This window comes from Canis aureus, chromosome 9 (genome assembly GCF_053574225.1).
Source record: "Canis aureus isolate CA01 chromosome 9, VMU_Caureus_v.1.0, whole genome shotgun sequence".
Taxonomy (NCBI): Eukaryota; Metazoa; Chordata; class Mammalia; order Carnivora; family Canidae; genus Canis; species Canis aureus.
This window is the reverse complement of record NC_135619.1, coordinates 22,492,744-22,985,005: the sequence shown is the minus strand read 5'-3', so window position 1 is coordinate 22,985,005 and position 492,262 is coordinate 22,492,744. Positions and strand designations below refer to the sequence as shown.

At 35.0% G+C, this 492,262-nt stretch overlaps 1 protein-coding gene across 5 annotated transcripts; it reads right to left on the bottom strand.

Moving 5' to 3' along the window:
• Positions 1-85,210: 85,210 nt before the first annotated feature.
• Positions 85,211-322,363, bottom strand: LRFN5 (leucine rich repeat and fibronectin type III domain containing 5). Of its 5 annotated transcripts, none has more exons than XM_077909147.1 (7): positions 322,242-322,363; positions 320,362-321,268; positions 215,237-215,406; positions 101,229-102,633; positions 97,809-98,521; positions 91,479-91,522; positions 85,211-85,637 (listed from the first exon to the last, which is right to left on the bottom strand). In XM_077909147.1, exons 4-7 carry the CDS (start codon positions 102,611-102,613, stop codon positions 85,620-85,622), a joined length of 2,160 nt encoding a protein of 719 aa, XP_077765273.1. In that variant the 5' UTR covers positions 102,614-102,633; positions 215,237-215,406; positions 320,362-321,268; positions 322,242-322,363; the 3' UTR covers positions 85,211-85,619. The 5 variants fall into 5 exon arrangements, 4 of the variants coding, with proteins under 4 accessions (XP_077765273.1, XP_077765274.1, XP_077765277.1 ...); XM_077909148.1 differs by lacking the exon at positions 322,242-322,363 and having other exon boundaries at positions 320,362-320,509; positions 320,986-321,860; XM_077909151.1 differs by lacking the exon at positions 322,242-322,363 and having other exon boundaries at positions 320,986-321,860.
• Positions 322,364-492,262: the final 169,899 nt, after the last annotated feature.

Genomic DNA, 492,262 nt, shown 5'->3' with positions numbered 1-492,262 from the left:
CCAGAAAACCTCCCCCATCATGCAAAAAGATAAACACATAACATAGAGCAGTATCACATATAGTAATTTATGCTCATACCACAATAGGTACTGTCAGGGAAAATACAAAATAAAAACATATTGAAATAGAACAAACTATGCATATACACGTACATATGCAAGCTCCAAACTCTTCCGAAAGACACAAACATTGAGAATTCATGAAATAGATCATATTAAACAAGTTATTTTCTAAAAAATATTAAGATGGATTGCCTAAATTCATTAATCAGTTAATGTTTAATACTATTCCACTCATAAAGAAGCAGCATTGAGGTTTTGAAAAAGCATATAGAACTGGAGATCTTTTGGGCCACCCGGAGTCCTGATGTAATATATTGGGAGAAATCTCATGAATCTCTTTTCCTTAATATTTCACCACACCGTAATATGGTGCCACTCATTCTAATTCAGTGTCACTACAGCTGTGATGTACTGAGAATGAATGCTACTACTTATTGTTGTTTCTTTAATTTGAATTCCAGTATAGTTAACATACAGTATTATATTAGTTTCAGGTATACAATATAGGGATTCAACACTTCTCTATTGAATGCTACTAATTGTAATCTCAGGCAAATCACTTAATTTATCTTAATCTCTGTTAAATGAGAATACTGTAATTCCCAGTTATACATAGTCTTGTTGAGGATAGAATGAAATATAAATGGTGAAAACCTGCTACAGAAAACCTACCACCAAGCAGGTAATGAAATAAAAAAAAAAATCATTGAGTTTAAACCTGCTGTACCTTCCTGCGATATTCAAAAGTAAAATAGGAAAAAAAATTAAAAAAAAACAAAACAAAACAAAACAAAAAAAAAAACAAAAGTAAAATAGGAAGGTAACATTTACAACAGACTAGTAATTGGCAAGTAATCAAGAAGCAGTAGTCTTTACTATAATGTTGATTTTATTTTTAAAAGACAAGATCACTGCCTTCAATTAATGAGAAACAGGAAATAATCATGCTTGAAAAGTAATGAAAATTAATAGGCAATAAATAGTATTTTAAAAGTACACAAACTATAGAAATTCAGAGAAAAAAACTTCAGTTTAAATTGGAATAATCAAATCAAGCTTTACAAGGTTATGCATAATATCCAGCATACTATCAACCTCAGAGCATTTTATGTATTCTGAATGTGGCTTCCATTACTAACCATAGATACCTAGACTAAAATCCTGAATTTTATTTTTATTTTTTGTAAGATTTATTTATTTATTTTTGAGAGGGAGAAAGGGGTCGGGGAAGGGGCCCAGGGAGAGAGAGTCTTCAGCAAACCCCACACCAAGCACAGAGCCCAAGTTCTCATGACCCTGAGATCACGACCGGAGCTGAAACGAAGAGTAGGGCACTACTTAACTGACTGTGCCACTCAGGTGCTCCTAAAATCCTGAATTTAAAAACAAAAAATATTCCATACAGATCATGTATATCTGATTCTATAAAACTGGCAGCTACTGAGTGGTTTCTGTGTGTCTACATGGGATGTGTCTCAAAAGTTTTTAATGAGTTTCTCATTTTATGTTGCTTCACAAGTAAAACCAAATAGAAACCAAAGCCGAATATGGGCAGATGGTGTGAGTGCTGAGAAGCTAAGCAGCAGAGAAAGCATTCCTTGAATTAATCAAGTTCTGTCAGAAGAAGTGAGAAATATTTCATTTACTTCCAACTATGAGTTCATCCTCTGCGGTACTGACTCTAAAGTCTAACTTTTTGGCTAATATTTATCTTCATTTTGACTTTTTTCTACCTTCAAATATATTATTAATTATTATTCTTTTCCAGATAAGATATAATTAAGGGGGTTTCATATCATATTTGGAAGTATTAGCTGTTATTAATACCTCTTCTTCCTAATATATATTACTCTTGATAGTCACCAAAATTCAATGAGAATAAATCTGTGCTCACTGAAAGGAATAAAGTTATACCTTTATACAAAATCTTAATCTATTGACTTTCAGCATAAGTATAAAAATGCATTATGTAAAAATGCTGGTGTAATAATTTGTGCATACATTTATTATGTTGGTGTATTACTAAATCTTAATTCAGGAACATAAAGTGACTCCTTTTTCTATGAATTTCGAGGTAAAATAACTCCGTTAATATAAAAGAAAAATTTTGATCTACGCTTTGAAATCAGATGTGCTAAATACACATTCCTCAGAATCGGAAAAGTTTCTGTGGAGTCAGGAAAGATAAGGAAGATGTGGTGGGGCTCTCCACATTTTACCTATTCTCTGTTTCTAGCCGTGCAGGGGAGATCTCTTGATTGCTAACCTATGCAGTCCCCATCTTTAGAGAAATCTTTCTGTGAAAAATTATACAAAAAGCAAACTCTACTTAATCCTGCTTTTATGCTAAGAACCATGGTTGAGCAAGTAGAGACTTGCTCTCAGTATCCTGTAGCTATCTGCTGGAGAGAAAGTTTGTCCTGGAGCATTCTTTGAAAAAAAAGGTGCATCTTGCTGATTAAACTTCAGTTATATCTTATACATCTATCCAGAGAAATATAATCTTAAAAGCTCCCATAAGAGAATTTATAAGTTCGGGTTCTGATATCGTAGCAAACTGGGTATGCTAGAATTTCCAGCTGACCTTGCATTGACTGTTACATGATCACTATGTGCTGTTCCTCCATGTTTTTATCCCACAGATAAGTACAACCATAAAAGGCGCCAATAATATTATTACAATTGAGAAAAATGCGTGTAAGGTGCTTAATGTAAGATACTTCACAGGGTAAAAACTCAGTATTAGTTATTATTTTAATGTTGTTATTAATATTATATGATTATTTTATAAGCTTAGTTCTATAGTTGTGCATTGTAAAAATTCCATTCAAAATATTTGTAGTAATATATAGACACTGACATAAGAAATATTACCATCCTTCTGTCTCAGACTTAAAAAGGTGAAGTTTAGTTATGATATAGCTTTCAATTATTACAGAAATTATTTACTAGAGTTCTATGAACAATTTTTTTTCTCTGTAAATTAGGGAGCTCGACTTCTCATGCTGTTTACCTTGGCTGTCATGAAGTACAACTCTGATCTTGTCATAAAAGATATAGAGGTAAACCTGAAATCTACAGGACTAGAAAGAAAGGAAAGGAAGATAAAAATGAAAAAAAAAGACTAATTTAAAAAATTGTTAGAAATGAAGGATAATTCTATGTTCTAAAAGAAGACTATTTACTAAAAGCTAAAATATGCCTGCAATATGGCAATTCCTAAAAAAGAACATTGAATACTTTACCAAATATGTACAGCTACATATATTCACCACTTAAAATTTTGATTAAATAATAATTACTTTTATAATAGTCAGTAACATTGAAAAGTAACTCATGGGTTACTTAGCCAGTAAGCCTGGGTGCCTTAGCCAGTTAAGCATCTGACTCTTGATTTTGGCTCAGGTCATGATCTCAGGTTCTTGAGATTGAGCCCCGTGTCAGGCTCCATACTAGGTGTAGACCCTACTTAAGATTCTTTCTTTTGTAGTGCCTAGGTGGTGCAGTTATTTAAGCCTCTGATTCTTGGCCCAGGTTGTTATCTCAGGGTTGTGAGATCAAGCCTGGTGTTGAGTCCCATGGCAGGCTCCATACTCGGTGGGGAGTCTGCTTGAAAGACTCTCCCTCCCACCATGCTCAGTCACTCATTGACTTTCTCTCTCAAATAAATAAATCTTAAAAAAAAATTATATTTTCCTCTCCCACTACCCTACACTAGCTCACTTATGCTCTAAAATTAAATTAAATTAAATTAAAAAATAACATGTATCATAGTATAAAATAGTGTACTTGTATAAATAAAAGATGAAGATGGCTTATATTATTTCACATTTTATTACTGTATGTTATAAAATAATACATATACTAGCACATACATATTAAAATAGTAGCAGTCTTTCCAATTTCATCAACATACCCATATGACAAGAAAAAATGAAACACTGAAATTAGAGCAACACATATACTTGAGTATGCAGTTGTTGTATATATTTGTTACTGTATGTCTATAATTTGTCTCTTGGGGAATTTCTTTCTTTATTAAATGAGCAAATACTAGTGATTATGAGTAGAGAATCTGGGGCAACTCCCTAATTGCTAATAGTGTAATTTTAGATAAATCATTTAAATGCTCTGATCTTCATTTGTAAAGTAAGGAAAAAATAATGACTTTCCCTTTAAGTGAGACAATGAGGTTCTTGGTAAACTGCTTAACACATGACAGGTTTTCCAAACTATGGTTATTGTCATCATCATCATCATCATCATCATTATCATCATCACCAGAAATTCTGTGAAGGCAGAGATGGCATTTCTTTAAGCCCCTATAATTCACTGAGCATTAGTGAGATTAAGATGAAGATATCTCTAGTTAGCTGCTTATTAAATATTACTGTTTTATTCTGCTTCAATTCCCATAGATTTTGTTCATTTTGACCTCCATATTTTAGGAATTTTTAGCATACAAATAACAGTTTTATTGGAAGCCTATCACCAAAGTAATTTAGTTCATTTGAGAGATTTCTCCTAATGCTTACAACATGTTAGTTACAGAAACATTAATTATACTTTGAGTTTTTAATTGGTGTATTGTTAGAGCAACCATAACAGGGTATCACAAAAGTGGCTTAATCAACAAAAATTTATTTTCTCACAGTTCTGGAGGCCATAAGTCTGAAATCAAGATGTCAGAAAGGTTGTTTTTTTCTGAGGCTTCTCTCCCTTGATTGTAGATGGCCATCCTCTACCTGTGTCCTCACATGATCTTCTGTCACCGTTTGTCTTAATTTCCTCTTTTTACAAGGTCCTCAGTCATGTCGGAAGAGGACCCACCTCGATGACCTTATTTATAACTTAATTATCTCTTTAAAGACCCCATCTCCAAATATAGTCATATCCTACAATACTGGGGATTAGAACTTTGATATGTAAATTTGGAAGAGATACTATTTAGCCCATAATAGTTACTTAATTCATGAAAAAACACAGTTTAATTCCTTATAGTTAAATTTAATTCTGTATATTATACTTTCTTTCTTTTCTTAAGACCGAGTCTTTGCTTTAATATTTAATAGCATCCAAATTATATTATTTTATCAATTGTAACCAAGTATTTTGTGATTAGTCATTCTTTTATGGAAATCTCTTTAATAGAAACAAACTTGACCTTTCACTTTTTTCTCCATTAGAAATATACTCAACTTAATCATAAACCAGTTTTTCTTCCTAAATAAAACCTATTGCAACTTTCAAAAAATATTCAGTTTTCAGAACATTTTATACATCCTTAGATATCTTTAAGTTTTAAAATGATTGGCAGAGGTTGGCATTTCATGTGTTCCTATATTATAATTTTCTATTCAATTAGATATGTGATTTATGGCCAGAATTATCTGTATCCCAGTCATAAATATAGATGCCTAATTTTTAATTTATGTCTATACATTGTATGAACAAGTTCAAATGTGTACTTAGGTATATCCTATTTTTTTGAAAAGTTAACAGAAACTGGAAATGCATTATAAGTATATTGGCTTTATATTACATTGGATAACTACAGTATTGGTTAAGTTCTATTTTTATTGTTATAAAGACACATAGAGTATATTAAGTAATGGGCAGAGCTGACCAAAAGGAGAGTACACACACAAACTGTGCAAGGTCTCCAATTCTCTAAGGACATATACCATAAATTCTCAATATTATATATTAGTGAGATTACAAATAACAATTTTTATTTGTGTTTGTTAAGTATTATTTGTAATGTGTGAACATTCACAATGCTGTGGAATTTTAACATTTTTTTAAATATGTCAAGCACCTCAAAATGTGGAAATCATCCAGAACTCTTATACCTTAGGGATATATATGTTGTAAGAGTACAAGAGAAGCAAGAAGTCCAGTAAAAGGTTCAGAACATGACCCTGGGTTCCAGTACTTGCAAGAATGGAATGCTAGCCAACTTCAGAAGGCATGAAAGTAATGCATTTAAAAGTTATTTCATGGGGCACTTGGGTGGCTCATTGGCTGAGCATCTGCCTTTGGTTCAGGTCATGATCCTGGGGTGCTAGGATAGAGTCACACATCAGGCTCCCCACAGGGATACTGCTTCTCCCTCTATGTCGCTGCCTTTTCCTTTGTGTCTCTCATGAATAAATAAATAAAATCTTTAAAAATAAATAAATAAATAAATAAATAAATAAATAAATAAATAATTATTTCACACACAAAAAAGCAAATCTTGATCCGGTAATTTTATTACTTCCCTTGAATATTTTAAGCCTTAAAATATTTAAAAATCTATGATGAAACAGTAATTTGTCATGTTTAAAACTGTCCTTTTTAGAAAAGAAAAAATCGGTAAAGAATTACAGAATTATAGAATTGACAAAATGTATAAACATTTTTTCATAAATCTCATTCCACGGATAAGGATATGCATTTATAAGGATACGCTGAAGTATATTCACTCAAATAGCATTGTAGTGCATGTGAACTATTAAATACCACCTCATTTCCAAACATGGTCAGATTTGATTTGACCTTCTGCTTATAGCCTACCCTCTCCCTCCTCACACTTTCTAGCCATCCTAACCTCCATTGTCAGGCTACATCCTATTCTCTGCTTAAGATTCAGTTTGACACTGCCTGGTATATCATATGAGGTAAACAATGAATTGATAAGATTAATGTCTAAACAAAGAAAAAAATAAACTTAACCATGCATAGTGGAATGCATGCTTCATAGTTTCATATAAAATTGAATAATCAGTGTATTTTCTATCATCAAAATTTAGCTTGATCTCATTAATTAATTAATTTCACAGTAAATGTTTATTACACCTACTATTTGCTGTATGCTATACACCTTGCTAGAAGTTAAGGAAATATTTTTGTTTATAACAAAAATAAAGGAGAACTAGAGCAAACAATAATTTAGTTCAAAATAAATTAGCAACTCCATATGAGGCACACTTTTTACTTGTTAATATTGTATTAAAAGCTTATTATTCAATCAACACCTCCTCAATTTTTCCTCATGTGGATTTAAGAAACCTAGACATCGAAAGACTTAGCATGATGGATTATACCAGCAAGAAAGTATGACTCTCTGTAATGGTCTATTTCTGGGCCATTAAAATTTCTGGGCCATTAAAAGTCTTCTATTATAAAATTGAACATTTGTAAGAGAAGGATGTGGTACAATTTAAAGGTTAAATAAGAACAGCTCCAGTAATGATAGTGATAATTCAACTATCAATATCAATATTTACCAAGTGCTTACTTAGGGCAAAAAAGGAGCTAATAAAAATATATGAATTATCTTACTTGATAATAACCTAGCTTCTCATTGTATATTTAGTTATTAATTAATTACTTAAATTTACACTTGTACACACACATATATATAGAAAAACCATGTTCATTTTGCTTCCTGTTTGCCATTTCACCATTTTCTTCCTCATATACATTTTTTTCATAAATAAAAAATTAAGCAGCTTAAATATTACATTTTCTAAATACAGTATCTCTGTCTCACAATTAGACATGAATAACTTAGGATGCATAGAGGAATCTGACATTCAATCAAATCCTATATCTCACTAAAAGCTTGAACTTTTAGATTTTGATGGTGGGTGACAACAGCTAAGGGAAAAAGGTCATCAAAAAATGTCTCTAAATTGGCATTTTCACTGCTAAAGGCATTACCTGCAAAGAATACAGTAACTATTCTTAAATAATGATTACAAAAATTTATCGGGGTATAAGTTATAGGAAAATATTATAATTTCTATAATTGCTATTATTTGCATTGCTTTAAAAAGAACAATCATTTAAGCACTAAGTGTTAAAACAGCAATTTCATTTAGGAGAGAAGGAAGGAAGGGCCAAGTGTTTATGAGAAGGTTGGCTATGATTTTTTTTTTCTGGAAAATTTTGAAATAACTTCAGACTTATTTTGCTCTTATTTTGCTCTATTTTAGCCAATGTAGAAATGGCCGTGAATGCATCTTCTTCATTCATTTGATTTGTTCATTCAACGAGTTTTTATTGGGCAGGAAATATTTGCCAGATCCCTGGCAAGATATACATACTTTGGTGAAGAAAATAGAACTATTCAAAGAGCCTATTGTCTAATAAGACTAGATAGAAATGCATCAAATGCCAAAATAAACATAAAATCATAAATATAAGTGTTCTGAATGAGAGATAATGGCACAACAGAAAATATAAAATAGGAGAATGTTATCTGGTCAGCATAGTTAGCAAGGCTTCCCTAAGGAAGTGGTTTTGAATTGTGATTTGTATATTGTGTTTTCTAGATAAAAAGAATGGTTCCAGGTTTTCTTTCAAGAAGAAATGGAATATTAAAAGGTTTATGATGACAGGACCCTGATTATTAAAAGGAACGTAAGAAAGGCCACTGTATCTTAAGCAGAATTTAAAAAGGAAGGATGACGAGATAAGCCAGAGAGAGGAGAGGAGGGGAGAGGAAAAGAGAGGAGAGGAGGGGAGGGGATGAGGGGGGAGGGGAGAGAAAGGGCCACATATTCAGGACTATGTAGGCTACATTAAAGATTTAGGTTATGAAAAACGAAGGGAAACAATGACAATACCTGATGAACATAATCAGATTTCTGATTTGATAAAAAATACTCTAAGGGAAGAAAGACTGATGAAAGCAGACCAGTTAGAAGATAGAAGGCTAGATAGCGGGGATACATTTCAAGAGAAATAAACAGAATCAAGATAAATTAGGAGGTAAAATTCACATGGTGATAGAGTTGGATATGCAATAAGAATGACTGAAATGTTGGAGTTGACTCCCAGGTTTTCTGACCACTGAAGTCAGGGTGGTTTTGTGGCATGCAAGAGGAACATTTTATAATGAAGGGAGGAAAGAGGAGAAATACTAAATTTGTGCACAACTCATAACAGAGCTTCAAAATATATAAAATCAAAATTTAACTAAAAGGAGAAATAGGGAAATCTACAATGATGTAAAAGAGAATTTAGCACTGTTTTGGTTTGATTTTTAATAGTTGAACAAGTAGGCAAAAGACCTTTAAGGATATACAATTTAGTGACAGAAGATAAGCCCTGAAGATAAGGACAGAATGTCTAGTGTAGTCATATTTGAACTGATTACTTACTGGTCCCTCTTCACCAAGGCAGTTAGTTCAGTGGCGTGTGAGCATGTGTGTCTGTGTGTAAGATGGACAGAGAGAGACTGGTGTAGGGCACAGAACGGTGAAAGTAGTTCAGAACAAAAGAGCTTCTCCGAATTGGCTTATTTCCTCCTAAGTACAAGGTTATAAGACAGAAGTCTTGATACCATTAGTGTAAATCTACTACTTAAGCTCAATATTAGTTTAGCTTTAGTCTCCTCCATTTATATAAATGGAAGAAACATCTAATACAAAGCACTTTACCATTTTCCCAAACTCAGTATTAAATAAGCACAAGAAAAAATTTAAGTCTCTACATTTCTAATTTCAATTGATATTTGTGACATTAGGTGAATTGACTGCTTAACTGGCCATATTCAAATGTTGATATGGAATCACTGCCCATTTTGATGATATGGAAAGTCACAGAGCCTCATCTTCTACTTCCTTAATGACTTGCATTAAAATATCCAAGGTAAGTTCAGAAAATGTGTGAATTATATGAATTTGGTAGGCATGATGATCATGCTCCAAGATCTGACAGGCTCAAGTGATGGGCCAAATTTAACAAGACGGATTTAATCAAAATAATTATAAGGTTACACAAGGGATATCTTATGTCCAAAAACCTAATTGCACAAAAATGATTGGAAAGAAATGTGGCTTACCAGCAAAAAGTATGGTAGAAAATTATAAAGCAGCTTCGGAGTTTCAATTGATATCCTCTCAATATTAATTGTCAATTGTATAAGATGAACATAAAAGCAAGTTTCAACTTCTTTTTAATCAATTAAAAATAAACTTCTACAACTTGTATACCTATTATAGTCAAAACATACCTAGATTGTTTTCTCTAGTTATACAATATGCCTTTTAAAAAATATTAAAGATAGAAGGGTGCCTGTGTGTCTCAGTTGGTTAAGCATCCAACTCTTGATTTCAGCTCAGTTCATGATCTCAGGGTCTTCTGATGGAGCCCTACATTGGGCTCTGTGCTCAGCGGGGCATCTGGTTGGATTGTCTCTCTCCCTCTGCCCCTCCCCCTGCTCTCTCTCTCAAATAAATAAATCTTAAAAAAAATATTAAAGATAGAAGGAAACACATCTAGAGGAGCATGATCAGTTAATAAAATTATGTCTTGAAAAATGTTATAAAATAGTTAAAAGTCTCTAGATCTTTATCTTAAAGGGATTTATATAAATAAGGTAATAATGTTGTACAATCTTAAGGTATTAGTGGGTGAAAGCTGAAAATAAACTGAATATAACTTCTTATAAAGTAAAAAAGGTCATAAGTAAATATTTGTAGGGTGTGTACTAGGTACCAGCTACCATGTTACTGAATCTCAGGATATTTGCTACTTTTCCTATTGGACACAGAAAATGAGTGCCCGATTGAGTTTTCAGCCTCAGATTTGACCATATCCAAAGACTTTGATAATCCCAATTAACCTTTATCTTATTATAGAAAGTTTTTCAAGCTCTCAGATGGGTCTACAGGTGAAATGAGCCATCTAAAAAGGCAATGTGTTTTCAAACATTGGAAACGTTCTATCACGGGATAAAACACCATTTGCTATTTAATGAATTCTACTAAAAATGCCTTACTCCTAATTTACCATCTTTACCAATACAGTGTTTCCTTTTGTAAGTGTGTTCAAAGCATTTCCATAAAGCCGTGGTCTTTTGAAGATTCTATGAATCTGTCATAACTAAACAAAGAATCCTATTCAACCAGAGTCAAGACCTACTCTAATGTTGATTCACTACTAGCTGAAAATAAAAGTTAAGAAAGCATAGATGATCTAAGCTCATAGATGTCAGAACTTTGATCAGAGAAACTATTGTACTCCATTGTTTATACATACATATAACATATGTAAATATACACACACATATATGTGTGTATTCCCTAGGATTCCTTAATGCTTGCTAATTATAGATGACAACAATTACACTGCTTGTAGATTATACAATATGTGCCAGAAACTATAATTCTACTCATAATAATATATTTAATCCTTACAACCATCCAGCAGGACACATTTTACAGATAAAGTGACCAAATCATAGAAATATTGAATTACTTGTTCAAGGCCACACAAATAGAGAAAACACAAGCACAACTCAAACTAGTAAGTCTTACTGCTAAGCACACACTCTTAACTACTAAAGATGCGGCCTCTCATAATTATCTGCCTCAGTAATCAAAATAACAAGTTACTTAAATACAAATGTCTTACTTTTGGAATTTCAGTTTACATTGGGTGAGCATGTATGTAAAAAATCTAATTACATAATATTAGAAATTTTTAATAATATAATTTATTTTTAGGGTGCTTAAGTGGCTCTGTCAGTTAAGCATCTGGCTTGATATCGGCTCAAGTCATGATCTCAGTGTTGTAAAATCAAGTCCCTCAATCAGGTTCTGTGTTCAATGCAGAGTCTGCGTCTCTCCCTTTCTCTCTCTCTGCCTCTCCCCTGCTCATGTTCTTGCTCTCTTTTTTTTAAAAAAAGATTTTATTTATTTATTCATGAGAGACACAGAGAGAAGCAGAGATATAGGCAGAGGGAGAAGCAGGCTCTGCACAGGGACCCTAATGTGGACCCGATCCCAGGGCTCCAGGATCATGCTCTGAGTCAAAGGCAGACACTCAACTGCTGAACTACCCAGGCATCCGGTCTCGCTCTCTCTAAAATAAATAAATCTTAATATATACGTTTGTGTGTATGTGTATGTGTGTGCATGTATATACCCCCAACATTTTAGAGGGTAAGTGCCAAGTATTTTGTTTATATTTTTAGCTTAAGTTTATCTCTGAATGCCTTTATTTATTTAGCCATGTAATATGAAGCCCTCGTGTGTATAATGAGTAAAATTTCTACTAACCTATATTACAGAAATCTAACAAGATCAGCTAGGCTTAAGTAAAATGCACAAGTCCTTACAATATGTTAGGCACTGCATTATATGCTAGAGAGTTTTTGCCAAGAATACTATAAGGTCTCTGCATACAAGAACCATACTATTTGGGTAGATAAAAGTTGAAAATATAATACCTATAGCAATGTTATATATACTGTAATTATATAAAAGTACAGGAATAGAACAGACTGTTTTTGGGAAAGGCATGCCAGGCACTGCACTGGGAAATGGTCCAGTGAAACCTCAGCAGTATGTCATCTGAGTAAGCCTTTGAAAAATGGATATGAATTTAGCAACCAACAGAGACTTCATGCACCCTAGGACAGAGGGACTGTGTTTACAAAACATGAAGGAATAAAACAGCTGAGTGAGCAATGGAAACTATATGTAGTTCAGTATGGGAGTAAAGAATAAGAGTCAGAGCCTGCAGAGATTTGAAGAGTGGACAACATGTGAAGAGGTACTAGTACTCTGCTCCATAGCCAGCAAGGATCCATGTAGTGTCCTAAATAGGAGAATAGTGTGTGGATTATTCTGGTGGCAGTGGGGAGTAGGAAATGGAGGTAGGGCCAGACACAACAGCTCTCAGTAGCAACAATTAGGATGCTATGCCCTATAGTCTGTATAGGGTTTTGAGGGCCTGAACTTAAACATGTAGGAAAGATGGAGAGAATAGGAGTTGAGGAAATTTAAGAAAGTGTAGAAGACCTTGCTTGAGTAATTAAAGGAATGGTGGGACTGAACAAAGAGGCCTCGGTTGAATATTTGGAGGGAAAGTGGTGCAACTAAATCAAATTCTAAATACAAGGCAAATAAAAGTTTTGGTGAAGGAAAAAAAAAAAAAGAAAATGTGCTCAGTACTGGAGTTTGAGGGGCCTTAGGTCATCCATGAGAAATTTGAACATATGAATCTTGGACTCAGAAGATAGATTAAACTAGTATTTTTGAACACATGGTTGGTAATTTAAAACTGTGCAAATCATTGCAATCACACAATGAAAGTTAATTAAAAAATGGAAAGCCCTCCAATAAGTATAAACTTATACACCAATGTATAAGATATTATTTTTAAACACTTGCATAGTGAGACTGATAACAGAAGAGGCACTAATCTTTGGTTATTTTGGCAAAGACAATGCTGCTATAATAATAATAATAAGATGCAAATTTTTATTTATGTTACAGACTGAAACAGATAACAAGACAGGTAATTTGTTTTGCTCAGAATCAGACCTAGTTGTTAAAACAAACCTATATGAACTTTACCAAGGGGACTGATTATGATGGTGAGATTCCAATAAAACCACAGTGTTTCTAATAGCTAGGAAGACACCACAGTTTGTCTTAGGGTTACTATGGAAGAAACTGGTACTAAATTACTATCAGATTTAGGTCAAAGCAATATCATGAGCTTTTTTTATGGCAGAAATTCAATGAATTTTTGTGGACAGCCAACAGAATCCTTTTTTTTTTTCACTATACAGATCGGTTATGAGAAGAGCAGACATTTTTCTATTAGAACTCATTTATCCTGAAGCTTTCCCCTATCAACTTAGTACTTCAGAAACATTTATTTTCAATCTACAGTGATTAATTAAAAAATGTCCAACTGCTATAGAATTGGTCTGAAGACTGTGCAAGCATCCAACACAGTAGGAGTCTAGCCATTAATATCTCATGGAATAAAGATGTTCATTTAAAAAAATAGCCTTTGAGCTGTTTAGAAAATCCTTACATAACCACACTTCCATCAGGTTCCCGTACATAGAGTAAACATGATCTTTACAGAAAATGCCTTTAGTCCTTTCCTACAGTGTGTTGACAAGAGCTCCCACTCCGCTACCTGAGTTAAACGACATCCCTTGTATAGCAGAAAGTTCTCTGCCAATCAACAAACAAAGAAATTGTTCTTTGTACTTTGTATTTGGTACTGTTTTATCTTTTTCAATAAATATAGAACAAACACACCATGAAAGCTTAGGTGAGAAATGTCTAAAATTTAGTTGAAAAAAGAAGTTTGTATGTAAATGCAGATGAGAAGCAGGTAAAATCAATTCCATGAAAGTTCAGTGGAAGAACTTCAGAAGACAACTGGAATAGCCAGAAAAGCTTTGTGGTAGAGAACAACATTGGGAAAGGCCTATATGTTAAAGGATAAGAAAACAAGAAAAAAAAAATCTCAGGTAATGAACTGATCAGAGGTTATTCAGGTTATCAGATTATGGTTGATTTTGAAAGCCAGCCTAAGGAATGTATAGTTGAAAAGCAAAATATCCACATTTCTCAGTTTAATTTTTTGAAGATTTTTTTTCTATTTACAAATAACTTTGATTCCCTCAAGAATAGAGTGCAATACCCACTGCGTGGCATACAAATTCCTCTGAAACCTAATTTGTGTGTATCTCTAAACCATCATCATATATACTCCAGAACAATCAATGAATAATCTATTCATAATTTCATTAAACAATATAATCTAAATATCTTCAAGAATTTACCCCAAATTTTCAGTGTATGGAATATTTTTCTTGGATTTTCCAATCTATGAAAATTCTATGTTCTATAAAGTTTCAGTTGTAATGTCACCTATATTGTAAAAATTTTCTTTCCCATAAATTATAATTACTTCCTTTGATCTGATATATACACATACATATTCACTTATCTGTGTTTGTATGTGTGTGTGTATATTATATATACAACTAATATAATACTTGTTAATTCAGTTCAGCATTTCAGTTGGGGATTTCTGTATTAATCTCCTCTCCTATACTGTAAACTAAAAACTCATAATATTTTAAAATTATTTTCTTCAGTCCATATGCTTAACACAATTTTTCCATGAGAAACACTTAAAAATATGTTAAGCACATACACACATATACATACACATTCAGAGCAGAATTTAATTCACAATCTGTGTTTTTCATAATAGTTGTTAAAACAAACCTATATGAACTTTACCAAGGGGACTGATTATGATGATGAGATTCCAATAAAACCACAGTGTTTCCGATAGCTAGGAAGACACCACAGTTTGTCTTCCCCTTCCATAGCAAAGAGTTAGTACTAGGGAAGTAGTTTCCAAGCCCTTTGACATTTAGGTCTGGTGTTGTTGCGGATTCTTGCCAACAGTATACAATTAGAACTGGTATGTGTTAATCCTTCATTTGATAAAGAGGAAGATGTTCCTTCTCTATGATTTTTTTTTGTCCTTCCACAGGCTGGAAACTGAGGTCAACAAAGCCTTATGGATAGCAAAGCTGGATTCAGAGAATCTACACATGGAAAAAGTTTAAGGCTCACTTTGGTACTGCAGGGAAGCTTTAGACTATAAATTATACTTCACTGTGCAATGCTGGCCTTTTATACTCTCAAATCAGTCAACCATTCAATCAGTGGCTAAGGGTATCAATTGATGATTTAACTTCCACGAGCACCTCTAACTCTCTCTGCATGTATGCAAAATGGTTCATGTAGCTCTGGGAAACTTCCTGGAAGAGAGTCACAAGTACAGCTGTTAGAAGCAAAAGAACACAGAAACTAGAGAAGAAATGCATTGAACTAGTTAAAGAGACCTGAGAGCATCTGAGCAGAGCACCAATAGCATCTGCTACACAAACTATGTAGCCAAAAATCATTTGGTCATAGTGGGTATGACTGGAGCCCTGGTAGTCTCTACCTAGGAGGAGATTCTAACTAGATATCAACAGCCTTCTTTTCTACTAGCCTCAGAAATCTCAGGGAAAAAAAAAACTATCAGAAATAATAATTGAAAATGATATAGTTTTTAAAATTCACAAGCATTCATATAGATACACATAGGAATAATTCATGTGAGTCTACACTAAAAGCAGCACAAGTGGAACTCATTATTCAGAGATTACCTCTAGCAAAGGAATCTGTCCTATCAGAGCCCTGGATAGAATAATGCTACCATTGAAGCCTCAGTTATTTCAGATTATTGAATTTCCATAAAAACTAAAATTTAACCTCAAAAATTCACAGGTATATCAAAATTTAAAGGGTAAGATGGTTCAAAATTAGTTTATAGAAAGGATGATTGGAAAGCATCCTCTTTATTGGCCCAAAAGTGGACAAAACTCTTGCCTTCACTAACAATGACTCCATCAAACACTGACTGTAACAGTATGAGTGATAGTGACTATAAGTGAATAACCACACAAATTATTAATTCTCCAACAACAAGAGAATTAATGACTAATGACTCTCCCCTCAATACTAGAAAATTGGACATAGTTGGGACTCCAGTAAGATTAGTGATGGCACCAAGCCAGCAGCAAAGACCACCTAAGAGGCTGACGGCGTAGCAATAAGCATCTAGAGGCTGATTTCAGGATCCATGTCAATTAGAATCCCAGTCACATATACATGGATATTCAGACACTTTTGGAATGATGACGAGACCTCTAAAAGTTTCATTGGCAAAACCCCCTCATCAACTTTAAGAGCCTTGAGGGTAGAAACAAAAAATTAATTCCCATGTGGTTATTTACTGACTGAAAATAATGGAGCAAGGCATCAGTATGACGAGGAAAAGATGAGTAAGAGCATCTTGACAGTGCTGATGATGGAATTAAATAATAGCAACAACAAAGTTGTTTCACAAAGGTGGCCAGAAGAGGAAAATACATAGGAAAAAAATATTATCCTGATGTTATGGAATTGCCTCACTTTGAACTAAAGAGACTGATCAGATCACAAGGGCACCATTAGAGTTTCTTTTGAGTCATTAAATATGAGGCTCTACATAAAGGATTAATGAGAACCAAGAACATTTATAAATCCCAAGAAAAATATATGAACCTCTGGGGCAAAATACAGCTATCTGGGCTAGTAATTAGAACAAGCTAGATGAAAATCTTTGTTTTCTAACTTTCAAAACATTGCTTTTTCACATATATGATACCATTCACATTTCACCATCCATTGTTTTCCTTGATTTTGGTCCTGAGGAAATGTTTACCTTGAAGGAAGTAAAACAAAATATAGACTGGTAAAATTCAGTGGGGGAAATTTATGCAAAAACTTTTAACCTCATAGGCTTGCCTTTTTTTTCATATTAAATTTCCAGATGGGAAGCTAGAATAATTTTTTTTTTGTTTTTTTAAAAATCATGCTACAGGGATCCCTGGGTGGCGCAGTGGTTTGGCGCCTGCCTTTGGCCCAGGGCGCGATCCTGGAGACCCGGGATCGAATCCCACATCGGGCTCTCGGTGCATGGAGCCTGCTTCTCCCTCTGCCTATGTCTCTGCCTCTCTCTCTCTGTGGCTATCATAAATAAATAAAAATTAAAAAAAATCATGCTACATAATAATAACTAAATAATATATAAATAACCGATTTATGTTTACTTAATATATTAATACAATATACATTTTCGGCAAAGAGACATCTAATTGCAATTTCTTAAACTGAATTGTTCAGCTTACAGTAATATATCAATAATAAGTATCATTTTTACTTTTACTATTAAAATGAAACAAGGATAGAATCATATATGAAAACAGTTATTCTACCATTAACATTCTTAGGACTTAACTCTCCATACTTTAAAAAATGTCTTAGAATGTTCTTCTCATTAAAATTTTTCCTTATATTAGTTATAATCACATATATGGGCTTAATAATTTTAGGTTTTATTTATATGTCTTTACTGTTGTATATCCTAGTAGTATTATGCATTCATGGATTCTCTGAGACCTTATTTTCCTATTCTATTCTAGAAGTCCTATAACATTATAGTCAGTGGTTGGAATTAACCTCTTCATGAGCAAAGCACTCATAAATTTAGAAAACTGTTTTTCAAAACTAATGGTCACTTGAATTTTTAAATTAAATGCAATGACTAAGTAGATTATCCTAATATACAATAATTTTTCTTACATAAATTTTGTTAAAATTATATATATGTGTATTATATATTATATATTGTTATATATAGTTATAGTTATATATGTTATATAGTTATAATTATATACATCTTATATGATAATATTTTATACTTCACTATCACTCTTTCTATAATAAGATATTACCATATAAATAGAAAAATTGAAGTGATGGAAATTCAGTTAACGTCAATATCCGTGATCTACAATCAGATAATAAACAATGGATTTCTGTTTTACATCTATGCTCATATGAGACATAGGCATAATTTGATTAGTATTTCTATTTTTAGGATTCCCTTTTAATATTATTGGAAATAAATCATAAAAATATATGGTCACAATCAATTTTGCCTATTAAGTCCAATCAAATTTCATCTACATCTGTACTTATTTATGCTCCTTCTTAGGCAAGGCCATTTGCTCCAGAGAATACAAGATTAGGTAATAAAGAGTTAGCTTGAAGAACTTGCAACTAACTGTTAAAATTCTACTTTAAAGCAACTCAGGAGAAAGTGAAGTAAATGAATTAAAGATCAAAAGAAAATGCTATTACACACCTGTGAGTGTACTGGAATAGCTCATTTCATTAAAATTGTTTCGTAAGACATATACTATGAAATTTTCAATGACCTTGAGTTACATATTGGCTCACCTACTCCAGGCATGATAAACTGAATTGAGCATGAGATTGGCTGTTTAGAGACTTCATTTCCTTTTTTGAACCTAAGATACCTTAGGCAAATCAGTTCACCTTTTTCTAATATGAATTTCCCCAATACTGTCCCTAATTTTATATATTCAAGAACTTGCTTAAGACACTTTCATATCATGAAGTAGAACATGCTGCCAGCTGTTTTAAATTTTGCATTGTTGCCTTTTGTCTTGAGAGCTCCCACTCTACCTTTTTTACATATTCTGGCATTTTTGTGATGTTTCACAAGTATCCAAATTTTTAGAGAATTTAGGTTTTATTACACATATTGAATCCTCTAAGAATTCAATCTAGAATTGGGCAGCCCAGGTGGCTCAGCAGTTTAGCACTGCCTTCAGCCCAGGGCATGATCCTGGAGACCTGGGATCAAGTCCCATGTCCGGCTCCCTGCATGGAGCCTGCTTTTCCCTCTGCCTATGTCTCTGCCTGTGTGTGTGTGTGTGTGTGTGTGTGTGTGTGTGTCTTTCATGAATAAATAAATAAAATCTTAAAAAAGAAAAAAAAAGAATTCAACCTGGAAGAATTTACAGTTCACTTCAAACAGAGTTAGTATACATCCTTTATCCTTATCTCCATAGCTCTGAGCATCCAGCCCAGACTGGAGATGTGTTTCTCAGATATGGTACTTTAATAAGGTGCAAAGGAAGGGAAAGAAAGAAAAGGTCATTATAAAAATTATTCAGTTCACAAATTCACAAATATTTGTCTTGAGAATGTAACATTTCTGCCATTTTATTAAGGTATAGTTGGAATGAGAATGAGGATGTGGAATAGATTTTAGTAAAGTGTGCATATACTGGAGCTCAAAAATCTTTGTGGATTCTGCACTGTTGAAATCATGTTTGGAGCAGGCTATTATCTAACTCTTATATCAAAGGATAGTACTTTGTGGCTAATTGAACCTATGAAGATTCTGCTAGTCAAATCTTCTTTGTGATAATTGATCTCAGTGTAAGACATGGCACACTTTCTCTAAAGGAGTGAAAATATGTATCATTCTGTAAAATAAAAGTGCTTTAGTCAAGTAGAATGTTATAGATATCCAAGTGGCTTGATTGACTTTTCATGTTTCCTGATCTTGCATTCTCCTTTCCCATGGAGTTTCTGTCCCAGAGCAGAAAACTGACTTGGGAATGTAGGATAAAAGCTGTCATGGGGATTCCAGATACATGTGATCATTTTTTTTTTTAAATTTTTATTTTTTGTATATTTTTCATTGGAGTTCTATTTGCCAGCATATATCATAACCCAGTGCTCATCCCATCAAGTGTGCCACTCAGTGCCTGTCATCCAGTCACCCCAACCCCCTGCCCACCTCCCTTTCCACTACCCCTTGTTCGTTTCCCAGAGTTAGGAGTCTCTCATGTTCTGTCACCGTCTCTGATATTTCCCACTCATTTTCTCTCCCTTCCCCTTTATTCCCTTTCACTATTTTTAAATTCCCCAAATGAACATTTATTCTTGCTGTTGACCAGAAAATGTTTTCATTCAATAGTTATCCTTTACAAAGGAAGAGGTTTATAAGTGTAGCCATAAAATATTATGAAATTAAATACATCCAGTTAATCTTTTACCAGAGTAATGGAAGATCCCCTTCCTATTCTTTTTTTTAAGATTTATGTATTTATTTGTTTGTTTATTTATTTATTTGAGAGAAAGAAAGAGAACTTGTGAGCTAGAGGTAGAAAGAGAGAGAATCTGAAGCAGTCCACTGAGCATAGAGCCCAATGTGGGGCTCAGCCCCACACTGCAAGATCATGACCTGAGCCTAAACCAAGAGTCAGTCGCTGAACTGACTGAGCCAACCAGGCATCCTATCCTCTCTCTTCCTATTTCTAAGAAGAATATTTTCTGTCTTAGAGTTTATAATTAGTCCAAGTGACTTGTCAATAGTGTATGTGAATATACATATACACATCTTCTCAATTGTTGTCTTGACCTTCTAATGTTGACAAATATCACCAGAGATCACAATAAAATAAAGGTTAGCAAACATTCACAGAGGTGGAAAAAACCCTCAAGCTGTCGCTTTTCATGCTATTAACCAAGAAAATTAGAATTAAAGCACCTACTCTTAACAATAGGGAACAAACTGAGAGTTGCTGGAGGGGAAGCAGATGGGTAGATGGGGTAACTAAGTGAAAAGCATTAAGGAGGGCACTTGATATAATGAGTAATGGGTTTTATTTGCAACTGATGAATCACTAAATTCTACCCTGAAACTAATAATACACTATATGTTACCTAATTTGAATTAAAAAAAAAAGAATTAAAGCATCTTTTTGGCATATCTTATTTTATAGCTTCCCAGAGGAAAGTTTTCCTTGGACAATTTTCATTTGTTTAACAAGTGATACTCTTAAAACATTTACCTTATGTTTCAAATATATTTTTCCAAATTAATTGTTTTTCCTTTATATAATTATATATATTTACTTTTGCAACAAATTTAACATTTTATGCACTTATTAAACTATATTTTTCAAAGCATATTATAAACATGCAAGTTAATAATGATGTTACATATTAATATCTGTCCTTTGGAAAAACAAAAATGTATTTCCAAATCAGTCCTTAATGTTATTGTCCTTATGAACCTCATCATTTCATGATGTTCCACTCAATTCTATTCCTTCATCCTTCATTAAAGCATTATAAACTCCAATGTGCAGTAATAAGCTAAGATAATGCCTACTTACTACACTATTGGCAATGAAACTGATTTTTCTTCACATTCCTAACCTTATATGTATTGAAATCTCTAATCCTTCATTTGATCAGATACAGACTAAAATATGAATATCAGAAGAATATTTTCATACTATAAATTAAACTACTGTTATAGGCTAAAAGAGGAGCCTAGGCAAAGATTAGATAAAAGAAAGCTCATAGTGGGGGCACCTGGGTGGCTCAGTTGGTTAATTTACTAAATCTTGATTTTGGCTCAGGTCATGATCTCGGGTTATGGGCTTGAACCCCACATGGGACTCTGCACCCAGCATAGAATCTGCTTTTCCCTCACTTTCTATTCCTCCTTCTTCTCAAATAAATAAATAAAATCTGAAAGAAAGAAAAAGAAAGAAAGAAAGAAAGAAAGAAAGAAAGAAAGAAAGAAAGAAGAAAGAAAGAAAGAAAGAAAGAAAGAAAGAAAGAAAGAAAGAAAGAAAGAAAGAAAGCTCATAGTGGTTTAGGACATGGGGGCATGAATTAATGACTAGAAGTTAGGGGATAGAGGTACATACCGATAGGTTAGGTTAGTGGATACTAAATAATTAAGAATTTTAAAATTCATCATAACTTATTTGAATTTAACTATACAGATAAAGATGACTTCATTTTTTTTCTTTTTGAGAACTAAAATCATCATATACCAGTTGTACAAAGGATGGACTACAGATGTAACAGAGATATAGTATAGCAAGATTCCTTAAGAAATCCTTATTTTTGCACAGTAGGCAAAATTTTGCCTGTAGTCTCTAAGGTTCTTCAGCTGGGCCTGAGGATTAAATTGACATAAAACAGATTAATAGGAGAGAAGCATACAAATTTATTTAATATATGTTTTCAGTGACACAGGAGTCTTCACAAGGAAATGAATTTCCAAAGAAGTGATAAAACCTATATGTTTTTTATATTGGGTTGAACAAGGGAGGCAACTGTGGAAAAGTTACTAAAATATATGAAAAGCAAAGCAAAAAAGAAGATAGTTCTTTTAACGAGATTTGTTTGTACAGAATTCTCTCATTCTCTATTCTTGTCTCTGGTGATAAGAATGTTCTTTCATCCTTGTATAGGGAGGACATCTTTCACATGGGAGTTTTATCTCCTGCTTTCAGGAAGAAAAGAGGAGGTCAGAACACTCTTCTTATACCTGCTGTTGTTGAAGTGCCTTTAGCTCAAAATAATCCAAAATAATCAAAGGGGCATATTTTGAGGAGGTATATTTTGCCATCCTTCACTTTAATAGGACACTTTAAAGAAGTTAAAATAAGAAAAACTGGGGGTCTGGGATGCTTGGGTGGCTCAGCGGTTGAGCATCTGCCTTTGGCTCAGGGCATGATCCTGGAGTCCCGGGATCGAGTCCCACATTGGGCTCCCTGCATGGAGCCTGCTTCTCCCTCTGCCTATATCTCTGCCTCTCTCTCGCTGTGTGTCTTTCGTGAATAAACAAATAAAATCTTTAAGAAAAAAGAAAAATAAAAACTTGGGGTCTGATTAGAATAGCAGCAGCAAGTAAAAGAAAAGAGATATGATACAGGTCATAACTGTAGATGTGGTTTTTGCTTAATATACGAGGGTTATTCAAATTAGATGTAATAAATCATTACAGTGGCTCTAATCTAAGTAAAGGAAGTTGGTTACTGTACTACTAAAGGTACAGAATGGAGAAGACAGAACAACTACCTGGAAAGATGTTTTCTGCCTGTAATTCTACCATTAGGGTAAGAGTAAGTAAATTACATGGATTTATACAATTTGAAAATATTCTCAACTAATCATTGTAAAAAATAATAGGCACTAGGAGTATTTACTGCATAATAAATTCAGTGAAATTGTATTTGTCTAGACTTCTAAGAATGTCAAAATCAATCCATAACACAATGTTATGTCCATTAATATCTAACAAAATGAAGGAACACGATAAACACCAGCAAAAATTTCAACAGCAGAAATCAAATAATAAAATTAATAAATGTCCACCTTTAAAATCTTCATAAGATGGCTGCAAAAGAAACAAAGAGAAGGCCCTGATGAAAATGTGTGAGACTCAGTGTGGCTCTAAACCCTACCTATCTACAACCTTCAGAAGTAGGATGTATAAGTCAATACTACCTCTGGAACTTGGAAAGAGACGCACTGAAGAGTATCCTATCCTTTCCACCCTCTAACTCAGACAAAAGGTTGGAATAGTGCTGAGGTGAGACTGGAGAATTGAAGAAAATGAAAAATGTATATTGTAATTTCTGGGTCAACCATTAAAAAGAAATATAATTGGTACACTAAAAAAGATAAAATTGGGGTGCCTATGTGGTTCAGTTGGTTGGGAGTCTGTCTTTGACTCATGTTATGGTCCTGGAGTCCTGGAATAGAACCCCACATCAGGCTCCCGCTCAGCTGCAAGTCTACTTCTCCCTCTGCCCTTTACCCTGATCGTGCTCTCTCTCACACAAATAAATAAAATCTTTTTTTAGAAAAGGAAAAATGAAACAATACAAAATGCTCAATTAAAACCAGAGAAGAGGGCAGCCTAGGTGGCTCAGCAGTTTAGCGCCGCCTTCAGCCCAGGGTGTGATCCTGGAGAACCGGGATCAAGTCCCACGTCGGGTTCCCTGCATGGAGCCTGCTTCACCCTCTGCCTATGTCTCTGCCTCTCTCTCTCTCTCTGTCTTTCATGAATAAATAAATAAAATCTTAAAAAAAAAAAAAAACAGAAGAGGGATGTCTGGGTGGCTCAGCGGTTGAGCGTCTGCCTCTGGCTCAGGGTGTGATCCTGGGGTCCCGGAATCGAGTGCCAGATCCAGCTCCCCTCAAGGATCCTGCTTCTCCCTCTGCCTATGTCTATACCCTCTGCCTCTCTCTCTGCGTCTCTCATGAATAAATAAATAAAATATTTTAAAAAGAGAAGAGGAAGATATAATAAAAACACATGAATTAAAAAAAAACTTTTACAAACAATGGCTATTAATGCAATGATATCAACAATCACCTAAACATGAGTATAATCATATTTAAATCATATAAATATGAGATTCTAAATACCAGTTAAAATGCAGAGACTGTTTGGGTGAATTAAAAAGAAAATCCAACTATATGTTGTCTAAAAGAAACCCAATGTATATATAAAGTGTCAGGTTGGCAATAAGGGGTAGTGAAAAATAAACCATGCTAACATAATCTAAAGAAAGCTGAAGTAACTACATTAATCTCAGGCAAAGCAATTTGAAAAATAAGGAACACTGTGACAGATAAAGAGAAGCACTACAAAATAATAGAGTCAATTCTTTAAAAAGAAATATAATCCTAACTATGTCCTAACATAACCTAACTAGAAAAATGTCAAAATGCATAATATAAAAACTGATAAAACACGAAGGAGAATTAAAAGAATTTACTATTAAAGTTGAAGAATTCAACATACCTCTTTCACTAGTCAGTAGGTTAAGTAGACAGAAATCAATAAAAATATAGATGACCTAAGTAACAGTGTCAATCACCTTGATCCAACTGATATTTATAGAATTCTATATCTAGCAATAGCACAGTACACATTCTTTTCAAGTACATGTGGAACATCCATTAAGATAATCAATATTCTTGGTCATAAAACACATCCTAACAAATTTGAAATAATAGACATCATATAAGTATATCCTCAGATGACAACAGAATTAAACTAAAAATCAATAATGGAATCATAGTTGGAGATATTTAAAACAACATGATATTTTTTTAAAAATTCTTAACGTGAGTCAGAGAGAAATTGTCGAGAAAATAAAATTATTTAAACTAAATACAAATGAAAATACAATTGATCAAAATTTGTGAGATGTAGTAAAAATACTGTTTACTTTTTATTACATATATAATTACATATATTACAAAATATATTACAAAAGAAGATATATTTAAAACCAATAACCTCAGTTTCCCCTCTTGAAAATTATACAAAGTATAGAGCAAGTTAACCCTAAAACAAACAGAAAAAAAGAAAAGACTATGAATTAGAGGAGAAATCAATTAAATTGTGGATAGGATGAATAATAACCACTAGAAATTCAGGTCCTAATTATTGGAACCTATAAAGGTTATTGTATATGGTAAATGGGAATGTGACACGTCACTAGTTGAAGGATTCTGAATGAGATAATTGCTCTGGATTATCTTGTCTGCCCTAAATACAATCATAAGTGTCCTACAAGAGAAAGTAAAGAGAGATTTGAGATATGAAACTGAAAGCAAGAAGTTGGAATGAAACAATGAAGGGGTAGTGAGCTAACACTGCAGGCTGCTTCCAGAAGCAACAAAAAGATAAGAAAACCTACTCTTCCCTAAGGTGTTCAGAATGAACCAGCTCTGCTGACACCTGACTTCAGCTCGGTGACACTGATTACAGACTTTTCGCCCCCCAAAATTGTAACAGAATACATGTGTTGTTATAGGCCATTAAATTTGTGGTAATTTGGGGCAGCCCCGGTGGCGCAGCGGTTTAGCGCCGCCTGCAGCCCAGGGCGTGATCCTGGAGACCCTGATCAAGTCCTCCGTCGGGCTCTCTGCATGGAGCCTGCTTCTCCCTCTGCCTGTGTCTCTGCCTCTCTCTCTCTCTCTCTCTCTCTCTCTCTCTCTGTGTCTCTATGAATAACTAAATTTAAAAAAAAAAATTGTGGTAATTTGTTACTGCAGCCACAGGAAACTAATACAAATTTAAAACAGGGAAATAATAGAAAAAAAAAAAAGAAACAAAAAGTGGCATTGACGGGGTTACCTGGCTGGCTCAGTTTATGGAGCATGTAACTTTTGATCCAGAGGTCATGAATCCAAGCCCCACGTTGGGTCTACAACTTACTTTTTTAAAAAGGTGGCCTTTATGAAAAGCTCAATAAAACTCATAAACATCTAGTCAGACTAACCAGTAAAAAAAAAAAAAAAAAAAAAAAGAGAGAGAGAGAGAGAGACAGAGAGAGAAGACTACATATATATATATTTTATATATATATAATATATATATGTAGGCACAGTTTCACTAATGAATTCTATCAACTATTTAAGAAATAAATGATACCAGATCTCTACGATCTTCCAAAATGTAATTTTCCCAAGAGAACACATTCCAATCATTTTATGAGACCAGTATTACCCCAGCAGCATAATTAGATGAAGAATACAAACTATGCCACTATCTCTCATGAGCATAAATCCCAAAAGTCACTAAATATTAGCAAATCAAAATCCAATAATAAAATATGTAATACAGGAGAATTCAAGGCTGGCTTAATCTTTAAGGGTCAATCAATGCACTTAACATATAAACCCAGTGAATTTGTGTGTGTGTGTGTGTGTGTGTGTGTGTGTGTGTATTTGGAGTCGTATCAGTGGATGCATAAAAAAGTATTTGACAAAATTCAATACACAATAATCAAAAAAATGTTCAAGTACTAGGAATGGAAGTGATCTTCTTGAATGTAAAAAGAAAATATTTTAAAACCCTCAGCTAAAATCATATTTAATGGAGAGTTGTACAATCTCCTCCAAGATTCAGATGACACAAAGACATCCTCTCTCACCCCTGCTATTTAAAAATCACCTTGGGGCAGTCCCGGTGGCGCAGTGGGTTAGTGCCGCCTGCAGTCCAGGGTATGATCCTGGGGACCCCGGATCGAGTCCCACGTCAGGCTGCCTGCATGGAGCCTGCTTCTCCCTTGCCTGTGTCTCTGCCTTTCTCTCTAAATAAATAAATAAATAAATAAATCTTAAAAAAATTGAAAATAAATAAAAGTCACCTTAGATTTTAGTGCAATAAGACAAGGCAGCACAATTTTTAAAAAAGGTATACAGGGCAGCCCAGGTTGCTCGGCAGCTTAGCGCAGCCTTCAGCCTAGGGCGTGATACTGGAGACCCAGGATCAAGTCCCACATCGGGCTCCCTGCATGGAGCCTGCTTCTCCCTCTGCCTGTCTCTGCCTCCTTTTTTCTCTCTGTGTCTCTAATGAATAGATAAATAAAATCTTAAAAAAGAAAAGGTATACAGATTGAAAAAGAAGAAATAAAACTATTTTTTTGCTATAACATGGTAGTCTATATAGAAAACTCAAAAGAATCTACAACAAGAAACTTCTGATACTAATAAGTAGAACATGGTTGCAAAATACAAGGTCAATATATAAAAGTTAATTTCCTATATAGCAGCAGAAAGCTGGAATTTGACATTTTTAAAAATACCATTTACAATAGCACAAAAATATTTAAATACTAAGATATAAATTTAACAAAATATGTATAGGATCTATGTGAGGAAAAGTATAAAATATTAATTTAATTAATCATAGATCGGGATGCCTGGGTGGTTCAGTGGTTGAGTGTCTGCCTTCGGCTCAGGGTGTGATCCCAGGGTCTGGGATCAAGCTCCACATCGGGCTCCTTGCAGGGAGCCTGCTTGTCTCTCTGCCTGTGTCTCTGCCTCTCTCTCTCTGTGTCTCTTATGATAAATAAATAAAATCTTAAAAAAATAAATCATAGAGGATCAAAATAAATAGATAAGCTATTTGAATTAGAAGATTCAATACATTCAGAATTTCAGTTATTCCGAACTTCATCTATGAGATCAATGAAAGGGGATCCCTGGGTGTCTCAGTGGTTTAGCGCCTGCCTTTGGCCCAGGACGCGATACTGGAGACCCGGGATTGAGTCCCATGTCGGGGTCCCGGTGCATGGAGCCTGCTTCTCCCTCTGCATATGTCTCTGCTTCTCTCTCTCTCTCTCTGTGATTATCATAAATAAATAAATAAATAAATAAATAAATAAATAAATAAATAAGAAATCAATGAAAGTCCATTCAAAACTTCAGTAAGATATTTTGTACACAAACTGGTTTAAAATTGTATATGGAAATGGGAGGACCCAGCATAGCCAATAGAGTACTAAAGAAGAACCAAGTTGGAATATTGACACTATCTAATTTCAAGACTTCCTATAAAGCTTACTGTAGCTTGTAAATTTGTAGTAATCAAAACATTAGTAATGTTGAAAATCAAATAAACCTATACCATAGCCAAACTGTAAAACAACACAGTCACAGAGAAGAGTCTTAAAGTAGATACAGGGGAGAAAAAAAAGACAGCTTTAAGGGAACTATATTGACAGTGGTAGCCATCTAAACAGGAGCAGTAGAAGCCAGAGCAATTTCTTCACTGTCATATGAGAATTTTATGTCAAGTAAATTATTTTACAAGAATAATTGCAAAATAAAACATTTCAGGTAAATAAAACAAAAACAGATTATTATCAAGAAACTAATGAAATTTCTTAAGAATATACTTCAAAATGAAGTTCTGAGAAGCAAAATGAACAAATAAGTGGGAAAAAAACTATGAACATGAAGTTAAATATAGGCAAACCACTACTGTATATATCACTAATATCAAATTTATCAAATAAAAAATAAGCAGATAAAGCTAAGAGGCTGAATAGCAATAATGTGATCAGAATCATTATGTATTCCAAGCAATTATAATAATATTAATTTTAAATATTTACTTATGCATGTTAAAAGTTAATGGAAAACTGTAGAATTAAATTGTATATCGTTCAAACCATTAAATGGAAAAAATGGATTTCAGTCAATATTAATAATAAATAAGTTACCAAAAAAAGCCAAAAAATGATAATCCCCCAATCATATGATAGAGATAATCAAAATATGTCGACAACCCAAGTAAAAATATACCAATCTTTTCAGTTGAAAGCATAGATTTTCATTAAAAAAATTTCTATCAAAATCACACTATTATCACTTCTATTCAATATATTGCCAGAAGTTCTAACCAGCACAATTTGACAATTTTACCTTTTTTAAAAATTTGATTTTTAAAAAAGGTAAAAATTAGAATTTTATTTATTCATAAGAGACATAGACTAGTGTTGGGGCAGTTAGGTGGCTCAGTAGTTGAGTATCTGCCTTTGGCTCAGGTGGTGATCCCAGGGTCCTGAGCTTGAGTCCCACATTGGGCTCCCCACGGGAACCCTGCTCCTCCCCCTGCCTATGCCTCTGCTTCTCTCTGTGTGTCTCTCTCATGAATAAAGGAAGAAAGACAGAAAGAAAGTGAAAGATATGACTAGTGTTATTATTTGTAAGATTAAAAATGAAATATATCCTGTTTATACCAGTGATCAACAATGTAATTTCTGAATTTAAAATAGTATTATATATTATCATTTAAAATAGCAATAAAGAAGATAAGTAGTTCCGTAGGAATAAATATGCAAAAGAAAGAAGAAAATTATAAAACTTTGAATTTGAAGATATTAAGAAAGTATATAAAACAATTATATTTTTATAAATATTGAACCATCTATATAGATGTCAACACTTCTCAATTTATATAAAGTCAGCATACTTCCAACCAACATCCCAACAAAATTTTCATTGACACATTCAACTAAAATTTACACGGACTTCCAAAAACCAAAGAATATTCAATACATTTATTCCCCCCCCCCAAAAAAAATGGTGGTAAGTAAATATTTGACCTAGCAGAAATGAAGATCTTACAAAAGAAAGATATCAAGATATTAAATGGTATGATACTAACATGGCGATGGGGTTATAAATAAATGGCATAGAATAGGAAGCTAAGAAGAATGACTATACATATGTAAAAGCTTTATATGACAGAGGAATCTTTGGAGAAAAGATGCATTATTTAATAAGTAGTAATGAGACAAATAAGTATTGATATTTTAAAAAGCTAAAAACCTATGAAATGCCAATTTTAAAATTTTATGTCAATACGTAAATTCATTAATTAGAAAAAAATTTAAAGAAAATATAGATTTTCTATTCAATTTTGGGAATAGAAGGATATCTTAACAAGATACACAAAACATTAGCACTGAAACGAAGATTGAACAAAGATTGAAGATTTTGACACAAATTAAGAACTCCTCTCAATTAAAAGATACCACAAAGAAAATGGAAATACAAGCCACTAGCTGGAAAAGAAATAGTTGTAACAATTATAATAAATAATAATTATATGTAAAGTCTGTACTTAGAATAAAAGCAATTTCCCAGGTATCATTTCCTGAGCACTGAATATCCTCTAGCATAGAACAGGAATACTATTTTACATTTTATCAAAGTAAACACTATGGGAATTGATTCTACCAAATCCAGCAGAGACAGAGCAAGATGCAAATATTCAGGGAGTCTAAAGCAATCTAATACCATGGGCCAGATATTAGTAGTGTGTTGACTGCAATTCTTAACCAATGCAAAAATCTGTATTCTGTTAGTGTACTGCATATGGGCTGCATAGTCTACTTTATGGATGGGATTGGAAAGCACTTCCTTCCTAGTAACACAGAGAGTTAGCTGTGTATATAATTTGATATCTTCAGATTGCATAGCAACACATTTCCAAGCACTTCCTGATGTGAAATTTAACTTGAAAGTTACATTTGTATGCTCCAGCTCATGAACTTGACACTATTCTGACTACCACCACAGGCAAGTTATTCTCCACATAGTATGGAATTTTGGAATTTAATTAGAGATGCTACATGATTTCAGCTACTTGTGAATTGCAGAAGTGGAGAGATATGATAATCCTCTGAAAAATGTTATTTTGACAGAAAAAAAGAATAGATATGTAGTGGATTTGCATTTTAGTGTTTGATGTTAGGGTGACTGCTTTAGAGAAAACTGCAAAATTGTCTGTCGTTTGTCATTTGCTCATAGAGCCTGTGTCTGGTGTGACATTCCTCCCAGAACTATACAATTGATCAGGAAGTTACAGGACCTGGAATTTTGCTGTTAATGGTAATTAAGACTAAAGGCAATGCCAATAGCTGTGTGGAATAGGAAACTGAAATTCTTTATAAATAAGAAAGACACTAATACAAATCACGGCATATATAATACTATATTATACAATATTTTGTATATCTGTAACTCCCATTCTACCACCAGCTCCATGAAAACAAGGACTATCAAACCTAACTTAGTGCATGTTACATGAAAGGCACTCAATAAATATTTGCTGAACGAATAACTGAATGGCTAGATAAAATGATCTTTTTCTCCTTGTTGAATATATTGTATGGAAACAAATCAAGGTTAACTGAGTTAAATACAGAGATTATTTTTGCAGTGTTCTGTGGTAGGTACTTTATGTTCTAGCAAATTTGCATTCTTAGAGAATCATCAAAACACACTGCCAACAATGCTGTGGGAGAGGTGGAAAAGGCAGTTAGGATTAGAGTTAATGTTAAAATGATGCAATTTCAAAATGTTCTAACCATAAATCACATTGTAAAATGTGTTCATATAAAGCAGAGCCTCATAAATTTGACAAAACTTCCCAAAAACAAGTGGTATAATGATATTAGGGACCAAAAAAGGGTATATATTGTAAAACTACTCAATAAAGGGTAACTTAGTGCAAACTTCTGCAAAAAATAGTAAGAAAAGACTCTATATCTTAAACTAAGCAACAATATCTTTTACACATGTACCTGTAAAATAATAGGTGCATAAGAATATATTCAGCATATTAAACAATTGTCTGCATTCATATGTTACACATTTAACCTGAAAGAACATTAAATATTTAGAAAATAATTGCTTTGATTTAACACTAAAATTTCACAAGATTTAACAGAATGTTCTAGGTTACTATTAAGTTATGTGTGAATAAATTTGTTTAGAATGATTTTGTAAGAAATAAACTCTACTAATCAGAGGCATTCAAAACAGTTCCATAAACCCTCTTGCACTGTTGGTGGGAATGTGAACTGGTGCAGCCACTCTGGAAAACTGTGTGGAGGTTCCTCAAAGAGTTAAAAATAGACCTGCCCTACGACCCAGCAATTGCGCTGCTGGGGATTTACCCCAAAGATGCAGATGCAATGAAATCCCGGGACACCTGCACCCCGATGTTTCTAGCACCAAAGTCCACAATAGCCAAACTGTGGAAGGAGCCTCGGTGTCCATCGAAAGATGAATGGATAAAGAAGATGTGGTCTATGTATACAATGGAATATTCCTCAGCCATTAGAAATGACAAATACCCACCATTTGCTTTAACGTGGATGGAACTGGAGGGTATTATGCTGAGGGAAGTAAGTCAATCGGAGAAGGACAAACATTATATGTTCTCATTCATTTGGGGAATATAAATAATAGTGAAAGGGAATAGAAGGGAAGGGAGAAGAAATTTGTGGGAAATATCATAAAGGAAGACAGAACATAAAGACTCCTAACTCTGGGAAACGAACTAGGGGTGGTGGAAGGGGAGAAGGGCGGGGGGTGGGGGTGAATGGGTGACGGGCACTTAGGGGGGCACTTGACGGGATGAGCACTGGGTGTTATTCTGTATGTTAGTAAAGTGAACACCAATAAAAAATAAATTTATTATAAAAAAAAAGTTCCAAAAAAAAATTCCACAAAACAAAAACAAAAACAGTTCCACAAATTTCCTAGTCATCCCCCAAACAGTATGATGCTCAGTGTGTATTTTTTCTGTTGTTGGTAGTAGTGATCATGATAACAAGCTTTTAAGATATCTAAAGAATAATCAACTCTGTCTTCTTTTAATCTTTCCTACCAATCTATTTTATCCCAAACAGTCTTAAAATAACATATGATGAATATCAGAACTTCAGCCTTTCCTAGAAAAACATAAAAGGAAAACTGATAAATTTATCTGAAACTTTAAAGATTCTAAACCTCTTTAACTGATATGTTAAAATAAGCACAGATATTCTAACAACATTTGCTCAAAGGTCATTGTGTCCACTGTGAATGGATTAAGGCACCTGGAGTATGAACATTTATTAGGTAATGCTCAATAAGTAGAGTAGATAAATAAACGTCCTACATTTGTAGGTAAGATTTATATTGGTGACTTCAGGAAAGACAGATTAATTGAATGAAATAGCTAATATTTGTAAAGTCTTTAGTATATGCCAGGCACTTTTATGTGATTTACATTAACCCTGCATCAACTGAGTGACATAAGTACCATGATTCACTCCATTTCACAGATGAGAGGACTGTGGTACAGAGAAATTAAGCAACTTGAGCTGACATTCAGACCAAGGCAATCCGATCTGAACCCAGGCCTTTAAGGACTAGTCATAATGTCTTGCAATGAATTATATGGATTTGAAATGAAACAATTTTGGGGGTGAGGGGGTGGGTGTCAGTTATTTGTGCTACACTGTGAAGGAAGTAAAGACAAATAGCACAAACCTTCTGCCCTGAAGCAGCTTTCAATCTCATGGATGTTCATAAATACTGAACACTTAGAAATGTATTCACAGATGTTTGTCACACCAAACATCTTTTTATATGATATGTGATATTTCATCTCTACATGTTTTCATCTCCCTTCTCTGAATTCCTTGGTATTCCTAGTGGCCTGGATTGCATATTTTAGCATCTAATCATCTACTTTTTTGTTGTCGTGTGCAGAGTCGCTCAATTGGACAACATTGAAAGCCTATATTGTTTAAGTTATTATAGTAACATTATTTTTGTCTTTTTTCAAACAGATGTCTTCAAACCAGGGTCCTATGTTATATAAAGACTTTACAAGAAGTCAGCATGCACAGTTTTAATGGAATTGATTTCTAAATTTTCATATTCTCATATGTCTTTCTTAAAATTTATCTGAGAACAAATCTAAATTCACATAGTCTGTTCCTGCTGTATACAGTTGCAGGCAACCCCTTTATTTTACACATAATTTTAATAAGGTAGATTAACCTAAGTTTTTTGTTTAAAGATTTTGTATTTATTTATTCATGAGAGACACAGAAAGAGAGGCAGAGACATAGACAGAGGGAGAAGCAGGCTCCCTACAGGGAGCCTGATGTGGGACTCGATCCCAGGACCCTGGGATCATGACCTGAGCCAAAGGCAGATGCTCAACCACTGAGCCACCCAGGTGCCCCAATTAACCTAAGTTTTAAAAGACTCTAAAATGCTAAACAAAAGGATACATTTAAATACTGATTATAGGTAATTTTCCTTTAATCATTATTCAAAGCTGTCTTAAACCTTAAAATCTTTCTTCTTTTTATATACAAACACAAATATAGGCATACAATACCATATAAATACACATGCACAGAGTTTAATATTAGAAATGGATATTCTTACCTATGTCTAAAGACTGCATTCAGAATAGTCAAAGTATAAGTTGCTGATGCTCCTTCTTTAAAATGTTAATATTTATTACTTTCTGCAGGAGTATTAAATTCTGTAAGTTTTATTAGACAAAATATGTTGTTTTTTTCAGATGCTTTATTCAATTATGTAGTTTGAACTGATTTTATAATTATATGAAATATTTATTACTACTTTAATGAATTTTCAAGCTTTTTTCACATCTAAAAATGAAACATGCTATCTATCTCTTAAAATTAAAAAATGTAGGGCCTCAGTCAATTAAGCATCCAACTCTTGATCTTAGTTCAGGCCTTGATCTGACTCATGGGTTCATGCTTCATGCTGGGTTCCATGCTGGGCAAGGAGCCTACTTAAAAAACAAAATTTTATATATCTATATGAATTTTATATATCTATATATCTATACTAAATACATTAATATTAAGAAATATATTTATTTCACCTTAGGGTTAAAAAAAGAAAGTAGGTACACAGTTCTCCCAGATTTTTTAATAAGTAGTACAAAATTTGAAGAGAAAAAATTGAGAGAGCCTAGAGAATGCTATTACTATTTAAGCTCTTAAAGAACACTGCTCCTATGAATCTACAGGAAAACTTTATAAGTGAATCTCTACTTTTAGGCTAAGTATATGTTAAAAGACATGAAATAGTAGAAGTTTAAAAAAGCATAGTCCAATACTCCAACATAAACATTCCACAATAATTATTTTGCTAGGAATTAAGTAAGATCTCTTGTATGGCAATGGTTTATACAAATCTTTCTCTATAGCACCGAAAGACTATTCTTTGCCACTACAATGACCTATAACATTTGTTAAAACTCTGTGTTGTTTATCCATAAACATTTGTTTACTCACAAATCTGTTGATTAGCAACAGACTAATCAAAGGGAAAACTGGAATACTCACCTCCAAATCCTGTGTCTCTCATCTTCCAGTAGCAGCCAGGGCATCCCTCACAGCAATGGGAGAAATATAAGATAGCAAGTAGAGATACTCAAGGCCTCTTGAGGCCTTGATTTAGAATTAATATAATGACACTTCTACCTCATTTCACTGGCCAAAGCCAGTCAAACGACTAAGCCCCATTCAGAACACTATAAGGTTACGTGGCAAAGGTCATGGTGCCATGGAACAGTAAAAATTCGCAATCAGATCCAGTTTTGCCATCAAGCTCAGAGGTATACTCTCTGGATCACATTATTTTTCCTTATTATTTTTACAGAACAGTGAAATCTGTTTGCCCAGGTGTTAGCTTGGAGACATTTTTAACAGCTTTGAGTTAAAGTGATCATATCCTGAATGTTCTTATCTAAGGGGAACACACACACACACACACAAATTATATAGAATCAGAATTTCCAAGCTATATATGTCAATACACAGGATAATTAAAATATGTACTATTACGTTTAGAAAAGAGGTAAAGGAAAAGATTTCACAGTGTCATAGGGCCTAGAGTCAACTTGATTATTCTTTCTGCTTTTTATGTTTGCTGTACTTAGTATTTTTCTATTGCATATATGGTGTTTTTCTCTCTACTTGTCTATTAATTTGAATATGTAATACAGCTATAATAGAAAAATGGGTCAATAATCAGAAGATGAAAATTAGTTAATTTTAATGCTTAACCTAAGTCTTCATTTCTCTGACCGAATTTCTTTTTTTTTTTTAAGATTTTATTTATTTATTCATGAAATACACAGAGAGAGAGAGAGAGAGAGAGAGAGAGAGAGGCAGAGACACAGGTAGAGGGAGAAGCAGGCTCCATGGAGGGAGCCCGACGTGGGACTTGATCCCAGGTCTCCAGGATCACGCCCTGGGCTGAAGGCGGTGCTAAACTTCTGAGCCACTGGGGCTGCCCTCTGACTGAATTTCTTAAAGTGAATGATATTTCATTTTATCTTCTCTGCCCTCAGATATATGAATTTGTATAGCCCAATAGTAAGGTAAGAGACAATAAATTTTCTGACTAAATGATGTTGTTAGAAGAAGATTATGTTTGTGAGGAAAATTCTGGGTGAGGAGAGAGTAATTTCACTGTTCGGCAAAAAGAACAGAAATATTAAATTATTACTTTTTAATCTATGGAGAGGAAGCTTTATAGGATATCATTTGAGAAATGTCAACAAAAGAAATGTTGTATTCACATAGGCTTCAATTACCAAATCTACTAAGTGGTCTAATTAGAGTCAGGTGGAAATGTGGCCTTTGTCTATGCAAATATTTAAGGCGATTTTTAAAAAATTTTATTTATTTATTCATGAGAGACACAGAGAGAGGCAGAGACATAGGCAGAGGGAGAAGCAGGCTCCCTGTGGGGAGTCTGATGTGGGACTCAATCCCAGGACCCTTGAATCATGACTTGAGCCAAAGGCAGATGCTCAACCACTGAGCCACCCAAGCATCCCAATATTTAAGACAATCTTTATATATATATATATATATATATATATATATATATATATATATATGGCAATTTTAAGAAAAATCAATGACATTAATCTTGAAGCTCTATATTTTACAGAAAAGGCTACTGAAAAATAATACAGTCCTGATGATGATAATAATGACAATGTATTTTTCCATCAGTAGAGCAATAGCTGGTGAAATCAACAAGCTCATGATTCTAAGTCATATTCCATTTCCCCCAGAAAAAACACTCTTTTCTACCCCCAATGTCCAGTTTTAAATTCCATTAATGTTACACCATCCTGTGAATACACATTTGACGCTGAAATGTGAAAAGCACTGGACTAGACATTGAGGATAAAAAAAATGGGAGGTAGAGAATAAGTAGTGACCTCCCTCTAAAGTTGTTTATAAAATATTAAGAAAAATAAGACATATGCAAATAACTAAGAGATAAATTTCTATTCTCTGTAAAAGAGAATAGTTGAAGAGGTCTAGAACTTCAGAAAAGGGGCAATAGAACCACACTAAAGCAAAGCCATTATTGGTTGCCATAGAAAATAAGGAACATAATTCAGTTAGATAAGCAACAAGTATTTTGAAGTTTCCTCTCTGGCCCAGAAATGTCCTAGCAACTGTGACAGAGAACAAAATAAAACAAAAAGACAAGCCCAGTGACTGCCTTCCGTGATTTGTCTCTATTCACCTAGAGAAAGACTAGATGAAGTACAGAATATAAGTGCATTTGGGACCAATGAAAAAGAGATCAGTGGAGCCTGGCAGGAAATGCTTCAGGAAGAAATGAAACCCAAAGTGAGGTGGGAAGACAATGTCTGTGAGGTGAACGCAAGGGCATGGGCAGAGATGGAGAGTCCATAACAAGCACCTGTTTTCAAGGAAGAGTGAGCAGATACACACATTTTTATAAACGTCTCTTTGGAGGAAATGGCAATGAATTAAATATTTATTATAATAAGAGAAAGGGCAGACAAAAAGAGAAAGTGGAATTTAAATAGTAAAATGTGATTCAAAATGCAGTCAGGAGAATTTGTAGTTTCATAAATGAGTCAAGATTTGTTTGGCAGCTAACTGCAGGATGGATTGGGAGAGACAGAGGGAGGAGAAACAGATGTCAGGAAAATTTCAAATTCTTTTGCCAATAAAAAACTACATTCCATTCATCGCTCTCCGCTGAGGAATGAAGGATTTATTTCCCCATCTGCTAGAAGTGCTGCCAGCAGACAACTTTAAGTTATCAGCCCCCTTTGGGGATTCCTTCAGCAAAGGGGAAGGACCCGGCCAAACATCACATCCCCTGCCCGGGGTGGTCTGCTTCCAGTCTTCTTGCCTTGGATGGGGAGATCTATGAAGGCTTTTGCCACCTTCAAAGTTAAGAATCTTAATTCTCCCTCAATCCAATCCTGCTTTCTTCTCCCTTCCTTTCCCTTTCCCAGGTCATCTCAAGAGTTCTCCCCAGTAGACCGCCATCTTGGAGTCTGTTTCACAGGGAATCCAAGTTGTGAACATTCTCTTTTGCTCCTCTTTACAGAACTGTAAAACTGTTCTTTGAGGCACACAATATTGCCAGAATGGATGTGATAACAGTGCCTTGGCAGCTATGTTCTCCTGTTGCCTGTCTCTGTTCTGCCTTAAGGAGCTACTGTTACACTGACATCTATACTAAGTATTTCCACAGGGCACAGAAGCACTGAAAAGACAATGGCAATAGCTACAGAAATGCTAAGAAAAATAGAGTTTCTTTTTCATTTCTAAGAGTAATGTCTTAAAATTTTCCCTCACTCCCTTTACCCTTGAGCCATCTTTCCTTGTCAAGAGGACATTATTTCAGAGAAATTTAAACAACATATTATCGATTCACTCCTCTCTTCAGTGCACCTCCCCACTATCACCATCACCTCACCTCCACTATGGGTAATATTGTGTACTCATTTTATGACCCAAATCCACCCTCATCATTCATGATAGATTAGGCCCATAAGAATTATGGGAAAAGAAGACAAGTTTATATGTTGGTAGGTTGGTTTTCTCTGTAAAAGGTCAAGAGGGCATACCACTTCTTTTGGAGACTTTTACTGGTAGCAAGCCTTAACAAGTAGAACTAAACAAATTAAAATGCCTTATTCACCTACCCATGCTCATTTTTTAAAAATGTATTTTATGTGTGCAGAAACCTACTTTAAAATGTTTAAAATACTGCAGTCTGCAAAATGTGACTATACTGATTTTTTAAATAATTTTGACCATTAGAAAATATTATGGATTTTAATTAAAATATTGGAGAGACCAAGGTGATATTTAAAATGAAAGATAGGGCAGCCCGGGTGGCTCAGCAGTTTAGCGCCGCCTTCAGTCTTGCCTTGGATGGAGAGATCTATGAAGGCTTTTGCCACCTTCAAAGTTAAGAATCTTAATTCTTCCTCAATCCAATCCTGCTTTCTTCTCCCTTCAGTCCAGGGTGTGATCCTGGAGACCCAGGATCAAGTCCCATGTCAGGCTTCCTGCATGAAGCCTGTTTCCTACCCTGCCTGTGTCTCTGCCTCTCTCTCTCTCTCTCTCTCCCTGTCTTTCATGAATAAATAAAAATGTTTTAAAAAATAAAATGAAAGATAAAGTGGGGTACCTAGGTGGCTCCTTTGGTGAGGCTTGGGGCTCCTGATTTCCACTCAGGTCTTTTTAAATATATATATATTTTTTAAAGATTTTATTTATTTATTCATGATAGTCACACAGAGAGAGAGACAGAGAGGCAGAGACACAGACAGAGGGAGAAGCAGGCTCCATGCAGGGAGCCCGACGTGGGATTTGATCTCGGGTCTCCAGGATCGCGCCCCGGGCCAAAGGCAGGCGCCAAACCGCTACGCCACCCAGGGATCCCTCCACTCAGGTCTTGATCTCAGGGTCCTGAGATGAGCTCCACCTGGGGCTCCTGCTCAGCTGGGAGTCTGCTTGGAATTCTCTTGCTCTGTCTGCCCCTCTCCTATTCTCTCAAATAAAATAAATCTTTAAAATAAAATGAAAGATAAAGCAGGTATACCTGGTTCAACTTGTTCTCCTCATATTCATGGTACAGAGCTTTTAAGGAGAAAAACAAAAAACAAAAAAACAAAAAAACAAAAAACATTACTCCTTTCCAAAATTGTTTACTCATTGACTCATAAGGGAAAAAAAAGCCATATTTTTTGATAGTGCAAATTCACAAGAAAGCTAAAAGGTCACAACTACTATCATTTAATTCATTTGAAGAAGAATGCTCCAATTAAAGTACAAATGGTTCAAATTTTTTTCAGACTGGAAAACCATTAGCTTCAGGTCAGGTCTTTGACGGGGTGCCTTTACTCGAGGATCTTTGGGCCTAGGCGCTGGAGGCCAAAGAGTTTCCGGTAGGGAGGTGAGGAGGTTTCCTAGGGAATTAGGGTGCCTGGGCATATGTCCCAGGGACTTTGTTTCTCCTGGATAATAAAGGCTCATTAGTGGCTTGCAGGTGCACATCCTTTTTCCTGGCCACTTGCTCTGCAGCTCAGCAATCAAGGCCTCTGCTCTCTACCTCTACCTCTAGTCTACCCAGGATCAGTGGACATCCACTACCTGGGTTTCCAGGCTTGCAAGCAGGAGGTAGTCCCAAATGTCCAGCCAGGAGATCAAAGCTCCCAGAACCTGAACCTGGACAGAGCAGGGCCCCTTCTCCCTGGCCAAAACTGACAGAAACATCCCCCAACCCTCTGCCAACACCCACCCCTGCTTCCAACCCTTGGGACCCCTGGGGATGCTGGGAAACCTTGACCACAAGGGGTAGCAATGGTTTAGGTCAAGCAAATTGGGGAGGGCATGCATGGGATGGGAGAGCCCAGGACTGAGGAGTCGAGTTGGGTCTCCACCTGGGATGGGGTCGGTGTCTCCTCAGGGCCTGCCACCTTGGGGCTCCGGAGGCCTAGGCCACTCTGGCTCTGGGTACAGTGGAAGGAAGGGCATGGCCTGGGTGCTGGGGGAGCACATGGGCCCCAGAGTCTCCTGAGGTGGGGAAATGCTATCTCATTTCAGTCCCTCTGTCCAGGCTTTTCCTGTTCTGTAGCTTCTTATGCAGGAGGGAAAGGAAGACCAGGATTTCTTTAGTCTTAAGCCTACCTAGACCCCAAATATCCACTCCCCTCACCTCTAGGTTATATTTTCTGGTTCTTTTTTTTTTCACTTTGGAAGGAACTGGGTCCTAACTAATGAGGAAAAGGAAAAACAAGGAAGGAAAAAAGATTTTCTTTCCTTAAGGAAAGAAAACAACATCATTTGCTGAGATTAGATTGTGCACCTGAGCAGCATGTCTGGACAGTCCATCAAATCGTTATAAGTCCCATAAAATTGAATTTCTCGCTTTTGTAGGGAAACTTCATTTTAACTCTAATCTCATTTGCATCTACAGTACATCTCCCCCCACTTATCCAGCGATGCTTCAGAGAGCCAGAGTAGGTATCTTTAACCACAGATGATACTGAATCCTATATATAATCTATTTTTTCTAATAGGTACCTACCTATGATAAAGGTTAATTTATAAACTATGCACAGTAAGAGATTAGTATAAAATAGAATACTTATAATGATATAGAAGTTATGGAAATGTTCATTCTCATGCTCTCTCCTTAAAATAACTTATTGTACTGTACTCACCTTTTTTTTTTTTTAAGGTTTATTTATTTATAAGAGACACAGAGAGGCAGAGAGACAACAGGCTTACTGCGGGGAGCCTGATGCAGGACTCGATCCTAGGACTCCAAGATTGTGACCTGAGCCAAAGGCAGATGCTCAACCACTGAGCCACTCAGGTGCCCTGTACTCACTTTTCTTGTGATGGTGTGAGGTGAAGTGAGGACAAAGTGGTAAGCATTGTGACTTAGCATTAGGCTACTAAAGATCTTATCAGGATGGGCGAGGATATTTTACCTCTGAACTGTGGTTGACCCTGGGTAACTGACACTGTAGAACCTGAAAACTTGGATAAAGGGAAATAATTGTATTATCTGTAGTCACTAGGGCTCTCTACCAGTACAAAAAAAGCAAATGAAGTAAATTTCACAAAAAAACTGCAGACAGAAAGAAAAAAGGAGAAGAGAGGAGAGGGGAGGGGAGGGGAGGAGAGGAGAGGGGAGGGGAGGGGAGGGAAGGAGAGGGGAGGGGAGGGGAAGGAGAGGGGAGGGGAGGAGAGGAGAGGAGAGGAGGAGAGGAGAGGAGAGGAGAGGAGAGGAGAGGAGAGGAGAGGAGAGGAGAGGAGAGGAGAGGAGAGGAGAGGAGAGGAGAGGAGAGGAAAAGAGAAGAAATTAGCCAGAGCCCCAACCTTTAGATTAATAGTGGAGAGTAAAATTAACCAAATGAGTACTCATTTCCAGGGAAGCACACAGCTGAAGTCAAAAAGGAAGCAAGGGTTATTCAACAGATTGCCCTGCTCAGACATTGATTTAATTTTTCTGAGTTTATGCCTGGAGACTCATAGAAGATATGCTTTTGCTATATAGATTTTAAGTAACATTATACGTTAATTTTGTTTGTAAATAAATCTAAATGTAAATGAGTCTCTCTTATTTATGCAGAAATTGAGCCAAATAATATGTACTTGTTAAGTAAAAAGTTGTATTTTTTTTTAAGATTTTATTTATTAATTCATGAGAGACAGAGAGAGAGAGGCAGAGACACAGGCAGAGGGAGAAGCAGGCTCCCTGCAGGGAGCGGGATGTGGGACTCTGTCTCAGGAGCCTGGAATCACAACCACTGACCCACCCAGGCCACTAACACAAAGTTGTATTATATTTATTGTCATCTCAAATGTTACAATACTGAGTTCCTCACACAATATTGAGCAAAACTGTCAGCTTTTAAAGCTAACATAAAGGCTAAAAAATAAATAAACAAAATAAGGATAAAGGCCAATCAGCAGACAGCACTTTAGCATTTTCTGGTAACCAATTAATGAAAACTGCTCTTTGGGAAAAGAAACAGTTAAGCTTTTACAATCTAATACTTGGGTTGATATTAGCGAAGGAAGTCTCACCTTTGAACGGGCATACGGACATTCTTTCAAAAAGGGCAGAATGCCCCCCTCTCCAGCCGGGGAGGGCAGCCACAGAGGCGGCAGGCCAGCAGCGCCCCTCAAGTTCCTGGACTTGAGCAGGTGGCCGCAGCGGGGCTGGGGCGGGAGGCTGCGGGGGGAGCTCGGGGGAAATCCGACCGCGGGTATGGGGGGAGCCGGCCTCCGGCGCGGGGCTCAGGCTGGGGCTCCGCAGAGGAAGCAGCCTGTGGGGCGGGAGGACGTGCTGGGGCTGCAGGGGATCACGGAGGACTTACCTCTGCTCCCCTAAGGGACGTGATGACATCCACAATCGATGTCATCAGGTTCAAGATTCAAGACATGGGCTCAGGCACCGTCCTCTTTGAAATCAAGAAGCCCAACTCACAGTGGTTGCCCATCAACCCACAGACCTGGACCCCAATGCTGGGTGCTTTGTCCACCACCAGTTTCAGGCCTACGGTCCTCTGCCTAAGGCAAAGGGGGAACCACGGTGGAGTTCACCGGTGAGACAAGCCTGTCAATAGCTTACACATGATTGAGAGGCACTGATTCCCAACCAGCTTCTCAAAAGCTTTGACTTCCACTTTGGCTTCTGTATCCCCAGCAGCAAGAACATCTGCCAGTACATCTATGACTCCAAGTCTTCTGCTTGGGGGGTTGGAAGGTGGTTCTAAAAGCCCTAGACCCTGAATGAAAGATGGGAGCGCAGGGGCCTGATGTCCCCAGATCAAGTATGTGAAGCCCATGGGGCCTGTGGCACATGAGGTGGGGTGGTAGGAGGGATGTCTGCCTCCATGTACAGTAAAGCCTGCCTGTGAGAAGAAGCCAGGACTTCCAGACAGCCTAGTGGGCCTCTTGGGCCCAAGTGTAAGAATAGTGTTCCCTTATATAGGTTCTGACTAGTTTAGGGCAGAGCCCCATCCCCTGTCTCCCCCCACCCCCTTCTCTGCCAGCAAGCTATTTAGAGTTGTAAATTCACAGATGAAGATCCATGGTGGAGTCTGGCTGCCAAGCTTCCCAAGGGAATTGGGTCCACAGCCCTACCCAGCCCTTAACATCAGGGTCAGAGCCAGTACCTGAGATATGGGAGGGGCCAACCCAGACAGCATCCTTTGGTAGGGACTAGACCAACTGTATGTAGTTTTCAATAAACTCTCCTTTTCTCTTAAAAATAATAAATAAATAAATAAATAAATAAATAAATAAATAAATAAATAAAATGTTAGAGAAACAGGTATCTGAACAGAAAATAATTTAAATATGGCAACTTAACATATTCTCTTGTTTACTAATATCTTCATTCCCTTAAGTAAACTGGCTCACACTTATATGGATTTAATTCTCAAAATAGCTTCTTCTATGCATATTCAGCACTTCTATCTATTAATAAAAATATCAAAATTGGCTACAAGTTGTAACTCTTAACCACATCCTGCTAAAGTTGTCAAACAGTATATTTAAATAACAAAAACTTTCTCATTAAGAAAGATAGTATATTTCCCATTTTCAGTGTAGAATAATTTTACAAAAAGGACAACACAAACTTAAAGGATTGATTACAGGAGGATTTGTTTAATAATCCCGGAATAGTTCAAGAAACATCAGAAAAGTTTATGAGAAGACAGGAGTTAAAAATGGCTTCTAATTTCAAATATAAAACCATAAGCATTTTTATTAAAAATTATCCATTTTTATATGTGCTTTCCTCTCCTCTTCCTAGAATGTTTACAATCTAAAAATAGGCATTCCTTTGTAAATGTGTTTCTACTAGATATTGGTTGTTCCTTTTTTTCTTTTGATATTGTTTCTTAGTAAAAGGTCAATACATATTCTTTGACAATGATAAGATTTTACTCAGTGTCTTGAAGTATTTGAGTTTTAATACCCATTTCTATGGGTACACACGGGATACAATACGGCTCTGCAAAGATAGGTGACTCTGGAAAGGTTCATGCTCAAGCTCCTGGATCCCTGGAGCAGCAAAGGCCTAATAGCAGAACGAGTAAGGCACAAGAAAGCCAGAAAGCCACCTGGGGAGCAATGTGGTTTGTTAGGTCTATGTAGTTACAGCCTGAGTAATTGCAGGGTGCTTGCTACAGGAGCAATTTAGTTTTCGAGGTCTCTGGAGCCTTGCAACAAGCAATAGATCAGACTAGCCAGCCACCAAGGAAAGCACTCATGTTACACAGCCCTACATATGGCAAGGAAGGCAAAACAACAAAGGATAGGAATCAATCTTTTTTACGACCTCCATTGGAAAACCAAAGTAACATCATATGGTACAAGACTAAGTGACCCACCTTGGGAGAATGCAATTGTACCAATTCTTTGAAGCTTGAAAGCAGCTCTGTGGATCTTTGGTTGAATGATACATGGCTCCTAAGTACACTGTTGGGAGAAAAGTGTCTTACCCGCGTGAAATGTTTTGCACCATTATTTTCTAGGTTGGGTTGTAGAAACAAGACTGTTCTAATTTATTCTCTCTTGTTTTCAGTTTAAAGGTAATATATGCTGCTTTCCTAATGTTTGATATTCAGTTGATAATATGTCAGTATTCTTTCCAAAAGATACTGTCTTCATTTGAGAAATTCCATTTTCATAAAGGGATTTAGTGTATCTAATACTAAGCATTGAGTGAGCTTAGCTGAGGAATCGTTCATCTAAAATTCATCTTCTTATAGAGAATGACTGTTTCAAATGCACAGTATTAAGCAGGCATGTATCCAGTCAAAGAATCAAACAAGTGAAAAATGAGTAAGATGAAAATGAATTTTATCTGAAATTGGTCCCAATTATTACATTTTGGATTTCATAACTACATTCTTTTTTAAAATAATAAATTCTCCTGTAATTGCATTAAAATCATTGCAACATGAAAACATGGGAGGGAAGCTGAAAGCCCAATAAAATCAGCAGAGAGATGATTTATCTCTCCTCCACTCAAAGCCATGATTGAGCCAAAAAGAATGTTAAAAAACTGTTCCATCCACTGAAACAGAGAGCTCTATATAGAATCCCAGGGAATTGAAGGGGCCAAGGCTCTTGGATAAGCAAAGTGCACTCCAACAACTTAACACAAAGCTTAGGACAGTAAATGGAGAATAGAAAGGGTAAGAATGATAGACATAATTTTCAGAGTAGTAGAAATATCTTCTGTACAAACATCTCTGGTATTTCAGGTCAATAAGTAACACAGTACTATTTTCTCAATTGTAACACATTATAATGACAAAGTGAATAACCATTAGGATAAAATCACAAAAGTATCTCATTTCTCTGCTGGGTGGGGTATTTCTACATTGTTGATAAGGAGGTAAGTTAAAGGAAGGGCTGATTTTATGGATGTTCTTCAATTATTTTACAAAAACTTGGGGCAGCTTGATCTTTAAGAATAATACAGTCATTGCTACTAGATTTTCTGGCCTTGGAGACAGCTCTACTTAAGGAAGCTAAATTAGTAGCTCTGCCTCTTGATTTACAACTCAGGTAAAATACTTCAGAGGGGATCCCAAACCCAGGATCATTCTTTTTTTTCTGAGCTTTACAACCAGACTTTATGTAATTCCATTTAAATTATTCAAAAATCAGCAATAAAATTCCAGTAAGGCAGCAAGCAGGTACTATATACTTCTCTTAAATACTAGAACATTAGACATCAGGTTAATCTATGTGGTTTCAGAATAATGGAGTAGTCTGTTCCTGGTAACAATCCAATCAAAGATAATCTTAGTGTGCATAAAACTAAGAAGGTTAATACATCCTCTCCATCCACAGTCATAAGAAATATGTAACTATATAATATATATCATACATGTCATACATAGTATATGTATCAGGTGCCTCCATTTTGACCTCAAACTTTCCAGTTGGTTGAAAGCTTGTCTCTTGGCTAAGGTAAAAGACCCTAAGGGGAAAGCATCCCATGATGGAAACTGAAACTACCCCCTCAAGCAATAAGGACCACCCTGAGCCAACAAGACTCCATCCATAAGTGGCGGCAAGATGATGATCTCCTTAACTTTCATTGCCTATCTGCGTTTACCCACTCACTTTTGCCCCCACATTTTCCTGTGTAAAACTGGACAGATTTTTAGCATTTTGGAGATAATCTTTGAGATGCTAGTTCCTGGACTTCCTGGTGTCAGTCTCACTGAAATAAATTCCTTTCTTGTTTGACCACCACTCATTTATCTGCCTTTGCATTTTGTCATCAGCAAGTGGCTGAACCTGGTCTGTTTGAGATGACCAGAGCCAGGAGCTCTTGTATTCTTGTGCCCTGCCTATAGTAAGTGGATTCCATAGAAATATTTCAGAATCATTTTGAGGCATTGGAATCAGAAAAACATGCATGAGCTTAACTGTATTGGAATTAGTTTCACAGCTAGCATTTTGGTATCCACCCAGAGTTGAACAGTAACAAAAATTAGATCAGAAATATCAATTACAATATCTCTGAAGTACTTTAAAGGCTAAACATTCAGTCCCAGGGGGAAACCAAACCCTTTAGGACACAGCTTCTTTGGATGGCAAAAGGAGAATGAGGAGCAGCAGGAGGGAGATAGGTAATGATATAACACTGATGCAATAATTATTAGCATTTATTTATTACTTATAATAATCCAGGTACTATGTTAACCACATCACATGTATTAACTCATTTTTAAAATTTTTTATAAGATTTTATTTATTTATTTGAGAGAATGTGAGCACGAGCCAGGGTAGGGGCACAACAAGAGGGAGAAGCAGACTCCCTGCCAAGCAGGGAACCTGATGCTTAGTTGCACTTAATCCCAGGACTCGATTCCCAGACCCTGGGATCATAACCTGAGCCAAAGGCAGACACTTAACTGACTGAGCCACCCCGGCGCCCCTGTATTAGCTTCTTTAATTCTCTGTCTGGACTGTAGGAACTACTATTGCATTTTCCAAATAAAAAAACTTGGGTAATGAGAATAAGTAACTTGCTCAATATGACACAGTCATGTAGTATCAGAATTGGAATCTGAACACTAGCATTCTGATAACAGTGCCTACATGAAAATGAATAATCTGACTCAGATGTGTCTAGATGAACATAGAATGAGGATTTCAAGGGAAGTAGAGATAGATCCCAAGATTTTGCATAACTGGCTGATAACCCAGTTATTAACAACAGTAAAGATAAACTAAAAGTTAACAGTAGATTCTTCTATAGTGATAGTTGTCAATTACTTCATGTTGCCACAAATAAGATGCCTATTTCTAAACTCTATAAACAGTTTATAGTTCACCCTTTGCTTAATCAAACCATGTTTTTCCCGCCATAACATTTAAAAATTTAAAAACCACATCGGGCAACAGATTAGATGATGTATGTGAATTTTTTTTGTTTAAGCCACATCTGTAATTTCTATTTTTATAATCAAAATTAGAAGTCAGAAAAGACACTTTTACACAATGATTTTGACCATGGCTTCTTAGTATAACCTGTATATACCTACCATTGTATTTGTTTACTATTCATTGCCACCATTCGCTCAACTTCTGAGCTTAAAAAAAAAAAAAAACTAAAGGTTTACCAGATGTGATGTCACATGATGCTTTCATTTATATTATCACAAAAGGCTTATTGTACCCACTTAAAATATACTCTGTAAAGTATACTTTTAAACCATATTCTGAAATTCCAGCATTATAAATTTCATTGTCACTAAATGGAAACTGCCCTGCTGAAACCCTACATGAAAGCTGCATAATGTACGCTGTAGTCTCCAGTGACTAATACGGCCTGTAACATATTGATTCACTCAGAAACAACTAATGCACTATTTTACCTAGTTTTATTATTATACTCCTTCAAAGTAAAAATATTTCTTCTGTTAAAATTAAAACTTATAGCTTAGGAAATAAAAATAAAAGCAGTTGCATTCCAACTAGTGTTTAAAGCCAATGTTGAATTTTTAAAAATAAATTATAATTTTATTTGTTAATTATACCTCAATAAATCTGGAGAAAATTATTTGAGACATATAAAGAAAAAAATGTAATAGCTATAGATTACCATCCAAGGTAATTTTTCAAGATATGGAGAACTCTGCTCTGGTTTATGGGATGTCTTATGTAGTATTCCTCAAATAGCTTCTAGATTAGAAGACATTATATTTTGTTTGACACAGAACAGTCCAGGCTATACCTGATATCCCACCATTTATAGTAATCCTTTACCTACTCAAAGGTGCCCTTGTGTGGACCAAAACTATGTGGTTACTTAAAAACAACTAAATATCCACTCACCTTCCTGTTCATCAAGTTAGCGAATATTGAATTTGATCTTATTGAACAAAGTGCTGCAGCAACAAGGTTGAGGGTACCATGTATTAGCCACAATTCCATGGACATAGAGTAAATATTGTATTACTGCAGAAGAGAATTCTGAAATATAAAGCTACTGACTTGAAATGTTTCTTTGCAGGAGTACAGATCTAAGAAGCATTCCTTAAGTAATTCTACCTTGCTGAATAATTGCTCAGATTTCTGCACTGTTTTTTTTTCTGTTTTTAATATTTGTAAAGTTGTATTCAATATAACACAAAATGACTTGCAATATGTGAACAATAATTCAAGAAATATATTTTACTGTGTTTTCTAGTCTATTCCACTTTTTAAAAAGTGATGTAATTAATTCTCTCTGAGGAATGTTAAATCAAATCTAAATACATATATGCAATTATCAAGAAACTCCTATTGCTGGTCTGGAACACCAACAAGCGTGTAAGTAAAATTTCTTAAATGAGAGAATTAAATGTGTTGGAGAGAGTTGGGTTGGGCATTTCATTAAATATAGTTCTAGAGAGAAAATTATTTTAATGTAAATACAATCTATATGAACCTTTAGGAGTTCTGTGAATATTAAGGGTGCTCAATCTATCTTGAGAAGAGATGCACAGAAGATACAAGAAGAGATGGAATTCAAACTGAGATGGATTCAAAATGCCAAACTTGAAAACACTGATTATTATATAATTTTAAATAATAAATCCAATAGTTGCCCATTGCATTGTTTTCAGAAATTCATTTACTTGTATTTGCATTAACCAAAAGATTCTTAGATGTACCCCCAAAAGAGGGAGTTTTCTAATGTTTTGGGGCTGGGACCATGGTGTTAAAAATGTATACTCTTATTCAATGAAAGATTTCAACCCTAAGGTAGCCCTGTTGTAGATCTGAAATGATTGGCTGAACTGACACATCATTCTGCTAATTGGATATGATTTGGATATCCACATAATGCAAAGAAGAAGGTAAAAGAGAAGGTAATATTTGCATAGTTCTTCCGTGGAGAGTCATAACTCCATAAGATTTGTTACCTCCTCCCATGTTTCTAGGAACTACTGCTAGTCTCAAAGGGAAAAAAAAAAAAGTGTCTTCTCTCTGGAACACAAAGTATCACAGACAAATCCAAATCACATCCAATTAAGAGAATGATGTGTCAGTTTTGACCAATTATTTCACTGTCTGTTTATTCCTCAGGTTAGCAAACCTGGTACCTGAATCTCTTTCCTTCCTAACTCTACTTCTATGCCTCTTTAGCTGTGTCTCTGTGCTCATTGGTTCATATATCATATTAAATTATTTTCTCATGTGTAGTAGAGCAATAATTACTTTTAAATAAAAGAAAACAAATGTTATGGATATAAACAGCTGCACAAAATTAATTTCTTAATCTTTAGGCTCTAAGTTATATTGTCTGAGAGTAATACCATCACATTTGGCTCCCAGAGTGGATCAATTTAATCAATTTACAATAACTATTTGAAGATATTTGGTGCATAGTAAGTGATTTTAGTAAGATAAGAAAAATGCCATAGAGTACCCAATCAGTGGTGTATGTCTGTAATCAGAGGGAAGATTGAGAGGGTTTGGGAAATAGGTAACACCTGGAAAGGAGAAGTTGCCTTAACTTTAATATTGTTAGGTCATATACAGATGTTTCCTGGGTCATATGCAAACACTTGTCTTCCTTAACAGGGTTTTGCAAACATTTGACTTGGAGGAAGAATAGAGATTATTGGAAATTAAAAGAAAACGCGTATTAAGTAAATTTGTGCGTCATGCTATATGGTGACTGAAATATACAATGCACTCTCATTTTAATCCAGTGAACTAATGAGGCAAATACTACTCACAATTGAAAATCTGATTTCTGGAAACTTTAATTGGCAGTCCTACACTCCTTTGCCAACCTCTCACTACTTAGAGGTCAGATCCCCCCCGCCCAACTCTTCAATTCAACGTTTTAAAAAATAAAGTGATTTCTGAGTTTTCAACACAAAAGGTTCAAATGAAAGACATTTTATGATCCTGATGAGAGTGACCTAAGACTGAGGGAAGCTGATTTTCCCTGCGAATCACAGAAGTTCTTTTGGTACATAATAGCCACATTTGACAGTCTCAACATTTATTAATGATCTTTCACTCACAACTAAGAAATCATATATTTTCTAGCCCTTGTTTCTGGGATGCTCTTTTAACTAAAAATAAATAAATAAATAATAAAAGTACTGTTTCCACCTTTATAGTTTTTATGCTAAAAATCCTCTAAATCTTGTGGTTGAGGCTATTGCTTATTGGGTTTGAAAGGGAGGGATACTTTACCCAGTCCCCAAATTACGAGTTTGCAACCTTTCCTCAGTAGGCTCAAGTGGAAGTCACCATGTGAGTATAAGCTAAAGAATCTGGAGGCTTCCATGAGTTATAATCAGGAAACAACAAGTTGCTCTGCACTGATACAGTAGGAATTTGATGAAACTTCAAGTTTTCTCACAGAGAATTTCAGAGAGGTAAGATTCTGGAGTTGATAACCATAAAAGCTAGAGAATAACATAAAAGAAAAGAATGTGTCTTTCTGTTATCATAGTTTTCTAAATAGGAAACAAATGATGATAAATAAAATGTAAGGCAATCAATAGCAGGTTTATCCTGAAATATATTTTTTGACTGCTATACTTGGTTCTCCTATTACCCAGCACCACTATCACTCAAGAATCTCCTGGAGTTTACCATTCCCAACATGGAATTCACATTCAGGTTCATGAATCACTCATACTTTACTCTTTGTGACCATTCTGGCCTGGGAATCTCACCACCAAGAAGACCTTACTTTTGCATCTACTTAATCATCGCTTCAGGCAAATACTCAGCATCAACCAGAATAAAGGAAAATAGAAAAAAGTACAGAAAAAAGATGTACAGACTTATTTTTAAAGCATTTAATTTCATCTACAACACCTCAAAAGAATTTCCCTTTGAAGAGTCATGATTGGGACACCTGGGTGGCTCAGTGGTTGGACACCTGCCTTCAGCTCAGGTTGTGATCCTGGGATGCGGGATGGAGTCCTAAATCGGGTTCCCTGCGAGGAGCCTGCTTCTCCCTCTGCCTGTCTCTGCCTCTCTCTCTCTCTCTCAGTCTATGTCTCTCATGAATAAATAAACAAATCTTAAAAAAAAGAAGAGTCATGATTTACATCCCAAAGTATAAATTACCTAAAGCTTTAAACACTGCTTATAATATATGTTCTATTCGTGGGTCTTATTATTATGTTATTATTCTGAGATCTATAGTTGAAGTAACAAAATTAGTATGCTTCCCTGTGCACCTTGTGGCTCAGTAAGTTAAGCATCCAATTCTTGATTTTGGTACAGGCACTATCTTATGGGTCATGTGATAGAGCCTGGCATCACCCAACACCTATGCTGGAATCCGGACAGAGCTGGAATCCAGAGTCTGTTTAAAGATTCTTTCCCTTTGCCCCTCCCCCAACTCTCTCTCTCTCTAGAATAAATAAACAAATCTTTTTAAAAAAATGCTTCTCTTTCTGATGATGAAAGATACTTGTGAAAAGATATAATCTGTATATGACATCTTCAACTTCACAGTTTGAATTATTAACATAATTGATTTTGTTATTATAATAAACAAGGAAGGTTGTTCAGCAAAATGAAAAAAAAACTTAAATGTTCTGCTTATATACTTGAGGATGTATAGATCTAGAGATTTCTTAGATATATGTGCATTCACATGTATGAATGCAAATAGAAAGTCTCATAGAAAGAAAATATTTGTTTGAAAGCCTAAAAGGCAATAATCATGGAATTTCTATCATTATCACAGAAAGGAGCTGTAGGTAAGTTATGATTACCATAAGAAGCAACATTTTTGCATTTCTTGACTATAATGGTATTCCAATCTCCATCTGCCACACTGTAGACAACCTCAGCCCCTGTTGCCTTCCACAGTAAATCATGCCTGATTGCTCAGCACCAAGCTTTATAATTTGAATCTCTGGTCCAAAATATTTACTAATGATCACTGTTCCAAACAGGACTAATCAATAGAGCCTAAAATTGCAGCACTGGTCTTTCTGTTTAAAAAAAAAAAAAAAAAATACTGCTTTTCTGCAGCTAATTATGTTCCACTGTAAGCAAATACAATATTTTCCTTTAAAAATTAATTTGTGGGGGATCCCTGGGTGGTGCAGCGGTTTGGCGCCTGCCTTTGGCCCAGGGCGTGATCCTGGAGACCCGGGATCGAATCCCACGTCGGGCTCCCGGTGCATGGAGCCTGCTTCTCCCTCTGCCTGTGTCTCTGCCTCTCTCTCTCTCTCTCTCTCTGATGACTATCATGAATAAATTTAAAAAAAAAAATTAATTTGTGCCCCTATTACGCAGTCACAATTAATTTATTTTTTAGAAAGACATGTTCCTGAAAGATACAAAGTGAACTGAAATACCACAGACAAGATGTTAATACTAAAAAGCTCAAATGTAAAATCTTGAATACCACAAAAAGACAGGAGACTAGATTCTTTTGTGTATTGTTTCCATTCAATTAAATAATTTTCATCCTTTTATGTTTTCTCACTTTTTTGCTATTTTCTTGTATAAATTTTATCATATTTTCTTTAATAAAAATATCAGCTTTTTTGTATATACAATAAAACACCATCTAAAAGACTCTAAGATATATCTAAATTGAGGATTCTGTTCTATTTTAAAAGTCTTTTTATTTTATATTCAGTTAACTAAAATATAGTGTATTATTAGTTTCAGAGGTAGAGTTTAGTGATTCATCAGTTGCATATAACATTCAATGCTCATTACATCACATACCTATCTTAGTGCCCATCACCCAGTTACCCTATCCCTCCACCCCTTCCCCTCCAGCAACCTTCAGTTTGTTCCCTAGAGTTAAGTCTCTTATGGTTTGTCTCCCTCTCTGCTTTAGTCTTGTTTTATTGATTCTGTCCTATTTTTAAGGGTCCATTCAATTAAAAGATACCTGCTATCACTAAAATGATTTAAAGCTTGTCAAATGCGTGTTGATCTTGAAAAGATCAAAGTAGTTATGTCCTTCCTCTTTGTTCCCTGACTTGACCAAGGCTGCCACTAAATGTGCCTGTTGATTAGGGACTTGTCATTATAGGGACAATATACTAATCAGCTGATTGTTAATGGACATCATTAGATAATTCACTGACACATTTAACAGGAAAGTTCTATTCTCATCATTTCCTCTGGAAATTTACTTAATTCACCTCTATTTTTATGTGCTTTACAGCCTGAATATTGCCATACAAATACTAATTTGCTCACTTATGCCAATTTTCTTTCAATAAGAAATTTCAAAGGCATGAAGAGAGCAGTTAATGCTGTAGGCAACATTTTTGAGAAGCATACCATACCAGAATACCACTTAAAGGTAAATAAATCCATTTCAAACCAAAATGTGGTCCCATCTTCCAAAAAAAAAAAAATGGAGTGAAGATATGAAACCATGAAAATTTCTTTTTCTCAGGGAATTTCTGGTTTTCAAATTATAACTTGCCATTTAATTCACAAGAAGAACTATACTAGAACAATTAAAAGAAAAAAAAATTAAAAGACATTTTATACAATCATACAATTTTTTTCTCTAACCATGTATTTCCATCACAATCCCCTATTTTGTTCTCAAACCATTTCTACATTAATATTATAGATAATTCACAGTGAGATGTAAAAGTACAAATGAGTTAATGTACAAACAGACATCGTTTATACACATGAGATGCTTATATTTGAGCTGTTTAAAAGTTAGAACTAGTGGAAGGTTTTTCTCTTTTCTTTTTTTTTTTTTCTTTTCCTTTCTTTTCTTTATTAGTGAGTGAAAGAGAGAGAGCATAAGGGCTGGGGGCAGATGGAGAGGGAGAGAATCTTAAGTAGACTCCCTGTTGAGCAGAGCCTCACAGGAAGCTGGATCAGATGACCTCAGCTGAAATCAAGAGTAGGCTGCTTAACTGACCAAGCCACCCAGGCACCCCAAGAAAGGTTTATTTTAATTAGAGATTATCTCTCCCAACTATTAACTTGGTTTGTCTAATTTTTGGTGAGTGTAACAAGAATCATGCTTGAAAACTAAGATATTACATCTATGAATATTTTATATAACTAAGATAAAGGGAATATGCATTCTATTTTACATCCTTCGGAATGTTTCTCTCAGTCTACTTTGGAGACCAAGTAGTGAACAGTTTGGATTTCGTACAAGCATTCCCCCCACTTCAAAAATACATGTTAGCTTTACACATTGTCTTAGTTAATCCATATAATAATCTTTGAAATTAGTCATTCTTATGCACAGTTTACTTAATAAAAATAGGGTTCAGAGTTTAAATTACCTGTCAAAAGACACAGAATCAAAATACCAAATACTAGTCTTAAAGTTTGAACCCAGTGCTCTCCACAGTCCAGTATCTGCTCATTTCTAGGCCAGGCAGCATTTCCAATGTGAATAGTTGGACTGCATGGTATATGAAGTGATTACCCATTATAATAGCAAAGAGCAACCCAGTGAGAGGAGATAATAGCACTACATAAGCACATTTCCACCATCTACTACCTTCACCACAAACTAGCTCAGCAGGGCCCAGGTACGAAGGTTAGTTTAATCAGCTTAGTGATGGTAGAGGGAAGTGCATTGCTTTCATCCTCAGTGTTAGAATTACCTGCAAGAACTAGTGTAGCACCACTTGCCACTCTTCCTGCAGGTCTGAGTTGACTAGAGCTGTCTTAAAAATATCAAAATTCAGAGACTATTTTAGATTTTGTTTTTCATATCTGTAAGTACATGTATCTGTAGCCAAAAGGACAAAGACTTTTTAGAATCGCCTAGAATAGAGGGTTTGGAAAGGATTTTATATGACAAACAATATAAGGAAGGCTTGTTTTTGCAGACTATCATAGTCACTCTTACAGCAACAAATAAACATCAAACAGCCTGGCCAGAAAAATTCTAATACTTATTTTTAGGTTTTACTGCTGATGTAAAAGTGTAAATATTAATATAAACCTATATTTGGAAGACAAACAATATTCTCCCTAACCTAACATTATATCATTATATTTTGTAACTTGTACATTTGATACAACCTTATTTCTGAGGTAATATTTTTCATTTTTATTTATTGATGACATGATATGATATATTTCTTTATGTAGAGTTGTTGAGTCTATGAATATATTTAGATGAGATATTTTAAATAATATGTTATTCACATATATAATTTGCTGTTTGCCCATTTTACTGGAAAAAATGTAATCAAAGTAGTCTTCAAATCTAATGGAGGAGACTTTTTTTTTTAATGACATAAGCAAAGAAACATATTCAAAGAGGAACAGTAAGATGATTTCAGGATAGTCATAAATATATAAACTTAATGAAGAAAAAAATAGACTCTAAGACTATAAAACTGATGAGATTTCATTACAAACAATGTGCCTGTAGTTAATACTACTCTTCTGTAGATAAGAAGATAAATTTTATATTATGTGGGGTTTTTTTTCACTTTAAAGAAACTGATGAGATTTTAATGTTTTCAATTTATTTTAATGATGGAAAGAATGTAAGAATTTAAGGTTAACCCAGTTAAGAAATAAATGTTAGCTGAAGATTATTGGCATGCTTAATAAACAAAATTGTGACATTATCATGGAAAAATTTACAAGTATAAATATATTTGATAAAGAATCAATAACAAATGCTGCCAGTTTTCATGGTTTACTTAAAAAAATATACACTCTAGAGGGGTGGGGCAAGATGGTGGAGGAGTAGGGACCCAAGTCACCTGTCCCTACCAACTTACCTAGATAACTTTCAAATTGTCCTGAAAACCTATGAATTCAGCCTGAGATTTAAAGAGAGAACAGCTGGAAAGCTACAGAGAGAAGAGCTTGCACTTCTAACAAGGTAGGAAGATGGGAGAAGAAAGAAAGAAAGAAAGAAAGAAAGAAAGAAAGAAAGAAAGAAAGAAAGAAAGAAAGAAAGAAAGAAAGAAAGAAAGAAAGAGAGAGAGAGAGAGAGAGAGAGAGAGAAAGGAAGGAAGGAAGGAAGGAAGGAAGGAAGGAAGGAAGGAAAGAAAGAAAGAAGAAAGAAAGAAAGAAAGAAAGAAAGAAAGAAAGAAAGAAAGAGAAAGAAAGAAAGAAAGAAAGAAAGAAAGAAAGAAAGAAAGAAAGAAAGAAAGAAAGAAAGAAAGAAAGAAAGAAAGAAAGAAAGAAAGAAAGAAAGAAAGAAAGGAAGGAAGGAAGGAAGGAAGGAAGGAAGGAAGGAAGGAAGGAAGGAAAGAAAGAAGGAAAAGAGAGAAAGAAGAAAAAAAGAAGAAAGAAAGAAAGAAAGAAAGAAAGAAAGAAAGAAAGAAAGAAAGAAAGAAAGAAAGAAAGAAAGAATCAAGTAGGGGAGGGGCCCCCGCAAGAAGATGGGCTAAGGCCAGTCAGTGAAAGCCTCCAGGACAGGAAAGCCTAGCTCTGAAGAAGCAGAAACTCTAAAAATCTGCACCAGATTCTTCCCAGATGGAAAGGCACTCAGCAGGGAACTCGGGCAGAACCGCAGGAGGGACAGGTTCCCAGGGTCACTAATAGAAGAGGTGTGCCCCGGGGAGATGGCACCGCACACCATGGCCAGGCACAGTAAAGGGCTGGAGCATGCCGGATGGGGCCCCGAGAGCAGCTCAGGCGGTGGCTCAGGCAGCGGCTCCCTGCAGAGGGGGCTGCCTGGCCCCGGGAGAGCGATTCCAGCAGCGCAGGCCCCAGATCCAAGGGCACCTGAGGACACAGCCCAGGATCCTGTGCTCCCCCTGAGACAGAAGGAGGCAAGGGAGGGCACAGGACGGCGAGGACTCTCCTGCCACTGGGTGCCCCTGAACTGTGCAGATCAGCACCTCCCACCCCAGAGCATCCAGGCCAGTGTGGACTGGGAGCTGCCGTAGTTACTGTGGGAGCTGACTACAGAGCTGTAGAGCTGGCCACCGCCAGTGGGGTTGTTCCTCCTGGTGTCACCCTGTGCCTGGGACAGAGCAGCTGCCAGGGAACAGGGGCCTCACTGGGTATACAGCTCCCGCTGAGCCGTGCACCTAGCGGGGGGTGGGGCAGCTCTCCCAAGTACACACCCTGAGAATCAGCAAAGCAGGCCCCTTCCCCAGAAGACCAGCTGAAAGGACAGGGGAAGAGCAAGTCCTTGACCAGCACTGGAAAGCTCCAGGGGAAGTCAAGGGATTTATAGTATATAGAAACAGAGGATACCCCTCCTTGTTTGTTTTGTTGTTGTTGTCCGTTTTTTTTCCTTTTTTTTTTCTTCCTTTTCTTTCCTTTATCCAGAACAATCGTTTTTAGCCACTCTGCACTGAGCAAAGTGACTAGAAAAAAGAACTTACCACAAAAAAATCAGAAACTACTCTCACAGAGTTACAGAATTTGGAATACAATTCGATGTCAGAAAGCCAATTCAGAAGCACAAGTATAAAGCTACGCGTGGCTCTGGAAAAAAAAAAGCATAAAGGATTCAAGAGACTTCATGACTGCAGAATTTAGATCTAATCAGGCCGAAGTTAAAAATCAATTACATGAGATGCAATCCAAACTGGAGGTCTAACGACGAGGGTTAATGAGGTAGAAGAAAGAGTGAGTGACATAGAAGACAAGTTGATGGCAAGGAAGGAAGCTGAGGAAAAAAGAGAAAAATAATTAAAAGCTCATGAGGATAGGTTAAAGGAAATAAATGACAGCCTCAGAAGGAAAAATCTACATTTCATTTGGGTTCTAGAGGGCGCAGAAATGGACAGAGGACCAGAAAGCATATTCGAACAAATCATAGCTGAGAACTTCCCTAACTTGGGGAGGGAAACAGGCATTCAGATCCAGGAGATAGAGAGAGCCCCCACCCCCCTAAAATCAATAAAAACCATTCAGCACCTTGACATTTAATAGTGAAACTTGCAAATTCCAAAGATAAAGAGAAAATCCTGAAAGCAGCAAGAGATCCCTAACTTATATGGGGAGAAATATTAGATTAACAGCAAACCTCTCCACAGAGATCTGGCAGGCCAGAAATGGCTGGCAGGATATATTCAGGGTCCTAAATGAGAAGAACCTGAAGCCAAGAATACTTTATCCAGCAAGGCTCTCATTCAGAAGAGGAGAGAGAAAGAGCTTCCAAGATAGGCAGATCCTGAAAGAATATGTGACCACCAAACCAGCTCTGCAAGAAATATTAAGGGGGACTCTGCAAAAGAAAGAGGAAGTCCAGAGAAATAACCCACAAAAACAGGGACTGAATAGGTATTATGATGACACTAAGTTCATATCTTTCAATAGTAACTCTGAACATGAATGGGCTTAATGATCCCATCAAAAGGTGCAGAGTTTCAGACTGGATAAAAAAGCAAGACCCATCTATTTGCTGTCTACAAGAGACTCATTTTATTTTATTTATTTTTTTTTAAGAGACTCATTTTAGATGTAAGGACACCTACAGCCTGAAAATAAAAGGTTGGAGAACAATTTACCATTCAGATGGTCCTCCAAAGAAAGCAGGGGTAGCTATCCTTATATCAGATAAATTAACGTTTATCCAAAAGACTGTAGTAAGAGATGAAGAGAGACACTAAATCATATTTAAAGGATCTATCCAACAAGAGGACCTAACGATCATGAATATTTATGCCTCTAATGTGGGAGCTGCCAAGTATATCAATCAATTAATAACCAAAGTTAAGACATACTTAGATAATAATACACCTATACTGGGAGATTTCAACATGGCACTTTCTGAAAATGACAGGTATTTTAAGCACAACATCTCCAAAGAAACAAGAGCTTTAAATGATACACTGGACCAGATGGACTTCACTGATACTTGGAGAAGTTAAAAATCCGAACGCAACTGAATACACACTCTTCTCAAGTGCACATGGAACTTTCTCCAGAACAGACCACATACTTGGTCACAAATCAGGTCTTAACTGATACCAAGAGATTGGGATTGTCTCTTGCATATTTTCAGACCACAATGCTTTGAAACTAGAACCAATCACGAGAAGAGATTTGGAAGAAATTCAAACACGTGGAGGTTAAAGACTATCCTGCTAAAAGATGAAAGGGTCAACCAGGAAATTAGAGAAGAATTAAAGAGATTCATGGAAACTAGTAGAATGAGGATACAACCATTCAAAATCTTTGGCATACAGCAAAAGCAACCCTGAGAGGGAAATACATCCCAATACAAGCATCCCTCAAAAAACTGGAAAAAACTCAAATACACAAACTAACCTTGCACCTAAAGGAACTGGAGAAAGAACAGCAAATAAAACCTACACCCAGCAGAAGAAGAGAGTTAATAAAGATTCGAGCAGAACTCAATGAAATAGATGCCAGAAGAACTGTAAACATATCAACAAAACCAAGAGTTTGTTCTTCAAAAGAATTAATAAGATAGATAAACTATCAGCCAGCCTCTTAAAAAGAAAAAAAAGATTCAAATTAATAAAATCACGTATGAAAAAGGAGAGATCACCACCAATACCGAGGAAATACAAACGATTTTAAAAACATATTATGAGCAGCTATACACCAATAAATTAGGCAATCTAGAAGAAATGGACACATTTCTGGAAAACCACAAACTACCATAACTGGAACTGGAAGAAATAGAAAACCTGAATAGGCCGATAACCAGGGAGGAAATGGAAGCAGTCATAAAAAACCTCCCAAGACACAAAAGTCCAAGGCCAGATGGCTTCCCTGGGAAATTCTATCAAACATTTAAGAAGAAACAATACCTATTCTACTAAAGGTGTTCAGAAAGATAGAAAGAGATGGAATACTTCCAAACTCGTTTTATGAGGCCAGCATCACCCTAATTCCAAAACCAGACAAAGACCTAACCAAAAAGGAGAATTATAGACCAATATCCCTGATGAACACAGATACAAAAATTCTCAACAAGATACTAGCCAATAGGATCCAACAGTACATTAAGAAGATTATTCATCATGATCATGTGAAATTTATCCCCAGGATGCAAGGCCGGTTCAATGCTCATAAAGCAATCAACGTAATAGATCATATCAACAAGAGAAAAAATGGAACCCTATGATCCTCTCAATAGATGCAGAGAAAGCATTTGACAAAATACAGCATTCATTCCTGATCAAAACTCTTCAGAGTGTAGGGATAGAGAGAACATTCCTGAGCATCTTAAAAGTCGTTTACGAAAAGCCCACAGCAAATATAATTCTCAATGGGGAAATACTAGGAGCCTTTCCCTAAGTTCAGGAGCACGACAGGGATGTCCACTCTCACCACTGCTATTCAATGTAGTACTGGAAGTCCTAGCCTCAGCAATCAGGCAACTAAGAGAAATAAAATTTATTCAAATTGGCAAAGAAGAAGCCAAACTCTCCCTCTTTGCAGATGGCATGATACTGTACATAGAAAACCCAAAAGACTCCACCCCAAGATTGCTAGAACTCATACAGCAGTTCAGCAATGTGGCAGGGTACAAAATCAATGCCCATAAATTAGTGGCATTTCTATACACTAACAATGAGACTAAAGAAACGGAAATTAAGGAATCAACCTTTACAATTGCACCCAACAGCAAAAGATACCTAGGAATAAACCTAACCAAAGAGGTAAAGGATGTATCCCCTAAAAACTACAGAACACTTCTGAAAGAAATTGAGGAAGACACAAAGAGATGGAAAAATATTCCATGCTCATGGCTTGGAATAATTAATATTGTGAAATGTTAGTGCTACCCAGGGCAATTTACACATCTAATGCAATCCTTATTAGAATACCACGGACTTTCTTCAGAGAGTTGGAACAAATCATCTTAAGACTTGTGTGTAATCAGAAAAGACCCCGAATAGCCAGGGGAATTTTAAAAAAGAAAACTGGAGCTGGGGGCATCACAATGCCAGATTTCAGGTTGTACTACAAAGCTGTGGTCATCAAGACAGTGTGATACTGGCACAAAAACAGACACATAGATCAATGGAACAGAATAGAGAACCCAGAAATGGAGCCTCAACTTTATGGTCAAGTAATATTTGACGAAGCAGGAAAGACTATCCAGTGGAAAAAGGACAGTCTCTTCAATAAATGGTGCTGGGAAAATTGGACAGCCACATGCAGAAGAATGAGACTAGACCATTCTCTTACACCATACACAAAGATAAACCCAAAATGGATGAAAGATCTAAATGTGAGACAAGAATCCATCAAAATCCTAAAGGAGAACACAGGCAACACCCTTTTTGAACTTGGCCACAGCAACTTCTTGCAAGATACATCCATGAAGGCAAGAGAAACCAAAGCAAAAATGAACTATTGGGACTTCATCAAGATAAGAAGCTTCTGCACAGCTAAAGAAACAGTCAACAAAACTAAAAGACAATCTAAGAATGGGAGAAGATATTTGCAAATGACCTATTAGATAAAGGGCTAGTTTCCAAGATCTATAAAGAACTTATTAAACTCAACACCCAAGAAACAATCCAATCATGAAATGGGCAAAAGACATGAACAGAGATCTCACAGAGGAAGACATAGACATGGCCAATACGGACATGAGAAAATGCTCCACATCACTTGCCATCAGGGAAATACAAATCAAAACTACCATGAGATACCACCTCACACAGTAAGGATGGTGAAAATTAACAAGGCAGGAAACCACAAACGTTGGAGAGAATGTGGAGAAAGGGGAACCCTCTTGCACTGTTGGTGGGAATGTCAACTGGTGCAGCCACTCTGGAAAACTGTGTGGAATTTCCTCAAAGAGTTAAAAATAGACCTGCCCTACGACCCAGCAATTGCACTACTGAGGATTTACCCCAAAGATACAGATGCAGTGAAACACCAGGACACCTACACCCCGATGTTTATAGCAGCAATGTCCACAATAGCCAAACTGTGGAAGGAGCCTCGGTGTCCATCGAAAGATGAATGGGAAAGAAGATGTGGTCTATGTATACAATGGAATATTACTCAGCCATTAGAAACGACTAATACCCACCATTTGCTACCCACCATTTGCTTCAACGTGGATGGAACTGGAGGGTATTATGCTGAGTGAAATAAGTCAATCAGAGAAGGACAAACATTTTATGGTCTCATTAATTTGGGGAATATAAAAAATAGTGAAAGGAATAAAGGGAAAAGGAGAGAAAATGAGTGGGAAATAATCAGTGAGGGTGACAGAACATGAGAGACCCCTAATTCTAGAAATGGAACAAGGCGTAGTAGAAGGGGAGGTGGGTTGGGGGTGGGGATGGGGTGAGTGGGTGACGGGCACTGAGGGGGACACTTGACAGGATGAGCACTGAGTGTTATGGTATATGTTGGTAAATTGCATTCCAATAAAAAAATACACACTTTAAGTTTTATTTTTCATGGCATTAAACAGAATATTTTGTTCGAAAAATGAGTGCATTACAATCTAAACAGAACAAGTAATGTCATAAATATTAATATGAAAATATAAAGAAAGATATTAACATAAATCACTGTTTACTTAACAACAACAGAATCCTTTCTTGGGATTTCCTTGCGACCCAATTACAGCATGGAACTTACCTTTTGAATGTATTTGATCACTTTCGCTTTGTTCAATTGTTCTTATAAGCAACAAACTTCCTGAGCATTATTATTAGTTGAAATACTGTGCCTATAGAATATGTTGAGTTTTCTAGATGGACATGTATGTTCATAAGTGTTTTTTTAATCGCTTTATTTTCCTTGACTTGGTGCTACTGACTGCCATGTCCAGCATATTGTTTAATACAAAAGGTAGGGCTGGGCAACTGTGTGTTTGCGTATGAGGTTTTATTTTAAGATGACATCTGTTTAGGTTTTTGTGATATTCATAGTTGAAATTGGCCTATAGTTTTCTTCCTGTACAGTTTTATTTTCCTTGTCTTTGTTATTAATATTATTCTTAACATAAAAGAAATGAATGAATTCCTTCTTGTCCTACCATTTGGAACTATTTGTATTGTATGGATTATCTGTTTCTGAGAAGTTTGGCAGAATTCTTGTAAAACATCATGTGTAGTTCATGTGTGTGAATACTTACTGGTCTGTTTTGTTTTTCTTTTGTTATCAAGTCAATTTAGTTAAATGCCTCTTTTTTGTAACAATTGTCTTTCCTTTAGGATTTTAACTTTCTTTTCTTTTTTTAAATGAGATATAAGTGACATATAACATATTATGTAACTAACACAACATGTAACTTAATATCTTACAATTGGCTTATAATATTACTTCATATTTTAAATTTCTAATATTCTATGTACTATTTGTAACTTCCTTTATCTTTCTTAATTAATCATCCCAGATGAGATTTTTCTAGTTAATTCCACTTATGAAGAAATGGTTTTGGCTTTCTTGTCACCTATATTTTCTTTAATTTTTACTTTAAGTTCAACAATCATATATATTAATTTGCCTCCATATCTATCAATTTATTATACTTTGCAGCTTTTTGAGTTGCTATACATTAGTATTTAATCTTTCTCCTTTTCTAATGTATGAATCTATATTTATAAGTTACCTTCTAAATGCCATTTTAGCTACATCCTAGAAGTACTGTGATGCTATGTTCATGTACTTATGTCTAATTTTTCATATGAATTTTTTCTTCATAAATTATTCTGGGATATGTTTTTAAATTCCTTAAGTAAGATATTAAGTCCTACCTCTTCGTTATTGATTTTTAATAATCCATTGAGAGAGATATCCTATGTAGTGTAAACTCATTTAGTCTGTGATGAGATTTCTTTTACGGTTCAATACAAGGCCAGTGTTTATGAATATTTCATGCATGATTAAAGTGTTTGCTTGATTTTTTAAACCAAAATTCTATACTGTACTTTAGATCAGATTTTTAAATTATATTATTAAAATATCTTGTATTTGGGCTCTTGGGTGGTTCAGGTGGTTAAGCACCCACCACTTGATGTTGGCTCAGGTCATGATCTCAGAGTTGTGAGATTGTGCCCCACACCAGGCTCTGTGCTCAGTGGGGAGTCTGCTCTGCTCTACTCTCCCCCTGCCTCTCCCCCTGCTTTCTATCTCTCTCTCAAAATTAATGTACATAATTCTTTTTTAAAAAGTACACAGAACACCTGGGTGGCTTAGTGGTTGATCATGCCCAGGGAGTGGCATGATCCCTGGGTCCCAGGATGGAGTCCCGCATCGAGCTCCCTTAGGAGAGCCTGCTTCTCCCTCTGCCTATGTCTCTGCCTCTCTCTCTGTGTCCCTCATGAATAAATAAAATCTTTAAAAAAAATTTTTTACATCATTGTTTAATTTTTGTCTATTTTATCTATTGTTGTAGACAGTTTCTATTATTTGTTTATTTATTTTTTAAGTAAGCTCCTTAGGCAGCATGGAGCCCAACACAAGGCTTGAACTCACAACCCTTAGATCAAGACCTGAGCTGAGATCAAGAGTCAGATGCTTAACTGACTGAGCCACCTAGGCACAATGTAGATAGTTTCTATCAAAATTTCCAAATCTGACTTTCAATTTCCATTTGTCAATGCTGAAAGGTTTGCTTTACGACATCAACATTTTATTTGTAGGGATATACAGTTTCAGTATAGTTTTTCTATGAAATCACAGAAATAATCTAAGTAATTTTCTTTGTCACCAATTTGCACACATATAAATATATACTGGTTTGTGTATACATGCACAAATTCACACACATAAATATAATTTTATGCATTGGTATTTTTGTTCTTTATTCTATCCTTTATTTCTGAATATATGAACAATATACACTGCTATATATTATGATTATGTAAGTAATGTGTATTACTGTATATATTTATTTGCCTGTTATTTTATTTATTATATTTGCTTTAATTTTTTTTATTATTTCCTCTCCTGCTTTGGCAATTTAACTTTGTGTTTATATTTGTAACAATATGTTTACATTTTCACAATTATTTTTTATTTTGGAAATTTCATAATTTAATTACTATCTCTTCTATTCTCTTTCTGAATAATGTAGAGTTTGAATGCTTTAATTTTAATCAACGCAATCCTATCTTATCTGTTACTATATTTATTTACTCCCAAATAGGAATTATTATCTTTAGTGTTTGCCACACTTTGTGTTTGCTCAGATTTACTCATAGATTTAGAAATTTATTCGGGCAATATCATTTCAAGCATTTCTCTTAATCATCTGGATTCAATCTCACTTTTCTATGGACATACAACTGTCAAAATTTTTTTCCTGAATAAAAGGTTTTTACTCTTATATTGAGTTTACAATGTTAACTCAATGAGATGTAGAAATATCGTTGGACATTTATTTTTACTGACTTTTTATTTTATTGCTATTTGATTCAACAAGTTTAGGCATTTTTCACTGAAAATTTATAAATTTTCTTACTCTATTATTTTCCCAGAATCAGGAATGATTATTTGTATCATTAATTTATGAATAAAATAATAAGTACCAGTTCACTTACTTTGAAGTTTAGCTGTTTGGTCACTATTCAAAAAATATTTCAGTAGAATAAGATCTATGAAGGTAATTTAAAACACTGGTTTTACTAAATTGATGTATTACCAAGAACTCTTATAATTTGCATTAAATAATAACATAGAATAGTCAGAGTCATTATAATATTAATGAACAAACTTTTTTACCTGTACTAAAGTAATTGTAGCTAGAATTTGTGCTCCTTCATCTGTCATAGATCCTGGAAATCCAGGATTACGGATGTCTCCAGAATTAAATGACGCTCTTGCTTGTTTTGACAGGAGTGATACACTTCTGGATGGCTCATTGTATTTGATGTCTAGATGATTCAATTAATTAACTTGACTCAGCATATTGACAGCTTCTTTTTTTCATCATACTAATTTGCCAATCATATCAATATCCTCATTATATTTTAGTGGTAAAATATAATATTACAAATATTATCTAACATCTTAAACTTGAGTACTAAAAAAAGAGAGAGATCTGTAATTGAGTACTTCCAATTACTTGGCACTGTTATAAGTATCCTATTGTTATTAATTTATTTATATTTCACAAGAAGCCTAAAGAAATTTTTCTAATAAATATATGTGATAAGTAAGAAAACAGAAGTAAAAAGAGCTTAAGTGTCTTGCTCAAGGCCACACAGATAACAAGTGATAAAATGTGCTTACAAACATGCTGGATTTCTGAGATATCTGAAAAGCTCTGTGATACTGCTACACCATTCAGTGTCATGCAACTGAAAGGGACACTTGCAGAAATTACCTTGCAATTCAGATTGAGCTATCAAATTACAGAGAATACAGAAAAAAGAACAAAAATAATATCCTCTTCACTTTTGAAGGTTACTCTTAAATTCAATAAGAAATGTACAGAAACACAGACCAAAAATTATAAATCTAACTCAAGGACAGAAGAGAAGACTTGAAAAAATCACATTATATTCTTGGTTTGGAAGGCTCACATGTATAAAAATGTTATTTCTCCCTTAATTTTTTTTGATTCATTAAGAAAAATTCAAGATACTTTTAGCAAATAAATGCATAAAATAGAGTTCTAGAAAAACTTGCATTTAAACAAGTTAAAGTTAAATAATTTGCCCCCAAATAGGAAAATGGGCATGACAGTCAAATTGATACAACAGAATTAAATGTGTAAAAGCACAGTGTGTGTGTGTGTGTCAGTGTGTATATACAGTATTTGGTTTCTGAAACCTAATGGGAAAAAAAAAGCACTAAAGAATGGAGGAAATACTAAACAAATGGTGCAAATGAGAAAAATTTAAAATTTGAAAAATTAAAAATACACTTCTCTAGCATATACCGTACAACAAATACATATTTCAGACAGAAGTGAAAGTTGAAAAGTAAATTTCTAAAAATACAGCAATTTAAAAGAAATATTGATGAATATTTATTATCAAGATAGTGAAGAACTAAACATAAAAACAAAGAACTACCTAGAAATTAATTAATATATATAACTACATATAAATTTAAATTCTAATATTTGCAAATTATCATATGAAAGTATAAGGCAAATGATAAGCTCAAGAAATACATCAATATACATGATAAGGAACTACTATGTTTAAAGCCCTTAAAATCAATGCAAAAAATATCATCCCAGGAAAATTGTGGGAATGTATATAGACTAATAAACATGTAAAAATAACCAAATTCATTATAACTTAAAGATTTGCCCAAATAATTACAATATTTTTTTCAAAGCTAGAATTCAAAGATTTTCTTTTCTTAAACCGTAATTCCTCATTTTAATGAGGGTTTAGTAAGAAACACGATTCCAGGCACTATTGGTGGATTAATAACTTAGTCCAACTCTTCTCAATGCCATTTTGTCATATGCATAAAGAATCTTCAAAGTAGCAATAACCTCTGACTGCTAGAAGTATTTGTAAGAATTTCTTACAGTTGTATTTATACTATACAAAAAAAGAAAGCACCTTAATACAAAAGATAAGGGTATAGTGTAATTAATTATGATCCATTTATTTTTAAAAGATAATTCTGCAGTATTTTATATCATTTTTTGAAGAGCATTCTAACAGAGAAAACAAAGAAATATCTGTGATTCACTGATCTATGAAGTAAAGTGAACAGGGTTTTACATTATATACAGTAAAAGGAAAATGTGCTTTGTTGATATATATTAGTAGTAGTACATATAATATACATATGTATTATAGATATAGGTTTATCAAGGTGATAAAAATTATTTATGCTTCTCACAGCACCAGGAAAGGAGGAGATAATACTGAAGAGTGGGCCTGGTTTGGAACTATAGGGGCTGACATGAACTTCTTTCCAGTGGTGGAAAGGGTACTTGGTGGTGCTTAGGCTACTACCCTGCAAGTTCTGAAGGGTGAAAGTGGCTCTCAGGTGCAATATGTTAGCAAGGGCCCCAGAGAGACAGGTAGGATAGGATGCTTCCTTCATCCAGAATATTAATACTGTCTTATTTGGATAATATAGTGTTCACCTTTGGATACCTTTTTTCCCCTGCTGTAGGTTACTTTTTATTTTCCAGAGTAATTCTGGTTTTCTCATGTAGAATAGTGTTAATATAAGAATAAAATTGCAGGAAGAAAGAATGCTGGTGCTCGGAAAACAGATTTGATACATTCTTCTGTTTGCACCTGGTTTTAATATAAGAATGTGAAATTATAACCAAGTATATGGGTTCACATTTATAAATACAATGATGAAGATTTTCATTGCATAGATTAACTAATTCCACCAAGAGTCTGATCAATTTACTTAAATAAAATCAGATTATCCCATTATATCCTGTAAGTTATAAAAAGCATCCCAGTAGTTGATTTGTTTTTCAAATTGTCCTTTAGGTAAACATCCAGTTAAGGTAAATTAGGTATTTAGGGAGAAAAATTATTTTAATGGTTAAAAAAACTACTGCAAACAAATGATATTATTCTAAAAAATGATATTATTCTCATATGATTTTGATGGTTTACATTAGAATATTGGAAAATATTTTTCTGAATATTATTTTATTTATTCATTCAACAAATTTTTGTTGACTTTCTACTTCACGCCATCCACACAATTATATGGATTCTTATTCACATTTAATATAGTAAATCATCTGCACTCTTTTGAAAATGTAGTGATCACAAGCCCTCCAGATGGGAGAAAATACATGCTTTTTTTAAAGAGAGTAAATTAATTAATTAAGCATTAAGATTTTCCTTTCCTCTTAGCTTTTAACTTAGCAACTTTGAACTTTCAAACACTTTCAGATACCTTTGCAATGTGATTTTCGGTTTGGATTTTTATTTGAAGTTTATTCAGTCTGAAAAATATTCTCTTAGAGGGTCCAGTAAGAGTACTGTACATGGGGGTCTACTTACCTCCATGTATTCTATATGTGGCTAATTAGTAGTTTAATACTTCTAAATTCACATAACAGTAGTTTACCTGAGCTGACTGCTTAATATTTGGAGACTAATGAATATGTTCAGCTCAGTTCAGCCTACCACTGAGATCTAATCTATATACAAGTTGCGTTAGAGCTAATTGAAAGCAATTTCTATAATGCCCTGGAAGTTTACCTTTTACTGAATTTGCCAGGGATTTTCATATCTCAAAGGCAAAATTCATTCTTGTTGGTACATGCACTATCTCCAATTCCTGAGTGGATTTAGTCTTCAGCAGTGGTGAGAAAAGATGGCTTGATCTCCATCAGATCCATCTCCATTCTTGGAGATAGACAAAACAGTCTCAATCTCAGGTAAAGTGTTATGAAAAACACAGCTTCAATCTGTGCAGTTCCAACTGCATACTTTAAATAGAGTGTGACCATACTTTAAAGAATTTTTTGAGCTGCCACCAAGTATTGGCAAGAACCTTACAGATGTGCCACCTAGTCACATTGGAGGGATTATCCAAAGATGATGAAAAGACATTTAAAATAAACTTGCTTTCTCACCATTCCTATCAAGACCTGTGAGTACCAATGAGAATAAGGCTCACCACACTGTATCAGAAAGTATATAAATATATTATTGTGCCACATGAAGCAAATAAAGTATTAAAAAATTATGGCTGTAAGACTTTAAATATTTGTCCTCTAAAAAATGTTAGCTTCCTCATGCTAAATAAAGTTTTACAGCCAAACTAGGAAAAATAATGCTGTGTCAACTTCTCATTATGAACCTAGGCTTCCATCTTCTATACAATGATACATTCTATTTTTGAAGACAAAGGTTTCAACTGTAATTTAGTACTGAATACATTTATAAGTGATGCTTAAATAATTTAAGCTAAGTGAATTAGACCACACTTTAAACTAAAATCAATTTATATTTGTTGGATGAAATAGCTACCTCTCTAATATACTTGCATCCTGGCTCTAAAACCCAAATACTAGACTATGGTTTTTAAAACTTTATAAATTATTTCTATGGAGCCATTAAAAGGTCATCAGCATGTGCTCTAGTGGTTGCATTCAAGAGCCATAAGTCTTGAGTTATATTCTCACTATGTAAGCGATTTTTTTTAATACTCTGGAAAAAATCAATCAAATAACCAGTAGTTAAATATAATTAATTTTGAATAGATCCTGATGATACTACACTGGGGCTTCTAAATTAGGGGAATTTGATGCAGCCTAACTTTAATCTTCCTTATTCTAGGGCACCAGGCTTTGGCAGGTTAAGAAAGGAAATGTGAGTAAGATTTAACAAAATTAAAAAAAAAAAGATTTAACAAAATTTGCAAGTAGAAAACATCTATTGTAATTGACTAAGCATGAGAAAAAACTCTAGAAGACACAAAGTTGCATGTAAAGTCCATGGCTATTTCAATTTTAGCATGTTCTCTGCTTATTGTCTCCACATCAAGGTATCCTGTAGTATTATTTTGTTCCACTTTGGAAATTAAACCTATTTCTTTGTGTTCTTTCATACCTGATTTAGTCTCTAAACAATTCAAAAAGTGATTATGCTAAATACTCATGCACTGTTGATGGGAGTGCAAACTGGTGCAGCCACCATGGAAAACAGTAGGGAGGTTCCTTGAAAAGTTGAAAATGGAACTAGCTTATGATCCAGCAATTATAGCACTGGGTACCCAAAGAATGAGAAAGTACACTAATTCAAAGGGATACTTGCACTCCTCTGTTTATAGCAGCATTATTTACAATTGTCAAGATATGGAAGCAGCCTAAGTCTCCAGGAATTGATGGATGAATAAAGATGTGGTATATATATATATACACACACCACACACACATACACACACACACACACACACACACACACACATATATATATATATATACTCAGTCATAAAAAGGAATGAAATCTTGCCATTTGCAACAACGTGGATGGAGCTAGAGAGTATAATGTTAAGCAAAACAAGTCAGAGAAAGACAAATATCATGATTTCACTCAGATGTGGAATTTAAGAAAAACAAACAAGCAAAGGGGAAAAAATGAGAGAGAGAGAGAGAGAAAGAGAGAGAGAGAGAAATCAAGAACAGACTCTTAATTATGAAGAATAAATTGATGGTTCCCAGAGGGGAAGGGATGTGGGGATAGATTGAATGGGTGATGAGGATTAAGATTAAGAGTGCGCTTGTTATTAGCACAGGGGGATGTATGGAAGTTCAAAGTCACTGTGTTGTACACCTGAAACTAATGTAGCACTGTATGTTGACTAACAGAAATTGAAGTAAAAACTTTAAAAAAAAATAAAAAGAAACAAAAAACTGACTGTCTTATGGAAACTTAAGTGTATGTGTCTCATTTATTGAATGTGTCTTGGGTCTAGGAGAACTTTCCTAAGTTTATTATCATGCTCTTTTTCTTATTCGCTAATTTCCCCATTAAGAACTTTTGACAGTTTTCTACTCCACACCTGCCCTTAGATTCCATATAAGATCAGCAAATTCAGGACACCTGGGTGGTTCCGCGGTTGAGCGTCTGCCTTCGGCTCGGCTGTGATCCCGGGGTCCGGGATTGAGTCCCACATCAGGCTTCTTGTGGGGAGCCTGCTTCTCTCTCTGACTGTGTCTCTGCCTCCCTCTGTGTGTCTCTCTTGAATGAATGAATGAATGAATGAATGAATGAATGAATGAATGAATGAAATCTTTAAAAAAAATCAGCAAATCCATCCTATAGACCCAATCTTCTATTATTTTAATTTACCCCCTCTTCCTGTCCATACCTACTTCCTTGGTCTCTATATTTATATATTGTGCTTAACTTCATAGATCCAATTCCCTACCTGTTATCCCCACCTAGGGCTTCTCTTCTAATCCTATAAATAAGAAATTCTACTTTCATTTGCTATTTCTACATGACTTTTGCATATCTTTGTAAATAGTATTTTTTCATATACTATATATAATTTATGTTATCTTTCTCTTATGCATACAGTTTGTTTATTCTTAAATTGAATTATTATTACCAATAGTAAAGTAATTTTAAAGACTGTAACAATTACAGAGTTATAGTCAACACCAAGAAAGAATCATGTAGCCAACTAAGAGAAGAAACAATCATGCGACTAGGTCATTGTAAAATATTTTGAGGTAAAAATGTAAGAATTAGTTGGATATGTAAATTATAACTCACAAATGAAGTAAATAGTAAAATTTAAAGATAATTTCATAGACTTTAGGGTAAAAACTTAATATGCTGAATATCACATTAAAATCTATACACTATAGAAAAGAGGCAGAAAATAAGTAAAAACAATGAAAAAACAAAAAATAATGATAGTAGAAATAAAATATTACTTAGAATTTAAATATCCAGAACTCTAGGGAAAGATAAAAATTTATCTTATTTACTTACCTGAAACAACTAGACATTGATTAATTATCCAGTATTTTATCTTGCTTCTAACTTTAAAGACTGTCTAGAGAGAACTCTCTTGTGTAGATTTCCCTGGATACTAATTAAATATATAAATACAATATACTGAGTGATTTAACATCTAGATGTTTCTTTTCAAACACAAGCATCTGGGACAGCTTTTATGGTTGTAAAAATAAAGAGCATTAAATGTTACATAATAAATAGAATTACTATTGATAATAGAGGCATCATATATCTTCACTGATTTGAAAGGAACTGAGAATAATTTGACCACTTTAATGAAGTAAATGTCATTATCGTCATTGAAATATCTTCTGAATTACTAATGTTGATTTGTTCTCTTCGTGTCAAAGACTCACATTTATCACCATTTTGACCACATTTTGAGAGCTGAGGAAATTTGAAATTCTGAGTGCAATAATGGTGACTAACTTGGTATTTTTTTCCTTTGGAAAATTTTAATGCTACCTACCTCCATATTCCTCTCTTGTGAGCCTATGCTCAAAATAATGCTGGAGGCGTTGCAATGAACATCTTTAGAGATAAAATAATTTATTTTTTTTGCATTTGGATTTTGTTTAGTCTATTAAAATACGACCTTTATATAATTAAAATTGCAACCAATTTTTCAATAATTTACCATGAAAGAGTAAACTGTGGTGTAAGTGATGGGTAGACAATACAAACTATTGATATACTCTTCCCCCTCCCATTTCCTAAAGCAGGAGTAAAATCTCAAAATAGATTTATTTCTGATATAATTCTGATTTCCACTAAGCTTGAGAAATGTTGTAGAGACCAGTGTCATTTAAAAAAATGTTGAAAATACTCTTGAAAATAGGATTTATTTACACTGTGTTATTCATTTTTAAATAAAAGAGAGTAGGCAAAGTAATGGGGCAATTGGACCATAGAACCAGAATTTAGAATGATCAAATTGTACTGTTTCAAATAACCTGCCCAAAGCAAGAATACAGTGTTGGTATTTAGTTATTATGGATTTCATTTATCATGTAAACAAGTAAAATAGTTTTTGGATCACAATATCAGAGATCTAAATGATAGATCTATTTGCATCCAAATAAGAATCATTGCAAATTTTTAATTTCCCATATTTAAAAATAAAAATAAACAAAATAAAATTATCATTCTAGTTCTTGACTGCTATTTATTCAAGCATTTGTCAGTGAGTTAATAGAAAAAAACAGCGGAGCACTGAAAGGACACCAGCATAAAAATATTGGCAAAAATTCCTATTCTTGAGGCATTTAACGTAAAAGGATTTTAGATTTATTTACCTTTTACAATGGCAATTTATTTATTTCCTAATTTAATAAGGTGAAACACAAATTAATACTAACAAAAGCAATAAGTAAAAAGCATGATGAAAAAAACCCACAAAACATTGAAATATATAGAAATTATATACAGACAATTTTATCTATTCACAACTGCGAAGGATGCATGGTTTAATTTACTTGACTCAAACCATTTAGTTCAGTCAGGGTAGCCACCATTGAGAAGGGAGCATTAAGCAGTTTTTGAAAGGAGGATCTAGGAAGTAATTTGAGCAAATTAATCATAGAAAGGATAACAGAAATATTGTGTGAAGACTGCAGTGACTTTGGGAGAGAAAATAAGTTTCTTTTCCTAGAGAAGAGCAAGAGAAGGATAATTTAGCACCCTAGAATGTGAGTTTAAATTTTATTTTATATTGTTTAGTTACATACATATCTTCAGTATCAAAACTAAATTTGTATTGCTACTATTATCAATCAAAATTTTACATGCTAAAATAGTTTCCAGTTACCAATTCCAATGCGGGTAGTTTCCCATACCAACAAGCAATTCTCTGGACACCCACTCTATATCACTACAACTTGACTCAATCTTAAACCAATCTACTTGAAGATAGCATCAGATTTCACGGGTTAAAGGTTCAGTCCTAGAAGACTGCCTCTCCCTGTGGACGTCAGGCACAATCCCTGAATGTCCCCTGTGTTTCTGACCTATAAATTGGAGGTTCCAAAAATTCCCTCAAACTCAAGATGCCAATCCCAAACCCAGGTTATAATCTGTACTTCTGGCCAAATTGCTATAGATCAAAGGTTTCCATTATCTCCTCCTTGGGTTTTATTAATTTGCTAGAGGAGCTCACAGAACTGAGGAAATCATTTTACTCATTAGACTACTGGTTTACAATGAAAGGATAGAACTCAACAACAGCCCGATAGAAGAGATGCGTAGGGCAAGATGGAGAAAGGACAAAGTTTCCATGCCTTTCTCAGCATATCACTCTCCCCCAAATCTTCATGTGTTCATCAACCTAGACATTCTCTGAATCCAATCCTTTTGGGTTTTTTATGAAGGCTTTATCACAGAGGCATGATTGATTAAATCATTGTTCATTGGCAATTGATTAACCTCCAGCCCCACTTCACTGCCCAAAGGTTGGGGAGCAAGGGGTGAGATGGGTAGGTGAGATCAAAAATTCCAACCCTCTATATCACATGGTTTGTTCTCCTAGCAATCAGCCACCTATGTCAGGTATTGAGGGGAAGTCACCTCATTAACATAACAAAAACACCTTGATAACTCTCATCATGTAGGAAATGCCAAAAATTTTAGGAGCTGTGTACCAGAAATAAGACAAAGGACAAATAGATTTTTCTTATTATAGATCACAATATCATGCATGTCTAGAAAGTGGAAAAAAACATTTTATATCACTCTTTTCCATCATTCTCAGTGTTAATCATACTATACTTTGAGATACCAAATTCAGGAACACATAGTCTTTGTAATCATGTATTCCCTTTGTTTTTCACAGTGTGTCTATTACGCTTATAGTGCATACAGTATGTCTTGTTTTACAACTTGCTGTTGCTGCATCTGTCAACTATAAAAATGAACCATCTTAGCCCAGGAACAAATTTTGCTATATTTATTAAATTGATTTGATATAAGCACATAGATGTTCAAAGGTCACTTATTCTCCATCTTGATCACTTAAATAAGCACAAATTCTAACAGAAATGTGTTAAATAAAAGTAAATATGCTTATTTAATAAATAAGTGCAGATTCTATTGGTAATTTTTGTATCTTGTTTCAATTATTCTTTGTTAGGTATTATCCTAATCTCATCACAGACTTTTCCTCAGCCTCATAACTGACTCCAAATTTGCCATTTCTGTAGATAGCTACTATTGGAATATATTTATACAGAAAATATAAAGTACTTGACTTTTGTATTCAAAACACTATTTTGAGCATCATAGAAGATTCAAAAATGAATAGGGCATAGTACTTGAACTCAAGAGAATTTCAAGTCTAAAGAGGAAGGTACACATTTCAAGGGGACATTAAGCTCAAGGCTTGGTGAAGGTGGTTTAAGTTGATGTGGCAAACAAAGTACTGAAGGTAGTTTCAAAATAGGATAATAAAATCTTGTGGTTCCATAAGTAGAGTTATGATTTGGGGACATGATTCAATCCTCTTTATTTTAGGGTCATGAATTCTTTAGTTTTTGTTCATCTGGGAAACTTTATCTCTGTTTCTATTCGGAATGATAGCCTTGCTGGATAGAGTATTCTTGGCTACAGATTTTTCCCATTCAGCACTTTGAATATATAATGCCACTGTCTCCTGACCTGCAAAGCTTCTTTGAGAATAGTTTTACTAATTTTAAGTAGCATCATTGTGATGAACTACTTTTTTATTTTTTTACTTCTCTTTCTCAGGTGGTCATTGGGTTGCTTCTACTGTGCTTCTATACCACTGTGGATCTAAATCTAATGATGTGATTTCTTATGTAAACATATGTGTGCTATGGTCTTACATTTTGTGTTTATCCTCATATCCAATTAATATGTTGCAATCTCAATACTCAAGATAATACTATTAGGAATTGGTGGGCCTTTGGGTAGTTCTTAGATCATGTGGATGGAGACCTCTTGAATTGGATTAGTGCCTTATAAAAGAGGCTCTGGAGATATCTCTAATCCCTTCCACCATGTGGGAGTGGAGTGACAAGGCACCAGCTATGAATCAGGAAGAAGGCCTTCACCTGAATGCAACTGTATTCAAGACTTTGAACAATAAATTTCTGTTATATATAAGCTACCCAGTTTGTGGTATTTTGTTAGAGCAGCTTAAACAGACTAACACAAGATGTCTTCACATTTACCTAACACCTAACTATGAACATTTGTATCATTTGTTTTTTATACCTAGTGGATAGTATTAGACCAAGGACAAACTAAATGTTTAGCAAACTCTTGTGCAATTGAACAAGTTTGCTAAAGGTGGTTGGAGATTTTGAAATCTTCCCTTTGAAATAAAAGTCTTTCTAAGGATTGGAGATTCCCTATTAACATTGTCTAAGTCACTCCCCTCAGAAATTTTTTCAAATAGTTTCCAATCACATTCAACTAAATTTTCATATCTAAATTGTTAAATATGGTAACATATGACTCAAAGGACCAATTTTATTTTCTTAATTCAAGTTGGAAATTTGGGCCCACTTTATTGTTTTCTTATTCTAGATATTTGCACATCTCATACTTCCTAGGGGTCATGCAATGATATCTTATGCCCTATCATAATAGGCATTTCTGATTTCCTTTTCCTTATAAAGACACAACAACAAAAAGAAAGCTTAAAACCACTCTTTCAAAAAGACTTCATGAACTTCAATTGATTGGCATTTATACTACAATCATATACTTAGCATACTTATTGTTGACCTTTATAGGTAGGTATTCACAAGTTATGCTACTAAAGATTGTAAATGATTTATGCACAGAGATAAACTATGCATTCTTTTGGAAAGCGTTATAGTGTTTTTGCCATCTCTTTTAATTTTTATGTCAGTATTCAAATAATAAGGGCAAATAAAATTGTTTAGGACCCACTTTACTAATGTATATATATAGAAAAAAAAACTTTGCTGGTGATTTGATGAGGTAGCATTTGAGAATGCTGCTTTTTGAGAGCAGTTTCCAAGAGGTTGGTAGATGTTATTGACAGAGACTAGCATATTGGTTAGTTGATAAGACTCAAGTCTTATCAACTTGAGTATTAAGCCTTAAAACTGAATTTCAATTAGGAGGACAGAGATGAAAGACTAGGGTTAGTATATGATATAAGAAAGAAACCAATGGTTATAAGCCAGTGAAATAAATGTGATAATGAACCTAGTGAACTCAAAATAAATTCATTCAGTTAATAATTAGGATAATCATATTTGTGACATTGAAAAAATTCTAAAACCAATCATATCATCAAGAGACTATTACAACTTTAACTTATATATACTAGCAAATTGTGGCCCAAAACATATGAAACAATACTGGATAGGACTGAAAAGATAGACAGTACTACAGTAACACTAGGAGACTTCAATAAGCCACTTTCAAAAATGGATAATAGTGACCTTACATAAAGAAAAAGAATTATAGGAGAATATGAAGCACAATTGTACATCAACAAATTAGATAGCTTAGATGAAATTGACAAGCTCCTAGAAACACATAAGTTACCTAGCCTGACTCAAGAGTAAAGAGAAAATCTCAACAGATCCATAAAAATAAAAAAAATTAAATCAATAATTCAAAATCTCCCAACAAAGACACTCCAGGACCAGATGGCTTCGCTAGCAAATTCTATCAAACACTGAAAGAATTCACACCAATTCTTCTCAAACTCTTCCAAAAAATAGAAGAGGAGGAAACACTTCCTAACTCATTCTGAAGGGCCAGCATTATCTGATACCAACATCAGATAAAGACTTCACAAAAAAGAATAAAAGTGCACAAAATATCCATTGTGTATAGAGATGCAAAAATCCTTAACAAAATACTAGCAAAACAAATACAATAGCATATTAAAAGGTTTATATACCTTGACCATGTGCAGTTTATCCTAGAGATGTTAGTTATTAAAAATAAGAAAATCAATATAATATATAACATTAACAGAATGAAGTTAATAAAACAAGGCACAAAATAATCTCAATGATACCAAAATCATTTGAAAAAAATTTAACACACTTTTATAATAAAAACACCAGAAACTAGGAATAGAAGGGTAACTCTACACAATAAATTCAGTTTTAAAAAATCCACCACCTACATCATACTCATCTTGAAAGACTGAAAGCTTTCCTTTAAGCTAAAAAATAAGACAAGGATGTCTATTTTCCCCACTGCCCTTCAATATTGTACTGTATTTCTAGCAAGAGCAATTAGACAAGAAAATAAAAAGCACCGAAAATAGGAAAGGAAGAAGTAAACTATCTCTATTCACATATGGTATGATTCTATATGTAGACATCCCTAAAAAGTCATAAGAAAGCTACTAGAGCTAATAAATAAATTCAAACAAGTTTCAGGGTACAAGATTAACACTCAGAAATGATTTGTTTTTTAATACTTGCAATGAAGAATCCACAAAGGAAATTAAGAAAGTAATTCCATTTGTAAGAGCATCAAAGGAATCAAGTACCTAGGAATACATTTATTTAAGGTGGTGAAAGATTTATGCATTGGACACTACAAAACATTGTTAAAGGAAATTAAAAAAGACACAAACAAAAGAAAAGACATTTCGTGGTCATGGATTGAAAGACTTAATATTGTTATGATCAGTACTACCCAATAGATCTATAGGTTCAATGCAATTCCTATCAAAATTCCAATTGCTGTTTTGCAAAAGTGGAAAAGCCAATCTCACAATTCATTTGGAATTAGAAGGAGCCCAGAGTAGCCAAACCATCTCAAAAAAGAACAAAAAGAACTCATACTTCTGGTTTCAAAACTTACAAAGAAAGCTACAGTGATCAAAACATTGTGGGTACTGACATAAAGATATACATATAGACCAATAGAATAGAAATAAACACATCTTTTGTCAATTGATTATTGACAAGGTTGTCAAATCCATTCAACAGGGAAAAAATAGTTTTTCTATAGATGGTGCGGGGACAAATGGATTTCTACATCTGTAGGAATAAAGTTGCAGTTTTACCTCAAAAAACATACAAAAATTTACTCAAAATGGATGAATACCCTAAATGTAAGAGGTAAAGCCATAAAGCTCTTAGGGAAATACATAGAGATAAATTTTGGTGACCTTGGATTGGGCAACGAATTCTTAGATAGGACACTAAAAGCACACACATAGAAAAATACATAATAGGACTTCATAAATATTAAATATTTTTGTTCATCAAAGGATATAAGATCAAGAAACTGGAAAGACCTACAGAATGGAAGACATTAATAGCAATATTGTATATCTGAGAAGGGTTTAATATCCAGAGATATTAAGAATGTCTTCAACTCAATATCAACAGGCAATCCAGTTTAAAAATGTGCAAAGAAGGGGGGCCTGGGTGGCTCAATCAGTTAATCATCTGACTCTTTATTTCAGTTCAGGTGACAAACCAGGGTACTGGAATCAAGTTCACAATGGGCTCCATACTCAGCAGGAAGTCCACTTAAGGATTCTTTCTCTTTCTCTCCCTCTGCCCCTCCCTCTACTCTCTCTCTAAGGGAAAAAAAAAAAAAAAAGGACAAAAAACTTGAGTTGATATTTCTCCAAAGAGGATATGCAAAAGGCTGATAAGCACATGAAAAGCTCTAGGGAAATGTAAATCAATATCAATGAGATAATCCACTCCTACTAAAATGACTCTTAAAAATTTGAGAATTATAAATATGGAGAAATTGGGACCCTTGCACACTTGTGCATTACTGGAATAAATGTAAACTGTCATGGCCACAATAGAAAATAGTCTGCAGTTCTTCAAAAGATTCAACATAAAATTACCCTATGACCCGCCTAGCAATTCCACTCCTAAGAATATAGTTTAAAGAATTGAAAACTGGGAACACCCGAGGGGCTTAGTGGTTGAGCAACTGCCTTTGGCTCAAGGCATGATTCCATGGTCCCAAGGATCAAGTCCCACATCAGGCTCCCTCCATGGAGCCTGCTTCTCCTTCTGCCTCTGTCTCTGCCTCTCTCTCTCTCTCTCTCTCTGTGTGTGTCTCTCATGAATAAGTAATAAAATCTTAAAAAAAAAGAAAAGAATTGAAGACTGAAACTCAAATATTTACTTAAATACAATGTTCATTGTCGCAGTAATCACAGTGCCCAAAAGGTGGAAACAACACAAGTGTCTATCAAAAAATGAATTGATAAACAAAATGTGCTACATAAATTCCTGGAATATTATTCAGCCATAAAAATTTCTGATATACGCTTCAACATTGATAAACCTTGGAAACATGACAGTAAATGGAATAAGTCAGACACAAAAGGACAAATATTGTATGATCCCACTGGTATGAAATATCTAGAAAAAGCAAATTCATAGAGAAAGTTGATTATAGTTTACCAGGGACTGAGAGAAAGGAAATGGGTATTATTGCTTAATAGCTACAGATCCTGTATATGGGTAATAAGAATGTTTTTTAAATAGTGGGGATGATTACACGTAATTAATGTCATTGAATTCTACACTTAAAATGGTTAAAACGTCAAATTTCATGTCATATATATTTTCCACAATTAAAAAATGCTTTTATAAAAAATCTAACATGGTTAGTTTCCTTATATATTATATTTGTATGTTAAATAAAACAATCATGTGCTAGGGCCTTTTACTTTGGTTGTACATACTACATTCTGCATCACTTGCATTTTTAAGTAATTAAAAATTATGTACATATGCCTTGATAGACACATGTACACACACACGCACACACACACTATTCATAAACAGATCTATGAGATGTCAGTATAAGTACATTTTGGAAATAAAAAAGGAATAAGTTTTAATGTATGGAAAGCAGAATAAAAGTAGAAATAATCTGAATATATTTTGGACAAAACCAAGAATTTGTTAGAAAATATTCTATAAATATGAAATGGGGAATTATACAATTGAGCAAAAAACAAAAACTTGTAATACTAATCTTAGAGCTATTAAATTATAAAGAGGAAAATTTAAATTATTTGAGTTTTCCTTTTCATGTGAAAGTTACTCCTTTCAAAACCAACAATAGTGCTTTATTACTAATCTTATGTTCTACAGATCATGGGTTTCAAAAATCATGACTGTAGATTTTCAAAATATAAACTACTGTTTTCAAGCCATTTTCATGTCTCACAAACTATCTGTGCTGCATTCAAACCTCTTTTGATTTTCTTGTGTGTTTGATGTAATTTATATCCTGTATAATTTACATCACAAGTTGAACTGTAAATATTCATACTTATTACAATACATATTTTTAGCAGCTGGGTTACTTCTGATATTACTCAAGATAGTAGAATACCGGAAAATGGAAGTGGTTTCCAGTTCATATTAATAACTTTATATTTGAGACATTTTACATCCATTAAATCACTGTACTGTGACAACATAAGCTCAGCTCAAGAAATCATTCTTATCTTCAAAATATTTCATTGCTTTTTTTGCAAAACTTATTTTATGATAAGCATTCCTATTTAGTTATAGGCACACACTTGTGTTCTTTCAATCTCATAGTATAAGAAATACAGATATTTATCTGTTCATAAACAACTGAGTAGTGCACACTTACAGAATCAGAGACTGCGCCTCAGTCTTCCTGATGAACAACATTTCAACAAGAGAAACTATGTACACTGTGAGTGCCTGATTAATGTTGTTTGAATGTGTGTATAAGGGGAAGTTTTAGATTTAGGGGATGCACAGTGAAGATTTGAATGATTAGGAGTGAAGATTTGAAATGATTAGGTGTAATCTTAATTCTAACACACTAGAATTACATGAAAAATTATGCTCCTTGTAACACAATAGTGTGAACATCCTAAAGAGGTGAAGATGTCAGGCCACATTATCATCAAGAAAAAATTCAAAACAGAAAAGAATCAGGCCCAAGGGAGTGGAAGAAATAAAACAGGAGAATGTTCTTAATGAAAAGTTAGCAGGTTTTCCCAAGACCTTAAAAAGTTACACTCTGCACTGAGATCCAGGAAAGTCGTTTGTGCTCCTGACACTTTATATTTGAGGAGAAAAGTTGTATACAACAAGAATAGATCTGCAGATGCACTGCTTAAGTTGTATCTTTGTCACCATAAACATTTATCCATGCATATATACATGTACACACACACACACACACACACACACACAGATTGCTCTAGGACATTAGAGTTGTCAGGAAACAGAGAATGAAGCCATTTGCTCATAGTCACAAATTAACTACATTTCAACTCAAAATTGTTTCTTCTGTTTCAAGCATGCATTGTGTGATTGTGTGTCTGGAAGTTGAGTGTGTGTGTGTGTGATACTCTTTAAATTGTTGTTTAGTTAGGCTCTGAGCAGATTCCAAGTGCCATCTAAAGGCTTAACATTCTATAAACTCTCTTTAGGATGGTTGGATATTTATAATAGTCTAAAAGACATAGAATGGCTAACATATAAGCTGAATTTCTTAAAAGACAGTTTCCTAGCTTTAAAAAAAATTAAACTACATACTGCTTTTAACGATCTAACAGAATTGTAAAGGAACAGAAATAAAATCTCTAATGTTTTACAGAATCTGAATTCAATTGCCAATGGCAATGCTGATACTATTTTTAACTTAAACTTATTGTTTACACCAAGTACAGAGGTAAGTTTACATACATTTTCAAATTTTATAATATTTCTCCTGTGAAAATATGGAAGAGTGGGTAACTGGCCAAATATGTTCAGATCTAGAACTCAGGCCTGCTTGTTACCAGGGCCAGCCTTAAATGTGAAGCTTGGATACTGTCTAACTATGGTTGTATTAACATTTATTAGCCACAAAAGATTTCTTACTCCTATTTATGCTGGTATTAAATCAGATGTCTGTTCTTCCTTATTTATCCTGGAATTGTGCAAAATTAGTAAAATGGGCACTTACAATAAAATAGAAGGCCTAAAATTATTAAAACCTCTTCATTCTGGCTCTCCAGAAAAGCAATGGATTTGGACTAATTACCATATATACCTACTTTGATGCTTTCTGAAGTTCTGAAGTGATGAGATCCCTCATCACTTTCTGTCTTACACTGAGCCACAAAATTGCTATAAAGCTTTTAAAATAGCTGCACTGCTCTCCCACAGATGTGGGTGCACTTCGGTAATGGCAGAAATAGTTCCAGCATTATAAAGCAAAGTTGATTCTTTAAGGTTTTGCATTACATAAATGTAAAATAGTATTATTAGTTCTTATAGTCATTATTTCACCATTCATACTTGAAGTAATTGATATTTCCACAAATCAGGCACTGTACAAATTCTGTCATAGTAAAACATTTATTTGTTAAAGTGATATAGATTATTCAAGATTCTACAGTCTTAAATCATGGATGGCAATGTAACATGGATTGATACAGAACTCGATGCCAATGTCGGCTTTTCTGTTTCCTTCTTTAAAAACAAACAAACAAACAAACAAACAAAAAAAAACCAAAAAACTTGTAGGCCAGACGAAAAAAAAAATTTTGGCTTTAAAAGGGGATGAACCATGGTCTGGTCTGAAAGAGCCAGTTCCACCAGCATCAGAGACTTCTGCTTCAGCTCCAGTGGACAATTTCTTCTAGGACACCAGTTCAACAATTAGCCTTTGTGAATTGAAACATTTTTTAAATTTTATCCAGTAAAAATATCAGTGGCAACTTTTTTCAGGAGAGAAAGTAGTGCTCTTCAGATTAACTCCAGCCTCTGAAATGGAAGGAAAAAAAAAAAGAAAGAAAGAAAGAAAGAAAGAAAGAAAGAAAGAAAGAAAGAAAGAAAGAGTAAAAGAAAAAAAGAAACAAAGAGAAAATACATAGGCAATAAGATCATTGTGCTAGTAATTTAGAGTCACTGAACTATAAGCACCCAGGCAGAGGTTTATTGCTATAAAATACAAAATACACACCTAAAAACTATCTAGACATGCACATAGGCTTTTAAAATATTGCTTAGTAATTTCAAATTGTGAACGTATGAAAGGATTTCATTTTAAAAAGGAATCTAAGTGCATTAAGCCTAAATAGTTATGTGCATCAAAGCCAAATTGTGGAATGGCATTTTCCCTTGCTTTGTTTTTCACATTTATATTCTCAAGTTAAGAAAAAAGTAATGATTTTATTCATTAATGCATGCCATTTAAATTTTAACAAATAATCATAGTGGTTTTTAAAACTTTGAACATATTAGACTAGATTTGCTCATCATATCTAAAATCTAAGTGATCTCTAACTTCTAAATATAGTCTGTTGGGAATTTGGTATCATAATGAAATTTTTAAAAATTAATTATACATTAAACATCAGAAAGACTATTATTCCTCTTCATAAATTAGCTCCTCACCCACAGAACAAATAAATGTGTAAACCGACAATAACTCACAAGAAAGGTATTCCATAGTTAATGTGATTTTGAATTAAATGATATAAAAACCATTTAAAATTTTTAAATATCAAACTGTAAAAATACTCTTCTTCTAATGTGGATTCTCAGCATCATAGACTTAAGATCTGTCTATAAATTCTATCTTGAATAGAGATGAAAAATAATTTTTGACAAATATATGATTTCATAAATTTGAAGAAATCATTTTTGTCTCTTCCCATTAAAAAGGAACTATATTTACGAGTTGGCTGGCACAGTAAGTAGACTGTGTGACACTTGATCTCAGATTCTGGGTTTGAGCCCCACATTGGGTGTAGAGGTTACCTAAAAATAAAATATTTTAAAAAGCTGAGGGGGAATATTTCATCTGAATAGTTGAAGTTATTTTTGGTACAAACAATAGTTTTTAAAAATTATTGAACAAAAGGTTTATACAATGTTTGAAAACTGTTAATAGATAATAGATGTGTAACCTATTTATAAAAAAATAATTACCTTGGAAATGACTGAACTACAGATCTCACTATCATTCTTTACCTGGAGTGTTCTAAGAAAAAGTCACAAAATCACCTTAAATGACAATGAGGTATATCTAAATTCCTATCTACTGGGTTCAAAGCATAGCTGATCTTGGTGAAATTGGATTATTATAATGGTTTATTTCTGTTTGCATTTCCAATAATATGTTCCTTTTGATAAAAAAAAAAAGATAGTGTATTACACCAAACTTCAAGTTTCAGGAAACAATAATATATTGAAAAGATTAAATACACATAGAAGAAAAATATAGTGGACAGTATAACTAGTTTGATTTTAGAAATAATAAAATTTTCCTGAATAAAAAGCTATTTTAATATCGTTAACGAGGGGCACCTAGGTGGCTCAGTCAGCTGAGCATCTGCCTTCAGCTCAGGTCGGGCTCCCTCCTCAGCAGGAATCTGTTCCCTTTGCCCCTCTCTCTCTGCTCATGCTTTTTCTAGCTCTCTCATAAATTAAAAAAAAAAAAAAATCAAGTTAATGATTGCATAAGCTTACATATTTTAAAGAGTTTTTGATTCATTTCCACATTACATAAAAAATCATTAACAAACTATGGGATTATGGCTTTTTTTTTTGTATGGCTTTTATAAAAGCTGCTAATTTCAAAGATTAGACAATTAGCAATCAGCTTTAGAAATTACGGTTTGAATTTGCCTGCCCTGAAGATACTATTATTGAAACGATGATGTAATATGAAGCTGAATAAAAACTTAGAATTAGGATACTGAAAATAACAAATTTACTTTACTTATCAAAGGACAAACTCTTACAATGATTCCATAAAGATCTAAATATGAACACAAAATTATAAGAGCATCACAAAGGAAAAAAAAGACTATAATAATTATGCTAAAATGTTTCAAGAACTAAAAATAATGAATTTGAGATAGGCTCAGGATGTTTTGATAATGGTCCTTACTTAAAAGTGAAAGGGTATCATGCAAAATACTGTGGGCAGACAGTCTTATTAACAGTACTACAAAGAAAAGAGGAAATTAAAACTACCCCAATATTAAAAGAAGAAAAAATGTCCCGATGTTGAATGGATTGTGGGAAAATGTTAGTGCCCTACTCTGAATGCAATTAAGAACTATGAATGTTTTTTATCTTGTATAATTAGGATATCTAAAAAAGAAGAAAATGATTCTGAAAGTCATTGCTGATACTAGGATGCTAGTTTTTTAATTTACTGTGATGGTCAAATAAATGTCAAAAATGAGCTTTAGTTATTATAAAAAGAGTTAAAAGTTTTCTACATATGTGCATATGTGCCTATTCTATCACTCTTAGTTTTAACAATTTCACTTGAAGGGAATATCATAGAAAAAAAAAACCACTAAAGCTCTAGAACCAAATATTTTATGGTCATTTTTACTAGGAAATAATGTAAGAAAGATAATATTAGAAAGACACATTTGCTTTACTGTTTAGCTCTTATTTCATGTGTTTTTCCTAACCCTGTGTTAAATGCTGTTTCTTTCTAATCAGCTTACTTTTATTCATTTATACCTTAATTGTTTCTCTAAAAGAAGTTCTCTTTTTATGGTTATTGCACCTGTAGCAGAGATTTTATGACGAAGTTTAAATTTGTTAAATACCTTAATTGATACTAAACAGATATAATCGGAAGTCAGTTTATTAGAGTCAGGAAGCTACTATCTTAAAGGCTAGTGCAAGCAACTGCAGAATAAGGGATATTTCTTGAGCATACTTACGCACACACAGTACACATATTTTGTTGGTCTGAATATAACAAATACTTTTTAAGAAACTTTACTTGAGGCATTTTTGGTATAAATGCAACTAGTCAGGGGCAGCTAGGTGGCTCTGTTGGTTAAGTGTCGAACTCTTAATTTTGGTTTAGATCATATTCTTAGGGTTGTGAGATTGAGGTCCTGTCAGGCTCTGTGCTCATCGTGGAGTCTGCTTAAGATTCTCTCCCTGTTCCTTTGCCCTTCTCTAATAAATAAAAAAATTCAACTAGTCAATTGTTCGTATTTTAACTTGTAAACATGGCATGTCAATTATTTTACCAGGTTTATTTTAAGTATAACAATCTCTTTGAACTTAAGATTTGCACTTATTTGTAAGTGCCCGTTTACATGTAATTACCACCAGTTTTATCAATGATTCCTCTTCTCTTTGCTCTGAATTCATCTGAGATTAGGATTTTATAATTTTATTATAAAAGGATCATATATGATATATTAAATATTTTAAGTTCACTCTATTCACATTTACGAAAGATCTTAAGGAAAAAATTGCCATATGGCATATTCTAGCTAATGGAAAATAAATAAATGTATTAATTCTTCATCCTTAGGAAAAAAATAATCTTAGTAGATACATCAGTATGAGGAACACCTACGCCACTGATCGAAGGAAACCCTCTGTCTTCTGTGTATCTTCCTATTAGAGTTTGATGTTATATTAAGGACTATGGCACAATTAATTTAATAATGTTGCCATGGAAACATTTTTTATATTAAAAACAAAAATGTGTCGTAAGGTGTTCTGTGTTTTCTGCTTACTTTTTAAAAATTGTTTTATTTATTTATTTATTTATTTATTTATTTATTTATTTATTTAAGAGAGAGAGAGAGAGAGAGCAGGGGAAGGGCCAGAGAGGAATGGAGAGGGACAGGCAAATTCCCTGTGAGGCGGGGCTCCATCCAAAGACCCTGAGATCATGACCAGAGCCAAAACCAGGAGTAGGATGCTTAACAGACTGAGCCACCCCAGTGCCACGATTTTTTCCTTACTTTTACTGTATGTATGCATAGGTAGCATTTTAATTTCAATTTAATGCAATGGGCAGTGTTCAAAATTTTGGAAAATATGTTTTGCCTTTGGGTAATAAGCAACATTTGTTACCATCCTGCAGGAAATATAAACTTAAGGGGCGCCTGGGTGGCTCAATCCGTGGAGCGTCTGCCTTCGGCTCAGGTCAGGATCCTGGGCTCCTGGGATCAAGCCCCACATAGGAACTGAGCAGGGAGCCTGCTTCTCCCTCTCCCTCTGCATCCCACTCCTCCTGCTTGTGCTCGCTCTCTGTCAAATAAATAAATATAATCTTTAAACAAGTAAACTTAGGATAAAAAATGTATATTCCTTCTTCCTCCTAAAATAGAGCCAGGAATTTGTGAGCACAAGAAATCTCTGCCAGCTCTTCCTCACTCCATTCTCTCACAGGCAAAGTACTAGGACAGTGGGAGCGGCCACAAGACTAGGGGGCTCCCTCTCTTGGAAGGGGCTTCACTGGTTGCATTGACAGCTGTGGAAATGACAGGCCTATGAAGGCAGAAATCATTTACCAAGCACCAATAGTAGCTACACCGAAGTCTCAGGATACTTTAATTAATAATTGAAAAATGCCTTAGATTGACTCTCCTGCTTCTAATTCTTGATAAAACATTTAGCACCGTTCTGAACTGTACTTCTTATAGATTAACCATTTACTTTCTAATGCCTTTCTAAGCTACTCACTTTCAGAAGAACTAGAGGCCCAGAGTTACACGATAAATGAACTTTTAGAAATTAGAGAGAGAGGGAGAGAGGAAAGAAGGCAGAAGGAGAGAGAAGGAAACAGAGAGAGAGAAGTTCAGAGTGAGAAAGGGAATCACTGGGTGGTGATGAAACAATGCAGCCTCATGCAGGTCAGTTCTGCACACAAAACAGAACACAAAGTATGTGCCAGACACTGGGCTATTGATTGTTTCTAGTGAGCCATCTGTTCATTTTTTTGCAGCGTGGGATTGAGATCCTGAAGTCAAAGATATGATGCATGAAAAACTCTAGGTTTAATTTGGGAGTGGAATTCATTAGGGGAAACCCTGAATGATTGTTCAAGTTATTATCTTTTAAATACAAAATGTTAAAAAAAAAGAGACCTTATTTTTACCACTAAAAAATAAATCAGTGGCCTTTTTTAGAACTTTTAAAAGCAGAATATTTTTCTGTGCCAAACCTTAAGCAAATGGCTGATGCTTCCAGCTGTTTGAACAGATTGCTAAAGTGCTATTCTGCTCTGGAAACACACTTTCTGATCCAATTAAAATGCAGGAATCAAATACTCATTTGAAACTTCCAGAAAGGAAAAAAAAAAAAAGAGTAATCAGTTGCTGACAAAAGGAATAACATGAATATTTCATGTGTAGTCTTTTGCTTCATTTTATAATGGCTTCATTCATTTTGGATAACACTGAAACACTTCTGTTCCTTTACTTCCAGGGAGGTATAATGTATCATTTCAGCTCCTATTAGGATGTGGAGGTCAAGGATAGGAGTGAATACATTATTAACAAGCTACTGTCTTCACGTTGGGAAATACTTGGAAAAATGCACATTATATTGTGCATGTGTATGAGTGACTCCAAAGTCACATTAGTATTCCCCTTATTCTTATAGTATGAGTCAGAAATGTTCAGTTAACCAGAAACATGTCTAAATTTAGTAACTGGAATGTCATTTAACTAAACTGAACTACAGTTTGTATCCCTGAGCACTGAATAAGCTTTAACAGAAAATTTTGGCAAGTTACAGAAGCTTGCAAAAAATCTAAAAATTTATTATAAAAAAAATAGCCACTTAAGTGCTGAATTATGAGACAGGTAACAAAAATCTCACCTGTGTTTCCTGGACAATCTGGTCAACATTAGTCAGCAAAGCATCTGGGAATAAAATTCTCAGTGTCACAAACAAATACACAAATTCCATTTTTAAAAGAAACAGACCCTAAAACACTTCTCAGTGAAATCTTGATAAGATTTCTCTTAACAAAGAATTATCTAGACTTTTTTTTTTTTTTAACTTACCTGTTCTTGGGCTAATTGCAATTGACTTTCGTAAATATTTTGTAGTTGTCTATGGCTACTTCCTGATATATGATATTATAACGGTATAAAATCTTAGTTGCTAAAAGAGTAATAATTATTATTGAATGCACTTTTCCTGAAAGAGTTCGAGAAGAGAATCAGGCTTCTACTCATTTCCCCCAATTGACTATCAATGTTAATATTTCAACTACAGAGTTGTATATGATTAACATGGAACCATGGACAAGAGAATCCAAAATAGGAAATAGCTTCACCATGTTCAACAGGCAGAGTATTCAATCATCATTTACAACGATCATTATTCAATAGCCCTCCAAATAACAGCATGTTTTATGAAGTACCCATTTATCCTCATTAAAACACTAATGTTCTATATGCAACCATTTTGCCTTTAAATGTCCTTATGTATGTTCCATTGGCTATAAATGTTTAAAACCATTATATAACCCTGCATAGCACACATTCTATTTCTTTCTGATACATCCTCTTAAGCAAATACTCCTAGTCCTTCAGAAGTGACACGATAAGAAAAAAAATAGAAAAAAGTTATTCTCTGGTTTGCAGGTAAGTGTGATGAGAAAAGTACAAAATACTTTTTTATAGAACCTCCTGCATAAATATTCATAAAAATTTGTAATGGCCTCTGGAGATCAGGTTTTACATGAAAGCAATAATAATACATGTTCATATTATACAGAAAAAATGTTTAGGAAATTACATTATGGTAGAGCCAACATAGTATATTTCATAAGCCCTTCATATTATTTCAATAATTTATTGGACATACTCTGAGTAGAATCTCAATATCTATCTAGTTCATGTTTCAACCAAGATCAAATGTATATCCACTTCCAAACACAAAATGAAAAGGACTTCATGACTTTCCCTGAATGTATTTGAAAAAAATAATTTTTAGTTTTTAAAATTCATGAACATAACAGTCATCTATTTGAAAAGGGTGTATGAAATTAGACAAGTTGTAGAGATCACTATCATTAGGAAGTTCAGAAAAATAAATTTCTACTGGAGAGTTAATATCCCACTGTAATCTTACAAATAAGAGGTATAGTTTGTACAGTTGTTCTGGGAGAAGTTCCCTAGTAACCAGCCCATTTAAATATGATTTTGTTACATTAATTACAATCTATGTTGCAGGATACCAAATTCTAATTTTAACTGATTAATTTGATAAGCATACATATTAGTATATCTATATATTACATATATGGGTACATAAGAATATACTGTGTATGTATTTTATCAATGGTAACTTTAGATCCTAAATTTCACCTTTGAGAAATAGCTGACAAAATCAGAAGACAGTGATACACTATTTGTTACATTGACTACTTGTAATATTTGATAAAATTGCAAATGCGTTGACATTATTTAACATGGTGATTTCATACTTAAATAGAGTCCTAGGTAAAAACTGCTACTTTCTGTGCCCCACACTTCAACAATATCACATTTTTTGGATGACTCTGATCACAGAAATACTTTTACCATTCTTTCTATATTAAGTGATCTTCTGTATTACTACAAGAATTATTGTTTTTGTTGTGGAAACCAAACAATCTCCTCCCCCAAACTTGACAAAACTAAGTGTATTTGTTTATAGCATGCATTTATCTAGCATGGGAGGAAAGGAACTGAACAATCTGGAAAGACAGAGCTCTGAAACTATTACAAAATTCCAATTATTCCTTCTGGTTATTTTTCTCTTTTCTCTATGAAACTTTAAAACAAGGTATTTCTTATCCATACATTTCACCCCCAAAACACTTTACTCACAAACATTATAAGGTAAATAATGACTATATAATGATGATAATGATGATGATGATGATGATAATTATCATCATAACTGAGGAGGATAAGAGAAATCTCCATTTCCCATCCAGCCCACCTCTGTACTGAAGTCTTTTCTCCAAACACCACCAACACTCAGACAGAAGCATCCACATTCAGTGTTAAGGAAGAAGACTGGATGCTTCCTGAAACACAAGCGTTGACTGAGCAAGGAAAAGAGAATAGACAGTCTTCATTCTATCTAGTATAAATGAACACTGCTTTCTTAGCATCATAAAATAGAAGTGGAATTTTGTCATACCAATAAGAAAATGCATTCAAATCTGCAGTCCTTGAAAAAAAATGCATTTACCTTTGCAATTCTATGTACAAGATACTCTATGTTTTCAGCATTTTTTAAACCATTGACATTTAAAGATTGTTGTTAAGTTCTTATTGTGAATAACAGGAAAATAGGAAAATTTCAGAACTAAGACACAATTGTGGATCTTGTGATAATTGCTCTAGTTTGTTACCTTTAAGAATGAAGTATTTAGTTATTTAGTTTCCATTCAATAATACAAGCAAATAAAAGAGTTAAAATTTAGTTTGGAAGTAAGTACTTTCTGAGTGCTTTAAAGTGAAGTAGAAAATACTTCTCAAGGAAAGATAAAAAGAGATCCCTGTAGATAAATGGAACACATTTAATTTTCTTTTAATTTCTCAAATTCTTATGGAAAAGTATGAATCACTCAGATAATAAACTTGTTATGTCTATAAATGGTTTATAATAGTTCTATAACCTATATTCTAAAACATTTTTTAGTAAAATATATCTATAGAACAGCTAAAATCAACAGTCTGAAAGCTTAAAATAGCTTATCCCAACCTAACTACATTTAATGGTTTTTAAAAAAATTTAGGAAATAAATTAGCCACAGTGAGGGCGTTATGTATTTAATTTAAATTATTTACTTAATGTGACTCTGCTTCATTCTATTTGTAGAGTAAAAATAAATAGTATTTATCAAACCAAACTTTGTTTCCTCTTAGGATTCTAAGGCAGCTTTGGATGCTTCATTATCCCTTTATGATATTCAGATACTACATACATTAAATAAAAACTATTATTACTTTAATAATAGTTGGAACATTTTCGAATCGGGGGACAATTATCCAAAAGCAACAAAAAGTAACACAGGAAGACATATAATTAAAAAAATGTTTGGAGCAAATATCTGTAAATATATTATTTGTTAGTTGTCCTATTTAATAATTGAAACCATAGTGTAGAATGACTAAAAATAAAGGAAAAAGTAATTTAAGACATGGAAGCAAAAAACAATATATATATATATATATATATAACCTATACATAATCAGCAACTGCAAACCATATACTTTGGATCACGTGTACATAGCTGGTTAAATGAGAAATGCAAGAAAAAACAGAAAGAAAAACAATAAGAGAATTTCTTCCTGATAGTAATAAAACAGCTGGATCACAAATCAACTTCATATAATCAAAATACTTATTACTGTACCTTCCTCCCTGGCCCCATTCATTTATTTATTTATCAATCCATTCATTCATTGATTTGAGTAATTGCTGTGTTTCAGATTTTATGTTTTAGGTTTTATGTTTTATACCGGGTATCTGTAATAACCCTCAGCTTCCCCACAGATTTACTTTTCAGTCACTTCACATTGAAACTGCCCTGAACAAAAAGTTTCTCATATAGTTGTAAACAAAAACAAAAACATTTGATCCTCTCTATAGGACAATCTTTTGTTGATCTCTCTAAATATAAACTTTTTAAAGACAGAAACATAAGCCTTATCACTTCTAAAAACAAGTGTTCATGCATTTGGTTAATATACCCTGAAAACAGCCTTATAAAACTAATACAAATGTAAATGGGTTTAATGACTTTAGTCAAACAGAATAAATTACAATTATTAGATATTATAGAGTTCTAAATGTTTATAAAAATAAAAGATATTCAATTAAAATTTCATTTGAAACAAGCAGAAAATTGATTTTTAAAAATACAGGCACGTGGAAAACATTAAATAAGCTGATCAGTGCAGCTTGGTGCAGATGTGCTAAATTTGTCCTTTATGCATGATTTCAGAGCCCCCTTGACCACAATCTTCATAAGGCCAGAGGTTTTTTCTCTGGGGATTCATCTATTTAAATCTCAAAAGCAGTTATACGTTTGGGACTTTTTAATACTATATAGGTAAAAACTAGGAAAGGGAAAAGCAACATGCTTTTGCCAATCAACACCTTTTGAAGAATTAAGTAATTGATGTTAACTAGAAATGTTTAATCGGGACTAGAGCATTATCACAGAAAATGTTGAAGATACACTTTACTCTGTGTAATGCGTTTGATTTAACAAAACATGACCCCACACGTGTAATTGCATTTATTCCTCAAGAGAACTATACATTTGACCTGTGAAAAGTAAACTTCAGAAAAGGAACCAGGGCAGAGAAGGCATTTATGAATCTAAGATAACATTAGCCCATTAGATCATTTGTTTCAAGATTGGCATGGAAAATAATCTTTAACTGCTTTAATTTTACCTGCTTCTGAATGTCATCATAAAAGTGTATATAAGATGTGTCTCTGTAAAGTTAAAATTAACTGAAATGTTTATATATGCCTCTAGTAGAAAAAAATTAAACTAATGACTACCATTCCTTATCTGTGTTTTAATGATATTTCAAGTGATCTTTAAGATAATAATAAACTTACTATGTGTTTAACTTACTCCCATGTGCTCACTTTGGCAGCATATATACTAAAACTTACTCCCATGGAGTATGTTATATATATAAAGTACATACCTTATTGTATTATGGCTAATTTTTGTGTGTGTACAAGACTCTCACTGGAAGCTTATTTTCAACATCCCTCCCCAAACACCAAAGAATGCCCTAATGTTAACCCCCATTTACCAGTCTTTAATAAAATACCATCAAGTTGCCATATAATATAAGATTTTCAATGAGTAGATAGGAACATTTATCTATATACCTTGATTTCAGTGGATATCCAAGAATGCCATATATCAAAGAGCAATATTATTGTCTGACTAAATTAAAAAAAAATAATAGATTATCACTAAGCTGAATGATTTCTAATTAAATTTCATCACAGGTTTTGGTTAAAATAAATGCATTCAGTCTAACAAAGAAACATTCCAACTGAGAATTATGGAAAGGAAAGAAGGGAAAAATGAAATCACTACCTGGTTAATGAGCGATGACTTTATATTGCTTATAAACGTAGTAAGAATCCCACTAGAAGTAATCTTTTCATTTTACTTAGTGATAAAAATAAACATCCCTTTGATAATGTCTTGTATTTCTGTCTCCCTTTTTAATTTCCATAAAGAAAAATATAACATTCATTCATTCTGCAAATGTATACTGAATGAATGAAAACACCCTCACATGCCCAGGGTAGCAGGTAGCAGCTTATAATAACTAGATTTTTTTTTTGATAAATGCAAAATCACTTGAATATTCTTTTGCTTCCCATCAAAGAAGCTAAGTCATGGATGAGAAATACCATAAATCCATTAAGGCACCTGAACCAAGAATGTTCTTTAGAAGGGTACTTATTTTAACACTGTCTGGATATACTTACTGAATATTTCATTTTAAATACCATAAGAACACAGAGTTGTCCTTTTTGATATCTGCCTGAAAACAAACACTACTGTCCTTGAAAGAAAATATGCAATATACTCACTGAAAAATACTCATCAGTTTAGGTGGTCCTTTTTAAGACTGGAGGAAATAGCATGATTTATGCAAGACATTTTTACCTGGTGACAACCTTTATTTTGCATTTTGCTATTGTAGAACCTGGAAGCCAGCCCTAGAATGGGAAGAGGCACTGCTGCTATGTCATGCTTTTATCCCCAGACCATTTTATATATGTCACCTTCATATATTAAACTATACCTAGAAGGTTTATACACCTTGGCTCTATGAGGCATGTATCAGAGAAACAAAACTGGAATTTCAAATTCCAATTTCTTATATGAGTTTTCAAAGTAATTTCTTCATTAAAAAGAAATAATAGGTTACACAGTGCTTTCCAATATCCACTCAGAATCGGAAAGAGTTGCTTTTCCACTATGCCCATCAGAACTGTTGGATTGAATTAACATCGCATTCATAGACATGCTTCTTTTAGACCGTCCACATATGTTCAGTGAGTTAATATAACAATAGTATTCCTTTAATTCTCCATTCAGGGAGTACCTGTGCCTCGCTCTGGATCTCTCAGCAGGCAAAGTGAGAAACTTACTTGGCTTTGAGTGTGCTCTTTTAGATGTGGGCCCCTCTGTGACAGAATCAGGAGGTCGACTAGCTAACTGCAATGCAGTGGAGTTGTTCCTGTTAGTGTTTTGGGACTCAATATTTGTGACCGCTTCATTCTGTGGTTCAGCACTTGGCTTTGTGCCAGGCTTTCTTTTCTGCTTTTGGGACACAGAAGCATTTGAAGTCCAGGTAGGAGGCAAAGCAGAGGTAGTGGTAGAGGAGTCCTGACTTGAACAAGTTTCTGAAGATTGTATCACATTGTCATTGGCAACTTTACAACACTGGGCATTCTCTTCATGTCCCACAGCTTGTTTGGACATGGACTGGGGCAGCGTCACACTGCAGCCTTGTATCTGAGCCCCATTAGTTTGAGAGTAGACATTGCTGACCTTGGTGACCTTGTGTTGCCCATTATTGTTACAAACCTTATACCGGATCATTAGAATGATGATGAAAACGAGCACAGATGCTACAATTATTCCACCAATAATAATGATCATGGTGCCTCCCAAAAACTGGGACTGCATGAAATGGCATCGCACATAATCCTGTTCCGTCGTAAACTGGATGCAACCCACGACTCTGGTGGCAGTGAGGGAAGTGATGCCATCATCATATATTGCCAAGACACACAAGTCATACATAGTTCCAGCAGCCAGGTTATTGACAAGAAAAGTTTTGCTCGTAGGAGGTATCATTCTGAGGGACAATGGAGTTTGTGTTAATATTAAAAATAAGACATATATATACACACAGAGCCATTATGACTTCAGTTCTGTTTCATTTCAGTACTCATTAAGATAAGCACATTTATAACAGATACAAAATACGGGAAAATGATCTAATCTTATATTTACCTATGTAAAATGGCTAAAAGTCATTGTTGGATTCTACATTGTATTAATGGTGCCTGCACCAGGCCTTGACAAGCTTACTAATTACATTGCCTGGCAAAGCAGACCTCCTGATAAAAGCCATGGCTAAAAAATCATTTATGACAAATTGCTTTTGAAAGGTGTGACTGTGACATTATCTGACTACTAAACAAATCCATTTAGCACTTACAACACCTCTGTGACTAAAAGCCAATTTGAAGGAAGGGAAAACACTGACAATCACATTAGAAACCAGAATGGAAAGGCATCAGAGTATTTGTTTTCCAAGTCAGTTTTAAGCTGCTATGGAATGGTACCAGTTAACCTATCTTTAATAACTCCACTAATTACTACGATTAAAGTACTTTATTTACAGATCTCAGCCTTCTCTAATGTCTTCAACATGTGGCTTTCAGTATGTTACTATCTAAAAATGAGGTTGATGAAAATGCATGAGGAATATTATCCTAAAAACATGAACAGGGCAAGGCTGTTGACCAGAGCATAAATCCATCATCCTACCCATTGTGGGCTGATGAAATTACCTTCAGAATAGTTGCTAAAGTTTGATAAAAGTTTATAGATAACTCTGAGTCCATTATATCACAAAACTCTTCCACGGATGCCTTTTTTTCCATTTTTTTTAAGTAGCAATCAAATATGACCTAAACTAAGATTTCATTTAGAAAAATAATTCTTGAAACTATATGCTTTCCCTGAAAGAATTTTTTAGGAAATTTTAAAATTTGGCAATGCTAATCCATTATACAACCTAGATGTGTTCTAAATAAACTAGGAAACAGGCTAGAATATGTATTTGTGATTAAAATCACTATCATTTAGTGCATGATAAACAGCAGGCATTACTAAGCACATTATATATACTATAATTTTATCCTTTTTTTTGGAACACTATAATTTTATTCTTACAGTTACTGTAGGCATTACTATTTTATTGATGACAAACACTGAAGTCAGGAAATTCAAGCAATTTTCTGAAGGTCACATAGAATTTACTTATCATGGCAAGATGAGAATCGTATAATTTGGAAAGTAAAAGCTGACCTATTTACACATATATATAAAATAAAATAAAATAAAATAAAATAAAATAAAATAATAAAATAAAATAAAATAAAATAAAATAAAATAAAATAATAAAATGTTAGCTACGTGAAGGTGAGGGGTAGAAGCACATATTCTTCTTTGACAAAAGGTTAAATAATGGATAGCCCAGGTAAAGAGCTGAGTATGAGAAGGACAAACTACTTTATGCTAATATGCATGCATCATAGTCTACATGATCATATGTTTAGTGATGAGAGGGATATTAGAAATAATTTACTTTAATCGCTTGCTTTTAAAGATGAGGAAATTAAAACCCAGTCAGGTAGAACTTTGCCCAGGATGGATCATATGGCTAGCTGGGCCAGTTTTGTCTTTTCCACCAGCCCATGCTCATTTTTAAACAGTTCTCTCATTTCCATACATGAGTGAAAATCAAATTATCTTCAAGAATTCACCTGGGTATATAAAATTGAGTTAATCTTATTTCAGAAAAGCTTCAAGACAAAAAATATATATGTATATTTCAAAACCATGAGTTTGCATCATTTCCTAAGAGTAATAATAGTCTATCATGAGTGAAATTATATGGAGAGGTAAAAATGTATATTTCCAATTAAAAATTGGACAAGATGTGACTATAAATCAATGAGGCTGAACTTTAGAAAAACATACCAGAAAATCTATAATCAGAATGAAATTCTCCATCAAAGTCCTTATGAGGAGATTATGTACTTAACTCCAGTGATACTTTCACTGCTCAAAATATTTATCAACTTTCTCTTTGGAACTGTCTTAAGAACCAGTATATATGAAACAATACACATGCATATAACTCAATCACTCAAAAAAATCAGTCTCATTATTTTATAGTTACATCCTATTTTTGACCAAAAATGGCAATACCCATCTTGATCACCCACCTTATTCATAAGACTTGGCTCCATATGGCTTTTGCTTGTTTCCAAAATTCAAATTCACCCTCAAAAGACGAAGATTTGCCACCACTGAGGATATTCAAAATAGTATGACGAAGATTCTAAAGATAATTCCAAAAGTGCTTTGAGCAATGCCAGCATCATTGGGATAATGGAATAGCCTCCCAACGTGACTTCCTTGAAGGAAAGAACACTCATGTGGATGTGTAAATTCTGGTATGTTTTTGAGTTTTTAAAATAAATCAATCTTATTCTCTGATAGTCACATCTCTTAGATGAAGGGGAAAAAGGTAAGTAAGCATAATATTAAATATAAATTTGAACTCTCTAAAAATAACACCATTCAAAATATTTCCCCACAGGTATTCACCTTTCACAAACCTTACATTGTACACTTTAACAAAAATGGAGTGCTGTAATTAGAACACAGAGTAGCACTGCCAATTAAAAAAAACAAGTCAGTAGTACATGAAGAAACCCTACATTAATATGCATGGTAAATATAAACATTTGGTTAATTTCTCTTACCTGTAAACAAGAGTGTCATCATAAGTACCATTGTACTGGATTTGGAACATACGTATCCCAGGAATATTCCTTTGAAAATTAAATTTAAGTAGTGCAGTAGATGATGTTGCTTCTGCTACTACAATTTTATCTTGGCTCATTTTAGTATCACCATTACTACTGCTTGCATTAGAACCTGACTTAGTAGAAGTTGAGATATCTGAAGAACCAGGATCAGGCTCATGGATATGGTTTGTACTGTTTAGTAAGTGAGGGAGCTTAATTATATGAAGATCCACTGTTTGTGTTGCTTCCCCAGCAGGATTGGAAGCAATGCAGGTAAAAGCACCTGTATCCTTTACAGTTGTTATAAGAATATCAAGTGTCCCGTTGTCATACACCAGAGATCTTGTTGCATTTGAAATCAGCTTTCCTTCCGGAGAAATCCAGTGAATTGCAGGTTCAGGGTCTCCCCTGGCTTTGCACCTCAGAGTTGCCCTTTGACCTTCCAGGACTCTCATTTCATGTGTATGACGAGTAATGAGAGGAGGCTCACATAAAAACTCTTCCTCAGGAATTGACCAAAAATAGCGGCCAGTTAAAAGTGCTGGAGAAGCGCAAGTCTCTAGGTCATCTTCTCTGGACAGACGCCTCAACCACAACAATTCACAATTGCAATGCAAAGGGTTTCCACCAAAACTTAATGCAAAAGTTGATGGGCTGATTATTCCTGAGGTTGCTAGTACCTGAGCTCGCTGAAAGAGAGGATCAGGTGGTAGCTTCTGCAATTTATTGGATGTTACATCTAGCCGAGTCATTTTGTGCAAGTGGGAGAATGTCCCCTTAGGAATGTTATCAATCATATTGTGATCCAAACTAAGGGTGTGCAAGCTAACCATCTTCTCAACAGCATCCCAGGGAATCGTTTCTAAATTATTGTAGGACAGATCCAGCTCCTCAAGGGCAAAGACATCATCAAATGCTGTAGAAGAAATTAAAGTCAGTTGATTGTTGTTCAGTATCAAATGATGGAGATTGGAAAGCCCACTGAACATATCATTTGTAATTTTAGTCAATCTGTTGCTATTCAAATGCAATGCCCTCAAATTTCGTAAGTCAGCAAAAGCATGAGGTGTAATAAAACTTATCGTATTCCTGGATAGCGTCAGGTCCACCAAGCTGGTCATATTTGCAAAATCTTTTCTTTTAATATTCGTAACAAAATTGTCTGCCAACCGCAGTTCCACAGTTCTTCTGTCAATGTTTGGTGGAACAAATAAAAGCCCTTTCTTGGCACAAAGGGTTGCGAGATTAGGAGACAAAATCTGACAGACACAACGCTTTGGACAGATCTGAGCTCTCACTGCTATGCCAATGAAAAACAGATAAAAAAGAAATTTTTCCATTGTAGATCAGATTTAAGAGCCTGTAAGAAAAGATACAAAATGTAGTGTTAGCATCCAGTCATTTCTCTAAAGTTCATATTCCTGCTGGAACAATCCTTTTTATTTTTTTATTTTATTTTTTTAATGATAAATTTATTTTTTATTGGTGTTCAATTTGCCAACATACAACTGCAATACAGAAATGATTTACTCATTTGTTTACTTAACAAACAAGTATAAAATATCCACTCTGTATTATAGGCTATAATTGACACTAGGATGAAAAATGTACCATTCATTGCCTCATGGGATTTTAAATCAAATGGAGAAAACAAAGAAGCCAATAGATTATTACAATTCTGTAAATTATGTGCTATTTTTGAAATATATCCAGGGTATTCCTTGATGTACAACAAAGTGACATTCAGCTCAGACTGGAGGGTAGGAGTTAAGAAACTTCCCCATAACCCTGAAAAACCATCTTATAAGTTTCAAAGATATATTTAAGGATTTGTAAGCATTTCAATTTACAGAATAGAAACAATAAAAGACAGCATTTGTTATTGTTAACTTTGTAACATATTTGAAAGTAATTAATCATTAATTAAACCTTACTAATCTTTACAAACCATCTTGAACATAGTATAACCTTCACAATCTAACTGCAAATAAAGGTTCTCAAAAATAAAAGGGCTAAAAATTTACCACAAATACTCTGAGCTCCTTAAATATTAGAATAGTTTATTCAATATAAAATTGGATTTTTGAAGATAATTTCTGAAAAGTAGTCATCAAAATTCTTGACAGTGAGTCCCAAAAGATGCTATAATTCCACTTTTTCTTTTAAAATCTTAATGTACGTAAATTTACCCAAATATAATTTTTAAAATATCTTGATACTCTCATTTCCCAGTTTGATCTGAAATATTTATTCTTGAAATTAATCATCAAAAATTAAAATACTGGGATCCCTGGGTGGCACAGCGGTTTGGCGCCTGCCTTTGGCCCAGGGCGCGATCCTGGAGACCCGGGATCGAATCCCACGTAGGGCTCCCAGTGCGTGGAGCCTGCTTCTCCCTCTGCCTATGTCTCTGCCTCTCTCTCTCTCTCTGTGACTATCATAAATAAATAAAAATTTAAAAAAAGAAAAATTAAAATACTAATACATATGCAATTAAAAGTTCTCATAAGTTACATGCAGTTTTAAATGCCAAGGAAAATAGCTAGAAAAAAATCAAATTTTTAACTGATGAAGATATAAAATATGGAATTATTCTGGAAATAATGTACCAACTTTTCTAAATAAAACATATTCATATAGGTTTGATTTATCTTATGCCTATTTTATGTCACATTCAATGTGGTTGTAATGTATAAGAACTGTCAAGCTCAATAAATGAAGTAGTCTTACTCTTCTCTTTATGATGGAATAACTGGCACTGAACTAGCCTGTCCGCAATAAGCAGCAATGTTAAGTACAAAAAAAAATATATATATATATATATATTTAGACATATATGTATTTAGACATATATATTTAGATATATATACATATATATAAGTACTATATATATGTATATATATTTAGATATATATATACATATATATAAGTACTATATATATATAAGTACTATATATATAAGTACTATATATATATATGTATATATATATATGAAAGAACTATATATATAGTTTTCACATACTGGAAAAAAAAAGAAACACAGAATGGTGATCCTTGAGAAAAGCAAATAAAAAAATTAATGAACCCTATCATTGCTCCTGGAGACCCTTTTCAAAGCATAGCACAGGAAGGAAGACAAGGAGACTTGTGGATGGGCAAGAGGATGGACTGGAGTGCAGAGAGTCTTCAGTGGCTTGAATTTATGAGACAGAACAGCAGAAAGAAGAGCGTTATCTGAAGAAAGAACTTCAGTAATCCTATAGGTAGAAACAGGGCAATACTGAAACACTGGGGAGGTAGGGGGAAGATGGAGGGATAAAATGAACAAAAACTCGGTGATCTGTGAAAGAATATTAAGAAGTCAAAAATATTAATAAGCATATAATTGGAACATCAGAAGAAGGCTTTAAAGTAGACATAAAGGCAAATATTTTTCACATTTCTAATAAAAAGCAATCAATAAATCCAAGTTCAAAACAAGGAAAATCATACCAGGACACATTATAATCAAATTGCAGATAACCAAAGAAAAAAGCAATGATCTTAAAAGCAGCACAGAAATAAGGCACATTACAAGAAAATAAACTGAACAAAATAAAAATAATGGCTGACTCTTCATTGATTTCTTTTTGGAAATTGCAAGCACTTCAAGAAAAGAGTCAGTCTGGGTGGGAACTTACATATTCACAAGAAATGAAGGTAAAATAAAAACATTTTGAGACAAACAAACTGAAAATTCCATTACCATAAGAACTGCACTATAAAAAAATATAAAGGAAATCTCTTCAGGTTGATGGAAAATCGTATCAGTTGGAAACTTGAATCTTTACAAAACGATGAAAAACAACAGAAATGGTATATCTGTGGGTAGATATTTTTATAAAACATTTCTGTTGTGTTTTAATCTGTTTATAAATAGTGCTTCTGGTATGGATATTAAAAGCTACAAAAGAATCAAACAAAAACCAACCCTACATCATTTGCACCCTAGCAATCAAATAAGCTAGATGAGCTGGACACTCACTACTTGCTTTTTTTTTTTTTAATAACAACATCAAAATGAGGATATAAACTTTCAGTAACTATATTCCAGAAAGTAATAGTCTTTGATGAAAGGGAAGAGCTCCATAGATGTCCTCTAACGTCCCCACCCAAACAGAAAAGTAAATAAGAGGACCTATCTGGCATAAATTGGGGTAGAGAGAAACCAGTCTATCTTTGAAAAGTTTAACAAACTTTTCAGTGCTTCATTTTTTAGAACAGTTTCAGGTTTACAACAAAAATGAGAGGGAAGTAAAGAGATTTCCTCTAAACCAAATGCTCCCACACATACACAGGCTTCTCCATTAACAACATTCCCACAAGAATGGAACATTTGCTACAATCAGTGCATCAACTTTGACACATCATAATCGCCCAAAGTTCATAGTCTACATCGGGTTCACTCTTGGTGTCGTACGTTCATTCTACAGGTTTGGACAAACGTACAATGACAAATGTCCACAATTGCAGTATATACAGAGCATTTTCACTGCCCTGAAAGGCCTCTGCACTCTGGCTATTCATCTTCCCCTGGCTCATCCCTGGCAGCCACTGACTTTCTTTTTTCTTTTTTTTACTGTCTCCATAATTCTGCCTTTTCTTGAATTCATATAGTTGGAATTATATAGTATGTAGCTTTTTCAGATTGACTTCTTTCACTTAATAATAAGCTTCAGTAATACATTCCTCCATATCTTTTCATGGCTTACTAGTTCACTTAATTTTAGCAGTGAATATTATACCATTTTCTGTATGTACTAAAGTTCATTTATCCATCCATCTACTAAAGGACACCTGGTTGCTTCCAAGTTTTGGTAATTCTGAATTAAGCTGCTCTTCAAAACTGTGTATAGCCTCTCGTGTGGATATATGTTTTTAACTCCTTTGGGTAAATACCAGAGAGTATGGTTGCTGCACTGTATGGTAAGAATATATTTGGTTTTGTAAGGAAGTGCCAAACTGTCTTCCAAAGTGGCTCCACCATAATTCCCAGCAGGGATGTGAGACTTTCTGTTGCACCATAGCCTTCCCAGCACGTGATGTCAGTGTTCCAGATTTTGGTCATTCTAATAGGTGTGTACTGGCATCTCTTTTAATTTGCATTTCCTGAATGACTTACAATGTAGGGTATCTTTCAATATTTGATTTGCCCTCTGTATATCTTCTTTGTTGAAGTGTCTATCAAGGTCTTTAGCCTGTTTTTAAATTATGTTTTTTTTTTTTTTTTATCATTGAGTTTTAAGACTTCTTTGTATATTTTGGATAACAGTCTTTTATCAGATGTGTCTTGTGCAAATACTTTTCCCTGTCTCTGGCTTGTCTTTGCATTCACTTGACATTGTCCTTTGTGGAGGTGAAGTTTTGAATATCAATGAAATCCAGCTTATCAATCATTTCTTTCATGGATCATATCTTAGATGTTGTATATTAAAAAAGCACCACCATACCTGAGATCATTTAGGGTTTCTCTTATGTTATCTTTTCAGAGTTTTACAGTCTTGCTTTCTATGCTGTGCAGTTAACTCTGTCATTTGTTATGGTATTATCATAATTCAGTTCACTACAGTCTCAACAGTTTTGAGACCAAGCTTGGGAATTTGCTATTCAAGAAGACATGGGATCTTAGTACTAGGATGGTTTTGGAGATCTGTTCTATAGATGGACTATGTGATTTCCAAATATTTGGAGACCTCAGCCAAGTTTACATCTCTGCTTCCAGCTTTTTTTTTTTTTTTTTTTTTTTTTTTTTTTTTTTTTTTTTTTTTTGGTGGCCAATGAGAGCTCTTTGATCTTTGATCTCATCCCTGCATTTCATTGTTTTTGGCTACAGTTGAACTGCCTTAGATTCTATGAAGGTAGAGGTTTCATCTAAGAAGTTTCTTGTATCCTACCAATTCAACCCTAGACACTCTGTGGTTTAAAATCAGACACACCTGTCTAGGAAGAAAAGGACTGAGCTCTCCATCCCCTCTCTAAGTCCTTTTATAGCTGAAACCCCTAAGCGACTTATTTTTCCTTGTGCTCTTCTACTTCTTACCCATCATTCTTCTAAAACTGAAAGTCTGGATTTCCTGGAAGATTCATTTCAATTTTCTTTTCCTCCCCAATTCTTCCCCATTCTTATCTGAAAATACAGAGTACCTAAGGAAATTATCTCAAAGACAAAATGTACAATGGTAGTAACCAGGGGGCTGGGAGGTTGGGGCATTGGGGAGATGTCGAATAAAGGTACATACATACTTACAACCAATAGATAAATGAGTCCTGGAAATCTAGTGCATGGTGTAGTAATTACAGAAAACAACATTGCATTATAGACATCAAAGTTGCTAAGAGACTAGATCTTCAATGTTCCCACCACACAAAAAGAAATACGTATGTGACATGATAAGGGTGTTAGCTAATGCTACAGCAGCAGTCTTATTGCAATATATAAATGTATCAAATCAACATGTTTTGAACATTGAATTTATACAATGTTATATCCCAGTTATATCTCCATTAAAAAGAAAAAGCTGCAGTCCTAATCTCCAGTACCATTGAATGTGAGTCTAATTGGAAATAGGGTCTTTGCAGATTATCAAGTTAAGGTGAGGTGATTAGTGCAAGCCCTAATCCAATATAATTGATTGTGTGCTTATAAACAAAGGAAATCTGGACGCAAAGGTAGACATGTGTAAAGGGAAGACAGCATGAAGCACAATAAGAATAATATCTATAAGCCAAGGAATGCCTAAGGCTACCAGAATCTAGAGGGTAGGAAGAGAATAGATTCTTTTTCACTGCTTTCAATAGGAACCAGGTATGCCAGACACCTTGATTTTGGACTTCTGGCTTTCAGAACTGTGGGACAATAAACTTCAGTGTAAACTGCCCTGTTTGTGGTACTTTGTTATGACCGCCTGATCAATTCAAGTTTCAAAAAGATTTTCTCTAACAGAAGAATTTCAGAAGTAAAACAATACATGTTGTACGCTTCCAAGTATATGTGCATTTAGAACAGGCAAAACTAGCCTACAAAGAAATCAAACCAGTGGTTGCCTAGTTGGAGGGTGGTTGATTGGAAAAGAACACAAGGAAATATTGGGGTGGTGGTGGGGAGGTCCCGGAAACAGCCTGTATCTTATTTGCAAGAGTGGGATACATACTGGTGTATACATCACAATTCACTGACTCTACACCTAATGTCGGTGCATTCTATGTCAAGTGTGCTTCAATATAGTTGATTAAGTTTAAAAAAAGGCAACCTGGGTCTCTATTTTGTTTCCAAATTCCAGTTCCAAAGGAAGAACTTATAAAGTGACACATTATTGGTAGCTGAGTAGAACTTAGTCATATTTTAGAAATGCGCATTTTCTTAATTCTGCCATATATCTTCAAAGATGTGATTCCATTCCAACTCAAATTATACATCCTGTTTCATAATCTGATTTACTTCACCAATATATACACTGCCTGATATGATTTCATTGCCCATATGGTGATTTAGAAAGTAAGATTAAGTTTGGAATAAAATGTGGATCACTTTCTTAATCCTATGTTTATTTTTTGCTTAGGTGAGACCTGTTTAATGAAAGACTCACGATTGTGATTAATGACCTATCCCATGTTATCTTAGGTCAGAGTAGAGATTTCAAAATTTGTAGAAGATGGAAGATAGGGATCATGTAAAGGAACATTTTTTACTTCCCACAAACTCACAAACTAATCATTGACATATTTATTTATTGAAGTAATATATTATCACTTGAAGAAAATGAGTGTGAATGGAGGAGAAGAGTAGTTGTTGTGTTTTGTTGGAATTCATGATTTAAAAATATGAAGATCATCAAACACACTACCCCATTCTCATCTAGTTAAGTTAAACTCTTTTAAAACATTTGTCTATTGCCTTCTGTAACCAGTTAAATGCAAACAACACAGATCTGTTTTTAATAATAATATTTGAGTGGGGATAAAACTCAGTAAATAGTCATACAGCTGTAGCTCTCTAGATAATATTTACACATCTCTACATTATACGTTCTTTCAAGCTAATTCTTTTCAGACACAAAGTGACACATTTATAAACAAAGAAGAGTCTATCACACAAAACTGGAAAATGATTTTCCAGTACTGCATCCCTCTTTCAGCCCATGGTTATTACACAACATATGCTCAAGAGAATCAGTATTTATTTGGCAACTAGAACAGGATATACAAGCAAATTTAGATTTTACAACCAACTGAGAGTATAATCTATTCTCTGCAGAAACCACTATGGTACCAATTTATATGTTGAGTTAAAGAAAAGCTATTGGACTCCTCAGAAGCCACCTCACCATCATTCGACAGAACTCTATCAATTCAATTAGTGTCCCTTTGCCCAGGCTAATACCTGGGAACAGATGCTGATGCCTATTGATGTTGATGAGTTGCTTTAGGAGGTGTCAAAATGGTTATAGTACTGTAAAGGATATTTTGTAATACAGTTTAGATAATGAAACACATTTGATAATCATTTCTAATATTTTAGGTTTTCTGTTTATTTTTTCCAAGTACTATAAATGGACATTATCCCTCTATTCTCTACTAAACCATATACAGAGAATATTACTATTGAACCTGCTAAATTCGAATGTCAAAACAAGGCAACTATAACCTTGAACAAGTATTCTTTGATCTTTGATTTTAAAAATCTCTAGCAAAATTCCCAAGTACACTGAAAATTAAATCTTTAAAAAATTCACTTGTGCATCAATTCACTCATTCTTTTACTAATTTCTTCAGCAATATTTATTTAGCATCTGCAGTACATGCAAGGTGCTTTCCTAGAACCTACCAAGTTTAGAAGGCTGAGATTGGATGAGGATAAGCACATTCACAATAATAATAGGAGGCAGACTGTGAAAAGCATTTTGATATTTAAATTTATACAAATAAAATGAGTCTTTGAGGAATGTGTAATTTTTGTTATCCCTGTGTGTATACATATATATATTTTTACTCAACATGGCATAAGTATACCTAAATCCATATTACTTACACTAAAATAGTACAGATAAGAGCTCAGTTACTAAAATAAGCAATTATTTTAAAAATTAATACTTACCATTGAGCATAGGTAACGTGAAGGAAGTATTGATCTCTTTATTTTATACATGAGGAAATGAGACTGAGAAACTGATAACACAAACAAGTTTAATAAATAGAATATTTGTCATGTTCTATCTACCTCATAGATGTATAGTGTTTTGGTACTTCTTTGTTTTTTAGAATTAAAGTGAAAGCTATACAAAGAGATATCATTTCTTTTAAAAAAAGTTGTTTTTTTTAAGATTTTATTTATTTATTCATAAGAGACACAGAGAGAGAGGCAGAGACACAGGCAGAGAGAGAAGCAGGCTCCACGTAGGGAGCCCAATGTGGGACTCGATCCTTGGACCCTGGGATCACGCCCTGGCCTGAAGGCAGGTGCTCAACTGCTGAGCCACCCAGGCATCACTAAAAAATGTTTTTTTTTTTTTAAGATTTTATTTATTTATTCATGAGAGACACAGAGAGAGAGAGGCAAAGACACAGGCAGAGAGAGAAGCAGGCTCCATGCAGGGAGCCCAACATGGGACTCGATTCGGGGTCTCCAGGATCATCCTCTGGGCAAAGGTGGCACTAAACCACTGAGCCACCCGGGCAGCCCCAAAAATGTTTTTAATATTAATTTTTTTAGCTTAGATCAGAAAACTAAGATTGACCTGTTATACAATGTACTTATCGTACCAAATCCTATTTAATCTTTATAGAACTCCATATAAAATGGTTCTTTTTTTCTCATTTTATATACTGAAATAAAATTTAAGAAATATTAAGGAATCCCCTCAAGGCCACCAGAAAGAAAAGAAAAAAATGTAAGTCTAAGATGGAGATCTATCTATTTCCAAACCCAAGCTTTTCCTAAGATAAGATGATGCCATATATATATATATATATGTAATTTGTGTTTTTTCTGATTATGTAGCACTCAGACATAAGGTGTTTATTCTAACAATAATGACTCCTTTAGTTCATCAAGTGTTTTCCTCATTTATGTTCCTGATCTCTGTTTGTAAAAAAACTACATTTAAAAAGTGCTAGTAGATTACTACAGTGAAGACATACACAGTAGAGATATAAAAGCACCTTGACAGAGACTTAATGACAACCCAAATGACACACTTAACTACCATCATTCATTTATTTTTGTTATGTCAAGACATGACTGAAGTTACCCAAAAACTTAAGGCCATAATAATAACTATTCTTTTAAGATTCCACTTCATAAAAGGGAGAGTGATTTCTGTGTATAAAGAGGTCTCAGTATTTTCCCACTGATATGGGCCCCCTTTTCTGGCCCACTTGGAAGTCTGCCTGCAGAAACTCTATAATGTCATTGAGGGTCCATGGATTCTTAGAATAAATACTACTAGTAACTCTGAAAGAGAATGTATTCTCTCCTGCAGAAAATAGCTTGGGGAGAGAAAGCAGCCTAAAACAGCCTAGTGCTAAGAGGCTGTGAAGATTCCCAACAGTGAGAACAGCAGTAGTTTGAAGCTGGGTCAACTGGCACAGGTGGCAAGTGGCTTGCTAAAATGAATTTCTGTTGATTGTAAGCACTCCTTGCGGATGTTCAGATACAAGTGGGAAATATGTGGGAAGTGGGAGGGGTGAAATGTGTATAAAAGTGTAAGATAATTTATATTTAGAACTTCAACTAATTAAGAGAGTAGTGCCTCTAAGGAATAGGTATAATTTATCTGGGGAATAGATGGTTATTTCTTTAGCATAATCATTTGACAATACATTTTGTATGGGAATAGTGAGTAGTCTGCAGCATGGATTTTAAAGGGGGCAATGAAACAAGGGTGAGCCAAATTCCAATTTGAAAAATTAAAATGAAAGGTCATTGTGTGGAAAAGGAGGCTGAAGGAAATACACCCTGGGAGAGAAGAGCCTGGGGCCTTTACATAGTCAGTCACAGGAAAGGAAACTCTGAGATACAGAGATATTTTCCAAGATACACTGTGGCTTTCCATCAACTTTAAAACTGAAGTGTGTCCCCATCGCCCCATAGCACGCCGGTGGGAAACATCAGGGTAGAAAGAGCTTGTGTTCCACTCTTGGGTTGGTATTGAATGATGAGGAAACTGAATCTCAGGCAAAGTCTGAAGACGTTATTATTCGTCTAACACTCCAACCTGGACTTCATACACCCGTTTCTCTTTATATCACATCTCTTTGCAGGCTAATCAGCTTGCAAGTTTCAACAGACATGGAGGAGAAGAAAGGTCCAGGATAGGGAACATCATCACAGATGTGAAATGCCATGAAACCACTATCCTGCCATTGCAAAGTAGCAGATGACCCTGTTTTCTTCTAATTTCCAAGAATACAGCAGCTCCTGCCTCAGAATTCACCTTGATATTATGACATTTTGAAAGGGTATAAGATGGGATATAACACAAATTTAAATGCCATTAATCAGTGTTTCGAATCTAGTAAATGATTTACCCCTTTTCTTTAGAATTCTGAAAGGTGAGTCTCTGAGCCTTTGAGATGTCATGCTATCCATTATGTTTCAGTTTTCTTTTTTTTTTAATTTTTATTCATTTATGATAGTCACACAGAGAGAGAGAGAGAGAGGCAGAGACATAGGCAGAGGGAGAAGCAGGCTCCATGCACCGGGAGCCCGACGTGGGATTCGATCCTGAGTCTCCAGGATCACGCCCTGGGCCAAAGGCAGGCGTCAAACTGCTGCGCCACCCAGGGATCCCTGTTTCAGTTTTCTTAATGGTGTTTAACATTTCACGTAAGGAGTCTCCAGTCTCAGTGGTTATATTGGCTCTATTGTGCTGTTGCCATAGCAATTAAAGAGGCACAGTTATGGAGCAATGCAGACAGGATCATCAGCACAGAGATGTTGTTTGACACAATTCAGGCATCTTCAGAAACCTGGATAATCTTTCAGGAAAAAAAAATGTGGTTTACACTTTCTCTTGATATTATTGTGGGCATTGAGGCAGCCAAGTTATCAACAATGGAAAATCTAACTGAAAATAGAAAGAATGGAGAGGAAAGAAGGACACACACACATACAGAGGAAGTGTAGTGAATTTACTGAGGATTTAAACACTAAATATGTGTGTGGGTGGAAAGTTCCGGCAGTACTCCTACAGAATGTTTTGACAAACTAAGACCATATGGAAGTTTTATATCACTGAAAGCAATGTGTGTGTGTGTGTGTGTGTGTGTGTGTGTGTGTTTCTTTTTCCACTCTCTCTTCCTGTTCCTCTCTTTTTCCCCCTCTTCCTTTCTCCCTTCCTCCTTCCCTCCCATCTCTCTCAAACACACCCACCCTACCAGTCTTATTAGATTCCCCTATTTTTTTGTCAGCATTGTTTTGCTTTTTATAACAGAATGATCATTTTAATTTGATATTATGCATATTTCACCAAGTAACATAATAGTATTATTACATGAAAAGCCCATGCCCGATTGTATAAAAAACTGTAAACTTAAGATAAACTGAATAAAGGATACAGACAGATAATTCTTAGAAGCTTGGACATTCTATTTCACTTTGATTTCTAATACTCTCAAAATTAACATGTCTGCAACTGAGTTCCTAATTTTCTCTCTCAAATCTGCTTTACTCCTACTATAGTAATTCTCTGTGATTATTTAAAACCTATTTCTTGTTTTTCAGATTTTATTTTTTAAGTAATCACAACCAACATGTGGCTTGAACTCATGACCTCAAAATCAAGAGTCACATGCTGTATCCACTGAGCTAGCCAGATGCCTCTGAAACCTGGTCCTTTTAAAAGTCCAGAACCAGAATTCTGGAATTATTCATTACTTCTCTCCCTTTGTCATATACCAAATCCAGTTCATTAATAATCCTCTACACTGTACGGGAAGAATATATACATGATGGGATCATGACTACAGCTATGACCTTTCATAATCTTCCCCTTAGACCATAGTAGTAGCCTCCTAACTAGTTAACACTTCAGCCATTATCCTTCTTCAATCTATTTTCCACAAACCAGTCAGAGTGATCTTGTTAAAACTTAAAGCAGATCAAAAACTTTTTAATGGCTTCTCGTCTTACTTATATTTTATTCACCACCGCATCCTTGACGCCTAGAGGAAGAAATGGCACAAAATAGATTTTAAGTAGGTATTTGTTAAATGAGTGAAGATGGATCCAACTACTTAGCAAATGTCCTAGAAAGTGTTAAAAGCTTTAGTAATTAAAATGTGAATAAAAACATTATTTTGGTAAAACAATTATAATTTTAAAATTACAATGTCAGTGCTAGTGAAAATACAATTGAAAGATATTCTTACACATTGCTCAAATTAGTAGACATTTAGAATTTTATGCCCTCTAAAATTTAAAAAAAAAAGGTACTAGAGGCTGGAGAAAAGCATAAAGTATAGAATGAGAGAATAAGAGGGAAAAAGAGAGAAAGAGAGGCAAACCATAAGAGATTCTTAACTTTAGAGACTTAGATGGAAGGAGTTGGGTGGGGATGGGCTAGATGGGTGATGAGTATTAAGGAGGGCACTTATGATGAGCACTGTTATACGCAAATAATGAATCACTAAATTCTACTCTTGAAACCAATATTACACTATATGTTAACTAACCAGAATTTGAATAAAAACAAACAAATAGAAAGAAAAAAGCCCAATATTTGCAGGTTCTTGACAAGGGAGATAGCTGATTGATTCAACTGCCTTGAGTTGTGTAAGAAGGAGAAATTAGGAGCATTATAAGATGTTTTTTGTATCCTGGGTAGTACATTTTCCTCTTATACTCCCTAAGAGAATCTTAAGTGAAAGTTGTATGATTTGTCAATGCCTCTGGTTTGGGGTTTGTGTGAAGCTTTTACAGCACTATGCTAACCCATGCCTACAGATAGGTGTAAAACAAAATGATCAACTCATGATAAATGCTTCCTCACTGGAAGCAGCAGCAAAGCAGATATTTAGGGAAAAATGAAACAAAACAAAACAGGATAACAATCATATATATATATATATATATAATTTATATGATGTTTTATGATATAAAATATCATATCATATATATGTATGTTCATATATATCCCAGGCTCTTTGTGTATCTGTATGTGTGCATATGTACATGAGTGTGTGTAAGTACTGGTTGCCTTTTCAATATCCATTCTTCCCTTCTTTAGTGACAGAAATCTAATTTTTACCTATTGTATCACTTCCCAGAATGAAGAGTTTATTTTCTAGCTTCTTTTGCAGGGAGATATAATCATGTGAGTCATTTTCTTACAATGAGGTGTAAGTGAAAATGGTGACAAGAACTTCAGAAGCAGCTGCTTAAAGGGAGGTGACATACCCTTCCTGTCCTTTTGTCCCTCTACCTTCTTCTCAACTATAATTTGGACATGACGTCTGGAACTCTAGCAGCCAACTTAGAAATTGAAGTGACCTTGAAGATGGGGATCAGGAGTCAGGATAATGGAGGCCTTCCTGACTATTGTGGAGTTGCTCTATCAGCCCTGGATTACCTTCCATCATGTTTAAACTACCATTCAGAAAAGTCTCTGCTACTCATGGCCAAACTAATCTCAACTGGTTCCAGTATGATGTTAAGAACAGTAAAGCACCAAACATGAATACAACGAAAATGACTAGGACAAAACATACCATGCATTGAACTATATGACTGTATTTCAAATATTTTTTTAAAGATTTTATTTATTTATTCATGAGAGACCACACAGAGAGAGAGAAAGAGGCAGAGACACACAGGCTAAAGGAGAAGCAGGCTCCATGCAGGGAGCCTGATGTGGGACTCGATCCCGGGACTCCAGGATCACACCCTGGGCCGAAGGCAGGCGCCAAACCACTGAGCCACCCAGGGATCCCTTATTTCAAACATTTTTAAAACATTATATGTAGTGAGCACATATTTCCTGTAAAATAAAAAGAAGTTTAAACTGGATTCCTTTATTTTATTTTATTTTTTTAAACTGGATTCCATTAATACTAATTTATATGTGTTAAGCAATGAGTCATAGGACTATAAAAATTGTGTACTAATTGAGAGATTTTTGATAGGTTTTGCCCTGGGCTATAACAAATCCTACAACATTGTTAAAAAAAAATTATGGTGATCTAAATGAGTAAACATGTTTAACATGCATTTATCATATATCAGTAGTCAATCCCTGGGACATTTTTTGATAGTAAATTAGTTCAAAAAGTTCATTAATTATTTCAAGCTAACCAAGGACAATTTTATAAAATTCAGACATTGAGTCAACTACAAATAATGTCTGTTATGTGAATGAAATGTAAAAATATTTGACTTAGATATTGATTAAATGTGTAGGTAAGTGCAAGTGTTGGCTTACTATCTCAACTTTGGCTTGGGTGGATCAGGTTACATTGAGCCTATAGCTAATATAGAGCCTATATAGGAAAGAAAAAGTTTGGAATATATATAGGGGGGAAAGGAGTTTGAATGTGATGAGAGATAAGGAGTTTGGTTTGAGATACTCCCTTTTTTGAAGCTGGATAAACTTTGAAATAAACATGATACTGGTATTAAAATCTATAAGCAAAAAATTAAAAAAAAATCTATAAGCATGCAATCCCTGAAGTATATGATGAATATAGCTGGTTTGCAGACAACTGAAATACATTATTTTAAATGTACTGATAGCATTCTATTGTCTACGTTTGGGGACATTTTTCATTGTTATTTATTCACTTACAAAATTATTATTTTTTTATTTATGAATATTTTTCAAATTTCATCCGTCAAAGCTCATGGCACAAATATTTATTAAATAAGATGAATCCAGGGACACATGGGTGGCTCAGCGGTTTAGCGGCTCCCTTCGGCCCAGGGTGTAATCCTGGAGTCCCGGAATCGAGTCCCACATGCGGCTCCCTGCATGGAGCCTGCTTCTCCCTCTGCCAGTGTCTCTGCCTCTCTCTCTGAGTCTCTCATGAATAAATAAATAGAATCTTTAAAAAAATTAAGATGAATCTAGCAGCTAGTATTTGCTTTTAGGATTTTGAAAACAGAGCTAGCTAGATATTAAGTAGTATTTTTATAATGCTGCTACTCCTCACTTTCCACAATTTTTAAGGACCACTGATCTATAGCTGAGAAAACTAAGGCTCACATATTTTTTCAGATATGACTAGAGCTTTCCAAACCTTAAAATCTAGGCACAATAGAGACATATAGATGGCCAACAGACACATGAAAAGATGCTCAATATCACTCAGCATCAGGGCAGTGCAAATCAAAACCACAATATCACCTCATACCTTTCAGATTGGCAAAAAATAAAACAGGCCAAAAAACAAGTGTTGGTGAGGGGGTGGTGAAAAAGGAACCCTTATATACTGTGGGTGGGAATGTATATTGGTGCAGCCACTGTGGAAAAAAAAATATGGAGGTTCTCAAAAAATTAAAAATCGAATTACCATATGATCTAGTAATTCCACCATTAAGTATTCATCCCAAGAAAATGAAAAAACTAACTCAAAAAGATATATACACCCCTATGTTTATCGCAGCATTATTTATGACAATTAAGAAATGGAAGCAATTCAAACTTCCTTTTATAGATGAACAGATAAAGAAGATGTGGTATATACAGAGTGGAATATTATTCAGCCATAAAAAGGACAAGATTGTGCCTTTGCGACAACATAGATGGACCTGGAGGTTATGATGCTAAGTGAAAGAAAACAGAGAAAGACAAATACCATATGATTTCACTTAAATGTGGAATCTGAAAAACAAAATGAATAATGAATACAAACAAAGAAACATAAAGCAGAATGAGACCTATAAATAATGAGAATAAACTGATGGTTGCCAGAGGGGAGGAGAGTGGGTGATGGATGAAGGGGAGTGGGAGATATAGGCTTCCAGTCATGAAATGAATAAGGCACAGAAATAAAAGGTACAATAGGAGATACCATAATGATATTATAATAGCATTGCATGGTGACAGATGGTAGCTACACTGTGGTGCACACAGCATAAGGTAAAAACTTATTGAATCACTATGTTGTTCACGAAACTAATGTAACATTCCATGTCAACTATACTCAAATTGAAGATTTTTTTAAAAACTAGGCATAATATGTTATATCTATTAAAACAAAATATATCCTGATAATTTAGTGTTTAAATGAATTATATCATACTTCATGTTTGAATGCAATACAGTCATGAAAAATCTTTGATAGTTAAAAATAATAGGAAAATACATAATGCAATGTATGGTAGGCAGAATTCTAAGATGTCCTTATTATTCCCATTTCATCATGGATACATTTTCTGCTTTAATCTTCCTCTTTAGTACAGCAAAAACTTGCAACTTGTTTTTTTTTTTTTTAACTAAGAGAATATGGTAAAAGTAAAGACATGTTGCATACATTATTAAGATGCTTAATTATTTGACTTTGAGTTAATAAAAATAATGATTATTTTGAGGGCAGAGACTTTCTCTCTTCATTGCGGCTTTGAAGAAGTAAATTGTAAGGATTGAACAGCAGGGAGGACGTGTATTTTACCAACAACTTGAGGAAGTTTGGAAGTGGTTCTTCCCTAGTTAAGCATCCAGGTGAAAACTCAACATAGCCAATAATTTTATTGTATCTTTATGAGACCTTGAATACAAGAACTAGTTAAGATATGCCCAGATTAATCCATGAAAACTCTGAGATCATAAATGTGTATTGTTCTAACCTGACATTTATTGTAACACCACGGCAATAGAAAATTATTACAAAATATTTAGATGAAAAGTGAGATGTAAAATTGGATGTGCACTTGATTACAATTTAAAAAAATAAACTAAAACTAAAATGCTTGATAGTATTCTTTTTCTTATAATGTGGGGGAAATAATATGGTTCCTTTCACTAACTCTAAAAAAGCTGAATGAAATATTAATGTAAAACATAAAAAAATCTCCATAAAATTAACAAGGCAGTAAAGTATACTAGATTGAATTTTAGGAAACATAAAATCACATAGAAATAAGCCTACTTCTCAGAAACAGTTCTGTCCTGAGAGCTTTTTCTGATCATAAAAACAGAGATATCCTCAAGGACCTGTGGTGTTGCACATGTGCTCAGAAGATATGCAAAGAAATGTTTTCAGTAGTATTATTTGTAATAGCCCCAAACAACTCATTTGTCCATCCATAGTAAAATGGAAATATAAACTGGAGTATATTTAAACAAAGGAATACTATAAAGCAATAAAAATGATTGATTCCAGCTACAGGGAGCATCATGTTATTTATAAACATAATGTTGACAAAAAAAGAAAGACATGAATAAACACAATGGACTCTTTATTGATATAAATTTGAAAAACTTAGGGATATATTCAAAAAGTGATGCAGCCATAAAGAAAAGCAAGTAAGTGAATAACATAAAAATCTGGATTATGCTTATTTGTGAGGCATGGAGGGGTTGGATATGGTCTCCACGTGACATAAAAGGCATCTGGAGGTACTGGCACATTCAATTTAACTGAGAAGGAAGCTCTTTGGACATTCATGTTACAATTACTCATCATACTGCACAAGTTTGTTTTATATGCTTTTCAGTATGAATGATATATTTCACAAAAAATGTTTCAAAATGCTTAGGATATTAAAATGTAGTTAAAGCGTCCTGTGATTAGTAATAGTCTTTATTGAAGTATCTTTTCTCTTTTAAGGCCAAGAAGATATCACTAAGGCAAAAGAAGTATCATAGGAGTGGGATGGGATATGCTCCAAAGATACATTCCATGCATGGCATTTTTCATTCATACTATGCTTCATTAGTTAGTGAGTCCCTGGAAAGCAGGAACTCATTTTCTGCGACCTTTGGAGAAGTCAGGGATGAAGAATTTTTTTAGGTTTTGTTACATGAATGAATGACGATTACTACTACTATCACTGCTAAAATTAGAACTATTAATACAGTAGTTACCATTGCTGCTTGCTTTCTTTATACGGGGAATGGTGCTAAGCTTGGGGAAGTATGAGGGTTTAAAATACTAGCCGATGATGCATTTGTTTTTTGTGTTGTTGTGTTTTGTCTTGCAATGGCCCAATCCCTTTGTACATTTCATTGTCAATTGTTTCCGCTGGTCACTTATTTAGAAACTTGTCCTTCACTAATTAAGGGGTAACAGAAAATAAAGAAAATACAAATAACTATAAAGAAAAGTTAAATCCTACCTTACAAGTTTTCAAAGGCCTATGTCTTGAAAAAAAACTTTTCGTAATGTACCCTAGCGTGTACTTAGTTTGGTGTTGCCTTTTTTCTTGTTTTAAAGTCATAGCGGAGGATTTTTTTTTTTAAGATTTATTTATTTTAGAGAGAGAACCAGAGCAGGACAAGGGGAAGAGAAAGAGGGAGACAGAATCCTCAAGCAGGTTCTCCACTAAGCATAGAACCCAATGTCAGTCTCAATACCAGGACTCTGGGATCATGACTGGAGTCAAAATCCAGAGTTAGCCACTTAACCGACTGAGCCACCCAAGCACCCCCATAGTGGAAGATTTTAAGAATATTCTGGCCTAGAGAAAGAGTATAAAGGCAAATGTGTATACAAGGTGAATATAAAGAGAAGATTATAGTTAAAACATTCACAGTGTCTCACACTTACTGTTTGGATTCCTGGAAGACATTATTTCCTCAAAAAAGTTGTCTTAGCAATCATGGCATGAGATGTATAAAAAGGCTATATATCAAAGACAAAAGAAATATCAAGTAATATATCCTAATAGCATAAGAGAGAACCATCAAAAAGGTTGGGGTAGGTGGGATGGACGGAAAGAAAAAGGGAGGAAAAGAGGCAGGTAAAGTGAGGAATGATAAGTATAAAGAGTCTGTATGAGAGGATTCATAAGTCAACTCATCATCAAACAAAATGGCAGAGATCAGATTGAGGATACAACATCTAAGCAAATGTTAGTATAGAGGCTTGTTATTATCTGAGATTTAGCTGAGATGATATATACAGTAAGCACCAATACCAGTGTAGACTCTTATTAAGACGTGATGCTCGTTCTGAAAAATTTAGTTGGCACTCTGAAGAAAAAAGTGGAAAGGAGTAAAAAATAATATGGAATTAGATTAAAAATAGGTTGAAATATAGAGATTTTAATTTATGTAAATGATAAATTAACTTTTCTCTTAAAGTCACAGTACCTGGAATAAAACATTTCATTGTGCACATATTCACAGGTTTGTTTATGTGTGTAATATATCAAATGCCATTCACAATGACACTATGCTGTAGGTATTGTTATAATCACTTTAAAACTAAGAAACGAAAGGTTTAAGTGAATTATCAAGAACCATAATGCTATGAAAAAGTATAGCTACAATTCTACCTACAATTGCAACAACATACACAGAAGCACTTGGCTCATATAATAAGAAGATCTAATATTGTTTATCTAATATTATGAACTAGGTAGTATTCTGGATTTATTAATTGTGATTGCTCTTTTGAGAGACAACATGGACAGTTGTCTATCTTCTATAATAATAATAATAAGAAACTCTGCATGGGGTTATCAGGATGGGTTGAAGATGAGGCAGCCACTCAATAAGAACAAAGGAATCTGACCAACATGCTCATGCAGTTTATTGGTATCTTTTGGAAATTCTTAGGCTACAGTCAGATATACTATGACTTGGGTAAAATGTCTTTCCCACCAGACAGCAAAGAGTAGAGCATTTAATAGTGGCAGTAATTGCAATTTTACAATGATAACCTGCACTTAGTCCTCATCCATATCTCCTCTGAGTTTGCAAAGACGAGGACCTCCTTCCAAGGTATTATCCTTCTGGTCTGCTAGCATATAAGAAAGCCTATTAATGCAATCTGTAATCATCAGACTTCCCATGAAGAGAGAAAGATAAAAGATTGAGAATGAATCCAGTTCCTTACACTATAAACAAAAATGAACTCATTGACCTAAATGTAAGCTCTAAAACTATCAAACTTTTATTTTTTTTTAAAGATTTTTATTTATGTATTCATGAGAGACACAGAGAGAGAGAGGCAGAGACATAGGCAGAGAGAGAAGCAGGCTCCACTTAGGGAGCCTGATGTGGGACTCGATCCCGGGACCCCAGGACCACGCCCTGGGCCGAAGGCAGGCACTAAACTGCTGAGCCATCCAAGGATCCCCAAAATTTTAGATAAAAACATGACAGTAAACTTTTGTGACCTTCAATTAGAAAGAACATTTGAGATGGGTAAATTATATGACATGTGAATCTCAATAAAACTGTTCCAAAATTATGGTAAAAACTTTGAAACTCAGTAAATGGAAAAGTAAAATTCTGTCAAAACAAAGAAAATAATTTTTAAATGTTGAGTGGTTTGTTGCTTGAAAAGCGGCAAAATAACTGATTTAGATTTCTTATAATAAATTAAGAATATATGCTGTAGGGATACCTGGGAGGCTCAGTGGTTGAGCATCTGCCTTTGGCTCAGAGTGTGATCCTGGGGTTCAGGGATCGAGTCTTGCATGGGGCTCCCTGCCAGAAGCCGGCTTCTCCCTCTGCCTGTGTCTCTGTCTCTCTCTCTCTGTGTCCCTCATGAATAAACAAAAATCTTACAGAAAATATATGTTGTACAATAAAATAAGATACAACAGAAAAGTTAATAGAGAAGAAAAAATCATAAATTTAAATATCAGCACATTCAATCATATAAATAATGCAAATATTAATCTAATCATAAAATATATATTTTAATTATATAAAATCATATAAATATTTAGTATATTTAAACCAAAATCTATCAGTATTTACCTGAAGTTTAAATGGGGTATATGCTTTGTTATGCATTAAATTGTGTTGCTTATAATTCATATATTGAAATCCTAATTCTGGGCAGCCCAGGTGGCTCAGCAGTTTACCGCCACCTTCAGCCCAGGGCCTGATCCTGGAGACCCAGGATCAACTCCCATGTCAGGCTCCCTGTGTGGAGCCTGCTTCTCCCTCTGTCTGTGTCTCTGCCTCTCTCTCTCTCTCTCTCTGTGTCTCTCATGAATAAATAAATAAAATCTTAAAAAAAAAAAGAAATCCAATCCCTGTATTTCAGAATATGATTTTATTTGGAAATAGGGTTATTGCAGATATATTTAAAATGAGGTCACAGGATGGAGTAGGATGGACTTCTAATTCAATATGACTGGTATGCATATAGAATGGGGAAATTTGGAAATAGACACATAGAGACACCACCAAGTGAAGATGAAGAAGATGAAAACGGAGGTCAGGGTGATGCTTTTACAAGCCATGGAACATCAAAGATTGCCAGCAAACCACTAGAAGGTCTCAGAAAGAAACAGCTCTGCCAACACCTTGATCTCAGACTTGTAATCTTCAGAATTGAGACCATAATTTCTCTTAAACTACCCAGTATGTGGTACATTTTGGTTGCAGAAGCCTTAGCAAACTAATGCAATTTCTAATTAAAAGAATAAGTTCATCTTGACTGAATTTAAAAGTTAAACTTTATGCTATTGACAGGAGATACACATACAATGTGAAAATATATAAATGCTGGTGCGCCTGGGTGGCTCAGTCGGTTAAGCATCGGACTCTTGATTTTGGCTCGGGTCATGATCTCAGAGTCATGGGATGGAGCCCTGTATTGGGCTCCACACTCAGCACAGAGTCAGTTTGTCCCTCTCCCTTGACTCCCTCCCCACCAAAAATTAAATAAATAATCATTAAAAAAAAAAAAAGTTAGTGCTGAAAAGATAAAAAAAAAAAATCCTTCCATTTGAAAAAGCTAAAAGAAGAAAGTATAGCTATAGTCCTACCAGAAAATGTAAATTTTTAGTTAAAAGACATTACTAGGGAAAAGATACGCTTCAATAGAAAGATATATAAATGATCAAATTACATGATTTTTTAACAAAACCACCTCAAAATGTATAAAGCAACATAAAGTCATAATCATTAGGTATAGGTTAATACTCTACCATCTTTTGTATGAATATACAGAGAAAATAGTGAGGATACATAGTTGAATACACAGTTAGCTAGTTGCTCTAATAAACATTTCACACACACACATACACGACACTGGGTGCATCAACTGAAAAATACACATTTCTTAAACACAAAATATTTTTAAAAATCAAAATTTTTTTGACTTAAGTATACAAAAATTTCAAAGGGTTAGAATTATTGGAATAATATTTTTAGGTCACAATGCAATTAAACAAGAAATTAATAAGAAAAACATATGTAACATATATGCATGTATAGAAATGAATCTACGCACTCTAAATACTCATGGACCAAAAGACAACTAAGAATGCAAATGAAAAATATTTTGAATTAAATGATAATGAGAATCTACATATTGAATCTTGGAGGACACATCTAAAAATCATAAAGAGGTAAATGCATAGCCTTAAAGACATACTTGGAAGAAAAGACATGACTGGTCATCATCACTCTTAGGATGTTATAGAAGAAACTGCAAATTAAGCCCAATGAAAGTAAAACAAAGAAAATAGTGAAGGCAAGGGCAGAAATTACTGAATTGAAAATACATATACAATTAAAAAGATCACTAAATCTATGACATTTAAAATACTATTAAAAGTGATTACTTACTACCAAGACTGACTAAGGCAATGAAGTTGGAAATGAGATTATTTTTTAATGATTTTATTTTTTACATATTTAAGAGACACAGAAAGCAAGTGGGGGTTGAAGCAGAAGATGAGGGACAACCAGACTCTGTGCTGAGTACACAGCCTGACAATCTCACAACCCTGAGCCAAAACGAAAAGTCAGACATTTAACTGACTGAACCATCCAGGTGCCCTAATAAAGTTATTTTTTAAAAATATATCAAGCATTTAGAATAACTAGGGCCATTTATTTGAAAATTTACATGACATGGACAAAGTTTTATAAAAATATAATTACCAAGTTTGGCATGAGAAAAATAATAAAATTTGAATATTCCTATATTTATTAATGAAGTAGAATTCATAATTAAAATCCTCCTAACAGGGGCGCCCGAGTGGCTCAGTGGTTGAGCGTCTGCCTTCAGCTCAGGTCTTGACCCCGGGGTCCCAGGATCGAGTCCCACATCGGGCTCCCCATAGGGAGCCTGCTTCTCCCTCTGCCTGTGTCTCTGCCTCTCTCTCTCTGTGTGTCTCTCATGAATAAATAAGTAAAATCTTTTTTAAAAAAAATAATCCTCCTAACAGAAACCTTTAGGCATGGATGGTGTCATTGATGAATACTTCCAAACAAGTAAAAAAAAAAAAAAAAAAAAAAAAGCAATTTTAAGCAGTCTTTCAGAGAATAAAAACAAATAAAACACTCTCGATTTATATCATGAAGTCATAGCATTATTTCTAAATACTGGTGAGGATATTATTAAAAGAAAATTATGAACCCATCTCACTAAGTAACATAGGCACAAATATTCTTAACACATTATTATTAAAATACAACTATATAGAATGAAAATGTGGAATGATGAGTTTGGATTGACTTCAGGATTTTTTTCAACATTTCAAAATCATTCTAATTCTTCAATGCAGAAAAAGAGAAGAATATGATGATTTCAATAGATAACATAAGATTTTTAATAAAATTCAACATCCAATTTGTTTTAAAAAAATCTTTCTAGACTAGGAATATATGGAAAGTACTTAACCTGAAAAATGGTATCCTAAAAATATTATTCTTCATGATGAAACATTGAATTACTTCTGTTTGAGAAAGTAACAAGAAGAAGGTGTGTCCATTATCACCACTTCTGTTTAAAAATGTAATGGACACTTGACGGGATGAGCACTGGGTATTATTCTGTATGTTGGTAAATTGAACACCAATAAAAAATTAATTTATTAAAAAAACAAAAAACAACAACAACAAAAAAAAAAACAAAATCCTAGAGGAGAACACAGGCAACCCCTTTTTGAACTCGGCCACAGTAACTTCTTGCAAGATACATCCACGAAGGCAAAAGAAACAAGAGCAAAAATGAACTATTGGGACTTCATCAAGATAAGAAGCTTTTGCACAGCAAAGGATACAGTCAACAAAACTCAAAGACAACCTACAGAATGGGAGAAGATATTTGCAAATGACATATCAGATAAAGGGCTAGTTTCCAAGATCTATAAAGAACTTATTAAACTCAACAGCAAAGAAACAAACAATCCAATCATGAAATGGGCAAAGACATGAACAGAAATCTCACAGAGGAAGACATAGACATGGCCAACAAGCACATAAGAAAATGCTCTGCATCACTTGCCATCAGGGAAATACAAATCAAAACCACAGTGAGATACCACCTCACACCAGTGAGAATGGGGAAAATTAACAAGGCAGGAAGCTACAAATGTTGGAGAGGATGCGGAGAAAAGGGAACCCTCTTACACTGTTGGTGGGAATGTGAACTGGTGCAGCCACTCTGGAAAACTGTGTGGAGGTTCCTCAAAGAGTTAAAAATAGACCTGCCCTACGACCCAGCAATTGCACTGTTGGGGATTTACCCCAAAGATACAGATGCAATGAAACACCGGGACACCTGCACCCCGATGTTTATAGCAGCAATGTCCACAATAGCCAAACTGTGGAAGGAGCCCCGGTGTCCATCGAAAGATGAATGGATAAAGAAGATGTGGTTTATGTATACAATGGAATATTACTCAGCCATTAGAAACGACAAATACCCACCATTTGCTTCAACGTGGATGGAACTGGAGGGTATTATGCTGAGGGAAGTAAGTCAATCGGAGAAGGACAAACAGTGTATGTTCTCATTCATTTGGGGAATATAAATAATAGTGAAAGGGAATATAAGTGAAGGGAGAAGAAATGTGTGGGAAATATCAGAAAGGGAGACAGAACATAAAGACTCCTAATTCTGGGAAATGAACTAGGGGTGGTAGAAGGGGAGGAGGGCGGAGGGTGGGGGTGAGTGGATGACGGGCACTGAGGGGGACACTTGATGGGATGAGCACTGGGTGTTATTCTGTATGTTGGTAAATTGAACACCAATAAAAAATTATTTTATTAAAAAAATAAAAAATAAATAATAAAATGTAATCAAAGGCAAAAAAAAAAGAAAAAAATGTAATGGATGTTCTAGACAGTGAGAGAAACAAGAATACAAATAAAAGCTGTAAGTAATGGAAAGAAAGAAATAAAACTATTATTATTTGAAAACTGATAATGTAGAAAGAAAAGCTAAACCTGTATATAAAAACATACTATTTGCAATAGGAGGGAAAAAGTCAAATACTTAAAATTGCATTTAGTGAGAATGATATAACACAAACACAAACAAAAATAAATAAAATATTGAAAAAATAAATTAATAAAAACACTAGAGGATTCAATATTCCAAAAAGTACCATTGATTAAATTACAACCACAATCACAAAATGTGTGGATATGTCCTATTACATAGCATAACTTATTGTAAAGCTGTGATAATTAAAGTAGTATGATATTGGACCCCATGAAAACGTCGAAGCACATATCTGTCTAGAAGATATTTGCTACACATATAATAATAAATAATTCATACCCAAATTATGTAAATAATCCCTATAAATCTCTATAAGAAAAATAAAAACCAATAAAAAGTAAAAGATTTTAAAAAAGCACTTTACTAAAAGTAGCTCATTAAAGGCCAATATACATATGAACAGATAGTATACCATATTAGCCATCAAGGAAACAGAATAAAATTGCAAGGATCATGACTACACATATACATATCTACCATCACCAACAAAAAAGTAATGCTAACTCTAAGCATGGTGAGAATACGGAGCAATAGGCACTCTTGGACCCTGTTGGCAAATTGCATAATCATGGCCTGGCACATTTTACTTAATGTGGAAGATACATATGTATACTATGTCCCAGCCTTTACACACATGGCACATATCTAACACCAAAAGAGACATGTACTAGAATGTTCTTATCAGTATTACAAACAATAGTGAAAAAAACAGAAGGAATTCCAATGTCCATAGATAATGAGTATTCATATATTTCAACATTATACAAATGGTACAATGAATTGGACCACTTTAACATGCAAAAATGTGGATAAATCTCACAAGCATAATAATGGACAAAAAAAGATTACACACAAAAAGTATAGATAATTCTTCCACATAGAATACAAAATCAGGCAAAAATAATTCATGGTGTAGAAGTCAAGATACAGGATACTTTTGAAGAGGAAGCATAGATTACTGACTGGACAGGACATGAGGGAGATTCTGGAGTGTTGGCAACAATCTTTTTCTTAAAAGGCAGTGTTTACAGAGATTTTCATTTTATAATAATTGAGCTGTATATTTACTTTTTTGCACTCCTCTGGTTGTACTTCAATAAACATTTAAAATAAAAGTATTTCACATGAGGGTGGTTGCGGCCCTTTATCTACCTGCCCAGCAAGAGTTTGTTAACCACTACTATAATTCAAGTTTTCTGTCAGACACTGGAAATACGGAGATGAATAAAACAAGTTAACTCTCCTCAGAAAGCCCCAGTAAAGATTAAAAAACATACAAATATTCATTAAAAATGCCGTATAGTATTTGTTTATTGGCTAGAATCTCACTGCTCAAAATATGTTTGAACATCAAATTATATGATAGCAACGGATTATAGTCAGTTGGATAAAATAGGAATCTAAGAATCAATGCTGCTAAGACTAATAGAAATGAATAAAGGTATGAACAAGTGGAGGAGAAGGAAATGGTATTTTTTACGGTAGTAGATCGCCACTTGATAAATGCAGAAAAAATAATAGAGCTAAAATCACCACTAAGCAAACATCATGGTAATAATTGATTCAGGCATAATCATTAACAGATGTTAAAATAGTCAATGAAAGTTTGATGAAAAATAGAAAAAATAATTTAAAAGAGACTAGAGACCTGAAATCTCAGTGCAGTGTGTATTGGGCCCTGGAATAGAATTTTTTTCTATAATGGACAATATTGGGATACTTGGTTTTAAAACACTCCTTAAAAGTGCATTATTTATCTTTAAATGTATTTCAATATGTATTAACAGAGATTTCACTTTGTAGTAGATGTATGTTGCTTTTGTTTGCCAAGCATTCCTTCCTTCATATCTATAAAGAACTGCTTTTATCTCCTGGAGAACCACCTCTGTCCACACCAAATGGTCCTGGGGAAATAACTAGTCACAGTACTCTGCCTGCCTGTACTAGACATAGGGGGCAAGCATGTGAGGCAAGAGAAGCAAATTTGGGTCACTGCCTTAATTATCTAAACTTGGGTGGAAAGGGAACGGAAACTCCCTTTCTACATTTAATTCTTAAATAGTGGTTCCTGCAACATGGTTAAATATAACATGGATCTATGAATGAGTAAAATGGTTGGGTAAAAAATGTTGTAAATTTTGGTGTATACTATAGAAAAATGTCCATAATAAAATGTTAATGAAAAATGATTAGTTTCAGAATAATCTCCTTTGTGGAATCCTTTAAATTAAAAGTGTTCTCTATGTGGGTATATTAATTTGTATTTGTATAGAAACATCTAAAATATAAAAGTACAATCATATGGTTTCATTCATGAGGGAATACAAAAAATAGTGAAAGGGATTATAGGGGAAAGGAGAGAAAATGAGTGGGAAAAATCAGAGAAGGTGACAAAACATGAGAGACTCCTAACTCTGGGAAACAAACAAGGGGTAGTGGAAGGGGTGGTGGGCGGGGGGTTGGGGTGACTGGGAGATGAGGGGGGCACTTGACGGGATGAGCACTGGGTGTTATACTATATGCTGGCAAATCAAACTCCAATAAAAATATACAAAAAAAAATAAATAAAAATATAAAAGTAGAAAACAAAACTGCTAAGATTGGGAAAGAAAAAAAATTATATCCTTTTCTAAAGCCCTTGTAGTGCTTGAAATATTATTACTTTGAAAATAAGGCAAACACAATTAAAGCAAGATTTCTGTTGGTGTTCATTACTGTATGAAGCATGCAAGAATTTTTTTTTTTAATGCTAGGTGTCTTATTATCCTTTTAAATTTCCTATTTTGTTTTGTTTTCTGGGTCATAGTAGAAATTCTAGGCTTCATTCTTTTTAGACAGCTGGCATTATGCTAAAGTGATGCTATCAGTAAGAACTATCTGGAGCCATAGTCGCGGAGTCAATTCTGGACTACTTGGACAAAAATCAGGCAGAAGAATGTATGATGGTTATATTATCCCCATGTGCAACTCATGTTACTTTCTGGGTCTGTAAACCACACCCATTGTAGAAAGTACAATAGAGTGACTGATGTGATAACTGTTTAGTTATAATGTAAAAGAGACCTAACATAAATAAGAGGAAAGAAGAAATCAAGATTCAGATGCTTAACTGACTGAGCCACCCAAGTGCCTTTTAATATGGTGAAATCAGTGAGGAAGTGTTAAAGTATACCAGCAAAAAAATGGCATAATATTTATTAAAATATTATTGGATAGGGCACCTGGATGGCTCAGGTCATGATCCCGGGGTCCTGGGATTGAGCCCCACTTTGGGCTCCTCGCTCAGTGGGGAGCCTGCTTCTCCCTCTCCCTCTGCCTGCCATTCTCTCTGTCTCTCTCAAACGAGTAAACAAAATCTTCAAAAAATATATTATTAGAGATAAACTCAGACAGAAATGTCAAAACTGCTACTTTTCTCCTAAATAATTTCTGCCAGGAGGGCCTTGAATTTCTATTCAATCTCCTACTCCAATCACATGCTAGAAATAGACAGCTCTCACTGATTTGTGAGAGATCCTTGTTAAATTTTCAGGAATTTTGTGAGCTAATTCGCCTTACCATGGTAGCTTGAACTTGGCCCCTGTAAGAATAATTACATTATAGAAATTCAGAAATGCTACAAATCAGGCTTTCTCCCCTGCTGGCCAACTATTTATTATACACTTGCCAAAACACTATTATTGAATAGCCCATCAGTTAAATAGTCTTTGTCTTAATTTATATCATCACTAGGACCACATGGACCATGATTCTAGGACAGATGTGTACAGGAAATTGAAGTGCAACAAAACACAGGAAAAACAATGTTAGGAGAGAGCGGCAGAAAGCATTGAGAGGAGTAAATGGTGTGAAATACATAGAAAGCCCAAATGAGACTGTGATTGAGATATATCCACTGAAGTTTACAGTTAACAGTTCATTAATTTTTGTGTACTGGTGGAGAGAAAAGTTTGCAGTGAACTGAGAACCTAGCAGTACAGGAAGGATAAAAGTGAGTTTCTTTGGGATACTGAAAAGTCTGGCTTTGAAGAGGATGGAGAAAGAACAAGGCTTAGAGAAGCATGTAGATCAAAAGGGTTTTTACTTTGTTGTTTTGTTTCATTTTGTTTTTAGCATAGTTCAAGCCCATACTAGGCTGAGGAAATGAGCCAAAAGAGACAGAACAAACCTATGACAGAAAGAGTACTTGTTAGAGCAAGGCTGCTGTGAGGCCAAGAGGTGATTAAGTGGAGAACAAAATCTGATCAAGAGACAGGAAATAAAGACTGAGCTATATGTAGAATCAGATAAAGTTTGTTAGGAAGCAGGAAGTTGAGAGAGAGTGTGTGTGATGGCTCCTGTCAAAGACAAAGAGGTGACACATTCTGCTGATCATGTCCAAAGGTGGCATGGGCTGGATGATGCTAGAGAGGAAAAGCTTTGGAATAGGCCTTGAGGTTGGTGAGCAAGGACACTGCCTAGAGACCAGCTAAAGTAATGAGAAGATAGTGTTCCTGTTCTTGTCTTTACCTTTAGTTGCTTCTCTAGTTTATGCTTTAGCTGGCTCAAACAGAAGATGTTTGAAATGGAAAACCCAAAATGTCATCCCCCGACATAAAAATATTTGCAAATACTATATATTTATTTACATGATAAAGTTAAACTTTCTTCAAGTATAGCTCTAACCTGTTTTGCTGCTTTCGTCCTCTATCCTGCTTCCCCAAGCCTCCACCACTCCTTACTCTAATCACCCTGGCCAGTTTGTTCTTGGACCACTCATTCAGGTTTTTTCATTTCATTTCCAATGGAAACACACCTTTTCCTTTCTTATCTAGTGTAGTTAATTCTCAGCCTTCAGGTTTCAGATTAAATATCCTCATCTCCACAAGATCTTTACTGATACTCCTGCTGAGCATAAATTGCTCTCTCTTTTATCTTCTAATAACATTTTTAAAAGACCTTTTGTCAAGAACTTACAAGACTGAATCGTGATTTGTTTCAGTATTTGTGTTTTCCTTCTCAATTGTGAGCTGAACAGGTATGTATAGGAGATGTGTTTTATGCTTCTTTTAATTTTATTTTTATTTCTAAGGATTTTATGTATGTATGTATGTATTCAATCACGAGGGACACACAGAAAAAGGCAGAGACACAGGCAGAGGGAGCAGCAATCTCCCTATGGGGAGCCTGATGTGGGACTCAATCCTCGGACTCTGTGATCATAACCTGAGCGGAAGGCAGACACTCAACCACTGAGCCACCCAGGCATCCCTCTTTTTTTTTTTTTTTTTTTTTAAATCATAGTACTGAGTATAGAATCTACAGTGGTGTTTTACCATATGGAATGTATGAAATAAACACATTTAATAAATTTAAAGATGAATGAATAAATGAAAAGATTTGTTGTAACCAATAGACAGTAGGAGAATCAGAATTATAAATAGCAATACCATTAACTATAATAACATGTTATCTGATGGTGGAAAAATGAATAGTAAATATACTGCAAAAGCAAAAATATACTGCAAAAAAAACTATAGAAAAATAGTTTCTGGGAGTTGTATAAATATTCCACCACTTATGTCCTCAGTGTTTTACTGCATAGCTAACAGAATTAATGACTTATTTTCTGTTCCAGGGAAATAGTGTAATTAAATTAAAATTGTGGGCTAAATTTATTGGGCCCTTTCAAAACATGACTCTGTCACTGAACACCTATAGGGCTTTGAGCATATCACTAAAACCTCTGGTATCTTGGATTTTATGAATAAAATGAGACTAATAATGATATTACTTAATTAACTGTGAAAATAAACAGATGACGTTACTTAGATATGGGCTTTTTCACAGGTGTTCATTAAATGTACACTATTATTATTAGCTAAAAAATTGAAAAGCATTCAAGTATACCTAGAAGATTCATCAATGGAGGTGGAAAATTCAGTGCCACACACACACACACACACACACACATGTGAATGTGTGTTCAAAATGTGTTCAATACATGGTTCAGAAACAAAAGTTTGAAATGCTGGCATGTAAGAGAAGCACACTTCCCAACATTCCTTGTCCTATTATTGCTCCCATTGGGACATTAGCTCCTTGAAGAATAGTGCAATGTATTATTTAAATTTCTATTTCCAGGGACACCTGGGTGGCTCAACGGTTGAGCATCTGCCTTCGAACCCAGAGCGTGATCCTGGAGTCCTGGGATCGAGTCCCACATCGAGTTCCCTGCATGGAGCCTGCTTCTCCCTCTGACTGTGTCTCTGCCTCTCTCTCTTTCTCTCTCATGCATAAATATATAAAATCTTTAAAAACATAATAAATTTTAAAAAATTAATTTTTATTTCCAGTACCAAGTACAATATCTAATGGGTAATATTTAATTAAGGACCACCTGTTAAATACATGAATTAATAGGTTAAAATCATATATTCAGTATATGAATTTTGGTCATGTGTTTATAGAATATGATTCTGTTTATTAACTGGGCCCCTAACTATAGTCATTAATTTCACAAAGACAGCCTTTTTGCTATGTTGTTAAAAGAACAAGATTACTGAGTGCATTATTGCATGCATGTCACATTCTTTTCCCGAAAAATACTGAGATATGAATCTTCATTGGTGATAAATAAAAATTTCACTTTGTGTTTTAATATAACAATCTCAAATACATTCATGGAGGGTAACTCCTCTTATGGTACAAAATTATACGAGATTAACTGTCTCCAAATGCCTGATTATCAGGATAGTGAAGCAGGAGACAAAAGGGTAACCTGTTGATTTTTGAAGTACTTCAAAAAGAAAATGATTACTGAGGATTTTTTAAGTTGTATGATGGGGTTTCCAAATATGAAGAAAAAAACTACAATGACACATAATTTCATAAAATAAATTTTTATTTGATTATATCCTAAGAGGTAGAATAGTTTTTTGGGGAAAACATCTGTTTTACTGAACTCTTTGGGTTATTTCAGGTAAATCAAAAATTTATTTTAGCCAGTAGGTCTGATTAAACATTTATAGAAATGTTCATTTGGCTTGCTTACAGTAATCATCAAGAGCTTTCTTATTCGACAAGGATCCCTTTGGAATTACATTTTTCAAAATGAAAATTTGCCTGGGATGCTAAGTGGTTAAAATATTTAGCTTTATTTTAACAGACAAAAATTCATTCCTATATCTAGGACATCCTTGACAACTGTAAAAAAGAGTATTGTCCTCAAGTGTTGCCCTAGGCTTAGAATAGAAAGGATAATATTAAGGAAAATTATACCAACCGTAAGTGTAGCTAGATAAGTTCAGTGGTATTAAAATATCATACATTCCAAATTACCAAACAGCAAAGCTCATTATCATACTTCCAAAAATATTGTCTCATCACTCTACGGTTTGAAAACCTCCCAAGTCTCCTGGTTTATTACAAAATAAATCTATACTCAGCATGATATTCAAGGCCCTTCACAATCTGTCCTTAACATTGTATATGAATTATACCCTACTGTAAAACTTTATTCATCCTACCTTTAAGCCAAATCAGCTTTACTATTTCTGGTCACGCCTTTGTTCACCCTCGTATTTCCATCTGGAATACCTTTTCTTCAAAATTTTACCCATCAAAATTCCATTCATTCTAAGAGTGTTAGCTGAAATGTGTTTTTCTCCATGAACCTTTCAAGATCATTGGGTTTAAATGCACCCTCTTTTGAGCTTTGACAGAATTTTATTTATCTTTTACTTGGAGCATTTAATTAATTCATGTCTCGAGTCAAGGATCTTTGGAGACAGAAATTCATGCCACAGATACTTGATGAGTCTATGTTACTTGTAAAATATTATTTTATTGAATGGAGATGTGAAGATTCTCAGAGCACTGAATGGAAAGTCTACATGATGATCAGGCTCCTCTCCATAAACCTATCCTCTTTTATTATTTCCATTAAAGAACAACAAAAAGAAGCAATCAAAATGGAATTCCTTCCCATATAAAAACTGTATGCCAATAATATGGTTTTATTGTACATTTATTCTTTGTTTCTTCCCTCCAATTATACTGATTTCTTCAAAGACCGACCTCTTCTCTTGAGTTCTGGATTTTCTTCCTTTTTACCTTCTCAAGAACATGATTTTAATAGCTATATCTTTTTCTCACATTAGCAATTTTTCTGTCTACTAGGTCATAGCACACACTGTGTTCTAGTGTCTCCTTATTAAAAAACGAACAAACAAGATCTCACTTCATCCTGGAAAGCTCAATTTACTCCTCTGTGTGTTAGCTGTCCCTTATGCAAAGTGAAGATGATAATGGTGCACACACCATTTGGTTGCCATGAGGATTAAATAGGTGTTCTAGAATAGTGCAAAATGTTTAGGATACTGACAGGCTCAGAGTAAGGACACAATAAATCATAGGTGGTATTGTTAGTCTTGTCCCTACTCCCATGCTGTCTGGCCTCCTCTCTAAATTATATCTAAACATTAATGTTCTGCCAGGATTCAGAAGTTTCTCTGAGCTTCTATTCTTTATCTATTTGTTACCTAAAGTAATTTCATCATTCTCGATGGTTTTAAATGATTTCTGTAACCTTATTCCTCCCTCCCAATATATCTCTAGTCTGACTTCCATTCTGAGTCTTTGACACTTATGTCTAATTGCTTCTTGACATCTACATTTAGATGTTGAAGAAGTATCTCACATTTATCACATCCAAATGGAAGATTTAATTCAATAATCCTACTCCTCACAACATCATTTTCCCATCTTAGGTGCTAAAAAAAAAAGTTATTTTAAGAGTTATTATATTATTACCTTTCCGATGTACCAATATCCAAGTCATTGGTAAATCCTAACAATATACAGCCAAATACATTCTAAAGCCATATGCTTATCTTTGTTGTCACTTTCCTAGATCAAGATGCCATTATTTTTTGCATAAAATGATGAAATTTTCTACTAACTAGTCTTTTTTGCTATCTAAATTGGTAATCCACTTTTGTATCTAGAATAGATCTGAGCACAATTAGCTCTAAAGTAGTATTTGTTATATGAACTAATGAATAAAAGCATGCCTTCCTCCCATACACATAAAAGGTAATTTAATTGAAACCTTTCAATTGATTCTAATTTAAAAAACTATTTACTTAAAATCCTCTCCATTCTCAAATTGGGAGAATAAATTCAAGGATGCTATGACACTGGTTTTAAAAATAAATCAGTTTCTTTATCCATGTTAACTCCAGATCATTTTTCTAAGATTAGTGCTTTTTTTGCATTAAGGTACTTGCTATGGAGACATATTAATATTCCTTAATTATTCCATAAGGGGTAGCCTGGTAAAAAGGGAATGCAATAATGATTTCAGTAAAAAAAATAAAAACAGAGGGGGAGGAGCAAGACGGCGGAAGAGTAGGGTCGCCAAATCACCTGTCTCCACCAAATTACCTAGAAAACCTTCAAATTATCCTGAAAATCTATCAATTCGGCCTGAGATTTAAAGAGAGACCAGCTGGAATGCTACAGTGAGAAGAGTTCGCGCTTCTATCAAGGTAGGAAGACGGGGAAAAAGAAGTAAAGGAACAAAGGCCTCCAAGGGGGAGGGGCCCCGCGAGGAGCCGGGCTGAGGCCGGGGCGAGGGTCCCCAGGACAGGAGAGCCCCGTCCCGGAGGAGCAGGAGCTGCACCGACCTTCCCGGGCGGAAAGGGGCTCGCGGGGAGGTGGAGAAGGACCCAGGGGGGCGGGGATGCCCTCGGGCTCCCGGGGACAGTAACAGACACCTGCGCCCGGGAGAGTGCGCCGAGCTCCCTAAGGGCTGCAGCGCGCACGGGGGGCCCCGGAGCAGCTCGGGGGGCTCGGGGGCGGCTCCGCGGAGGGGGCTGCGGGGCGGGAGCAGCTCGGGGGGCTCGGGCAGAGGAAGAGGCTCCGTGCGGAGGGGGCTGCGCGGTTCCAGGAGCAGCTCGGAGGGGCTCGGGGGCGGCTCCGCGGAGGGGGCTGCGGGGCGGGAGCGCGAATCCACCAGCGCAGGCTCCGGAGCACAGGGCGCCGGGACACAGCCCAGGATCCGGCCTCCCCCGGGACAGGCAGAGGCCGGGAGGGCCCAGGACAGCAAGGACGCTCCTGCCCCAGCTGAGCAGAGCAGCGGCCCCACCCCGGAGCCTCCAGGCCCTGCAGACGGAGTTCCTGCCGGAGCTGAATCCAGGTTTCCAGAGCGGCCCCGCCACTGGGGCTGTTCCTCCTGCGGCCTCACGGGGTAAACAACCCCCACTGAGCCCTGCACCAGGCAGGGGCACAGCAGCTCCCCCAACTGCTAACACCTGAAAATCAGCACAGCAGGCCCCTCCCCGAGAAGACCAGCTAGACTGACTGACAACTTCCAGAGGAAGCCAAGGGACTTAAAGTACACAGAATCAGAAGATACTCCCCCGTGGTTCTTTTTGTTTTGTTTTGTTTTGCTTTTTGATTTGTTTCCTTCCCCCACCCCCTTTTTTTCTCCTTTCTTTTTCTTTCTCTTTTTCTTCTTTTTTTTTTTTCGTTTTTTTTCTTCCCTTTTTTTTCTCTTTCTCTTTTCTTTCCTTCTTTCTCTCCTCTCTTTTTCTCTTTTTCCCAATACAACTTGCTTTTGGCCACTCTGCACTGAGCAAAATGACTAGAAGGAAAACCTCACCTCAAAAGAAAGAATCAGAAACAGTCCTCTCTCCCACAGAGTTACAAAATCTGGATTACAATTCAATGTCAGAAAGCCAATTCAGAAGCACTATTATACAGCTACTGGTGGCTCTAGAAAAAAGTATAAAGGACTCAAGAGACTTCATGACTGCAGAATTTAGAGCTAATCAGGCAGAAATTAAAAATCAATTGAATGAGATGCAATCCAAACTAGAAGTCCTAACGACGAGGGTTAACGAGGTGGAAGAACGAGTGAGTGACATAGAAGACAAGTTGATAGCAAAGAGGGAAACTGAGGAAAAAAGAGACAAACGATTAAAAGACCATGAAGATAGATTAAGGGAAATAAACGACAGCCTGAGAAAGAAAAACCTACGTTTAATTGGGGTTCCCGAGGGCGCCGAAAGGGACAGAGGGCCAGAATATGTATTTGAACAAATTCTAGCTGAAAACTTTCCGAATCTGGCAAGGGAAACAGGCATTCAGATCCAGGAAATAGAGAGATCCCCCCTAAAATCAATAAAAACCGTTCAACACCTCGACATTTAATAGTGAAGCTTGCAAATTCCAAAGATAAAGAGAAGATCCTTAAAGCAGCAAGAGACAAGAAATCCCTGACTTTTATGGGGAGGAGTATTAGGGTAACAGCAGACCTCTCCACAGAGACCTGGCAGGCCAGAAAGGGCTGGCAGGATATATTCAGGGTCCTAAATGAGAAGAACATGCAACCAAGAATACTTTATCCAGCAAGGCTCTCATTCAAAATGGAAGGAGAGATAAAGAGCTTCCAAGACAGGCAGCAACTAAAAGAATATGTGACCTCCAAACCAGCTCTGCAAGAAATTTTAAGGGGGACTCTTAAAATTCCCCTTTAAGAAGAAGTTCAGTGGAACATTGCACAAAAACAAGGACTGAATAGTTATCATGATGACACTAAATTCATATCTCTCAATAGTAACTCTGAATGTGAACGGGCTTAATGACCCCATCAAAAGGCGCAGGGTTTCAGACTGGATAAAAAAGCAGGACCCATCTATTTGCTGTCTACAAGAGACTCATTTTAGACAGAAGGACACCTACAGCCTGAAAATAAAAGGTTGGAGAACCATTTACCATTCGAATGGTCCTCAAAAGAAAGCAGGGGTAGCCATCCTTATATCAGATAAACTAAAATTTACCCCAAAGACTGTAGTGAGAGATGAAGAGGGACACTATATCATACTTAAAGGATCTATTCAACAAGAGGACTTAACAATCCTCAATATATATGCCCCGAATGTGGGAGCTGCCAAATATATCAATCAATTATTAACCAAAGTGAAGAAATACTTAGATAATAATACACTTATACTTGGTGACTTCAATCTAGCTCTTTCTATACTCGATAGGTCTTCTAAGCACAACATCTCCAAAGAAACGAGAGCGTTAAATGATACACTGGACCAGATGGATTTCACAGATATCTACAGAATTTTACATCCAAACTCAACTGAATACACATTCTTCTCAAGCGCACATGGAACTTTCTCCAGAATAGACCAAATATTGGGTCACAAATCGGGTCTGAACCGGTACCAAAAGATTGGGATCGTCCCCTGCATATTCTCCGACCATAATGCCTTGAAATTAGAACTAAATCACAACAAGAAGTTTGGAAGGACCTCAAACACGTGGAGGTTAAGGACCATCCTGCTAAAAGATAAAAGGGTCAACCAGGAAATTAAGGAAGAATTAAAAAGATTAAAAGAATTAAAAAGAATTAAAAAGATTCATGGAAACTAATGAGAATGAAGATACAACCGTTCAAAATCTTTGGGATGCAGCAAAAGCAGTCCTAAGGGGGAAATACATCGCAATACAAGCATCCATTCAAAAACTGGAAAGAACTCAAATACAAAAGCTAACCTTACACATAAAGGAGCTAGAGAAAAAACAGCAAATAGATCCTACACCCAAGAGAAGAAGGGAGTTAATAAAGATTCGAGCAGAACTCAATGAAATCGAGACCAGAAGAACTGTGGAACAGATCAACAGAACCAGGAGTTGGTTCTTTGAAAGAATTAATAAGATAGATAAACCATTAGCCAGCCTTATTAAAAAGAAGAGAGAGAAGACTCAAATTAATAAAATCATGAATGAGAAAGGAGAGATCACTACCAACACCAAGGAAATACAAACGAGTTTAAAAACATATTATGAACAGCTATACGCCAATAAATTAGGCAATCTAGAAGAAATGGACGCATTCCTGGAAAGCCACAAACTACCAAAACTGGAACAGGAAGAAATAGAAAACCTGAACAGGCCAATAACCAGGGAGGAAATTGAAGCAGTCATCAAAAACCTCCCAAGACACAAGAGTCCAGGGCCAGATGGCTTCCCAGGGGAATTTTATCAAACGTTTAAAGAAGAAACCATACCTATTCTCCTAAAGCTGTTTGGAAAGATAGAAAGAGATGGAGTACTTCCAAATTCGTTCTATGAGGCCAGCATCACCTTAATTCCAAAACCAGACAAAGACCCCACCAAAAAGGAGAATTACAGACCAATATCCCTGATGAACATGGATGCAAAAATTCGCAACAAGATACTGGCCAATAGGATCCAACAGTACATTAAGAAAATTATTCACCATGACCAAGTAGGATTTATCCCTGGGACACAAGGCTGGTTCAACACCCGTAAAACAATCAATGTGATTCATCATATCAGCAAGAGAAAAACCAAGAACCATATGATCCTCTCATTGGATGCAGAGAAAGCATTTGACAAAATACAGCATCCATTCCTGATCAAAACTCTTCAGAGTGTAGGGATAGAGAGAACATTCCTCGACATCTTAAAAGCCATCTATGAAAAGCCCACAGCAAATATCATTCTCAATGGGGAAGTACTGGGAGCCTTTCCCCTAAGATCAGGAACAAGACAGGGATGTCCACTCTCAGAACTGCTGTTCAACATAGTACTGGAAGTCCTAGCCTCAGCAATCAGACAACAAAAAGACATTAAAGGCATTCAAATTGGCAAAGAAGAAGTCAAACTCTCCCTCTTCGCCGATGACATGATACTCTACATAGAAAACCCAAAAGTCTCCACCCCAAGATTGCTAGAACTCATACAGCAATTCGGTAGCGTGGCAGGATACAAAATCAATGCCCAGAAGTCAGTGGCATTTCTATACACTAACAATGAGACTGAAGAAAGAGAAATTAAGGAGTCAATCCCATTTACAATTGCACCCAAAAGCATAAGATACCTAGGAATAAACCTAACCAAAGATGTAAAGGATCTATACCCTCAAAACTATAGAACACTTCTGAAAGAAATTGAGGAAGACACAAAGAGATGGAAAAATATTCCATGCTCATGGATTGGCAGAATTAATATTGTGAAAATGTCAATGTTACCCAGGGCAATATACACGTTTAATGCAATCCCTATCAAAATAACATGGACTTTCTTCAGAGAGTTAGAACAAATTATTTTAAGATTTGTGTGGAATCAGAAAAGACCCCGAATAGCCAGGGGAATTTTAAAAAAGAAAACCATATCTGGGGGCATCACAATGCCAGATTTCAGGTTGTACTACAAAGCTGTGGTCATGAAGACAGTGTGGTACTGGCACAAAAACAGACACATAGATCAGTGGAACAGAATAGAGAATCCAGAAGTGGACCCTGAACTTTATGGGCAACTAATATTCGATAAAGGAGGAAAGACTATCCATTGGAAGAAAGACAGTCTCTTCAATAAATGGTGCTGGGAAAATTGGACATCCACATGCAGAAGAATGAAACTCGACCACTCTCTTTCACCATACACAAAGATAAACTCAAAATGGATGAAAGATCTAAATGTGAGACAAGATTCCATCAAAATCCTAGAGAAGAACACAGGCAACACCCTTTTTGAACTCGGCCATAGTAACTTCTTGCAAGATACATCCACGAAGGCAAAAGAAACAAAAGCAAAAATGAACTATTGGGACTTCATCAAGATAAGAAGCTTTTGCACAGCAAAGGATACAGTCAACAAAACTCAAAGACAACCTACAGAATGGGAGAAGATATTTGCAAATGACATATCAGATAAAGGGCTAGTTTCCAAGATCTCTAAAGAACTTCTTAAACTCAACACCAAAGAAACAAACAATCCAATCATGAAATGGGCAAAAGACATGAAGAGAAATCTCACAGAGGAAGACATAGACATGGCCAACAAGCACATGAGAAAATGCTCTGCATCACTTGCCATCAGGGAAATACAAATCAAAACCACAATGAGATACCACCTCACACCAGTGAGAATGGGGAAAATTAACAAGGTAGGAAACAACAAATGTTGGAGAGGATGCGGAGAAAAGGGAACCCTCTTACACTGTTGGTGGGAATGTGAACTGGTGCAGCCACTCTGGAAAACTGTGTGGAGGTTCCTCAAAGAGTTAAAAATAGACCTGCCCTACGACCCAGCAATTGCACTGTTGGGGATTTACCCCAAAGATACAAATGCAATGAAACGCCGGGACACCTGCACCCCGATGTTTATAGCAGCAATGGCCATGATAGCCAAACTGTGGAAGGAGCCTCGGTGTCCAACGAAAGATGAATGGATAAAGAAGATGTGGTTTATGTATACAATGGAATATTACTCAGCTATTAGAAATGACAAATACCCACCATTTGCTTCAACGTGGATGGAACTGGAGGGTATTATGCTGAGTGAAGTAAGCCAGTCGGAGAAGGACAAACATTATATGTTCTCATTCATTTGGGGAATATAAATAATAGTGAAAGGGAATATAAGGGAAGGGGGAAGAAATGTGTGGGAAATATCAGAAAGGGAGACAGAACGTAAAGACTGCTAACTCTGGGAAACGAACTAGGGGTGGTTGAAGGGGAGGAGGGCGGGGGTGGGAGTGAATGGGTGACGGGCACTGGGGGTTATTCTGTATGTTAGTAAATTGAACACCAATAAAAAATAAATTAAAAAAAAAAAAAAAAAAAAAACCAATTCTCTTTTGAAGCATCTTGCTAGAAGATGACCAGAGTAAAAGAAAAGGCAGGAGTCATGGCATTTATCCCAATATGAGAAGTTACTGGTGACAGTAAAAATATGAGATAGTTTCATGATGTGATCATCCAGAACTGTCAAAGAAGCAATAATTTCTAAAAGAATGTTAGCATAGAGGTTTCTTGAAACCTGTGAGCTTAGAAGAGTAACATTTTGTCAAGGGGCTTGGAACTTAATAGGGAAAGTTAAAGCTAAAGCTTTGTCCTTTTTGAAAGGACAAAGTATTAACTATTCAACTGAGGTAAAAGTATAGCAAAAGAAAGAGAGGTAGGGGAAATGGGAGAAACAAATTCTACATCACTGTGTAGTATCTAAAAGCGTGGATGGATGCCTTTCAACGTTCACTGCACTTATTTTTAAGTTGTTTGGGTTAAGGTGAGGATACAAATTTAATTATGAACTACCTAGGAGCTAATGAAAAAAAAAACAATATATTAAAAATTTACATGAGATGCTGAAAATTCATATGTCATAGATTATTAATAATTTCGTATTAATGCTGGTGGCAGTGATGGATTAGAATGTTGTCTTCCTTTAAGTATGTATCTGTGATTCAGAATGTAAAAACATTGAAGAATATATTCATTTGATAATGTTATCATTGGAAAGCTTTTGGGAGTGAACTAACATAATTTAATCTTGCTCATAGAGAGGGGTACTTTCAAAGAGGATGTTTTAACAATAATAAGTAAGGGGAAGGTTGAAAATTGTGTTTTGATCATTATTATTCACAGCAAATGACAATTTAGGGAGTTTAGATATAGCCACAACCAGCACTAGAAAAGAGAATGTAATGTGAACAAAACAGAAAAGAAATGATGTCATGGTTTTCAGGTTCTCTTCCTTTCCCTGCATTAAGTTACAGCAGTGCTGACAAGAATTATTGCTGCCAGAGAATGGAGATCAAGTTAGGCATTGGGTTTTATGTTTGAACTGAATCATTAATAAAACATCCCAATTTCTAACTTTTCTCAAGTGCAACAGACCCATCAATTTTGGTTTATTAAGTATGTGGAAGGACTGAAACTGTCAAATGCTTGGACTTACATTTGCAATTCTAATAAACTGTCCATGTAATGTAAATTGATGTTTTTTAATCAGCTTTGCTATGGCATTTGGTACTTTAAGCCACCCAATCTGTTTAGGAAAATTAAACTAAAAATTACATGTACAGTATTTTTATTCAATAATCCTTGTTGTGAACAGCTTCAGAAAATGAAACAACTGCCATAAGATTCCATGTTAAACAGATGTACCTGTTTAATTTAAATTCACTTATGTAAAAAAGTACCTTTATACATATTTTTAATTTTTCACAAAATTATGTTTCCATATTGGGGAATCTTTGCATAAGTGTTTTATGCAAAAATTCAAACACCATATGTAACAAAATTTTAAAAATCAGCTTTTTACTCTTTGGCTCTTATATTTCAAGAGAGATTTGGCTTTAAAATCAGGATATTTATGATATATCTGTAATCATATTTAAAATCCTTTCCATATAAACTGGAGAATGGATTTTCCAGAATGTAGCTCATATGCTAGGATTCTAAACCTGCTTTGAAAAAAGTCTCTAATAAGAATTGTTCTCTAGTTTTGTTGTTTTACACAATTTATATAGCATGTGTAATCCAGTGCCATTTTCAGAGTTTAATCATAAGCAGTAGATGCACCCTGCAACTCTTTTGAATGCATTTCTTAGTTCTAATAGTTTATAGTGGTGTCTTTAAGGGTCTTCTATATATAGCATCATGTCATCTGCAAATACTGACAGTTTTAATTCTTCTTCTTTTTTTTTTTATTTATTTATGATAGCCACAGAGAGAGAGAGAGAGAGGCAGAGACATAGGCAGAGGAAGAAGCAGGCTTCATGCACCAGGAGCCCGACGTGGGACTCGATCCCGAGTCTCCAGGATCGCGTCCCGGGCCAAAGGCAGGCGCCAAACCGCTGCGCCACCCAGGGATCCCCTAATTCTTCTTTTCCTTTCTTTTTTTTTAAGATTTTATTAATTTATTATTCATGAGAGACATACGCAGAGAGGCAGAGACATAGGCAGAGGGAGAAGTGGGCTCCCAATGGGGAGCCCAATGTGGGACTCAATCCCAGGACCCTAGGATAACCACTTGAGCCAAAAGCAGACGCTCAACCACAGAGCCATCCAGGCATCCCTAATTATTCTTTTCCTATCTGTATGACTTTGATTTCTTTTTCTTGCCTAATTGCTCTGGCTATGATTTCCAATCGTCTATTGAATAAAAGTGGGGGAAATGAGAATCTTTGTCTTGTTCCTAATCTTAGAGGACAAGCTTTCAGCTTTTCACCATTGAGTATGATGTAAGCTGTAGTTTCCTCATATATGGCCATTATTATATTGGGATATATTCTCTCTATAACCACTTTGTTGAAGTTTTTTTTTTTATCATAAGTAGATGTCAAATTTTGTCAAATGTTTTTTCTGCATCTTTCAAGATAATTATATGATTTTTAACTTTCCTTTTGTTAATATGGTGCATCGTGTTGATTAATTTGTGAATGCTGAACTATCTTTGGATCCCTGGAGTATATCCTACTTGATCATGATCTATGACCTTTATAATGTTTGCTGAATTTAGCTTGCTAATATTTTGTTGAAGATTTTACATTTATGCTCATTGGGATATTGGTCTGTAATTTTCTTTTTTTGTGGTGTCTTTGTCTGGTTTTGGTATCCAGGTAATGCTATCCTCATAAAATGAGTTTGAAGGCTTCCCCTTCTTTTGGAAGGGTTTTAAATCTTTGAACATTTGGTAGACCTCACCAGTGAGACCATCTGGTCCTGGACTTTTGCTTACTGAAAAGTTTTTGATTACTGGATTCAATCTCCTTACCAGTGATTGATCTATACAGATTTCCTATTTCTTCATGATTCAGTCTTGGAGGATACTACATTTTTAGGACTTTATTCATTTTTCTAGTTAGTCCTACTTGTTGGTATATGATTGTTCATAGTAGTCTCTTTTTATCCTTTGTATTTCTGTGGTATCAGTTGTAATTTCTCCTCTTTCATTTCTGATTTTATTTATTTGAGTCCCTCTTTTTATTTCTGGGTGAATTTAGATAAAGGATCATCTCTTTTGTTTATTTTTTCAAAGTATCAACTTTTAGTTTCATTGGTCTTTTCTATTGTCTTTTTAGGCTCTATTCTATTTATTTCCACTCTGGTCTTTATTATTTCCTTCCTTCCAGTAATTTTGGGCTGCATTTGCTCCTTTTCTAGTTCCTTTAGTTGTGAAGATAAATTATTTATCTGAGATTCCATTTGTGTTTTGTAGTCCTGTGTCACTATAAATTTCCCTGAGAACAGTCTGCTGCATCACATAGATTTTGGAGTGTTGTATTTCTGTTCATTTGCATTTGTTGATTTCTTTGATTTCTTCTATGACCTGATAATTGTTCAGTAACATGTTGTTTAATCTCCATGGCTTTTTTTAGTTTTTTTTTTTTTCCAGGTTTCTTCTTGTAACTGATTTCTAGTTTCACACCATAGTGTTCAGAAAAGATGCTTAATATGATTTCCATCTTTTATAATTTGTTAAGACTTGTTTTGTGGCTTAACATGTCACCTATCCTGGAAAATATACCATGTGCACTTGAGAAGGATACATATTCTGCTGCTTTTGGATGAAATATTGTGCATATATCTCTTAAACCCATCTGGTCTAATATGTCAGTTAAAACTAATGTTTTCTTATTGATTTTCTGTCTAGATAATCTACCCCTTGATGTCAGTGGGGTACTGAAGTCCACTACCATTATTATGTTGCTATCAACTCCTCCCTTTAGCTTTGCTAATATTTTCCTTATGTATTCTGGTGCTTCTATATTAGGTACATATATATTTATAAAAGTTATATCTTCTTGCAAGATTGACTCTTTTCTCATTATATAGTGTCCCCCTTTGTCTTTTATTACAGTTTTTGTTTTAAAGTCTACTTTGTCTGATAGGTATATAGATATTCCATCTTTCTTTTTGTTTCCATCTGTATGAAATATCTTTTTCCATCCCCTCACTTTTAGTCCATGTGTGTTCTTAGTTTTGAAGTGAGTTTCCTGAATTTCTTATAGACGTGTCTTGTGTTTCCAATCCGATCAGCCACTCTCTGTCTTTTGATTGGAGAATATACTCCATATATCTTTAAAGTAATTAGTAATGATATGTATTTATTGCCATTTTGTTATTTCTGGCTGCTTTTATATTTCTTCTGTTTCTTTCTTATTCTCTTTCTCTTTCTTTGTGGCTTGAGGTCTTCCTCTAGTGTTACGATTAGATTTCTTTCTCCTGGTCTTTTACAGATTTACTATGTTTTTGCTTTGTGATTACCATTAGGTTCACATATATCATCCTAGGTATATGACCATCTATTTTGAGTTGATAGCAATTTAAAATATGAACATATCCCAAAACTACATTTTTACTCCCCGCTCAAGTTTTATATTATTGATATCACATTTTATATTTTTTTGTATCTCCTAAATAATTAATGTAGTTTTAGTTGATTTTTTTTATTTTTTTATTTTTTTTTTTAGTTTTAGTTGATTTTTACTACTTCTATCTTTTAACCTTCTTCGTAGTTTTGCAAAGTTTCTGCTGAGGAATCTGCTGATAGCCTTATGGGCTTTTCCCTTGTATGTAGCAAGTTTCCTCTTAGGGATTTTAAGGTTCTCTCTTTAACTTTTGACATTTTAATTATACTGTGTCTTGGTGTGGCTCTCATTTTACAGGGTTCATTTTACTTGAAAATCTCTTGGCTTCCTGGACCTGCATGTCTGTTTCTTTTCCTAGGTTAGGAAAATTTTTGGCTATTAGCTCTTCAAATAAATGTTCTGCCCCTTTCTCTCTTCTCATCTGGGACCCTTATAATGCAAATGTTATTCTACTTGATGTTGCTCCAGAGGTTCTTTTATTTTCAGTTTACCAATTGACTCTTCTACTTCATCTAGTCTGCTGTTCAACATTTCTAGTGCATGTTTCTGTTTAGTTATCGTAGTCTTCTGCTTGGTGACTTGCTTAATTCTTTCTGTCTTTGCTTTGTTGAAGTTCTCACTTGTTTATCCATTCATCTCCTGAGTTTGGTTGGGAATCTTCATGACCATTACTTTGAATTCTTTATCAGGTACATTATTCATCACTGTATCACTAAGGTCTTTTTCTGAGGTTTTTGTTTTGCTCTTTCACATGTAACCTGTTTCTCTTTTACTTCATTTTACCTGACTCTGTTTCTACGTATTAGGCAAAACAGCTACCTCTCTGTCCTGAAGTGCCCTTGGAAAAGTGCTGGCCCCTTCTTTTCACTCCTGCCCTCACTCTTAGTTGTCTCTTGAACCTTTGTGACAGTCTAAACTATCTGATTATTTTTGATATGCTCCTGTTATTGAGGGTATGCTAAGACCTGTCAGTGGCCCAATGGAAGAATTTCATTTAGTGCCTAGCTTCAGGTTGATTTGAAACAAAAATCTCAGACAGCAGTTTTTTAAAGTATGCAAGTACAGTCCTATCAGTTTGCAATTGTAATATCTGCTGGTCTCCAAACCAGGAGATGTGGAGGTTCCCTCTGGACAACCATTGCAATAACTGCAGCTCTAGATAAATGTATAAGCTCCTTTCTGGAAAGTCTTGCTGAGTTGTAGTGAAGCTTCAGGGCACAAGGATGGTGTTACCTTGCTTATATTTTTTGGGAGCACCTCCTTTGCTTCTAGATGTGTGGGAAACCTGAAGGCTGTTCCTTAGGCTGAATCCTCAGGCTAAGTAAATAGAGTTTTTTCACAGGAAGACAGGTTGTATTTCAGTCTGTCGTCTATGCAGTGCCCTGGAGGAGGTTGCCTGACAGGGACTGTCATTCTGATTTTTAATGTCCAGTGGTACTACTGAACACCAGCCCTCTTGGCTACAAGGACCAGATAATCAAGAGGTGTCACCTGAGTGGGTTGAACATACCTGCTAGCATAAGCAAGGCAACTGGAGAATGTTGTGGGTGGTACATGCTTGCCAGCTTCAGCAATGCAGCAGGAGTGATTTGTCTGTGCACAAGTAGGGTGTTCAGGCTGGGGATAGAGAATGCCCTGACTGCTCAGACTTGCAGGCTTTAGCTAGGCAGTAGGGTAATTCCATGACCATTCACACTCAGGCACCCCAGCCAGCGATCAGAGGAATGCTATAAACAACTATCCTTCAGAGCTGCCACCACTCCCCTCCCCAATCTGTTTCAGCAAGGTAGTGTGAAGGTGCCACACCTGAGTTCACCTGCCTGTTCTAGTAGGCTGTGTGGAGAGTGGAATAATGTTGTCCACTAGCACAAGCATCTCAACTGCCCCCCCTCCCTCCAGCCAATGTCCCCAGATCAGCAAATGAATCTCCATTGCATATAATCTAGGTACTTTTCAAACTAATATATATTTTTTCTTTATTTTTTCTGGATCTCAGGGTGAACAAGATCATATACATCACCTCCAAGAGAGATAGCTCAGTTTCTTACAGCACTTTGGAACCCCCAGACTTTAGCTCCATTGGTTTTCTGAGTCACATGTTCTGGGGACTCGTATTTCTGGTCCTGATCCCAAGGGCCAGAATGCTGAATGTGGGGCACCAACCCCTTGCTTCTCCGGAAGAAGTGCCTGTCTGGTGAGAACCCTCCCTTTTATGTGTTGGTGTGGTGGGGATAGAGTTATTTGTGACAGTTTCTACCTCTTCTATCTATGAAGATATGAACCTTTTATTCTTTGTGGTGAGGAAGAGTTAAATTAGTCTTCAGATCTTTTTCAGAGGGGAATGTTCCATATGTAGGTATAATTTGGTGTGTCCATATTCAGGATTTTGCTCTGCCACCATCTTGGACCCCCATATCCAATGAGCACATATTATTTATGGGTCATAAACAGTACATGAAAAATCAAGAACTGAAGACCAAAATATAACTAAGTCATTGTTTCTGCCCTCATCCTTGAGAAGCTCATTGTCTAATTTGGGAAAGTGGTGGAGGTATCAGTTACATAATAAATAACTTCAAATTCAGTATGAGAAAGTATTTTTTAATAAAGTCTTCTTTTAACAAAGTTGACTCCACCAATAAGAAAAAATCTCAAATCTCTTAATTAAGTAACTGATTATGGTATTCACTTCTCAGTGATAAATGAAAAAGTAATTTAGAATTTAAGAAGAGAGAGGATGGTCACAGAACTGTTTTATAAATTATTGGAGTATATATACTATGCCTCTTTGAGCCAACACACAAAGAAACAAAATAAATTCACATCAGCAAACACACACTAAACAACTGGGGAGAGTATATAATTCTATCTAGGAGAGAGGTCACAGAGATGGTGTTTATTTCAGGTGGTTCTAGAAAAATGAATAGGAGTTTATCACTTATCACTATAAAGAGTGTGGAAGAACATGAAGGAAAGACAGGGAAATGTGAAGGAGCAGGTGCACAAACCAATGTTCACAAGGAGAAACAGTGGTAGTTATAGTACAGCATCTGGAGAGGTTTAAGAAGGGCCTTCTTTACCACACTAAGCACATCTGACATTATCTTATAGCTAATAAGGACTTGTTAGAAATGTTTTAAGGAAAAAAAAATTGAATCAGTATTTTAGAAGGAATCTTTCATCATAAAACAGAAGATGGTATGTGAAAAGGTATAAAATGGAGACCAGGAGATGTGTTAAGATACACTGGCACTAGCTTTGGGAATTTAGGGATATTATTTCACCTTGGTTTTCTCATCTGTGAAAAGGGGTTAATAATTCTGCGGAAATAGCACATGTAAAAATTAAAATAGAGTAAAAGCACAATCAATATTTTTAATAAAGTGAGAAAGTGAGGCAATAGTAGTGGTGATATAGTGAAAAATTTCAGAGATATTAAAGTGTCATGTTCAATATCAAGATCAAAGAAAATAACTTTTTATGAGTGATGTTAAGAGCTTTCACAGGGTACTTTTTTAAGTTTCATGTTCAAGTGTATTTGGGAACAATGGGTTAACACAACTAAGGAAATTTCTTTACCACATAATACCTCAGAATCTTTCTATATTAATGCATATTATGACTCCCTATGAGGCTATAGCAGTCAGAGTTTCCCAAGTTTATTTAAATATTTTTTAAAGAAGTGCTAGGTTCACTTTTAACATAAAATCTGGTATGCTCACAGGTAGCTTATGAATCTCAGGGAGTTTGGAGGGCAAACAGTATAGGCTCTGAGGAAGACTCTAGCTCAAAGGAAGAATAAATATTCTTGAATTACTCTTGTCAGGATATGCTTTTAAAAATATTTTTGTGAAAGGTTTTAATTTGAAATTTAATATTGTAGTAGGCAGAATAATGACAGTCACAAGGATACCTAAGCCCTAGGTCCTAGAACTCAAGAGTGTGTTACTTTACATGTCAGAAAGCACTTTGCAGATAAAAGTTACAGACCTTAAAATGGATAGATTATTGTTAATTATCTGTGTGACTGCAATATAATCTGGGATCTTAAAAGCAGAAGAGAAAGACAGAGAGGAAGATCAGAGAAAGCTGTGACTACATGAGAAAAGGGTAGGAAAGATTTGAAGTAAGAGAGACTTGACCCACTGTTGCTGGCTTTGTAAGAAGGAAGAAAGAGACTATAAGCCATAGAATGTGAGGGGCCTCTGTAGTTAGGAATGGCCCTCACTGACAGCCAGCAAGGAAATGGGGACCATGGTCCTAAAATTTCAAGAAATTGAATTTTGCCAAAAATCCAAATAAACAAGGAAATGAGCTCTCTAGTCCTCCAGAAGGCAGCACAGCATAGCTGACACCTTGATTTTACCCTGTCAATCTTCTGGCCTACCAAAACGTCCATATAGAAAGTACAGAGAATTTAGTGTCCCACTTGATAAATTTCCAAGTAATAAACTTTTGTGTAATCAGAATCCAGATGAAGAAATGGACCACTCCCTCCAGTTATACCACTATCCTGACTTCTTACATAACAGTTTTGTCTGTTTTAAATTTTATGTATTTGGAATGATACAGTATTCTTTTGCATGTGACCTCTTTCAATATTCTTTGTGAGACTACCATGTTATTTCATTTCATTCTCATTGCTATACAGCATTACATTATATAAATATAATGCAATATACTTATGTATTCTATTGCTACACTGGGCATTTTTTTTCTAGATTTTGGTGATTTCAAGTATTGCTATTATGGATATTCTTATATTTATCTTTTTTGAATATATGTAAACTCTTATTGAGTTTATAATGAGGAATAAAATTTCTGGGTCATAAACTATATATGTGTATGTATACACTTATCCTTAGTAAATACTATAATTAGTCCTATCCTCTCCCCAAAGAATGAAAAGAAAAAAAGAAATTATAAACCTTACACATGAAGAATACTCTTGTTTGACTACAACATATAAAATACATAAAATATATATCTATGTATACAGTGGAGAAACAAAATATAATATATACATTGTATGTGCATATATTATACATACACACATAGTATAAATACGTGATAAATGCAGATGTAAGATAAACACATAAAAGGCTTTCTAACAAAGACTGTAGAAACTATTTTATAACATTTTTCTACTCTGTAGACTGCTAGTAATGGATGCTATTAATCAATCGCATAATTGGATCACAATACTTATTACTATGTATACAGAATTTCTCCAAGGACTTGCAAATAAATGAAATACTTCTTTATCTACTTTGATAGTAGATAAAATTTCTGCACATACATTTTCATTTTCTTAGAATAAATTCCTAGAAGTAGAATTTCTTGTGCTAAAAGTGTGAAAAGATGTATCTAGACTTGATGCTTATTTCCAACTTGGCCTCCAAAGTCTTTTAATTTCACATTTTAAATGTGAAAAATAAACCATACTCAGGCCCATTTCTTCTCAAGTGTAATTAATTTTATTTAAAGGAAGGTTGTTAATTTAAAGAACAAACTGAGGGTTGGCTGATGGTAGGAGGTGAGGGGAATGGGCTAAATAGGTGATGAGTATTAGGAGGCCACCTGCTGTGATGAGCACTGGGTGTTATAAATAAATGAGGAATCACTACATTCTACACCTAAAACCAATATTACCATATATATTAACCAACTAGAATTTAAATAAAACTGAAATAAAAAATAAAAACAAAAGAAGATTAATTTTATTTTTTGTGTAATGATTTACTATTTAAAAATAAAAGTAAAAATTTATATGTAGTGGAATCCTTGTGCTGGCTTGTATTAGTTTGCAATAGACAGCTGTGAAATTTTGTGAATAGATTGTTAATCTATTAGTAGCTTAAAATCAGTCATGCTAAACCTACATCGAAAATATCAGCCAGTGTTACAAATCAGAGGTTTACTTTTTTCAGAATAAGACTATCAGTGTAGCATGATTTTATATAACCACTGGCAGGGCAGTTTAAGCGATGAAAAATTTGGTATTGGTATTCCTAAATTGTATTAAAAATGTTGGTAATGATTTTAATTTAATCAGGAACTTAAAAGAATGCCCATTTTATCACAAAATCAAAACCACTATAAATTAGATCTGTGAATCTTATAATATGGTGACTATAGTTGACAACTCTAGATAGTATAATTGAAATTTGTTAAAAGAGTAAAACTTAAACATTTCTCATCAAAACAAAAAAGAAAATATGAGAGCTAACAATTAAATACCTAGAGAAGGGGGCTCCCTTCACAACGTATACATATATCAAATCATCACACTGTACGCTTTAAATATCTTACAATTTATTTGTCAGTTATACCTCAATAAAGCTAAAATAATAATGTATTGAAGCATTTAGAACCATTTTTAATAAATCATCATATTGAAGACAACACAAAAATCTCCTCTAAATGGTGAAGTGAGCAAAATGAAAACACTCTCTGAATTAATAAATCTGTATGAATTCCATTGTACCATCAGGAAAGAACAGAAAAATCCATTATGAATTATATATTGTGAAAATATTTATTAATTTGAGAGTTGAACTGTGACATTGTGATAGCTTGCATTTCTCTAATTATTAGCATAGCCAAAGCTTTTCATGACTTTGTCATCTATTTTCCCTCTGTTATATATGAGTTATCTGTTCATCTTCTTTGCTCTTTTATCTGTTGGCTCCCTCATGTTTTTTGTTATTTTGCATAAATTATTTGCTCAACAAAGATTATTAAGAATTCATCTTCCTTTAACCACTTGTTGCAAATATTTTTCCACATTTGATCTTCTAAGTTGCTAATTAATTTTTAATGAGATATAATTGATATGTTACATGGTATTAATTTTAGGTGTACAACATAATGACTTGATACATGCACATATTATAAACTGATTACTACAATAAGTTTAGTTAGAAGGGGCAGTAGGAGAGGGAGAGAGGGAATTTGAGCAGATTGCACTGAGCACAGAACCTGACATGGGGCCTGATCCAACGACCAGGAGATCATGACTTGAGCTGAAATCAAGAGTCAGACCCCTAACTGACTGAGCTACCCAGGCACCGCTAGATGTGAGATGTCCTTAAAATTTAATCTGCATGAAGGGTGCCTGGGTGGCTCAGTCAGTTGAGCCTCTGACTCTTGCTTTCAGCTGAGGTCATGATCTTATACTTGTGAGATCGAGCCCCTTGTCAAATCCCACTTTGGGTCCCACATGGGACCCTCCATTCAGTGGGGAATTGACTTCTCTCCTTCTACCTTTGCTTTTGTCCCTACACCTGCTCATAATCTCTCCCAAAAATAAATAAATAAATGTTTAAAAAATTAATAAAATAAAATTTAATCTGCGTAACATTCTCTCCATAAGTTTAAGTCTAGACCAGCAAAAAGAAAACCAAACTGAATAGAAACAAAACAAAAAATCAAGCTCTGATATGTAATAGTTACCAAATTCTGTGGTCTAAATACTCCCACCAGATCTGATTTCATATTCACTGCGACATGACCAAATGTAGAGTTGGAGAAAAAGGCATAATAGTGCACCTTAATATTGTACATGGTATTTCTGCCATGTACATATGAAAGACATAAATAAACTCAACAGCACAGATATTCCATTAAAATATAGTAGCTGGAGTGTGATGTTTGAGAATTTATTCACTTTATTTTCAATATAAGCGTAAATTAGTATAATTTAATTTATTAAATTAATATAATTAAAATAATATAACTTAATTTAATCTGTATTTAACAGCCAGCTCTCTGAAAAATAAATGTATGCATATAATTACATACATATTTTATAGGCAGCACTGTATTTAACAAGCAGCACTCATGAGCCAATATAAGGTTGTAGTAGCATATACATCTAACACATGATCAGAAACAATATTTAAATAGATCAGAGACTTACTTAAGTGGATATGTCAATAAAAAGATTTGTAGAAGAATGTTCAGAAAAGCTTATTCACAACAGCCCTAAAGTGGGATAAAACTATTAGGACCATGAAAAAAATATTCATCAAGAAACTGTGATATATTCATATAATAGAATAATACACAGCCACACAAATATCAATTATTAATATATGAAAAACATGAATGAATTTCATTGGGTATAAGAAATCAAACACAAAATAATGCAAAACACCCAATGTCATAGGTGGATATGCACGCATGCAACATTCCTCTCTGCACCCTACCACATAAATATACATACAGATGTACATAAACCAGTGAGATTTATGAACTTCTTAGAAGGGAAAAAATAAAGCAATGCATCCTCAGCGCCCTAACTTTAGAACTGGCTGTCTGCATCCAGTAAAGCTATTTTTCTCTCCTTTGTTATAAAATATACTTCCAGGAATTCTCTTTTCATATTCAGATTTTCTAAGTAGGACAATAAGAGAGAACACCCTTATGTGTTTTCTATATGGGCTTATACAAAATATCTAAATATCACAAAGGAGTTATTGATTTGATTTTAGTTCCTATATTTATTTAGTCATATATATATACATATATATGTGTGTGTATATATATATAATTTACTTGTATAGTAACTCACTGCCACTTGGAGGAAAAAAATTTCATTTTCATATTGCTACATATATATGCTATAATTGATTGGAGTTTCTGGAATATATACAGTCCTTTTGAATACTAACATTTTGGAAAAGAATTTGAATTCTAACTACTAAAATAAGTAATCCACATATTGATACTGTGTATTTGTATTACAAAAAATAACAATTTTCTTATCAACACTGAGTAGATTCTTATTTTGATTCAAAAAATAATTCTATCTCAGGCTTTGTATAATAAATGAATCACACATTATTAAAACATTAATATCAACAAGAGCTAATTATGTAAAATTAAATAACAATGTTGTTCACTTAGAATTATTTCAGTTGCCTTCCAACTCCTTGAAGGAGATGATGATGTGTTTGGCTCTTTCAGCTGGCCTATAAGATAATACAATGGCAGGGTTACAATTTTGCCTACTTAAGGGATGCAGGGAAAAAAAGGGTATTCATTATTGATGCATACAGAAGATGCTTATGCCTGAAAGTGCCATACCAGAGTTCTTTAAAGGCTATTTAAAATTGCACTTCAACACCAATAAAGATTTTACATTCTACATCTGTAATTTTGATATTTTCTGCATATTATTATACTGAAATATTTAATAGGTATGATTAAATAATAACAGAAGTTATTTCATGGCACTATTGCCTGTCTTTCTGGAATAGCTTGTTTGAAAATAACCACAAAAGAACTTTCACTAATAGTATTAATATTAATTTCCTTTACAAGAGAACAAAGACATTTAGAAATATTCTGCCGTTAACCTACATATATGTCGCTTAAATTCCTTAGTGTCATAAATACTCTTACATTGGTAAGAAAAAAGTCATATAAATATTTTGTAACTTCTTTAAAGCTATGCAATCAGCCTACCATATTGATCTATTTTTGTCTGTGTCTTTCAGGACATCGTGGATCATTTAATAGGTTACTGGATATTTCTCTCCAGCAAGAGTGATCTTTCATAATTAATGCATATTTCAGAGTTGCCTTTCAAAGTTAGTGCACATGTCCAAATTAGCTTTCCAAATATTCATGAAATTAAAATTACGGATTGGGATTATATGGATAAATGAAAGAGAGAAAGAATTAGGAAGAAACAGAATGCCTAGGATAATGTGACTATTTATAGCAAGAACAGCCTGCATATCTAGATTTGGTGATTCTTTGCTTATTCTCCTCTGTATTATCAAAGCTGGGAATACGTGCACACAGCACGCTTTAGCAATACCTGCTGTTTAGGAATTGAATTAGTTGAAGCCAGGGGAGTTCAATTGAAAGACTTCAGCAAAGGTATAGAAATAGGTTCACGATGCATTCAGATCAGGAAGAAAACAGCTGAACATCATTAATGTCCCTTCATGAAAATAGCTATGGTAACATTTATCATCTTTTTCCCATAAATTTAACAGCCATTGTTATTATAAAGTAAATCCTTTGGTTAATATTTAACCTTTATGCATATGCATAAAGACATTTATGCATATGTCTTGAGAAAATGGTTGAACCTTGCTTAAATGGAAAACATGGTATGGCACCACCAGAGAAAAAGTGAGAAGGCTGCCACCTGGGTTGCCAGGGCTAGTAATAAATATATGGATTAATGTAAAAAGAGAGAGAGACTAGATAGACAACACAGCCATTCTATTGAAATTACTGTTTTTGTATTATCTTAGAATTACACATTACACACACACACACACACACACAAATTTAAAAGATTTCACTTTTCATGAAAAAGCCCCCTTTAAAAAAAAATCTATTCTTAAAGGAACTGAGCTAGGACATCTTATCTACTCAAATCCTCATTCACTTTTCTTCCTACTCTGAAAATTATTTTATTTATATATAAAAGAAGGGGAGAAAGTTGTTTGTAATAGAAAAGTTTGAGAAAACAGAAATCACGAAAATATGACTTTCTGACTAATTTATGAAACTGTAACTCTTTCCTATATACTACAGAACAGACTATTTGGAACAGCCAAAGACATTTAGAGGAGACTGACATAATTCGACATGGAAACCCAAAGCTACAGAAAATAAATATAAAATTAACAATAAATTATGTTTTCTAATAGCCTGTCTGCCCTCGAGGGGGGGGGGGGGAGGAGGACAATATTTTGACAACTGCTTTCCTTTTACTCTCTTTAACAAAAAAGGGGTTTCTGGTCATATGTTTAGTGGTAATAAGCCAAACAAGAACAAAAAACTCATACATTCACAGTCACCAATATTTTCAACATTAGATTTTAGAAGTCATCATTTCTCTCATCAGTCTAACACAGCTAATTTTACTTTCTTTACAAACATATTAAATATTCATTCCTTTGTAAAGCACTCATTACTTAATGACTTTTAAAAAAAACAGTGCCATGTTATGCCTAGAAATAATCTGGCTTAATATTATTTCCTTATTTTTATGTCTTTACCTCCTCTACCCTACCCATCTTAGTTTCTTTTAAAACCCTAAGGAAGAGAACACAAAGACACAGGACATATCTGCCAGGAAAAGAATAAATGTTATTGGTTCTACTCTTCTTATTCTAGCTGACATTTTATTTTAAATTCTTTTGAATTTACTTCAATTCTTTATTTTAACTTTGTTCATACCTCTCAATGCATAAATTATGAACAAATTTGCAAGTTAAGTTATATAGTGCTGTATTATAACAGGGTCCTGGAGGAAGGAATAGAAAAAGGGCCTCTCTCCTTGTGTTTATAGCTCTCGTACAATATGGTGTCATTCCATCCCAGTTCTATTTTATTGAAACACATCTCTCTTGGGTAGGTGGTACCAGGTAATTACTTATATCATAATCTATACTTTACAAAATGAAATGCATAACATTAAAAAGTCACAATAGTTTATATATCATAGGAAGGGCCATCAAGGGAGAGAAAAGGAATGCCAGAGTCGTTTTCCTTTGATTTGGTCTTAGTAATAAATAACATAACATAGATTGACACAGTTCATATTACTGTTTTATGGAATTTTACAAAATGTATTCATACAAAGTGTGCTAATGATAAGCATACATCCACTTACTTCCCTTTTGCAACATTTTGGTGTGTTTTACAATGTAAGAAACCTTTTTACTGGATTAGTAAATAAGATGATGCATAATTTTTTTTTCAAATACTAGATGCAGTTCTCTGTACATCCATGCCTACACACACACACACACAACACCCTACATTTTCAACATTGAGTATATTTGTGAAAAATTGGTCTGCAAGACAGAATTAAATTAGAATTATACCAGCATTTATTTTTCATTGGTCTGCATTACAACCTTCAATGCTGAGCATTTTATAAACTCCCTGATAAATTATTTTAGCTATTTTAAAGCGGCAACTCTTTAAACACATTAATTCATCTGTATGGCTGAGAGGTTGCACATGCCGGAAATAAATCTTTAAAACATGCCTCTGGTATAATTATTGTAAAAAAAAAAAAAAAAAAAAAAGTCCTATTCTCTTTTTCTGGCTTCTCCCCTCCATTTTTTTCAGCAAATACCATTCACTGTTTCCCACCAGAGGTAAATGTATCTGTAAAGCGGGTTGTTACTTTGGGCAGATTCTATCTATAGCTTTCAGGTAATAAAATTCAGTGCTTCCAGTGCAATACTCTAATCTCATTTTGGATTTAGCACTCGCCCGTCTACCATCTCAGGAGGTCAAGGGGACTAAAATTCAGATGGAAATAGATTCTGTCTTTGCCTGTGTTCCACATTGTCCCCTTCTAAGCCATAGCATTTCACCCCTAGCCAGGCTAGTAGGCCAGAAAAAAAGTTCAGATTTATTTAACTGCAAGCTGTGGATGCTTCTCTAACATTAACTTTACTGCTGAGGCCACTGAGGCAACCAAAAAATTTTTTTCGCCCAAATGCTGGCCTTTTGGTGGAGTGTGTTTGAAAACCCTTCAAAGTCCTTTGAGGACTCCCCCCACTTCCCAGTTCCCTGATTTGGAAAGCCAACTGGAATTAACAGCTTTCATCTTGCAACTGCCCAGAGCTTCCTGCTGTGACTTCCTTTCTTCAGAATAATCCCCATGGGTGGGGAAGTGGCAAGATCAGTCAAGGTGAGGCAGCTTCCCAGTTAATTACTAATCTCAAAGGAAATTTGCCCACACTACCCCTGTCAAATAGGGAGCTACACATTGTTCCTCTGTCATTCCCCCTCTGTGCTTGGCTGCCTCTACCTTCCTCCTTCCCTAGGATGGCACAAGCTTAACAGGAAAAAAGCACCTTGCTATGCAGATAGCCAATAAGGAGGGAAAGGGCTGTTAAAAAGAAGGGGAAACTCGCCATCATATTGAAATATATAAATGTATCAAATCAGCATGCTGTATACTTTCAATTTACCCAATGTTACTTGTCAGTTCTATCTCAACTAAAAACCACTCACTCCAAAAAAAAAAAAAAAAAAAAAAAAAAAAGAAGGGGGGTGGTGGGAAGGATTATCCATTTTGGAGACATTCCAATCTCTATGAGTGAGTCAGCTTGAGGTGCTGTATTTGCCTCATATAACTGCTTCACAAAACAAGCATTACGAATCCCTCAAGGCCAAAGATTTTTGTCTGTTAGCAGTCTGAGAAAGATAGAATCGATCATCTTGGGATGAGTATAATCAGTTTCTCTTTTTCTTCAGCTTTGGGCTTCACTCCACAATTGAAAGACAACCAAAAGTTTCCTTTTAATATCTTATAAGAAATATTCACAAGCATGCATTATAACAAATATATGCATGCATATTCACAGACACATAAACACATGCAAATGTTGTTTATGTATATGAAATAGATATAAACAAATGCATAGAAACATGAATATGCATACATATGAGCTTCCTTTTACTTTAGGTATTCAAAATGTATTGCTTTCTTGATGGACATGTATAAATTTTACTTGCTGAGATCGGCAAAGGAAAAAGTGTTTCTTTGCCAATATCATATATTAGAAAATCCTGTCTGTCAATTCTACCCTCTTTGCAGTAATAATAAAAGCACAACAATTCACAACTGCAGCTAAAATTTGAGTTCACAGAAATGTATACTAGTCCCTTGTCCCCTACTCCAAGTAAACAGGTTTTATTCATAGGGGCCTTTTATATCTTTGGTGATTTTTTTTAAGATGGAAGGTTATATAATTCCTGAACTTACTTGAGATTTATATCTTTACAGAGTGGTCAGTCATATTATCATATTTGTAATACAATGAATTCAGAGGACAACTGAAAGCCAGTTTCAAAGCTTTTTATAGCCAAGATTAAAATTATTTTTTTACATGCTGTTTATAGATGAACCATTACTTTCATCCAGAATCATTATTTTAATATGAACTCCAAAGATTCCCATCCATGTTTCCAAGTCTTTTTCTCTCCACCTCATTTATTCACCCATTAGTTTTTAATACTCCCTTGACTACTTTTACCTCTATTTAAAGTCATGAGGTCTATTTGACTTCAAAGCACTTGACAGGTGTTCTATATCCAAACATGAGCATCTGCTTAAATTATTCAGACCAGAGGTTCATTTGAAATCCTGTTCACTGCCCAAGTATGTGTCCTAGGCAGAAGAGGAAGTATTCCGTATTTTAGCCTGTAGGTGTTGCAGAGCAAACTGGCGAAATGCAGCAACAGGTATTCATTTACAACCACCACTTCTCTCAACATGTATAACAATCCTGGCTTCAACCCATTCCTCCTTCTTGACAGGGCATTTGCAGACTGAAACTGCCACATAAGTTCCTTCTTAAATATTCATTTTGTCTCATTTTTTAAAGCACAGATATTCAAGACATTAACAATAAGTAATGATGAAATAATTGGCTTCCATGCCCCAAGTTTCTAAGATTTTCTCCTATTTAAGACTTCATTTCAAATTTCTTCTTTGAAGTACCTCAGAGACCTACATTCAGATATCATTCCCTTTATAGTATTTATCATGATTGTCAAGTAATTAGATGAAGATGGAGACTACGATTATTAAAGGTTAGAATGAAACAAAGGTATACAATGTGTTATGTGATTAACATGCACAAGATCTTGGCAGACTACAAGGGTAGACTGAGGTTAATAGAATTAAATATCCCAACTTTAGTTGAGCTTGAAAAGTAAACAGATATTTCATTCAATATGGTGACTTGAGCCCTTCTGTTTAACTTCTTCAGCTCTTAAATACCCGATGGAATGACAAACAGAATGCAAATCAATACATACATAATTTGATATTCAAACAAACCAACAAATATAATTAAAAGAAAATGAATTTAGGAAATAACAGAAAACTTTGCAAGTGATATTTAAGATTTTTGGTTACCAAACTGAAGCCTAAGTATACTGAAGCCCCATAAAAGCAAAATAGCTTTTAGGGATAAAGTGGAGCATCCCTCCATCGGAATCCCACTGACACTTTTAAGCTCACAGTGTGGATCTGGAAAGTACACACCACGCTGAGGCACAAATATAAATGCCCTCTTGAGCTCCCCCCTGCTTTCCCTGGACAGCAGAACACAACTGTGGCAAAGTAACATACAAACATAAACACACACAAAGTATCTCCTTGCATAATATCTAGGATCTAGTTTGTTGAATAAGAATCTACCTCAGCTTTGAGATTCCTAATAATCATAAATGCTGACACAACTTCACCTTGTTAAGGTTACTCAGTCAGGAATTCAAAAGAAAGAATCCAAACAACTGTAATCTCCAAAGAGATTTATGCCAAGGAAAGGGAGAAACTAGGAGATAGTGATCACATGAGAAAACTCTACAAAGTTAAGAAAGTAGCAGAAGTCAATGACAAATTAGATACTGCTGAAAAGCCAGTAGCAAAAGTGAATGATAAATTGGAATACTGCCCAAAAGCCAGTAATTGACTATACATGGCCAAGAAGTACATCAGATTTTCTTTACTCTTGACTGAAAATCACAAATATGGACAGCAGCAGCAGCTATAACATTAAAATACCACTCAAGGTGACCTTGAAGAACAGTGGTGGCGGAGGATACTTTCTCAGTGGGCAAGACTGAGCAGTGTACCTGGTTGCAAGTTTGCTTGGAAAGAGAGGTGGATAGAGGTATGAATTTTCTCTCACTCATGGGTAGTGTCTAATATTCTGGCTGGGCAATTAAGGATTTGGAAAAAAAAGATGATTGAAAAATTGGTAATAAGAGATTCTGTGGAAGTGGCTTATAGATAGACCTCTCTGGGTCCAGGGAACAAAGAAATTTGTGTCCTTTGTGAATACTCAGCACACAGCACCTCATAAGCTTATCTTAATAATCTGGTGGATAAGATAATTTTTTCTATGGATATCAGCCTCTTTTTCCAGCTTCTTCCATCCACGGGGGTAAAAGAAAGTTGTCACAGGGGCTATAACGCTAAAATGTCTGAGCCTATCAAAGCGAATTTCTACTTACCAAGGATTGTCTAACTAGAAAAACTACTAAATAATCAAAGTTTCAGCAGCAGAGATCAATAATGAGCCTTCTAATATGGCATGATCCCCTGAGATGGGACAGCCAACTGACTGCTAACAGGTTGATTATACTGGACCACTTCTAAAACAAAGTAGACAGCATGCTGCTCCCATGGACTAGATATTTATTCTGGACAGAGATTTGCCTTCCCTGCTTACAATGTTTCTGTTGAAACCAAACTTCACTTTATAGGAAATAATGTGGTAATGGGCTTATATTCTTGGGACTCACAGATATGACCATATCTACCATCACCCAAAAACAGCAGACTTGGTAGAAAAATGAGATGACATTCTGAAAACTTGGTTATAGTGCTCCAAGTGGTAACATTGCTAGGCAACTCTTTGAATAAGAGGGATATGGGGTATGCTTTGAATAAGTGACCTATATATTCTGCTGTTCCTCCAATATCTAAGATTAACAAGTTCAGGAGTCATGTTGTGCAAATGTAAATAGCTCTTTTCACTATTGCTGCTAATGATCCTCTAGTGAAAATTCTGCTGCTCATCACTGCAACTCTGCACTCTGCTAATTTAAGAATCTAAGTTCTAAAGGAAAGAATATTTCTCTCTAGGGTCACAACAATGGTTCCACTGAACTGGAAAATGAAAATGCCAGCCGGTCACTTTGGGCTCCTCATGCCAGTGAATTAACATGCATGGAAGAGGCTGATTATCCTGGTCTTTAAGGTAAAATTGGATTGGTACTGTACAAAAGCAAGTAAAATGGAGCATATCTGGATGGAGCAAACACTATGGAGGCCTTTTTTTTTTTTTTTTTCAGTGCTTTCACATCCTTTGATAAGTCAATGGAAAAATGCAACAATCCAATATGGGCAGAACTGTCAATATCACAGATAATTCAGGAATGAAAGTTAAAATTCTGAGTCCCTAACTAGATTAGAATCTATTACTAGCTGATTATCACTTGATGAGGGCAGCTGTGGACTTAAATTGTGTCCCCCTGAAATTCAAATGTTGAAGCCCTAATTCCTAGTGTAGTGGCATTCAGATACAGGAACTAGGGGAAGTCATTAGGATTAGATGAGGTCATGAGAGTGGAGCCTTCATAATGGATTGGTGGCTTTATAAGAGGAGGAAGACAGAGAGACTGCAATCTTTCTCCACATTTAAGAAAGTAGTGGTCTGCGAGCCAGTAAAAGGGCCTCACCAGGAGCCAAACTGGCCAGCACCTTGATCCTGAACTTTCCATCCTCCAGAATGGTGAGAATAAATGTCCGTCATTTAAGCTACCCTGTGTATGGTATTTATCATGGCAGCCTGAACTGATGAAGACAAAGACAAGGGAGAAATAAAATCTATAGGGTTAGAAGGAAGACACAAATATTCCCTTGGACCATACGACTAGGTGCAGGAACAACAAATTGTTGTAGTTGTATTACATAAAATGTATGGGGAAAATATATGTATATACATTGTATACATGTATATTTATATGTTGTATACTGTGTGTGCATATATAGTATATGGATGATATATGTGTATATGCATGTATTTAGGTTCATATATACATACACACCTGCAATCGTTTTCCTTTGGTTATTGTCCCATTCATGAAATGTGTTAATAACAGTTAGCTTATTTCTCAGTATTTAAGTTATAAGCTATCAAAGGGTGAGCATGACTCAGCTAGAAAAGGAATGCACACTTCTCAGAGTTGGATAAAGTGACTTGTATGGTCTTTGGGGGATGTTGGTATGTTCTTGGTTTATCTTGGGATAGTTGCATTTTTTTTTTTTTTAATCACTGAGTTACTCAGAAAGAGTAAGATTTAAAAAGTGAAATATAAATACCACGTTTTGAAAGGTGGTCCATGGTGGTGTTGAAATGTATAAATTTGTAAGCTGGAGCTACATTTCCCAGAATTCCTGTTACAGATAAATGGTAGAGGTTGTCTAAAGAGAAATTTGTGTGAGATGTGGAAAGAGGAAGAAGTAGCAGTTCTTTGTCTCTGAAGATCTATCACTGTGGTGAGATGAGGGGAAAGACAAGCAGAGGTGCTGGTGGGTTCCATCTTTGTTCTGCCTTTTGATGTCTAGCACTTCTTTCCAACTGCTGACACTGCTGACCAATGGGCCCACACCAGAAGGAACATAAAGAGCCTTTCTACCCCCTTCCTTAATGGTTTCTCTCTGGCAGATTGGCATGCCCCAACTTTCCTAGAGCTCAGATTCATCTATCTCCTGCCAGTGCTGCAGGGGTGCTAATTGGTGACTTCCCAAGTGCCACTTCTGGATTTTACCTCCCAGAATCTATTCAATATCCAATGTGCTTATAGTAGTTCTATTTCTCTGACCAAATACTGACTGCTACAGAAGGTTACATATATGAGGTACCATAAAGATAAAACTTTCAAAATATTCTGTATATCAAGTAACAGTACTGAAAAAAATATAAAGCTGATGAGAAACATGAAAAAATCTTTTTAAAATCTTAAGATTCTTTCAGATTGTTAGCTTTGCTTTTTCAAGAACATGTTTATTCAAACTAAATTAGAAATGAAAGTGAATGGATAACATACACATTGATCACAGAATAGGCCTGAAAGAAAAATTTTGTCAAATCAAAACAAAATAAAAACTGTGTAGGTCACATACCTCCACTGCAATTCACAGGAGATAGATATAAATGCCAAAAATACAAATCAAATACTTGGAAGTTAATAATAACTCACTGATCTAAAAGGAAGCAAAATCCCTTTTTATAAAATATTTACCAGAAAAATATAATAAAATCATTAATCAAAAGCTAATTTATATAATCAGAGACATTATTAGCAATAAATCCAAAGCTTAACAGTTTCGTAAATAATAATGAATAAAATAAAGGTGAAGTAAGCACTGAAATATATTTTTAAATTATTCACAGAAAATAATTTCTAAAGAATTACTTTATAAATGTTAGAGGAGAAACTTAAAAAATTATTACCAAAAACTGTGGAATCAGAAAATTCAAGAAATATTGTTTAGAAAAAAAAAAAGAAAGTAACACCTCTCAAGCCCTAGTATAATCAATAAAAAATACCTAACATTTTAAATGAGCTAAGGAATATAATCACTTATAAGGAATTAAAAAAATTAATGATATATTTGAAATTGCTAATGAAATTTATTTTTCCTTAGCTAGAGAGTAATTTTCAGTTTGAGTCAGAAAAATGTAGGAAAAAATCAACAGGCAAATGATCATTAACATTAACATGATCATTTTGTTAAAAATATACTTCTTATTCTTGGTATTTTTAAAATAATTTACATACTTCTAAAAGGCAAAATTTGTAATGCCATTTAAATTGTTCTATAGAACACACAATAAAATATCCTGCAAAAATACGTTTGTTATTTACCCTGGACAAGTGGACTACGTCAAGAAAAGAATCCCTGAGGAAGTAACTTCTAAATAACTAACAAAGTTAAGGAACCTATGTGAGTAATTCCCATGTGGCAAAAGAGAAATTAAAGGCTTGTGAGGCAGGCAGTGTTGGCGAAGGATTTGGAGTTTAACCTAAATGAAATGTCAATTAATTAAAAGGAGACTAAACAGAATAGAATCACAATTGCCTTTGAAAAAGATCACTCCAACTGCTATACAGAAAATGGACTGGAAGAGTTTAGAGTGGATGAGAAAAGATCAGTCAGGAAGGTACTGCAATCATCTATCAGAAAGATCAAAATGGCAACAGATGGAGAAAAACATTTGTACCAGAGAAATAGTTTTCAGGTAAGAATAACAAGATTTTATAGTATATTTGGTGTTACGGTGAGGAAGAAAGGTGTCAAGGTTGACCTTCTGATCTCTGATTTGTAAAAATGGATAGGAGAAGATGTGATAGATATCTCGGGTATAACTGAGAAATAATTCACTGAAATAGAGCACAATTGGAGAACCTCATTTGGTGGTTTGATGGTATAATAGGAATAAGGGCACCATTTAGCAGAGAGGGAAGGATAGTGAATGAATTCAATATAGGATATGAATTGGAGGGATCCCTGGGTGGCGCAGCGGTTTGGCGCCTGCCTTTGGCCCAGGGCGCGATCCTGGAGACCCGGGATCGAATCCCACGTTGGGCTCCAGCATGGAGCCTGCTTCTCCCTCTGCCTATGTCTCTGCCTCTCTCTCTCTCTCTCTGTGTGTGTGACTATCATAAATAAAAATAAAAAAATTAAAAGAATAAAAAATAGGATATGAATTGGAAATGCCTCTGAAATAGTCAAGTGAAAATATGAAGCAAGCATCTAGTAAAATGAAACTGAAACTCAGTAAATTCTAAGCCAGAGAAAATTATTTTTGAAATAACTGTCATATAGATAATTAAAATCCTGGAGGTAGAATAGACTAAAGGAAATTGCATAGATGAGTCTGAAAGCTAAGACCTGGGGCACCTGGATGGCTCAGTTGGTTAAGCATCTGTCTTCGGCTCAGGTCATGATCTCAGGGTCCTAAGATTAAGCTCCAAATTAGGCTCTCTGCTCAGCAGGAAGTCTGCTTCTCTCTCACCCTCTCTGCTCATGCTCTGTTTCAAATAAATAAATAAATACAATTTTTAAAAAGAAAAAGAAAAAAAGCTAAGACCTTTACCCAGAGGAATTTCAGTATTTAAAATCTTATCATATGAAAAGAAGGGAAAGGGACACAGGAGGGCAAGCAAGAGTCCCTGGCACCATAAACGCTGAGGTGGGGAAAGAGCTTTAAGAAGGAAGGGGTGCAAGACAATGCCAAATGTTGAAGGGCGGTTGAGAAATAAGAGAAGCAAAGTAGGTTCATTATAGAATTTCTCACAGAACTGCGGTTTCAGTAAAGTGATTAGAACACAAGCCAAATGTATTTTAGTGAGAATTGAAGAAATTAAGACAATTCTTTTAAGAATCTGAGCTATGAAAGAACAAGATAACGTGTAGGGAATAAAAAATGAAGAGGACTTTTTCTTTCAATTGTTTTTAAGTACAATATTTTGGCTACAGAAGTGTACATTTCAAAAGCATGCGTCTCTTTTAATTTAAAAATAAAAATTTTAAACTAAACCCTATGCCCAATGTAAGGCTGAACTCACAAACCTAGAGTTCAAGAATTGCATGCTCTACTGACTGAGCCAACCAGGAGCCCCTCATAAATGTATATCTTGATGAATATTTAGTCATCTAGTGAAACTAGACACATAGCCAGTACCTATATAAAGAAAGAAGACATTAATGGTATTTTAGATGCCTCCTTCTCAACTTCTCTTAAACTTTAAAAGCATAGATTAGTTTTGCTTGTTTTTCTACTTTACAGAAATGTACTGTACAAAAGTACAGTAAATACTAGGTACTTTTTGGTGAATGTTGTGAAGAAAGCATTCTTTTTTTAAAAAAATGAGAAATATTTAATAGCTTTTAAGTCACTGTATTGAAGCAATTCTTTTGAAAAAAAGTTTTATGCACGAGAGGCAGAAGGAAAAGAATCAATCAAATTGTAGGCAAAAGGGCTGGTCCCACAAAGGGGGAAGCACTTCTCCTCTACTTCAAAGGGGGAAGGAGAAAGATCTATGCACATGTAGGCAGATTTTTATTTCTAAAAGTGGGAAGTTGAGGGAGTTCTCTTCTGGTGTTTTCTATTTTTTTCTTTTTTCCTTTTTTTTTTCTGTGAAGGAGAGAATATCTGCTAGATTTGGGGCAAGTTCAGTGGTGGGTTTGTTCTTCCACAGTTTAGAGAGAATAGAGGAGGTCTGAAATAATTTTGCTAACGAACTGGAGAGAATGTTAATCAGATAAAGATAGACCAATTTGTCAACTGTTCATCATGAATTTTACATAAAGAAAACGATAGCATTTTTATGAAATACATTTTTAAAATAAATCAATGGGAAAATACAATCTCTTCATGGAAATAAATATTCATGATCTCAGTGGTTCTTTTGGTAATATTGAAATTTAATACAATTCTCCTTAAAAATTTATCTGTGGGTTTTGTTTTTATATTATCTTAAAAAGAATATATATGTCTGTGTGTGTGTGTATATGTGTATATATATATATATATATATTCACAGAATGAGTCTGTCTTATAGTGGTATAAAGTATAGTGTTGGTAGAGATGACAGGGAGTAAACATGTAATTATGAAAATGACTAATATAAAGGAAACTTGCAGAATGTTAGGATTATAAAACTGGGAATGACTATATCAACAGAGAAGTAAGAAGCAGCTTCTCTGAGGAAGTGAAACATAAGCTGAATTTTGGTAAATGAGTAATGGCTAAGTCATAAAACATGAAAGAGAGTCGAGTGAGGTGAAAGGAAATAATATTACAATAAAAGATTATGTGTAAGGCCCTGTATCAAGAAGTACGGAGCTATTGTACAACCAAAAAAAGGGTCATGAATCTAATGATTGTTGTAAGTAAATTGCATGAAATGAGTTTAGATAGTTATAAAGAGATATGGATATGGGAAAACCATAAAATGAAGTCCATGGTAAGCATTTTCAACTTTAAGAAAAATGTTCCAGTATTAAATTTGGGATTGGAGAAAGGTATGACGTTATAATACTCAAGCTGAGAAATGCTAGTGTCCTTGACTATCACAGTCTTGACAGTGAAGTTTACATTAAGTGCACAGATGTGGGAACTAATTAAGAGGGAGAATCAATAGGACTTATAGACTTATTAGATTTGAATGGGTAAGGGAATGGAAGGTTGACATGGATAAATTCTAGGTTTCCAAGTTGAGAAACTGAATGAATATACTGAGAAAAGTGAGGGAAACAATAAGTTTCAGATAAAAGATCATGAATTCAATACTGGACATTTGATTTTGGGTGTCCCTATTTTATAAATAATTATTGGTTATGGAAAAAGAAGCCATATATATATATATATATATATATATATCACCTGGAAAAGAGAGGTTGAATAGATTATTTTTATTCTCACTCTTTTACCATTCAGATAAATTTTGGTGAACATCATTTATGCCAAGCTCAAAAAAGAAATATCATGATGAAAAGACTCAATCATATGCCAAGGTATCATCATCTAAAGAAAAGGCAAAAAGAGGAGTTGAGGGTTGAAGTAAAAGAACATTTTGCTTTATTTGGTAAAGGATGACCTACGCATCCAGGGCCTAAATGTAACTTATCTTCATCCACTACCTGTTTGGTTTGCTTTAGATTAGAGTTTGTGGAGAATGTAGGTAAACTGGATTCTGTTAGCACTGTTCTTAAGCTAGTTTGATACCTATAAAATAGATGATCAATTCAAATTTCAAGACCTAAACTATGATAATTAAAACTATAAATTAATTAACATTATAGAACAGGAAAAAAAGGAACCAAAAGTTTTGTATTTAGGAAACATAATGGAAGAAACCATATTCTGAAATATTTTCTCCATATCTAAAATCTAAAATGTATATAGTTTGTTCTACTGACATAAAAGTTATGACTAGAGAAAGCTGACAAAATATTTCTCTTTGACTTACTTCAGTTTCATAATAAAACAATTTTCACTTATTTTTATTGTAAACTGATACAGTCCTCTTGTGACATGAACCAAATGCTCACTATGAAGCATAACCTTGAGGCAAGTGCAAGTGTGTCAGGAATAGTTGAAACTTCTGAGGAAAAAAGCATATATTCAATAAAACTAGGAGTGAAGATCATGTCTGTTACATTTTACTGAGAAAGTAAAGTACAGTAGAGAGACATAAAAACTAGAACTAGCTCCTAAACTTAGAAACAAGAAGCAATAAAACTTGTTGATACTTCAGAAAATTATCATATACAAATAAACCAGTGTCAAAACAAAGGTTCTAAATTTTAAGTTTTGGAATGATATTAAGATCTTAATCATAATCAGTGAAGTTTTATTTTGTAAAACACATAGTTGACCTGTGGTTTTGTTGTTGTCATTTTAGGAACTTAAAAATTTAAATTTCTCAAGTAAAACTTAAAATCATATGGTGCCTAGATTATCACGGAATGGCTAATGAATATGCCATTCATATTTTCATTTTTATTTCATTTTCCTTCAATATATTTTGCTCCTATATTTCTGCAATGTATCTAGCGTGATGTTTTCTCTAGGTCATGCACATATATGCTTTCCAAATATGTATGTTCCAGGTAACATAAGCAGTAATTTTTGAAGATGTTTCTATTTTTTTATGCATTTACATTCATTTTCTAGTATTGCCTACAATTTATTTTTTCATGAAAATTAGAAATAAATGCACAGATCTCTTTTTTGCACAACTGAGAAATTCAATTGCCATCATGAGTTTGTCTAAAAAGCTCTGCTTAAAAAAAAAAATAAATAAATAAATAAAATAAAATAAAATAAAATAAAAAGCTCTGCTTTTATATGCTATGCAAAATGCTAGGATGCTAACATAAAAGAGAAAGCTTTAAAATGACACTAAGCTTCACAAGCCTGAGAGGAAACAGACTATGCATAATTCAAAATTAATAAATTCGATATTGAGCTTAATTAATTTCTATCTAGAAAGTAGAAGTAATTTTGCTTTGATTATATGTGTTTTAATTTTAGGTTGTGAATTAGGTAAAGCTAATTCATATTTCTGGAACTACTTAGTAAATTACCTTTGCTAAGTTGAATTTGATCTGTTTAACTTGGTGTTAGTCAGAACTAAGTTTTTAAAACAATACTAACAATACTTATGTAGCACATGCAACATGTCAAATATATGTACCTAATGTACATCATCTCATTTAATTCGTACAAACCCAAAGAGTTATATAGTATTATTTTTCCCATTTTATAGACAAGGAAATCAATGCACCTAGTTAAACAACATGCCCAAAGGCGTATAGCTAGTTACTAGCACAACTAAGACTTAAACCCATGTAGTCTGGCTTCCAATTTTATGTTTTCAATCATTATTCCATACTGCTTTGATATTTATGTAACAAAAACCTACTGAAATGACATATCAAGTCAGTATCGAAACATGTCTGTCTTATCATTTGGTATATATTTCACAAAATGACAGAGTGGGCTGGGCATCCTCTATATTGTTAGGGTTGGGTGGTAAATTAAATAGGACACTTACTGTGATAAGTAAGCAAGAAAAAGAAAATACTTCTTGGATAGAAGGATACTTAAATTTGGTACGGAGGAAGAAAAAGTGCATTTCTGTTTAAAAGTGAGTGGGAAAATACTTCAAACTAAAGGAACACATGCAAAAATGTCCCAAATGGAAAAGGCATGAATGGCATTTGAAGAATTAAAGGAAGTCCGCCAAGACTGGAACTTCACTGTAAGAGAAGTATGGTACAACATTGTTTAAAAGGCATGAGTGGCCTTTAAGGTATTTGCTTGATGTTTACAGTGCAATAAGAAGCTTTTTAAAAAAAGATTTTATTTATTTGAGAGAGAGAGAGAACGTGCACACAAGTTGGGGGGCGGGGGGGCAAAGGGAGAAGGAGAAGCAGACTCCTCACTGAGCAGGGAGCCCCATGCAGGGATCCATCCCAGGACCCTGGGATCAGGATCTGAGCTGAAGGTGGATGTTTGACTGAGCCACCCAGGCACCCAAACCTTTTTTTTGTTTTTTTTCTTTTTAAATATTTTATTTACTTATTAAGAGGAAGAGGGGAGTAGAGAGAAGGACAAGCAGACTCTGCAATGAATGCAAAGTCCCACATGGGGCTCGATCCCAGGACCCTCTGATCATGACCTGAGGCAAAGTCAGTAGGAGGTTAACTGACGAAGCCATGCAGGCGACCTTGCAGTGAGAAACTTCTTAGGGTTGCAAGCTAGGAGTTGGTTATAATTAATCTTCAAAACAATTCCTTGTCTGTATACCACCACCTCATGAACCCTTTGAAAATGATGGTAAAGGGATGAAATAAATTAATGCAAGAAGACAAGATAACTGGAGGAGCAACAATAGAAGTCAATATATTTTAGCACATTGGCAATGGTTGAAGACAAAAGAAATAGCCACCCAGATTTGAAAAATCAGAAGGAAATAGCTAATTTGCCCACACAAAACCAAAAATCTATTTAAGACTTGATAGTAAATTGGACTGGAAAGGAAGGAATGGGAGGTTAAAGAACCAAAAGGTTTAGTCAATAGTCTCCATATAAAATAGTAAGATTTCCCAATTCTTTACCCAAAGCCTACATAATGAAGTGATGACACTTACCCACCTCCCAAAAAATGACAGCTTTGTTGTTTAAATTGATTCATAAGTCAGTATTTGAAATCTATATAAAAAATGAACCAGGGGTGCCTGGGTGGCTCAGGCGGTTGAGCACCTGACCCTTGGCTGGGCTCAGGTCATGATCTTATTGGTCATGGGATCCGCACAGCATGGGGCCTCCCTGCTCAGTGGGGAGTCTGCTTGAGGGTTCCCTCCTTCTATCCCTCCCACTGCTTGCATACACACTCTCTCTCTCTAAAATGAATAAATTTAAAAAAAGTAAACTGGACACAAAAACAATTTTGTTAGAAATTAAAATTACAATAGATGAAATTAAAAGTCTTTAAAAAGCTGAATATACAGTTGTATATTGCATCCAGGAGTTAAAATGAAATATCATTAAATAATAATAGGAAGAGAAAGGTAAATATGCTTTTGTAAAGAACAGTGGAAACAGAGGGGAAGAAATAATTGTATACAAAACAATAAAACAGTCCCAGAACTAAAGAAAATAAACCAAATTCAAGTTAAGATCCCCAAGTGTACAGAAGACTATCAAGTCCTGCCAAAATGATTTAAGAGCAAAATGGCATTAGGTATCATAACATCAAAACTGGAAGCTAGAAAAAAACAAACCAATACATTTAAAATGCTTATGCGAAGTAGATTTTATCCTAGAAAATTTTTCTCTACCCAGCAAAATGAGCTGTCAAAAGTGAGAACAAAAGAAAACTTTTTTAGACATGCTAGTAGGATGCTAGCATGAAGTCAATAAATGCTGTAACTCAGAAAAACATGGAAATAAAACAAGGGAATAAAAGGTATGATATCCAGAAAAAATTAGTCCAACATAGGAAAACTACAAAAGGAAGTTCTAGCATCAAAATAAATGGAAGACAAAATTAGTAATAACATATTTAGGAGGCAAAGAACTGAAGGCATTGAAAGCAATATCTCTCATTCACAAATTAATTAATTTACTAAAATAAAGTAATTGCCAGAACATAGTTAAATCACTGATGCACATATACGTGTGGTAGATGTATTAGATCTTTTGGAAAAAATAAAGATGTAATCAAAGAAAACCAGGAAAAAGAATAAAAGTAAATATATTACTGCAGCCAGGAAAAAAGCATGATTATAGAGACAAGGAAGTATGGTCTTTGTGAAGAATGCTTACTTGCAAATTCAAAAGAATATTAATGATTATCACAGGTTTAATGATGATTTTAATATTTAAAAAGTAAGGACTAGATGGAAAAGAAGTGAGAAAAAATGTAGAAGAGCCAACCTATAATAAATTTTAGTGAGAAATTAATTTCAAATGGATAAATTTGAAATATAAAGTATAGTAATATAAAAATATCATTCACAAATGTGGAGAAATAACAGGTAAAACAGCACCTTTGGCTCAGTAGGACTATGGCTTATGAATGGTAAACTAGGGAAATGTTAGATTTCTCTTCTGTAACAATCTGCATTTTGAACTACTTACCTATATTACTTTTTTTTAAATTTTTATTTATTTATGATAGAGGGGGGGGGGCAGAGACACAGGCAGAGGGAGAAGCAGGCTCCATGCACCGGGAGCGATGTGGGATTCGATCCTGGGTCTCCAGGATCGCTCCCTGGGCCAAAGGCAGGCGCTAAACCGCTGCGCCACCCAGGGATCCCCCTATATTACTTTAATAAAAATTAAATATTGACATGATTTCTCTGATTTCTATGTGAAGAATTAAACATAGAAAGAAAAAAATAGTTATGATAATATTTATTGGGTCCTTATTATATACTTGAACAGGGTTTTGTATGTATTAACTCATGTGATTCTCACAAAACACTGTTAATACCAGAAAGATTAATTAGGAGGTTATTGCAATTACCTATGTGACAGATAACAGATGTCTGAATTAATTAGGAGTGAAGAGGGAGATTAATTTTTGACATCTATATATCTTTTGGAGACATATTTTATAATGTTTGGTAACAGATTAAACACAGTAACAAAAAAGAGGACGTATAAAAGATACCTCATAGTTTTAAAGTTTGACCAACAACTCAAACATCATGCTTCAATTCTTTAGCTTAGTTTTTCAGATTCTCTACAATCTGCTTCCTTAATAACTTGCAAATATCACCTGACAAACTTTCATATTTTCAAACTGAACTCCTATTCAATATAAGCATAAACATCCTGTCTCTTGTTAAGCTCTGAGAAGCTCTGTTACCAAGAGCAACACTTGTGAACTCAGACTTAGGTATATTTAGCTACCGAGTTGTGAAGACAGACCTAGGAGGAAAATAAATTTTCTCTGAAGATAACAAAGCCTGGACTAATACCCAAGGTACAGGGACAACAGTACATTAGCAGGATGAATCAATGTTCCCTTCTCTAAGTACAACTAGAATATGTAGGGCTTTTTTTTTTCTTTTAAGATTTATTTATTTATTTATTCATGAGAGACACAGACTGAGAGAGGCAGAGACAGGCAGAGGGAGAAGCAGGCTTTCTCATAAGGGAGCTTGATGCGGGACTCGATCCGGATCCCGGCATCACAACCTGAGCGGAAGGCAGGCACGCAACCACAGAGCCACCCAGGCAACCCAAGAGACTATATAGTTTTAAGAAGGAAATTAACTCTCCATTGCAAGAAATTAAAGAGAAAATTGGGTACTACCAACAATGTAGATAGGGTACACTGGAGTTAAAGCACCTGCCATATTTCTGCCCACTCAGAGGACCAGCGCTCACCATTCCATATGCCAGAATTGAGGAACCATATTCGATGGCTAAGAGTTAAGAGTTAGAATATAGTTTTAGGAGACAAGAAGTATTGCATAATGACTAAGAATTCTGTATCATTTTCTCTTTTGAAAATGAGATAATAATAATAAATCTCCTTTTCTAGGGTTGTTTAAAGACAAAAATATAAATCAGGTTTTCCATAGTGTTTTACTTCCTTTCCTCAAGCTCACCTAAGGCAACAGCCTTTGCAAGACACAAGGAACCTATGTCCTGTGCATTCAGGAGTGAGATGAATACCAGATGAGGCAATACCCACATGTGGGAGCCCTGGAAAGAGCACAGCAAAGGTGAAGTAGATTAGACTCAGGTCTTCCAACTCTATACTGTCCTGTTATGTCTTTATTAAATAAAAGAACTGTTTGATCCACCGTTAGAATTTAATGTGACATGATATGTTGGACTGAAAGTGGTCCAACTTCTAATCTGGAGATGGAAAGTGAGATTCTCCTCTTTTTCCTGGATTATTTGGTAGAATAAATTATAGGCTAGATAAAACAATGAAGTTAAAAAACCAGAAACCCCCAAAACAAAGACAAAAAAAAGCCTCCCCAAACCCCGGAGACCATAGCACTGATTGGTTTCTCTCTTGACAAACAGAAAGGTCTATGATTCAGATAATCACTTTCAGGTTGTCTTAATTCCCTCTTGGTGCTTTTCCTCCACAAAAATCTCATTCTTACTGTACATGCTAGATAAAAAGCAAAACAAAACAAAAATACCAAAAACATTATCACCTTCAAATAGTTTTTAAGCTATGAAGAGTCTTAAAACACAGGCAATGCAAGGCAGCTTGGAATTTAGAATCAAAAAGTCTAGATTTTGGTTTTTCTGTTGCATAGTATTTGAGTAATATTGACAGAGCTAACGATTTCAAGTGTTAATTTCATCATCTGAGAAACATGAGTAATTAGGCTCCTGAGATTGTTGAGGAATTTCATGGTTCATGGAAGAATTGTATTTCCTGATCCACTTGGATCTCTACAGATTTTTTTCCCTACTGCTGACTTTATGCTTTTCATCTGCACACAAAATTTACCATTTATTTATTTTTTTAATATTTTATTTATTTATCTGAGAGAGAAGCAAGAGAGCAGAAGCAGGGGAGGGGGAAAAGAAGAGGGAGGAGAAGCAGACTCCCTGCTGAGTAGGGAGCGCTATGCTGGGCTCAATCCCAGGACCCTGAGATCATGACCTGAGCCAAAGGCAGACACTTAACTGACTGAGCCACCCAGGGACCCCTAACAAACTTTCCCATTCAGATGGGTTCTATAATTATGTCCATAGGGTTCCCCCTGTGCACTTATTATCTCCCCAACAGCATTACAAGCTATTTTCAGGCAAGGATTATGTTCTCCAATCTGCTGACCATTCCATTTAATTAAAATCTTGCTGTTGTTAAATTAATGCTAATTACCAGTGAGAAAAGATTATAAATACATATATAAAGGGTTGCCCTTTATGGACCAGGCTAAAGAGATTATAATAAGAAAGGATGAGAAAACATGTTCTAAAGCATTGACCCTCTGAATCATGTCCATGATCAGAGGGGTGAAATTGTTAAAATAGCTGCAAATTGTTGTCAATAGTTGTTTCTGCTGTAGATTGAAAACAGATCTGGGTAAACTATTTGACCAATTTAACCCAGTATCTTGCTTGAAATCATATCTACCTAAGTGACTAGCTCTATGAATACAGTCATTTCTATAGATGAGAGACAACTTTCCCATCTTATTTCTCATCCTGAACACACACCTCTATTCAGTTAGCAGCCTCCACTTGGTTCCCTTAGGTCACAGGTTTCCACATAGGTCCTTCTCTAGTCTGCAGTGTGGTTCCTCTGTTTCTCCAATTCTTCATCCCTTTCTAGATTTAGGTCAATACAACTGCCTTCATGAAACTTTCCATCACCTGTCAACTTACACGTTCTCTTTTGAAAGTATACTAGTCTTTATTCAGTGGAATACTGTTCAGAACGTAATAATTGAAAGATACAATCATTTAAAATACAATAATACAGAATATAGAGAGAGACATTTCTTTTCTTCCCCTTTGATACATATTCACCTAAAAAAATATACTCTGATAGTTCTGGAGGTCTCTCCAAGAGGTTCAAGAAGACCACTTAAACTGTGCAGCTTGAGAAATTTGCCTCATTGGTTCATTAAGCCCAGACATATATATTCCTGGTTCTTGAAGCGAAGCCTAATGGCAATAGAAATTTCCTTTCACTGATTTTTCCCCCTCTCTCACTCCATTTTGTGTTTTTAAATTTTACTTCTTGTACTTAGCCAATTCTGCTGGTCTCATCTGTATCCTGCTTAACTTCTGGGTTGGGCTGTTTTCCGTGCCACAAACAGGTTCAAGAATTAATGTGTCCAGTACAAGACTAGTTTGCCTATTTGACAGAGCAGTCATTGTACACTTTGAGTCTGATTTGTACACATACAAAACATTATTCTGCATTGGTATTGGTAACAGCACTCTCCGAATTATGCTTGAATATGCTTGGTTTTCTCTGTCGGGATGATCAGATCTATTCTCTATCGAGTGTAAGAGGACAGAGACTGTAGTTTGATGTTCTTTTGGTTTGCCTATCCTTCTGAAGCACGCATCATTAAAAATATGCCTTGTAGCTATTAGAAAATAGAACAGATCCTTTTGGATTTCATCTGGCTATTTTATGTATGTATTTATGTCTACTTTTGGAATGTGGCTGAAGCTAAAGAAACAAAGCTGCAAGTTTTCTGTGTACCTGTATATACATAATTGGGAACAATCAGTGTATCACTGTTTGAATATAAAATATTTTCCTACCTTGAGAGGCTATTAAGAAATTAGAAGTAAATGTCTTAAAATATAAGACCTCTGTTTCAATTAGCTTATCGAAACTAATATTCTCATAATTCCCAAGAAATAGAGAAGTTAAAATTGTAATTTTAATGTACTAGTCCTTTCAGGAAAAAAACCTTTCTCACAGAAGTTCCTAATTAAAAAGCATTTAAAAAAAGCATTTTTATATAGTAATATAAATTCTTGTAATAGAGTCTTTTACAGGTCACACTGCTTTGATAATTTAGTTTTAAATTGGGTATATTCTTTTTCTCAGACCACTGGGGAATTTAACACAAGTGCACATATCTTTGTGTAAGAATTTGATTTTTATCTCTGTAAATGACAAGTGGGTTTTGGAATACCCAGTTAGCTCATAATAAGGGTACCATCTGTGTCATCTGTCCCAGATAGTAGATATTCCAGATTCATAGAATAATTTTTTGTACTCTCCTTGCCTCTTTCATTCACTCTCTCTCTTTCTTTTGACTTCTTAACATTTTAAGGTGCAGAATTATAAAAGTTAAAGATACAAATGTCTTAAGAGCTTTTAGGGAAAGCCCACATTTTTAGGGATAGTTGAATCTTTACTAAATGTCAGTTGAAAGAGTACAACAGGTCCATTTACTACACACACTGATGTTTTTAAACAAAGTGACTTCTATTATTTAATCTGTCCCCTAAATGATGTTAACAAAGCCACAGGGCTATTTTGAGCCCCCTCAAATTATTTAACTGACTGACAAATTTAATCAGGTCATATTTATTCAATAGGCAGAAGATCAGGTCTATAGACATGTTTTCATTTCTAGATTCTGCCTGAACTATCAGCAAATTATTCTCAAAGTTTGTATCACCACTCCTCTTATCTGACATCTTATTTCTTTTACTCTTATTAAATCTTTTTTGACCTATTAGTATGAATTCACCCAATTTAGACATTGAATCTTCTCTGGGCAGTGTTGGGGGAGCAACTAGTGCAAGGTGGGAGAACAGTTGCTCCTTTAAAATAGCAAATTGGTTATCAGGCTTGGACCACCTGATTTAATAGTTTAGGGAAAAGCTCTAGATTCTTAGGCTTGTGCAGTTGTGACTATCAAGAGTCTGTCCATGAAAGAAGAACTGCTTAGGCTAACAGTCCATTGAGCATCTTCATTCATGAGATTAGTGGGCTTCTCCAGGTCTGTGTACAGCAAACAAGCAAGGGTACTTTCATTTCATATGCAAAGGGCATCTGCTTGGCTTAGGCAGACCGTGGTGGTCACAGCTGTCTTTAACTCAAGCTTCTCTAGACATTAAATTTCCTAGAAATAAGTTTTGTATACGTCCATCTTCTTGAATCATCCTCAGAATTCAGCTTCTCTTAAATGACTCCTATCCTAATCCATAGCTAAGTCTCAATCATATGTGCTCCAATTCCACTTTTCACCAAGTATCTCGGTTCACTTTACAATAAAAAGATATAGCTTTGGCCATGGCTTATTACTTAAAGATACCTAGAATATTGGCCATTATCATATATCATCACTGCAAAGCTTTCAGTTGCTCAGAGTCCATCTAAAATTCTACATTTCTAGGAATATCTCTGTTTATGCTAGTGGTTAATAGTGCAATAAAACAGCAATTGACTACATGGTATATTTTTCCATGTCGTGTATTTGTGTTTTCTCTAGCAAAAGAGTTTATTACTCTTTTATAACTCTGGCTAGACAGGTGACACATATGTCTATATTCCCTGAATGCCGAACATAACAGAGGCAGTCAAGTCCAGAGGTGTTCAAGCTACTTATGTTGAGCTGGGTATATGCCTATCTAACTGTGTAAGGTTATCTTACAGCTCACCTGGGGTATCACTCTGCTTACCTCTGGGGCTCCTGTAACTCTAGTCTTGAACTCTGTTCACAGTAAGGCCAACATTAGTGCTTTGTATTGTGCTGTTTAAAGTTTGACACTCTCAACTTGGCACCTCGGATTAGCTTGTCTCTATTGTTTAGGTATATACAGACCAATCAATGGTTTTATACTTACTTTACACAGTCTGGCCTGGCTGCAAGGCTAATGGTCTATCAAGGACCCCACCTCACTTTTCCTGAGCTCCCTGAAGCCAAAATTCCTCATACATATCTTGATCGTTTGTAAACTGAAGAAGAAACATATTACCATGCTGGGTAACAAAGAAAGCACCTGAGGAACTGCAGGAGAAAGCAACTCAGCCCCTATGAGCTGCTTGCACTTTTGTCCCAGGGTCCGCTCTATCCTATCCCTGAATAAAGCATGATAGGAGTACGTCCTGAGGAGATGTGTGAGAATCTTCCAGGATTGAAACCTGTGTAATTGGCGCAGTTTACCTTCTATATTTTACTCTGTGCTTTAAAGAATTAAAATTTAAAAATCTAATATTCTTGATATGTTTTCCACTTCCACAATTATCAATCTGCCCAACATTACTTCCCATATAAAAGGCTCAGATGTTTGTTGATATCCAAAGTCTTGCTTCAGGGACAAAGCAGGCACAGAATTGTGCTGTAATCCAATTTTTATTTAAATTGAAAATACAGATGCTATTTATTGCTTTTCTTCTGTAGCTAATCTTAGTAACGCTATCCTCCATCTGCTTCTTGATTCACATTGATCTCTCTCTCTCTCTTCATTTGCAATAAAACCACTACCACTATTAATAACCTAAAGATACTTTTAATACAAGTAATAGCTAATATAATGATTATTTCTAGAATTAATGAACTGACACTTCAAAAAAGGAAATGTACATTTCTATTCTTAATGTCTATTAGTTTCAGAACATTATAAGGCAATTAAAAATTAGAAAAGAAATTAAGAGAACAAGTCACTCATTCATTTAACAAATGTTTTTGAGAACTTGCCATATTCCAGGCACCGTTCTAAGCATATCATTTTACAAATGATATTATAAAATAACATAATTAAAATATATGCATACAAACCCTCTGTTCAGTGAGCTGAATTAGCTTTTGTAACCTGATCACATTATATACATAATGTAGTTTTGGAAAATATACACATATCTTAAAAACTGTATCTTCATTAGCTGTCAAAAAAATCAATGAACGATACTAAAAGATATCTGTTCTGGTGATAATTCATATGTGCTATAATTTATTAGTTAAATAAATAGGTTTTTACATACAAAGAATGGCATGCTATTTGGAAACTCTTAATTGCTTTCTGGAACTGGTTTTTGTTGTTGTTAGTTTTTTTGGTTCAGTTGAGGGAAGGTATATAACTTAAAAGCATCACTTTGTCTTCATACCTTTACTAAGGCACACATATTAAGTAGGAGATGAAATATTCTTTATTTTTTTATTTTAAATTAATTTATTTTTAAATAGGCTCCCTGCCTAACATAGGGATTGAACTCACAACCCTAAGACCAGGAATCACATGCTCTATGGACTAAATGAGCCAGGTGCCTTTAGACATGAAATACTCTTACAAAATTTATTTTCTATACCCAGAACACAAACAAGAAGGGATGATGCCACCCTTTCCAAAATCAAGGGTTGTTAAAAGTTGTCTGTAATAATATCCAATTTCCTTCCCTTCTGTTTTCTGTCCCCATCTCAAGGCAGGCATTACCATTACCGTAGAAGTGTCACTGACCTCGCAGGTAGGGCACTTCTCCACCTGCCCTTCCCGTGGCAAATGCTGCTTTTCTCCTGAAGGTTTTAGAGCATTCTCTCATTCTCAGCAGAGCGATTTATGCAGTCACTACCAGTCTTTCAAAGTTGGCACGGTAAGATAAAACCTATTTACCATCTCATACACGCTCCGTATGGTGCTTCAAGTGCCCCAACAGCCAGGATGCTGAGCACATGCTGTGAGTGTTAGGCTCCTCAAGGACCATCGTGTAGAGGAGAAAACAGGTTTGGGAGAAAACTGGAAAAATGAGAGAACACTGATGGAGCACATAAAACCTTAACTCTGAAGTGACTGTCAATAGTAAGGGAAAAAGAACATTTTGAGTGTAAGAACAAGTGTTCTTGTCTTTTAAGATGTGTGTGGCTGTAGGTGCAGCTCTAGGTGGGTGTGATGACTGATGTTCAATGTTATCAATAAATATTAATTTTGGAACAAATGATGATGAAAAAGACATAAATGTTTTTGCAAGATTTTAACTGTCACTAATTGCATCCCTATCATTAAGGAAGTATCTATTAAGTGCTTTACAAATACACATGTACTTAAATCTCACAATGATTTTCTAAGGGATTGCTCTTGCATTTTTCACATGCAGAGTTATTGAGTAATTGAAGACTTTTGGTCAACATTTACAGCTAATGCCAGCGACCATATTTAAATTGTATTAGGTTCCAAAATCAGTTCATTTTTCCTGCTCCATTACCAGTCTTCCCACATGTGTATTATTTAATATTGATATCTGATACTGAAGTCGCTTGAATATTCTAATTGTTGAACATATTCAATTATAACTACATATTTACATTGAGGAATCATGACCAGAATGTACATTTTTTTTATCAAAAAAGGATAAAACTAAAAAAAAAAAAAAAAAAAAAAAGGATAAAACTAGATAACATATACATAGCTGCAAAACTCCTCACTCTACTAATCTTAGGTTATTTAAATTTGAGGAAGTCAGCATTATGGGGCTAAAATACTAAATTATTAACTACTTTTCATCTAGGTACAGTTCCTGAGAATTTTTGGTTGTTGCTAAGCAATGATCAGTATTTCGAGAAACAACATTAATTGCACATAAATCCCGCCCTTTAGGACCTTCCAATTTGGTGGCAGCTGGTTGGGAAGAGATGGAAGGATGCAGAAAAATAATTACAGGATGTAATATAACTTCAAATTTTAAATGAGCCACATGGCACACCATTAAGGTGTTAGAATTTGGAAATGTCTTTTAGAAACTATAGCTGGTTACAATAATACATGATCACAGGGTTGCTGTTAGTTAAATAAAATACTCTGTCCAGTATCTCACAAATAATTGATAATGAATAAATGTTTCATTTGTTCCTTTCTTGTCCATTGACTCTAATTCATAGAGGTTCTCATTTCCTTCAATTATGTTTTTTATTAAAAGAAAGATGTGTAGGCCACAAACACCACCCATCACTTAAAAACTGTAAAACACCAACAGGAAGAACAGCAAAAGGCACACTTTCCCAACTTCCAAATCCAGTAAGAGACTACCACTAATCATATGCATTTACCTCATCTGCCGCCCTGTCATAAAATTGATAGAAATTCAATTTTAAAAGAGGTGTATCCACAGTGATGAAGAAAACAGATTTGAAAGTCTGAAACCATCAGTAAAAAACATGTTTTAACAAATAGCAGGAAAATAAAGGTAGATGAAAGAGATGGAGCATCTATGAATCCAGGTATGATTCCAGAGAGGGGTTATAACTGAGGGCAGAAGCAAGCAGTCCTTCAGAACCACTCCAAAAGAAATTATACATGGAAATGCTAAGTACACTGGAAAATGAAAGCTAGAGTAGATTGCAGACACTCAACACACACACTACTGTGCCTGGCAGCGATCTACTCTGCAACTCCCCAGGCAAGAAATCCTAAGAGTTTTCCTAAAACAAAGATAATAAACTCTGTAAGGATTAGAATAGGTTTTTTTTTTTTTTTTTTTTTGGTTATTTGTACTGTACAGCAAAAATCTTCATATTCTGATAGTGGGCTCTTGACTCAGTCCAGCAGCCAGCAATCTATCAATCCACTCTCAAGCTAAGTTTGCTAGTCAATAAGTTTGGATCAGATCAATTCTCCCAATTTGATTTATACTTCATTTTAAAATTTGAACATATAATGAAGTTTTCCAGGTTATCCAAGGAAAATCAGACAGCAAGCTAAAATAAACACGAGAAAAAAAAAAGCAACAGATGGTAACTATAATGAAAAAAAGGCCACACCTCACAAAAATTCCTCAATTAGTAGCCTTCAGAAGATTAAAATAAATTTACTTGGGTAAAAATTAGTATGATACTATAATAATAAATGGTAAAAGACAAAAATGAATGTATACGATATTTTTAAATGAAAAAAACTCAAAAGGATTACATGATAAAATAAACAAGTTGACCCAAATGTTTGAACAAAACAAAAAAGTAGACAATATGACAACAGGTGCAAGAATCATAAAAAATTAATAAAGAAGCTTAATCTCTAACAACACCAAGTTTCAGTAAAGAAAAAAATAGTGAATGAAATACTTAAAAATTTATAGTAAGAGAATTCCTTTTGCTTAATGTTAAAACATTTCTAATTGAAGGGGCCTGCTGAATGCCAAACATGCTTATAAAAAGATATATTCCTAGAACTGTTCATTAGGAAATTGCTGGTTTTTCTCTCCCAGCTGTGTGGTAAAAACTATGTGAGAAAAGGATATTGTCTATTTTGCGCACTGTCCTGTCCTGAGAACACAAAATGAAACATAGTCAGCTCTGTCTGTTTGGTGAACATGTTTAAAGCAAGAAATAGGACAGTCAGATGGGCATAGGTGTTTCATTGCTTATGAAGTTGTTAACTAGGGCAATATAACCAGAGAGGGTCATGTGGAATTCTATGATATATAGTATTGTAGAATTAATATACAGTGATATAATAACACCTAATAAAATGGTCCCTAATAAAATGATCCCTAAAAACTTTCTAATTGGGAATCCCTGGGTGGCTCAGCAGTTTAGCGCCTGCCTTCGGCCCAGGGTGTGATCCTGGAGTCCCAGGATTGAGTTCCACATCAGGCTCCCTGCATGGAGCCTGCTTCTCCCTCTGCCTGTGTCTCTGCCTCTCTCTCTCTCTCTCTCTGTGTGTCTCTCATGAATAAATAAATAAAATCTTAAAAAAAAACAACTTTCTAATTAAGTACAGATGCAAGCAAAAACTAAGGTGATATATTAAAATACTCATAAAATATAGCAAAGGTTAAATTTGCTAAGATAGGCACAAATAAAATATTACTTAGCCTTTTTAAAAACTTATTTTTGAAAACGATTAAATAATGTAGAGAGAATGCTCATGACAGGTTATGGTAAAAATTTGAAACTCTACATAAAATACAATTTCAATGAATTTACTTATTTATTCACATCTACAAACATAAAAACATAGAATATTGGATAGCCATTGTGGCAACATTGTAATAGTTGTAATATCTGAGTAATGTTTATGAATTATTTATAATTTCTTCATATTTTGTGCATTTTGTACAATAATCACACTTGACTATTACAAATAGACAAAATTACATTCTTAGAAAATTACAATATCAGTCTTTTATTGAAAAATCATATGGCAGGGATGATGAATGCTCTAGTATTTTTAAACAAGGCAAATATACATGAAATAGGAATGGTCAGAGGTAGGACATGGATGAAGTTATGAGTAAACTGCAGACCTTGGGATACAGTTTTAAATTTCCTGAAATCTTTAGGAAGTGATTATATTCTTTTCACATGGGTCATGACTTAAATAAATTGTCATGTTAAAAATAAAACTCTGGTAATGAGGTTACAGGGGTAGACCACAGAGAATACCATTCCGGGGGTAGGGGGCATATTTATAAAACATGAGACTTGATATGACAGAGTCAAAGCAGTGGAAATGATAAGAATGAGTACAATTAATAAAGTTGGTGACAGATTAATAATAAAAGTAGATGACAAGAGGAGAGACCATAATAACTTTCTGTTTCTGGCTGTGGCAAAGGAATATAAAGGTAGTAGATTTCCAAAGATAAATTCATTCCCAGGTATAATGTACTTGAGGAGCATTTGGGACATTCAAGTGGATATTATCAATAAATGAATAAATAAATAAATACACATTTAACAGCAAAAACTCTGGCTAGAAAGTGATGAGTTACCAATCTTCTTTGTACTTGTCCACATTTTTCATTGGCAGGATGATCATTAGTTTTATTCTTTTCTTTGGAGTAGGATGATTGCATATTATGGTTATGTTTGGATGAGTCCTAGTTGATGTTCACTGCCTCAGAATATTGGTTGGGTTAACATTTGTTCAGCTAAAAGTGTCCCAGTTTGTTCAATAAATTTTAACGTTACCCTATCAGAAGCCAGTGGTCCTGTGTCCAAACTAATAGATTTTTTGAATTAATATTCAAGCATTAGAGACAACAAAAAACATACCATTATGTGGGCAAATAGAAAATCTTTTCTAGGAAAATTATATTACAATATTTATAATGTTATGAGATTTTCTCAGAAGAAAACTATTTCAAGAATGAAATGTATATTCATTATCAAGCATGGGAATTTTGTATATCCTAGTACACAGAGAAAATTCTGACTCATCGAAACTTCTGTGCTTGTTATGCTTTACATATAATTTTGTAATGCATTTGCATTTATCGTATTTGCTGTAAACATATAATAATTTGTTGTTTCACCGTACTGGATAACCAAACTTAAGGAACTGTGTTCCTTTTTACAATGTCTCAAGTTCCAGGTACAGCATTCCAGGTACAGCAGTAATCACTCCTTAATTAAAAAGTGATATTCCGAAGGCTTATCTAGCACAAATTTTCAGGATAGCCTCACCTTTAAATAAAGAATGACCCACTCCATCATCTACTAAAGGATAGATACCTCATCTACTTTAGCAATATGACCTGAAAATTGAGACGAAATAAACCTTTTAATGGAAACACAGCATTGCCAAAGGCACTTTTATCAGTCATAAACCAGGACAGATATTCAACCACAGTGTTAACTGGAAATAGTTTTAAAATGAAATGATTGTGGCCAAAACTACCAATCTAAGTATCAATTAGTCTTGAAAACTTTACTTTCTATATCAGAACTGAGTAAATATACAGGGAAAAATTAAGTGAAACAAATGTTGATCTAAAGTGACAATTTACCATATGCAAAAAGTTCAATCATCATTACCTATTATATAACCTATTGATCTCACTTTATTATTAAAGATGACTGGTCAAAAAAAAAAAAAATAAAGATGACTGGTCACTCCTTATAGGCAAGTAAATCCATTATGCACGTAAGACAGGTAGATAACCACATCTGAACTCTTCTCCTGATGTTGACTAATCATCTATATTTCTAGAGAAAATGATCATGACAGACCTGCTATCATTTCAAATTATTCTTGAGGTATTTTATAAACAGTGGTCTACTGGACATCTAAACTATAATTTCAATAAAGTTAGAATGATTTCTAAAAGACACTTTAAAAAATAGGTAATCAAATTATTGCTTTAAGGCAAAAACATTATACAGATAATAAATTGGCTCATAAAGCTAAAAATTTCAATTCACATGGAGGCCAACACACTTTAAATCTATTTTCACCAAAAAGCATAGCCTCAAAATACAGAGTAAACCTTTGCCAGTTTATGTGAAGAAATAAGTAAATCCAAAATAATACCTGGAGATTTTAATATATCTTTCTCTGTTGATAGAATATAAAGGAAAATACAAAATGTGTATAATTACATAGTGAACAGGTAAATCCAGTGAATATGAAATGTACATAATACCCAACAATTGTAAAATACTTATGTCATGCATTAAAGATAATTTTAAAGTTTGATTATATAAGAGTCCATAGACAAAGTCTTAACACATTTTAATCTGGAAACAGAAAGACTATGCTTTCCTGATCAAAGTGAATGAAGTTTTAAATCAACCATAACTGTTACGAAATAAGAAACATTCCTAAATAATCATTTTACAAAAGAAAATATCAATAAGAAAATATATTGATATAGGGATGTATGTCAGCTAATTCTCAATAAAACTGGAGAATAAACAAAAATATTATATTGTATTGAATGTTGATGAAAAAATAGTAAGAATTGCAACCAAATCAATACGTAAAACAAAAAAAAATGGTTAGGCTTATAACTACATATTACTTAGGAACCAATGTTGAAAATTAATTAGCAAAAATAAAGTAATCCAACTCCAGTAGTTAGTAAAAATACTTCAAAATAAATCATGGGGAATACCAGGAAGGAAATAATAGTGATGAAGGCTGAAATTAATTTAATGGAAAACAAACATGACAGAGAAAATAACAAGAAAACCAACGATTACACCTTTAAAAAGACAAAATACATCAACAGTTCACAAATCACAGGTAAAATTTACAAAGAAAAAAGTGCAAATAACTAAGATCAAGAGTGAAAAAGGAAATAATACTACTGAAGATGCAGACATTAAAATAACAAAAGTATACTTAGCTTAAAAGTATTAGCTCCCAGAAAAAGAAAAAAAAACTATATATATATCTTTCAAAACTCACTTAAATGGAATTGAAAACCTGAATAGACTTACAATCATTAAAGAAGTAGAATCCCAAATCTTCATATTGTGAGAATTCCAGGCTTAGACATTGTCATAGTTAAATTCTAAAAAGCTTTCAAAAAAGAAATAACTTCAATCCTACATCAACACTTTTAGAAAATATAAAAGGAAGGAATGTTGCCACAAAACATTTTATTTTTCCCCCAAAGCATTTGACTAAACAACATTACTGTTAAGAATATGAGAAAAGATGATTATAGGAAAAACTCATTCATAAACCCAGATGTTGATATCTTAAGAAAAATATTAACAAATCAGATTCAATAAAACATAAAAAGAATCACATATCATGGCCAACAGGGGTTTATTCCAGGAATGTAAAGTTACTTAGACACTGTAAAATCATACAGTGATCTCAGCAGATGTGGGAAAAAAGTGATAGATGATATGCCCTAGTCATTAACGTTGAATATTAAGATGATTGGCAAATCAAGATTAAGAAGAAAGCACATATAAGATTTATGGTGAAACATTTAATGTATTTTTTTTAAGATAAAGAATAATGATGCTTTCCATTATCAATTCTATTCAAAATTCTACTGGATGTTTATCAGAGTAAGACAAGAAAAAAATAATTAAGAATTGTAGAGGACAAGACAAAGCTATCATTGTTCATAAATTCTAGTATAATTGGGAATAGAAAGTACATAAAATCTACAGATACATTATTAAAATAAAGAGGAAAGTTCAAGGAATTTGTTAGATACAAAATCTAAACATAAAACTGTATTGTGAGTTCTCATTTTGGCAATGACTACTTTGATATGAACCAACCCTCCAGAAAAAAGTGGGTGTGTCTACATGTGTATCTGTTTAAACTATGTGTGTATCTGTTTAAATTTCACTCCTTTCAAGGTTGTGAAAGTTTGTGGCAAGATCCAGAAGAAATGGAAAATTCTTCACCGCACCCTCAAAGTGAGTCAGATATTTGGGTCACTATAAACCTAAAGGCAACCTCTGATTCTGTTGTGAATTAGAAGACAGTGACAGGCTAAGACGCTGAACACAGCTTTTGAGAGGTCCAGGATTTCAAGCCAAACAAACAAACAAAAGAAGGAGCTTAGGGGATCCCTGGGTGGCGCAGTGGTTTAGCGCCTGCCTTTGGCCCAGGGCGCGATCCTGGAGACCCGGGATCGAGTCCCACGTCGGGCTCCCGGTGCATGGAGCCTGCTTCTCCCTCTGCCTGTGTCTCTGCCTCTCTCTCTCTCTCTCTCTCTCTCTGTGACTATCATAAATAAATAAATAAATAAATAAATAAATAAATAAATAAATAAATGAAGGAGCTTAGGCTTTCTAAGTAGGAATAGCCTTAGTAAACATACAAGAATTTGGGCAGCCCGGATGGCTCAGCAGTTTAGCTCTGCCTTCAGCCCAGGGCGTGATTCTGGAGACCCAGGATCAGTCCCATGTTGGGCTCCCTGCATGGAGCCTGCTTCTCCCTCTGCCTGTGTCTCTGCCTCTTTCTTTCTCTCTCTGTGTCTCTTGTGAATAAATAAATAAAATCTTAAAAAAAAAAAAATACAAGAATTTTACATGGCCTCAAGAAGAGCTTCATCTGCAAACAAGTATTGGGCTTCATCTAAGAACAAGTCCGAACTACAAATATATCAGTCTTCAGAAGGAGTAAAGTCAAACTTTAGCTAGACTGAAGTGGAACATACCTTACTTGCATTTTCTTAGGAAAAGTATATCCTGAATGTAATTTTGTCTACTGAAATATCATCCATGTACTCAAATTATTTTCATAATTTTTCATATTTAGTATTTTAAACAAATTTTTTTAAAAAAGCAGCCAAATAAAAAGTCAATATTTGGCTGCATAGAAAAAGTATATCTTTTACAATTATAAAATATACAAAAGATATCAAACTTTCTGATTTATTAGTTGCCAGACACAAATCTTAAAATAAATTTAATTAATATGAGCTAGAAGTTAGATGACAAAATTTAGGATTTATGCAAGAAAACTAGAACTTATTAAAAATTTCAAACAGAAATTCCAGAAGAAAAATTCAGTACTCAATAGATGGACTGAGTAGGAGATGAAACATTTTTTAAAGAAAACTAGAAATGTGTAAAACTAGATTGGAAGATAATAGCTAGATTAAACATTAAGATGAATGATGACTGGGAATCCAGAAAAGAAAATTAAGAGTTATATAAAACAGGGCAGCCCAGCGGTTTAGTGCTGCCTTCAGCCCAGGGCATGATCCTGGAGACCCAGGATTGAGTCTCATGTCAGGGTACCTGCATGGAGCCTGCTTCTCCCTCTGCCTGTGTCTCTCTGCCTCTCTCTGTCTCTCATGAATAAATAAATAAAATCTTAAAAAAAAAAGAGTTATATAAAACATGGTAACAGATATACCATACATGTAACTGGAGTCCCAGAAGAACGGACTTTCAGATAAGAGTGAAGAAGTAATATTCAAAGATACAATCAACAATATTTCTTAAAGCTGGTGAAAGGTATCAAGAGATTCAAGAAAACCTATGAACCCTACTCTTAGACCATAACATTCACTTAGTTGTAGCATAAAAAAAAAAAAAAAAAACTGATATAAAACAAACACAAGGAGAACAGCTAAATAGCAGTAAAAGAAAACATATTATTCCTTCAGAGAAAAATAAAGTTAAAGGAATGATGGAAACTAGAAAATGATGAAATGAAATAAAATATCCACAAACTTAAAATACTATGCCCAGCAAATTTTACTTCAAAAATCAAGATGAAAATAGAGATTTCTGCTTCCGGCTATGATGAAGTAAATGGGATTGATACACCCTCTCACCTTTTAAACAACTAGAAAAAGTATATAAAATATGACACAATATTTTTACGATACATTGTATAATATTAGTATTGTATCATATTTTGTATATTGGACAACAGCACAGAAATGCAATTCCTCCTAGAAAAATAGCAATGAGATTGTCCCTAAAATTGTCTCTGCTTCCTGCCTGAAGAGTTTCCACATTGTACCACAGGGCGGAGTGATCCAAACAGAACCCAGTAATCTTCCTAATTAATGTAGATAGTGATCAGAGTTCATAGAGGTCAAGGGTCTATATGTATGCAGATATCAGAGAAAAGGAGTTTTAGAGAGAGCTTCAGAGATATGCATAGGAATCCCTTCAAATTCAGCAATCAACAATATAAATTTATTATGTCTGGTATCCATGTTTAAAAAATACTAGGAAACAAAGAAGCAAGAAAATATAACCCCAAACCAGAAGCACTCAACTGATAGAAAAAATATATATATAGAAATGAAAAAGACGATGAAAATAGCAAAGCCATTACAGCAGTTATAAGACTACACAAGGTGATATTTATAGCAGATTAGACATTGTAGAAGTTTGTAACGATTTTGAAGACACAGCAATAAAAACTTCAAAATAGAGCCCATGGAAAAAATGCTAACAATAGAAACAATAAGACAATGACAAACTAAAATAAAAAGTATGGCTGACATATTTCCAAAGATTATTTTAAAAATCATAAATTAATAGATGGAAGATGCTCAGCAAACCCCAAGCAAAAGAAATCTGAAAAACTACACCATGGCACAATATAAACAATTTGTGGCAAAACATGACAAAATAACAGCTAAAAGATATGCATATTCCATAAGAATGAGAGTATACTTTTTCAGAAATTATGTATAGAAGAGAGTGGAAAAAAAGAGAAGAGAGTGGAGAGACATCTTTAAAGCATTAAAAGAAAAAATTATGTAAAATTAAGGTTGTAAGAATAACTTTAAATACTTTTAGAACAAATAGAAGCTGACAAATTCATCACTTGTGGACTTAATACTAGAAATGTTAAAAAAATGTCTTTAGATAAAAGGAAAAATGATACTAGACAGAATGAAGTTATGTAAATGGTAAATATGTGGGTAATATGGAAGTATTTTTCTCATTTGTCTCTTTAAAATAAAATTGTTAATAACAATGTTGGTTTTATTTTACTTTACACGTGTAGAGTATATTACATATTTTACTTCTACATAGGAAGAGTTCAACATTGTTCTACATTTTAAACAATGACAAAAGTCATAGAAATATGGGCATAACCATTGTATATATGAAGTGGCATATGAGTAAAATGGTATAAAATAATATAAAGGTAAACTCATAAATCTTTTTAAAGGTTTTATTTATTTATTCATGAGAGACACAGAGAGAGAGAGGCAGAAACATAGGCAGAGGAAGAAGCAGGCTCCATGCAGGGAGCCTGATATGGGACTCGATTCCACGATCCCAGAATCATGCCCTGAACCAAAGGCAGACGCTCAACCACTAAGCCACCCCAGGCGTCCCTCAAACTCTCATAAGTTTGATGCATGTTAAAAACCCTAGAACAAGCTCTGAAAAAATAAAACAAAGGGATAAAATTATATAATCTAATAAATAAAATCAAATAAAATAATAAAAATAATTATTCTAAAGGAAAGCAGGAAAAGAGGAACTTTGAGATCTCAGAGCTTTGAGATCCTGACGTGAGTCCAAATCAAGAGTCAGTCAACAGTCAGTTGCTCAACCAAATGCACCACCCCAACAACCCTAAAAGAAAGCTATTTCAAATTTGAAAACGCAAATAGATAATAGCAAAAAGCTGGAAAAGATAGACCATGTAAATACTAATCAAAGAAGAGGAGCACCTGGGTAGCTCAAGTAGGTTAATCATCTGCCTTGACTTCAGGTCATGATCCCAGGGTCCTGGGATGGAGCCCTGAATTGCATCAGGCTCCCTGCACAGCAGGGAATCTGCTTCTCCCTCTCTCTTTGCTTGTGCTCTCTCATTCTCTCTGTCAAATGGATAAAAAGATAAAATAAAATAAAGAAGCTAGGATGTCTATATTAATATCATTCTAAATAGATTTCAGAACAAATAACAGGAATTAAGAGTAATATATCACAATAATCATGATGTCAATTTCTTCCAGAGTACATAACCATACTAAATGTGCATTCAAATATTAACAGATCTTTAATAGGAAGAAAAATGAAGACATTTTCAGATAAACAAAAAGAGAAGATATATCAGCAGCCTACCCACAATAATGAAAATGCCAATGGGAGTCCTTTAGGGGAAGAAAATAAAAAATAGGATAGAAAAAATGGAGATAAAGGAAGGAATAAACAATAAGGTAAATGACTACTATGTTCACAATAAAACCTGGCTATGAAAAGCAAAGATTATTATGAAATACAATAATTTTGGAGGATTAGCACTATCAGATAACAAAACTTATGATAAAGCCTCACTAACTATGGCAGTATGGTATAAGTTGATATAACCAAATAGAGTGAGGAACATAATAAAGTATCCAGAACACTATCTACATTTCACTGCTTAGTCTGCCACATTTGCCATATATCAACTATCCCTGCGTACATAAGTTTTAAGAAAAGTAGCAGAGCATAGCAGAGGGGTAAAGAAAAATTTACTAGTAAGTCAAACAGCTATTAATATAAGAAAATTAGGGATGCCTGGGTGGCTCAGCGGTTGAGCTTCTGCTGTCAGTTCAGGGTGTGATCCCAGAGTCCGGGGATCGAGTTCCACATCAGGCTCTTTGTGTGGAGCCTGCTTCTCCCTCTGCCTGTGTATCTGCCTCTCATTCTCTCTCTCTCTCTCTGTCTGTCATGAATAAATACATAAAATCTTTAAAAAAAAGAAAGTTAAATTTTAATCCTACCTTACACTATATATAAAAACCAATCCCAAACAGATGGTGCATGTGAATGTGAAAGGCAAAATAATTAAACTTCAAGAAAACAACATACGACAGTATATTCATGATTTGGAGACTAGAAGTTTCTTATATATAACAAAAGATCATTTAAAAAGGTTAAGAAAACACTGATAAATTATATTGAATTAAAAGTATATGTAAGGACTTCTCTTTATCAAAATCTACCCCATTACAAAATTAAAAGGGCAAAAACTCAGAATGAGACATGATATTTGTAACACATTTGATAAAGGACTTATTAAGAATACATAAGTCACTGAGAAAAGGACAAACTACTTAAAAAAAAAAACAGAAAAGTCTTATACAGCAATGCATTCAAAAGAATATCTAAAAGGACAATAAGCATGAAAAAAAGTTGCTGAAGTTCATTAATCATCAGTGAAAATGCAAATTAATTCCTCTAAGCCACTAACCAGAAATGGCTACATTTCAAAAGACTGACAAAGAAAGAAAACTACTGAATGAGCTCACTAATATGTAGAACCTAAAAACACCAATTCACAGAAAACAATGGTGCCTGTCAGGGACTAACAGGTGAGGGAAATGGGGAGATTTGGGTCAAAGGGTACAAACTTTCAGTTAGAAGATATGTAAATTCTGGGAAACTAATGTACTGTACGGTGACTATAGTTAACCATAATATACTGCAAACTTGAAAATTGCTATGAAAGTAGAGTTTTAATGTTCTCATAGTAACAGCAGCAGCAGCAGCAGCAGAAGCAGCAGCAAAATGGCAATTATGTGAGGTGAAGACTATATTAACTAACCTTATTGTGTGGTAAATATTTCACTATATATAAGTGTATCAAATCATCACATCGTACACTTTAAATTTATACAATATGTCAATTATATCTCAATAAAGCTGGGAAAAAATAAAAAGAGTGAAAAGTTTCTTCTTTAACATGTAAAGAACTTGAAAGTTGTCATTCCAGTTCTTATAACATAAAAGAAGCCAAACAAAAAAAAAAAAAAAAAAAAAAGAAGCCAAACAGAAAACATCATTGACTTTTCTTGGGCCAGTTGGAGAACTGAAGTCACGAGAAAAACTGCCACCATGAAATCTAGAAAATCACGTACATCCAGAGAGACATAGCCAACATACATACACTTATCTGGAGCAGAAGTTGCTAGAACCATAAATTGTTATGACCAATTTAATAGTATTTTGATAAATTGCTGAAACATGAGAGCAAAAGTGAAGCCACTGTCTTAAGACCCTCCCCCAACATTGATGGGTTTTACCACCATAAACCCACTATATAACTCAGAAGGAAAACAGAAGAATAATCTCCTTGTATTTCCAGCAGGGGGGAGGGGAAAGCATTCAGTTTTCCATACATTCAGATCATTCTCCATAACAAAGGCATACTCTTCAAAGGAAAAGATTTTACCAGAGGCTTGTTCTGCTTTTAGGCCTCTGGAAAAAGATTCCCAACTACTTCCCAATTTATCCCAATTATTCCCAATTATCCCAATTATTTCCCAATAATTGTTCATTCAGCCTTTTTGACTCATCTAATAAGATGAAAAAACTGTAAGTTCATAGAAACATGTATTAAGATTGCAGCCAAAAGTCACCTAAAACTAATTTCCCTTTCCCCACTTATTACCACCAAAACAAAATTCCAATATATATTCAGAGTGAATTAGCTGCAAGGCAAAGACTCTTCCCAAGGAAGGGCAGAGTACTAAGAGAAGCACAAAGTTATGAGGAAAGACAAAAACAAAGACACTAGACGAATTTGAAGACCCTGGCACTTACTTATACTACAATAAATATTGAAGAAAGCCCATCGCTAGCCAGATAAATATAAATCATCAGATTGAAGACCTCTTTACTTCAATTCCTTTTATCAGTACAACATATCTGATGTTTAGTTAAAAAAAAACACACACACACACACATAAGGTATGACAAAGGCAAGAAAAACACAGACAAGCCAAGCATCAGAACAAGACTTGAATATGACTCAGATATTGTACTTATCAGAGACAAAATTTTAAATAATTGTGATTAATTCATTAAGAGCTAGCTATAAAAGAAAAAGTAGACAACATGCAATAACAGATGGAAAATATAAGCAGAAGAATGGCAACTGTAAGAAAATAAAGAAATGGTAGAAATTAAAAGTATACTAACAAAAATAAAGAATACCTCTAATGCATTCATCAGTAGACTAGAGAAAGTCAAGGAAAAAATAAAAAAGCTCAAAAATATGTCAAAAGAAATTTTCCATACTAAAATACATGTGGGGGAAAAAACGATACATCCAAGAATTGTGGGACAACTTCAAAGAGTGAAACACAAACAACTGGAATATCAAAGAGAGAAGAAACAGATAATAGGGAAGAAGAAATATTTGAAGTAATAATGGCCACAACTTTTCTAATATCAATAGCAAACAGTAAATTATAGATGTAGGAAGCTAAGAGAATATCACACAGAAAAAAAAAAAATCTGCACTTAGTCATATCATATTCAAACTGCAGTAAACCAAAAACAAAGGGGTAATCTTGCAAGAAACATTAAGGATTAGTGAAAGGGATTATAGGGGAAAGGAGAGAAAATGAGTGGGAAAAATCAGAGAAGGTGACAAAACATGAGAGACTCCTAACTCTGGGAAATGGACAAGGGGTAGTGGAAGGGAAGTGGGCGGGGGATGGGGTAACTGGGTGACAGGTACTGAGGGGGGCACTTGATGGGATGAGCACTGGGTGTTATACTATATGTTGGCAAATCGAACTCCCCAATAAAAAAATATATAAAAATTAAAAAAAAAAAACAAAAAACAGAAGGATAAAATAACCTTACTTATTGAAGAATATGGGTGAGAATTGTATTGGGATTCTCATCAGAAACCATTAAATATGAAAGAAGATTAAAATATAAAAGTATTTAAAAAATAAAAATAAACCAGTGTATCTAGCAACATTTTTCTTCAAAAGTTAAGGAAAAATAAATATTTACTTAGACAAAATAAAACCTGATGCAATTCATCACAAACAGACTCTGCAATAAATGTTAAAAGAAGTTCTTAGGAAGAAAAAAATAACATACATCAGGAACTTGAGTTAACATAAAGCAAAGAAAAGCATCAAAAAAGAAAAAAATGAAAGTAAAATACTTGTCTTCTTCTTAATTGATTTAAAAAATAGCTATTCATTTCAAAAGCATGATTATAATCATAACAATGTCCTATATGAATTTACCATATGGTTATGTAAAATGAATGACAACAATACTATAAGGGATAGAAAGAAGAAACTGGGAATGCTCTGTTATGTGCATACTTGTAAATGAGTATAGTGTTATTTAAAAGTGGACTTAAGAAGTAAATGTATTTCTCAAACGCTAGGGCAACCACTAAAAAAAATCTTTTTTTAAAAAAAGTGTAGTTAATACACTAAGAGAAGAAGAAAATGAAATCATATAAAATGATCAACTAAATCAGAAAATGCAGAAAAATAGAAGCAGTTAATAAGTTAAAAACAACAAATGGAATAAATAGAAAAAGTTAAAACATTGTTAAAATTAATCCAGCTATTTCAATAGTTATTTTGAATATAAAAGGCATAAATATTCCAAGTAAAACACAGAGAATTGTCTGATTCAGTTTAAAAAATGCTTAACTATGTTTTCTACAAGAAACCTATTTTAAATATAAAGAAACATTGATTAAAAGGGATGAAGATAGATCACATTAACACAAATAAAAAAAAACAGAAAGCTGATATAGATATATTAATTTCAGACAAAGTTGACTCAAGAACAGATTATTGTGAATAAAGAAGAATATTACATAATGACAAAAGAACAATCATTCAAGATGACATAACAGTCCTTAACATGCATGTACCTTACAACAGAGCATCAAAAGACGTGAGGCAAAAACTGCCAGAACTGCAAAGAGAAATGGAGGATCCCACTATTACAGTTCAACACTTCTATACCCCGTTTGTAGTAATTGACAGATCCAGCAGGCAGGAAATAAGAACTAAACAGAACCACCAACTAGCTTGAAATAATTGACATGTATAGAATACTTCACTTAACAGCAGAATACACAATCTTCTCAAGCTCAGATGGAACAATCTCCAAGACAGAGCACAATCTGAGGCATAATATATACCTTAACAAATATGAGAAAATGGAAAACATATACATGTTGTTATTTGAATATGAAAATAAATGTTATTAAATCAATAACAAAGTTAGCTCAAAAATATAAAAATAAATGGAGATTAAGAAACACACTTCTAAGTAACTCACAGGTCAAAAGTCTCAAGAGAATTAGAAATATTTTGAACTAAATGGAAATAAAAATACTAATTATCAAAAATAGCAAAATACAGCAAAGCACTGCTTATTGAGAAATTTATACCAAGAAATCCATAAAGTAGAAAAAGAAGATATAAAATCAACAATCTAAGCTTCCACCCTGGAAGCATAGAGAAAGATGAGTAATATTTACCTAAAGTAAACAGAAGAAAACAAACGACATAAAAAAAAAAGAGAAAACAATTAAATGAAAAACAGAAAAATAATACTTCTTAATGATACTGAACCAACAATAAACAATTTTCTATAGGACAAAGAACTGTCTAAACAACTTTCTAAAAAGAAAGGTCTCATTGGTGAATTCTACCAAACATTTAAGGGGTAATGAATGATATTGATGCTATACAAATTCTCCCATAAAAAAAGAAGCAGAAATAATACTTCTTAACCCATTCTATGTGACCAGCATTAGCCTAATACCAAAACCAGATAGGGAGATTGCAAGAAAAGAAAACCACAGGCCAAGAGTTCTCTTTAACATAAATGTCAAAATCTGTAAAACATTAGCATATTGAATCCAATGATACAAATAAGTTATAATAAACAAAAGGGTTATTCTGGGCATACAAGGCTATTTAAAAAACTGAAAATCAATGTTCCATAACATCAACAAGCCAATGAAGTATTAAAGTATATATCAAATTGATACATAAAAAAACATTTGGCAAGTCCAATATCCTTTCATGATAAAAATTCCCAGCCAACTAGTAATAAAAGAGAACTACCTCAACTTAGTAAAAAAAGTCTTAAAATGTTTACAGCTAATATCATACTTAATGATGTGAAAATTGATGTTTTCCCTCTAAGACCGGCTATAATGCAAGAGGTTTCCCTTTCACCATTCCTATACAACAGCATACTGGAAATCCTAGCTAACACAATAAGACATGAAAAGGAAACAAGTTATACAGATTGGGAAGGAAGAAATAAAATTCTTTGCAAATGATACAATCCTTTACATAGAAAATTCCAGAGACCTGACCAAAAACACTGGGAATTAATACGTGAGTGCAAGGTAACTAAATATATATATAGGATATCTAGGTGAAAATTTATGTGCATGTGCAAAAATATTCTTTATTTGCATATCCTTACAACTTGAAATAACCTAAACATCCATCAAAAAGAGATATACAAATTGTAGTATGTTAATACAACAGATCACTAGAGAGTGATGAATATTTACAATTTGCAACTATATGCAACAACTGAAATACATTCTAACATATTAAAAGCAGAATTGTAAGCAAAATGGACAAGGTACACATGGCAAGTACAGTGTTACTCCATTCCTATAAAGTTCAAAATCTGACAAAACAATTTTGGTTGTAGAAGCATATATAGGAAGTGAAACTCTAAAAGGAAACAAAGAAATTATTATCACATAGATTACTATACAGTTGTTAGCTTAGTGGAAAAGGATAACATTTCAGATAGAAGCAGAGGACAATGTCAATGTTCTACTTCTTGAACTGAGTGGTAGTTTCAGTTATTTACAATGTGATTCATTAAAATGCACATATGTTTTATGAACCTTTCTATAAGTGTTAAAGGTTGCAATAAGAACAAATTTTCAAGTAAAATATTAAGCCATAATCATAATGATAATAATCATAATAACAATGACCACAAGCCAATGGGAGTAAATGGCAGCATAGAGAGCAATCATGATCAAAGAAATAAATGAGAACATGGAAAACCAAGAGATTTTATCTGTAAAACAGTCCCACAAGGTCTTTATTTTTTTTTTTTCCACAAGGTCTTTAAATTGTTTAAGTTATACCCTAAAAGAAAATAAGCCAGTTTCTTCCATTAATTGTCTGCGGGAGCTCAAACAAATGAAAAATTTTTTCATAGTCCCTAATCTTTCAACTGTAAGTAAAGAAAGTCAAGCTGCTTTAAAATTCTATTCAATTATGTGAATATCTGCTTGTTTATTTAAAAAATGCATTACCTACTTTCTTCTAGATTCAGACTAGGAATTAAATTGATTCTTCTATTTCCAATTATCATAAATATGCCAAAATCAAGCTTTACAAAAGTAGAGAAGAATATTATTCTGGAGTGGAGGAAATTCTAATAAAACAAATATTATAAAATTTTGAGGGATTCAAAGCATAATTCTGCCCTTCCCTCACCCCAAAATTTTTAAAAGGTAGGGCATGAATTTCCTTAATGGTATTTTAATGCCGACCTCAGTGTAAATTGGGGAAAAAGAACACATTAAAAACTGTCAGAAACTGGGTTAGGGTTTGATGAGTTCTATCATCATAATCCATGAAAACTAAAACTAGGAGATCCCTGGGTGGCTCCGCGGTTTAGCGCAGCCTTCCGCCCAGGACGTGATCCGCGATCTTGGGGTCCCGGGATCCAGTCCCACATCAGGCTCCCTGCAAGGAGCCTGCTTCTCCCTCTGACTTTGTCTCTGCCTCTCTCTCTCTCTCTCTCTCTCAGTCTCTCTCTGTGTCTCTCATGAATAAATAAAATCTTTAAAAAGAAAACTAAAACTGATTACTGCAATAGAAACTCCATATAATGTTCTTTATGAAGAAAATGGTAAAAAGGGTAATTGTGCTTCTGGGTAGTTTGAAAAGTGTATATATCCCAAATTAGTACTTACCATAAAATGATCTAACGCAAAACATTGTACACTATGGCAAAACGTGAGAAATAGTTCCTCTAAAGTCAAGAAAAATTCAAGAATGGCCACACTCATCATTTGTATTCACCACTGTAAGAGACCTCCTAACCTGTTCAATTAGATAATAGAAATATAATACAAAGGAAATTATAATGATGCTATTTGTATAAATAAATTATATAATTATAAGAATAACTGCAAATAACTAAATCTATTAAGAGTTTATCAAAGTTGCTTAGAAGACATAATGATGAAAAGTAACATTACTATACAGAAACAATCATTTGAAAAAATATGACATTTTAAAAACTTATTCACAAAATCATAAAAGTTTGTGTAGAAAAGAAAAAAAATGTAGGATATATAAAGAGAAAGGTGTAAATCTTTATTATAGGACCTGAAAAAGTTCATTGATAAAAAAATATGAAACTTATCTAAGTAAACAATTTCTTCCCAAACCAAAATAAAAATTACTACAGTAAATGTGATGCCAGTAAAATTTAACACATGATTTTTTTCACAAAATTTGTCTATTCCCAAAATTGAAACAAGAATAAAAAAATAAAGAGCCAACATATTATCCAAGGAAATTCTGAAGGAGAAACAAAGGCAGTGGATTCATTCATTTTACAATCTACCAACATTTTGAAGTAGAATAATTAAATGACAGCATGGTTTTTGTGCAGGGATGATGAGGAGAACAATGGTATAAAATAGAAAAACCAGGAAATATATCTGTGCAAATATGAAAACTCTGTGTATGGCAGCATTATAGTTTCAATTCAATGGGGAAAGGATGGAATATTGGATGGAATAAACAATATCAGAACAACTGGCTACCAGTTTGAAAAAAATAAAATAGAACTAAACTTTACCCCAAATCCACTTTAATTTTCACACTATATAAAAAATGTGAAGAGACTTTAAAATATTAAAAGAATACATAAGAAAATATCTTTATTTCTTTAATAGCAGAGAAGAGCTTAAATAATGTAGAAAAGAGAAAAGAAAAAAAGAAAAGAAAAGAAAAAAAGAAAAGAAAAGAAAATACACAAACCAAAAGAAACAACTGATACATTTTTCTTTTTTTCTTTTTTTTTTTTTCTGATACATTTTTCAAATGAAAATTACATTTTATCTGGGTAAGGACTTCGTGGGACATTCTCTTTTCTGGAGCTTGGGATCCTTCTTGCAAATTCCTCTTTGTAAAAATGATTTACTTTCTTTGGTCACTGCACTGTCCCTTGAAATGAAGAACTGAAATTATTAAATATTTAAAAATGCTTATGAAAATTTGATGACAATAAATACAGTGAATTAAGGCATCTTTCCTATGTATGAAATGTTAAATATGTCAGCAGCTTTATATTTAAAAACTATCTCTGGGTTACAAGTAAAGTAAGCCCCAGATTGATCATAGAGCTATATACTAAATAAAACCTGGAGAAACTCTCAGCTGACACCGGAAAAGAGGGTGCTTAATGACCTTCTCTCCAGTATTCTGAGGCAACATAATCTTATCCATGTCACCACTATTGTATGTGCAGAATCCCTGGAGGTGCTGTTTCCCCAGACTGGATGAGAAAGGGTCAATTTCCTTGGGGATCCGCCAGCTGTAGAAACAGTGCCACAACCCCCACTCTACTTTTACTTCAATGTGTGTAAACAACTCCCAAAAGGGTAAAAAAAATAATCTATATATTTCTCCCCACTCATACCCTTCTGAGTGTCAAGGGTCTGGTGCAGGCATTAAAACAAAGTTGTGTATTACCCATTATTTTAGGAGTTTGTGTCTCATTTGGGAAAAAAGAATGGAATTCCTACCTCAACTCCTATACATATAAGATCAGTCCTTTATGAATATGCTATAACATTATTAAAGTGAAAACAACTAGCCATAGATTAGGGGCAATTGTATATAACTCAAGAAATCCACAAAAGACTAAAATGTAAAGCACATTTAAAAAAAAAAAAACTACTATAATCTGTTAAAAAAAACACAAGCTAATATAAAAATTAACAAAAGACTTCACTGAAAAGGAAATCTGAAAGGCCAAGTCATGCAAAGATTCTCAATCTTATTAGTAAATCAAGTAAATACAAGCTAATACAAGAATGAGAAACAATTTCATATCAAATATGGCCAACTCGTATACAGTAATATTTCACAATATATAAGGAATTTATTTAATATCTGAAACACAAGAAAGTTCAACAGTGAAACTATGAACATGTTTATACCAGTTTTTAAAATTAAGACAATTTTTTTAGAGCAATTTAAGATTCACAGAAAAACTGAAGGGAAGGCAAAGAAATTGCTCACATACTCCCTGGCTCTCACATGTAAATACACTCGGGTTATTAATAAAATCCACTATGGTAGGACATTGGCTAAAAATAATGAAAGTAAACTTGACACATCATAGTCACCCCAAAACTCATACACAGCCAATATTGCCATTTCCTCTTGGTGTTTCACATTCTATGGGTTTGGACAAATGTATAATGACATGTATTCATCATTATGGCATCAGACAGAGTATTTTCACTGCCCCAAATCCTCTGTGCTGTCTATTCATCCTTGTACCCTTAAACACTTGGCAACCACTAATCTTTTCTGTTGTTTTGGATAGCTTTGTCTTTTCCAGAATGTCATATAGTTGGAATCGTACAGGATTATAACCTTTACAAATTGGCTTCTTTTACTTTCTAACAGGCATTTAAGTTTCTTCCATGTCTTTTTGTGGCTTGAAAGCTCCTTTCTTTTTGGTGTTGAATAATTTCATTGTCTGGATGTAGTTTATTTATCCTCTCACCTACTGAAGGGCATCTTGGTTGCTTCCAAGTTTCGGAAATTATGAGTAAAGCTGCTGGACAAATCCGCATGTATGTTTTTGTGTGGACATATGTTTTTAACTCTAGAGTAAATATCAAGAAGGATGACTGCTGGATTTTACAGTAAGAGTATAGTTTAGTTTGGTAAGGAACAGGGAAACTGGCTTCCAAAGTGCTGTACTCTTGCATTCCCACCAGCAATGTGTCAGTCCAGTCGTTCCCCATCCTCGACAACACCTGTGTTGTCAGTATTCCAGGTTTTGGCCATTCTAATAGGTGTAAAGTAGCAGCTCATTGTTATTTTACTTTACATTTCCCTGATGACACATGATATGGAGCATATTTCGTAAGGTTTTTGGGGTTTTTTTGTTTGTTTGTTTTACCATCTGTGTATCTTTGGTGAGGTATCTGTTAAGGTCCTTGGCTCATTTTTAAAACATGTTGTTTATGTTATCACTGTTGATATTTTGGATACCAGTCCTTTATCAGATATGCCTGTTGCCAACATTTTCTCCCAGGCTCTGGCTTGCCTTCTCATTCTCTTGACATTTTCTTTCATAGAGAGGTTTTTAACTTTAATGAAGTTCAGTTTATCAATTATTTTTTATTGTTTCCTAGGTGTTTTATGTAAAAAGTCATCACCATACCCAATGTCACCTAGGTTTTCTCCCATGTTATCTTCCAGGTATTTTATTGTATTATAATACACATAGGTCTCTGATCCATTTTGAGTTAACTTTTGTGAAGGTTTTAAGATTTATGTCTAGGTTCATTTTTTACGTATGTATATCCAGTTGTGAGCACCATTTGTTGAAGAGACTGTCTATTCCATTGTACGGCTTTTGTTCCTTTGTCAAAGATCAGTTAACTATATTTATGGGACTCTACTTCTGGGGTCTCTACTCTGATCTACTGATCTATTTGTCTATTCTATTGCTAATACCACATCTTTTTGATTACAGTAGTTTTATAGTAAGTAGCTTTATAGTTAAGTCTTGAAATTGGGGAGCATCAGTCCTCCGACTTTGTTATTCTTCAATATTATGTTGGATATTTTGTGTCTTTTGTCTCTCCATATGAACTTCAGAATCAATTTGTTGATTCCCACAAAATAACATTCTCGAATTTTGATTGGGATTGCATTGAATCTACATATCTAATTGGCAATTAATGATATCTCAACAATATTGGCTTCTCTCCATGAGCATGGAATATCTCGATTTTTTTTTGCCATTTCCTCTTGGTGCATAAATGTACCTCTTGGTACATTTATGCTACTTTAATGTTTTACTTGCAATGCAATTCTTTTATAAGCCCAAGAATTAACAATCTGGGGATCATATTATATTACATATTTGGGTTTGTGATACAAGATAACTGTATAATGTTAATTAAAATTATTTTCATATTTATTCTTGTATTCAATAAGCTTCTGTTTATTAAGAATGATTATAGACTGCTGGTTAATATACAGTCAAGTGAAGTAAAAATTACTAAATAAATAAATAAATCTCTATAACTTACCATCCCTCATAAGGATTTCCAGTGCCTTGGATTTGCCATTCTTATTATTTTTAATACCTTTGATATATGTATTTTTAAAGTAAGTCCCTGATAGCTGCTGCTTCACATGAGCATTTTCTACAAAAGGTCATTGCAAAATGTGTAAATAAATGATCTTTTTAGCTTATTTGAAGTAGACTAATGAGACTTTTTCATATGATAGTATGTCTTATAGACTAAAGTTATTATTTTCTTAATGTCTGTACTTATTTCTGAGTAGGACTCAAGAAATATCCTGAGAAACAAAAGCATTAAAAAAAAAAAAACTATTTGACCAAAACATATGTCTAGATGTAGAGGAAGGACTTGATAATTTCTGAGGTCTAAATACAGGAGAACAAAATATGTACTTGTTCACCTGGGAATCATGTGGCAAAAAAAAGATACTACTAAGCCTGGATAAAAATGAGCTGGACTTAGGCTTGATGATTGCTAGGTTCTTACTTGATGTATTCTTCAATATCTTCCTTATTTAGCATTATGACTCATAATGGAGTATTATAGATCTTTATACATAAAAACCTTTGCACAAGAAGTCATATATATGGATTTTTGTCTTCAAATGAAATCAAGTAAACCACTGAGAAACTGCCCACAAACCACAGTAAAGCATTACCAAATAATTTTTTAAAATCTCTCTATATCTTTAATAAAAGTTACTTTCATATTATTATGATTAGACAACAAACTCAAGAAGTGATTCAGATGTTGGATCTTTGCTGAACTCAGTATTACATGACTCATTCTTGGATACCAGTTTCCAGACTGGGGACATTTGCATATAACTACATCAACAAAATCCATGAGTGCCACAGACCATCCTCATTATCATTATAATTGTTAAATGGAGTCATTCTTTAAATCTGACTTAAAATTTGGAGTTCCACCATTTCATTTCAAGGCACATACAAAAAATATTGAAAAATGCTCCAAAATATAACCTTGATTAAATGAAAATACTACATAAAAATCACGTACAATTATATATAAGTTTACTTGTCAGCATTTCCTTTTCAATCCTCTCTTTTAAGTAGAGAATTCTTATTAGAAAAAGTTTACTCTACTTTTCTGTCTCTTTATAAATAATGAATGTATGTTTTCAATTGTGGATTATTTCCACATTGGAATCATTATTGTAGTAGGTATTGAAATAATCTAAAAGGCATTCATTTGCCTGTAATGGTACTCTATCTTCAAGACATAAATAAGTAAGCAGGTATTAAAAGGTTATTTGTTTTTCAGATATTAAACAGTATGTTAAAACCCCAGACTTTAGCACAGTAATCCATATCTGCACACAACTGATCAAAAAGAAAGCCAGATTCTTATTATGGATTTAGAATTGCCTTAGACTAAGAGGGCCAATCACCTTAGAAAAGTAGCTTTTACCTCACCACCAAAGCTTTCACCTCAGTTGCCAAATGTTTTGTGTTTGATTTTTTAAATAAATATATGGGGGTAAATTCATTTTTACGTTAAGTAAGTTATACCTTCACTATTCCTAATTATTGAAGGTAAGATTAATTAGACAAGAGACTGAGCTACTACCTGCCAAGTCACAGCCATCATCCAGCTTTACCTATGCAACTAAGGATGATGGAAGGGCTTGTCATTTCAGACTAACCCACACGTCACCACCTCTTGCCTGTCCCCATCCACAAATGGTGTGTTTTACTTATCTCTCCTGGGTGATAAAATATCTTCAACATCACTGAGGCTGTCCAACATCCTAGATATTATAATACTTCTGTGTCAAAAACTATATAATCAAGTTAACTCTCTTAGATATATATCTAAGTTAGCATTTTTTGTAATCAAATTTCTAGGATTCCTAAATAGTTAATGTTTCCAGCTGGCATTGATATGGCTATAACGTCCCTGATTTTTTTTCACACAACTTTCCATGTAGTTCTGTAATTTCACTGTATTGTTCCCTTCATATTATAAGTCATTAGTAATGTTAAATTAGTGTTTATGATCAATATAACCTATGTTAATTCTTCTAGTCTGTTTCTTGCTATTGTAAACCACAGATTTTTCTCTAAATGAAATATTTGTACTCCTAATTGTTTTCCTTGCTATAAAGTCTCCCACATTTTTTAATATCAATGAGAAGTGCTTCAATATACTCAGAGGATTCTAAATCTGGCATATGTTAATATACCCTCAGTGCAGCCCACAGTGATATAACGGAGGTTAACTGGACAGTGAAACAGGGTGCTCATCACAATAACTGGGATAGTTACTCAGGCTAATTCTGCATAAATCAGATTTTTTCTAAGCATTTCAGAGCTAATACTTCACAATTAAGATTGTTGTCACACATCTAATGTCAGTTGCCAGGAGTATTCTCTACATGACATCAATCTTTCCTGGTCCTAAACAAATATAAAGTAATCATTATCTCCTAAAGCTAAAAATGTATTCAGACCTCATCTGAGGACACTTCACAGTAAGAACTATAGTATTAACAACCACAGAGCCAACACTAACAGTAGGCAGAGAGAACAGTGGCCTTTCTACATCAAGTATTGCCAGCTAAGACATTTTTAGCTTTGGTGTCAGTACTTAAGGGCTTTTGGGAGAACTATGCATAACCTCTCTAGCTTCTGGAATTTTTACCTAAGTGAGGCAACACATCAGCACATTAACAATTCTCCAATATTGAAATCTATCCCTGAGGTTCAAATTCTACTTATAATAAGTTGCATATTTGCATAATCTCAAATGGAAAAACTTATTTTCCATGTAATGACTATTTGTAGCTTTCCATCACTAGTTATCTTATGGTAGTTATTTCTGCATTGCAATACCCTTACCTTTCCTACTGATCTATAATTATTTTTAAACAAAAATTCCAATCGGATTCATTTGTACCTGCTTTATAACAGCAGGGACAGGATCTTGATCCATCACCTATCAGAAAATAAGACCCTGAGGAATATAGCCGAGACTAAGAAGGGGAGAAGGCAGCGGTATAAAGGCCCTGGAAAAATAAACACCCACTGAAAATGACAAGCCTGCAATAAAACTGGATCAAACTATGACAACAGGAAAACACAGAAAAAAAGAGGTTTCGTAGTTGATGCTTAAAAATTATATTCCAGTTGATGTCCTTGAAACCCACATGATGGGGCTAGGGGCAGGGGGCAAGGGCAGAGAGGCTCTAGGCCCATGCTTATAGTGTCCAAGAAATAAAAACAGGTTTCTTTGATAAGCAAAATGCACATGGATCGTGACCTTATAGCGTTTACATTCTGAAAGGGAGGTCAACATTAAATTATTGCATAGAGAGACATTAACTTGTGATGAATTTCAGTTACACAGTGCTGTGGAGCTACGTGCTGTGGAGATGATCTGGTCAGGCAGAACAAGAAAGGCTTCTTTCAGGAAGTGAGTATTTTGTTGAGATACTAGGCAAAAAGGAATTGAGAGTGATGATCTGCTGAGGGGAAAATAACCATGTGGTGGGACTTTGGTGGGAGGTCACATCATGTGGAAGAAGGGTGGAAAGGCCTCTGTGCTGGAATGTAGGAAAGGTGAGGAACACAGTGTGAAATAAGTTGGGGACATTTGGAAAAGTGCTAAACCATTCAAGCATAATAAGCTGTGATGTGGAATTTTATTCATATTCTACAAGTAACAGTCTTTAAAGAGGTATGTCACGTCAGTTCTGTACTTTATAATACTCTCTCAAGCAGCCCGGGTGGCTCAGCGGTTTAGTGCCGCCTTCAGCCCAGGGGGTGATCCTGGAGTCCCAGGATCGAGTCCCACATCAGGTTCCCTGCATGAAGCCTGCTTCTCCCCCTGCCTGTGTCTCTGCCTCTCTCTCTCTCTCTCTCTCTCTCTCTCTCTCATGAATAAACAAATAAAAATCTAAAAAACAAACAAACAAACAAAAAAAACCTCTCTCTGCCTACCTATGGAGAATAAACAGAATCAGTGCATTGGTGGATGTGAGCAGATAATTTAAGAAGCCTCTGGGGTAGCCCAGGGGAGAAATTATGGTCTTTGGGACCAGGGTACTAATGGTCACAAACAGAGAAAAATGGATAAATTCAAGAAAATTTTTCTAAGTAAATTTGACCATATTAGGTGATGGAATCTGTAGAATGAAGGGAAAAGGTAAGAATATGGTTCCTATTTTTTCTGGCATATGGTGATGACATTTTGTGAGCTGCAGAATATCAAAAAGAGTATCTGGCAAGATGATCAAGAGCTTAGTTAGCAACATGTTAAATTTAAGGCAGTTAGGAAATTAGATACATTAATTTGGAATTGACTGGCACTGAATACATATATTTGTGGGGGGTTTTGGTTTTTTTTTTTTTTTTAAGGATTTTATTTATCTATTCATGAGAGACAGAGAGAGAGAGAGAGAGAGAGAGAGAGGCAGAGACACACGCAGAGGGAGAAGCAGGCTACATGCAGGGAGCCCGATGTGGGACTTGATCCCGGGTCTCCAGGATCACACCCTGGGCTGAAGGGAGCCACCCAGGCATCCCTGAATACATATATTTATGAGAGTCATTACAAAGTTTGCTTCTTTTTTTTTTCTTTTTACAGTTTCCTTCTTTTGAGAATTTTATTCTCCCTTCTTTTTATAATGAGCACTACAAAAAAATAAAATAAATAAAATAAATAAAATGAAATGAGCACTACATGATATAACAGGTTTCCTCTTGGCTATACCTTTCAGGGCTATTGAACCTAATCCATTACCCATCTTATCATTCATAGTTAGCATATTATTTGTTCTATCAATAACTTTAATTTTCTATCTGTTTTTTTTTTTTTTTCAAGTAGGATCGCCACACAGCATGGAGCCCAGTGTGGAACTTGAACTCATGACCCTGAGATCAAGACCTGAGCTGAGTTCAAAAGTTGGACACTTAACTGATTGAGCTCCTGGGGCACCCCTTCTATCAGTGTTCTTATAGCTCAAGTATCTAGGATAACTTCAAATGTATAAATATATATCTGAAGGTATTCAATGTAAAAATATATATATCTGGTTGAGAGCCTACATAATTTGTTAAACTTCCTCATAGAGGTAATATAAGAATCAAATAAGTTAATATTTATTAAAAAGTACTGGAAAGTGTCAAATGATAATATACTGATTATTATGACAAATGGTAAAACCACAGTAAATTAATATTATCAGAGTTGATAATTTATAAGTCTTAAACATAGGGAATTTTTTTTTCAGAAAAAATAAAAGTCTCTTAAATATGTATTTAATGTCAGTAGGAATACTTAATATTTACAAGGCATATTAGCTTTGTAGAGTGATTATCATTACTGCTATGTATATAGTAAATTATCTTTAGATGTTTATATACATATGTATATATTTAGACAGGCATGCCCATTTCCTGTTCAGATATTATTGTTTATTGTTTAAATTCATCACAGTGCTTTAGTTAAATAAGAAAGAACAGCAGAAACAGACAAAAGTACTATTTTACTGGCTAAGACTAATTCAAAATGCCACAGTGAGAAAAATTATCATCATAAAAACCACCACTACCTCAACTGTCCTACACTAGTAACAGATAGATATTCCATTGCTTCATTATTTTACTACTTCTCCATGGTTTACTTCCTCTCAGAAAGTTCCCAGTATTCCATTTATTTTTTAAAGGGATTTTAATGGATGTGCTATGAATTTTCAATGAGCTATTTGAAATTTGAGGAACCTAATTAGGAATGTATTTACTTTCTCTTTTTTCAGAGTGATTAATTCCATGCAAGACTTTCAGCCTAATGTTACTCCAAAGAAAAAATAGAAAGGGAAAAGGAGATTCTACTTCTACAGAGTAATGGACTGGTAATTTAAAAATTGAATTAAGCATTAACTCAGAAGAGTCCTTCTCAATATATAAATTATTTCTGTTTAGCCTTCTATTGCCAAGTTAATTAAGTAAATCCTTTGGCCTTGTTTATAGCCATTAGTAAATGAAAATGTATTTGAATTCACTAAGTCCTGTGACTTACACTAGAGAATCTATGTTAGTAAATGTATTTCCTATGCTAACAGCTTTCATAAAGTCAGATGTTTTACTTAGAAAAAGTCAGCTTTATCAGTGGAAAACAAAAATTTATTAATTATTTAATTTATTGTATGGACATATAAAAATCTCTGTAGGCTCTTGTGGGTTGCCTTTAAGAAATAAATCTTACATAGCTCCATATCTTCAAAATGTGTGAAATCAACTCAAACTCATCAGGATCCTCCATTTCTTTACAAAAAGCAACACCTAGAAAATCTGAAATGTCTCCCTCAAGTTGCTTTATTTAATGAAAAGCTCAAGAACAAAAACAACAAAAGCAATTTTTAAGATAAATGAATAAATGATGTATGAAAAGAGTACAAGGTAATAAAATATGCAGAGAAAAAAACCTACACTAAAATAATGATTTGTAATCTATCTTCTGCATACTCAGACTCATCATTTTATGCTACAGTTATAGTCATAATGAATTAACTTCAATATAAACTAATATATCCTTTTTATTTATGTCTTAAAAGAAGTCCTATATTACTCTGAGTACACTAGCAACAACATTTTGGATGCTCATTTAATCTATGTAATAGATAGCACCACAATTCAGAAATAAATTCTTAACAACAGTCCCCCTGTTCCCTTAAGGACATCACTGTTGCTGGCTCACTGAAGCTATACTATGTTGCAAAATAAAACTAATGTTATTAAATGTTTTCTACCCATTCTCTTCAAGGAAATTCTAATCGCTAAGCACTTTATTTTAAAAAATAATCTGGGCTAAATCAAACTTTTTTATCTTTAAAAATGCACTCATAATCTTTTTCTGTGTGGTGACATTTTGTTTTTTTTTTTTTTTTTTTTTTTTTAAAAGAATCTCTTTTTTTTTTTTTAATTTTTATTTATTTATGATAGTCACACAGAGAGAGAGAGAGAGAGGCAGAGACACAGGCAGAGGGAGAGGCAGGCTCCATGCACCGGGAGCCCGATGTGGGATTTGATCCTGGGTCTCCAGGATCGCGCCCTGGGCCAAAGGCAGGCGCCAAACCGCTGCGCCACCCAGGGATCCCATGTGTGGTGACATTTTGAAACAAATATATCCCTAAGAGAAGCGAGGGATGCCTACATCAAGTATTTGGGAGAAGGGGAAAAAATATGTTAAATTTAAACCAAGTAAACTAGGAAAGTGGCAAAACAATAGGATTATAAGTATGAACTAGGAAAGTCTGAACATTCCCCAAGATGTTGTATTTACTTTTCATATCTTACAAACAAACAATCATATAATTGATGTGTTTACCTGATATATCCAGTAATTAAGAAGCCCAAAGATCAATATGCAGCTGGAAATTTGTTTTGGGGTGGTGTATAATATATTACGCGTCTTGTACACTCTTCATATCCCCATTTCAATCCATTTCTCTACCTGTGATTTCCCTTTTATTTTTTCATAATGCATATTTATAATTTGCCATAAACTCTCCTTTAATGACACAGTGTCACTCAGTAAACCATCCAATCAAGAAAAATGCTGTTTCCTGCATCAGTCCCTTACCCTCCATGTATCACTGGAGATCAAAGTCATGGAAAGGGCTCTTGATATTTAAGAATCAAAAGACCAGAAATTTTGTCCCATCTTCATAATTCATTGGCCAAGCAACTTTTATAAAATATTTGGTCATTCTGAGTCCATCTGCTCATGCGTAAACTATTATTTGAATCTCTCCTCTCTCTATGCCTCAAAGCTGTGAATATAAATAAATCATGATAATCATGTGACACAATCCTGAAAAAAAATCTCAGAAAATATCATACAGGTTATCTACATAAAAGTAGTAACTATATCATCAGAAAGATAAAATCCAACAAAGAAGTGAAATAGTCAGTGATGAATAATCCTGGTTTTAATTGTATATTAATTTGCAAGATTTCCAGCTAGCCTCTTCTAAGTATTTTTAAAACCACTGTAAATGATCAAACTGAATGTTGTCAACTTACTTCTGGAGCCAGAAGAGTTCCTCACTGCTGTGAAGGATTCAGCACTCTGCCTGGCTGCTGAAGAAGACGGACAAGGTGAAAGCATCTCCAAAGCTGATTCTGAGGAGTGTCAGAAGGGTGCTCAGCTACTACATAGCTTCCCGACACCTGGCTGAATGGTTACAGGGACTCTTCAAAGGAGACAAGCACAAAAAAAGTGTATCAAAATATGTTTATAAAGTATCTTGGAAAAATATAGTTGCTGTCAACTGTGTGATCAATCTCAAAATCTATCAGGAATATCACTAAACAGAATTTAAATAGATTTGCATAAAAAATAAATAAATAGATTTGCATAACGAAGCTTTCTAGTGGAATGTGCAATATGCTCGGATTCCAACAGACCGGTCAGCATTCCGTTTTTCATCTTTAAAAGTTCTCTTATCTCAAAATTGAACATAATTTAAACAATTTAAATATAGTTCAATTTTCTTTGTATTTCAATTAATTAAACTTGCAAGCTAATGTTAAAAAATTACAAAAGTTAACAAATGTTTAACCATCATCTGCTATGTACCAGGCACATGATTGTGGCAATTCAGTAGTGAATGAAGCTCATAAATCCTGCCCTCATAGCAGCTAATTGTCTTATGTTGTGATACCTGCATTTCCCTCAAGAGAAAATCTACTTATTTAAACACATACGTCTATGGAGAAAATAGTCAGATGTGCCACTTGTATCTTAACTTCACATCAGAAGATTGCTGATTTATACCTATTTCTGAGAGTCCCATGTTAACCTAAATAATAACTGACCTAGATCTGTGAGATACAGTATCTAACTTCCCCCAACATCTATACAATAGTGCCAATTAATATTCAACCATTATCACTTTTAATGCAGAAATCTGGATTTTTAAAAATGTTTTTGAAATGAACAAAGGAATTGTAATTTTACTTAAGCCATGACTTATTTTTTTTTTGCCATGACTTATTTTATCTGCAGAAGCAAAGTGAGGAATAATATAATTTCAAAAGATATTATTAAGAATCACATAAGATGATACAAAGACAATTTGGGTTTAGCTTCTTTCTGCTGTCTCCATTTGAAAAAATGTGTGAATAATCTTATAAAGTCAAAATTTAAGAGTGATTATATTATCCTGAGATACCTGATAATTAGGTCTTTAAAAAAAAAGTAAAGCTACTGCTTAAAGTTTATACTGAAATTACTCAGAAATGCTAAAAAAACAGTGCATAGATTAATGGTAAAGTGGAATAAGAGTAAATTAGAGTTCATTTCAAATTATGAATCTGTCAACCAGTGCTATATTTTTAAAATTTATATTTATTACAAAAGAAAGATGTTTCTTATAGAATTAGAGAATAACTCAGATATATCACATACACACACACAGACATGAATGTATATCAATCATATGCCAACCACCCTGAGACAGCTATTGTTTGCCTTGTTATTTATTTCCTTCCATTAATATTTTAAACTAATTTTTACATTTTATATGCATGAGTAAAGTACAAGAAATACAAAAACAAATCTCCTTCTTAAAAATTTTTTTTTTATTATTTATTTATGATAGTCATACAGAGAGATAGAGAGAGGCAGAGACATAGGCAGAGGGAGAAGCAGGCTCCATGCACCGGGAGCCTGATGTGGGACTCGATCCAGGGTCTCCAGGATCGCGCCCTGGGCCAAAGGCAGGTGCCAAACCGCTGCGCCACCCAGGGATCCCCCCAAAAAAATCTCCTTCTAAAGCAAGACCCTTGCTTAGAAGAAACCAATTTCAAATTTCAGAACATTCTCCCGAAATACTTTATGCATACATGAAAGTGAGTCTGTGTATGTAGATTTTTTTTAAGATTTTTTAAAAAGATTTCATTTATTCATGAGAGACAGAGATAGAGAGAGAGAGAGAGAGAGGTAGAATCACAGGCAGAGGGAGAAGCAGGCTCCATGCAGAGAGCTGACGTGGGACTCGATCCCAGGCCTCCAGCATCACACCCTGGGCTGAAGGCAGCACTAAACCGCTGAGCCAAAGATTGTACCCTATTTTGCTCTATTCCTTTTATTTCATACATTGTGAAGATCACTCCTGTTTTCTATCATCAACCTTGTTCATTCCATCCAGAGTATCTACCATATGCATACAATATAATCTGCTCATAGTGTGTCACAATTGAAGATTAACAAATCTCTAGGATTTTACCGTAAGATGATATAATCAATGTCCACATACATCTATCTATGCACACATATTAGTGAATATCTCTATAATAAATTCCTAGAAGTAAAATGCTTAGGCTAAGAAGCCTGCTATTGTAACTCTGATTATGTTCCCTCTCTGCAGTAAAAAGGTAATATAAAGCAAGAGCAAAATATTAATATCTCTAATTATTATACTAGTAATAAGAAAGGACTGATCAACAGTATTTCCATGTCTTTATTTTAGCATGAAAAGCATAGTAACTGCTACAGTCCTTTCTAAATTCCAATAGCCCAAAATTCTTTTTATGTATGGTTATATCATTTTATAATGATAACATTTTTCCTTTTGTTGCACTACCTTTTATTAAGATCCTCTCCCAAGAATCAAATGAAATAAATGCATATTCTTATACACTGGTATGAACAGTAGGGATAGAGATTAAGTCCACTAGTGTTGGGTAAGGTCATATGTTAGTAACAGGCAAGGCTGAGACTATTCATCTAGGACTATCTCACTCCAAATCAATAGTCTCCTATCTCATAATATGAGGATTTCAGAAAACCACTACAGGATTCTATATTAAAGAAACACAAATAAGGTGCTAGGTTTTTGTCTTGTTTTGTTTTGCTTTTTAAGCCCATATAGTTTGGTCAGTGCAATGCCAAAAATAGTAGATTTTAGACTGGTATTCTAATACTACAATTTTGTAGTACGATCTTATAAAGATGTCCTTTCCTACTTGATAATATCTTGAAATAAAACATCTTATAAGAAATTCTGATCAGTCCCTTATTTCCAAGTTGTTGCCATGTTGGCCTTCTTTCACAGTCTTAGGAAATTTGGCAACTGTTATTTTTTATGTACATGTATTCCCAAGAAATATGGTTCTTCATCCAACAGTATCTTGGATGCCGACATTAAACTCTGAAAGAACTCAGGAAACATGGGCAAAACTCAGAAAGTTATTAGGTAATATTTTTTTTCAAAATGGAGAATCATGACCCCTTCCAGCTCCTAGTGGTATCCTCTTCCCCTCTACAATGTCTTTGCTAAGTTGTCTGAAGATACACTTTGATTCAAATCTCTCTACCGATAAAGCCAGGACTTTAAAAGTCTTATGAGCCTGGATTGGAATCATAGCGATAACCATGTTGCTCAGTTTTCTCCCTTAAAATGAAAAAAATAATATTACAAAAAGTTGTAATTATATCAAGGTATCATACATTACCAATCTGGAATAAAATTCATGGTAGGCATGTGATAATTTTGTTTCCCTCAGGAAATTCTTCCTAAGGTTGCTCTAAAGTTTTACCACACTGACCACTAAAGACACCCTTGAATAATTTTAAGGTAGCAGTAATATAATCTTAAGTATGTCCTTCAAATTTAAAGATCAGAGCAATTATGAACCCACCAAATAGCACCATTCCTTGTATTTCTCCATTTTACCTCTAATAGAACAAAATAACATGAAGGAGGTGTTCTCATTGGTTTTTAATTATATTTACCATGTGTTGAAAATGATTAAAAAGTAAACATTTAGTCATCCAGATGTTTAATCCACATGATGCAGAAAGGCAGCTGTTTTGATATATATGATGAATAAACGAATTAGATGATTTCACTGTAAGTAAGTCAATCGCTTATTTGATAATCATGTAATGATATATTGTTTGGCATGATCTTGGTGGATGACTCCAAAAATGAGAGTATAAGAAACGCTATTTTATAAGACAAATAACTTAAAAAATTTTGGACCAGAAATATAGAATAAAATCAGAAATTATTTTACATTAATGGGTCTTTGAAATACATAAATATTCAGGAGGATTCATATAAATACTAAATATTACTAAAACATGCTTGCCTCATCACCAGTACTGTTAAACCTAATTTAAAAATTAAATTAGAGGCACTGATTGAATATGGGAATCCATTTGTGTTATTGAATAAAAGTGTACCATATACCTAGTAATAGGAAAATATTTACAAATTATTATACATATCCAGGATCATATGATAAATAAATTAATGTGCCACAAAAGTATTTGCTGTTTAATGTAAATGTCACATTGTAAATGAGAACGACTAATCATTCCTTTCCTCTAATAGCAAGAATTCAGCAGCTAAATAAAACATAAATCTTGGTGACCTAAAAATTTCATTACTGCATTTATTATTTCCTGTTAACAACTCAAGAAAATAATTTTAAGTGATGCTGTATTTAAGTAAGATACAACCCAAGGTGGAGGCCTCTTTGGGAGGGGCAGAGAGAAGGTAGAGGTGGAATTGGCTTTGCATCGTTTTTACGGGACTAATTTATTCATTAAATTTCATAATCGTAATTTAAAATAATGGATTTTTTTTATCATAAAAACTCTAACTTAATATCCTATTTAGTGAAGAAAATCTGACTTTAGTTATAAAAATACTATTTAGTAGATTGTGGTTACAAAATTCTTTTTTTTTTTTTTAATTTTTATTTATTTATGATAGTCACAGAGAGAGAGAGAGAGAGAGGCAGAGACACAGGCAGAGGGAGAAGCAGGCTCCATGCACCGCGAGCCTGATGTGGGATTCGATCCCGGGTCTCCAGGATCACGCCCTGGGCCAAAGGCAGGCGCCAAACCACTGTGCCACCCAGGGATCCCAGGTTACAAAATTCTTATACAAAAATAATAAGTATAAAATAAGGGTCAACTGAAGTTTTTTGAGCTAGCAAAGTATTTTTCCTTGTATAACTAATATTTCCTTGAATGATGGAATCTGAATCGAAAATAATAACAAAAAATTTCAACACTTAAATTTTTCACAAGATAAAGTCACCCTGCTAACATTTCTTGAAATTTCTTTGAATTTCAAAGTTCTGGGAACATTTTTTCTTCTTCCAAAAGTCAACTGAGTGGCACATCTTCAACCCTTTGTGAAGTGAGAGAATTGTACCCTCCTAGCTCATGGTTGGCTGAGAATATAAATGTCAATCTTGCTCCATTTCTTTGAATACATGGAAAAATAAAATGCAACATTCTAATTACACTTAGTGGTTTGGCAAAAGTCAGCAGACAGAGATCAAAGTCATACTAATGTGCATGTCAGTGTATGACTTTGGTATATTAATTTTTTTCAACTAAAAGAAAATAACAAACTCTTATTGATATAATGTTTAACTATATGTATCTATATATACATATAGTTTCCTGTCTCCCTCTTTCATCTCTTCCTCTTTCCCTTCCTTCCATCAGTCTTCAGTGACTCTAAATGATTTAAACTTTATGTCTTTTGTTTTCAAAATGATTACAATAAAACCAACATCATAATGTAATTGTGAATGTTATCTGTCTATTACACATGTGCACACACCCGTGAATGTGAATAGTACAGGCACCCAAATACTGTAACTTGAAAAAAAAGTTTTATTATTTTAAGTAAACCAAAAATCTCTACATTTCTACCTATTTTTCAACTGATTTCCACCTAATGTTTTATTTCCTCCCACTCCTTTCTTCAAGTTTCACACCAGGACAAGGCATAAAGTCTTGAGTATTAGTCCAAACTGACATTAGTGCTTACTGTGAACATCATTGCAGCTAATTGTTACATAGTAGCAAACATACTTATTAGTGTCTCCTTATCTCAATCAATATCTGACCATTTTGTTCCATGATCAATCATTTATTTAGACCCTTTATACCTGCCATCTCTGTTTCACCAATCCCTCTCGCCCTTCCTCCTGCCTCTTCTCTCTCTTCCTTGTCCCTTTTTCTTTGTCTCTGTCTCTTTCCTATTCTCCTCCACTCTCTCTTTCCTTTATTCTCTCCACCTCACCTCTTGCAGGTGAATTTAGAAATTATACCATAAGGAATCATAATATTATATGCTCCTTAAAAGTAAGAATTTTTCAAAACACATTTAGATAGAATTTCAGAACATGTACATTATATTAAGTACCATCTTCAGAATTCTGACTCATGCCTAAATTTGTAAAAGCCAGATCAATTTTAATCTGAAGATAATAAAATGTGTGTCCCATTTTTTATTACTATATATCATACACACAATACACGAATACACTTCTTCTTTTAACATTAAATATAATAGATTAGACTTAGAGGTGGGAAGGCCGGTGTTTGTGGGTATAAAGGGTTAACAAGAGGAATTGCCATGGTAGAACTGTTATATATTTTGACTGAGTTTATATATACCTACATATGTGATAAAATTTAGGGAACAAAATGTAAATACCCACAAATATATGTAAAACTGATAAACTGAAAAACATAGGCAGATTGTCTCAATGTCAGTTCCCCGGTTGCAATATTAGGTATTGTACTACAGTTATACAAAAGGTTACCATAAGGAATAAAACTCTACAGAGGTTATATGGGATGTCTCTGAATTATTTATGCCAACTACATGTGGATCTACATAATGGTATATTATGTGCCTTAAAGTGACTCTTAAGGGCCAATAATTTCTGGCTGCAACCTCAGCATTCATTAATAGAAAAGAAATATCAAGTTTAACATTGTAATGGATTATTTGGTCCTTATCTTTTTTTTTTAAAGATTTTATTTATTTATTCATGAGAAACAGAGAAAGAGGCAGAGACACAGGCAGAGGGAGAAACAAGCTCCATGCAGGGAGCCCGACATGGGATTCAATCCCCGGCCTCCAGAATCATGCCCTGGGCTGAAGGCAGCGCTAAACCCTAAACCACTGAGTCACCCAGGCTCTCCTATTTGGTCCTTATCAAATCACATCTGGGTTACAATGTGTCTCACAGAAAGACTAGAGAAAAACTAAAATCCATTAGTCAATGAAAAGGATTGGATTGCACCTTGCTTTGGGTACTAGAGTGCATGAACAGCATTACTACTCAGATGGAGATTAGACTTTATACCATGAATGTGTGGTATGGTAAATTATCTAACTGCTGAGTACTCTACTGGGTTGAGGTTGAATAAAGTCTCTACCTATTCTTGATTGATATTTTCCTTTTTTAGTTAATCATAAAAGAAAATGGAGATTCCTGGTGTTTGGGAAATGTGAGATGGTTTAAGAATGGGAGAAAATGCTTAGTAGTGTGGACAAGAATTCTGCATTTTTCTGGTGGTGGTTGTTGTCTCTTCATTTTTAATCAATTTTAAGCCTTGATCAAAATGCTTTACAAATTATATTAAAAATACATCTGGTTAAAATGTATAAATTCAAACAAAGCTTTATGATATAAGTAACCTGAACTCATACATAGGCATACTATAGATATAGATAGATAGATGATAGATAGATAGATAGATAGATGATAGATGATATAGTAGAAAAAGCTATACAGTATATATATTAGAAATACATACTTTAAGCATATATGAATATATATTTTCATTAAGCACATCCACATAAGTGTATTTTAGAAAACTATATAATTATATATAGTGAGATATTTTAATGTATATAAATATAAGTGGATAGAGAAAGAGGGAAAGAGACCATGCTTCATAATAATAAAAACCATAGAGTATATATATATTTCACTAGTCAGTGAGTTGAATATGAGGCTGTAAGTCTTGAGTAACTACTGAGAAGCTGTGAAGTAGATTCACAGTATACTTAAAAGATTTTGGAGCAAACTCAGACAATCCAAGGACCACACGAAGATTGGGATCTGAAAACACTGCAAACATGCTGAAAAGCAATATGGGTGTAGAAAATACCAAAAAGCATAAGCACTACGACTTTCTGGGGATGAGGGCTGGCTTAAAATCAATCACACTTACAACTACAGAGAAGAACTAAGAGAATGAAAGTAAGGAAAAGCACATTTATAGTGTACAACTAATGGCATCTTATGTACCTGAGATCTCTTATTGGCCTATAAACTCTTTGAGTCCCTGTAACATCATATGGATAATTGTATGCCTGATAGTGCCAACCATGCTCACCTACATACAACAGACACTCAAGAAATACAAATTAAAGAATTTTAACTGTAGACAAAGGAAATCATATACTAAAAAACAGGGAAGTTACCACTTGAGGAGAAAATTTCTAAGAAAAAAGATGACTCAAGTAGAGAAGAAAGTTCTGAAAGTAAAATTAGTATGATATGATACAACTAGAAATGATTTTTGATGACAAAGAGGTTATTGGAAAGAAAGTTAAATCACAAAGATTGCACAGGAGAAATTCTCCATAAGGTCAGATTATAAACTGGCATGTATAAAACAGAAGAAAGGACGCAGAACCAAAGATGAATATAAAATAGTGTTTGCAAAGCACTTTCAGGTACATTATTTCATTAGACAGTAACCCTGCTGTCCTTGGTCTTTCTTGTTCAGCATTTTAATACTGACTTGCAAGAGGACAGAAGAAACAGTGCTTATTAAATCTATGAATCTGTGACTGACACAAAACTGGGATTTAAAAATGTCTCCATAGGTTTAATGGATGGGCCAAGCCTGTCAAAATGAAATATAACAGAGCCAAAGGTAAAGATGCTTAGATTAAAAAACTAAACTATTATAGTGTAGGGTGAAGGATATGTCTTTAAAGGCAGTTTATATGAAATACACTTAGGGTATTAATTGTCTCCGTAGTCCTAAAGGTCAAGAGTTTGAGGGCTGCAATCTCAGCATTCATTAATAGAAAAGAAATATCTAGAACAACAAGTTTAATAGACACAGGGGATTATTTCATCCTTATCAGAGCACATCTGAAATACAGTTTATCACTCTTAATTTTTGTGAAACATGTCTGGAGACAGACTCCCAAAGAAAGCAAGGCCAATCCCAACCACTACAATGAAAAACAGTTGAAAACTAAAACTGGAAATATTATCTTGGGAAAAAGCTAAGAAACAGGGAAGATATCTTACTGTACCATTTGTAAGAGGTGGGAGGAGGTGGTGTTAAAGTCGAGAGGCTTGGAATGGAGAACAAGAACTGCACTGGGATTTTGTACATCAAAGAACATGTTATTTTCATGGTATCACATCAGTATGGTCTGCCTTAGAGCTCACTGTTTGCCAACACATTCATTCTGTATAATTATCAAAGAAGACATTCTTGAGTGGACTTAAGGTTGGAAGCGATAGCCATGAGAATATCTCCTAAAGTTATTATTTTATGAGATTGCCTCTAAAAAAAAAAAAAAGAGAGACAGAGAGAGAGAGAGAGATTGCCTCTAATGAGCCAGCCAGGGGTAGGCTGGTCCTTCTTCAAAGGCAAACTGACTTGCCTGTACCCTGAGAGTGTGACTTTATGGTGTGGCCTCTTCCAAAGTGATGAGGAAAAGAGATACATGTCTAGTTCATCATTGAATTTATATTAGGATAAATATTTAAGATTATAAATGAGAAAAGTCACCTCAAAGCCTCAGACATATCTATAAGCAATACCTTCCTACTCCAACACATCTGTGTGTGGGAGGGGGGTTTAGTGTTAATTATTTTTTCAATATGTTCTAGTTTGTGATTTTGATGTCTAACCAAGGGGATTGTAACTTCCTTTACAACTAAAAATGCATGCATTTAAATTTTACTGTAAGTGCTATTAGCTCTGTGAACTTTAAGTCTCTAAGAGCACAATTTAATTTTCTTCTTTAGGGTGATTACATGCATTAGCTAAATGATTCTGCATCGGTGTAACTAACCTCAGAATAAAATAAAAGCCAGTTTCAATATTTTATGTGTGTACTTTACCATTTTCAAAGCTTTTTCACACATATTTAGAGTGATCTTCAAAATAGTCTTACAAGGCAGGTAGCACTGTTATTTGATCTCATTTCCAAGGACCAAATAGAAAAAGACATTTGTACAGAGCCATACTGCTATTTGGTAAGAAGTCAAAGAAAAGACTACAGAAAGAATCTCTGATTCTTTTAAGTCTCTTTCCATTCAACTCCATTTTCTACAATTTTAGAAAAGTTATTCATGTACAGGAAACTTCAAGTAATGTCAAGAAAGAAGGAAATTGATAGCACTATAAAGGATGAGAGCAGTAAGAAATAAAATGGAAGTTTAATTCATAGGAACCAAATTGGTAAATCATTTATGCACACTTCTAATTTATTTTGGAGCTAAGGGTAATATATGTTGAAATTTATCTCAATATCTCAATATATCAGAAGTGATTAAATTGAATATAAAATGTATTTTAATATGGAACTAAAATTTAGAGACAGTTTCAAAATGTGCATGTAGGCCTAGGCCTATTGATGTTGGCTTGAAGTTACCACTTTTGAGATTACATTATTAAAATCTGTGGTTTCCTGGCCCACATCTGTAACTCCATTTTTTAATTACTGAAATAATTTAATGGTAATGACACTTAAAATTAGGATAAAATTTTCTCATCTAATCAATGAAGTTCTCTTGATTCAATGTCCTTAATTACTTAGTTCTGTTTGCACTTGTTCCTCATGACCATTATAATTGACTCTTTCACTATCTTTTACCTACATTAATACAATAGTATCACAAAGGTAATGTTTGTTTCTGTCTTATCACAAGACAACACGTCCTCCATATTTTCATTTTGCCACCACCATAATTATTTCTATACAATAATTGATAATTTCATATCAAATTATATGTCATATATAAAATTCTAGTATCACATACAAGGCCCATAAGCATCAGGCTTCAACCATTCTTTTTAAAGGCAAATTTTAAAATCTCACACTATACTTGCAAATCTTCAAACCAACTTGCCTTTTGGATATATGAGGCCTCTGCACTGGCTGCTTCTTCAGCATGAAATATTCTTACCCTTCTTCTTTGCCAAGCTAACTCCTTATCTTCCAAAATTAGCTCCACTATTGAAGTGAAACAGAGAGGGAAAACAAACAAACAAAACCAAGAATGGGTCACATGACCAAATTTATATTAACCAATTTTTTTTTTTTTCTGGCTAATACTGGCCAATGTAGAAGAAGAGAAACAAGGTAGGAGAGGATTCCCATAGCTCAGGACATAGATAAAATTTTTAGAGTAGGATGGTGGCAAGAACACAAGTAGACCTTGGTACAGATCTGCCTGATGTTGGGCTACTGCAAACACCATGTTGCAAAGAGCACACCTGAAATCACCAACTAGCTTTATGATTATAAGCCCTTTTACCTAAGCACCCATGATCTCATCTAATATATTTTAAATAAAAAAAGCTTTAAATGAGATCATGTAAGTGAACAATTAACACATAAGCTTAAAATATAGCTGGTAGTCAAAGAGGAGGTTTACCTTTTTAAAAGTATCAAATAAAGTAAGTTTGAGACAAATTTAAAAAGTAGAGGAGCAGAACGTCTGGGTAGCTCAGTGGTTGAGTGTCTGCCTTTGGCTCAGGGCATGATCCCAGGTCCAGGGATCAACCCCTGTATCAGGCTCCCTTTGGGGAGCCTGCTTCTCCCTCTGACTTTGTCTCTGCCTCTCTGTGTCTGTCATGAATAAAAAAATGAAATCTTAAAGAAAAATAGTAGAGAAGCATTGCAAATACCAGATGCACACTTACAGAAGAACACGACTCTCAAAATTCCTAGATCTAAAAAAGTAATGTCAACAATAACAACAAACCAACCAGAAAACCAAAAGGTTTCGATAATTTCAACAATAGGCAAAAGGAAAAGATAGAGTGAAAAAGACGTGTAGTCTCTCTGTGTCCTCAGATCTTAATCCTAACTCAAGGTACTCAACACTTTTTTTTTTGGTTGTTTTTGGGCAAATTAATTAATTTCTTGCATGATCAAATATTTTGACTATAAAGTAAGGCACTCGGAGTATAAAAAAAAAACAAAACTTCTCACTTTTGAAACTAAACATCTAGATACCAAATGCTCATTTTATGCAGACTACTGAGCACTACCCATGTAATAACCTCACAAGGGCCTTTTATTCCATTTAAAACCAGAGTGCAAAAATAAAGAAAAAAATCATTTCAATTAAAAAAAAAAATAAACACCTCTCTCCCGGTGGTAGCTACACTTGTGGTAAGCATAGCATAACATACAGATATCAATTCACTGTGCCATATGCATGAAAATAATACATTGTGCGTCAACAATACTTCAATTAAAAAATAATCTCTTCCAAAATAGTACTGAAAACATCAAGAGCTGTTCAAGCATTATTTAACAAAGGTAAAACAATATTGAAAGTATAAAAGTATTTTCACTCAAACTAATAATCTCCTTGTAATTAAAAGGAATTAATGTAAGATAAATATATAAGGATAGGGAATAGTTTTTGATAGTCTGATTACTTGATAAATGGTGAAAAGTGAATCTGCTTTGGAAAACCTTCACTTTGGATTTTTAACTGCAACTCAGATTCATTTTTTAAAGATGCCATATGTAAATAAATAGTTAATTCATGTGTTAAACTGAAGGGGAGTTTTTAAGCCAAAATGGACAAGTCTTTAGCATTATCAGTTAGTAAGTTCATTTTTCTTAAGAGGCCTCACAAAAACAACATAGTTGATCAATTTTTGATGGAGTCATTAAAATTAAAGTTGCCATTTTTGTCAAAGTGATAAAAATGTCTCCATCTTAAATGATCAGGTAAGTTAAGAACATTAGAACCAAGAGACTCATAAAATGTTTTGGCTTTAAGATAAAAGACAGCTATAAAATTGGAAACTTTCCCAATCTTATGCAGTAGATTTGATGGATTCCCTTAACGATGAGGAATTAAGAAAGTTAGAAGTCTAGAGAAAGACTCTTAGTCTTATTTGCAAAGGAAATCTGAGAGTTAATTAAAGGACTAAAAACATGTATAAGGATCATGTAATGTATTATTAAACCATGTCTTGTCTTATTAAAACACAGAGATATAGGATTTAATTTAATTTATTTCTATAGTTGATTTTTTTGACCAATTTTTTAAAGAGATGTGTTTTTCCTTCATTGAGAATCTTTGAGTTCAAAAAAAAAAAAAAAAAAAGAATCTTTGAGTTCATTAAAATGATCTATCTCTATGAGACTCAGACACTGTTAGATTTTTTTGCTAAGTGATTCTATCCAGTCTTTCATTTTCCCTCTCAATTATGGATTTTTTTTTTTAAATTGTTAGTCTGAACTCTCAAAGAGGTAGTTACAGCCATTTTATTTGTGTTTTCTTAAAAAAAAAAAAAAAGCAACATCAACTAATTTTGTCTGCATGTACTTTAATGATTGCTGATCCTGCAAGTTTATCCAATAAATATGACTAATGGCAGACCGCCCAAAGTGAGGCACAGCCTCTTAAATTTTGTGAAAGCCACACACGGAACAGAAATATTGCCAATATCATCACTAGAATCTTTCTACTAAATTAAGACTGATCTGAAAATAAGGATGGACCATGTTATTGCAGTGTCATGAAAACAAAGCAGATACTACCTGAAATGAAAAAAGTAAAAGCTCCTTAGGGATGTTCTAATGTAATTTATGTGTGATTAAAGCTAGAAGAAATTCCTAAAGAAGAATTTAAGGAGAAACTAAAGTGGTTTTCTTAGGAAACAGATCATGAATGAAACTGCTTTAGGGGAAAATGAATTTAGAACCATTTAGATGGTTTTCCTCCAATAGACTTGTCATACTCTCAATAAATCCTCAATGTTAGAAGTTTCTTCCAAAAAAACTTTGAAAAAAGGTCTAGGTTTTTCTTAATGTAGAGAGACTGAAAAGTAAAGCTTGTTTGGGTACTTCAAAAAAGCATTTAATAATCAGCCCCTAAGCAAAGATATAAGGAAGGTGATTTTTTTTTTCTCTGATCTTTTCCTTTTTGTCTATGTGTCCCTTTTCAGTATCCATTCCTGACATCACAGGACAGTAAACACCTCCATAGTATCCTGGAATACCAGTTTAGTCCTATCTGAAACTGGCCTTTCTGGAGTGAAAGTAATTGTATTTGAGATTACTGGCTACCTCATGCTCTCTGTCCCCTAACACACATACCTCTTAAAAGCAACACAACTTTCATAGTTGAAATATTTGAGTCATATAGACAGTAAAAGGACTTTGGCTCAAAGTCCTATATGCAGCCAAAAGCACTGACAGTATGAAGATCCATACTTTTCAGGCCTCGAATCTGAATATTTTGAAATTTTTATTATTGATAGTTTGATTTCATTTTTATTTTTATTATTTTTACTATTTTTATTTTTTACTATACCATGCTACTTGACTTTTGCTACTTCACCTCAATTGGTGACTTGAGATTTATAGAGCACTCACTTCAATATTAAATGTTATTAAGGTAAAGCATTACCAATAAACAGCTCACATTTTAACTTAAAAATGGCTTTTAAATTAATTTCTAGTATTAAGATTATATTCCTCTAGGCATGTATAAAGTCATTAGCCTCAAATAAATGATTAATAAGAAGTCTTGTCACTGTGAAAGGCCAATGGATGTTCCAATTTCAACTGGAAGTGCCTTACTACATGCAAAGGCTTCATAACATGCCAAGATATTATAATCCTGTCATAGAACAACATTCAAATTAAGACTAAGATACGGTGAGACGCCTGGGTGGCTCAACAGTTGAGCCTCAGCCTTCAGCTCAGGACCTGATCCCGGAGTCCCAGGATCGAGTCCCACGTCGGGCTCCCTGCATGGAGCCTGCTTCTCCTGCCTGCGTCTCTGTCTGTCTCTCTCTCTCTCATGAATAAATAACTAAAATCTTAAAAAAAAAAAAAAAAAAAGACTAAGAAAGGAAAAAGAACTAGAAAACAATCTGAATAGATTTGAATAATCTGACAAAGGAGAAGATGGTGCATCAAAATCTAAAGATCTAAAGAGGCTTTAAAAAGTAAGAGACTGATTCCTGTGATGGCCATTAAAAAGTCAAAAGAGTAGGAAAAAAAAAAAAAACCTGAACCTTTAGACTGTAGAAAAAGTATGACTAAGTTCATATATATATGTGTGTATATATATATATATATATATATATATATGATTTTATTTATTTGAGAGAGAGAGAGAGAGAGAATGAGCAGGGAGAGGGGAAAGGGAGAGGCAAACTCCCCACTGAGCAGAGAGCTTGATGTGGGGCTTGATCCCAGGACACTGAAATCATGACCTGAGCTGAAGACAGACGCTTAACCAATTGAGTCACCAGGGCTCCCCAAAGTTCATATGTATTTTCAGGGGCACATCAGGCTTTAATTTCAACATTCTAATGTCCTTATGGAAATTGATGAATTACAGATATTCTTCTACCTATTATTTCTAAAATGTTCCTGAAAGGATCCATCCATGTGTGTTACTTGCTCTCATGCACATTAGCAAGAATTACATTTCACATGGTATATTGCTTATCTAACAAAGATTGAGTCACACCAAACTATGACTTAAGAAAGAGGAACTTTGACTGATAGGAATTGGGAAGAAAAAAAAATGAGGCAATTTATAGAAAAGGCAAGAAATAGTGAAAGCCCCATGGATTCCTTTGAATAATCAAATTTACAAAACAGGATAATTAGGAACACTGATGTTGAAAACAATAATTGAGCGAAGCAAAGTCTGTATTCTACTTCTGAGCTCCAAATAGGAACAGTCGCAAATAACAAGCCAAGCTATTTAAGTAACATGTTCCCATTTTGCCTAATTAATCTATTATGATCATTGGTCACACTTGGTACTACCTGCTTGGGTCTGTAAAAGTAAGCTTAAAAAAAAAATAACTAGATAGAAGCATTATCAAGTAACTTATGAGAAATTTCAACCAACTGCGTCATAATTTTCTTCTCGGGAGAGAAGAAGTTAATAATTTGAACAACGACTTTTTCCAACAATTTTTTAGCTCAACATGAGAGAAAGCAAAAAATACATAAAATTGTAGTTAAGAGTAAACAGTGATTCCTTCAGAGAAGAAGAGAGGATGTCTTTAGTATATGGGGACATAGAGATCCTATGAAGTAGATCTCTTTCTTGGGAGAGCTTCTAAGAGTTTAAAAAGTAAAGCAAGATGGTTCAGTGGAGACTGAAAAATATTACTTGGCCAGCAACTCTCTAAAATAATTACATAGCTGGGGCAATTTATTGTTATCCTAGCAAATATTAACCAACACCCGACAAATAGATTGGGCTGAGAGTAAGAAAGGTATGCCACAGCAACTGAGGAATTAAGGAGGACTTCTGGGTTTCCATTTTGAGCCAGTAGATACGTTTCCATGTATCAGGCAAGTGGAAAATATCTGGTAAGGGTTAGAAGAGACAGGAAGGTATCCTACTAGGCCTGACCTAACTGCCACATGTTATAAAGGAATGAAATCTGTGAAGATGTAGTCAAATGTTAACTGTTTCCAAATAATGGATGAAGCCATGTAAGCAAATGGGAAGCAGAAAGCATGAGGTAAAAATCAGGTTCCAAATCTGATAAACCCCAGCTTCTTAGGCTGACCCTACTTAATAACTATCACCTGGGATGATGTAAACGTCTTTATGCCTCCAATTTTTCACCCCTAAAATGTGAATGCTAATTCTAGGCACCTTGGTAATGTGGCCATAAAACTTAATGAGAGAATGAATGTAAGGCTCTATACCTCACAAATAAGTGCTCACTAAAATTTCTTAACTACCGGTAAACTTGATTAGTCATACTAAACTACTAAGAAATAAGAAAGGAAAAAAAGACAAAGCCCCAAGGTAAAATATCCTACTGGTTTTCCACATCAATATGATGAATAAAAGTAACAATTTGGGACCATTAAAAAAAACTAATCTGAGCGGATGCAGGAAAAAATAAGGTAATTTCATGTTAGAAAATCTACAGAGCCTTTGAAAAGTAGTAACTAATCACTGAGATATGAAATAAGAAGATCAAAGAGTAGGAAAAATGATGCTTTTACTGTATTTGTGGAGAAAAGATAAATTAAGAACTGACGTGATAATCATACAGTAGGTAAAAAAGATCATGTGTATAGGTGAAAATAATTATTGCAATACAATAAATTCCTAAGTTTAGTTCATTACATTATGTTCTATATTAATGATAACATGTTCCTAAAAATATGCTTACAATTTTAAATTTCTCTACCATGTTTACTCAGATTATATCTACCCTCAACAATACAAAGTACAACAATGTTCTATAAAAATGGAATATGAATATTTATTACATTACCCAAAGATAAAAAACTGACCATATTGGTCATATTTCTGCTTAAACCATACTGTGATATGTTTTTGTACTTTTAATTAGTAGAAGTCATTCATATGAGCTCATGAACATCATTTTTAAACCTCAGATGTATATTAGAATAAATTTTAGATAAAGGTGCTAGCTAATTGATAATGAAATATAAATGTCCTCATCTGCTTCAAAAACTTTTAGTTTGTAATGCTGGCCTCCAAGACGTGCTGAAAGCTTGAAAGGTTATTTCAGTCTTGCTAAGTGTGACAAGTTAGGCATGGCTTTCAATGTTTTGAAATCATTTGAATAAGATATTTAAAGGAAATATTATTTTTTTCTTTTAACAGAGACTGTCATTACATTTTCTTTTTCTTTTTTTTTTTTTTTAATTGTATTGTGGTAAGAATACTTACCTGAGATCTGCCCTCTACACAGAATATTTTTTTAAAGATTTTATTCATTTATTCATGAGAGACACAGAGAGAAAGGCAGAGACATAGCCAGAGGGAGAAGCAGACTTCCTGTGAGGAGCCTGATGCGGGACTCGATCTCAGGACCCTGGGATCACGCCGTGAGCCAAAAGCAGATACTCAACCACTGAGCCATCCAGCTGCCCCCTTCTACAAAGACTTTTAAGTTATAACAGAGCATTGTTATCTAGAGGGATAATGTTCTATAGCAGATCTCTAGAATTTATTCATCTAGAATAACCAAAATTTTATCCCCATTTCCTCCTACCGTAAGCCCCTGGCAACCACCATTCTACTCTTTGCTATTTTATAGACTCATATAAGTGAGATCACAAAGTCTTTCTTCTTCTGTGACTGGTCTATTTCACTTAGTATAATGTCTTCAGGCACAATCTGTCATTTCTTATGTTGAATTTTACTAAAAACTTTTAGCAAACATTTTTGTTTATATTTCTTTTTGGTCTGCTTTGGTTTGTCTCTTCTTGCCTTCTCTTCCAATATTAAATTTATATACTCATTCTCTTCCAATATTTTATATATATGATAAAATCTTAAAGGATGAAAAGAATAAAATTATTTAAACAATATTTGGTTTGTCAGAACAAAAGGTGTGATCAGAGAGAATGTAGGAGAATATAATGAAGTTGTATTAGGGGTAAACTGAAGGTTATGGATTACTAAGTGAGTTCTATGGTGCTATGATAAAAAACAATGGTGAAGATAAATGCTGTATGTGGGTGACCTGAAATAATAGGAAGCTCTTATAATAGGAATATAATTTTAGCAGTGATTTCTTAAAATATGCATATGCATAATGGCTATAAAAATACTATGCAATATGACTACAAAAGAATGCTATAGTCGGGCTGTTTTCATATGTTAAAAACTCATACATTTTAAAAGCTATCAGCTTAAAAATAAAAAAGTACTCAAAATATATAAATTTGGCTGAAATGGAAAGGCTTTAGAACAAACAAGATGCTATATTTCAATAAATATGTACATAAATCCCTTTTATTTTTTATTTTTATTTTTTTTTAAATTTTTATTTATTTATGATAGAGAGAGAGAGAGGCAGAGACATAGGCAGAGGGAGAAGCAGGCTCCATGCACCGGGAGCCCGATGTGGGATTCGATCCCGGGTCTCCAGGATCGCGCCCTGGGCCAAAGGCAGGCGCCAAACTGCTGCGCCACCCAGGGATCCCCCATAAATCCCTTTTAAATGATTTGAGTGCCCAAAGGCAGAATAAGAGTGAAACAACAAAAAGAACGCAGTCCTGGATCCCTGGGTGGCGCAGTGGTTTGGCGCCTGCCTTTGGCCCAGGGCACGATCCTGGAGACCCGGAATCAAATCTCACATCGGGCTCCTGGTGCATGGAGCCTGCTTCTCCCTCAGCCTATGTCTCTGCCTCTCTCTCTCTCTCTCTCTGTGACTATCATAAATAAATAAAAATTAAAAAAAAAAAAAAGAACACAGTCCTACTGTGTTCTTTTTGCTTTTCATTTGATGACTAAAGACAAAAGATTCTACTTGTTCATAATTCTGGAAGGTCAGAGGAGAAGCACTTCAGAGAAGTCACAGAAGACCTTGAATCTTTCTAATCTGACACTCTGCAGTCCAGCATTCAGCTTCATCTTAAGGCTACTCCTCTTTGTGGTTGTAGGACGGCTTCTAGTGGCTTCTTCAATTCCCCCTGCTGCAAGGGAAGTTGCAAAAACCTAACTAATCATGAAAAGTATCTTTCTACCAGTTTTAAGGGCTTAACAGAGGTCACATGTCCACTCATAAAGTAGTGGAATGTCATTCACCAATGTGCTTAAGAGCTGGGTTTCTGAAACCAGTTGTTAAGAAGACAGGTAGGATTATTTTGACTGGCTTAAGTTAAGCAAGCCTAGGCTGTGGAGTTTTGGCCAATCACCTAAGTGGCTATGCAATCAGAAGTAAGATAGATTCAAGGAAATCAATCATAATGTCTATTGCACCTGAGAAGACCATCCTTTCCATATAGACATGACGTGATAAACAACTAATATAAATAATTTTAATTCTAGAAACAAAGTATTTTATGTTATGATTTTTAAATGTAATATAGGTAAGTATGTGTAAAATATAAGCTTAAGAATGGTTGCAATAACTGGTATTTTTGCCTGTTTTTAGCAAAAGACAATTTCTCTGCCCTTTCTAATCCTTGTCAAACAAATCAAAGGACAGGTACATAACTTGACATTTAATAATATGGTTGGCTAATTCAATAAGCTCAATGGTCACTTGTACTAGTGATACTTCAAACTGCAAGACAGAAAAGTACATATTCTAGAATTACATCCCATAACCACCTTATTGTGAACCTACTTGTCAGTGTTTAGCTTTCATAAAGTAGATATGGTATTTCCTTCTAACAGATGAGGAAGTAGAGGTATAAAATGGCTAAGTAACTTCTTCAAGGTCACTGAGTTAATAAGAGATCCAATACCATAGTCAGTTCTCTTAATACAATCCAATTATCTTTCACTACATGCACTGAAAGGTGTTTACATTTTATCTGTGCCTAATAAGATGTTAAAAGTGGTATGTTCTGTCTTAGTTTTGGGAGAGATCACAGAAATCAAGAGCACAAGAGTGACAAGTATGCTTATATTTCACAGTGAATGCATTTCCTTAGGTTGCCATGCATAATTCTTGCCTCAGCCATTTGTCTATTACCCATATTTGGGTAAACTAAAATAAATCTAGTCTTGTTTGCTAACATGAGTTTCACATCTGATCAGCTGGAAATAGGTACTTCTGATTCATCACTAATGGACATCATTGATGGAAATATAACCCTCTTTGCTTCCAATGTCCCTAGTCAAAATGGCAGCCATACAGCATATATACCAGGAAAGCAGGATCTAAAACCTGTTTAGTGACTTATGGCTCATTACCCTCTCATAGGATAAGTAAGAGATTTGTGGCTGAAGAAATGAGCAGGCTTCATCTTGGAGGAATTTGTAGAAATGCTGTGGCATTTTCCCTCCTTACACTTCATACAAGAAAGGAGGTATGTGATTCTCCCTCTCTCTTAAGTTCAATGAGGAACATCAGAGGGACTGTTCCTAGAGATTGACTTGTGCCCATTAGAGGTTAACAGAGAAAGTTGAGACTGATACTGGACCACAGCTTGGAAAATACTAAAGGTAAAGAGATTATATGGCATTCTAGCTTGAGTCATAGAAAGTAAAAAGAAATGGACACCTTAAAGCACTAATGTATAATCTCATGAAATACTACCACAGGGAAGTATAAGAAAATAATCACTAATATGAGATTTTTTGTCAATTGGCTTGACAAAAAAACAAAGGTTGAAAGAATGAGAGAAAAACTAGAACTCAGAAAAATAATTTCACTAGAACAAAGACTTCATTGAGAGCTAGGACTTGAAGAAAAGAAATAAGGCAGAGAGCCAGATAGGAAGCAGGGAGAATTAAAAACTCATTTGTTTCTGAAAGAACAGTCTCTATCTGCAAATTAAGACCAAATATGAGATATGATTTGAGGTCCTCTGCTAAAGGAAGAGGTTAATAAAAAACTGAAGATGCAGAGCTGGAACTTGGACCTGTGATATGGAGCCATAGAAAGCCATTCTGATTCCTACACTATAAAGCTATTTTAAAACATGAGATAAAGTCGATTAAACATTCCATATTACTGGATCAGAGGATAAAATGTTCTAATGACTCATTACAGAGGAAGAAGACAAAAAAATAAATGTCAAATATCTGGTCTTATTAGAATTCCTCTTTGATTTTTAAGTAAACAATTTTGGAATAGTAATGAGTCGTTTATTTGGGGAAGCACTAGATGTGAGGGATGTTTTCTCTCTCATTTATTTTTCGTTCTTTCCATTTCATTATATTCTTTTAAAAAATATATAAAATTGCCTTCAATTCATGAGTATATTATGAATATGAGGATCCTGGAAATCCAACTGCAGCTATATGTCTTTCCCCACTAATATTTCATATAACCCATTAATAGTCTTTATTCTGGGAAGTTTGAGGAATATATGAGAATAGCATTGTTGAGATGAGAAGTTATGGAAAATCATGATGATTTAGTATATTTGGCCAAAAAAATCCATAATATCACTGTCCTCTGCATCTTAGAAAATAAGAAAAATCTGTCTGATCTAAATTGAATTCCTATTACAGTAGGAAAGTTCACCAATGGTTCACTATGGCAAGGGGAGAAATTTAATCAGAAACTGTTAAACAAGAATGGTTTCTAAATAATGAAGACTATTCAGCAACCATTCTCATTTTTTTTTTAATTTTTTTTTTTATTGGTGTTCAATTTACTAACATACAGAATAACACCCAGTGCCCGTCACCCATTCACTCCCACCCCCCGCCCTCCTCCCCTTCTACCACCCCTAGTTCGTTTCCCAGAGTTAGCAGTCTTTATGTTCTGTCTCCCTTTCTGATATTTCCCACCCATTTCTTCTCCCTTCCCTTATTTTCCCTTTCACTATTATTTATATTCCCCAAATGAATGAGAACATATTGTAATTATGTGTTGCATATTAAGTATGTGGCTTTGCAGGTAACCCAACAGATTGATGCTATCCTGGTAAAGCATATGACTTAATCTTAAGGAGATTCATTACCAAGTATGTGTGGATCACCAAAAAGAAAAAGATACAAACACATGTACATGTTCATACTATGTCAAAAAAACATTAATAATGACTCTCAAGTCCCTGTCCCTCTCCTATTTTATATATCATCCATATGCAGTAACCATGTTCTTGTATCTCATGTTTTCCATTTCTATTATATCATTAATTTTAGCTATTTATGCCATATAATGTTCCCCTGTAGGAGTCTACAACACTTTACATATTCAGTGCTCTGTCAGTGAACATTTGAATTATTTCTGACTTTTTGCTATTATAAGAAACAATAGCCACATCAAGAAGAGCTTCTCTGGAATTATATTCCTAAAATGAAATTATCAGGTTATAAGGCATGCACATACTCAAACTTACAAATTGTAATGACAAATTATTTCACAAATATTGTCCTAATTCACCTCTTACCAGAAGGCAAAACTACACAATTTGGTCTATATATTCTAATAACTTGATTTATGAATATTTTAGGGTTTGTCAATATGGTAGACTTGAAATGGTATATTATTTTGTTTTATATTTGTGTTTTTTTTTATTACTAGTAACAGTGAATTCATTTTCATTGGTTTATTAACCATTTTTATTTCCTCTTCTGGAAAGTATCTTTATGCCTTTTGCCCATTTAACAAGGTGACTATAGAGATTTTACTTTGTGTATAGATTCTTCACACGTTCTTTCTTTCTCTTAGATTATATTTATTTATTCATGAAAGACTCAGAGAGAGAGGCACAGACATAGGCAGAAGGAGAAGCAGGCTTGCTGTGGGGAGCCTGATGCAGGACTTGATCCCAGAACCCCGGGATCACGACTTGAGCCAAAGACAGACAGATTCTCAACCACTGAGCCACCCAGGCACCCCAACTTTTCACAAATTCTGATATTAATCCTTTGTCAGCTATATGTGTTACATAGATCTTCAAGTTTATATTAATAAAGAGAGTTTTATGGCTTATCTGTGTTTTATGAAACATTTAGATTTAAAAAATCTAATGGGAGTGACATTTCTTAATATTATTCTGTATGGTTTGCACATGTTTGCACATGTTTATTTACTATTTATTATTGATGCATTCCTTAAGTATTTTCTCTTATAGCATATTCTTCCATTATTCACTTTAAAATTTTTTAAAGATTCATTTTTGTACGTTAAATCTTCACTCCAGCTAAAATTGATCTGACAGTACCATAGCCACAAATTTCAAGTATTTTCACGTAAATAATAAATTGTTCCCAAAGCATGATTAATAATTAATTCTTCCACCCCCCACTTAATCTGCAAAGATCCTTCTGTTTTGTACATTTTTCATATTTGTGTGGATTTTTTTGTAGACTTTCATTTGACTCTTTCTTGAGTATCTCCATGCTAATCCCACATAACTCAAGTTACATGAAACTGTTGCTCTTTGGTTTGGTCAAAACATAAAGTTGCTTTTTGTTTTTAATGTTTCTTGGTTCTTCTTGATAATTTGTGTTCTTCATTAATTTTATTAATAGTCAAATTTCGTAACAAAACCTATTATAATTTTCTTTGGAATTACAGTTAATCTATGGATCAATTTTAGAAAAAGGTATCAATAAATAACATTAACTAACTAAAAATTCAAAATATTTTTCTGAAGAAAATCCTTGGAGAAATTTTTTAATCTTGTATTGAAAGACATTAAATGATACATACGCAAACAATAGAAAGATATATCCAGTTTATAGATAAGAAGTCTTTTGACTTATATTAAATTCTCTAAGCTTCATTTCTCTTATTGTTTTGCATATCTCCCATTTCTACTTCCACTGTTTTTTGTGTAATTTCTTCAGTTCTCCCTTCAACTCATGAATTCTTCCTTTTATCTTCTTTAATCAGCTATTAATAATCTGCTGTTACTAATTTTAACATTTTTTTTCATTTGGTTCTTTTCAGTCTCCTATTCTTTTCTATACATCTACTACTACTACTGCTAACACACACACACACACACACACACACACATTGGTTTTATATTTTGACATCATTCTAAAATCTGAACACTGAGTCTGATTTTGTTTTCTATTACTTCTGCTTGGTCTTATTGTCTCATTTATAGTGCTTTTTTCTGATGTTTTATAGTGTATTTATGTTAATAAAGTCTTATCTATGAAATTATTTGAATCCTACATTTAAGGAGGGTTTCTTTTAGGGAGAAACTATGGTTGCATCTGCCAGTTGTTTGTTAGCCAAGACCAACCAGGAAATAATCTGAAAATAATTACAGCTTAAGAATGCCTGGAACCAAAAGTATGATAAATTCTCATCACAAGTCTATTCCATATATAATAGTCAGTTTGAGGTTTCGAGTTCTCAGAAGACTATTTACTTATGTCCCATAGCTCTAGTGCTAAAGTCAAGGCAGGAAAGTTTATTTTTTCCCCTCTGTGTAGAATATATTTTCTTACTTCTCTCATTCACTAAGCATGTCACTCCCCAAGATTTTGGCTGTAGAGAGGCCTCTCCTGAGTTACCTCATCTGATATATGTCCTGGCTTTTGTCTCCTGCCCAGGCACCATATGTACCCATCCAAAAAAATGGAAGTTCAAAATCTTCCTGAGAGCAACTAACAAGTTTATATGTTGCTCACCTCTCTAGGTTTCTATTTTCAACTTCATTTTTATGCTTCAGTCAGCATCCATTTATTGCTTTCAAGGTATATGTGTGTGTATATGTACGCATGTGTGTGTGTGTGTGTGTGTGTGTGTGAGAAAGACATATTTAACCACCATTTTTTTCTTATTGACACTCAGAAGGGAGGATGTGTGATCCACCCTTCTGAGAGAGAAACTCAAAATTTAAATATACATTTCCAAATGTTATTTTTTGAGTAATTTTTAGAATTAAACCATTAAATTATAATTAAATATGACAAATTTAAAAATGCATCTTATGTTATACTATTTTTCTTGATAGCTACATCAAAATGAATTCCTGTTACTTTCCTTTTTAAAACAGCTTGATGCTGTTACTGTAAACATATTTGCATTAATAGGAAATCCTCTATTGAGTACATATTTGGCACAATACAGCCACATTAGATATTTCAAAAAATATTAAGAAAATTCATGCTAAATGCTTTCTAAAACTTTGCCTTGAGGTAATTTTCATAACCCATGATGCAGAGGAATACGCCACAAATGAAATTTGATTAATCTTAGCTTTTTTCAAAATGACTATGAACTAAAGAAGTCTCTTGGTCGGGATCTAGAATTACTTCATATTAATGTCAACACTAATGTATTGATACTTTCATGTAATTTCAAACTGAGGTGCAGAAATAAGTCATCTACTGTATTTCTATCATTACTTTAATATTTTTTTTTAATTTTTTATTTATTTGTGATAGTCACAGAGAGAGAGAGAGAGAATGAGGCAGAGACACAGGCAGAGGGAGAAGCAGGCTCCATGCACCGGGAGCCTGACGTGGGATTCGATCCCGGGTCTCCAGGATCGCGCCCTGGGCCAAAGGCAGGCGCCAAACCGCTGCGCCACCCAGGGATCCCTATCATTACTTTAAAAATGTTTTGCCTCAAAACTATCTTGACTGAAAGCCCTTAAAAGTTGTGAATTATGCAATATATAATTTTTTTAAATAAGAACTATGTACTCTCTCGTTGTATTTGAGTTTAGAATAGATAATTTATATGTAACACTTCAGTTAATTTATCCCCAGAGAGAGAAATCTGAACTCAGACCCTGCATTTCAATATTATAGTTTGTTTCATCTTGCTTTTTGTTTCTTTGGTTGTTGTGTGTTTCTTTAGGCATCCTTACATCTAATGATAAAGTCATTTAGGACAGAATGCCATATTTTCCTCCACATCTTTATATTAGGTAATATATACTAAATTTAGGTAAAATTGAGACAAATCTTTTTTTAAAGATTTTATTCATTTATTTATTCATGAGAGACACAGAGAGAAAGGCGGAGACACAGGCAGAGGGAGAAGCAGGCTCCATGCAGGGAATCTGATGTGGAACTCGATCCCGGGACTCCAGGATCACGCCCTGGGCCAAAGGCAGGTACTAAACCACTGAGCCACCCAGGGATCCTAAAATTGAGACAAATCTACTTAATATTCCCAAAATAAGCTTATATTTTATTTTAACAATTTTATCAATATATATTCCTAAAATAATTAAATTTCAAGCCAAGTACAGACTAAATAAAGAGAGATGGCATACAGTGACATTTCCACATACAAAAGGAAAACCCAACACAATAGTTCATGCTATATAAAGACTAGAAGGTAAGTAAGATTTTTAGTAGGCATAAAATATTTCCTTCACATATTTGAGGAACTATTCAAAGCAAAATATAGTAAGTGGAACTCATAAATGGTAAAATCAATATATGAGTATCAGCCTATCATTATGTTTATGAAACAAAGTGAAAAGTAAGAAGTGATTTCAAGTTCTAGTCTTAAGAAACCCAATGGGATTCCGGATCTAGGTTCAAAAATATACAAGATACATGAGCCTATATCATCTAACAGATAAGCAAGGAAGACCACTGAGGTCTAATCAAAGTACTTAGGAAGCAACAAAAGGGAGTTTTACTAGACAAATTTGGGGTAATTTAAGCATAGTCCTAGTGAACAAGCAATCAATCTAACCAACTTAAAAATATACCGATTATGTTTAGAAGATGTCAGGAAACCAAAATTTTGAAAACGTGTAAATAATGTAAAAGAATCAAGCATCTATCCTGCTTTTCCTCTACATGAACTATATATACCTAAGTGTAACAGATAGTTGATGAGAGTAAGTTTTACTTTAGATTTTCAGCTAATAGAACAAATAATGAATTTCAATAGTGATCAACAAATCATTAGTAAACAGCTAATGGATAACTGTGTAATAGATATATCAAGTTCACAAAACTTGAGACCTCATACTTGAGAGAAACTCAGACATCATTACTTCCTGAGTAAAAAACAATTGGAAGTACACAGCACAATCAACAAATACTAGCTCCTCCTCAGAAAAATAGTGATTTAAGTCTTATCCAGCCTTTATATCTAACTACCAGTCTACAGGAATATAGACAAAAGAAAATATGTAAAAAATAGCAGTCAGCAAATCCATAAGGTAAGGATCTATAAAATACAAAGCAACTTAGTGTCTTCTATTAGTTCATTTTACAAAAAGGAAAAAAAAAAGAATGTGAATTCATAGATTTGAAGATAGCTAAGAAACATCAACTAATTGTACTTTTGAAAACACCTTTTTATCTTGATTATAAGAAACCAATCATGAAAAGAATATTATGAAGCAAATATGGAAATCTGAATACTGATTGACTATTTGGTGATAATTATTGAAGGTGAGTAATGTGTACTTGGGGGTCTATTATACTGTTCAATTTTTTAAAAATGTAAGTTTGAAAAAAATGTAAGTTTGAAATTTCCTATAATAAAAATAACAAAGTTATTTAAAATGTAATGCAATACAATGCTTATTAGAGATGTTTATCTCCAAAACAATGGCATGATCATATTCCAATAAAATTTGATATACAAAAACAAGCAGTGGAGTGGATTTGGCCGATGAACTGTAGTTCTCCAGCCTCTGAAAAGTCTGTATGATATTCACTATATTTCAAATCAGAATAGTGTTGACGAAAGAATAGGAAAAAGACAAGAGGCAGCCTAAAAGTAGATTTCAATATATACAAAAATTGAATAAACAGCAAGGGTGGAAATTTTAGTCCGGTAAGAAAAGATTATAAATTTCATCATTTTAATCAACAATGGTAACAAATCTAATATGTTAAGAAAAAAGGTCATTTAGACCCTTAACCACATTATTTATGAAAGTATGTCCAGATTGATTAAATATTTAAACATAGGGACGCCTGGGTGGCCCAGTGGTTTAGCATCTCCCTTTGGCTCACGGTGTGATCTTGGGAGTCCCAGGTTCGCGGCCCACTTCGGGCTCCCTGCATGGAGCCTGCTTCTCCCTCTGACTGTCTCTGCTTCTCTCTGTGTGTGTGTGTGTGTGTGTGTGTGTTTCTGAGGAATAAATAAATAAAATCTTTAAAAAAATATTTAAACTTGCAGAATAAACCAACAAAAGTCTTAGAAAAACTTTATATAATCATGTGCATTCAATGATTTGGGAAGTGTTCCAGAAAACTTAGAAGTAAAAGACATACCGGACTATATGAAAATTAGAACTTTTATGCAATACAGTATTTCATAAATAAAGTTAGGATACAAACGATATATTTTGGTTAATATTTGCAATATAGGTATCAGGGAATCACCTAAAATTTAATGGAAAAGACAATCCAAAGCAATATAGGGAACAATATCGTTGGCAGAGAGTGTCAATGGCTACCTAATGTATATGCTTGCCATCTTCTGTAGTAACAGAAACCTGCTTTTAAGCCAAGTATTCTGCCAAAATCATAGAATATTATATTTCACAAACTGTATTGTAACTACATGCAGCAATATCTACCTTCTAGCCAATGAAATATAGCCAGAAAAAGTAAATATGTACATTTAAGGAAGATTTATTTTAAATGAAGGGAGCAAGCCCTTATCCCTCTTCTTTCTCCCAAGTGTCTGGAATTTAACACCCAAGGTTCCAGCTTGTGATCGTGGACAAAGTGGAATATGCCAAGCAGGACAGCACAGAGTAGACCCAGAACCCATGTCACAACAGAAAGATACCAATGCTTGCACTGCCTAATTGTAAATCTCTTTTGTAACAAAGAAAATCAACTTTCTATATGGTTCAATGTACTACTATTTTGAGTGTTTCATTTAATGTAGCTGAATGTAGTTCTAACAATAAGAGCACAATTCATATAAAAGAAAAATGAACAGCCATCAAACACATGAAAAGATGTTCAAATTCAAATTAATAGTGAGATACTAGATAATATCCATCAGTTTGACAGAAATTTAGACAATTAATAATAACAACAGATGGCCTGGATGTGGGGGTATACTCACATATTGCTAGAGAACTGTGAATTTTGATAGCCTTTTTAAAAAATTAAATGGATAATAGTAATCGAATATTTGACCCAAAAAGTTTTCTCCTGGAAATCTACCTCATTCAAAGGAAGGGAAAAAAAAGAATTTAAGGATTTATGGATAAAGGTCTTGTATTTTATGTAGCGTGGTTATAGTGATAAAAATCAACAGAAACAATGTAAGTGATATCAATGAGTATATGAATGAACCAACTATTAATATATTTATTAGGAAAGAATTAAAATAAATAAATTGGAGGTATACAAGTTTGTGTGGCAGAATTTTTATGAGGTATGCTTGAATAATGAACATACAGAATAGGAGCCCATGCTTATGAAAGCTAACAGTGATAACACACATGTATAAGTGTGGAATTTGGGTATATCTGATAGAATCAAAAAATATTTGTATTGCAAATACAGAAAAATACACATAAACTGTGTAAAGATCATTTACTATAAATACAAAAACTCTATGCACATTGCATATATGATATACAAGCAAATGAGACATATCAAATTATAAGCTTATCACCAAGGACTACCTGGGGTAGGGATAGACTCTGATGGGGATAAAAAGCAGTAGAGCTAAGAAAAGAAAAAAATTAAAAGCCTTATCTCTCTTGAAAAGGATCTATACAATGGTTTATATGATACTATCATTGGGGTTTGTGTGTGCATATGAGAGAGAGACGGGGGGGGGTGATATAGGAATAATCATCAAAACACTTATAGCCAATTTAGAATGATTACTAAAGTTATTTTATGGTTTAAAGTAATATGACATAAGGTCTTTAACTTCAAATTGCATGAGGTTCATTTTTAAACAATTGAAAAAATTATCTTAGTTACCTCAAGAATTTTTACAAGCTAGACGAAGATACTTTGAGAATTGGAAGCTATAATGACATCATATTTACGTGCATTAGTATCTTTGCAGTCTCCAGGAAAGCAACTGAGGCCACAGCTGCTGCTTAGAGTAGTGTGTTATACCGGTTTGGGGATTTTTATTTATTTACTTTTACATTTTAACTGAATGGATTTTGAGGCTCATTTGCAATTATATTAGTAAATATGTAAGAAAAATTGCTACTTTCTCCTTTTGAAAAATGATACATTTTAGTACTTTAAAACGTTTCTAGAAGTAAGTGAACTAGTGAAGTCACATAATAATTTATCCCTATAATTAATGGATGATGCATTCAGCTGACTGCCCTGCATACATCTTTTCATATCACATAAGATATAACAGAGAATGTCTTATATTTATCCTTCATTAAGAGCATTTAAATCATGAGCAGATAGAAGCCAGAACCTAATTACTTACAATAAGCTTATTTCTCCAGAGATGTATCATATATTCCAGCTAACATAATAGGTATCTTTTTTACTTCCTCTTCTAAAATATTTTTAGAAAGACACTTATTCCATGTTGAATACAAACCAAGTAATTGATAGGAAAGTGACATGATCTTTCATTTTTGATGATGGCTACTAGATTTGGAAATCAGCCAAGAGAGTGAGTTGTTAGAAGGAAACTGTCTTAAATATTGATAATAGATAAAAATGGAAGGGCTATTTGCAAACCTAAGAAACAGGCTTTCAAACTAACAGTTTTTTTGTTTTTTGTTTTTTTTTTAAGTGCAAAAGATAAAAGTGCCCTAGCAACTGATATAATAGGTGGCAATATATTTTGGACATGAAAATAAGGAAAAAGATTCAAGTAAATAATAAATCTAGAAAATGAAGGTTAAATTCTCATCAGATGCTATGCAAGCAATGTGGTACTGTTGTAAAGTACTGAGAAGATGAGACATTGTGAGGGAAAAGGGGAGAAAGAGAAATTTTATGGTTACTCTAGAAGTTGGAAATAATTCCCCAAACTACAGCTGTGGTTACTGCCATCTAAAGATGGCCTCTGTATAGAGAATAAGAGAACACTCCAATTAAAAAAAAAAAAAAATGCAATCCTATAGCATTTGAAAAGGTCTATTTTGGCCACTGTTGGTCCACAGATTTTTTTTAAAAACATACTGTCCTTCATCCACTTCTTGTGGAGCTATTATCTCCTTGAATCTAGAAATATAAAGGTCATATTCACAGGGTAGAAAGTTGTGGGGTAAATAAAGCAGCTAACTAGATTGGAATGATAAGCCAATCAGAGATACATTTTTGAGAACCTCTCCTTCCTTATGCTCTGCTTCACATTACGAGCATTAAGTTCCATTAAAAAAATTCCTCAAAAAAGTTCTACTAAAAAAATAAAAAGTGATTTACCCAGGTAATATTTGACAGTAGGGATTTTAGGAAACACTTCAACCTTAAAATAAGATTTGGCCCATAACAGAAAGCACTAGCTAGGTGACACTACTCTGCAGGGCTGAGGCAATTTCTCCAGAAGACTGTATATGCCCTGGATCAGCACCCAAAAGGTCCAGGAATCAAAGGGTGGAAATGGAAGTGGTGTTACTCACTGTTACCTCTAATGACTCACTAGCAAGATTTGTGATTCCTGTTCCCATGACTTTATGCTCTGCTAGCTTAGAGATCTTAGATTCAAAGAGAAATGTTTCCACACGGAGACACAAAAATAATTCCATTGAACTAGAAATTGAGACATCACCTATCCATTTTGGGCTCCTCATGCTCCAGAATCAAAGCAAGAAAGCAAGTTACAGTGTTGGTTGGGGTGACTGATCCTGAATATAAGGTGAATTTGGACTACTCTACAGTGGAGGTAAGGAACAGTATATATGGAATATAGGAGTTATTTTCAGCAAATAGGATATGCCTTAGGGTATCTCTTAGTATTGCCAAGACCTGTGATTAAGGTCAATGAAAAACTGTAACAACCACATCGAGGTAGGACTACTAATGGCCCAGACCCTTCAAAAATGAATCACCCTACCAGTGAAGTACCATAACCAACTGAGGTGCTTGCTGAAGGCAAAGGGGATATAGAATGAGAAGTATAAGAAAGCAGTTACCAAAACAAGCTTAAACCATGTGACTCGTTACAAAAAAGGGATTGCAAGTATTTTCCCTTTATTTTGTTATTAATGTTTATGTGTATATATATATGTGTGTGTATATACATACATATATTAAGCAAATATATGTATTTTTGTTTTTTTTTTCTTTCTTGGTTCTTTCTTTCCTTGCTTATTCCCCTTTCATGTGACAAAAGTTGTATTGACTTTACATCAGTATTTAAGTATTGGTAATTTTAAATTGTAGCATGAGTTACAAGATATCATGAGAAGGGTAAACATTGATGAACTTCACACTCTCATCTGGAGAAGGGATTAGGGTTTTAATTTGCATACAATATTGTTGTATAATCTTAGGTGAAATTATGACCCTGTTGTTTTTACTTGGAGATTAACTATGGTTTAAGGACATGTGTATAGGTGTCAAATTGGTAAGTGGTGGACTTGTGATGGTTAATTTTATGTTGACTAAGTTAAGGAATGCCCAGACAGTTGATACAGCATTATTTCTGAATATGTCTGTAAGGCTGTTTCTAGAAGTCATTAGCATTTGAATTGGTAAACTGAGTAAAGCCAATGGCCCTCCCCACTGTGATTAGACATCATCCAATCCATTGAGAACACACACACACACACACAAACAAAAATGTAGAATGAAAGCAAATTCCAAATCTCTGTTTGAACACATCCACCTTCTCCTGCTCTCAGACATTTGTGCTCCTGACTCTTGCTTGAGGTTTTAGACTGTAATCAGGACTTACATCATCAGCCCCTTAATTCTTAGGTCTTCGGATTCACTCTAAATTATACCAGCAGTTTTCCTGGTTCCACAGCTTGCAGTCAGCAGATTGTGGGATATCTTGGGTTCCTTAACTACATGAACCAATATCTATAATAAATCTTCTCATACATATTTCTCTCTATATATCCTATTGATTCTTTTTCTCTGGAGAACGCTGACCAACACACAATTGGACCTTAAAATAATTGGTCCATGACAGAATAAAATTCAGAACCTTAATGGTTTAATGTACTATGACATTCAGTAGATTGGAAATTGTTACTAATCATGAACAAGTAAGTACTTCTGAGGACTAATTTAAGAAGCACAAAAATTACCTCAGATTTAAACAGAATTTCAACAAGACTATCTAAAACACTTGGAGGCTGGCTTCCAAGAAGATTCTCCTACTGGGAAAAGGTGCTAGACCTTGCATATGCCTGGATTGGAAAGGTAGAGGATTAAAAATACTTTCCATGAAGAGGAATCTTTTCATTCATAGCATTAAGGTGAAAATAAAGCCTCCTCCAACTCAGGTGATACTAATCTAGCTCTGAAGACCAGATTTCTATTACAATCTCAACCAGAAACACATTTCCTTGTGGGCCAACTTGATACCAAAATACTATCTAAAATATGTCTTTTCAGGGGCGCCTCAGTGTCTCAGTCAATTAAGCACCTGGCTTCACCTGGCTGCACCTGGCTTCAGCTCAGGTCATTGATCTCAGGGTCCTGGTTGAGCCCCGCCTTGGGCTCCCTGCTCGGTGGAGATGCTTCTCCCTCCCTCCTCTCATCTTCTGTTCTCTCTCTGTCTCAAATAAATAAGTAAAATCCTTAAAATAAAAATATCTCAGGATCCCTGGGTGGCGCAGCGGTTTGGCGCCTGCCTTTGGCCCAGGGCGCGATCCTGGAGACCCGGGATCGAGTCCCATGTCGGGCTCCCAGTGCATGGAGCCTGCTTCTCCCTCTGCCTGTGTCTCTGCCTCTCTCTCTCTCTCTCTCTGTGACTATCATAAATAAATAAAAATTTAAAAAAATAAAATAAAAATATCTCTTTTCAATGTGATGAATGCACCTCAGAACCCTGTGCTACAGAATCATTTATGTGTTATGTAGCTTTAGAGCTGAACATGTCTGATGTTCCATTTTCACACAACTATCTGAATCATCTACTGCCCATAATTAGGGCTCCACTTAGTTCCGGGGAGAAAAGGAGAATTAAATATTAAGGCTGGTTCCTAGGAGAGTTACACTTGCAAATACTGCACTTCCCACACATAATGAAAGATAGAAAAAGATATTAAATTCTTTACAACCCCAAAGAAGGAAGCAATGCCATCATCAACATTTAGGCGAATTCAAAGCATAGACAAAGAAGGGAGTAAAAATGAAAGTTTGTCCCTAGGAGAATCAAATTTGAAAATGCCACCAATTCTTATACTTTAAATATTATAAAACGTGGATTCCTTTCTGACCCCAGGGAATGGAACAGCATCAATCATCCACACTTAAGTAATTCAGGGGTAGGCAAAAGAAAGTTAAGTGTCTTAATTCAGGTGTCTTTCTTTTTTCCTACTTCAGAGAAAAGACCTGAAACTGAGCAGAGGAGAAAGTATTTTGATGTGAAGGACACTCCACACTGATACACCAAGTTTTAATTCAGGTAAGATTTGAGTATTCTGGAAAGTCAAAGAGGGACTTATATTTTGCTTGCAGTGTTTTTTGAAAGGTAGAGAATATGTTCTTCCCATTTTAATTAAGAAACCAAAATACATGAAGGTCAAAGGGTCCTCCAAAGAAAAAAAGCCTACACTATGAGGGTGTGATAAACAAACAAACAAAAAACAGACATAATAATGCTGATAAAACACTTTGACATCTATTGTACCACCTGGCAGTACCATTTTAGAGAAGGAAGTGTGTTGATTTCCAAGGGCTTTTACAAGGAAATGATCATCAAATCTGGGGCATTTACTCTGGGAAATGTGCACAGTATTCTAGACAAGTATTTATAAATAGTCATTCTCCCAAAGGAAGGATGACAAGGAGCAAAAACTGAAGCCCTTTTAGAAAAGACGACACTTTAGCCGAGAAAGAACACTGTCTTACTGTCATTGCTCTGAAGGCCGTTCTGTTTAATGGAAAAAAAATGTACTCAAAAATAAAACTGAGAAAACTGGTCAAGTAGAATGCAATTAATGCTATTTTTTTAAAGTAGAAAATGTGTTTATTTCATGAACCTGGAAAATAATTTTTCAGGAAAAAAGGAAAAGTTTCTTCTAAGGAGCCATTTTTGAGACATTAATTATATTAAATTTATCATCATAAGATAATCACATGATACATAAGTCAGACTCATCATCAAATATCCCTCCCCATCATCTACATTAAAAAGATTAGAAGAAATTAATTTAAGTAATTAAAATAATTGAATTATTTAATTGCTAATTAAATAACTATACTCCATTTGTGGATAAATATAGACATCATCATCAGCCTTTGATGGCTATACTGCAATCTTAAAATAGTCCTTATTTTTAAATTTGGATTTTCATTTCTTTCTTCTTGACGTCTTACAAGGAGATCCAACAGGATCTTCCAAGAATTAAATCAGACACTGGAATTTGTCAGTGGAACAAGAGTACCATGGTTTGAAGAGTTAGCTGGCTTACTTAGTCTATAAAAATATACTTTGAACTATTTCAGCTTGAAAGAAGGAGGCCGTTTCACCAAGTTCTTTCTGTGTCCCAATTGAGAGACAGAAAACGTACACATTTAAGTAGTACTGTATATCCACGGGTCTCCAGGGAGTACGGTGGAAATTAATGTGATGAGGCTTATAAAACACATTGAGCCCTTAGACAGAAGCTGGCCTTTTTATAATCAGGATTTTAGTTAAGTATTGTGCCAGTGTGTTCACATTGACTTAATTTAGATGTGTAGGCTGTCTACAAGATGTTGAATTTACTGTTAAACCATTCTCCTGCCAGCCCCCTGAACCATCTATCTTCATTTTTGTAAGTCACTTTGCCACCTTCACTTCTGGGGCCTCCAATATCTCCTCTGACTTTTTGTTATCATTCTTATGGACTATACCTGGAACTCTTACCATGTAACTCTCATTTGAATCAACTTAGTCTCTTTGATACATTTCAAACCAAAGAGTCCTTTTACCACCAAATTTTTATCACCTTCCTTTTCTGCTTTTTTGCTTTAGCAGAAACTTGGCATTTCCTATGCAGCAACGGCCACCTTGCCCAAGTACTCATTACGAAAAGGCCATATTGTCTCTCCTGGCTCCTGATTATGTGTGAGACTGTAGTGAGGGCATGCTTCTGGCTAGCCAGGTCACTTCTCATTTAAAATACTGGCAGTAGAGCAAAAAGAACAGACTCTGCATCTGAGAAGGGAGGTTATCTTCTCTGAGCTGTGATGTCTTCATTTGTAAAGTAGACAAAAACCTCAATTTTCCTAGGCATCACCGACTGTGTTTACAGATGGAGCCATGTTAATAATCATTACCAAGATTTCATTTAAATTATCCTTCATCTGTCTCGATAACATCTTTACCCATCTACCAAATCAGTATGGAATTTCCTAAGTCTCACTTCTTTCTATTCCTGGCAACTCTGCTCTTCCTGACATTGCCACATCTCTGCCTGGTTCTGTTTCAATGAACTGCATGGCCAAGGATCACCTACATGAAGGTGGAAAGCTTGTTAAAATGCCATTTCTGGGGGATCCCTAGGTGGCTCAGCAGTTTAGCTCCTGCCTTCGGCCTAGGGTGTGATCCTGGAGTCTCGGGATCAAGTCTCACATCAGGCTCCCTGCATGGAGCCTGCTTCTCCCTCTGCCTGTGTCTCTACCTCTCTCTCTCTCCCTATGTCTCTCATGAATAAATAAATAAAATCTTTAAAATAAAATAAAATGCCATTTTTGAATCAGTAGATCTGGGGTGGAGCTTGAGGTTCTGCTTTTCTATAATGCTCCCAGATGATGGTGATGCAGCTGGTCCAGGGAATAAATCTGAGAGGTCATGGACTTTCAGATTAATGTGCTAAAATCAACTTTTCCTACTGGTGTCTTTGATGCTATACCATCGCCCTGAACCTTCTCAACAATGAACTGTCTATGTCAAAAGAGTTGAAGGACTTTTTCTCTCCATCACATTACTCATTTTCCTAAGTATTACACCATTTATTGCAGCAGCCTTTCTTCCTGCAAGTAGGACACACATGGTAACACACAGCTAAACTGGGGGAAAGGTTCCATCTACCACATCAGAAACTCACCATACATTACTGGCCTGAACTTTAGTAGTAGGAAATAGTTTAAATACATTAGGTCTCTCATATTATAACTATGACTTTCAAGAGTTACATGGATTAAAAAAATGTGCATCCTATGGTTCATAATGTGTGTTCAATAAGTGTTATCTAGTTTTACTGTCCATCAATATTTAATAAGCACTTGAAGTGATTAGAATCCAATAAACATTTCTCTTAGCAGAGTTAGAGTTCTACAGTAGCAGCTAACTGATTAGCAAATCCTAAATTTAAAAATGTGTTAACTCATATATCCAGCAGATAAACATGGAATACCAAATATCTATTAGGGATATACGAGGAATAAACCAGATAAAAATCACTTCACTCATGGAAGGAACATTTTGAAGGGGGGAATTAGAATAAAAAAAAAGTCATTTTAGTTTTTTGTTCGCATTAGTTATGAGCAAAGTTTGCACCTATAGTAAGCCCTTGGTAGGTATACATATACCTAAGTCCCTATTGTCAAAAGTGCTGCCATCATCTTCACTAGTACAAAGAACAAGAGAGGACAATCATCTTATATCCTAATTCCAACTCTTTTTCTAAAAGACTCATGTTTTTGGTAATTTACTTTCTTGATTATGAGCTTCCTTGTCTATAAATTATAAGCATTGGACTGTATTAGCTCTGAATTCCTTCCTAAACATATTAATCTATAAATATTATTATTTACCCTTTATAAAAGTTTAGAACTGAAATTCGTTTTCTCCCTCCTTGACAAGTTCAAGAATTGGCTTATATGTTTTTTCTATCCCACATTTTCAGACATCTGTATTAACTTTAATAAACACATTGGGGAGCCTCACACCATGATCATTTTAAAGAAACTTCTCTCCCTCAAGCCATTCATGTTAATATTCACTCCAAATCAGCCATCTATGCCTTGTGCAACCATGTTTTGTAATTTATCATTTCATATCATATTCTAATCCCAAGGTTTCAAATATTTTTTCACCCCCAAATCTCACAAAGTAACACATTTCCCTTTTTATATTCATCAGAAACTTCACATGAAAGGGCCTTCTAATTCAATCAACACATTGGTTCATTTCTAGCTACTTGTACTTCTCCTGAAGTGTACGGTCAGCCATTTCCATGCAATCCTTACCCCTCTCCACAATTAGGTCTGTGATACTATCAACAGTAGTCACCAGTCCTCCCTGCACACACTCAGCTACTTCTCCAGAGACTCCCCTGGGCTGCAGAGGATAGACAGAGAAAGCATTAACACCAGGCATCTATTTTGCCAAAAATGCATATGTCTCATAACAAGTACACTTTTAATACTGCTTTAAAAGTGCCTTACTCATGTCTTGCTGATTATTTTTTTTCTGATTTGTAAATCTTCTCCTTTTTTTATTGTTAACAGATATCCTTTCCTCTTATTCCCCCAATGTGAACAGCCCACCAATACACTTTCCCTCTTGAGTCTGCTTTTTATTGTTTAAACAGACAGAAATGGGTCTTTTTCCTTTCCCATGGTTACTCTCAACTTTAATGTTCTTATTTTATTTCTTTCATTGCTCTTTGCGATATTCGTCCTTTCAGTTTTACAATTTACCATATCTCCATATACAGTGCATGTTGTAGTGCCTGGGTGGCTCAGCTGGTTAAGCATCCAACTGTTGATCTCAGCTCAGATCTTGATCTCACAGTTGGGAGTTTAAGCCCCATGCTGGGCTCCACATACAGCTGGAGCCCACTTATTAATTAATTAATTAATTAATTAATGTCATTTTCTGATCAGTATCTGGTATTGACTCAATAACCCTGCTCTCTGTAAGGCTTTCATCAGTGCAATATTAGTGTCACATAAAAAGGTAAGGACATCCATTACGAATTCATGCATTATGAATTCTGTGGATTTTACACTATGCCCAAAAGTCAGCTGGAAATAAAACAGTCCAGTTGTACCCTAGAAGTTCTTCATCTCAGAAGTCCTATTTACTCTTATAAAGATGAACCAACTTCTGGGGCACCCGGGTGGCTCAGTTGGTTCAGCGTCTAACTCTTGGTTTCAGCTCAGTTCATGATCTCAGGGTTATGGGATCCCCTCATAGGGCTCTGTGCTTAGTGCAGAGTCTGCTGGAGACCCTCTCTCCCTCTCTGCTCCTCCCTCTAATTCATGCTCTCTCTCTCAAATAAATAAATAAAAAATTAAAAAATAATAAGATGAACCAAGTTCTTCCTGAAATAACATCACCTTTGAAAACTGCAGAATCTCTTTCTCCAAACTACTCCTTCATATTATTTTGACATGTTGCTCTATCTCTCACTGGAGTTTATATCATTTTCGTGTGTATTTTTTAAAGTGGTGCCCTTGCTTGTCAGGGGTGGGGGAGTAGTTACCAAGGAAACTAAGAAACAGGCTTGGGCAGATCAGCTTTTAGCAAGATCCTTGCTCTGCACGTATCATGTAGTAAAGCTTCCACTCCTTACTGCTGTAGGTGTGGTCCCCGTAGCAGAAGTGTTTCATCATCTAGAAGCTTATTTGAAAAGCAGAACTGCAGGCCCTACCTCTGAGACTTACTAGGTCAGAATCCTCATTTTAACAAAATCTCCCCGGTGATTCCTGTGTACATTAATATTTGAGATACACTGATCTAGTTCTTCTCACTACTCTGGTGGTAAAAATGGGAAAAAAAATCTGCAAGTCTGTCATCTACTTTTTCTCCATTTTTGTCTTTTCTCAAACTGTAGAAAATACACATACTCACATACCCCAAATTCTACAATTTCAGAAGCTTTTCTGTCCTTCTGAAGCCCATTCACAAATTGAAATCAAGAAATATCCAATAAGTATCATGTAATCAAGAAATATCCAATAAGTATCATGTAAAAATAGACATGTACTTTGCCAATATGATGAAAGGATTGAAGGTTATAACTTTTTTTTCCAAGATACATACATAACATACAAGAAATTTGTTATTTTATTGATTCTGTATCTTTGTGAAAGAAGTCTGAGCATCTAGACACTAGATGGAATCAAATAATTAAAACATGATCTCTATTAAGAGATCTGATTAAGAGCTAAGTGAAATTAGCAGTCTAGTGCTGTTGCGTGTCTGGCTGAAATGCACAGAAATATCTGTATCAGAAAGAAGTCACTTAAACTGTGATCTCAAGGAAGGGTAGAATTTGAATAAATAGAAATGAGGAGTAGTAGGATCTTACACAGAGACACAGATGTACCTAAGAGAGAAGTCAAATACAACACTGACTCTTCAAGGAGGAAGAGAATAAAAATAGCTATTATTTGTGGAGCGATTACTATACGTCAAACATATTTCTAAAGCGTCTTACAGGGGATCCCTGGGTGGCTCTGCAGTTTAGCGCCTGCCTTTGGCCCAGGGTGTGATCCTGGAGTCCCAGGATCGAGTCCCACATCGGGCTCCCGGCATGGAGCCTGCTTCTCTCTCTGCCTGTGTCTCTGCCTCTCTCTCTCTCTATGTCTATCATGAATAAACAAATAAAATCTTAAAAAAAAATAATAAAGCATCTTACATGCGTCAACCTCATTTAATCCTAACAGTATCTAGTAATTTAAGTATACTTTATCATCCCAATTTCACAAATAAGGAAACTTGGCATCTAGAAAAAGAGTACTTGCCCTTGCTTACTTACCAAAGCCAGTACTTGAAAATAAATTAAACCTCTGGATTCCAGAAAGATTAGTTATTAAGAGGAGAAGAAATAAGTCTCTGTAGACCTTGCAATGTGGCCAGATGCTGAATAAATAGATTTCGATTCAAGATTTGACTCTGAGGTATTTTATCTCTCCTGAACAGTATGGTGAGGTATTAGAGTTTCTTGGGCTTGGAAGTGATACAATAAGGTGATGTTTTAGAAAGATTTATTTAACAATCTTGTTTGAAGAGAGCTAGATTGTTGAAAGAGGTACTGGAGAGAAAGAAACAAGGATGAATTTCCTCAAGAGAGGGGAAAATGAACAAATACAGATAATGAGTTAAAGTGTCTGGTGTCTAAGATGTAGGAGCAGCAAGCAAGATGTTATAAGTGGGAGAAAAATACTTTAAAGAGGAAAATGCTACTTAGTTGCCCTTCATTTTTAGGATAAAATACTTATTAGTTTCCCTTTAAGAAAATTTTTATTTTATTATTTTTTAAGATTTTATTTATCCATAAGAGACAGAGAGAGAGAGAAGCACAAACACAGGCAGCAGGAGAAGCAGGCTCCATGCGGGGAGCCTGACATGGGACTCGATCCCGGGTCTCCTGGGCTGAAGGTGGCACTAAACCGCTGAGCCACCTGGGCTGCCCCTTTAAGATAATTTTTAGACTTCAGGAAAGAAAGCCCAAATTCTCATCGTAGGCTATTATCATATTAAGAATTTGATTTCTTTTAATATATTTTTTTATTTATTTATGACAGTCACAGAGAGAGAAAGAGAGAGGCAGAGACACAGGCAGAGGGAGAAGCAGGCTCCATGCACCGGGAGCCTGACGTGGGATTCGATCCCGGGTCTCCAGGATCGCGCCCTGGGCCAAAGGCAGGCGCCAAACCGCTGCGCCACCCAGGGATCCCTGATTTCTTTTAAAATTACAAATTTTATTGATAATAGAGATCTCTTTACATAATTTTGTCAAATATTAGAGACATATTTTCAAAGTATTCTTATATTAGAAAATTAATTCCCTTTGTAGCAAAGGATGACCTTTACGGACTAATAATAAATTAAAAGAAAAATAGATATTAATATTTTTAGTTCGAAATTCTTATGTTCCATTTTCCTAACATTTTGTCCTTGCAGAGGCAGTTCAAGGTTTTTACAAAATAATAAAATAGAAGCTTTTAAAACTAAAATAGAACATATAACAAATGATAGCGCAATGTAATAGAATTCATCATCATTGAAGGAATACTAGCTAAAAGTTAGAAGATAGAAAATTTAGTCCATTTCTCCCACTACCATGCTTTCTGACACTGTGCAAATGTAATCTTCCTGGGTCTTATTTTGCTATTGGCTGAAATAAAAATGATACAAATTTCAGGACTATTCCAGTAAGGAATTAGGACTTTATAACCTAACAAAATATAACCAAAGATGAAATTTAAAACAGTGATCTTCAGAGGTCCAAAGATCCACTGTGCCAAAATAATGAAATTAATATTGTTATAGATGGCTTGAAACATGTTACAGAAATATAAATTATTTTGAGTCTCTCAAAGGGATACTTCCCATAATTAACATTCTTTATTAAATTTGAATGTATTTTTGAATAGGTAATGCATCTATGCTATTCATAAATCGAAAACATATACAGAATTATATAGTAAAAAGTTTCTAATCCCTATGTTCATACATCCAGTTCCCACATGACACCTCCAATAATATGCATTTCCTAGAGGTTTATATATATATGAATACAGAAATACATATTTTTATTGGACTGCATTTTTGCTTTATGCTATTTACTTCCCTTACCATATAGGAACCTGATTCTTTGTTGTTGTTGTTGTTGTTGTTGTTGTTGTTGTTGTTGTTAAGCTCTGGCCAGTTTTATTAAAGAAATTTTGCTTGATTTACTTTTCACCAGTCTTCTGGCATGGCTTCTGAAGATCATTATCATTATCACCTGGATCAATGATAGTCAGTGTGCATACTCTATAGTATTTCCCATACTGTGCCCAACTCAATATTATTGCCACTGTAGTGATGCCAGTTTTGGCCAACATGGTGTTGTATTCCATTTCGGATTTCCACAAGGCTGGGCTGTTGTTGGCGAGGATGATCAGTTTTGCTTTGCGATGTCTGATCATTTGCAGAGTCTGCTTGTGCCTCAGCACATTCCTTCCACTTTTCATAACGAGTTGGAGTCTAGAACTGATTAACTCGAGACTTTTTCATCTTCTTTCCAGCAGCCATCTTCCTGCCTTAAGTATGGAATGGCCCCAACCAAGAGCAGCAACCAAAATGGCGATGAGAGAGAAAGGAAAGAGCTCCCACAAAGCCTTGATTCTCTACCAATGTAGCTTGGTTGTCTTTCACAACTATGTATAGAAAATTTCTTAATTAATTTTTTAATTATTATAATTGAAGAGCTTTCCGGTGTCTGGACATACCTTGATTCATTTAATCATCAAACACTATGGAAATTTAATTCTGCTATTGCAACAATACTACAGTATAATTTTTTTAACGCTTTCTCTTGTGTGTGTGGGGGGGTGTGTTTTAAGTAAACTCTACCCTCAACATAGGGCTCAAATTCATGACTCAGAGATCAAGAGTTGAATGCTCTACCAAATGAGCCAGCCAGGCGGCCAACAGTATTAAGTTCTATACAAATTTTATTTCATGAATATGGAACCATACAACTAGTAATAAATTCCTGGGAGAAAAAAAATGTCTGGGTCAAAATGTGCATATTTTTAATATTTATAGATCTTGTAAAATTGTCTAACATGTGAGATGTGCTAAATATGCTCTCACAAGCAACATGTGAGGGTGTTATTTTGTTACTAGCAATTATACCAGTACTATGGGTTTAAGAAGTATACAGATGTGGGGCACCTGGGTAGCTCAGTGGTTGAGCATCTGCTTTTGGCTGAGGTCCTGATTCCAGGATCCTGGGATGGATTCCTGCACCAGGCTCCCTGCGGGGAGCCTGCTTCTGCCTTTGCCTATGTCTCTGCCTCTCTATGTATCTCTCATGAATAAATAAATAAAAATAAAAATAAAAATTTTACAGATGTTAATTCAAGAGATTAAATTCTATCAGTGTTGTTTTCATGTGGATTTCTATTAGGATTCTGATGGACATTAGGGTTAGGATTATGACATCATTCCCTATGTATAAGAACCATTTTATCATCTTTTTTTTTTAAGATTTTATTTATTCATTCATGAAAGAGACAGACAGAGAGAGAGAGGCAGAGACACAGGCAGAGGGAGAAGCAGGCTCCCCACAAGGAGCCTGATATGGGACTCGATCCTGGACCCCAGGATCACACCCTGAGCCAAAGGCAGACTCTCAACCACTGAGCCACCCAGGTGTCCTCCATTTCATCAACTCATTTTATTAAATGTCTCTCCTTTTTTGCAGTTTTATTTTTGTCTTATTCTTGATTTCTAGAACATCTTAGCAATATTAGCACATTTCTGTATTATAAATTGCAAATGGTCTTCCCTGTGTTTGTATTTGGTTGTTGTACCTTTGTGATACAGATTTTATTCTAATGTAACTGATTTTTGTAATGTGATTGTGTTTCCTTCCATGGGTTCCAGATTTGGAGTTATGGCTATGAAGCACTGCGCTCCATTGTACGATTATACATTTTCTCAGGTTTTCTTCTTATATTATTAAGAGTTCATATTTTACATATAAATGTTTTATCTATTCATCTTGGAATATGGTTTTTTGTTTTTTAGTTTGTCTTGTTTTTTGCTAGTTAGCTAGCCATTTCTCACAACACCACTTACAAACTAGTCATTTGTCTCAGTAAACAAAATTACATATTTCTACTACATAGCTGCCAAAATTATTCATCGTGATTTTCCACTTTTTTCTTCTCTTCTATAGGGCACGGTTGCTTAAAAAAATAAGCAATTACCAACATATACATGCACATATACATATATATTTATATATAAATAGAATATTTAGAAGAATAAAAACCAGAGCTAAAGTCAACAAAGTCAGTGGTACTGAATGAAGATAATAAGTTCAGAGTGTCCTTGGCTTGGTCATTCTTCAGGAAAGCAGATTCTCCTATAAACTCTGACTAGTATCTGATATAAAGACACCAATTACAAAAAAAAAAAAAATTGAAACCTAAGGACACTAATCCTAATAATAAGTATAATTATACGAAAAAAAAATATTCTTGGTGCTCCTGGGTGGCACAGTCAGTTAAGCATCTGACTCTCAGTTTTGGCTCTGGTCATGATCTCAGGATTATGAGATGAAGCCCTGACTCCAGCTCCGTGCTCAGTTCAGAGTCTGTTTGAGATTCTCTCTCTCTCTCTCTCTCTCCACCTTTCCCTCTGCCCCTCCTGCTTGTGTGTGTACTCCCACTCCCCCCCAAAAAAAGATAAATCCTTTAAGAAATCATTCTCTTACAATTATTTGAAAAGCTGTCTTGAGTTTGGGGAGGGTATTCTGCATGGAAAAAAATCCTACAGTTTTCTGGGGCATTGGTAAAACCCAAAATGGCATATTTAATTAATAACTAACAACTTACAAACTACTTTTTAAAAAGAATTTTACCCATCTACATCAGAGAGGAAGTAACCGAGAGAGAGAGCAGAAGCCAGGGGAGAGGCAGAGAGAGGGAGAAGGAGACTCCCCACTGAGCAGGGAGCTCAATGCAGGGCTCAATCCCAGGACCCTAGGATCTTGACCTGAGCCCAAGGCAGATGCTTAACCAAATGAGCCACCCAGATGCCCCTTAAAGCTACCCTCTAAGAATTTCTAGTTGTTATTAAATTAGGCAATAATGGGAGATGGGAGAGAAAAAGAAAACACACACATAGTTATTGGCCCAAGGTCACATATTAGAGAACTTGGGATGAAAACTGAATGTTGGATACAAATTTCAAGTTTTTGAAGTTGAATATGTAATACAGTCTCTTTCTTAAGTCTTCTTTACAAAATTTTCAAATTACAAAAAAAAAATTAAAAGAATCTATTTTGTGATATTCTGATGTTTAATAAAAATGAAGAGCTAAATGAAAATAGTTTTAATCAGAGCATCTGATATAAACTACTGAAATACTGTTACTACTGGTAATTTATATGGCAATCATTATATCCAAATACCATTCAAAGCCCCTCTCATAGTAAGTCATTTATTCCTCAAGGAACCAAATGAGCTAGATACAAGTATTGCCCATTTTTATAAATAAGGAAGCTAGAGCAAAGGATTAAATAACTTGCACAAGGTTCTACAGCCAGAAATGATTCAGCTGTGCAGCAACAAAATGAAAAATGACAGCTTCGTCACCAGATCTGGCATGCAGGGATCCAAGACAGCTGCAAAAACTAGCTGTAGAGCCCTAATGAGCGCGGCCAAGATGTCCACTGTATACCACTGAAAGGAACTTGTATGTTCAAGAATCGAAAATCACCAACTGCGAGAGGCTGTTACTGCCAAAAGTCACACTCAGTCAGTAGTTGTCAGCGTTAAGTCAGAATTGGAAGGAACAGGATCCAGTCCCAATTTAAAAAGACCCAGAGAAAGCAAACAGGCCACCAGTGCTCCAAAGCTAGATGACTAGGAGATGTTAGCTAACCAAAGACTTTTATAGATAGAGACCTAGCTCTTCTTCGAGCTGGACCCACATTAGGGAAAAAGGAATGCTCAGATTTTAAATGATATAGGAGTCAATGAGCCCTAAGAAAGAATCAGCACTCCGTATAATATTCAGGACAGGAACAAGGGTATGTACATCTAGCAGCCATTTCTGGGCTTTAGAACTACACACACTGTCCAGTGTGGTAATCCCTAGCCACATGGGGCTATTTAAGTTAACTAAAATTAAACAGAATTGAAAATTCAGTTCCTCCATCACGCTTGCCACCTTTCAAATGTCAAATAGTACAAATGGCTACAATTCTCACATTGAACAGTAGTGCTAGAGGACAACAACTTTACCAAATGCCCCCCTTGCTAAATATAGGGTGATTTTGTTCTTTACTATTGTTTTACATTAAATTTTAGAATGAATTGTCTCCAGTCCTAATGTGGACAGTATGTACATACAACCATGAAATTTAGGAATATAGAATCAGAAGAAAACAAAGCAAGGAGTAGTGACAATTGCATATTGAAACCATTATTCTTGTCTAAACTAACACTCAGTCATGTTTTGTTTACCTCAATCTCTACTACTTACAAGCTCCAGGAGTAAGGGCTGAAAACTCTTCCAAAGAAACTCCCACCCCACAGAAAGGTATTAACAGGAGCTAGAATTTTTCCTGGCTTTTTTGTTTCCCTTAGCTGGACACTTCCTAAGCCACAAAATTGAAATTTTATGAGAATGAAATCCAACTATAAAAACAACACTTCCATCAATTGAAAATTAATTCCTTTAGCTTGCATTTTTCCCTCACAAACATGCATGTTTCCTACTTAAAAAGAACCTTAAGAAACAATGTGAGGGGAGGAATGCAAAATCGATTGCATGATTCATTTTTCCATTCGGCAGAGGTAGTGATAATAATTTGAAATATTCATTAAGGAAACTAACTATTAAAATATATATCTTTGTTGATTAGTGTCACTGAGCACAGGATACTTTAAACAACACTCTACACATCAGTTTGCAATTTTGAAAAATGGGGATAAGATTAATATCTTCTTCTACACTTAGGGTTTTGATATTTTTAAAAATGTAGAATTCTTCTAAATGAATTTCAATGCCTTATAACCATAATTACTACTCAGGGCTTCAACAAAATGAGAAAAAGGAGCAGCACAGATTAAACGTATCCCTGGTCAATTTTCTTTCAAAGGCATCTAGAGACATCCAGATAAATAATTTAAAAACTCTTGGAATATGAAACTTCTATGATTTCTTACCATCTTTCAATTACTGTTAATAATATGGATTTTCCTTATGTGAGCAAAACAGAATGCTGGTTAAGTTTGCAGAAATGGTCTCTGAAAAAATCTTCCTGATTAAAAGAAAATATCCATAAATATACAATCAGACATGTTTAATACTGACGCAAAATATACCTTGATAACAAAGTTGGTAACTTCAATTTTATGAAATAGTCACAATGTAATATAAAAGAGGAGTAAAAACATATTTTTTAAAGATTTTATGTATTCATTTGAGAGAGACAGACAGAGAGAGCACAAGCAGGGAGAGAGGCAGAGGAAGAGGAAGAAGCAGAGTCCCCAGTGAGCTGGGAGCCTGATGTAGGGCTCGATTCCAGAACCAGGGATTATGACCTGAGCTGAAGACAGTTGTTTAACCATCTGAGCCACCCATGCACCCCAGTAAAAGTAAATTTAACATGGCATTATAATTGGATTCATGTTTCTAACTAGAAATGGACATATATCAGTAAAGAAATGTATTTTGTAATTTAACTGAATAGTATATATTAGTTCTAGACATTAAATCTGCAGTCAGAATTTTTTAAAGAACAATTATTCTCTTGCATGAAAGGAGCTTCAGATTAATCTCATTCCTAGTTTCTAAAAAAAGAAATTGCACATTTATAATAAAAATTTCAGAGCTAAAAAAGTTAAGAAACTACGCAGTATCCTATGATAATAAAGTTTAGCTGCCTTTGGACTGATAATCCTAAATAGATCTTCCTTGTGTGATGCTTTTCTTGCACTCTGATGTTTATCATTTTTTATCTATGTAAATGTGTTTCACTGACTGATAACTAACACTATCAAGCCAAGAACTGAGTAAGTGGTGGGAGAAAATGTCCAGGTAGTTTCCCTGCACTGGATAGAGGATAGATTAGAGACTTCTATGTTCCAGCCAATGACATGGTTTTCCAAATGGTACCTCTTACGCCTCCTTTGTTAGTCCCTTATAGAAATTCCTAACATAATTTGCTGCTCTACTTCTGTTGGTTTTCTTTAGCTTGGTATACAAAAGCATCCCTATGACAAAACATTTCAGTAGCGGCAGTAGCATATCATTGTCTTATGCCAGGTCACAAGCACCCTCCTGCAGATAACAATACTGGACACCAGACAGCATGAGGATTCTGAGACCACCCCTTCTCTGAAAAGTCAGAAAAGGAAGTCGAATTTAAGAATGTGCATTTTCAAGCCTTCTGATCATGCTATCTAATATATATGTATTACATATATAACATAATAATATTGATATAGTAAGCAAAATGTATATTTTGAGGAAAATAAGTATGATTTTGTAAACCAAAGAAAGGAAAATGGCTTCCTGACAAATTATCATGTGCTGACCAGCCAGCTGAAGTACAATCATCAGTACCTAGACATTTGGCAGTTACCCTGCAGATAGAATTACTGTCATCACACACAACTTGTCTTTTCATGTATTGATTTGTGTGGACCATATCTCAGTTCAATCAATACCAACACGTTAGAAGAAAGTCTTTTAAAAATTCTTTCTGATTGGATTCTATCTCAAGGAAGAAAAACAATTCTTCTGTGATTGAAGGTACATTGTATAATTATTCCTAAGTAGTTTTGGGGTGTTTTTTTTTTGTTTTGTTTTGTTTTGTTTTGTTTTTTTGTATCATTGAAATAAAGAAGAAATTCTAGAATGTTTGAGTGGTAAGATACCCTGAGTAAATTAAGAACTTATTTACTTAGCTCTTAAGCTAGTAAAAGTCAAACTCATTAATCTTAGTAGTAAATACCACCAAGGAAAATTGCCACTAGGAAAAAGACCATATAGGCATAAACAACTGAAAATTGCTTTAAGCAATGTTCTGGTATGCTTTTACCTTTTAAAGTTAGAGAAATGGCATACATTTTGCATTTTTGAGTACAATTTATTAGCTATTTTTGATACCATTTAAAATTAAGCTAGGTATAATGTATAAACTTGTGGAATCCCTATGCTGCACACTTGAAACTAATATAATATTGTGTGTCAACTATACTTCAGTAAAAACAAATAAATAGGGGCACTTGCCTGACTCAGATGGTTAAGCATCTTCCTTCAGCTCAGGTCAAGATCTCAGAGTCATGGGATCAAGCCCCATGTGAGGCTCCCTGCTCAGGCGGGTGTCTCTGCTTCTCTATCTCCCTCTGCTCCTCCCCCCACTCATTCTTTCTCTCTCTCTCTCTCTCTCTCTCTCTCATAAACAAATAAAATCTTAAACAAATAAATAAAAACTAAAGGTATAAAAGCACTCATATAAAATTTAGCAACTGCCTGTGGGAGAGAATCTTACTGCAATTTTAATTCCCCACGTCTCCCTTACAAATGATTTACAAACACTTGTAAGGAGAGCTTAATTTTGCAGTTATGTTTCTGGGAATGATGGAAGGTGAGATGAATGTGGATATTTTTTCCAGTGTTATAACACTCAGGACTACTATGTGAGAAAAAAGGGGAGGGAAGAAGAAACAAAACTTTTTATCATGATTGCTACTGTGAACACATTAATAATTCCAATCCAAGCCAAACCTATTTTTGGTGCTTAATGTGTATTGATCCAGTTGTATCCCTCCCGTGAGATTTTTTTTTTCATTTTTAAAGAATAACATATTTGATTTTTATACTAGTTCATCCTACTCTTTAAATATAATCCCTGGGACACCTGGGTGGCTCAGCGGTGGAGCACCTACCTTCTGCCCAGGGTGTGATCCTAGAGTCATGGGATCAAGTCCCACACTGGGCTCCCTGCATGGAGTCTGCTTCTCTCTCTCTGCCTATGTCTGCCTCTCTCTCTCTCTCTCTCTCTCTCTCTGATTTTATTTATTTATTCTCATGTATAAATAAAATCTTTAACAAACAAACAAATAAATAAATAAATACAATCCCTGTATAAACTAGACTGGACAGCTATTATTTACCCTTTTCCCCCTCTGAAATTAGCAATTTTTCCCACATTCTTGAACTCCGAGTTCATGACTCCAGGTCCTGCTTTGTGCACATGCAGAGCAGCTTAAGAGCATATAAGAACAAATTCTCTGCTGGATTCTAGACAATCAATACACAACCTGGATGGACAGCCAGGCTATGACAGAAAATGGAGATCGGACTACTCCTCTGAGTAGTTGCTTTACATATGAGTAATGTTTTCCAAAAGGGAAATTAGACTCCATTCAGTTTATCCTTCCTTATTTTTATTTTTTCCTCATAGCTAGATCTTTCTAGGTATTCTTCCCTTTTCATCCCTACACAATGTGTTCAAAGTAGGTAAGAAACTAGGAGGCTTTCCCTTATTAATACCAATGCAAACAATTGACCTCCTACTGGTTCTTTCGCCAGGACTCTGCACTCCTAGTCTTCTTTGCCTTGGAGAGCTGTGGCCTTCTGGTTGGCCTTTCTCAAACCCTGACCTCATCACATCAAGGGATGCAAATGAGTCCTATATGAGAAGGAAGAAGTGTAAAGACCTACCAGAATGTAGGACATTCTTCTTCCCATTATTCGAACTAATAATGAAATCCTGGTTTTTCTCTCAGTGGCATAGTGGTTTTACTATACTCCTTAGTCTAACAAACTATGAGTAATTTTTTTTAAGTAGAAAGACCTTATAATTTTGGCAAATTCCTTAACACCTATCAACCTCAGCTCTCTCATTTGTTGGGAGAGAATGATAAGGGAACTTACCTCTCACACCTCTAAGAAGATAAAATTAGATTAAGCTCTGTGCAAACAATTTTCACAGTTCTTGCAGATCATAGTCAATAAATGCCATCTCTTTATAGTAATAAGAGAAGGAAGAATAGGAACAATAACAGTAAACTACCTTCTGATTCACATGGCAACCATTATGTTCTTAACAAGGCACAACTTCATAACATACATGGAACCACTACAACTCCTAAATGCAAAGTAAAGAAGGGAGTTGGCAACATAAGTTACAGGGTGATTATGTCCTGGCAACTTGGTTAAGCTGGGAACTATTTTCCTGATTCTCTCCTTTGAATTGCCCAGGTTAGAGTTAACCAAAAGTTGAATTTCTATAAGGTTTATTTATTTTTTTAAGACTTATTTATTCATTTTAGAGAGAGAGGGAGAGAGAACATGTGAGTGGGGGGAGGGGCAAAGGGACTGGATCCTCAAGTAGACTTCCCGCTGAATGTGGAGCCCAGTGGAGGGCTTGGACCCAGGACCTATAAGATCATACCTGAGCAGAAACCAAGAGTCGCTTGCTCAACTGACTGAACCACCCAGCTACTGCAAATTTCCACAAGATTTAGAAAGCTGAAGTGAGGCACCTGGGTGGCTCAGTCAGTTAAGTTTCTGCCTTCAACTCAGATATGATCCCAGGGTCCTGGGATGGAACCCCACATTGGGCTCCCTGCTCAGTGGGGAGCCTGCTTCTCCTCTGCTTCTGCCCTCCCCTGCTCATTCTCTCTCTCTCTCTCTCTCTCTCAAATAAATAAATAAAATCTTTAAAGAAAGAAGGAAAGAGGGAAGGAAGGAAAGAAAAAAAAAGAGAAGAAAAAAGAAAAGAAAAAAATTAAGAAGTGAAGCAACTGTCATAACTTCCTAATGGTCTTTTTGCAAACAGCTGTGGTGACAAACAGATACAGAGATGCCTTGTGGGTTCCATGCAGTTCCTCTGCACCATGTACAGCTCTTTTTCCTAATTGACTGTGTGACCAAATGCAGCTCAGGCCCACAGATGCTTATCTGTGAACTCACAGAGAGGAGAAGCTACACAGAGATCTCCCCATGAGAGATCTCATCTTTCTGGTCACATTTAGGCAGCTTAATGTGTTTGGCTTCTTGGATTTTCTAGTTAGCTACTTCTCCAACTCTCTGTACAGAATTTTACTACCCAACTCCTCCACAACTGTAAGGTAAGGTCTCATTCCTACAGCTCCATTATTCCATAATACATACTCATAGTATTAAGTGTGAATTGTAGGCCAGAATATCTCACTGTTAAAATTACTTCTCCTAAAAAATAAAAAAAATAAAAATAAAATAACTTCTCCTTATGTGCCTATGGCTGCTATAATGGTCATTATTTGGTATTTAGCATAGAATATAGTTAAAAAGTATAGTATTATCTGACATATTAGTATTAGAAATATAAAGCATGGGATTAAAGCTTAAGAATGACATGTGAAGGGACACCTGGCTGACTCAGTCAGAAGAACATGCTACTCTTCATCTTGGGATCATGAGTTCAACCCCCACATTGGATGTAGAGATTATTTAAATAAATAAAATGAACTAAAAAAAAAAAAAGAAGAATGATATGTTAAACTACCTTTCAATGAGAATCTAAAAGCTTTTCCTTAAAATGCATGATAAAACATAGTGTAAAATGTGATTCTGGGGCACCTTGGTGGCTCAGCGGTCAGGCATCTGCCTTCGGCTCAGGGCGTGATCCCGGAGTTACAAGATTGGGTCCCATACTGGGCTCCCTGCGTGGAGCCTGCTTCTCCCTCTACCTGTGTCTTAGGAATAAATAAATAACATTTTTTAAAAATGTGATTCTGCCCCTCACATCCTAGCCCTTCAATGTTCAACAAACCACTTAACCACTTTAAGATCATTTTTCTTCATCTCTTGCTTAGAAATAATACTCATCTTCAATAATAATACTTGTTTGTAAAAGTACATGGTTTATAGAAAGCATCAAGTTAGTATCAAGTCAATAATATGCTAGAGTTTAATGAATTAAGTTTTACTTCTAAATAAGCAGTTCAAAAATTCTTTTTTCAAAGTTTTTTTTTTGGGGGGGAATATGCTTCAAATATTGAAGATTCCTAAATATTTAACTTTTAGATAAATTAGATCACTATATTAACAAATTAATAAAACCTGCAACCTCAGAATTCAAATAAAACTTACTTGGTAAATAAGCATATGATCCAGAGTATCTTCTGAATTTTCTAATCAGAATATAACGAACTTAAGTACTCCCATGTTTCTTGTTAATTCAAACAAAATATAAAAAACAAAATCCTCCCTTGACCTAAATATGTTCCTATTTCCTGCCTTGCTTTCATAACAAATCTTGTCTATACTTGCTTTATCTCCACTTTCTCTCCTCTGTATCCTGCTTGAAGCTTTGCAGTTGGTTGTGCACCTACCACATACTGAAATATATTTCTCTACTTCACTGGTTCTCAAACTCCAGTGTGCAGAATAGTTTCCTGGATATTTTTTTAATTAAGATTCTTAAGCCACATACCCCAGATACTCTAATTTAGGAGTCCCAAATTGGAAGGCAGGGATCCCAATATTTATCAGCATTCCTAAATGATTCTGATATAGATGGTGAGGAATAATGTCATGAATAGCTAAGAGCCAGATCTGTTGGAGACTCCTCAGCTCTTACTCACATTTGACCTTTCTGCAATATTTGATACTCTTTATGATATCTCCTTGAAATTTCATCTTCCCAGATGCTCAAAGCCCAGGTCCTTGAAAACTGCTGGCTCTCCCATAAATAATTTATCAGTGAATTTGTAGGACTGAGTTATAGACATATCATCCACCCTAAGTATCTGCTTGCTGCTTGATGTAAAACTTCAGTTCCCCCAGGCTTTCCCATATGTCTTTCATGGGATTCTCTTTCCCAATCCATATAGTTTTAGCCCATTGCTAAATACAAATAATGACAAGTGTTTCCTGAATATTATGATGGGTGCTAAGCACACACCCACTTCCTGTAAAAATCCTATACGTCATGCTTTCCCTCATCACAAATTTTTGTTGTTCATGGTTCTCCCCCTACCCAAGCTACATTCCTTGCCTGACAGCCCTAGGCCATATTCTACTCCCCTCACTGGGGTCACTCTGTGTGTTTTTCCTGAGGGCCTTACTGACACTCCTTTCCCTATGCTCCATATCATCTAACATGCTGTAACTGGTTCATTTGCCTGTCACTACCACCTCTAACCAGTGGGCTTCCTGAATGGTAAGGACTATATCTATTAGCCCAGGGCCTGTTGTAGAACCTAGCTGAATGGCTTTTTTCTTAACTAATTAAAGCTGGTTATCAAGTCTTATTTAACTCTTCAACCCTTCTAGCCGGATATTGTACTTCACATAATGTGGTCCTTGGACCACTTACACTCATATCTCCCTGGATGATGGTTAAAAAGATAGTTTCCTGTTGATCCCTGTTTCCCAAGATTTCTGAGGTTGAGCCCAGGAATACTTATTTTGGTAAGTACTTAGATGATTCTCATAAATAATAAAATTTTTAAAATATTGCTTCAGTGGGAAGAGTTCCTACTGCGACTAAAGAGACCTATCTTCTACTAGTGACAATACCAATAACTAGCTTATGTTTAATTTAGAAAATCTTTAAAAAGACTACATTCCATTTCATTTAGAAACAGGGGATTAGAATAAATTATCTACAATGTATCTTCTGTCTCTGAAACCTTTTAATAAGTTGGAAGAAGTAGTGATATACTTGCAAATAAAATTTCTTCTAAGCCATCTGAAATTGGAGTCTATCTTTTGTACCTCACAGAAATGAGTGCATAATAATTTCAAATCATATAAGGTTGTAAGAGACAGAAGTGCAATGAATCCAAGATTGGAGCCAGAGCTATTCTTCTTGTTGCAATTAGGCAGGAAAGAGAAATGGTTGCTTAGACTTAGCCAAACCTTAGACTTAGTTTCTTATTCTAAGTAGCTCATAGATGGAGAAATTTTACTTTTTTTTTTTTTTAAGAGTATCCTCCTTAGGGATCCCTGGGTGGCGCAGCGGTTTGGCGCCTGCCTTTGGCCCAGGGCGCGATCCTGGAGACCCGGGATCGAATCCCACGTCGGGCTCCCGGTGCATGGAGCCTGCTTCTCCCTCTGCCTATGTCTCTGCCTCTCTCTCTCTCTCTCTCTCTGTGACTATCATAAATAAATAAAAAATAAAAAAAAATATATTTAACAAAGAGTATCCTCCTTAGACCACATGTACCAGAATTACTTAGGTTTCTGCTAACACTGTAGTATCCCAGGTAACACCTACTACCTACTGAATCAGAATGTTTGACCAACAAATAAATATCTTTACAAGCACTCCAGGTGACTTACTCCCCTACTATTTGAGTACCACCAATATGCATAATCTAAGTAGTTGCATTGAGGTATACATGACAAATAAACAAATTGTTCCAATCTCTAGAACAAAAGGATAAAGAAATCCTCTAAGGTCTTATGCAAGCCATCTTCTGAACATGCACAGAAAATACTTGCACAGTCATGTGGACTAAAGCAGCATGTTTTCTGACTTTAGTAGGAGTGGGAGAATCAAGGCTGTGGGCCAGGATACAATTATAATCCAGCATATAACTAGTGCCTTGCAAATGTTCAAACATTTTGATCCAACATACTTCTGGGTAGAAACAGAGACGATGAACAGAGTTTAAGACATGACCCAACAGCACCTGGGTGGCACAGTTGGTTAAGCAACCTACTCTTGGTTTCCTCTCAGGTCATGATCTCACAGTAATGGGATGGAGCCCTGTGTCTGGCTTGGTATTCAGTGCGGAGTCTGCTTGAGATTCTCTCTCCCTTTCCCTCTGCCCCCTCCTGATAGATACTAAGCTTTCTCTCATTGTCCCTCTCAAATAAATAAATAAATCCTTTAAAAAATATAGAGAGGTGACCAAAGAATGGAAAGCAGCTCAAAGGTCTGAGAAAGTAAGAAACAACTGCAGTACACAGAGAGGCAGAAGTAAAAATTAAGGAACAGGATAATGAGTTAAGTAAGTGCAATCAGTTTTAGTTTTGCTGAAATAGATAAATTGGCATTGACCCTAAAATCTGTGATTAGAAATCATCTGATTGAATAAAAATTATATGCTTTAAAATGTAGTGACTATTGATATATCATATCCAAGGGCATAGGTATATTAAACTAATAGTAAATACAGATCTTCTTTTCTAAAGGGAGAAATGAACAAGGAGAAAAATTTTACATGGCATTAAGGTATTTGGGAAAATTATGCTAAAATCTCAAAATTATACATGTAATTCAATATATAATAGGATAAATACAGGCCATTGGATACATATGCAAAACTTTCATGAAGTTCATTATGTTATTTATATTTACATATGAGAAAATTTTATGTATTAGAAATGAATTCCATAACACATATTGAAAGAAAAATGTTTTGAAAGATACATTACAAGATTTTAGAGGTTATTCTCAGACAGCAAAAAGTGAATAATTACAGCAACAATGATTATTCACCACTTTTCCTGAACAAAGTTGTATGTATTAATTAAATTGTGATTAAAGGAAGATGCTACAAGTGCCAATCACACATTTATCAGAAGTGTATTAAGTAAAATTATAGGTTCTTTTTTTCCCTTTATAATTCTATGAACAAAAACACCTGTCTGTTCATTGGAAAATTAGTCTGGTATTTTCTCAAGGTCAAACTTCTCTGACAAATATGTTTCCAATAATTTGTTCAAATATAAAATACTAAGAGCTATTGTCTGCATTGGGTCTAAAATGATTTATAGATCTCTGTGACATTACTTACCCTTTCAGCACAGAACACAAAAAATAATGATATATGTATCATATATATACACACACACATATATTTATTTAGATACAGAATTCAAGAAAAACTTTTCTTGTTCCTTTAATTATTTGGTTGAGTAATATTAAGTTGCTGTTTATTTAAACCTTTGTAAATAATTAGACTATAGATGAATTTGATAATTAAGGCCTGCGGGAGCCCAGTGAAGCCACCTTCCCTTCCAGGTCCAATTCAGTGGGAGCCCCACAGCATTGGTGGAATAGCTCCAGCTGGAGGCTGGCATGGGGAGGACCAAGGTCTCCCAGTCGCTGCAGAGTTTCAACAGTACTACATCCAGAAAGCCTGCAAGGATGCTCAGCTGGTAGGTGTCCCAGCTGAAAGCAACCTCTTCCAGGAGCCCAGATCCTATGCTTTATTCTAAAGACTGTAGGGAAGAAGTTTGCTGAGGAATGCTTTTTTTTTTTTTTTTTTTTTTTTTTTGAGGAATGCTTTTAAGTGCAAAGTGAGGAATGATTGCCTCCAAGTCTCAAGAAAACACTTTTCTCCAGCCAAATGACTTAGATATTTCAGACCTTTCCTGTGATCCATTCCTATAGCCAAAATTCTACAGAAATGAATGAGTTTCTACTCAGATAAGGAAAGTGGGTAAAGGAGGAAATGTTAAATAATATTGGCCTGATTTTTTTTTTTTTGGTAAACTGCTTTTATATTCAAGACAAACAAAAATGTTACCACCAAATATTCCAAAATACACCTCCTTCATGAGTTATGTATTAACTTTTCCAAATGAGAAGATTGTTTTATTTGTAACACTAAATATGGAAGCTGTTTCTTAGCAAACTTACGTGGAAAGATTGATATTGTGTTGTGTATTAAATTGCCCCATCCTGTGTATCAAACAGATTTGGTCTTTGTCTTAAGTTCCTCTACTTCATAGCTATGGTTGTACTTAAAACAAACTACATTATTTCATTTTTTTAGAAAAAAGTTTAAATGTGATATTCAGAATACTGCAAATGATTAAAAACAAAATAATGTGAAAACACTACAATGTAAATGAATCCTTAAGGGCACAAGTGTTTTACTTTGATGTAAAAAAGGCACACTTACTTTCGTAAGTGTACCTTTGGTTAAATGTGGGATACTTTATCTGTGTTTGTAACAATCTCTGATGAGCTTAGCAATAAAATTTCTGCTTAATTCATTAAAAAAGTAAGGAATGAAGATTGTAGATATAGGTTACAGTTTTGTTTTGTTTTTTTCAAATCTAGTTTTCAAAAGCCTCTTTCACTTTACTAAACAATTCCTATTCCTATTTGATATGGGGAACAAAGGCAAAAGAAACAGATAAAATTAGATTTCCTTATAATTTGCAGTCCCTTGACAAATACTTGAGACAGGCAGAGAATGACATTCCTCCAGGAATTCCCAACTCTCTCAACATTAATGTTTTGCTAGAGGGAAAAACAACCTTAGCTTGACAAAAGCTAGGCCTGCAGGATACTATGAGTCTTGTGTAGCATTATGAAAATTCTTTTGGAAACTTCCCGTCTTACCTCCCCCCATTCCATTGTATATAGTCAGTTGCTCCTCACAATCCTGGGGAAGCCTTTTATGCTTACTGGTCCTGCCTGTCCCCTTGCTGTCATTAAACCACCTTCTTAAAAAAAAAAAAAAAAAAAAAAAAAAAAAAACACCTTCTTGCACCAAAGACATCTCAAGAATCTTTTTGTGATCACTGGTTCTGAATCCCAGCATTTCCATATCACTATTCTCTATGTGAAAGAAAACGGGAATATTCATGATGACAAACAGACTTAAAATTCATCAATTCCACAGGGTGCTTTTGACAGATAATGTGGGGGGAGGGTGCCTATTAAGTTATTTCATACTTATTCAAGCCCTTTATAACGAGGCTTTCAAATTGACTATGGATATATGTGCAAATATGGCTTCATCATGAATCACAATATTGCCTAAAATGTTATAAGTACTTAAATATTTTAAATGACTCTAAGACTTATCCCATATTTTGAAGGTGCTCATAAATATCAAAGGGTTTTAAAAGCCATTTGTATCTTAGTTACAAAAGAATTTTCAAGTTACCTTATGAGCTTCCTCCCAAATGCTGTAACTATTTTTATAGAGTTATTTTATAATTTTAACTCTAAAATGCTGCATTTCTGATATGGGTCAGACAAGAAAACTAATTCCAGTGACAACCATAGGAACCTTCCACCTGCTTACAACATTTAGGGTAAAAGTAAAACGCATAATACACATGCTTGCTGAACAGGTTGCACAGATATCCCCAAACCTTTCCTGGAAATAGGACTGTGAAATTATTTTGTATATATCTGTCGTGTGCTTAAAATTTAATGAAACTATAAACTCACTTCTCCATAAAACTTTTATAAAGAAATGCAAAAGCTCCAATATCACTTTCTTCTGGTACTTAGGACAGTTCCAATACCTAAATGACCAAGATTTCGTAATTCATCTGTAGGTCGAGAATGTCGATGGGTGATACAGATGAGCCACTTGAAAGCAAGGTTGCATTTCCCTCCCTTAGTAAGCAAATGACCCCGTGATTTGGTTTCTCTTGGCCTCAATTCCCTTTTCTACTAATTAGGCAGAAGTATATTAGCCTAAGAAGCATAACTCAGTGGGTGAGAGAATGAGGATTTTTGGTTTAAAATAAGTCTACGAAGTCTATGAAGAAATATCTGCAAGCAGCAAATTAATATAAAATAATGAACAACGGCGGTGCCATGTATGCCTACCTAGTTTAAGAAAAATACACAGGGTTCTTTTTCATCCAACTTCAGTCTCAGTAGGCACCTAACAACTGAAATAAGGTGAACAAAAGCCACACTCAGTCCCTTGGTGTTCTTTCCTTAGTTTTTGCATAAGTAATCAAGGCTTTACAACTTCCTCCCCTTAAAGTTGTTGAAGTTCCAGTAATTATTGCACACTAGATTTGCTGAGCACTGAAAATCCTAACAGTTGTGTTCAATAGTTGTACCTTGGCAGTATCTAATATGCACAAAGGTATGGAGCCCTCTTAAGTTGAATGACTTAGACATACATATGTTCTAAACTGCCTTCTGCCTCACTCCCTTCCCAAGTCCAATATTCATCCTGAGTGAAAGATTTGGGTTCATTAAATTTTTTTAAAAGTGGTTCAATAGAGCTGCTCAGGTCTCAATAAATCCCAAACTGCGAAATATAAAAAACAAATCTCACCAATAAAAACATTCAAATATTACCAAACAAGAATAAAACTCAGTGTGAATGACTAATGTATTCAAATTCATTTCTTTCATGGCTCTAAGTGGCTAGGATTAGCATAAAGAGCCTTCTCAGAGTGTAGGCAACAATAAAAACTGCAATCACTCATACTTTGTAGTGACTTTCATTTTTGAATCTGGATATTCTTTAATTTTCATAATAGCCTTGGGAGGTAAATATCATTATCCTCATTTCATAGGAGATGAAATTGAGAGATTAGTAATTTGCCCATAGCTACACAGTAAGTGAACTATATGCTGATTTCAGTGCTAGGCTGTGGCACTAAGATTACTGTATTACTAAAATTTATATAGCTAGATGGTTAGCACTTGAGAGGAATACTGTTAAGGTGACAGCCAAGTTAAAATCCAGAAATCAAAAACATGAAAACAAACATAAAGGCATAAAGAAGAGAGTGGAAAATAACTAACAGGCATTAAATTTTTTTTAAAAAGCGAATACTTATTGATTGCTTATCACATCCTAGGCACTGTTTGAAAATACTATATATGAATTAACCATGTAGTCCTTATCACAGCCCAAGAAATCAATGGCCAAAATTGTGAAGCCATCTTTAATTTCTTTCATTCCCCCACATTCTACATCTAACTTATCAACAAATCCTGTGGTCTTCAGCTTCAAAATATATCTAGAATCTGACCATGTCCCAACATCTGTCTGTCCCACACTATCTTCTGAGGCAGGATTCTGGCTATAGCCTCCTAACTACTCTTCCTTTTCCTAATCAAGCCCTCTTCAGTCTGTTCTCTAACCCAATGGCCAGAATAATCTCTAAACCATAACTGGATGCTATCATTGTTATTCTCAAAACATTCTAATGGTTACTCAAACCCCAGGCAGAATACAAGTCTGTACAAAGCTCTAAAAGCCTCATCCACTCAACTCTCCCTCCCACGGCTCCAGGCCCACTAATGTGGCTGCTTGTCCTAGATCTTTCTAGATATTACTTACCTTTCTAAGAGGCTCTGTGTTTGCAGTTTCTTGTCTAAAAAACTCTCCTAGGTATTAGAATGATTTAGTCCTCAACTTTCCTCAAGTCTCTGTTCAAATATTAGCAGTGAGCACTTAAGCCCCAACCAGTCTGTATAAAAGGCTTCCCCCAAAGCTCCCTCTGGGAACTTGATGCAGGACTTGATCCCAGGACCCTGAAATCGTGACCTAAGCCAAAAGTGTTCAACCACTGAGCCACCCAGGTGCCCCTAGACCTTGGTTTCTAAACATAGATCCTCTTAAGAAGAATGAGAGCTCCTAGAGACACAACTGATACCAAGACTGGTAGAAAGAGAATAAAGCAAAGTGACTTTCTTATGGCAGAAAGTAAGGAAATCCTGGAAAACTGATTAGCTATGTTGAAAGCATATATATATATAGATAGATATGTAGAGACGGGGAGAGGAGAGAAAGAGAGTAACTACCATGTTTAGGGCATCATTCTCCCCAAATCAACTCTGCATATGGTATACAAGGATGCCTAGAATGCAGCAATGTATCTCATAGAGGCAACAATGTATGAAATGCAATAATTGCCACCATGCAGTCCTTGCCTAGTACAATTACAGAAAAGAAAACAGATCATAGTAGCTGTAAAGCATTGAATTTATGAGTCTGCAGTGAAAATCATAGAAGAAAAGAAACAGAAGAAGGAAGCAAGAAAGTGAAGGACGAAATAACAGACAGGTAGTGTGGAGGGAAGGAGTAACACAGGAACAACCAAAATAGAAAATAATCACTTTGCTAAAGCTTTTAATACTTAGTTCAAAGTTCATCAATTGGATGAAAGTTGTTGGAGAATGGGATTTTCACACATTTTTAAAATATCACCTCTCTGATTACTAATGAATGACAAAGGGGAAGGGGTAGCTTTCCAACAGAAGTCAGCACCACTAGTAACTATGTAGACATAACAACACCAATGATGAGGGAAACTAATATCACAGGTGTCCTACTGCAAATACTCTCTGACAAATGTTCAACTTGAATCTTCATGAGAAAGTGATCAGACAAATCAAAACTCAGAAATATTCTGCAAAACACCTGCTTTGACTCTTTAAAAATGTCAACACTATTAAAATATTTCTTTTAAGGCAGAGAAAGTAATCCCGACAACTACATGCAATGCATGATCCCTGTTTGCATCTCAGATTAGGCTAAAAACTAGCTATGAATGCCATTACTACACAACTGGAGAACTTTTAATATGCTATATTTTAGATAAGACTATCAACTTTGTGTTACATTTCTTGTATCACACTCTGTATTATTTTCATATAAGAGAATGTCCTGGTTCTTAGAGGAAGGACAGGTTCAAGTATTTAGAGGTCTTGCATCATGATGTCTTCAATAGCTCATCCAGATCAGCAAAAAAACGTATACCTATAGTAGCTAGATATCCATTTATCTGAGAAACAGGGAGAACAGGCTAATGTGACAAAATATTAACAACCACTAATCTAGGTAAAAAAAATTATTGGGAATTTACTGTATTTTATTTTATTTTTTTTTAGCATTGGTGGCAATTCTTTTCTCCCTTTCTTTCTTTCTTTTTTTTTTTTTTTAATCGCAAATAGTTGGAGAGAAAACTATTATCTCATAGGATCCTGTACCCAGTTCTAACATGCGTGTGTGGATGCCTCCCTATACCAATCAGCAATTCTCAATCAGGAATTCTCTCAGCCGGGTGTCCTACAATTCAACTCAATTCTGATACTTTCTACCCAGGGATAGCATCAGTCCTACAAGACTATCCCCTGACCCCTCCCACTTTCCATGCCAGGCATAAGCTCAGGTTGTTACCACTGCTTCTGACCTACCTGCTATAAATCAGAGGTTCCAATGACCTTCTCTTTGGGTTCAATTAATTTGTTAGAGCAGCTCATAGAAGTCAGAGAAACATTTTACTTATTAGATTGCCAGTTTATGATAAGGATATAACTCAGCAACAGCCAGATGGGAGAAATACAAAGGGCGGGAAAGGGAAAGTAGATTGCACACCTTCCCCAGGCGTGCCACTCATCCAACAGACTGGGAAGCTCCCTGAATCCCCGCCCTTTTGGGTTTTTATGGAGGCTTCATTACTTAGTCAAGATTGATTAAATCATTAGCCACTGGCAATTGATTCAACCTCCAGTCCGTCCCCTCCACCGAGCTCAGGGGTGGGATTTAAAGTTCCAACCTTCAAATCACAGAGTTGGTTCTCTTGGCAACCAGCTGCCACCCTCAGCTGGAGTCTAACAGGCACGTCATTAACATAACAAGAGACACCTTAGCTGCTCTCTGCTGGAAATTTTAAGGCTTTTAGGAACTCAGTACCAGAAATGGGAATGAAGACTAAATATATATATGTAATATTATATATATAAGAATATATATATTCTTATTATAATTTATAAATCACACTATCACAGGCTGCTTTCTAAAACATTAAAAACATTGAAACATTTTAAAGACTTTAAAAAGAAAAAAAAATAAAGACTTTAAAAAGTGAAACAAATTTGTTGTCCCAGGTCAATTTGTGTTATGCCCTGAGTTTTTTGGCCCCCTGCAATTCTTCCATAACAATTCAAATTCTATAGCTTTCTCCATTATTTACATTGATTTTCACATATTAGAATTTAATACAAAAAAAAATCAATAACAATGGTTAAATTCGAAGATTACTCAATAACTGAAAGTAGAACCTGTGTCAAATTCACTTTTTCTCCTACCATCGGGATTCTCCTAAATATTTCAAGTTTGTAAATGGGGTCACAGGTTAAATTCTAGAAGATTACTTCCATAGAACACTAGCATGAGCTCCCAGAGCACACCATACCTAATGTTCACATTAATCTCTGACCCAGATTTAAAGGGTTAGATTTTCTATGTGCTGTATGAAAATATCTATTTAAGCCCAGCATTCCCTCAAAGGGTACTAAAGTTAATTATAGTAAGAGTTCAATTTGTAGTCATATAGTTCTCCAAGTCAGCTTTTTATGAGGCTAGTTATTGCTCAAAAATGCAAGTGTGTCTGTTCGTGCTCCTGTGGCAGAGACAACTAGCTACTAAACTAGTAAATGCTTCCTTCTTTTGCTAAGTGTCATATCAAGAGTCACTTTACAGCATTCTTAAGATACTCAGCAGTATTTTAGATACTTCTGCCAACATGCAAGCACACACACACACACACACACACACACACTACACATTAGTTCAAGATTATCTCTCTTCCCAATTATCCACTGAACGAAGCTGAACTTATAAAAGTAACAACCATTATCTCTCATAATTGACTTACTTATTTCTAAAACACACACACATGAGAAAATTTGATGGTCCTAATTAATAATTTTTAACTCTCCAAACCCATATATTACTAAATCAGGTGCCCAACCTCAGGCAAATTATCTACATTTGGGAGGGGTAGTTTTAGAAAAGGAAAGAATCCATCCCAGTAGTATAAGCAAAAATAAAATTTATTATAGGATATAAAATGGCCCTAATCACTAAGAGGGGTGCTTGGCTGGCTCAGTCACTAGAGCATACAATTCTTGATCTTAGGATTGTGAGCTTGAGCCCCATGATGGTTGTAGAGATTACTTTAAAAAATAAATAATCATTGAGAGGGCCCAAGAGGCAGACTCTAGAAGGCTAGGCTTCCAAAAAAAAAAAAAAAAAAAACACCTCTTCCTTGGGTACCAAAGCAACTGATACTCCTTCTACTATCAAGAAACCAGATGTTGGGGCTGGGAACTGCCAAATCCAGAACCATTTTGTCTCTGTCACCATCTGTAACAGCAGAATGGTGATGGCCTTCTCTGTGCCTTCCTCCCCTTAACTCAGTTCCAAATTCAAGTCTCACCCAAACCCATTTGATTGACAGAACTTAAAGCACATATAGAAACTCTACTGAAATTTGCCTGGGTCATGTAGCCTTTAGTATTCCAGCTTTTGTTGATTAGGAAGGTCCACTAGATGGTAGTTGGCATAGATACTGATTTCAGCAATTCAGAATATGACAGATACCTTGACTGACCTATATCTTACAATGCTTAAAAATCTCCAGTCACAGGAAAATCCAGAGCCTTCCTCCTCCCAGTTTCTTATCCTAGAGTCCAAACCTTCTTCAATTCAATTACCTACTTTTCCATGTATCCATTCTCTCAAGACCAACTTCCCTGAATGAAGTTGCAACTTCTTGCAAGTTTTCTTTCTTGACAAAATGTCATCAGTCCCAAGTGGTAAATTCCCTGATATCTTAAATACCGTCTAGTCCTGGGATGCCTGGGTGGCTCAGTGGTTGAGCATCTGCCTTTAGCTTAGGTCATGACCTTGGGGTCCTGGGATTGAGTCCCACATCAGGTACCCCATGTGGACCCTGTTTCTTCATCTGCCTCTATCTCTGCATCTCTCATGAGTAAATAAATAAAATCTTAAAATACCATCCAGCCCTAAAGAGTAGACATATTACCATAATGCATTACAACTATTCTCATTCATCATTAAAATATTACTTGTTGTAATTATTGTATTTAAGAACCACCCCTCTACAAGACTTATTATTATTCCCTTTAAAACTTCCTCTCTGATACTTTGTTTTCTCTGAAACTCACTTCAACTTAATACTCTGATACAGCGCTCTTCTTGAAGATAGGTTTCCCTTCTCCTTCTTAATAAGAGGCTTTTTTCCCCCTTCCAATACTCAGAAAAAGAGGAAGCAAATAAGTAGAGTAAGAAAGGCAAGTAAGCTCAGTAAGTTTCCTCTTTGCTTCTCCTTGATATTTTTTAACTGATTCTTCCCTTTCTCAAAACCACAGCTCCTTTGAAATGCATGTCGTCGGACTCTCCCACTCCATGTCCTTCCTACTTGCCCCCACCTTCTGACATTCTACTTGTGATATTCCTCATTCAGTGAGATTTTTGGTTCCTGGTTTACTGTCTTCCTATCCACAAATGATATTCTCACCATGCTTAGCTACATTAAAAGTCAGGATATGCTCCATCTACCACAATGGCCTTTTATTTCTTTGCTTCCTTTGTCTCACTGGTCTTTTCTTCCACCTTACTTCAGGTACCGAAGCACACGGTTGTACAAAAGACCTGCTCTGAAAACAGCACCTCCTATCTGACTATCACATCTAAACTTTCCAAGTCACTTATTCTAAAATTATCAGTTCAACAATTTTCTGATCACCGAGGCTTCTTCTCTACCACATCAGATTTTTCACAATGCGCCATCTTCTTATATCCACATCCTTCTTGCTCAGACAACATTCATTTCATTTTCTCCCATTCTGTCAGTTGCACAGCAAAGGAAACCATCAAGAAATGAAAAGGCAAGCTATAGAATGGGAGAAAACATTTGCAAGCCACATATCTGATAGCAAAACCAAACATGATGAAAAAAAAAATGGGCAGAGGATCTAAATGGACATTTCTTCAAAGATGGCACACAAATGGCCAACAGGTACATGAAAAGGTGTTCAATATCACTAATCACTAGGGAAATGCAGATAAAAACCATAATGAGATAGCACTTCGCATCTGTCAGAATGGCTAGTATCAAAAGATAAAAAAAAAAATAACTGCTGGCAAGGAAGTAGAGACAAAGGAAACTCTGTGCATGTTTAATGGAAATATAAATTGGTGCAGCCACTATGAAAACAATATCAAGATTAGTCAAAAAAATAAAAACAGAAATACTACTGTATGATCCAGCAATTCCACTTCTGGGTATTTGTCAGAAGGAAATAAAATTAGTATCTCAAAAGGATTATGTGCACATCCATGTTCATTGCAGCATTATTTACAATAATTAAGATGTGGAAGCAATATAAGTGTTCAAGTGATAAATGGATTAAGAAAATGTAAAAAAAAAAAAAAAGAAAATGCGGTGTATGTATACAATGGGATATTATTCAGCCATAAAAAAGGGTAAAATCTTGCCATTGGCAAAAACATGGATAAACCTTGATGATATTATGCTAAGTGAAATAAGTTAGACAGAAACAGATAAATACTGCAAGACCTCACTTATATGTGGAATCTAAAATAAAAAATTTGAAAAAAAAAAAAAAAGAAAGCAAAAAACTGAGTTCATGGATATAGATAACAGATTGGTGGTTATTACCTTAGCCAGAGATCAGGAGGTAGGTGAAATGAGTGAAAGGGATAAAAGAGTACAAATTCCAGTTGTAAAAGAATTCAGCCATGGGAAAGTAATGTACAGTATAGTGACTGTAGTTAATAATACTGTATTGCATATTTAAAACTAGTAGGAAAAAAATAAAAAATAAAAAAATAAAAGTAGTAGGAAAGTAGATCTTGAAAGTTTACATACTAAGAAAAAAAAACTGTAACTATGTATGGTGATGAGTGTTAGCCAGACTTATTGTGTTGATCATTTTATGATATATGCGAATATTCAATCATTATGTTGTATACCTGAAATTAACATAATGTTATGTCAACTATAAATCTATTTTTAAAAAAATTTAAAAAACTCAACTTTGTAGTTGAACAACACTGGTTCATTCAGCAGGACCTGCCAGTTATATTTCCAAAATATATATGAAAGTGGGTAACTCCTCTAATCCTTATAAAGTCCATCTTTACCTCTTTCCTAAACCAATGCAGCAATAATTCTTTTGGCCTCTGCTCCTCTTCCTGCTTCCCTCCTGATCAAGAGTGACCTTTCTTCGGGGTTTAGGGCTATCACATTACTTTTCTGCCTCAAATCTTAAATGGAATACACTTATACTTAAAGTCCAAACGTTTTGGTACAACTCCCAAATTGTTCTTTGTATAATCTGAAGGTCTCTCTCTGAACACAATCCCTCCCTCCACTTTCTTTGTCACAATCACCTTACTTCTGCCCTTTAAATACTAGAAGATCATTCCATTTGAAAGGTCTTTTTTATAATGTTATACTTCTATTTATATCTTGAATATGTTAAATTTTTGCCTCTCATCTATACTGCAAATATCTTTTACCAACATTTCATTTTTTATTAACTTTGTTTTTCTTTTCATCAAATGGAAAAATACAATGCTTACATAATGAAATCTCAGTATTTCTTAACGATAACTTGTCTTTGAGCACTGCAAAAGTCCAATGTTATTTGCCTCAATTTATTCTAGTATTTGATAGCTAAATATTTAATATTTGGGTATTTATTTTGATCTATGATGATAAGTAAATATCTTACTGTATTTTCCAATTGAAAATGATCTCAACATAATTTACTAGAGTCAGCTAAGTGATGCTGCATTATTATAGCATAACTTGAACATTTATTAAAAATTTCTATTAAAGAAGTTCAAATTGACTATGATTGTTGAGGATTCCTGACAGTGCTGTGATAGCAAATAATTTGCACAATTTGCTCCCTTTTCATGAGCTGAACATTATATTATACATGTAGCCCATAATTGTTACTTAAGAGCATGTCCTGGACATGTCAATTTAAGTATTTGATGGCCACATCATATTCTAATGTGTGTGCGTGTATGTATACAGCAACGTACACTCACTTGACAATAATTTAAGATGTTTTCCTTTTTTTAATTTATAATATTGTTTTGTAAATCCATATTTTTTCCAATTATTTCCTTTTTTAGAAAAGATTTTATTTATTTATTTGAGAAAGAGAGATTGACAGCATTAGTGGGAAGGGGTGGGAGGGAGAAAGAATCTCAAACTCCACACTGAGTGTGGAGCCTGACTTGGGGCTCGATCCCAGGACCCTAGGATCATGACCTGAGCTCAAAACAAGAGTTGGAAGCTTTACCCAACTGTGCCACCCAGGCGCCCCTTCAATTATTTTAACCGATATTTCTCAGTGTGGATTTTCTGAAATAAAAGGCTTGCTACTCTTCAAATAGTATATATACTGTCAGGTGACCCTTCAGAAAGTCCCATCAATTTATCCTGCAACAAAGAGTTCATGTAAATTTTCATTTGCTCACAGACTTGGAACATATTTGTGCACTGGGGCATATATTTGACTGCTAATGAATTTAATTATATCTTCATTGTTATTGATTGATGATTTTGCCTATCATAAATTGCCTAATTATTGTTGGTCTTGTTTATATTGTCATATTTTAATTTATATCATGGACATAATTAAAATTTTGTCTCTCATCTGCATTGCAAGTATCTTTAAACAGTATATCACTGGGTTTATTAACTTTGTTTCTGTTTCTTTGTCAAAAAGAAAATAATAATGTTTACATAATGAAATCTTTTTTTCTGAGTGATTCTTGCTTTTAAGCACTACAAAAGTAAAATTTATTCACCTTTTATATTTCAGTATTTGAATAGCTAGATATTTAATACCTGGGTGTTCATTTTGATCTATGGTGATAAGAAAATATCTTACCTAAGTATTTTTCCAAATTTAAAATTACCGATCCTGGAGACCCCGGATCGAATCCCACATCAGGCTCCCGGTGCATGGAGCCTGCTTCTCCCTCTGCCTATGTCTCTGCCTCTCTCTCTCTCTCTCTCTCTGTGACTATCATAAATAAATAAAAATTTAAAAAAAAATAAATAAATAAAAAAGGGATCCCTGGGTGGCGCAGCGGTTTGGCGCCTGCCTTTGGCCCAGGGCGCGATCCTGGAGACCCCGGATCGAATCCCACATCAGGCTCCCGGTGCATGGAGCCTGCTTCTCCCTCTGCCTATGTCTCTGCCTCTCTCTCTCTCTCTGTGACTATCATAAATAAATAAAAAATTAAAAAAAATAAATAAATAAAATTACTTCAATATTATTTACAAAACAATCTATTTTTTAGTCTCCTTGAATTCCTTGTCAATATTTTTTAATTTTTTTCATTAATATTTTAATTGCATGCTAGAAGTTGACATGTTAACAGCAAGTTTCATATTATTATTCTTCTTTACCATAATTTTCCTTATTTATTCTTTTAATGTACAGGTTTATTCTTCAAATGAAATTGGAAATTATTTGGTCATATTCCAAAAAAATATACCATTCTGTAGGGAGTGAGTGGTAGGGGGATTCTAATAAATCCATAAAAATATTTTGAGAGAAATGACCTCTTTACAATATTAAGATATCTCATGCAAAGGAGTTGTTAATGCCATTTATTTACATCTTTTTAAGTTTCCCTCATGAAGTATTATATTATTATATTATAAATAGTATTATCTATTTAACAAAGTTCTTGTATATGTCTAGTAGAGCTTATTCTTGGCATATTATGCTTCTTTAATATTTGATAACAAGATTATTTTATTTCCATCTGGTTATTGCTAAATTTTAAAAGTAAGCTCCTGAATCATACATATTTATAATCTGACCAGGTATATGAATCAACTGTTAGTATTTCTAATATCTCTATTGATTTGGGGAGATTTTTGGATTGAAATAATAATTTGCAAATAATAATAAACATAATTCTTTATTTCCAACATCTATTTTTTCCAGTATACTTCAAGAACAATGTTAAACAATAATGACAATTTCCATTCCAGAACCTTATTAATTTTATTTTATTTTTTAAAAATTTTTAAGTAATCTCTGTGCCCAACATGGAGCTCAAACTCACCTCATCAAGATCAAAAGTTGCATGCTCTCTACTAACTGAGTCAGCTAGGCACATTCCAGAAACTTGTAAATAGTATTGGTAATAATAACCACTATATTGTTTGATTGTAATAGTAATGGATTTTATGATTCCCCACTAAGCATAATGCAAATATATACTGTATATTAGCTTCAAAAGTGGACTCCAATTAAAAAAAGTGATAAAACTGTATAGAAAGCTAGAGAAAGATACAGATACAGAGAAGTTAATATAAGTTTACATAGAGATATATTTCAAATTACTTAACTGAACAGTTCTTCTTGGTCATTATTCTTATTAGCTATGATTGTATTCACTTCTATTTGCCTATGTAATTTTTACTCTTCTTGAAATTCCCTAGCTTCAGAATTTATCATTACTCTTCCCACAATCTTGGTACACTTCTCTCAGGTTGTTCCTAATTGACAGGCTCATCTATCTAATCACTTCAAAATTTCTCTGATTGACCCCAGATCTCTTGATCTAGCTTTGGTATCTCTTCTTACTTCTATTTTATATTTTGAGTCCCTGATTTTATCCTACTTCCAACTAAAAACCAACTTAAAATCAGCACGCCCAAACCTGGACTTACTCTCTTCCTTATAACCCAGAGCCTCCAGCCTTTCACTCTTCTTAAAGTCATAATTGTCCCATTAATTAATTAGACAAAAACCTATAGTATTTCCTTCAACTAATCCTTTCCTCATTTTCTCCCCACTCCTCATTTGCCAGTGTTTGTGGATTGTGCTTCTCCATGGCCTCTCCATCTTCTTCTCATACCTACTACACATCTGATGAACTTGCATCTTGTCTCCTACGTATTGCTATCCATGTGAAATTCTGCTTGACTCTACTTGACTCTGCTGTCCAATCTGCTAGGAGAATTGCACTGAATTTCTAGAGAAACATTAACACATGCTCAATACCCAGAGCAGAATAGTCCTAATGATAAATCATGACATATAAAAAGATCAAATAACTTAGAATTTTTAGATTTCAAAAGAGTTAGAGAAACTTTACCTATGCTTAAATGCTTAAACGGTTCTCATTTGAAAAAGACAGTCCTTTTGAATAGCTTCCAAAAGGCATAAACTCCTCTAACCTGTAAAAGTGCCAGGCTTGTTGTTTGGAACTTAAAATATGGGGGGGAAAAAAACCTTTTTAATGAGCCTTCCAACAATAATCATATGAGAACAACTGCTAATAGGCATTAAGAGTTTTCCTCCAGACACTATGCTATACTTTAAGTACATCATCTCTTTTAATCTCCTTAACCATTCTGAAGTAAGTATTATTACTAAAAAAAAAAGTATTATTACTAACTCTGTATTACAAAGAAACTGAAGCATAGAAAAAGCTCTCTGAGCTAGCAAAGGTAGAAGAGACAGACCCAGTTGGTCTGATCCATAGCAATAGCTATTAACCATTACTTTGCTGTGGTTGTTTTAAAGGAACCAGACAGCTGCTTTTAGAAGACTATAAAAAAGAAGCCATGCTTTAATATGAAATGGTAAAGATGATCCTTGAAATTTCTTCTCGTTTTTTTAAAGATTTTACTTATTCACGAGAGACACAGAGAAAGAAAGAGGCAGAGACACAGGCAGAGGGAGAAGCAGGCTCCATGCAGGGAGCCCAATGTGGGACTCGATCCCAGTTCTCCAGGATCAGGCCCTGGGCCGAAGTCAGTGCTAAATCGCTGAGCCACCCGGGCTGCCCTCATCTCAACTTTAACACTCTCTACTCCTGTGTTCTTTGGGAAAGATAAACCCATGTCTTTAGCCAACATTCTCCCAGGATTCCAACTTCCATCTGTTCTGGTCCTCAGTGTCTGAGAAGTAAAGTATCAAATAATAGAGTCTGAAAGTTGGAGGAAGCAGGGGAAGGACATAAAGGCATGCTGACAGAAATATACACTTTGCTTAGGATGATCATTGTTTCCCCTTTCAACATGGGGTTCAAAAACTATTCTCCACTTTAACCTCTAACTCTCTCTGTCTCTCTCTCTCTCCCTTTCTCTCTCTCTGCTTATCCCAGTCTGCCGTAGTCTGTGCTTTATCTGTACAGTTCATGATATGTAATGAAACTGATGGCATACTGTGTATAGTAGGTTATGTATTATTTTATAGATTATGCATTATATAGTTATCTATTATAAAACATAATTTATACTTTATAGATCATTATACTACATAACCATTAAAAAGCCTAGTCAAAGAAACTATATTTCTGGTTACATGATAGTATTAAAGTATGTTGAAAACAACATAAATGATTTTCATCCTTTCTATATGCTCTAAGAAAAAGCTATGTTATTTATTTATTTTTATTTATTTATTTATTTATTTTATTTTTTTTTTTAAAGCTATTTTATTTAAAAAAAGACTCAATGACCAATTGATAACACTTGGAATCTTCCTGCATGCTGGAAAATCTGAAATTCATACATGGAGTATGTGAAATAACAAAACTGGCTACAATAATTTTATAGGACTGTTAGGACCTTAGAATATCTGTTAGCTCTAATGCTCTCTGAGGTTTGCAAAAATAAAGCAATGAATAGAATAAAAAATGAAACATCACTTTCATTTTCAACAGTGACTTCAAGCAGGAAAAATATCCTAATTATTTCTAATTTTAATTTTCTACATTAGGAATTTATTTTTATATCACCACCTGTTATATGGGGCAATGTGCCAAAATGTGCATTGGCTATAGTGGTTCTGAGGAGTAAAAGATTAGTTTTGGAATAGGCAAGAATTCACATTGAAACTTTGACAGGCAGAGGTTAGAAGGGAAAGTGTGCCATGCCCAGGAAAAATCTGAGCACAGGCACAGAGAGAGAAATAATAGTTTCCTGTGTATGAAAAGATGAAAATACTGAAGCATCTAAAGCAGAGTGTTAAAGAATATATGGAATTAACAGTAAATAAGCTTAAGCAGGAAGTGTGTGTGTGTGTGTGTGTGTATGTTCCAGTGGGGAGGGAGAGAGTGTACCCAGGAATAATTTATAGAGGAATGTGAAACAACATTACTAAATTTACCTTTTTTTAGGGCATCCTAAGGAGCTACTGAAGATAGAACCAGGATCTTGAATCAACCCAATCATGCAAAAACAGTTGATTTTCAAATATACCAGAACACTTAGAAACTAATATGCATAATTTGTCAGTGGCTTTGGGGAAGTATTTTAGTCTCGAAAATACCCATAAAAGGAAATATTCTATAAAATATTTTCAACCTCACTGTTTTCAAAGGATATCACATAAATCAAAATATATATCTTTAATTGCAATAATACATACTCAATATTCCATTGGTTACAATTGTTTAGTTTCTGTTTGGTCATTATTTACTCACAATGTCCTGAAAAATGTAATAAGATTAAGAATGCTTTTAAATTCAGATTGGTATATTTTCCTCTTGCTTTATTTTATGGAGATATTAAAAAATTCATACTTGTGTAACCCTAAATTAGTTTACCAATAAAACATCTAGATAGTCAAAAGTATATATGATTTCCCTAAGCACTAGACTTTGCTCCTCGACTATAAATCAGTTAAAATGTGTTTTAATACTACATTTAGTGTGACTGTCTTATACCAATTACGTAAGGCTTTTAATCCATTTTCATTACTTTTTCTAAAATATATGATATAAGCTTTGACAAATAAGTATGAAGTAACAGCATACAGGCATAACAAATTATTTGTGTTAAAATGACTAGTGATTTAATCCAGCTAATTATGTTTTTCTAATCTTTACCTAGCATTCAAAAACACCTATGTCATATTATTTACAATTTTATATAAGAAAACTTCCTCAGCCTTTCTCCTCAGAGTGCAAGATGCTAAGAAAAAAAAAAAGGAAAAACAAAAGATAGTTAATAAGTAGCAAGGAGAGCAGTCTATGAATCACAGAACAAGTTGTCTATCAATTCATATTGGCAATCACCATTTAATCCAAGTCACCAGGAATGGAGAAGCACAAAACAGGGATAAAGTCCTGGAATCTATTCCACTTCTTCATGATATTCCATGTCTCTTGGCAGACAGCCTGTTTTGACCCTACAATGGGAGAAACTAAATATCAATGAGGAAGCACCTGCCTTAGCCAGTAGCTTTGACCTACATATTGCCTCAATTTGTGCAGCAACTTTCTTTCAAAGCTCTGTGAACTATTCACATATGCTGTCTCATCTATTTCTGTAACACCCATTGAGCTAGATGAAGACTAATGTTATCACTATTTTCCAAATGGAAAATGTGAAGTGCAAAGGGATGATATGGTAAATCAGAAAAACTAGTATTCAGGTTATAACACAAGCAGCCTTTTGGTATTGAATCTATCTTCTTTGTAATGTTTACTAGACAGGGGTTCTTTGTAGTAACATAGATGATTCATCACACATACATATTTCAACACCTTGTTGGAGGACAAAAGTGTTATAAGAGTTATGATGGATAATCTGATAAGTCTTACATTGAGCATGATGCTTGTGATGTTTACCAAATGCTACAAAAAAATTCAAATAGTAAGACAGATCTTACATGGGTTTTTTAGACCAAAAATTTATTTTTGCATAAAACAATAAATATCAATACATGAAAGGAACCTATTGTCAGAAATAAAACATGGTTTAGGGTCAATTTCAATAACTTCAAGGTATTATAGAGATGCACTTACAGTGATCAATATACATTTTTCTTGCTCAAGAGGCTTTTATGCTGATGCACTTATTTTCAACAAGGGAAAAATATGTTCTACTATAAAAACAAAAGGAAATTGGTTGATTTATGTGACTACAGTAATGTTTCACATTTTAACTTCTGATGTTTCAGGGCAGTAGAATTATCCTTCACCTTTCACAATCTTTTAAATGTAAATCATAAAGCCATTATCAAACCACAAAGAACTACATGAATATCTGATATAGGACATTACAGACCTGATAATTATCACTTTGGTGGCATATCTGTGGAGTTTAAGAAGCAATTTGGTGTTAAATTCGGTGTTATCTTCCCAAGAAAATGAAAAATATCCATTTAAAATGCATAGAAAAGACATGCCATGCTCAGAGTATTGATGTGTACATGAAGTGAGAAAAAAATAGTAATCTTTTTACTACAGCATGGTGTTTTGGAACATTGAAAAATATATTACCATAAAATAGCTAAAATTTGCAATTTACATTAACCAAAATATTATCCTTTCCAACCTATAGGAATGTAATAAAAAATAGTACAGGTCGTATTTTCTCAGTGATGGTGAAAAAGAGTCATTAATTTATTTCACTCATCCTTTTTTTTTTTTTTAATTCACAATCAAATACATTCCCAATTTTCTGGAGTTCTCTAATACAATACTTGAATGCATAGCTAGTATTTCATGTGACCCTTCCAATGTCCTTTTCAGACCTTCAGAATAGCATTTTCAAATGCCCACCAAAGAGATCATCCTGTATTCAGGAATGATAAAATATGTCTCAAGTTACTGTGGTGTGGTTTTACATTAGGAGAATATCAGCTGACAGTTTATATAATTTGCACTTGAGAGAGAGTGAATTTTTTTATTCTTTGTCTATTCAGCCATCCTATATCTTTGAAAAACATAAAGTTTTTTGTGCCATTTCTTCAAATACTAATCCTTGAAATTCTAACACTAGGGGATTCAGATACAGTTCTATATAGACCTGAGATCTTTCATCTTTTGCTGATATAAGCTACGAAAGATAAAAATAGGTCATTTAGATAGAGAATCCTAGAAGTATGCAAGGCAGAGGTGTAAAATCATGAAATATGAGACAAGGGGCAGAGAAATTTGAGGAAGGAACTTCCTGTATAATCTTTTAACTTGATATTGTCTGTTATACACGGTAGATGCTTTGACAATAAAGCAAGTTCAGACTTAATCTAATTACAATACCCAAATACAGGTTAATCAGTGACTGTGATATATAAATTTAATAAAGAATGAAATGACCTACTTCTGTGTGTGCTGAGGGCATTTAATTTTTCATGAGTGCTCCACATGACTCTATCTTCACAGTGTCCTAGTCTTTCCTATCTGTTGCTCCTTCAAAGATATAAACGCAAGTAAAATGTGATGTAATAAAGGTCAAGATGGAAACAGTTAGGGGGTGGAAACCTATCTTCAATTGGCTTATCCAAAAGCTGAAAAAGCTTCTCCTTGCTCACCTAGTAACATTGTAGGAAAAAAATATATATAATACTGCATGATGTCATTGGTTAAGGGAACAAAAGACAAATTATTCCCTGTGTCTGTGATTTGCATATTAGGCTATGATGTGGTCTATAAAAAATATTTAGTGGACCATCCATCCTTTGAGGGCCAAGGTAGTCTTATTTACTTTGCAATCCCAGTACCTAGCAAAATACTAATCTTAAGAGGAACATAATGATTTCCTGCTACTGAAGAACAGTTCATGAGCTCTGTCTTTAGGAAAAAAATATATATATTATTTCAGCATTTCAATAGAGGCCACATAATACTAGGAGTCAGAAGAATACTAAAGTAGTAGAATATTAGGAGCCCATTTCTGTCACTTTTCAAGCATGGTTTATTGAACAAATTTCCTATCTGTACTGTAAAGACAATGTTACCAACCTTTTTTACCTCATGGCATTTCTGTCAGGTTTAAAAAATATAACATGAGAAAAATGCTTTCTAAGAGATGCAAAGAGATATACAAATATAAATTAATGTTATCTGTCCATATCTAAAATACCATATCTAGTGTATTTCCAGAAGCGTAATTCAAAGGCACTGATAAAGTATTTAATGCATTTTAATATATTTAATTGTCATGACTTTTAAGCTTTATAAAATTTGAATTTGCTTACATATTATATAATTTAGCTTATGTTATAAAAACTATATCTTATATAATTACATTAATTTTAAAACTGACTTTCAAAAAGTAACATTTCTTGTAATTATTTTTTGAGAACTAGAATCTTTCTCTCAAAAATATAAATTTTAGTGAGTACTGATACACAACACTAGGAGAACTACAAACTAGAGGTTTGTTAAGTCAGATATTTTTAATGTCTTTTTTCATTTAGCTAGAGAAAGAAATTAGAATATCATACGAAATGTTCAAAGTTTATTTTTTCTTCACTAAATGGGTCTCATCATTCAATCCATCAAAAATATATTTATCCCTAAGCAATTCTATGTATATCTAAAAACTCTAAATGAAGTGTAAAAAACTCTAAATAAATAAATAAACAAATAAATAAATAAATAAAATGGAGTTATCCACACAGGCCTGGCTCTTGACTGAGATAAACCCCAAACTTGGGTAAATAGAATAATCCCAGTCCCGACGATTGTGCTGGGATAGCAGGTGGAGGGTAGCATGTGCAAATCTGGACTGGAGTTCTTTAAGAATTACACATTATTAAGGACAGATTCTGTATCTAATCAGAACACCTTGGTTTATACCTAGAAATAAAGAAATGAGATTCAGAAAAAGAAAAATCCTGTCCTCTTCTTTACCTCAATGCTGGTAGTTTTAAAGTGTCATATGATTAAATGAAAACAAAACAACATATCTGAACAAGACATGCTGAAAATCATGTAGTTCCACCATCATAAGATGATAGATGTACATGAAGAGAGAGTAACTCTCCCCAACTACAATTATAGACTTAAGGAGCCTGACTAGTGAGGGGCACCTCCTACTTAAGACACTGAGCACCTTTTATCCATCTGGCCTAAACAATGGAACTGGTTCTGAGGGGACCAAAGGCCATAGCAAATGCCCATAGTGAGGATGATTGTGGGAGATCAATGAAATAAGCCCCTTTCAGACTAAGAGTTTGGGATGAAAAGAGAGCATATTGTTAACTCTTGTGATTTTACAGCAGAGAATGTATTAAAACAAAATTCCTAAGTTCTAATGAAAGTAAACTGGAGTTCCTTGAAGTCACTGAGCCAGATGCTTTTTTCCATTTTTAATACAAACTCCACAATCAAGTCCTTATTGCTTCCCATCCAGAATGCTTGCTCTTTCAACCAGTTTCTTTGTTTCCAATATTTCTCTAACTCATCAGATAAACCATTTTTTTATAATATTCACAAAGGAAGTTCCAACGTAATTCTCCAACTCATTAAACTACAATGGCTCCCAATTTTCATCAAAATTTCATATGAATTCCCTACCTCTAAAATATTTTCGGACATTTTTTCCATTACTATCCTATTTATATCTTAAACTCCAGCAATATTTAGACTATTCACTCCTAAATATGATTTGCTCAGCCTCTTTTTGTTGTTTTCTTCATATCGTCCTTTTATTCTAAAATGTCTACTCTTGGGACACCTGGCTGGCTCAATCAGTAGAGTGAGTGACTCTTGATTTTGGAGTTCAAGCCCTATGTTGGATGTAGAGATTACTTAAAAATAAAAAGTAAAATAAAATGCCTACTTTCTTACTTTAAACCATTCAAATCCTACCAATTCTTCAAGAACTGTCTCAGGTGCATTCTTCTTTCTGATGTTTTTTGGATTCTTAACTAGATCTTATCTTTCTCTCATTAACCCTATGGTCTCCTGTTGCACCATCCACAATCTGCTTTGATGAATTCATTTGTGAGGTTGTCATAGTTCCCAAAAATAGAAGTATTTTCTTTAAACAAAAATTATGTTATCTTTTAATCACAGTACAGTACATAGTATATTATAATACTCAGGAAAATCTCCTTAAATCATTAAAGTTACTTAAAGAATTAGATTTACTTACTTAAAGAATTTCAACTTAAATTTCTACAGCATTTGTTAATTTCTAATACCGGACTCAAAATCTTGACATCTGAGTAACTGCATTTTTTGGCTTATACAGTTTCAGATATATTATGTATACTAGCCAATAGATAATGCAGCGAACATACAAGTTTTGTCTGTCCTTTAAAATAATTCATAACAATGGAGATATTTTAAGGAAATATCATGGTACATCTAAATGTTCATGGTACATCTCAATGTTCAGAAGCCAATATGGCTTGCTGACCTTAACAAAATACAATTACTAGAAAGTAATGGGTTCCATTTTCATCACAAAACAAAATAATGCTTTTCTGAGTCCTAAAATCATAAAAACATTAACATGCTACCCTTTTTTACTTGCCATTTAGGAGCAATTTTTAACTATTGATGAATTGTTTCCTAAAGGAACTGCAATAATGCAATTCCTAGATTATATGCAATATTAAGAATAACCCAAAGGAGTCTTAATTCAGTATACATTGAAAACTGAATGAAAAGATCTCACTTTCAATATATCAAAACTGAAAATGACAAAAATAAAAATGGACCAAAAAATAAAAAATAAAAATGAACCCAAATCCTACAGCTTGAAAGAAATCAGATCACTTTGGTATAATTACTCAATAGGTCTTTAATTATATACTGGGACATACAGTTCTTAGAGTCAGTCCACAAAATATATTATAGTTAATTGTGCCCTAGAAGAAGTTTCATATTTCAGTGTCTCAGGAATCATATCTATAAAGCTAATGTTTCATGAAGGATTACAAAATTCTCCTTTGGCTCCCAAATTATATTATTATACTATTTTATTTCCCCTCTTCAAGTACAGATCTCATACCTGATCAACAGCACAGTCTGTCCTTTCTCTGTATTAAGCTATTTGCCTTTATGGCTTCTAGAGCAACAGGAGACTCCATGGGGAGAAAGTGCATTAGACACAGGGATATATCTCTGGATGAGCCCATCACTGGAAGAACAATCACAATATAGTGACAATTTTTTGGTACTTTTAAAAAATGAGTATAACCTTTAGAAGAATTCTTAAAACATTTAATTTCAGAGAAGTTGGCATCACTGGCGATTCATACAGGTCTACCATTGAGTGAATGCAATGAAGCTCATTATAATGAATGTCCTGAATCCAGTTTTGCTTAGTTTTATTAAAAACCATTACACAGTAATCCTGAATTAATTTTATAACAATCACCATAATATTTTTAAAAATCTAGTAACATTTAAGAAGAGTGAAAGCCATTGGAAATAACTGAACTTAGAGGCATGGCAAACCAAGATAATGTGAAACTTCACTCAACAATAATTTAGTAGGATTGATAATTTTGAAATAAGACTGCAGAAGATGGCATTAGTTTTTATTTCTTCACATTCCCATCTCTAGGAAAAAAAGTGTAATTCAGTCACTTTAAATGATATCTAAGAGCTGTTCATTCCAATTGCTAGGTATAATAAGACATGGAAAAAATTATACAGACATATTAGAAAGAAGGAGTTTCTGGGCACCTGGGTGGCTCGGTGGGTTAAGCGCCTGCCTTCGGCTCAGGTCATGATGCCAGGGTTCTGGGAATGAGCCTCTGTCAGGCTGCCTGCTGCCCTCTGCCCCCCGCCACTTGTGCTTTCTCTCTCAAATAAATAGATGAGATTCTTAAAAAAGAAAAAACAACGTGGTCTGTATCATTATTTTATGGATGCACATACCTAATTCATCTAAATATTTTTCACCTTATAATTTTAAAAAATGTCTTAACTATAGAGGGCAACATTTACAAAAACTTCAGAGAACATTTTGGCTGCTGTTTTTAAACATCTATGTGTTAACTTACACTCATGACATTGCCACACATAACGTCATAACTGCAATGTTCTTGTGGAATTGGACCTGACCCTAAAAATTGGATTTATAGTGAACTAACACTGACGTCAAGTCTGTTTGCAACAAACGTCAATGGAATTTTTCACAAAACAGCACTGGCCCGCACTAAACGAGTATCTTAATTATTTACAATTAAGTCCTTAATTATTTACAATTATCCACATCTATTTAAAAGTACTCACTAAAGCATTTTATTTATTTTTTAAAGCATTTTAAAATAAAGAAAATCAATATATGTTAAATATTTTTAAAGACTTAAAGAGAATATAAATTCCATCCTCCAAAGTAGTAGAAGGGCCTATAAATAAGGCAGGACACTGGAATATTTTTTTTAATTATAAAATTAATCAAAGTTCTTAGTCGAAATTCACTTTCATAGCAATTTATTAGATATAGATTTTAGCTGTATAATTTATATATATTATACTATTGTATCTTTTCTCTTACTTATTAAGTAATTAAGTCTGAAAATCTACGTAATATCAACATAGTAATAGTGACCATTTCGTTGTACTCTATTGTTTCAGGCATCGTGCCTAACCTAGTTATTTTGTTATCCACTCCAATCCTGAAAACAAGCCTGAAACCTTGGAATTATTAGCTTCAGTGTACACATAAGACACAGAAGTCCAGAAAGACTCTGTTATTTGACCAAGGTGATAGAATTTGAAACCAAATGTGAGTAAAAATCATGATTTTTCACTTTTAACATTTATTAGATTATGAAAGCAATATCCTTATTCATCTAAATATAGGCATTTTAAAATAAGTAAAGGAAAATCAATACCCATTCTTAAAAGGGATGCAGATAAATATAAAGAAAAAAAATTATGTATTTTTTTACCACTATGAACAATGTGATGTATTTATCTCTAGCCATTTTATTTTGCCTTCCCTAAGAATACATATAATATGTTCTTAGACTTCAACTTCTCTATTCCCCAAGAACTCCTATATAAAAATGTAACCATAATATTTAATACCTACAGTTCATAGAGTTGTTGTGAGGATTAAATATAAATAATGCAAGTAAATAGTTTATTAAAGAAACTTGCACAAGATATTACTGTTAAAAATTAAAAAAAGTAATGGTAGCTTTGAAGATGAAGAGTCTACAAAACATGCTAATTTTTTGTGTGTGATTTCTTACCTCCTCTCAAACATACTTCTTTATTTCAAAAAACTAACTCTTAATCTCGTCACTTCCTACACCAAAATCCAGGTTCAATCCACCATTAAATCTTGATCGACATAGCTTTTTGTGCTCCCTCCTTTTCCCTCTGTGACCTTGCAGTCTGTTCAAAGGCTGTGACCAGGGTGATCCTTTATAATAATAAGCCAGTTCTGCTCAAAATCCTCCTTGGATTACTATGTTTCACAAGGAAAGTTAAAATCCTTGAGCTGGCCCACAGGGCTTCTCTCTAACCTCTTTGCTCACTCACTCCTTTTTAGCCACCTGTCGCTGATGGCTATTTTGTAAACACAGCAAGCTTGCTGGTGTCCCAGAGGTCTTGAACTCACACTTGCTTCAGCCTCATGTCCTCTGGATATCTCCATGACTTACTGTCCTACTCATTTTGGTGTCTCTGAAAATGCCCCCTCAAAAGACAGAACATATGACTGATCGCCCTTACTAATACACCTACCCTCCACCTTTGATTACAGACTCCTATGGCCCTTGGAATATTTTCCTTCATTGCACTTATCATCACCTGATATTTTATATATTTTTAAATATTTTATTTATTTATTTGAGAGAGAGAGCAGAGAAAGAGAGAGCACGAGTCGGGGCGGGGACAGAGGGAGAGAGAAAATTTGCTAAGCAGGTTTCCCACTGAGCAGGGAGCCCCACGTGGGGCTCCATCCCAGAACCCTAGGATCATGCCCTGAGTGGAAGGCATACTGAGTCACCCAAGTGCCCCCAATATTTTATATTTTTATTTGGCCTAATAAATGAACTCATTATAATAAAGATTTTAATTCTTTCACTCATTGTACCCTTTACTAATGCCGTTTGGATAAAAATGTATTGAATAAATAAATCAGGGGAAGCTTCTTAAAGATACAGATTTCTGAAATTCTTTCTGAGGAATAACAGTTGAATTTGAACAGCCCAAAATGATACAAAACAAGTATTCCAAGAAACAGCCCAAAGAAATATACACAGTGGCTAAAAAGATAGTAGAGTCTGTGCAAAGCAAATAATTCAGTTTTATTGCTATATGTAGTGTGAACAGAGAAGAGTAGTCATAGTTGAGACTAGAAGCTGGATCTTATTGGGGTTTGGAGGGTCATGAATGTCAGAGAACAAGTTTGAATTTAATTTAATAACCAATGGGGAACCTCTGGAGGTTTTTGACCAGGGAAATCACATAACTGAAGCACTTTAGGAAAATTTATCTTGCAGGACTATAAGTATAGATTTAAAGAGGGAAGACTATAGGTAGAGAGTCCAAAATTTTACATAAGCCCTTGCAAGCTTATTCACCTTAATATTTAATAAGTCGGAAGAGACAGTTTTTAATTTGTTCTTCCATTTAAACTCAGCAAGTTAAAAATAAAGAGAATAGAGACACATGACATCTTTACATAGAAGATGGAAACAAAAATGGTAAAGAATTAACAAAAGTATCAAAGGAAAAATACCAAGAAAATAAAATATATCTACTTGATATAAACGACTTTTTTAAATGACCAAGAAAACCTGAGTAGACAAATTTATGTCCAATGATTAAATAAATCATAGATCATATATACTAAGATATTCTACTGTAAAAGAAAATTATTTTTTCCACTTATGTCCTCTCAAAGGGATATGATGCAAATAGCAATGCTGTCAAAGAAATGAGAATCTTCTATTTTATTATCGTACAATTGAATTAGCAGCAAGTAAATGACTAACTATATTGTATGTACTAGACTATAGTGTATATTATTATACATTATACATATAGTATATAGTGTATATACTGTTCTAGTACACTAGCATACATACTATAGTGTACATTATTATACATATATCACTCTGCATTATAATGTACAACATGGAATTAGAATTTCTGGGTTCTGAGAAAATAATATAAACTCAAAAAAAGGGAAGAATGTAAAGATCTGCTCCCAAGTCATGTATTTCTCAAAAGCAGCCTTCAGAAATCCCTAAAAGGGTCAATAATTCAAATTATAACTTTGAAACGATAAATGTTTATAGTATTTGCTAAATTTGCATAATCTAACAACCAATTCAGAACGATAATTATGTATCTGAAAGAAGTCATTGCTTTAAACTGATTCAACGCAGAGGAAATATTTTCTTTAATTTTACTTGAGATGTATGTATAGATCCTTCTTAGTTTTTCTCCAGTATTTCTTTATTGAGTAAAGGTCTTCAAATATTACTATATAGGAAATCTTTAGCTTGATATCAATGAACTTGGGAAAACTTTTGAGAAAACTATTGCCCATCTTTTGTGTCACCATTATGTCCTTACTCATAAAAGAGTGATTCGTTTCAATAATTCAACTAATTTCAAACATGATTCTAGGCATTTGGATAAAAAGAAAATTTTAAATATGTTAAATATATCATGCCCTTAAAGACATCAGTGTCCGTCTAGTGTATATGGAGAGGAAAATTTTAAAAATGACTTAAGTAGATTCTGTAAGTGCTGTGATTAAAAAAAAAAAAAAAAAAGAGCCATGATACTGAATGGCCCTTTATATGACATTTGCATGGAAACACTGAAAACCACCAGAAGCCTCTCCAGAATATATGATACAAGGGAAGTATAGAAACAAAGACGTGTGACAACAACCTCCACATCAAGGCAGCAGAGAAGACTTCCCCAAAAGGACATTTTGGAAATTTTGTTGAACAAATAATCTAAGAATAATGAGAAAATAATACTTTGGGGAAAAGAAAAAGTAGAATCAAAGACAAAACCATGAAATAGCTAAGTATGTTTAGAAAACTGCAAATAGTTTAGTAATACTTGGACAAGATTTCATACCAGCTACACTGACCACACAATTAGAAAATTCCATCCAGAGAAATAAAAAGGTATTTGTCTAATCTTAAGAGTGTACAGGAACCTTTGAATATGTGGTTATGTTGTAGAGAATGAGTTGAAGTCAAACAATGGAATTATTTTACAAATAGGTAATAGAGAAGTCTTTCAAGGCTATAAAACAGGTTGGAAGAGTAACACACAAATAAGTGAGCCCAAAGTTGATTGAACAGCAGATTTCAGGCTCCTGTTGTTGGATAATTTATCTGACGGTGTAATACAAGAAATAACTGTAGGGCAATATGTTTTTGATTACCAAGAAATGCTCCTCAAACAAATTTTTAAGCCAGCACTTGAGCCAGAGCAGTCTATATTATCTGAAGTAAATGAAAATCAGGAAAATCTTCATACTTGAAAAGTAACTACAGAAATATTTTTTTCTTTTTTTGCGAATATAGAGACACATTGGATCATATATACACATATGCATGTATGCATATATAATCTGCAATTCTGTTTTTTTAAAAAAAACAGCTGATGATGCCATCTAGCCTAATATTTGAATTTTAATAGTTTACAGATTAAATGAGATTTTACAGGGCATAGAACAGCAGCCCAGATAGAACAAGTTATCTCAGCATGCACTATCATTCATCCACACAGAACATGGGCTGACAGGAGACCCAGCAGAAGGGAAGTCTGACAAATGGGATCCCACCTTGCATATTCTCAAAGCACCCTGGACTTTCTGTGTCATAACAGTCTCCAAACATGCAAACCAATTCTTTTTCTTTAATGCCAACACCTAACCAGACATATAACACCTAACTGGTGCTCAACAAATTGAATCCATGAATTCCAAAGTATCTTTCTCCCTGCCATTCTGTACATTCAACAAGAACAACAATCACATCAACAACGGCAGCAATCATCTCTCTCTCTTATTTTGTTTACTGTTGGATCTTTAGATCTAACCATGATTTCTGGTACATGTAGAATGTTCTCAATAAATACTTACTGAATAAACAAGTCAGTAACTTAAAGTTACAGCACCCAAACACAGAAAAAGAGGACCAGTTTAGAACTGTTTCGTTTTATCTACTCTGATAAATGACTTCAGGGGCACGTTAGTGAGAAAGAAGTAAATATTCTTAAGGAGAAATGAGGGATAAAAGGAACTTAAAATTATAGTCAAGATTCAAGAACTCAGAATGGAGAGACAAGATAAGCTTCACTTTTGACAGAACAATCTCTGCACAGTGCTTAGACATTCTGTGCAACAAAATATCAAGTCAGCAGTGTTGAAATAAGTTATCAGTCAAATGTCACTAAAACCTAGGATGCTAAATACTGAGAAAATATTAATTTTCTTATCTAAACAGAATCAGCTCCTAATATACAACACGCACAATCATCAATTGCATAAATGGAAACTTTAAGTATTTCATTGTTTCTCTTTTAAAAAGGGGGAAAAAACATACAATTTCAACTGATACACAAAGGGGCTTTTAACCTAGTATTCTTTACTCCAGTCACTGAAATTACAAGACTGTTTATTGCAGCAAAAAGCATCACCATAACGCAATATTCACTAATGAACCATTCACTTATAGAATTAACCCCATTCAAATATTTCTTTCCAGTTCACACCAGTATAGATAGATGGTCAGATAGATCAATAGGGAGAAACCTAGATCTTTGACCATGTTGTCAACTTATTTATTATTACTTTCCCATTACAAACATATCACATATCTATAGTAAAACTGCAATTTCATTTATAAAAATTAGGATTTCATGATTCTATGAATGATGTGGAATAACTGCTAGAATTAAATGCATAGACAAAGGAGGATCTCACAGAATAAACCTTGATAAATAAAAAAATATATATATCTATAAGAATGTTTTAAAAGAACAAAGATTAGGAAAGGCCTTGGGAAGATTAACTCTTTTAAAAAACCCTAGTTTGTTTTTGGTGTACTGTTTTTCTTTTCCTTTATTTTCTGCATCGCCATTCCCTACCGAGACACTCCTCCCCATCACTGCCTCTCCTCCCACCAAAAAAAAACAAAACAAAACAACCAAAAAACTTAATCTCCTGGGAGGGGGAAATAGGTAGTGATTGCTAATAAATGCAGAGTTTCTTTAGGGAGATTTTTTTTTAAAGTTCTGGAATTAGAGATGGCTGTACAATCTTGTCATTATATTAAAAAATCACTAAAATTGTACACTTCAAAAGGGTGACATACAATATTTGAATCACATCTCAATAAAAAAGGGAAAATAAATTTTAAGAATTTAACTTCCTTAAAATTCTGCTGTGAAAGTTAAATGGAAAGTAAAAACTACCCTAAAGCTACTGATCACTACTATTTGAAAAATGTACCTAGGAATAAAAGATTTGAGTGTTTTTCTTACTCTACGATTATGCATAGTTGCAGTTTTTTTTTATTAAATATGAGATAAAAATACCCTTCAAAAGTTTAGCTTCATAGTCCTGTACAAAATTTAAATAATACTTTTATCTCTGTTAATGTGGAATTCAGTAGTATTTTTTTTTTCCCATTACCAATTTTCTAGACTGGTCTAAGCAGGACCTCTTATATACTTCTGTTTCATTTTGTTTTATTTAGTTTGTTAATAAATTGGAGTAAATTAGAAAACATTTTATCTGCAAGTTATATATGAAGATTCTAGGAAAAAAGTTAATTCCTTTTTTATTTAAAGATCAAATCTTTCATCTATATGGCAAATATTGTGCTGGGGCCCAATGCAAACACAAAACACTCAAAATTCCTATCTCCAGAAACTTAAGGCTGTGAACTTAAATAAAATCCAGAATGAAACATCCTTTATCGTGGAAGTGAGGTTTTCCTATTACTTTAGATTAAATTAGGTATTTAAGTTTTATATATACTTTCCCTTTTAAAAGTTGCAAAATAAAGCAGAGCAGAAACTCTAAAACCATCAAGCACTTTTTCATATCTTCTACTGTTAAGGAAATTCCCCTTAAGAGGCAGACATTTAGTTTGTTTTAAACAGTGCAAATAGTATTCTATATGAACTTGGTTGCTAAATTTCTACAATTCATTTATAAAAAATAAATTTGTAAGTATCATTGATATTTTTGTTGACTTATTTAATAGCATAATATCTAGCATATAGTATCCTTTCATTATTTAGAATATTCATTTTTAATTTTATTTGATCGATAACAATAATAGCTATTTAAACTTTATATTTAAGTTTTTATTATTATTGAATTATTACATGTACAAAGCAAAAAAGTTTCAAACTCTATAAAAGGATAAATTAAAAATCACTTGACATCCCTAACCAGCGGAAATCACCACCTACTTTTTTGCGTGTATGTATATTTCCAAGGAATAATTCATAAATACACATTTACGTGTATATATATACGTGTAAGTTTATATTTTATGCAAAGAGGATAATATTACAGCCACCACAACTTCTATTCTTATGTAATCATATATATTGGACAGCTTTCTTTATCAACAAATATAGATCTATGTTAGTTATTTAAAGAGAAGCACAATATTTCGTTAGGAAACCTGCCCATTACAAACCTGCCTGTTACTGATAAATACTTCGACTGTACAGAGTTTTATAAAATACGTTTTTGCTATTACAAATCACATTGCAATAACTTTCTTGTAATGAACATTTGACCTGCATAACTGACCCGTGAGATAAATTTCAAAGCCATACTTTGATTCTATCCTTTAACAATGCTGAAGTACTCTGTAATGAAAAGCACTCTGCATTAGTACTCTCCTCTGTGATTCATTAATGTAACTCCAAATATCCATCACTTAATCACGAAGACGATAATACAGCAACCTATATCTTAGGAAAATTTGAGTGCAAATACTAGCAAAAAGTATATCCTTAGAACTTGCTTCTTTAAAAATTAAACTAGCAACTGATTAAACTGTAATTAGAATCTTTTATCTGGAATTAGTCAATTTTTAGAACTAAGACAAAGAAAAAAAGGAAAAGAGAATCAGGAGGGACATTCTTCACTGATTCAAACAAAAGAACAAAAGAATGGAATGAAGAAAATTGTGTCTCTGTGTATGTGTGAACTGTGAGAGAACCAATATAAGAAGGTAACATGATTTCATTATTGGTGCTTTGTTTTTGCTTTGTTGTTGTACCTCTAGTTAGACTCTATACTCCAATTAAGCTTGCCAGCAGTGATGCAGGATAACAGTATTTCACAATTGAGCCACTGCTTAATCAAAATGTCACTTTAGTCTGTCGCTGGTTATACTTCAAAAAGCTCAGGGTTACCTCAATTAAAAGCGAGTCTCACAGCACTTTGCAGATTGCATGCAGAATCATACAATGAGAGCTCCACTCAGATTGAAAAAGACAGGGAAGGGAGTGCTATTTTTATATCTCTTGCTATATTCTATTTTTGCTGATAACCTTCCAGCTCAATGTTTTTCCCTCTGCAGAATCATCTGAAGAGGTTGCAAATGATATATTACATTACATCCTCCTTGCTCACAATTATGAACAATCTATTGTTGATTTTAATTAAAATAATACCAATGATACTTCCACAAAAGGATTAACTGTAGGAAAACTAACCAGTCATTCAAATTTCAGTGCACACTGACTGATTAAAGTGTAATGTCTTGGGCTATACTTAAAAGATTTACAAAATTTTTTTTGAGGTCTCCTCAAAATATGCCACTTCAGCATGTGGATTATTTTGAGCTGACATAGACTTTGAGGGCTCAAGAGAAAATTTTGTCCCTTGCTTAACTGCACAGAAGAATCTAAACTGTCTTTGCCAGAATACAGGTTATTGCCAAGGATCATTTTTATCTGAATGACCTACCTATATGGCAGGGAAAACATCTAATAACCAAATACCTGCTCTTCTTATATAGTGCTAATGTGAATCGCATTCTTTTCCTCTGGGTTCCAGACCCCTATTTCTTCTCCTTAATTCAGAATGACATATATACCTCATTTTACTCGGCTGTCTTTGGAATTTCCATATCTGTGTGCATTCCTGGTACATGCAACATTAAATCTGATTTTCTCCTGTTAATCTTGTCTTGTGCCAATTTGATTCTCAGTCCAGCTGGAAGAACCTAGAAGAGGACAGGAAATTCTTGCTCCCCAACAAAATGATTTCAAACTTGAATAGATAAAGCTAGAGGTATTTGATACTAAAATATCTCATATGCAGTGGCCAAGAGCCATTTCCTTTTTGGTAATTCAGGAACTTATTGCTGCATATGTAATTGATTAAACTAGTTACATTCCCCTAGAGGAAACAGGAACATTGGCTAACCACACTACATTATTTTCTTCACAGGCTGCCACCAACTTCTTCTCAACGAAGAATGTAGAGTTGTGATTTCACTATAATTAGTTAGTAAATTTTAGGGTACGCTAGCCAAAACTGACTATGAAAAGGATGTTTCCATCTCCACTATATTGAAATAAACTAAAATGAAGGCAAATATCCAACTTTTAAAGAATGAATTATATCTTAAGAAGTCTGCCCCGTGCAATGAAACTGTAATAGAAATGTGAGTAGATACTGGGGTACCTGGCTGGCTGAGTGTGTGAAGCAGGTGATTCTTGATCTCAGGGTTGTGAGTTTGAGCCCCATGTTGGGCATAGTTTACTTAAAACTAAAATCTTAAAAAAAAAAGGAAATATGAGTACATATTGCCCACCATTACCAATAAGGCTAGTCAGAGCTAAATTTTTTCTTCATGAATTTTGTAACAGAGACACTGAAAATTGATTATTAAAACCATTTAATAGAGGGTCCACATACCCATAACTGCATTATGTTGGAGTTCCCTGAAAAACACAGGTATGTTTGATTACTTCTCTGATATACCACTTAATAGGAATTCAAACACATGGACATTTTTTCAAAATCCCCACAGGTATTAATTTTAGCCATTTTATTTGTCAAATGGAAGTTTCTTTATTTAATGACCATAAGAACACTGAGGTCCTGAGGGAACAGCAATGAGCCTTTAAGGAGATGGAAGGCTGAGTTTTAACAACTGAGCTGACCCTGTGCCAAAGCAGTGGCTGTCAAACTGACCCAGGTCGCCCCATGCCAGGGGTTTACTACTTCCTTCTCTCAGCTGAACGCCTACCAAAGAATTAGTACAAAATGATGGCCTGTCCCAGTTAAAACTCTGTTCATTATTATTCCCTATAACATTTGAGTTAAATTATAGTGGAAAATTAGAAAGGAAGTTGATCAGAAAATACAGACTTATTCCTATCAAAAAAGAGTATGATTTTAAGAAACGAGTAAATCATAATGAAGAATGCTACACTTCAGAGGCTGAAAACCAGACCATGAAAACAAATGCAAAGCTACAATTAATCAGGATTTGTATGATTCCTGTTTTGCAGAGGAAAAAGAAAAAGAAGCTACCTGAGACTTTTTAAAAATTATATTTAAATTTAGTCATTGTCATTTTCTTTCTTACAATTTTACTATACATTATTTGACAACGAATAAAAGATTATTATTTTTCCACAACCATTTATCCAAGGATTTATTCTCAATCTTCTTTTAAAGTGTGATAATTGCTAACAGTACAATACATAGCATGCATATTAATAATGATTTAGTATTTGATAAAATAAACAAGCTATGTGTGTATACAAATAGTCTCTGTTTTATTATAGTAAAATGAAATCTGCCTTATGTATATACTACAGATGTTATTTAACTTCTCCATAATTAATAGACAAATGCAATTTTCTTTGTAGCTAAATTCTATTAGATCCATTCATTTTATTAATTTTTTTCCTTTTTATTTTTTTACAAGATCTTATTTTTAAGTAATCTCTATACCCAACTTGGGGTTGGACTTTGTACTCTCCATTGACTGAGCCAACTAGATGCCTTTAGAGCCATTAATTTTAAAGATTTTATAGTCAGACTATGGCTTGACTACTTTCAATTTGTTGCCCAAAATAACAAAACTTGCTAAGAAATCTGAAAGCAGGGAAGGGGAGAACTTGCCACCCCAAAATATGCCTCTTTGTCATAAGAATTAATTTAGGTTGATTACTTTTAAGAAATAGCAGATACCAGAAAGGCTCTAAAATCCACATTGAAGTTACCTTTTCGTAACAGACATTCACATTTATAAGAGAAGTCTCCATTTGTAAGGGTGTCCTCTTTTCTGAACTGAGGAGAGGAGAATTAACTAAATCTCTAAAAATTCTTCAACAGCAGAAGAGGCACAATCTGTATAACAACCATTACTGTGTTTTGTCTGATAATCTCCCACAACTGGCTTCCTCTTCTCCCCAAACCCTTTTTTTTTTAATTGGTCATTAGCTGGAGATGGTATTTAAGGTGATACCTTGGGCCATTTAGAGGAGTTACTCAGTTTTCCTGGGTATCTTCTATGTATACAGGAGGTATACATGTTGTTAAATTTCTGTTTTTCTCCTGTAATCTGTATTTTTATTGGGGGCGGGGGCTGGTGGCTTTAGCCAAGAACCTAGAAGGGTAGACAGAAAATTATTTTTCTTCCCCTGCAAGTTTGATGACCACCAAACGGACATGGTGAAACAAAACACTCACTCTGGAGTCTGCAGAAATTGGGATCTTGGAAATTGATACATATTATGCTAAGAAAATAAATTCTTATGTACATTGCAACATGCAGCAGATGGAATATGTACTTGATTATTTTAGAGTTCATTAGTAGAAATTTCAAATGATTAGTACAACATACATTACCTATCTTATATTAAATCCTAAAATCACAGAAAGATATAGCAATTAGAAAATGTAAATAAAATAACTCATATTTGATATTTTCCAGGGAGACTTTCAAATTCATTGGACAACATCTCTATAGAAAATATTTAAGGGAACTTGACATGCATTCCCTTGCATCCCTTCACAAATGTATCTCTCTTACTAAAAGTAAAAACACTGAATTTAACTGTATTCATTTTGTAGCTATGCATTCTTTACAAATAATAATCATACAGTTATTAAGCCATTATAATTATACTGCCCCATGGTCTATACCCTGCACCTTATTATACCTGCAACAGTATGTCAAATGCCTACAGAATAATTTGGTATATAAATGAGAACATCATGAAATAAAATGAAGGTGTATAAAGTCCCAGGATAAAGTAATTGTGCAATCTAGATTCAATTTACAGAAGAAATGAATAGTAAACATGAGTCACTGAAACATAATTAGAAGGTAAAATCTTGGAGAAATAACAAAATGTCATTCTGAACCAAACCAAGCCCAAAATACAACATCGAGAAACAAAGACAAATTCTCCTTTGGGCTTTAGGTGAATGGCATGATCTCTAGGATAAGAGGACAGCCCTTTCAGAGAAGCTTCTCTAATGCAGTGATAAGTGGGTACAGCAGTAAATAGGTAAATCAAAATTAATTTCATGTACATTTAGCCATGTTAGGAAACATCTTAGGAAAAGGAGTTTTGAGGAAATCTGAGGCATTTGAGGAACCAGCAAATACTTCCAAAAGTTTAAGAAAAGAATATATTCTTCAATGAATCCATAGATTCACTGACCCTCCCCATACATAGGGGTCAGTATGCCTAGATCTAGTAGCTATTTAACAAATATTTGTTGGAAGTGTAAGAAAGGGAGTGGGGAAGGGTGCCTGAGTGGTACAGTCAGTTAAACATTTGACTCTTGATGTTGGCTGAGGTCATGATCTCAGGGTCCTTTCAGCAGGGAGTCAGCTTCTCTCCCTCTTCGTTTCTCCTTACCCCTCCCCCACTCGTGTGCCATACTCTTTTTCTCTCTCTCTTTCTTTCAAGTAAATAAACAAATCTTAAAAAGGAAAGGGAGGTGAGACAGTTGTCTTCCAAAATAGGCATGATGGCTGGTTATATCCCATTACCCAAAGGTGTGTCTCAGTTATCTATTCCTACCCCATAACTTAGTGGCTTAAAGTAACAACCATTTTATTTGTTCATGATTTGTAGGTCATAAATTTGGGCTAGTTCTTCTGCTGGTCTCATTTATGGTCACTCATGTGACTGTAATTACCTGGAAGCTCGATTGTATCTGGGTACTGTAAGGAGGCCTCATTACATGTCTTGCCACTGGTGTTAGCTGTCAGCTGGGCCACCTGTTTCCAGCAGGGAAACCCAAGCTTCTTATATGCTGTTAATGTTTTTTTTTTTTTTCTAGGAGGGCAACAGTGATGGCTGTATGATCTCGCTTGAAAGTCATATCGTATTACTTGTCCCACATCTATTGCTCAAAGCAAGTTGCAAGGCCAGTCCAGATTCAAGGGGAAGACAAACAGACATCTACTCTTGATGGGAATACCTGTAATGAATTTGTGTCCATACTGAATTCACCAGAGGAAGTAAGAAAGTAAATCACAGGTGAGAACACACCACAGGTCCTAATCTAGAAATGGTCTGTTCTGCCAACAAATGTATCTATACTTAAGCATCAGATTTTGGCTGACTGTCAGGCCTCTCTGCCACTGAAATAACAGCATAGAAATCTGGATTCAGATGACAAAATGAGTTTGTTATCTGACTTTTTTTTTTCTAGCCCTGTCTCAAAGAAAGAGGTAACTGGGGGTAAAGACTGAAGTGCTCATTAATGACAGCAACAGAACAAATAGCATAGTAACAGGAAAAAGAGGTAAGTGGAATGCAGAGCACAATTAGACAAATGCAAACATTTTAATGATAAATGATCATTAATGATCTCCAAGTTCCATCTGATTCTAATATTTACAGAATTCTCTGATTCTTCTGTACTAGGAAAAATGCTACAGGGAACATTTATTAATTACTTAAGACATACCAGCTAGTTTACCCTGGCTTGTAATACCGTTTTGTAGACAGAAATGGCAAACTAAGAAGAATAAATCACCTCAAATCACAGAGTCTATTTTGGCAAAAAAAATTTCAGGATATACTTATATCCCAGATCCAGGATCAAACATTTCTCCATACAAATAGCTTCCAAATCCCCTAATCGATAGTAACCATAAAGTCTTTTAAACACTTCCAGATAAAAAATACGATAATTCATTGAGTACTGTTAAGGAAAAGAAATTAAGAATAAGGTACATATTCAGAGGATGGTCTTCATCTTTGAAGGTCACATTTATGTAACAATCAACAGAAAACAGCTTTAAGAGGCAGATGAAAATGAAAATCACCTAGGTATAGCAGATGTAGCATCTTCTTTACAATCAGAAATATTTGTCATCTATCATCTATTAGTCATATAATCATGGACAAGTAAATTAACTGCCCTCAGCCTCAACTTGCTCCTCCAAAGAAAGGAATACAATCACACCTAAGTTGTAGGGTCATTGCATGGCTTAGAAGAGAGTAAAAACCAACAGTGCCTGGCAAAGAGAATATTCTCAGAAAATGTACTTATGATGGGTGATGATCATCATCTATTGTATTTATTATCCAAGATATATTAGCATTTTTCAGGACTTTCCACATAAAGTATGTGAAGGAAAACTCATGTGCTTTCCTTAGCAGTGGAGGTCTTAGAATATTATTCATCCTCAGGCTCTTAGTTCACAAAGATATCTAACAATCTTAACATTTTGTTAATAAGTTCCTATTAGTGAGTTAAAAAAGAAAAAAACATCCACTGAAAAAGTTTGTTTTATGAGAGCACGGAAAAAATAATCAATGAAAAATCATACATAGGAAAGAAAAGAAGTTGAGGAAAATTTCATACCAGTACAAACTGTCTTAAGTATGCCATGGATCGGTCTGTAAGGGCTTTCTGCAATCACTAACAACAAAGACCTGAAGTCTTTAAGAAAAAGGTTAGCTGTATTTAGAATTGGTGTGTCGATTTTAATAACTATTAGCATTCACATTAAAAATAAAACTTTTAAAATACACATATACTAAACATGGTGCCTAGTGGAATAAAACATTTGAAGGTTGAAGGTTTTGAAGAATGTTGATAGCCAAGACCTATCCTGTGAGGGTACCAGACAGAGAGAGTTTTACTGTCATTTCCTTTTGTTTTCAGATTATTTCCCCCTTATTAGAAATCAGGTGACCTCATAAGGAGGCTGGAGAAACAGCTGGAAACCTAATTTCGATTTTATTCAATAGTGGCGGAGGTAACCCAAACGGACATAGTAAATATTCTAGAAATCAGTATCATCTAAGTTTAAGAGTAAATTAAGAGGCAAAGATATATGAGTATCATCAGGAGTGACTTAAGACTAGGGCTGTCTAAGAGAATATTTGTTTCTTACTCTACATAGCAATTTCCACAGAGTGGCTTCAATCCATTTTGACTTTTGTGTCTCAAAGGAGAAATAGTTACTTAGCAGAATAGGGAAGCATGCATTAAATGATGAATAAATGGTTTTAAAAGAATCAAAGAATGAGCGTTGAGTCATTCCTTTCTAGATCAGAGAGCCCATGATGTAGCCAGATCCTTCCGTCACTTTAGGATAAGATAAAATCTAGTCTTCTTATCTTGCTCCATTTAATTGTTTCTCACATACATTATGAATATCACTGTAATACTTATAAGTTACTTTTTCTCTCAATATTTAGTGGAAAAGAATTAATTTGACCATGATAAGCAAATCATATGATGTGAATGATTACAAGTTGAGGTATATGATATGATTATGAAAGTGATCTCAGATGTCTGCACTAGGGTCTAGACTCAGAATGGCAAATAATTCTAGTCTCATGACAATTTGGATCAATGAAGCTGTAGCATCTGAGAGGTATATGTTAAAGACTCCAATGCCTTGTTCAGGATCAAAAGGAGAGAAGGCGTTGATCAAATAGTAAATATGACATGAGTGCTGGATGGATGGTTCCAGCATAGCATGGACCTGCTTCCTTTGTTCCAAAAGCAAGGAAATAATGCTTCTGCTCAATGCTACACTAATCAACCCTTGTGGTTTGCTGGAGCTGGTATCACACTTGCATGTAAAGTGACACAAACAAACTGGAGGTGGAGATAAAGACGAATGATGGATAACATTTATTGAGTACAAAAAGTAAAGGGCTTGAAATCATGACACATAGAAAACTGTCCCAAATCAGTTTAGGTATGGTTATGTTTAGTCATAAGCAGAGCAATCACGGTTTGGTGATCTCAAGTAATTCAGTTTAAATATTTGTGGTACTTGGAATTAGATTTGTTGTGTGCCCCTCCTCCCATATTAAAACTAATTAGAAGCCAAAGATGTCAGATGTTTGGCTCAACTTCAAAAATAAATTTGAGGGACCCCTGTGTGGCTCAGCGGTTGAACGTCTGCCTTTGGCTCAGGGTGTGATCTCGGATTTTTGGTATCTAGTCCCACATCAGGTTCCTTGCATGGAAACTGTTTCTCCTTCCTCTGCCTGTGTCTCTGTCTCTCTTTCTATGTCTCTCATGAATAAATAAATAAAATCTTTAAATATATATATATATATTTATATATATATAAATTTGATAATATGCCTATACAAAATGGAATAATCCAGTTTAGGTGGAGTGATTTTTAGAGTCACTGAAGGTACTCAGGCTTAGTCAAGATGACCACTTGGCAGGGATGCTTTAGAGAAAATTTAAATTTGAATAGATATCAGAATAACTCAGACATTTTATAATACCAGACCCATCAGGAAGTAAAATGAATTTAAATATGAATGTCTTGGGAAAACCATGCACTCACTAGTGTACCAGAGATGCTTCAACCTATAATTTCGTAAACCCAGCCAGATTTCCTGGGTTTAAGATTCACATATGCTTGGTTTCTGAAGACAGTGGACTGTGCGGTCCTTGGTTTGGCTGAGCTTTAGCATTCCCTGGGGTCCTGAGGGTCTACAATCCCAAGCATAGGCTTTGATATCATCCAATTACTATCCTTTTTTTTTCTCCTTTACGCTCAGGATAGCTAATGATGAAATGATAATGATGATGGCAATGATGATGGTAATGATAGCAGCTAAGTGTTTTTTATTATTAGCTTCATCTTATAGGTGAAGACATTAAAGCTCAGAGAGGTTTCAAGACTTGCTCAAGGTTACATAAGCATGAGACATAGGTTTGTGAAATCCCAAAGTTCATGCTTCTAACCACTGCACAGTATCAACCTCCACAAAGTATAGTAACAGTTTCCAAATTTCCTCTTCTTACTACAAAGCAAAAAAAAAAAAAAAAAATCAAAATAGGATTTTAAAAATATCAATTACTTTCAAACTTACGTATTTGTTTACATCCTTCCTGTTACTAGGAAAATAAGTTCCTTGAGGTCAGGATCCAATGTCTAGTTATAGGTTGTTAAAGTGCTTGACATTTGAACAATCAATACATGGCAAATATGCTACATAATTCCTATAAATAACCCCTAAAATTTCAATGCAAAGGTAGACACATTTCTATTAAATGAGGCACTTTATATTTAAATATCTGTGAATAGTACTGATAGAATAGTATCTATCCGTCTAGAAAAAAGTGCAAGTACTACTCTATAGTGTTCAATATCACCGTGTAAATCATACGCATTTTAATGTTGCTATACAAATGCCTTAACACTAATAAATCCACATAAGTCATTTAATAACCTCATGTTTATACCATGGAAAACATAACAAAGAGGTAATCACTAAGAAAATACCACAGCCTGTATTTCCAAAGAAGAAAAAGTTTTCATAACAGAGTTGATATATTCCCACTAATAAATTACTGTAATGCAAATATTCTATAACTTCGGAAGCACCACCACTAAGACTCAGGAAAAACCTACTTGAAGACAAAAAATGCAAAGTCAACACGGGGAATGAAATGCAGGAAGCAACTGACATGAATCCTTCAGTTTTCTTTAGTATTTCCTCAAAAGAGCTGCACAGGGCAAAGTAAAAAGAGTAATATAAGCGACACTGTTGTGGCTTCTATCTCTGATCAAATACACTAGTTCTAATTGACTATATATTGAACTAATTAGCATTTTCATTTAGTCTTTTTTTCTAAGAATTCAGAAACTGCTTCCAGATTTGGTGGGGGGGGGAGGGGAGGAGAATGTACAACTTTATATGTTTATCTTATTACTTCTTTTCCAGATCCTTTCTGCTATAAAATCTAAAGTATTCAATATCCAATGGTAATTCTGCAATTGTTCTTCATCATGCCAAATTAAAAATATTTCTGTGGAAGGTTTTTTAAAGCAATAAATTGCATATATGCCCCCACAAAGAAAAGAATAGCATGAGGTCTGTGGTTAGACAGATTTCTTTTATAAAAAGATATATATTATCTAGGAAGACTCAAATCGATCAGTTTGCATTTTCTTCCCAATGTGCCCAAATTTTGTAACTTAATAAACATAGGCCATCAAAGCCAGTTTCTGAGAAATCTTACTGATATAGCTTGTAGTTTAATAACAAAGCCCATTCATGTGGTTTACTTGGTATCAGCAAAATGATAGTGCATTTATATAACCATGTCATCTCATTATAATTTTCTATCACTTGTTAACCATCTTCATAATTACTATTAAATTATGTCATAGTTCAGTAAAAAGCATTGTCAGAACACTATCAGAATACTATGATGCAAAAGCTTTAAGATGGTATTAACTATCTCTGAATTAACTCTTATATTTATATCTCTTGTTATATAAAACTGGAGTTTTCATAAAAACATACAATTTATGTTATATTGATAGGGCATAACAAAAATGGTTCACTTCTAACCAGAAAAGCTTCAATACTGATAAACATAATTCTTCTTAATTTCACCATGCATACACCATGTAATGGATAAATTACTACTGCCTCAGGTTTTAAATAGTCCTCACTGATTGAAGGATGCCACAGGAATAAAAATGTGGGCAGTTGAAATATAGTAAGTAGTCTCACTTTCAGAGTTTATTAACGAGGCAGAGCTATACACATATGTATCAGTAGAATGATTTAGCAAAATTGCCTGTTAGTCATGTATACTATTTATTTAAAAGCCTAAACTCATATATTTTATTCTTCAATAAAATATAAAAGTTAGAACTTTGAAAGTAATGCCAATGTTACTTTTCTAAGTAAATGAAAAATAGCAATTACTGGGATAAGTGAAATAGATTACCCAGTCAAGCCACTAGAAAGTTTTAAGTAGTCTTCTTCCTCCAACCTCAAAATTGGCATCTATTTATTAGCAATCTTGTTAATTGTAATTTTTTCTTAAAATAACTAAATACAGAGTTTGATACAGAGTTTATTACATGGTAGTTTTATGTAGAGGCAGGGACATTGTTAGATATCTGCAAGCGTCTCATCCCAACCACAGAACAACACAGCAATAGTATCAGCAGAAAGCAAGATCCTAATTTCACCAGCTAGAAAACTCAGCAAAACTACCAAGCTTAAAGTGCTTCAAGCAGCAAGAGGAAACAGAACACTGGTTTAAATGAACAAAAGGGAACCAATGGTCATTCAGGAAAAGATGAAGAGCAGACATAACATATGAGGGTCACTTAAACACCAATGCCATAACCAGACACTCCTTTAACACCAAGAATGCATTTAATGATGTAGGAGCCAAAAATGATGAAGAGGGGAAAAAGGTGGGACAATTTTCCTTCATGTGACCACAGCTCTTGCCATTCCCCTCATGAGAAAAAAGGAAAAAAAAAAAAAAAAATCACCTCTGGCTGGTAGTAGTCAAAGATTTTTCTTAATGAACCCCTCTCAAATCCAGGAATATCATATTTCAAAACCAAAGTAGATAAGCATGTGTATTCTATATTGATACATACATCACATGTTTGAAGAGGAAAAGAGGTATGTGAAGCACAGGAGACTGGTGTTGCTCAAGGTCATTCTCTTCTTGAAAAGAGAAAAGACAAAAATGACTAAAAGAAATGGTCTGGGGGACAGGAGTCAAGTGGCAAGTTCTTCCTACCTGCCTATATGCTCAAGTCGGTTCCCATGGGTGTCCCTCCGGCCCTATTGTTCTGCCCCTCTTGATGGTAAGCATAAGGGAGCCTAAAAGAAAGGAACATTTTGCTGGGAAATTTCCTAACAACACCTGACAATCTTAACCCATGAGTGAGATGAGCCAGCTCCATCTAAGTACAAGGTCAGTGGACTCAGATCCTCAAGCTAACTGGTGTGTACCTCCCTGTTCCTCCAAACAAGGGAGAAGGGGAGGGAGGCAAAAATCTCCATTTTTCAGGAACTTCTATATACAAAACTCTGTGCAAGGAGGCCTATTTGGCTTTGACATTTCACCTAACTCCAATCTGCACAAATGAATGGCGTTTTAAAACATGAATCACACCATAATCTATGTTTAGTCTTTTAAGCACTCTAAAGTCAGCAAATGCATTTGTTTTGCCTTCCCTCAGTATGAGGCTACAAAGGCAAGACCTAACCTGCAGAATGGTGAAAAGGCCAGAGAGAAGTGAAATGAGGATGGAGATGGAGAAAACCCATTATTTTCCCAGGTACTTCTATTCTGCACCAGCATTCCTTCTTTCTTGGGTACCCTCGAAAGAAGTACGCCTTATTTGCTAACAAATATTATGAGTATGATATAGTTTCTGTTGTAATAATACTCTGGAGAATTTGGGGGGACAAAGAAGTGTCTTTGTGAGATTTGTTAGTACACACAAATCAGTTTTCTGACCAGGATTTTCTGAGTGATGAGGGAAATCCAAAAAAAAAAAAGAAAATTAACTTGAAAAGAAAAGAAAAAAGAAAGGAACAGCTCTCATCTAATTCCTCCCAAATCCCTACTTAGTTTTAGTTTTTCTTCAGGCAGTACCCTTTTTTTTTTTTTTTTTTTTTTGAGTCTTCAGAGAATAGAGTGTGGACCTGCTTTTCTGTTAAAAGTCAAGTTATCCTTTCTTGTTTCTCCCTACCTTACAGAGCGAATCTATCTGAAGAGTGGCCCTCGTTGCCTTGACGTTTATTGGGCACGGTGGGGGGTGGGGGTGTCTTTTCAGTGGTATTCCAACTGGAGATAAAACAGGAGTAAAAATGACCTAATTAAATCCAGGAGAGCAAAAGAGGAGAAAAGAGAGAGGGGGAAAAATGGAAATCTAGGAAAAACACACTTAGTTTCAGGTTTTGAAACCTGAGAAACCATGCAATATTTGAGTATCGAGGCATTTTTGCAGCCAGCTTTCTTCTATGTTCTTGAATATTCATTTACAAGGGGGTGGAGGGCTGCAGGCGCAGGAAGTCAAGCAGGACCTCACTGCCCTCCCCGCGTCTCTCTCCACCTCCTTCCTCTCACATCCAGGCCGCCACCCCAGCGGTGATGCGCCTCCTGTCTGCCAGGGGGCCTGCTGAGCTCTCCCGCCCCTCCCCAAAAAGTGTCGACGAGGGCCTGGCAGCTGCAGTGGCGGAGCCCAGCCCCCAAGCCGGCTGCATATACGGCCTTGTAGCACCACCAGCCTGCGAGGGCTGCAGCAGCAGCCGAGCCCAGACTCCAGAGGAGTCAGGGACAGCGAGAGCAGCTAGCTAGTGGCCAGCTTGTAGTCTGCAAATGCCATCATATGGATATCTATAGAAACGCAGCAAGCGGAGAAAAAGAGGCAGCGCCCCGACACTTTCTAAGCTGCCTTAGCAAAGACAAGCCTTCGGCGCATCTCCACTCGCTGCCTCCAGAGCAGGGCGCCTCGCGCTGGGCCGGGCCAAACCCTCTGCTGGGTGCACCCAGCAGGCAGCTACGGAAGGCAGGACGCAAACGAGCACTCCTCGGCTGAATTATTCAGACCGCCTTCACTACGGAATAAAACAGTGATGAGACTACTTTGCAAGTGCTTTATCCTGTTAATCCGAATGCTCTCGAGAAAGGAGTGAAATTTCTGCAGAGGGGACGCAGATGTGGTGGAAAAAGGAAATGAGAGAAATAAGGTGCAAGGGTAAGGGGCTTTTGGAAGTTCGCTAAATTTGTTCTGACTCAGCCAGCCAGCCATGGGAACCTCCGTTTTAACGTATCAGATCCAATATGTTAATTAGGCAGTCGCAAATCCACCCTGTTCCTTGTAAATCAATGCACTGGCAAGAATTTTCAAAATACATATTATACAGAAACGAGCAAACCAAAACCAACCAAACCAACCAGGCGCACACAAGCTCCACCACCGAGACCTTATAGCTGGGGATGGTACCGGAGTGGTGGTTATGGTTTTAGCCTTGCTCCTCTCGATATAAAAATGACTTCTTTCACGGATCTATTTTGCTATATAGAAGCAAACGCTCCCAGTTAAATACCATGTCTCAGCACACACGCCGGTGACAATGAATTCCCTCTCATGCAAAGCAAGTTCCAAGAAAACTCCGTTTCAGATTAAAGTCTCCAGATGCGTAATTTGCAACTACTAAAGGATCTAGCAAGCTCGTCCACAATGAGGAAAGGAAAACAACCTGGCACCAGAGGTAGAGAAGGGTCAGAAGGATCCTTGCCTGAAATGATGGGTGGAAACCAAACACCCTCTCGCACTCCACAGTCTGGGGAGGGTTGGATACCAAATGGTCCGTGGCAACCATAGCCTGAAGGAAACATGGAATTTTAATCTCTGGCATCTTCAGGCAGGCTCAGCATAGCATGCCCGGCTTTCCAATATCAGCACTTAGGGTGGAGCGTATCCATATTCCCTTAGCTTTCTTTCACCGCTAGATTAAGTGCTCAGGTATAGATTTATATACCACCTCCTAGAAATGTTATTACAACATCACAGAGCGCCCTTGGATACCCAGCCCTTCCTAATGATTTTCGAAACATTAATAAGTAAAGTAGCCTGCAATGCAGATAAAACACTAGAAACAAGATCAGAAGAACTGGGTGAGGCGGGTAGCCGTTTGCTTGTTACCTGGTGCCTCTAGAGGAAAAGACGGTCGTAGGAGGACTTTCTGCCCGCAGGTACAATCCCGGCAAGGTGGCTCCAGGTGGCTTTCACAGTCGTACGCGGGTCTCGCTTGTCACTTTGCTGCCCTTTGCCATAGCTCAGCACCCGCATCCTAGGGAGTCCGAAAGGCGGCTCCTGCCACTGCCGCCGCTGCCCGCAGGTCGCGCTGGGTGGGGGATCCGCGGCGATCGCCCCATGAAACCCGCGTTTCTGCGCCCGGGGAGCGGGCAGAGGCAGGGCGGCCGCGCACGCACACACAGACACACTCAAACACACACACACACTCGCACACAGGCGCGCGCGCACTCGCATTCACTCTTGCACACGCACATCCAGCACAGCACGGGGAGGGAGAAATAAGGAGGGGACTGGTCCTTCTCACGATCGGCTTTGATGCCCACCGGACCACAGGCAGAAAAGAGAGTGGTTTGGCATCGCCTTTTGATCACGTTTTCTTCAAGTTCTCCTCCAACCCAAATCCACGTAATTCAAGAGCTGGTGACATTTTAGTGGGGAGGAGAGAGCCGGGAAAGGGCTGAGGAAGAGTCGGGGATTTTGTTAAGCAGTTTGAAAAGCAATCCTTGTTACCTTGTTTGTACAGAAACCAGCTGGAAGGGCTGAACTTTTGCCTCCAGATGATGTGGATCGAAACATAAATATCCTTCTGGCCAAGAAGGGAAGGTCTAAGATGCACGGAAACAAGACGGCTACAAGACCCTCTGGTGACCTTGTGATGTACCTGGAAGCGAGTTAATACCGGAGCTTTCTAAGCCTCTGGGTAAACTGATCCACACATGGGTCCACAGCCAGGCAGCGGTTCCGAATCCAGCCGGCAAAATGGGTCTGGGCGTCCTCCCTGTTCTTCGAGAACCTGGGCATCGAGGGGGCACCGACGAGTTAACAACATTTGCTTCTGGGCAGTTGGATAAAAGACAGTCAAATGCATCAGAGAGGCGCGCGCGCGCGCGCATACACACACACACACACACACAGCTAGCTGGAGAGCGGCTTACACACACACACACAAAAAAAAATTCCAAGATGACTTCAAAAGGTAGCAAAGATCCAGAGTCTTTTTGGAAAACAGAAGGGTCAGCAAGAAGGTTATGAAAATCTCATGTCTTTCATTCTTCCTCTCTCTTGTGAATGTGTGTGTATATTTCCAGAAGGTTTCGTTGGTCGGCCCCACCCCCGTCCAGTTGCGCTTTTTTTCTCCCGATCTAAACCGACCGTGCAAAATGGATTATATGGGTGGGTTGTGCTCACAGCCCAGAGCTCCACACTCAGGAATCCTAAGGGAGCAGCCAGCTGCGAAGACATTCACATCCTCTAGGGAAAAGGAAAAAACACGCGCAAACACACGCGCGCACAGACACACACACACACACACGCGCGCGCGAGTGCTCAGTTCGGGCCGCTCTGCACACGCGGGCCGACTCCCTGCGCGCCGCTGCACACCGCGCCCCGCCCGCTGCCCGCTGCCCGCTGCCCGCGGCGAGTCCGCAGCTCAGGCGTGCGGCTGGCGGCCCAGGTGGCCCAGGTCCCAGGCTGCGACCCGCGCGGGCCCCGCGCCCAGGCTCCCCGCGGCAGCGGGTTCGGGCGACGGCAGCCGCCCCGCGGGGAAGGACTGCGTCCGGCGCTGCAGCATGGAGGCGGCCGCGGCGGCGGTGGCGGCGGGCGCGCGGCCGTGGGCCCGGCCCTCGCCGCAATGACGGGAGCTACCGCGCCTCCCAGACTCCGGAGTCAGGCGAGACCCCCGCCGGGGCCGCCGCGCCTCCCTCTGCCGCCCCCACCCCCCGCCCGCGAGCCGCGAGCCGCGAGCCGCGCGCCGGGGGCCGATTTACCCCGGGCCAGAGGAGAGGGTCCGCGAGGCGCCGCCGAATCCCCAGGCAGGGGAGGCGCGGGGAGGCGCGGGGAGGCGCGGGGGCGTTGCGGGAGGGGGAGGGGGAGGGGGAGGGGAAGGCGGCCAGGCTGAAGATGAAGGCGAACTTCTAGGGGCGTCCCCAGCCTCCCGTAAGAGAGAAACTTGCGGACCACCCACTGCCCCCACGGTGACGGGACAAAGGAGTATCACCGGGTCAAGCGGCGACGACCAACAGCGGTGGGGAAAGTCATGAGCTATAATGACCTCCAGGAGAATCTAAGACGGAGGGCAGCTGGCTTGAGGTCTCTGTCGCCTGCGGCCGGCCTCATCGGGGTCCCTTTAGTAGTAGGTAGTGGTTCTCTTACTAATCAGCTTTGGAAAAGAAGCTTAAAAAGCATTATATCTGAGAATCACCTCCGCTCAGCCTTAGACATCACCAGGGCTGCCGCCCGTCACATTTTGGTCTGTCAAGGGCAGAAAGCAAGCCCAAGAGGTGACCTCTCCGGGCCTGACCACTGAGGTCGGCTGCAAAGAGCTCAGAGTGTTGGGGATAAAGCCAGGCTGGGCTCTGCGGAGAGGGGCCGAGGGATGGGCGTTTCTCCTGATTCTGCCACAACTCGGGGGACCTTCTCTCCGAGACCCCAACCCTCGCTCCCTCCAGTCTGCAAAAGGCTTCCTTTCGGGAATCCCCCGGTGCAATCACGCTGTTTCTTTCTGCTGGAACCAGGAAACCCTTTCAACGTCTCCAGCGTTTGATTTTCGGCCTTGGGGCGGGGACGGGGGTGGGACGTGGAGGGGGGGCCTCCCCCCTCTTAGCTGGGATCTCGGGCCGGCCCCGACACCAGTCAGAACCCGCAGAGAAGGGAAGAATAATCGCAGGTTGCGGAGGGAAGCTGGCGAGTAAGGGCGTCTTCCTGGCCTAGTCGGCAAGGCCACGTGCTACTGGCCCCTCGGATGGGCGCTCTCCGATGTGCTGCCGGCATTGCTCTTGCCAGGCTTGAGCGTTGCCCTGCGGAGGCACAAACGCACTCACACTGGGGCACACCCACTGAGCTCACCCAGGCGCGTACACGTGCACCCACGCAGAAGCGGGACCACACAGCCGCCTCTTTGGGGAAGGAAGCCGAGGGGCGGAGGGGGCTTGCGGTGGAAACCGCTCTCATCTCCTCCTTCTGCTCAGTTCTCCCTTTACGCGCCCCCCCGCCCCCCCCACCCCGCGCTCCAACTCCAATCCAGGGTGTTCGAGTCCGCGCGCCCCTGGCCGCTGCTCTGCTGCGAAGGCGCGCACGGCGGGGCTGCGGTTCCTGCGGCGCCTCCCGGGTGTCGCCGCCGCGGCGCGGGGTCCGGGGTCGGGGGTCCGGGGTCCGGAGCTGTGGCGGGGCGCGCAGTACCACCCCGGCCGCGCGGCGCCGCCCCGTCGGAGTTCCCGAGCCCGGGAGCAGCGCGGAGAGACCTCCCAGCACACACCGAAGGGGCGCCGCTGCCGTCCAGGCGAGTCTCCCCGAAAACCGTCCGGGCCTCCCTGTGGCTTTGTGTCCTCCGAAGTACAGGACTCGAGTTTCCGCAAAGCGTACGGCAAGAACCGGCGGCGAACCCAGGCCAGAGACCCCCTCCCGGAGGAGCGGGGCGAGAGCGCGGCCGTCTCCGTTCCACTTTGCCCTTGGCCTCTTCTGGGACTTGGCGGAGGGCGGCGGCGCTGCACCGGGACGAGGTCGGAGCCGCCGAGGGCGAGCACTTCCAAATACTTTAGGACGCGGGGGTGACTCCTTCTTCCTTCAGGATGGTCTCGCTTGCTACCCTTTCCTGCTGAGCTGATAGGAGCCGCCCAAGTCCGAGAAGTAAAGGTTTGCAGTTCCTCGCGGGGACCAAAGTATAGGGAGATGTCGACTGAGAAATCCAAAGACCGTGCATCGCTGAACTAAATCACTTTTTTCTTTTTCTTTCTTCTTTCTAGTGCCTGGACGGAGGTGAGGAGGGGGTATATTTAACCAGCTGTAAGAAGTCTAGCAATGAGAACAGGGCAAAGTTCAAATAGATGACTGGGTGCTTTTAAGAAAAGCTGTGTGAGTGTGTGTGTGTGTGTGTGTGTGTGTGTGCGCGCACGAGAAAGATGAGAGCAACGTTTCCTTAATGTGGAGGAGTAATAATGTGTAACTTCTCGTGTTCTCTTATGTTGCAAGCCCTACCAAGCTCATAAATACATCCTCTCTTCAGTTAGTCTAGCCTTACCGCACCGTGATGCATTATATTGGAAAGTGCTTTCCTCTACTTTCCCAGTTTTAACTGATTTCAAGAAAGCACTCACTGGAAAAGCCTTGAACTCTCCCTCTCCACATACCCTGTTCCTTCCTCCCCAGTGGAAGCTGATCACACAGTCTGCCAATAATAGAGAAGAAGAGCTTTGCTTTACCTGGTCATCAGTAGATGATGGCACGACTTTCAAGGAGAGGCTAGGATACTCTTTCCCAAAGGATCTCAAAGTTAACAAAGGGTACTTTTTATTTTTAGTTCCTTCAAAGGAAAAAAGGGGGCCTCTGAAAGGAAGAGAGCAATCTCTGGTTTGCCTGTACGCTGGTTGTTGGCGCTAACCAACTACGTAATTGGAAAAGTTTTTAAGAGTCCAAGCAGATTCTTTCTAGAACAGAGTCCATTTGTACATCAGTGTCTAAAAAGAAGTAAAGATGTATTTCAATAGATAATTTAAGTTTTACTTTTCTCAATATATCTGCCTGACTTTCTTAATTTATCCCCAAACCCAATGTTTATGCCAAATCACTTTAAAAACTATGTCAAGTTTCTCTCTCCCAGATTGTTTTTCTAATGATCATGGTTATAAATGTTGGACTGTTGTCCCAGAATAATCCAGAATTTGGAAAAGTTGTATTTTGCTAATTTCAGACAACAAATAGAAATGTGAATTTTGTCAGCGAAGTGATAATAACTAAAAGGTAACCTACGTTTCTGATGTATTATTGTTTGGCATTTGAGTTTCTTCCAAGGCAATGAGAAAGGCATGATTTATTCTTCCTCCATGAATTTTCTTACTTTTGCAGATTGACGTGTGTGATAAATTGTCTTTTCAATCCATTTTTTGTTGATGTACACTTTTAAAATGTTATTTTTTTAATGTTATTTAAGGTGAAATTATCTCCAGATTTTCTGGGTGATAAATCACTATTGTGAAGAGCTTTTGATTCGTTTATTAATATAAGGCTCTCTGTTAATTAAAGACTGGAAAATGATATGAAGAAACAACAGGAAAAGACAAGTTTCTGAACTGAAGTGATAACATTAAAAAAGTTAAGTAAAAACCAAACATAAAGATTAAAAAAAAAAACTGTCATAGTTGTGCCATGCATGGTTTTGAAATATAAAAAGAGATTTAATTATCTTAGAAATAGGTTTCTGATGTTGCTCCTGCCTATAAAGTTCTAAGGTACAAATTGTGGTGGTAAATAGACCTTACCTCCCAAAAAAAGGATTCAACTGAACTCTAACCAGACTTGAAGATCTAGCATATTTCTTTTATAAGTGAACAGAGTTCTCATTTATCCACTTTAGAGCTTCCAAAAAAATCAAATATATTTACTACTTATTCTTACTAGAGACAGAAGATATTTTCCCTTTATTTTTAAATAATTTTTTATTGTCTTTTGATATTTTTACTTGTGTAAAACATACATTTACTTTTTTTTTCCTGTTTTCTTTGTTGTCTCTTTAACCTCGATAGATGATGGTAATGGTGCATTATGTGATTAAGGTCTACCTCATGATAGCTGGAACTAGCAATAAGACCCCAATAAATTATTAGATGAGAGTGGCCATTTCTTTTACTAAGAGTCTTTATTGAAGCTTAATTATTAAAACACAAGTGTAATATTTTTAAGGATTGTGTCATAGGCAAGAACTTTTTGAGAAAATTCAAAGAGAAGTTATTTCAGAGATAAACATCGCAGGAGGGGTAAAGCAATTCTTAGGCATTATTGCAAGCAAGACGTAGATACTGTCTTTAATATCCATCCATCTATTTTTCTTCCTTATTCGGTTATGTCCTGGTATCAATTCCTTATTGTCTGGCACTTCCATATAGTTACCCAGAAACCCCAAAGCACAACATCCTACCTAGAAATATCTAATCCAGAGAAGAATGGTACAATACTGTGAATTATTTTCCTTTTCTTGTCAAATAATCTTGTCAATAAGTTAGCCATATTATTAGATGGATCTAATTAAATTCTTAAGAAAACAAATTTAATTTGCTAATTCAAAGCTAATTCAAACTAAAGTGTCAGTGACTAGTTGTTTACCCACTTTAGAAATATGAACATGATTTCTAAAAAGTAGAATTTCTGTAAAGTATGTTATTTATCCAGGAAGCTAAGACACTACAGTCATTCTTAAATTTGCATACAGGATTGAATGCTAAGTATGGTACTATATTCTCTATTTTATCTTTTACGTATTTTTGAAAATGCTGAGCGCCTAGTTTTTAACCTTGGAAAAACATTTAGAAAGTTTTATATTTATATATTCAGGAACATTTTGACTTGATTCTTTTTTTTTTTTTTTTTAAGTAAGCTCTAGGGTACCTGAGTGGCTCAGTCGTTGAGGGTCTGCCTTTGGCTCAGGTTGTGATCCCAGGGTCTTGGGACTGAGTCCCACATCAGGCTCGCTGTGGGAAGTCTGCTTCTCTCTCTGCCTATGCCTCTGCTCTCTCTGTCTCTCATGAATAAATAAATAAAATCTTGAAAAAAAAAAAAAAAAAAAACTAAAGTTCATTCTATGCCCAATGTGGAGCTTGAACTCATGATCACGGAGATCAAGAATTATATGTTCTACCCATTGAGTCAACCAGGTGCCCCTTACTTAACACTCTATTTTTAAAAGAAGCCAGTCTGTATATAATTATCTTAAAAACATATTGTCTTAAAAAGTTTCATTGTTGCTCTTACGACTTGACTTATGAGTATTAGTAGAAATGTCAAGTCATATTAGATGGAAGTGATAGTTGTTGAAAGTCTATGGACTTAACTTCTTCAAACTGTGTATATTACTTTTAGTTCTAAAATACCTGATAATAAACTGCATAAGAAAGCTCTTGCTTGCTTTTACGCTGTAGTTTTTTAGTCTGTTTTCTAATGTTTATTTTTCTCCAAAACGTGCCCCTGAATTTCAATCAGGTGGCCACAAGTCGGCAGTAATGTGACACATTCATCTGGTTGAAACCACAGGGTTTGGCTTTCTTTCAAGCTACCACAGATACAGAATTAAGAACTATTTTCTACTTACTTTCTGAAAGATGCATTTTCATTAAGATAAGTATGTTGGATAAGTTTTATCTGCATGAAAAGAGATAAATTTTTTAAAACAATTATTTGTTAACATAAATTCCTAAAGCTTGATTAGGTAATCTCCTCCTAATGTCTTCACCAGTTCGCTTCTTTAATAATGGTCTCTTTAGGAGAAACAGAGTTGCTTCTCATTGCTCTACTTATGTTTTACCGCCTAGTCATTCAGATCCCTTCATTGACTCCACATTCTTAGCTAGATTGGTGGTAAACTTCCCTTGGATTTATTTCTCAATAGTAGTGCCAGTGATTTCTGTAATGAAACAAATCCTTTTGTGATTGTTTGCCATCAAACTTTTTTTCCATATAATGGCCTCTCTGCTTGCAGTGTATTCCTTTCATTGTTTTAGAGAGTGTCCAGCACTAGACATTGGGGAGAGAAGAATCACAATTCTCTTGGTCTTCATTCCCACAGTAGTGCTTACCATCTAATGCAGATTTTAGACCAACGAGAGGTCATTATAACATGACCTTGCTTTATTTCACAACCACAATTTGCTATTAAGCCCAAATCTTCTTTTGGTTAGACCTCTGGAAGCCATCTCCATTGACTCTAATAATAGTCTATTGCTATTAGTTTCTAGTTTGTTTTTTCCACATTTACTCGAACTGTCTTAGGAGGTAGCTTATGAAATACCCGGACACAATCTTTTAATGAAGTACAAGGTACAACACAGCAAAATCAAAAAATTATTGGAATATAACACATCTGGATTAGACTCTTGGTTCTGAAATTTACTGCATTATTTGTGGAAACCATTTAACTCTAGCCTGAACCTCTACTGTGTGTAAGATAAAAATTATAATCCTCATGTTTGGGGTTGGTTAGGAGATTATAATGATTTTGCTGGTGTAAATTACATAGTACAAGCAAGTACTCCATACATAGCACTTCTGTTCTCAATCAGTGTACTTTAAATTATGTAATGAATAACCAATTTTACTGAAATACTATAAATTATCTAGTTTCTCAAAATAACCTTTTTAATCAATACATATTTTCATAGAAGTGAGATAAAAAACCTCAGGAAGATGCCTAAAAATTCTACTAATATTTTTATTTACCTTCATATTAAATATTCTGCAATTTTTGTGACATATTGTTGAGCAAAATCTTGAATACTCAAGTTGCTCTCTTCAGACACTATTTATCCTCAAAATGTATTTTAAAAGTTTAGAACTAGTTCCTTAAATATCTTCCCCTTAGAGGTATTCTTGCTAGAGAATAAACAAAGAAGCTTTCTTCATATTTATGTAGCTTAACCGTGGTTCTCAGATTAGTCTTTACTTCGCCATTTCTCATGTTGTTATAAAAATTAAGAAATATGATAATATAAAAGTTAGGCAATATGAAAATAAAAGCAAACATTATTAAATACATATTTAAGTTATTTGGATTCTGATTTATTAACATCCTTAATATTTATAGAAAATATTATTTTTAAACACTTTGTTTTATTGTGTTATATTGGTATGTGATGGTATTTTCCCAGTTTCTCTGAAACTAATTTGTAAATAGACAATGTTAATTTAACTATTATCTACCTGTTGTATCTTTTGTTTCTGCTTGGATATGCCAAAAACATAAAATATTCTTATTTGGGGTTACACTGGCCTGTTTTAGCCCTTTGATAATATAAGATTAGAACCTTTTTAAACCAAAAAATACCTCATTGAACAATTAGTTTAACTTACTGATTGTGAGGTATATTAGCTATTTAAATTGTTTCATCAGCAACAGAATTTAGGAACTAAGAGTTACGTGGGAAATCATTGTAAAAACTTATATGAAATTGCAGTCTTTCTATATGGTTTTCAAACATGTGAAAACCATATAGAAAGCACTATAGTTGGCTTTCAGCACTATAGTTGGCTTTTACAATTCTACACATTTGAGGACTTACTACATTTTATGATAGAAATTGTTTAAGACTTCTGATTTCTGTAGTACTGATAATGTAACCAAAAGTATAAAAACATTGGCACTGAATTTATTCATTCATTCATTCACTCACTCACTCATTTTCATACAGGTTATGCTTCAAGGATAGGTCCTTCCTCTTCTTTTTTTATTTTTAAGATTTTATTTATTTATTTATTTATTTTTATTTTTGAGAGAAATAAAAAGAGAGAGAGAGAGCATGGGGAGGAGGAGGAGGAGCAGAGGTAGAGGAATAAGCAGACTCCATGCTGAGGGAGGGCCCCATGCAGGGCAGATCCTACAACCCCCAAGATCATGACCTGAGCTAAAATCAGGACTGTAGCTTAACCTGCTGAGCCACCCAAGCAGCCCATAGTCCTTTGTTTTCTTGCTGCCATTTATTAAGAGATGTTATTGCTCTCTAGTTTCCATTTATACTAAAAGGGACACTACATCTTGAAAAAAAAAAAAAAAAAGAATGGGAAGCAAGGACGTGGGCAAATTTTAAAGTTAACGTTTACTTAGAACTATACAAATAATTTCTTATATATTGTCTAGGAATATTTTTCCCCTGACTTCAAACATTAATTCTTTATTATCAAAAGTATTTTCATACTGTTCCACTGAAATGTTTGTTTTATACACTTTGAAAAAGATGGAGATAAATGGATATTTATGTGTATGAAAGAACTGTATGACCTATTAAAGGTTTTATTTTTCAGTTTGGTGAAGAGTGGAAAGTTTCAAATGTAGTTTTAAACTTGAACTTTGTCTTAAATGTGAAAATGCTCAAAATACAAAAAATAAAATACAATTTTTAATTAATTTTGAAAGATGGACACTTGTTTGATGCAGTGAACTAGAATAAGACTTTTTTTTTTTTCTAGTGACCTCATCTTGGAAATTTTGATTGGATTCACTAGTACTACATTTACTCATTCATTTAGAAAATTGCTAGTGAGGTATAAGATGGATTCCTTGACCTCTTGAACTCATTTCTGCCTATTGTGTTCTGTCCTTGCACTATGCAACTAGCTTTTCTGGCTTGCTTTTGTTATATAATCACTTCTGGTTTCTCTTTCATAAGAGAATACCCTTTTGTAGGGGAAATCCATGCCTGTTTTCCAACACCAAGTAACACAGGAATGATTTTACTTGGAATAAGAAGATAATTAGAATACGTCTTTGGATAGTTTTGAAAGAGCCTTCTGGAAAATTTTGCATAAAATGCCTCAACTAGTACTTACAGTGAAACTTAAAACGTTAAAGAAGAAAACCAGTGTGTATGTAGAGTAGCCATACTTAGACTACTTTCTATAAATGTTAAAACATTTTTCTTTATAAAATATGCAAAGTAATTTTACCCTCATACAGCAAATGTCCAGTTCAAGAGGCAACTGTGCTTTGAAAGCTAATTTTACTTTCCTTGAAATTTTTTTTTCTGTTTTATGAAATATATAAACACACGGTTACTTTTTGGGATTGTGTTTTGCTTTGACTTTTCTGTATGAAATTTCTCCCACTGTGGTTCATTTGCTATTTGTTGCTTTCATACAATGTATCTGTGCTGTGGTGTTCAATAAGAAGCAAATGCTGAAACGGAAAAGCAAGAATAATGAGTAGCCCAAGAGGGTAAACCCTGGATTTGAACAAAGTTGTTGAATTTTATAAAAGAAAGTGAGCATGATCCACAATATACCCAAGTGTGTTTGTAGTTTCAGCTAAGATTCAGTCAGCAAATTTAGTGTTTCACATTCTCTGTAGATCACATTTACACAAGGTGATAACTATTTTTAAAATGTAATGAATGCAAAGACTTAATTTTTTCTTTCATATTTTCAATTTAATATTTATTCCTATATCTCATAAATGTTGCAGTAGAAGAATATGAATATGCATAAGATAATGTGCCAGGCTTTTTTCTTAACCATTTATTTCGTGATTTCAAACAGCTCAGTTTCTCCTTTGTTATTTTAACCTTAGATACAGTCATATATATAAAACTTACTTGGAAAAGACTTTTCAATAGAGGTATAACATTTATTTTTTTAATATATTTTGTTTTATTTTTTCTAAGCTAGTAACTGGGACATGGATAAAACAGAATACCTGACTACAAAACTGCAGTCCATGAAAATAAGAAGATGATAGATAGATAGATAGATAGATAGATAGATAGATAGATGATAGATTTAGCAGTCACCATGAAAAAGCAATTGACACTTGGTTCCATTTTCTGTTTCTAGTCATCTTTGTGTTTCAGGTGTAAACAGCATGAATGAAACATTCTTGGAGGACACCTGGGTGGCTCAGTGATTGAGCATCTGCCTTTGGCTCGGGTTGTGATCCTGGGGTCCTGGGATCCAGTGCTGCATCAGGGTCCTGTAGGAAGCCTGCTTCTTCCTCTGCCTATGTCTCTGCCTCTCCCTCTGTGTCTTTCATGAATAAATAAATAAAATAAAAAAAAAAAAAGAAACATTCTTGAAATACAATCTATTAGTGGTTACTCCAAATAAATAAATGCCTTTTCTAGCTAATCTGAAATTTTATTGCAATATATCTTTGATTTACTCAAAACTTTTAAAATATTTTATTTATTTATTTGAGAGAGAGTGTGTGTGCACAAGCAGCTGGGAGTTGCGGGGAGAGGTGCAGTGGCAAAAGAAGAGGGAGAAACAGACTTCCCCTGAGCAGGGAGCTTGACCCCAAGCTCATGACCTGAGCCAATGATTTACTCAGAATTAAAATCAGATAATTGACATTTATATTTATATCCATAAATAGCCCCTATACTTTTATATGTATGTTACTATGATCAGAATGTTTTGTTATATTTGCACCTTGGGAGGTAGAAATTCATTAATATATCTTAATTTATATTTACACAAGTGGTAATATATACCTTTAAGTAAATATATATGCTGATCACTAGTGGTTACTTTTCAAATTATTCTGTTTATTAATAAAATGTTTTGATTTTTCAAGAACAAAAATTTATAATTAGAAGGGAATTTATAGATTATTTAAAATTTATTTATCCTATTTATGGATGACACATAATTTATATTAAATTCTCATGTACAACGTAGTGATTGAATGTCTCTATATATTATGCTATGCTCACAAGGATAGCTACAATCTGGAGACTGGCTATTTCAACCACTAATTTTGATTTTAAAAACTGATATGCAGAGACCCTAAGTTAACTTTTCTGTGCTTCATGGAGAGAAGGAAGGGCAGAATTAGAATCAACGAAATCACACTGCCTACTTTCTCCCACTCTCCAGTCCTATTAATAAGACTTCTCCTATTGCAAAGAAGGAATCACCTAGGCTACATTTGGATAAAAGAGTTTGGTTTTAAAAATACTTACAGAATCTGAGTAGAAAAAGGTAAACTGTGGTTCCAAAGAATCATAGCAATATGTGGCATAATTGGAAGTGCCACAAAGAGAGCCATTAACGTAAGTAAATAAGGCAAGATTTATGAGTTTATTTTTTTACAGGAAGGATTTATTTTTTATTAGTTTTTAAATATTGTATTTATTTATTTTGAGAGAGAGACAGAAAGAAAGAGAGAGCATGAGGTGGGGGCAGAGAGAGAAGCAGACTCCCCACTGAGCAGAGCCCAAGGAGGGGCTCAATCCCAGGACCCTGAGATCAGGACCTGAGCTGAAGGCACATGCTCAACCAACTGATCCACCCAGGTGCTCTGGATTTTTTAGTTTATTTTTATTTTTATTTTTATTTTTTTGATTTTTTAGTTTAAAGCAATTCAACAAGGAGTCCTTTAGACTAACATAACTAAATGCCTTTGTAAAGCAAAACCTAAACCAGAGTCAATGCACTCCAATTGGAGAAAATGAAACTTAAGAACAACCAATCATAAATAGACAACAATGCTCTCCCAAATAAGGCAACTGCTTAAGCTATAGCCAATCAAATAATTAATTATTTGCTTTGTGTCCTTATCTTCTCTATAAAAACCTCTGCTCTAGTTCCTGTTGGTGGAGCTCTTCTAATCATCTTTGGTTTGGTACTGCCCAATTCAAATCTATGTGTGTTCAAATGAACTCTTAACCCTTTTTAATGTGCCTCAGTTTATCTTTTAATATGATGAGCTCCTTGACACTTACAAGAGATGCAATATGGGATGCCTGGGTGGCTCAGTGGTTGAGCATCTGCCTTTGGCTCAAGGCCTGATGCCAGGATCTGGGATCAAGTCCCACATCGGGCTCCTTATGGGGAGCCTGCTTCTCCCTCTATGTATCTGCCTCTCTATCTCTCTGTCTCTCATGAATAAATAAATAAAATCTTAAAAAACAAAGAGTTGCAATATGAACTATAATAATTCTAAAGTTGTCCTTTCTCTTGGAGAGAAAGTGAAATAGATTATGGATTAACACATACACCAGTGGTTAAGCATTAGGATCCAGAATATCTAGATCTACTTTAGATTATACTAATAACTTCCTGGGTTTGTTTATATTGTAATAAACAGATGCTATGTAAATAACGGAACATTGTTCTCTTTCAGTGAGCTTATATTCTGGAAGGAAGAAAAAGCATTTAAATAAAAGAAATAGAATAGATAATTGTGTATGTGTGTATATTCCAAAGAAGGGAGTGATTAACTCTATTGGGTAGGTCAGAGACAATTTACAAATGTAAACACTGTAAATAGGAATGATCTAGGCAGTAAGGTAGAGAAGGGTATTCCAGCAAGCAAGAATGACATGAGCCAAATGAAAAGACATACAGGACAGTAAATTCAAGTGGTTTGCATGCTCTGCTTAAAGAATGTGATTTCATTTGGTAGTCAGCAGGAAGCCATTAAATGTCTTTAGGCGGAACAATAATAAATATGGATTCCTATTTTAGAAAGTTTGGTCCAGCAGCAGAGTGGGATAGAAGAATTTAAAAAACAAAAACAAAATCATTCTCAAGGAGAATAACAGTAGTTAAGGTAAGAAATAAGAAGATATGGCTATGGACACAAGAAAGAGGATTGGATTCAGGAGTGGATAAGAAGTTGGTATCCATATGGACTAACTGCTAATTTGATCACTATAAAAGAGTAAATGAGGTTGAGCCCCCCCCACCCAGCTCTCAAAATTGGAACTTCCTGGATCCATACAGGAATGTCTCTTATCTCAAAAAGAAAGAGATATATTTAAGAACGTAAGCGTTGTGAGGAAACAGGGGATCCACTCTGTTTTACACTTACTAGGTTAACACAGTTTCTCATTTCTACATCCACGAAGGCAAAAAAAACAAAAGCAAAAATGAACTATTGAGACTTCATCAAGATAAGAAGCTTTTGCACAGCAAAAGATACAGTCAACAAAATTAAAAGACAACCTACAGAATGGGAGAAAATATTTGCAAATGACGTATCAGATAAAGGGCTAGTTTCCAAGATCTATAAAGAACTTATTAAACTCAACAGCAAAGAAACAAACAATCCAATCATGAAATGGACAAAAGACATGAAGAGAAATCTCACAGAGGAAGACATAGACATGGCCAACATGCACATGAGAAAATGCTCTGCATCACAGGCCATCAGGGAAATACAAATCAAAACCACAATGAGATACCACCTCACACCAGTGAGAATGGGGAATATTAACAAGGCAGGAAGCCACAAATGTTGGAGAGGATGCGGAGAAAAGGGAACCCTCTTACACTGTTGGTGGGAATGTGAACTGGTGCAGCCACTCTGGAAAACTGTGTGGAGGTTCCTCAAAGAATTAAAAATAGAACTACCCTATGCCCTAGCAATTGCACTACTGTGTATTTACGCCAAAGATACTGATGTAGTGAAATGCCATGACACTTGCACCCCAGTGTTCATAGGAGCAATGTCCACAATAGCCAAACATTGGAAGGTGCCACAACATTCTGAGGGGTAGCTCAGTTGGTTAAGTGTCTTGCCTTCAGCTCAGGTCATTATCCCAGGGCTTTGGGATCCAGCCCCACGTTGGGTTCCCAGCTCAGTGGGGAGTCTTGTTCTCCCTCTCCTTCTACCTATTCCATCCCTGTTTGTGTTCTCTCTCTCTCTCAAATAAATAAAAAAAAAAATTAAGGAAGTTTACAAAATTAATTTTTAATAAAAATGCTTAAAGTATATAGGCAGTTTTCATACTCTATATATATTGAAAAATGTATATTTGAATCAAAAATAAACTTGTAGCTTTATTTTTTTAACTTGTAGCTTTAAGGTAAGTACATTGATTTAAATTTTTTATCTTTTTTAAGAATGAATTTCACAAGATTGCAGAGTCTATGGAATCAATTATGCATGCCAATATTTAATTTTATGGAAGATGACAAATTTTGGATTTTAAGATTAGAACTCATGTTTTAGATAATGGTCTTCATTGACCAAGCACAGTTCTGTAATAATGTGGATATTGTGAGTATAAAAACAAAAAATAAAGAAATTCTAGATCTCCACACATGTATCATAGAGCCAAAGAATTAGTAGGAGAAACCTCAGCAGTTTGGACAATGTTGCACAGAGTGCACAACCAAAGAGGAAATTTGATGCTGGAAGGTATTTTATAGGTGGAAAATTGCTACTGGCTGTAGTACACTGGTAAATGTTTAACAACCAACTTGGCAGGAGGGGATAGGATAGGGAAGGTTAATGATCCAACCTTGGGTGATACCAACCTACTATATGAGGTCAGTGAACCATTTTTGGGAAAAGATGCACAGAATTGGCTGCGCCTAGCCAACAAGCTGGTCCCAGATCATAACTGGCTTCAGGGTTCTAAATGTCCTCACGTGATTTTGTTATTAAACATTCAATAATGTTGACCAATATATTCTCTGCCAAATGTTCTCAAATCTGGGTGGTGGTGTACATGGGGAGGAGGTGATTTTTTCCCAAATGGAATCGTGTCTTTGGTGTAAAATAAAAATTAATTTTTTTAAAAAATCTGTTTTACATTCAGTAGACTACTGAATAATTATAAAATGAAAAATATCTGTAATTCTCCTTTCTTCTATTCATCATTATGATTTTTTTTTTATGTGATGGGCATTTTCTTTTCCTGGCTCTCATACAATTTGCATTTGTTTCATAATGCTAAATATAGAAAAACTCTACAGTATATAGGGCTTGATGAAACATTAAAAATTGAGAATTTTAAGTCATATATAACATAATTTCAGAAATATTAATTTTAATATATTCACATGAAAGTTTTCAGTAACTTGAGAATTAAAAAAATCCTTTCACCTGAATTGTCTTAGGTAAGTAATTTTTAGGATTTTTAATTGAATTACTTACTTAATCATTATTAAGAAGATCTGAGGTAATTTTCTTAGTGTTTTCCTTAGCTATTTTGCAAGAGTGAAAATATTTAATATTTGTTTGAGTATTGAGTCAAACTAATTTGGAGAGATAATTATTAAATACGGTAATTAAGTGATCAAAATATAAAAAAAAATAAGACCATAAGTAGGAATATCAATTTTATTTATTTTTATTATTTATTTATTTATTTATTTATTTATTTATTTATTTATTTGAGAGACAGAAGGAGCATAAACTTGAGTGGGGAGAGGGGCAGAGAGAGAGGAGAGAGAAAATCGCAAGCAGACTCTGTGCTGAGCGCAGAGCTCAACGGGGATTCATCTCACCACCCTGAGCTCATGGCCTGAGCTGAAATCAAAGAGTTGATCATTTAACTAGCTGAACCACCCCAGGCACCCCAAGAATATCATGTTTAAAGTATACAGCAAATAAAATAAAATTTTATTTTCCCAGAACATGTTAAAAATCATAGGATATCCATGGTATGTATTTATCTTTATCAGATAATTTTTAAATATCCTAGTTACTGAGATTTTCTGTAGGGTTTTATATTTGGAGAAGATCGTGTAGAAATAATGGATACTTTGGGGACAAGTATATCAATGATAAGGTTTCTCTGCAAGAGGTAAGGAAAGAATATAGAATTAAAAAAATAAAATATGGACTCTGTTAATATTATTTCCCAAAAGAATTCTTTAGTCTGTAAGATGGGGAGCTATTGCATCACACAAAATACTAGCCACTTCTGTTATTCTGGGTATTTTTCTTTGATTAAAACCATTTGTAGGAACGCCTGCGTGGCTCAATGATTGAGCATCTGCCTTTGGCTTAGGGCCTAATCCCAGATTCCGGGGATTGAGTCCTGCATCCAGCTCCTTGCATGAAGCCTGCTTCTCCTCCCTCTGCCTGTGTCTCTGCCTTTCCCTCTCTCTGTGTCTCTCATGAATAAATAAATAAAATATTTTTAAAAAATTGTAGTATATAATGACCTAAGCCTTTGGTTACATTTTAATGGGGTTATGGTCTAATGACACTGTCTTTAAAAGGATTTCAATTATCAGAACTATAAAATATTAGCTTACTAGTAATATATATATATATATATATATATATATATATGGTATCAATTCTTTCTTTTTAAAAAGATTTTATTTATTTATTTATTTATTTATTTATTTATTTATTTATTTATTTATTTATTTTAAAGAGAGAATAAGATAGAGAGCACGAACAGGGTGGAGAAGGAGAAGCAGGCTCCTCGCTGAGCTGGGAGCCTGACACATGGGGTGAGCTCCATCCTAGGATCCTGGGATCTTGACCTGAGTCAAAGGCAGGTAGGTGCTTAACCAACTGAGATATGCAGGTACCCCTCAATTCTTTCTATAAAACCAGTACTTGTTATTAATCCATTTTTAGACTAACATTTTTAGACTTTATATGGCACAGTTTGTCTATCTGAACAGCATGAAATTACCTTTCCTTAAAAATAAATACTCTGCTATTGTTTAGTTATGCTTTTTTTAAAAAAAAACCCTGATAGGTCTGGCAAGTCTCTTAATCCCTGTTGAGATTAAGAAGGAGAACAGAAATGGATTCATTCAAGTTAAGTCTAATGCAAGTCCAAAAAACAGAAGTAGAATGATTTAAAATTTTAATACTATAGTATAAATGTTGAGAGAAAGAAAAATATGAACACTACCTAAATTATAACTTCAAGTCTTGCTAAACTAGGTTGAGAGTGTGTTCATGAGCAGCCAATAACATATTACATTTATATAATAGAATTCTTGTCACAGAAAGAATTTTGTGGTGCTCTAGGAACTTAACTTTAGCTCATGTTCATATGGGAAAAGCGAGACAGGGAAAAGCGAGACAAGGAAAAGCCCTTTGCAGTATGCAATTTCTTTTCTCCTGCCTTATTTTGGTATTAGTAGAAAACCTTGAAGTAAGAAAAGTGTACATTACCAGCCCTGTTCTATAGGTTAAAAAAACAAGGTTCAAAAGTGTTATTATTTTCTTGAAGACATGCAGTTAATGATCAGCAATCATAGTGCTCGATGAATGTCAATCTTTTCACCTTTATTCAAAAATATGGGGAAAAAATAAATACCTGTCTATGTACCTTAAGGTTTAGTATAAAGTGTATGAAAGTAACTTGTAGTTATGAAATGCTATAAAAATGTTAGTTCTTGGTTCACACAATAAGCCACAATAAGTGGCTGATCATCCTGTATATCTTTATATGTAAATTTATGTTTTTAATTTATGTGTAATTTAAGTGTTTTGTGACACTAAATACACAGGCAAAAGAAAGTTCAGTGACAGTAACTTGAATGTAGGGTCACTCTCTTTGACATCCAGTATGAAATGTCTAATGATTATCTATTCGGAATGGTACGCGCTGAAAGATGAGGACATGTATTTATTCAGATTCACGAGTTTTTCATTAAAAATTACATGTATCCAACTCTGTTTGAAAAGGAATAAATGTTTGTTCCATTGTTAATCACGACTTTAAAACATCATTACCAATTGGTGGAAAGAAAGATACTGAAAATAATTTTAGAAATAAAAAATCTTAATACACAAAATATGTGTGGTGATTTTAGGAGTATAACTAAATAAGTAATTCAAGCTTATTTGTAGGACCTCTGCCTCTACAAGTCATTAATATAACTTTTCCATTAACCATATATCAAATCAGCCTTCTAATAATGCCTCTGGATGATTTGTCCTGTCAGTAAAATGTGAAACTTGTTTCGAGATTTTGATTGTTTTACTTGGTGTGTGTATAGGAGAGAAAGAAAAAATGATAAGTGATGACAATTTTAAAACCCAAGATATACAATATAGGATGATGGAGATGATCAGAAATTTAGGGACAAGATCTTAAGTTTTTCACCTGGGTCTGCCACATTTTAGCTGTGTGACTTTAGGCAAACTGTTTAATCTTTCTGAGTTTCTTCATCTATAAAATGTAGATGACAATAGCCACTGCACACAGTTTGTAGAAAGATGAAATGAAGTAATATTTGTGGAACACATAAAAGAGTGCCTAGCATAATATAAGTGCATAATGTAAAAGTATGTTAAAAAATTAATACTAAGGGTATCTGGGTGGCTCAGTGGTTGAGTGTCTGCCTTTGGCTCAGCAGAGGTCCTGGGATTGAGACCCACATCAGGCTCCCCATAGTGAGCCTGCTTCTCCCTTTGCCTATGTCTCTAACTCTCTCTCTCTGTGTTCTCATGAATAAATAAATAAAATATTTTTAAAAATAGTATTAATATGAGCTCAAATGTATGTGATTTTGCTTTTTGTTATTTTCATTCAAACTTAAAGAAAATTATAAGTTTATCCTAAATCCAAAAATTAATGCTTTAGTCAGAAAGGCCTCTGACTCGACCACAACTATTATATATGTGAGAGAACCATAATTTTCATTCTTTGATAAAAAATATAAAAGTCAGTACTACTAGCCTATTTTTGAGGTCTTTAAAACATTACTTTTTGTTTGTTTAACATTCCCTTGCAATTTGTTGAATCAGCAAGAAAATACTTTTAAAAATTCAGATTTAGATATCTGGCATCCAGTTTTAGATAAACCAATTTCAAGAGTATGTTTGACAAATTTCTACTTCCTAACCTTCTTCAACTTACTATTTTATGGTGAACAGAGTTTTAATCATTGGAGGAAACTTGACATCCACTATATTTTATTATTCTAAGTAAATGTCTATATCTTTGCCGTTATTTATAATACCACATATGTGCCTATCTTTTGTCCACTAGAAAACATTATCTAATTTTTTAAAAAGATTTTATTTCTTTATTCATGAGAGACACACAGAGAGAGGCAGAGACGCAGGCAGAGGGAGAAGCAGATTCCCTGTGGGGAGTCTGATGCGGGACTCCATCCTAGGACCCCAGGATCATGCCTTTAGCAGAAGGCAGATACTCAACCACTCAGCCACCCTGGCATCCCACATTATCTATTTTTGATACTAAATGCAACTGATAACAATAGGTAACAATAGATAGACGTTAAAATTGCAGGCTCTATCACGAGGTTACTTAGAGTCAAATCCTGGGGCACATTATTTAACCAGTCTCTTTACCTCAGTATTTTCTACTAGGAAAATGCAGTAATAATAATATCTATCTAATGGATCATTATAAATATTAAAGGAATTGACACATGCCAAGGACCTAAAATAATGTCTGGTCATAGTACACATTCCTTAACACTAGCTATTATTTTTGTGGAAGAAAATAACACATAAGAAATTACTTGGATACAGCTTTTCAAAAGCAACTATTAGTGTTACAGTTAGTCACCAACTACTGTGGGTATGAACATATCCATGTTGTATTTTCATTTTAGTAAAATTAATTATGTAAATTCCTTAACAAGTTTTGTTTTGCTTTTTAACTCAGTGTTTTCATATGAAATGGGCTTTCCTCTCTTCCTATGGTATAAGTAAGGCAATAGATAACAAATGTACAAGGTTATATCATGGCTCTCTGGAGATAATACAGTTTTTTTCAGAGGCAGAATTAAACGAGGATATGTCATTTCTGGGATCAGATCATTAAGCAAAACTTCTTAAAAGTTGAAAAAATATCAAAAAAAAATCAGTCATGCATTATTAATTCCTCAACATGCTAAGACTAAAGTCAGACTTCAGAGAGTAAGACAAGAAAAGAAAGGGAAGAAAACCATTTTCAAAAGGACTGGGGAAATTAAACAAGTTTTCCCAAAGCCATTAAATCTACCTTGAAAATAGATAAAGGGGGGAAAAATAACAACAACAAGAAAACAGAGATTTGAAGGGAAGAGCAATTAGCCCAAAGCCATGAGAAGAAAAAGCACTTTTTGTTTGTTTGTTTTCAAAGCAATCAAATCTGGTTCTGAAATAGCTTTTCCATTTTCTCCTTCTTAGTGAAAACAAACATCACACAAATTCCCCATGTGAAGAGAATGTTGAGAGAATAACTTCTCCAAGCAAATTTGCATGTGCCCACAGACCAAAAGCATTTGATTGGGCACTTAGTTTATTTTAAATTATATCAGCGTTTGCTATTGATTCACTCTATTAGTCTTTGTGGTTAAAGAATTTTTAAATTGTTTTCAGATTAATAAAAATCACATGGAAAAACTATACAGATTATCATATATATTGTTGATAGCTCTTTAAATCATGTGAGTCTTGCAGATATGACTCTGGGTTTGATTTTAACCTTCACTGCTTGATTAGGAAATCACTAGCAATTACTTAAAAATATTTCATATGTTTAACATAAATGAACACATCAGGAATCCATTTTAATATATTTTAATCACATGTAACACATAAAATGCCTGCTTACATGTGTGTATGTACAGATTCTACAATATACTGAAAACATATATTAAAATTCCCTGCCACACACTTCAAATCCAAACCTAAGACCAAAAAACATTTACAATATCATGTTAAATCAAAACATATTTATGTCTACAAATACACATGTAAAGTTTTTAAGATTAGAAAAGTAAACACCAACAGAAAGTGCTTATTTCAGAATCTTGTTAATTATGGTTGATTTTAATTTTTATTATTATTTTTTTAAGATTTTATTTATTTATTCATGAGAGACACAGAAAGAGAGGTAGAGACACAGGCAGAGGGAAAAGCAGGCTCCCTGCAGGGAGCCTGATGAGTGACTAGATCCCAGGACTCCGGGATCATGATCTGAGCCAAAGGCAGACGCTCAACCACTGAATCACCCAGATGCTCCCATTATGGTTGATTTTTAAATTCTGATTTTAATGATCTGATTGTTTGTTTAATTTTCATATTTCATATTTTAATTTTGTAGCTGTTTCTTTTCTATATATTTTCTTAGTTATTTTCTTAATGGTTGCCCTGGGATTACAATGTACATCTTAATTTAGGACAATTTAAATCAGATTAATATCAAGTTAATTTCAATGTTATATTAAAAAATTGCTTCAATATAGCTCCATCTCTCCTCCTTCTTTGTACAATGTTTTCCACACAAATTACATCTTGTGCATTGTAATCCCATCAAGTTTTTTAAATATCGCTTTATGTGGTTGTGTTTTAAATAAGAGAGTAGAATAAAAGAGTTACAAATGAAAGCTATATTTACATTGTCTCTTGTGTTTTTCTATATAATCACCTTTATCGGGGCACTTAATTTTTTGTATGTATTCAAGATAATATTTAGTTTCCTTTCCTCATAGTCTAAAGAATTCCCTTCCAGAGCATTTCTGCTAGCTATAAATTCTGTTTTTATCTTGGAATTCTTAATTTCTCCTTAATCTGTAAAATATAGTTTTTCAGAATGTAGAATTCTTGGGCTGTCAATCTCTTTTCTTTTAGCACTTGAATACATCATCACAGTGCCTCATAGCCTTCATAGTTTCTGGAAAATAAGTTGTCAGTATTATTGAGGATCCTTTGTATGTGATGAGTTACTTCTTTTTGTTTGTTTGTTTTGTTTGTTTTTTGCTACTTTCAAAGTTCTCTCTTTGTACTTGTCTTGAAAATGTTTGAGTATGATATATTTATATGTAGATCTCTTTGATTCAGTCTGACTGGGAGTTTAGTAATCTTCTTAGATGTGCAGATTCATATTTTTCATTAAATTCTGGAAGTTTTCAACCAGTATCCTTCGAATATTCCTTCTCTCTCTCTTCTTCTCTTCCAGAATCTTCCATTATATGCATGTTAATATGTTTTATGCCATCTTACAGGTCTCTGAGGCTCTGTTCATTTTTCCTCATTCTTGTTTGCCAGTTTCTTTTTTTTTTTTTTTTAATTTTATTTATTTATGATAGGCACACAGTGAGAGAGAGAGGCAGAGACACAGGCAGAGGGAGAAGCAGGCTTCATGCACCGGGAGCCTGACGTGGGATTCGATCCTGGGTCTCCAGGATCGCGCCCTGGGCCAAAGGCAGGCGCTAAACCGCTGCGCCACCCAGGGATCCCTGCCAGTTTCTTAAACTGGATAATCACAGTGGACCAACGGGTCAGATTTATTTATGCTGCCTGTTCACAGCTGCTGTTATTACTCTAGTAAATTTTTTATTTCAGTTATTGTACTTTCAACTCTAGGATTTCTAAGTGATTTTTTTTTTTTTTAAGATTGTATTTATTTGAGAGAAAGAGTGAGAGAGAGCGAGCATGAGCAGGGGGAGAGAGAGGCAGAGGGAGAGGGGGGAACATTCCCCACTGAACAGGGAGCCTGACATGGGGCTTGATCCCAGGACTCTGAGATCATGACCTGAGCCAAAGGCAGACACTTAACCAACTTGATGACTTGAGCCACCCAGGTGCCCCATCTACTTGATTCTTTTTTCTAATTTCTATTTTTTTATTGATATCTTCTTTTGGTAAGACATCTTTCTCATACCTCCCTTCTGCTTTTCATGTAAGATTTCTTTTAGTTCCTTGATCATATTTAAAATACTGATTTAATGCTTTTGTTTAGTAAATACAAATTCTAGGATTTCTTAGAGGAATTATCTATCAACTACTTTTATCCCCGTACAAGATTCATACTCTCTTCTTTCTTTGCACGTGTTCTATATTTCATTGTTGGAAAAATGGACATTTTAAATAGTACATTTTAAATAGTAAATGTTCCAACTCTGGAAATCATGTTGTCTTCTCTTCCCTAAGGTTTGTTATTGCTGCTGGGTTTCTTTTTTTAATTTTTATTTATCTTTTTTTATTTAGTTACTTAGCTGGACATAGTCTGAAGAGTATGTGCTTTTTGTCATGTGTGCTACTTAAGTCTCTGCTTGCTTCAGTTAGTGGTCAGCTAATGATTGAAAAGAGATTTCCTTCAGTGCTTTGGACCAGTAAATCTCCCAGACATTGATGGGGAATGCTGTTTGTATTGGGGTATTCCTTAAAATGCTGTTTGTATTGGGGAATGCTGTTTGTACTGGGTATTGGACCAGTAAATCTCCCAGACATTGATGGGGAATGCTGTTTGTATTGGGGTATTCCTTAAATGCCCTGGCAAGAAGTTGGGAAGTCTACCTTAGTATTCGCTTTTTGCTTGTGCACACCCTCAAGATCAACTAGTGGTCAGTGAATAGGACGTTCTCAGGTCTTTTCTTAGTATCTTCACAACCCAGCACATGAATGTGACTTTCTAGATTTCCAGGAATATGCTGGCATTTTTAAAGTCCTGATTGACATGGAATTTCCCAGTTTTTCCATCTATAAGTATGGTTTATTTATTTGAGAGAAAGAGTAAGCTCAAGCAGGGGGAGAGACAGAGGGAGAGGGAGAGAGAGAATCCTCAAACAGACTCCAGTGGAGTCCAATGTGGGCTCAATCCCAGGACCCTGAGATCATGATCTGAGCCAAAATCAAGAGGCAGCCACTTAATCTGCCGAATCACTCAGGTGCCCCAACCTTTAATGTTTTTTTGATTAGCCTCTTATTAGCCCTAACGAAAATGCTACCTGGGCAGCTATGATGACAAATAATTACTACTAACTGTTTTGTGGTAAATGTCCTGAGGACAGAGTGGTTTTTCACAGAACATGCCCTGAATCAGATTGAATGAAGGCATCTCTTGAGAATGGAGCTTTTTAGCAGCTGCCAGACAGGTCAGATCAAATAGTGACAATTTTCTGGGACTTGGGGGAAGCTCCAATCCCATTTTGTCTTATCTTGTAGTTTCCAAGTGGCTGGTTTTTCACAGCATTTGTAGGTGCAGTGCTGTTAGTTTTTAAGGCTACTGCAGAGCAGGGAAGGTGGGGAATGAGATAAAAGAATAAGACATATAAGCTTGCTGCTCTTAGATTCAGCCATTCTTCTTTAACAAACAAACACACTTTAGATGGTCACAAGTCTTCAGTTGATTTCCAAAATTCTGAAAAGGTTGGTATCAAAATTTGTTTCCATTTTGAAAGTTCTTTCAATTATTCTCATTGCTTTTATGGAGGAGTAGATTTTTGGAGGTTATAATTTAACCATCCGAGAATTGGCCCTCTCTGGAACTAAAATTGTAACCTAGATTTCCTGCTTCTTAACTATAGAGAACAATCTGATGGTTACCAGAGGTAAGGGCAGGAAGAAAGATGGGTGAAATAGATGACGGGGATTAAGGAATGCACTTGTGATAAGCACTGGGTGATGTATGGAAGTGTTGAATCACTATATTATACACCTGAAACTAATATAACACTGTATGTTAACTATACTGGAATTAAAACAAAATAAAATAGATTCCCTGAATTTAAATCCATGATTTGTCTGAAAATACCATTTTATTCTACTACATGGTGTTTGAGTAACTTCTTATCTCCAAACAATGTCATGACAACTGCCTGCTTACCTAAGCATATCTCTGAAAAATTGCCTTTTCTTGGAATCCACATTGAGTTGACTACACTATAGCAACCATTCCTAGTTCAAAGACATAAGAATGACAATTCATACTTGCACTTTGTTTTGTTTTTGTTTCTTCTTAAATCACAGTCCAAGGATGCCAAATTCTCCATATTCTGTTCTCTTCCTTATTCTAAAACTGTGGTCTCATAATGTCTTATTGTTTATGTCTTAGGTCTCCCTAAGTCTTGTTGTTAAAGTAGTAAAATATTGAAGGGTTAGTTACAGAATATTCAGTATAAGCTTGCCTAGGCTGGAAGGGCACTGCTATAGTCTCACTGAGGTGTGCCCTGGAGGACCATTCATGAAAGAAATCCTCCAAGAGGGCAGAACATCAGTGCATCTTGTCATCTTCTTTGCTTAAAAGCAAAGATGCCCTGAGGTTAGCACCTCCAATGCTTTATGACTGGATGATGTAGGACTTAGAAGAAAATTAATAAAAAGAAGGTTTGGGGAAGATATTTGTAGATGAACCACTCACAATGGATCTACTCCCAGAATTTGATAATATTTGTATACCCTATATATATTCACACCCAAGTTCCCCAAAATAAATAAAATAAAGTGCCTATTCAGTGCACAAAAATGACCATCCTGTAGAGAGATACGCGTTCGTAGACTCAGTACTAAAATTTTCACTTCAACAAGGCTAACTTGGGGACGCCTGGGTGGCTTGGTGCTTGAGTGTCTGCCTTCAGCTCAGGGCAAGATCCCTGCATCCCAGGATCCAGTCCTGCATCAGGCTCACTGCAGGGAGCCGGCCTCTCCCTGTGCTTATGTCTCTCATGAATAAATGGATAAAATCTTTAAAAACAACAACAACAAAAACAAACAAACAAAAAAACAAAATCCAAGGCTAACTTGGCTACTGCTTACCTTTCTAGCAGGAGCAACCAAAACTGAGTCCCAATTGGAAAGTTACCTTGAAGAATACTGCAGTGCAGGCTATCTGAGGTAGTTTGATTAAAACGGATCTATATCCCTGATTTGGCCTTTTGTTCTTGCGTGTAAATAGATATACTCTGGATTTGAGTTTATATTATTTAATTCCTTTCCCTTCTCCTCCATATCCTCTTGATACTCACTTTTCATATATTTACTGATTATTAAAACTTCTAACAAGGGACGCCTGGGTGGCTCAGTGGTTGAGTGTCTGACTTTGGCTCAGGGTGTGATCCCGGGGTCCTGGGATAGAGTCCCACATCAGACTCCCTGCAGGTAGCCTCCTTCTCCCTCTGCCTACGTCTCTGCTTTTCTCTCTGTGTGTCTCATGAATAAATAAAATCTTTAAAAATAAATAAAAATAAAACTTCTACCAAGATATTTGTAGAAAAATATATTGAGGATATTGGTTTCTTTTAATAACAGGTCAGGGTATAATTCAGCAGAAAATTTGAATTTTGAAGTTCGTATGTAACTGTTATTGGTTTCTCTCATATATATATGAGATTGATATATAAGATTCTTTGATATATAAGATTAGATATATTAATGTGTACTTAGGATATCCCATTGAAAACAATATTTCTAAATCTAATATATTTTGAGGGGCACCTGAGTGTCTGTCTTCAGCTCAGGTCAAGATCTCAAGGTCCTGGGATTGAGCCGCACATGGGGCTCCCTGCTCTGCAGGGGGTGCACTTCTCCCTCTGTCTCTGCCCCTACCCCCGCTTTTTTTCTCTCTATTTCTGTGCTCTCTCCGCCTCTGTCTCTCTGTTTCTCTTGCTCGCTCTCTCTCAAATAAAGAAATAAAATGTTTTTAAAAATCTAATATATTTTGAAATGTACATAATAACTTAATGATTTAGGTAGTAACTAATAACTTTTGATCATTAAAAACCATACAGTTGGAATATAAAATTGATATTTAGAAATCTGTTGCATTTCTATACACTAAAAATGAAAACTTTTTCTTAATTTAAAAAAAAATCCCATTTATAATTGCACCAAAAAGAATAAAGTACCTAAGAATAAACTTAGCTAAAGAGGTGAAAGACCTGTACTCCAAAAACTATAAAACACTGACAAAAGAAATTGAAGATTCAGAAACAAATGGAATGATACTCCATGCTCATGGATTGGGAGAACCAGTATCGTTAAAATGTCTACAGTACCCAAAGCAATCTGCAGATTTAATGCAGCCCCTTTCAGAACACCAACAACATTTTTCACAGAACTAGAACAAATAATACTAAGATTTATATGAAACACAAAATACTCCAGGTAGTGAAAACAATCTTGTTTTGGGAAAGGAGGACAAAGCTGGAGGTATCACAATTCCAGATTTCCATATATGCTACAAAGCTTTTTACTACAAAGTAAGGCAAAACAGTATGGTACTGACACAAAAATAGACATGTAGATTAATGAAATAGAATATAGATCCAGGAAGTAAACCCACTCTTATATAATCAACTAATTTATGACAAAAGGGGCAAAATATACAATGGGTAAAAGACCAAGTAATGTTAAGAAAAACGGACAGCTACATACAAAAGAATGAATCTGTATCACTTTCTTATACCATACACAAAAATGAACTCACAATGGATTAAAGATGTAAATGTAAGACCTGAAACCATAAAACTACTAGAAGAAAACATAGGCAGTAATTTCTTTGGCATTGACCATAGAACTATTTTTCTATATATGTCTCCTTAGGCAAGTGAAATATGCAAAAATAAAGTATTGGGACTCCATCAAAATAAAAAGCTTTTGCATAGTGAAGGAAACTATCTACAAGGCACAAAGGCAACCTACTGAGTGGGATAAAATATTTGCAATTGATATATCTGAGAAGGAAGTAAAATCCATAATACATAAGCAATTTATATGATTAAACACCCCAAAATCAATAATCTGATTAAAAATGGGCAGAGCACCCGAATAGACATTTTTCCAAAGACATGCAAATGGCCAACACATGAAAATGTCATCAGCATCACCAAACATCAGGGAAACACAAATCAAAACTATAATGATATATCATCTCACACCTGTCATAATGGCTGGAATCAAAGACAAAAAATAAGAAGTGTTGGCAATGATGTAGAGAAAAAGGAATACTCCTACACTGTGGGTGAGAATGCAAATTAGTGTAGCCACTGTGGAAAACAGTATGGATATTCCTCAAAAAATTAAAAATAGAGGCAGCCCTGGTGGCTCAGCAATTTAGCACCACCTTCAGCCTAGACCTGATCCTGGAGACCCGGGATCGAGTCCCACATCGGGTTCCCTGCATGGAGCCTGCTTCTCCCTCTGCCTTTGTCTCTGTCTCTCTGTCTCTGTCTCTCTCTCTCTCTCTCAATCTTGAGTGAATAAAAAAAAAAGTTAAAAATATAATTACCAGAGAAAGACAAATACCATATGATTTCACTCATTTGTGGAATTTAAGAAACAAAGCAAATAAAGAAAAAAAGAAACACACACACAAAATTCTTAAATACAGAGAACAAACTGCTGGTTGATAGAGAAGGAGTGGGGGAATGGATGAAATAGATAAAGTAGATTAAGAGTACACTTACTGTGATGAATACTGAGTAATATATAGAAATATTTTTTTCTTTTGTTTTTTTATTACTCAAAAAACCTTCATTTTTAAAAAATTTAGCTTTCTGACTCTGTATTTGTGCCTTCAACACTCACAATTTTCTGCTCCTAGATAAGGAAAACACACTTGATCCTGTTGCAGGAACACACTTAGCACACATAGAACCACCATAGATGTCACTGCCATGTTTTAGGCAACCTCATAAGAACTTTAGGTGTCATAAGCACCAACTCCTTGAAGTTGGCCTGAGCACATGCCACATGTGGATTTTGGTGCTTTCCCAACTTTCTCAGTATAAAAGTAAGCTATTCTATTACTAGGGGTTTGGGATAGCTTAGTTTTGTTAGAGGCTATATTTTAGGACAGGCTATGGTTGTACGTCAAACACTTGACCATCCTGAATGCCTACAGATTTGGATCCCAGGAAGAAGAAAAAGGAACCAAAGATTTCCAAATAAAACTTCTATAAAAGTGACAGAAGTTCATTAGGTTAGGTAAGGATTGTTTTCATACAGTCCAAAACATAATTAAATTATAGGTATGAAAAGTCTATTCACTTTAATATTTATATACATATGATGCATACATAAAGTCTATATAAAGGCATTAATTATACACATAGCTTTTCATACATAGCCAGTCTTCAGAATGTGCATAAAATGCAGCTATGAATCAGGTACGTTTGGGGACATAATGCATGAGTCGATCCTCTCATAGTGCCTGACATTTTCACTTCCTTAGTCTCAGCCTGGAAGAGAAAGATTTTAACATATGAAAATTTATTTCAAAATTCTGTTTCAGATTGTACAATTATGAACCAATAGTGAACCCAGCATGTTATGAAGGGAAAGAGGCAGAATAAAATCTAGAGTAAATGCGCTAGTAGGGAGGGCAAACAAGAGTAGGATACTGAATTAGAAAACTCCAGTCTAGATAACAGAAGTGAGCACGTGGAATTGAAGAGAGCAACTGATAATTTGGGAGCGCTTCTCATGTGGTGAGTATTAGTAAGTCTACATGAATTATTCTCAGATCAAAATGGGAGAGCTGATACAAAGACTAGCATTCTGTAGGGACTTAGTAATTTAATAAAAAATTCATGTTTAAATTCACTTGTTAAAAAATAAATAAATAAATAAATAAATTCACTTGTTATGCAGACACATTCAAATGACACATACACATTAAGAACTTATCATTTGGCACCTGCAAGGAGAGGTGTCGATCTCATGAATGGGAATAAGCAAGTTCTATTGCTTTTTGGCAACTTTGTCTTATCAAGCAGTACTACTTCTTTCTTTTCTTCCTTAGTACATGTATGCCTCACTTAGTATTTTTATTACCTTGAAAGATTTCATGATAAATACCAGTACATTTCTGTGTTTGAAGAACATGTGCTCATATGTTCTGAGACTTTAATGTTCTTAGCTTATGCCAGTTAATGGCCATTTGGAAGGTATTTAAAAACTAACTCTTCTTTTCATGGATTCTGTGGTTTGATTTCATTTTTCCTTTTGGTTATTAAGAAAAAAATGGTTTAGATCCTAATAGCTAAAATAGGAAACACTTTGTGCTTCAGCAGCACATATACGATAAGAAGTACTTTATTGCACTTGTCTAAAACAATATAATTATAAATATATGCTGTTGACAGCAATCTAAATTTTTCTGGTCAGCAATTATAAATTTACAAATGTGTTTCTTATCTGGCACTGCTGCAAAATCTTCCAAACATTTAGATTTTCTGTATTTTGGAATACAGCCTGATAAGGATCATAGACTGAGGTAGTGAAAACTAGAAAAATTCATGTAGTAAACTAATATTTATTGAGCACAAGGTGTATGTTAAAGATGTGGCTTGATTCTGGAATTCAATTAGCTACTCTCAAAGGCATAGGAGAAATGTCCAATAGGGTAGGAAGGTGCTCGGATGCAAGATGGCAGTGAAATAGTCTTGGATTAAGATATTTCTTCAGTACTTCTCAAATAAATTTAACTTATTTAACATATATGCAACCAAAGCAATAACATATTTGTTTGGGTAAAGCAACAGAGGGAACACTATTATTATAATACAGATCTTTTTTTAAAGTTTATTTATTTGTTTTTTAAAGTAATCTCTGTACCTAATGTGGGGCTCCAACTCAGGACCCCAAGATCAATAGTTGCACGCTCTTCCAACTTAGCCACCCAGGCACCCCACCCAGCATTTCTGTGACTCATCATCACTTTATTTCCTTTGGAAAAAATACTTCCTGTCTTTATGTTATCAACTTAGTTTCTAAGCACTACCTTTATTTTTAACAAAGAAATATATCATTTTATTTTTTTATTTTTTTTGAAATATATCATTTTATTTGCATAATCTTATCATTTGAAATCTGTACACTAATACTAAAATAACTAAGATAATATGATTTAACATATGTCTTTATATTAATGGCCATAGAAATTCTGATGTCTATTAGACGTTTCCTGAAAGTCATTTTTTTCTTAAGCATCTATTAACTTACTAGAAAGAATTCCATAAATAGAGCTACTTTTTTAAAACCAAGGGAAAAAGTAAAGTGATATATAAATTTAAGGTTAACCTTTGCCCTTAAATAAACCAAATAGTTTTACCAATATTTTTACATGTGCTTCATTACTTTAACACAACCAAGGATTATACTCTAACCTGTCAATAACTGTAATTTATTTTCAAATGCTAAAGACATCTATCTTTGATGGCAAAATCTCCATATATATTATAATTATTAGATAGAAGGAAATAATGGAAATGTTCACATTTAACTAGAATGTTACAGGGTGAATTCTATGTCAATAATTGTTGAAGGATTTATTTCCATTCTTGGTGAAAAGATGCCACTATTAGAAAATTATGAATACTGTGCCCAAGTACCTTGCAAATGTTACATATTGTTTCTAAAATCCAGTCTGGATTCTGTGTTGACACTGGCAAGCAGTTTTAATGAAAATCATCTCCCAAGCAGCTGCAACTTCCACTTCAGTTTTAGTCACAGCAGCTCTCCTGATTAGCCCCTGCAGGAGCTGCCACCAAGCAGAACCTAAATCTGCTCTCCAGAATCACAGACATGCGTAACACAAGGCCACTAGTTACCAAAATTCATAAGCACAATGTGATAACCTTTCTGTTTGGCTTAATCATTCAGTATGCTCAGAATAGCCATAGATGTTCACATAATATGCATTGTCTGAGAACTTCAAGCATAGGGCTAGTAATTTGTTATTATGTGATTTTTGCCACTAATGATATATGATGTACAAGAGCATGGAGAGTTAAAATAACAGCAGAAACCATAGCCACCTAAGGTTTTTATTCTAATCTTTTGTACTTAATCACATGCACTTGCACTCTTGGTTTCCTGTAGATTTTCTGTATAACTCAACAGGTGCAGGATCTGCATAGTTCTCTCCAATTCTTATGTAGAAATGGCACAGCATGGAAGTGAGGTTTTATTTAGAATAAATTCTACCACCAAAGAGTCTAATTGAACAGTCCTTGGACTGGCAGAATTTTTTATGAACGTGCAAGGTTTTTTATGATACAGTTGTAAATTTGTGCTCTGTTTGGTCTTCTGATTTAACTTTAACCTGTTACAAGGTCTTAGGGTCTAATTATTCTGCACTTAAGGAAAATTTTTCATTCATGGGGTGTGAACATGAATATGTATATTTGTGTGTATGCTTGTGTGCACTGAACTCACAAAATAGACTGAGTCCTCAGGGTATCTGATTAAATTGGGGCCCAGGCATAACAAAAAGTGTCAATCATGCAAGGGACTACATCAGTGGAACATTTTCTAGGAGACCAAAGAAAAATAATATATGGCTTGCACTGGACAGGGAAAATAAATGAAAAAGGTAAGCTCTGTGTATTGAACAGAAAATCAAAGTTGGAAGGCAAAGATGAACACACAAAGACCAGAGAAGGGCACATGGGTGACTTAGTCGGTTATGTGTCTGACTCTTGATTTTGGCTCAGTTCATGATCTCAGGGCTGTGAAATTAAGCCCTGCCTTGGGCTTCACACTGGGTGGAGAGCCTGCTTGAGATTCTCTCTGTCCCCCTCACCCCCATGCACACACACTTTTTCTCTCTCAAAAAAAAAAAAAAAAAGGATTAAAAAAAAGCTGTAATAGGAATTTATATGGCATCTCTACATGCCAGTAATGGTTTTATAGATTGCCCCCATTCCCCGTGCTCAAAACACACATGTTTTGATAAAAGAGAAAGAAATGATTTGAACTAGGCTACACAGCACAGGCAACTAATGTCAGAGAAAATCCTAGATCCTGAATCTTTCCAGGATTTGGAATGGGTAGAAGTAAAATAATAATAGAAGTTGATATAACTGAAGGGCATCACTGGGTCAGATACTGTTTTTAAGAGCAAACAGCAAAGAAAATAAAATTTAAAGCAATTTGTGGTCATGAAAAATGAGAAGCTGAATACCAACCAAGCAGGAGAATGGGTAAAAGCTATGCTTGGGCTAGATATGTGAGTGATGAAATTGACTGAGGGAAGACAGAAGAGGGAAAAAGTGTTAGAAGAATGAAAGAGGGGCCCTTGGGTGGCTCAGTGGTTGAGCGTGCCTTCAGCTCAGGTCATGATCCTGGGGTCCAGGGATGGAGTCCCACATTGGGCTCCCTGTATGGAGCCTGCTTCTCCCTCTATGTCTCTGCCTCTCTCTCATGACTAAATAAATAAATAAATAAATAAATAAATAAATCTTTAAAAAAAAAGGGGAAAGAGAGACAGAGTAGATGGATATGATTCGCAGCAAAACTGAGGCTGAAATCCACTTCATCAGTACATACTGCTATGTGGAGTAGCTCACAAAGTTTGAGCAGGAGTACACAGGGCCTATCTGGCCCTGGCTAGCCTATCTGGTTGAGCTTGTGACTCTTGATCTTGAGGGTCATAAGTTAAAGCCCCACATTGGGCATAGATATTATTTTAAAACAAGAAAGAAAGAAAGAAAATAGCAGGCACTCTTGCCTGGTCTGGGAGGCTAGCTTTAAGAAAAGGGTACTAAAGTAATATTTAAAAAAAAGAGAGACTCAGTTCAGCACATTGATCTAGATAGTGACCCCAGGCAGGGTTATGGTCACTGTATAAAATAACAATCTTGTACACAATAACAACATAGAGTTCAAAGTAGACATAATGTGGTTGGTAAGAAATGCAATTTGCATTGAAAGATAGAGGTATTTCAAGATCCAAACCATCTAAGCAAGTGAGTATTGCAGGAAAGTGGCCACCTGCCCTCTATCCTGATAAAGCAGTTCTTTTATCATTACTGATTAATATCACAGATGCTCCAAGTGAGGCTGAGCCATACGTGAGAAGTGTAGAGACTGAAGCTCATGGGAAAGGGAGCTCTCACAAAGCAGGTAGAGATTCAAGCACGAGAATGGTTTTGCAAATCCGGGAGAATCCTTTAAAGAATGAGATAGATCAATAATGTGAAATAAGGTTTAAAATTATAGAAGATGAGGAAATAAAATATTTAGAGACTAAGAGTTTGTGATAACTTATGTATAGTTTCAGTAGTACCAAAGAGAAAAAAGACAAGAAGCATAAAATAAAATGGATGAAGAGGAAATTGATTCAGGAAGTATAAATTCCTCAATATGATCCTTGCTAAAGGGAGAAAAAACAATACTAGTGTGTTTTATAAGAAAATCTGAGCTGAGATAAAAAGGACTGTAGGAAAAGAGTCTAGAAGATAGTATAGTAAATCTTAAAGTCAGATAAGTTGAACTACATAGACTTGGAAAATCCTACTGGAATGAATAATGCAGCTTGGCAGACTTTTGGGAAGCAATGGGAAGAAGTCTGAACAAACAAGAGGAATGTAAAAATAAATAAATAAAAGTTTCCATAAGCAACTTATTGAGCATCTATTAGCACCAAGTTTTGTCCTAGATATTGAGATAACAAAGGCAAGTCAAAATCCTGTAACTCTGTAGAGCTATGGAAGAGCTAATAGAGAACAGTGTGGTACAGGCACAAAGCAAGGTGGGCATCCATCACGGGGACATATAATCCAGTCTGCAAATGGAGAGGGAGGTCCTGGCAGATTTCTGGAGGTAACTACTTGGGATCTACACAGAGGACTTTTCGTAAGAAATTTAGGAATAAGAGCAATTAGTGTGTAATATCTATGTAAGTGAAAAATCTAAATTTCCTTAGAAGAACTTCCAATGTTCCAAGGTTACCAGGGGAATTATCTATATGAGGAGTGATGGACCTTATACCCTTACTTTTACTCTGAAAGATAAACCTTTCCCTTGGAGCTGTCTCACTGATTAGTTTTCTCTATCACATTGACTTTAGGACTTCTGGTATTCCCTTCATTTTTTTTTTTATTTTTATTTATTTATGATAGTCACAGAGAGAGAGAGAGAGAGGCGCAGAGACACAGGCAGAGGGAGAAGCAGGCTCCATGCACCGGGAGCCCGATGTGGGATTCGATCCCGGGTCTCCAGGATGGTGCCCTGGGCCAAAGGCAGGCGCCGAACCGCTGCGCCACCCAGGGATCCCCCTGGTATTCCCTTTAATAACCAAATATGAATTTAATGACCCTTTCACCACATGTCCATAGTACCCCAGAAGCCAAGCTAGAATTTCTACATAGGAATTTACTAAGAAATTAGTTATAATAAAAGGGAAAAAAAAGGTAAGAGTAGCAGTCAACTAAGACAGTTGGTTTTAAAGAAATGAGTTTAAAATCATAGCAAGGAGGGAATTCTGGCATGATGGAGTAAAGGGATGTGGAATTCTGATCTTCAATAAAACCTTCAATAAAATCTTCTCAATGAACAGCAGCAAAAGTTGTCAAAGTCAAGTTTTTTAGAACTCTGAAAATTTGTCAAAAGGCTTGCAACAATTCAAAGAGGACTATTCAAAAAGAATGACTTAATCTTGGCAATCAGGCCCAAATGGCATAGGATATTAGACTTGAGCAAGATCAGTAGAATTATTTTAATTAGTCCTCTGGACCAAAACTTGGCCAGCCCATTCTTGAACTATGTGAATTAATATACATAAAACATCAGCACTGGTAAGTAATACTGCTTTTTTTCCCCAAAAGCAGACTTTCTCCTAATACCTAGAACAAGGCAGAGCAATTAATTTCTGCAAAACAACAATAACAACAAGAACACAAATAAATGCATGTATGAATGAATGAGTGAAAATGATGGCCCTGTTCTACTCTTGTATGAATATTAGCTGGCTGGCTTATATTCACAGAGGAACTCAATAAGACATATCTAGCACAGGGGGATCCCTGGGTGGCTCAGCGATTTGGCGCCTGCCTTTGGCCCAGGGCACGATCCCGGAGTCCCGGAATCGAGTCCCATGTCGGACTCCTGGCATGGAGCCTGCTTCTCCCTCTGCCTGTGTCTCTGTCTCTGTCTCTCTCTCTCTCGATCATGAATAAATAAATAAATAAATAAATAAATAAATAAATAAATAAATCTTTAAAAAAAAGACATATATAGTAGCACAATGTCTTGGGGACAGTTACTTAAAACCTCTGAATCTTAGCTTCTTCATGTATAAGTTGGAGTTGATAGCACAGTACTGTCAGCTTTGCACAGTAGAAGTATCATAGCTAATGAGGATTATCAAAGGCATGATTATTGCTAATAGATTAAAACAGTATTGTTGATGGATAGATAGATAGTATTATGAAGAAGGCCAAGTGAGAATGTCCAACACAGTACCTGGCATGGAATAGATTTCAATAAATGCTGTTAAATGAATATATGAACAGGGGCACCTGGATGACTCAGTGGTTGAGCATCTGTCTTTGGCTCAGGTTATGATCCAGGGTCCTGGGATCAAGTCCTGCATCAGGCTTCCCTGCAGGGAGTCTGCTTCTCCCTCTGCCTATGTCTCTGCCTGTCTCTCTGTGTCTCTCATGAATAAATAAATAAAAATCTTAAAAGAACGAATGTATGAACAAATGAAAGAACAGATCAATCCATGAGATTCCTTTGTGAAGAAGGATAGCTTGTGAATATTGGGCCACCTTTTTTCTGATCCACGGATGTACTGGCTGTTTTATATTCTTTACCTTCCATTACTAGGTATAGGATTCATCCAAGGGGTGAAGAAACGCCCATCAGGCACTTTGGGGCTTAGAAGAGTGTGGGAGCTGAAAGTCAGATTGGAAAACAATTATGAAGAGGGATGAATAGGAAATGAGATTGCATAAGGGGATGAGGGGGAGATATTGTTATCTTTGAAAAGGGGAAAAATTTGAAACAGAATAGTGGGAAATAACATAGAAAAAATTTTAAATGTAAGCATTAGAAATTCCGAGGCTTATCACACCAACTATTTCACACACAAAAAATTATCAGCTGATTCATGTAAAGCCAATAAACTGAACTTATTTCAAATGTGATACTGCAATTGTGCTGTCCTCAATAAGCCTCTAGGTGGTGGCATTAATAACATAAACCAGACTTGGGACACTGCCACTATACTGTATTCCTTTCTATTTACCACTGGCTGAGTCATAAATACATACCTCAAAAATGCAAACCCATAGAGTTTATATGTTTTAAATATTCCATAAAAGCTCAAGAAAAAAACGCATCCATATTATTATTTTGAAGTAGATGCCTATATTAAAGTTTAATAATAAAATACCAATAATGATCAAAGTTATGCATGGAGTTTACTGTGTGCCAGGCATTGTTGTAAGTTTTTAGGTGTTTTTACTCATATACTCCTCACAACAACCCAGTAAGATATTACTAGTATCTTCATTTGGAAGTTAGGGAAACTGAGGCATGGACAGATTTTTTTTTTTTAATAATTTGCCCACACTTAACATAGACTAGGGCTAAAATTTGAAGTTAGGCAGTCAAATGACAGAATTTTTTCACAAAATTTACTATCTTGACTTAGAAAAATTGCATTATGCTTTGTGATTATGTAACAGGATTTACCTTTTTATAGTGCTTTATGAAAATAGAGGACAGGGGAAGTTATGATTGACATTGGAGAAAAAAAATAGACTTAAAAATGAGGCCCGGAAGCAAGACTTTTACTACAAAATGTCCTCTGCAGATAACTATGCCTCTGCCCTCCTGTTCATCAGGATCACAAGCAACTGCTTACACAATTGTGTATACATCTACTTTTGTGTTTAATGGGGTTCAGCTTTAGGCATTTTGCTCAACTAATACCTTACGAAAAGAAATAGGTGATGTAATAGGAAAGAAAGGCTGTCAGGAGATATATCTGTTCCTGAAGTAGTCCATATTGTCTGTGTAATATGGGACCAATCCTTTAAACTTGATTTACCTTTGCTTCTTTGTCTCAAAAATTAACACACCACAGGATTGTATTATATACTTCAAAGTTACCAAGAGACTAGATATGCAATGTTCTAATCACTTAAAATAAATGATAATTATGTGTTGTAATAGAGGTGTGAGCTATGCTATGGCAGTGAACATATCGCAATATGTATATGTGTATCAATCGATGTGTTGTTCAAGATGTTGTGTGACACTTTAAACTTCAATGATGTTATATGCCAATTATATCTCAATTTAAAAACATTTCAAAGTGCATTGAAAGAAAAAAAAAAAGAACACATCAAATTGTGCCATAGTATGGATTCCTCTCAGCAATAACCTCATGACTGAGAAGACTACCCCTCTTGTCCCAACCAAAGCCTTCTTATAGTTTAGTTTCCTACATTCACTTACTTCTTTGTGACTTGTGCAGTTCACGTGCTCTTAACTGGATTGTGTTATGGCTTATTAGTCATTGCTTTTTTACAGGGCCATGTGATAACTGAAAATAATTCACAGTTTCTGTTAGAAGGCCTCAATGCTCAGGCTTAACACAGAACCTTCTACAAGATTCTGTAAATCTTGTAACAAGAATTTCTAGGAATTTCTCTGCTTTCTTCTCAAATTTGTTAGAAATACTTCGACTTTAGAAATTTCATCTCCTTTACACCATATGAAACTTATTGAAAATATGTTTGCTGTATTTCTTGTTATAAGGTCTTTCCTTTGGGGTAAAGTGGAACTATGATTTTGTTTTGTGTATATATGTGTGTGTGTTTTGTTAGAAAAAAACACAATAAGAGCATAGATTTTCCATTTTACGTTAACAAAACATGTGGTTGGAGAAAGATGGACTCAGTAAAATACATTAGATTAATTAACATAATGTTCTTATAATTCTATCATAAAATAAAAGAGTCAAAAATTATATCGGTTCAACATAATGGTAGATAGAGAAATTTTGGTCTGAAAAGGAAATTTCTAAGTGAAAAGAATTGTGACTTGAAGTGGATAATGTCTATTTTTTTTTCAGTGCCCACAACTGCAGCCCTAATTTTAAATGTCTCTAGACTTAAAAGACACGACTAACTCATATTTTGATTTTTAAATGTAAGCTTTTATATTGAGAATGCAAATTTATGTATTTTAATTCTTATCTTATTTTAGCATAGAACAAATTTAGTGGAGAATTCTTTCATCTTGGCAAAAAATAAAGGGCACTTATCTCCCTTAGTATCTAATTCTTTTGAGGCAGAAAGTGCAGTGTGAAAGAATAGTTACATGATAAAATTATGAACAAAACTCTGATGTTAGTCTGAAAAGAAACTATAAAATATAACAGATTTGCTGCTATTTGAAAGGTTTCTTTTTTCTGTTGGAAAATCTTATATGAGGTCAGAATTATGTCACTATAACTATTAGTTATTCAACCATTTATTTTGTACATTTTTAGTACAATCCTCTTACAATATCAAAAACAATGATTATTTTTGGGTTTATCATGGCAGTTGGGGAGTAGAGAAATAGATTATTAAAAGTAGAACATTATCCTTATAGAATTTTGATCTCTAAAGTCATTTTTTCATTGAGTAAATAATTTTAAACATTCTCGTTTACTAGACATTAGAAATATCAAATTAGCACTGCTGATCTTTTTTTTTTTCTTTTTTTAAGGTGGAGGGAGAGTTAGAGAGAGAGGGTGGGGGGAGGTTCAGAAGGAGAGGGAGATAGAATCTTAAGTACCACTGGGCATGGACCTTGACTCAGGGTTTGATTTCACAACCTTGAGATCATAACCTGAGCCGAAATCAAGAGTCAAACACTTAACCCATTGAGCCACCCAGGTGCCCCAGAGGTTGTTGCTTTATAGCTGATGGATAGAGCCATGGGTATGCAATAAGGCAGGAAGAGTGTATAGAATGAAAATAGGAAGGTAACTAACATTTAATTAACTTATAATTTATGTAAGTTTAAAAACTTACATAAATTATTTCACGTTTCTGGAGTATTTTAATATTCTTATATAAATAAGTACAATTGCTAATATGGGATTGAAATTTTCAGAATGGCAACTACACTTGCTACACTTTCTGTGAGAAACAATAGGCATATATGTAAGGCGACTACATGTAACGACTACACCCAGATGACTGTTGGTTATTCAGACAATTGTGCTTAGAGATGAGGACATTCACCTTAAGCTAAATTGTACATTCGTATTTATCTAAATATTGTATAGACATAATTTCTTTTTTTTTATTTATTTATGATAGCCACAGAGAGAGAGAGAGAGAGGCGGAGACATAGGCAGAGGGAGAAGCAGGCTCCATGCACCGGGAGCCTGATGTGGGATTCGATCCCGGGTCTCCAGGATCACGCCCTGGGCCAAAGGCTGGCGCCAAACCGCTGCGCCACCCAGGGATCCTAGACATAATTTCTTAATATCAGTTTCCTTTTGAAAAATCAAATACTGCTATAAACATCGGGATGCATGTATCCCTTTGAATCAATATTTTTGTATCCTTTGTGTAGAAACCTGGTAGTACAACTGCTGGATCACAGGGTAGTTCTATTTTTAGCTTTTTAAGGAGCCTCCATACTGTTTTCCACAGTGGCTGCCCCAGCTTGCATTCCCACTAATAGTGAAAGAGTATTCCTCTTTGTCCACATCCTTGCCAACACTTGTTTCTTGTGTTGTTGATATTAGCCATTCTGGCAGGAATGAGCTGATATCTCATAGTTTTGATTTGTATTTCCCTAATAATCAATGATGTTGAGCATCTTTTCATGTGTCTGCTGGTCATTTGTATGTCTTTGTTGGAGAAATGTCTATTCATGCCTCCTGCCTATTTTTTAATTGGATTATTTTGGGGAGTGTGTTGAGTTTTATAAGTTTATAAGTTCTTCATATATTTTGGATACTAACCCTTTATCAGATATGTCATTTGTAAATTATCTTCTCCCATTCCATAGGCTGCCCTTTAGTCTTGTTGATTGTTTCTTTCACTGTGCAGAGCTTTTCATTTTGATGTAGTTCCAATAGTTTATTTTTGTTTCTGCTCCCTTTCCTCAGGAGACATAACTAGAAAAAAGTTGCTACAGCCAATGTCAAAGAGGTTGCTGCCTGTGTTCTCATCTAGAATTTTTATAGTTTCACATAGCCGCATTATGTATGATAAGTAAATCATGGAAACAGCCCAAGTGCTATTCATTGACCGATGAATAAAAAAGTTGTAATATATATATATCTGTGTATGGCTTAGTACTATTCATGTGTATATGAATATATATAGTATATATATATATATATTAGAATATGAATGAATAGTACTAAGCCATAAAAAATAATGAAACTTGCCATTTGCACCTACATGGATGGAGCTAGAGAATACTATCCTAAGTGAAATAAGTCAATCAGAGAAAGACAAGAAAGACAAATACCATATGATGGAATTCCATTCATATGTGGAATTTCAGAAGCAAAACAAATGTGCATAGGGTAAAAAAGAGAGAGATAGAGAGAGAGAGAGAGAGAGAGAGAAACCAAGAAACAGACTTTTAACTATAGAGAACAAACTAATGGTTATCAAAGGGGAGGTGGGTAAGAGGATGGGTGATGGGGATTAAGAAGTGCACTTGTTGAGATTAGCACTGGGTGTTGTATGGAACTGTTGAATCATTCTATTGTACCCCTGAAACTAATATTACACTGTATGCTATGTATATTAACTAATTAATTGGAAATTAAATAAAAACTTTTAAAAAATAAACTTGCATGTAGAAGTAAAACAAACTACCAAAAATAAACAAACAAACAAACAAACAAACAAATACCCAATAGCATACTGAGAAAAGTAGCTGCATGATATTTTACTTAAAATTTTATGACTTTGGGCAGCCCCGTTGGCCCAGTGGTTTAGCATCACCTTTAGCCTGGGGTGTGATCCTGGAGACCCGGGATCGAGTCCCATGTCAGCTCCCTGCACAGAGCCTGCTTCTCCCTCTGCCTCTTTTTTTCTCTCTCACTCTGTGTCTGTCATGAATAAATAAATAAAATCTTAAAAAAAAAAAAAAAGTATGACTACGGAGGCCTCGGTAGTGTAGTTGATTGAGAATCTGACAATTGGTTTCATCTGGGGTCATGATCTCAGGGTCATGGGATTAAGCTCCAGGTCGGGCTCCGTGCTCTGGGCCAAATCACCTCGGGATTTTCTCTCCCCCTTCTCTGCCCCTCCTGCTCATGCTCTCTCTCTCTCTCAAATAAATAAATAAATCTTTAAAAACTTATGACTCTGATGTAAATACATGTGGGCTTACATAATTTATTTTTCATATAAACCCTCAATTAAAATGCTTACTTGTTCATTCACAATGCCTTTTTTCTAAGAAGCAAGCATAAATTTTCTATCTCACTGGAAAAAATAATATAAAAAATAAAATAAAAACAGATCTTAAAATTGTTTGTCAGATGACCTAGTTCAATATGATATGTCTTTAAAATAAATAATATTTTGTATTTTCAAAATGCTATCTCATACACTGTAACCAATAGACTATCACCACAACCCCATGAGAGAGGTAGGGCACATAAGCATTTCTATTTTGCAAAACAGAAACTGAAGTATTGAGAGGATCATATCTTTAATGATTGACTTTAATGTAGGAATTCTAACTCACAGTCCTCTGAGTTTTCTTTAAAAAATTGCTCTGGACTCCTTTGGTTTTTCACTATTACAAATATTTGTATATTTATAATTAGCCATTATTAAGCACAGTTATTCTTATTCTAAAGTTTTGATATACCATAGCATCATATGCATGGATCCTAGTTGATTTTATAAATTAATTAGTTAATATGAGTATTAATGTCTGTATTGGATATTTTCTTTCTTTCTTTTTTTCTTTCTTTCTTTCTTTCTTTCTTTCTTTCTTTCTTTCTTTCTTCCTTTCTTTTTTTTTTTTTTTTGCATTGGATATTTTCATTAGGCACAGCAGGTCTGCTTTCTGCCCTTCTCTATCCTACATTCTTCTCCAGAAGACTCTATGACCTATAGGGCTAACTCACTGAGTCCCCATTCCCTCTGACTTCCAGTTGGCTTAGGCCATTCTGAGGCACTGAAACAAGATTAAAAGGCAGGAGGATAGAAATATAGGGTTAGCAATTCTCTTGTTCTAATCCTATGCAATGACCTTAAGCTAGTATGTATAGTAAAATTAGGCCATTGCTTATTCAGAGTGGACTTTTCTACACAATTCTCATTCCTTCCCAATTCCAGTAATCTCTCTCTTCCTTCACATACACAGGACAAGGGGTGGTAACAGCTTCAGATTTATGCTCTAGTCCTTGTGATTCCCCCACACTTTCCCATGACTTTGCAATTAACTGCTTTACAAATAAACCCACCTCAGAAAAAACTAATTTGAGTGTGCCGTCTATTTGCTATTAGTGCCATGGATAATATAATCTCTAAATGAAAAATTGCTTCTAAAAATCACCAATTTCTTTTTTGAAAGAAGATATATTCTAGAAATCATCTATTAACAGATGAAGTACTAAAGACTCCTTAAATAATTCCTTGATAGAAGAGGGAAATGTGTAAATAAATAAAATATACATTTCAATTACTTAAATGAATATCTAAATAGATCCACTTAAATCCCAAATAGTGCATACTCATTTCCAAAGCAAAACTTCCCAAATATTATATGGCAATATCATCTTAGGCTATCGCCTTTCTTAGTATTTTATATTTTCCAAGAATCATTTGGATTAAGATGAAAATAATGATGGCTGTAAATGGTCCAGTTTGTGTCTGAGATTCATCTATCTACAAGCAGAATCATATAGCAAAGATTAAAATGAATAAAGTCTTAGTCTGTGAAAAATAAAAAATAATTGGCAGCTTGATTACAAGGATGACTCAAGTACAAAGAATTATCATAAGGAATGAACTTCTGAGTCAAACAGACCTGGCCTAGAACCCTAGTTCCAATACTTGGTAACCAGATGAACTCAGACAAGTCGTTTAACCTATTCTATTGTTTATAAAAAGGTAGATAATAGGACTTATTTCACAGTGCTGTTGGGATGATCATATATAAATTAAATGAGTGGCAGTACCATGTATTAGAAAGAACAGAGACTTAGAGTCAAAATAATTCATGCTGTTTTCTAGTTGTGTTGCCTTTAACTTATTTACTTAACTTCTCTAAGCCTCTCTAAGCCTAGTTTACCTATATTAAAAAAAACATGGGAAATTCCTGGTTTATAGACCAATTGTATCAAATTAATACACATACATAATTACATATGCATCTCCATATATTCTTCTTAGTTGGAAGAAAGATGATATTAAAGAAAGATGGCATTCTTGGGAGTCAGGAATTAACTTGAACATATGGTACAATAGGATTTAAACTCAGGCTATAAGACTCTAGAATTCAGGGGACTTATATATGTAAGGCCTTTCTTTTATTTTTCAAGAAGGCAGAATGTTATATTGGTTAAGCATGTGAACTCTGACACAACTTGCCTGAGATGAGTCCTGACTCCAACATTTACTGCATATGTGACATGTTCTTAAGCAAATTACGTAATCTCAATTTCCTTGTTTGAATTATTATTATAAAGATGAGACCTATTTCTTAAGATTATTGTGAAAATTAAAAAACAGAATAATCTTAAGTATTTGCTGTGGTACTTGGTATAGTTAGTATTCCATGTAATAGATGAATAATGAATAGATATGAGATTCAGAAAATTAATAAGAAACACATCTCTGTCTTGATTCTCAAGAATGTTATCTTTTTTCAATATCATCTTTCTTCCAAGTAAGAAGAATATATAGAGAAGCATATGTAATTGCATATAATTAGCTATGAACATTGGATTAGTAGAAATATCATATTTAAACAAAATATTTGAAACAATACAAAAGCAATTATCATTCTCCACAGCTCTTGTGGGAAACACAAATTGGTGGTAAGCCTGATGTGTCTGGAGCCAGGTTCTGACTCCAGGTGAGATGACTTTTATTGCAGAATAAAGATAATTCAATTCCTAAAGTTTCATTTCTGGATATACATTTTATCTTATAATGTTTCTTTTAAAGATGATGTATTGAGAGGTTTAGAAGTGGTTAATTACAAAATAAATCTGTCTCCAATAGTTCTAAAATTCAGGGACTCTTCACTTAGGTGATATTTATAATTAAAACAAAATGAAATGCAGAATGATATCTTTCCTTTTAGAGCATTTGTTAAACTACTATTTACCCCTCTTCCTCTTTTTGCTCTGTGAGTAGCTGCTCTTCAGTAGACATCTGAATAATCAGTCTTCAGTAGACATCTTTTATATATTTGGTCAGCCTGCTTTCAATTCCTGTGGCCTCTTCAGCATAAGGCTCCATGTCTTTGTACTTGAGTCATTTCCTAGCAAGTCTATTATGATTCTTTTCAAAATTTTTTTTTAAAAAGCCACCCCCTTATATTTGTCAGAAGATGTGGTTTGGATTCTTGCTGATTGAATTTCTAGGTCATGATTCTGGTTTTAACTATAATTCCATGATTTATGTGAATGTAGATCTTGCTATGTTCTATATACAGACCTTCTCCAGGAATTAATAAATGTCAAGTCTCTAGGGCAGCTGAGTGTTGTAAGAGCCTGATTACCAGAACAGGAATTGGTTGTATTACCAAGAGAAATCATGTTACAGTTTAATGGGAAAGATAAATGATTGAATATTTTAAAAATTGGGGCTTGATTGTAAAGGGTTTGGAGAACGAACACTTGTAAGAATAGCGCCTGTGCTGTTTCATTTTTGAGACTTTCAAATATACCTTATAGCTAGCCTAGTCTCCTAAGAATCCTGAATGACACTACGTATTGTCATCTATAAAATAAACGATACCTTGTGCATTTTAATTAACAACAATAATATATTTTCTATTTAAAAAAGTTAAGAACAATTGTGGAGATACTTATCCAGAGGCCAGTCCACTCCTAAATATCCAACTAACTGTCCTATAAAGTTAAAATATCTGGCAAGTCTTGGCACGAGTTTAATTGTGCCAAGCACAGTCGTGGCCTTAATAATAAAAACTTGGAAAATGTCATTTAGATTATTTGGCTTTTATGAATATTGTCTCCAATTTAAATATTATGGGTATTTATCTCTTAAAGATTAGGAAAGGGCTGAACATGGGTAGTAGCACTAATTAAATAATGTTTTAACATTTGAAAGCCATAGACTACTATATCAATCTCCGATACTCTCGCCTTTTATTAAATTATCTGGATAGCAGTGGGTTGCTGATTTTTACACACACTCTACAAGTGCCTTCCTATATGAAACTTAAACTTAACAAAAACTTGCAAAAAGAAAGCTTGGCCATAATCAAATTGAAGAAAATGCTAACGGGTGAGTAACTTTGGTAAACATGTCTTATCACAGGCTTCTGACTGAAATTCAATCAAGGATATTTACTAGGACATTTCTAATATTGTAAAGCTAATATTGACATGCTATAACCTAGAAAAACAAATATAAATATTAAATCCTATCCCTGATGATGCCTATCATTCTTCTAGTAAGATATGAGGCACTCTAAATGTACCTTAATTTTAATACTTATCACATTGAAATAATACTTCTCCCTGGTCTTCTCTAGACTCATCTAAACATGGAATAAACTATGAGTTTCTTGAGCAGAAAAATCTTCCTCTATTTAGAAAAACTAACAATAACAGCTGATCTTTATGTAGCACCTGCTGTGTTCTAGACACTATTCTAGGTGCCTTGCATATGGTAACTCAAAATACTCATAATGGTTTGACGGAATTCTTATTACTATTAGCATCAGCCCATATTTTACTAATGGGGGAACTGAACAGATGAAGGAAGTGAATTCCAAGGAATCTGTTAAAGACACACTGCTGATTAAGTGCCAGAACCCAGCTGGGGTAGCCCTGGCATCTGTGTGCTTAATCACTGCAAAATGCAGTGCCTGCTTCTCAGTAGTTCACTTAATTTTGGTTGAATTAAAATAAGTAATTTAGTATTTCCTGATTATGGTTTACAGAAATCCTTGCTTCTGGATCCAGAGGAACAATTTCAGAGCTACAATGTAGAACAACCTCTCTTTCCTTCTGTTTATTTTACAGGACAAGAAGGTATTACTTTCTTCTCTTGAGATTATAAATTTTCCTCAGAAACTTTGAAAATCTTATTCTTTTATTCTAAAGATTTTATTTATTTATTCATTCATGAGAGACACAGAGAGAGAGGCAGAGACGTAGGCAGAGGGAGAAGCAGGCTCCATGCAGGGAGCCCGATATGGGATTCAATCCCAGGACTCCAGGATCATGCCCTGAACTGAAGATAGACGCTTAACTGCTGAGCCACCCAGACATCCTGAAAATCTTATTTTTAAATGATAATTTCTAGAATTGGTTTTCTGTGTATGGTAAAGACCATTATATCTTACTATCACTTGCTTTCAGATGCCTCATCATTCAACTGTGCTTACTTCTTATGTGCATGAAAAAGTGTTTAAAATACATTGGAGAGCAGATTTCTTTAAAGGAATTATTTTTTCTTTAAAGGAGTTTCATTTGCTATGATAAACATGATAAATTTCATAAAACAAGAATGTCTGGCATCATATTATGAACTATTTTGTAGGATTGGATAGTCACATATTTAATTGAAATCGGATATAATTACATCACTGATTGGCTGTATTAAGTCATATTTCTATGTACATAGTGTTATAAAATGCATTCTCTGATTGTAATAGACCAGCTATGATGGATCATGTTATCTCTCCTTCATTAATGGAATTCAGCCATACTTGAAATTATAAATTGTTGTATGTTCCCTTAAATAACATGCATATCTACTATATAGTGAAGCTATAATGAAACAATAATTTAGAACTTGGTTTGAATAAATAATTTTTAAAGAAAATTCTGTAATTGCTCAGGATTTTACATACTTTAAGGAAAATCTGCTTATTATTAGGTAACTTTAGTCTGGTTTAATATTCTTATCAAGGCAGCAAACTCGTGGATCTCACAATAGTTTTGTCTTACATTATTTTCATGTTTTTATTTATTATTATTTAATGTGGGAATTTCAGAAATTATAAAGTTTCCAGTAAGTTAATGAATGTACTTCTAACATAATTTTTTATTAATATGTACAACCTTTTCAAATAAAATTTTTAATCGATATTTATTTAGTGCCTATAATATGACAGATATTGCGTGGGCAATACACTATCTTTTTGTTCCATTTATAGAGTGTTTTCATAATGCCATTTTCTTCTTCCAGATCAAAATAGCACTTTCAAAGCCCTACCTATATTCAGTGACTGTGACATTTATATTTTCACAGTCCCTTGGACCTTCATGTGCAGGGCCAGTTCTCTGGAATTCTATAACAAGTCACTCTTGCTACCAGGCTAAGAAAAATCTCCCCAGGTTATCATACCTGAGTGTCTGTCTTTTTCCCAGTGCTTGTATCCTTGTCTTGGTAACTTTTTTGGTATAGAGCCATAGGCCTTCTAGTAGAGTCTACCTGGTTTTTGACAACGCTTCCTTCGAGGGGCAGTGTAGTATAATACTAAAGAGGGCAGGTTCTGACTGGCCAGCCTGTTCAAACCTTGTTCTACCACATAGCCTTCAGGTGACTGGGGCAAGTCTTTTAGCCTCAGGGCTGCTATACAGGTATGTGTTTGGTCTGAATGACAGCCTCCTCTCCCAATATGAATGAGTGAATATGAATACTTTTGTTCCCTTGTGAATTTAATTATAGTCAGTTCTCTAAAATATGGGGGTGATGTTTGTTAACTTAAAATCATGTTTACATGAAGAAATATGATTACACATAAGGTACATGATATATAACAAAAAAGTTAGTTTCCTGTCTCTTTCCTCTCATTTTTTCTTTAACATTAAATTTGTATGTTTTAATTGTTTATACATATACATATGTTCATAGTCACTGATTCATTCTTCTTTTCCCCTTGCTTAAAATCTTTGATTATCCTACAGATATACTCACAAAAGTGCCCAAAGATGTTGTATATAAGAATGTTCATCATGGTTTTGTAAATAGTAGCAAACAAATAAAAAATAATTTAGTATTTATAATTATGAAGTAGGTTTAATAAAATTTTGTGAATTTATTTGGTAGAATACTATTTAACTAGGTGTATTTAACTATTTAAAAAGATATATTAGGGATCCCTGGGTGGCGCAGCGGTTTAGTGCCTGCCTTTGGCCCAGGGCGCGATCCTGGAGACCCGGGATCGAATCCCACGTCGGGCTCCCAGTGTATGGAGCCTGCTTCTCCCTCTGCCTGTGTCTCTGCTTCTCTCTCTCTCTCTCTCTCTGTGTGACTATCATAAATAAATAAAGAATTTAAAAAAAAAAAAGATATATTAATAATAGGAAGAGATATCCAAGATACAGCAACTAAGCAGGTGAAGCACACAGGATTTTTAGGGTAGTAAAATTAGTTTGTATGATACTATAATGGTAGATATGTGACATTATACATTTGTTCAATTCCATAGAATGTACGAGACCAAGAGTAAACCCTATGTAAACTATGGACTCTGGGTGATAATGATGTGTCAATTAGAGTTGACCAATTGTAACAAATATACTACTCTGGTTTGGAATGTTGGTAATGGGGAAGCTACTATGTATGTGTGGAGCAGAGGATATATGGGAAATCTCTGTATCTTCCTTTCAGGTTTTCTGCAGATCTAAAATTGCTCTAAAAATAAAGTCTATTTTATTTTATTATTTTTGGGGGGGGGGAGGAATAGAGGGAGAATAAGAATCTGAAAAGCAGGCTCCATGTACAGTGCAGACGGAGCTCAGTCCCATGACCCTGAGATCACCATCTGAGCCAAAATCAAGAGTTGGATGCTTAACCAATGAAGCTACCAAGATACCCCAAGGTAAAATTTATTTTTTAAAAAAGGAAAGCAATTGGAAGTACACTATTTGTCACATGAGGAGTGTCAAAACTATTGAGATTGACTCTGAGACTCAGTTCAAGACACTTACTTTTCACTTCCCTCATCCCCCCTTTTTTAATAAAAAAAGTCTGTTAAATAGTTCCAACAAAAAAGCAGAATCTTTATTTCAGTCATATGTTCTTACAAATGATACTTTTATTATTACAGATTAGAAAGACTAAAATGCAAAAGGTTAAAGAATCCTGGCACTTAGCTCTTTGCTACTGAGCTATAAAGTTGATTCATTTTTAGAAAATAATTTGAAAAATTTTTTTCATAATTTAAAATATGTATAACATCTGACCCATCAAGTCTATACCTAGAAATCTTGGAACAAATTCTTATAAAATTGTGCGAACATATGTATGGATTTATACACATGTTTTAAAAAATGTTTATCAGAGTTTGCTTTTATCATTTGGGAAAATGAAAAATTGAAAACAAGCTAAAGGCCCATTAACAGAGTTAAGTAAGTTATGGCACATGATAAAATGCAATGCAAGACAACAGCTACAAAATTGGTAGGTTTGTACATACTACCATACTACCCTGGAAAAATGTCCATAATATTGTGTGAAGAAAGTAAATGGAATCCAATTTAGTAGAAAAAACTAATGAATAGATATACACCCAAAATCTTATGGAATCTTACTGCATTTAAGGCTTTCCAAACAACAACAAAAAACAGCTATTCTAATATATATAAACCAACCACCAATTTAGATTATAGACAATTAAAATTATGACTTTCCTTTTTTTTTTTTTTTTTTTTTCGACTTCTCAAGTAGATTGTAAGCTTCTTGGGAAAACTTTTGACTTCTTATTTCTCTTGATCCTCCTCACTTGGTGAAAGCACATAATGGATTTCAAAGGATGCTTCCCATGTTCACTATTCTTTTTCCGAAATGTATGGGTTCTGGAATCAGAATGAATGTGAAAGCCCACTCCAAAACTTCCTAGCTAAAGGGCCTTACATAAGTTACATAGCTTCTTTGTGCTAGAATTTCCTTATCTATAAAACAGGAAAAAATTGATAACTATCTCATAGGTTGTTATATGGATTGAAGGTGTTCAGAACATTACCTGCCACACTGTAAGTACTGAATGGTTGTTAGTATCATTATTAATTAGCTTTTAGAATGCTATAATGACTGAATTCGAAAACAGAATAACATGAGTTTCCCTGCCAACCAGATGATTCATGAATTTGGCATCTTTGTGTTCTATTTAAAACAAACAAACAAAAAAACACTCTATTGTGCGAGACAAGCAAATTTTTTCCACTAACAGTGAAAAATCTGTTTTTTTTTTTTTTCTGAGGTTATAGATATGCTCCTAGTCTCCTATCTTTAACTTAAGGCGTAATATCACAATATCACATTATATGATAAACCCTAATATAATCATTACCATTATTATTGGAGTCAAACACAGATCTAACTCTCTGGGTCTTCTAGATGCTTTTCAGTCTTCAGAAATCCCCTGGTCATTGATCCACTTGAAATGCGATTCCTAACCTTATTTCCTTTCTGCTTGTGCTCCATCACTAAGCCACTTGAACTGCATTTGGTTCATCTTTTTCCCCCAGTTTCCTAACCATGATTACCACGTGTATTTCATTCTGATATGCTTTGTATAGGAAAAAAAATATATATATATATATATTCACTCAATTCATCTTCTAATATCAATAATATAGTCACAACACAAAATAGAGTAAGGTAAAATTCTCTAAAAATAACAGGGCAAGGATAGGTAAACAATGAAGGCTGACAAAAATAATGTGTCTACTTAGCAAAAACATGGAGGAACTAATAAAGCAGCTCTCGTCCCTCATCAATTAAAAAATAAATAAATAAAAATAAACATCTAAAACCATAGAAACAAACAAAAAGGACATTTAGCAAAAAGCAATTCAATTTTTTAAACCCATTCTGTTTTTATTTCTAAACTTTTTCCATTTACCTTTAAGAGTCTGTTCACAGAAATTATTTCCCATTAGAAGCAGATCTACATGATTTTTTTTCCTAAAGGTTTATTTTATAATTTATTAACAGAAGCAGCATGAGAGTGAGGGTTTAGTAAAATTTTCCTGTAGGGAATCATTGTCTGATAAAAAGAAAAATATATTCTCCAAATATTCCCACCAAAATTTTACATAGCTAATTTATTCTAAATAGAATGTCTAATCAAGAGGACCTAAAGATTAATATTGGCATTTCACATTTAAATTATCCTTTATCATCTAAAATTTTTGTACGTAGCCTTATTTTTACATGTAGCCTTATTTCTAATACTGGTCTATTGAGATCAGCAGTCTAGATTTATTATTCCCATTTACAGATCAGACAACTGAGACACAGAGAGGTATACTCTTAGAGTACCAATAATTAACATAGTGAACGACTGAATAAATATTCAAAGAATACACAAAAAAGTTTCATGCTCACAAATTTTTTTATGAAATAGGGGAGAGAACTCATATATTTAACTTCCTCTATAGATCCATTGGATTGCATCTCTTAATTTAGAGATGAAATCTAGAGGTAGAAATAGACACACATTATTTTGTTTCTGTTTTGTCCTACCAGTTAATGATAAGCTTAAACAGTAAGACAACTCTCCTTCCTTCCTAATAAACTGTGAAAGTCCGTCTTTGAATGCAGTTTGTAGACTAATTATTCAACTCCTTTTTTTAAAAAATAATTCTTTCCCTGAAATAGTCAAAACTGTGAATACAGGTAGATTCTCAAAAATGTTTAGTACTAAAAAGCATGAACTTGAACAATGTTAATCACTTTAAATTTCACACAGCTTATTGCTAAATGCCTTCTTTATTTTTATACTGATAATCGTGATGAGAATAATAATGAAGGCTTCTACTTCACAAACATCTGAATTGACGCCAATATATTCAAAAAACCTCCTATTAAGAGTCCTTTCAAAAATATAATTTTTAGAGCAAGTTCTATTTTTCTTTCTAAGACATTATTGTTTCAAATGAGAAGAGTTTCTGCCAGATTCCTATCATGTACACATTCTTGTAAACAACCAAATCAAAAACTTCATGAAATTGCTTTTTATCGGTCAATGAGAACCAATTGTGAATAAAGGCCATTTTTATTTATCTCTATTTGCTTTCTTTTTCAGGATTAGTCTTATATTCAGGATTAGCCTTATATTGCCTTCAGCAAATCTTGCTCAAATACCTATTGGAGACAGGAAACAATATTTTAAAAGCTATATGAACAATGACTATGCCACCAGGGAAAGAGAAAGTTAGGTTTTTTCATCTCTCAAGGGAAAAGAAAGAACTTACTTCCACTAGAGGGAGCTGTAGTTCTCAGATGTGAAACTATGAGGATCTCTTTGGAGATGCTGTTATGGTGATGCCTGACCAGGGTCTAGGCACCCTCTATTTTTCTATCGTAGATAAACAAATTACAGTGCTCGTGTGTGCATAATGAAGAAGATGAGTGAATAAAGAGAGAGAGCCAGAAGAGGTTGATATTTGACCTGTGCTAAAAGTACAATAAATATCAATCTCTTGAACAACACGTCTGAATGATGTGGGTCCATTTGTAGGTAGATTTTTCTTTTTTATATTACAGTACTATAAATGTATTTTCCTTATGATTTTCTACAGTATGTGTATTATACATTGTAACCTTATAATAAAGTAAGCTAGGGAAAAGAAAATCATAAGGAAGAGAAAAATCCACGTACAGTTGTACTATTAAAAAATCCGTGTATAATTAGACCCATACAGTTCAAATCCATGTTGTTCAAGGGCCAAATGTAAATTGTTTTGTTCATATGCCAATATTAAGACAACAGAATACCAAATGTGTGGCTTTTCTGGGCTTACTTGTGAATAATTCTTCATTAGCAAAGATGTTCTACTCGGCTTTTAAAAGACTGATAACAGAGTAGTGCCTAATAAAATCTTTCTGATTGTTTGATTCTCAAAATATTATCCAAATTCAAGCAGAGAGCACACAGTCAAAACATTGTCTCTCCTAATTAAGAATTGGAGTTCTTGCTGGGAGGATCCAAGTGGCTTTCTACTCTGTTCATGGACAAAAGCCAACCCTAATCCAGCTGATAGCTGTGTTTATCACCCCAAAATATTTCTACACAGTATAATGCAATCAGAGTCTTTATTTCAATGTATATTTACATTTTGGTTAACTTGTTACAACATGTGATAAGTATCTCAATTTTCAGCCTTTGTTTAAAGCGGTCATCTTTTCATTAGCAAAACAGAAAAGTAGAAACCATGTTTTTGAAATAGATTGCTTTTAAGGCTAACATTCATGAAGCTGTCCATTTCATTGGAGATGTATACCTGTAATTTGATAAATCATAACTAACCTGGGATATGGCTTGCAGTTTCAAAACCTAGGCTTCCTTCTAGTGTTACTACCTAAGTAATAGATAATAAGTTATTGTTTTATAATATTATTTTGAAAATTTTTAAAATAAAGTTTAAAAATTACATTCATAACAGATTCTGCCAATACCCTCTAATATATCAACTAGTTCTTTAGTGCTAAATGGAAAAAAGCACCCAATTTCTCTCATCAAGAAATTGATGATTTTTCAAAATAAGCACTCAATATATCTTTCCAGCTTCCTAACCCATCACTTTCTCTAGTATCTGTGTGACCAAAGCAAGCACAACCATTACCTATCCTAAACTGGCTGACTATAATGGACTTTTACTATTTTTCAAATACTTTACTTTCATGTTTCCCAGGATTTGTTTGTGTGTTGTTTTCTTACAGTTTCCTTGTGCTTTTTGCCATCTTTTGAGTCCATGCTCATATTTCACTTCCTCTGTAGAAGGAATACTGATTTTGTTTCCTACTTTCTTCTCAGAATTAGTTTAGTGTATGTTCTCATAAAATTGTATCAAAATTTCTCTTCTTAGTACTGATCACAATCTGCTTTTAATTAGATGAACTAGAAGGAGATTTTAGCAAATCTTTCTTCCCCCCCAAGAGTGGCTTCTGCATTTATCTACTAGAATCTAGCAAAGCGATTCTCAACCAGAGGTGACTTGTCTCCGGAGGGCTTTTGGCGATCATCCCTAGGGTCACTTTTGTTTACCATGACTTGGGGATAGGGTGAAACTGGTATCTAGTGAATAGTCGCTAGTGATGCTGCTAAGCACTCTATAATGCACAGGACAGCTACCACAACAAATAATTATGTGGCTCAAATAGTTAATAGTGCTAAGGTTAGTAAATCTTGCTTTGGCATTTGTCCATATGTGGTTTCTTTCTATATGAAATAAGTTTATCAGTTTTGGGACATCTGAATAGTGTTTCTATTCAGATTTTCTTTGATTTTTTTGTATGTTATAAATTTTACTTTTTGAAGATTTATTTATTTATTTATTTGAGAGAGAGAAAAAGAGAAGGAGAGAGCATGAGCAGGGGTAAGGGCAGAGGGAGAGAGAATCTCCAGCAGACTGCCTGCTGAGTGAGGAGCCTGATGTGAGGGGCAAGATCTCACAATCCTGCAATCGGGACCTGAGCTGAGATCAAGAGTCAGTCACGGGGCACCTGGGTGGCACGGTGGTTGAGAATCTGCCTCTGGCTCAGGTCATGATCCTGGGGTCCTGGCATCGAGTCTCACATCAAGCTCCCTACAGAGAACCTGCTTCTCCCTCTGCCTATGTCTCTGCCTCTTTCTCTGTCTCTCATGAATAAATTAATAAAATCTTTAAAAAAAAAGTCAGTCACTCAACTGACTGAGCTACCCAGGTGCTGTTATTATAAATTTTAAATTACCATCATTTCATTTTATCAAGAATTAGGACTCTAAGTTTCCAGCTTTTCTCTTGCTTTCCTACTTTCTCACTAGTTTAAGAGTAGAAAAGAAAGAAGAAATTAAGGAAATATCACACAGTTTTATGTTACCCTGATATAGTGAAAAAAAAAAAAGAAAAAAGTTTGATAGTGTTTTCTGCAACTTGTTGGGCTTTAGGTCTCATTTTCTTTGCATCACGAAGGACAATCTCCAGGCTCATTTACTCCTTCAGATCAATAACTTCATCTATTTTAGTTCCTTTAAGATTTACCAGACTGCCAGATAAAAAACCTTTTGAATGTGACATAAAAAGATTTTGAAATAAAAAATACAAACTGTTTTAATAAGACTACTCTAGAGGAAGAAATCCTGGAACAAGATTACAGCAAGGACATTGTGGAAGAGAGACTTCAGGTTTCTGACTTCAGGAAGTAAAGAGAAAAGAAGGCAAGAGAAGGCTTTAATTGTTGTTCTTGCAATCTTCTTCCCCCAAACCCTTTGCCCACACCTATCGTATTACTTCAGTTTTTTAATTCTGTGTTCTAAGAATTTGTTTCCCTAATGTACTCTATATCTTCTTTGGGTCTTGGTGCATACTGGTTATTTTTGCTGGAATATCCTTTTAACCTTTGTTTGTTTGCTAACTCCTACTGATCCTTCAGGATTATGTTCAGTTTTACCTCTAAGAAGACTTTCCTGAGAATCCACACCTCCAAAAGGAGACAGCAGTATCTTTCTTAGGCACTCCCTTAGCCCTCTATGTTGTTTCCAACAGAGAACTGAACACACTGAATTACAATTATTTACTTTGTTGGATCTCTGTGCAGAGAGGGACTATGTCTTCTCTTCAGTGTCTAAATAATTACTTTCTGAACAAATGGATAAAAGATACAATAAAGAATAAATTAATAAAGTCAGAGAGTAGTTACAGTCTTTGGAGGTACTGGAAACTGAATTTGGAGGATGTCCAAACCTTTTTTTTTTTTTAACCCAACCTTTTCAGCCTATATGAGAATTGAACATGCAAAGACTGAAAAAAAGTCATCATGTGGATATTATTTTACATAAGACAAAACTTTCTTATTTGTTCTCCTACTAAATTGCTGTTTAGATGAAGTATAGTAAGAATTTCAGTTACTAAAATCCCAAGATCTCTGTGAAAAGGAGTAAACAACAACTACAAAAAATGTCATATTCTATCTATGACACTAATCACTTGGCAAATTTATGTAAAATGTAAATTATAAGAAAATTTGAGATTATGAGCAGGTTCTCCATAAGTACATTCTCACATAGGCATTTGTATTAATTATAAAATCTAACAACTCAAAAGAAAATGTAGGTATCGTCTAGACCTTTCCTGTTTTCCTACAAAGCCATATCCAAAAACACTTGCATGGAAAAACAAGTTTATATTGAATATTTGGAAACACTTATAGGAAGAGGAAGTGGCTGAATAATTCTAAACATAGGAACTGCTCTTAAGAGGATATGCAGCAACCATGGGAAAGCTAGTATCAGGCACAGCAAAAGTATTTGGCTTCTTATCCTAATAGTAAACAACACCTGAGGCTCAAACCAAGGAAACATTATAGTACAGTAGAATATAGATTTTCCTGATGCTCTGAACAGAATAGTTTATGTTCTCAGAAAAGTCTGTTGCTCCTGAACATGGGTGAGAAAGGGATGTCCAAATGAAGGGCTGACCCCTCCCACGGACCTGTTTCCCATAGCAATCAGTATAGGAATTGTTTGTCCCAAGCACAGTGGTAAAGAGCTGAGATTAAAAATATGGAAATACCAAAAGCGAGCATGGTGTAAAACCACATAAATAATCATGCCTCCTGGAAGATCAGCCCACAACATCCCCATATAGAGCCTGGGAGACTTCATGTGGACAGCCTGGCCCTAGCAGCCACAGTGCTTTCTAAAGTCTCTGAGAGCAGTATGAGCTTTTCAAGGAAGGTCATCTGATCAAGGAGAATCACAACAGTCTTATGTTAATGAAAAGAAGATACAAGCTGAAGAAAATAATCCTATTTTGAGGTGAAGGAAAGAAAGGCAGTTGGGAAGACTGAAACTCAGAATAAATTAGGTTTCTATTTTTTAGTTTTAGTTTTCACGTTGAACTAAGTTTTAAGGTGGAAAAATATAATGGTAGCCAAATGGTGATAATTATAACTTCATTTTATGATTTAACTGCTCTAGGTAGTCAGACCAAGAACAACATTTCTAAAAAAATATTGCCTTAGCTTAGCTAATTTTGAAATAGGCAAAGAAAGCAAGAGTCAGGATATTGACTAATAGCTATATGGTATGTTGGTGGTATAGGCTGATTAAAAAAATATCAATGGTTAATGAAAGAGAATTTTGATGTCAGCAGAGCAGAATGTATTATCACCTAGAACTTGGCCACATAAGGAAAGAAATCTAGGAAATAGATTGTGAGATATGCTTTCCCTTATGGGAAAAGAATATATTCCTTCATAAAACAAATATTCTTTTTACTGGCATAAAAGGCAATACAAACGTTTAACCACACTGGGTAAAGTGAAGCCTATAATACTACCTTAAAATTGATGCTATTTTCCCAGACTTTTTCTAAACTATAATAGGAAATATTACAGGGTTTCTCTATTAAAAAAAAAAAAGTGCTCTGAAGTTGAGCTTATCAAAACAAGAACAAAATTTTCAATAGCAGTTTGAAAGTTGCTTTTTGTGTAACCTGAAAGAGGAATGATACTTACAGTTTCAACTCCAACATGTCATTACTCCAATCTTTACCAACAGAAAATCAACAACTTTTCTTGGGCCCATTAGAGAATTGAGGCTTCACGATAAACTACTGGCCTAAATCTGGATACACAGGTGAATATGGAGAGTCACAGTTCATATAAATTTGCCTGGAGAAACAAACAACAAGAAACACTTAAATCATAATCTTGACATATTTTTAGAGGCTAAGCATGGACTAGCATGATAGTCAGAAACTCCAAGGACCACAATCTTATAGGGTCTTTCACATTTTCATAGGTTTTCTTTCACAATCCTTATAATATTCTTATGGTAAGGATCTGACAAAGATAACTTCTTAGCTCTTGCAGGGGTAAGGAAAGCGTAATCATGGTGAAATACACCCTGAGTGTTCTATATAATAAAAGTCTACTCTCCAGAGAGAAAATAGTTTGATAGATCCTATCTCACCTGGAGGAAGGAATTCCCACCCACTTCAATCTCCTCTAGGCTTCCTGACTCACCTAAGGAGAAATATATCTATACCACCACAAAAATACCAGTGAAGGTCAAAGCCAAGAGACATAGGCCCACTGAGATTTAATCATAAAGTTATGAAATGCTTCCCCTGTCTCACATTGTAACACCACATCAACAGGGAGTCAGTATAAGAATGGGTTATAGATAAAAGAACTGAAAGACACAGACTTTCTCCATGGAGCAGTACATAGGAAGTACAAATTTAAGAAAGGAGATGAAAATAAGAACACTATGAACATTTAAAGCTTCTGGTCCCAAACATCAAACATTAAACACAGCTCAGCTCCAGTTTAGATTAATATACATTTACATTAATGGTCTAATAATTCAGTTCTTATCATCCAATCCATGTCTACTTCAACAACAACAACAAAAAATTATAAGGCATACCAAAGAAAGGCATTGCAAGGCATGCAAAGAATACACACAATCTGAAGACACAAAGCAACCATCAAAATCAGACTGAGATATGATACAGATGTTGGAATTACCAGACAGGGAAGTTATAATAATGATTGATATGCTAATTGGCTATAATGTAAAAAAGCAGGCAATATGAATAAAAAAATCATGGGTATGAAAGTAGAATGATGTAAATTCTAAAAGATCACAAAAGAAAATGCTACATTTCAAAAAAAGTAACAGAACAGAATACCTTAGATAGATTAATCAGTAAACTGGACCCAGCTAAGGAAAAGCAGCTAGCTTGAAGATGAGTCCATAGAAACTTCCCATACTGACATGCAAACAGAAAAAAAAAAAAAAGAAGAAAAATCCCTAGAACACAATATTCAAGAAATGTGATAACTTTAAAAAGGTATATATGAAACAATAAAAAGAAAGAGACAATGGAGCAGAAGAAATATTTAAAGTAATAAGAGCAAAAGTGAACATTAAGCAAAATAAATACCAAAAAAATCTGAATGTTTACATATAATATTCAAAGTTCAGAAAACCATAAACAAAGAGAAAATCTTAAAAGAAGCCAGAGAAATAAAAAATATTCTTTATATAAAAACAAGTATAAGAATTCGAGTGGACTTATAGTTAGAAACCATGCAAATAAGAAGAGAGTTAAGTGAACTAAAGTGTTGAAAGAATTCCCCCTATATGCACACATAGAATTATACATATATCTGGTAAAATAACCCAAAAATAGAGGAAAAAAAAACTAAGATAAACAAAAACTGCAGGAGACAGACCATTCCTGCAAGAAATGTTCAAGAAAAATATTTCAAGGAGAAAGGAGTAATATAGGTCAGCAACATGGTTCTCCATTAAAGAAAAGAAGAACATCAGAGAAGAAATATATGAAGTTAATGTAAAATCTTTTATTTTTCTCATTCTTAATTGATCTAATAGATAACTTTTTGTTCAAAATAGTAATAGTAACAATGTCTTAGGTGATTGTAGGATATGGATAAGGGAAATGAATAGCAGAAATGTCAAAAAGAATGGGAGGGAGGAATTGGGAATATTCTGTTATAAGGCATCTGCTCTCTATGTGAAATACTCTAGCATTATTGGAAGGTAGATTTAGACTAGTCGAAAATGTATATTGGAAACTAATGAAACATTAAAAGATTCCTTTAAAGTATAATTGAGATGATAAAAAAATGAGATAAGTGGAATTATACAAAATACTCAATGAAATCCAGAGAAGACAGAAAAAGAGGTGATAGGAAGAAGAAACAAAGGAAATACAGCCAATAGAAAACACAAATGTGCTAGATATTAATCTGACTCTATTAATAAATACTAAGTATGAATAATCTAAAAATATCAATTAAATACCAGAGATTGTCAAAGTCTATAACTAAACAAGATTTAACTGTATGGTGTATGCAGAAACTATTAAAAAAAAGATTTTATTTATTTGAAAGAGAGAGAGAGAGAGTGCATGCACACACAGTGGAGGAAGGAGCAGAGGAAGGGGGAGAAGCGGACTCCCTGCTGAGCAGGGATCCCAATGTGGGTCTTGACCCCAGGATCCCCGGGAATATGAGCTAAGCCAATGGCAGATGCTTAACCAACTGAGCCACCCAGGCACCTCAAGAAACTACTTTAAACATAAAGACTTTGAGATATACTTCTAGCTGAGTTTTCAACTGCATATCAAGTCACATCCAACTCAATAAACCAGGGAGTGATCTGAAGACTGGCAGAACAAATTCCATAACTAAATATAGAGAAGAAGCCGCATCTAAAGGTTAGGAAAGTCAGAAAGGTGGAGGGGGGCTGCCAGAGGAAGGAAGGACCTGTGTGTGTGTAGAGAGGGCAGAGAAACAAGCCCTTGCACCAGGGAGCTCACAGGGGGAAGATCAATCCCCATAATGTTTGGCTTTAAAAATCAGAGCCGCTGGGCAGCTGGGATGGCTCAGTGGTTTAGCACCGCCTTCAACCCAGGGCCTGATCCTAGAAGCCCAGGATCGAGTCCCACATCAGACTTCCTGCATGGAGGCTGCTTCTCCCTCTGCCTGCGTCTCTGCCCCTCTCTCACTCTGCGTCTCTCATGAATAAATAAATGAAATCTTAAAAAAAAAAAAAAATCAGAGCAGCTGAAGTCCATGATTTTTTTTTTTAAACCAGTGGGAAAAAAAAAAAAAAAGAAATAAACCAGTGGGACTTGGAGCCTGGAGCTTTAAAAGTCAGTTGACTGAGCACTGGGCAAGTCAGGAGTGTGAATGATAACTGGGTTGCCATCTTTATGGAGACAGCAGGCTGCACAGAGAGGCAACATAAAAATGGGAGTTTATTTACACGATATTGGGGGCAAACAGGAGACAGATCTGTTCACACTGATTTTGGAGCATATTGTGGGATTTCTCTAAAAACAAGGGGGCTGGCAGGTGCCATTTGCCTGCTCCCAGCATAAACACAGGGCCACCTGCGGGAGGTAATGCTGAACAGACACTGGCGACCTAGTCTGCTAGCAGTTTGCCATGCCCATGTGTTCTCCTGAGGACATACCCACTCCAAGCCTGCTAACTTTGGCCCTGGGCTCAGGGCAAATTCTGTTTTAGCTTTATGTACATCATACCCAGCTGCTGAGTGCACAGATGCCACCATGTGCCACACCCAGCTGCAGCATGACACCCCACTGTGCAAATGCCAGACCCAGCTGCCCAGCCTCATGCTGCTGGCTGCCCCAGTACTCAGCCCTTAGCCCTCATAGGTCTTCAGGGAACCTGGCAGAGGACTAGTGGCTCAGTGCAAATTTTGCTAAAACTCCTGTCCCACACCCAATTTCCTTGCTGGACATACCCATTCAGAACTGGTCTGCCTGGGTCACACTAAACACCACAAAGAAGAAGCACAGCCCACCAACAGGCAGATGGTCAGCATAGACAACTGCACTGAAAGGAAAAGTGACCCAGACACAACAGAAAGGCATAAGCAATACACAGGATACTCTCTTGAAGTGCCAGTTTCTGGTGAACACAACATTGTACTGCAGGGCACTCCAGGACCTGTTCTTCATAAAATCACTAATTCTAAGAGCAGAAGACATAGTTGCCTTTCTTAACACAGAGAAATAGACACAGAGAGGCAGGTGAAATGAGGAGACAGAGAAATTTATTCCAAATGAAAGAACAGGACAAGACCATGACCAGAAGTCTAAGCAAAACAGATATAAGTAACATGCCTGATAAAAAATGTAAAGAATGATCATAAGGATGCTCACTGGACTTGAGAAAAAAGTGGAAGGCATGAGTGAAACCCTTAACACAGAGATAAGGAGTAACATAGTAGAGATAAAAAGCTCAATAAATGAAAAGAGAAATGTGATAGAATGAACAGCAGGATGGAAAAAGCAGAGGAACAAATTAGTGACCTAAAATATAGAGTAATGGACAGTAATCAAGCCAAACAAAAGAGAGAAAAAAATAATATGCAAAAAGAGAATAGACTTTGAGAACTCAGTGACTCCATTACATGTAATAGCATTCACATTATAGGAGCCCCAGAAAAAGAGAGATGAAAGGGGACAGAAAATTTATTGAAGAAATAATAGCTGGAAGCTTCCCTAAATCAGGAAGGAAATAGATATCCATATTTAGGAGGCACAGTGAACTCCTATCAAAATCAACAAAAGCAGACTCACACCAGCATATATTGTAATTAAATTGGCAGAATATAATGATAAAGAAAAAAATTTAAAAGCAATAAGACAAAAGAAGTCAGTAACTTACAAGGGAAAATCCATCAGGGTAGCAGATTTTTCATTAGAAACTTTGCCAGCCAAAAGGAACGGCATGATATATCAAAAATGTTGAATAGGAAAAATCTGTAGCCAAGAACACTCTATCCATTAAGGCCATCATTCATAATAGAAGGAAGATAAAGAGTTTTCCAGACTTATAAGAACTAAAGGAGTTTGTGACCACTAAACCAGCCCTGTAAGTAATATTAAAGGAAACTCTTTGAGTGGAAAAGAGAGCCCAAAAGTGAGAATACAGAAATGCAAAACACAAAAACAGTAAAAAATGAATATTTCTGTAAAAAAATTAGTCAAGGAATTCACAGAAAAGAACATAAAATATAATAACATATACTTAGAACATAGGAAGGAGAGGAGAAAAGAATGGGTTTAAACTAAAATGACAATCAACTTAACATAGACTTCTACATTCAAAAGAGCTTAAATACAAACCTAATGGTAACATATATCAAAACCACCAATAAATATGCAAAGAATAAAGAGAAAGAAATCCAAATATATCACTAGAGAAAACTCTCAAACATGAAAGAAAGAAAGACAAAAAAGGATCATAGAAAATCTTCAGAAACAATCACAAAACAAGAAATAAAATTGCAGTAAATACATATCTATCAATAATGCCTTTGAGGGACGCCTGGGTGGCTCAGTGGTTTGGCCCCTGCCTTCTGCCCAGGGCATGATCCTGGAGTGCCGGGATCAAGTCCCACATCAGGCTCCCTGAGGTGAGCCAGCTTCTCCCTCTGCCTATGTCTCTGCCTCTCTCTCTCTCTCTCTATGTCTATCATGAATAAATAAATAAAATCTTAAAAAGAAATGCCTTTGAATATATGTGGACCAAATATTCCAATCAAAAGACATAGGATGACGAAAAAAAAACAAAATCCATATATAATACTGCCGACAAGAGACTCATATAAGAACTAAAGACATCTACAGAATGAAAATGAGAGGATGGAGAAACATCTATTATCAAATGGGTGTCAAAAGAAAGCTGAGTGGGAATACTTAGATTGGGCAAAATAGGGGCTTTGAACAAAGACTGTAACAAGAGACAAAGTAGGACACTATATAATAATAAAGGGACAATCCAACAAGAAGATATTACAATTGTAGATTTTTATGAACCCAACATAGGAGTACCCATACATAAAACATTTAATAACAAATATAAAGGAAATAATAATAATACAATAATAGTAGGGGACTTCAACACCCCACATACATCAATAGATAAATAATCTAAACAGAAAATCAACAAGGAAACAATGGCTTTGAATGACACACTGAACCAGATAGACTTAACAGGTATAATCAGAGCATTTTAGCCTAAAGCAATGGAATACAATTCTTTTCGAATGCATACAGGACATTCTTCAGAAAAGATCACATACAGGGTCACAATTCAGACCTCAGCAAATATAAAAAGATTGAGATCATGCCATGCATATTTTCAGACCACAAGACTATGAAACTAGAAGTGAATCACAGGAAAAAAAAATCTGGAAATCACAAATACATGGAAGCTAAGTAACATGTTACTAAACAATGATTAGGTCAGGGCACCTGAGTGGCTCTATCAGTTAAGTGTCTGTCTTTAGCTCAGGTCATGATCCCAGAGACCTGGGATTGAGCCCTACATCAGGGTCCTCACTCAGTGGAGAGTCTGCTTCTCTCTCTCCCTCTGCCACTCTCCTGCTTGGGCCCTCTCTCTCTCTCTCCCTCTCTCAAATAAATAAAATCTTAAAGAAAAGAAGAATGAATAGGTCAACTAGCAAATAAATAAATTAAAAAATACATGGAAACAAATGAAAATAAAAACAATGATATGCAATTTTTGGGATGCAACAAAAGCAGTTCTAAGAGGAAAATTGATAATGATATAGGCTTATCTCAGGAAGCAAGAAAAATCTCAAGTAAACAACCTAACCTTACACCTAAAGGAACTAGGAAAAAAAACAAAAAACACAATCTAAAGCTAGTAGAAAGAAGGAAAAAATAAAGATTAGAGCAGAAATAAATGATATAGAAACCGACAAAAGCAAACAAACAAAAAACAATAGAGCAGATCAATGGAACCAGGAGCTGTTTCTTTGAAAAAATCAATAAAATTGGTAAACCTCTCCCTAAACTTATCAAGAATAAAAAAGAAATGACTCAAATAAAACTTCAAATGAAAGAGGAGAAATAATAGCCAAACCACAGAAATACAGCTATAAGAGAATATTATGAAAACATTATAAGTCAATAAATTGAACAACTTGGAAGAAATGAATACATTCCTAGAAATATATAAACTACCAAAACTGAAGCAGGGAAAAACAGAAAATTTGAACAGATCCATAATCAGCAAAGAAATTGAATCACTAATCAAAAGCTTCCCCCCAAAACAAAAGTCCAGTGCCAGATGGCTTCCTGGGAGAATTATACCAGACATTTAAAGAAGAGTAATATCTCTTCTCAAATTGTTCCAAAAAATAGAAATGAAGGGGAAAAATTTCAAATTTATTCTGAGGCCAGCATTATCCTGATACCAAAACTGGGTAAAGACACCACTATAAAAGTGAACTACATCCCTGATGTAGATAAAAGTGAACTACATCCCTGATGTAAAGATCTTCAATAAAATACTAACAAATTGAATTCAACAATGCATTAAAAAATTGTTCAGCACAATCATGTGACCTTTATTCCTGGGTTGTGAGAGTGGTTCAATATTTGCAAATCAATCAATGTGATATATTATATTAATACAAGAAAGGATAAAAACTATATCATTATTTCAATAGATGCAGGAAAAGGATTTGGCAAAGTACAACATCCATTCATGATAAAAACCCTTAACAAAATAAGTTTAGAACATACATCAATGTAATAAAGGTTATATATGAAAACCCTGTAACTATTATCATCCTCAATAGGGAAAAACAGAGCTTTTCCCTTAAAGTCAGGAACAAGACAAGGATGGTCACTGTCATCACTTCTATTCAATATATACTGGAAGTCCTAGTGAAGGAATAAGAAAACAAAAAGGAATAAAATGCATCTAGATTGACAAGGTAGAAGTAAAACTTTCACTATTTGCAGGTAACATGATAATGTATATAGAAAACCCAAAAGACTGCCAAAAAACTGCTAGAACTAATATAAGAATTCAGTAAAGTTGCAGGATGCAGAGTCAATGTACAGAAGTATGCTGTATATCTATACACCAATAATGAAGTAGCAGAAAGAGAAACTAAGGAATCAATTGCATTTACAATTGCACCAAAAATAGCAAGATATCTAAGAATAAGCCTAACAGGTGAAAGACCTGTGTACTCTGAAAGCAATATCACTAATGAAAGAAAGTAAAGGTGACACACAGAGAAATGTAAGGACATTTCACGCCCATGGATTGGAATAACAAATATTGTTTAAATGTCTATATGACCCAAAATATTTACACATTTAGTGCAATCCCTATCAAAATACCAACAGTATTTTTCAAAGAACTAGAACAGAGAATTCTAAAATTTGAATGGAACCACAAAGGATCTTGAATAGCCCAAGCAATTTTGAAACCAAAAAGCAAAGCCAGAGGCATCACAATTCCAGGCTTCAAGTTATATTATGAAGCTGTAATCAAAACACTGGCAGAAAATAGAGACATAGATCCATGGACTTTGAGCAGAAAATCCAGAAATAAACTCGCAACTATATGGTGAATTAATCTCAATGAAGCAAGAAAGAATATCCAATGGGAAAAGGAGAGAAAATCCAACAAATGGTGTTGGAAGAACTGGACAGCAACATTCAAGAGAAAGAAACTGGACCACTATCTTATACCATACACAAAAATAAATTCAAAATGAACAAAAGATCTAAATGTGAGAACTAAAACCATAAAAATCCTAGAAGAGAACACAAGCACTAACCTCTTTGACATCATTTGTAGCAACTTTTTTCTAGATATGTCTCCTGAAGAAAAGGAAACAAAAGCAAAAAGAAACTATTGGAACTACATCAAAATAAAAAGCTTCTACACAATGAAAGAAACAATCAATAAAACTAAAAAGGCAATCTAAAGAATGGGAGAAGGAGATTCATCAAAGATGGCAAAAGAGTAGGGGTCCTCAACTCATCTGGTCCCACAAACTTAGCTAGATAACTTTCAAAACATCCTGAACAACCTATGAATTTGACCTGAGATGTAAAGAGAGAAAAACTGGAATGCTACAGAGAGAAGTTTTAGCTTCTAATGAGGTAGGAAGGCGAAAAAAAATAAAAAAATAATTCAAGTGGGAGAGGGGAACCATGAAAACCCTGGCAAAAGTGAAGCCATGAAAGCCCTGGACCAGAGGAAACTGTAAAAATCTGCGCCAGAGTTTTCCCTGATGGAAAATGCTTAGCAGGGAAATAGGGCAGAATCGCAGGAGGGGCAGTGAGTGTCAAGATTCCCAGAAACACTATAAGAGTGGGGGAGCCCAGGAGAAAGCTCACCGCAAACTGCAGTCCGATATTGGGAAAGGGCTGGAGGATCACAACCCTCTGCGGCATTTGGGAGAAGGCATCCAGTTACTGGCGGCTCAGGAGCTCCCTTTACCCTAGAGCCCTGCAACAGAAGGAGGCGGCTGTCCTCTGCTCCCATTGGGAGAGGCAGTCACTGGGAGTGAGGGTCTAGGGGCCAGGTCCCTCCATCCGAGGGCGCCGTAGTGGACAAAGCCGACTAGTCTCTGTTCTCCCTGGGACAGGCGGAAGTGGGGAAGGCAGAGGAAAGCCAGAACTCCCCAGTCACTGGGCACCCTGCAGAGTTGTTGTTGTTGTTGTTGTTGTTTTTTCCTCTGTACAATACATCCATTTACAGAATCGGCCAGTACTGTGTATAACATATAAATACATGATAAAACATTAGAGGTGCATAGAGCAAACTTACAGAAGCCAAAAAGTTCACTTTATACATCCAAGGATAAAGAGTTAAAAACATAAAAATAAAAAACACACTGCTTTGAAATGTAAAATGACTTTCACATACACAGGTGCGTGGAGATGCCCACTCCCACTGAGTCCAAAGTGACAGGGAGGGTGTCAAGCAGAGGAATTCACCTGCCAAATATCTGGACATCTGACTTACAAGGTCTACAGATGGCATTTTAAGAGGAAAGACAACCCTATGCCCAACCCCATTGTCCAAGCAAGTCTATTCAAGGTTTCAAAAACTCCTGTGCACCAGTGAATGGTACCGAGACAGGAAAGTCCCAAATTTGCTTCAGCAACAGAACCAAAGGTCAAACTGGCTTCTGTCAAATGGCAAGTGACTGAACTGTGCCCCTGAGGTGAGCAGATGCTTGGGCCCCTGGTGGGCACTACTGGGAGTTACTTTAACCCTGTGCTGGCTTCCCCAGCCATACTCCCCCAGGTGGAGCAGCAGAAGGGAAGATGGCAGGGAGGGGCCAGTGGAAGACTGACAGGTCTACTCAGTTCAGGTAGGTTAGTTCCCCTGATGGAGAACACAACCTTCTTTCTTCAGTTTCAAGTCCCTCTGGGTGTCAAGGTAGGCTCTCCATGCCACACCAGGCTCTGTCTGCATGAGAGCTCAAGCTGGCCAGCCAGCCTTGGGCAGCCCAATGAGTTGCCAGGCAAGAAACCCTTACAGCAAGACCAGAAGAGTTGGTGAGTGACAGAGGGGCTTTAGCACTACAAATTTTAGGGAAGGATCTGTGCACTGATCTGCACAGCTATAAGAACATCTAGGCCAGTGTGGATTGGAAGACAGCATTTATTTACTTGCAGGGAGCTCAACTCCAGAGCTAGAAATCTGGCTGCTGCCATTTTTTTTTTCTTCTCTTCTTTTCACCTTGCACCTAAGAGAGTTGGAGCCTCTAGGAAACAAAGACCTCAGAGTCTAAACATCTCCCCCTGAGCCCAGCACCTGGCAGGGGATGGGGCGTTTGCACCCTGGCACAGACACCAGAGAATCAGAGCAGCAGACCCCCTCCCCCAGAAGAACTGCTTGAGGAACAAGGGAAAAGCAAGTTTACTGAACAAGCAGCACTGGAAAGCTCTAGAACTGAGGGAAAATAGTATATAGAACTAGAGAGTTTGTTTTCTTTTTTTCCTATTTTTTTTTCGTTACAACTCACTTTTATATTGGGTTAAAAATTTCCAATATTTTTTCTTTTCCACTTTAACTGCAATATTTTACCAACTCTTCATTTTTAAGCTTTTTCCTGTTTGACTTTCATATTTCTACAATTACATGTCTTAGATATACTTTTCACTTCTGGATTCTCTTCAAAGTATTCAGTTTAGTTTTGGTAGATATATGAGATATGTTTTTTTTTTTTCTGTTTCATCTTGTTTTACAATAGTGGAAGATAATATCTTTTAACACACAACCAAAATATATTCAGAACCAAGTGGAACACCATGTTGGTTCATTATGTGAGGCTATATTCTCTCTTCCTTTCCATTCTGCCCCCTCTTTTACATTGTTTAGGTTTAGGTTTGTTTAGGTTTTGGTGGTCAACGCTGATTCTTTATATAAGTAGTATTGCTGTTTTTTTTATGAATTTGGGATTGAGCTTCTTCTAACATACAGAACAAAATACACTCAGAACTAAGAGGATCACTCTCTAGGTCTCCTCAGGGAGACTATATTCTCTCTACTCCACCCTTTACTGGACAAAATGACTAGAAGGAAGAATTCACCAAAAAAAAAAAAAAAAAAAAAGAACTGGAAGCAATACTCTCTTCCACAGAGTTACTGAATATGGATTTAAATACAGTGTTAGAAATTCAATTCAGAAGTACAATTATGAGGAAAAAAAAAAACCCAGAAGTACAATTATGAAGTTACTGGTGGCACTGGAAAAAAGCGTAAAGGACTCTAGAGACTCTGTTACTGTAGAATTGGGATATGATCAGGCCAAAATTGAAAGTACTTGAACTGAGATGCAATTCAAACTGGATGCTCTAACTAGGGTTAGGGTTAGGCTAGGGTTAATGAGGTGGAAGAAAGAGTGAGTGAAATAGAAGACAAGTTGATGGAAAGGAAGGAAGCTGAGGGGAAAAGAGAAAAACAATTAAAAGCCCATGAGGAAAGGATTAGGAAAATAAATGATAGCCTGAGAAGGAAGAATATATGTCTAATTGGGATTCCAGAAGAGGCTGAGAGAGAGAGAGAGAGAGAGAGAGAGGACCATAAAGTATATTTGAACAAATCGTAGCTGAAAACTTCTCAAATCTGGGGAAGGAAAAAAGCATTCAGATCTAAGATATAGAGAGGACCCCCAAATATCAATAAAAAACGTTCAATACCTCAACAGTTAATAGTGAAACTTGCAAATTTCAAAGATAAAGAGAAAATTCTTAAAGCAGCAAGTGACAAGAGATTCTTAACTTACATGGGGAGAAATATTAGATTAACAGGAGACACAGAGACCTAATAAGCCAGAAAGGGCTGGCTTTCCCATTTTTCACATCAGTACCCTGAATTATAGACCAATATCCCTAATGAACATGGATGCACAAATTTTCACCAAGATACTAGCCAATAGGATCCAAAGTACATTAAGAGGATTATTCACCATGACCAAGTGGGATTTATCCCTGAGATCCAAGGGTGGTTCAACACTCATAAAGCAATCAACATGATAGATCACATCAACAAGAGAAAAAAACAAGAACCATATGATCCTCTCAATAGATGCAGAGAAAGCATTTGACAAAATACAGCATCCATTCCTGATTAAAATTCTTCAAAGTGTAGGGATAGAGGGAACATCTCTTAATATCTTAAAAGCCGTTTATGAAAAGCCCACAGCGAATATGATTCTCAATGGAAAAACTGAAAGCTTTTCCCTTAAGATCAGGAACATGACAGGGATGTCCACTCTTCACCACTGCTATTCAACATAATACTAGAAGTCCTAGCTTCAGCAATCAGACAACAAAAAGAAATAAAAAGCATTCAAATTGGCAAAGAAGAAGTGGAACTCTCCCTCTTCATAGATGACATGATCCTGTATATAGAAAACCAAAGAGACTCCACCCCAAGATTGCTAGAACTCATATAGCAATTCAGCAATGTGGCAGGATACAAAAATCAATGCCCAGAAATCAGTGGCATTTCTATACACTAATAATGAGAGTGAAGAAAGAGAAATTAAGGAATCAATCCCTTTTACAATTGCACCCAAAAGCATAAGATATCTACAAATAAACCTAACCAAAGAGGTAAAGGATCTATACCCTTAAGACTACAGAACACTTCTGAAAGAAATTGAGGAAGACACAAAGAGATGGAAAAACATTCCATGCTCATGGATTGGAAGAATAAATATTGTGAAAATGTGTATGCTACCCAGGGCAATTTACAATGCAATTCCTATAAAAATACCATGGACTTTCTTCACAGAGTTGGAACAAATAATCTTAAGATTTGTGTGGAAACAGAAAAGACCCTGAAGAGCCAGGGGAATATTGAAAAAGAAAACCAATGCCAGGGGTATTACAATGCTGGATTTCAAGCTGTATTACAAAGCTGTGATCATCAAGACAGTGTGGTACTGGCACGAAACCGGAAAAACAGATCAATGGAACAGAATAGAGAACCCAGAAATGGGCCCTCAATTCTAGGGTCAACTAATATTCAACAAAGTGGGAAAGAATATCCACTGGAATAAGGACAGCCTCTTCAATAAATGGTGCCAGGAAAATTGGACAGTCATGTGCAGAAGAATGAAACTAGACCATCCTCTTATACCATACACAAAGATAAACTCGAACTGGATGAAAGATATAAATATGAGACAAGAATCCATCAAAATCCTAGAGAAGAACACAGGCAGCAGCCTTTTTGAACTTGGCTGCAGTAACTTCTTGCAGGATACATCTATGAAGGCAAAGGAAACAAAACCAAAAATGAACTACTGCAACTTAATCAAGATAAAAAAGCTTCTGCACAGCCAAAGAAACCAACAACAAAACGAATAGATAACCTATAGAATGGGAAAAGATATTTGCAAATAACATACCAGATAAAGGGCTAGTATCCAAGATCTATAAAGAACTTATTACACTCAACAACAAAGAAAAAAGCAATCCAATCATGAAATGGGCAAAAGACATGAACAGAAATTTCACCAAAGAAGACATAGACATGGCCAACAAGCACATGAGAAAATGCTCTGCATCACTGGCCATCAGGGAAATACAAATCAAAACCACAATGAGATACCACCTCACACCAGTAAGAATGGTGAAAATTAACAAGACAGGAAACAGCAAATGTTGGAGAGGATGTGGAGAAAGGGGAAGCCTCTTGCACTGTTGGTGGGAATGTGAACTGGTGCAGCCACTCTGGAAAATTGTGTGGAGGTTCCTCAAAGAATTAAAAATAGAACTACCCTATGCCCTAGCAATTGCACTACTGTGTATTTACGCCAAAGATACTGATGTAGTGTAATGCCATGACACTTGCACCCCAGTGTTCATAGGAGCAATGTCCACAATAGCCAAACATTGGAAGGTGCCACAACATTCTTTGACAGACGAATGGATTAATAAAATGTGGTCTATATATACAATGAAAAATTACTCAGCCATCAGAAAAGATGAATACCCATCACCTGCTTAGATGTGGATGGAACTGGAGGGTATTTTGTGGAGTTAAATAAGTCAACCGGGTTAAATAAGTCAACCGGAGAAGGACAGACATCATATGGTTTCACTCATAAGGGGAATATAAGAAATAGTGAAAGGGATTATAAAGGAAAGGAAGGGAACTGAGTGGGAAAAATTAGAGAGGGAGACAAACTATGAGAGACTCTTAACTCTGGGAAACAAACAAGGCATTGTGGAAGGAGAGGTAGATGTAGGGATGGAGTAACTGGGTGAAGGGGACTGAGGAGGGCACTTGAAGGGATGAGCACTTGGTGTTTTTTTTTTTAAGATTTTATTTATTCATTCATGAGAGGCACAGGGAGAGAGAGAGAGAGAGAGAGGCAGAGAGAGAAGCAGGTTCCATGCAGGGAGCCCGACGTGGGACTCGATCCCGGGACTCCAGGATCACACACTGGGCTGAAGGCAGGAGCCAAACCACTGAGCCACCCAGGGATCCCAGTACTTGGTGTTATAGTATATGTTGGAAAATTGAATTTAAGTTTTAAAAAAAGTAAAAAAAAAAAAAAAGTAAAGAATGGAAGAAGATATTTGCATCTGATAAATGGTTAGTATTCAAAGTACATAATCTATAGAACTCAGTACCCTAAAACCAAATAATCCAATTAAAAAATTGGCAGGTGATCTGAATAAAGACATACAAATGTTTAACAGACATGGGAAGAGATGTTCCTCATAATTTATCATCAAGGAAATAAAAACTACAATGAGATAATACCTCACACCTGCCAGAATGGCTAGAATCAACAACACATGATGGGGCGCCTAGGTGGCTCAGGGATAGAGCATCTACCCTTGGCTCAGAGCATCATCTTGGGTCCCCAGGATTGAGTCCTGCATTGTGCTCCCCATAGGGAGCTTGCCTCTCCCTCGCCTATGTCTCTGCCTCTCTCTCTGCATCTCTCATGAATAAACAAAAATCTTAAAATAAGTTAAAAATAAAATCAACAACACAAGAAACAAGTATTGGTGAAGATGTGAGAGAAAGAAATACTTGTGCATTGTTGGTGGGAATGCAAACTGGCACAGTCATTGTAGAAAACAATATGGAGGTTCCTCAAGAAGTTAAAAATAGAACTATGTTCCAGCAATTGCACTACTGGTTATTTACCTAAATAATACAAAAACACCATCTCAAAGGGAAATGTGCATCTCTATGTTTATAGTAGTGTTATGTATAATAGTCAAGATATGAAAGCAACCCAAGCATCCATCAATTGATAAATGGATAAAGAAGTAGTGGTATACAATTAAATATTACTCAGATATAAAAAAGAATGAAATCTTGCCATTTGCAGTTTCATAATGGTGCTAGAGAGTATTATACTAAGCAAAATAAGTCCGTCAAAGAAAGAAAATACCATAATGACTTCAGTCATATGTGGAACTTAAGAAACAAAACAAATAAGCAAAGGGAAAAAAAAGAGAGACAAACCAAGAAAAAGAGTCTTAATTATAGAGAATGAACTGATGGTTACTTGAGGAGAGGTGGGTAGAGGAATAGGTAAAGTAGGTGATGGGATAAAGGAGTTCATGTGTCATGATCAGTACTAGGTGATATATGGAATTGTTGAATCACTATATTTTATACCTGAAACTAATATAACATATGTTAACTAACTGGAATTAAAATAAAAACTTAAGAAATATAAATATAAAGACTTTGATAGGTTAAAAGTAAGTGACAGAAAAAGATATATACCATGCTAAAACTAAACAACAGAAACAACAGAAGTAGCAATATTAATTTAGGAGAAAGCAGAATTGAGAACAAGGAAATTTGTCAGTAATAAAGAGAGGCAGTAGATACCAATGAAGGGGCTAGTTTTCCAAGAAGACAAAAAAAAAAAAAAAAAAAAAAAACCTCTTAAATATCTATGTTCCTAACAATAAATTGTCAAAATATATGAAGCAAAAACTCATAAAACTGAGAAGAGAAATAGGGAAAACTACCATTATAGTTGAACACTTCAGTAGTCTCTTTCAGAATTTATTAGATCAAGGGATCAAAAAATTAGCAAATTAGCAGGTATATAATGATGAAATCAATACTATCCAGCAACTTGATCTAATTAATATTCATAGAATACTCCATCCAACAACAGCAGATTACACATTCTCCTCAGAGTAGGATGAAATATTCATCAAGATAGATCACATTTTAGATACTAACACATACATTAACAAATTTAAAAGAGTAGAAATCACACAAAGTATGCTTCCAGACCATGATGGAATTAAACTAGGTATCAATAACAGGGAAATAAATAGCAGTAGATGAAATTCATTAGAAAATATCTTAAAACAATAATTTAAGCTTCCTGTTTAGAAAACCAGAATAAGAAAAGCAATTTAAGCATAAAGCAAACAGAATAAAAAATAATGAAAATTAGAGTCGAAATCAATAAAATTTACAGCAGAAAATGCAGAAGAAAAACTGTTACTCATCGCCTGTAAGAATGCAAAATGGTGGGTGCCTGGGTGGCTCAGTGGTTGAGCAACTGCCTTTGACTCAGGTTTTGGTTCTGGAGCCCCATGATGGGGTCCTGTGTCGAGCTCCCTGCAGGCAGCCTGCTTCTCCCTCTGCCTATCTCGCTGCCTCTCTCTGTGTATCTTTCATAAATGAATAAATAAAATCTTAAAAAAAAGGAAATCAAAATGGTTACAATCAAAATTCTTACAAAACTAAACATACTCTTACCATATGATCCAGCAATTGTACTCCTCAGTATTTACCAAAGGAGTTGAAAACTCATGTCCACAGAAAAATCTACATGCAGACGTTTATAGTAACTTTAGTTATAATTGCCAAGTCTTTGAAAAAAAAATCAAGACATCCATTAGTAGGGAAATAGATAAATAAACTGTGGCACATCCAAATAGAATATTGGAATATTAGAATATTATTCGGTACTAAAAATAAATGAGCTATCAAGCTATGAAAAAAAAGAGAGAAAACAAGCATTATCCATATTAGCAATAAAAGAGTAGTTATCACTACTCATGCCATGTACGTAAAAAACTAAAAACTAATAACTCTGTTCTCACAAATTTGATATCTTCAATTAAATGGACCAATTTATTGAAAGAAAAAGACTAACAATATTTATACAAAAAGAGATAAATCATCTGAATAGGCTCATATCTATTACAGGAATTGAATAAATAATTAATAACTTTCCCAAACCAAATATACTCAGCCAATATGAACATCCTAGTGAATTCTACCAAACATTTAAGGGAGAAATTATACCAATTTTTTAAATCTCTTTAAAAAAATAGAAGCAGAGATAACACTTTTTGACTCATTTTATAAAGTCATTATTATTATTACCCCAATTGAAAAATAAAAAAAGTCATCACGGGAAAGGAAAACTACAAACAATATCTCTTATGAATATAGATACAAAAACCTTCAATTATTAGCGAATAGACAATCACAATGTTTAAAAACAACTATAAAAAATAAAAAATAAATAAAAACAACTATATATCATGACCAAGTGGGATTTATTCCAGTTATGCAAGTCTGGTTTAATATTAGAAAATCAGTCATTATAATGCTCTATATCAGCAGGTTGAAAAAGAAAATTTACATGATCATATCAAGTCACATAGAAAAAAATGAAAAAGTCCAATATTTATTCATGATATTAACTATCAGAAAACTAGGAATAGACAGGGTCTTAAACTTGTTAGAGAACATCTACAAAATATCTATAGCTAACATCAAATTTCATGGTGAGTAAGCACTTTTCCCCAAGATCAGAAAAAAGGTAAGAATGTCCTCACTCAGCATTCATGTTGAACATTGTACATAAAGCCATAGCTAGTTCAATAAACAAGATTAAAAAAATGGTAATTATAAAGAATGGAAAGGAATTTTTGTCCTTTTCACAGATGACATGATTATATAAGTAGAAACTCTAAATAGGGGGAACCTGGGTGGCTCAGGGGTTGAGCATCTCTCTTTGGCTCATCCCGAGGTCCTGGGATTGAGTCCCACATCAGGCTCCCCGTAGGGAGCCTGCTCCTCCTTCTGCCTACGTCTGTGTATCTCTCTCTGTCTCATGAATAAATAAATAAAATCTTATAAAAAATAAAGAAAACAAAACTCTATTTATTCTAATAATAAGCAAAAAACCTCCTGGCATCAATAAACAACTTTAAGAAGATGACAAGATGGAAAGGTTAATATATAAAAGTCAATTACTTTGTTACAACTATAAGCAATGAACAATTGACATTATAAATTGGATAAAACCCACTTAAATAGCATGAATAAATGAAATACATATACATCTAATACAATATGTGCAGGATCACTATCCTGAAAATTAGAAAATACTGATGAAAGAAATCAAAGAAGATCTCAATAAATTGAAAGATACTCTGTGTGTGGATTAAAGAACTCAATATAGTTAACATGTCAATTCTTCTCAGCATGATCTATACCAGGTCTTTTTTTTTTTTCTTTTTCTTTTCTTTTTTTTTTTTTAAGGAAGCTCTATGTCCATTATGGGACTTGAACTCAAAATCCAAGATCAAGAGTAGCTTGCTCTATTGCTCTATTGACTGAGCCAATCAAGTGCTCCTTTTCCATTTGATCTGTAGACTTAATTCAAGCCATTTCAAATCCAAGCTAGTGATATAAATATCAACAAACTACTCCTAACATTTATATATTAAAGGAAAATACCTAGAGTAGCCAGTACCATACTGAAGAAGAACAAATTTGGATGATGAATACTTCATGTATTAGTTTTCTCTTGTTGTTATAACAAATTACCACAATCTGGAGAGCTCAACGTAATGTACAGTTGATCTTTGAACAACATAGGTTTGAACTGCACAGGTCCACTCATATGCAGACTTTTTATGGTATAGTACTGTAAATTATCTTCTCTTCCTTATTATTTCCTTTTTAAAAAAAAAAAAGATTTTATTTATTTATTCATGAAAGACTGAGAGAGGCAGAGACAGAGACAGGGAGAGAAGCAAGTTCCTCTCAGGAAGCCTAATGTGGGACTCAATCCCCGGACCCAGGACCACGCCCTGGGCCAAAGGCAGACACCCAACCACTGAGCCACCCAGGGATCCCCTTTCTTAACTACAAGTACTATGCCATACTGCAAATCTTTAGAACTTATTCATCCTGTATAATTGTGACTTTACACTTATTGAACAATACATTCTTATTTCCTCCTCACTATTCTATTTTCTGTTTCTGTAAGTTTGACTATTTTAGGTACTGCATATAAGTAGACTCATGAAGTAATTGTCCTTCTGTGACTGACTTATTTCACTTAGCATGATGTCTTCCAGGTCTATCCATGACATCACAAATGACATTAACCTTTTACAAGACATTAACATATATTACATTGTATGTATATACAACATTTTCTTTATCTTTTAATCTATCAGTGAACATTTGGGTTTTTCCCTTATCTTGGATATTGTGAAGAATGCTTCAATGAATAAGAAAATGCAGGGATCCCTGGGTGGCGCAGCGGTTTGGCGCCTGCCTTTGACCCAGGGCGCGATCCTGGAGACCCGGGATCGAATCCCACATCGGGCTCCTGGTGCATGGAGCCTGCTTCTCCCTCTGCCTGTGTCTCTGCCTCTCTCTCTCTGTGACTATCATAAATAAAAATAAAAATTAAAAAAAAAGAAAATGCAGATATATATTTGAGATCCTGATTTCAATTATTTTGAATATATATCCACAAGTGGAATTGTTGGATCATATAGTAATTCTATTTTTAAGTTTTTGAGAAACCTCCTTATTGTTTCCTAGCATTTGTTATTGCTTGTCTTTTTGAAGACAGCCATTATAACAGATGTGAGGTGATATCTCATTGTGGCTCCGATTTGCATTTCCCTGATGATCAGTGTTGTTGAGCATCTTTTCATGTGTCTCTTGGCCATCTATATGTTTTCTTTAGAAAAAATATCTACTCTTTTAATTTTTTAAAAAATATTTATAGATTTTACTTATTTGGAGAGAGAGAGAGAAAGAGAGAGAGCACAAGTAGAGGGAGAAGTGGACTCCCCACTGAGCAGGGAGCCCAACACAGAGCTCAATCCCAGCACTTTCTGATCATGACCTGAGCCAAAGGCACACAGTTAACTGACTAAGCCACCCAGGCACATGAAAAATATCCATTCAGATCCTCTGCCATTTTGAAAATAGAACTGCTTATTTTTTTGCTGTTTATATGCATTCTTTATATAGTTTTGATATTAAATCTGTTACTCATGAAAGTAAAATTGATAAGTGAAACTTTATTAAGATTAAGAATTTCTGTTCTGTAAAAGACATTATAAAAAGAGTGAAAAAACAATCCATAGAGTGGAAGTAAATATTTGAAACACATATATCTGATAAAAGACTAATATTAAGTTTTAAGAAAAGAATTCTTAAAACTCAATAATATGAAAACAAATTAAAATTATTTAAAAAGTCTGAATGGTCATTTAAATATAGAAAATACATAGGCAGAAAAAATAGGTGGAAAATAAGCACGTGAAAAGATGCTTAACATCATCTGTCACAAGATAATTGCAAATTTAAGCAATAAGGGACCATTGTATAAATGATAGAATGGCTAAAATCCAAAATCTAACAATACCAATTGCTGGCAAGAATGCAGAGCAACAATCATGCTCATTCATTGCTTATGAGGATACAAAACAGTTCAGTCACTTTGGAAGATAGTCAAAAACTTTCTTATAAAGCTAAATATAATCTTATGAACTAGCAATTGAACCGCTAGGTTTTTATGCATTATTTGAAGAGTTATTTCCACACAAAGATCTGCATATCAATGTTTAAATCAGCTGTATTCAAAACTGCCCCAAACTGGAAGCAATTAAGATGTCCTTCAGTAGGTGACCCAATTACCCAACTGTTATACATTCATATAATGTAATATTATTTAGTGATAAAAAATGAGCTATCATCCCCCCAAAAATACATGGATGAATCTTAAATGCATATTGTTTAAAGCTAGTATGAACATGATACTTAATATATTATTCCAATTATATGACATTCTGGATAGGCAAAAATAGAGACAATAAATAGATCAGTATTTTGAAGGAATTGGACTGGTGAAGAAGTAGGGTAGTTTGACTAGGTGAAACACAGGATTATTTCAGATAACGAACCTATTCTGTACAGTACTGTAATGTTGAGCAAATTATGCCACGCATTTGTCAAACCCTTTAGAATTTTGTAGCACAGAATGTGAACCTCATAATATACAAATTAAAAAAAAAAGATTGGAAAAAATATTTGGAAAGTTGGATGAAACAAGGATAGACTGCAGAATTGACAAAACCATCTAATCACTTGAAACATTCATATGAAACAACCTCAGTAAAGGGGTGGAAAATAGGCTGCACACCTAGTAACTCTGCAAATGAATGGATTTTAAAAGGACTAAATGCGAGAGAAACTGTACAATAACACTGTATTCTAATGATGAAACTATTTCCTCCTGGGGAACATATCAACAACTATAAAGTGCTTATGTTAGTTTCTAGAGGCTGCCATAACAAGTACCATAAAGTAGCTTCACCTACAGAAATTTACTGTCTCCCAGGTCTGGAGACCAGAAATCTGGTATCAGGGCATACTTAGGGTTATGTTTGTTTCCTCTGAAGGCAGTATGGAAGGTTCCACTCTAGGTCTCTCTCCTAGATCCTAATAGTTTCTTAGCTTGTAGCAGGGAGATATTTACTCCACTCTTAACATGGTGTTTGTTGAAGGAGATCATTGAGAAGACATGATCAGAGCTGACCTACAAGATGGACATTGGCAATCAGAGGCTCCTCACTCCCTCTCCTGTCCTTTGAATGCAAGCCCTGCCTATTGTTCCCCTAGCAGAAGCTTTTTTTAAGGACACAGCCTTGAGAGAGCAATGTGCCATTGAGACCATCAAGATGGTATATGTGACTGAACCCAGTTAAGACCTCCATATACATTTTTAAGATTCTAGTGGGCAGGTGTAGAGATTTATGTAAAAACTAGAAAATTTGAATGAAGTATAGAATTTTAACTAATAATAATATATCAAAATTAGTTAATCATATATAACTAAAATATCATATTAATATGTTGCTAATGATAGAGGAAACTGGGTGTGCATGGAAACTTCTGTACTATCTTAACAATTTTCCTATAAATCTAAAATTACTCTAAAACTAAAAAAATTATAATTTTTTAAAAGGAATGAATTATTTGCCTTGGGCCTGTAACCTACTCTTTCATCCTAAATCCTTTTTCTCTAAGGCAATTAAAGATAATTGCCTTATATATTTTTACAACCTAGTTACTATTTAGGAAATATAAATTCATGATTTCCACCTTTGTAACCTTATTAAATTTGAAAGGTAATGTTATTTTTTTCTCCTTAGATGCAGTTTCTATTTTGTGGTGAAATAACTTCTGTATTATTTCAAGAAGTGAATTTTGTCCTTGCTTTTTTGCTAACTAAATATTTGACTTAAATCAGTTAACACTGAAGAAGTGATTCACATTCTTTGCACTTATCTTTTAAAATTTCTTTATTTAAATCCTATACATATACACATTCAAATTATATATACTAAAAATGAACTAGTGTCATATATACTTGCCTCTACAAAATCATCAAAACTAGTATAAATTCAGCTAAGGCAAAGGATCTTGGAATTAAATTAATTAATTAATTAATTAATTTTAAATAATGTGGATACTTCAGTACTAAGGAGTCCACAGATCCCAAAAGAGAAACTATAGTACTATAGCACTAATGTCCTCAAGTTCAGTAGTTCTACTAAATAAATGTTTGTATTTAGACTCATGAATCCCACAGTATAATCAAATACCTTTCTAATGCATCTCAGTTGCAGAGGGTCTTTTAGCTTTGCGACTTGGATATTAACTCACCTAGTTGTTCATGCATTCAACAGACACACAAATTTCCTCATGCTGAGGAGTGTGGTAGGTGCTAAGGATATAAAATGAAGACATTTCTTGCTTCTGGTCAAAGTTTACAAATAGAAAAAAATAATAAAACATCTAAAACATGTATACATGGCCATTTGATTACTGTGTAATTATTTAAAAGTTTCTAAAGTCATTAAGGAAAACAATTTAGGAAACTATATTTGCAGTGAGCAGAAAAAAAAAAAAACAATGCACATCTCTTCCATGATTAGTGACTTTTTTTTTCTTTATGGAAGCAGGGCCCTCATGTAAGTGATATTTTTAGAAGTGGGGCTGAAAGAAAAAAAAATTAAATAAAAGAAAAATTCTCAAGGTAAAATGGAAGAGCAAAGGGCATGCGGACATCAAACTATCTGTTTTCTCTTACCCAGACACAGCTTCCCAAGACACAGTCCTCTTTTTCAATGACTCTGTTTATAAAATAAGTGTTTAATGAATATTCTTTTATTATGGTAAAAGAGTAGCTTTTAAATGGCTCTCCTATGTATAATAAATTTAAACATGTTTAGAATTTCTATTGGATGCCAAAGCAGGAATTCTCTTTAAGTTGTTATCTGGACCCAGGTATTACCAGTAGAAGTCCTGGTGATTTTTTTCTCTGATTAGTTGATCTAGCTTTAATTAAATACACTGTTAATATGTAAAATTAAGTGCTTTAATTTTCTCAGCACAAAAGCAAAATATTATTTTCTATTAAAATAATTACATACATTTATTATAATAGAATCCTTTTGACCTGAAAATATTTTGGTATATTTACAACACTATTGTAGCAACATCATTATGTTCTAATAATAGTAAGAAGAATGATCACTTTCTAGACATTTCTGTTTTTATTTTTAAATTAAGAGCTCAATAAAATTCTATCCTATTAGGGTTCACAGTTGTGTCACTTTTACTATAGTGAAATAATAGCATTTTTACCTAAGTTGACAAAACTTCCAAATGCAATCAATTTTTAATCTTCTAAAGACATTTTACAAAAATCAGAAGAATTATCTGTTTTACATTTCTGCTTCTAAATTTATCATATATCAATTATATATATATTATATATAAATATATGCATAACATAAAACTCATTATATTTTTGATATCATAGTATATCAAAGCATTCAAAATTACACATATATTGATTAATCTTATTATAGAACATTGCTATGACAAAGAATCACAAGTAATATTATTTCAATACCCTATCTTTCAAACACTTTATTTTCTCAAAAATCACAAGAGAAAAAATGTAGCATGGTAGAAAATTGTGTTCTAACTTGTAGAGATTTTTATTTCTACCATGGAAAAATTACATCATTGGAAAGAAAACAAGGCACAGATCATAGTTAATTAAAAAACTATATGTTCAGCAAATCTCAAGTTCTAGCCATACACTTTTTTGAAGATTAAGTTAACTACCCTGAGTATATTCCTTACTCCACGATCTTAATCTTGAGGAGTAAATGAAGTCAAATAAATATGATTGTACTGTCAGTGTGTCTACCTAATAGGATCTGAAGATCAAGTTTCTCATAACCTCTTGTATTGGTAGGAATTTATTTATTTATTTATTTATTTATTTATTTATTTATTTATTTATTTATAATAATAAATTTATTTTTTATTGGTGTTCAATTTGCCAACATACAGAATAACACCCATGCTCATCCAATCAAGTGCCCCCCTCAGTGCCCATCACCCATTCACCCCCACCCCCGCCCTCCTCCCCTTCCACCACCCCTAGTTTGTTTCCCAGAGTTAGGAGTCTTCATGTTCTGTCTCCCTTTCTGATGTTTCCTACCCATTTCTTCTCCCTTCCCTTCTATTCCCTTTCACTATTATTTATATTCCCCACATGAATGAGAACATATAATGTTTGTCCTTCTATGATTGACTTACTTCACTCAGCATAATACCCTCCAGTTCCATCCACGTTAAAGCAAATGGTGGGTATTTGTCATTTCTAATGGCTGAGTAATATTCCGTTGTATACATAAACCACATCTTCTTTATCCATTCATCTTTCAATGGACACCGAGGCTCCTTCCACAGTTTGGCTATTGTGGACATTGCTGCTAGAAACATCGGGGTGCAGGTGTCCCGGCGTTTCATTGCATCTGTATCTTTGGGGTAAATCCCCAACAGTGCAATTGCTGGGTCGTAGGGCAGGTCTATTTTTAACTGGAACCTCCACACAGTTTTCCAGAGTGGCTGCACCAGTTCACATTCCCACCAACAGTGTAAGAGGGTTCCCTTTTCTCCGCATCCTCTCCAACATTTGTTGTTTCCTACCTTGTTAATTTTCCCCATTCTCACTGGTGTGAGGTGGTATCTCATTGTGGTTTTGATTTATATTTCCCTGATGGTAAGTAATGCAGAGCATTTTCTCATGCCCCTGTTGGCCATGTCTATGTCTTCCTCTGTGAGATTTCTGTTCATGTCTTTGCCCATTTCATGATTGGATTGTTTGTTTCTTTGGTGTTGAGTTTAATAAGTTCTTTATAGATCTTGGAAACTAGCCCTTTATCTGATACATCATTTGCAAATATCTTCTCCCATTCTGTAGGTTGTCTTTTGGTTTTGTTGACTGTATCCTTTGCTGTGCAAAAGCTTCTTATCTTGATGAAGTCCCAATAGTTCATTTTTGCTTTTGTTTCTTTTGCCTTTGTGGATGTATCTTGCAAGAAGTTACTGTGGCCGAGTTCAAAAAGGGTGTTGCCTGTGTTCTCCTCTAGGATTTTGATGGAATATTGTCTCACATTTAGATCTTTCATTCATTTTGAGTTTATCTTTGTGTCTGGTGCAAGAGAGTGGTCTTGTTTCATTCTTCTGCATGTGGATGTCCAATTTTCCCAGCCCATTTATTGAAGAGACTGTCTTTCTTCCAGTGGATATTCTTTCCTCCTTTATCGAATATTAGTTGACCATAAAGTTGAGGGTCCACTTCTGGGTTCTCTATTCTGTTCCACTGATCTATGTGTCTGTTTTTGTGCCAGTACCACACTGCCTTGATGACCACCGCTTTGTAGTACAACCTGAAATCTGGCATTGTGATGCCCCCAGATATGGTTTTCTTTTTTTAAAATTTCCCTGGCTATTCGGGGTCTTTTCTGATTCCACACGAATCTTAAAATAATTTGTTCTAACTCTCTGAAGAAAGTCCATGGTATTTTGATAGGGATTGCATTAAACGTGTATATTGCCCTGGGTAACATTGACATTTTCACAATATTAATTCAGCCAATCCATGAGCATGGAATATTTTTCCATCTCTTCGTGTCTTTCTCAATTTCTTTCAGAAGTGTTCTATAGTTTTTAGGGTATAGATCCTTTACCTCTTTGTTTAGGTTTATTCCTGGGTATCTTATGCTTTTGGGTGCAATTGTAAATGGGATTGACTCCTTAATTTCTCTTTCTTCAGTCTCATTGTTAGTGTATAGAAATGCCACTGATTTCTGGGCATTGATTTTGTATCCTGCCACGCTATCAAATTGCTGTACGAGTTCTAGCAATCTCGGGGTGGAGGCTTTTGGGTTTTCTATGTAGAGTATCATGTCATCAGCGAAGAGGGAGAGTTTGACTTCTTCTTTGCCAATTTGAATGTTTTTAATGTCTTTTTGTTGTCTGATTGCTGAGGCTAGGACTTCCAGTACCATGTTGAATAGCAGTGGTGAGAGTGGACATCCCTGTCTTGTTCCTGATCTTAGGGGAAAGGCTTCCAGTGCTTCCCCACTAAGAATTATATTTGCTGTGGGTTTTTCGTAGATAGCTTTTAAGATGTTGAAGAATGTTCCCTCTATCCCTACACTCTGAAGAGTTTTGATCAGGAATGGATGTTGTATTTTGTCAAATGCTTTCTCTGCATCTAATGAGGATCATATGGTTCTTGGTTTTTCTCTTGCTGATATGATGAATCCCATTGATTGTTTTACAAGTGTTGAACCAGCCTTGTGTCCTGGGAATAAATCCTACTTGGTCATGGTGAATAATATTCTTAATGTACTGCTGGATCCTATTGGCTAGTATCTTGTTGAGAATTTTTGCATCCATGTTCAATCAGGGATATTGGTGTATAATTCTCCTTTTTGGTGGGGTCTTTGTCTGGTTTTGGAATTAAGGTGATGCTGGCCTCATAGAACGAATTTGGAAGTACTCCATCTCTTTCTATCTTTCCAAACAGCTTTAGGAGAATAGGTATGGTTTCTTCTTTAAACATTTGATAGAATTCCCCTGGGAAGCCATCTGGCCCTGGACTCTTGTGTCTTGGGAGGTTTTTGATGACTGCTTCAATTTCCTCCCTGGTTATTGGCCTGTTCAGGTTTTCTATTTCTTCTTGTTTCAGTTTTGGTAGTTTGTGGCTTTCCAGGAATGCATCCATTTCTTCTAGATTGCCTAATTTATTGACGTATAGCTGTTCATAATATGTTTTTAAACTCGTTTGTATTTCCTTGGTGTTGGTAGTGATCTCTCCTTTCTCATTCATGATTTTATTAATTTGAGTCTTCTCTCTTCTTTTTAATAAGGCTGGCTAATGGTTTATCTATCTTATTAATTCTTTCAAAGAACCAACTCCTGGTTTTGTTATCTGTTCCACAGTTCTTCTGGTCTCGATTTCGTTGAGTTCTGCTCGAATCTTTATTAACTCTCTTCTTCTGCTGGGTGTAGGATCTATTTGCTGTTTTTTCTCTAGCTCCTTTATGTGTAAGGTTAGCTTTTGTATTTGAGTTCTTTCCAGTTTTTGGATGGATGCTTGTATTGCGATGTATTTCCCCCTTAGGACTGCTTTTGCTGCATCCCAAAGATTTTGAATGGTTGTATCTTCATTTTCATTAGTTTCCATGAATCTTTTTAATTCTTCCTTAATTTCTTGGTTGACCCTTTCATCTTTTAGCAGGATGGTCCTTAACCTCCACGTGTTTGAGGTCCTTCCAAACTTCTTGTTGTGATTTAGTTCTAATTTCAAGGCATTATGGTCTGAGAATATGCAGAGGACGATCCCAATCTTTTGGTATCGGTTCAGACCCGATTTGTGACCCAATATGTGGTCTATTCTGGAGAAAGTTCCATGTGCACTTGAGAAGAATGTGTATTCAGTTGAGTTTGGATGTAAAGTTCTGTAGATATCTGTGAAATCCATCTGGTCCAGTGTATCATTTAAAGCTCTCGTTTCTTTGGAGATGTTGTGCTTAGCAGACCTATCGAGGGTAGAAAGAGCTAGATTGAAGTCACCAAGTATAAGTGTATTATTATCTAAGTATTTCTTCACTTTGGTTATTAATTGATTTATATATTTGGCAGCTCCCACATTCGGGGCATATATATTGAGGATTGTTAAGTCCTCTTGTTGAATAGATCCTTTAAGTATGGGATAGTGTCCCTCTTCATCTCTCACTATAGTCTTCGGGATAAATTTTAGTTTATCTGATATAAGGATGGCTACCCCTGCTTTCTTTTGAGGACCATTCGAGTGGTAAATGGTTCTCCAACCTTTTATTTTCAGGCTGTAGGTGTCCTTCTGTCTAAAATGAGTCTCTTGTAGACAGCAAATAGGTGGGTCCTGCTTTTTTATCCAGTCTGAAACCTGCGCCTTTTGATGGGGTCATTAAGCCCGTTCACATTCAGAGTTATTATTGAGAGATATGAGTTTAGTGTCATCATGATATCTATTCAGTCTTTGTTTCTGTGGATTGTTCCACTGAACTTCTTCTTAAAGGGGAATTTTAAGAGTCCCCCTTAAAATTTCTTGCAGAGCTGGTTTGGAGGTCACATATTCTTTCAGTTCCTGCCTGTCTTGGAAGCTCTTTATCTCTCCTTTCATTTTGAATGAGAGCCTTGCTGGATAAAGTATTCTTGGTTGCATGTTCTTCTCATTTAGGACCCTGAATATATCCTGCCAGCCCTTTCTGGCCTGCCAGGTCTCTGTGGAGAGGTCTGCTGTTACCCTAATACTCCTCCCCATAAAAGTCAGGGATTTCTGTTCTCTTGGTGCTTTAAGGATCTTCTCTTTATCTTTGGAATTTGCAAGCTTCACTATTAAATGTCGAGGTGTTGAATGGTTTTTATTGATTTTAGGGGGGGATCTCTCTATTTCCTGGATCTGAATGCCTGTTTCCCTTCCCAGATTAGGAAAGTTTTCAGCTAGGATTTGTTCAAATACATATTCTGGCCCTCTGTCCCTTTCGGCACCCTCGGGAACCCCAATTAAACGTAGGTTTTTCTTCCTCAGGCTGTCGTTTATTTCCCTTAATCTATCCTCATGGTCTTTTAATTGTTTGTCTCTTTTTTTCTCAGTTTCCCTCTTTGCCATCAACTTGTCTTCTAGGTCACTCACTCGTTCTTCCACCTCGTTAACCCTCGTCGTTAGGACTTCTAGTTTGGATTGCATCTCATTCAATTGATTTTTAATTTCTGCCTGATTAGCTCTAAATTCTGCAGTCATGAAGTCTCTTGAATCCTTTATGCTTTTTTCTAGAGCCACCAGTAGCTGTATAATAGTGCTTCTGAATTGGCTTTCTGACATCGAAATGTAATCCAGATTTTGTAACTCTGTGGGAGAGAGGACTGTTTCTGATTCTTTCTTTTGAGGTGAGGTTTTCCTTCTAGTCATTTTGCTCAGTGCAGAGTGGCCAAAACAAGTTGTATTGAGCAAAGGAGAAAAAGAGAGTAGAGAAAGAAGGAAAGAAAGAGAAAAAAGAAAAAAGGAAGAAAAAAAGAGAAAAAAAGAAAACAAAAGAGAAGAAAAAGGAAAAAAAAGGAAAAAGGGGGGAAGCAAACAGAAATCAAACAAAACAAAACAAAACAACAACAAAAAAAAAAAAAAATAAGGGGGAGTATCCTCTGATTCTGTATACTGTAAATCCCTCGACTTCCCCTGGAACTTTCCAGTGCTGCTTGGTCAATAATTTGTTTTTCTCCTCCATCTAGCTGGTCTTCTGGGGGAGGGGCCTGTTGTGCTGATTTTCAGGTGTTAGCACTTGGGGGAGCTGCTCAGCCCCTGCCTGGTGCAGGGCTCAGTGGGGGTTGTTTACCCCGTGAGGCCGCAGGAGGAACAGCCCCAGTGGCGGGGCAGCTCTGGAAACCTGGATTCAGCTCCGGCAGGAACTCCGTCTGCAGGGCCTGGAGGCTCCGGGGCGGGGCCGCTGATCTGCTCAGCTGGGGCAGGAGCGTCCTCGCTGTCCTGGGCCCTCCCGGCCTCTGCCTGTCCCGGGGGAGGCGGGATCCTGGGCTGTGTCCCGGCGCCCTGTGCTCCGGAGCCTGCGCTGGTGGATTCGCGCTCCCGCCCCACAGCCCCCTCCGCGGAGCTGCCCCCGAGGCCCCCGAGCTGCTCCCGCCCCGCAGCCCCCTCCGCGGAGCCGCCCCCGAGCCCCCCCAGCTGCTCCGGGTCCCGCCGTGCGCTGCAGCCCTTAGGGAGCTCGGCGCACTCTCCTGGGCGCGCAGTTGCTGTTACTGTCCCGGGGAGCCCGAGGGCATCCCCGCCCTCCTGGGTCCTGCTCCACCTCCCCGCGAGCCCCTTTCCCCCGGGAAGGTCGGTGCAGCTCCTGCTCCTCCGGGACGGGGCTCTCCTGTCCTGGGGACACTCGCCCCGGCCTCAGCCCGGCTCCTCGCGGGCCCCTCCCCCTTGGAGGCCTTTGTTTCTTTATTTCTTTTTCCCCGTCTTCCTACCTTGATAGAAGCGCGAACTCTTCTCACTGTAGCGTCCCAGCTGTTCTCTCTTTAAATCTCAGGCCGAATTCGTAGATTTTCAGGATGGTTTGAAGGTTATCTAGGTAGTTTGGTGGGGACAGGTGACTTGGGGACCCTACTCTTCCACCGTCTTGCCCCTCCTCCGTATTGGTAGGAATTTAATAGATATTTATTAATATGATAGTAATCTCTTCCTTCTATTTTAAACCTTCATGTTTTTTCAGGAATGTGTTCATAAACTGGTTTAACAACTTAGTGAATTTGAAGTAAGTCTTTTTAAAAATTAAGAACAAAATGTTCTCTTTTTTAATTTGTCCTCCTCCTGTGTTTCATGACTATATTCGTTGTTCATGTGGTGCTGTCTTTCCTCTCAACTCCCTTGTTACTCCAGCCTTTGGTCTCCCGTTCCAATTTGGTCATTCAATCTAGTTGTGCACTCTCCTAAACAAGATCCATGATACCATTTTTAGAGGAAAAAAATTTTCTCTGGTTCATTGACTTTTGATGAAAGCTGGTTTAATGCTTTCTTATTTCTGGAATAAATCTCTTGTTTCTCTCTGGACAAAATGCTCTGTTCTTGAAATTTTCGTTCCTCTTCCTTTGCATTTGAACTTTTTGCTCTGCCTCACAGATTTTCAGGCTGAACCCTGTGTCCTATACCAGACTCCCCTGAAAAGCCAAACTTTACCCAATCTTTAAAAAGGAAAACAGTATTTATTTTTGGTAGTGTGAAGCTTTTCTGATTCTCATATCAAGAAAATCATATACGTAAAATGGTTGTAGAAAATGTGGAATGTGGTGTTTTCTTTGGGGAGATATTGAGGGATTTCAGTAGAAGAATGGTCATTGTTTCATTTGAAAAGTGAATTCTTGAACCTTTAAAATTTATGACAGCAGCTATGTACAATAGATTGTGAGTAAAACAGATTCAATTTCAGGGCCTATAAAGTTGAAAAATATTCTCCCCCCTAGGCATACGTATTTTCCCTGCTGGTTTTCATTGAAAGCTGACTTTTTGTGGAAAAAAAGTAGCAGTCTTGAGTTATGATTTTAATAATATAAAACTTTGCAGGCAATTTTAAGTGAATTTGCTCCTTTGTTCATTTTATTGATTATATGCCCAATTATCTGCTAAGATTATCAAGGTGGTAAAAAAATTAATATATCTAATTTAATAATTTTGGGGAGATGAAAAGAAAATGTCCATAATTATCAACATGGGTTTCTGTTATTTTCTTTGTATTTTCCCTTCTGGGTATTTTCTTTCTAACTTTCCACAGAGCTATTTAGACTAGGTATGCAGATAATTCTATCAATTTTATTTAAAAAAAAAGGTTTTTACACTCATTCTAGTCTGAATCTATCTGTTTAATATACTGTAAACAGATATCTGCTATCAAAGTAAAGTTTCCTCTGAGAATAATGTTTCCCTGACTTGATTTTGAAAACATTCTTTATAACCCCTGTCCACTCATCTGTTCAGTTGGTTTAAATAATATTTCAGAAAATGCTTCCAAGTTTTCCTGTGTCACATAATGTCACTATTTTTTTTTTTTCTGAAAAGAGCACAAATGTTAGATTATTTCTTTGGATAACAAATATAGATCTCCAAGGAATCATATAGCACTTAATTTTATATTTACATGTATTTTACATTTGATAATAAGTAGATAAGTTTATTTTTCCTAATGGCTTAATATACCTTCCAGTGGAAAGCTAATTTTTTCTGCATTGATTAATTTTGCCAAATAACATATTGCCAAAAAGGCAAAATATTTCATACATTTTAAAATCTTTCCCATATATCATTGGGCATATAGTGGACCCACGCTGAATAAATGTGAATGACTAGGAGAATATATAGCAATGAAGAAACCCTTATCTAATCTACGGAAGAGACATGAAAACCAATCAATGATAAAGAATTGGGAATACCACCAGGGTAATTTGCTGAAAAGATTAGGATTTAGACAGGAATATTATAGCAATAGAGGATTCATCTTGGAAGTGGTGGGTGATATCAATATTTTAGATCCCTACAAGAGTCAGCATTTGAGAACCATAATTAATAACTTGATTATCTAGTTTAGCACCTTTGTTTTTTAGATGGGAAAATTGAATTCAGAAAGGTTATGTGAAAGAATTCAAGGTCATACAACTAATTATTGGCAACCCTGAGATGATGATTTACAACTCTTGACACCTAACTTCATCTTTTACTTTACATAACAATGACAACTTAGTTTACATTATAAATGAAGAATATTTTTTTCATAAGAAAATGTCGAATATGATTAACAATAAAATTCACAGTCATCTATGGTTTTCATTCAAGCACGCTTACAATCTGGTAAAGACATTGACAGTAACTACTGGTAAATTAATTCCTTGATTTCTTATTCTGTGCTCCTTTTGCTACTCAGAATCATTTTGGTACTTCAGAAAGTAGTTATTATAGATCTACCAGCTATAGCTGTGAATACACATTGAGAAAAGAAGAAATTTCTGAAGATGTGAAAATAGCAGTGAACTCATACTCAAACTGAACAAGGTGTGTGACTCATTAAAGAAATGTCAACTACCTGTTCTAACTATACCAAATGTATAAAGCCAATTTATGACAGGGAGCAACACAGATAGATAATTTTTTGAAAAGAGTCTCTGTCAGACATAATTTTCACTAAAAAAGGGGAAGTAACAGGCTAATAATACATTGATTCTGATAAGTTTTTAGATTATGGGATTTTTGACATTGTAATTAACATATTAAAACAATCAAATTTAACATAGACAATATCTAAGACATTATGCTTTAGCTTTGGGGTGTTATTTTTTTTTAAAGATCTTATTTATTTATTTATTCATGAGAGACACAGAGAGAGAGAGGCAGAGACACAGGCAGAGGGAGAAGCAGGCTCCATGCAGGGAGCCCGATGTGGGACTCGATCCTGGACCTCCAGGATCATGCCCTTGGCCAAAGTCAGCGCTAAACCACTGAGCCACCCAGGCTGCCCAACTTTGGGGTGTTATAATAAAGTATTAAGTGATATGCTTTTACTTTCCATCATTTCTTCTACCCTTCAAACTGGCCCAAAGACAAAATTGAAAAGAAGGCACCAGAAACATACTGCCCTTAGATAAAGATTGATGTAGTAAAAAACAAATAAATAAATGAAAAAGGAATCCTCAGATTTTGATTTCTTTTCAGATTTTGATTTTTAAGACAGTTTTTTCTAAACAATTATTATAGAAAAATATGTGATCATGAAAACGCTTTTTTCCTCAAGGAAGAGAAGATCTTAGGCTACAAGGGAAGAAAACAATACTGGGCCACAAGTGAAGAGAGCAATACTGGAGAGAAGTGTTGTGGGCTGAATTGTATACCCTCAACATTCATATGTTGGAGTCCTAACCCCTAGTACCTCAGAATGTGATTATATTTATAGTAAGAACTGTAAAGCATTAATTAAGGTAAAATGAGTAATATGAATGGCCCTTAATCTAATATGACTGGTGTCCTTATAAGAAAGATTAGGGCACAAACTGGCACAAAAAGAATGTGAAGATACAGAGAAGATAGCTATGAGCCAAGGAAAGAAGTCTCTAGAACAAAACAACCCTGACGACACTTCAATCACAGATTTCTAGCCTTCAGATTTTTTTAAAATATCTTATTTATTTGTTTATTTATTATTTATTTATATTTATTGAGAGCAAGACAGTGCATGTGTGAGTGGGGGGAGGGGCAGAGGAGCAGACTTTGTGTTGAGTGGGGACCTGACACAGGGCTCTATTCCATGATCCTGAGACCGCGACCTGAGCCAGAATCAAGACTTGGACACCGAACCAACTGATCAACTCAGGCACCTGTCCAGAGTTTTGAGAAAATAAATTTCTGATGATTAAGTCGCCCACTCTGTGATAGGTTATATGGCATCCCTAGTAAACCAATACAGGAAGTGAGATTTAGATGATTTAGATGCTGGTCTGAATCGTGTAATTAAAAAGAGACTTCTGTTTTGCTTGTCCTCCCACTTACATTATCCCTATAGGTAAGAATATTCTGATAATCAAAGAGCTCTCTGACCTCTTTCTGACATGATGCAAGATGCAAATCTTGTAGTTCACCATGTGTACATGGTATGATCTAGTGAAGTGGTCATTTTCCATGTTCCTTAGCAGATACAAATATGAGTTATAAAAGATTTGGCAAATCTGAAGGTGACTTGTGTTTATGATGAAGGGACGCTTCTTTATAAAGTGAAGAAACTTCATAATAGTTGACAGAATATGAAGGAAGACTCCTTTCCTCCCAGTGGATTTGATAGTGGTATGCAGGGTTGACTGTGTCCAAAGACCCCATGATATTAAACATCTCGGCAAATGCCAAAGATAACCTGATGATAATCAGAAACTAATGTCATGATGTTTCATAAATGTACTGAAACATAAGAACTTTTTAGGTGGTGGTGGTGATGGTGAGAATTTAGAGTCATTTACTCTGAATTGCTAAGATTTTCTGCTAAGATAGAATAGGTCTGTTGGTTGGGACTTCAAGAAAGCAGGGACTGTATTGCACACAAGAAATAGATTGGGGGAAATGCTTACCAAAGAAAAAAGAAAAGAGGTACAGAAATAGCAAAGAAAGCCTTTAGACTGTGATGTAGGTCTGATGTCTATTAAAGGAGAAGAGAGAGAAAGAAGGATTGGGTTAGTAACTGTTTCCAGGCTACCGATAATTCTGAGAGGCGTGAAGCCATCCTAACAGGCCCTGGTGCAGAAATGGTGCAAAGATGATTCTTGCATGGGATAAAAATGGCCAGGCCATGGTACCCTCACTATGCTCAGTTACTGGCTGGGAACTGCTCCAAGAAAACACAGCGTTGGCATGAATGCAGCAGCGAATCTCAATGAGGCTGCAGCTGAAGGCTGTTAGCTACATGCACTCCACATAGCATCCGCTCTCTTGAAGGGAGAGCTGGGTAGCACACCTCCATGTTTGATATACAGGGTATCCAGCCTTCAATAAAATTTTTTTATAAAAATATGAAGAATTCTTTGCATTTTACTCATCTGAGTTCTGTGGTTTCAGAATATTTACTCTGCTGTGTTTGACATTATATCTATAATAATTATTATTTAAACTTAATTTCAAAAGTTATTAAACTCCATCTATAAAGAACTATGGATGCTTACAAATGGTCACAAATTGCTGCTGTTCCTTTCATCAATGTGGGAATCTAGATCCCCTTCCCTTGAACCTGAAGTGGCATTGTGATTTGCTTTGATCAATACAATGCTGGAAAGGTTATTTTGTGCTGAGCTTCAAGAGACCTGTAGCTTCTATCTTGTTCATCTTGATCATCACTGAGCAAGCCCAAGTTAGCCTGTTAGAAAAGTCCCTTGAAAAGAGTCAAGCCATCCCAGCTAATAGGCTTACAACTATCAGTTATGAGAAAAATGCTTAGACCATTTAGCCCCAGCAGAACCAGCCGTTGCCTGTAGTCACATGCATGAACTCAAGTGAAGACTAGAAAAACTGCTCAGCTCAATTTAGTTCAAATTGCCAACTCATATAATCATGAATTGATGAGCCTTGGTGTTTTTAATCCACTAAATTTAGGTGGCTTTTTGCACATCAAAAGATAACCTATAGGGATTCCTGGGTGGCTTAGCGGTTAAGTGCCTGCCTTCAGCCCAGGGCATGATCCTGGAGTCCCAGGATCAAATCCCACGTCGGGCTCACTGCATGGAGCCTGCTTCACCCTCTGCCTATGTCTCTGCCTCTCTCTCTCTCTCTCTCTCATGAATAAATAAATAAAATCTAGAAAAAAAAGATAACCTATACACACACACATACAATATCCCATGTGCAATATAAATTGTTCAGAATAATTTTTAAAAAAGAGTTGAGATTCTTACATATTTTTCAATGAAACGTGGACTGTAACATTTAGAAATATTGAGCTAATGAAGAAAGTGAATACATTTAAATTTTCTGTGAATAAATTTAAACTTAGAATTATTTAAAACTACAATGAGATATCACCTCACATCTGTCTAAAATGGCTAGAATTAACAACACAAGATACAACAAATATTGGTGAGGATGTGGAGAAAAAGGAACTCTCATGCGTTGTTGGTGGGAATGCAAACTGGTGCAGCCACTGTCGAAAGCAGTATGGAGTTTTCTCAAAAAGTTAAAAATAGAACTATCCTACGATCCAGTAATTGCACTACTTAGTATTTACCTCCAAAATACAAAAACATTAATTCAAAGGAGTACATGCTTCCTGCATCATAATTTATGATAGCCAAGTTACAGAAGCAGCCAAGTGTCCATCAACTGATGAATGGATAAAGAAGATATGGTGCATGCACACACACACACACACACACACACACACACACACAGAGGCTAACACACACTCTGGAATATTATTCAGTCATAAAAAAGATGGAAATCTTGCCATTTGCAACAACATGGATAGAGCTAGAGGGTATTATGCTAAGTAAAATAAATCAGAGAAAGACAAATACCATATGTGGAATTTCAGAAATAAAACAAATGGGCAGAGGAAAAAGAAAAAAAAAAAGACATAAACCAAGAAACACTCTTAACTATAGAGAACAAACTGATAGTTACCAGAGGGCACGTTGGTGGAGGGTGGAGGGATGGGCAAAATGGTTGAAGAGGATTATAGGGAGCACTTCATCATGATGAGCCCTGAGTAATGTACAGAATCACTATATTGTACACCTGAAACTAATATAACACTGTGTTTACTAATATAATCATGATATTATATCCTGAAAAAATATAAATTGTATGTATGAAATTAAAATTGAAAGCTTAATAAAAATAATCTAAAAATTTAGAATTATTTTATTACTAAAAATATCCACCAAGTTGGTATCTAAGTTATATCTACAATTGACAAAATAACACAATATATAAATAAAATGTAAATATAATAAAATATAACAAAGAACATCTTTACCCTATTTGTTAAGGTTGGGGGAGGAATACTGAAAGAGTGCAGTCATAGGGACCAAGAAATTCCCTAATAAGAGTAAAACCACATGAATTGGCTGTGACAAATCAGACTGTAGCGTAAATGTTTGACATTAAACTTTTTGATTGTAGTGTAAATTTTTGTACCTCTTTCCCTTAGCATTTTATGCAGTCGATGACTGTATAATATTTCTTTGCATGGATATAGTGGTTTGTCTAAGCCATTTTCATGCTACAGGATATTTAAGTTGGTTCCAGTTTTGGCATATATAATCTTTGAATGCATATTACTAATAGACCTCAGACCATACTTTGGGTAATATCTCCCAAAGTAACTCAAGTGACATTTTCCAAAGTATGGTCTGTGGAATATTAGCATTATGTGAAATAATCATAAGTGATTTCTGTGTGTTTTGGGGATGCAATTGAAATGAATACATTTGAATGCTGACACTTTATACTACTCCTGAAGATTTGCAAATCATATTAGTTTCTTAGAAGCTCAAAGGGGTACCAGTAGAGAATTCTTAGTTTGACTTAGTTGAGCTCAAGAATTTCCTGACATATTTAATCAAAGAAATTTTTCACTGTGGCTGTCTACCAATAATTTTGAAAATATTTTTGTTCACATGAACGCAATTTGAGGACTACTTACCTCTAAAATTGGATGCCACTACATCCTAAAGAAAGTCCTCCAGAAATCTTGTTTTTCAGTCAAGTTTTTGAAATTTCTTAAGTGGAAGCCAGTTCCACATCATATTCTGACAGAATCTTCAAATGTAGCAGTTTGAGGTAGGATTTACTCTCCTCGTGACAACAGGGTTCCCAGCAAAGTTATCACCTAATTAGAAGTGGGAGGGGGAGGGGAGTTTGTAGCCTTCACACTGGAAACCTAATTTGGCTGAGTACGAAATTCTCAGAAGAGTTTTCCTTTTTTTTTTTTTTTTTGTATTCACTGTTGTTTTAATTTTGGGCATTTACCAACAGAGAAGAAAGCCAGAGCTTATACAGGTTTGTGTTCATTTATGAGAAATCTAGTTTTACTTTCTTTGTTTTTTCCCTCATCAAATATATGTAGATTTTGTCTCCAAAGATCTGGATTTATGTACTGGGCAAATGGTAAATTTCTTGTTCTGTACATTTGTGTCATTTGAGATCAAGAAGATGTATTTTGCTTTATATTTAATTAGTGCTTTTGTTCTTGTTCTGTTTCTTTCCCTCAGGAATACTTATTATGAAGCCTCCATTTTTGTAGAGACAAATCTATCACCTATCACCTTCTCACTCATTAATTTTACATCTTTATTCTTTTCTGCTTAGATATAGGAAAAAGAAAATTTCTTTAAGCTTATCTTCCTTATAACTGCTCCATAGGCATTCCATTCCTTAAAATCCCCAGGACAGCATTTAATTCTCAAAATGAAATATGTTTTTTTGTGTGACTGCTATGTTACATTATGTTCCATCCCTCTTTTCATCTTGATTTGTCTTTTCCTATCATCTTTTTGAACTTGAACTGTTATGTCCTTTTACCTGTTTCTTTTGTTCCCAAGAAATTGAAAACTCATGTCTTCTTTTAAGGATCCTTCTTCTAAGGATACAAATAATTCTTCTCATTATTTTTTCAAGTAACTTACATAGCTACCATATTTTATTGAATCTACAATGCCGTCAACTGTAAGATGCTTTGTTTTTGTATGAATAAGGAAGAAAAAACATCAATTAAATTATAAAATTTCCTAATATATTTATTGTTATCTGAATCCCAATTTCAGACATGTCAAAATATATTAAAATTATATGTATTAGAATAAATAAAATACAATGTATTATTTTTTTGAAACTTCAGAACATTCATTATTCCTGATTTTTTCCAAGTTTTTTCCCCCAAGACTTATGTATTATTTGTTTTTATTTATTTTGAAAAAATAAAATATATGGGAACTCAAACAACGAAAAGGTGTACAGATCTCTTTTGTCTCTTTGTTCACTATACACTTGGTGCCAGCACTCAGTAATAGAGTGCTCATACATCCTACCTGTACATCTTCACACTTACTGTTCTTTCCAGCCAGAATGCTTTTTTTTTTTTTTTTTTTTTTTAAACATGAAACTGATGGTGCCTTCCCTCACCTTCTTCCATGCATTGTTCAAATGTCACATTCACAATACGGGCTTCCTTAAATACCTCTTAGAATTTCAATGCCCTATACTCCCAGATCTTTATTTCTGCTTGTTTTTCTCCAATTGCACTATTTGCCTTCTTCGTATTATCTGTTTTCTTTAAAATAAGTTCCACTTGTTTTGTCTGCTGTTTTTCCTACTGTATGCTTAATACATACCATACAATAATGTCTAGCACTTATCCAATAAATGTGCTTTATAAAAAATAAATAAATTATAGGTTTAATTATCTTTGTTATCAAGCAAGAAAACTAAGGATCAGAAGGGTGTACAATGAGGAATGTAAGTGGAATTCCAACACAAACCAGTCTGATCTCAAAGTCTATGTTCTTAATTGCTCGTCAGACTTGTTTGTCATTAACAATAGGTTAGTCAAACTTCTCTAATCTTTGAGTTTAGAATGACAAGTAGATCTTGAAATATATGTGATTATTTTCTCAATTGTCCAAAACTTGAGATGTGGATCAATATTCCAGATGATTAAGGAAGTTCTACCAGCAGTGAATAACTCCCCACCTCTATTTTTCAGTCCTACTTGGCACTACCTCTAAATTCAGAAAACTTCCTCTTTTATATCATTAGATGGATTCAGAAAAATTAAATGTTTTTATTAACAGAAAGAAAGATTATTTAAATTTTGCTTGGAAATTCTTGGTGTTTGAATGGCCTTCAGGAATTAAGAAATAAACTCCATAAAGTTTTATTTTAGGTTCTGTGATAAGCAGAAATAAAGGCAATCCGGCATCTGCCTGTTATCTCTACATTGGCATCAGGTACTCTTTTTATTTCTAAAACACCATAGTACTATGTACTTGGGTGTATCAATGCCCTATTCATTCTAAGCAAGCTTTTCTAGTTCCCGATTTAAGAACATTATACACGAGAAGTAGAGAAGTTGCCATTAAAAACAACAACAACAACAACTGGATAATAAGATATTTTCCTGAGGGGAAAGAAAGCTAAAAATACATGTATGCAGGAAAAAGAAATGCAAAATAAACTAGGTGCTAGTTTGGAATATTGTTGCCTTTTCTTTCTTTCTTTTTTTTTTTTAAAGATTTTATTTATTTATTAATGAGAGACACAGAGAGGGAGAGAGAGAGACAGAGGCATAGACAGAAGGGGAAGCAGGCTCCATGCAGGGAGTCCAACATTGGACTCAATTCCCTGTCCCCAGAATCAGGCCCCGGGCTGAAGGTGGCACTAAACCACTGAGCCACCTGGGCTGCCCTATTGCTGCCTTTTGAATTTGACTTTTGCCGTGAGAGTTTGCATCTGAGGATCATCAAAGTGCATGACTTTAGGGGTCTGGACGGCGTCACATACAAGAGAACCCACTAGGGAAATCAATATGGTGTTGGGACTAAAAAGTATAAAAGACTGCAGATTATATTCAAAATGTCTTTTAAGAATTCTGAGGAAGAGTTTCTACTCTTAGTTATGAAACTATTTTAGAATGATAGGTTAACAGTTGTAAATACAGAATTGTGAATCCTATAACAAAAATAGGATTACAGAAAGACAATTCAACATATTGAAATGTTTTACTGAAATATAAGGCCATTAGCTATTTAGGTTTGTTATTAACTGTCTCTATATGGGGGCAGGGATTTTTTTTTACAAGATTTCTGTATTTACTTGAGAGAGAGGGAGAGGAAGAGTGGAAAGGAGCTGAGGAAGACCCCTCCCTGAGCGCAGAGCCCAAAGTTGGGCTCGATCCCATGACCTGAACTGAAACCAAGAGTGGGATGCTCAACTGACTATGCTACCCAGACATTCCAGGGGCAAGGATTTTTATCTATTCATTATTAGACTCCCAGTTCCTAGAGCAGTGCTGCCACTTGCTGTATTTGTTGAGCGAGTAAATTAAAGAATTAAGAATGTCAGCCTTGAGTGTGATGCAAGACTAGCATATTAGTTTGGATGACTGGCTTGATGTTGAACTCCTTCGGAATTTATATTTTCTTTGCTTTCATAATTTTGTAAGTCAGGAATTTGGAAAGGAGTCAGCAAGAAAATTACTCATCTCTATGTGACATTCAGTGTGATTGCTTGCTGACTTGGCAAGCAGCTGCTCTGGTTTTGAAAAACCAAGTTGCTTTTATTTTCATGTCTGATGCTATGGTGAGGATGAACCTCCCATTCTGTGTAGTGTCAGGGCCTCTCCACAATATCTCCAGAGCTGACAGTCAGAATTCTTACATAGTCTAGTCCTACAACTTCTTACTGGTTAGGTTTTGGGTAAGTTACCTAACTTTTCCAAACCCCAAATCTCCTCACTTGTGAAGCAAGACTAATAATTTATCCACCATACTGGAAAGTTATAAATGATAGTTTGGATAAATGTTTTGTGTGTTTCTTTCAAGTTTTTAAAGAAAATTCTAGTTTACATATTGTGTAGTGTTGGTTTCAGGAGTAGAATCCACTGATTCATCACATATATATAATACCCAGTGCCCATCACAACAAGTTCCCTCCTCAATTCCCATCACTCATTTAGCCCATCCCCACCTATGCTCACCTCCCCTCCATCAGCCCTCAGTTCATTCTCTATAGTTGAGTGTTAAGTTCTCTAAAGTTAAGAGTGTTAAGATTTGCCACCTTCTCTTTTCCCCCCTTCCCCTTTGTTCATCTGTCTTATTTCTTAAATTCCACATATAAGTGAAATGATAAGGTATTTGTCTTTCTCTGACTGACTTATTTGGTTTAGCATAATACACTCTTCCATCTAACTCCATCTGTATCCTTGCAAATGGCAAGATTCCATTCTTTTTCATGACTAATATTCCATTGTATACACATCTTCTTTATCCATTCACCAGTTGATGAACATTTGGACTCTTTCCATAATTTGACTATTGTTGATAATGCTGCTTAGATTATGTGTGTGCCTCCGAATCAGTATTTTTTTTTTTATCTCTTGGATAAATACCTAGTAGTGCAATTGCTGGGTCATAGGGTAGTTCCTTTTTTTTTTTTTTTTTTTTTAACTTTTTGAGGAACCTCTATACTGTTCTCCAGAGTGGCTGTATCAGTTTGCATTCTCACCAACAGTAAGAGAGTTCCTCTTTCTCTGAATCCTCATCAACATCTGTTGTTTCTTGTGTGGTTCATTTTAGCCATTCTGACAAGTACGAGGTGATTTGGCACAATGCTTTGCCCATAAGGGATCTTATCTGTGAGCTTTTATTGTTGACTTGGACTTTAAAGTATAGGGATGTTTTGCTGGGGTAAAAAAGCAAGAGAAGTGTCCTATGTAGAATGAATGTTTTGAACCAAATCACTGCAATGGCTAAGTGTCCATTGATAGACAAATGACAAGGAAAGTGTGAACATGCAGTATGTATATACATACACACACACACACACACACACACACACACACTAGAATATCATGCAGCCATAAAAAAGATAAGATCATTCCATTTAGGGCAACATGGATGGACCTAGAAGGTATTATGCTGTGTGAAATCAATCAGACTGAGAAAGATAAATACCGTGTGATTTCATTCACATGTGTAACCTAAAAAAATGAATAACAAACAAAAAGCAGAATCAGGACTATAAATACACAAAACAAAAGTATGGTTGTCAGAGGAAGGAGAGGTGGGAGGTTGGGCAAAAGGGTAACGGAAGTGGGAAAAAATATAGGCTTCCAGTTATGGAATGAATAAGTCACAGGAATAAAAGGCACAGAGTAAGGAATATAGTCAATAATATTGTGACAGTATTCTATTATAGACATATGGTAGCTACACTTGTAGTGTGCATAGCATAACGTATAGAGAAGTTGAATCATTATGTTGTACACCTGAAAATAATGTAATGTTGTCAACTATAATTAAATTTAAAAAATTAAAAGCAAGGATGCCTGGGTAGCTCAGTCAGTTAAGCATCTGACTCTTGATTTTGGCTCAGATCATGAGCTCAGGGTCTTGAGATCAAGCCCCATGTCATACTTAGAGTCTGCTTGAGATTCTCTCTCTCTCCCTCTTCCAGTACCCCTCCCCCTACTCACTCTCACTCTCCAAACAAATGAATAAAATCTTTGAAAAAATTTTTAAAAAGGAAATAGCATGGAGAACACTTCAAAATACATTTATTTGAAGGAAACACAATATGGGGATGAAGTATGTAAAAAATCATTTGTGGAAAGGATAGGTGATAGCATATAATAAGAGATCTTGAATTAGAAAAAATAAAGCTTGATTGGTAATAACAATAGCAAATTTTAGGTAAAATTAAAAGCATATTGGATCACTGCCTAATCTGAATGTCTATGGCTGTTAATGAAGATTTTTCTCTAAAACTATTACAAAATTGACTTTTTTTTTTAAAGATTTTATTTATATATTTGAGAGAGACCATGAAGGAGGGGTGGGGGTAGAGGCAGAGAGAGAAGCAGACTCTTCACTGATCAGGGATATATGGGGCTTGATCCCAGGACCCTGAGATCATGATCTGAGCCACCCAGGCACTCTTACAATATTGACTTCTTTTAACTATCTCAATTTCCCCAAATACAAACATGTACCATTACCTGCAAATTGATATTGTATTTATGAGTCAGCATATAAATTTATACTTCATGGAATAACCTTTTAACATAATTACTAGGTCATTAATTTTGATATGGGTTTTTCAAAATTCACTTCTCTAGAGAGTCCTCATTACTGGATACATAGATTGGTTATCATTCTTTAGGAAAGAAGTAGTAATCTAAATACTGGATTTCATGAATCAGTGACATGTTCTATATGAAGCAAAGGCAATTACTAATAATTGACATTATAATTGGAATTTCATACTCCTGGAAGATTGTTGCAATTCATCAAATTGATTTTGGATCTTTGGAAAAAATATGCTGATGTGTAGCATAGCATGGAATTAGGAGTTCAAGTTTTATCCTGAAGCCTATAATGTTACCAATTCTCTCTAGTTATTAAAAACAAAGCTTATTTTAAAATATTGTTCCTTTCACTAAGTATAAATTATCTCCTTTGATCATCCCAAATATTGGAATTTATTTCTCTGTGATTCTTGTATTTGTTCAAATCTTTACTGAACATCAACTACTGATCATTGTCTGTATAATGCTCAACGTTCTGAACAAAAGGATTCTTTCCAAAATTACAATTTTCCTAAAATCACACACTTACACAAATGTGTGCATAAACAAACAGACACCTAATAGTAACTATTGGTAATCTTTTCAATTCTGTGAAATGCAAGATTTAGTAGGAACACTCTGCTTTTGGATTCTTCTCATAATAGAAATGTATATATTTGAATATGTAAGCATTAAAAGTATTTTTTTAACATTTCCTTGGCAAACAAATATGGATTATTGCATTATTCATAAACTTTCAGGAACATGACTAAAATTAGTGTCTATATTATTGTCAAATTAGAAAAATGGGAATATTTTAAGCAATAGAGAATAGCCAGATTTTATAGGAAAATTCCTGTTTTATTTTAGAAATTTTATTTATTTATTTTATTTATTGCTTATAATTTAAATGATAATAAAACATAAATCAACATCAAAGTCACTGTATTTCTATATTTCAGAAATACTTAGCTTCAAGTTTCTTATTTCCCCTAAATTCTTTCTATACTTTTTACATTAAGATTGTTTATTTTTCTCTATAGTGATAGTAGAGCATAAGCCTTGACAGAGATCAGGATTTAATGATAATAAATATTATTTGACACGCCAAGCTAAAGCCAAGATTTGATTTACATTTAAGTTATGATCAGCAAGGTGCAGTACTGTAAGAAAGATGAGAACCATGATCAAGAAACCATACTGTTTGGGTGACTGTCTTCAGAGCAGTTAATTTGTTGTGATTCAGATGAAAGTATGATTGGAAAAAATGTTACCTAAGACATAATGGTGCTTTGTCTAAATGAGTTTAAATCTTGCAACTTACTAGTTGGTGATCTTGATAATATTATTCAATGTCCTTATTCCTCAGTTCTTTATTTTTTTTAAGATTTTATATATTTATTCATGAGAGACCCAAAGAGAGAGAGAGGCAGAGTCATAGGCAGAGAGAGAGAAGCAGGCTCCATGCAGAAAGCCCAATGTGGGACTTGATCCTGGGGCTCTAGGATCACACCCTGGGCCTAAGGCAGACGCTTAACTGCTGAACCAACCAGGCATCCCAATTCCTCAGTTCTGTGAGAACATTTAGAGTGTCTTGTGAATATTAAAAGCAATCATCTGTAGAGAACTTGTAGCATAATGTTTGGCACATAGTAAACACAGTAACTACTATGCGTTATTATTAATTTAAATATTATTAATATTTATTGCTATGTTTGGTCAATAACCAGCTTAGAAGAGTTTCATTAAAATAGCTTTCATAATTTGGAATTATTATTTTTATTTTTATTTTTTTAACTAATTGGAGACTCAGGAAGTTGCCAAAGGATGTACTGTGAAATCCCATGCACCCTTGACCCACTTTCCTCACAGTGTAATAGCAACACCAGGAAATTGACATTGGCACATCTACAGGATTTATTCAGCTTTCATCAGTTATGTAAATACTCTAGTTCCAAACTAGGCTGGAAATCAGATGCCTCTATGTAGCTCCTATATGCAGTTTTTAGAGTCTCTGACGGGGGCTCAAAAAAAAAAAAAATTCTTTCTACTTAGACTGATTTCTGAACAAATTTGGGAAAAACCCAAAATGTAGCTAATAGATCCTAAGATAATCACCTTTATTACTCAGAGTAGCAAGGTTGGAGAATTTTTTATTTTCAACACTCCATTTCTGGGATGTTGGAATAGTCTGTAATTTATCTGGATGCTGTTGCAAGAGTGTGCTCTTTATGAAACCTGATCAGATAACTAACCTATAAGTTGTACTTCGAAGCTTACCTCTACATTTTCCATCTTATATTTCAATACAAAGCAGAGGAAAGACTTTGTGTGTTGATATGTGTGGGAGGAAGCTTTAAAGAATGAGGCTATAGCTCCTGGAGACTAGGGAGGAGTTTGCAGTGCAGACTGTGGCCTTTAGAGTCTAATGCTACACTAGCTGAGTGTTCACTAACACCCATGCATAATGTTCCCTTTGCCGTGGGATGATTCTTATGTTTTGCTCTTAGTCGTGGAGTGACTCTTGCTGAATTGATAGCTAACTGCTGTTCAGAGATTTTAGATAATAGGAATGTTTTCACTGAAAATAGCACAAACACAATTTTTGACCCATTTTTCCCCTCTTCCCTTCAGCGGGGATTTTAAAGATGTTTGATCTCTTTGAGAGAGTATGATATAGTCTTCAGGCTTTGAGTTATAAGTTAGCTGTCTTTGCAGCATTTCAGCCTACTGACCTCAAGCTTAAAAAGTTGGGCAATCTGAAAAGTCACAAAATTGAGAAAGGAGCAAAAAAGAAAGGTTTGGGGCAAAAATAAAACTGCTAACATCATCACCTACTAAATCCAAAGTGGACAGTGTATATTTTTCATACAAATTTTCTACAAAGCTTTTACTGACAATAAAAACTAAGCCTTGCTAAGAATCAGGATATGGAAGAATGACCCACTATAGGTTTAACTGTCTACATAGATGTGTTATGCGAAAGACAGATATTTGAGGCTTTTTAAAAACTATTGAAAAAGCCTGTTTGTCTGAATAATTATTAGCCTGACATCATGTCTTGCCCTGCATTTCTCCCTTTTATAATTCTCTTCCAAAATTCCCTATTCCTCCTGGAGGAGAAATGTGCCCATGACAATATTTAAACTCTATCTTTAAAACACAAGACCTGGATCATTACATATGCATATGACTATATGCAAATGTGTGGCATTAACTGTCATACTCTTTTTCTGATTGATTGTGTCATGGTTATGTTAGGTTATGAAACAGTATTGCACCAATAATAGTATATTTGCAGTAGCAATTGGTTCATAATAGGCTACTCTTGCCCTCTATGGACACAGCTAGTCCTGCTGAGGACACGTTCACGTGTTTCAATATTCAGAACAGTTTTGATCTTGCTTTTGGGACTTGTGATTTTCCAGTGTTGATATTTTATAATCTTATCAGAAAGTTCTTTGTCATTATATTAACTGTTGCTTTCAAGTAAGCTTCTTTGACTTATTGCCAGCTTATCCTAAAATCTTTTACATTTTTGTTCTATATATAGAAATCTTAGCCTTTCTCCAGAGTAGATAAATGACAATTTATTCATGATACTTTTGGAGGTGAGTCAGATAAAAATCACTTTTTAATACCTGTTCCCATGGAAAAATCTTAGAGCAGTGATTATCTCTAAGTCAGAAATCAATAAATAAGGCCTAATAACATCATCACCATCAACTTTAATATGGATAACACTTACTAAATTTTGCTTTGTATGTTTGTGACTCTACCTACTACTGGACTCAGGTCTTTTAAGAAAGTAAATTCCAACTCCTTTAGTCTCCCAAGGGCTGGCATATAACTATATCTTTAAAAATTTAATGACTGCAATTAATTCAACACATTAGATGTTTGTTATGAAGGCAAAGTTTGAGAATATTGGCTATATGTGATTTTGCTATGAAGGAGAATAAAAGAAAGTTACATACCAGAATAATAGACGGGGGAGGAAATAATGGCTTGTTCTGGGCCTGAGTAATCACTGAATAATTGTGAAAGTTCTGGTCCCTGAGAACAAAATCACAAAGAAATGAGATAAAGCAGAAAATTTAAGTGGGTAGATAACTGAAAAATAACTGACAACTTTACTAGGCTTAGACCTGATAGGAGAAAGCAAAACTGTAGTAATATTATCGATGCTGAAAATTATTGAATATCTAATTGAATGTTATTTGTGTTTTGGATAATTGAATTTTGATTTCTAAATAATTTGAGTGTAGCAGTGAAGCAAAAATCAGATTCCAGTATATTTTGCATGAATACTCTACAACTATAATACACGAGCACTTCTGTGGGTCTATGACACTATTAAGCCTAGCCTGTCATGGTAGATGACACATAATTTTACATAAACAATTTAAAACAATGCACAAAAATGAAAGTATCTTAATAAAGTGAACTGTAGTTCTGCTAGCATTAGGTGAAATAGTTTAGTTTTATACCACGTGAAAATAGTGAATTAATAGTGCCCAGATACTGTATTTTGGCCATTTAAAAAAAGTAAGTAAAAATTCAACCTGATCAATCATTATTACTGAGATTAAGCATATGTGAATCAGCAAAACCTCAAAATCTTGTATCTGGCTATAGATATAAACTGTATATGACCTTTAGCAAATTAATATCTTAAAAATGTCTGAATCATAGTATTTAATATTAAAGCTAATTCTGTATCTTTAGAAATTATTTTGAAAAAAGAAGGCTCTTGCATCTAGTTTTAATCATTTTTATATGATTCCTTTTTAATATTCTTATTTGAAAATGAGCTAGAATTATTTTTTTAATTCAAATCACACATCTAATTAACACATCTTTAAAAGTGTAGCCAAAATAGAAAATAACCTTTATTCTTATGTTTACAAGGGGTCCTGGTTTCTATTATACCTAAGTTTTGCTTTAGCACTGTGTAATTTAGTCCATATTTCAAAGGTTATTAGCTTACTTGATGCCAAAAGGTCATCCATATTAGCGGTAATTGGCTTTTATAAATATTGCTCATTATGCAAATGTATTATTTACAAGCACCATTAGGCCAAAGTGGATTTGAGAACTTGGGTAATAGGTTCTCTGCATTCATTATGAGGCAAAATATTTGACAATAGATAAATTAGGAGTTCATCTTCAATATTAGAATATAACTGAGAATATGAAAAATTTGGAATGTTTTCTTGGCTCATAAGCACTATAACAGGACTGGTTGAAAGACAGAGATAAAAATAGATTGGGTATAAATATCTAAATTCAGGAGATTCATCCTTAACCATCTATGCTGGAAGTATTTGGTAATGCCTCTAACCAATCTAATATGCTACCATAGTGTACCAAGTCAGTATCAGCCTACTTTGCTAGAACTAACACCAAAATATTTGGTTCTAGATTCACAGAGTACTGGGAGCAATAGTGTTTCCAAGCTTTAGACACATAAATCTCACTTTCCTTCTCATAGACTGAGAAAGCAGTTTTTGCCTAGATTATCTGAAAAGTTGTTCTGATGTATTTGTGAGGACTCTAGTTAATAATTCTGTATTGAATACTGGAAATGTGCTAAGAGATTGGTTTTCAGGTGCTCCCATCCCCCTCCCCCAGGACATGTGAGCAGGTGGGGAGGGGCATACACACGCGCACACACACACACACACACACACACAAGGTAACTATGTTAGGAGACAACATACAAATTAAGTTTTTAGTAATCATTTCATTATGTATAGGTATATCAAATCATCGTGTTGTATATTTTAAATATATATGACCTGTATAAAAATAAAATCAGCATAATAAAGAAAAATGCTACAAGAGGGCACAGTTCTAAACAAGCCTGTGGTCCTGTGGTGGCAGTGTGCTGTGGTGACTTCAGAACCGCTGACAGAAGTTGCAATGATGGTGCCAAATTTTGGCAGGTATTCCTTCATTATTTCTTATAATACTTTTTGAATACTAGTACTGGCAATGGGCATAGAAAGATGATTAAAATACAGTCCTCACATTGTTGGAGTTTAAACTCCAGCAAGAAAGGCACAAATAAATTTTATCCTAAGTAAAAAGCAATAGAATCTACATAAAGTGGGGATGCCTGGGTGGCTCAATGGTTTGGCGCCTGCCTTCGGGCCAGGCAGGGCATGATCCTGGAGACCCAGGATCGAGTCCTGAGTCAGTCTCCCTGCATGGAGTCTGCTGCTCCTCCTGCCTATGTCACTGCCCCTCTCTTTCTGTGTCTCTTGTGAATAAATAAATAAAATCTAAAAAAAAAAAAAAAAAGAATCTACATAAAGTGCTCTGGGAGCAAGACACATGGGGCATTAATTCTTCGAGGAGTTGGAGAGTTTGGGAAAGCACTGTCTTTTCAGTATTCTTAATTTCATTTTCTATGTGAAATGGTAATATTCTGACTTATATTTCAGGGAATTTCAGACATTCGTTTATATTTACATTTGATGTATCTATGCATACTTTCTGTAGCAGCCCACTTACTTCCTTCTAAATCACTGTTTCCAGAGAAGTCTGTTCTCATAGATCCATGGGAACTGTGCGGGACACCTTCAAAATCAAATGCATATTTCAGAACTTTTTAGAAACTGCACTTTTTGAAAATATAGTATTGAGATTCTGGATTTTTTCCCTGAGGTTTTTGATTTTTATTTACTTTCTGCTTGTTGGTTGATTCATTTGTTTTACTAAATTGCTTGGACTAAACTTGAACAATCTGCCTCACTCATGATGTGCAGTCATTAATATTTATGGTCGATATTTTTGCATAATCTCCCATTTTAATCCTTTTTGCTCAGTTTCTTAGGGGTGATCCCTTCTTCTGCATAGCTTAGTCATTACCTTGTAAATGATATGTTTTCTTCAGACATCTCAAAACCAAAATGGCTGAAAAGTGCTAGATTCTTTATCTTCTACATCCAGTCAAATAAGCCCCCTCCCTCAGCAAGGCTATTGGTTTTCACAGCCTGCTCCACCCTTGGAGAGCCATTTCATTTGTTTGTTTGTTTGTTTTTTAAAGGCAAGGAAGAATACTGTATTCAGTGTATTCTTAATTTTGCATTCTATGATCAGGTTATTTATCAAAAGCAAAAAGAGAGGATTGACATTGAAGTAGATGTGAAAAAAATTCCTGACCAAATATGATTTTATGGAAAGGCTAGAGATAGGATTCTCATTCAGTTAAGGCAATATTCAGGTCCAGGGTGACAGGCTTTTGAATTATGGTGGTAGCAATGCAAATAAAGAGTGTCTACATGATGTGATCTGAAAGCATTTAAAAATGAGTGGTGAATATGATTTTGGAATTTTTAGAATAGAAAAAGGATGGAGCTATAAATCACAAGAGAATTCAAGAAAAACTTTGTTTCAGAGGAAGATGACACATTATCTTTGAGGCATGTTAAATTTAGGATAGAAAGGGCCTTTAGGAAAATGAGGTACAAGTACTTAGGAAAAGATAAGAACTAGAGATGAGACTTGGAAATCATTCTCATAGGCATGATCATTTAATCTATGGGAGGGAATGAGTTTTCTAAGATTATAAATATATGCAATATATATTATATATATAATCTAATTTTCTAAGATACATATATTCTAATTTTCCTTTCAAATTCCTTCAAATTAGAGATTGTATGAGAGGAATAACAGCCGGAGGGATGACAAACCACTTGGCAAGTTCTAACTGACAGAGAGAAGGAGAAAGGGAGGGTGAGAGGGGAGGGAAAGAAAGGAAGAGAGAGACTGTAAGTTTAGGACAAACTGAAGAAAGTTCTCCCTGAAGGTAGAAGAGGAGGAAGAGGTCTTATCAAAGGAGACAGGAAAAGAATGATTAAGGAAATGAACTAATAAAGTCTTCAAGAACTAAATGTGAATGAAGCTGCAAAGAGAAAGCCTAATCATACCAAATGCTGCAGAGAAATGGCAAACAGGATGACTGAGAAAATTTTAATCATTTGGTTGTCATTGGAGATCTTGCCCATATAACTCTCAGGAAACCTAAATTATGGCAGGGAATAGTTTTAAGATATTTCTACAGAGAGAGGATGGTATTTCTAATCAGATTCATGGAAAGCCTTGTTTTATAAGTAATTTTATTATTTTGATAATGAGAAGAGTTCAATATCTTTCTTACTTCATCTATTCAGTAAGAATGATACAGTATCATATTAATAACTATTCTTCTAAAATTTATTCTTTTCTCTATTGATTTGTGGACATTATTTTTAAAAGAACTTTTAAATACATGAAATCCTGAACCTAAGGCCTTTGCACATTGTGTTCTTGTTATTATAACATTCCTCTGAATTTGAAGTTGTATAAGAATAAGAGTCAGAAGGGTGATGAACTACTAGCCAAGATCCTACAGCCTGGATCCAGATCTAGTTTGATATCCAGGTTTGATGAGGATAGTTGGGGATGCATGGATAAAGACAATAAAAGGCTGGAAATAATGAGTAGGGATGCATATCTTGGTTCACTTTTCATGCTTAATATAGGCACAACTTTCAGAAATGTAATAATTGAAATATGAAGTATCTTCAAGATTAAATTAGGATTTTGGAAATATCAATTCCAAACTAATTAGTTTGACTGAAAGGGTATACACACCATTTTTAACCCTTCAAATTAATATTTTCTTAGTTTTAAAAATTCTTGGGGATTAGTGACAATGGATACTTCAACTGTATCTGTAGTTGATACTTCATTATTAATTTTTTTTAAAAAAAGAATCACATCTGGGATGCCTGGGTGGCTCAGTGGTTGAGCATCTGCTTTCGGCTCAGGGCATGATCCCAAGGTCCCAGTGCCAAGTCCCACATCGGGTTCCCTGCATGGAGTCTGCTTCTCCCTCTGCCTGTGTCTCTGCCTCTCTGTGTGTGTCTCTTATGAATAAATAAATAAAATCTTAAAAAAGAGAAGGATCACATCTTACAAAGTATTACCAATTTTCAGTTGCTATTACTGACTACCTAGATTCTTGCTATATAATAATCTGGACTTACGTTTTGCTGAAACCATTTGCCAACATTGATGGAAGCTACAACTGGTATTACTGGCTCCATCTCATAGGTGTGACAACTGAGGCATCAAGAAGGTCAATGACAGATATTAATGGCAGCAGCAGAATTAGAATTTGCTTTTCTGAATCAAAAGTATAGCACCATATTTCAAGCAATGGTTTTCAAAAATCTATTATAACAATCTCTTTCAAGAGCATAACAGTCTTATGTTAAGTAAAATAATGACTCTGTACTTGTGTTATTGTATTTCCTCAGAAGGCTATCCACAAATTTTTAGGTAGATAATCTACCATTTCCTGAACATGTATTTATTGCTCATAGTGATGCTATGAGGCTAAAATCATTCTTTATGTTTGATAGATTTAAAAAAGATGAATACTATATGTATTGCTTAGCTTGGCTGTGCTTTTACTTTTTTTTTAATGCCACATTTCAGTGATCTATGGTAAGAAATATCTTTTTTACATTATACGCTTATGAGTGTGAGCCAAGCACTTATTCAGTGTAAAGAAGCAGCCCCTAATTGAAACATGCAATTCTCATTTCAGAGGGGAAAGAGCAAGTTAGCTTGTGAAACATAAATCTCATAATGACTTTTAAAGGTTTATTTATTTATTTGAGAGAGAATGAGAGGGGAAGTGGGGTAGAGGGAGAGGGAGAGATAGAATCTCAAGCAGACACCCCCCCCCCCACTGATCACAGAGCCCAATGTGGGGTTCCATCTCACGACCCTGAGATCCTGACCTGAGCTGAAACCAAGAGTTAGACTTAACTGACTGAGCCACCCAGGTGTCCCAACATAATGACTTTTAAAGCTTCTACTCAGAATTGACCTATATAATATCTGTTCACATTCCATTGGCCAAAGAATGTGGCATGGCCAAGCCCAGCTTCAAATGAGTGGAGGTTTCTACTCCCATAGCTTTTGCTGCAACTGTTAGGAATGCAATCCTCTTACAGTAGGGAAACACATGGTGAGCACATCTATGCACAGTGTTTCACTCAGATTAATAACTGACAGAAGTGGACTTTTGATTGAGGTCTACAGACTTCACAATCATATTGCCTTTTAGTTTTTTTTTCATATTGCCTTTTAAAGATAGCTTATTTTATAAAACAAAATATGACTATAAAAATAGGTGTGCTACTTGTTTTTGATTCACACTTTTTATAATGAAATGGACAGAGTTGGAATTTCAGTTATCAGAGGGGGCATGCCCATGTTTAATTATAAATTCTAATGTTGGTTTTCTTTAATGAATCATTTCCTCTTTCTGTTTTGGCAGAAATTGTATTTGCATATTTCATGACATTAATTAGGATGTTTAGAAAACAATAAGTGGTTAATATGACCGTTTTTTTTATAGTTTGCTAATTTAACAAAGGTTCTACTTTTGTCGAAATAGCCAACTATGCCTGAGAACATTACCAAATAATTAAATCAAGGTTCTCTTTTCTTTTTTCTGGATTGTGATTGTCAAAAAGGTATATGCCAGATCTATATGGGATGCGGAAATGTAAAGCTTGAAAGGATCAACCATCCATTTCAAGAAGCCAATCTCTTGCAGAAGCACTGAGTGACCAAATGTACAGGAATCATGAGGTTAGAAATTGGATATAATAAAAGTGAATACAATAACCTCTTTCATGTGTCAAGAACATGTCACAACATTGTGAAGGAAAAGTTTGTCTCCAACTTTCCTGCCTTTCTTGTGTATCTCCCTGCAGCTATATGGTATAATTAGGACTAATTAGTACTCTTTCTCCACTGTGTACCTCCTCTGTCAGTCTTGGTACACCACAATTTATGTGCATTTTGAAGATATCTAGATATTGCTAGGCAAGGTCAGTTAGCTAGATGCAAAGATAGGAGAAAGATAGCATTCAGCTTACTGAATTCTCTGTTAAGTGGGAGGCTCAGAAACATTGATTTCTCTTTACCTTTTCGTGGACAGAAAGGTACTACAGGTTAGTGGTTAAGAATATGACCTCTCGGGATCCCTGGGTGGCGCAGCGGTTTGGCGCCTGCCTTTGGCCCAGGACGCAATCCTGGAGACCCAGGATCGAATCCCACGTCGGGCTCCCAGTGCATGGAGCCTGCTTCTCCCTCTGCCTGTGTCTCTGCCTCTCTCTCTCTCTCTCTCTGTGACTATCATAAATAAATAAAAATTAAAAAAAAAAAAAGAATATGACCTCTCAATCTAGACTTCTCTGCGTTTGAATTACACTTATGATACTTTCTAGCTGTAAGACTTTGTCCAAACTACTGTGTCACAGATTTTATATTTATAAAATAGTGATAACAGGTTTGTTTGAGGATTAAATGAGTTTATATATCTATCTAATAGTTTAGAATATTTTCTATATAGTTAATAATATTTAAATAATAGCTAAAATAGCTTAACTGGAAGGGATTCACATCAGAAGACAGTATACTAACCATATTAGTTACCTAAGCTGAATTTAAAATCACTCTATAATGACAATAGAATATTCATTTATTATTTCTCATGGTTCCTGTGGAACTTAAGAATGGCTTAGGAGAGAGATTCTGGCTTGGAATCTCCTGTGAGTCTAATGTAGTCCATTGCCAAATGATGCTACAATCATCTCAAGGCTGGAATGGAGCTGGAGGATCCACTTCTAATGTGGCCTCTACATATGGCTAGGAGCCTCAGTGTCTCTCCTTGCAAGTCTCTTGAGTATCCTCACATCCTTATGGCTGACTTTCCCCAGAGGGATGGGTTTAAAAGACCAAGGTGGAAGCTGCAATGTCTTTTATGACATAGTATTAGAACCCATATGCTGTCATATGCACAGTACTCTATCGGTCCCTCAGTCAAGTTCTATGTCAAGGGGAGAGGATCTATGCAAGGGCAGTAATACCACAAGGTCAGGGTCACCAGGGGTCTTTTGGAGGCTAACAGCCTAACCAACTTCAGAAGGGACTGAATCATTGAATGGAAAAGAAAATTGATTTAATTTGTGATGTGGAATAAAAAGGGCATTTGGAAAAGAACTAGCATGCTCATGTGACTGCGATCACTAAATTCTTTTTCAGAACATCTCTAAAGGTGAATTCTAATAATAAGCATGCAGGTTGCTGATTATGCTTTTAGAATAAGGAAAATTAGATGGAAGATGAGAACCTTTAGTTGCACAGACAGTAATAACCTGATACGTTCAATGTTGCAGTTGGGGTTAAAAGTGCCCCAGAATTAACTCTAAGAGTCAAAACACTGCCAGACACTCTCAGGAGGTTCCTGGAGGGGATTTATCAATATTTGCTTCCGTTACTCCTCAAAAATCTCTTCACAAAAATGACTAATCCTATGTAAATGGGACTTCTTCTCTTCATTCAAACCTTTTTTGAGGAGGTTTGCTATCCTATTGGGCAAATTGCATACCTGTATTAGACCAAAGGCCTAATGATCTTATCGTTTAATGCTCAGAGGCCAATCCCACCAAAAATGACTGAAGACATCTCAGTGTTTCCTCCATGTGCTATATATACACCTATGCTCTATTCCATTCTTTCCTATTTTTCTTGGCTTCACAGAATTTGTATCTCAGAGCTCCTGTGTGTCTGTCAGAAAGGGCTACTTGCCACATTTAACTTTTACTTCCTGCGATGGGAAACTGTTGATAGACTATCAATTTGCCTCACTCACCTCTCACTCCTTCCTCCTTGGAGGAGGAAGAATGACTTAATCTCTCTCATTTCTCTTGGAGTGAGCTGCCTATGGGGAGTGTTTTCCTCTATATTTGGAAATATGTCAGGGGTAGGGCCCCACAAGGGAAAACTAGCTGCAGACTGGACTGGTACTGCAGGTTTTGGGGGGTAAGTTAGCCTAATACTGTTTTTTGTTTTGTTTCGTTTTTATAATTGGGAAACTCAATTACCTTCAAATAAAAGCCACAGTCTTTATCAGCAATAAAGAATCCAAAGTTTGGGTTCTTTTGAGTTAGCCACTCCTTTCTGCTTTACTCCTTGTCTCATTTCAGGATTGTATTAATTATCAGACAGGTATTAATTATCAGCCTGCTAAATAAAATTCCCTAGAGTGCTTTATTCCTTGGTATTTCTTCAGGAACTTTTTCCCTCTTATTGAGGTATAGGAAACAAGGGATTATAAAGCCAAGATGGCAATTGCATTCCAACAATAGTTTTTCTCATTAAAATGCCTTTATCTGTAATACATACCATGTGTTCCTTTGGCCACATGAAATCCTTTCACATGCAACTTGCCTTTCATTTGTTGTTATAGAACATTATTTATTAATGTATTTATTTATTATTTATATTTTACTATGTCTAAAAAGGATTCTGTTGCTGTTTAAATTTTATGCTAGACAATAAATTCTAAATGGCTTATGAACACTTATTCTTTTCATCTTACATTACCCCATAATCTTATTTGTAACTTCAGAGTCTTCCAAGTGAGCTCTAAGGAATTGTGGTATATTACAAAGACTAAGAGACTGCTGGTCAGTGACTTTAATTCAAGCCCCAGCTTGTGACTCTGGATAACTCCCTTTATGCATATATAATTTATTTTATTTATAATTCTATCTATAAAGCATCATTGTTGTTAGGATTAAATAAAATAATATTATTTATAAAAGAAATTGAAAATTTCCATGAAAAATTACCATAATCATAACTAAACCATTAATATTATAAAGAGATCTTTAATAGTTAATAATTTTAAGATAGTGCCTCAAGTTTTTGGTGGTTATGGGGAAAGTTGCCATATATTCTATTATAGGAGATGTTAATAGTAATTATTAAAATAATATTTTAAGCATGTGTATATCATGGGAGAAATACAACTTTAAATCTTCTTTTCAAATAGGATACCCAGACTCTTGATAGAATAACATATAGTTGTCCCTGACTAGTAAGCTTTTAGAAGATATAAGGAGATTCTATGATCTAGACTTGTGACTTGCTGATAGTAAATAAAATGTTACATGTGTAAGAAGCTTATTTTTAATATGAAAGAAATATTTATAATACATAGAACAAGAGGAATGAGAATACTAAGCATATTCACTGCTGATAGTGCTCATATTTTATGTTAGTCAATTCCAAGTTAATTGCAGATTCTTGATTATGTACATTCATTACTTCTGTTTGATTGGTCTTATAGTGTTTTACTCTTCTCATTGCAATTCTTTCTCTGAATGTTTTTGCCTGTCTCCATTTTCATCAAAAGGTAACAAACTTGTGCTCCAAGGACAGAATGTGGCCCAGGATGATGTTGATTTGGGCTACAAAATACTTACTTTTAAAAAATCTGAACATTTTACATAGTAATCCATAGTACTAGATTCTACTGAAAAATTTTTTTAAAGGTTGTATTTATTCACGAGAGACACAAAGAGAGAGGCAGAGACATAGGCAAAGGGAGAAGCAGACTCCCTATAGGGAGCCTGATGCGGGACTCCATCCCAGGACCCCAGGATCACTACCTGAGCCAAGGCAGATGCTCAAATGCTGAGCCACCTAGATGCCCCTCTACTGAAAAATTTAAAACGAGAAGTACTATAACATTGAGCTCTCATTTGTGCATGGCTGAAATACACTGGAGCCAATCTTTCTCCTTTAGATAAGGTAAGATCTCTCCAATTCACTCTAAGCCAGCCCCTCCCATACAACCTTTTTTCTATTGTCTCTGCCTTGTTTGCTTTACCCGTGTGTTATCTGACCAACTCCCGAAGCATTCACACTTTGGACCTGATAGAGTTTTGTAGTTTTCTTGATCTGCCTTTTAAGTATTTTTCTGTTTGATTTTCATTTATGATCATTGAAGTAGTTATTTGGAGGTGGGCCTTCTAATTTAAATCTTGATTAATGAAATTTTAACATAACTATTTTTATTTTTAAAGTTTGGAATTCTTACTATTGTTATCTTATGGGTTCTTTGAGTTAGGGACAAATGGGGCTAGGCAGGGTTGGGTAGGGGGCCACAGAAGCAGGCTCACAAAAATCTCAAAAATGCTGAGGTGTAAGGAAACCAGAGATAAGGTCTGAGCAAATCAGACCACCCTGCCCTAGGTGTGGATGGGGAGGGTGACTTTTTTATGACAGTCATCTGAGACCAACAAAGAATAACTAGACCCCAAAGAAGTAAGCTATTAAGGATGCTATCACTAGTTAGTCCTTACTCAATGGTGATATCAGTAGACAATGTTAAAAGATTTAGGTTCCCTGATTGGCTTCCAATAAAAGACCAACCCTACAAGCCCTTAGTGGCAACTCAGTCAGGACCCCTCTCACTTCTGAGAGCTTTCTCTGTATCTTTGCTTAATCAACTTCTATCGCTTTACTCAGTCACCTTTGTCCATGAGATTCATTCTTGTCTGTGAGACAAGAACCAGGCTCTCCCGTATCACTTTCCCTGTATAAAATAGGACATACACAATGAGAAAAAAACATCCATCAGATCTGTAAGCCTTGATAGGAGGAGTTTATACACTGAGAAATGGGAAGGACAGAGGTGTTTGTGAGAAAATCAAATTGAGATCATGAACATGGAGTGCCTACTATCATGTCAGGTAATTACAAATTTGCTTATCTTGTGCTCACCCTTTTCAGTGGGCTAGTCTTCCTTCTCCTTACCAAAGCTACCTTACAAAATGGCTGGCATTAAAAAAAAAAAAAAAAAAAGGACAAAATTTCATCCCTGAAATGCAGTCAGTGGATAATATTTGGACATTTTTCAAATGATTTTTAAATTGTGGGAGGAAATTTAGCAACTTGTGCTCAAAGTATTAAGTATCTTATTTTTCAGAAGATTTTTTTAGGTAAATTTCTTGGAGTTCCTGAACTGTTCCTGCTGTACAACTTCTTTGTTGTGTCCACACATCTATCTGTTTGCTCACAAAACAGACTGTGAAACATCCTAGGAGTGATTTGGGTTTAAATGAAATCCTGATGAACGGCTCCAGTTTAGGTTATTGGGATGATGGAATTTATACCTAGTCACTCTAATTAGGCATAGGGTGAGTGTTCCAGTGACACTTCTGTCATTTGGGATCATTTTGGAATGAAGTTTTGAGGAATGCCACTCCTGTAGAACGAGGAGCACTGCTTCAGCATCTGGGAAGAAACTGTCTTGTTATGTTTAGGGACCATCAGTACTCGTGGTATGCAAAAAAGAGAAGACTTGTAACATATGCACTGCAACCTTGGATCCTTGTTTCTGTCTAAGATTGGTTAAAATATAGAGATCTGCTTATTTTTTAATTAACTAGGATTTGGTTTGGGATTCCTAAATTTTAGTTGAGGATGCATAATACTCTTTTATGTTTTCACACATCTGGTGTAGAAATGTATTCTGCCTTACATTTCAGATCTATATTCTATTTCCATCTGAAAATTCTTTTATAGTCTCATCAAGACTTCATTCTTTATCTGTATTTCTATCTTCTGCTTCAGCTCACCATTTTATTACCATCAGATCTTAAGGAAGCATGTTGCTTCTCTCAAAAATGGAGCAATTGAACTCACCTGTATACTTTGAGAAAAAACAGACTTGACGTGATGTGCACAAAGATTTTACTTATAGGGAAGAGGTAGAAAGGAGATAACATAACTTGTCTTTTTATCATCCACTATTAATTTACAGGGCAAAGCTCTGAGATAAATGCTCAGTTCTCTCAACTACTAATGGAACATCATTAAGGCAAATTAATTCTGTAACAAAAATCTCTTGGGGGAAAAAAAAATCTCTTGGGAATTGGTTATATGGTTTCAAACACGAGTGTTTTCAACATTTTTTGAGACTATGTTTCTAGCTAACTGACATGATATTGATTAGAACAGAGTATAAACCAGATGAATTAAGTTGTCTGGTTAAGTCATTATGCATAACAATATGAGGGGATAGATTCATAATTCATTTATTTTTAATCATCTATAAACCATATCTATTTTATAATTTTGTAGAAAGGACATGACTAAATGTTAACAAATAATCTCTGTTAAATATTCGTCACAAAAATCTGATCTGTTGATAAAGTTATTGACAGTATATTGCAATATTTTTATAGAACTCAATTTGCTCACTGTGGCCACAGCACAGGTTCAGCTATTGTTCGTTCCTTCTCTCATAAAACTTCAAACTCAATTGATAAAATCTCAATTGAATATAACCAGTTTAGAGATTTAAGTTCTCTGATTGCATCAATCCTAGCCATCTTATAGATATTTCATCTCTAGTACCAATTGTCAATTTCTTAATATTCCTTCGGAATGCCTGTTACCAGAGTGTTACTCATTCTTGATTACATTGCTTTCATTTTAGAAAAAGATCCTTCATGGACTCAGACGCTTGGATGTGTGACAATGAATAAAAGAAACCTCATTTAAAATGGAGTTCAATGGGCAGCCCTGGTGGCGCAGGGGTTTAGCGCAGCCTGCAGCCCGGGGTGTGATCCTGGGGACCCGGGATCGAGTCCCACGTCAGGCTTCCTCCCTGCATGGAGCCTGCTTCTCCCTCTGCGTGTGTCTCTGCCTCTCTCTCTCTGTCTCTCTGTCTCTCATGAATAAATACATAAAAATCTTTAAAAAAAGTAAAAAAGCCAGACCCCTTCCTCACATCATTTACAAAAATAAAATGGAGTTCAGACACCCTGAATGGGGAGCTCTTACACGTTATCCTTTGCTACAGTTTGAAGACCCCAGCAGGAAAAAGCATACCTTGCATTTCCTAACAGGAAAGAGCTTATTTTACTACCCTAGTAGGAGGAAGGAAGATTGTCTCCTGGCCCAGGAACATCCCAGCCACTAAGAAATGCCACAACCCAGAACTCTCTCTTTCTCTTCCAATGGACTTTCATTACAAACAATTCCTCCAACTTCCTTCTTTTCTCTGTAAAAGAATACTCCTCTCTTTAGTTCTCCAGACTTGCCTATGATTCACCATAGTTTACATATTCTTGAATGGAATTCCTCTGCTATTCCCACATAAACTCATTCTGCTATATATACATATGTATATTCTTTTTAATGATACAGCAAATCTTACCACATAAAATTAAGACTTAAGTATAACTAGATTAAACTTGAAGACACACACACATATATATCACTATATAAACTATAAAACAATAGTTAATTTTATTACTTAGTTATCTTATAACCATGGTTTATATATATATATATATATATATATATATATATATATATATATATAATATCATATATATTATTATATAAAACTTACATTTTGCTTTTCTCCCTCATTCAGCCTTTAAAATTTGTAGGACTCCCTGAAGGCTGTCTCACATATTCTTACAGACTATTCTCAGTAATAATATGGCTACTCTGGTTTTATTTCTGTACTCTTCCTCAACCTCCTTTGCATGGACACGGGTACCGTCATGGCCTCTGGACACTACTGATCCTATTGCTTTCTGTTGTGGCTCCTGCTTTCCCACTGGTGTGTTTTCCAGGTCTGCTGTATTTCCATACACACTCTGTGGTCTCCTGCTTTTACTCCAGAGACAAATCCGTCAAGTTCGAAAGAATGCCTCTTTCTCCTTTTATGTTACTGCAATAACTGGGTATGTGAGATAACTCGTGGCCCTGAAGACTTTGAATGACTCTATCATGGTTTATGTGGCTAAATGTGACCCCTGATTTGGGAGTTCATACTTATAAACAATCTACAACTTTATCCTGTAAGAAGAGGAGAGAATCATCCATGCACTGGTGAGGTGTGGCTGATTTAGGGAAACCTGGAGATACAATGATGATAGATTAAGTAAGAGGGGTGGAAATGGAAACCATAGTCAGAAGAGAGGTGCTGTGTTTAAGAGGTTATGTTTCATAAATTTTTCTAGTATAAGGCAGGCTTGGACATAGTAAGCTAAATCTCAAAAAGTAAGGGTTGACTAACTGTGCCAAAGATTGTACAACTGTCCAGTCTCCAGGGACCTGGCCTGCAAGGGAATCATAGACCATGGGAGATAGGAGAATGGATTTTCCTGCTAAGCATCCTCTGTTCACTCTGCTGTCCTGTCTGACTAGTTCATCCACCTTCTCTGTCTCATATCCCTATCCATCCAGGCTCATCTCTTCTGGCTGAACCTTTGTTGCTAATACGGTCCACAGAAAAAATAACCAAATCAGTGTCTAAAGAGAAATACTGAATTTATTTTTTTCTTAGATGTATTTATTTATTAGAGAGAGAGAGAGAGAGAGAATGAGTGGGAGGGCAGAAGGACATGGTTCCCATGACCACAATATTTAATAGTTATTTCAGATATCATTGATTATCAACACATTTATGTTTAGTTTTTGAGTTATTTACAAATTTCATCTTTAGAAGTAGCTAACAATTTCTTTTCCCTTTTCTTACATGGTGTACATGTGAAGGGACTAGAGCAAGATTTACAAATAGTTTTATAGCTTGTATAGTTTCTTTCTTTTGTTCATTGAAAAAATTTATTAAGCAATATCTAAATTCAAGGCATTGAACTACTTACTGGGTGTATATCAGTAGGCAAACTAGAAACATTCCATACATTTATGGTATTAATATGCAAATGTAGAAAATCTCTGAACAGTTAGTTATACAAATATAAATACAAATACTTATAGATTGTAATAGAATTACAAAGAGAAAAGCAGGGAGAGTGCTAATTTAGACCTGGCAATCCAGGTAGTCCTCTAATATAAGATTTAAAGCATTTGTCTGTCAAGTGGAGAGCCCAGAGAGAATGGCTGCAATAAATGCTTGGGGTGCATTTTAACAGATTGTGGGGCACTGTGGCTGTGAGGAGCTGAACAAGGCAATAAAGGCATGAGAAGAGGTGGGCAAGATGTTATGCTGGTATGTGGCATATAAACTATTGTAAGTGTTTAACCTGTGATCCTAGGTATAGTGGGAAACAATTGGCTGGTTTTAAGCATGGGGGCAGGTAACAATTTTCTCTCTCTCTCTTTTTTTTTTTTTAAAGATTTTATTTATTTATTCATGAGAGACACAAACAGAGAGAGAGAGAGGCAGAGACACAGGCAGAGGGAGAAGCAAGCTCCAAGCAGGGAGCCCGACATGAGACTTGATCCCAGGACTCCAGGATCACGCCCTGGGCCAAAAGCAGGCACCAAACTGCTGAGCCACCCAGGGATCCCCAATTTTATCTTTTTTGTAAAGATCACTCTGACTTGTGAATAATAAATGGAGGGAAGGAGAGTGGATGTAGAGGAGCCAATTAGATGTTGATAATAGCCTACGCAGGTGGTGAAAGTGAGTGGTTCTATGTTAGTGGGAATGGAAATTGACAAAATGCAGATATTAGAATGACATTTTGGAATAGAATTGATAGTGTCTGGTGATGATGAGACATCAAAGCTCTCTTTCATATCTATGGCTTGAGAGAATAGAAAATAGGAAAAGTCAGTAGACAAATTTGACGAATATGGGTTATCACATTTAAAGTTGAGAATAGAACTTACCTATAAGTTTATTTCCTTTTTAGAATATGATTAATCAATTGTGCCTTTATTCAAAAACACTTATTAGCATAATGTGTGCCAGGCATTTTACTAAGTATTGAAGATATAAAAATAAATAAGATATGGTCCTTGCTTCTGAAGCCATAATTATTCTGCAAGAGATTGACAAATAAACAATTATGTGCAAGCAAGTTCTGCTCATGAATATTTATGAGACAATCCAAACAAATTATTATCAAAACAAATTCATTGATGTACAAAAATGATAGCACATCATGACCTAGTTGGTTTTGTCCTAGAAATTCAAAGGTCAGTTAACATTAGAAAATATGTAATATATTAAAGGAGAAAACATGTATAATCATCTCAATGAGAACTTAAAAAAGATAGTAATAAAATTCAGTGCTCTTTCATGATTAAAACCCTCCTATTCAATAAAAAGAGAAGAAAATCCCATGGGTTTAACAACAACAAAAAAAAATGTTTACTTCTCAGTAATATAATATTGGATTCAGTATGGTAAGAGCTGTGAAGGATCTTTTATTTTCCCCTACTTGCAAGCTATATATTAGAGATATGCATCAGAGTAATGGACTTTAGTGTTCAGGGCAGCAAATAGCATGTACCTCATGTTTACTTTGTTCCCGTTACCCAGTTCCCACAGGACGACTGAGAGGACCAGGGTATATCTCACACTTAGCAGACTGCATTACTGGAAAGGAATCTTGTGCTTAAAGAACCTAAATATTTTCTACTAGAAAGTAAGCACGTGTGCCCTGTGCAAACAGAGTGAGACGATCTCTGTCCTCCAAAATTGTTTGCTAGACAAACCCCTTTGAAAAGATAGTCTAAACAAACAGAGTGCCTCTATTTGTAAAACGGGCAAAAACATGAGAAACCAAAGAATTGTCTCCTACCATTCTTCTCATCTCATTCTTAAGGATTCAGACTCTCTTCCATTCCCCATGCACAATCTTGTTACCAAGTCAGAGGAAGAGAGAATATGGAGAAATCACACCCATTTATAAACGTTTCATCCCAGAAGTATCAAGCAATACTTTCTCTCATAACCTATTGTGTAGACCAACCTATCAAATGAAGTATATGGACTATTTGGTGAATTTACTGTGTCTTTCATAATTTCAAGTCAATATTTCATAAAGTTATTTTTTTAAGATTTTATTTATTTATTCATGAGAGAGACACACACACACAGAGGCAGAGAGACATAGGCAGAGAGAGAAGCAGGCTCCCTGAAGGGAAGCCTGATGCAGGACTCAGTCCTCACCCCAGACTGTGATCATGCCCTGAGCCAAAGGCTGAGCCACCCAGATGTCCCTATTCCACAAAGGTTTGTTTGTTTGTTTAAAGATTTTATTTATTCATGAGAAACGCATAGAGAAAGTCAGAGACACAGGTAGAAAGAGAAGCAGGCTCCCTATGGGGAGTCGGATGTGGGACTCAAGCCCAGGACCCCAGGATGACAACCCAAGCTGAAGGCAGACGCTCAAGCACTGAGCCATTCAGGTGTCCCTATTCCACAAAGTTTTTAAACAACCCATTAATTAGCTGATTGGCTAATTTTAGAATTTAATGTGGAAAAGCAAAGGCCTAAACAAAACCAAGATACTTCAAAAGAAGAGTAAGGTGGGAGATTTGCCATAATTTTATCACATATCACCACATGTCGATACCTATTAAAACCTAAAATACAAGCCATTAACTATTAGCACAAATAGAGCAAAATAGGGACTCCAGAAATACTTGTGCATAGATGGAAACTTGATATATGACAGCTAACTAAGGTAAGGAAGGTCTATTCATTAAATGGTACTGATATTATAACCAAACTCTACAGAAAAAAATATGTTTTCTCCTTAATTAAAAATGAAAAAAGCATTTTTTAAGATCCATTTTAGGCTTAAATATAAAGGGAAATTAAACCAGAAGAAAATAACGAAGAATAATTTCATGACCTCAGGGTGGGTAGGAATTTATTAATTCCAAAAGGTGCTAACTATAGAAAGAAAAGATGGCTAAATTAGAAAACATTAAAAATTTAAAATGCTGTTCTCCACAGGGCACCAGAAAGACACTGAAAACACAAGCCACAAAGAAGGAGAAAATATGTGCAATGCATAATATTGATAAATGTTTGGTATCAGCGTATACAAATAACTCATACATCAATAGAAAATAATTTAAACAAACCTTTAGGAAAATCTGCAAAACATGTGAAGAAGAATTTTATAGAAGAGGAAATAACTGCTTAGTGAACATAAAAAAAGAAATTTTAGCTAGAGAAAGAAAGCACAAGAGGAGAGAGGCAGAGGGGAAGGGAGAGAGAATCTTAAGCAGACTCCAGGCTCAGCAGAGAGCCCAATGTGGGGCTTGATCTCACAACACTGAGACCATGATCTGAACTGAAATGAAGAGTCAGACACTTAACCAACTGAGGCACCCCGGTGCCCCTGAAAATATATATATTTTTAAAGATTTTATTTATTCATGAGAGGCAGAGAGAGAGACAGAGAGAGGCAGAGACACAGGCAGAGGGAGAAGCAGGCTCCACGCACCGGGAGCCCGACGTGGGATTCGATCCCGGGTCTCCAGGATCGCGCCCTGGGCCAAAGGCAGGCGCCAAACCGCTGCGCCACCCAGGGATCCCCCTGAAAATATTTTTAATCTTATTAGTAGATCAATGTAAATTAACATAACAAGTTCTTAATCTTATGGCCCAGATTGACAAAAATTTTAAAGTCTGAAAATATCAAGTGTTTAAAAAAAAAGAGAGAGAAAATACCAAGTGTTGATAATGATATAAAGCAATAGGAACTCATTTAGTGTATTTGTGAGTTGAATTTTAAAACAATTACCCATTACCTAAACATGAACATACACTAAGACTCAGCAAATTTACTTCTTGCCATAAATTAGATAAATTCGGGGCACCTGGGGGGCCCAGTGGTTGAGTGTCTTCCTTCAGCTCAGGTCATGATCCTGGGGTCCTGGGATGGAGTCCAATATCAGGCATCTTATTTGGAACCTGCTTTTCCCTCTGCCTATGTCTCTGCCTCTCTTTCTGTGTCTCTCATGAATAAATAAATAAAATCTTTTAAAAAATTAGATGAATTCTGCAAATGAGAATATTCTACAGATAGAACATTCTGTACCAAGAGACATACATAAAAATTATCATGTTTGTAATGTTAAAAACCAAAGGGTGTTATTAAAATCTTCGTTGACAAGAAGTTAAAGAATTCTCCTGCCTGTCTCCAAACTAAGACATTGGCTTTCCTGTCTTCAGATGTAAGCTGTCACATCAGATCATCCTGTACTTCAAGCCTCTCAGCCTTTAGACTGGAACCATACCATCCACTCTCCCAGATCTCCAACTTGCTAACTCACTCTGAGGCTCATGAGAGTTAACTTCTCAGCCTCCATAATCCCATAATCTAATATAACCAATTATTTTTTATCTCTCTCTCTGGTTTGCTTTTCTGTACAGCCCTAATACAGTTATTAAAGTTATCTGTTTGATGCTACTGCAGAACAAATAAATAGTGAAGAATTACTAGATCAGAGTTGGGTAAAAAGGGGAGGGCCAGAAACTTTACCCAGATTTGGGGTTACTTGATGTTGCTGGAAGGATAACTGGAGAGGGCAAAATGATGGGAAAAGTGAAACTATTAAAAGGAGCCAAAAGGGGGAAAAATCAAATCATGTTAAAAAACAGCTCAACATAGAGTTCTATACTATGTGAAAATATCCTTAGAATTAATTAAAATAAAAATAATTTCAAACAAGTAAAAACTGATAAAATTATTACCATTAGATACATAATATGAAAAATAATGATATTCTTCAGGTAAAGATGAAAGTTTAGAAATTCAGGGAGGAAAGAAATAAAACAGGTAAATCTGAACAAGTACTAAATAAGTAATAACGAAATATCTTGAGTTATAAACATTCACAGAATTGGAATACATGGTAATAATGCTCAATAATTCAAAGGGAAGTCTCGAGTTACACTCTTTTAATGTTCCTTGCATCATCTGGAAAGAGAGTAAATTACTAATTAATACCAGAATTTGATAAATCAAAGATGCAGGTTATAATTGCAAAAGTAATAATTAAAGAAATTGAGAAAAGAGTACACAAAGCTAACTGGGATAAATGGAATAAGAAAAATGATACAGAAGACAGCAAGAATAACAGAAAAACTTAAGAGAGGAGGGATGAAAGGAAAGCACACGCAAAAAGAGTATTATATTTAAACACAATATAACTGTGACCATAATGCATAGAAATTGGTTAAAGGGGACTTAAAAAATTTACCATGTATAAACAACTAATGTAAGAGAGCTAGAGTAACCTATATTAATGTCAAGCATAGTAGAGTTTAAGAAACAGGGATGCCTGGGAGCTCAGTCGGTTAAATATCTGCCTTTGGCTCAGGTCACAATCCGGGGTCCTGGATTTGAGCCCTGCATTGGGCCACCTGATTAGTGGGGAGTCTGCTTCTCCCTCTGCCTCTGCCTCCCTATTCATTCTCTCTCAAGTAAATAAATAAAATCTTTAAATCTTTTTTAAAAAAGAAAGAAGACACTTCACAGTTATAAAATAATAGTAAAATTACCAAGAAATATAAAAATTATTTTCTTTTTCTTTTAGAGAAAGAGAGAGAGAGAGAGCAGGTTGGGAGGAGCAGAAGAAGATGGAGAGTCTTAAACAGGCTCCATGCCCACTGTGGATCTTAATGTGGGGCTCCATTTCATGCCCCTGAGATCCTGACCCAGGCTGAAGTTAGGAGTCAGATGCTTAACTGATTGAGCCACCCAAGTGCTCCAAGAAATATAAAAATTCTAAAGCTGTGTTTAGTTAATAACATAGGATCAAAATTTATAAAGTGAAAATGAACAAAATGCAAAGAGAAATGTGAAAATCCACATTTGCCAAGGGAGATTTTTAATGGTGCTCTCTGAGTAACTGAGACAAGTAGATAAGTAAATATCTAAAAATAGAGTATATGAACAATGTATTTATACTTGTAATACATTTAAAAGGGGAAAAATAGAATAAATTAAACAATTTATTTTACTACATTAACAGAATAAAGAAGAAAAAGTAAATGCTTATCTTGATAGATAAATGTACAATTTAACATTCATTTATGATAAAAATTCCTTGCAAATTAAGAACAGATGGGTCCTTTATAAGTCTTATAAAAGGTGTCTACAAAAATCATAGAGTACACATCATACTTAATGAGGTTTTTAAAGTGTTCTTCTAGAGGTCAGAATCAAATACAGGTACCTGCTATCACCCTTTGCATTCAACATACTGGAGGCTTTTGGCAATTAATTAAAGCAGTAAAAAGAAACTGCAGGTAATAAGTATTGGAAAGAAGAAATAAAACTATCATTTTATACTTATGTACATAGAAAGTCAAAATAATTTTCAGATATGTTAGAATTAATAAGTGAGTTCACCCTAAACAATTAGATGCACTCATGCTAAATGTAGTGGATCCCTCAGTATGCCTAAAGCAGAAACATGTGTTCCTCTGCAGTTATATACACTATCCAGTTCTTTGAATGCCATAAATGAAATTCACACGTTACCCTTTTCCACCCTGCTCTGTGCATGGGAAGGCCCGAATTTATTTATTTTTTAATTAATTTTTTAAAAGATTTTATTTATTTATTCACAAGAGACACAGAGAGAGAATGAGGCAGAGGCACAGGAAGAGGGAGAAGCAGGCTCCATGCAGGGAGCCCGATGTGGGCCTCGATCCCTGGACCAGGGATCACGGCCTGAGCCAAAGGCAGATGCTCAACCACTGAGCCAGCCAGGTGTCCCAGGAAGGCCCAACTTTAGAAACTAGTCAATAAGCTACCTTAACCAATGGTAAACACCAACAGAAAATCAGAAGGTTGGAGGAGAGTGAAGTTTAGGTATTTGTTCTCCCAATCCATCTCCTTCTCTTTTCTCAGAGAGGCAGTGTCTGCTTTTCTCTGTTGAAGGCCATGGCTGCTGTAGCCACCGCTGTCTCTCTGAATAACTATGTTAGCTATCTTCTTTGGATAATTGTTTTCACTGGGATATGTTGAATTTGACATGTGACTATATCACGCAGGCACTTGGATATATGGCTTTGAATCTCAGGTGTGATATAAGAAGTATAGAAAAAAAATATGAGCATCATCAGTTTAATGTTGGTAGCTAAAGTCCGTAGGGTGATGGAGGATACTCACGCAAAGTGTACACAATGAAAAGAGAAGAAGGCTAATGAGTTTCCTTGGGGGAAAAACTCATGGGTTGTTTCAGTGACAGTCTCAGGAGGAATGACTTGTGAGGGAGATTAAAAAGGCAAGAAGAACTAGAGCCAAGAGTTTCCAAGGAATATTTCTAAAAGATTATCTTATGCATTGAGAACTGTAGCATTATGCTAGAGGGAGTTTACCCTACCAAAGTAATGAGAAAATAGAGCAAATTAATGTAATATCCAATGCAATCGCCTTTTACTATTTACTAGGCTAAGCAGAACTATGTGAAATATCATTAAAAATATCTTGTATCTAGTTAGAAATTTCACCTGTCATACTAGTTACTTAGATAAGCTATTTGTACATGAAGCTATTTGTACATAAGAGTGTTGTATGTGTTATAAAATGATATGAGATCAGGAAAGATAAGAACTCAAAGATCTTCAATAAATTTAAAAGCAAAGAAGAACTAGTGAATTTGCTAAGAACAACTTTAGTGAATTAGTGGTACCAGGATATTGCCACGTGAACCAGAGAGACCCTAGATCCTGGACCTCGGCCCAACCAGATCTGTAGGAGTTGCTGAAGGTTCTTGGTCTTATCAAAAAGATGAATTCAAGGAAAGACATGCAGCACAGTGGATGAGTAACAAGTGGGAAAGTTTATTAAAGTGAAAAGTAAACTGTTGAGAGTGGATGAACTCAAGAGAGGTAGAGAACTGTGCACCCTGGGGTTGGGTTTCTATCTTTTATTCACAGAGCAGAATATTTATTACCTCAGGCAGGAAATAGGGTTTCACACTTTTCCTTCTATTTTAGTTAGGGGATTCCTGTCATGGCACTTGCCATCTTGGGCCCGTCCTATGTGATCTGGCTTCTTGTGGAGTGCTGCCAAGACAGGCCTCTGACCTTCTCTAGAGCTGCCCATGACTCCCTCATTGCTGACCTTCAGGCATCCTGTTAGAACCTAACTGACTGCCTACTCTAACAAGAATACAGACTCTAACAGTTGTCAGGGGCAAATGGGTGGTAAAGACATAAAAACAAAGAATGTTTTTTGTTTTTTTGTTTTTTTTTTCCATGAATCCTGTTTGTGAAAGGGAAGAGAAAGGAGGATTGAAAGATTTATTGAGAGTGAGAGGAGCATAAAGAATATGAGGGGGAGGAAAATTAATTTTCTTTCACTCTTCTAGATTCTTGACTGAGACTACCCTGTAATAAAAGACAGATTGATAGGAGAAAAACAAACAAGTTTAATGACATGTATACACCCTGTATACATGAGAGAGACTCAGGAGAAACTAAGTAATTATCCTAAATGGCTCAAGCCACCTCATTAAATACCACCTTCAGTTAAAGATAAAAGATGGTGGAGTGTGGGAGAGCCATTGGTCTATATTATGACTCTCAACTTTCCATCCTTGTTCATTACTATTATTTTATTACCTGGATCTCTGAGTTTACTTGAAAATCCCTTGCTAAATCAGTTTGAGTATATCTGTTATCTCTACATTTTTAGTGAAGTAGTCCTAAATTCCCATCCTCAGTTAGAAAAGACAGGAAAGGGGGATCCCTGGGTGGCTCAGAGGTTTAGCGCCTGCCTTCAGCCCAGTGAATGATCCTGGGGATCTGGGATCGAGTCTCGCATCGGGCTCCCTGTATGGAGCTTGCTTCTCTCTCTGCCTCTCTGCCTCTCTCTCTCTCTCATAAATAAATAAATAAATAAATAAATAAATAAATAAATAAATAAATAAAATCTTTAAAAAAAGAAAGATTCTACAATCCTTCCACAAATTCTATCATGTATAACTGTGGAAACTTTTATGAACTGAACTCCTAAGTTATACCTGTAATCCATCTGTAATCTACTGATTGATTGTAACAGAAACCAGGCATCTATGATGTTAAAAAGAAAACTATTCCGACAGTTGTTAAAATGGTAAGGAAGACTTTCTTCAAGAATATTGCAATAGGTATCAACTCTACTTCAATAAGAAAGAAAAAAGATTGTTTAAAACTCCAAATATAGCAGAGAAAACTGGATATTTATAGCCAAGGGGCAGAGTAAGGGGGGGGGTCGGTGAATGGAAAATAACTTAAGATTTCAAGGGGATACTTGCTAAACAGGCAACAGGATTCTTGCTGAAGTCGGGCCAAGGTGCTCAAATATTAAGTGTAGAGGACAAGGAACATGAGCAGATATCAAGGGTGATCAGATATCGAGGGTGGAGGGATTCTTGCTAAACTAAGTACTTTACTGAAGGAAGGCTAAAGTTGAATCCTAGATAAGAAAAGGGCTCAAAGGAGCCTAACTGGAGTTTGGTCAGGATGAGGTTTTGTCAATGATTGTCAAAAGTAAGATGAACTTTTTTGGTTGGGGCACATGGGTGGACCAGTTGGTTAAGTGTCCAACTCTTGGTTTTGGCTCAGGTTGTAATCTCAGGGTCCTGAGATCTAGTTCCATGTAGGGCTCCATGCTGTGTGGAGTCTGCTTGAGATGCTCTACTTTTCCCTCTGCTTCTACTCATGTGCACACTCTCCCAATCTCTAAAATAAATAAATAAATACATACATAAATACATAAACGAATGAATGAATGAATGAATGAATGAATGAATAAATAAATAAATAAATAAATAAATAAATAAATAAATAAAATCTTTAAGATTATCTTGTTGGGTTGACTTGAATCTGATTAAAACATATTTGCTAATGGAAGACAGACATTATTGTTTTGTCTAATTTTTTATGATTGAACAATGTAAAAAATTATCTTATGCATTGAGAACTGCAGCACTATGCTAGAGGGAGTTTATCCTACCAAAGTAATGAGAAAATAGAGCAAATTAATGTAATATCCAATGCAATTGCCTTTTATTATTTACTAGGTTAAACAGAACTCTGTGAAATATCATTAAAAATATCTTGTCTCTAGTTAGAAATTTCACCTGCCATACTAGTTACTTAGATAAGCTATTTGTACATGAACTGTTCAGGGAAATATTTAGTCGTAGCTATAACTTTCTTTTTCCGGCTTGTCTATTGTTTATTATTGCAGAAAATGAAACAGAAATAAACAGAGTAAGTCACAAAAGAAAAAAATGAAAACTCCAGTTAACTAAAATGAACTTTCTTATTCTTTTAGGGTGTTACTCTTTCCAATATATTGTTTGGTGGTATGGAATATGTAAATGAGCTCTTTAAACAATTTCATTGTGACATGCATATCCTACTGTTTAAAATAAATGAGAAAGAGGATCTCAAAAGCAAAGTAGCAACAGGGCTTAACAGTTTTTTTGTATTTTTCTAGTTCTGTTACACTTACTACACATTTTATAACCTATTTATTTTAGCTTGACAAATGCTAAAAGCACAGAAATGAGTTGTAGGTTTTTTTTTTAAGCATTGCAAGGTAGACATTGTTTTAATTTTTTTTCATATGATATCCACTAACTGCTTTTAAATAGGAAGATAATAGGCACTTAATTAATCTTTCCACCTCTGATTAAGGAAACAACCATTCATTAAAGTCAGATTAGCTCTAACATCTATAAGTATTTTGCTACTTACTTATATATTCAATCATTTATGTACTTCAGTGTAAGCAAAAATATTAAGGGTTCTTAGGAACCTGCAGAATCTGTCAACTTTTTATATTTTCTCAGTTTAAAAAAAAAAAAACAAAAAACTTCTGGTACTTTCTATTTCTTTTCTTCATGGAGACTACATTGCATTTCACAGAATTAAGCCAGATGAATGGTAAGAGAAATTTATCACCAAGTTTAACTAGTGCATTTCATCAAAATCTTTCAATTTATACATGGAAGTTTTATGATGTGTTTCTTCTTGAAACTCTCATGTAAATTAGCATGGGCCCTGAGGGTCAAAGTTTGAAGTTTGGTCAAACTTTAAAAGCACCAGGCTGTGGAGAGTTAAGAACCATAAAGTAAAGCCATAGTACTAGTCTGTACTTGTACCTTCAAATGGTATTAACTGTACTGGCTCATAAATGGTCATGAATATGCATAGAGATAGGTAGAGAGGTTGTAGACTGAGTAAAGATTACAAATAATAATCTTAACTGAATAACTAGCCTAAAGCCTTCTTAATCTTTATTGTCACAGCTTTTTCATGTAAATAGATAATTTAAGTAGATAGCATCTTTATCCAGTTCCCAGACCTGGTCTTTTCTCTCCATCTCTAGTCACTGACTTTTTTTTCTCTTCCTCTAAGTTTCCTTCAAGTCACTTCTAGAATTAATATTTATAGCCCTGATGATATAAGTGTTTTGATGACATTCAATTTTCAATCTTCATTTTATTGCAGGGTGCTGCTTTGGAGGGTGTGGAAGAGTATCAGTTAGGATTGACTCTGCTAGAAATTTCTATTCATGGACTTTCTTTAAAAATAGGATGTGAGAAGGACATTAATATTAAAATGCATTGTTTCCTTCATATTTGATGACGACACTGTGACTAGTATTATCATTCTAGGATTTGGGGTGTGGCTGAAAACCCGGAGCCTTTTTTGGCAGCTTTTTCTACCATGTTGGAATGTTAAAGAATGACCTTTGGTCTGCAGTTGCTGATACATTTCACTATGCCTGATGCATCTTGGAACTGTTGCCCGTTTCTTTTTCAGAAATTAATTCAGAACATGGAAGACTTTTGGAATGAACCTACCTGGCTGCATGCATGCTAATAATGTATCAAGTGAGAAGACTCTGGTTATAAGTAACAGAATATGACTCAGGCTACATTAAAATAAATTTGTTATCAGGACATTAGGAATCACAAAGTTTTTTTTTTTCTTTTTAAATTCTGGACATCTATATAGTGATGAGGATAACCCAGATTAGTCATCAGGAAATGATGACTAGTCTTTTTCACATTGATGTTGTCAGATGTCCAATGGCCTCTTGTTTTTTGCCATGATGCTTGAGATTCAAATTCTAGAGAGGGAGAGGATTTGATTGACTTCTTTGGAAGGACAGCTCCACCAGAACACCTTGGGACTGTGAAGGGTGGTAACTCAGGATTAAGTGATACCAAAAGAAAATAAAAGGTATGATCATTGGGCTATTGATCTTATTAAGCTAGTGCTACTTACTGGTCTTTGAATAATATAGTCAGTTGTTTAAGATTTGCTTTTGGATTCTGGTTTCCAAGGACTCTCCAAAACGTATCAAGCATTGGACCAAATACAAAGAAAAATACTATCAAATCTATAAAAGAAGACATTCTTACATGGGTAAAGGAGTAAAATGCACTAATACAGTGCAGAAATAATACAGTGAACAAGCATTTAAATCTAAACTGACTTTTTCCCAATGTAAGATAAATTTTATGATACAAGAATACTGATAGTAGTTTTGAGGACCTGTATTTACAATACATCCCCAAATATTGTGATACTTAATGCATATTGTATTGAAAATGTTTAAACACTTGTGGGAAAATAAACTATTTGATTCCTAAAATTTTTAAAGACAAAGCTATAACAATATTCGTGGTGTCTACCCACTAGGTGTCATTGATACAGGTCAGCCAAAAATGTCTCTAGGCATTACTAAGTGTACCCGTGAAGAACCATTGAAATAGACACTATTGCAGTCTGCTTCTAGAAAAATCTGCTGGTCAAGAAAAGTTTATTTCATTTTTTTTTAAAGATTTTATTTATTTATTCATGAGAAACACAGAAAGAGAGAGAGGCAGACACAGGCAGAGGGAGAAGCAGGCTCCACGCAGGGAACTCGATGTGGGACTCATTCCCGGGACTCCAGAATCACGCCCTGGGCCAAAGGCAGGCGCTAAACCACTGAGCCACTCAGGGATCTCCCGAAAAGTTTATTTCATTAAATTTATTGCAACAAGGGAGAATACCATTTCAATATTAGTATCCCAACAGATAGAAATTAGGTAAATTCATTTTCAGAGTTTTCTTGGTTAGGCTCAAAAAGTTACGTTAAGCCTTTTAGAGTAGGGAATTGATTAGAACTGAGTAAAATTCCCATAAAATATTTCTAGATTGGAGGACAGAGAAGGTGTTAAGGTGATTCTTTTTTTTTCTTTAAGACTTTATTCATTTATTCATGAGAGACATACGCAGAGGGAGGAGAAGTAGGCTCTATGCAGGGAGCCCAATGTAGGACTCAATCCCAGAACCCTGGGATTGTGCCCTGAGCCGAAGGCCCACTCTCAACCGCTGAGCCGCCCAGGCATCCCAAGGTGACTCTTGATGAGTAAATTGTTTTATTAAAAAAAGAACTGTTTCCTGAAATGAGCAGTTTGCCCAGTTTTTTATTTTGATTTTCAATAATTTCCTAACATAAGCAGTAAAGTAATATATAGTCTCATCATATAAAATCATGATGTCTTATTTTACTAGGCAAGAATTTCCAGGTGCAAATTATTGAATTATATTGATGTAGGTAGTCTTAGTTTTCAGTCCCACCAGTTTAGTTTTGCTGATGCAAAGGGTCTCAATTTGTAGACCTTAATTTTAATCCTTCTTTAGCCTAAACTGAAGGATAGATAATTAACACGCTGGGCATGATTATTCCAGATCTGTACTACTGTTTGAGGCATTATCGTCATGCATCATGTTTTGAAAAGTGTCTGCTTTAGCCTCTGTTATCAACTATTTCTGTTCTCTCTTTTTCTCTCTCTGTCTCAATGATCATTTGATGAAAAAAATTCTGTGCAACATTTTAATCACTGTAACTATTATGGACTGAATGTTTGTGCCCCCCCTTCATATATTGTTCTATCTAATCTCTAATGTGATGGTATTAGGACGTGGGGCATTTGGGCAATAATTAGATTTAAATTAAATTATGCTGGGGGAATTTGATGATGGGATTAGGTAATCTGCCAGCACTTTGATTTTGGATTATCTAGTCTCCAGAACTATGAGAAATAAAAATTTAAACAATCCACTATTTTATTATAGCAGAGTGAGCTAAAACGGTAATAGCTACAAATTCTAAGAAAAGGATTATAACTACAGTTTGTTTTGTACTTTCAATTAGGAGGCAAACATGTCCAAATTAATCTAAGACAATGGATCTAATTTCCAGTTCGACTAAACCTGGAAGAAAACAGTGTGGAGATATTAGCTAAATTGCCTATTTCTTGATTTCTTTATTTTCTAAATCTTTGTAATAATGTAAAGATGCTAGAATGACTCTAGGATTAAGTACAACATTCTTTGACTAAAGTCACACATATTTTACCTTGAAAGTATAATATTATGTTTAGACTCATCTGTTTTGAAACATGACCATACAGTCTCATGAGTCTCAAGAGCAATGAAAATATATGGCATTAGTGACATTGTATATATTCTATGCAATTCTCACATAGGATTTCCCCACCCCCAATTTTAAGACTTCTTATAAGCATTAAAGGGCCTGGGAAACAGAATGCAAAATGCAGAAGAAATGGACACTAAATTTTGCTTTTGAGTCTCAAATTTGGTGGGGACAGGTGACTTGGGGACCCTACTCCCCTACTCTTCTGCCATCTTGCCCCGCCCTCTCTTGAGTCTCAAATTAAGACCAAAATATATATTATCCTTTTTCAGTTGTCTTAAGATTTTTTTTTTTCTAAGAGGGAAAATTGATGGGCCAAAGTGGACTCTAGGTAAAATCAGAGGTTGAACTGAATGCATGTACCAATTTTCTGAGAAAACAAATCACTTACCTATTTATAGAGTTTGGCCGATAGGCTTTTGTGGAACAAATATAATAGCACTTAATGGAGTTGGGGGTGCAAAAACATCTGATTTCAGCCAAAATACATTTATGGGATTTATGAGTTATATTATATTAATATAGTACCACTGAAGAGTGGACCCACACATAGATGATGAGATGTATAGTACAGAGATTATCAGGTAGGTCAAAGTAGAACATGAGATGAAGTTTAAGTTATGAGACTTCTTTGTGAAGTCTGTAAGATAAGACAGCTTCCACGTATATAGTATTTTCCTAAGAAGACTTTCTAATCTCTATTTCTATGCAAGTCAGTTATAAAGTCTACAAATCTAGTAGGTGCCGAAGTATAATTTTGGTTGGAGACATCATCCTCTCTTTTCCAGTGTAGCATAATAAGAGATTTTAGAATTTTGGATGTCCAGCTTATTGTGGTATTTTCACATAAGAATCATATGTCATAGAAAGTGAGGAGAGAACCAAAATTGCATGTGCTTCAGAATGTGCACTTGAATTATTTTTAAATGTGTTCAATACTCTATGCCTTACTTTTCCAATGGATTTATCCTTTTTTTTCCTTGTGCAACTAGATTAGAATGTAACAAAATAATAGTATCTTTGGGATTAGCCTCCAAAAATCTTCACGTAATATCTATATCTTGTCTTCTTTTTTCTTTCAAGATTTTACTTGCGTTCAAGGTAGTTCACATACAGTATAGTATTCATCTCTGGGGTAAAATTTAGTGATTCATCAGTTGTATATAACACCCAATGCTCATTATATCAAGTACCCTCCTTAATGCCCATCACCCAGTACCCCACCCTCCCCCCTCCTCTCCAGCAACCCTTAGTTTGTTCCCTATAGTGAAGAGTCTCTTATGGTTTGCCTCCCTCTCTGTCTTTATTTTATTTTACTTTTTCTTCTCTTCCCCTATGTTCATCTGTTTTGTTTCTTAAATTTCACATATGAGTGAGTGACATAATAAAGGTATTTGTCTTTTTCTGGATTGACTTATATCTCTTATGTCTTTCAAAACCCCTCCGGTTTCCTTTACTACTAGACATTTTTTAGATCATGCTCAGGGTCTTCCTAATCTGCCTTTCCATATATAACCTGAGTTATGTTTAGCAATCCTCTTCATTCTCAAGAGTTTTTTAGCTTGAATAATAAAATACATGTTCATCTTCTCTACCTTAACTCTCTGTCTTCTCTCTGGTTCTATTTATTTTTATTAGCTCAACTCAAATCAAAGCCACGAATATTCTTTGCTCAGACCACTAAAATAAACAACTTGGTTTCTTTACTGCTTCTGCCTCCTGCTGCCCCCAAAAAGGGCTTCATCCAACTCCACTCTAAGGGATACTTTATCTATTCTGTATTGAGAGAGATCATTTCAGATTACAAATCCAGTTATGGGCCTACCTATCTCCCTTGGTTTATCTGAAAAATCTATCTCTGTATTCTATACTAGCATTATCTGAACCAACCTTATTTCCTTTTGCCAATATATAATAATCTCTTCCATAAAAGAATATTTTCACATTCTCTCCCTCCTCCTCTTGCTCTGATTAATGTATCATCCATCATATCTAATCCCAAGGGGCATTCTCACAGGGAAATTTTCTATTACCTCCTGTGGTAGGCTGAATAATAGTTCTCCAAATACATCTGCATCCTATCTCCTGAACATGTGAATGTTACAAAAGAGACTGTAAATGTGAAGAAATTGAAGATCATGAAGTGGAGAGATTATCTTGGGCCATTCATGTAAGTTTGATATAATAGCAATGGTTCTTCTAAGACGGACAAAGGAGGAATCAGAGTCACAGGAGAAGGTGATGTGATGACAGAAGCAGAGATTAGAGTGACTGGCTTTAAAGATGGAGGGAGAGACTATATCTAAGGAACACAGGAAGAGGCCACAAGAAACTAAAAAAGGAAAGGAAACAAATTCTCCCCTTAGTACCCCAGAAGGCAACAACCCTACTGAAACTGAATTTAGCCCAAGTGAAACTTATTTAGGACTTCTGACCTCTAGAACCATAAGAGAGTAATTTTTGTTGTTGTTTTAAGCTACTAAATTTTTGATAATTTGTTATAACAGCAATAGATCTTAACTAACGTATCACCTGATTCTCCTTTGTCACACTCACAAAATCAGCACTTTTACATTGGATCAAATATTTATTTTTAGCTGTCTGTTTAATAAATTGTAAGCTATATAAACTATTACTCCAGTAAGATAGGATTTTCAAAAACTTTTTATACCTTCAGTGTCCAGCAGAGCTGCTGGCATATATAGCATACATACAATAAATATTGTTGTTATGAATGGATACATTGATAAATTTTACTTCTTAGACAAACAAGAAGTTTAATAATAACATTAAAAGTCTCAATTATTGGGATGCTTGGGTGGCTCAGTGGTTGAGCGTCTGCCTTTGGCTCAGGGCATGATCCTGGAGTACCAGGACTGAGTCCCACATTGGTCTTCTTGCGGGAAGCCTACTTCTCTCTCTGCCTCTCTCTCTCTCTCTCTCTCTGTGTCTCTCATGAATAAATAAATAAAATCTTTAAAAAAAAAGTCTCAATTATTGTGCATCTTTTTTCTTCTGCCTTTTAAACAATGGTTGTTTCATTAGAGACAAATACAGAAGTACAACTATTTCCAGTTATCAGAACTGTTCTTTCCATTCTCCTTCAATATATAACTGAAGGGAAGCAGAACTTATCACCTTCTAAAAAAGATAAAGCATAAAGATCATTTTGACATGATTATTTTTAAGAAACAGCAGTCACAGGAGAAGCTGTGAAAATCAAGTCAAAGTTACCCTTTCATAAAAGACATCTCCATTTGTAAGGGAAATCTCCATACGTAAGAATATCTCCTTCTGTACCGGGAAGAGGAAGGTGATGAAAGTTCTAGAAACTCTTATCAATAGAGAAGGTATAAATTAAATCTGTGGGAGAACTGAAATCTTGTTTCCTGGTAACCTCTTATAACTGGTCTCACCACATCCCAACATCTTTTTTTTTTTTTTTTTTTTTTTTGTCAGCAGAAGATGGTACTCAAAGTGATGACTTCGGCCATTTGAGGGAATTAGTCAGTCGTCTTGGTATCTCCCACACATACAAGAGATGTAAATTATTAAGCTTCTTTATGTTTCTCTCCTACTAATCTACCTTTTATCATGGGGGGGATCTCAGCCAAGAACCTAGAAAGATAAAGGAAAAATTTGTTTTTCCTCTCCCACACTGGTATTGGAGCATTCTATCTCATCCTTCAAGATACCTCAGATGAAACTGAAAGGTCACACAAAGAAGATACTTCCTAAATTTTATGAAATGAAAAATTAGTTTTACTTTCAGAAAACTACATATAAATATATAAATGTACTTTGTCACAAGATATATACTCCTAAAAAGTAGTTTTTTAATAAAATATTTGTTAACAAATAATTCTTGCTGTAAGGAATCATATGAAGTTTTTTTATAAAATTGAATATCCATCTTTCTTTTGTCTTGCAAATACTAGTATCATACTTGGTGCCTTCCTTTTAGAAATATACTATACTTAAAATGCACATAAACTACAGATGGGAGCAGAAGGTTTCAGAGTTTTGCTTATGAAAATGTGTTCTTTTTCTGTAAGTTTTCAAAGGGGTGTTATTTGACAAAGCCATCTCTTCTAATACATTTAAAATGATGTGCTTCATTTAAAAAACCTAGTTTATACAATTTTATAAAAAGCATATTCTGTGTATAAAGACTAAATATTTTAGTATTATTTGTTAATATTTTTCTTTAGATATTTTCATCTCTTTACATGACCATGTGTTTTAGTATTGATTGACCTTTCATTTTGTCAGAACCTTTAATGAATTGATTATGGTAAAAGAAAAAACCCTCAGATTCTTATTTTATATAATACTGAGAAGGAATTGATAGGGCTGTCTTCTGTTTTTTGAATTATAATATTTGAAACATTACATAAACACCAAAATAGCCCAATAACAGCACTTATAGGGTTCATGAAAGCCTGATAACTATGGTTCATGCACTTTCAATTTTCAATTTTTCTCTGAAAGATTGAGGTCTGCTCAATGGTGTGTATTGAATTGAATCTTTTCTCTGCTATCAAGTATATCTAATTTTTGCTTTTAAAAGATGCTTCTTGGCTAGATGATTATTAAACATAAAGATATGCCAAGAGATTCATTCAAAGATTTAAAATGAGAGTTCTTAAGTTAAATCACACTTATAAATAAATAAGGACTCACTTTCTAATAAAAGCAGATGAAGTCCTGTTTTTCTTTTAAACTTTAATTTTTCTGTTTTGCCTTTCAATGTAGTTTAACTTAATGATTTATTAACTAGAGGCTTGACAATATGGTTACATTATGGTCTTTATTAAATTTAGAGGAAACACATCTGATGCAAGAATGATCTCATCACCACGGTTACTCATTAGAACTAGTGGTTTGTTTTTAAGGTGGTTAATACCATATTGCTTACTGCCATTGGATTCCATGACATGCTATTTTTGGAGACATTGATAACATTTTAAATTTACCATCTTCTTATAATATAAAATAATTCTTTAACTGATTTAATGTATTAAAGATAACAGGCCCTAAATGGAGAACACCATTGTAAACCCCACATCATGAGAGACTTAACTAAATGAGTTTTGGCTGTCCCAGAAGTCGAATGTTAAAGAAGTCAATCAGGAATCACCTTATCAGCATTAGTTAGGTCATCTGCCTGGTCAACCTCTGTCATTTCCAATAAGGAAAGTAAACTTGAAATTACCCATCTGCCTTTTTGTCTATGACAACATCTTTGTTTCTACTTTCTTCTACCTGTAAGATTGCTTGCTTTGTATAGCTCTTCAGTGCTTCTTTCTACCTGCTAGACTGGATGCTGCCATGAAATGCTGAATAAAGCTGATAAGATTTTTAAAGTTACCCAGTTAAATGTTACTTTCTGACAAATGGAGGATGATAATGGGTAAAAAAGGAATATAATGGGTATTTACAGCAAGACCTATTATTTTGGGGTTGCTTGACCTTTTGTAAATGTGATGTAAAAGGTTTGTGAAGCCTTTGAAACAATCTTCAAATTTCTATGTGTGTGTCCATTTTTCTGAAGAAAGAATCCATAGTCACCCAATATATTAAGAGCAGTGCTAAAGAGCCTAAAAGAAAATAAAGCAGGTGACTACAGATATAATGTAAAAAGAATTCAACTTAGACTGATAGCAGAGAAGCCTTAGTTTTATTTGCTATGCTAAGTGATTTCATGAAAGAGATATTTTGGAGTTTAAGAAAAGTGATTATTTTAATACGAATCAAAGGCAAAAATGAACTATTGGGACATCATCAAGATAAAAAGCTTTTGAACAACAAAGGAAATAGTTGACAAAACCATATGACAACCAACAGAATGGAAGAAGAAAGATATTTGCAAATGTCTTATCAGATAAAGGGCTAGTACCCAAAATCTATAAAGAACTTCTCAAACTCAACACCCAAGGAACAAATAATCCAATCAAGAAATGCACAGAAGATATGAACAGACATTTCTCCAAAGAAGACATACAAATGGCCAACAGACACATGAAAAGTACAAATCAAATTCACAATGAGATACCACCTCACAACAGTCAGAATGCCTATAATTAACACATTAGGAAATGTCAGATGTTGGCAAGGATGTGGAGAAAGGGGAACCCTCTTACACTGTTGGTGGGAATGTAAGCCAGGGCAATCACTCTGGAAAACAGTATGGACGTTCCTCAAAAAATTGAAAGTATAGCTACCCTATGACCCAGCAATTGCTCTACTAGGGATTTACCCAAAGATACAAACATAGTGACCCAAAGGGACACCTGAACCTTGGTGTTTATGGCAATAAACGTCCACAATAGCCAAACTATGGAAAAAGCCCAGATGTCCATCAACAGATGAATGGATAAAAAAGATGAATGGATAAGAAGTATATATGTGTATATTTATAGGACTGCTACTCAGCCATCAAAAAATTAAATATTGCCATTTGTAATGATGGAACTAGAGGGTATTATGCTAAGTGAAATAAGTCAATCAGAGAAAGACAATTATCATATAGTTTCATTCATATGTGGAATTTAAGAGACAAAATAGAAGATCATAAGGAAGAGAGAAAAAAAATAAAACAATATGTAATCAGAGAGGGAGACAAACCATAAAAGACCCTTAATCATGGGAAACAAACTGAAGGTTGCTGGAGAGGCAGGAGGTGGAAGGATGGGGTAACTGGGTGATGGACATTAAGGAGGGCACTTGATGTAATGAGCACTGGGTATTATATAAGACTGATGAATCATCCTTCTGAAACTAATGATACATTCTATGTTAATTAATTTTAAGTAAAAAAAACTTGTATATGGGAAAAAGAAAACAAAAAGTTAAAAAAAGAAACAATCAAATTTTAGCTTGATAAACTCAATGAATTTCATGCCTAAATATAATGTATTTTTGAATAGTGTGTGTTACATTTTCATTAGTAGGAGTTATTTCAGTTGATCAGAGGATCTGGCAACTGCAAAATCTTGCTTTTTCTCATTCCCACCTTGCCAACACCCCTCTCTTTTCTTCACATAGCAGTCAAAGGGGATTTGTAAAAACCTCTACTTAAAGACCTCCAGTTGTTTCCCATTTCAATTAGAACAGTCTTAAATTTACATGTATGGTTTACAAAGCCATGTGTGATCCCTGTTTATTTATTTAATTTCATCGTATACAGAGTGCGCTGTTGTCTTTAATGCTGTAGTCACAGGAGTCTTTGCCAGTTTCCAGAGCTTGTTCTTTCTTGGATGGAGTGTTTGCATCACTTATTTCTTCTGCCTAAAATGCCCCTTCTCTAAATCTTTGCATGGTTTACTCAGTGCTCAGGTGCCTCTCTGAACATCATCTCTTAGGAGAAGCTTTTCTCAACTATCAAATGTGAAGTTGTCTACTAGTTTTCTCTATCACTTCATTTTGATTTGCTTTCCTCCTACTACTTACTATGAATCATTAAGAGCTTATATATTTGTTTGTTTGCTCATCGTCTCCTTGCGGACACTTGAATGTAAACTTCATGAGAGGAAGAGTATTGTCTTTCTTATTTAGCACTGTATCTTCAGGGCTTGGAACTTGCCCGAAATGTGGGAAAAACACAATAAGGATTTGTGAAGTAAATTAAATAAAGTTTCATTAAATAAGGGATTATATTTATCTTCTAATTGGCATGGTTACAGGAGATTGATGACAGGGAATAAGAAATAGCCTTTGAAAATAAAATGCTCAGCTATGGTCATATCAGATGAGCACTACTCTACAGTTATTCCTATCTTAGGTCTTCATTTTTCTCATCATCCTGATGTCTGTAATAAAATGAAAACAAATATGAGTTGTCTACCTTTCTCTGAATGACCTTGAAAAGGCACTGACTAATATGACATACTAGTCTCTCCTTCACTTTCTCTCTTTCTATGTGGACCTATACCTGGTTTTCCAATTTGTTGTTTGATAAATGAATGAAAATCTTGCAATGTGGTTAATAACTACTACTAATTCAGTTCTGAAGATTGATATTTTGTACTCATTGTGCAAAGGTTGATAAGCTTTATAAAAACATTTTATTTATTTGAGAAAGAGAGAGTGAGAGAGTGGGAGTGGAGGGCAAAGAGAGACAGAAAGAATCTCAAGTAGACTCCATGCTAAGCACAGAGCCTGATACAGGGCTCAATCTCACGATCCTGAGATCACTACCCAAGACAAAACCAAGAGTCAGACACTCAGCCAGCTAAGCCACCCAGGTTCCCACACAGGTTAATAAACTTTTAAACATAACTATTTCAAACTATGAATGGAAAAAAACTCAATTCCCATGAATATATTTGCCAAAACATAAAATATTTTGGTAACAGTGAGTAAACTACCCACTGCACCAGAAAGCTCAATTTAGTTTTTAAACATCTTTGATTTGTTAAGAATTTATGCTAACACTGAGTTAAAAGTGGCTTTTTAAAAACTGATTAATTAAAAATTGTTGTTAAGTTCTTGCTAAATGTAAATGGTTGAAATACTAGATTTATTTTTTTTTAATTTTAAAGATTTTGTTTATTTATTCATGAGAGACACACACACAGAGAGAGAGAGAGAGAGAGGCAGAGACACAGGCAGAGGGAGAAGCAGGCTCCATGCAGGAGCCAAGTTGGATCCCAGGTCTCCAGAATCACACCCTGGGCCGAAGGCAGCGCTAAACTGCTGAGCCAGTTGGGCTGCCCAAAATACTAGATTTTTAATTTTTTTCACTAAAAAACATTTTTCTGAGCACTCAATTTCAATGGTGGGATATAGTATTAAGAAAATTGACCAAATTCTTGCTGTCAGGGAGCTTATGCTATTTATATCACATAAATTTCCCTTCAAGTGAAACTACATTTCACTTCCAATAATTAGTGAACTATTTAATTAATCAATCTTTCACTGAAATAAAACAAAACCTCCAAAATATGGAAAAAGTAGTTTTTGTAAAAACATCAGAGAGTTAATAGGATAGAGAAGTATTATTTGGCTAAAGTTCAGAAGGTGAAAATCCAGAGAGGTGAACATGGCCTCTGAAGCTGCTTGGGAGAATTTGCTGACCTATAAAAGGTATCCTGTAATCTTAGCACAACTTTGAAAGCCTTATAGGACTAGGGAAACAAATGATGGAGTTCCACAAGAGTAGGGGCAGTGCTTAACTACTTCATGTTTGAGCTGATTCCTGGGAGGATGATATGTAGGAACAGAATAGAACATACAGAGGAATCAGAGTAGCACCACAACCTTCCCTTGGTGTTTTCTGGGTGGTCTGTAGTATCTCAAGACCTATACTTGGATGACTGTCGTCTCAGAATCTTAGTTCTTCCAGATGACAGTTGGAACAAAAATTCCCTTTGAAGAAAATAAGTCCGTCCTGGACCTCAAATTATTTTCACAAGTGTGCGTGAATACATATATCCCAGTACACAATGATAATTAAGCAATATAAAAATTGTTGAAACATAACATAAAAGAGAAACAGCAAACAACAGAAATACACTAGTTAGGTCTCTAGATATTAGAATCAAAACAGACTGTAAAACAACTATGATTACTGAGTTCAAGTAGATAAAAGGCAATCTAAAAATATTCAGCAGAGAAAAAAAAAATTCAGCAGAGAACTGGAATCTATAAAAAGCCAGATGGCAGATTTGAAAAAAAAAAAAAAAAAGGTAGAAATTCTAGAAATAGAAATTAAAATGACTTCTATTAGGAATGAATAGCATGGGCTCCACAGAGATAGGTGTATAATCCCAACTTCAGTAGATAATTCCAAACTGTTTTCCAAGTTGGCTGTGCAGAATTATACTCCCAACAGCAATATGCCTAGGTTTTTACCCTCAAAAATGTGTGTATGTACTAGGGGATATTTTTTTTAAATTTTTTATTTATTTGTGATAGTCACAGAGAGAGAGAGAGAGAGAGGCAGAGACACAGAGACACAGGCAGAGAGAGAAGCAGGCTCCATGCACCGGGAGCCCGATGTGGGACTCGATCCTGGGTCTCCAGGATCGCGCCCTGGGCCAAAGGCAGGCGCCAAACCGCTGCGCCACCCAGGGATCCCTGTACTAGGGGATAAATACAAGGATATAGTGATATCATTTGTAATAGTGAAAAACTGTAAAATTATAAATGTTAATAATAGAAGAGACAATTAACTGTAGTAATTAATAGAAGAGACAATTAACTGTAGTACTATTATTACACTACAATATTAGGTAACAAAAGGGCACAAACTATAGCATAAATGATAACATAGATTACCAAACATAAAAGAATGTATAGACTGTGATTCAGAAAGCAAGTAGAATTTAAGTGGCATATTTAGTAATGCAGACTTATTGGAAAACTATGAAGAAAAATTTAAAAATTGCTTATAATAACTGTCCCTCTAATGGTTAAATGTATGTAAAGGAAAGGTGTTGTAATTGTAAAGGCATATGCAAGGGTGTTCTGGGATAGTGACCATATTCTGTTTCTTGACTTCAATTGTGATTACAGAGATTTTAAAATGTGTACATTTGTATTTTTTTATTTTAAATATTTTATTTATTTTATTTATTTATTTAATCATGAGACACACAGAGAGAGAGAGAGAGAGAGAGGCAGAGACATAGGCAGAGGGAGAAGCAGGCTCCATGCAGGGAGCCCGATGTGGGACTAGATCCTGGGACCCCAGGAACGTGACCTGAGCTGAAGGCAGATGCTCAACCACTGAGCCACCCAGGCATCCCTGCACATTTGTATTTTGTATGGTTATCTTCGTCCTTGGTATTCCAAGATTAATACCACCTTATTGCTGAATATTCCATATAATATTACATTATATGAACACTATAATTTATTTAATGGCATATGCTTCATAAGTATTCCTGAGTATCTACTTAGACAAATAAACACATATTTTTTTCTACATTATATCCCTTAGAATATTTGAAGATTATTACGACTTCCTCCTGAATATCTTCTCTTCTTTGGTCCCTTGAAATGTCCCTTATAAAGTGCCTCATTCTTATTGCCGTCTGTACCAACTCCAAGTTTTTTATTAGCTGTTGTGACAGTGACTCAAAAATACTGTTATCTCTATGTGATATCTAGCAGGCTGATCAGATTCTTCTCCCCATGCTATTCAGAGACCAAATTTCTTTCATATTGTGCCTTAACTCTTTCCAGTTATTGTCTATGACTAAATGGTTGGAGGCTTATTTCTATCACATTTGTGTTCTCATCAGTGGAAAGAAGAGACGAGAAAATTCAGACTCTATCTACTTTACCTTCAAGAATTTCTGTAAGGAAACAAGAATTAGATTTATTTATTTATTTCATTTTATTTTTTTAATTTATTTATGATAGTCACACACACACACAGAGAGAGAGAGAGAGAGAGAGAGGCAGAGACATAGGCAGAGGGAGAAGCAGGCTCCATGTACCGGGAGCCCGACGTGGGATTTGATCCCAGGTCTCCAGGATTGCGCCCTGGGCCAAAGGCAGGCGCCAAACAGCTGCGCCACCCAGGGATCCCAAGAATAATATTTAATCATTACATCTAACATTTATTGAGAAATAAGTATGGGCCAAGTGCTAGTCTAGTATTTGGATGGCAGTTTTGTCTATTAAGCATATGATTCATGGAGTCAGTAAGCTTGGTTAACTTCTTGCTTCCATCTCTTGCTAGTAGTGTGAGATGGAGTGAATTTCTCAGTATTTCCTTTTGCAGGTTCTTCACTTGAAAAATAATAATAGGGTGAATGCGATAAAACCCATAAAATGGTAAGAATAACATCTGGTATATAGTAGTGTCAATATACTCTGGTTCTGTTAATGGCTATTACTTTAAAGAAATCCAGGATTTTCTTTTCCAGGAGGACTTTCTCTGAAGATAATGAGGCCACAAATTCTTACATTATGATAAATTGCATTCAGGACACATGTTGAATAAATAATGATGGTTTGATCAAAGTCTAGTGACAACTAAGGACAACAAAGCTTCTGATGAAATGTAAGTCTAGTTTATGATCTTAATTTTTTTAAAGGTTTTTTTATTTATTTGTTTGTTTGAGAGAGAGAGCAAACGAGCACATAATTGGGGGGAGGAGCGGAGGGAGAGGGACCAACAGACACCAGGCTGAGCACAGAGCCTGATTTGGGGCTCAGCCTCCTGATTCTAAGATCATGACCTGAGCTGAAATCAAAAGTTAGATGCTCCACCAACTAAGCCATCCAGGTGCCCCTAATTTATAATCTTTTAAAACAAAGATCTAAAAGTTTATATGAGAAGGCTGGCTTTTCAGTACAGCAGAGTTGATACTGGAAGCTCCTGCATACCAAGTCAACTTGATACAGTGGCACTCTGGAAGAACATGAGTATGTAAACCAAAAAAAGTTTTAAACTTGGCAACCAACATGGAGCCCTGCTATAATCTGAGCAGGGATGGATGTGGAGGAGCTTCTATAGATGAACGTGTCTGTAAATCTGGGCTTGATCGCATGGCACTGGAGGAGATGTCGGACTTCCAGCTTAGTAGGCTCAGTAAACACAAACAATGCTCTCTTTATATAGAACATACATATCAGATTTGTACTCTGCATTAATAAGTAGGCTTATTATGTATTTCATTACGCAAATTCCAAAATTGTTTTGGAGATAACTGCTCAGTGAAAAATAATAATATAGATGATATTACATTAGAGACTAAAGTGTGGTGGTCAAAAGATAATGAATGAGTTATCTTATTTTGAATAATGATATTTATAAGAATGTATATGAAAGAATGTTTTGGAAGGAGTAAATATGAACCCCTAATATAGCCTTCCAGAACATTGAACAGTATATAGGCCTTAATCAAAGCACAAAAAATGAAATAAATAATACTTTTATTATTAGAATGGGCAATTAGACAAGAACAAAGAAGAAGAAATATAAAAAATGTAAATGAGCATTTAGCTAAAGAAGTTAGGGAAAGAATAATGTGTAAAAGGAAATGGGAGAGAAAAATTGATGAAAGTAGAAATAAATCAATTAGGAAAGACTATTATATCATAAATTTGATAGCTAAGTTCAAAAAGTAATATATTACTTTTCAACAGCAAAATTACTGTTAACATTTATTTAAGGAATAAAGAAATAAAATAGGAGTCCTGAAGTATATAATAGCATAATTGTGGGTGAGGGTAAAAAGAGTAAACTATATGTCAGATACACTTATATATTATAATAAAGATAAAATGATTATCAAATAGATATAGTCCTTACATTCATGGAGTTCACAATGTATTAGATGAATAAGACAGTAACAAAGAGAATATTAATTACACATATTGCAAATTATGACAACTATACTAGAGAAAACAGATAGGACCCTATTATCTAGAATATGAGGGTGGGGCCACCTGGGTGGCTCAGTTGGTTGAGCATCCAGATCTTGATCTCAACTCAGGTTTTGATGAGGCTCAGGGTTGAGCCTCAGTCAGGCTCCATGCTGGGCCTGGAGCCTTTTTTTTTTTTTTTTCTTTAATTATCAGGCTGTATCAGGTTGTAAATGCAGGCTATCTGAAGTCGTGATATCTAAGCTGATACTTTAAAAAGGAAGAAAGTAAGGTCACAAGCATAGCATATTCGGGGATCCCTGGGTGGCTCAGCAGTTTGGCATCTGCCTTTGGCCCAGGGCATGATCCTGGAATCCCAGGATCAAGTCCTGGATCAGTTTCCCTGCATGGAGCCTGCTTCTCCCTCTGCCTGTGCCTCTGCCTCTCTTTCTCTCTTTCTCTCATGAATAAATAAATAAAATCTTAAAAAAAAAAAAAGAGGAAATAGCATATTCAAAGGCCCTGAGATGATCAAAAACTTGCAGTGTTTGGAAAACATCAAAGACAACATGGCAAAGAATTGGCCATGTTTACTTCTTCAATAAATTTGAGAAGATTCAAGATTATATTTATAATAATATCACTTTTCACCAAATGTGATACTAATAGGCTTCTTATGTATATGACAAATAATATAATTATTGTAGAGTTACTTTAGATAAGGATATGCCTACGGGGATTTGTTTTATGTGTGAAATTCATCTGTCATATGTATTTCAACAATAAAGATAAAAGGAAAAAATAGAAAATCATCTCTAATCATGTCTTTTTGCTCATACTTTTACAGGAGTGGATTCTAAGTTTTTGTCTCTGGTCTCCTTTCCTTTCTTAGAAATTATAATGTGAATCATTGATTACATGTTCTATAATTATTCTTTCTATGTTGAACCTGCTTTTCTAGGAAGAATGTAGTTTTATCTTTCTCTGAATATTTTAATTTTCCCTAGTTTTTCTGATGTACATTCTCTTCTTTTTGATATAATTCCTTGTCTAGAAAACAAAATTCGATTATTTTATGCCACCACATAACCTGCTTTTTACTTCTCACTTATGATACTCAGCTGCGAGGAAAAGTGAATTCCTACTCTAAATTTCAGTTTATTATGTATGAAATTCTATTCACTTGAAAGTGATACTGAGGTTATTCTGTCTTTCGTCGTTTGTTGCCAAGTAAATCAACAGAATTGGTATCACAGTTTTTGTAAGTCTCAGAAGGCTTTCCATTACTTCTTTGATACATACATCAGGAAAACCATATTTGCAAAAGATGGATGTCACAAATACACATGGCTGGCTTTGTACTTCTTCACAGAGTCACTGACTACCACTGTCATTTGGGATTAATGATTGGATAGCCCCAATAAGCTCTTTTCCTTGAACTCATTTATGGCTTTATAGAACACTTTATTTTCCTCTTTACGTGACTCAAGGTTACTCTTATTGCACTGAGTATTAAACCCATTGTCCTACCTCAGAGTTTTAGGATTTTGTTTGTTTATTTCCTCATCTGAGCTATAATTCCTCTCTTGCACTAAGTTTTCTGGATAATATCTTAAATTGACCACTACATTCTGAAGCTGTATTCCTTGAATTGTTTCACCATTTGTAGTAGGGGGATGACCTTGCAATTATAGTAAATATAGAACATACAAGGCATGGGGTAAATATAGTGCTTCTTAAATATCTTAAGAAGAAAGCCAAGAATCTGCATGACCAGCAGGGCAATGTAAGAATTCCAAATATGAGAGCATGTGGTTAGTGCTCAATTGAAATATATGTATTTATACATCCAGTAGAAAATTATTCTGTATACTTTTGTTAACCTAAACTTTATGCAGACACAATACTTTCATTTTTAGTTACATACTTCTGCTAAAATGGCAAGTGTTCATAAACAGCAATAATTTGTACCAGCCTTTTTTTTCAACAGAAGCCTGTTTTAGTGAACAATATCATATTGAAAAACCCTTGACCACACTCTTACAAAATGAGCCATTTGTGTCTTTTTGTATTTCTTGCTGACAGCAATAGTTTTGTTCAATGGAGATGTATATTTTAAATATATTAAAATGGGTAGAATTCATATCTCATAATATCCCATTATAGTAGTATTTTCCAAATATGAACTACAAACTGAAGAGCTGTAGAGAAAATCTGTAATAAAATTGCTTTTTACATTTATTAGCATTTGTAATTAGCCATTAATGATGTATGTGTTTATATGTTTCTCTTATATATATTTATGTCCTTTTCCTGGGTTTCTCTCATAAAGTCAACTGTAACTGTCCTTGAAAGAAAATAAGGAATACTTTTAGTAGTTTTGCACTTTCAGTATTCATTCAACCTGAAAAGAATCCTGATATAGTGTAGAGAAAATGACCTTTAGAGATAGTCAAAGGCAGATTTGAATCCTGGCTTTTCCCCTTTTGAGGTGAGTGTGTGTGTGTGTGTGTGTGTGTGTGTGTGTGTAATGTTAAAAGCATTTTTAATTATGGAATTTAAGTCACTGTGCCAGTGAAATATTTTTTGATCAGAAAATACAATAAACTCTTAGTTATATTTATCAAACTGCCTCCAAGACCCTTTAAAAAAAGTCAAGTGTGTGTTTTCAGCATTAGTTTCCCTCTTTTTCTTTCCTGTGTCTTTTACTGAAAGAGTGTTGAAAGAAACTAATGTCTTTGAAAGAAATTAATGCATTAATGCATTAAAATGTCAGTTTATTTTCAAGCAGACAGACTTCTTTCTACTCTCATTTCCATCCATTAAAATAGTGTTATTATTTTAAGATATAATTCAAATTTCAATTCCTAAATATAGACTTCCTGAATCTCCACTTTGTTTCTCTTGTAAATGCCCACAGACCTTATCCAAGACACTCTGATTCTATTTCAAGTATAAAAACTGAAGCTCGGGCAGCCTGGGTAGCTCAGGGGTTTGGCGCCTACCTTTGGCCCACGGCGTGCTCCTGGAGTCCCGGGATCGAGTCCCACGTCGGGCTCCCTGCGTGGAGCCTGCTTCTCCCTCTGCCTGTGTCTCTGCCTCTCTGTGTCTCTCATGAATAAATAAATAAAATCTTTTAAAAAATAAAAATAAAAAAAATTAAAACTGAAGCTCTCAACATGTCTGATAGCAATGTAGTAGTTGGTCTTGTTTATTTTATCCTATGCTTGTTCTTCTCCAATTGTTTTTCTGGTCTTTCTTAATTTAAGACTTTCCTTGTGTTCTTTATGCCTGGGAGTCTCTTCACTTTTCATTGCTTTCACCTGCCATTTCTAAGTTATCCTTAGACATCCTTTTCCCTGGGAATTTCTATGTCCTTTGCATGACCCAGGCTGGATTAGATGTTCTTCCTATCAGGTACCCAGCTCCTTCTATTTAGTTAGCACAAATCACCCCTTGTGAGCATCTGTCACATTACAAACGTACTTGTTTATTTATCTGTCTCCACCATAATGTAAGCTTTATTAGGAAAAAAAAATGTCCTGTTTATTATTGTAAGCTTAAATGTCTGGCATAGTTCTGAGTACACATAAATATTATATATGCATCCAATATATATCTTTTTTTAATAATTTTTTTAAATTTATTTTTTTATTTATTTATGATAATCACACAGAGAGAGAGAGAGAGAGGCAGAGACACAGGCAGAGGGAGAAGCAGGCTCCATGCACCGGGAGCCCGACGTGGGATTCGATCCCGGGTCTCCAGGATCACGCCCTGGGCCAAAGGCAGGCGCCAAACCGCTGCGCCACCCAGGGATACCCCAATATATATCTTTTAAACAAAAAAGTAAATTCTATTTAATAAAGTGATGATTTTTTATATTTCTACTTGGGACATTTTTATAATTTGATTATTCATATTTAGATCTTTTTTAAAATTTAAATTAAATTTGCCAACATATAGTAAATCATTAATTTCAGATGTAGAGTTCAGCAATTCATTAGTCACATGTAACTCCCCGTGCTCATTACATCAAGTGTCCTCCTTAATGCCTATTGCCTAGTTACCCAATCCCCTCCCACCTCCCCTTCAGCAAACTTCAGTTTGTTTTCTATAGTTGAGTCTTTCATGATTTGTCTCCCTCTAGATCTTTATTATTTTTTTTTTTAAGATTTTATGTATTCATTCTGAAAGAGAGAAAGAGAGCACAAGCAGGGGGCGGCAGTGGGAGAGGGAGAAGCAGACTCCCTACTGAGCAGGGAGCCAGACACAGGGCTTGATCCCAGGACCCCAGGATCATTACCTGAGCAGAGGGCAGATGCTTAACCTACTGAGCTACCCAAGCACACAGGGACATGTTTTTATTTAGACTATTTTATTGCAAGTTCCTGGAAATCAAGGAAATTTAAAAAACCTTAACTTATCATTCCCAACCTAGCCTAGTGCTCAATTGGCATCTTTTGAATTTACTTATTTATGTTCAAGGAGTTTATAAATATTATTTTTGTAGTTATGAAAAATACCATTTTATAATCTTTTTATTTATTTTTATTTTTTAAAGATTTTATTTATTTATTCATGAGAGACACACAGAGAGAGGTAGAGACAGGCAAGAGAAACAGGCTCCCTGCAGAGACCTCAATGCGGAACTCAATCCCAGGACCCCAGGATCATGACCTGAGCCAAAGGCAGATGCTCAACCACTGAGCCACCCTGGTGCTCCCATTTTATAATTTTTTTTTAATAGTGAGATGATATCAGTGTTTTTTATTTTATTTTATTTATTTTTGTTTTTTGATATCAGTGCTTTATAAGTGGGTGTACAAGAGCATAACTTTTAGATTCTATAGCAGTATGAGCAGTTGATATATAAAGAGAGAGAATAGAATCCATGACTAAAGTTCTTTTTAAAAAAATATGGAAAGAATAAAGATGTTTGTTTGATGTTATTGATACCTAAATTCAAGGGGGGGGGGAAGGTTTCTATTGAATTATTTGGGAGAATTTATTTTAAAAAATCAGAGAGGGATGCCTGTGTGGTTCAGTTGTTTAAGCATCTGACTCAATTTCAGCTCTGGTTATGATCTCAAGGTGGTGAGATGGAGCTCTGCCTGGGGTTCCACATTCAGGGGGAGAGTCTGCTTCTCCCCTTCTCCCTCCATCCCTCAGTCATGCACTAGCGAGAGTGCATGCTCTCTCTCTCTCTCTCTTTCTCTCTCTCTCTCTTAAATAAATAGATAGATAAATCTTTTAAAAATTTTAAAAATCAGATAGATTAACATAAATTTTTATTGCTCAGAAAACTGGATTTATAAGTAAATATTAAACCTTAGAGCACTCTTAAATTAGAATTTCAGGGATTCAGTCAGTTCAGTATCCTGACTCATGAACTCAGCTCAAGTCTTTATCTCAGGATCCTGAGGTCAAGCCCCATGTTGGGAACCTGCTGGTGTGGAACTTACTTAAAAGAGAGAAAGAAAGAAAAAAAGAAGTGTGTAACTAGGTTCTAGTCCTGGCTCTGCTAGTAAATGTAGAATCCATGGAAAGGCAATTATTTAATTGTTCTCTATATAAGCAAGAATGATCCCAAAATAGATTTTTAAAATCCTTTTCAGTCTAAAATTATGATTCAGCCTAAAAGATCTAAAGATGAGCATGCAATGAACTCTTAAATCATACAGTTTAATTTTATCTGTGCTTCAATTTCAGTTGACTAAACTATTTGGTGGTTAGAGGAATCAGGTGGAATATAATTATTAAAAGCATAATAAATATTAAATAATAATTGATTTAATTATAATTGTATGCATTTTAATGGCAAATTATCTCTCATATATGCATATTAATTTATTTATTCTTATTTAATTTTACTTCTCCCTTCACATACCTGGGTAGAAAATCTTAGATTAAATTAGTTATCACCTGTAGAGTATAAAAGATTTAATAAATAAGATTGCTTGGAGCTTACTTATTTATTGGACCATTCTAGATTTTTATGATATCTGGATAATGACTGCACAAGAAGAATCTTTTATTCATTTCCCCATTGTGTGTGTGTATGTGTATGTATGCAATTCTTTAAAACCCCATCTATAACTACAAATACACTATTATCATGAACAGTGAGAGAACAAAATATGCTAGGAATACAATTCTCTGAAAAGTAATTTAATAACAATAATGCTATTCCTGAGAATCTTCCAAATTCTAAGAGTGGTTACATCCATTTTCGTTATTGTAATCAATTAAACAAGAGAACAGAATTATTCAGCCTTTATTCAATTTCATGTAGAGAAGAAAAACAAAAATTTTGATGCTGAAATGTTTCCTAGTAACTGTATTAATCGCAGCCAGTCTTTTTGGTGACGGCATTGATACAGAAGAGCTTGATTCTTGTCTCATGGAGTCGACTAATGAATCTTGCAGACAACAGAGAGTGAGCAAAGTGATGGAAGTTTATTAAGCAGAGATACAGAGAAAGCTCTCAAAAGTGAGAGGGGTCCCAACAGGGTTGCCACTGAGGGCTTTTATGGACTGTCTTTTATAGGAAACTGACTAGGGAACTTGGTAAATTTCTTATCAATATAAGGGTCGATCTGTAGATATCATGTCTATATTTAGAACAAACATGGTGGACTTGTAACTATCATAATAACAAACAAGATGATGTTCTTGTAAATATCATGAACCCAAACAAGGCGTTCCCTTTTCCATAACATTTCTCTACATCTAGACTTTGTGAGTCTAGTCAGGTAGCCCATGGCCTTGAAATTCCTGTGCCATCTTGGTTTGGGCAGGGACTATTGATAACACCTTAATGACATATTTCTTTATAGTCTGATGAGTTTCTGTGATTATTTAGTAGCCATTAAAGGTGGAATACTCCCTAACATTTTGGAGGTAGGGAGACAGGCTTTTTTTTTTTTTTTTTTTTTCCTTCTGTTTTTACTGTCTTATCTCTGTCTTCTTGGTAGGAGCCTGACTATGGGGCCTTTCCTTATCTTTCCCTGCCTAGCCCTGTCTGCCCCTAACTTATTCCTACATTAGTATTGTGAAGATGTAACAGAAAACTCTTTTATTTCTCCATCTGTATATATCATAAAACATTTTCCAAGCTATGGACCAAATATGTTTTCAGTGGATCATTGAGGGCAGATAATTCTTGTTCAGTTATGTATTAGCTTATCTGTTTGCAAATAGGAAAAATCTAGTGAATTATTTATTCCATGTTAACTTCCCCTGTTGAAGACTATCAACAATTAAAAAAAAAAACTTTTTGTGATACTATTCCTTTAGAAAGGTTTATGCTGAATGACTTTGTTTTCACTTGGAAAAACAGCAATTCACAGATCCTAAGGTAGGATGCATCATGATGCACTTGGTAAGTGATGTCAAACTATTAGCCCTGCAAAGAAGCCTTTCTTATATGTCTCTCAAAACTGAGCAGGGATCAATGAACTCTATGATCTGCTCCAGTAGTTTTAAGGGTGTTCACTCAAAAAAATTAGTGAGAGTATCTTCAGGAGATATAGCTTCAATATAACTGCTTAGAATCTGAGTGTGAAGTACAGAAAGAATTGACACAGCTTTTTTTGTCACTTTGAAATTTTTTCAGTACCTGATTATCTTAATTATTATAAAATTATCAGCTTATTTTATTAAGTCATAAGGATAATTGACACACTCACTATGGATTTTAACTACTTTTTGACTTATGAAAATATTAGAAATGGATGTTAGTGCAATTAATATTTAGTGATATTAATTGATTACTAAAATAATATTTTGTATTGAGTTATGTTTTTAAAATAGTTAAATTCATAGATTTTAAGTGCCTAATTTGATTACCTTTTACAAATACTTTCATGTAGCCATTCCAAAGATCAAGATGCAGAACATTTCTCTTACCCTGACATTCTCTCATGCTTCTTTGTAGTCAGTACCACACTCCTAGGACCTAAGAACTGATTGTCAGAGCAAAGAATCTTCTCAAAATGATTATATAACTGAAACCATACTATGCACTTTTCATGTATACTGGCTTATATTGTGTAACATGATGTTTTGAGATCAATCCACACTGTTGCTATATCAGCAATTGTCTCTTTTTATTTGTGGAATATCATCCTATTATATATGATGATAAAATCCACTGTTTAATCTTTTTTTTTCTCTCTCTGGATGTTTTTAGTTATTTCAGTTATTGTTCATTACAAATAAAGCTTATGTAATTGTTCTTGTGCAAATCTTTTTGTGAAAATGCTTTCATTTATGTTTAGTTTAATACTGTGAGTGGAACTTCTGAAACATAGTGTGGTCATATGCCATAATCTGGAATTTGGTTGGGCTTTCTTAAAGGGTCATATAAATTGAAAACATTAAAACTACTAAATCAAAATAACCATCTTTTATTTATGTCATTGTCTATATTGGAATCTATTGGTATCACATATTTGATGGTGATAATGAGTTAGTTTTATGGGTAGAGCAATGGTAATTAAGACAAATTATAGGAAATTATATTATTATTATAGGCAATTATACTATTATGGGAATAAATATTATTTCATGGTAATAATCAGAGAATCAACTTTGTGTGAAGCCAAATCCTTATTTGCAGTGATATGCAATTTGCTTTCAGATGATGTTAGATTAACATACTTATGGACTATTGAGAAGCTACTTGACATTGATCTGCCCACTTTTAACTCCCTGAATTTCAGTTCCATGTTGTTTTTAATTGAGAACATTAACAAATACAGTGCAGGGTCATTGTCATGATTTGAGATGAAATATATAGAGTATGTGGAAAATTCTAATTAAACTTATTTATTATAAATAATGTGAAGAGTACATGACTTTCTTGTTCTCAAGTTGTAAGCAGTATTTCAGTGGAAGGGAATGACAGGGACAGGACCTTTTAACAAACCACATGAAAATTCATTCTAGTAAGTTGGAGAAAGAGGAGTTTTGAGTTAGTTTACTTTCCTCACGAAGGCATGTGAGCATCTTCTGAGTGTGTGTAAAGTCTGAGTAACAGATCAAGTAGTTTTATTTGGGAATGCAAGAGATAGTATAACAACCCCATGTTCATATTGAGCATTTTTAACCTTGTTGTATATTAAATATAGGGAAACAGCACAGAGAGATGAACTCTGTACATTAACAAATCTATGGGAACACACTGTATTGTGTGTCCATATGAAAACCTGTATTTTTTTTTTAAGATTTTATTTATTTATTCATGAGAGACACAGAGAGAGAGAGAGAGAGAGAGAGGCAGAGACACAGGCAGAGGGAGAAGCAGGCTCCATGCAGGGAGCCCGACAGGGGACTCGATCCCAGGACTCCAGGATCGCGCCCTGAGCCGAAGGCAAGCACTTAACCGCTGAGCCACCCAGGCGTCCCTGTAAGTTTTGTAATTAAATATGAGGATTCGTAATACAGATCTTTGAAAGTGCAAATAAAAATTTAAAAAAGAAAATAGCTAGGTTGGCTTTATTCAAGATCTAGAAACATTGTTTAAGAACAGAGGTTAAGGGATCCCTGGGTGGCGCAGCGGTTTGGCGCCTGTCTTTGGCCCAGGGTGCGATCCTGGAGACCCCGGATCGGGTCCCACGTCGGGCTCCCGGTGCATGGAGCCTGCTTCTCCCTCTGCCTGTGTCTCTGCCTCTCTCTCTCTCTGTGTGTGACTATCATTAAAAAAAAAAAAAAAAAAAAAAAAAAAGAACAGAGGTTATGGGCAGCCTTGGTGGCTCAGTGGTTTAGTGCCACCTTCGGCCCAGGGCATGATCCTGGAGACCCAGGATCAAGTCTCACGTCAGGCTCCCTGCATGGAGCCTGTGTCTCTGCCTCTCTGTCTCTCTCTGTCTGTGTGTGTGTGTGTGTGTGTGTGTGTGTTTCTCATAAGTAAATAAATAAAATCTTTAAAAAAATAGAACAGAGGTTCACATTACATTTTGATGACTAATTATATCTTTTCCTAACAGTTTTTTAATGAGAATTCTACACTGAAAATAATGTAATTTTCTTTTTGTTTTTGTAAGATCAAGCAGGAGAAGTGGCAGGAAGGGGGAGAGGGATGTAGGGCTCTATCTTAGGACCCTGAGATCATGACATGAACCAAAGGCAGATGCCTAAGCAACTAAGCCACCAGGAGCCCCAGTAATGTAAAATTTTAATACAAATTTTGATTATGTGGATTATGTAGTTGGACTTATATAATGGTACTCAGTACATTTTAAAAGCAAAAATTGCTCCTTCTATACTTTCTTTTTATTTCTTCTTACCAGAAACTCATGAGTTCAACAGTGGCACAATAGCTCATTTATTTTAAAACAAATGAGGAAATATAACCATAATGAAAAAATCCAGAATAGTTCATTTAGTATAATGAGACCAAAAATTGATCATCTGATTTATTATTATTTTTAATTGTAAAATTTATTTTATAATCTCAAAAGTACAAACTCACCTTTCTTATTTCTTCCTTGAAATTATTTCTTATTGAAAAACATGTTATGCTGGAAAGATCACCTAGCTATCAATACACATGATTTTAGTTCTATTGTTGACTTCTAGGAGATCAGAAAAGCCTGTTAGCAAATGTATGCTTCAGATTTTTCTGTTTCCTTTTTCTGATTACTAATTTAAAACATTGTGCCACTGAGGTGTTAAGATAATGTTTTCCAAAGCATTTTAGAGTCTTAAATCTGAAAATTTCATGGACAGGAAAATGGTTTTGTATAACCACAGCTTTAATGCTTTTTTCCTAGGAGAAATTACCAAATTATTATTCTTTCATCAAGAACTAAATATATTCTTTTATATTTCCAAAGCATGGTCCCTGTGGACAAGGACAATTGAACATAGTTAAAAAAGAAGCAGCATTTAATTTATTTTCAGCTGGCAACCACAAGAATGGGTTCTTTCTCTTATTTATTTTTATTTAATCTATGAAGCTGATGGCTCCCTAGTGAGAGGATAATATGAATTCAGCAATCAGGACATTATTTTCACATTCTTGACATGCCGTATTAGGTTTCTACATAGCATTTCCTTGTATCAGGCAGAAGACAAAATGAAGAAAAGTCTTTTGCAGCATAATCTTTGAATGTTCATTTATTCTTCAGATACATCAGAGATTCCTAGATAACCTGAAAATATAACTGATTAGATAATATGTGTTCCAGAGAAGTTAAGTGTCACTATCCAGCACTGTGTTGGATGCAGAATTGTACAGATATATTTACTGCATTTCATGATGTTAGAGAATACCAAAAGAACTTTCAGATGTATCTTCGATATAACCAACTCACAAACAGACAATGAATTTAATGTAAAGCAAGGAAATTTATGGTCTTCATCTTGCTTTGTCTTCACTGATGTTATCCTCATTTTATTTGTGATCAATTACTATAGGTATATTTTAGTGAATTAATGGCATTATTGAATTAGTGTTTCATGTATCATTTTCATGTACCTTTTCCCACTGCATTATGTACAAGGGAATTACATCTTTGAAGACAACTTAGCAAAACAAGCTATCAGTATTCATGCATTATGAGATTGGATGACAAAAATGACCAATAATAGGAAAAGCCAATGGAATGTACTGCTTTGTCATTGTTTTTGTGATTCTGTTCTTTTATGCATTGATGACAGTGTAAACTAATATCTTGTTACTGATCCAAATTTAAAGTCGGCATATAAGATTCAAAATAATTATGATGATCAATTCTTGATTGTATGCAGTATATAATTTTTCATTATTGCTTGATGGAATTACACCTTAAATGAATATAATAAAAAACCACCTTGCACAAATATTCTATATGAGGGATACCTGGGTGGTTCAGTGATTGAGCATCTGCCTTTGGCTCAGGGTGTGATTCCCCTGTCCAGGGATCAAGTCTCACATCAGGCTACCTGTGGGGAGCCTGCTTCTCCCTCTATGTCTTTGCCGCTCTTGCTGAGTCTATCATGAATAAATCAATAAATAAATCCCCAAATATTCTATGTGATTTTTTTAAAAAAGCAATTACTATTTTCTTAAAAATCTAAGAATTCAAAATAATGAGCTTAACCATATTATCTAAAATCTTCAATGCATATAATATAAAAAGTAATGTGGTGTTATTAAAAGAGAAGTCTATAAACCTCAAAACCCAATTAGACTATTAATTTCATATGTGAAAAAAGGCATAAATTATATTCTACCAAATACTTTGAATTACTTAGCAACCTATTTTCAGGAATAGTTCATTAAATTAATAATAACTAAATTATATTTAATTTTATTAAACTAAATAAATTATAGAATGTTACATAGAGGAAACATGTAGCAATATTTAGGATAAAACTATTTGCATAATTGAATTATTGTTTAAGACAGAAATCACAGACACCTGAGTGGAGCAGTCAGGCGACCGACTCTTGGTTTCAGCTCAGATCATAATCTCGAGTTATGAGCCACAAGTCAAGCTCTGTATTCAGAGCAGAGTCTGCCTAAGACTCTCTCCTCTCCTTCTGTCTGCACCTCTCTGCACATGCATATGCTCTCTCTCCCCTCCTGAAATAAATAGATAATCTTTAATAAGACAGAAATCACACTGAAGGAAGGTTGTAAATAGAGAAGGTGAAAGATTTCTAGCTGTATTATCTGTTGATTGGTACACAGAAGAGAGATGTTACTACTATCTTATCTGAATGTGGCCTCAAGATATGAAATGTATACAGCTGAGATAACTTGGCAAGTGTTGTAATAAAACCACACAACTCACTCTGATTTTACTGTGTTGGCATCAAATTTTACATCCTAACCATTTGCAAAGACATAATTTTTAGAGATCTTCTCAATGTAGCTATGTATATATATTTTTTCTTTTCAGTAAGCTTTATGTCCAAGAGGGGTTTGATTTCAAGACCTCAAGATCAAAAGTCACATTTTCTAACAACTGAGCCAGCCAGACAGTCCTTAGCTGTGTATCTCTAAAATTACTATTAAGATGTCCCACATGATCAATGAATGCAATGCTAATCTACAAAGGTGTTTAAAATCATGCGTTTATTGGTAGATGTTACTTTTATTCTGAATAGCATTAGAGTGAGAGAGCAAACGGTCAATGATCAAGCTGATATGATTTTATTATGCCTTCATTTTTGTTTACGGAAATATAATTTAAATAATTTTAGGAAGATGCTGAATTCATTTGCAGAAATGTAAAACTAGACTTCAAGAGTATGTCTGTATTTGACGCGTTAAAAATAATTACTTTATATTTTTAAAAGGAATTTTAGTAGATAATTTTTTTAAAGATTTTACTTGACAGAGAGGGAGGGAGGGAGAGAGAGAGAGAGAGAGAACAAGCAGGGGAGTGGGAGAGGAAGAAGCAGGCACTCGGCTGAGCAGGGAGCCCCATTCAGGGTTCAATCCTGGGATCATGACCTGAGCTGAGGCCAGATGCCTAACCAACTGAGCCACCCAGGCACCCTGATAATTTATTGAATTAAAAAAATTGGTAACTTTCTGCAACAAAAATCAAGTCATGTTAGTGTACATAACTCATATGCCCAGACCTTATCAGTCTGTTACTTTAACACAAGGTTTCACCAACTATCCCTCACAGCTAGCATTCTGCTTAGCTGCTGAAAATCCAGACTTTTTTTTTTTCCAGATGCCTATTCTTTTTAGGAAAAGATTTAAAAAATTCCTGAGATTGTTTCTCAAATTTAGCATGTATCCCCATCACTCATACAGCTACATCTAGATCACCGAGTCTCTTCCCCAGAGTTTCCATTTGGTAAGGCTGTGCCAGGGCTCAAGAATTTCATTTCTCATGTTCCAAATTGATGCTGATGTTGCTCTTCTAGGGCTCACACTTTGAAAACCATTACCTAAAGGAATGCGTAAAATTCTATGACCCATTTTGTCTTTTTATCACCACATCAGTGCTCTAGCTCATTATAATATTCTGCTATTTGACCTCTTTCCAGAAAGAGAACACTTGAGACACTTTCTGCAGCTGCTTTCCTGGGGCTGATGCTTTTCAATTCAGTATCACTTCATCCTACTTATGAATATTGTCTTTTTTGGTGTCTATTTCATTTTTTTACACTCTGGCCTTCATTATTTTCTTCACACATAGAAAAGAAGAAAATTACAGACCAATATCCCTAATGAACACAGATGCTGCCATTCATGACAATATGGATGGATTGTTTTGTGAGCATTAAATATTATGTCATCTCATTTATATGTGGACTATAAAAATACCAAACTTACAGAAACAAAACAGATTGGTACTTGCCAGAAGCAAGGGGCAGAGGTTAGTGAAATGACTGAAGGTGGTCAATAGGTACAAATATACAATTTTAAGATGAGTAAGCTTCGGGAATGCATAGTGACTATAGCTAACAGTACTGTACTATGTATTCAAAAGTTGCTTATAGAGTAGATCTTGAAAGATCTTACCATAAGAAAAAGAATTTGGTGGCTATAAGGAGCTGGATATTAACTAAACTCATTGTGGTAATAATTTTGCAGTATATACATTTCTCAAATCATGTTGTATACTTTAACACAAAATATGTCAATTCTTTCTCAATAAAATTGGACAAAAGAAAATAGAATTAGGTACTCCTGGGTGGCTCAGCAGTTGAGCATCTGCCTTTGGCTCGGGGTGTGACCCCCAGGGTCAGGGACTGAGTCCTGCATGGGGCTCCCTGCATGGAACATGCTTCTCTCTCCACCTATGTCTCTGCCTCTCTCTCACTGAGTTTCTCATCAATAAATAAATAAAATATTTTAAAGAAAAGAAAAAGAATTATCAGATATATATTACATGAAATGTTCAGAAAATTGAGTGATAAACCTAAAAAGAGAGAAATAAGCAAATATATCTTCAAATCATGAGGCAAATTTTAAAAAGAATGGAAAAAATTAAAAGTAAAAAATTTACAAATGAATTAAGTACAACAAAATGAATGAGTTAATTGATAGATTATGTACAGATGGAAAAAAAATGTAAACTAGAAGAGCTACTGGAAGAATTTCCCTAGAATGCAGACCATTTTATTTCATAAAATAAAATGTGAAATATGACAGAGAGGTTAATGGATTTGATAAGATAGATCTGTTTAATATATTATTAAGAATTGTGTTTGGCCTTCTGTAACAGAGATCCAAAATAAATGTTTTAAACAGGTTAGGAGTTTATTTTCTGTCACATAAAATAAGACAAGAGATAGACAGTCTAAGTCTGAGATGGCTGCTCCTTATTGTCATCAGAAATTCAGACTCTCCGCCCTATCTTTTGCATTTGGTTGAAAGTCAGTGACCAAAGCTTTTCCCATGGTGGCCACTTGCCAGGTATCAAGATGATGAAATAAGGGATCCCTGGGTGGCGCAGCGGTTTGGCGCCTGCCTTTGGCCCAGGGCGCGATCCTGGAGACCCGGGATCGAATCCCACGTCGGGCTCCCGGTGCATGGAGCCTGCTTCTCCCTCTGCCTATGTCTCTGCCTCTCTCTCTCTCTCTCTGTGTGTGTGTGACTATCATAAAAAAAAAAAAAAAAAAAAAAAAAAAAGAAGATGAAATAAGGCAGTAAGTAGTTTCAAAGGCAAATGGCTCCCAGTTAATTCTGACCTCTTTTTAAAGGAAGCTCCAATCCAAAATTTCCGCCTAAATCTATTGTCTATAAACTGAATCAGATTTGCTGAAATTTCACAGAAAATTGAAGAGTGGGGTTTTCGAACAGTCTGCAATTAAATCAAGATTATTTTTGAATGAGAGACTGAAAGTATGAATTTCGGTTAGAAATCTAGGAGTCTCTGTTTCTAGTAAGTATAGTAAAATATCTAGAGCTATCACTGAGATATAGACAACTTCCAAACCAGTAGAAGGAGAGAAATGTTCCATTGTTGAAAACAGTATCTTTTCTTCAGTGAATTATCTTGGAAACTTCACCAAAATCAATCAACAAGAAAAGTAAGAGTTTATTTTAGAAGTTTATTTTAATAAGCTTTAAATCAAGAAAGCAAGTCCTCCAATTTTATTATATTTCAAGATTAATTTAACTTTTCTGAGCCCTATACCTTTCCACATGCATTTTAGTATTAGACTATGAATTTCAGTAAACAATCTGCAATTATTCAGGTAGGAACTGCACTAAATCCTTTTGAGGAGAATCACCATCTTAATAATATTGAGTCTTTCAATCCATGAACATGAAATTATTCTCCTTACTTTTAGATCCTTTTTATTTTGTATTTCAGCATGTAAACTTTCACTTCTTTTATATACTGATCAGTATCCTGCAACTTTGCTAAGCTTGTTTATTACTTCCAGTTTTATGTGTGTGTGTGTGGACGCGCACATGTGTGCGCGCATGTGCATGTGCATGCATTTCTTTGGATTTTCTACATACAGAATCATGTCATCTGTGGATAAAAACTATTTTAATCCTTCTTTTACAACCTATATAACTTTTTAAAAAGATATCTATATTTCTTTTTTCTCCTGATTGACTTGTATAGAATCTTCAGTACAATGCAGAATAAAAATGATGAAGGTGACATCCTTGCCTTGTTCTCAATCTTAGGAAAATAAAATTCATTATTGCACCCATAAGTATGATATGTAGATTTTTTATAGGTATTTTATCAAGTTGAAGAACTTCCCTTCGATATCTTGTTTGTTGAGAATTTTATCCCCCATTTAAAGAAATGAAGGTAAGTGTAGTTCTGCTTCTTTGATTATATTCTCATTGATAGAAACAGTAAAGATCCTTTTCTACTTTTTTGTCTTTAAGAATGAGTAAAACTTTCCAAGAGCCACCCCGGCACACCTTTCCTAGTGATATCTCAGAATTTTGCTTACAAATAAGCAAATTTACTTTCTGAGATGGAATCAATTTGGCAGGAAGCACATGGCCTCATGGGCTGATGGACCTATTGTCCAGGCTAATGACTCTGAGGTCCAGGAAGCCATCTCTTCAAGAATCTCTCTCTGTTTGCTTGCTGCCCTTATTTTTGGTTTGAGCTTAAGTCAAGCTTTGCATTATAGTTAAAAGATAGTGACCAGTGTTTATGATGGCTACAGGCTTCCCTGTTCATGCTCAGTTGGTGGAAGAGAGAGGAAAAAGAGAGAGTTGGAGAAATGAACTTAACATATTTAATAAATACCTTTGCTGCTTGAACTGTTTTTAAATAGCCATTATTTACAAATGTGAATCTTGAGAAACACTTGGATATAAGAGTTATTGGGTGGGATGGAGGGCCACAAGCAGAGGGGATTTCTGACTTTATGATTGTCTAGTCAGGTATGAGGCAAAGGAAGGGAGAATTAAAGCTGAAGCTGCATGAATGGAGGAAGTGCTTTGGGGAACCTGAAATAACTCTTGTTAGAAATGGAGAGGGAGGGATGCCTGGGTGGCTCAGTGGTTAAGTGTCTGCATTTGGCTCAGGGCCTGATCCCAGGGTCCTAGGATTGAGTCCCACATTGGGTTCCCTGCATGGAGCCTGCTTCTCCCTCTGCCTGTGTCTCTGCCTCTCTCTTTCTGTGTCTTTTGTGAATAAACAAAATCTTAAAAAAAAAAAAAAATAGGAGAGGGAATTGAATAAAGCTATGGCTTGAAAATGGTTATTTTTATAAATAAATGAAAGAATGAACCCATTAAATTGTTGCCAGTTTCTTTGAAAATGTTCTAATGTCTCGATAGAAGTTTTCAAACTAATTTCCACAATTTCATTGATTTTAAAGACATATTCTGACCTAGAATCTTGTCCATTTCAGTTTTAGGATCAATACTACAGACTGCTTGTTGAAAATAGTTGCTATGAGTAATGTGTCGAACATGATAAGGCTTCTGAAATTGCTAGATTCTATCAAGTTTTGTGCCCTAAGGCTAAGGACCAGAACCTTAAATTATTTTCAGAATTTGATCGGTATCAGTACAGGGCAGGAAGTACTGATGTGATGTGACCTCAGTGTTCTTGTCCTCTGGAAGAGCTATAATTGCCCCAGAAACTTCTGCTTGTAGTAGAATTGGAAGTGCATGCAATAATCTAAAGTAGAGGCAAGGATGAATGAGTCACTTAAAAATCTAAATTATAGTAGGAGTTAATAATGGGCACTTTATATCAGAGATTAAAGATGATACATTATATATATATATTTAATTTTAAGCTTTATTTCTGTGTAGGAATTGAGAAAAAAATTAATCTTTGAAGGGCCCAAGAATGTACATCACCTTGACCATCTGTGCACTACTTTCCTCAATCAAGGATGAGGGAATATTTCTTGTCGGAATTTCATATTTCTATTCCCTAGTCACTTAGCAACACTTTGGATTTTTATTATAATTGAGTGTGAGGCAGCTGGATTTCAGTTATATTGTTAAAATGAAACTGTTTGAAGACTGGTTATGGAGAAGATGTCAGTCGGCTAGGGATCATTTCAATTTAAGTGGCTTTGCCCAAAGAAATCTGAGTAGAATCATCTGAGTAGAATCCTTACATTCATAAGCAAAATCGCTTATAATTTTTTAAGACTTCACATTTGTGAATTATTACTTAAGCACACATATAATTGTGAAATCATGTTGAAATAAATGTGCCATGATGCAAATTTTTTAATAGACTGTAAATGCAAGAAGGAGAATTTTCTCTTTTTTATTATTGTGAATTGAGATTAACATTATCGTGGAGTAGGCATGATTCAAACATCCCACATTGCCACGATATAAGAATCAGTACATGCATTGCTTCATTTAACCAGGATTCTCCCCTTCTATAGACATTTTGCTATAAAACAAGGTGGATTTTTATCAGTTTGAACCCTTCTTTCTGCTCACAACTCTTCCTTTCTAACTCATGACCTCTCCCCTGCTCCTCAGGAAGAAAGACTAATACCGTGTCTCTTGTACTTTCACACATGCAGAGAGCTCTGAAGTAATCCTCTGTTTCCTCAGACTATATAACTTCAAAGGCAGGTTACCTGATTTTTCAAATTTCACTAAAGTTCTATCGCTATTACTGAGTAAACTTTGCCCTGGTATTGTAACTCTATGTACTGTTTTTATTGAGTGAATACATATAATAATTTTGAATGTCATAGTTCTGGACCTTTTCAGAATTTGTTATTCTTTCTTTAGTCAAAATTTTCTTTTAGATGAGAACCATTTTAGATCTCTTAACTTTATATGCAAGATATTATTAAGTTATAATATAAACATAAGCCTATAAACATAAGATTTTTTGTTTTTAATTTTCATAAATTACTGACAACATAAAGATCAGAGGGAGCAAGGAGACTGTATGGAAAGCCAGATACTGCATGGTGAGCCAGGCTTCCTCTCCAACTGCAGGTTCTTATATCATATTGGCCTAATGACTCATTTATATCAGCTTCAGCAATATTAAAAATTATTATATGTCATAAATTTTTGGAATGGTTTGCAATTTTTAAGAGATTTATTTATTTTCTTTTTTTTTAAGATTTTATTTATTTATTCATGAGAGACACAGAGAGAGACAGACAGACAGACAGACAGACACATAGGCAGAGGGAGAAGCAGGCTCTCCTGCAAGGAGCCCAATGTCAAACTCGATCCTGGACCCTGGGATCATGCCCTGATCCAAAGGTAGATGGTCAACCACTGAGCCACCCTGGCATCCCGAGCTATATTTATTTTAGAGAGAGAGAGTGTGTGTGTAACATGTGTGTGCCTAAGGAGGGGGAAGGGCAGAGGAAGAGGGAGAGAGAATCTTCAAGCAGACTCCCTGCTGAGCATGGAGCCTGACCTGGGGCTTGATCCCACCATCCATGAGATCATTACCTGGGCTAAAACTAAGAGTCTATGCTCAACTGACAGAGCCACCCAGGTGCTCCTAGTTTGCAATTTTCTTAAAATATGTCAATTCTATACAAAAGTCATAGTTTTCTTAAAGGTTTTTAGAGATACGGATACACATACTAACATTTTCAACTTTGTCAGAGATATAAATAAGAGTCTGTCAAGTCAAGATCTTAAAACATATACTCAGGTCTATTTCAACCTTTAACTTAATTTGATCTAGACTTTAGAATAATATTGTTCTACTCCCACCCCGAGTCCAAAGGGAAACAACATGATAAAGTGGAAATAGTATGGAGCTAGGTATATGTTTA

Coding starts and splice junctions, on each gene's coding strand:
- LRFN5 (XM_077909147.1), bottom strand. CDS start 102,613: ATGGAAAAATTTCTTTTTTATCTGTTTTTCATTGGCATAGCAGTGAGA. Junction 98,522..101,228: donor GATGACACTCTTGTTTACAG/GTAAGAGAAATT, acceptor ATTGTCCCTCAG/AATGATACCTCCTACGAGCA. Junction 91,523..97,808: donor AAGAGCACACTCAAAGCCAA/GTAAGTTTCTCA, acceptor TTTTATTCCCAG/ATGCTTTGCTGACTAATGTT.